Source organism: Borostomias antarcticus (assembly GCF_949987555.1).
Source record: "Borostomias antarcticus genome assembly, chromosome: 3".
Lineage (NCBI taxonomy): Eukaryota > Metazoa > Chordata > Actinopteri > Stomiiformes > Stomiidae > Borostomias > Borostomias antarcticus.
In genome coordinates, this window is record NC_140236.1 from 20,266,051 (window position 1) to 20,842,766 (window position 576,716).

The 576,716-nt window shown below is 44.8% G+C and overlaps 4 protein-coding genes across 4 annotated transcripts; 1 reads left to right on the forward strand and 3 right to left on the reverse strand.

Moving 5' to 3' along the window:
- Positions 1–810: 810 nt before the first annotated feature.
- hm13 (histocompatibility (minor) 13) lies at positions 811–54,087 on the reverse strand. Its single transcript, XM_084462054.1, has 12 exons — positions 53,747–54,087; positions 18,695–18,793; positions 15,505–15,587; positions 13,704–13,792; positions 13,502–13,587; positions 13,190–13,315; positions 9,528–9,585; positions 9,352–9,435; positions 8,859–8,895; positions 8,620–8,722; positions 3,674–3,759; positions 811–2,417 (listed from the first exon to the last, which is right to left on the reverse strand). The coding sequence occupies exons 1-12, from the start codon at positions 53,972–53,974 to the stop codon at positions 2,345–2,347; spliced, it is 1,152 nt and encodes a 383-aa protein (XP_084318180.1). The 5' UTR covers positions 53,975–54,087; the 3' UTR covers positions 811–2,344.
- Positions 54,088–64,189: 10,102 nt separating this feature from the next.
- Positions 64,190–68,470, reverse strand: LOC311307274 (deoxyribonuclease gamma-like; the record flags this gene model as incomplete). The annotated part of the gene is made up of 10 exons (XM_084436071.1): positions 64,190–64,333; positions 64,554–64,650; positions 64,786–64,943; positions 65,070–65,182; positions 65,288–65,376; positions 66,899–66,988; positions 67,151–67,264; positions 67,436–67,524; positions 68,067–68,238; positions 68,466–68,470. The coding sequence occupies 10 exons, from the start codon at positions 68,468–68,470 to the stop codon at positions 64,190–64,192; spliced, it is 1,071 nt and encodes a 356-aa protein (XP_084292197.1).
- A 2,519-nt stretch (positions 68,471–70,989) lies between these two features.
- Positions 70,990–106,500, forward strand: snx21 (sorting nexin family member 21). Its single transcript, XM_084461621.1, has 4 exons — positions 70,990–71,105; positions 72,155–72,428; positions 100,469–100,641; positions 103,891–106,500. The coding sequence occupies exons 2-4, from the start codon at positions 72,167–72,169 to the stop codon at positions 104,605–104,607; spliced, it is 1,152 nt and encodes a 383-aa protein (XP_084317747.1). The 5' UTR covers positions 70,990–71,105; positions 72,155–72,166; the 3' UTR covers positions 104,608–106,500.
- Positions 106,501–118,309: 11,809 nt separating this feature from the next.
- Positions 118,310–333,026, reverse strand: itpr3 (inositol 1,4,5-trisphosphate receptor, type 3; the record flags this gene model as incomplete). Its single annotated transcript, XM_084436422.1, has 58 exons — positions 118,310–118,426; positions 118,753–118,914; positions 121,036–121,196; positions 121,647–121,812; positions 124,120–124,238; positions 124,416–124,514; positions 124,729–124,918; positions 125,083–125,247; positions 125,389–125,558; positions 182,122–182,241; positions 182,543–182,735; positions 190,293–190,403; positions 197,998–198,084; positions 198,182–198,283; positions 198,480–198,575; positions 198,750–198,860; positions 198,967–199,167; positions 199,293–199,489; positions 200,793–200,952; positions 201,051–201,226; positions 201,411–201,504; positions 201,584–201,692; positions 203,865–204,013; positions 204,647–204,825; positions 204,964–205,084; positions 214,025–214,150; positions 222,435–222,560; positions 222,706–222,957; positions 223,413–223,613; positions 224,745–224,867; positions 224,950–225,069; positions 227,125–227,193; positions 233,905–234,066; positions 243,820–243,985; positions 244,089–244,143; positions 244,849–244,969; positions 245,091–245,284; positions 247,008–247,152; positions 247,571–247,715; positions 247,911–248,162; positions 248,324–248,515; positions 248,627–248,746; positions 249,013–249,185; positions 249,322–249,483; positions 250,087–250,228; positions 250,596–250,756; positions 258,828–258,927; positions 259,250–259,386; positions 259,484–259,528; positions 259,811–259,906; positions 260,396–260,542; positions 266,523–266,606; positions 266,851–266,949; positions 267,556–267,714; positions 268,099–268,185; positions 268,422–268,543; positions 287,721–287,791; positions 332,935–333,026. The coding sequence occupies 58 exons, from the start codon at positions 333,024–333,026 to the stop codon at positions 118,310–118,312; spliced, it is 8,001 nt and encodes a 2,666-aa protein (XP_084292548.1).
- Between the last annotated feature and the right edge of the window lie 243,690 nt (positions 333,027–576,716).

Below are 576,716 nucleotides of genomic sequence, written 5' to 3' on the forward strand. Positions count from 1 at the left end.
GTGAGTGGGGGATTGTCGGAAGTGTGGTTCTTAAAACGCAGCGCTGATTTTATCACGACCAGAGGGACCGCCACAGTTTTGAGTTATCTTAGTAAGCTTTAAAGTTCAAGTTCCACCTCTGAGTCTGGCTATCTTATATTGATATGGCTGGCTTATATATTGATAGGGTAGCCTACCTATTTGATGCTGTCACAAGAGTGCAGCACTCTGTCCCATTTTGGACATTTAGCCCTATTTGCAGTATGTCTAACATGAACCTGAAACATAGAGACCATAATTTCTCATGATTAATAATAATCTCTCAAGTATTTAACTAGATCGACATTTTCGTCCAACTCAAATTTCTTTGCAATGGAAGTGGACAGGGCACAGGAAAACATGAAAATGTGTAATCAGAACTGTTTCACCCACCACACTACCACTGTAAACGTCCGCTCTGTTTACGTTTTAGAGATGACACACAGTCCTATACAGGGAGGAAGTTCAGTATATCCTGATCTTATCGGGACTCGGGAAATGAATTAATCTGATTACAACTGTCATAAAATTATTTCATTATCGTACATTATGGGATTTTGGGCATTGTTGATAGTACATCGTACAAAATTATCGTACATATACGATAATTATCATACATCTGGCAACGCTGGCCTAGTGCAACTGTAAGTGGAACGTGGTCAACTCGGGTTTGGTGTAATTCCCTGCTCCAAATTCTGACTTCCGAGCCAACTGAAACATAGCATCAGTCCCGGTTGTTCAAACCCCCCCTTTCCTTCTCAAAAAAAGAGCAAATGAAAACACTTGTTTGTTCTGCTTAACAACATTTATTGAAAATAAAACATCTATGGCCCCAGAAAGGAGACCCAGGTATGTTAAGAGAAAAGATAAAGGTTAATTTCCTTAAAACAGTGAAGGATGACTAAATGTCACCAAGCAGAGGGGAGATGAGCATGATCTTTCACAGATTTACACTTTTATATTTTATTTATACAAAACTAAACCGTTCCTGTTCAGACCGCTCAATCACCAGGAGCTTCTGTCTGCTCTTCTGGCACAGCACTCTTCTACTAGAAAGGCTAGAACTCTAAAACAGACAGACTGGAGCCCAGCTCAAACAGAGGTGTCCTTCCTTCCTCCCTTGCTTGAGGTAATCACTAATCTAACAATGTTTTGATTGTTCAAACCAATGCCACTGCACAGCTTTAACCAATCTCACCATGTATGATCTGTGGTTATATCTCCAGGAAGAGGGTTAAAAAGGTTGCTTGATTTGACTGCATATCCTTCCTCCCTACTCTTCTTGAGGTATCTCTGATCTGACATGCATTGGAAAGGGAAAATCATGCTTTTCCACAGCTATCATCTTCATTTCAGATTAATGATTTCTGGAAGGGTGCATTTTAGAAATCTTGTCCCTTGTTCCAGAAGAGCAAGTCAGGAGGAGGTTCATTGGTCCCTTTGGTCTCCCTCTCTGAGGAGACCGTCTCCCCCCACAGGCGCCGGTCTGTTACTACAGGCCCTCCTTTCAGGAGTCAGGACACAGTTCAGCTCAACAACCACTACCTCCTACGAAACAGACTCCCATACCCCAATGAATCACAAGCACCTTATCTAATATACTCCTTATTAAACACACTATATTGTAACTGGACCTCAAGACAGGTGGTGTCATAGCAGATTAATATAAATTAAGTTCCCTCATATCTGATTGGCTTCCATCTCAGACTCATTGATCAACCCAACATGCTGTGTTTATCGTGTTGTTATAGATACTACAGCATAGACTACTAAACTGGCACATCTGAAACTTAAGCAAGGTGGCCAGGCTCGTTGGGTTTGGTCAGATATTACTCAGCGGAGAACAAAGCCTCTCAGACCACCTCTAGCTTCGCATGGATTCACTCTCTCTCTGGTGTGGGAGGATTGAGATACTGGTGGCAGAGCACTGGCCTCGGAGATCAGACCAAACTGCACAATGGCTTATCTGATCTAAAAACCTCCCTTGGCACCTCAAACTAAGCAACTATGAAGCTAAATTCACCCATTTTAAAATTCTGGCCTTTCAAAATAAACATAAAATAGAAAATGTCATGAGGCACTGAACAAGCTGTCAAACATCTGGAACAAAACACTTTACACACTTGAAAACATACCATAGTCTAAACTGTTATTCAATAGGCTGGCCAAATCCATGGACAACACCTCAGCAACACACGCCCGGCCCCAGAGTGAGGTAAGGAGGCGGAGCAATGGTGAAATGTGGTGGGAGCAAGGGAGGGAATGAAAGAGTGAAGGAGGGAGGGCAGGAAAGAGGATGGGGAGAGGACAGCAGGGATGGTAAAGGTTACTGTTCCTTCTTCTCAGATTCTGACATCTCTTCTTTAGCTGCTTCCTCCTCTGGAGAGGTCTCCTCGTACCTGGAGAGAGAGAAACAGGAAGTTAATGAAAGAGAAATAGATAGTGATTATTATCATCAATTGGATAAAATGGAGCCAAATTAAATGTAAGTACCCTAACATGAACCACTCCACAGACCGCAGAAATAGATAAGGTCTGGACCAAAATAACCATTCAAATGTCCCTAGGTGACCACACATGAGCGTGAAGTTGATTTTTGCCTCCAGTAAGGGCTGGGGCTGTTCTTGTGCAAAGGGGCAGCAGTGAAGGTGGGATTGAATCGATGAAAAGGGAAAACAGAGAAAATGTCCTGCTGGGGAGGGGCAACAGAGAGACCAACCAGGGTGAAAGGATCTTGGGTGGTGGGGGAGGATGAGGAAGGGGCATGGGGGGCGTACCTGCCCAGGAGAGGGGGTGGGTACTCTATGAGGAAGATGAGGAAGGGGCATGGGGGGCGTACCTGCCCAGGAGAGGGGGTGGGTACTCTAGGAGGAAGATGAGGAAGGGGCATGGGGGGCGTACCTGCCCAGGAGAGGGGGTGGGTACTCTAGGAGGTGGGCATGTGGCGGCGGCGGCGGGGGGAGGAGGAGGTGGGGCTCATGGAGCTGGCAAGGCTGGCGGGCGAGCCGGAGACGTTGGGAAAGGAGGTCAGCCGCGGGGTGTGGGGGAGGAGCTCCTCTGATGACTCATAACTGGCCCCACCCCACAAGAAGAGGAGGAGAGAGGGGAAAGAAGAGACGAGAAAGAAGGGAAAAGGAGAGAGAAAAGGAGACGTGAGAGAGAAGAGAGTGGTAGATAGCAGGTCAGTAGACTAGTAGGTAGTGGTCTTAAGGCATTAACAGCACTAGAGGTGAGAAGGATGAGGAAGAATGAAGGTCTGAAGGAAGAATGAAGGTCTGAAGAAGGAAGAGGTGAAGGAGGGAGGAGTGGGGGATGCTCGAGAGAACTTTAGCCAACCAGGGATAAGCTGACTGGGCAAGCTGGCCTAGTGGCCAATCAACAGTGGGGTTGGTATGTCCTGGGGTTACCATGGTGGTTAACATGGCGAGGAGAATGGCTGTAGAGGGATTCCTGGGCAACATAGAGCAGCTCTGCAACCCTTAACAATGCTTTAGGATTGGAGAACAGAAGATGGATGGATAGATGAATGGATGGAAAGGTAGGTGGAGGATGGAGACAAGTGTCAACCCCAGACCGGTGTCATCATGAACTTAGTCCAGGTCAAATCAGACCCGATGGGTTCTGATTGAGTTTGAGGTTCTTTTGGTCGTCTCACCTGAACATCTCTGTGAGTTCTCCCTTTAACAGGGCCACCACCACAGGGAAGCCCACACACGCTGGCACCAGGTAGAGCAAGGCAGGCTGGGAAGCAGGAAAAAACAGTAGTCAATTATTAATAAAATTCTATACTCTACAAGGCTACAGACTCAGGATTCTACAAGGCTATAGTCCCAGGCCTCTATAAAGGCTATAGATTCAGGGCTGGCATTCACGAGACATTCCTAGGCTAAGAGTAATCGGCTAACTCGCCGATTTAGGAGCAACTCCTAAGAATAATGGCTGTGTCACATTTTAGGACTCCTGAATTTGGGGTATGAGAGTATTTCACAAAGGGGTTTAGTGCTAAAACCAGCTCCTAAGTCTGTGAGAAGTTGGCGGCAGTCAAGAGGACTTATAAATCTCTAAGACCTAATCACAAGTGATCCGAACATGCTTGCTCCCGGCAATCCGCTTTGTAATCGCGTTAACATTTTGGAAACATTGTATGATAGAGCTTTTTAAAAAGCATAGCCTTAATCGCGAGGGTATTATGATCATAGTTGAGCTAGTGAGAGACACAGACATTTCACCAACAAACAGAAATAAACAGTGGAGATTCTGACACTGATACTTGGCCTCAACTGCTGCTATGCAGTGCACAGACCACGAGGCACATCTCAGTCATCTGTCAGTAGAGCATCGCAATACAGAGTGGTTCAGACGTTCCTTTGTGCCAGATGCCATCAGACTGTATCACCATCATAACAGTGTCTACGCGTTCCATATGTTGTGGAGTTGTGCATGGGTGTATACGTGTATTACTAGATCTAGACAGCCTGCATGTATGCATGTATGTATCTATGTCTATATATGTACTCCTAGACTTATATACTTATATTTATACAGACTGAATGTATATAGGTACATACATATTTTATCCTATTCTTTATGGATGTCTATAGTCACCAGCCTACCAACCTACCTACCTAGACAGCCTGGATGTATGCATTCTGTTCTCTCTGTACATGCTGCCCCTTGGTTTAATCATTCAGAAGTAAATTTCCTTTCACTGTTTATGCAGACGACACACAACTCTATCTCCCCCTGAAACCCAATGACCAGTCCAAACTTGACAGTCTCATGTCCTGCCTTGAAGAGTGTTGTGTGTTGGATGGCTCAAAACCTCTTCAACTTAATGAAAATAAATGTGAAATTATCCTCTTCGGCCCCCCAAACTCTGTCACTACGATCACCACCAGCCTAGGCAACCTGTCTGCCCTTGTCAAGCCCTCTGTTAAAAACCTAGGTGTAATCTTTCACTCCCAATTTAAGTTTGACAGGCAGGTGAATGCAGTGGTGAAGGCATACTTTTTTCAGCTATGCACCGTTGCTATGCTCAAAGCCCTTCTCTCCTCTCTAGATCTTCAGAGGGTTATCCACACCTTTATTTCCTTCTGATTAGACTGCTGCAACTCTCTCTATATAGGGATCAGTCAGTCATCCCTGTCCCGCCTGCAGCTAGTCCAAAATGATGCTGATAGACTGTGTTAACAGGCACCCGGAAGAGAGACCATATCACCTCTGTCGTTGCCTCGCTTCACTGGCTTCCAGTACGCTACAGAGTAGATTTTAAGGCTCTCTTGTTTGTTTTTAAAGCCCTACATGGAAAGCCCCCCTCCTACATCTCAGACCTGCTATCCCCCTACTCCAGCATCAGGTCCCTCAGATCACGCTGAAGGAGGTCTGTTCAATGGCGATGGTGATGGGTGTAACTTTGTAGTCTGTCCATGGGCGGTGGTATCTGTTACTGTACTGTACTGTCAATATCTATGTAACGTCCACCTACGATGTCTATGTAAAATGTTTGTTGTTAAATGTATTGTGCTGCAGTCCAGTGATAATGAATTTCCCCTTGAGGGACAATAAAGTCTAATCTAAAATCTAAATCAGCCCATCAGGGGGTCCTGGTGGTCCGGGGGTCTAATCTCAAGCCTAGGGGGGCCGCGCCTTTGCTGTCACAGCCCCTAAACTGTGGAACAGCATCCCCACCTCCATCAGATCTGCTCCCTCAATTGACTAAATCTAGGCTCAAAACCCACTTTTATTCCTTAGCGTTTCCCGATTCACCCTGACTTGTGCCTTGTTTGTTGTCCTGTGTCTACTTGTATAACTGTGATGCTGACTGTTGTCCATTATTATTGTGTATTATTATTGTTTATTTTCAAAGGTACAGCACTTTGGTTGACAAAAGTCATGTTTAAATGTGCTATACAAATAAATCTAATTGATTGATTATGACGAGACTTGAATTTGACAAGATTTTTCGAATGGGTTTGTCATCCTGATGCATTTTGTGCAAGTGTGTTTTAACGAATACACTGTCTGTCCATGTCCTGCACATTGTCACTGTAACATCACCATTAAGAGATGAATAGGCCTTCTATTTAAACATCACCGCAGATATGGGCAAACATGATTTAAGATAGCTAATAGGTCAACAAACGGAGATGTCTTTGCAAAAGAACCCCTCAAATATGTTCTAGACTACAGGGATTCAGGAATAATATTCTGAAATCGGATCTTTGAACAAGGAATTGGTTTGTTTGTGTGTGAGTAATTAATCAAAATAGGAATTGGATATGGAGTTTGTGTTTTACTGGGGAAAAAAAAGGGGAACTTGAGGAAGATCCATATGGAACCAAGCAGGCCTTAGGCCAGGGTAGGGCTGGGTATCGGTACTCGATACCTTGTAGTACTGGATCGAAACAAACTGATACCAAGTAGCATCGAAACGTCTTCAGTCAAACCAGGCCTACTACTAACCTAGGCCTACTACCACCACAACTGCTACTGCTGATGTTGCCACCCCCAGCAGCAGCCTTGACACACCGTTCACATTAGCTGCAAGGTCACGGATGACTAAAAAATGTGTAGTCATGATAAATGCAGTTTGATACTCTTTTAAACACTTTCAAAATGTATTCTTGTAAAAATTATTTGAATGTGGGAGGATTGATGTCATTATACACAACTGAATACTTCCATTCACATGCTGGTTATGGAATGGAAAAAATGCAAAAAAGAAATTAAAAGTATCGATTGAAGTATTCAATTGGTATCGGTATCACTTTAAGGGTACTGGTATTGGCACTGGTATCGTAATTTTTTAAATGATACCCAGCCCTAGGCCAGGGGTGCCCAGAGGCAATGCTGGTAAATCTCCAGCCATTCAAAAAAGGGACATTGATGTGCATTGATGTGCGGAGGAAAATGCACAATCATGTTACCCTCATTGTCCAAATGAGCAACTGTCGGTTAATAGGCTATTCGCCTACAAACCCATACTGACAGTGCATTCAATGCAGATCATACCACCACCATCTTTAGGCTACGTAGGTTTACAAAATTAATTTAATTAAGTAGGCTACTGGCAGCCACCTCTACCTCCACAGCAACGTCACATCATTATTTGGCTCTGTAATGTGTGCTGTTGTAGTCGGCTACTACGAGCTCGCCCGGTACAGCCTGTAACCTGGCCTATGAATACGGTTGAATAGGCGCGTGTTCAATCATAACCTTTGATTGACTGGTGATTTTTTTTAATTTAATTGACACAAGGAATTAACAATCACACTGCAGATTACGAGAAAGCTGAATGACAGATATCTGTTCAGAATTATAGGAATCGGGGGATCATAGGCCTACAGAATAGATTGCCTATACTTCATTGCAAATTCGCCATGTAGTGCTGCCGGTAAGGACATTTTATAAGTGTCTGTTCTGATTAAATCTGAACGCCTTTTGAAGAACGTTCCAAATTGTTTGCATTAAACATGATAAACAGACATGGCAATGAGGGTTTCAAACTTACAGCAGCTTCTGTGAAACATTCGCAAACGAAAGCGAAAGTGAGGCCAAAGGCAAAAGCGCCTACTTGGCAATATTTCCTATTTAAACCCAATGCTAGTAGGGAACCTGATAACATTAATGAGGCAATGTGTAAACTCTAGAGTGCCTTCTCTTTTACTCTCCTGATTTCAGAACGTGAAAGTGGGACGCCCTAGTAGGCTATGCGTCAGTGAGTGAGTAGTATTACTACTCCTTCTCGAGGCGGCAAGCGGTTCCCGAAATACCCCCAAATACGGTTGAGATCCTGCGGGTCAGATCACTACACTGAAGGGCCCCGTGGGTCAGATCACTACACTGAAAGGCCCCGCGGGTCAGATCACTACACTGAAGGGCCCCGTGGGTCACATCACTACACTGAAGGGCCCCTTGGGTCAGATCACTACACTGAGGGGCCCCGCGGGTCAGATCACTACACTGAAGGGCCCGCGGGTCAGATCACTACACTGAAGGGCCCTACTGTCTATTACCTGCCTGCCTGCGGTGCCTGTTCTGCATTGTTGCCTAGATTCTTCATCACTTGCATTAGCCTACTTTTTTCAGTTAACGGAATAGTCTACAGTAGGAGAACTCTATATTGAAGCACAAAGAATTCAGAAATGTTTTAATGGAAAAACTGAATTTGGGAAATAATTAAACGGATTTCATAGGACCCCAGTACAGTTTTTTTCTTTGCTTTTTTGGTTGTGCTAATTTATTTCACTGTTCACACAAGCATTAAGACAGTGATTTTGACCAGTTTTTAATAGTAAGTAAGTAAGCTTTATTTCTATAGCACTCTTCACAGCACAGATGCACAGAGTGCTTTACAGTAATCAATTAATTAATGCAAATAGCCATGGTTGTGCACGAGCACTGGGGCTGAGAACAATTCGTTTTTATTAAATCTCCTACCGGTGTGCATATGACGATCGTAGGATCATTTGATAAATCACACTTTCTATGCGTACAAAGATTCTAAATTCCATTTGTACATAGTATTGTACAATAGATTCTATGCCATGATTATAAATGAGGCCCCTGGCCTCTACAAGGGCTGGGCTGTTCAAGTCTCACCTGGGCGTGTTTAAAGGTGTGCATAATGAAGATGGTGAGGCCCAGACCAAAGATGTAAGCCAGGAAGCTGGCGTAGAAATATGTCCTGGAGTTCTTCTTGAGACTGAGGGGGAGAGGAGGAGAGAGACATGATGCTATGAGTCAGAGCCAGAGAGAGAGAGAGGGAGAGGGAGAAAGAGAGTGAGAGTGAAAGAAAAAAAGAGGGATGTGATGTATGATAAGAGAAGACTGGCGCTCACCTGACGTCAAACCTCAGCAGCAGAGCGATGAAAATGCCTGGAGAATGACAGGAGAAAGAGAGTTGAGGAGAGTGGAGCTGGAGGCTTATAGAGGCTCAGAATCACACAGCCCTTCCTGGTGCTACAGGGACACTAGAGGAGGCTCAGAATCACACAGCCCTTCCTGGTGCTACAGGGACACTAGAGGAGGCTCAGAATCACACAGCCCTTCCTGGTGCTACAGGGACACTAGAGGAGGCTCAGAATCACACAGCCCTTCCTGGTACTACAGGGACACTAGAGGAGGCTCAGAATCTCACAGCCCTTCCTGGTGCTACAGGGACACTAGAGGGAACATCATGTAGCTGTCAGCAGTCAGGTCTGAACATACCAACCGTCACAGAGACTAGATTCAATGAGAAACCCTCTCTGTAGTGTGTGGGCAGAAAGATGACAGAAGTGCAGTGCATGGATAATACTGTGTGTGTGTGTGTGGTCATTTGTGTTGTCCTACCAGGGATGACGATGTCTCCCAGCCCCAGCATAGCAAAGTTACTGGCCTGCAGGCCCCTCTCCAGCAGGTCCTGAGGAAACACCACTGAAGGGAGGGAGGAAGGGAGGTGAGAGAGAACCACTGTGAGCCATCCTTGGAAGTAGACAGTCAGGGAGTGAGCAGATTCATCTACTTACACTTGATGGGAGCTTCAAACGACTTGGCGACGGTTACCATAACGTTGGTTCCAAACACCTGGGAAGAGAGAGGGGTAGTGTGAAGGGGTCAGGCTACATGGCCCTCGAAACGGAGATCTTCCAGAGGCACACTCCAAACAGAGTGCTATGACAATTCTCCCATAATGCCTTGCAAATTATCAGTAAGATGATGGCGAACGCTGCACCAGCAACAAAAAAACAAATGTAGTATTTTCTTAATCAATAAATATTTAAAAATTATGATAACATTGTATCTTATCTTAGTTTAATGTTGTTTCATTAAATATTGTTGTTCTGCTGCAGTTATACAGTAGCATAATAGTGTTTTTGCCTGGTGGTTTTAATTGCATTTAGTGCCCCCTAGTGGCTAATATTTTGTGTTTGTTGACATATCTACATATATTTGTGGAAATTAGTAGATTTAAACAAGTGTATTCCATTTGATAGTTAGGTGGGCTAGCTTGTAAAAGCTAGCACAACTTGTGATATTCCCACTATTTCTTTCTTTCTTTCTTTCTTTCTTTCTTTCTTTCTTTATTATTATAATTCTCCCCAGTTTTTTGGCCCTTAACTACTTCATACTTTGTGCTAGAAACTTCATTAAAACTTTAAAATGTTCATCGTCTTTAGCTGTTTCCCGGATGTATTCAGATTTTTGATATTTTTTATAGTTTTTTAGTAATTTAACTTTTAATAGTAATTTTTGTGCCATTGAAACTGCTGGTGGAATGTTCAGTATCATTATGTTTTTAGAGTGGTGGCAGCTGTTGCTTTGAAAATATTCACACAATTTGTAAACTGCTGGCACTCCTACAGTTTTGAAAGCTCACACACATATTATACATCAAAACATTCACACAACTGTGCTGATTCGTACAATATAAGTATCTAAGCTGTGTGATTTATAGTTTTCGCTGTATGACGATTTGTTCGGCAACTGCGCTCTCCATTGAAACGTATGGGCCCACACTCTACCTTTTGAGCTGCTAATTTTGCATTTTTACCCTTTTTCTAACTCGTCGCCATGCCTACAGTTTTTAAGCTACACGGACATATCATATCCTAAAATGTTCAGCATTTTCTCAGGATTCCTACGGTGTCAATATCTAGGCTGTGACATTTATACTTTTTGAGAGAGAGCTGTCTGAATCGGACATGCCTTTACATTGAAGTGAATGAGAGGATGCTCACAGTGTCAGTTGGGATTTGAATTTGGGGACACGTGCAGGCTCTCTGTACAGGCACCCTTTTATGACTATTGTGGTAGCATTCATATTCATTCCTTCCTTCCTTCCTTCCTTTCCTTCCTTCCTTCCTTCCTTCCATCCATCCTTCCTTTCTTCCCTTCCTTCCTTCCATCCATCCTTCCTTCCTTCCTTCCATCCTTCCTTCCTTCCTTCCTTCCTTTCTTCCTTCCATCCATCATTCCATCCTTCCTTCCATCCATCTTTCCTTCCTTTTCTTTCCTTCCTTCTTTCCTTCCTTCCTTCCTTCCTTCCATCCTTCCTTCCATCCATCAATCCATCCTTCCTTCCTTCCTTCCTTCCTTCCTTTCCTTCCATCCATCGTTCCATCCTTCCATCTTTCCTTCCTTCCTTCCTTCCTTCCTTCCTTCCTTCCTTCCATCCATCCATCCATCCATCCATCCATCCTTCCTTCCTTCCTTCCTTCCTTCCTTCTTTCTTTCTTTCTTTCTTTCTTTCATCCATCCCTCCCTCCATCCTTCTTTCTTTCTTTCTCTTTCTTTCTTTCATCCATCCATCCATCCATCCATCCATCCATCCTTCTTTCTTTCTTTCTTTCTTCCATCCATCCTGCTTTCTTTCATCCATCCATCCTTCCTTCCCTCCTTCCTTCCTTGCATCCTTCCTTCCTTCAATCCTTCCTTCCTTCCATCCTTCCTTCCATCCATCCTTCCATCCTTCCATCCTTCCTTCCATCCTTCCTTCCTTCCATCCTTCCTTCCTTCCTTCCTTCCATCCTTCCTTTCATCCATCCATCCTTCCATCCTTCCTTCCTTCTTTCTTTCTTTCTTTCTTTCTTTCTCTTCGTGGTGGTCTCGCCACCATGCCACAGACCCCACAACTCAGCCCCTGATTGAGCTAGAGACACACAGTCTTCACCAGTGGGTGCAAGGTCTTCATGGTGGAGTCAGGTAGGTGGCCCGGAGAGGGGTACACTGTCCCCGACTGGCTCTGACCTGAGGGGGTGGAGTCTCATCACCACGCCACTATCCATGCCTCGGGCCCCACAACTCAACCCCTGAGTGGGCTAGAGACACAGTCTTCATTGGTGGATGCATTGAAATTGCCCGGAGGTCACTGTACTGTCCCCGACTAGCTGTGACCCAAGGGGGCGGGGCCTAACCAGCACGCCACTATCCACGCCACAGGCCCCACAACTCAGCCCCTGAGTGGGCTAGAGACACACGGTCTTCACCGGTTGAGTCAGGTAGGTGGCCCGGAGAGGGCTACACTGTCTCTGACTGGCTCTGACCTGAGGGGGCGGAGTCTCACCCCCACGCCACTATCCACGCCACGGCCCAACAACTCAGCCACTGAGTGGGCTAGAGACACATGGTCTTCACCGGTGCGGGCGGGTAGGTGGCCCGGAGAGGGGTACACTGTCCTCGACCAGCTCTGACCTGAGGGGGCGGAGTCTCACCACCATGCCACTGTCCACACCGAAGACCCCACAACTCAGCCCCTGATTGGGCTAGAGACGCACGGTCTTCGCCGGTGGGTGCATGGAGATTGCCTGGTCCGTAGTAGTTCTAGCAGTAGCTGTTACATACAACTGCAGCAGCTAGCCCACCTCACATTTTCTCCAGGAAATGTACTTTCTAGTTATAAAATGCTGTTCCTAGCACTTTATAATCCATTGGCAAGTAGGGCTGCCCCCCAAGTCAACTAAACATTAGCCGACATTAGCCGACCAAGTTTTCATTAGTCGTTTTAGGCACAGGGAAAAATAATCCATCCATTTGGGAGCTGCACAGTTATTAGACTGTCAGGCAGGAAATCATCCAATCACTGTGATCATCTTGAATGAGTACAGAACGACCCCAAGAAGGTGACATGCAAACTCTGCAAGCAAACATTTGCCTATCATTCACCGACCTCAAGCATGACATGATCTGAAAGTAGGTACTGGAAGTAGCCCAACTTTAGCCTGGCTAAATAGAGCAGCCATGCTAGTGGCTAATGGCTGCAAGCCACCTAGCATGACTGCTCTAGATAGCCTAAAGTTTTATGGGCTATTCCCCTACCATTGCCTTGGAGGGGCCTGCCCCTCCTGAAAGACCCAAAAAGCAAGGTAGTGGTATCATTTATGCCTCTAACCCTTTTCATTTTTTGGGGTGAGAGCCATATTGGATTTTGCCAATATGGCCGCCTTGTGGGGCACCCATCTTGGCGTCCATCAAATATTAATAAATTATTGCGTGGACAGCATCTGGGCCAAATGTTGTCCTTTTGGAAGAATCTGAACCAAAATATCCTGACCGGCCCCCACTACAGCTGACCTTTCAACATTGTTTCAGGCTGATCTGTGCATGACCGTCCTGCAGTTTGACATGTTGTATTTTTCCCCTTTGATGGCAAATTCATATCCCAGAAGTGCTCTTGGCTGTGGTGGCTCACCCAGAAGACGTCGTAGACGAACAGCCCCCCCAGCAGGATGCAGCCAGTACTGACGTTGTTCAGGTGCAGGAGCTCAACGCCGTTCAGGGCAAACGCCAGACCAAACACATTATTGGCTATCCAGTGCTGTGACATCACAAAAAAACAATAGATTGGTTATCAATCAATCACAAGTAAAAACAACAAAAAACACCTGGTGGCTATTTGCTAGGGTTTATGGATTGATCTGTAGTGAGTTACAAGTCCTAACAGGGCTCGCTGTGTAGATTGCAAGCTGTGGCGTGGCTTAAGACTAGTAGTTAGACTAGTTACCTTCTTGAGGATGTACCAGACTCCCACCACACTGCTGATAGCCAAACAGATCAGATCCTTGGTATCAAACTCATAGTTGATGATCTCTGGAGAAGAGAGACAGTCAATATTACTTACATATATACACACGCACACACAGCACACACAAATATCACCCAATACTGCAGACATGTGGTATGGTATGTGTAGCTGCTGGTCTCACCTTCTTTGGTCTCTCCGGAGCCCTGAGTGAAGAGCAGCTGGTATTGCTTGTTGGGCAGAGTGGCCGGGAACACGCGGTTCATAAACGGACTGAGATCAGGAGACGGGGGAAGAAAGACTGAGTCAAAATGTTTTCAAGCCATTTAGAGTTTTTGATGCTCTTAGTAGGTTACTTTCAGCTCTAGTTTATCGTGGTCCGTATCGTGGTCCGAAATAGATTATATAAAACCCAACTGGAAGTAGTTAATTTTCAATAGTTTGTGGAACGCCTATGTGAAAGAAAAAGCAGCTGCATACAAGATGTGTGCTGTTTTGCGTCTTCTCAAATCCAAGAACTAATTTTAGCCAACGTTGCTAGCGGTTCATCTGTAGGCGTAATAAGGCTTCACCCATCAGGTCCAGAAGAATGGCATCCCTGGGACTGACGGTACTGGAGAAAAACCACTACAGTCACATCCCTGGGACCTACGGTACTGTACTGTAGAAAAACCACTACAGGCACATTTTCAGAATTCTGGCATGGACTTGGTGCAGAGGTATTGGTTCTGGACTTGGTCAGAGGTATTGGTTCTGGACTTGGTCAGAGGTATTGGTTCTGGACTTGGTGCAGAGGTATTGGTTCTGGTGATCCCTAGTCAGCAGGGTTTTCACCTTCTACTGTAGCTTGCTTCAGCTCATACAGCTCCTACATCTTTATATATACACCATTATTTCACCAATATTATTTGACTATAATTGTTTAATTTATTAATTTTTACCTCTGCCCAGGACCAAATCCTGGGGAGGAGGTTAATGTTTTCGGTGATGTGTGTTCATTTGTTTGTTAGCAGGATTATGCAAATGCTACCTGACTGATGTTCTTGAGACCCAGTGGAGGGGTGTAGCATGGGCGAGCTTTGAACCCTACAGTAGCTAGCTACAGTAGGTAGCTGAGAGACATCAGAGCCGAAGGGCCCCCCCGTTTGGCTGACTCCAGCTGTGTCATACCCAGCTGATCAAACATTTTGTGACCTTATATAGAATAATAAGGTTCTATCTCTGTTTATTGTAGTTCAGAGATAGTGAACATCAAAGATAATTGTTGGACATATATGAATGTATTTGCAGCGGTTTTTTATTTTTATTTTTTAAGTAGGATGATGGCCTTGTTAAGCTATACAAGTACAATACATAACAGCTGTACATGGTATAAAATGTAAACTAACTATGTTTGCAGTTTATTTTTTGTTAAAAATTAAGATTTGTAAAAGATTTCTAAAAAAAATTATATATTTATAAGTACATACAATAAATGTGATTAACCGTGGTGCCCTTTGTCCCTGGGTGAAATAGGTCTTTCTCTGGCATGGAAGTCCTCCAGACTAGGCTCCTCAATGCTGATTCTAATTATATCCTCCACTGTGTCTGTGTGGAGAGATGATCTGACCTCTGATACTCTTTGGAGATGAAAAAAAACAACTTAAGTCAAGTCGTAGCGTTGCCACCAATAATTGTGTCAGTGGACAGATTTTTGGTGGCAGTCTGGAGCCCTGTTTAGGACTGACTTTAGCCTCTCTAAAATTCCTCTCCACCAATCCTGCATTTTCCTAGGTTTAGCCATTTTCACACAAAAACGCTTTGTGAAGTTTCAAAATAAGAAGTGACTATTATTTGTAATTATGGCCATTAAGGAGCAACTTTTAGCTTTAGGATGTTTTGTGAAGATTTGATTCATTTGAAAGTTAACAAACAAACACGTGTGATTTGGCCCCAGGTGTCTCTTTGCTTTTTTCTTCTCTCCATCTTGCCCTCTCTGCCCTCACCTCATAGTGTGGGACAGGGCCAGGATCCCCAGGACAAAAAAGTACATGGACAGCAGCATGTTGATGTACTCCTGGGAAAAAATCTGGAGAGAGAAACCACACCATCATCATCATCATCATCAGGGCTCCCCTGCAGAAAAGGTCTTTGTCTCAGTGAGACTCCCTGCTTAAATAAAGGTTAAATACATTTTTAAAAGTTAAATACATTTTTAAAAGTCTAGTAGGAAGGTGGATGGATGTATTTTTCTAACTTATTTTTTTGTAATCCTACTAATCCTAGTAAACACATTTTTATCTTCCCACTCGGAATATTGTCCCATGGGTCCATGGCCATCTCTGTGGCCATTTAGTTGGAGCATTGGTGTTCTGAGTTGGTACCAATTTCCTCCTTACTACCGCACTGTTGTAACGAAAAGAGAGCTGAGCCATAAGGCAAAGCTCTCGATCTACTGGTCTATCTTCATCCCCACCCTCACCTATGGTCATGAAGGATGGGTCATGACCAAAAGAACGAGATCACGAATACAAGCGGCCAAAATGAGTTTTCTCCGGAGGGTGGCTGGGGTCTCCCTGAGAGATCAGGTGAGAAGTTCAGTCATCCGGGAGAGACTCGGAGTAGAGCCGCTGCTCCTTTGCGTCGAAAGGAGCCAGTTGAGGTGGTTCGGGCATGTAGTGAGGATGCCTCCTGGGCGCCTCCCTAGGGAGGTGTTCCAGGCGTGTCCGGCTGGGAAGAGGCCGCAGGGTAGACCCAGGACTAGGTGGCGGGATTACATCTCCACACTGGCCTGTGAGCGGCTAAAGATCCTCCAGGCAGAGCTGGTTGATGCTGCCAGGGAAAGGGATGTCTGGGGCCCCCCTGCTGGAACTGCTGCCTCCGCGACCCGACCCCGGATAAGCGGATGACCATGGATGGATGGTTAGTAGTAGTTTCAGTGAGAGTGTTAGGTTGCATTGAGCCTGTGTGTGAACCTGCAATTAATTAGCACTATGACAACGAGGCCATCCTAGACCGTGTTGGGGCTTGCTAGTTCTCGCCGCCTGGCTAAACTTACAAGTGGCTAACCTTGCAAGTGTGTTGTAAGATTATACGGGAGGTAAGAGTCAGCAATCCCTAAAACTGTCAACAACGCCATTGTTGTCTAGGGTTAATTCACCACTAAGACCTCTCTACCATGTAGCTGAGACTAAGCACTTGGTCCCCGGGGCCTCTAATGCCCACTGATGAGGCTGCCCCCTGCTTCTGCCTGCCCCCTGATGAGGCTGCCCACTGATGAGGCTGCCCCCTGCTTCTGTCTGCCCACTGATGAGGCTGCCCCCTGATGAGGCTGCCCCCTGATGAGGCTACCCCCTGATGAGGCTGCCCACTGCTTCTGTCTGCCCCTGGAGGACGACAGTCTGGATGGGAGAAATGCAACCACTGAAGTTGTGTGTGTTGTGTGTTCTGTGTCGCCTCTTACTCACGTGTGTTGTGTGTTCACGTGTGGCTAATAAAGACCCTTGAGGTCCAGAATTATTATTATTCTTCCCTCAGCTAAACCTATACTTAAGCAATTGACCACGAGAGGCAGTGGGTTACAGGGGATTTTACCACAGCTACGGGGCGTTGTTAGGCCTGACGCGATAGCGGAGGTTACTACATATATATAATCACAAAAAACACTCAGTAGTAACATTCAATCATTTATTTACTGATCATTCTTATCATTTTAGTATTTACAAAATCTTCCGCGATAGCCTATAGTTCTGAATTAAATGGTTGCCAGGCAACATAGGCCATCTCGCCTATTTGGGTTGGCCTTGTTCGCATAAACCATAAGGCATAATTCGGGTGGTTCACGTTTATTTGAATATTTCCAGCCATGGTGCAGTTATTAAAACAGCTCTCCAGAGCACTCGTTTTTGCTGGTAGGGGAAGTGTTGGAGTCGGACTGATGAGTGCGTTTTTGTAATAGGATACGAAAAAGGCGAGGTTGCTGCGAGTGGTTGCTACGCAAAGCATAGCCTACCGCTTGATTTTATCAATGGCCTCGTCAATGAGATTGACGGCGCTTTAATACTAATTGTTATGCGGTCGCAGCAGTGGGTTACAGAGTATTTTACCACTGCTTCTAGCCAATCAGAATCAAGTATCCAAACTCTCCGTTGTAGAAATTAAAATAACCGTCTTGCTTTAGGCACAAAATAGATAATGGAAAAACTGGTATATCCGTGTCCTTGGTCTCCCGTTGAGCTCAGGAGACAGCGGTTCTAGTCGTCACTCTTCCAGGCCCACGGACAGACACACAGCCCAGGCACGCCATCCCCAGCTCAGGTTCCTTCAGGTTTTCACTTTCTCTAATAAGAGTCCAGCTCACCAGCAATTGTCAATTCGCTGTGTAACAATGGTGCGTTCTCAGCATGGGACTGTGCTCCCTGTGTGTTCCTGGTTCTCCCATGTTCCTGGTTCTACCTGGTGCCTTGTTCTCCCGTGTTCCTGGTTGTCCCCCAGGCTCCACTCAAGGAGTGATTTCAGGTCTGCTCCACGCGCCAGAGGCAGACCACTCCTCCAACATCATCAGCAATCACAACCATCGTTAAGTTATCATTCTGTACAAACAAGCATCAAGCCAGTGATAGTCCTGACTCCACAGATACAGTATACAATTACTCATACTGTGGGATTTCCATAATAATCCAAAATGGTAAAAGCAACATGGAAAAACGTAAATAATAGGCTTTCTTGCTCTACTTCACTTATGTTACTTTTTATAAAATTCTAGATTTATTTTTGAGTTTTAATATACCTAACTGGGTAAGATCATGAAAATAACCATCTCCATAAATTATTTGTGTCAAAATTACACAGAAAAAACAGGGTAATTTGTCTGTATCATGTCTAGATCAAAAGTTATGTAGATTTTCAATTATCGACAGAAATCCAGGATGGCTACTAAGATGGCCACCAAATGGATCCATGGGACAACATTTTGAGTTGTGAACATCAACATTTGTTTACTAGACACCTTCAGGATTACAAAACACTAAGTTAGCAAAAAATACATCCATGGGATGCATGGGGACCCCACTTTCCCACTAGACTATGAACATATGACTACAACAGCAGTCGTACATGTGGAGTTGTGTAGATGACACACATGCATGGATGTGCACGCACGCACGCGCAAACACAAAGATGGAGGGGTCAGCTCACCTTGAAGAAGAGATAGAGGCCAAAGAGTGTGCAGCTGGCGATGATGGGGAATCTGGCCGCATCTCTGCTGGTGATGGTTTCTGGCATGTCAGATGCATTCTGTAAAGACACACACACACAAAGATAGGAGGTAGGTAGGTGAAAACTACTGCAAATGCAATATGTACAGTATCAGCATCCCTGCCCACTCTATCCGTGGTGCTCCTTAGGGACCACTATGACACTGGGAACACTGGGACAGGCCACGTCATGCCTGGTGGGATCACTGGGACAGGCCACGTCATCAGGGCTGAAAATTAACACCCGCCACCTGCCAATGGCGGGTAAAATTTCCATTTGGTGACTAAATTTCGGAGGCTATCCGCCACGCTGGCGGGTAAATGTTTGCACCAATAAAGTAATATAATAAATTATGCGTGCGTCGCCATATCCATGCCATAGACCGGCGTTCTATTTGTTGTGTGTTGCACTTAAATAGCTCCCCCGCTGCACCAAATAAAGTTAAAGGAGAGATTGGTGACGCGAGGCTACTCGCGCACAGAAAATCGTTCCCATTTACCTCGGAGGAAGTAGTTAAACCTAAACCGACGACAAAACGAGAAAACACAGAGCTGACAGAGGAAAAATATGAAACCGAAGCATAAAAAGCAAAAACAAGAAAGTTCTGTGAGAAGTGGAGGGTTGGAGTAAACGGAGTTGCTAGGGGATAGCTACACTACGACGCTCAGGCTGCTATGATGTCTTGTTCTGTGTGTCAGCTGCATGCCAAAGAAAAAGAGGCAAGAGGAAAAAGAGGCAACTCGTTTGTCGTCGGCAACAAAACTATGAAGCTGGAGAACATCCATGACCATGAATGCAGCGAGTGTCATATCGTCTGTCTGTCTGTGTCCCGCGCCCAGTCCGAGCCTCTCTTCTCGTCACCTGACGTGACGGCGCTGACGGCTATGTCCGAACAGACAAGCTTGAAAATGAAGACCATGTTCCGGACTGTTCATGCCCTTGGCAAGAAGGGGAGAGTGGATGTGCAAGTAAGTGAAAAATGTGCTGCTTATGTTAGTTAACGTTAGTGTCCCCACACGTATAGGACCAAATCTCCGCCTCATAATAACCTAAAGGCTAGCTACTGTATCTTATTTCATGTTTAGTTAACTTAGCTAGCTAGCTAATTCACATGAAAATGCAGTCCCACAATGCTATGACATCATTGTCCACCGTGGCTCATTTAAGATAGCAATAGCAACTAGAAAATGGCATTTCCTGCAGAAAATGCGTGTGAATGCTGAGCAGATGGAAGATGGAATACATGATGGATGTATAGCTTCAAAGCTTGGAAGCCTGTTGGGGACAGTACAGTGATCTCTGGGCAATCTCTATGGACCAGACGGTCAAGACCGTATGTCTCTAGCCCACATGGGCTGAGTTCTGTGGTCCATGGCGTGGATAGTGGCGTGGTGGAAAGACTCCGCCCCCTTGGTCACCGTTGGTCAGGGGCAGTGCATTGACCTCCGGGCAATCTCCCTGGTGAAGACCGTGTGTCTCTAGCTCACTCAGGGGCTGAGTTGTGGGGTCTGTGGTGTAGATAGTGGCGTGGTGGTCAGACTCCGCCTGCTTGGGTCACATCCTGTCGGGGACAGTACAGTGACCTCTTGGCAATCTCCATGCACCCACCCGTGAAGACCATGTGTCTCTAACCTACTCACGGTCTGAGTTGTGTTGTCCGTGGCGTGTTCAGTGGCGTGGTGTCAAGACTCCGCCCCCTTGGGTCAGAGCCGGTCGTGGACAGTGTAGGCCATGCCAGGCTACCCACCTGCCTTCAGCAGTGGAGACCATGTGTCTCTAGCCACCTCAGAGGCTGTGCATTGAGGTCCGTGGCGTTGATAGTGGCATGATTGCGAGACTCCTCCCCCTCCAGTCAGACAGGTCGGGGGCAGTGCACTGACATCCGAGCAATTTCCATGCACCCACCAGTGAAGACCGTGTGTCTGAAGCTCACTCATGGGCTGAGATGTGGCGACAGTGGTGTGGATAGTGGCGTGGTGGTGAGACTCCGCCTCCTTGGGTCACAACCTGTCGGGGACAGTACAGTGACCTCTTGGCAATCTCCATGCACCCACCCATGAAGACCATGTGTCTCTAACCCACTCACGGTCTGTGTTCATAGATAGTGGCGTGGTGTCAAGACTCCGCCCCCTTGGGTCAGAGCCGGTCGTGGACAGTGTAGGCCACACCAGGCTACCCATCTGCCTTCACCAGTGAAGACAGCGGCCTCAGAGGCTGTCTTGCGAGGTATGTGGCGTGGTGGCGAGACTCCGCCCCCTCGGGTCAGAGCAGGTCGTGGGCAGTGCAGTGACGTCCGGGCAATCTCCCTGCACCCACCCGTGAAGACCATGTGTCTGTAGCTCACTGAGGGTCTCAGTTGTGGCGTCTGTGGCGTGGATAGTGGCGTGGTGGTGAAACTCCGCCCCCTCGGGTCAGAGCCGGTACTGGACAGTGTAGGCCGCGCCCGGCTCCCCACCTGCCTTCACCAGTGAAGACTGTGTGTCTCTAGCCGCCTCAGAGGCTGTGTTGTGAGGTCCGTGGTAGTGGCGTGATGGTGAGACTCCGTCCCCTCGGGTCAGAGCCAGTCAGGAGCAGGTCAGGGACCGCAGGCCGTCCCCATGCACCCCTCATTGGAGACCGTATGTCTATAGCCCACTCTGTGGCCGAGCAGTAGCTGTGGAGGTTTTGTATGGAAGTTGAAGTGAGAAGCAGTTGCAGTGAGAAGCAGTGCATTTGTTATAAGTACAGCTAGTACTACACTGAAAATGTATTTAACCACTCATCATAACTCATAGTTTCATTGAGTTCAATAGCTGAAAGAGGAGAAAGGGCATTAATATGAGTTTACAGCCTGAAAAAGAGTGTCATTCTGAATATTTCTTTGAATATAAGGAAGGTAGGAAGGAGACTAGGAAGGAAGGAAGATAGGAAGGAAGGAAGGATGGAATGAAGAAACATGAGATAGGTTTCAAAGCTGACGAGGATTTCAAGGTCAGCCCATAGACTTCCATTGTAAAAAAAAATGTTGAAAAAAGCTGAATATTTAAAAAAGTATGAAAGTTATTAAAAATCGGAAAGATATCCCATAAAGACCTAAACAAGCTGAACATTTTGATAGTTGAATGTTTTCTGTAGCTCAAAGTATGAAGGAGTTGAAGGCTGAAGAAGGTTTCAAAACTCCCCCATTGACTTCCATTCAAAAAAATTGTTGAAAAAGTTGAATTTTAAAAAGTATGAAAGGTATAAAAAATCTGAAAGGATTCCGCGCATGTCCTTAACAAGCTGAACATTTTGATACTTGAATGGTTTAAGTGGCTCAAAGTATGAAGGAGCTACAGAGAGCCAAAAAACGTACGGAAGAAGAAGTAAAAAAAACTAGAAAATTGCATTTCCTGCAGAAAATGCGTGTGAATGCTGAGCAGCTGAACGGAATAGCACAAGCATTGCTGAAAATGCATGAATGTGAAAAATCTGAAATGTCAAATGCATCACACCTGAATGGTTGAAAATCCTGGAAGCTGAAAAGCCTGGAAGCTGAAAAACCTTGAAGCTTAGCTGAACTGTGAAACTGGCAGAATTGGAAGCTGAAGTGCATTACATAAAGAAGCTAAGAACTTAAATACATTGCTACAAAAGCTGGAAGATAAACTGTGACACTGTAATGATGGAATGTACTGTATTGCTAAAAAGATTGGAAGCTGAAAAACCTGGAAGCTGAAATGTGAAACTTGCAGAATTGGAAATTGAATTGCATTGCCTAAAGAAGCTAAAAACTTAAATACATTGCTACAAAAGCTGGAAGATAAACTGTAATACTGTCAAAGCTGGAACATGGAATAAATGATGGAATATATTGCTAAAAAGCTTGTAGGCTGGAAAACCTGGAAGCTTAGCTGAAATGTGAAACTGGCAGAATAGGAACTGCATTACCTAAAGAAGCTAAGAAATTAAATATTTATTTTAAACTTTTCAACCTGAGCCTTGAACTGAGCCTTTAGCTTGAAAGATGAGCAATAGAGTAATACTGTCAAAGCTGAAAGATGGAATAAATGATGGAATGTATAGCTTAAAAGCTTGGAAGACTGTCGGGACAGTACAGTGACCACTGGGCAATCTCTATGCACCAGACGGTGAAGAGCGTGTGTCTCTAAACCACATGGGCTGAGTTCTGTGGTCCATGGCGTGGATAGTGGCGTGGTGGAAAGACTCCGCCCCCTTGGGTCTCAACCCATCTGGGACAGTACAGTGCCCTCTTGGCAATCTCCATGCACCCACCCGTGAAGATCATGTGTCTCTAGCCCACTCAAGGGCTGAGTTGTGGTGTCCGTGGCGTGGTGGCGAGACTCTGCCCCCTCGAGTCAGAGCCAGTCGTGGACACTGTAGGCCGTGCCAGGCTACCCACCTGCCTTCACCAGTGAAGACCGTGTGTCTCTAGCCACCTCAGAGGCTGTGTTGTGAGGTCCGTGGCGTGATGGCGAGACTCCGCCCCCTCGGGTCAGAGCAGGTCGCGGGCAGTGCAGTGACGTCCGGGCAATCTCCCTGCACCCACCAGTGAAGGCCGCGTGTCTGTAGCTCACTCAGGGTCTTAGCTGTGGTGGCTGTGGCGTGGATAGTGGCGTGGTGGCGAGACTCCGCCCCCTCGGGTCAGAGCCGGTTGTGGACAGTGTAGGCTGCACCGGGCTACCCACCTGCCTTCACCAGTGAAGACCATGTGTCTCTAGCCACCTCAGAGGCTGTGTTGTGAGGTCCGAGGCGTGGTAGTGGCGTGGTGGCGAGACTCCGCCCCCTCGGGTCAGAGCCAGTCGGGGGCAGTGCACTGAAATCCGGGCAATCTCCCTGCACCCACCAGTGAAGACTGTGTGTCTGTAGCTCACTCAGGGTCTTAGTTGTGGTGTCTGTGGCGTGGATAGTGGCGTGGTGGCGAGACTCCGCCCCCTCGGGGCAGAGCCGGTCGTGGACAGTGTAGACCGCACCGGGTTACCCACCTGCCTTCACCAGTGAAGATCGTGGGTCTCTAAACACCTCAGAGGCTGTGTTGTGAGGTCCGTGGCGTGGTAGTGGCGTGATGGCGAGACTCCGCCCCCTTGGGTCAGAGCAGGTCGCGGGCAGTGCAGTGACGTCCGGGCAATCTCCCTGCACCCACCAGTGAAGACCGTGTGTCTGTTGCTCACTCAGGGTCTTAGTTTTGGTGTCTGTGGCGTGGATAATGGCGTGGTGGCGAGGCTCCGCCCCCTCGGATCAGAGCCGGTCGTGAACAGTGTAGGCCGCACTGGGTTACCCACCTGCCTTCACCAGTGAAGACCATGTGTCTCTAGCCTCCTGTGTTGTGATGTCCACGGTGTGGTAGTGGCGTGGTGGCGAGACTCCGCCCCCTGGGGTCAGAGCCGGTCGAGGACAGTGTACTGCTCTCCGGGCCACCCACATGGTCCAGGCCACCCACATGCACGCAACTGTGAAAACTGTGTCTTTAGCCAACTCAGGGGCTGAGATGTGGGGACCGTGGCGTGGATAATGGCATGATGGCGAGACCATCCCCTCGGGTCAGAGCCAGTCAGGAGCAGGTCAGTGACCGCCAGGCCATCCCCATGCACCCCTCATTAGAGACCGTGTGTCTATAGCCCACTCCGTGGCTGAGCAGTAGCTGTGGAGGTTTTGTATGGAAGTTGAAGTGAGAAGCAATAGGCTCTGTGCACCAGCTTCACTACTTCCTGAAAGTCACTTGGCTTCTTTATTTCCTGTCCAATATGATTGGATTAAGTGATTAATCAGGTGTGAGCTGGGTCTGCCACACACCTGATTAATCACTTAATCCAATCATATAGGACAGGAAATAAAGATGCCAAGTGACTTTCAGGAAGTATTGGAGCTGGTGCACAGAGCCTATTGCAGTGAGAAGCAGTGTGTTTGTTATAAGTACAGCTACTGTAGTACTACTCTGAAAATTTATTTAACCACTCATCATAACTCATAGTTGTATTGAGTTCAATAGCTGAAAGAGTAGAAAAGGTATGAGTTTACAGCCTGAACAGGATATTAAGAATATAAGGAAGGTAGGAAGGAAGGAAGGAAGGAAGGAATGAAGGAAGGAGGGAAGGAAGGAAAGAAGGAAGGAAGGAAGGATGGAATTAAGGAATATGAATGCTACTACAGTAGTCATAAAAGTGTGCCTGTACAGAGAGCCTGCACGTGTCCCCAAATTCAAATCCCAACTGACACTGTGAGCATCCTCTCTTTCACTTCAATGGAAAGGCATTCCGGCTTCAGACAGCTCTCTCTCAAAAAGTATAAAGGTCACAGCCTAGATATTGACACCGTAGGAATCCTGAGAAAATTTAAAATCCAGCACGAGCCAGTGTATCCATGTAATGGCGGTGGTCGGGGCAACGAGAATGCAGCTTCTAAAAATCTATTTTCTGCCGCGAAACGGTTGTTTTCATCAATCTGTCTTAATGAATCGCTAGTTGTGCTTACATAGAGCATAATTGTTGTGGTTTTCACATGCCATGATCTTTAGAAACGTCTTTCGAAACGAAATAGCTTCCTCACTTGCTCCAGCACTAATGCGCACAGCACGCAATCGTTGCTCCAGCACGCTGTGCGCACGCGTGCTGGAGCAAGTGAGGAAGCTATTTCGTGTCTAAAGACGTTTCTAAAGATCATATTACAGAGGCATGTGAACTACCACAACAGGCCTATGCTCTCTATGTAAGCACAACTACCGATTCAATAAAGACAGATTGATGAAAACAACCGTTTCGCGGCAGAAAATAGATTTTTAGAAACTGCATTCTCGTTGCCCCCACCACCGCCATTACATGGATATACTTGCTCGGGCTGGATTTTAAACTTCTTCTACAGACCTCCGAACTACACCAAAGTGATCTCGGTGAGTCAAACGTCTTATAATATGTCGTAAATAAGGTCCAGGTTGTCAAAAACGAGCATTGTCCTTTAACAAGCTGAACATTTTGATACTTGAATGGTTTAAGTGGCTCAAAGTATGAAGGAGCTACAAAGAGCCAAAAAACGTACGGAAGAAGTAAAAAAAAAAAACGAAAAAAAAAAACTGGATAACAATAGTGTGAATGCTGAATCAGCATTCACACTAAATATACCCAGATGTATTGGATAACATTACTGTATCTGTATTAGTTATTAGTGTGAATGCTACTTCAGCATTCACACTATTGTTATCCAGTTCTTTATTATTTGGGGCCAAGCAGCGAATCTGCACAGGCCACCATTGTTCTTGTACCTTTTTGGGGTTGCTATTGCCATTGCTATTGCCATTGCTCTTGTACCTTTACAGCATTCACACTATTGTTATCCAGTTCTTTATTATTATTCTTCCGTACGTTTTTTGGCTCTCTGTAGCTCCTTCATACTTTGAGCTACAGAAACCATTCAACTATCAAAATGTTCAGATTGTTAAGGACACGATGGGACCTCTTTCAGATTTTTAATACCTTTTATACTTTTTTAAATATTCAGCTTTTTCAACTTATTTTTTGAATGGAAGTCAATGGGGGAGTTTTGAAAACCTCTTCAGCCTTCAACTCCTTCATACTTTGAGCTACAGAAACCATTCAACTATCAAAATGTTCAGCTTGTTAAGGTCTTTATGGGATATCTTTCAGAATTTTAATAACTTTCATACTTATTAAATACATACTTATTTCATACTTACATACATAAAATCTTCAGCTTTTTTCAACATTTTTTTACAATGGAAGTCTATGGGCAGACCTTGAAATCCTCTTCAGCTTTGAAACCTATCTCCTCCTTCATTTTTTGTGCTAGAAACCTCCTTCAAAGTTTAAAATGTTCAAGACATTTAGCTGTCTTCAGGGTGTCAACAGATTTCTAAAATTCCTTATAGTTTTTATGTAATTTAAGTTTGTTTTGGACCCTTTTTAACATTGAAGTGGATGTGTGGAATGTTCAGTTTCTAGAGTGTAGCAGCTCGTATTTTGAAAACATCTACATGTTTTGTAAACTGCTGTCGCTCCTACAGTTTTAACAGCTCATACACATATTCTACATTAAAACGTTCACACAACTATGCTGATTCGTACAATGTAAGTATCTAAGCCGTGTGACTCATAGTTTTCGCTCTATGACAATTCGTTCGGCAACTGCGCTCTTCATTGAAACGTATTGGCCCACACTCTGACTTTTGAGCTGCTCATTTTGCATTTTTACACTTTTTCTAACTCGTTGCCATGCCTACAGTTTTTAAGCTACACGGACAATTATACATACAAATGTTCAGCAAGTTCTCAGGACACCTACGGTGTCAATAGCTAAGCTGTAGCCTTTATACTTTTTGAGAGAGAGCTGTCTGAAGCCGGCATGCCTTTCCATTGAAGTGAATGAGAGGATGCTCACAGTGTCAGTTGAGATTTGAATTTGGGGACACGTGCAGCCTCTCTGTACAGGCACCCTTTTATGACTACTGTGGTAGCATTCATATTCCTTCCTTCCTTCCTTCCTGCCTTCCTTCCTTCCATCTTTCCTTCCTTCCTTCCTTCCATCCATCCTTCCTTCCTTCCATCCATCCATCCTTCCATCCTTCCATCCTTCCTTCCTTCCTTCCATCCATCCATCCTTCCATCCTTCCTTCCTTCCATCCATCCATCCATCCATCCATCCATCCATCCATCCATCCATCCTTCCTTCCCTCCTTCCATCCTTCCATCCTTCCATCCCTCCTTCCTTCCTTCCATCCTTCCTTCCCTCCTTCCTTCCTTCTTTCTTTCATCCATCCATCCATCCATCCATCCTTCCTTCCCTCCTTCCTTCCTTCCTTGCATCCTTCCTTCCATCCATCCTTCCTTCCATCCATCCTTCCATCCTTCCATCCTTCCATCCTTCCTTCCTTCCATCCATCCATCCATCCTTCCTTCCATCCTTCCATCCTTCCTTCCTTCCTTCCCTCCCTCCCTCCCTCCCTCCTTCCTTCCTTCCTTCCTTCCTTCCTTCCTTCTCTTTCATCCATCCATCCATCCATCCATCCATCCATCCATCCATCCATCCTTCCCTCCTTCCTTCCTTCCTTGCATCCTTCCTTCCTTCCATCTTTTCTTTCTTTCTTTCTTTCTTTCTTTCTTTCTTTCTTTCTTTCTTTCTTTCTGGCGGAGTCTCGTCACCATGCCACAGACCCTACAACTCAGCCCCTGATTGAGCTAGAGACACACAGTCTTCACCAGTGGGTGCAAGGAGACTGCCCGGAGGTCTTCATGGTGGAGTCAAGTAGGTGGCCCGGAGAGGGGTACACTGTCCCCAACTGGCTCTGACCTGAGGGGGTGGAGTCTCACCACCACACCACTATCCACGCCACGGAACTCACAACACAGCCTCTGAGGTGGCTAGAGACACACGGTCTTCACTGGTGAAGGCTAGTGGGTAGCCCGGCACGGCCTACACTGTCCAAGACTGGCTATGACCCAAGGGGGCGGAGTCTCGCCACCACACCACTATCCACGCCACGCCCCCCACAACTCAGACCCTGAGTGGGCTAAGGACACAGGGTCATCGCCGGTGGGGGCAGGTGGGAGGCCCTGAGAGGCGTACGCTGTCCAAGACCTGCTCTGACCCAAGGGGGTGGAGTCTCGCCACCACGCCATGCACCCCACAACTCTGACCCTGAGTGGGCTAAGGACACATGGTCATCGCCGGTGGGGGCAGGTGGAAGGCCCAGAGTGGCATACACTATCCAAGACCGGCTCTGACCCAAGGGGGCGGAGTCTCGCCATCACACCTCTAACACACCACGGACCTCACAACTCAGCCTCTGAGGCAGCTAGAGACACACGGTCTTCACTGGTGAAGGCAAGTGGGTAGCCCGGCGCGGCCTACACTGTTTACTACTGGCTCTGACCCAAGGGGGCGGAGTCTCGCCGCCACTACCACGCCACGGACCTCACAACACAGCCTCTGAGGCGGCTAGAGACACATGGTCTTCGCTGGAGGGTGCATGGAATTTGCCAAGAGGTCACTGTACTGTCCCCAACGGGTTGTGACCCAAGGAGGCGGAGTCTCGCCACCACGCCACTATCCACGCCACAGACCCCACAACTCAGCCCCTGAGTGAGCTAGAGACACACGGTCTTCACCAGTGGGTGCACGGGGATTGCCCTGAGGTCAATGCACTGCCCCTGACCAGCAGTGACCCAAGGGGGCGGAGTCTTTCCACCACGCCACTATCCACGCCATGGACCACAGAACTCAGCCCATGTGGGCTAGAGACACAAGGTCTTCACCGTCTGGTGCATAGACATTGCCCAGAGGTCACTGTACTGTCCCTGACAGGCTTAGAAGCTTCTAAGCTATCCGTTCCATCATTTATTCCATCTTTCAGCTTTGACAGTATTACTCTATTGTTCATCTTTCAAGCTAAAGGCTCATTTCAAGGCTTACACTACTCAGGTTGAAAAGTTTAAAAGTATTTAGGTTCTTAGCTTCTTTAGGCAATGCAGTTCAGCTTCCAATTCTGCCAGTTTCATATTTCAGCTAAGCTTCCAGGTTTTTCAGCTTCCAATCTTTTTAGTACAGTAGGACTCCACTTATCCGAACCCAACGGGACCGAAGGTCGTTCGTATCTCTGAAATGTCCGGATGACTGAAACTTATGTTAAAATGCACCAAATTCAATAAGTGGTATACTTGTTCCATATAGACTCATAATAGACCGATAAATAACCTTAATTACTTGTGAAAATGCATCAACATTGCAATCAAATAGCCAACTAAACTCATATAGCCTAGCCTATAATAATATAACCGAATTTCCAATTGAGTGCGTGCTTTGATCAAATACAGTACTTTATTCTCAAATGAGGCATACGCTGCATCGATAGGCTACTGTATTCGTAGAACAAAATGGTATAGCCTAAAAACAACCCAACATTAGAACAATTAGAGCAAATTATAATCAAGAAATAAATAAATGACAGACAAGTTGTCGTGTCTTAGGCTATTGTAGCCTAAAAGAAAGTCTCCAGAACAACCGATGTAGGCTAACGTGGCCTAGCCTGTAGGCTATTATTTAACAAATACAGTAGGTTTAGTAGGCTAATCTACATGCTCACAACACGTCTGTGTTCCTGAAGTCCATTAACTGGGAACGAAAAATGACTCGATGCTGCTTCAGGTTGCTGACGTGCTCTCTGGCTACCAAGGAATGCAGCTCTCACGCAGCAGACTCGTTTGCGTTTTATATGCTCGACATTAGAGTAACAAAGAAATGAAACGTGACAGTAGGCTACACCTACAGGCAACATGTAGGCCTATATATAGTTCTGTTTTTATTCACAGTAGGATACAGTACTGTAATGAAAATCCCACCAGTAACCAGATAGCAGGCTAAAAAAAAAAATGTTAAGCCTGTCCGGTAGACTGGGAGGTTCGGATCTCTGAAGTTCGGATGAGTGGGGTCCTACTGTAATACATTCCATCATTACAGTGTAACAGTTTATCTTCCAGCTCTTGTAGCACTGTATTGAAGTTCTTAGCTTCTTTATGTAATGCACTTCAGCTTCCAATTCTGCCAGTTTCACAGTTCAGCTAAGCTTCAAGGTTTTTCAGCTTCCAGGCTTTTCAGCTTCCAGGATTTTCAGCTGTTCAGGTGTGATGCATTTGACATTTCAGATTTTTAACATTCATGTATTTTCAGCAATGCTTTTGCTATTCCGTTCAGCTGCTCAGCATTCACAGGCATTTTCTGCAGGAAATGCAATTTTCTAGTTATTCTTCATCTTCCTCTGTCATTGGAGTCTATGGCAGCCCATAGAACCATATTGTAAAAAGTTGTTCAATTTGGCACACTCATTCGGGACAGGGTCCGGAGTCTTTTTACCAAGACCCATGTACACAGCTCGAACCCTCTAGCGCCACCAACATGTAAAAGTTGGAGGTGCGTTTGTGCACAACTTTTGACCTGTAAGCCCGATTTTCAAAAACGAGGTACCGTTGGATTCCTTGGCTCAAGCCGAGTTCAACGCAACCCATGACATCATTTTCCGCCATATTGGATTTCCCGCCATTTTGGATTTTGTGAAAAACACTTAAAATGTATCTCCTCCTAGGAATTTCAACAAATCTGCACGAAACTCGGTATACACCTTCTCTAGATCAATGTCCACAAATGTTATCCAGGGATTTTCGATTCTCGAAAGCATTCGCCCGCTACAGCCAATCAAATTTGGCGTCCAAGCCGCCAAACAGGTTATGGGGTCATATCTCAGCAAATTGTTAATGTATCAAAGCCACATTTGGGACACTCATCGGGGACAGTCCCATGAACCTTGTCAGCAAGTGTCATCACGACAGCTCGAACCCTCTAGCGCCACCACCATGTCAAAGTTGGAAGTGCATTTAGGCACACAACTTTTGACCTGTGTGACCGATTTTCAAAAATGAGGTACCCTTGGAATCCCTGGCTCATGCCGAGTTCATCGCATCCTATGATGTCATTTTCCACCAATTGGATTTCCCGCCATTTTGTATTTTGTGTAAAACACTTAAAATGTATCTTCTCCTAAGGATTTTCACTAATCTACATGAAACTGGCTGTACACATTCTTTCGACCAATGTCCACAAAACCCCTAGAGGGATTTTCGATTGTCGAAGGTGTTCGCTCGCTACAGCCAATCGAATTTGGCGTCCAAGCCGCCAAACAGGAAGTGTGGTCAAATCTCAGTAAGGTTTTGATGTATCATAACCACATTAGGCACACTCATCGGGGACGGTCCCGTGACCCGTCACCAAGTCTATGTCGACACCTCAAAGTCTCTAGCGCCACCAACCTGTCAAAGTTGGAAGTGCATATATTCTGAACTGTACGCCCGATTTTCAAAACTGCGGTAGCGATTTGAATGCGGCTATGACGTGTTTCGCTTGTTGTCTGATGCGCTGGTCGCATGTCCTGCTTGGCCCCCACATTGCTGCTTGCAGCTATATTTGGGGGCCAAGCAGCGAAGCTGCGCAGTCCACCATTGATCTTGTACCATTATTGGGGGCCAAGCAGCGCAGCGCTGGCACCCATTGTTCTTGTACCTTTTCTTATTATTATTCCTCTGCCATTGGAGTCTATGGCAGCCCATAGAACTGTATGGTAAAAAGTTGTGAAAATTGGCACACTCATTCATGACAGTCCCCTGAGTCTTCTCACCAAGACCCATGTCCACAGCTTGAACGCTCTAGCGCCACCAACGTGTCAAAGTTGGAGGTGCATTTGTGCATGCAACTTTTGACCTGTAAGCCCGATTTTCAACGGACCCTATGACATCATTTTCCACCATATTGGATTTCCCGCCATTTTGGATTTAGTGTAAAACACTCAAAATGTATCTCCTCCTAGGTTTTTTCACCAATCTGCACCAAACGCAGTATGCACAATCTATAGACCGATGTCCACAAAAGTCTTACAGGGATTTTTGATTGTCCATTGCGTTCCCTCGTGACAGCCAATCAAATTTGGCAGAAAAGCTGCAAAACAGGAACTGGGGTCATATCTCAGTAATGTTTTAATCTATCAAAACCACATTTGGCACACTCATCCGGGACACACCCATGACATCTGTCACCAAGCCTTACGTTGACATCTCGTGCACTCTAGCGCCACCAGCGTGTCAAAGTTGGAGTTGCGTTTATGCCAGTAACTTTTGAACTGTATGTCCAATCTTCAAAATGATGGTAGCAATGGATTCCCTGGCTCATGCCGAGTTCAAAACACCCCATGGTTTCATTATTACTTCATTTGTTTGATTGCAGAATGAAAGGAACACTTTTTGTCTTCTGCACAATTTCACCAGTTTCAGAGCATTTTGTAAAAAGTCACATTTTATAAACTGCCATCCCTCTTCTAATTCTCACAGCTCATACACATTTTATATATCAAAACGTTCACACGACTCTTGGGATTCATAAAATCAAAAAAGCTAAGCTCTTCGATGTATATTTTTCACTCTGTGACAGTTCGAATAATGACTCCCCCCCCTCCATTGAAATCAATGGAGCCACGCTCTAGAAAATCTCTCTTCGCTCTAGAATCTCTAACTGTTTCTAACTCTTCACCTCTCCTACACTTCTGAAGACCGAAGGACATATTATACATGGAAATGTTCGCGTGATTGTCTGGATTCTGAAGTAAATAGTTGAGCTATGCTATGTATACTTTTCGCTGTGTGCCAATTTAAACAACGACACCCCCCCCCTCTCACTCTACCGAGAGGAAGCAACCCTACCAGGTGACATTAATTAAGTGCTCAGGACTCTCTACCAAGAGGAAGCAGAAGCTGACATTATACACTCAAATCTGCGAAGCGCGTTTGGAAGATCCGTCGTGGCATAGCGGGTAGCGCGTCAGTCTCGCAAGCAGCGAGTTCAGGGTTCGATTGCTGTTCATCCAAAGTGCATTCTTATAATTATTGTAAATATGCTGCTGTGGAAGTCAATGGCAGACAACAGAATCATTGTTGGTCGCTCCTGCCAGTTAAAAGTTGTGAAATTTGGCTCACAGACCAGGGAATCGTGTGCCTATTGTTTAGAGTAAGTAATATGTGTGTATTACAAATGTTTGCCATGTGGGGGAGGCATTGCATATTTGAGTATCTTGTAGGCCTACTGGCACGCTTTGAATCACTGCAAGTCTATTTACACAATAGCTCTTATGCTATACAATGGCTCTTGCTGCATCTTACAGTACAGTACATCATATTCATGGGTTTTGTTGTAGAGACGATTACCCAGACAAGCACATACAGTAGAGACAATCACATAGACAAGCTCATACAGTAAAGACAATCACAGACAATTGCATACAGTAGACAAAATCAGACGGAAGCACATACAGTAGACAATCACAGACATACAGTACAGCAGAGAACATAACATACAATAGACACAATTACATAGACACAAGCACATACAGTACAGACAATCACATATAGTACAATAATGCGCTTCCTTGTGTAAAATGCAGCAGACGGAACTTGGTTGCACATTGTTTGCCATGTTCATGGCCGTGTACAAATAGTCAAAGTGGGTAAAGGAAATGCAGTGAGTGGGTGTAGACTTCTGTGGAGTAGGGGAAGGTTTTAAAGATTCAATGGAGTCTACTTTGTCTGAATGGGAAGGTAATGTTGGCATTGTGCAGAGAGAGAGTTGGTGTGTCCAATTACAATTCATGTTCTGTGAATGTTATGCAGAAGGGAGTTTTGTTTTTTACAGAGATGTGCAGATATTTGAACCAGTGTGACCACTGTGACTACTCCAGATTGTTGAAACTGCTTGTACTCTCTATTTGAACCAGTGTGATCACTGTGACTATGCTAGATCGTTGAAACTGCTTGTACTCGCTATTTCAACCAGTGTGATCACTGAGTATGCTAGATTGTTAAAACTGGGGAGGCCATATCTTGCACTGGTAGAGCCAATCCTCGAAGACACACCCTAGCTAGTGGCAAAGGCAATCGTTTCTGCAGAGGGCGGCCAGATTCCAGTTCAAGTGAAGAACACTGGCCAGACTCCTGTTTACCTTCATTGCTATCAGAAGGTAGGCCGTCTTTCGCTGGTGCAGCAAGAAATTCCACTCAAGGCTCCCATTGTGTAGTGTTCACTGACAACAACTTTCTCGCAAACTTACAGGTGGTGAACCTGAGAAGCTTGGAGCAACAGTGGGCAGCCAGACATTACAACTACCACTTCAACATCAAGTTCCAGCCTGACAAAACCAATGCTAATGCTGATGCCCTATCTCGAGTACCTGTGGATGGAGGAGAGGATGGTGAAGAGGAGGAGATCCTGGCCCTGAAGACTTTTCTCACCAGGGTGGAAAACCCATGCCCAGAAATGCTTAACTCTCCTGTCCAAGTTGACCTAGAAGAGGTGCAGCTGGGCCGAACCCCCTGGAGAATGGAAGGACGCCCAGCAAAAAGATGACATGATTCGCCACATGCTGTTATCCTTGCAGACAGGGAAACCGCCCAGTGCAACAGAAAGGATCGGCCTGCAACGTGACACTCGGCAGATCCTCAAGGAGAGGAAGAGGCTGACTCTGAGGGAGGGAGTCTTGCATCAGTGTGTGAGGGACCCCAACACCGCAAACTCCATCTTTCAGCTGGTCCTCCCTACAGCCTTGAAAGAGAAGATGTGGCAGAATTTCCACGAACGGGCTGGCCACACGGGTGTAGGAAAGACTTTAGCTCTCATCCGCTGTCCACGAGTGTTGAGTATTAGACCAGCCTACTTTTCTTGTTTTATTGAGCTGAATGATTTTCATAGTTTGCAGTGGTTGAAGTTTGCAGTGGTTATAACGTTTGCTGTGTTTACCAAGTTTGCAGTGTAGTTGCAGTCCGACAAACATATCTCTAAAGCCTTCAAAACATCAGTCGTATTTGCTTCATCTTTCGCGTGGTCAGCTTGGCCCACACAACGCTGCTTGCAGCTTTAATTCTTCATCTTCCTCTGTCATTGGAGTCTATGGCAGCCCATAGAACCGTATGGTAAAAAGTTGTGAAAATTGGCACACTCATTCGGGACAGTCCCCTGAGTCTTTTCACCAAGACCCATGTACACAGCTCGAACCCTCTAGCGCCAACAACATGTCAAAGTTGGAGGTGCGTTTGTGCACACATTTTTTGACCTGTAAGCCTGATTTTCAAAAACGAGGTACCGTTGGATTCCTTGGCTCAAGCCGAGTTCAACGCACCCCATGACATCATTTTCCGCCATATTGGATTTCCCGCCATTTTGGATTTTGTGAAAAACACTTAAAATGTATCCCCTCCTAGGGATTTCAACCAACCTTCTCTAGATCAATGTCCATAAAATGTATCCAGGGATTTTCGATTCTCGAAAGCGTTCGCCCGCTACAGCCAATCAAATTTGGCATCCATGCCGCCAAACAGGTTATGGGGTCATATCTCAGCAAATTGTTCATGTATCAAGGCCACATTTGGGACACTCATCGGGGACAGTCCCATGAACCTTGTCAGCAAGTGTCATCACAACAGCTCGAACCCTCTAGCGCCACCACCATGTCAAAGTTGGAAGTGCATTTAGGCACACAACTTTTGACCCGTGTGACCGATTTTCAAAAATGAGGTACCGTTGGAATCCCTGGCTCATGCCGAGTTCATCGCATCCTATGATGTCATTTTCCACCAATTGGATTTCCCGCCATTTTGTATTTTGTGTAAAACACTTAAAATGTATCTTCTCCTAGGGATTTTCACCAATCTGCATGAAACTGGCTGTACACATTCTTTAGACCAATGTCCACAAAACTCCTAGAGGGATTTTCGATTGTAGGTGTTTGCTCGCTACAGCCAATCGAATTTGGCGTCCAAGCCGCCAAACAGGAAGTGTGGTCAAATCTCAGTAAGGTTTTGATGTATCATAACCATATTAGGCACACTCATCGGGGACGGTCCCGTGACCCCTGTCACCAAGTCTATGTCGACACCTCAAAGTCTCTAGCGCCACCAACCTGTCAAAGTTGGAAGTGCGTATATTCTGAACCGTACGCCCGATTTTCAAAACTGCGGTAGCGATTTGAATGCGGCTATGACATGTTTCGCTTGTTGTCTTTGATGCGCTGGTCGCATGTCCTGCTTGGCCCCCACATTGCTGCTTGCAGCTATATTCTTATTATTATTCTTCCTCTGTCATTGGAGTCTATGGCAGCCCATAGAACCATATTGTAAAAAGTTGTGCAATTTGGGACACTCATTCGGGACAGGATCCTGACCCTTGTCACCAAGTGTCATGTCATCATCTCGAACACTAGCGCGTCAACGTGTCAAAGTCGGAGTTGCGTTTATGCATGCAACTTTTCACCTGTAAGTCAGATTTTCAAAATTGAGGTACCGTTGGATTCCTTGGCTCAAGCCGAGTTCAACGCACCCTATGCCGTCATTTTCCGCCATATTGGATTTTCCGCCATTTTGGATTTTGTGAAAAACACTTAAAATGTATCTCCTCCTACGAATTTTCACCAATCTGCACGAAACTCGGTAGACAGTCTCTAGACCAATGTCTACAAAAGTCTTACAGGGATTCTTGATTTTTGAAAGAGTTTGTCCGTTACAGCTAATCTAAATCAGTGGCGAAGCCGCCAAACAGGAAATGGGGTCTTATCTCAGCAACGTTTTGAGGTATTAAAACTTAATTTAGCACCCTCATTGGGGACAGTCCCGTGACTCCTGTCACCAAGTCTTATGTCTACACCTCGAACACTCTAGCGCCACCAACGTGTCAAAGTTGGAGGTGCGTTAATGCTGAACCGTATGTCTGATTTTAAAAATGTAGGTGCCGTTGGATTCTGTGGATGAAGCTGAGTTCAATGGAGCCCTATAAGGTCATTTTTACCATATTGGATTGTCTGCCATATTGGATTTTTTGGGGGCCAAGCAGCGAAGCTGCGCAGGCACCCATTGTTCTTGTACCTTTTCTTATTATTATTCATCTTCCTCTGGCATTGGAGTCTATGGCAGCCCATAGAACCGTATGGCAAAAAGTTGTGAAAATTGGCACACTTATTCATGACAGTCCCCTGAGTCTTTTCACCAAGACCCATGTACACAGCTCGAACTCTCTAGCGCCACCAACATGTCAAAGTTGGAGGTGCATTTGTGCACACAACTTTTGACCTGTAAGCCCAATTTTCAAAAACGAGGTACCGTTGGATTCCTTGGCTCAAGCTGAGTTCAACGCACCCTATGACATCATTTTCCGCCATATTGGATTTCCCGCCATTTTGGATTTAGTGAAAAACACTTAAAATGTATCTCCTCCTAGGAATTTCGACCAATCTGCACGAAACTCGGTAAGCACATTCTCTAGACCGATGTCCACAAATGTTATCCAGGGATTTTCGATTCTCGAAAGCGTTCGCCCGCTACAGCCAATCGAATTTGGCGTCCAAGCCGCCAAACAGGAAGTGTGGTCATATCTCAGCAAATTGTTAATGTATTAAAGCCACATTTGGCACACTCATCGGGGACAGTCCCATGACCTCTGGCAGCAAGTGGCATTGCGACAGCTCAAACCCTCTAGCGCCACCACCATGTCAAAGTTGGAAGTGCGTTAATGCACACAACTTTTGACTTGTGTAACCGATTTTGAAAAATAAGGTACCGTTGGAATCCCTCGCTCATGCCGAGTTCATCGCATCCTATGATGTCATTTTCCGCCAATTGGATTTCCCGCCATTTTGTATTTTGTGTAAAACACTTAAAATGTATCTTCTCCTAAGGATTTTCACCAATCTACATGAAACTGGCTGTACACATTCTTTAGACCAATGTCCACAAAACTCCTAGAGGGATTTTCGATTGTCGAAGGTGTTCGCTCGCTACAGCCAATCGTAAATAATTTGTCGTCCAAGCCGCCAAACAGGAAGTGTGGTCAAATCTCAGTAAGGTTTTGATGTATCATAACCACATTAGGCACACTCATCGTGGACGGTCCCGTGACCCCTGTCACCAAGTCTATGTCGACACCTCAAAGTCTCTTGCGCCACCAACCTGTCAAAGTTGGAAGTACGTATATTCTGAACCGTACGCCCGATTTTCAACACTGCGGTAGAGCTTCGAATGCGGCTATGACGTGTTTCGCTTGTTGTCTTTGATGCTCTGGTCGCGTGTCCTGCTTGGCCCCCACATTGCTGCTTGCAGCTATATTTATTATTTATTCTTCTGTCATTGGAGTCTATGGCAGCCCATAGAACCGTATGGTAAAAAGTTGTGAAAATTGGCACACTCATTCATGACAGTCCCCTGAGTCTTTTCACCGAGACCCATGTCCACAGCTCGAACCCTCTAGAGCCACCAACGTGTCAAAGTTGGAGGTGCATTTGTGCACGCAACTTTTGACCTGTAAGTCCGATTTTCAAAAACAAGGTACCGTTGGATTCCTTGGATCAAGCCGAGTTCAACGCACCCTATGCCATACTTTTCCTTCATATTGGATTTCCCGCAATTTTGGATTTTATGAAAAACACTTAAAATGTATCTCCTCCTAGGAATTTCGACCAATCTGCACGAAACTCGGTATGCACATTATCTAGACCTATGTGCACAAAAGTTGTACAGGGATTTTTGGTTCTTGAAAGCGTTTGCCCGCTACAGCCAATCAAATTTGGCGTCCAAGCCACCAAACAGGATATGGGATCATATCTCAGCAAATTGTTAATTTATCAAAGCCACATTTGGCAAACTCATCGGGGACAGTCTCATGACCCCTGTCAGCAAGTGTTATGGCGACAGCTCGAACCCTCTAGCGCCACCACCATGTCAAAGTTGGAAGTGCGTTTAGGCAAACAACTTTTGACCTGTGTGACCGATTTTCAAACATGAGGTACCGTTGGAATCCCTGGATCATGCCGAGTTCATTGCACCCTATGATGTCATTTTCCACCAAATGGATTTCTCGCCATTCTGTATTTTGTGAAAAACACTTAAAATGTATCTCCTCCTGGGGATTTGCACCAATCTACATGAATCTGGCTCTACACATTCTCTATACCAATGTCCACAAAAGTCTTACAGGGATTTTCGATTGTCAAAGGCGTTCGCCCGCTACAGCCAATTGAATTTGGCGTCCAAGCCACCAAATAGGAAGTGTGGTCATATCTCAGTAACGTTTGAATGTATCATAGCCACATTAGGCACACTCATCGGCGACGGTCCCATGACCCCTGTTACCAAGTCTATGTCGACACCTCAAACTCTCTAGCGCCACCAACCTGTCAAAGCTGGAAATGCATTTATTCTGAACCGTACACCCGATTTTAAAAACTGCAGTAGATTCGAACGCGGCTATGACGTATTTCACTTGTCTTTGATGCGCTGGTCGCACGTCCTGCTTGGCCCCCACATTGCTGCTTGCAGCTATATTTATTAGGTGGGCTAGCTTGCAAAAGCTAGCCCAACTTGTGATATTCCCACTATTTCTTTCTTTCTTTCTTTCTTTCTCTTTCTCTTTCTTTCTTTCTTATTATTCTCCCTGTTTTTTGTCTCCTTTATAACTTCTTCATACTTTGTGCTAGAAACTTCATTCAAACTTTAAAATGTTCACGATGTTTAACTCTTTAACAGATGTATTCAGATTTTTTATAGTTTTTTAGTCATTTAACTTTTAATAGTAATTTTTGTGCCATTGAAACTGCTGGTGGAATGTTCTGTATCATTATGTTTTTAGAGTGGTGGCAGCTGTTGCTTTGAAAATATTTACACATTTTGTAAACTGCTGGCACTGCTACAGTTTTGAAAGCTCACACACTTATTATACATCAAAACTTTCACACAACTGTGCTGATTCGTACAATGTAAGTATCTAAGCAGTGTGACTTATAGTCTTCGCTGTATGATGATTTGTTCGGCAACTGCGCTCCCCATTGAAACGTATGGCGTTGCACTCTAGCTTTCGAGCTGCTCATTTTGCATTTTTACTCTTTTTCTAACTTGTCGCTATGCCTACAGTTTTAACAGCTCATACACATATTATATATCTAAATGTTCCCATAACTGTGCTGATTCGTACAATGTAAGTATCTAAGCTGTGTGACTTATAGTTTTCGCTGTATGACGATTTGTTCAGCAACTGCGCTCTCCATTGAAACGTATGGGCCCACACTCTACCTTTTGAGCATTTTTACCCTTTTTCTAACTCGTTGCCATGCCTACAGTTTTTAAGCTACACAGACATATCATAGCCTCAAATGTTCAGCATTTTCTCAGGATTCCTACAGTGTCAATATCTAGGCTGTGACCTTTATACTTTTTGAAAGAGAGCTGTCTGAATCCAACATGCCTTTCCATTGAAGTGAATGAGAGGATGCTCACAGTGTCAGTTGGGATTTGAATTTGGGGACACGTGCAGGCTCTCTGTACAGGCACCCTTTTATGACTACTGTGGTAGCATTCATATTCATTTCTTCCTTCCTTCCTTCCTTCCTTCCTTCCATCCATCCTTCCTTTCCTTCCCTTCATTCCTTCCTTCCTTCCTTCCTTCCCTTCCTTCCTTCCATCCTTCCTTCCATCCTTCCTTCCTTCCATCCTTCCTTCCTTCCTTCCATCCTTCCTTCCATCCTTCCTTCCTTCCTTCCTTCCTTCCATCTATCCTTCCTTCCATCCTTCCTTCCTTCCATCCTTCCTTCCTTCCTTCCTTCCTTCCTTCCATCCATCCATCCTTCCTTCCTTCCATCCTTCCCTCCTTACATTCCTTCCTTCCTTCTTTCTTTCCTTCCTTCCATCCTTCCCTTCCTTCCTTCCTTCCTTCCATCCTTCCTTCCTTTCTTCCATCCTTCCTTCCTTCCTTTCATCCTTCCCTCCTCCCTTCCTTCCTTCCTTCCTTCCCTTCTTTCTTTCTTTCCTTCCTTCCATCCTTCCTCCCATCCTTCCTTCCTTCCTTCCATCCTTCCTTCCATCCTTCCTTCCATCCTTCCTTCCTTCCTTCCATCCTTCCTTCCTTCCCTTCCTTCCATCCTTCCTTCCATCCTTCCTTCCTTCCTTCCTTCCACCCTTCCTTCCTTCCTTTCTTCCTTCCTTCCTTCCTTCCTTCCTTCCTTTCCTTCCATCCTTCCTTATATTCAAAGAAATATTCAGAATGACACTTTTTCAGGCTGCAAACTCATATTAATATATTTTCTACTCTTTCAGCTATTGAACTCAATAAAACTATGAGTTATGATGAGTGGTCTAGTCTATTTTTGAGTGTAGTACTAGCAGATCTTATAACAAACACCTACTGCAACACCTCCACAGCTACTGCTCCGCCCGGGGTGGGCTATAGACACATGGTCTCCAATGAGGGGTGCATGGGGATGGCCTGGCAATCACTGACCTGCCCCCCACAACCTCTGACCTGAGGGGGCGGAGTCTCGCCACCACGCCACTATCCACGCCACCGTCCCCACATCTCAGACCCTGAGTTGGCTAAAGACGCAGTTTTAACGGTTGGGTGCATGTGGGTGGTCCGGGGAACAGTACGCTGTCCTAGACAGGCTCTGACCCGAGGGGGCAGAGTCTCGTCACAACGCCACTATCCACGCCACTGTCCCCACATCTGAGCCCCTGAGTGAGCTACAGACACACGGTCTTCACTGTAAGGTGCATGGAGATTGCCCGGATGTCAGTGCACTGCCCCCCACCTGCTCTGACCGGAGGGGGCGGAGTCTCATCATCACGCCACTATCCATGCCACGGACCTCACAACACAGCCTCTGAGGTGGCTAGAGACACACAGTCTTCACGGGTGAAGGCAGGTGGGTAGCCCGGCATGGCCTACACTGTCCACGACTGGCTCTGACCCAAGGGGGCGGAGTCTCGCCACCACGCCACTGAACATGCTACGGACACCACAACTCAGTCCTTGAGTGGGCTGGAGACACATGGTCTTCCCTGGTGAAGGCAGGTGGATAGCCCGGTGCAGCCCACACTGTTCACGCCTGGCTCTGAACCAAGCGGGCGGAGTCTCGCCACCACGCCACAGACCCCACAACTCAGCCCCTGATTGAGCTAGAGACACACAGTCTTCACCAGTAGGTGCAAGGAGACTGCCCGGAGGTCTTCATGCTGGAGTCAGGTAGGTGGCCCGGAGAGGGGTACACTGTCCCCGACTGGCTCTGACCTGAGGGGGTGGAGTCTCACCACCACGCCACTATCCACGCCACGGGCCCCACAACTAAGCCCCTGAGTGGGCTAGAGACACACGGTCTTCACCGTTTGAGTCAGGTAGGTGGCCCGGAGAGGGGTACACTGTCCCTGACTGGCTCTGACCTGAGGAGGCAGAGTCTCACCCCCACGCCACTATCCACGCCACGGCCCCACAACTCAGCCCCTGAGTGGGCTAGAGACACATGGTCTTCACCGGTGCGGGCGGGTAGGTGGCCCGGAGAGGGGTACACTGTCCTTGACGAGCTCTGACCTGAGGGGGCGGAGTCTCACCACCATGCCACTATCTACGCCACGGGCCCCACAATTCAGCCCCTGATTGGGCTAGAGACACATGGTCTTCGCCAGTGGGTGCATGGAGATTGCCTGGTCCATAGTAGTTCTAGCAGTAGCTGTTACATACAGCTGCAGCAGCTAGCCCACCTCACATTTTCTCCAGGAAATGTACTTTCTAGTGAGGTGGGCTAGCTTGTAAAAGCTAGCCCAACTTGTGATATTCCCACTATTTCTTTCTTTCTTTCTTATTATTATTCTCCCCGTTTTTTGTCTCCTTTATAACTTCTTCATACTTTGTGCTAGAAACTTCATTCAAACTTTAAAATGTTCACGATGTTTAGCTCTTTAACGGATGTATTCAGATTTTTGATATTTTTTATAGTTTTTTAGTAATTTAACTTTTAATAGTAATTTTTGTGCCATTGAAACTGCTGGTGGAATGTTCAGTATCATTATGTTTTTAGAGTGGTGGCAGCTGTTGCTTTGAAAATATTTACACATTTTGTAAACTCCTGGTACTCCTACAGTTTTGAAAGCTCACACACTTATTATACATCAAAACTTTCACACAACTGTGCTGATTCGTACAATGTAAGTATCTAAGCTGTGTGACTTATACTTTTCGCTGTATGATGATTTGTTCGGCAACTGCGCTCCACATTGAAACATATGGCGCTGCACTCTAGCTTTTCAGCTGCTAATTTTGCATTTTTACTCTTTTTCTAACTTGTCGCTATGCCTACAGTTTTAACAGCTCATACACATATTATATATCGAAACGTTCCCATAACTGTGCTGATTCGTACAATGTAAGTATCTAAGCCGTATGATTTATAGTTTTCGCTGTATGATGATTTGTTCGGCTACTGCGCTCTCCATTGAAACGTATGGGCCCACACTACCTTTTGAGCTGCTAATTTTGCATTTTTACCCTTTTTCTAACTCGTCGCCATGCCTACAGTTTTTAAGCTACACGGACATATCATAGCCTAAAATGTTCAGCATTTTCTCAGGATTCCTACGGTGTCAATATCTAGGCTGTGACCTTTATACTTTTTGAGAGAGAGCTGTCTGAAGCCAACATGCCTTTCCATTGAAGTGAATGAGAGGATGCTCACAGTATCAGTTGGGATTTGAATTTGGAGACATGTGCAGGCTCTCTGTACAGGCACCCTTTTATGACTACTGTGGTAGCATTCATATTCCTTCCTTCCTTCCTTCCATCCTCCATCTATCCTTCCCTTCCTTCCTTCTTTCCTTCCTTCCATCCTTCCTTCTTGCTTTCTTTCCTTCCTTCCTTTCCTTCCTACCTTCCATCCTTCCCTTCCCCCCATTCCATCCTTCCTCCTTTCTTCCATCCTTCTTTCTTTCCTTCCTTCCCTCCTTTCTTCCCTCCTTCCTTCCTCCTTTCTTTCTTTCCTTCCTTCCTTCCTTCCATCCTTCCTTCCTTCCTTCCATCCTTCCTTCCTTCCATCCCTTCCTTCCTTCCTTCCTTCCATCTTTCTTTCTTTCCATCCTTCCTTTCCTTCCATCCTTCCTTCCTTCCTTCCATCCTTCCATCCTTCCTTCCATCCTTCCCTCCTTCCTTTCCTTCCTTCCTTCCTTTCATCCTTCCTTCCTTCCTTCCCTTCCTTCCTACCTTCCATCCATCCTTCCCTCCTTCTTTCTCTTTCCTTCCTTCCTTCCATCCTTCCTTCCTTCCTTCCTTCCTTCCTTTCCTTCCTTCCTTTCCTTTCTTTCATCCTTCCTTCCCTTCCTTCCTTTCCTTCCTTCCATCCTTCCATCGTTCCTTCCTTCCTTCCTTACATCCTTCCTTCCTTTCCTTCCTTCCATCTTTCCTTCCTTCCATCCTTCCTTCCTTCCTTCCCTCCTTCCATTCCTTCCTTCTTGCTTTCTTTCCTTCCTTCCTTTCATCCTTCCCTCCTTCCCTCCTTCCATTCCTTCCTTCCTTCCTTCTTGCTTTCTTTCCTTCCTTCCCTTCCTTCCATCCTTCCTTCCTTCCCTTCCTTCCTTCCTTCCATCCTTCCTTCTCTTTCTTTCTTTCCTTCCTTCCTTCCTTCCTTCCTTCATCTTTCTTTCTTTCTTTCCTTCCTTCCTTCCTTCCTTCCTTCCTTCCTTCCTTCCTTCCTTCCATCCTTCCATCCTTCAATCCTTCACTTTCTTCCTTCCTTCCATCCATCCATCCTTCCTTCCTTCCTTTCCCTATTTGGCATAATTTCAAACATGTTTTGCATTCATTGACAAAATTATGAAGCATTTGCACATATATTTCCATCATAATATACAAACGAATGTTGTCCGAATATGTTCACTTTATGAAATATCATCGGGGGCGACCATCAAGAAAACACAATTGTGGGACTTTTATTTTGAAACCATCTCAAGGACAGATGGTGCATCAGCCAGCCACATGTGAGAGACCCAGACAAACAACTTGCAGGTTAGTAAGTCTCTCTCATATTTGCAAATACATCTCTTTTATAACTGCTGTAATGTACTTGCCACTTTTGGATATCATGTGGGACGACCGCCCCAAAACTGTGAATAATAAGTTTTATCTGCAAATCTATATTTTGATGATAAATTTGATAGTGATATGTGGTAAGAAGTAGCTACTTTGGTTTCTGTAGCTAACTTTTAGCCTGTAATATTTGACTGAACTTGAAAATATCATCTGGGGTGATCGAGTATCATGTGGGGCGACCACTGCTGAGTGTTTTACATGATAGATATATGTCCTGTATTTGTAGTTTCTATATATTTATATTGTATTCATGATTTATACATAAGGTTCTTTGTTTTAGCATTACTCTTTGTATACTTTAAGATATATTTTTCTAAATTTCAGTCATTTTCCATTCCTATTTAGGAATAAACGTTTCTTTTTGATTATTGTACAATCTCATGAGATTAATTTAAAAACTGTATAGCATGACATTCCATTTAGGTAATTGTACATGTATTAGTCATGTTTAACTAGTTTAACCTATTTTCTAGATGGCACCACAAACAAGCAAACAGAAGACTGCTCGCTACAGGCAGCGGGCCAACGCAGACCCTGCAGCAAGAGCCGACTATCTTGCCAGGACAAAAGAAAGTTAAAAAACTATAGGTAACATGCAGTACATCTTTCTCAGTTGTATTTCAAACTGTCATGTTAGTAGGACTAGGAATGACCTTTTCTGTAATATCTTGAACTTAAGTTTGTATGTAATTGAGGCCATTATCACATTATACATCAAGAAATTATTTGTTTATCGCCATTGACTACCGTACATATTTTTTCCGAATTAAGGTCCCATCCATGGGATGTCTTTTCCTGCTTCCGCTTAGGCACTCTATTGTAGGCTAGACATGCAACGTACACAAACACCATCCACGTGACACAGGGGTCAGACGTCAGGGGTCAGCTAGCTAGCTAACTACTGTACCAGTTAGCTAACAACTATGTGGACACAGGCTGATCTACTGTACAAATTGGACACAGGAGTGTTCTCATATGGAACGAGGCTAGCACAATTGTTTTAAGTCCAGTAGTAACCTTAGTGGTTTAATTTCTGTCCTGCGCATAGCTATTCTTGTCAGGGTGAACTGACCAGCTTTATTCATTCATTCATTTCAGACACAGAGGCAACACAATGATACAGGCACAATATTTTGAAATAAGATGCCGTTGGTCAATGTTGTGTTTTTGTATTTGCAAAAAAAGGCTCTATACACCCATCAAAATAGATACACAAAACAAAGCCAAACGTGTATCAGTAGTGCACTAGTACTACTACCAAATACAGTAGCCTGCTACTGTCGAGTAGGGGTCCATGTCACATTCCTGAATTTCTGGGCATCTGCCCTTTTCTTTTTTAATAATATTATTAATTCAATAATCTAATTCAGGCCAAATGTTCCAATATATAGTCCTTATAATCAGTTCGTTTTAAGTCCTTCATCCATTCCCTTATGTTAGGCTATAGCTCCCATATTATAACGAGACTTGAATATGACGAGACGTATTGAACAGGTTTCAGTAATGACGCAGAAGTTTGTAGGCCTACTTGTGAATAAATAGGCTGTCCCCGTCCCGTATGTTGTCACTGTCACCTTCAAAAGATAAATAGGCTTACTATTTTAAACCTAACCGCAGATATGGGCAAAAATGATTTAGGCCTATTATCAGATCTGTATGATAATTGAACAACTAATTGATTTGTTAAGTCAATGATCAAAAATAATGATTTTCTAATTTCTAATGAATTTCTGTGAATGATAATTTCCCTGATTCCCAATCAAAAGAATGTAGGGAATTTGTTTAGAAAGGAGGTGCACTCGTGCTATTAGTAGTAGTGAGTAGAGTGGTATTACAGTCGCTTTGGATAAAGCCAGTCCTGCTTGTGAACTTGCTGGCTAGCATAATTTAAGCATAACAAGGGGAATGCGCACCAGCCATGTAATGCAAACTGAGATGGAAATGTACTGTATGGTTAGAGTAGGCTACATGGACCGCTGTGCTTAACCCTCCTTCTCTTTCTCATACATTGACAAAACCAATGATGATATGATAAGGACACGAAAATGGACCTTTGTGACATGTTTGTTCTTGAAGCATGTAATGTGCATTGCACTTTAACTTTTGAAATGTTTAATGTTTTTAAAGGAGTAGTAAAGGGAAAATGCATGTTTACATGTTTACCCCTTCTATGCTAAATATTTTAAAAAGCCTTTCCAGATGAACTAGAATCTTACTTTATGGCGAATAATATGTAATAACGGCAACTAACACCTTGGTGAGTTTCTTGTCTTTGAAATTGAGAGTTTACCATGTTTTTTGGATGATTTTTCACGGTGCCCACCCACATCCATTGTATGACCAAAACGGTGGTAAAGCAATTATCAGACTTTCTCAAAAGTGCTAGTTTTGTCAACGTTTTGATCTGAACCATTGTATATGATCATAAGTAACCTTAAAACAGGGCTAAACATGCATTTTCCCTTTACTACTCCTTTAACATTTGTGAAATTTGAATGTTCCTGACGAAGCTTGTAACCTACCGTGCGTTTCACGTTTTAACATTTTTTTACTTTTGTGATATTTTGAATGAATTGAAGAATATTTTTGACTTGACCACTTGGAAATATTGTAATAAAAGCTTTGTTCAGTTTTCATTTGTCTGAACTGTATTGTGTACATTTTAAATAGCCTTTTAACTACCTGCGGTTTTCTCATCATTTGGGGCGACCATCTGTCATGTGGGGTAACCAGCGTTTGGCAATATCTGTACTAAATTCAAAATAGAATATCCATCAGTTTAAACTCAAATATTAATCAATGGTATACTATGCTTAAGTAGATACTATCTGTACACATTTGAAATCAGTTTTATGGCTTTTAGAGTAAAAATTGGTATTGTAACTGCATTACGAGGGAGACACTTCCACTATAGAATAAACTTATAAAATCATGGTTTACAAAAAATGAAAGGATACACAAGCCTGTCTTTCTTAAACTGTTTATTTAATTACTGATACTTGTTAAAATATTAGTAATGTTAAGGAAATATGTTAATTTTGAGATAAATTACGGTCGATTACATTTGGTCGCCCCAAATGACTTTTTTTTAAGCCGTGTGCTATTAATTCAACTTTAAAAACACTAAAATCTCTTAATTTGGGGTTTTTGCATAAATGCATGTGTACACTACATTCCAAATGTTTGAACAATGGCCAAATATATCCTTATTTTTAGTGTTTTAAAATTCTCCTATTCAAAAGTCTTATCCGTCAATGACCCATATTATAATCTGCAAAATATAAAATAAAGAGCATTTATTGGGACATATAAGCCTAGTCAGGGACTTCTTGAAAGCCCAGGGAAAAAATTATGATGGCTAATGATGATGATAGCTAAAATGAGTGACTGATTTTGTTCACCCGGTGTTCTGAAAAGTTGTCATATAGCCTACCTCCTCAGGATGACCTACCAACCATTATGTTATGTTCAATTCATGGGGAGCGCATCCTGTCAGGGGAAGCTAGTTGTGCGTTTCATGCAATACAGTACAGTACTTGCTTTATACTTTGTTGTGTATTTTCGTAGTTATGTGCATGATACTTATTTTCTATATGCATATGAACAACAATTCTTCACTAACTTATAAGTCACGCCTTGCATGTTTATTGGAGGACTTTTAAAGAGGAGTGGAAATGATATAGGAAGTGAAGGCGACATAACAGATGTTTTATTAGTCATATACATGGTCCAATACTCAAAACTGCCAAATTAGCTATAAATGAGAAAACTGTGATACGAGTTTGTTGTTTTGTTACTAGGGCGCAGCCCTTTTGAACGTGACGTCACTGGTATGGTTATAGCTAGCTCCTGTGCACTAGCCTACTGTAATGCTAGCTACTGTACACACTGACATGGCTTCGACTTCTGCTAAAAGATCTACGGGGGGAGTTTATTGTATTGCTCCAGGCTGTAGTAACGAGTTCTACAGAACTACATCAGCCGGTCTGGAGACACACTACCACCGATTGCCTTTGAAAAGGAAAGCTGTCCTGCAAGGCTGGCTAGCAGCTCTGAAACGAGCTAGCCCGCCAACTGCGCCGGAATTCAGGGTCTGCAGCGATCATTTCTTGCCAACGGACTATGTGGAGAGCTACCAATTCGACAAGACAGGGAAAATTGAGAAAATAAGAACCAGACGACTGAAGCCAGAGGCAACGCCAACTATTTTTGATTTTTCGGGCTACAGCGTAGGGACAACAGACAGACCAACCCAGAGCCAGGGCCAGTCGTGCGTGAGCCGCAGAGAAAGAGCGCTCAAACGCGCAAGTCAGGCAGAGGACAGACTGGTAGGTTTAGCAGTTGCAGCTTGCTGAAATAAACTGAATAGGGCCTACGAGTCACAAGCTAATCAAGCCTCAAACTTTTTTGAACCAAGATCTACTTTTCAAGTAGCCAGGCTGCCGAGATCTAACGTTAGGCTACCAGTCCAGTTTCAACATCGCAAATGCACACACAGCCAGACATGCACACCGTTTCCAGCCTGCATAGCAATTAAACTCGAAATACGTTCTTTCTCTTGGTATTTTGGTCCAGTCTCTAGATAACCCTAATTAACAAGCCAGTCAGTGATTAGGCTATCTAGTGGCCCCCACTTTACAAGTTTCAATAATGGTCTTATATGGCCTACATTTCATGGATGGAAGCCGAATAGATCAACTAGGCTACCCATAACGTTAGGCTATAACTTGGACACCAAGGCTAATCGTTAATAACAACCACAATTAGGCTACTTCACAACAACAACATGCCACACGAGGCACAACAGTTTATCACACATTTTCTGGAACAAGGTAGAGCTCTAGATAGCAAACATATGGTCTTACCTTAATTTCGAATAAATTAATCCAAAGTGTGAGAGTAATATTTTGGGGGATTTGCTTCTATACTTTTATCCGAGATTACCGAGTCCGAGTTATTCCCATAGTAAAAAAAAAAAACAATGGTTAATCCCGCACGGTTTGCAGAAACTACAGACACGTAGACAGGGCGCGTGCGTTTAGGGCTGGCCTGGCTTTTTCCAGCGAAAAAATAAATATGTTGAATCATGAATAGCCTACTTACATAGTAATAACCCCCGCCCCCCCCAAACTATGACCAAATGTACGTTTTTAAAAACTACAACATTGACATTGAAAGGTTTCAGGTGTCAAGTATGAGTCACTCATATTTCCAAGCAACCCCTCTCCCAATACACCACTGGCATCGTTAATTTATCCAGGTGTAATCTCAAACATCAAACCAGTTTACCTAGTCTAATGCATTGGGCTGTTCCAAGATAAAATGTGGGTTACACTTACAATACAGTAATCATAAAACAACATTATGAATAATTCGAAATTTCTTTAAAATATTCTATTTAATTCCATAAATATCAATCCTACCTTTTCTCACCAGGGAGGACCAAATGTAAGTCTGGAGATTTACTGAATTTAATTGCAATGCATTGGCCCTGCACATTATGAACAACACAATCAACAAAGACAGACATCTCACAGTAAAGGCATAATTATACAAACGATATACATTATGAATTTACACATATTTACACAATCAAGGATACTTAGGTACTGTAACTCATACAGGAGGTAGGATTAAGAGTGGGGGGACCACCAGGAGATGAGGATGTAGGCTAGGCTACATAGTACTTGATATAGGCTATGCTGTATCGTGTCGACACCGGACCACGTTGGATGGTATCTCGCCGATCAAGTCGAATGATTTGTTTCATCGGACACAACAGGAAACTTCACTTTCAACTGTCGCTTTCCAACTGTATCACACTCACGCACGCAGATGGGGTGGGTGACTGCGCAGCGCTTATGTGTAGGCTAATTGAGATCATTTTTAGAGGTGGAACACAAACTCAGTTTTCTGAAAACGTTGGGGTAGGCTATTTGAGTATTGGAACATAATTGCATTACTTTAAATTACTTTCATACCGGTTTTCAATTTGCAAGGTATCATAAATAGTGTGATAATATAAGCAGGCTACATGACGACTCTAGTACAAAATTCACTCATACTCATTCATACTTCCATAATCATATGTATGTGTAAGGCGTATTATTATTATTATTATTATTATTATTAGCATATTCTAAACAAAGCATAGCCTAAGCATATACTACAGCAATCGACATGGCAGACGAGAGCCAGGGATACGAGCAGATAAAGACAAAAAATGAATTGAAACAGACAATGACACTGTTGGCAATGGCATATTATATTTCAAATTCATCACAAGCATATTCAAATCCATGGTATTCAGGAGAGGGGAACAAATTCCTGATGAAAGCCACAGCGCAGGATGGGATTGGAATCCGGTATCTTTTCCCCAAATGCCCTCTCGTCCAAAGAGTGAACTGTCTGTAGGCTGTCAACCTGAAGAGTCTGAAAAAAGTATGCAAAATGTTATTTGGGCTACCTTTATTTAAATTCGAATGAACATTGAGAATTGCCTCATGCATTTGCATTGATGTCCAGAATTAAAAATAAAAAAACTAGCCTACAGTAATGATAGGCTACAACAAGGCTTAGTCGCCTAGGTAATAATAGCCTAAATGAATGGCCAAAAACTATGCAAATAACAAAATACAACAGACTACAAACAGATGAAAGACGGTCGGTCTGTTAACTTTCCTTGAGTTATAGCCCATCTTTGACACCGCTAAATTAACTCGTGTAATCTAACGTTACGGCAGCCTACAGTAGAGTTGTGAAAGTCAGAAACATTCAGAAGAATTAGCCTACTTACTGCAAGTTAGCTAACATAACTTCTACAGTCTGAAAGAGCACGAATCATCCACTATATTCGTGATAAAACAGGGGGGCTCCTGCACACCTAGGGTGTCTCGATTATAATGATGATTAGCGTGCGTTTCTGACACAACGTGGCTACCTGGGCTGGATAGCTACCTTCCATAATCCATTAACCTTACCTGCTATTTATGGGACGCTCCAGCGTCTCAGCCCTGATGTCCTTCAGGGACAGCATAGCCACCTCCAGTACATCTCTCTCCCCACATAACATCTGGAAAGTCCTCTTCAAGGTAATGCACTGGCCTTCAACCACAAAATCGTCCAAGTTTGCCTCCTGGCAGCAAATACACTCCACCGCGGTCGGCATTGGGATGCAACACCCACAGCTGCACCAGTCGTTGCGGCCGACCCGCTCCTGACCCCGAACAACCACCACTTGTTCCTCAGCTTCTTCCTCTGCAAACTGCACGATTGGTGTTTCTCGCACAGGCTCATAGGCATACGCTATGGGGTTTAAAGGCACCACGATTTCTCTCTCCTGGTCGTCTGAATCGCTCATTTTTAGGCTACTTTACAACTAGCTAGCTAGTTATATTCTTGTTTGCTTTAAACGCGCCGCCGGTTTCACCATACCAGTGACGTAGTGTGACGTGGAATTTAAAGATGGCGGCACTAGACAGCTAGAAACGTAAATATCAATGTTGGAAATGTGATTTATTTTGGGGTTTTATCTGTTTTTTGGGGAGTAATGAATTTACTAGTTCTCTTTAAATATGAGGAACAACACGTGATCAGTTCTTAGTTGGCTATTTCTGTTCCCCTTTAAAGTTGTCTAGCTTTGCATGAGAGAACACTGCGGGCAGTACACGACACCTGTCCCCCATGTGGGCGTGGTCATTGTACTGCCTTGGGTATCTCTGACTGGCAGTTCTCTGACACACCCACAAAACGAGGTGAACTTGTAGAAGGGGAAATGTGGGTATATAAAAAGGAGTTTTACGGTAGGCTACATGACAAAATGACGAAATAACAACATTGATGGACATTCACTTTGATGTAACCTAAAGATAACTGACATGTTTTACGTTCAATCACTGTTATCCCAGAAAGGAAGAAAGAAAGAAAGAAAGAAAGAAAGAAAGAAAGAAAGAAAGAAAGAAAGAAAGAAAGAAAGAAAGAAAGAAAGAAAGAAAGAAAGAAAACCCACGACGGACAAAAGGGCACTTTGCACTAGTATAGTAGTGTCTGTCATTAGTAATGACAGCGAACCAAAAAAAAAAACGAAAACCACTGCCCACGTCTCCATCATCTAGCTCACAAACCCACTTCGCATGGCCTCCAAGTCACAATGGCATAGCCTACTAACCACTAGTTAATTATTCCCACTAGATAGCTGGCTAAAGTCAACCTTCAAGCACACAGACAAGCGACGTCAACAAATCGGCTGAAGCCATGACTGACTCGCCGGTTGGCCTGTTCTAACGTTTATTAGACCAGTTATCTCGACGGTCTGGCGCCACTAGAATGCTAGCTAGTGCTAGCTAGCCCCTGTCGAATAGATAGCTAGTAGCCCGGTAGCTAAAAGTTTGCATATTTAGCCAGCAGTTAGCTGACTTAATAGTATAATGTGTATTTATGGATAGGTATGGCTAGCTATACAACTTGGACCGTGCATTAGAAATTAGCACTAGGCAAAACAACATGACCCAGCTGCTAACGATCAGTTTCATTTACCTTGCTTTTGGAGCAGCTGACGGAGCGCAGAGCTCCGAAGAAGATGGGTAGCAGGGCCATGACTACGAGGCTACCATATGCCAGCGCGGTGCCCTCCGGTGTTGCGACAAACTTGGTCACGGTGGCGTTCACGGCGTCCGTACCATTGGAGTCGGTTGCATTCAGACCGTCCAGGGCTGCAGAGGATGCTTCGGTGGGCAAGGCAGATGCGTGGTCAACATCAGCCATTGTTGCTCGTTGTTAGCCAACCCTTCAGAAAACGTGCTGTCTATTTGCAGTGTGAGAGGACTGTATCTCATTCATGTAGATTCTACTTTTGCTAAGGCCACGTTTCCTAAATCTCTCCGGGAACTGTATGATCTCTTCGTTGGTTTTGGCAGAGACGGGTTATACTGTGCACATAATGTTCGAAACACTGGTTTACCGCCACCTAGCGTTCTAGGTTGCAACCATCATGATTACCCAATGATAGTGCAGACCAGTTAAAACCAAAGAGTAGCCTCGCGTCACCAGTCTCTCCTCGGGGAGGAGAGCCTGTTATCTATTAGCCTCGCGTCACCAGTCTCTCTTCGGGGAGGAGAGCCTGGTATCTATTTACTTCACTGCCTTAAGCCCGCCCCATCATCCGGCTCGAGCCTGTAGAGCCCGCCTCCAACATCCGCTTGCTTTATTTTTCCTTAACCGGTAGTTCTCCTCGCATCTTCTTTTACAATTGTTGTCGGTGTTATGCCTGGTGATGCCATCGCGAATGTTATCTACTCGAAACTTCACCATGTGCAGCCTACAGTAAAAACATTACAACAACTGTTCGTCTTCCGGTCCAGACTGGATGATTATGCGATGCGTCATCGCGCTTCCGCTCTAGACCGGCGAAACAACACCGAACGAGAAAGGCCCCAGACTAACCAAAGAGTATGGAATGCCAAGAGGGCACATTGATTTAAGCGGAATCAGGAAAAGAAAACTGCCATGGGACCTTAAAGCTCAATGAGATAACTTTTTTATAGTTCAATAATCACCTTTACTTGCTATTAGTTTATGAATTGGCCTTAGCAAGACCCCAAAAATCGTTTTTGTGACATGAGACTTCATGAGACCCTGTGAATTTATTATTTTATAGAATAGAATTTCGGTGTACTAGCTAGTACACTGGTGGGAAATCTTATGGTGGAAGCGGAAGTGACGCGTTTTGCGTGTCATAATATCAGGAAGACAACAAACATTTTGCCCCGCGAATTTATCTACATGCACATAAAACAAAGAAGGCCAGTATTTTCCTACTTTGAAGCCATCCTTCCAGAAAGTTCATTGAAGTAGCTACAATCTCCAATCCAGTCTGCTCCGCACACGTTTGTTATCATATTTTTTCCCCATCATTACAGTGAATGAGTGGAGAATTATGGGAAGTGTGGTTCTTTAAACCCAGTGTCGATTTTATCACGACCAGAAGGGACCGCCAAAGTGCCAAGTTATCTCATGATTCTAACAATTACCTTCTAGAATCTTTGGGGAACCTGTGAATGGCAAGCTTTGAACATGTACTCTGATAGTTCTGACAGTTTATTGCAGAACTCTGTTTTAATTTTTTTCACAGCTGATTTGTAGTCTTCATGTTGACCTGACTGGATAAATTCGGCAACAGACGACAGTCCATAATGGCGGCAACGCTAAGCAAGTGCCCTCTTCAGGCGGGTCCCCTCGCGGCATTCCATACTCTTTGGTAACACTAGAAAGGGTGCTCAGAGAGCACAGGCCTCCGTGCATGAATGCATTTTGTTGGTGTAACTGAGTTGAAATAGCTAAAGTACGCCTCAGTATATATATACACTCACTTGCTCCATTGAAGAGTAACCTTTTTGGTGCTGTAAGTGGTAGTGGGTTTTATTACACGTGGTCAGATAATAAAGACTGTTACTGTTACCTACCTACTGTTACCTACCTCAGTCACCTTTACTCCCTCTCCACACACATCAGCCTGCCCCCAGTGTCTGTTGCAGGTAGGTTCTATATCCCCACTACACAGTGCTCAATTTTAGCTTTCTGTATGAGTCTGATCGTGTCTGTTCAAGGGGAAAATCTCACAACAAAGAAGCCTGTTCTCTTATTTTATTTTGATTAAAAAACAATCCTATGTATTAATGTATTCTCAGAGCCTTTCTCATCTTCTCATGAGCAATAAGCAGTGTCCAGTACACTTCTGCCATCATTTATTGTAAAGACAGACGGCCCAGTACATCATCGGAGGCGAGCTTCTCTCCCTCCAGGACATCAACACCAGGCAGTTTTGAAGGAAAGTGAGGAGAATCCTTAGAAATCACAGTCACCCTAACAACAAACTCTTTACAGTAATGCCATCTGGCAGACCACCATCAGGGCACACATCAACTGGCTGAGGGTCAATTTCTGACACAGGCCATCAGACTGCTGAGGGTTAGTGTTTGACCCAGGCCATCAGACTGCTGAGGGTTAGTGTTTGACCCAGGCCATCAGACTGCTGAGGGTTAAGCTGAATCCCAAATTGCGCACTTAGGCGAAAGTTCAGAGCACTCACGGCCTTACATGCGCATTCCAGCTAAGTCCACAAGGGCTCAGGGTAGTCCCAAAATGGAATTGCTAGGTCCACAAGTGCGCCACTGCTGCCATTTTGCCCACTTTAACCGCACTTACCGAAAGTCCGCAATTTCACGGACTTGGGAGCAGAAAATACCCACAGTCCACCACGTCTCATGTGACACAGTGCTTTAGTGCATCCGAGTCATGATCCGAGTGCATCACACATAAATGATGACATTTGCCGATAACACAACATTTATCTTGAAATCCACATGCGGCAAACATATCCCACCCAACATACATTTTAAATTATTATTAAATTAAAACAGTTGTCAGTCGGTCAATTTGCAGAGCCGAGCAGAGAGCTGAGGAGGAGCGCGTCAGAGCAGCCTCTGCGTTGGAGGGACGCGCAGCCAATGAAAACGAAGTGGGAGGGGCATTGAGCTAAACTGGCTTGGGAATCGTTGGCACGCTGCTGCAAGTGCTGTCCTATTTAATGGTGCATTCGTTTGTGGTCGGAGGTGGCAAGTCGCAAGTGGCAAAATACCTACCTCCGACCTGTGTGCATTCGAGCTATATACCATTATATCACAGTTACCTAGTTATATCTAGTGCATTCGAGCAACTGGGGGGCTGAGAAACATATCCGAATTTGCGACGAGGAAGTGCGAGTTCATGCGGCGTTTTATTTAATCATTCCTAGTAGCAAGTCGCAATTTGCCACCTCCCAGTTATAAACGAACGCACCATAATTCATGGCCCTGCACCCTCTGGCCCTTCCAGCTGACGTCAATTAAGGGGAGACACGGTAGGTGAAAACATCGTTTTTCAACGCCCTGGGGCCTCATATATCACTGAGGTACGCCTTCTTTTACACGGTCTTTTCCGCGATTTCAGGCGTACGCCATTTCCCCCCCCCCCCACAGCGCGACCTATCAAGCCAAAAGGGCGGATATTTTTTCGCCTTTCTACGTGCTTTTGTAGGACACCTCTCAACTTGTCGTACCGATTTACACGGTTTTCTACACCCTTTTTGAACACAGGGGGAACTGGCGACGCAGGTGGTGCGTCGGTGAATTACAATGTTTGATGGAGAGAATAAGAGCGAAAGTTTATGAACGCACAATCATGTAGGCTAATAGCCCAATTCAGCACAAACATATTATAGATTTGTTCCCCAAACTTAACCTATGCGCACACCTAATGCAGGCACTCCATCAAACGGCAATAATTGACCAATTAGATTGTCATTAATATGTGATCATGTGGACCTGTTTGCTGTTTGGTAAGCATATAAATGATAGTCCTCCTGTGCGTAATGCGAGCCTAAATGAATTTGGCGCTACTCGGCCTACTGGCCGAGATAGAACTCCAAAGAGGTGACGGCGATGGCGACTGCACCCACATATTGATAAGGGCACCATCAGTGAATGAATACGTCTATGTGAATTGCAAAAATGTGCACACTATAAATACCCAAATCATATGTGACGCCGACATGCTCATCACAAGTGTAGTGGCACGGTGGCCTGGCTCCACGCATGACTCATTCATCCTGGCGCACAGCAGGGTAGGGGCTAGACTGGAGGCAGGCACTGCGCGTGACGGCTGGCTTGTTGGTGTGTGCATAGCCAAGATACATATTCTTTTTCTTTTTTACTTTAATCTTTATTAGCATTTTCCATCCATACAACGACAATAGAATAAAACATAAAAACTTACTTCCATCCATGCAGCTTTTTTCTCTTACTCAAATATTACAATTTCAATATTAGTGGTATCACACTTCCTTCTATAATCCATCCATTTTTCCCATCTCCCTTCAAACTTTCCTTCCTGCATCCTCAATGCATGCGTGAACTTCTCCCTAACATAAATCTCCTCCACAACACCCAGCCACTGCTCCTTGGTTGGGGGTTCCACCTTTTACCAAGCGCTCATTATTGTCTTTTTATTAGCAACCAATAGTACTTTCACTAGGTATCTGTCCCCTCCTTGTACATCATCCCGTGTTATGTTTGCCAAGATATATATTCAAAGCTGATAAGAATGAGAACCAGTCAAGACCCCACCACAAAATGAGGACCCAAGCCCTCAGCCCCCTCCCCGTCATGAGGGTGACCAGCGGGGCCAAAGGGCCCGCACTGAGGTCATGCGCCAGCTATGAAGACACAAACAAGTAAGGTTCACATTGTTACCATTTTATTGTCTGTTGGTGGGTGACTGTGTGAGGTGTGTGAGTGCGTTTGTGAGTGAATGTGTGAGGTCTGTGAGTGTGGTAGTGAGTGACTGTGTGAGGTCCGTGACAGCATGTGTGAGGGAATGAAGTGCAGTGAGGATGTCCTGTTGGCTCTGGTGGTGTAATGTGGTGACCTCCACCAACTGCTGCACAACTGCCCCAACCCCTTCTGCCATGTCCCTCTGGGCCTATAGGGTCATGAGCCTCCAGCACAGTGTCTGAGAGGAAGGCCAGCCCTCAGGGACCCTTGAGGCAGGGACGCTGGCAGCCGGAGGTGGAGGCGTGGGCGGTGGAGACGGAGGCGCTGGAGATGGCACTGGAGGTGGAGGCCGGCGCACTGGAGGTGGAGGCACTGGAGGTCGTGGCGCTGGAGGTGGAGGCGTGGGCGGTGGAGACGGGGGCGCTGGAGGTGGAGATGGCACTGGAGGTGGAGGCCGGCGCGCTGGAGGTGGAGGCACTGGAGGTCGTGGCGCTGGAGGTGGAGGCTACAACTGGCGGGGGCACGACCGTCAGGTCAAGGACCACTGCAGACTCCCCCTCCTCTGAGTCCCACCCCACGTCAGAGTCTGGAGAAACAATTTCAGTCATTTTCTTTGAGTTTGTCTGTGAACTTGATTATGCTTTAAACATTTCATTGTGCAGCCATATTCATTTGATATGTTTTTCTGTTGGCAGTCAAATAAATGCTGTGATTTACCGGGTGATTTAGATGAGAGTCTTAATTTCCCAGAGGGGAAAATGTTTAATGTGGTCTAACATTATGAAGTGGTCATCTGTGTTATCGTTCCCTGTTTTTGGTCCTAATTTAATCATAGCCTACCACAAAATGTTTGCTTTCCTCACAGCTACATAATACAGAATGTCTGTGTAGCCTACGCCAAATACAGGATGCACGAAACGTACAGTAGGCTACCTAAACTGTAGGAGCAATCAGACAAATGTAGGCTAGTACAAATAGCTTACCTTCCGAAGATGATTTGTTTCCTCGCGTGGACCTCACCAACAAGCACATGCACCTCCGTCTCCGAGAAGTTTCTCTTCTTCCCCCTTCGTTCCATGTTTCATTGTCTCGCCTGGGTGCTCCAAGCTACCTTTTTAAGCCGGTTCCTTCCGGGGAACCACGTTTGACCACTCATGGGCTGTGTTCGGAATCGCTCCCTATTCACTATATAGTGCACTATATAGGGCGTCAGCCATTTTGTTTGTAGTGTCCGAATTCTCCACGGAATTTTCGTTCCCTATATAGTCCACTATTTATTACCCACAAGTCACCTTGATTTCCAGGGTACAGTGCATGTACCCTACATTTTCTCCGGTATACCACAATGCAATGCAGTTGAGTTGTCTCGCGAAGAGGGCTGTGAACGGAGGATGGCGGCGGCAACTTTCGTGTATAAACTGAAGGAACTCTAGCTTGCGGAGCTAAATCGTAAACATGTAATGTTTGTAAACATGTTACTTGATCGTGCGCTTCAGCGTGGCTATAGCGCGGCTATAGCCAACGTTACATCTTGCAATTAACAGACAGGAGCAAAGTAGAAAAACCACACATGCACATGATTAGAATTTAAATTTCAACACTTTATTTGGGATTTAATATTCAAAATTAACACACAAAAGCAAATCCGATACTACCTGAGTGAGTACATCTCAACTTGCAGCGTGAATGCTCCCTGTTAGACTTGTTTGTTTACACGAGGGCGCATCCGCCTGCATCACACGAATGACCGACGCATTTTTGTGACGTTCGGTGTAGTGTCCGAATACTCCTTAAACCATTCCCTAGGTAGTTCACTACATAGTGAACCCTATATAGGGAATAGGGAGTGAGGGAACGAGGGAGCGATTCCGAACACAGCCATGGTTTTGACCATATATGGTTGGATTTGGGCGTGGCGAGGGCAGAACACGGGGCGCGTGCGCGTCCGCTGTCTTCTACGACACCGTCGGATTTTTCTTTGAGGAATCGGCGCAGCAGCGTGTACGCCATGTTTAACAGATCCGAAAAGCGTGTAAATATTCTCGTCGTACGCGACAGTTCGCCTTTTCCTCGTTTTCGTCGTACGCCCTCTTTTACACGTGAATTTACACGCTGTTTGGTATATGAGGCCCCTGGTCAAATTTCAGATTTTGTGCTAGTTTGCTTCCATAACATGTCTTCTTTCATACTAATGGAAATAAAACATCAAAAATACGCATTTAGATGTTTATTTTACTTCATTTAGTCTGTTTGCGTCTGTAGATTCTTCCTAAAATCACCAAAAGTTAGCATCTTTTTCGCAACGTCTCGCAGCGTTTCTTTCGTCTGGACCGGGTCATGTCGGGTATCATTGGATCGGTCTCTCTCTCTAGCACAATGTTATCGCAACCAAACCTGATGGTTTCATTTGTATCAGCAACCAATCGTGGAAATACAAAGGCGGGTTTGATGCTAACCGTGAAATCTCATTGGCTGTTGTTGATTTCTGAGAACGTGATTGGTTCAGCGCGTCATGTGACACGTTTCCACTTCCTTATATCTAATCCAAACAATGCCGTCTGTAAAGCGTTCTAAACGTAATAAGCAACAACAACAACAGTGTTTGCCTGCAAGGTTGAACAGAAAACAAGAGAAACTAAATGGAAATGTTTACATGTATGAGATACAAAGTGCCTATTCGCGCAAGTTGTCATTAGCCGGTGCTAGCATGTCCAGTGAGCAGCAGGGAGATGAGGCTAGCGTTAGCATGTCCAGTGAGCAGCAGAGAGATGCGGCGCGTTTGAATGAGCTGATGACTGGGTTGATTTGTCCTAATTGTGCAGGGACTGGTTTTAAAATTAACATAGATCCTCAGAATAGTGGGTTCTGTAGTACTTTGCTCTTAGAGTGCAGTCTTTGTGAGAAATTGCTATCGCAAAAGTGTCTACACATCGACTCGGCTTCATGATACAACTAGGAATGATGTTGCATTTGATGTCAATGTGAGGATGGTCCTCTTAGCGCACGAGTTAGGGTTGGGGTATGCAGCTCTCCAAAAGATTAGTAAAGTGTTAGGGATCCCAGGGCTTCATCTGAAAACGTATCAGAAACATGACAAGAGGGTGACAGGTAGGCTATTGAAACGTGTTCCCTCTTTCTCTCTCTCTCTCTAGCCAATATCAGAAGCCTATACATATGCACAGTAGTCTCCCTCTCTCTACCTGTGGCATTTCTACATGCATCCATAAACTGACCAAATAAACTGTTTTAATTTCAGTTGCTGAAATAGAGAGAGGTCTGGAGTCCTTGCACAGAAGCAGAGAGCAGATTAGGCAGGCATATGCAGATCTGGACCCAGAGGTAGGTAAGCTGACTGCCAATAAATGCAAAATGTTACAAAATTATTACAGTTATTGAGAATTATTACAATAATTCTCAATAACCAGCGTTCAGTGGACAACATGAAGGCGGCAATATGGGGTAGTCTGCTTCACTGATGACAACCCCATGCGCACCAGGAACATATTGTGGTTTTAGGACAGTTTTGTGGACTGCAGCTGAGTGGGTTCTACAAACCAGCTGCCTAGAACAGTTTTGTGGACTGCAGCTGAGTGGGTTCTACAAACCAGCTGCCTAGAACAGTTTTGTGGATAGCTAGTGTGGTGCCATCTGAGGAGTGACTCTGTAGACCTATGACGGCGTAGCTTGATGTCTCCTATGGTGTTGCTTTTGACGATGGTTATATCACTTGTTTGTTTGGCAATCTATATTTAGCTTCTATTGGTGTTTACCCTGCATTGTTTACCACATCTTGTCCTGTGTATTTATGAATCAGCTTACTCTTCATGTTCATTCATTCATTCATGTTTTCTCCATGTAAAACGCTTAAAAAAACACAAAAAGTTAGATAATCTGTTTTCTCATGCATGTCCTCGTCAAATGTGTCTATCTTTGTCCATGATCTGTTTAACAAAATAATACAAGCTTTCTAAAAGGGAATGTTCTCTTCCCTACTAACATTGTCTCGTCTCTAGTCTCGTCTTACTAACATCCCACTCGTGGGCTGTACCTTGACGTGGTGAGTGGGCTTCCAACTAAACAGGTCTTGCTTCTCTATACAAAATGTCTACTCCTGGACTATTCTGAATCCACAACATGCTGTGTTATTCAGTTTTCAGTTTCTATGTGTTTTCAGATGTTGTGTAATGTTGTTACTAATGATGTGATTGGATACTGTGTTTGTAAATATTGGTTTACAATGCAAATGTATGGTTTTTTACAATACAAATTTTCAAAGCCCGTTTTCTCAAAATGAGTTATTTCTCATCTTAGGAACATCAAAACCACCACTTGAGTAGCATCTACATACACCTTACTTTCCAGTTTTGTTCCAATCCATATTCTTAAGGGTTTGGCCAAGGGGGATTTTTTAAATTTCATTCATAGCCTGATTTATATAACAGTTTATCCCTAAAACATGGCGAAAATTGGTCTTTTTATGACTGTTGACAGTATTTTCTGATTTCTGAAGTGAAGAAAAGAGATATCAAAAATCCCCCTTGGACAAAGTTTAAATAGGGATATGTGAACAAAATGAAACAAGAATTTTGAATCTGGCTTGAACCAGTTAAAAAAATGGATGTCCCGAAATTATGCAAATTAGCGCATATTTAGCGCATATAATGCCTAATTTGCATATTTATCCATAATATTTCAGAAAACTTGTTATACAAAAAAGATGCTCCTTAATGTACCTAACAAACTGGGGGAGTTTGATGGTGATACCTATTAAGGATTTTTTTTTTCCTATTCACCTGGGGTGTCTCCCCTTAAGTGCTCAGGCCTCAGGCCGCAAATGCGAGGGGCCGCAAGGGTGGTTTGCGCACTCAGATTGGGATTCAGCTTTAATGTTTGACCCAGGCCATCAGACTGCTGAGGGTTAGTGTTTGACCCAGGCCATCAGACTGCTGAGGGTTAGTGTTTGACCCAGGCCATCAGACTGCTGAGGGTTAGTGTTTGACCCAGGCCATCAGACTGCTGAGGGTTAGTGTTTGACCCAGGCCATCAGACTGCTGAGGGTAAGTGTTTGACCCAGGCCATCAGACTGCTGAGGGTTAGTGTTTAACCCAGGCCATCAGACTGCTGAGGGTTAGTGTTTGACCCAGGCCATCAGACTGCTGAGGGTCAGTCTCTGACCCAGGCCATCAGACTATTGAACTCCTGAGGTGTGTGAACAGTTATACAGTGTATGCCACCTGTGAATAGTGCATTAATGAACACAGGCTGTTCAAGTAGGCTGGTCATTCAAACAATTCAAATTAAATTCAAACACGTTTATTTAAAACATCTAAAACACAAATAAGCAAATCAAAATGTAAAAATATTTCTAAAATAGTAAAATGTAATATTTACATCAGTTCATAGTTCATATACAAGTCATCATAATCATAATGATTAGAAAAGTGAAACCAGGTTGCAGACAGGACCAGCAGTTCTGGCTTAAACCAGCCTAAACCTAAATCACACCTAAATAAGCCTTAACCTAAAACCAGGCCTAAGGTAGGCCAGAGAGTTCAATCCAGGAGCAGGAATGAAGAGTTGGATGTTGGGGCCGAGGGCCTATTTGGGAAAACTTGTGGGAGACTTAACAGATGAAGAAATCACAGACATGAGGACACTCTAGGCCAGATGATCAGAGACAGGGTGACGAGGCAGTCAGGCCTGAACAGACGCTCACAGAGAGGATGAAGAGGAGAGAAGGAGCCCGAGTCAGCTGCACTGATGATCTGATCCGTAGCTCCACCTCCACAGGGAAGTGGTCACTCACTGTCAGGACCTGCTGATAGAAAGTTACAGCTGTCAGTGCCAAAACCTGTCCTGTATCACAACTTTGACCATTCCTTCCTCACTAGTCCTTTCATAGAGCCTTCTCAAAGGAAGGAGTGAGAAGGGTAGATGTATTCCAGCAGTACTGAAACAAGGTCCAGATGTGTGCATGCATGCGTGTGTGTGCGCGTGTGTGTGTGTGTGTGCGAGAGAGAGAACAACATTGTTACCTTCATTTTAGGGATCTTGAATGCTTTACCAAAGTTGAACACCTTGGCTGAGTAAGGCTTGATATTCTTCAAGAAGGGCTGACCATGGACCACTATCCTGGAACACACACACACACACACAAATAAGTGAGTCATATGACGTTAGGGAATTAGTCTGTCTACAGGCTGTAGCGTCCTATCACATCATGATGTGCTCTCTCACCTATTCTATCCCATCATGCTCTGCTCTCACCTGTCATAGGGACAACTGGTGGTATCTGGGACAGTGGTGTCAACCTTGTCTCCTATCAGCCAAAAGAACCCTGGCTGGGTAAATAGGCGGATCTCCTTCTTCCTTTGCCGGGTCATATGACCACAGCCGGCGTTGAAGTCCCCCAGAAACATGACATTCTAGGAGTGGAAAGAGGAGGAGGAGAAGGCAGAAGGAGGATGGGGGGTGAGAAGTTTGACCTTCTAACATGACCAGAGAGCCCCTCTAACACTGTGACAGGTGAGACCCCCCACCATCCTCATTACCGTGGTTCCCAAACGCCCTTTGACCTCCTGGAACACATCGTAGAGCTTGTCCATCTCCTGGACGGCCTTCTGGGAGGCAGATTGGAGGGGGATCAGTGCAAACTCTCCTATGGCTGCCAGGGAGGGACACACAGGACCATACAGTTCACTACATCACACAGAGCAGCTGTTTCAAAGGGACTCAAACAGAAATTCATTCTACTGACCGGTTCTGTTACTTTGGAAATGCAGCACAAATGGTTCCCTAGAGAAAGCGTTCTTCTTGTCCGGATACTGATACTGACCCGTCACATTCACTGTCCCAGTCCTGCAGGCACAAGAGATTAGAAACACTGCTGATGAAAGGGTTTTAAACACACACTACACACAGCTCAAGTCAAAAAGGGGAGAAGTGAACAGCAGACATGGCTGTAAATGGGGCAGAGTTAGCCAGCAGAGTCCCAGTCCAGAGAGTTAGCCAGTAGAGTCCCAGTCCAGAGAGTTAGCCAGCACAGTCCCAGTCCAGAGAGTTAGCCAGCACAGTCCCAGTCCAGAGAGTTAGCCAGCAGAGTCCCAGTCCAGAGAGTTAGCCAGCAGAGTCCCAGTCCAGAGAGTTAGCCAGCACAGTCCCAGTCCAGAGAGTTAGCCAGCAGAGTCCCAGTCCAGAGAGTTAGCCAGCAGAGTCCCAGTCCAGAGAGTTAGCCCGCACAGTCCCAGTCCAGAGTTAGCCAGCACAGTCCCAGTCCAGAGAGTTAGCCAGCACAGTCCCAGTCCAGAGAGTTAGCCAGCAGAGTCCCAGTCCAGAGAGTTAGCCAGCACAGTCCCAGTCCAGAGAGTTAGCCAGCAGAGTCCCAGTCCAGAGAGTTAGCCAGCACAGTCCCAGTCCAGAAAGCTACAGGAGGATGGCTGAGCCGGAGGCCAGATCTCAGGAGCTCTTCTTCCTGTCATAGAGCTCTTAGTGTGAACTGAAAAGCATTGAAGAATCTAGGGAGAAATGTCTCTAACATCTACAGAGTATTACTGCTATGTATTTGATTTAATGTGTTTGTTTGTTTGTTTTCACGTGGACACTGTGTAGTCAATAGAGTGAGGGAGACAACTGATGCTGCTGCTGCTGTGGCCGTTCGGGGTAGTGGGTGTCAAAAGGTCCCACTTGGGCCACAGGAGGGGGGGGGTCTCTCCTCTGGGGTGTCCATTGCACATCTCTATGGGACACGGTAAACAGACACAACCCGGACTGACAACCAATGGTGATTAAGATATCATGTTAGGGTGACAGGCGACACATCCGTATGGTCACTCCCATACCAATCTAGCTTCACTAGGCCCTAAACGGGCAGGCCTAGGTGTGGGGGGTGGGCTGAGAGAGAGCACTATTTAACATCTCAACCAAACCTTGAGACTTCGATTTGGAAACGGTAGGCAACTCAGCCGGACAGATTCGCTGCTCCCAGAAGGCAGGCACGCTAATAACACCATGCGGGGAGGGAAGTCTAAGGCCTTGACTTCGCGCCACAGCCGCAGACAGCAGAGAAGCAGGGAGAGAGAGAGAGAGAGACTAGAGAAACATCCCAGTGTTCCATGTGATTGTATCTTTGTACAATAAATCTATCATCTGTTGCTGCTTCCAATCCCGTGTTGGGTGATTTCATCAATGACTATCACAACAAGAAGGCTATTAACATCGTGGTTCATAATTAGATGGTGCTGCAACTCTTATCAAGGCTTATAAAAAACACAACGCAGAGCAACAGAAGAACGCCAAAAGCCAACAGCATCACAGTCTAAATGACCTGTCCAGGTATGTGTGTCCAGTATGTGCTCTTACCTGTGTTTCTGTGTGTTCTTACCTGTACAGGTAGACATACTGTTGCTTGTCAGCAGGTGTTTGCCCCAAACCTTCACTGGCCACAGACTGGTAGTGGTGGTCCTCATCATACCTGCGTGATCAGGAGCACAGACGCAAGATTTATTCTCTTCCAACCTGACCTCTCTATACTGCACTCTCACAGGCTTCTACTGTATGCATGTTTATTTCTATACTTACAGTACTTGGGGCAAGTTGTTCATCTCTACTCAACTGATAAAATGACCTCTCTAACACAACTGCATCTCTATAGAGCTCCACTCCTGGGTAGAGTGTGCTGGAGTGGGTAGGAGAAGAGCAGGAAGAAGGTAAGTCGGTAGCTGAGCTTTCTCCTCCGACAGGAGGTGCTCTGTGAGTTCATAGAACACCACACTGGAGCAGCACATTCAGACCTGGTGAGACCCAGGCCACAGCAGCTACTAGTGACCAGCTTCACCTGATACCTGCAGATACAAGACCCTACTGACCCTGACCCCAGGGTAGCGAGTAGTACAGGTCATTAGGATCTACTGTGCTGTACCTGTTGAGGGCTGACACCAGAGCCTGGGTGGCTGTGCCCTTTGGGTCCCAGACCTTCTGAAGGAGACAGATATCACAGCGGGACACAACCTAAGATCACAACAAAAACCTGACATCAGACAGTGTGGGGGTACATTTCTACAACGCTGGACTTGGAGTTACAACTGAGAAAGACATTGGAGGATGATGTCAGATGGTTGAGATATTCTGGTGAATGTATTATAGGACAAAGGAGGAAATCCACACTCTTGAATAAGTTTACCTGCTTTTCATCAGTATTTAAATGTAACAGGATTAATAAAGTCGTCCGTCCGTCCGTCCATCTAAACAGCTTTCAATGAATCTACTCATGTTCAATCAGTGGAGGAAGAAAGTGATCGTTTTTATTGAATCTGAATGATCCCTATCTCTCTCACCCTGGTGAATCTGCATGTAGCCCCCATCTCTCTCACCCTGGTGAATCTGCATGTAGCCCCTATCTCTCTCACCCTGGTGAATCTGCATGTAGCCCCTATCTCTCGCACCCTGGTGAATCTGCATGTAGCCCCTATCTCTCTTACCCTGGTGAATCTGCATGTATCCCCTATCTCTCTCACCCTGGTGAATCTGCATGTAGCCCCTATCTCTCTCACCCTGGTGAGCATATGCATGACCCTGAAGTTGGCCGCCTTGCTGCTGTTGGAGCTCTGGACGCTGAAGGCACAGATCTTAAAGCCGGCGCAGAAGCCACACAGCAGGGGCAGGAGGACAAGGTGAAAGAGGGGTGGAGGAGGAGAAAGGCACCCCATGACTCCAGCTGGCTGCCTGCACAGAACAGAGAAGAGAAACATTCAGGTGGGAGAGGAGGGACTAGGAGAGTCAAGCAGACTGTACACATCTAGGCTGGTGTCCCCCCATGACGCCCCCCTCCGTCCACTGAGTCTGTACCCCTTGCACACAACCTCTGATTGTTCCACGGCACACACTGTATATAACATCTCTCATCTACCCCACTACACTCTGCACACACACTGCATATATACTCACCACACTCCATTCTGTATATACCGTAGTACGTAAATTGCATTTGTGCCTAGCTTTTTAACAGTATATCGTCATTTGTACATTGCACTGTTTTGTTTGCACTGTTTTTTGTATCTTGTATTTGCACTGTTTTTTGTACTGCATTTGCACTGTCATGTCTTTGCACTGTCCTGTCCTGCACCCTGCCCTATGTCATCTGTAACAGTGTATCCCATAAACCTGGTCGAATTCCTAGTATGTGTGAACCAGACACATGGCTAATAAACAGCTCTTGAATCTAAGCAGCAGACTGGACACATCTAAGTAATGTAAGCTGAAGGAAGCGTCAGAGCTCATAAATTCTCGTTCTATCTGGAAATTCCAGCTGTACTGTGATACTAGAGCTAAGTGAAGCTACAATTCCATAAGAGGTCCAATATACTGTTGCAATATCACATGTGACATATCTGACACATACTACTTTCTATGTTCCTTGTACACATCCAAGAAGTTGGACTTGTCAGAATCGTTCAGCTGACAGAGAATACACTTCCTGCTTGTCCTGGCTGTTAGAACAGGTGTGATTAGTTGGGATTCAACAGCTCTTGATTTCAATTTAGGTACAACTGTGTGTGTGTGTGTGTGTGTTTGTTTGTGTGTATGTATGTGTGTGTGTGTGTGTTTGTTTGTGTGCGTGCATGTACGTTTATGAAAATCTAAAGAGTAGAATGAACTAGTGCTTTAGTTTAAGGTCAGGTTCACCTCAGTGGCTGCATTACTGGTGAGGCTGACTGCTCTCTGGACAAGTTGAGTCAGATTGAACAGAGACGAGAGAAGGGGGAGAGAGAGCGAAGAGCTGTCAAACCTGTTGTCCTACTCCTGCTTTGAGAGTGGCCCTGCCCTGCAGCCTTAGGGTTAGAGGGTGGGAGGAGGAGGGGAGAGAGAGCAACTATCTTGTTCCCCCTACTCTGGCTAAAGCAGAGACTAGACTGAGTATACCATAATAATACATAAGATGGCAACCCGTCCCAAACATGCAACATGGGTGTGTGTGACACATTGTGACATCAACTTCACATAAAGTCTGGACCTCTCCTCACTGGACCCACACCACGGAACCACACTAGCATCACAAAACCACAAACAGAAACAGTACGCCACCTCCCCGGTAAAGGGCGTCTGAAGAGATGCTGAGCTGCGCTGATATCAATGTGCAATTTCCCCCCAGAGGATCAATAAAGTAGCACTAATCTGGACCACAGAATAGGTACCTGACAGTTTACCAGGAGTGGTGTATGAATACACCCCTGTTCAGATGGGGCCATATTTCCTACAGGAAGCCTCCCAGACACAAACACAACCTGGCCACATGCTCACTCACCCTTCTGACTTTAGTCCGGTGAGGGACAAACAGAGATAGTATTATTTGATCAGCTTACCTGATCAGATGAGTTTGAATACAAAGTTCAACTGTTGATCTGTTGGTGATCTTTCTTCACTTCTACCACATTCTCACACCTCAGAGTGTAGGCTGGGTGTCATCTTACACCCCTCCCTCTCACGGGCTTTATGTCTGGGGAAGCGGCCACGCCCACTCCTCATTTTTGACTAAACGGGACGCAGTTGTGGTTTCCGCAGGTCTAAGCGGATATAAATTAGCGGTTATAAATTACATCGATTTCTGTTGTTCTAAATCATATGATTTCCCAGTTAAAAGCAGTATGACATTAATCACCCATTTCGGTGCAGTGTTCTTTTAATTGAGATTTCCAACATGAATATGGAAAGAGTTGTGAGGTGCAGGAATGTGTATTATCATTCTTAAGTAGCCTAAATACTTTTGGATTCATCACAAACAAGAATCACAGGCAGTAATGTAGTTCGCATATGACAACAAAATGAAATGATTTCAACAAGTCGAACAGACATGTTTTGAGGGTAACACAGAGTTCGGATAATGTAGGCTAAATCAAAGCTTTATTTGTATAGCGCATTTCATACCCAGAGGCAACACAATGCGCTTTACAGAGAGGTAGGTGGGCATACGACCCACTCTCTATATATTACAGAATGTAAAGGCCTTTATCCCCGGGGATTTGACTCGGCCCAAAATTAATTTACATGAAGGCCTACAAGAAAAACATGTACAATTGAAAATTTGATAAAAAGCCCCACACCCACAATAGTAAGAAATATGTTTTCACGTCAATGTAATGTGATGTCGCAAGTGCTGTCCCTTTCCTTTTTATACCAATTATATCCCTTGCAGCCTCTCGCACTCAACCACTTTACCAGGTGACATCAATAAGTCTGTGAGGGCTCAGGGCTTGAGGGTTTAGGGAGGACATGGGACTGGGCCTCTGATGACCGGATCCCGTAGAGGTTTTTAGCTCCAGTAGATGGCGTTAATGCAACTTTTATGATGCCAACCGCCGGAAAACCCCACAGAAGAAGAAGGAGAGCCTGGTGACGCGAGCTTAGACGGGACGCGATGTTGCTTGCTCCCTCCCCGCCCTTATCTGTACTCGCTGACGCCTAGCTAGCGGTGGCACACTGCTTTGGCCAGCGAGTAAAGAGTAGGAGGTTGGACTGTCTGTCCCATGTCCCACTTCAAGTTTGGGATGACAAGCGAATAATGCTAATTAAGTAACGGTGTTTGTGCTGAACGGGTAAGTTTGTCAATGTCATTCGAATATTATTAGCCCCTGGATTGATAATGACTGGGTACGTTTTTGAATGTTCACCCATGAAAACAACGTGACAAGCATTGTAGCAAGCTAGCTAGCTAGCAAATGTTAGTGAATCTAGCTAGCAATTTAGTTAGAGCTAGCCAGTCAACTTCAGAAAGCTAGCCTAGCAAACATTGGCGTGTAAAAAACAACAACTTGTCAAGCAGGCAAAACTTAATTCTAAATTGCAGGCATATTAACAATATCAAAATATAATTTACCAGTAATGTTGCTAACTGTTTGTCGTAGCAAGTGCCATCGACTAACAAGCTAGCTAGACTAAATTAACTAGATAGCTAGCTAGACTAATTAGACTAGATAACTGGCTATATGTTTAGCTTGCCAACTTGCAGCTAGCTAACGCAAGTTAGCTAACTTGGCTTGCCTAAGTTAAACCGCTAGTTAGCCTTCGTCGGCATCTAAATCAACTTTTTATTTAGCTCGCCACCTAACTTCGATCTAACGATCCCGCCCCAACAGGTGTCTAGTTTCAGCCAGGCACGTCTATCTACATTATTGATGCGCAAGCAATGTTTCCATCGCCACACAGCTCGACATTCTTTCCCTTCCAGCCGCTCTCTCAGTATGTACTTTCTTGTCCACAGCAGCACTCAGCTGCAGCAGATTTAAAAGCCATGATGTGGTCTGAGTCCATGCCGACTGACGCCAATCATATGCTTTTAAATGTATGTTTTTAAATGAATGTAGGCTAACTAGAGGACAAATAGGTACATTTAGAGGATAACTAGACATTTCAGGTGACGGAGAGCATTCTTGAAACCCCTTGGTCAGGTCTCAGAATATAATGACCAACTGTCCTGGAGCATCCTGTGAACCACCTGTAATCTGTGTACAGTGACCTGATGTTGTTGACATTCATTGTTAGGTTTTAATGGGTCAGAAAGTGCTAGTGACATTTCTGTAGGGTTGTTTCTTGCCATACCGATGACATGACAGCCTTGTGTGTTGACCCCCGTGCTGCTGGGCAGTGGTCTGATGGTATGGCCTCCAAGCTCTTGGACCGCCTCCGCCGCTCGCTCTTCAGAGATGGGGACGCGTGTAAGGATGAGGAGGCTGCCGAGGACTTCCCAGAGAGCTCGGAGCTGGAGGACGACTCCGAGTGTGTGTCGGAGCGTCTGGGTGGAACTCTGTGCTTCGACGGCTCGGGCACAGAGGCAGAGGAGGCTGGCGGGGAAGGATCAGGGGCTGACAGTGATTCTGACTTCCTGGGGGAGTCTCTGGACGAGGGCTTCAGCAGCACAGGTGAGAGATCACCCACACCCCCACTACTCACTACCCACTACACACTACCCACACCCCCACTACACACTACCCCCACTACCCACACCCCCACTACCCACACCCCCACTACACACTACCCACACCCCCACTACACACTACCCACACCCCCACTACACACTACCCACACCCCCACTACCCACTACACACTACCCACTACCCACACCCCCACTACACACTACCCACTACCCCCACTACACACTACCTCCACTACCCACACCCCCACTACCCACACCCCCACTACCCACACTACCCACACCCCCACTACACACTACCCACTACACACTACCCACACCCCCACTACACACTACCCACACCCCCACTACACACTACCCACACCCCCACTACCCACACCCCCACTACACACTACCCACACCCCCACTACACATTACACACTACCCACACTACACACTACCCACAACCCCACTACACACTACCCACACCCCCACTATCCACACCCCCACTACACACTACCACACCCCCACTACACACTACCCACTACCCACACCCCCACTACACACTACCCCCACTACCCACACCCACACTACCCACTACCCCCACTACACACTACCCACCCCCCACTACACACTACGACACTACCCACACCCCCACTACACACTACCCACACCTGCACTAAATGGTAAACGGACTGCACTTGTATAGCGCGTTTCCACCTTAGCGGCCCTCAAAGCGCTTTACAATGGCCTCTCATTCACCCATTCACACACACAGTCACACACCAATGGCGGTAGCTGCCATGCAAGGTGCTAACCTGCTCATTGGGAGCAATTTTGGGTTCAGTGACCTCAAGGACACTTCGACATGTGCTGGGATTCGAACCACTGACCCTTCGATCATTGAGCGACCCGCTCTACCAACTGAGCTACAGCCGCCCCGCTATGCTATGCACTACACACTACACACTACCCACACCCCCACTACACACTACCCACACCCCCACTACACACTATCCACACCCCCACTACACACTACACACTACCCACACCCCCACTACACACTACCTACAACCCCACTATACACTACACACTACACACTACTAGGGCTGTAGGATTGTATCGATACAACGATGCATCGCGGTACGTAGTCTCGCGATACTGTATCGATCTTTCAGCCCGGAGTATCGATACAGCCGGGCGCTGTAAAATGTAAAAAAAATAATTTTGATTTAAATTTTTAAATCCAGTTTAAAAAGCATATTCTACAATATTAAGTTAAAAAAGCATACATATAAATAATTTTGAAAACCCATAAATACTACAATGTTGACAGTTTAAAAAGCATGGATATCAAATGTAAAATATTTATTAGCTAGCTCTCTGTCCAGTCATTGAGTTTGAGTTATCTATATAGTGCATTTGAGCCATTCAGTTTTCAGTCTTGAACACTTAAAATATTTCAGTAAATGATGTGTGTATCGCAATACGTATCGTATTGTATCGTGACCTCTGTATCGTGATACGTATCGAATCGTGACCTGTGTATCGTGATGCGTATCGTATCGCGAAATCCAAGATGATATACAGCCCTACACTACCCACACCCCCACTACACACTACCCACACCCCCACTACACACTACCTACAACCCCACTACACACTACCCACACCCCCACTACACACTACACACACCCCCACTACACACTACCCACACCCACACTACACACTACCTACACCCCCACTTCACACTACCTACACCCCCACTACACACTACCCACACCCCCACTACACACTACCTACAACCCCACTACACACTACCCACACCCCCACTACACACTACACACTACCCACACCCCCACTACACACTACCCACACCCACACTACACACTACCTACACCCCCACTTCACACTACCTACACCCCCACTACACACTACCCACACCCCCACTACACACTACCTACACTCAACATGAATAAATTAAATAACTCTTGACAAAATTCAATTGACTTTGAGTTATGCGAGTGTTATGCATGAACTTAATGTATTTGGTTAGGGTTATATAAACCTAATATTTAAGTCACAGTCACAGATGCAAAATTCACATTACTGAAACATTTTTATTTATTAATGACTGAAAAACATATTGCATTTAAAGACATCAGTCTTATAACATTTGCAAAACAATGCATTGGAAACGTCTTGGGTCAAAATATACATACAGTAAATACAAAATACAACACTTTTATGAATTTACTTTAGATTTTATCCATTTTCATCCAATTGGTAGCCAATCGATGTATTGTTTTATTGTTCAATAGTCCCCTCTGCTGTGGAGGGCCTTTCATACAACCCCGCAGTCAAAATCAAGAACAGAGAGCCAGCTACCTGACTCTCAAATCCAGGACCGTGACTCCGAAGCCAGATGGGTCGCTGTGGAGCAGAGGACCCTCACACCAAAACTAACTAACGGGCCAATATGCCCCTCCCCCTGTGGGGACCGTCCATATTCAGATCTGACAAGAGAAAGGGGGCTAACCCTAGTCCCTGGTGGGCAGTTTCACTGGAAGTTGATGCTTAGACCACCGCGAACCCCTGAACTGAAACATTTCTAAAAGCCATTCATAAACCAATCTCATCTCTTAAACATTATTAACATTTCACACGTGGATATTAATTTAAGCAGCATGTTCCTAAATGTGTGTCTTAAAACCTTTTTTAAAATCAAAAGACTCAAACTTTCTGATTGGATTAATTCCACATTCATATAGTAAAAGGAGGTTGAACAATTGTAATCAAACGGATTATGGTTCACTTAAATAAACAAAACAATTATCCAATGTTTTCTGTCCCTTGGCCCATCATTACCAACATGGATGCCATACAAATCCTAAATAAAATGGAAAAACTAAATGGAAAAAAATAAGCATGAGGGCTTCAAGTGCTTTCTATTCCGCCAAGGCACGCCATCCCTCCAACCAGATTCATCAACCAACCGAACAATGTGTGATGGATGTCCCGCTAGGGAGCTTACTGGAGCATCTTAATTTTAAGTGCTTGGACCTTTGGGGAAAGATTCTTGTCATCCATGTTCATCAGTACCTTCTGGAAGAATTCAAATGTGAATTTGAGCCCCTGTGGGTAGCTCAGGTTGAGAGTGTAAATCAGTCCGAAGAGCATGGCACATCCAAAGGAAACGCTTCCCAGGTTGCTCAGCAGCTCCACAGCCTCCATCACCACTCCAACATGCTCAGGCACTTCCCCAGCATCAGCACCCTCTCTCCGGACCACGTGAAGCCCCATGGTGGTCTGCTCCCTCTCTGCTTCTTCCATGTTGTGGTTCTATGGGCAAGAAATAACAAATTGACCCCTCCCCTTAACTAAAGACCACAAAGATTCTAAGAAGTAGATCAGCACTGAAAGCCCAGAGTGAAATTACATCCACTTACCACGGACTCCTTGATGAGTCTCACTATCCTCATTGAGGTAGACACAGACTTCTTAGGACACAGTCTCGCTTTGTGTGTATGTCATCACACTGCAATTTAAGTGGGCATATTCATGATTACTACACCATCAAATACAAGAATATAACAAGTCCACAGTGAAGCTGTCATCCCCCACCTATGATGCATGTTGTCAGCATGTACAGTTGTTGAATGTGCAAGTGGAGTAGACTTTTCTAGTTCAGATGTATCTTTTGAACGGATGGAAGCATGTATTCAAAAGTATTGAATGAATACATCAGTGATTAAAATGGTTAATATGAAAAATGTATTGCGCTCCACGGTGATGGGTTCTGCTACATGTGTAACGTCCAGGCATTTGAACGTCCAGGCCATCTTACACTGCCGGTTGGGGGAAAATCAGGATTTTATAGAATTGTGTATCAACTGGCAACTAAATGGCAAACTAAAGCACATACCTTAGCTGTCAGCTCCATGATGTGTCCAATCTTCTTTCCAGCAGCTCCGCCTCTGTTGCTGAAGACCTTGGTTAGGTCAGCTGTGTATCTGTCAAGTTGTGCCATGAACATGGTTTGTAGAGGCATAGTCATGCTTCGCATAAACTCTGCATTTACCTGCATTTACCTGAGAAAAGTAACAAAGGAAAAGGCAGCATAGGAGAACTGAACAAAGAATGTTAACTTTTAATAATTTAAGAGGAAGTCGAATTAAGATAACTCAAGCGAGTTAATTTGCAAAAACAGTTCTCCATCCATCCATCCATCTTCATCCGCTTATCCGGGGTCGGGTCGTGGAGGCAGCAGTTCCAGCAGGGGGCCCCAGACATCCCTTTCTTTGGCAGCATCAACCAGCTCTGCCTGGCCTTAGCTGCTCCCAGGCCAGTGTGGAGATGTAATCCCGCCACCTAGTCCTGGGTCTAAACAGTTCTCTGTTTTGATAATATTTTTTTAAATCAAACGTCAAAAACGGTTATCTCCATTTTGATGAATATCATTTAAAATCAAACATCATTATCAAATAACCACACAGCAGTGGGGTTGTTTTGATTAAGTAAAGCAGAGTTTTTACTTAATCAAAACAACCCCACTGCAGTGTGATTGATATGATACTGATATTTGATTTTAAAAATTATTCATCAAAACGGAGATAACTGTTTTTGAAAATGAACTCTTCAAGTGTTATATTACCGCTACTTACTTCCCTCACTGTAAACAGGGCAGGCCATCTCTTTTGGAATTCAGCTACGATTGGCATGTCCTGGACCACTTCCTGGCGCCTGTAGGAGCAGGTCTGATGCATTTTTTCCTTGATCATGGCCTCATTCTTCTTCTTTTTCTCCTCAGTCAAGAGGGCAACCCTTTCTTCCTCCAGGCTCGCTGTGGTTGCTCCTTTTGGGAGACTAGGAAGGAAGTTGACCTGCTTTTCTCGGTTTTTTAATGTTCGCATTTGATTTCCCCTGACCTATTCTTGAGGGAGTTAACACCGACTTCAGGGTGTCCAAGCCGGCCGAGTTTTGTGCGAAAATTAGCCATCTTTATCTCTAGATAGTGCTTCCATCCCTCATGGCCAGTGCGCATTCCTCTCTCTCTCAAGCATGGGTGGGCCTTTACCAGGGCATCAGCAGCCTCAAGTTGACGATCACTGGCATATGCCATGTATCTGATGACTTCTTCAGCCATGCCTTCCAGGATATCAGATCTTAGCTTTGGTGGAGGGGTAAGAAGAGAACCACTTGTGCTGAACTCTGTTTGCTCTTTGGAGCTGAATTTCCGCAGAATATGAAAAACTAGGTACAGTAAAGACTTCAGGCCAAGAACAGGTCCTTGACTCCGGAGAGGATATGAGTTCCGCTGGAGAAGAGGGCATGAGGGACTCGAGTTCCCCTGGAGGAGAGACATGCAGGATGATTGTGTCGCTGCTACTAAATGAGTCGTCTTGGGCCCAATCCCAATACCCCCCATTAGCCCTAGCCCCTAGTTTTGGAGTGCCCTCGACTGGGTAGTGGCCCTTCAGAACGGAGCCACAAGGGATAGGGGTTGAAATCTTTACCTAAGAAATGGGACACCACTCGCTACGTCTTCAATCGGAATTTTATTAGTTGCCTTATTTTCTGTGGAGTCCCTGGGATCTTACAGTACAATTACTATTATTATAGTGACTAGGGATGTGCACGGTTAACCGAGTACTCGAGTACCCGAGAAGGCGATCTGCTAGTCGGAAAATAAACACTTCTCGGTTAATCTAAAGGCTATACAATATGGCATGTTTGGCCGTGAAAGCGCGCATTTCTGAGCGCCTGTGCCCTTTTTCAACTGTTATCAAAGCGGATAGAGCGTTGGCGGCTGCCTGGAGAAAAGCGCTGTATACGGAGTCTTTTTTGGAGCGCTCCGGCTTTTTGAAAACATGCCATCTCAACTTTTCCGAAAGGCGCTGCCAACGTCACTGCGGCTCTTTCAGGCAACCAATGATCAGATATTAGATAGGGCATGACTCGTCAGCTGTCTGGGGATCCCGGGGAACCCCTCTGCCTGGCTATTAAACGGAATATCAAAGTGCACCAATCGTAAAAATAATAAATGCAGCCAGCTGTCAGGGGTAGTGATGACTGATTACTAGTTGACTACTGTGTAGCCAGCTAACTGGTTACGTTTTAAAAGCTATATTTATTTATATGGACACAGTTCTTGGGTGCATTTACGTGGTCACGAAAACTAGCAATAATTAGCCCATGGGCTTGCTAATGCTAGCTGTCCATGGTTCGGTTTTCCATACTGTTAAGCATTTTCGGATCAAACTACACCATAGTTTTAGTGTTAAAGCATTTTATGGATCGAGCCTCGGACTTTCAAACCTGTTACAGCGTAGGTAGCCTATGAGAGAACCAGTGAGTATAGCCTATATATGCCACTTCATTAGGGGCCAGGCAGCGTAGCTGCCGGAACCCTATTGTATTTGCCTATATTATTATTATTATTATTATTATTCTCCATCTTCCACTGAAGTCTAACTTCCCGTTGACAAAAAATCACAAATTTGCACAAAGCTCCAGTACTATACCCAAAGTCCTCAACCTGCATTGTAGGTCAATAAACCTGAAGGTGGCGCTACAGCAACAGTCTAAATTTTAAAACTTAAAAACAAATCATAACAAATCAGCCATAGGTGCTATCACTGTAAAACCACGATGTGAATGTAGTCCCAAGTGAGACAAAACATACTCTTTGACCTTGCAGGAATTTTGAAGTCCATCACTCAGGTTTTACAGTTTATGAAGAAATCAATCTCCTCCCACATTTTTTGTTCAATTGACACCAAAATTGATCTACTTTATCTTCAGACTGTCCTTACCAAACGATCCTCACAGTTTTTTGAAATATGAAAAATAGAGCCCACAGCACTTCAAAAAGTTTTACTGTTAACAGTTCTGTATACAGTTCCTATTAATTCTCGCCAAATCAATGTCTGATCATCCTCATAAAAAGTGACAACATTGGCCACATATCCAAGATGTAGTATGATTTTTTTCAGAATTGTATCTCAAAAATTGATTTTTTTTAAAAATATGTTTAATTCTGTCCTCTGAAACCAACACTTCATACAGAGAACTACGTAACCCACAATCCAACGCAAGCTCCACGAATCTGAGACATCGCTGTTGGCAACCCTACCCCACCCCCGCCGAGGATTACAATGACTAAATCGATTGATTGGCAACTGACTGAGTACACAGCTGCTGAAGTTAATGTTCAATTATGAAAAAAAAGCTAACAAAACCTGTAACCCACATTTTTCAATCAATTAACACTAAAGTTGCTACACTGGATCTTCAAACTGTCATTCACAAACTCATTGACCAGATTATTGAATTATCAAAATTGATCTTACAATGCATCAAAATGTTTTACTTATTATTATTATTCTCCATCTTCCACTGAAGTCTAACTTCCCGTGGACAAAAAATCACCAACATTTGCACATAGCTCCAGTACTATACCCAAAGTCCTCAACCTGCATTGTAGGTCAATAAACCTGAAGGTGGCGCTACAGCAACAGTCTAAAGTGTAAAACTTTAAGAAATCATAACAAATCAGCCATAGGTGCTATCACTGTAAAACCACCACGAGAATGTAGGCCCAAGTGAGACACAACTTTCATACGCTTTGACCTTGCAGGAATTTAGAAGTCCATCACTCTGATTTCTTCATAAACTGTTAAACCTATCAAACCTATCTCCTCCCACATTTTTAGTTCAATTGACACCAAAACTGATCTACTGTATCTTCAGACTGTCCTTACCAAACGATCCTCACAGATTTTTTAAATAGGAAAAATTGAGCCCACAGCACATCAAAAAGTTTTACTGTTAACAGTTATGTATATAGTTCCTATTAATTCTCGCCAAATCAATGTCTGATCATCCTCATAAAAAGTGACAACATTAGCCACATATCCAAGATGTAGTATGATTTTTTTCAGAATCTTATCTCAAAAATTGAATTTTTTAAAATATGTTTAATTCTGTCCTCTGAAACCAACACTTCATACAGAGAACTACGTTACCCATAATCCAACGCAAGCTCCACGAATCGGAGACATCGCTGTTGGCAACCCTACCCAACCCCCGCCGAGGATTACAATGACTAAATTGATTGATTGGCAACTGACTTGAGTACACAGCTGCTGAAGTTAATGTTCAATTATGAAGAAAAGCAAACAAAACCTGTAAAAATTAATAAACATCTCATCCAACATTTTTCAATCAATTAACACCAAACTTGCTACACTGGATCTTCAGACTGTAATTCACAAACTCATTGACCAGATTGTTGAATTATCAAAATCGAGCTTACAACGCATCAAAATGTTTTACAAATGTTTTACGATACGAATGTACAAAATGAACATTGGAATGTCAACTTTCTTGTTGTCCTATTCTCTCGCATATTGCTCCTAAACTTGTCGGAAATTGCCTGGCCCCGCCTCATCGCTGCGAAGCAGCTTTAATTTGTTTTGTTTTGTCAATTAAACGCTGGTACCGGGTCTCTGATTTTGCCGGGTTTCTGATGTTGTTTATCTGCATACTGTGCATAGTAGTCAGTGGTGTGAGTGGACTTTGTACGCTGGCTCCACGCAGCACTCCCATCATTTTGCGGTAGGCTAATCATGTTGGTAATGAGCCCTGAGGTGGTGCTGAAAAAGACAGCGAGTACCAGCACAGGTCCATGTGCGTATAGCCTACTCCTATAGTTTTCCAGCCTGCTATAAATAAATATTGAATGAATGGCCTATTGTTAAATAAATCTATTGAGTTTTGCATGGACATTTCTCTAATGAAGGCTTGACGCCGAAACATCCATTATTGTCCAATAAATTGGAAATAGGCAGTGAGTGCCGCGGTTCTTCTGCTTTTTAGATAACGCTAAAAATTCATTCACTTGTTATCCGGCATCGGCAGTAAAGGCTTGGTTTAATACTTAATTTTGATTAGTAAATTAGAGGTCTGGTTGCATATTGTTTTCAGAGTAGCCTAACGATAGGCTTAATAGGCTATAAGCTGGGCAGTGCATCCACATTAAAAGGCTGCGTTTTTCGATTCCAAAAGCTTCATGATAACTTGGTTGTGGGTTATTCAATCTGATGATAACTAATGCATCCAACCACACACAAGCTTTTAAAGATGTTTATTTGCAAGGACATGGAAGAGACATGAAAGCACAGCCACGGTAATGACGGTGGAAAAAAACTTTTTCCCCTCCGAGGGGCCAGGGTGTGTGCTCTGTCTGGACGGTATCTTTTTTTTGAGTAATCGGTTACTCGAGTAGGATCAGGTTAGGTTACTCAGTTTTTAAAATTAGTCGAAATTCCCATCCCTAATAGTGACATCTGACCAAATTCCAGGTTTCCAGATTTCATACACTGGACATGGAATCAACTGTCACTCAAAAATGGTTGTTTACACAGTTATATTGATTAGATTAGATTCAACATTGCACCGTAGCATGCAAGTAACTTACTGGAACATCAAAACTAGGGATGCACCGATTGTAAAATTCTGGGCCGATGCCAATGTTTAAAATAAAAATCCGGCCGATGCTGATGTCTTTTATTTTAATTCCCCCTTTTGTGACAGGGAAACAAAGAAATGAAGTGTTTGGTTTAGGGATGTGTGCAGCGACTATTTTCACTGACGACTAGACGGTGGTTTTGTAACCGATTACACGATTAGTTTAAAAACAGGATTCCCAAGTTTCTACAACAATTGCTCGTTAGAAAAATTGAGGATGTTTCTCAAACTCTGCAAGCTAAGATGCATGACTATTCTTGATGTTTCCCAACCATTCAGCGGCAGCCAATTTGCACGCGTTGCGCAGGGCTGTCACACAGTTTGCCAGTCAAAAACAGTAGTTCAGCCTGTTCTACAACTTATTACTTAGCAAAGATATCAATGTGATTTATTTTGTTTAATTGAAGAATCAATCAATCAAGTTGGATTTATATAGCGCCCTTCATGATACCCAGAGCGCTTTACAGAGTCCAGTATTCATTCAGACAGTCATACCGGTGGTGGTAAGCTACATCTGTAGCCACAGCTGCCCTGGGGCAGTAGGCTAGCCTATAGCCTCTAATGTTTCAGTAGGCTAAAACTAGATTTCACATAAAGACCGCGGATGTCAGAGAGGGCAATAACGTTCGAAGGCAAATTTATTCAAACATTGGTCCACAAAGAATGATGCAAATAATAAAGTGAAAGAAATAATAGCCTACCGTGCAAAAAATAGCCTAAACGAATTGTACATTTATGAAAGTGTTATATATAATGTTTTATATGGACCTGCGTCTCTGCAGTAAAGTTCCTCTATCTTTCTAACCAACATTCAGCGGAAGCCAATTTTCACTCGTTGCGCATCTTGCTCCAAGTCTGGTTTGGCTATTTAAAACACGGGGTACAATCTGACAGTTGATTGGATGCATATGTTTTGCAAATGTAATGGTCTGCCTCCTTCAGAGTTCAACTCGGCAATTAGGCTGTGAAAGCGAGCGCACCTCTTGGGATCTAGTCATAGCCCATGCTTGCAGATTTCCGTCACGTCTTGACTTTCACAAACCAAACGATTAGGCTACATTAATGAGCACACTTTAGTGGCAATGTGCCGTGCACGCCTGATCATTGAATAGCATAAGTTAAATTACTATAATAATAAAGACCGCAGATGTCAGACGATACGCTACGTATAGTCGTATAGGCGCCAAATCCGGAGCTCCCATACAAAAGGAACGCAGCATAAACAATAGGGATTGGGCAGATGAATGAATGAGGTGACTATTTGTCTTTTTATAAATATTTTTTATTTTTATCCAATTCCATTATATTTTGTTATACGACTTATTTCTTAAACGACTAGCCAAAGCTGTGCCGTTATGTCGTTTAAACGACTAGTCGCGCACAATCCCTAGTTTGGTTCCAAAACGCCAATTTTTCATAGTTGCATAATAGGTAGGCTCTTTATCTAGGTGTGAACTATTTCTGGCATCATATTTTAAGATTAGGCTATACATTTTTGTGCAAAGCAAAACAACGTATTCACAGTGTAGCTGGAATGGAAACGGCATGAAAGTATCATTTATCATACCATGAAAGCAAGCTACACGTGCGTTTGCCGCATTACGTCACAGATCTTCTCCGAATCTGCAGCTGGGTAGGCTACGTTTTGCAACAAAAAAAGCCGTAATTGTTGCGACATAACATCGGCCACTGCCATCGGTGAATGTCATTTTATTTGCCGATGGGCCGATGGCAGTCAACAAGGCCAACATCGGCCGATGCCGATGTATGGCCGATGCTTCGGTGCATGGCCGATGCTTCGGTGCATCCCTAATCAAAACGCAATGAAATGCTGTTGACTTCGTACGGCGAATAGCGATTTTTTTCTGAAATGCATGTCATAGCGATCCAATGACATTTACATTTACATTAAATCTACATTAAACTCAGCTTTTCCATGTATTTTACAATTTTTTAATGATTATTTGCGAAGAAATTGGGCTTTTTCACCATGGTTTTTCACGGCACCGGCAGCCATGTTTCATATCACTGCTTCGGTTCACAAAGCATTGTGTGAATTTTCACCTATCCCTCGGTTTCAAGTCAGCATCTGAAAACCCTCGTTTTGGACGGCTGTTTGAACGTCCACTAACCCTCGATATGCCCCCTAGCCCTTGAAGCTAAAAGGAATGGGACACACTACCCTACGCGTGAACGCGCAAAATGTAGGGCCAAGGGCTAGGGCTAAGGTGGGGTATTGGGATTGGGCCTTGGTCTTGGGATGGAGAGTCAAGGTCACTGGGGCTGATAGCACTCCTAACTGGGGTCACAGATCTAGATGTCCCTGGAATGCTAGAGCTAATGTCGTCACATGGTAAGAATATCCGTTTCAGAGTACCTTTGTCTTGAATTTCGCTGGTTGACATCAGATTCATGTACTCATTTCCAAAGTCCACATCTTTATACTGGAGCCTGAACTGCTCTTTCAGTCCAAAAACTGTTTTTATTTCAAGGAGAAGTGCATCCACAGACGCGGAAATTCCTGACCTAAGGGTAAGTTTTCTGGAGGAGTCATCCTCTCAAAAGGATTCTCTGGTTGACTGGACTGGACATCTTTCACTCAACTTATTCTAGACGGCAAAGAGGGAGTTAGTAAAGACAGCACTACACCACCACTGCAGGTTCATCTCAATACTTATCGCAAAACAAAATAAGCAAACCTTATGATGTCTTTTCAGATCTCAATCTGACTTGCTCCCAGGCAGATGGGTCACACAACTTGTTCTAGACGGCAAAGAGGGAGGGAAGACAGTTAGCAAAGACGGCAATAGACCAACACTGCAGGTTCATCTGAATATTACATGTAAAATAACTCGTAAAATAACTCATAAGCCAACCTTATATGAGGATGTGGCTACCATCCGCCTTGCTCCTACTGTGTAGTCAGATAGTGGATAGGCATCAGTCAGCTGTTCAACGCTGACCAGGGCAACCTCTATCAGGAGATAGTCAACTCAAATGCTCCAAAGTGTTCTGTATGCCATGCACACAACACACGCACAACAAAACTAACTGTTCTTCACAATGCACATTTGAATAATTTCTGCAAACTCGGGCAAGCCACCAGCTGACCCATGTGCAATTAGCATGCCAAATCTGTAGTTGATTCCTCGGTTTGTTACACTTTTTGCAAGATGAACCTTGTTGATTCCTGGGTATTTCTGCTTTAGACTTGCCACTACCTCCTTATTTAGGACATCCACAGGAAGTGTGGAGACACTTCTCACTACCAATGTGGATTTCTTAAGACTAGAAGAATGGAGATGAGCAATCATTTGCTGATGTTTGGCTGCTAGTGTAAGTGCTATGTTCTTGAAACAGTTTGTATGACGAACAACTTGTTTGAAGAAGCTATGTTTAGCTTCAAACCTCATGGTCCATTGCCCCACTAAAGGTCAAAAAAACTGAATCATTTGAGGGTAATGTTCAAGGTCAAAAGCACCAGACTGAACAGCTTTAGCCTTAATTTCTAACATCTGACCTGTACAAAACCTACAGTAGTATTCACCTGAGAAGCTTTCGACAAAGCCTGCTATCCTTTGGGCTTCCAAATTATCTGCTATGAGTCTGGACCATTCCTTTCACGAATCCTTCAAGTCCTGAAATGAAAACACCATGGAACTCATTCCTGAACGCAGTAAAGAAGTTAAGAAATTTCTTCTTAACTCCACTTATGAAGTTCCCGGGACAATTCTGGCGTTCCTGAATGGTTTCTTATCTTAGATTTGTTCCTATCTAAGAACAGGATTTAAGAACGCGGAAATGCAGTCGTAGGTAGGCCAGATTGGAGTGCGCCCGTTCGCAGGGGCTGAATTTATGAGAAAGCTGAGGTGATTGGGTTCACATCAATTCTACAGACATCCTAGGCTTGAATCATAATCATAAATACGAGGATATTTGTATAATTTCCAATTACGTTTAACATTCATGATTCTACAAGGCATCGCAGTGTCCTAAAATAAATAAAAGCACTACACAAACACTGCAAATGGCAGTGAATTAATAAAGAAGCACTAAACTCAGTCGCTATACTCAGACTCAGCACAACAGCACCTTGTATTCCATAGTCGTCAGCATGGACACATCTACATTCTGTAAATAAACATGTGAATATCCATAACTACAATATATCATATGGTCTTACATAATATAGATGGGACATATCAAGATCCATAAGTAGCCTACTCATGCATTTAACTAAACTGTACAATTTAATCTGCTCTCAGCACATCCCTTCCCTTTCATGTAGGCTATATATTTTGCATTTTGTATTCAAAAGTCTCATATACCGTCTTGTTTTCTATTGTTATTTTGTATTGGTTTATTTCACCTTCACCTAAGCTTAGTGTGCACGTTATAAGAGCCAGCGTAGAAACATCTCACTGCTCATCTTACTAGTAGGCTATGTTGCATGTGACGAATAAAACGTCAAATTTGCACGTGACCTTGAACATCAATCATGTCAATTGGGAACGTCTCAACTTTTTCCGAGCTATCTGGGTATTCTGTATGCACACGACCCTGTAGTAAGGAGCTGGCGGGGCGTTTATGTATGCAAATTCAGGTGTACGAGAACGCGCATTCAACTTAAGAAGGGGAGCACAGCTGAGAACACCTTGGCGGTTTAAGAACACATTTCCACCCGTTCATGAATCCGGCGGGGATCTTTCTAAGGGTTGGTCTTATGAAGTTCGTAAGAAGACATTTAAGAAGACACTTAAGAAAATGTTAAGGAATGAGGACCCATGTTCCTCTAAAGTAATCAAATCCTGTAAAAGGTGCTCAAGAACTTTGTAGCCATATTTCTTTACATCATCACTTTTGCATAAGACTGCTAAATAGATAGGTTAAAGTGCTGAATGAGACCCAGGTGGCAAGTTGTTCAGAATCCAGTAGACGCCACAAAGTTTGTGTTTCTATGTGCCTATGGGGTTTACCTCAAAATCGTCTATGTATAATGATATAGCTATTTTAAAGTCCTCCCCGGAGAAAAAACTGCTTTCCTGGAAATACAGACCGTCTCTGAATGACCTATACTGCTGTTTATTCCCTACTCCTGAAGTATTTAGAGTCTTGTGGTTATCAGTAGCACTCTCTAAAATATCACTACAATTAAACAGCTGCTGCAGAGAAAGCAAAATAGGAATATACTGATAGGTCCGATTTGTCTTTGGATCAAGAATGAACTCAACGGGTTCTTCTGAAATGTTCTTTGTAGTACTGTTTGCATTACATTACATTATTACATTACAGTCATTTAGCAGGACAGAGAAGAGCCGTGACCGTGTCGATCGACCACAGGGGCCTCGGAGTGACGGGGCAACCAGTCGCCCCGCGGTAGCGCTTAAAAGCTGTAGCAAGGAGACCATGGCCGTGTCCGAAATGCCTGCTACTTGCTATATAGCAGGCGAGAAGTAGCATGCTACTTCAAAAATGTGCCTGCTACCTCTCGCCTGCTAGCTCGCCTGCTATATTGTCGAAAAAAATGGCGAAAAACGTAGCAAAGTCCAGAGCATGCTATTCCGGATGTTACGTCACTGTTCAGCGAAATTTTCAGGACGGCTGTCATGGCCGACGGCAGTAAGCAGTGCATTAGCATTGTTAAGTACCTGCCATCAAATTACGATTCTGTGAAATATATCGTTTCGAAAAATTATTTCTTTATCCAGGCATCTTAGTTTTGTTATGTTATGTTATTTTTATTTATAATGCGCCCCCCAACCAACTGTTACATCAGCCCGGGGCGCAGCCCAGGTACAAAGGGAGACAAACAAAAACAAAGGACTGCAAACCAACAGATTAACAATAAACGCCAGGAATTGGAGAGTGGCTGGCTGCTGTCGGGCGTAGCGCCGCCATCATGCTTCCTAACAAAGCGCTTCACAATACAAATAACAGATAAAAAGGAAGAAAGAGCAACATACAAAATGCAATACGACAATTACGACATACAAGGCAATTACAATGAGAGGGAAAGGGGGGGGGGGGGGGTGTGCGTGTTTGTGTGTGTGTGTGTTTCTGATTCCGTGAGTTCAGTGTGTGTGTGTGTGTGTGTGTGTGTGTGTGTGTGACTGAAGGCCTCTGGCTGAGGAGACTCGGACGGAACGGTTTTAACAGTTTCATTAAAGTGGAGCAGGTTATATCTGCTTGTATGTCGTATTTATTCTGTTCACAACTTTGCGATCGTACAGCCAGGCTACAGAGCTCCAGAAACCGTAGCCATAGCAGAGGAGCGGCCGGAACAGAATGCTCCTGTTGCGGTACTGGAACGCGGCTAATAGCGGAGTTTATCATGGCTGAGTACCTGCCATCAAATCACCATTCTGTCAAATATATCGTTTCGAAAAATTATTTCTTTATCCAGGCATCTTAGTTTTAACAGTTTCATTATAGCGGAGCAGGTTATATTTGCTCGTATGTTGTATTTATTCTGTTCACAACTTCGCGATCAGCCAGGCTACAGAGCTCCAGGAACCCCTATGCCAAGCCGAGCTGCATCACATTGTGGCCGGCCCAGAGTCAACGACTACGGTTTCTGGAGCTCTGTAGCCTGGCTGTACTATCACGAACTTGTGAACAAAATAAATACCACATACGAGCAAATATGACCTGCTCCGCTTTAATGAAACTGTTACAACTAAGATGCCTGGATAAAGAAATAATTTTTCGAAACAATATATTTGACAGAATATAACCAGAATATAAACTAACCACAGGTTCGAGGTCTGGGTAACTGAACGCCTTTTCGCCTCAGCGTAACGACGTAACCCACGCATTCCCGTCACCTGACTCAAGTAGCATGCTACATTTTTCTCAACTGCTATATCGTTTTTGTGGAGTAGTAGGTACTATATATATATATATATAGCATGCTACTTCTCGCCTGCTATATAGCAAGTAGCAGGTAGCAGGCATTTCGGACACAGCCCATCTTTGCTTATGGCTTTGCCCAAGGGATTTGACCTGCACACTACTTCAGCAAGCTCTTTAATAATTGACAAATCAATTTGGAGGCTGTGATTTCTAAGAATGTCGGAAAGACTGTTACAGGTCACCGGGACAGATGCTGAGCTTAAAGGATTAACATGGTGACAGTTAAGACAGCGCTGGCAGACTCTTTCTTCTCCCACCACCAGGTTACTGGGTCCACAGAGGTCAGGGTAGCTGGTAGGGTCCTGTACAGGTCAATCTCCTTCTGAACCCTCGCATGGGAGCTGAAGACGTCCTCCTCTGGTGGTTGTTGAAGTGCATTGTCCTCCTCCTGAAAGAGCTCCTCTAGAGCAGAGAGCCTGGGCTTCTTCTGTGGAATCTGAAAACATCAAGAGTGAAGGACACAAGAAAATCTTTGACATCAACTATTACTGTTCCAGGGTAGAGCAAGGTTGTTATTATTATGTGGATCTTATACATGCTGCTGTTGCACCCTCATCATTATCAGACGATCCATCTTCATCCGCCCTCTTCGCCTGGCAGACCACTACACCTGGATGCAGCTTTAACATGAAAATAACAGTTGCACATAAATATAATTAAAATACAGGACAGAAGTCTACTGTGAGTGTGCATTGTGCAATGATCATTAATTACCTGTTTTGCAGTGCTGTTCATTGCAGCCTCTTGCAATCTGGTCCAAACATTGTTGCCCTTGACCTTTGTCTTGAATCTGGGGTCCATTGCTGTGGCCTCCTCAAAGAAGAGTCTCATGTTCTCATCCTGTAAGGAAGAAATTACATTGTGCATTTGATTAGTCTTATTATCTATAGGGCTTGGTTAAAAAAACAACGATTAATCGATTCTGAATCAAATGACAATCGATTCATGAATCCCAAAATCGATCTTTTATTTAATGAATGAATGAATGAATAGTTCATTAATTCATTCAATGATTCATTCATTCATTCATTTTTGGAAATCAGTATCGATACCCAGCCCTAGTATTGATGTGTTGCATAACTTGACAGTCATGTAATTAAGCTAAAAAATAGGTTTTAGTAACACTAAACGAATCGATATTGAATCAAATCGTATTGAATCGTGATAATCCGTTATGATGAACCTTGTGAATCAGAATCAAATCGATAGGCTTACAAGACACAAAATTATATAACATGTAACAAGCCAAGATGTCCACAAAACAATATATAGATGAAAACAAGTATTACACAGGATACATGAATGATTGTCTTAGATACCAAGCTTTCTCAATAAATCTGGCAAAAACAAAAATCTCTTTTCTGAAAAACCAACTCAACATGCAGCTCTCCGACAGCCAAAACAGATCAGGGTTCCCTCGCTGAACCTTTTAAAAAAGAATGTCCCTCAGTTCACTGTATAAGGGACAGTGGAACACAAAATGATACTCATCTTCGACAACCCCAAGATCGCAGAGAACACACAAACGCTCCTCTTCAGGTATCCCTTTATACCTACCTACCTCAACTGCCAATGGTAGGGTACCAGACCTTAGCTGGGCACACAACCACCTCCGCCCTCTCTTTAGATTAAATAATACATAGGGTTCTGTAAAATACTCTACCTTAATGTCAATATAATTTCTGAGTTTTGGTTTCTTCAATATGTCCACCTTCCACTGTTCCTGATAAATAAATAACTTTGGCTTGATTCTGTTTACATTACACTGCAGGTTATTCATGAAAATCATATTTAAATCAATGTAAGAGAAAATCAAAGACACCTCCTTTGACCAAGGATGACTGTGTGCTCTGTCCCACTTGAATATCTTTTTGGTTAGCCTATTATCTGGCAACTGGACCAGGCAGTTCCAGAGCCTCACCATTTGACACCTCTGCTTGACTAAACCAGGATCACAGCCCACGTCCCCCTCTATTGCCCCTTTAGCTGTATATTTATGGACATTTATTAGTATTAAAGACAGCAGAGACTATAAATAAATAGGGTGCAATACTGTATGTATACACGATCCGTTTATTGCCATGTACAACTTACTAGGAATTTGCTTTTGGGCTTGGTGCAAAGCATGGAGACAACATTGGACAGGGTGCAGAGAAAAGACAGGACAGTGTGACGTACTTGATAATGCTTTGAGAGGTCCCTCCAGATGGTCTCCTTTATGGTACGGATAAACGTGGAGTCCTTGTCGATTACCTCGAAATGATCCTTCAGCTTTCCCAGGATGGTTAGGATCTGGCCCAAGGTTGGGTTCCTTTCAGAGGAAACACAGAGGGTTGAAGTATAGAGGATCTTCATCACTTTGACGAACTCCTCTGCCTTCCTGATGTCCAAACAGCAAAAGTAGCATGAGTTACACCAATCTTCAAATCAGGTGATAAAAATTATTTGAACAACTATCGTCCAATCACCATCCTGGCTTCTCTCTCCAAGGTTCTCGAAAGAGTAGTTTATAATTGACTTATAAGTTATCTGGACAAGCTAAACATCCTAGTCCCATCACAGTATGGCTTCAGGAAAAACAATACTACTGATATGGCAATATTGGATCTAACTGAACAAATTAATGATGCAATAGGAAAAGGTGACTATGGTATTGGTGTTTTTTTGGACTTGTCTAAGGCATTTGACACCATTGAGCTAGACATTCTTGTCAATAACTTGCAACACTATGGCATCAGAGGCCTAGCGTTAGACTGATTCAGAAGCTATCTATCTGGAAGATATCAATATGTCTATGTAAATGACCATAAATCATTCTATAAATTCCCCAGGGTTCCATTTTAGGGCCGCTTCTCTTCATCTTTTATATAAATGATTTTGTTAACTCCACATCTGTTCTACATCAAGTATTATTTGCTGATGACACAAACTTGTTTTTTTCCCATATGGATCCACCAACACTTGAACAATCATAAACAATGAGCTAGTGAAAATAGATATCTGGTTCAGGTGCAACAATCTCTTAACGTCAGTAAAACAAATTACATAGTCTTTCGTTCAAATAAAAAACCTGACATCAAACAAATCTGTCTCACCATAAATGGACAGAGTATCAAAAGAGTCAGCTCTACAAAATTCCTGGGGATCATCATTGATTAATTTCTGAACTTTAAATGTCATATCGATGCTCTAACAAAAAAACTGTCCAAATATACTGCTCTGTTTTTTAAGCTGAGACACTTCCTTCCACTCTCTGCACTTCTCACTCTATATAAAACTTTATTGGAGACTCACTTACATTACTGAAATATCATATGGTGTAACACATTTCCAACCTATTTACAAAAACTAAAGACTCTCCAAAAGAAAGTCATACGTGCCATATCATGGTCTGAATATAACTCTCCAACCAAAACACTCTTCTACCGCTACAATCTGCTGAGGCTTGCTGAGTACAACCATTATCAGAATGCTTGCATAATGTACCAGATTGCTCATAAACTAAACCATAAATTATGTAACCTCATTCCAGTCTTCTCTCCTCACCATACCTATAGCACCAGAAATAAGACCCTAAATTATGTAACCTCATTCCAGTCTTCTCTCCTCACCATACCTATAGCACCAGAAATAAGACCCTAATCACAGGGGAAAAAAGGAAATTAAAATGCACCTGTTTCAGTATTGCATACAGAGGACCACAGATCTTGAAGGGAGTCTAAAAATGTCACATTCTATCTCCATCTTTAAGAAAAAAACTGAAAACACAACTTCTATCAACTTCTATCCACTGATTATATCAAGAATCTTGTTTATATCATCCTGTACTGTTATTCTTATTTATTTTATTCATTTATACTAATGTTGAAACCTAATGTAATAATGAAACTATACTACTGGGATTGTCTATTGTCTGTTATATGTCTGTTATATATGTTGTTGTACACTGCTGTTGACTATTTGCCACTGTGTTTGTGGGAGACTGGGCCCCCTACTAAAAGCTTTGAATAGCTTCCTTGGGGTGACCCTTTCATACATCCATGTACTGTACAAATTCATAAAGTATGCTCCATGATGATGTATGAATAAAACCAAACTTAATTTGGGAGTAATAACAATGTCGGAGAAGACCCTGTGCAAGACCCCACGGTATGCTACTGCATTATAGACAGACAGTCCTCATTACAATAGGAGTAGGACACTTCAAATCCTATAGTAATTAATTTTTGTATAGGATGTGATGCACCAGTCGCTCTACGCCTATGTGGTTTATTTTCAGTGATTAGACTGACTGTTGACTGGCACAGCTTTAGGTGGTGATGGAGAAATTAGCTTAATGTATTGATGCTTTTTTGTGCGTGACTTACAGTGCCAGCGCACCTAGTATAGCGTATGTCTGGTCATCACTCCCTCCCTCCCTCCCCTCCCCGCCGTTACTGCGGACAATGTTGGCCTGCATTTCTCTGTTGGCACCACAAGAGGCAGTAGTCCCAGCACACCAAAATCAACCCGCCGATCTACACTGCACAAGTAGAGTAGTGGTGAGAGCATTGGACTCCCACCCTGGAGACTGGGGTTGAAGACCCGGTGGGGATAACTTTATGGGACTACTCTTTATGGGAAACTTTATGGGAAACCTCCACATGTTCATCCTTTCACTCCAACCTTTACCCCTTGCCTTATAGACCAGATCTTGTCCCAACCCCAACCCATATTCTAACCCCAACCCACACTAGGGACTGGAAGAAGGACACCAAAACCCACCCGCCGATCTCCACTGCACAAGTAGAGTAGTGGTGAGAGCATTGGACTCCCACCCAGGAGACCAGGGTTCCTGGTGGGGATGAGTTTGTTATCATCAGTGTAATGGAAGCTGCTGCTAGTTGTTGTGAGCCTATGAGCTAACTGGCTATCCCGCTCTTATTGTGCTGGATTAGCATTGGAAGCATTGGAACTTATGTGTCCAGGTGGCAAGACCTATCTTTATTTATCAAACATTACCGTCCTACCAGTCCTGCACAGAAACAAGCCAGCCAACACACATAAGCCAGGCTTGACCTGGCCTGGTTTGTTTTTCTGCTTCCGCCAGGCGATAGGTTGTCCGTACGGCCGTCCGTCCGTCCGATGTTTGTTAATGCAATATCTCGGGAACGCATTGACGAAATTTCTTCCCCTTTGGTACAAATGTTCACTGGCACTCAAGGATGAACTGCTTAGATCGTGGGGGTCAAAATTCAAGGTCACTGTGACCTCACAAAATGTGTTTTTGGCCTGATAAACACAATAGCTCAAAGGCTTAATGGAATTTGTTCATATTTGGGTAAAATGTCCAGTAGGACTCAAAGATTAGCTGATTACATTGTGGGGGTCAAAGGTCAAGGGTCACTGACCTCACAAAAGGTGTTTTTGGCCTGCTGAACACGATATCTCGAATGGCTTGACAGAATTTTTACATATTTGGCCAAATGTCCAGTTGGACTTAATTAGATTAATTGGATTCGATTTTGGTATTCAAATGTCAAAGGTTAAGGTCACTGACATCACAAAAGGCACTTTTGAACGCTAATGCTAGCTAGCTAATGCTAATCCTAATGAAAATGATAATGCTAGCTAGCTAACGCTAATTCTAATGCTATTGCTAGCTTTAGCTAGCTAGCGTTAGCATTAGCATTAGTGTTAGCATTAGAGTTAGCTAGCATTAGCGTTAGGGTTAGGTTAGCAGTTAGTCAGGGTTGGGGTTAGTTAGGTTAACTGTAACTGGTATTGTTGAGCGGAGGCATTAAGCCACTCCCCGGTTTTTCTAGTTTGACATTTACAATGTGTTTGATCCTAGGAAAAAAAGATTGCAAACATTCATTTCTTATACTTGACTTTGACACTTACTGAGGAGGCGTTGCTTCTCCTTCAGCACAGGCTTGGCCAAGCTGTCTTTCTTCAACCACACCACCACAGACTGGATTCTGGCTGCCCACTTGGTGATGGAGGGCACTGCATAAAGCTTTTGAGCAGCAATATTTAGTGTGTGCGCCAAACACCTGATTTTCATGATGCTCATTTTCCAAACAGTCACATCCATACTAGCTGCATTGTCAACTGTGATGGCTACCACTTTAACATTAAAATTCTCTAGAATGTCACTTATCTCCTCAGCTACAACTTATCCTGTCTGTGAGGTCTAAACAGGCTTTGTGTTGAGCACCTTCTTTGATTTGACCTTCCTTGATATAATGTACTGACACTGAGGTAGTGGTCCTGCGCCACACATTTTCCCTTTCTACTGCATACCATGCTGGTATAAGGGTATTGGACAGCTTGTCTCTGCTGGGGGGGGTTATATTTGGAGGTTCAGGGTGCCTATCATCTCTACAATATGAGGGAAAAACAAAACGACTATAACATGAATAACTAGTAATGAATTTGATTTGTAAAGTGCATTTCTAAAACCCATTATCAGTATCACATGAAATTGAAATCAATGTTCTATGTTATGTTTAGCTAGCTAATACACCGTTGCAGCAATGTTATGGGGCCCTGCATAAGATGCTAGCTAGCTGTCTAGCCCTTCTCATGGGTCAACTGTCATCAGCGCACTCACAGTTCCTGAGAAGGGCTAGCGTGCCATCGTGCTAGTCGCTAGCACTAGCCTAGCAGTAACGTTCATAAGATGCTAGCCAGCTAGCCATAAGCAAAGTCACGGTAGCAAGCTAGCTAGCTAATATGGGTGGCTAGCTAGTACTTAGCGCTAGCCTAGCGGTAACATTAGCTAGTTAGTTGTACCTGAAGCTGATTTTCCGGCCTCATCTTCAGTTGTCGACGATTCTGTCTGTGGCGGAGAAGTGTGCCCTGGTGGTACCGTGTCCGGCATTGTGGACTGTATCCCAGCAGCACATGTAGCTGTAGCAGTCTTCTTTTTCATGACATTGAAAACAGTTCAGCTCTCTGATCTCATGTTAATGTTGGGGATATGTAAATGCTTAATCAAATTGGAAGTGTTTCAAGTTTTGGTTGCTATTTTCTTATTGCAAACATTGCACTTCACACCATCTGCCGGTTCAGTAAAGTGCAGCCAGACCTTTGAACGCTGCGCCATTTTCTGTGCATAAAACTAGTTTTAGTTAACCTCAGATCTGGATCCCAGAGCCGCTCTGGCGTAGACGAGGTGAAGTGACGCGCATGGACACGTTTGTTTTCCCACCTCAGCCAATCAGTGGCCACATTAGATTTTGGAACGGGTAGAGATTGGATGAGAGACAGATCTTTTAAAATTTAAAGTATCGAAAACGGGGATTGAATGTTTTAAGATCTTTCGATACCTATCAGTGTTTCGGTCGATACCACAAAGGTATCGAATTTTGATACCCAGCCCTAATGACAACCACAAATAGTTATAAAATGATGTACAAATTATATTAAAATTAGAGGTGTGCATCATTGAGACTGCAACTATTCAATTATTCTCAAGATGAGGAGAAAGGTTCATAGCTGCTTTACCGTGTTGGATAGATGGTGAAAAGGCGCAAAGACAGCAGGTGCGCGAGCCAGACATATTTCTGTTGGGGGCGGGTGTAGGGGAGTGGAGGCTGGTTTTTCCAACTTTAGGGTGACATCAACAATTTGAAAAACATCACGAATTTGGAGCATTCTCAACCTGAGTCAAATTGGACTGAAAATGTTAAAGGACAATGCTCGTTTTTGACAACCTGGACCTTATTTACGACATATTATAAGACGTTTGACTCACCGAGATCACTTTGGTGTAGTTCGGAGGCATGTAGAAGAAATTTAAAATCCAGCGCGAGCCAGTATATCCATGTAATGGCGGTGGTCGGGGCACTTAGAATGCAGTTTCTGCCGCGAAACGGTTGTTTTCATCAATCTGTCTTGATGAATAGCTAGTTGTGCTTACATAGAGCATAGGCCTGTTGTGTTGTTTTTCACATGCCTCTGTAATATGATCTTTAGAAACGGCTTTAGACACAAAATAGCTTCCTCACTTGCTCCAGCACGCATGCGCACAGCGTGCTGGAGCAACGATTGCGCGCTGTGCGAATGTGTGCTGGAGCAAGTGAGGAAGCTATTTCGTTTCGAAAGACGTTTCTAAAGATCATGGCATGAGAAAACCACAACAGGCCTATGCTCTGCCTATGCTCTATGTAAGCACAACTAGCGATTCATCAAGACAGATTGATGAAAACAACCGTTTCGCGGCAGAAAATAGATTTTTAGAAACTGCATTCTAAGTGCCCCGACCACCGCCATTACATGGATAATCACGCTGGATTTTCAATTTCTTCTACATGCCTCCGAACAACACCAAAGTGATCTCGGTGAGTCAAACGTCTTATAATATGTCGTAAATAAGGTCCAGGTTGTCAAAAACGAGCATTGTCCTTTAAGCTTAGTTTATCCAAAACGGATATATTTAATGTTTTTATTGTGTTTCTTCAATGTCCTCTTGTGCAAATAGCACTTACAAACTCAAAAAAGTCAAAATGACCATGTTATACCTTTAACAAATAGTGCAGTTCCTGAAGTAGTTCATCAATAGCTGTGGCTGGAATGTGTAAAATATTTTCCAGCTTCAATAAAACGGAGGCAATTTTCTGTTCTATTAACTTGGGGAGATCTTCAACATTATTGCCATCACTACCTCCATCTGAAGCAGTTTCATGTTCTACATATGTGTGTTTCCTATTTTTGTGGGAATGGAATGTACTATAAATATTAGTTCGAAACACATCCTTCAAACATGCAAGTGACGGTTTCGTGGTTTCGTAAATGTTCATTTATATGACTGAAATAATCCCTCTCATTCGAAAGCTTGTGACATGCACACAATTTACAAGAAAATTAGGATTGCCCAACTGACTTTGGAGATGCTTGAGTGCTGTGGGTTCTGTATATGTGGCTCAATAGATTGTTTCATGATTTGAATGTGCAAGGACAATTGGTGTACACACATGGATGCCTATACTTCTGACCATAATGCCCATGTTTAAGCTTAGAATGTTTTAATAATTCATACCTACTTGATACCGATATGCCACAAACTTCACACTCCCACATTCACAAACCTACAGAAAGAAGGGTGCAAGAGGCAGATCAACATATTTTGAAGAGAAATAATAAAAATAAAAAAGACTCCAATGAATGCCATCACTCATACTTACTAGAACTAAGAGGTTGCCCCAGATGCCTCGAATGCCCAGTCCAAAAAGAGAATGTCTGCTGAGAGAAAAACATGGACCAAAATTACAATACAGGCTAATAGTACATAATTACATCATGCCATAGTTACATCAGTCATCTGTAGCTCTACCAGATCAGCTAATCAGCTATGAAATACTGATGAGTTAGTTGACTTAAACTTTCTAACAGCAAGTGTTTAGGCGCACAATGTTCCCATTGACTTAGCTATAGCTAGCTAACTCAGACAGGCTTTGGTAAACCATCATGCATATAAGCATGGCATGAAAGTCATTTAGCTTGCTTAACATGCAAAGTTCCCCTACAAATCATTGCATAACCTAAGGAATGAATTGGTTCACCTTGTCCAGCTTGTTAGCTAGGTCTTAGAGAAATCGAAGTCGAGCTGCGAGCTCGCTGCTGGCTTGCGCGCATTTGAATGAAAATATAAATGGTGAAAGGTTAATATTCAGTCACAGCAAATCTATCATCACTCATTAACCGTGTGGGCATCTGTAATCAGTTTCGGATGCACTATAAAACAACGGTTGGAAACGGATACAAAAGCTAGCTAGCTAAAACACTTCCATACCATTATAAAATGCAGAAGTTCGCCTACATGGCACAACCTAAACCAAGTGACTACTTGGCTGCGTTTTAACGTTACCGTTGAGAAAGCAATACATATTTATGTTTTTATGTTTTAAACGACTATTTCTCAGGTTATTGCAAAACTGCAGACCTGGCTTGCTGGTCTGCTAGAGCTAACGTTAGTAGTAACTATTCGCCTTTGAATAAGAATAGGGACACATTCATACTCACTCAAGGCAAATCTATTACCCATTAGCATGTGGACATCTATAATCAGTTTCTGGTGCACTAAACTATTAGTTTTAAACAACGGATGGAAACGGACAAAGCTTACGAAGTCCTGCGGTCCACCAGCACGAGGTCGGACGTTGCTAGTTCTGGTTGAAGAGGATCATGCGTGGTTGCGGGATCCATTGGAATAATGAAATAGATTGTATATGATTCAATCAGATTAATTCGTGATTAAACAAATTTATGTTGCCTTTAATGTATATGTATGAATAAAATGTATAACATATTTATTTTAAATGTTTATTTTAAATTGTATGCTTAATATTTGAGGGCCAAAAATCATTTGAGTGTACACACTACCCACACCCCCACTACACACTACCTACACCCCACTACACTACCTTCACCCCCAGTACACACTACCCACATCCCCACTACACACTACCTACACCCCCACTACACAATACCAGCAGCAAGTCAATACCTCGTACATACACTGCCTACCAACACTACATACAGCAGGGTTCAAAACTGCCACCTTTTTTGGGGTAGTGCAATATAAAATTTGAATGGAGTTGCATTGGTGCAAGTAAAAAAGTATACAATTCGACTTGAAAAAGATGGCAACAAATGTCATCGTTTCGGTGTTATTTTGTATTTGAAATGGTTGCAATACAATGCTCTTCAGTACTAAACGTTAAGACTGAGTTGTGTAGCGTTTCATAACGGTTGCAGTTCCAGAGTGACTGTTGTGTACGATAGCTTCTACAAGCTAAAGCTAAGTAGTTGACCTAGCAGAACAGTGCGTAGCCAGCTACCTAGCTTCTGTGGCTACAGTATGGGACCTTAGTGCTCTGCTATCTTCATTAATCACTGACTGTCGTAGCAGCTTGCTATGCATTTCCAATTGCTAGTTAAAGTGTATTTATCTGATAAGGCTTTTAGCATATTTTACTTGAATTGCCAGTTTTATCTTACTTTTACCTTAGTTGATGATGGGAGACCGCAGGCACTATTGCACTGGTTTAAACTGTATCGGCAATATCATCTACATCTACCTCCCTCTGTGATAGGCCTAGTCTAGACTCTAGTTCATTCCTCACTGTGCTGAAAAGGCAATGTGATGCCCCTGTGCCATAGAATAGGCCTACGCACACTTCACTGTAAAACATGTATGCAGTAGCTGTAGATTGTTACTTTCCTGTGAGGAGGGAAAGGAAATGTCACAAAGACTTGGGTCAGAGTGTGAGACACTAGGCCGCTGTATACAGAGTGAGCTAGGAGAAATTGCATTGTTAGGAGCATATCTGTTAGGCTATATAGCTGTATACATTTTTAATTTGTTTTTATCCAATTCATCGATTAATCAGGTCTTTTTTTGGGGACGTACAACGTTAAAACAATTGGTGCGACCAAATAATGTCTGGTGCCACCAACTATAAAAGTTGTTAGCACCGGTGCCACCAGTGGGAAATGTTAATTTTGAACTCTGTCCAGCATCCTCCACTAGCCCAAGCACAGTTCTCTGATCACAGTATCAGACCAGCAGCGTTCACTTCCACCTTCTGAGCATGCTCCGTTCCTCTGTCCCGTCTGCAGACGCCAGCCCCATCGGCATGTCCCTAGCTGGACCGGATTTCCTGTCCAGGCAGCTGCAGGAGAGCCGGCGGAGCCTGCAGGGTCTGGGGGGACATGGAGGGCAGCAGGGGGGACAGCTGCTGTTCGAGGTGACTGATGCCTGCGTTGTCCAGGATGGAACCTCCAAATATGTGGTGAGTAAAAGCTGGAAGCTCTCAACTTGTCTCTCTCTTCTTGCTTCTCTCTCTCCTGGCTTCTTCTCTTCCTTCATCCTCTCCTGACCTTTTCTCTCCTGGCACCTGTGCTCTCCTCTTTCTCCTCACCTCTCTCCACATCTGTACTATATACATGATTAATACAATCTGAATCTCTCCTCACCTCCCTCCACATCTGTACTACTGTATATACATGATTAATACAATTTGAATCTCTCCTCATCTCCCTTTCATAGTATGTAACAGGAGGAGGGGGTCGGGCCCTCAGACTAAAGGGTGGAGGAGCAGAGGGGAAGCAAGGAGAGGAGGCGCACAGTTATTGGAGAAAAAATCAAGGGTTTATGAGATTTATTCTGAGTCTCTAGCCTGCGGTCCCATGTCTGTGATCTTCTCTTGAGTCTCTAGCCTGCGGTCCCATGTCTGTCATCTTCTCTTCCCTTTCTGGATTTCCCTGGAAAGCCTGGGGACCCCCTGTAGCCTTGCCCAGTCCCGCTGAGAGCTCACAGATGTTCAGGCAGAAGTGATCGAGTGTGGGGGAAGATGGAGGAAGATCTAGGGCCCGATAACATCTGCGCTGAGAAGAATGCCGATGGAATCGCGGAATTAACACAGTTGAAAAACAGTCTAATTCCATAATATTAAAAACCATCCACATTTTGGTAATTTAATTTGGTAATTAACTTGTCACTCGCTGCTGAAGAAAAAACACTTCTAACAGACAAAAGACCTGTCACTCCCAGAACTGAACACAAAGCGTCTCACCTTCATGGACCATACTAGGGATGTCTAAGGTGCGACCATTTTACTCGCATTTGCGACTAAAAATAGTTTTGTGCGATCAGAAAAAATCATTTAGGAGCACACTGTGCGAGTACTGTTTTCAACTATTTCACTCGCATTTTTTGCCTAAAATAAATCCATGCAAATTGGATCAAACTAGTCAAAGTTTCGCGCACCCGTATACAAAACTACAAGTCCCACAACTTCATTTTATTTTTTATTAAAGTCCCATGACTGCAACCTGCAACGCGCAGAACTCTCGTGATGACGCACGATGACAGCTCAGCTGCCCTCACTCAAAAACGACTGTGCAGACGCCGAACACAAAGTTCTATTGATTCGATTAGATTCAACATTGCACCGTAGCCTAACTTACTGGGTCCACATCAAAACACAATGAAATGCCGTTGACATCGTAAAAAGCGTTTTTTTTTTCCCGGAAATGCGTGTCATAACGATCCAATGACATGTTCCTTTGCATCAACATTAAACTAAGCTTTTCCACAGATCTTAATTTTTTTTTTTATGATTATTTGCGAAGATATTGGGCTTTCTTCCCACGTTTTTTCACGGCACCGGCAGCTATGTTTCATATCCCTGCCTAAGTTTGCAAAGCATTGTGTTTTTTCATCTACCCCTCGGTTTCAAGTCAGCATCTGAAAACCCTTGTTTTGGAGGGCTGTTTGAACGTCCACTAGCCCTCGATATGCTCCCTAGCCCTAGAAGCTAAAAGGAATGGGACACACTACCCTACGCGTGAACACGTAAAATGTAGGGGTAGGGCCAAGGGCTAGGGCTAAGGAGGGTATTGGGATTGGACCATAGTCTTCATTAGGACCAATGCACCTGATGAAGTGTGTGGGGATAGTAGGCTATAGTCTTCATTAGGACCAATGCATATGATGAAGTGTGTGGGGATAGTAGGCTATAGTCTTCATTAGGACCAAGGCACATGATGAAGTGTGTGGGAATAGTGTAGTCTTCATTAGGACCAATGCACCTGATGAAGTGTGTGGGAATAGTAGGCTATAGTCTTCATTAGGACCAATGCACATGATGAAGTGTGTGGGAATAGTATAGTCTTCATTAGGACCAATGCATATGATGAAGTGTGTGGGGATAGTAGGCTATAGTCTTCACATAGGACCAAGGCACATGATGAAGTGTGTGGGAATAGTATAGTCTTCATTAGGACCAATGCACCTGATGAAGTGTGTGGGAATAGTATAGTAGGAGAGGATGAGAGCGCCTATGGTGAGCAGGTTATTGTTTGTTGTTGTTGGCAGTAGGCCTAATGTGTGTGTTGCTAATAAAAATGTGTTATTTCACATTTTTCGTTGCACTCCTAAATTTCTTTCTGTGCTCCTAATTTTTTTCATTTAGTAGCACATGTGCTCCTAGTGAAAAATGTTAGCTTAGAGCCCTGGATGTGTGTGATGGGTGGAGGGAGCAGTGACAGAGCGATGATGAACGGTAGAGGCCTGTCAGTTTAGGGTAGATGTGAGGAAGTGGGAATTCTCTCACCATAGGCTAGTAGCCGTATTAACACAACAAATTCGCGGTTGAAGTTGAGAAGCCACGTAAGACTGCACTACAACAGCTGAAATAAATAAAGCGTATCTTGTAGTCTTTGTAGGCCTACTTCTCTCTGGTGCACTTTCCATATTTGCAGATGTTGCATTGTAAAATATTCAGTGCTTTCATTGTATATGTTTATTCATTGTTTTTAGTGCTTGGTCTAAAATAGGTCTACTCATATGACAGCTATAGAGCTTGAAATCATGTCTTTTGCACAATGGGGTGTGCTTTAGCCTATTGTGAAATGTAATGGAAAATGATAGAATAATAATAATAACTACAATAATATTTGTAAGTATTTTAATCCTGTGATGTCTGTAGAATTGATGTGAATGCAGTCACACATTTTCTCACAAATTCAGCCCTTGCCCGCACTCATTTGGCTTTTTCAGCATTCAGAAATCGTTATTGGCTAAGAACGAGTCCCAGATGAAAAAACATTCAGTAATGCTAGGATTTTCGCGGGAACGTCATAAGATGAGTTAAGAAGAATTTTCTTAACTGCATTCAGGAATGAGGACCATTGTCCTACCATTTAGAAGGAGGAAAATTAATTTGTTTATAGGAAGCTGTGTAGGAAAAAAGTACAGCAATTCAGGCCTGTGTTGAATATTGAAACAAGACAGTTTAGGTTGTAAGTTCTTTTAAATGGTAATGCAGTGCATGAAAACATTATTGAAAGGCAGTTGTATGTGTTATGAAATAGAGGTCTAAAAGTATGCTATGCAAAACATAGGTCTACATTAGGCCCACTAATACCTGTTCTGAAAGCACTTGTCAAATTACTTTCTGAAGTAAATTTATTACTAGTGTTTTAGTGTAAAACTGAATCATGTGCTAATGTGTCATGTGTTAACTCCACTCCCCCAGCTGTACACCATCCACGTCATCCAATCAGGATTGTTCGACAAGACGCCGGCTGTCATCTCGCGCCGGTACTCTGACTTCGAGCGTCTGCATGCCCGGCTGCGCCGTCGCCACGGGGACGAGATGCACCGCGTCTGCTTCCCCCGCAAGAAACTGCGTAAGAACTTCGCTGCAGAAACCATTGCCAAGCGCAGCCAAGCCTTTGAGCAGTACCTGAGTCACCTGCACTCCCTGCCAGGCCTGCAGGGGGTGCCCTGCCTGAGAGAGTTCTTCTACCTGGGGGACCTGCGGGCGGGGCAGGGCCTGGTCAGGGTGGGGCAGCACCAGGAGGCCCTGGGACCACTTCTCAATGCCCGCCGGCTGCAGGAGAAGCTGGGCCGGCCAGGCCATCTGGCCTCCCACTGGCTGTTCACACTGCTGGGGCTGGTGTGCTGTTTCCAGGCCGTGGAGCAACTGGAGGAGGCGGTAGAGCACTGTGACCTGGCCCTCCAGGAGCTGGCCCCTCCCACAGAGGAGGTGCAGCCAGGGAAGCTCCACCCCCTGCTGATGACTCTGCTGCAGACCACCGTGCGTCTGTCCTGGAAGCTATCTCGAGACAAGCGGCGCTGGGAGGCTCTGCTGCAGCAGCTCCAGGAGGCCGGGGTTGACCCCGCCGGACAGCCCAGCCTGCAGGAGTACCTGGTCAAGGAGAGCCTTCTGGAGACGGACCAAGACCCCTAGAATAGCCCCAAATGCCTTGGACCATCTAATCAAGACTTGAGACTGTATATTTAGGTTGTGTGAGTGTGTGTGGACTGTATTGTCCTGTAGACAAGTCACTTTGTCTTGTGGGGTTGCTGCTGTGAAAAGTGTGTGTTCATTCAATGCTAAGTGGTTCAGAAACAAACTACATGTCCATATTTTCCAAATTAGGAAAGGCTGACTGTTAAGAATATAACTAATCAACAAACTAATCAATGACTCAACATTACAATGAGCGGTTTGGATGGCTGGTGAAACAATGGATTTTAAAAAGGGAATAGGCTCTCGAAGAGAAACATTTTTATAGGACAAGTTTGGTTGTTGGAATACTGAAGACAGAGCAATCACCTCGCATGAGTTGTCTGATTGTTTACTAATGACCAGGCAAGGGAAGAGTTGTTTACTAGTGACCAGGCCAGGGAGAGCTGTTTACTAGTGACCAGGCCAGGGAAGAGCTGTTTACTAGTGACCAGGCCAGGGAGAGCTGTTTACTAGTGACCAGGCCAGGGAAGAGCTGTTTACTAGTGACCAGGCCAGGAACAGAGCTGTTTACTAGTGACCAGGCCAGGGCCGTTTACTAGTGACCAGGCCAGGGAAGAGCTGTTTACTAGTGACCAGACCAGGGCCGTTTACTAGTGACCAGGTCAGGGAAGAGCTGTTTACTAGTGACCAGGCCAGGGAGGAGCAAGGCTGTGTTCACTAGAGACCAGGCCAGGGCTGAGCAAGGCTGTGTTCACTAGTGACCAGGCCAGGGAGAGCTGTTTACTAGTGACCAGGCCAGGGAAGAGCTGTTTACTAGTGACCAGGCCAGGAACAGAGCTGTTTACTAGTGACCAGGCCAGGGCCGTTTACTAGTGACCAGGCCAGGGAAGAGCTGTTTACTAGTGACCAGACCAGGGCCATTTACTAGTGACCAGGTCAGGGAAGAGCTGTTTACTAGTGACCAGGCCAGGGCGGAGCAAGGCTGTGTTCACTAGAGACCAGGCCAGGGCTGAGCAAGGCTGTGTTCACTAGTGACCAGGCCAGGGAGGAGCAAGGCTGTGTTTCCTAATGACCAGGCCAGGGGGAGCAGGGCTGTGTTTACTAGTGACCAGGCCAGGATAGAGCAGGGCTGTTTACCAAACAACTCCGGGAAGAGCGGATTTAGTTTACAGCCAGGTGTTCTAAACGGCTGTAGGGAAGATTCTCAATGCCTACCTGGTGTTTTAATTTGACCACTTTTAAACTTTTAAAAGGGAACTGATTTTGTGTGGTCCCTCCCAGGTCTCCTGACCTTTTAGTTGTGTGTAAGTGACAGTATTGCCTTAATGGGGCACAGTCACACTGAAGTTTTTCCGCAGTATTTCCCATGTAAAGGAAATGGCTACACTGACAGTGATTTTACAAAGGCACACAGAATTTAAGCATTTATACCAAATATCAACTGACAGTGTGACTGTGCCCCTTTAAAGACTGAGTTTCAAGACTGACTGGAGTCTTTGTCAACGCTAAGCGTGTGTGTGTGTGTGTGTGTGTGTGTGTGTGCGCGTGTGCGCGTACGTGTGTGTGTGCGTGTGAGAGAGAGACAGAGAGAAAGCATGCAGAGTGGAGCACCCTAAACTGTCAGAGGTGCAGACTAAAGAAACATCAACAGGAACAAAAAGAAAGAAGAAGTTGCACATGAAGGCTCACTGCTGAAACCTTGGTCTCTTAAAAGTGGTTGGTCTCTTAGCAGCTGAGAACATTTGAGTGTGACTCATTTCTGAAAGGGCAAGTGCCCATCTCCTACTTCACCTTCTGTCTCTATAATGAACTCTAGACTGACATCAGTCCCATGTGCTATCCAACAGGTCCTTTCTGAGACAGGTCAGGATTTATAAACCTGCAGTATGTAGAGCTTTCTAAAGTCATAAGGAATGTATTTTGTTGAATAAACCAATTTAAACATGCACTGTCCTGCTGTTTTTATGAGTGGTTTACAATGCAGACTGATTCCCAGTTGACAGGAGTGGTAAACTGGAGCCCACCCACCTGGAAAACAATGGGGTATAAGTTGAGTTTGTTGAGTGTGTGATACTAGCTGATTTTCTCTGCTGCAAACACAGTTCTCCGCTCCCCATTGGTGCCAGGGGTTATTATCACATATCGGCTACCAAACACACATAAACCTTTCATATTACTGAACGAAAAATATACAAAACAACTAGTCAATTTGGCTTTATTTACAGTGTGCATATATAATTTATTCTGACTTATGGACAATATTTTTGGAAACCAATGGTCTTTCTCCAATATGTTGTATCTGTACACAGACATTAGCATAAAGTTACAGTTAACCGTTTCATTCACAAGCTATGCAATCCCACTGCAATGCACATGTAGTCCAGAGGCCAAACCACATTTTGGTAACACCTGCTGTATGGTGGTCAAACATTAGTGGTCCCAGAATGTTAATGGTCAATATGAATACATGATAACCTCTCCAGCCTTGTAGTATAATGACTTTTGTAAAGGAAAATAATAATTGCAGCTTTACTTGGCGTTCACCCAGGAGAAAAGCCATGAGTGTGATGTATCAAAACATTTAGAAATCAAAGTGACTGACAGCGTGAGCCCGTTCATATGCAAACAGTTTGGACATGAACATACTTTATTGGTGAAATTGTAAACTTGGTCAACATTGTGCTCTGGCAACTCAGTGTTTATGTGGCGTATATGTTAAGAGCGATGTGGTGAAATAGTAGAAGAAGGATATCTGCACACTGTTTCTATGCTCCCAAGGTGCTTTAATATACTACGTTTCGACCTACACCGTCTTGGTCAGGTACCTGTCGAATGTACTTTATTAAAGCACCTTGAGGCCATAGAAACTGTGCGGGCATCCTTATTCTACCATTTGACCATTTTTTTTGTGCGTGGCTGTAAGCCAGCGGACCAAAGATAGCAAATGTCTGGTTGTCACTCTCTCCCTCCCTCCTTCCCTTCCTCCCTTCCCCCATCGTGTTGTTGACCTGCAACTCTATGTTGCTACCACAAGAGGCAGTGTTTTTTTGTGCATGGCTGTAAGCCAGCGCACCTAGAATAGCGTTTGTCCGGTTATCACTCCCTCCCTCCCTCCGGTCAATGTTGACCTGCATTTCTCTGTTGGCACCATAAGAGGCAGTAGTCCCAGCACACCAAAATAAAGACGGACACCAAAATCAACCTGCCAATCTCCACTGCACAAGTAGAGTAGTGGTGAGAGCATAGGACTCCCACCCCGGAGATGGGGGTTCAAGGCCCCGGTGGGGATGACTTTATGGGACTATACCTCAAACCTCCACACGTTCATCTTTTCACTCCAATCTTTTTATCTCTTACCTTTGTCCAGAAGCAGAAGTTGAACCAATTGCAGCAAAATAGCTAACGTTACAGGAATCATCAATGTAACTGCTTTAGCCACTGACCGCTACCATTAATGTTATGGAAGCTGCTGCTAGTTGTTGTGAGCTCATGAGCTAACTGGCTATCCTGCTCTTATTGTGCTGGACTAGCATTGGAAGCATGATGTGTCCAGGCGACAAGACCTATCTTAATTTATCAGAGAGACAGGTGGAGGAGAGACATGAGGAGGAAAGGTGGAGGAGAGACAAGGGGAGATGTGACAGGTGGAGGAGATACATGAGGAGGAGAGACGTGGAGGAGAGACAGGTGGAGGAGAGACATGAGGAGGAGAGAAAGGTGGAGGAGAGACTAGGGGAGATGTGACAGGTGAAGGAGAGACATGAGGAGGAGAGACAGGTGGAGGAGAGACATGAGGAGGAGACAGGGGGAGGAGAGACATGTTGGCTTTTGAGGTCTTCCTTGTTGCTCTGCGTTGTATAATTTTTTGTAAGCTTTAAAGGAATAGTAAAGGGAAAATGCATGTTTAGCCCTGTTTTAGGGTTCCTTGTGAACATATACAATGATTCAGATCAAAACGTTGACAAAGCTAGCATTTTCGAGAAAGTTGATAATTGCTCTACCACCGTTTTGTCCATAAAATGGATGATGATGGGCATCTTGAAAAATCATTCAAAAACATGTTAAACCCTCGATTTCAAAGACAAGAAGCTCACCGAGGGTGTAATTGGTGTTCGTTGGTGTTCTGACATCAAATTCGCCGCAAAGTAAGAATCCTGTAGGGTTTTATTGATCATTTTATGAAATCCATTGACTTGTATTGATGCGACCGTTGTACAGTAGATGTGTAGATCAATCCGCAGAGGTGATTCAGGAAGTGGAACTACTTACAGTAGCTATTGTTTATGTTAGCTAGGCTAGCTAGTTTGCTCACTGCTCACGCTACTCTTTAGCTCACAGACAAGGAAGCCCTAGGCTACAGTTCAGAAAACGCTTATCAAAATGGTTGATCTAGAAGAGTATGAATTTGATCGCAAGGAATTAGACTTTGACGGCAGCGCTTATCGTTTGGAGCCTGAATATAGTGAGGAAGAACTAGAGCAGCAAATGGAACAGCAAATGGAAGAGATGGAGGCTCGCCGAACCGCAGAGCCAGAGACGGTCGATGAGGCTGTCGCTATAGTTTGTGCTGTACCGAGTGGGACCTGTTGCTAACAGCTGACATGGCAAACCTTTCGTCCATGAGTCTGACTCCTGTTGAAAGTGAGTCCTGCTTTTACCACTAGTATTTATGTCCGAGCGAATAAATCTAGTTTTGATAATTTCATGATGTAAGACCACTTCTTACAATTCTATTTTTCGAAAGTTAGTCTTAGCAAAGGGATTATTATGCTTCAACACACACACAGCTGGCAATAAGAACTTACCTCAAGTTCTTCCACTCGTTCGTCTTCTGTCGTTCCTCTATGTAAAGTCGGAACAGCATCACGTTTGAGGAAGACCATTTTGGGAGATTTCTTTGAGAATAGCCTAGGCTTATAACATTTGTCCTCAAAATGCAAAGCGCACACACGGTGATCTATGACCCGAAGAATATCCACAGGTGTGTTTACGTCCAAATAAAGAGATTCTAGCCACAACTTCAATCTTGCGGAATCGTTGTATGGAAGTCTATGACAAGTTACAGATGAACGGATTTTGCCACAATTGGAAACGGAACAATAGCTATTGTTGAGATCCCAAACAAATGCTTCGCACGAGCCTGTCTTGTTGTTGCGGCTAGCTTTTCAAATAAGGAAGCTGAGCGGAATCCACGGACGTCGCCTACCGCGAGATCAAGGCATTGCGAATATCGGAATCAGTTAAAGCGGAAGTTTACACACGTAAGTGCTGCGACTAAATAGTTTGATGCTAAATATTTTAAAAAAGCATTTCCAGATGAACTAGAATCTTACTTTATGGCGAATTATATGCCAGAACGCCAATTAACACCTAGGTGAGTTTCTTGTCTTTGAAATCGAGAGTTTAACATGTTTTTGAATGATTTTTCAAGATGCCCATCCACATCCATTGTATGACCAAAACAGTGGTAGAGCAATTATCAACTTTCTCGAAAATGCTAGCTTTGTCAACGTTTTGATCTGAATCATTGTATATGATCACCAGTAACCCTAAAACAGGGCTAGACATGCATTTTCCCTTTACTATTCCTTTAATAAGAGTTGCAGCACGATCTAATTATGAACCACAATGTTAATAGCCTTTCTTGTTGTGATAGTCATTGATGAAATCACCCAACGCAGGATTGGAATTGGCGACAGATGACAGATTTATTGTACAGAGATACGATCACATGGAACACTGGGATGTTTCTCTAGTCTCTCTCTCTCCCTGCTTCTCTGCTGGCTGCGGCGCGAAGTCAAGGCCTTAGACTTCCCTCCCCGCCTGGTGTTATCAGCGTATCTGCCTGCTGGGAGCGGTGAAATCAGTCTGTCTGGCCGAGTTGCTTGCCGTTTCCAAATCGAAGTATCAAGGTTTGGTTGAGACGTTAAATAGTGCTCTCTCGCTCCACCCCCCACGCCTAGGCTTGCCTGATTAGGGCCTAGTGAATCCAGATTGGTCGAGGAGTGACCATACTACCACAGATGTGTTGCCTGTCACTCTAACATGGTCTCAATCACCAATGGTTGTCAGTCTGGGTTGTGTCTGTTTACCGTGTCCCATAGAGATGTGTCATTAATACCCCCGAGGAGAGGCCCCCCCTGTGGCCTAAGTGTGACCTCTTGACACCCACTACCCCGAATGGCCACAGCAGCAGCTGTCTCCCTCACTCTATCGACTACACAGTGTCCACGTGAAAACAAACAAACACATTAAATCAAATACATAGCAGTAAGACTCTGTAGATGTTATACAGACATTTCTCCCTAGATTCATCAGACATGAGGAGGAGAGACATGAGGAGGAGAGACAGGTGGAGGAGAGACATGAGGAGGAGAGACATGAGGAGGAGAGACAGGAGGAGAGACAGGTGGAGGAGAGACATGAGGAGGAAAGACGGGGAGGAGAGACAAGTGGATGAGAGACATGAGGAGGAGAGACAGGGGGAGGAGAGACAGGAGGAGAGACATAAGGAGGAGAGGCAGGGGGAGGAGAGACTGGTAGAGGACAGACATGAGGGGGAGAGACAGGGGAAGGAGAAACATGAGGAGAGACTGGGAGACAGGTGGAGGAGAGACATGGGGAGGAGAGACATGATGAGGAGAGACATGAGGAGGAGAGGCAGGGGGTGGGTGGGTTGACCAAAGCATGGCGCTATTCACCAAGGAGCTGGAGCTGGGCAAATAGCTTTTCATTGTAAATAAACTGATGGTAAATGGACTGCACTTATATAGCTTTACAATGGCCTCTCATTCACCCATTCACACACACGTTCACACACCAATGGCCTCTCATTCACCCATTCACACACTTATGGCGGAGGCTGCAATGCAAGGTGCTAGCCTGCTCACTGGGAGCAATTTGGGGTTCAGTGTCTTTGTCCAAGGACACTTCAACATGTGGTCAGGAGCCGGGATTCGAACCGTCGACGCTAGTCATTAGACCACCTGTTCTACCTCCTGAGCCACAGATGCCGACTTGCCACATATCAAGTCATGCCACATATCAGAGATTGTCATGCCACATATGTACAGTAAACACTGACATGCCAATTTGCGCTGTACCCATGTAATTTTATTTCATCAGTTTTATTTTATTTGGTCACATTCAGCACAGTTCACTGCCATTACAGTAGAGATACACTACAGTTCAATATCAATGTTCTCCTCAGTTTTATCTGTTATCATTGATGTGTTCATTGTTTATTTGGATCCCCATTAGTTGTTACCAAAGCAACAGCTACTCTTCCTGGGGTCCATGTTAAAAATATCCATTTATACAAACGCTTTTACATACAGTACATGCACACATAAATACAATTGCATCACTAATCTTGCCCCCGACCCCAAAATACATATGTGTATGCTATGTGTGATAAAGTGACAAACATTTCAAATATTAAATGTATTGTTGTTTGATCCAAATCACTGCTAAAATTGATTAAAGCCCCCCTATTATGAAAAACTCAGTGTGCTTGTGCACATACAGGTTCTCTGATGGACCTACTAACATACAAACTGTGAAATAAGAAGACCCAGTCGGTTTTGTGATCAGCCAAATGTGATTCAACAAACCATTCACATTTGTGACTCACGTGTCCCGCCCCCCATGAATTCACAATGGCTGCGCCCACGTGCGTACGCGCATGGGCAGTGCACACCTGCAGACAGACTTCATTTTTGTGGTCCAACCAACCAACTGAATGAGCTATAGATTTGTTGTTTTTTTAAAGTTTTTTTTTGTTAACTAATCATTCAGAAATGTCCTGCTGCATTTGCATTGTTTGAACTTCTGGAGGCAACAACGGAGTGGGGGGGGAGTAGGACTGTCACGATATAACAACTTTCAGTCCTATTATCATGGCAAAAAATAACACAATCTCAAAATCGCCCACAGATGGCACAATTCCTTCAATATAGATCAACAATGCTGAGCGCAATCAGGAATTCACCTACTTCCGACTCCTGGCAGAATCCGATTAGCCTGCTGTCGCCAGCCTGATCTTGCGAGCTCACAGTCTATTTCACTCCTCAGATGAGTCTCGATATCCAGCTTTTCTAACTGAATCCGCTCCAACAGAGATTTGTTCGTGCCAATCACAACGACGCAATAGAGGAGCGCCGTAGAGGCATTTTCGCTGATTGGTTGTAGGTCTATCCAATTGCGTCCAGAGGCCTTTTGATCTAAGCCCATTGGTAACGCCCCTTGGGAATCAGAAAGCAACTGTGAGTTTCCAGACCCTTCGCATTTTTGCAAATTGTGATCAGACTGCCCTTTGCGTGAATGCGAGTTCGGTGCAGCTTATTTTCAGTTAGCCTAGTTGGATCCGCGCTCTTGACAAAACCGAGTGTAGGCTATAGGCTTGCGTTTTCTACCACTCAGCAAAGACCAGAATAGCACAAGAGGAGCAGATTATTACAAAAAAGTGACCGTATTTTTTATATTAACAGCAATAGCCTACCTCAGAATGGCATAGTGATAGCGAGTAATGTAGCCTGCCTGCGCTATAACATCCACGACTATGAGAGCACTTAGAATAGGCTATATAATAGTTTACATGTAGCCTGTGTATTACAGGCTATTATCCTCTCACAATTATTGTGGTTAGCCGACATCTTTAGGTCACTGGATGGCGGCCTATACCCTAGAAAGCAGTAGCCTAGTGGAGTAAGGGTAGTGTATAGGGAGTTAGGGGCTCTTTAACTTACTCCACTTTTTTGTGGCATTTTGAGGAGGAAGAGGAAGGAGACAAATGACAAATAGCCTACACGAGGGTCTCTGCCCGGACCCTAATTATTTAAAACTTTGTACATTAAAAAATATCTTTAAAAGCATGTGTCTGAAATCCAAACAGTACAATGCCTATATGTTTATTCTGCATCATCTGGAGCTTGAACTTCTTTTTCTTCGTTTGGGTCAAGTTGTTTCTCCTCTCCCCCCCAGGCTCGGGGCCAAGGGGCTATCCTTTTACCACCCGAGCCTTGGTGAGGGGTTACCCAGGCTATATATCCGGGCACACCTCCAGGAGCCATGACACCATTTCGTCATCCCCAACCATCAGGTCATGCATTCCGTTGGGTGTCCGTTATGTTGGACAGTCCTGGATGACATGGTCTGCGGTTTGTTCCTCAGCGCCACATTCGCACGCTGCACAGGAAACCAAGCCCCATCTGTGCATTGATGAGCGGAAGCGTCCGACGCCGGTCCGGAGGCGATTAAGCCTCACCCACACCGGTCTGGGTAAGTCCATCCCGGTAAGGGAAGGACCGGCGGCCAGGATAAAATCACAGAGTATGGAGGTGTTTCCCTCCCACTCCGCACACCAGGTGTGGTCCACCCATCCTGCCTCACTGATGTTAAGATCTCTGCATTGCTGCAGGAGATCCCGTGCGGCAGGCACAAAAAAGTGTCTCGACTTGAGACGCCGGGGAGGCTCCGCTGTTGCAATGAGCCTGTCGTGGAGCAGGTGGTTGGGCTCCACGGCCCAGCAGGCGAGATGTGCTGTGGTTCCTGTGCGGCAGAGGCCAGCGGGCTGGATGCCTGCAAGGATGGGAAGGTTGTCCACAGGAGTGGGACGCAGGCATCCTGTCACGATGTGCAAGGTTTCGGATCGATGAGGTGAGTGTGAGCGCTGTGACACCACACCGGTGTGCAGTATTCACTGGTCGAGTAGACCAGGGCTAGGGCTGCCGTACGCAGTGTTTTTGCGCTGGCGCCCCAGCTGCCTCATCAACACCACATGAGCTGTTAACTTCTTGTGCAGTGACTCGACATGTCGGCTGACCGTGGGCGACCTGTCCAGAGTCACGCCGAGATAGGTTAGTTCGGCGCAGCATGGCAGGAGTGTTTCATCAATGTGCACTCGGAGTTCACGTTTGGCTTCCTTGTTGTTGAGGTGGAAGGCCGCCGACACCGTCTTTGCCTCACTGAGCTTCCATCTCCATTTCCGGAGGTATACCGCTAGTGTCTGCATGTCCTGGCTCAGTGTCTCCTCCACGGCCTGCCAGTCTCCAGCGAAGTACACCAGCGCAAGGTCGTCTGCGTAGGCATACTTCCTGGAGACTGTTCAGCAGGTCGTTAGTGTAGATGTTATAAAGGACAGGGGCCAGGACAGATCCCTGGGGGACGCCGTTCTTAAGGTGTTGCAACGTGCTTCGCTGTCTGCTACGGGTCGTGAGGGTGAAGCTGCGGTTTCGGATAAGCTCCATGATCATGCTGACCATGTGCCATCAGGTCATTAAAGATAGCTCCGGCCTTCTTTTTAGCTGAAAAGCTGTCCTCGATGTCTTGAGTCATCAGAGTGACTTGATCTATGGTCGATCTCCCACGTGGGAACTCGGCCTGCTCCTGTGGGAGCAGCGGGTTGATGATTGGTTTGACGCGGGCGTAGATGAGACGCTCGAGGATCTTGAAGGGGGTACATAACAGAGAGATGGGGCGATAACTCTTAGGGTCCCCTTCAGGCTTAGGGATTGCGACAACTAGGGCTCTTCTCCAGATTTTGGGGATCTTGAGTTGGCGCAAGCAGGAAGAGAGGAACGCTCTTAACCAGGACTTCAAGGCAGGCGCGGCATGGAGCAGTAAGGTCAAGGCAGATAAAATCAGGCCCTGGCTTAACATGCTGGAGGGCAGCAGTGAACTCCTCCGGTGTGAATTCACCAGAGATGCTACCGCCGCTAGGAGGTGTGGCCTTCCAGAGGTCAGACACTTTTTTTGCCACGAGACGTGACAATTTGTGGTCTTTGCCCTCGTATGTCCCTTGAGCTCACAACCATAGACACTAAGGGAAGATCATGTTCTTGTTGAGCCAAGTGAGAAGCTAGCAGTTTGACCTTCGCTTGATCTTCTAATAAAACTTCTTAAGTTCTACAAAATAACAAACTTAAATCACACGAGGCATGTGGCAGTATGTATATATCTATCATGTATGTATGTATATATCTATCATCTTCATGAGTGACAAACTGGCTGGGGTTTGAAATGTTTTTTGGCTTGTCTTCTGATGCCGCGTTCCAGATAGGATTTTGAGCCCGTAAGTTACGACTTCAAGTCACGACTCACACTTCATAGCGTTCCAGGCAAACTGTCTGAGTGCGTGGAATTCTGGATAAATAAAAACAAGCCAATATGGCAAAAGCTTGAGATTTGGCACACTGTCAGAGCTGGCAAACTAAACATTATATGCCTAATTTCGCTATGCTAAGAAATCGTACGTTACATTTTATTTATTGACATCATCGACTTTTCACCGTTTGCATGGTCAAGTTCAGGTTTACCTTAATGTTAGCTATCTAGTGCTAGCTAGCACTAGCTATCTCTTGTCATCAACATATTTGGGCATCATTAAATACACATACAGTAGCAGATTGTAGTGCATAATCGTTTGTATTTTTTTTATTACAACATACAAATTTACTTTACGTTGCCCTAAAGTTATCTTTGTACCCATGTGGGCTGCCATCTTGTTTAGAGGGCTGTGTGACGTCAGAGAGCGCAACTGGGAGTACATTGATCTGGTACGAGTTCACGGGTGGGAAGTTACGGGTTTCACTGCCATTCCAGTGCATTTTTACGAGTAGAAGGTTGAAAAAACACGGGTTACGGGTTGCCTGGAACGCGCCATGAATAGCAGAGTAACTGTGGCTGTGCTCAATCTGTGGCCAATCAATCACACATAACCCCCCCGTTTTTTTTCTCACATATCGCACCCTGCGTGGTCTCCAGTACAATTTCCATTTTACTTGTTCATTAAGTCTATCATTTAAGTTGATATTTTATGCAACAGTTGTGTTGACTATCAGCATGTTGAACTTGCACAAGAATGAGTAGAAAATGAACTTGAGCACAACGGAGGCAAAACTATTCTGGCAACGAAGCTAACATTGGCAACATGGCCGAGTGGGGTCAGCTCTATGTTCCCACAGCCCAATGGTCCCACAGCCCATTGGTCCCACATCACTATGACTTTTTCTTTCTTCAAAATTAGGCCCAATGGTCCCACAGCCCAATGGTCCCACAGCCCATTGGTCCCACATTACTAAGACTTACTAAGGCTGTGGGACCATTGGGCTGTGGGACCATAGAGCTGTGGGACCATTGGGCTGTGGGAACATAGACACACTCCCGGCCAAGTTTGCTACTCTTACTTTGTAACTCTGGTCACTGAACTTGGAAAATCCAGGAAAAGCACGGAGAAAAGCACATCTCGCTGAACACGGCCCTCGTCCCGATTCACTCATCTCTTGAGGCAGTTACAACCTTTGTAGCAAAACACACTTCCTCAATTTCTGAGATGGAGACAGCCCCCTCGACCTATTCCAACAACATTACAAGCCTGGAGCAAGAAGTAGCAGTGTTGCGGGCCAAAGTGACCTGGATAATGGAGGAGCATTACAGGTAATACCGACTATAATGTTTAAACGGACTAACGTTAAAGATGTTCCTTATTCCTTTATTAAGCCTTTAAATGTGGCCTGTAAGTAGAGCCACTGTTTAACCTAAATCAGATGCAGTGCATGTTGATGGTTCATTGTCCTGCCATTCTCTCATCTCGGGTTATTATTGATATTCCTGGTTGGAAACATTATCTTCTTTTTTCCCCTCTTACGTAGATAGGCCTACCCTACAGTATTATCTGATTTCAATAAGGATCTAGAATACACGAAAGTTTCACTGTTTGAATTAATTACGGAAAATAATGGACTTTTTCACAATATTAAAATTCTATCTCCTCTGACCCCCAAGAGCCCAGTCGCAATGCACTGTTCAGTGGGACTCTTTCTGGATCTACTGTATAGATGACCACTTCTGATGAGGTGACCTGTGGGTGTCTGTTTATATGGGTGTGGCACACACTTGTGAGATGACCTGACGAAGAGCAGAGGCTTGGAAAGATGTGTAGTAAAGGTAAACATTGGAGTAAAAGAGTGTGCAGGACGGTTTCTATTGTTTTCATTATGATCATCAAGTCCTGTGTCTATCTTTACAACTTTTCAAGTTCATAAAGTAAGAAATTAAATGAAAATAATGATTTGTGGTAATCTTTGATTCATTCTGTGCATTAGAGGGGTTTTGCATAACTTGTGCCTGTCCAACCACACAGCATGCTCTTCAGTTTACACACACACACACACACACACACACACACACACACACACACACACACACACAGCTGGTGAGCACACACAGGCCTACAGGAGCAGACGTGGAGATGGTCACTAGGCATAAATACATCACTACTGTACAGTCACACTAGACCAGCGCTCCCTCCTGCTCCACCTGGCAAAACACTGTCTGCCTACTTCCTCTGACAGAGAGGGCTCTGAAAACACACGCACACACAAACACACACACACACACACACACACACACACAGCAATGTTCTTTACTGCACCATACTGAGGAGGGTATAAAGACTACCCAAACAGCAGCTCTCAGTCTCACTATTGTTTAACTACTATGGGTACACAAACTGCTGTTTAGAAGCAACACCCTCCAAATGTTCTGACGTGCTTAACAGGATGCCTGGGTGTTGTCTGATAGTCTGGTGGTCCGACTCTGTTAAGACCCTGGGCACAGCATGGACCATAGGCTGGATGTGCAGTCATGGTTTTGGGCAATGAGGGGACAGGAAGTAAGGTCATGGTTTGCAAATGTGTGGTCATGGTTTGTACATCTGGTGATTGCCCCCGGCAGCACTGGGGGCCATGGCTGGGCCGGCTCCTGATTGGACATCTACAAAACCCATCCTCTGCCTCCTCTTCCTCTGCTCTGTCATCTGTAGGAAACAGGAAGTCACACTCTAACATGACCATATAAAGAAGACTTACGCAGTATAAAAGTATGATCAGATAATGAAGGCAGCAGGCCAGTCCTAATGCCGATGCACATGTTCCTAGAGCTGTCCAGTGAGCTAAGTGACCAACTTCATGCTGGATGTAGGCTTACAGTCTGTCTAGTTAGGGTAGGCAGTAGGAGAGTAAGATAGGCCTACAGAAGTTTATTTTATTTAACCTTTATCTGGGGGAACCCATTGAGACACGGGTCTCATTGAATAGTAATTGTATAGTGTGATGAAGTGTAGGTGATGTGATTCAGTCCTACCTGTTCCTTGAGCTCAGTGAGCTGCCCAGTGAGCTGGGTGACCACGTTCATGGTGGACGTGAGTCTGTCCTGCAGGTTCCTCATCTCGTTCTGCTCCCCGTCCTGGTTGGTCACCACCAGAGACATGGCCTGCATCCGGGGGAACCAGTCCAGATTGTTGTTCTGAGAACCAGAGAGAAGAGAACACTGTCAGAACCTCAAGTCGGACCTTCACGGGTCTCGTCAGAGTAGGGTTCCAACTGTACCAGCTGTGACACCGGGTCAGTCTGGGTCTGATGGGGATTGGGTCAGTCTGGGTCTGGTGGGGACCGGGTCAGTCTGGGTCTGATGGGGACTGGGTCAGTCTGGGTCTGGTGGGGACCGGGTCAGTCTGGGTCTGATGGGGACTGGGTCAGTCTGGGTCTGCTGGGGACCGGGTCAGTCTGGGTCTGATGGGGACTGGGTCATTCTGGGTCTGGTGGGGACCAGGTCTGTCTGGGTCTGATGGCGACTGGGTCAGTCTGGGTCTGATGGGGACCGGGTCTGGTGGGGACCGGGTCAGTCTGGGTCTGGTGGGGACTGTATTCACGAAACATTTTAATGCTAAACGTTGATTCTAAATGGTCGGATTTAGAGAAAATTGTAAGTGTGCATTTCACTCCTTATTTTCAAATTTGGTCCCTAATTTCAAAAGTTCACAAAGTTTTTTAACATTGAAATAGATCCTTAACCTAGGAAAAGTAAAGAGTGGTGTAAAGGACTTTTAGAGAGGCTAAAATAGTTCCTAAGGGGATTGGCTGCTGCAGATAATCCACGTCGCAATCTGCCAAATGTCATGCAAACATTTAATGACAGAGTTGGTAAGAAGGTACCATCTCAATCGGGAGGGTATTTTGTTTTTGTGGAGCTGTTTACGAAAGGACTTAGACATTCAGCGCAGTGGGTAAGAGCTTTGATTCATTCAGCCTAGTTTGCTCACTATTCCAGTTATGTGGTTGTCTCTGTGTATCATGACACTGCCTGTGTCCATTCTGAACCCATGTTCAGTTGTCAATAATATGGGTCTATCCATGGTAGCCCTGCTGTGTTGTATCCTATTAACAAGCTCTCATCAATTGAATTTACCCCATGTGGACTCCAATGAAGTTGTAGAAACATCTGAAGGATGATCAGTGGAAACTGGATACACCTGAGCTAAATTTTAAGTGTCATAGCAAAGGGAGTGAATATTTATGTACATGTGATATTTTATTTTTAATACATTTGCAAAATTTTCTAAAAAGCTTTTTTCACTTTGTTATTATGGGGTATTGTGTGTAGAGCAAGGTTATTATAGTTAATGAAAACTAACTAAAAAAATGAAAACTAGGTGTGAAAAAAGCATTTTAGTAAAAAATAAAAAATAAGGGATATGAATAGTTTCCGGATGCGCTGGACCTATTTGGACAGCACACAGACCGTCTCATGGAATGGCCATGTTATGTTACGGCAGGCTGGAAAAAGCAAATCCACACAGGGGAAATAAATAGGGCTATCTGGGGAAATAACCTCACAGTCTACATTTAGTGGTGGATTAAGCCCCAATGCTCCAATGTTTATGAAAGTGTGGGGCTTCATTAGGGCCGCATGCACTGCATCGTCATCAAAACTACGTCAAAAGTAGCCTACTTGTCCAATGAGAAAAAGCGGAGAATCCACTGACATAAAAGACACATGCCCCTTTTACAAGGAACTGGACAGATTATTCTGTGTCCCCTGATCATGGGACAGAGAGAGAGAGAGAGGGAGGGAGAGAGAGAGAGAGAGGGAGGGAGAGAGAGAGAGACCTGCATTTGTACTATGAAAACAGCATTCGTCATCATAATTGTCACTATTAAATTGGAGATATCATCTCATCATCAATATAATTCATTTCTCATTCTCATTATTCATGAAAACTATTTTGAATTAGGCTGTGATTCTACTAAGCCTTTCTCTCCTGCAATTGAGGCGTAGTCTTGGCTACTCACGTCAAAATACAAAACCAAGTTTTAAAGAGAACTACATGTGAAAAACCCCTAAAACGGCAGTCTCTAAAATCTCTCAAATGTCTCTCTAATATCTCTCTAAGCAGTCGATGCTCTTCATACCATCCATGAAGTTTACAATTACGATTTGCTATACAGTCTGATCATTAGCTGATGGTGGACAGTTAGTTGTGTTATACTTAGTAGGGAATGTTCCTGTCCCAGTACCTGTCCCAGTGCGACCAGAACCAGTATATCTCTAGCCAGCCCAGTAGAGCATCCTATCCTCCCTTCATACCTTGATCATGAGAGCCACGTAGCTCTCAGGCCCGGTGTAGTCTGTCTTGTTTTTCTCCCGGACCAGGACGATGAAGTACAGGTAGTTCCAGATGTTGTGCTCTAGCTTGATGTGCTCCTCAAAAGACACCGTCTTGTTATCAAACTTGTCCCTTTCCAGACCTGGGGCACGGGGCAGAAAGCATCAAAACACTCATGCAACCACGCAATCAACTATACACCCCCCCCCCCCTACACACACACACACACACACACCCACACACACCCAACCACCCACCCCCCCCACACACACCCACACACACATAGAGACAAACCCACACACACCCAACCCCCTCCCCCCCCCCCCCACACACACACACAGAGACACACACACACACACAGAGACAAACCCACACACACCCAACCCCCCCCCACACACCCACACACACACACACACAGAGACACACACACACACACACACACACACACACACACACACACACACACACACACACACAGAGACAGAGAGACACACACACACCCAACCCCCCCCCACACACCCACACAAACACACACACACATACACACACACACCCACACATACACACACACACACGCGGTCCCATGTCTCACCACAGATGAAGCATGTGGTCTTGAGGACCTCCTCCTTCTTCTGCTTCTCGCTCCTCAGGTCGGCGAAGGTGTCGATGATGACCCCGAAGATCAGGTTCAGGACGATGATGATCACAATGAAGTAGAACAGCATGTCGTAGACTACACGGGCAGGAAACAGAGGCTCCTGCACAGGAAGTAGAACAGCAGGTCATGGAAGCGCTTTATACTAACCATCCGTAATAAGCGTTAATTAATAGGTAATAAGGTATAGATATATATAAGTCCTTATAAGATGCGTATAAGACATTATGTGTTAATAAGACTATATTAATGTTTAATAATAGCATAATAAACACGTTTATTGTTAGATTATAAACGTTAGTTAATAGGTAATAAGGACCTTATAAATCATTATAACATGCTTATAAGACATTATTATGCGTAAATAAGACTATACAAGTATTTAATAATAGCATAATAAACACATTTATTGTTAGATTATAAGACATTTATATGCACTTATAAGAAGCTTGTTAACTGTTTATAGACTGCTATTATGCACTTATGTATTTATTAGCAGTTAATTATGTACTTATTATGCAATTTTGCAGTAGTGGATCTAAAGCGAGACAATGCATTATTAAGGTTAATAAATCCTTTATTATGCACTTATTAACAGTATGTTTCACGCAGCTCCCCCATCTGGAATGAGCACTAAATGTGGTCAAGGTTGATACACTGTGAATAAAACATTACATACTAAAGCAATATTTTAGTGGTGAAACACAAAAACACACAAAGACAGCTCTTTTGGGAGAGCTGCGTGAAACATACTGTTAATAAGTGCATAATAAAGGATTTATTAACCTTAATAATGCATTGTCTCACTTTAGATCCACTACTGCAAAATTGCATAGTTAACTGTTAATAAGTGCATAATAAAGGATTTATTAACTTTAATAATGCATTGTCTCACTTTAGATCCAATGCACTTATTATGCAAAATTGCATAATAAGTGCATAATTAACTGCTAATAAATACATAATAAGTGCATAATAGCAGTCTATAAACAGTTAACAAGGCTCTTATAAGTGCTTATAAATGTCTTATAATCTAACAATAAACGTGTTTATTATGCTATTATTAAACACTTGTATAGTGTCATGGAATTGTTAGAGACAACTCGCCTCAACCCTTTCAGATTTCAGCCTTTTGTTCTTAAAACCTATTGATTCAAAGTCCCCTTCCTTTTGCCATTCCAAACACCCCTGTCCTCCACCTTTTGTAATGATAAACACCCCAGCCGTGGTTTTATCATTGCAACAGGAAGGCATCACACCTCAGACTTCCCGTTTGGCCTGGGGTGACTTTTACATTGTTCCATTGTCCCCACCTGAAACCTATTCAAAGTGTACCGGGCTTTCTGATATCACGTGTCTGAACTCTTGACCACTGCTGATGATGTCCACCACTTTATTATGACATGTACAGATGGGTTAGCCAACCAAATCTCTGGAAGCGTCACATTCATGTATTGCTTGAATATAAGGCTGTGCAACACCAGACTTCTTCACTTCTGTTGGATGAACCATTCTGTGATTTATCCTGAGGTCCTTTTGCAATCGTTTTCTTAATAAATCAGACTGAACCTTTTGTGCGAACCTTGGCAAATCCTTTTTACTTTAGATCAGATTAATTTCCACTACAATAGTCTTATTAACACATAATAATGTCTTATAAGCATGTTATAATGATTTATAAGGTCCTTTTTACCTATTAACTAAAGCTTATAATCTATCAATAAGCGTGTTTATTATGCTATTATTAAACATGAATATAGTCTTATTAACACATAATAATGTCTTATAAGCATCTTATCAGGACTTATAAGGTCCTTATTACCTATTAATTAACGCTTATTACGGATGGTTAGTATAAAGCGCTTCCGCAGGTCGTAGACTACACGGGCAGGAAACAGAGGCTCCTGCACAGGAAACGCTCTCACAATCAGCCATCTAAGGAAGTTCTGGCTTTGGGACTATTCAGATGTGAACCCAGTGAGCAGACAGGTCCAGGCTGTCTCTCTCTCTCGGCGAGTGTTTGTGTGTTTGTGTGTGCGTGCATGTGTGCGCGTGTGTGTGTGAGTGTATGTGTGCGTGTGTGTGCATGCATGTGTGTGTGAGTGTGTGTGTGCGCGTGTGTATGTGTGTGTATGTGTGTGTGCATGTGTGTGTGCGTGTGTGTGCGCATGTGTGCGTGAGTGTGTGAGTGCGCATGTGTGCGTGAGTGTGTGTGTGCACGTGTGTGTGAGTGTGCGTGAGTGTGTGTGCGTGAGTGTGTGAGTGTGTGTGCGCACGTGTGTGTGTGAGTGTGTGCGTGTGTGAGTGTGTGTGTGCGCTTGCGGGTGTGTGTGTGTGCGTGTGTGTGTGTGTGTGTGTGCGTGTGTGTGTGCGTGTGTGAGTGTGTGCGCGTGCGGGTGTGTGTACGTACGTTCTTAGAGGGCTTGCGCAGGACGTCTCCCACCCCCCCCCCGTTGCGCAGGCCGTGGTTCAACACCGTGACGATACACATGAGCAGAGTGTCACACGCTCGCTCCGAGTCGGGCTTCTCTGCAGGGACACACAACACAACACTCAGATACTGGTACGGACGGACACACACACACACACACACACTCGCCCACATGTACACACACAGCAAAATTTTTTGGAACTCACACCAAAAAAGTTCAAAAAAAGTTATAGCAAACTGAATATTCAGTGGTCAGCTCAGAGTGATTCTCTCACGGTCACCTTCTTTTCCTGCTCCTTCCTCCACACTGCAGCCAACTCCATCTCCACTGCAGGAGGACATGAAGTCCTTGGAAGCTTCTGATTGGCCAGGATCTGCACACAGGAAGCAGTTACACGTCACAGATAACAGTCGCGCACACACTCTCATTGTTTCATCAACATCCCTCACAACAATATATTAGGGCTGGCTGGCGTTTCCCAGACGCATCGTAGCGCTATGATGAACGCCGTAGCTTACGATGAACGCCGTAGCTTACAATGAACGTAGCGCTACGATGCCTCTGGGAAACGCAGCCCAGGTTGGTACCTGCTGCTATTTGCAGAAGGGGGTCAACTTCCATGATGAAGTCGTTCTTGAGGAAGAGGAAGCCCACGATGGAGAAGAGGTAGACGAGGATGAGCGCCAGCACGGCCGTCAGCAGGATGGAGCGCCCGTTACGCGTCACGCTCTTGATCACGTTGAACAGAGTTTCCTCCCGGTAGATCAAGTCAAACAGCTTCACACACACAAATCAGAGCATAGTAGCATGTTAGAGATGGCGTGTGTGTGTGTGTTTGTGTGTGTGTGTATATGTGTGTGTGTGTGTGTGTGTGTGTGTGTGTATGTGTGTGTGTGTGTGTGTGTGTGTGTGTGTGTGTATGTGTGTGTGTGTGTGTGTACCAGGAAGCTGTAGAAGAGCTCGTGGACACACAGGCCCAGGGTGCTGGTCAGGACGTAGGCCAGGTGGTACAGGAACTCCACGTCCATCACCATGGCGCGGTATCCCATAATAAATGTACCGTTGTTGCCAACAAAGCTCACCACAAACACTATCTTATTGATCAGCTGTGGATACAAACACAGACACACAATACATGATTTCAGTAGGTAATAGGTGATATTAAGGTCTAATTGTACTAGGAACTACTGTAGGAGGTATAAGTGAGTCTGTGATGCTGTGTTGGCAGCCTCCTGAGTGAGCCTCACGTTGAGCGTGCCCAGCAGGATGAGGGTGGGGCCGATGCCCAGGTAGTAGATGGAGCGGAGGATGAGGGCGACAGAGAGGGGCCGCACGCTGCGCTGGGAGAACATCCCCACCACAGCCAGACCCGTGAATCCCCAGAAGAGCATCGACAGCATGGAGTCATCTATGGCACCTGAAGGGGGAGACGGGACACGGACACGGGTTCATCACTCTGACATCACATGCTCAGTATGTTTTCTGAACTCATTTGTCATCCCCCACAATGAACTCAGAGGGGGGGGGGGGCTATTAAAACAGGTTCTGTCTGTTTGTTTGTTTGTTCGTCACACAAGATGACCAGAGCCCACCACTGGGGGTGCTAGCCACAGTAAATGTTTCCCATTGCCAACACATTTAGCTTTGTACATAAAATTGAGTCTCAGTAAAAGTATAGTTTATTCTACTCACAGGTCCTTCTAGTTTTCAAATCCACAGAGTTTAGAGCTTGAGAAGCTGCCTCATTTATCTGCTCCTCGTTTATCTGCTCCTCATTTATCTGCTCCTTCTTTATTTGCTTGTTTATCTGCTCCTCGTTTATCTGCTCCTTGTTTATCTGCCCCTTGTTTATCTGCCCCTTGTTTATCTGCTCCTTGTTTATCTGCTAGTTTATCTGCTCCTTTTTTATCTGCTCCTCGTTTATCTGCTCCTCATTTATCTGCCCCTTGTTTATCTGCTCCTTGTTTATCTGCTCCTCGTTTATCTGCTCCTCGTTTATCTGCCCCTTGTTTATCTGCTCCTTGTTTATCTGCCCCTTGTTTATCTGCTTGTTTATCTGCCCCTTGTTTATCTGCCCCTTGTTTATCTGCCCCTTGTTTATCTGCTCCTCGTTTATCTGCTCCTTGTTTATCTGCTCCTTGTTTATCTGCTCCTCGTTTATCTGCCCCTTGTTTATCTGCCCCTTGTTTATCTACTCCTCGGTTATCTGCTCTTTGTTTATCTGCCCCTTGTTTATCTGCTTGTTTATCTGCCCCTTGTTTATCTGCCCCTTGTTTATCTGCTCCTTGTTTATCTGCTCCTCGTTTATCTGCTCTTTGTTTATCTGCTCCTCGTTTATCTGCTCCTTGTTTATCTGCTTGTTTATCTGCTTGTTTATCTGCCCCTTGTTTATCTGCTCTTCGTTTATCTGCTCCTCGTTTATCTGCACCTCGTTTATCTGCTCCTCGTTTATCTGCTCATCGTTTATCTGCTCCTCGTTTATCTGCTCCTCGTTTATCTGCTCCTTGTTTATCTGCTCCTTGTTTATCTGCTTGTTTATCTGCTCCTTGTTTATCTGCTTGTTTATCTGCTCCTTGTTTATCTGCTTGTTTATCTGCTTGTTTATCTGCTCCTTGTTTATCTGCTCCTTGTTTATCTGCTCCTCGTTTATCTGCCCCTCGTTTATCTGCCCCTCGTTTATCTGCTCCTCGGTTATCTGCTCCTTGTTTATCTGCTCCTTGTTTATCTGCCCCTTGTTTATCTGCCCCTTGTTTATCTGCCCCTTGTTTATCTGCTCCTCGTTTATCTGCTCCTCGTTTATCTGCTCCTTGTTTATCTGCTTGTTTATCTGCTCCTCGTTTATCTGCTCCTTGTTTATCTGCTCCTTGTTTATCTGCTTGTTTATCTGCTCCTCGTTTATCTGCTCCTTGTTTATCTGCTCCTTGTTTATCTGCTTGTTTATCTGCTCCTCCTTTATCTGTTCCTTGTTTATCTGCCCCTTGTTTATCTGCTCCTTGTTTATCTGCTAGTTTATCTGCTCCTTTTTTATCTGCTCCTCGTTTATCTGCTCCTCATTTATCTGCCCCTTGTTTATCTGCTCCTTGTTTATCTGCTCCTCGTTTATCTGCTCCTCGTTTATCTGCTCCTTGTTTATCTGCTCCTTGTTTATCTGCCCCTTGTTTATCTGCCCCTTGTTTATCTGCTTGTTTATCTGCCCCTTGTTTATCTGCTACTCGTTTATCTGCCCCTTGTTTATCTGCCCCTTGTTTATCTGCTCCTCGATTATCTGCTCCTTGTTTATCTGCTCCTTGTTTATTTGCTCCTCGTTTATCTGCCCCTCGTTTGTCTGCCCCTTGTTTATCTAGTCCTCGGTTATCTGATCCTTGTTTATCTGCCCCCTGTTTATCTGCTTGTTTGTCTGCCCCTTGTTTATCTGCTCCTTGTTTATCTACTCCTCTGTTATCTGCTCCTTGTTTATCTGCCCCCTGTTTATCTGCTTGTTTATCTGCTTGTTTATCTGCCCCTTGTTTATCTGCTCCTCGTTTATCTGCTCCTCGTTTATCTGCTCCTCGTTTATCTGCTCCTCGTTTATCTGCTCCTCGTTTATCTGCTCCTTGTTTATCTGCTCCTCGTTTATCTGCTCCTCGTTTATCTACTCCTCGTTTATCTGCTCCTTGTTTATCTGCTCCTCGTTTATCTGCTCCTCGTTTATCTGCTCCTTGTTTATCAGCTCCTCGTTTATCTGCTCCTCGTTTATCTGCTCCTCGTTTATCTGCCCCTTGTTTATCTGCCCCTTGTTTATCTGCTCCTCGGTTATCTGCTCCTTGTTTATCTGCCCCTTGTTTATCTGCTTGTTTATCTGCCCCTCGTTTATCTGCTCCTCGTTTATCTGCTCCTCGTTTATCTGCTCCTCGTTTATCTGCTCCTCGTTTATCTGCTTGTTTATCTGCTTGTTTATCTGCTCCTCGTTTATCTGCTCCTCGTTTATCTGCTCCTTGTTTATCTGCTCCTCGTTTATCTGCTCCTCGTTTATCTGCTCCTTGTTTATCTGCTCCTCGTTTATCTGCTCCTCGTTTATCTGCTCCTTGTTTATCAGCTCCTAGTTTATCTGCTCCTCGTTTATCTGCTCCTCGTTTATCTGCCCCTTGTTTATCTGCCCCTTGTTTATCTGCCCCTTGTTTATCTGCCCCTTGTTTATCTGCTCCTCGTTTATCTGCTCCTCGTTTATCTGCTCCTTGTTTATCTGCTTGTTTATCTGCTCCTCGTTTATCTGCTCCTTGTTTATCTGCTCCTTGTTTATCTGCTTGTTTATCTGCTCCTCGTTTATCTGCTCCTTGTTTATCTGCTCCTTGTTTATCTGCTTGTTTATCTGCTCCTCCTTTATCTGTTCCTTGTTTATCTGCTCCTTGTTTATCTGCTAGTTTATCTGCTCCTTTTTTATCTGCTCCTCGTTTATCTGCTCCTCATTTATCTGCCCCTTGTTTATCTGCTCCTTGTTTATCTGCTCCTCGTTTATCTGCTCCTCGTTTATCTGCTCCTTGTTTATCTGCTCCTTGTTTATCTGCCCCTTGTTTATCTGCCCCTTGTTTATCTGCTTGTTTATCTGCCCCTTCTTTATCTGCTCCTCGTTTATCTGCCCCTTGTTTATCTGCCCCTTGTTTATCTGCTCCTCGATTATCTGCTCCTTGTTTATCTGCTCCTTGTTTATCTGCTCCTCGTTTATCTGCCCCTCGTTTGTCTGCCCCTTGTTTATCTAGTCCTCGGTTATCTGATCCTTGTTTATCTGCCCCCTGTTTATCTGCTTGTTTGTCTGCCCCTTGTTTATCTGCTCCTTGTTTATCTACTCCTCGTTTATCTGCTCCTCGTTTATCTGCTCCTCGTTTATCTGCTCCTCGTTTATCTGCTTGTTTATCTGCCACTTGTTTATCTGCCCCTTGTTTATCTGCTCCTCGTTTATCTGCTCCTTGTTTATCTGCTCCTCGTTTATCTGCTCCTTGTTTATCTGCTTCTCGTTTATCTGCTCCTCGTTTATCTGCTCCTCGTTTATCTGCTCCTCGTTTATCTGCTCCTCGTTTATCTGCCCCTCGTTTATCTGCCCCTTGTTTATCTGCTTGTTTATCTGCTTGTTTATCTGCCCCTTGTTTATCTGCCCCTTGTTTATCTGCTCCTCGTTTATCTGCTCCTCGTTTATCTGCTCCTCGTTTATCTGCTCCTCGTTTATCTGCTCCTCGTTTATCTGCTTCTCGTTTATCTGCTCGTTTATCTGCTCCTCGTTTATCTGCTCCTCGTTTATCTGCTCCTCGTTTATCTGCTCCTCGTTTATCTGCTCCTCGTTTATCTGCCCCTCGTTTATCTGCTCCTTGTTTATCTGCTCCTTGTTTATCTGCTTGTTTATCTGCTTGTTTATCTACCCCTTGTTTATCTGCTCCTCGTTTATCTGCTCCTTGTTTATCTGCTCCTCATTTATCTGCTCCTCGTTTATCTGCTCCTTGTTTATCTGCTCCTCGTTTATCTGCTCCTCGTTTATCTGCTCCTTGTTTATCAGCTCCTCGTTTATCTGCTCCTCGTTTATCTGCTCCTCGTTTATCTGCCCCTTGTTTATCTGCCCCTTGTTTATCTGCTCCTCGGTTATCTGCTCCTTGTTTATCTGCCCCTTGTTTATCTGCTTGTTTATCTGCCCCTTGTTTATCTGCTCCTCGTTTATCTGCTCCTCGTTTATCTGCTCCTTGTTTATCTGCCCCTTGTTTATCTGCCCCTTGTTTATCTGCTCCTCGTTTATCTGCTCCTCGTTTATCTGCTCCTCGTTTATCTGCCCCTCGTTTATCTGCCCCTTGTTTATCTGCTCCTCGGTTATCTGCTTCTTGTTTATCTGCTCCTTGTTTATCTGCTTGTTTATCTGCCCCTTGTTTATCTGCTCCTCGTTTATCTGCTCCTCGTTTATCTGCTCCTCGTTTATCTGCTCCTCGTTTATCTGCCCCTTGTTTATCTGCTCCTCGGTTATCTGCTCCTTGTTTATCTGCCCCTTGTTTATCTGCCCCTTGTTTATCTGCCCCTTGTTTATCTGCTCCTCGTTTATCTGCTCCTCGTTTATCTGCTCCTCGTTTATCTGCTCCTCGTTTATCTGCCCCTTGTTTATCTGCTCCTCGGTTATCTGCTCCTTGTTTATCTGCCCCTTGTTTATCTGCCCCTTGTTTATCTGCCCCTTGTTTATCTGCTCCTAGTTTATCTGCTCCTCGTTTATCTGCTCCTTGTTTATCTGCTTGTTTATCTGCTCCTCGTTTATCTGCTCCTTGTTTATCTGCTCCTTGTTTATCTGCTCCTTGTTTATCTGCTCCTTGTTTATCTGCTTGTTTATCTGCTCCTCCTTTATCTGTTCCTTGTTTATCTGCCCCTTGTTTATCTGCTCCTTGTTTATCTGCTAGTTTATCTGCTCCTTTTTTATCTGCTCCTCGTTTATCTGCTCCTCATTTATCTGCCCCTTGTTTATCTGCTCCTTGTTTATCTGCTCCTCGTTTATCTGCTCCTCGTTTATCTGCTCCTTGTTTATCTGCTCCTTGTTTATCTGCCCCTTGTTTATCTGCCCCTTGTTTATCTGCTTGTTTATCTGCTTGTTTATCTGCCCCTTGTTTATCTGCCCCTTGTTTATCTGCTCCTCGATTATCTGCTCCTTGTTTATCTGCTCCTCGTTTATCTGCCCCTCGTTTGTCTGCCCCTTGTTTATCTACTCCTCTGTTATCTGCTCCTTGTTTATCTGCCCCCTGTTTATCTGCTTGTTTATCTGCTTGTTTATCTGCCCCTTGTTTATCTGCTCCTCGTTTATCTGCTCCTCGTTTATCTGCTCCTCGTTTATCTGCTCCTCGTTTATCTGCTCCTCGTTTATCTGCTCCTTGTTTATCTGCTCCTCGTTTATCTGCTCCTCGTTTATCTACTCCTCGTTTATCTGCTCCTTGTTTATCTGCTCCTCGTTTATCTGCTCCTCGTTTATCTGCTCCTTGTTTATCAGCTCCTCGTTTATCTGCTCCTCGTTTATCTGCTCCTCGTTTATCTGCCCCTTGTTTATCTGCCCCTTGTTTATCTGCTCCTCGGTTATCTGCTCCTTGTTTATCTGCCCCTTGTTTATCTGCTTGTTTATCTGCCCCTCGTTTATCTGCTCCTCGTTTATCTGCTCCTCGTTTATCTGCTCCTCGTTTATCTGCTCCTCGTTTATCTGCTTGTTTATCTGCTTGTTTATCTGCTCCTCGTTTATCTGCTCCTCGTTTATCTGCTCCTTGTTTATCTGCTCCTCGTTTATCTGCTCCTCGTTTATCTGCCCTTTGTTTCTCTGCCCCTTGTTTATCTGCTCCTCGTTTATCTGCTCCTCGTTAATCTGCCCCTCGTTTATCTGCCCCTCGTTTATCTGCTCCTCGGTTATCTGCTCCTTGTTTATCTGCTCCTTGTTTATCTGCTTGTTTATCTGCCCCTTGTTTATCTGCTCCTCGTTTATCTGCTCCTCGTTTATCTGCTCCTCGTTTATCTGCTCCTCGTTTATCTGCTCCTCGTTTATCTGCCCCTTGTTTATCTGCCCCTTGTTTATCTGCTTGTTTATCTGCTTGTTTATCTGCCGCTTGTTTATCTGCTTGTTTATCTGCCCCTTGTTTATCTGGTCCTCGATTATCTGCTCCTCGTTTATCTGCTCCTCGTTTATCTGCTCCTCGTTTATCTGCTCCTTGTTTATCTGCTCCTCATTTATCTGCCCCTCGTTTGTCTGCCCCTTGTTTATCTACTCCTCGGTTATCTGCTCCTTGTTTATCTGCCCCCTGTTTATCTGCTTGTTTATCTGCTTGTTTATCTGCCCCTTGTTTATCTGCTCCTCGTTTATCTGCTCCTCGTTTATCTGCTCCTCGTTTATCTGCTCCTTGTTTATCTGCTCCTCGTTTATCTGCTCCTCGTTTATCTGCTCCTCGTTTATCTGCTCCTCGTTTATCTGCCCCTCGTTTATCTGCCCCTTGTTTATCTGCTCCTCGGTTATCTGCTTCTTGTTTATCTGCTCCTTGTTTATCTGCTTGTTTATCTGCCCCTCGTTTATCTGCTCCTCGTTTATCTGCTCCTCGTTTATCTGCTCCTCGTTTATCTGCTCCTCGTTTATCTGCCCCTTGTTTATCTGCTCCTCGGTTATCTGCTCCTTGTTTATCTGCCCCTTGTTTATCTGCCCCTTGTTTATCTGCCCCTTGTTTATCTGCTCCTCGTTTATCTGCTCCTCGTTTATCTGCTCCTCGTTTATCTGCTCCTCGTTTATCTGCCCCTTGTTTATCTGCTCCTTGGTTATCTGCTCCTTGTTTATCTGCCCCTTGTTTATCTGCCCCTTGTTTATCTGCCCCTTGTTTATCTGCTCCTAGTTTATCTGCTCCTCGTTTATCTGCTCCTTGTTTATCTGCTTGTTTATCTGCTCCTCGTTTATCTGCTCCTTGTTTATCTGCTCCTTGTTTATCTGCTCCTTGTTTATCTGCTCCTTGTTTATCTGCTTGTTTATCTGCTCCTCCTTTATCTGTTCCTTGTTTATCTGCCCCTTGTTTATCTGCTCCTTGTTTATCTGCTAGTTTATCTGCTCCTTTTTTATCTGCTCCTCGTTTATCTGCTCCTCATTTATCTGCCCCTTGTTTATCTGCTCCTTGTTTATCTGCTCCTCGTTTATCTTCTCCTCGTTTATCTGCTCCTTGTTTATCTGCTCCTTGTTTATCTGCCCCTTGTTTATCTGCCCCTTGTTTATCTGCTTGTTTATCTGCTTGTTTATCTGCCCCTTGTTTATCTGCCCCTTGTTTATCTGCTCCTCGATTATCTGCTCCTCGTTTATCTGCTCCTCGTTTATCTGCCCCTCGTTTGTCTGCCCCTTGTTTATCTACTCCTCTGTTATCTGCTCCTTGTTTATCTGCCCCCTGTTTATCTGCTTGTTTATCTGCTTGTTTATCTGCCCCTTGTTTATCTGCTCCTCGTTTATCTGCTCCTCGTTTATCTGCTCCTCGTTTATCTGCTCCTCGTTTATCTGCTCCTCGTTTATCTGCTCCTTGTTTATCTGCTCCTCGTTTATCTGCTCCTCGTTTATCTACTCCTCGTTTATCTGCCCCTTGTTTATCTGCTCCTCGGTTATCTGCTCCTTGTTTATCTGCCCCTTGTTTATCTGCCCCTTGTTTATCTGCTTGTTTATCTGCTCCTCGTTTATCTGCTCCTTGTTTATCTGCTTGTTTATCTGCTCCTCGTTTATCTGCTCCTTGTTTATCTGCTCCTTGTTTATCTGCTTGTTTATCTGCTCCTCGTTTATCTGCTCCTTGTTTATCTGCCCCTTGTTTATCTGCTCCTTGTTTATCTGCTAGTTTATCTGCTCCTTTTTTATCTGCTCCTCGTTTATCTGCTCCTCATTTATCTGCCCCTTGTTTATCTGCTCCTTGTTTATCTGCTCCTCGTTTATCTGCTCCTCGTTTATCTGCTCCTTGTTTATCTGCTCCTTGTTTATCTGCCCCTTGTTTATCTGCTTGTTTATCTGCCCCTTGTTTATCTGGTCCTCGATTATCTGCTCCTTGTTTATCTGCTCCTTGTTTATCTGCTCCTCGTTTATCTGCCCCTCGTTTATCTGCTCCTCGTTTATCTGCCCCTTGTTTATCTGCCCCTTGTTTATCTGCTCCTCGGTTATCTGCTCCTTGTTTATCTGCCCCTTGTTTATCTGCCCCTTGTTTATCTGCTCCTCGTTTATCTGCTCCTCGTTTATCTGCCCCTTGTTTATCTGCCCCTTGTTTATCTGCTCCTCGGTTATCTGCTCCTTGTTTATCTGCCCCTTGTTTATCTGCCCCTTGTTTATCTGCTTGTTTATCTGCTCCTCGTTTATCTGCTCCTTGTTTATCTGCTCCTCGTTTATCTGCTCCTTGTTTATCTGCTCCTTGTTTATCTGCTTGTTTATCTGCTCCTCGTTTATCTGCTCCTTGTTTATCTGCCCCTTGTTTATCTGCTCCTTGTTTATCTGCTAGTTTATCTGCTCCTTTTTTATCTGCTCCTCGTTTATCTGCTCCTCATTTATCTGCCCCTTGTTTATCTGCTCCTTGTTTATCTGCTCCTCGTTTATCTGCTCCTCGTTTATCTGCTCCTTGTTTATCTGCTCCTTGTTTATCTGCCCCTTGTTTATCTGCTTGTTTATCTGCCCCTTGTTTATCTGGTCCTCGATTATCTGCTCCTTGTTTATCTGCTCCTTGTTTATCTGCTCCTCGTTTATCTGCCCCTCGTTTGTCTGCCCCTTGTTTATCTACTCCTCGGTTATCTGCTCCTTGTTTATCTGCCCCCTGTTTATCTGCTTGTTTATCTGCTTGTTTATCTGCCCCTTGTTTATCTGCTTGTTTATCTGTTCCTTGTTTATCTGCCCCTTGTTTATCTGCTCCTTGTTTATCTGCTAGTTTATCTGCTCCTTTTTTATCTGCTCCTCGTTTATCTGCTCCTCATTTATCTGCCCCTTGTTTATCTGCTCCTTGTTTATCTGCTCCTCGTTTATCTGCTCCTTGTTTATCTGCTCCTTGTTTATCTGCTCCTTGTTTATCTGCCCCTTGTTTATCTGCCCCTTGTTTATCTGCTTGTTTATCTGCCGCTTGTTTATCTGCTTGTTTATCTGCCCCTTGTTTATCTGGTCCTCGATTATCTGCTCCTCGTTTATCTGCTCCTCGTTTATCTGCTCCTCGTTTATCTGCTCCTCGTTTATCTGCTCCTTGTTTATCTGCTCCTCATTTATCTGCCCCTCGTTTGTCTGCCCCCTGTTTATCTACTCCTCGGTTATCTGCTCCTTGTTTATCTGCCCCCTGTTTATCTGCTTGTTTATCTGCTTGTTTATCTGCCCCTTGTTTATCTGCTTGTTTATCTGTTCCTTGTTTATCTGCCCCTTGTTTATCTGCTCCTTGTTTATCTGCTAGTTTATCTGCTCCTTTTTTATCTGCTCCTCGTTTATCTGCTCCTCATTTATCTGCCCCTTGTTTATCTGCTCCTTGTTTATCTGCTCCTCGTTTATCTGCTCCTTGTTTATCTGCTCCTTGTTTATCTGCTCCTTGTTTATCTGCCCCTTGTTTATCTGCTTGTTTATCTGCTTGTTTATCTGCCGCTTGTTTATCTGCTTGTTTATCTGCCCCTTGTTTATCTGGTCCTCGATTATCTGCTCCTCGTTTATCTGCTCCTCGTTTATCTGCTCCTCGTTTATCTGCTCCTCGTTTATCTGCTCCTTGTTTATCTGCTCCTCATTTATCTGCCCCTCGTTTGTCTGCCCCTTGTTTATCTACTCCTCGGTTATCTGCTCCTTGTTTATCTGCCCCCTGTTTATCTGCTTGTTTATCTGCTTGTTTATCTGCCCCTTGTTTATCTGCTCCTCGTTTATCTGCTCCTCGTTTATCTGCTCCTCGTTTATCTGCTCCTTGTTTATCTGCTCCTCGTTTATCTGCTCCTCGTTTATCTGCTCCTCGTTTATCTGCTCCTCGTTTATCTGCCCCTCGTTTATCTGCCCCTTGTTTATCTGCTCCTCGGTTATCTGCTTCTTGTTTATCTGCTCCTTGTTTATCTGCTTGTTTATCTGCCCCTTGTTTATCTGCTCCTCGTTTATCTGCTCCTCGTTTATCTGCTCCTCGTTTATCTGCTCCTCGTTTATCTGCCCCTTGTTTATCTGCTCCTCGGTTATCTGCTCCTTGTTTATCTGCCCCTTGTTTATCTGCCCCTTGTTTATCTGCCCCTTGTTTATCTGCTCCTCGTTTATCTGCTCCTCGTTTATCTGCTCCTCGTTTATCTGCTCCTCGTTTATCTGCCCCTTGTTTATCTGCTCCTCGGTTATCTGCTCCTTGTTTATCTGCCCCTTGTTTATCTGCCCCTTGTTTATCTGCCCCTTGTTTATCTGCCCCTTGTTTATCTGCTCCTAGTTTATCTGCTCCTCGTTTATCTGCTCCTTGTTTATCTGCTTGTTTATCTGCTCCTCGTTTATCTGCTCCTTGTTTATCTGCTCCTTGTTTATCTGCTCCTTGTTTATCTGCTCCTTGTTTATCTGCTTGTTTATCTGCTCCTCCTTTATCTGTTCCTTGTTTATCTGCCCCTTGTTTATCTGCTCCTTGTTTATCTGCTAGTTTATCTGCTCCTTTTTTATCTGCTCCTCGTTTATATGCTCCTCATTTATCTGCCCCTTGTTTATCTGCTCCTTGTTTATCTGCTCCTCGTTTATCTGCTCCTCGTTTATCTGCTCCTTGTTTATCTGCTCCTTGTTTATCTGCCCCTTGTTTATCTGCCCCTTGTTTATCTGCTTGTTTATCTGCTTGTTTATCTGCCCCTTGTTTATCTGCCCCTTGTTTATCTGCTCCTCGATTATCTGCTCCTTGTTTATCTGCTCCTCGTTTATCTGCCCCTCGTTTGTCTGCCCCTTGTTTATCTACTCCTCTGTTATCTGCTCCTTGTTTATCTGCCCCCTGTTTATCTGCTTGTTTATCTGCTTGTTTATCTGCCCCTTGTTTATCTGCTCCTCGTTTATCTGCTCCTCGTTTATCTGCTCCTCGTTTATCTGCTCCTCGTTTATCTGCTCCTCGTTTATCTGCTCCTTGTTTATCTGCTCCTCGTTTATCTGCTCCTCGTTTATCTACTCCTCGTTTATCTGCTCCTTGTTTATCTGCTCCTCGTTTATCTGCTCCTCGTTTATCTGCTCCTTGTTTATCAGCTCCTCGTTTATCTGCTCCTCGTTTATCTGCTCCTCGTTTATCTGCCCCTTGTTTATCTGCCCCTTGTTTATCTGCTCCTCGGTTATCTGCTCCTTGTTTATCTGCCCCTTGTTTATCTGCTTGTTTATCTGCCCCTCGTTTATCTGCTCCTCGTTTATCTGCTCCTCGTTTATCTGCTCCTCGTTTATCTGCTCCTCGTTTATCTGCTTGTTTATCTGCTTGTTTATCTGCTCCTCGTTTATCTGCTCCTCGTTTATCTGCTCCTTGTTTATCTGCTCCTCGTTTATCTGCTCCTCGTTTATCTGCCCTTTGTTTATCTGCCCCTTGTTTATCTGCTCCTCGTTTATCTGCTCCTCGTTAATCTGCCCCTCGTTTATCTGCCCCTCGTTTATCTGCTCCTCGGTTATCTGCTCCTTGTTTATCTGCTCCTTGTTTATCTGCTTGTTTATCTGCCCCTTGTTTATCTGCTCCTCGTTTATCTGCTCCTCGTTTATCTGCTCCTCGTTTATCTGCTCCTCGTTTATCTGCCCCTTGTTTATCTGCCCCTTGTTTATCTGCTTGTTTATCTGCTTGTTTATCTGCCGCTTGTTTATCTGCTTGTTTATCTGCCCCTTGTTTATCTGGTCCTCGAATATCTGCTCCTCGTTTATCTGCTCCTCGTTTATCTGCTCCTCGTTTATCTGCTCCTCGTTTATCTGCTCCTTGTTTATCTGCTCCTCATTTATCTGCCCCTCGTTTGTCTGCCCCTTGTTTATCTACTCCTCGGTTATCTGCTCCTTGTTTATCTGCCCCCTGTTTATCTGCTTGTTTATCTGCTTGTTTATCTGCCCCTTGTTTATCTGCTCCTCGTTTATCTGCTCCTCGTTTATCTGCTCCTCGTTTATCTGCTCCTTGTTTATCTGCTCCTCGTTTATCTGCTCCTCGTTTATCTGCTCCTCGTTTATCTGCTCCTCGTTTATCTGCCCCTCGTTTATCTGCCCCTTGTTTATCTGCTCCTCGGTTATCTGCTTCTTGTTTATCTGCTCCTTGTTTATCTGCTTGTTTATCTGCCCCTCGTTTATCTGCTCCTCGTTTATCTGCTCCTCGTTTATCTGCTCCTCGTTTATCTGCTCCTCGTTTATCTGCCCCTTGTTTATCTGCTCCTCGGTTATCTGCTCCTTGTTTATCTGCCCCTTGTTTATCTGCCCCTTGTTTATCTGCCCCTTGTTTATCTGCTCCTCGTTTATCTGCTCCTCGTTTATCTGCTCCTCGTTTATCTGCTCCTCGTTTATCTGCCCCTTGTTTATCTGCTCCTCGGTTATCTGCTCCTTGTTTATCTGCCCCTTGTTTATCTGCCCCTTGTTTATCTGCCCCTTGTTTATCTGCTCCTAGTTTATCTGCTCCTCGTTTATCTGCTCCTTGTTTATCTACTTGTTTATCTGCTCCTCGTTTATCTGCTCCTTGTTTATCTGCTCCTTGTTTATCTGCTCCTTGTTTATCTGCTCCTTGTTTATCTGCTCCTTGTTTATCTGCTTGTTTATCTGCTCCTCCTTTATCTGTTCCTTGTTTATCTGCCCCTTGTTTATCTGCTCCTTGTTTATCTGCTAGTTTATCTGCTCCTTTTTTATCTGCTCCTCGTTTATCTGCTCCTCATTTATCTGCCCCTTGTTTATCTGCTCCTTGTTTATCTGCTCCTCGTTTATCTGCTCCTCGTTTATCTGCTCCTTGTTTATCTGCTCCTTGTTTATCTGCCCCTTGTTTATCTGCCCCTTGTTTATCTGCTTGTTTATCTGCTTGTTTATCTGCCCCTTGTTTATCTGCCCCTTGTTTATCTGCTCCTCGATTATCTGCTCCTTGTTTATCTGCTCCTCGTTTATCTGCCCCTCGTTTGTCTGCCCCTTGTTTATCTACTCCTCTGTTATCTGCTCCTTGTTTATCTGCCCCCTGTTTATCTGCTTGTTTATCTGCTTGTTTATCTGCCCCTTGTTTATCTGCTCCTCGTTTATCTGCTCCTCGTTTATCTGCTCCTCGTTTATCTGCTCCTCGTTTATCTGCTCCTTGTTTATCTGCTCCTCGTTTATCTGCTCCTCGTTTATCTACTCCTCGTTTATCTGCTCCTTGTTTATCTGCTCCTCGTTTATCTGCTCCTCGTTTATCTGCTCCTTGTTTATCAGCTCCTCGTTTATCTGCTCCTCGTTTATCTGCTCCTCGTTTATCTGCCCCTTGTTTATCTGCCCCTTGTTTATCTGCTCCTCGGTTATCTGCTCCTTGTTTATCTGCCCCTTGTTTATCTGCTTGTTTATCTGCCCCTCGTTTATCTGCTCCTCGTTTATCTGCTCCTCGTTTATCTGCTCCTCGTTTATCTGCTCCTCGTTTATCTGCTTGTTTATCTGCTTGTTTATCTGCTCCTCGTTTATCTGCTCCTCGTTTATCTGCTCCTTGTTTATCTGCTCCTCGTTTATCTGCTCCTCGTTTATCTGCCCTTTGTTTATCTGCCCCTTGTTTATCTGCTCCTCGTTTATCTGCTCCTCGTTAATCTGCCCCTCGTTTATCTGCCCCTCGTTTATCTGCTCCTCGGTTATCTGCTCCTTGTTTATCTGCTCCTTGTTTATCTGCTTGTTTATCTGCCCCTTGTTTATCTGCTCCTCGTTTATCTGCTCCTCGTTTATCTGCTCCTCGTTTATCTGCTCCTCGTTTATCTGCCCCTTGTTTATCTGCCCCTTGTTTATCTGCTCCTCGGTTATCTGCTCCTTGTTTATCTGCCCCTTGTTTATCTGCCCCTTGTTTATCTGCTCCTCGTTTATCTGCTCCTTGTTTATCTGCTTGTTTATCTGCTCCTCGTTTATCTGCTCCTTGTTTATCTGCTTCTTTTTTATCTGCTCCTTGTTTATCTGCTTGTTTATCTGCTCCTCCTTTATCTGTTCCTTGTTTATCTGCCCCTTGTTTATCTGCTCCTTGTTTATCTGCTAGTTTATCTGCTCCTTTTTTATCTGCTCCTCGTTTATCTGCTCCTCATTTATCTGCCCCTTGTTTATCTGCTCCTTGTTTATCTGCTCCTCGTTTATCTGCTCCTCGTTTATCTGCTCCTTGTTTATCTGCTCCTTGTTTATCTGCCCCTTGTTTATCTGCTTGTTTATCTGCTTGTTTATCTGCCGCTTGTTTATCTGCTTGTTTATCTGCCCCTTGTTTATCTGGTCCTCGATTATCTGCTCCTTGTTTATCTGCTCCTTGTTTATCTGCCCCTCGTTTATCTGCCCCTCGTTTGTCTGCCCCTTGTTTATCTACTCCTCGGTTATCTGCTCCTTGTTTATCTGCCCCCTGTTTATCTGCTTGTTTATCTGCTTGTTTATCTGCCCCTTGTTTATCTGCTCCTCGTTTATCTGCTCCTCGTTTATCTGCTCCTCGTTTATCTGCTCCTTGTTTATCTGCTCCTCGTTTATCTGCTCCTCGTTTATCTGCTCCTCGTTTATCTGCCCCTCGTTTATCTGCCCCTTGTTTATCTGCTCCTCGGTTATCTGCTTCTTGTTTATCTGCTCCTTGTTTATCTGCTTGTTTATCTGCTTGTTTATCTGCCCCTTGTTTATCTGCTCCGCCCCTCGTTTATCTGCTCCTCGGTTATCTGCTCCTTGTTTATCTGCTCCTTGTTTATCTGCCCCTTGTTTATCTGCCCCTTGTTTATCTGCTCCTCGTTTATCTGCTCCTCGTTTATCTGCTCCTTGTTTATCTGCTTATTTATCTGCTCCTCGTTTATCTGCTCCTTGTTTATCTGCTTGTTTATCTGCTCCTCCTTTATCTGTTCCTTGTTTATCTGCCCCTTGTTTATCTGCTCCTTGTTTATCTGCTAGTTTATCTGCTCCTTTTTTATCTGCTCCTCGTTTATCTGCTCCTCATTTATCTGCCCCTTGTTTATCTGCTCCTTGTTTATCTGCTCCTCGTTTATCTGCTCCTCGTTTATCTGCTCCTCGTTTATCTTCTAGTTTATCTGCTCCTTTTTTATCTGCTCCTCGTTTATCTGCTCCTCGTTTATCTGCTCCTTGTTTATCTGCTCCTTGTTTATCTGCTCCTCGTTTATCTGCTCCTCGTTTATCTGCTCCTCGTTTATCTGCTCCTCGTTAATCTGCCCCTCGTTTATCTGCCCCTTGTTTATCTGCTCCTCGGTTATCTGCTCCTTGTTTATCTGCTCCTTGTTTATCTGCTTGTTTATCTGCCCCTTGTTTATCTGCTCCTCGTTTATCTGCTCCTCGTTTATCTGCCCCTTGTTTATCTGCTCCTCGGTTATCTGCTCCTTGTTTATCTGCCCCTTGTTTATCTGCCCCTTGTTTATCTGCTTGTTTATCTGCTCCTCGTTTATCTGCTCCTTGTTTATCTGCTTGTTTATCTGCTCCTCGTTTATCTGCTCCTTGTTTATCTGCTTGTTTATCTGCTCCTCGTTTATCTGCTCCTTGTTTATCTGCTTCTTTTTTATCTGCTCCTCGTTTATCTGCTCCTTGTTTATCTGCTTCTTTTTTATCTGCTCCTTGTTTATCTGCTTGTTTATCTGCTCCTCCTTTATCTGTTCCTTGTTTATCTGCCCCTTGTTTATCTGCTCCTTGTTTATCTGCTCCTCATTTATCTGCCCCTTGTTTATCTGCTCCTTGTTTATCTGCTCCTCGTTTATCTGCTCCTCGTTTATCTGCTCCTTGTTTATCTGCTCCTTGTTTATCTGCCCCTTGTTTATCTGCTTGTTTATCTGCTTGTTTATCTGCCGCTTGTTTATCTGCTTGTTTATCTGCCCCTTGTTTATCTGGTCCTCGATTATCTGCTCCTTGTTTATCTGCTCCTCGTTTATCTGCTCCTCGTTTATCTGCTCCTCGTTTATCTGCTCCTCGTTTATCTGCTCCTTGTTTATCTGCTCCTCGTTTATCTGCTCCTTGTTTATCTGCTCCTTGTTTATCTGCTTGTTTATCTGCTCCTCGTTTATCTGCTCCTCGTTTATCTGCTCCTCGTTTATCTGCTCCTCGTTTATCTGCTCCTTGTTTATCTGCTTCTTTTTTATCTGCTCCTTGTTTATCTGCTTGTTTATCTGCTCCTCCTTTATCTGTTCCTTGTTTATCTGCCCCTTGTTTATCTGCTCCTTGTTTATCTGCTAGTTTATCTGCTCCTTTTTTATCTGCTCCTCGTTTATCTGCTCCTCATTTATCTGCCCCTTGTTTATCTGCTCCTTGTTTATCTGCTCCTCGTTTATCTGCTCCTCGTTTATCTGCTCCTTGTTTATCTGCTCCTTGTTTATCTGCCCCTTGTTTATCTGCTTGTTTATCTGCTTGTTTATCTGCCGCTTGTTTATCTGCTTGTTTATCTGCCCCTTGTTTATCTGGTCCTCGATTATCTGCTCCTTGTTTATCTGCTCCTTGTTTATCTGCTCCTCATTTATCTGCCCCTCGTTTGTCTGCCCCTTGTTTATCTACTCCTCGGTTATCTGCTCCTTGTTTATCTGCCCCCTGTTTATCTGCTTGTTTATCTGCTTGTTTATCTGCCCCTTGTTTATCTGCTCCTCGTTTATCTGCTCCTCGTTTATCTGCTCCTTGTTTATCTGCTCCTTGTTTATCTGCTCCTCGTTTATCTGCTCCTCGTTTATCTGCTCCTCGTTTATCTGCCCCTCGTTTATCTGCCCCTTGTTTATCTGCTCCTCGGTTATCTGCTTCTTGTTTATCTGCTCCTTGTTTATCTGCTTGTTTATCTGCTTGTTTATCTGCCCCTTGTTTATCTGCTCCTCGTTTATCTGCTCCTCGTTTATCTGCTCCTCATTTATCTGCTCCTCGTTTATCTGCCCCTTGTTTATCTGCTCCTCGGTTATCTGCTCCTTGTTTATCTGCCCCTTGTTTATCTGCCCCTTGTTTATCTGCCCCTTGTTTATCTGCCCCTTGTTTATCTGCTCCTCGTTTATCTGCTCCTCGTTTATCTGCTCCTTGTTTATCTGCTTGTTTATCTGCTCCTCGTTTATCTGCTCCTTGTTTATCTGCTTATTTATCTGCTCCTCGTTTATCTGCTCCTTGTTTATCTGCTCCTTGTTTATCTGCTCCTTGTTTATCTGCTTGTTTATCTGCTCCTCCTTTATCTGTTCCTTGTTTATCTGCCCCTTGTTTATCTGCTCCTTGTTTATCTGCTAGTTTATCTGCTCCTTTTTTATCTGCTCCTCGTTTATCTGCTCCTCATTTATCTGCCCCTTGTTTATCTGCTCCTTGTTTATCTGCTCCTCGTTTATCTGCTCCTCGTTTATCTGTTCCTTGTTTATCTGCTCCTTGTTTATCTGCCCCTTGTTTATCTGCCCCTTGTTTATCTGCTTGTTTATCTGCTTGTTTATCTGCCCCTTGTTTATCTGCCCCTTGTTTATCTGCTCCTCGATTATCTGCTCCTTGTTTATCTGCTCCTCGTTTATCTGCCCCTCGTTTGTCTGCCCCTTGTTTATCTACTCCTCTGTTATCTGCTCCTTGTTTATCTGCCCCCTGTTTATCTGCTTGTTTATCTGCTTGTTTATCTGCCCCTTGTTTATCTGCTCCTCGTTTATCTGCTCCTCGTTTATCTGCTCCTCGTTTATCTGCTCCTCGTTTATCTGCTCCTTGTTTATCTGCTCCTTGTTTATCTGCTCCTCGTTTATCTGCTCCTCGTTTATCTACTCCTCGTTTATCTGCTCCTTGTTTATCTGCTCCTCGTTTATCTGCTCCTCGTTTATCTGCTCCTTGTTTATCAGCTCCTCGTTTATCTGCTCCTCGTTTATCTGCTCCTCGTTTATCTGCCCCTTGTTTATCTGCCCCTTGTTTATCTGCTCCTCGGTTATCTGCTCCTTGTTTATCTGCCCCTTGTTTATCTGCTTGTTTATCTGCCCCTTGTTTATCTGCTCCTCGTTTATCTGCTCCTCGTTTATCTGCTCCTCGTTTATCTGCTCCTCGTTTATCTGCTTGTTTATCTGCTCCTCGTTTATCTGCTCCTCGTTTATCTGCTCCTTGTTTATCTGCTCCTCGTTTATCTGCCCTTTGTTTATCTGCCCCTTGTTTATCTGCTCCTCGGTTATCTGCTCCTTGTTTATCTGCCCCTTGTTTATCTGCCCCTTGTTTATCTGCCCCTTGTTTATCTGCTCCTCGTTTATCTGCTCCTCGTTTATCTGCTCCTCGTTTATCTGCTCCTTGTTTATCTGCTTGTTTATCTGCTCCTCGTTTATCTGCTCCTTGTTTATCTGCTCCTTGTTTATCTGCTTGTTTATCTGCTCCTCGTTTATCTGCTCCTTGTTTATCTGCTCCTTGTTTATCTGCTCCTCCTTTATCTGTTCCTTGTTTATCTGCCCCTTGTTTATCTGCTCCTTGTTTATCTGCTAGTTTATCTGCTCCTTTTTTATCTGCTCCTCGTTTATCTGCTCCTCGTTTATCTGCTCCTCGTTTATCTGCTTGTTTATCTGCTCCTCGTTTATCTGCTCCTCGTTTATCTGCTCCTTGTTTATCTGCTCCTCGTTTATCTGCCCTTTGTTTATCTGCCCCTTGTTTATCTGCTCCTCGGTTATCTGCTCCTTGTTTATCTGCCCCTTGTTTATCTGCCCCTTGTTTATCTGCCCCTTGTTTATCTGCTCCTCGTTTATCTGCTCCTCGTTTATCTGCTCCTCGTTTATCTGCTCCTTGTTTATCTGCTTGTTTATCTGCTCCTCGTTTATCTGCTCCTTGTTTATCTGCTCCTTGTTTATCTGCTTGTTTATCTGCTCCTCGTTTATCTGCTCCTTGTTTATCTGCTCCTTGTTTATCTGCTCCTCCTTTATCTGTTCCTTGTTTATCTGCCCCTTGTTTATCTGCTCCTTGTTTATCTGCTAGTTTATCTGCTCCTTTTTTATCTGCTCCTCGTTTATCTGCTCCTCATTTATCTGCCCCTTGTTTATCTGCTCCTTGTTTATCTGCTCCTCGTTTATCTGCTCCTCGTTTATCTGCTCCTTGTTTATCTGCTCCTTGTTTATCTGCCCCTTGTTTATCTGCTTGTTTATCTGCCCCTTGTTTATCTGCCCCTTGTTTATCTGCCCCTTGTTTATCTGCCCTTTGTTTATCTGCTCCTCGATTATCTGCTCCTTGTTTATCTGCTCCTCGTTTATCTGCTCCTCGTTTATCTGCCCCTCGTTTATCTGCCCCTTGTTTATCTGCTCCTCGGTTATCTGCTTCTTGTTTATCTGCTCCTTGTTTATCTGCTTGTTTATCTGCTTGTTTATCTGCCCCTTGTTTATCTGCTCCTTGTTTATCTGCTCCTCGTTTATCTGCTTCTCGTTTATCTGCTCCTCGTTTATCTGCTTGTTTATCTGCTTGTTTATCTGCCCCTTGTTTATCTGCTCCTTGTTTATCTGCTCCTTGTTTATCTGCTCCTTGTTTATTTGCTCCTCGTTTATCTGCTCCTCGTTTATCTGCTCCTCGTTTATCTGCTCCTCGTTTATCTGCTCCTCGTTTATCTGCTCCTCGTTTATCTGCTCCTCGTTAATCTGCCCCTCGTTTATCTGCCCCTCGTTTATCTGCTCCTCGGTTATCTGCTCCTTGTTTATCTGCTCCTTGTTTATCTGCTTGTTTATCTGCTTGTTTATCTGCTTGTTTATCTGCCCCTTGTTTATCTGCTCCTCGTTTATCTGATCCTCGTTTATCTGCTCCCTGTTTATCTGATCCTCGTTTATCTGCTCCTCGTTTATCTGCCCCTTGTTTATCTGCCCCTTGTTTATCTGATCCTCGGTTATCTGCTCCTTGTTTATCTGCCCCTTGTTTATCTGCCCCTTGTTTATCTGCCCCTTGTTTATCTGCTTGTTTATCTGCTCCTCGTTTATCTGCTCCTCGTTTATCTGCTCCTTGTTTATCTTCTTGTTTATCTGCTCCTCGTTTCTCTGCTCCTTGTTTATCTGCTCCTTGTTTATCTGCTTGTTTATCTGCTCCTCGTTTATCTGCTCCTAGTTTATCTGCTCCTTGTTTATCTGCTCCTTGTTTATCTGCTTGTTTATCTGCTCCTCCTTTATCTGTTCCTTGTTTATCTGCCCCTTGTTTATCTGGTCCTTGTTTATCTGCTCCTTTTTTATCTGCTCCTCGTTTATCTGCTCCTCATTTATCTGCCCCTTGTTTATCTGCTCCTTGTTTATCTGCTCCTCGTTTATCTGCTCCTCGTTTATCTGCTCCTTGTTTATCTGCTCCTTGTTTATCTGCCCCTTGTTTATCTGCTTGTTTATCTGCCGCTTGTTTATCTGCTTGTTTATCTGCCCCTTGTTTATCTGCCCCTTGTTTATCTGCTCCTCGATTATCTGCTCCTTGTTTATCTGCTCCTTGTTTATCTGCTCCTCGTTTATCTGCCCCTCGTTTGTCTGCCCCTTGTTTATCTACTCCTCGGTTATCTGCTCCTTGTTTATCTGCCCCCTGTTTATCTGCTTGTTTATCTGCTTGTTTATCTGCCCCTTGTTTATCTGCTCCTCGTTTATCTGCTCCTTGTTTATCTGCTCCTCGTTTATCTGCTCCTCGTTTATCTGCTCCTCGTTTATCTGCTCCTCGTTTATCTGCTCCTCGTTTATCTGCTCCTCGTTTATCTGCCCCTCGTTTATCTGCCCCTTGTTTATCTGCTCCTCGGTTATCTGCTCCTTGTTTATCTGCTCCTTGTTTATCTTCTTGTTTATCTGCTTGTTTATCTGCCCCTTGTGTATCTGCTCCTCGTTTATCTGCTCCTCGTTTATCTGCTCCTCGTTTATCTGCTCCTCGTTTATCTGCCCCTTGTTTATCTGCCGCTTGTTTATCTGCTCCTCGGTTATCTGCTCCTTGTTTATCTGCCCCTTGTTTATCTGCCCCTTGTTTATCTGCCCCTTGTTTATCTGCCCCTTGTTTATCTGCTCCTCGTTTATCTGCTCCTCGTTTATCTGCTCCTTGTTTATCTGCTTGTTTATCTGCTCCTCGTTTATCTGCTCCTTGTTTATCTGCTCCTTGTTTATCTGCTTGTTTATCTGCTCCTCGTTTATCTGCTCCTTGTTTATCTGCTCCTTGTTTATCTGCTCCTTGTTTATCTGCTTGTTTATCTGCTCCTCCTTTATCTGTTCCTTGTTTATCTGCCCCTTGTTTATCTGCTCCTTGTTTATCTGCTAGTTTATCTGCTCCTTTTTTATCTGCTCCTCGTTTATCTGCTCCTCATTTATCTGCCCCTTGTTTATCTGCTCCTTGTTTATCTGCTCCTCGTTTATCTGCTCCTCGTTTATCTGCTCCTTGTTTATCTGCTCCTTGTTTATCTGCCCCTTGTTTATCTGCTTGTTTATCTGCCGCTTGTTTATCTGCTTGTTTATCTGCCCCTTGTTTATCTGCCCCTTGTTTATCTGCTCCTCGATTATCTGCTCCTTGTTTATCTGCTCCTCGTTTATCTGCCCCTCGTTTATCTGCCCCTTGTTTATCTGCCCCTTGTTTATCTGCTCCTCGATTATCTGCTCCTTGTTTATCTGCTCCTCGTTTATCTGCCCCTCGTTTGTCTGCCCCTTGCTTATCTACTCCTCTGTTATCTGCTCCTTGTTTATCTGCCCCCTGTTTATCTGCTTGTTTATCTGCCCCTTGTTTATCTGCTCCTCGTTTATCTGCTCCTCGTTTATCTGCTCCTCCTTTATCTGCTCCTCCTTTATCTGTTCCTTGTTTATCTGCCCCTTTTTTATCTGCTCCTTGTTTATCTGCTAGTTTATCTGCTCCTTTTTTATCTGCTCCTCGTTTATCTGCTCCTCATTTATCTGCCCCTTGTTTATCTGCTCCTTGTTTATCTGCTCCTCGTTTATCTGCTCCTCGTTTATCTGCTCCTCGTTTATCTGCTCCTCGTTTATCTGCTCCTTGTTTATCTGCTCCTTGTTTATCTGCCCCTTGTTTATCTGCTTGTTTATCTGCCGCTTGTTTATCTGCTTGTTTATCTGCCCCTTGTTTATCTGCCCCTTGTTTATCTGCTCCTCGATTATCTGCTCCTTGTTTATCTGCTCCTCGTTTATCTGCCCCTCGTTTGTCTGCCCCTTGTTTATCTACTCCTCTGTTATCTGCTCCTTGTTTATCTGCCCCCTGTTTATCTGCTTGTTTATCTGCTTGTTTATCTGCCCCTTGTTTATCTGCTCCTCGTTTATCTGCTCCTCGTTTATCTGCTCCTCGTTTATCTGCTCCTCGTTTATCTGCTCCTCGTTTATCTGCTCCTCGTTTATCTGCTCCTCGTTTATCTGCTCCTCGTTTATCTGCTCCTCGTTTATCTGCTCCTCGTTTATCTGCCCCTCGTTTATCTGCCCCTCGTTTATCTGCTCCTCGGTTATCTGCTCCTCGTTTATCTGCTCCTTGTTTATCTGCTTGTTTATCTGCTTGTTTATCTGCCCCTTGTTTATCTGCTCCTCGTTTATCTGCTCCTCGTTTATCTGCTCCTCGTTTATCTGCTCCTCGTTTATCTGCTCCTCGTTTATCTGCCCCTCGTTTATCTGCCGCTTGTTTATCTGCTCCTCGGTTATCTGCTCCTTGTTTATCTGCCCCTTGTTTATCTGCCCCTTGTTTATCTGCCCCTTGTTTATCTGCCCCTTGTTTATCTGCTCCTCGTTTATCTGCTCCTCGTTTATCTGCTCCTTGTTTATCTGCTTGTTTATCTGCTCCTCGTTTATCTGCTCCTTGTTTATCTGCTCCTTGTTTATCTGCTTGTTTATCTGCTCCTCGTTTATCTGCTCGTTTATCTGCTCCTTGTTTATCTGCTTGTTTATCTGCTCCTCCTTTATCTGTTCCTTGTTTATCTGCCCCTTGTTTATCTGCTCCTTGTTTATCTGCTAGTTTATCTGCTCCTTTTTTATCTGCTCCTCGTTTATCTGCTCCTCATTTATCTGCCCCTTGTTTATCTGCTCCTTGTTTATCTGCTCCTCGTTTATCTGCTCCTCGTTTATCTGCTCCTTGTTTATCTGCTCCTTGTTTATCTGCCCCTTGTTTATCTGCTCCTTGTTTATCTGCTAGTTTATTTGCTCCGTTTTTATCTGCTCCTCGTTTATCTGCTCCTCATTTATCTGCCCCTCGTTTATCTGCTCCTCGTTTATCTGCTCCTCGTTTATCTGCTCCTTGTTTATCTGCTCCTTGTTTATCTGCCCCTTGTTTATCTGCTTGTTTATCTGCCGCTTGTTTATCTGCTTGTTTATCTGCCCCTTGTTTATCTGCCCCTTGTTTATCTGCTCCTCGATTATCTGCTCCTTGTTTATCTGCTCCTCGTTTATCTGCCCCTCGTTTGTCTGTCCCTTGTTTATCTACTCCTCTGTTATCTGCTCCTTGTTTATCTGACCCCTGTTTATCTGCTTGTTTATCTGCTTGTTTATCTGCCCCTTGTTTATCTGCTCCTCGTTTATCTGCTCCTCGTTTATCTGCTCCTCGTTTATCTGCTCCTCGTTTATCTGCTCTAGTTTATCTGCTCCTCGTTTATCTGCTCCTCGTTTATCTGCTCCTAGTTTATCTGCTCCTCGTTTATCTGCTCCTCGTTTATCTGCCCCTCGTTTATCTGCTTGTTTATCTGCTTGTTTATCTGCTCGTTTATCTGCTCCTCATTTATCTGCCCCTTGTTTATCTGCTCCTTGTTTATCTGCTCCTCGTTTATCTGCTCCTCGTTTATCTGCTCCTCGTTTATCTGCTCCTTGTTTATCTGCTCCTTGTTTATCTGCCCCTTGTTTATCCGCTTGTTTATCTGCCGCTTGTTTATCTGCTTGTTTATCTGCTCCTCGTTTATCTGCCCCTCGTTTATCTGCTCCTCGATTATCTGCTCCTTGTTTATCTGCTCCTCGTTTATCTGCCCCTCGTTTGTCTGCCCCTTGTTTATCTACTCCTCTGTTATCTGCTCCTTGTTTATCTGCCCCCTGTTTATCTGCTTGTTTATCTGCTTGTTTATCTGCCCCTTGTTTATCTGCTCCTCGTTTATCTGCTCCTTGTTTATCTGCTCCTCGTTTATCTGCTCCTTGTTTATCTGCTCCTCATTTATCTGCTCCTCGTTTATCTGCTCCTCGTTTATCTGCTCCTCGTTTATCTGCTCCTCGTTTATCTGCTCCTCGTTTATCTGCCCCTCGTTTATCTGCCCCTCGTTTATCTGCTCCTCGGTTATCTGCTCCTTGTTTATCTGCTCCTTGTTTATCTGCTTGTTTATCTGCTTGTTTATCTGCCCCTTGTTTATCTGCTCCTCGTTTATCTGCTCCTCGTTTATCTGCTCCTCGTTTATCTGCTCCTCGTTTATCTGCTCCTCGTTTATCTGCCCCTTGTTTATCTGCCGCTTGTTTATCTGCTCCTCGGTTATCTGCTCCTTGTTTATCTGCCCCTTGTTTATCTGCCCCTTGTTTATCTGCCCCTTGTTTATCTGCCCCTTGTTTATCTGCTCCTTGTTTATCTGCCCCTTGTTTATCTGCTTGTTTATCTGCCGCTTGTTTATCTGCTTGTTTATCTGCCCCTTGTTTATCTGCCCCTTGTTTATCTGCTCCTCGATTATCTGCTCCTTGTTTATCTGCTCCTCGTTTATCTGCCCCTCGTTTGTCTGCCCCTTGTTTATCTACTCCTCTGTTATCTGCTCCTTGTTTATCTGCCCCCTGTTTATCTGCTTGTTTATCTGCTTGTTTATCTGCCCCTTGTTTATCTGCTCCTCGTTTATCTGCTCCTTGTTTATCTGCTCCTCGTTTATCTGCTCCTTGTTTATCTGCTCCTTGTTTATCTGCTCCTCGTTTATCTGCTCCTCGTTTATCTGCTCCTCGTTTATCTGCTCCTCGTTTATCTGCTCCTCGTTTATCTGCCCCTCGTTTATCTGCCCCTCGTTTATCTGCTCCTCGGTTATCTGCTCCTCGTTTATCTGCTCCTCGTTTATCTGCTTGTTTATCTGCTTGTTTATCTGCCCCTTGTTTATCTGCTCCTCGTTTATCTGCTCCTCGTTTATCTGCTCCTCGTTTATCTGCTCCTCGTTTATCTGCTCCTCGTTTATCTGCCCCTCGTTTATCTGCCGCTTGTTTATCTGCTCCTCGGTTATCTGCTCCTTGTTTATCTGCCCCTTGTTTATCTGCCCCTTGTTTATCTGCCCCTTGTTTATCTGCCCCTTGTTTATCTGCTCCTCGTTTATCTGCTCCTCGTTTATCTGCTCCTTGTTTATCTGCTTGTTTATCTGCTCCTCGTTTATCTGCTCCTTGTTTATCTGCTCCTTGTTTATCTGCTTGTTTATCTGCTCCTCGTTTATCTGCTCCTTGTTTATCTGCTCCTTGTTTATCTGCTTGTTTATCTGCTCCTCCTTTATCTGTTCCTTGTTTATCTGCCCCTTGTTTATCTGCTCCTTGTTTATCTGCTAGTTTATCTGCTCCTTTTTTATCTGCTCCTCGTTTATCTGCTCCTCATTTATCTGCCCCTTGTTTATCTGCTCCTTGTTTATCTGCTCCTCGTTTATCTGCTCCTCGTTTATCTGCTCCTTGTTTATCTGCTCCTTGTTTATCTGCCCCTTGTTTATCTGCTCCTTGTTTATCTGCTAGTTTATTTGCTCCGTTTTTATCTGCTCCTCGTTTATCTGCTCCTCATTTATCTGCCCCTTGTTTATCTGCTCCTTGTTTATCTGCTCCTCGTTTATCTGCTCCTCGTTTATCTGCTCCTCGTTTATCTGCTCCTTGTTTATCTGCTCCTTGTTTATCTGCCCCTTGTTTATCTGCTTGTTTATCTGCCGCTTGTTTATCTGCTTGTTTATCTGCCCCTTGTTTATCTGCCCCTTGTTTATCTGCTCCTTGTTTATCTGCTCCTCGTTTATCTGCCCCTCGTTTGTCTGTCCCTTGTTTATCTACTCCTCTGTTATCTGCTCCTTGTTTATCTGACCCCTGTTTATCTGCTTGTTTATCTGCTTGTTTATCTGCCCCTTGTTTATCTGCTCCTCGTTTATCTGCTCCTCGTTTATCTGCTCCTCGTTTATCTGCTCCTCGTTTATCTGCTCCTCGTTTATCTGCTCTAGTTTATCTGCTCCTCGTTTATCTGCTCCTCGTTTATCTGCTCCTTGTTTATCTGCTCCTCGTTTATCTGCTCCTCGTTTATCTGCCCCTCGTTTATCTGCTTGTTTATCTGCTTGTTTATCTGCTCGTTTATCTGCTCCTCATTTATCTGCCCCTTGTTTATCTGCTCCTTGTTTATCTGCTCCTCGTTTATCTGCTCCTCGTTTATCTGCTCCTCGTTTATCTGCTCCTTGTTTATCTGCTCCTTGTTTATCTGCCCCTTGTTTATCTGCTTGTTTATCTGCCGCTTGTTTATCTGCTTGTTTATCTGCTCCTCGTTTATCTGCCCCTCGTTTATCTGCTCCTCGATTATCTGCTCCTTGTTTATCTGCTCCTCGTTTATCTGCCCCTCGTTTGTCTGCCCCTTGTTTATCTACTCCTCTGTTATCTGCTCCTTGTTTATCTGCCCCCTGTTTATCTGCTTGTTTATCTGCTTGTTTATCTGCCCCTTGTTTATCTGCTCCTCGTTTATCTGCTCCTTGTTTATCTGCTCCTCGTTTATCTGCTCCTTGTTTATCTGCTCCTCATTTATCTGCTCCTCGTTTATCTGCTCCTCGTTTATCTGCTCCTCGTTTATCTGCTCCTCGTTTATCTGCCCCTCGTTTATCTGCCCCTCGTTTATCTGCTCCTCGGTTATCTGCTCCTTGTTTATCTGCTCCTTGTTTATCTGCTTGTTTATCTGCTTGTTTATCTGCCCCTCGTTTATCTGCTCCTCGTTTATCTGCTCCTCGTTTATCTGCTCCTCGTTTATCTGCTCCTCGTTTATCTGCTCCTCGTTTATCTGCCCCTTGTTTATCTGCCGCTTGTTTATCTGCTCCTCGGTTATCTGCCCCTTGTTTATCTGCCCCTTGTTTATCTGCCCCTTGTTTATCTGCCCCTTGTTTATCTGCTCCTCGTTTATCTGCTCCTCGTTTATCTGCTCCTTGTTTATCTGCTTGTTTATCTGCTCCTCGTTTATCTGCTCCTCGTTTATCTGCTCCTTGTTTATCTGCTCCTTGTTTATCTGCTCCTCGTTTATCTGCTCCTTGTTTATCTGCTCCTTGTTTATCTGCTTGTTTATCTGCTCCTCCTTTATCTGTTCCTTGTTTATCTGCCCCTTGTTTATCTGCTCCTTGTTTATCTGCTAGTTTATCTGCTCCTTTTTTATCTGCTCCTCGTTTATCTGCTCCTCGTTTATCTGCCCCTTGTTTATCTGCTCCTTGTTTATCTGCTCCTCGTTTATCTGCTCCTCGTTAATCTGCCCCTCGTTTATCTGCCCCTCGTTTATCTGCTCCTCGGTTATCTGCTCCTTGTTTATCTGCTCCTTGTTTATCTGCTTGTTTATCTGCTTGTTTATCTGCTTGTTTATCTGCCCCTTGTTTATCTGCTCCTCGTTTATCTGATCCTCGTTTATCTGCTCCCTGTTTATCTGATCCTCGTTTATCTGCTCCTCGTTTATCTGCCCCTTGTTTATCTGCCCCTTGTTTATCTGATCCTCGGTTATCTGCTCCTTGTTTATCTGCCCCTTGTTTATCTGCCCCTTGTTTATCTGCCCCTTGTTTATCTGCTTGTTTATCTGCTCCTCGTTTATCTGCTCCTCGTTTATCTGCTCCTTGTTTATCTTCTTGTTTATCTGCTCCTCGTTTCTCTGCTCCTTGTTTATCTGCTCCTTGTTTATCTGCTTGTTTATCTGCTCCTCGTTTATCTGCTCCTAGTTTATCTGCTCCTTGTTTATCTGCTCCTTGTTTATCTGCTTGTTTATCTGCTCCTCCTTTATCTGTTCCTTGTTTATCTGCCCCTTGTTTATCTGGTCCTTGTTTATCTGCTCCTTTTTTATCTGCTCCTCGTTTATCTGCTCCTCATTTATCTGCCCCTTGTTTATCTGCTCCTTGTTTATCTGCTCCTCGTTTATCTGCTCCTCGTTTATCTGCTCCTTGTTTATCTGCTCCTTGTTTATCTGCCCCTTGTTTATCTGCTTGTTTATCTGCCGCTTGTTTATCTGCTTGTTTATCTGCCCCTTGTTTATCTGCCCCTTGTTTATCTGCTCCTCGATTATCTGCTCCTTGTTTATCTGCTCCTTGTTTATCTGCTCCTCGTTTATCTGCCCCTCGTTTGTCTGCCCCTTGTTTATCTACTCCTCGGTTATCTGCTCCTTGTTTATCTGCCCCCTGTTTATCTGCTTGTTTATCTGCTTGTTTATCTGCCCCTTGTTTATCTGCTCCTCGTTTATCTGCTCCTTGTTTATCTGCTCCTCGTTTATCTGCTCCTCGTTTATCTGCTCCTCGTTTATCTGCTCCTCGTTTATCTGCTCCTCGTTTATCTGCTCCTCGTTTATCTGCCCCTCGTTTATCTGCCCCTTGTTTATCTGCTCCTCGGTTATCTGCTCCTTGTTTATCTGCTCCTTGTTTATCTTCTTGTTTATCTGCTTGTTTATCTGCCCCTTGTGTATCTGCTCCTCGTTTATCTGCTCCTCGTTTATCTGCTCCTCGTTTATCTGCTCCTCGTTTATCTGCCCCTTGTTTATCTGCCGCTTGTTTATCTGCTCCTCGGTTATCTGCTCCTTGTTTATCTGCCCCTTGTTTATCTGCCCCTTGTTTATCTGCCCCTTGTTTATCTGCCCCTTGTTTATCTGCTCCTCGTTTATCTGCTCCTCGTTTATCTGCTCCTTGTTTATCTGCTTGTTTATCTGCTCCTCGTTTATCTGCTCCTTGTTTATCTGCTCCTTGTTTATCTGCTTGTTTATCTGCTCCTCGTTTATCTGCTCCTTGTTTATCTGCTCCTTGTTTATCTGCTCCTTGTTTATCTGCTTGTTTATCTGCTCCTCCTTTATCTGTTCCTTGTTTATCTGCCCCTTGTTTATCTGCTCCTTGTTTATCTGCTAGTTTATCTGCTCCTTTTTTATCTGCTCCTCGTTTATCTGCTCCTCATTTATCTGCCCCTTGTTTATCTGCTCCTTGTTTATCTGCTCCTCGTTTATCTGCTCCTCGTTTATCTGCTCCTTGTTTATCTGCTCCTTGTTTATCTGCCCCTTGTTTATCTGCTTGTTTATCTGCCGCTTGTTTATCTGCTTGTTTATCTGCCCCTTGTTTATCTGCCCCTTGTTTATCTGCTCCTCGATTATCTGCTCCTTGTTTATCTGCTCCTCGTTTATCTGCCCCTCGTTTATCTGCCCCTTGTTTATCTGCCCCTTGTTTATCTGCTCCTCGATTATCTGCTCCTTGTTTATCTGCTCCTCGTTTATCTGCCCCTCGTTTGTCTGCCCCTTGCTTATCTACTCCTCTGTTATCTGCTCCTTGTTTATCTGCCCCCTGTTTATCTGCTTGTTTATCTGCCCCTTGTTTATCTGCTCCTCGTTTATCTGCTCCTCGTTTATCTGCTCCTCCTTTATCTGCTCCTCCTTTATCTGTTCCTTGTTTATCTGCCCCTTTTTTATCTGCTCCTTGTTTATCTGCTAGTTTATCTGCTCCTTTTTTATCTGCTCCTCGTTTATCTGCTCCTCATTTATCTGCCCCTTGTTTATCTGCTCCTTGTTTATCTGCTCCTCGTTTATCTGCTCCTCGTTTATCTGCTCCTCGTTTATCTGCTCCTCGTTTATCTGCTCCTTGTTTATCTGCTCCTTGTTTATCTGCCCCTTGTTTATCTGCTTGTTTATCTGCCGCTTGTTTATCTGCTTGTTTATCTGCCCCTTGTTTATCTGCCCCTTGTTTATCTGCTCCTCGATTATCTGCTCCTTGTTTATCTGCTCCTCGTTTATCTGCCCCTCGTTTGTCTGCCCCTTGTTTATCTACTCCTCTGTTATCTGCTCCTTGTTTATCTGCCCCCTGTTTATCTGCTTGTTTATCTGCTTGTTTATCTGCCCCTTGTTTATCTGCTCCTCGTTTATCTGCTCCTCGTTTATCTGCTCCTCGTTTATCTGCTCCTCGTTTATCTGCTCCTCGTTTATCTGCTCCTCGTTTATCTGCTCCTCGTTTATCTGCTCCTCGTTTATCTGCTCCTCGTTTATCTGCTCCTCGTTTATCTGCCCCTCGTTTATCTGCCCCTCGTTTATCTGCTCCTCGGTTATCTGCTCCTCGTTTATCTGCTCCTTGTTTATCTGCTTGTTTATCTGCTTGTTTATCTGCCCCTTGTTTATCTGCTCCTCGTTTATCTGCTCCTCGTTTATCTGCTCCTCGTTTATCTGCTCCTCGTTTATCTGCTCCTCGTTTATCTGCCCCTCGTTTATCTGCCGCTTGTTTATCTGCTCCTCGGTTATCTGCTCCTTGTTTATCTGCCCCTTGTTTATCTGCCCCTTGTTTATCTGCCCCTTGTTTATCTGCCCCTTGTTTATCTGCTCCTCGTTTATCTGCTCCTCGTTTATCTGCTCCTTGTTTATCTGCTTGTTTATCTGCTCCTCGTTTATCTGCTCCTTGTTTATCTGCTCCTTGTTTATCTGCTTGTTTATCTGCTCCTCGTTTATCTGCTCGTTTATCTGCTCCTTGTTTATCTGCTTGTTTATCTGCTCCTCCTTTATCTGTTCCTTGTTTATCTGCCCCTTGTTTATCTGCTCCTTGTTTATCTGCTAGTTTATCTGCTCCTTTTTTATCTGCTCCTCGTTTATCTGCTCCTCATTTATCTGCCCCTTGTTTATCTGCTCCTTGTTTATCTGCTCCTCGTTTATCTGCTCCTCGTTTATCTGCTCCTTGTTTATCTGCTCCTTGTTTATCTGCCCCTTGTTTATCTGCTCCTTGTTTATCTGCTAGTTTATTTGCTCCGTTTTTATCTGCTCCTCGTTTATCTGCTCCTCATTTATCTGCCCCTCGTTTATCTGCTCCTCGTTTATCTGCTCCTCGTTTATCTGCTCCTTGTTTATCTGCTCCTTGTTTATCTGCCCCTTGTTTATCTGCTTGTTTATCTGCCGCTTGTTTATCTGCTTGTTTATCTGCCCCTTGTTTATCTGCCCCTTGTTTATCTGCTCCTCGATTATCTGCTCCTTGTTTATCTGCTCCTCGTTTATCTGCCCCTCGTTTGTCTGTCCCTTGTTTATCTACTCCTCTGTTATCTGCTCCTTGTTTATCTGACCCCTGTTTATCTGCTTGTTTATCTGCTTGTTTATCTGCCCCTTGTTTATCTGCTCCTCGTTTATCTGCTCCTCGTTTATCTGCTCCTCGTTTATCTGCTCCTCGTTTATCTGCTCTAGTTTATCTGCTCCTCGTTTATCTGCTCCTCGTTTATCTGCTCCTAGTTTATCTGCTCCTCGTTTATCTGCTCCTCGTTTATCTGCCCCTCGTTTATCTGCTTGTTTATCTGCTTGTTTATCTGCTCGTTTATCTGCTCCTCATTTATCTGCCCCTTGTTTATCTGCTCCTTGTTTATCTGCTCCTCGTTTATCTGCTCCTCGTTTATCTGCTCCTCGTTTATCTGCTCCTTGTTTATCTGCTCCTTGTTTATCTGCCCCTTGTTTATCCGCTTGTTTATCTGCCGCTTGTTTATCTGCTTGTTTATCTGCTCCTCGTTTATCTGCCCCTCGTTTATCTGCTCCTCGATTATCTGCTCCTTGTTTATCTGCTCCTCGTTTATCTGCCCCTCGTTTGTCTGCCCCTTGTTTATCTACTCCTCTGTTATCTGCTCCTTGTTTATCTGCCCCCTGTTTATCTGCTTGTTTATCTGCTTGTTTATCTGCCCCTTGTTTATCTGCTCCTCGTTTATCTGCTCCTTGTTTATCTGCTCCTCGTTTATCTGCTCCTTGTTTATCTGCTCCTCATTTATCTGCTCCTCGTTTATCTGCTCCTCGTTTATCTGCTCCTCGTTTATCTGCTCCTCGTTTATCTGCTCCTCGTTTATCTGCCCCTCGTTTATCTGCCCCTCGTTTATCTGCTCCTCGGTTATCTGCTCCTTGTTTATCTGCTCCTTGTTTATCTGCTTGTTTATCTGCTTGTTTATCTGCCCCTTGTTTATCTGCTCCTCGTTTATCTGCTCCTCGTTTATCTGCTCCTCGTTTATCTGCTCCTCGTTTATCTGCTCCTCGTTTATCTGCCCCTTGTTTATCTGCCGCTTGTTTATCTGCTCCTCGGTTATCTGCTCCTTGTTTATCTGCCCCTTGTTTATCTGCCCCTTGTTTATCTGCCCCTTGTTTATCTGCCCCTTGTTTATCTGCTCCTTGTTTATCTGCCCCTTGTTTATCTGCTTGTTTATCTGCCGCTTGTTTATCTGCTTGTTTATCTGCCCCTTGTTTATCTGCCCCTTGTTTATCTGCTCCTCGATTATCTGCTCCTTGTTTATCTGCTCCTCGTTTATCTGCCCCTCGTTTGTCTGCCCCTTGTTTATCTACTCCTCTGTTATCTGCTCCTTGTTTATCTGCCCCCTGTTTATCTGCTTGTTTATCTGCTTGTTTATCTGCCCCTTGTTTATCTGCTCCTCGTTTATCTGCTCCTTGTTTATCTGCTCCTCGTTTATCTGCTCCTTGTTTATCTGCTCCTTGTTTATCTGCTCCTCGTTTATCTGCTCCTCGTTTATCTGCTCCTCGTTTATCTGCTCCTCGTTTATCTGCTCCTCGTTTATCTGCCCCTCGTTTATCTGCCCCTCGTTTATCTGCTCCTCGGTTATCTGCTCCTCGTTTATCTGCTCCTCGTTTATCTGCTTGTTTATCTGCTTGTTTATCTGCCCCTTGTTTATCTGCTCCTCGTTTATCTGCTCCTCGTTTATCTGCTCCTCGTTTATCTGCTCCTCGTTTATCTGCTCCTCGTTTATCTGCCCCTCGTTTATCTGCCGCTTGTTTATCTGCTCCTCGGTTATCTGCTCCTTGTTTATCTGCCCCTTGTTTATCTGCCCCTTGTTTATCTGCCCCTTGTTTATCTGCCCCTTGTTTATCTGCTCCTCGTTTATCTGCTCCTCGTTTATCTGCTCCTTGTTTATCTGCTTGTTTATCTGCTCCTCGTTTATCTGCTCCTTGTTTATCTGCTCCTTGTTTATCTGCTTGTTTATCTGCTCCTCGTTTATCTGCTCCTTGTTTATCTGCTCCTTGTTTATCTGCTTGTTTATCTGCTCCTCCTTTATCTGTTCCTTGTTTATCTGCCCCTTGTTTATCTGCTCCTTGTTTATCTGCTAGTTTATCTGCTCCTTTTTTATCTGCTCCTCGTTTATCTGCTCCTCATTTATCTGCCCCTTGTTTATCTGCTCCTTGTTTATCTGCTCCTCGTTTATCTGCTCCTCGTTTATCTGCTCCTTGTTTATCTGCTCCTTGTTTATCTGCCCCTTGTTTATCTGCTCCTTGTTTATCTGCTAGTTTATTTGCTCCGTTTTTATCTGCTCCTCGTTTATCTGCTCCTCATTTATCTGCCCCTTGTTTATCTGCTCCTTGTTTATCTGCTCCTCGTTTATCTGCTCCTCGTTTATCTGCTCCTCGTTTATCTGCTCCTTGTTTATCTGCTCCTTGTTTATCTGCCCCTTGTTTATCTGCTTGTTTATCTGCCGCTTGTTTATCTGCTTGTTTATCTGCCCCTTGTTTATCTGCCCCTTGTTTATCTGCTCCTTGTTTATCTGCTCCTCGTTTATCTGCCCCTCGTTTGTCTGTCCCTTGTTTATCTACTCCTCTGTTATCTGCTCCTTGTTTATCTGACCCCTGTTTATCTGCTTGTTTATCTGCTTGTTTATCTGCCCCTTGTTTATCTGCTCCTCGTTTATCTGCTCCTCGTTTATCTGCTCCTCGTTTATCTGCTCCTCGTTTATCTGCTCCTCGTTTATCTGCTCTAGTTTATCTGCTCCTCGTTTATCTGCTCCTCGTTTATCTGCTCCTTGTTTATCTGCTCCTCGTTTATCTGCTCCTCGTTTATCTGCCCCTCGTTTATCTGCTTGTTTATCTGCTTGTTTATCTGCTCGTTTATCTGCTCCTCATTTATCTGCCCCTTGTTTATCTGCTCCTTGTTTATCTGCTCCTCGTTTATCTGCTCCTCGTTTATCTGCTCCTCGTTTATCTGCTCCTTGTTTATCTGCTCCTTGTTTATCTGCCCCTTGTTTATCTGCTTGTTTATCTGCCGCTTGTTTATCTGCTTGTTTATCTGCTCCTCGTTTATCTGCCCCTCGTTTATCTGCTCCTCGATTATCTGCTCCTTGTTTATCTGCTCCTCGTTTATCTGCCCCTCGTTTGTCTGCCCCTTGTTTATCTACTCCTCTGTTATCTGCTCCTTGTTTATCTGCCCCCTGTTTATCTGCTTGTTTATCTGCTTGTTTATCTGCCCCTTGTTTATCTGCTCCTCGTTTATCTGCTCCTTGTTTATCTGCTCCTCGTTTATCTGCTCCTTGTTTATCTGCTCCTCATTTATCTGCTCCTCGTTTATCTGCTCCTCGTTTATCTGCTCCTCGTTTATCTGCTCCTCGTTTATCTGCTCCTCGTTTATCTGCCCCTCGTTTATCTGCCCCTCGTTTATCTGCTCCTCGGTTATCTGCTCCTTGTTTATCTGCTCCTTGTTTATCTGCTTGTTTATCTGCTTGTTTATCTGCCCCTCGTTTATCTGCTCCTCGTTTATCTGCTCCTCGTTTATCTGCTCCTCGTTTATCTGCTCCTCGTTTATCTGCTCCTCGTTTATCTGCCCCTTGTTTATCTGCCGCTTGTTTATCTGCTCCTCGGTTATCTGCCCCTTGTTTATCTGCCCCTTGTTTATCTGCCCCTTGTTTATCTGCCCCTTGTTTATCTGCTCCTCGTTTATCTGCTCCTCGTTTATCTGCTCCTTGTTTATCTGCTTGTTTATCTGCTCCTCGTTTATCTGCTCCTCGTTTATCTGCTCCTTGTTTATCTGCTCCTTGTTTATCTGCTCCTCGTTTATCTGCTCCTTGTTTATCTGCTCCTTGTTTATCTGCTTGTTTATCTGCTCCTCCTTTATCTGTTCCTTGTTTATCTGCCCCTTGTTTATCTGCTCCTTGTTTATCTGCTAGTTTATCTGCTCCTTTTTTATCTGCTCCTCGTTTATCTGCTCCTCGTTTATCTGCCCCTTGTTTATCTGCTCCTTGTTTATCTGCTCCTCGTTTATCTGCTCCTCGTTTATCTGCTCCTTGTTTATCTGCTCCTTGTTTATCTGCCCCTTGTTTATCTGCTTGTTTATCTGCCCCTTGTTTATCTGCTTGTTTATCTGCCCCTTGTTTATCTGCCCCTTGTTTATCTGCTCCTCGATTATCTGCTCCTTGTTTATCTGCTCCTTGTTTATCTGCTCCTCGTTTATCTGCCCCTCGTTTGTCTGCCCCTTGTTTATCTACTCCTCGGTTATCTGCTCCTTGTTTATCTGCCCCCTGTTTATCTGCTTGTTTATCTGCCCCTTGTTTATCTGCCCCTTGTTTATCTGCCCCTTGTTTATCTGCTCCTTGTTTATTTGCTCCTCGTTTATCTACTCCTTGTTTATCTGCTCCTCGTTTATCTGCTTCTCGTTTATCTGCTCCTCGTTTATCTGCTTGTTTATCTGCTTGTTTATCTGCCCCTTGTTTATCTGCTCCTTGTTTATCTGCTCCTTGTTTATTTGCTCCTCGTTTATCTGCTCCTCGTTTATCTGCTCCTCGTTTATCTGCTCCTCGTTTATCTGCTCCTCGTTTATCTGCTCCTCGTTAATCTGCCCCTCGTTTATCTGCCCCTCGTTTATCTGCTCCTCGGTTATCTGCTCCTTGTTTATCTGCTTGTTTATCTGCTTGTTTATCTGCCCCTTGTTTATCTGCTCCTCGTTTATCTGATCCTCGTTTATCTGCTCCTCGTTTATCTGCCCCTGGTTTATCTGCTCCTCGATTATCTGCTCCTTGTTTATCTGCTCCTCGTTTATCTGCCCCTCGTTTGTCTGCCCCTTGTTTATCTACTCCTCTGTTATCTGCTCCTTGTTTATCTGCCCCCTGTTTATCTGCTTGTTTATCTGCTTGTTTATCTGCCCCTTGTTTATCTGCTCCTCGTTTATCTGCTCCTTGTTTATCTGCTCCTCGTTTATCTGCTCCTCGTTTATCTGCTCCTCATTTATCTGCTCCTCGTTTATCTGCTCCTCGTTTATCTGCTCCTCGTTTATCTGCTCCTCGTTTATCTGCTCCTCGTTTATCTGCCCCTCGTTTATCTGCCCCTCGTTTATCTGCTCCTCGGTTATCTGCTCCTTGTTTATCTGCTCCTTGTTTATCTGCTCCTTGTTTATCTGCTTGTTTATCTGCCCCTTGTTTATCTGCTCCTCGTTTATCTGCTCCTCGTTTATCTGCTCCTCGTTTATCTGCTCCTCGTTTATCTGCTCCTCGTTTATCTGCCCCTTGTTTATCTGCCGCTTGTTTATCTGCTCCTCGGTTATCTGCTCCTTGTTTATCTGCCCCTTGTTTATCTGCCCCTTGTTTATCTGCCCCTTGTTTATCTGCCCCTTGTTTATCTGCTCCTCGTTTATCTGCTCCTCGTTTATCTGCTCCTTGTTTATCTGCTTGTTTATCTGCTCCTCGTTTATCTGCTCCTCGTTTATCTGCTCCTTGTTTATCTGCTCCTTGTTTATCTGCTCCTCGTTTATCTGCTCCTTGTTTATCTGCTCCTTGTTTATCTGCTTGTTTATCTGCTCCTCCTTTATCTGTTCCTTGTTTATCTGCCCCTTGTTTATCTGCTCCTTGTTTATCTGCTAGTTTATCTGCTCCTTTTTTATCTGCTCCTCGTTTATCTGCTCCTCATTTATCTGCCCCTTGTTTATCTGCTCCTTGTTTATCTGCTCCTCGTTTATCTGCTCCTCGTTTATCTGCTCCTTGTTTATCTGCTCCTTGTTTATCTGCCCCTTGTTTATCTGCTTGTTTATCTGCCCCTTGTTTATCTGCTTGTTTATCTGCCCCTTGTTTATCTGCCCCTTGTTTATCTGCCCCTTGTTTATCTGCTCCTCGATTATCTGCTCCTTGTTTATCTGCTCCTTGTTTATCTGCTCCTCGTTTATCTGCCCCTCGTTTGTCTGCCCCTTGTTTATCTACTCCTCGGTTATCTGCTCCTTGTTTATCTGCCCCCTGTTTATCTGCTTGTTTATCTGCCCCTTGTTTATCTGCCCCTTGTTTATCTGCCCCTTGTTTATCTGCTCCTTGTTTATTTGCTCCTCGTTTATCTACACCTTGTTTATCTGCTCCTCGTTTATCTGCTTCTCGTTTATCTGCTCCTCGTTTATCTGCTTGTTTATCTGCTTGTTTATCTGCCCCTTGTTTATCTGCTCCTTGTTTATCTGCTCCTTGTTTATTTGCTCCTCGTTTATCTGCTCCTCGTTTATCTGCTCCTCGTTTATCTGCTCCTCGTTTATCTGCTCCTCGTTTATCTGCTCCTCGTTTATCTGCTCCTCGTTAATCTGCCCCTCGTTTATCTGCCCCTCGTTTATCTGCCCCTCGGTTATCTGCTCCTTGTTTATCTGCTCCTTGTTTATCTGCTTGTTTATCTGCTTGTTTATCTGCCCCTTGTTTATCTGCTCCTCGTTTATCTGATCCTCGTTTATCTGCTCCTCGTTTATCTGCTCCTCGTTTATCTGCTCCTCGTTTATCTGCCCCTTGTTTATCTGCCCCTTGTTTATCTGATCCTCGGTTATCTGCTCCTTGTTTATCTGCCCCTTGTTTATCTGCCCCTTGTTTATTTGCTTGTTTATCTGCTCCTCGTTTATCTGCTCCTCGTTTATCTGCTCCTTGTTTATCTTCTTGTTTATCTGCTCCTCGTTTCTCTGCTCCTTGTTTATCTGCTCCTTGTTTATCTGCTTGTTTATCTGCTCCTCGTTTATCTGCTCCTAGTTTATCTGCTCCTTGTTTATCTGCTCCTTGTTTATCTGCTTGTTTATCTGCTCCTCCTTTATCTGTTCCTTGTTTATCTGCCCCTTGTTTATCTGGTCCTTGTTTATCTGCTCCTTTTTTATTTGCTCCTCGTTTATCTGCTCCTCATTTATCTGCCCCTTGTTTATCTGCTCCTTGTTTATCTGCTCCTCGTTTATCTGCTCCTCGTTTATCTGCTCCTTGTTTATCTGCTCCTTGTTTATCTGCCCCTTGTTTATCTGCTTGTTTATCTGCCGCTTGTTTATCTGCTTGTTTATCTGCCCCTTGTTTATCTGCCCCTTGTTTATCTGCTCCTCGATTATCTGCTCCTTGTTTATCTGCTCCTTGTTTATCTGCTCCTCGTTTATCTGCCCCTCGTTTGTCTGCCCCTTGTTTATCTACTCCTCGGTTATCTGCTCCTTGTTTATCTGCCCCCTGTTTATCTGCTTGTTTATCTGCTTGTTTATCTGCCCCTTGTTTATCTGCTCCTCGTTTATCTGCTCCTCGTTTATCTGCTCCTCGTTTATCTGCTCCTCGTTTATCTGCTCCTCGTTTATCTGCTCCTCGTTTATCTGCTCCTCGTTTATCTGCCCCTCGTTTATCTGCCCCTTGTTTATCTGCTCCTCGGTTATCTGCTCCTTGTTTATCTGCTCCTTGTTTATCTGCTTGTTTATCTGCTTGTTTATCTGCCCCTTGTTTATCTGCTCCTCGTTTATCTGCTCCTCGTTTATCTGCTCCTCGTTTATCTGCTCCTCGTTTATCTGCCGCTTGTTTATCTGCTCCTCGGTTATCTGCTCCTTGTTTATCTGCCCTTTGTTTATCTGCCCCTTGTTTATCTGCCCCTTGTTTATCTGCCCCTTGTTTATCTGCTCCTCGTTTATCTGCTCCTCGTTTATCTGCTCCTTGTTTATCTGCTTGTTTATCTGCTCCTCGTTTATCTGCTCCTTGTTTATCTGCTCCTTGTTTATCTGCTTGTTTATCTGCTCCTCGTTTATCTGCTCCTTGTTTATCTGCTCCTTGTTTATCTGCTCCTTGTTTATCTGCTTGTTTATCTGCTCCTCCTTTATCTGTTCCTTGTTTATCTGCTCCTCATTTATCTGCCCCTTGTTTATCTGCTCCTCGTTTATCTGCTCCTCGTTTATCTGCTCCTCGTTTATCTGCTCCTTGTTTATCTGCTCCTTGTTTATCTGCCCCTTGTTTATCTGCTTGTTTATCTGCCGCTTGTTTATCTGCTTGTTTATCTGCCCCTTGTTTATCTGCCCCTTGTTTATCTGCTCCTCGATTATCTGCTCCTTGTTTATCTGCTCCTCGTTTATCTGCCCCTCGTTTGTCTGCCCCTTGCTTATCTACTCCTCTGTTATCTGCTCCTTGTTTATCTGCCCCCTGTTTATCTGCTTGTTTATCTGCTTGTTTATCTGCCCCTTGTTTATCTGCTCCTCGTTTATCTGCTCCTCGTTTATCTGCTCCTCGTTTATCTGCTCCTCGTTTATCTGCTCCTCCTTTATCTGTTCCTTGTTTATCTGCCCCTTTTTTATCTGCTCCTTGTTTATCTGCTAGTTTATCTGCTCCTTTTTTATCTGCTCCTCGTTTATCTGCTCCTCATTTATCTGCCCCTTGTTTATCTGCTCCTTGTTTATCTGCTCCTCGTTTATCTGCTCCTCGTTTATCTGCTCCTCGTTTATCTGCTCCTTGTTTATCTGCTCCTTGTTTATCTGCCCCTTGTTTATCTGCTTGTTTATCTGCCCCTTGTTTATCTGCTTGTTTATCTGCCCCTTGTTTATCTGCCCCTTGTTTATCTGCTCCTCGATTATCTGCTCCTTGTTTATCTGCTCCTTGTTTATCTGCTCCTCGTTTATCTGCCCCTCGTTTGTCTGCCCCTTGTTTATCTACTCCTCGGTTATCTGCTCCTTGTTTATCTGCCCCCTGTTTATCTGCTTGTTTATCTGCCCCTTGTTTATCTGCCCCTTGTTTATCTGCCCCTTGTTTATCTGCTCCTTGTTTATTTGCTCCTCGTTTATCTACTCCTTGTTTATCTGCTCCTCGTTTATCTGCTTCTCGTTTATCTGCTCCTCGTTTATCTGCTTGTTTATCTGCTTGTTTATCTGCCCCTTGTTTATCTGCTCCTTGTTTATCTGCTCCTTGTTTATTTGCTCCTCGTTTATCTGCTCCTCGTTTATCTGCTCCTCGTTTATCTGCTCCTCGTTTATCTGCTCCTCGTTTATCTGCTCCTCGTTAATCTGCCCCTCGTTTATCTGCCCCTCGTTTATCTGCTCCTCGGTTATCTGCTCCTTGTTTATCTGCTTGTTTATCTGCTTGTTTATCTGCCCCTTGTTTATCTGCTCCTCGTTTATCTGATCCTCGTTTATCTGCTCCTCGTTTATCTGCCCCTCGTTTATCTGCTCCTCGATTATCTGCTCCTTGTTTATCTGCTCCTCGTTTATCTGCCCCTCGTTTGTCTGCCCCTTGTTTATCTACTCCTCTGTTATCTGCTCCTTGTTTATCTGCCCCCTGTTTATCTGCTTGTTTATCTGCTTGTTTATCTGCCCCTTGTTTATCTGCTCCTCGTTTATCTGCTCCTTGTTTATCTGCTCCTCGTTTATCTGCTCCTCGTTTATCTGCTCCTCATTTATCTGCTCCTCGTTTATCTGCTCCTCGTTTATCTGCTCCTCGTTTATCTGCTCCTCGTTTATCTGCTCCTCGTTTATATGCCCCTCGTTTATCTGCCCCTCGTTTATCTGCTCCTCGGTTATCTGCTCCTTGTTTATCTGCTCCTTGTTTATCTGCTCCTTGTTTATCTGCTTGTTTATCTGCCCCTTGTTTATCTGCTCCTCGTTTATCTGCTCCTCGTTTATCTGCTCCTCGTTTATCTGCTCCTCGTTTATCTGCTCCTCGTTTATCTGCCCCTTGTTTATCTGCCGCTTGTTTATCTGCTCCTCGGTTATCTGCTCCTTGTTTATCTGCCCCTTGTTTATCTGCCCCTTGTTTATCTGCCCCTTGTTTATCTGCCCCTTGTTTATCTGCTCCTCGTTTATCTGCTCCTCGTTTATCTGCTCCTTGTTTATCTGCTTGTTTATCTGCTCCTCGTTTATCTGCTCCTCGTTTATCTGCTCCTTGTTTATCTGCTCCTTGTTTATCTGCTCCTCGTTTATCTGCTCCTTGTTTATCTGCTCCTTGTTTATCTGCTTGTTTATCTGCTCCTCCTTTATCTGTTCCTTGTTTATCTGCCCCTTGTTTATCTGCTCCTTGTTTATCTGCTAGTTTATCTGCTCCTTTTTTATCTGCTCCTCGTTTATCTGCTCCTCATTTATCTGCCCCTTGTTTATCTGCTCCTTGTTTATCTGCTCCTCGTTTATCTGCTCCTCGTTTATCTGCTCCTTGTTTATCTGCTCCTTGTTTATCTGCCCCTTGTTTATCTGCTTGTTTATCTGCCCCTTGTTTATCTGCTTGTTTATCTGCCCCTTGTTTATCTGCCCCTTGTTTATCTGCCCCTTGTTTATCTGCTCCTCGATTATCTGCTCCTTGTTTATCTGCTCCTTGTTTATCTGCTCCTCGTTTATCTGCCCCTCGTTTGTCTGCCCCTTGTTTATCTACTCCTCGGTTATCTGCTCCTTGTTTATCTGCCCCCTGTTTATCTGCTTGTTTATCTGCCCCTTGTTTATCTGCCCCTTGTTTATCTGCCCCTTGTTTATCTGCTCCTTGTTTATTTGCTCCTCGTTTATCTACACCTTGTTTATCTGCTCCTCGTTTATCTGCTTCTCGTTTATCTGCTCCTCGTTTATCTGCTTGTTTATCTGCTTGTTTATCTGCCCCTTGTTTATCTGCTCCTTGTTTATCTGCTCCTTGTTTATTTGCTCCTCGTTTATCTGCTCCTCGTTTATCTGCTCCTCGTTTATCTGCTCCTCGTTTATCTGCTCCTCGTTTATCTGCTCCTCGTTTATCTGCTCCTCGTTAATCTGCCCCTCGTTTATCTGCCCCTCGTTTATCTGCTCCTCGGTTATCTGCTCCTTGTTTATCTGCTCCTTGTTTATCTGCTTGTTTATCTGCTTGTTTATCTGCCCCTTGTTTATCTGCTCCTCGTTTATCTGATCCTCGTTTATCTGCTCCTCGTTTATCTGCTCCTCGTTTATCTGCTCCTCGTTTATCTGCCCCTTGTTTATCTGCCCCTTGTTTATCTGATCCTCGGTTATCTGCTCCTTGTTTATCTGCCCCTTGTTTATCTGCCCCTTGTTTATTTGCTTGTTTATCTGCTCCTCGTTTATCTGCTCCTCGTTTATCTGCTCCTTGTTTATCTTCTTGTTTATCTGCTCCTCGTTTCTCTGCTCCTTGTTTATCTGCTCCTTGTTTATCTGCTTGTTTATCTGCTCCTCGTTTATCTGCTCCTAGTTTATCTGCTCCTTGTTTATCTGCTCCTTGTTTATCTGCTTGTTTATCTGCTCCTCCTTTATCTGTTCCTTGTTTATCTGCCCCTTGTTTATCTGGTCCTTGTTTATCTGCTCCTTTTTTATTTGCTCCTCGTTTATCTGCTCCTCATTTATCTGCCCCTTGTTTATCTGCTCCTTGTTTATCTGCTCCTCGTTTATCTGCTCCTCGTTTATCTGCTCCTTGTTTATCTGCTCCTTGTTTATCTGCCCCTTGTTTATCTGCTTGTTTATCTGCCGCTTGTTTATCTGCTTGTTTATCTGCCCCTTGTTTATCTGCCCCTTGTTTATCTGCTCCTCGATTATCTGCTCCTTGTTTATCTGCTCCTTGTTTATCTGCTCCTCGTTTATCTGCCCCTCGTTTGTCTGCCCCTTGTTTATCTACTCCTCGGTTATCTGCTCCTTGTTTATCTGCCCCCTGTTTATCTGCTTGTTTATCTGCTTGTTTATCTGCCCCTTGTTTATCTGCTCCTCGTTTATCTGCTCCTCGTTTATCTGCTCCTCGTTTATCTGCTCCTCGTTTATCTGCTCCTCGTTTATCTGCTCCTCGTTTATCTGCTCCTCGTTTATCTGCCCCTCGTTTATCTGCCCCTTGTTTATCTGCTCCTCGGTTATCTGCTCCTTGTTTATCTGCTCCTTGTTTATCTGCTTGTTTATCTGCTTGTTTATCTGCCCCTTGTTTATCTGCTCCTCGTTTATCTGCTCCTCGTTTATCTGCTCCTCGTTTATCTGCTCCTCGTTTATCTGCCGCTTGTTTATCTGCTCCTCGGTTATCTGCTCCTTGTTTATCTGCCCTTTGTTTATCTGCCCCTTGTTTATCTGCCCCTTGTTTATCTGCCCCTTGTTTATCTGCTCCTCGTTTATCTGCTCCTCGTTTATCTGCTCCTTGTTTATCTGCTTGTTTATCTGCTCCTCGTTTATCTGCTCCTTGTTTATCTGCTCCTTGTTTATCTGCTTGTTTATCTGCTCCTCGTTTATCTGCTCCTTGTTTATCTGCTCCTTGTTTATCTGCTCCTTGTTTATCTGCTTGTTTATCTGCTCCTCCTTTATCTGTTCCTTGTTTATCTGCTCCTCATTTATCTGCCCCTTGTTTATCTGCTCCTCATTTATCTGCTCCTCGTTTATCTGCTCCTCGTTTATCTGCTCCTTGTTTATCTGCTCCTTGTTTATCTGCCCCTTGTTTATCTGCTTGTTTATCTGCCGCTTGTTTATCTGCTTGTTTATCTGCCCCTTGTTTATCTGCCCCTTGTTTATCTGCTCCTCGATTATCTGCTCCTTGTTTATCTGCTCCTCGTTTATCTGCCCCTCGTTTGTCTGCCCCTTGCTTATCTACTCCTCTGTTATCTGCTCCTTGTTTATCTGCCCCCTGTTTATCTGCTTGTTTATCTGCTTGTTTATCTGCCCCTTGTTTATCTGCTCCTCGTTTATCTGCTCCTCGTTTATCTGCTCCTCGTTTATCTGCTCCTCGTTTATCTGCTCCTCCTTTATCTGTTCCTTGTTTATCTGCCCCTTTTTTATCTGCTCCTTGTTTATCTGCTAGTTTATCTGCTCCTTTTTTATCTGCTCCTCGTTTATCTGCTCCTCATTTATCTGCCCCTTGTTTATCTGCTCCTTGTTTATCTGCTCCTCGTTTATCTGCTCCTCGTTTATCTGCTCCTCGTTTATCTGCTCCTTGTTTATCTGCTCCTTGTTTATCTGCCCCTTGTTTATCTGCTTGTTTATCTGCCCCTTGTTTATCTGCTTGTTTATCTGCCCCTTGTTTATCTGCCCCTTGTTTATCTGCTCCTCGATTATCTGCTCCTTGTTTATCTGCTCCTTGTTTATCTGCTCCTCGTTTATCTGCCCCTCGTTTGTCTGCCCCTTGTTTATCTACTCCTCGGTTATCTGCTCCTTGTTTATCTGCCCCCTGTTTATCTGCTTGTTTATCTGCCCCTTGTTTATCTGCCCCTTGTTTATCTGCCCCTTGTTTATCTGCTCCTTGTTTATTTGCTCCTCGTTTATCTACTCCTTGTTTATCTGCTCCTCGTTTATCTGCTTCTCGTTTATCTGCTCCTCGTTTATCTGCTTGTTTATCTGCTTGTTTATCTGCCCCTTGTTTATCTGCTCCTTGTTTATCTGCTCCTTGTTTATTTGCTCCTCGTTTATCTGCTCCTCGTTTATCTGCTCCTCGTTTATCTGCTCCTCGTTTATCTGCTCCTCGTTTATCTGCTCCTCGTTAATCTGCCCCTCGTTTATCTGCCCCTCGTTTATCTGCTCCTCGGTTATCTGCTCCTTGTTTATCTGCTTGTTTATCTGCTTGTTTATCTGCCCCTTGTTTATCTGCTCCTCGTTTATCTGATCCTCGTTTATCTGCTCCTCGTTTATCTGCCCCTCGTTTATCTGCTCCTCGATTATCTGCTCCTTGTTTATCTGCTCCTCGTTTATCTGCCCCTCGTTTGTCTGCCCCTTGTTTATCTACTCCTCTGTTATCTGCTCCTTGTTTATCTGCCCCCTGTTTATCTGCTTGTTTATCTGCTTGTTTATCTGCCCCTTGTTTATCTGCTCCTCGTTTATCTGCTCCTTGTTTATCTGCTCCTCGTTTATCTGCTCCTCGTTTATCTGCTCCTCATTTATCTGCTCCTCGTTTATCTGCTCCTCGTTTATCTGCTCCTCGTTTATCTGCTCCTCGTTTATCTGCTCCTCGTTTATATGCCCCTCGTTTATCTGCCCCTCGTTTATCTGCTCCTCGGTTATCTGCTCCTTGTTTATCTGCTCCTTGTTTATCTGCTCCTTGTTTATCTGCTTGTTTATCTGCCCCTTGTTTATCTGCTCCTCGTTTATCTGCTCCTCGTTTATCTGCTCCTCGTTTATCTGCTCCTCGTTTATCTGCTCCTCGTTTATCTGCCCCTTGTTTATCTGCCGCTTGTTTATCTGCTCCTCGGTTATCTGCTCCTTGTTTATCTGCCCCTTGTTTATCTGCCCCTTGTTTATCTGCCCCTTGTTTATCTGCCCCTTGTTTATCTGCTCCTCGTTTATCTGCTCCTCGTTTATCTGCTCCTTGTTTATCTGCTTGTTTATCTGCTCCTCGTTTATCTGCTCCTCGTTTATCTGCTCCTTGTTTATCTGCTCCTTGTTTATCTGCTCCTCGTTTATCTGCTCCTTGTTTATCTGCTCCTTGTTTATCTGCTTGTTTATCTGCTCCTCCTTTATCTGTTCCTTGTTTATCTGCCCCTTGTTTATCTGCTCCTTGTTTATCTGCTAGTTTATCTGCTCCTTTTTTATCTGCTCCTCGTTTATCTGCTCCTCATTTATCTGCCCCTTGTTTATCTGCTCCTTGTTTATCTGCTCCTCGTTTATCTGCTCCTCGTTTATCTGCTCCTTGTTTATCTGCTCCTTGTTTATCTGCCCCTTGTTTATCTGCTTGTTTATCTGCCCCTTGTTTATCTGCTTGTTTATCTGCCCCTTGTTTATCTGCCCCTTGTTTATCTGCTCCTCGATTATCTGCTCCTTGTTTATCTGCTCCTTGTTTATCTGCTCCTCGTTTATCTGCCCCTCGTTTGTCTGCCCCTTGTTTATCTACTCCTCGGTTATCTGCTCCTTGTTTATCTGCCCCCTGTTTATCTGCTTGTTTATCTGCCCCTTGTTTATCTGCCCCTTGTTTATCTGCCCCTTGTTTATCTGCTCCTTGTTTATTTGCTCCTCGTTTATCTACACCTTGTTTATCTGCTCCTCGTTTATCTGCTTCTCGTTTATCTGCTCCTCGTTTATCTGCTTGTTTATCTGCTTGTTTATCTGCCCCTTGTTTATCTGCTCCTTGTTTATCTGCTCCTTGTTTATTTGCTCCTCGTTTATCTGCTCCTCGTTTATCTGCTCCTCGTTTATCTGCTCCTCGTTTATCTGCTCCTCGTTTATCTGCTCCTCGTTTATCTGCTCCTCGTTAATCTGCCCCTCGTTTATCTGCCCCTCGTTTATCTGCTCCTCGGTTATCTGCTCCTTGTTTATCTGCTCCTTGTTTATCTGCTTGTTTATCTGCTTGTTTATCTGCCCCTTGTTTATCTGCTCCTCGTTTATCTGATCCTCGTTTATCTGCTCCTCGTTTATCTGCTCCTCGTTTATCTGCTCCTCGTTTATCTGCCCCTTGTTTATCTGCCCCTTGTTTATCTGATCCTCGGTTATCTGCTCCTTGTTTATCTGCCCCTTGTTTATCTGCCCCTTGTTTATTTGCTTGTTTATCTGCTCCTCGTTTATCTGCTCCTCGTTTATCTGCTCCTTGTTTATCTTCTTGTTTATCTGCTCCTCGTTTCTCTGCTCCTTGTTTATCTGCTCCTTGTTTATCTGCTTGTTTATCTGCTCCTCGTTTATCTGCTCCTAGTTTATCTGCTCCTTGTTTATCTGCTCCTTGTTTATCTGCTTGTTTATCTGCTCCTCCTTTATCTGTTCCTTGTTTATCTGCCCCTTGTTTATCTGGTCCTTGTTTATCTGCTCCTTTTTTATTTGCTCCTCGTTTATCTGCTCCTCATTTATCTGCCCCTTGTTTATCTGCTCCTTGTTTATCTGCTCCTCGTTTATCTGCTCCTCGTTTATCTGCTCCTTGTTTATCTGCTCCTTGTTTATCTGCCCCTTGTTTATCTGCTTGTTTATCTGCCGCTTGTTTATCTGCTTGTTTATCTGCCCCTTGTTTATCTGCCCCTTGTTTATCTGCTCCTCGATTATCTGCTCCTTGTTTATCTGCTCCTTGTTTATCTGCTCCTCGTTTATCTGCCCCTCGTTTGTCTGCCCCTTGTTTATCTACTCCTCGGTTATCTGCTCCTTGTTTATCTGCCCCCTGTTTATCTGCTTGTTTATCTGCTTGTTTATCTGCCCCTTGTTTATCTGCTCCTCGTTTATCTGCTCCTCGTTTATCTGCTCCTCGTTTATCTGCTCCTCGTTTATCTGCTCCTCGTTTATCTGCTCCTCGTTTATCTGCTCCTCGTTTATCTGCCCCTCGTTTATCTGCCCCTTGTTTATCTGCTCCTCGGTTATCTGCTCCTTGTTTATCTGCTCCTTGTTTATCTGCTTGTTTATCTGCTTGTTTATCTGCCCCTTGTTTATCTGCTCCTCGTTTATCTGCTCCTCGTTTATCTGCTCCTCGTTTATCTGCTCCTCGTTTATCTGCCGCTTGTTTATCTGCTCCTCGGTTATCTGCTCCTTGTTTATCTGCCCTTTGTTTATCTGCCCCTTGTTTATCTGCCCCTTGTTTATCTGCCCCTTGTTTATCTGCTCCTCGTTTATCTGCTCCTCGTTTATCTGCTCCTTGTTTATCTGCTTGTTTATCTGCTCCTCGTTTATCTGCTCCTTGTTTATCTGCTCCTTGTTTATCTGCTTGTTTATCTGCTCCTCGTTTATCTGCTCCTTGTTTATCTGCTCCTTGTTTATCTGCTCCTTGTTTATCTGCTTGTTTATCTGCTCCTCCTTTATCTGTTCCTTGTTTATCTGCTCCTCATTTATCTGCCCCTTGTTTATCTGCTCCTCGTTTATCTGCTCCTCGTTTATCTGCTCCTCGTTTATCTGCTCCTTGTTTATCTGCTCCTTGTTTATCTGCCCCTTGTTTATCTGCTTGTTTATCTGCCGCTTGTTTATCTGCTTGTTTATCTGCCCCTTGTTTATCTGCCCCTTGTTTATCTGCTCCTCGATTATCTGCTCCTTGTTTATCTGCTCCTCGTTTATCTGCCCCTCGTTTGTCTGCCCCTTGCTTATCTACTCCTCTGTTATCTGCTCCTTGTTTATCTGCCCCCTGTTTATCTGCTTGTTTATCTGCTTGTTTATCTGCCCCTTGTTTATCTGCTCCTCGTTTATCTGCTCCTCGTTTATCTGCTCCTCGTTTATCTGCTCCTCGTTTATCTGCTCCTCCTTTATCTGTTCCTTGTTTATCTGCCCCTTTTTTATCTGCTCCTTGTTTATCTGCTAGTTTATCTGCTCCTTTTTTATCTGCTCCTCGTTTATCTGCTCCTCATTTTTCTGCCCCTTGTTTATCTGCTCCTTGTTTATCTGCTCCTCGTTTATCTGCTCCTCGTTTATCTGCTCCTCGTTTATCTGCTCCTTGTTTATCTGCTCCTTGTTTATCTGCCCCTTGTTTATCTGCTCCTTGTTTATCTGCCCCCTGTTTATCTGCTCGTTTATCTGCTTGTTTATCTGCCCCTTGTTTATCTGCTCCTCGTTTATCTGCTCCTCGTTTATCTGCTCCTCGTTTATCTGCTCCTCGTTTATCTGCTCCTTGTTTATCTGCTCCTCGTTTATCTGCCCCTCGTTTATCTGCCCCTCGTTTATCTGCCCCTCGGTTATCTGCTCCTCGTTTATCTGCTCCTTATTTATCTGCTTGTTTATCTGCTTGTTTATCTGCCCCTTGTTTATCTGCTCCTTGTTTATCTGCTCCTCGTTTATCTGCTCCTTGTTTATCTGCTTGTTTATCTGCCCCTTGTTTATCTGCTCCTTGTTTATCTGCTCCTCGTTTATCTGCCCCTTGTTTATCGGCCCCTTGTTTATCTGCTCCTCGGTTATCTGCTCCTTGTTTATCTGCTCCTTGTTTATCTGCTCCTCGTTTATCTGCTCCTCGTTTATCTGCTCCTCGTTTATCTGCTTGTTTATCTGCTCCTCGTTTATCTGCTCCTTGTTTATCTGCTCCTTGTTTATCTGCTTGTTTATCTGCTCCTCGTTTATCTGCTCCTTGTTTATCTGCTCCTTGTTTATCTGCTTGTTTATCTGCTCCTCGTTTATCTGCTCCTTGTTTATCTGCTCCTTGTTTATCTGCTTGTTTATCTGCTCCTTGTTTATCTGCCCCTTGTTTATCTGCCCTTTGTTTATCTGCTCCTCGGTTATCTGCTCCTTGTTTATCTGCCCCTTGTTTATCTGCTCCTTGTTCATCTGCTCCTCGTTTATCTGCTCCTCGTTTATCTGCTCCTTGTTTATCTGCTTGTTTATCTGCTCCTTGTTTATCTGCTCCTTGTTTATCTGCTCCTCGTTTATCTGCTCCTTGTTTATCTGCTCCTTGTTTATCTGCTTGTTTATCTGCTCCTCGTTTATCTGCTCCTTGTTTATCTGCTCCTTGTTTATCTGCTTGTTTATCTGCTCCTCCTTTATCTGTTCCTTGTTTATCTGCCCCTTGTTTATCTGCTCCTTGTTTATCTGCTAGTTTATCTGCTCCTTTTTTATCTGCTCCTCGTTTATCTGCTCCTCATTTATCTGCCCCTTGTTTATCTGCTCCTTGTTTATCTGCTCCTCGTTTATCTGCTCCTCGTTTATCTGCTCCTCATTTATCTGCCCCTTGTTTATCTGCTCCTTGTTTATCTGCTCCTCGTTTATCTGCTCCTCGTTTATCTGCTCCTTGTTTATCTGCTCCTTGTTTATCTGCCCCTTGTCTATCTGCTTGTTTATCTGCCGCTTGTTTATCTGCTTGTTTATCTGCCCCTTGTTTATCTGCCCCTTGTTTATCTGCTCCTCGATTATCTGCTCCTTGTTTATCTGCTCCTCGTTTATCTGCCCCTCGTTTGTCTGTCCCTTGTTTATCTACTCCTCTGTTATCTGCTCCTTGTTTATCTGCCCCCTGTTTATCTGCTTGTTTATCTGCTTGTTTATCTGCCCCTTGTTTATCTGCTCCTCGTTTATCTGCTCCTCGTTTATCTGCTCCTCGTTTATCTGCTCCTCGTTTATCTGCTCCTTGTTTATCTGCTCCTCGTTTATCTGCCCCTCGTTTATCTGCCCCTCGTTTATCTGCCCCTCGGTTATCTGCTCCTCGTTTATCTGCTCCTTATTTATCTGCTTGTTTATCTGCTTGTTTATCTGCCCCTTGTTTATCTGCTCCTTGTTTATCTGCTCCTCGTTTATCTGCTCCTTGTTTATCTGCTTGTTTATCTGCCCCTTGTTTATCTGCTCCTTGTTTATCTGCTCCTCGTTTATCTGCCCCTTGTTTATCTGCCCCTTGTTTATCTGCTCCTCGGTTATCTGCTCCTTGTTTATCTGCTCCTTGTTTATCTGCTCCTCGTTTATCTGCTCCTCGTTTATCTGCTCCTCGTTTATCTGCTTGTTTATCTGCTCCTCGTTTATCTGCTCCTTGTTTATCTGCTCCTTGTTTATCTGCTTGTTTATCTGCTCCTCGTTTATCTGCTCCTTGTTTATCTGCTCCTTGTTTATCTGCTTGTTTATCTGCTCCTCGTTTATCTGCTCCTTGTTTATCTGCTCCTTGTTTATCTGCTTGTTTATCTGCTCCTTGTTTATCTGCCCCTTGTTTATCTGCCCTTTGTTTATCTGCTCCTCGGTTATCTGCTCCTTGTTTATCTGCCCCTTGTTTATCTGCTCCTTGTTCATCTGCTCCTCGTTTATCTGCTCCTCGTTTATCTGCTCCTTGTTTATCTGCTTGTTTATCTGCTCCTTGTTTATCTGCTCCTTGTTTATCTGCTCCTCGTTTATCTGCTCCTTGTTTATCTGCTCCTTGTTTATCTGCTTGTTTATCTGCTCCTTGTTTATCTGCCCCTTGTTTATCTGCCCCTTGTTTATCTGCTCCTCGGTTATCTGCTCCTTGTTTATCTGCCCCTTGTTTATCTGCCCCTTGTTTATCTGCTCCTTGTTCATCTGCTCCTCGTTTATCTGCTCCTCGTTTATCTGCTCCTTGTTTATCTGCTCCTTGTTTATCTGCTCCTTGTTTATCTTCTCCTAGTTTATCTGCTCCTCGTTTATCTGCTCCTCGTTTATCTGCTCCTCGTTTATCTGCCCCTCGTTTGTCTGTCCCTTGTTTATCTACTCCTCTGTTATCTGCTCCTTGTTTATCTGCCCCCTGTTTATCTGCTTGTTTATCTGCTTGTTTATCTGCCCCTTGTTTATCTGCTCCTCGTTTATCTGCTCCTCGTTTATCTGCTCCTCGTTTATCTGCTCCTCGTTTATCTGCTCCTCGTTTATCTGCTCCTCGTTTATCTGCCCCTCGTTTATCTGCCCCTCGTTTATCTGCCCCTCGGTTATCTGCTCCTCGTTTATCTGCTCCTTATTTATCTGCTTGTTTATCTGCTTGTTTATCTGCCCCTTGTTTATCTGCCCCTTGTTTATCTGCTCCTCGTTTATCTGCTCCTCGTTTATCTGCTCCTTGTTTATCTGCCCCTTGTTTATCTGCTCCTTGTTTATCTGCTCCTCGTTTATCTGCCCCTTGTTTATCTGCCCCTTGTTTATCTGCTCCTCGGTTATCTGCTCCTCGTTTATCTGCTCCTTGTTTATCTGCTCCTCGTTTATCTGCTCCTCGTTTATCTGCTCCTCGTTTATCTGCTCCTCGTTTATCTGCTTGTTTATCTGCTCCTTGTTTATCTGCTCCTTGTTTATCTGCTTGTTTATCTGCTCCTCGTTTATCTGCTCCTTGTTTATCTGCTCCTTGTTTATCTGCTTGTTTATCTGCTCCTCGTTTATCTGCTCCTTGTTTATCTGCTCCTTGTTTATCTGCTTGTTTATCTGCTCCTTGTTTATCTGCCCCTTGTTTATCTGCCCTTTGTTTATCTGCTCCTCGGTTATCTGCTCCTTGTTTATCTGCCCCTTGTTTATCTGCTCCTTGTTCATCTGCTCCTCGTTTATCTGCTCCTCGTTTATCTGCTCCTTGTTTATCTGCTTGTTTATCTGCTCCTTGTTTATCTGCTCCTCGTTTATCTGCTCCTTGTTTATCTGCTCCTTGTTTATCTGCTTGTTTATCTGCTCCTTGTTTATCTGCCCCTTGTTTATCTGCCCCTTGTTTATCTGCTCCTCGGTTATCTGCTCCTTGTTTATCTGCCCCTTGTTTATCTGCCCCTTGTTTATCTGCTCCTTGTTCATCTGCTCCTCGTTTATCTGCTCCTCGTTTATCTGCTCCTTGTTTATCTTCTCCTTGTTTATCTGCTCCTTGTTTATCTTCTCCTTGTTTATCTGCTCCTCGTTTATCTGCTCCTCGTTTATCTGCTCCTCGTTTATCTGCTTCTTGTTTATCTGCTCCTCGTTTATCTGCTCCTCGGTTATCTGCTCCTTGTTTTACATGTGTCAAGTGATATGAAGTTTCCCGTGCCGGAGGAACTGAGAAACAACAATATTATAGCCAGGAGTGCAGTGCACTGCACCCTGCTGGCTAGGACCTGAGGGGGGCGCCACAGAGCTGCCCAAACAGCCGCCCATTCACCTCCAGGCATTTTTTTAGGGGGTTGACTGTGGTTTGTGCTTATGCACCGAACATCAGTTCAGAGTACTCGGCCTTCCTGCAGACCCTAAGTGGAGTCCTATTTGGGGCTCCTGCAGGGGACTCCACTGTCCTACTGGGGGACTTCAATGCACACGTAGGCAATGATGGAGAAACTTGGAGGGGCGTGATTGGGAGGCATGGCCACCACCATCTGAACCCGAGTGGTGTTTTGTTGTTGGACTTCTGTGCTAGTCACGGTTTGTCCATAACAAACACCATGTTCGAACACAAGGATGCCCACAAGTACACCTGGCATCAGAACACCTTAGGCCGAAGGTCGATGATCGATTTCGTTATTGTATCATCTGATCTGAGGCCATGTGTTTTGGACACTCGGGTAAAGAGAGGGGCAGAGCTGTCCACTAATCACCATCTGGTGGTGAGCTGGTTTCGATGGCGGGGGAAGCTTCTGGACAGAACTGGAAAACCCAAGCGTGTAGTGAGGGTGAACTGGGAACGTCTGGAGGAAGAGCCTGTCCGGAGAGATTTCAATTGCCACCTCTGGCGGAGCTTCTCAGGCATCCCTGTGGAGGTTGGGGACATCGAGCATGAGTGGTCGGTGTTCAAAGCCTCCATTGCTGAAGCTGCGGCTGGGAGCTGTGGCCTGAGGGCCATAGGTACCTCAAGGGCGGTAACCCTCTGACACCGTGGTGGACAGCGGTGGTCAGGGAAGCCGTCCGACTGAAGAAGGAGGCCTTCCGGGATATGTTAGCCCGGGAGAGCCCAGAAGCAGTTGCAGTGTATCGACTGGCCCGGAGGGCTGCGGCTTCGGCCGTGACCAAGGCAAAGCAGCGGGTGTGGGAGGAGTTCGGAGAAACCACGGAGAAGGACTTTCGGTCGGGACCAAAGTGTTTCTGGAAGACCATCAGACACCTCAGGAAGGGAAAGCGGGGGACCATCCAAGCTGTATACAGCAGCACACTGCTGACCTCAACTGAGGAAATTGTTGAGCGTTGGAAGGAGAACTTTGAGGAACTCCTGAACCCGACTAATCCACCCTCTACGATCGAGGCAGAGTTGGAAGATGATGGGGGGTCGTCAATTTCCTTGGAGGAGGTCACTGAGGTAGTCAAACAACTCCACAGTGGCAGAGCCCCAGGGACTGATGAGATCCGTACAGAAATGCTGAAGGCGCTGGGTGTTGAGGGGCTGTCTTGGTTGACACGCCTCTTCAACATTGCGTGGAAGTCTGGGTCAGTGCCAAATGAGTGGCAGACTGGGGTGGTGGTCCCAATATTCAAAAAAGGGGACCAGAGGGTGTGTGCCAATTATAGAGGCATCACATTACTCAGCCTCCCAGGGAAAGTTTACTCCAAGGTGCTGGAAAGGAGGGTCCGGCCGATAGTCGAACCTCAGATCGAAGAGGAACAATGCGGTTTTCGTCCTGGTCGTGGAACCACCGACCAGCTCTTCACTCTCGCGAGGATCTTGGAGGGGGCTTGGGAGTTTGCCCAACCTGTCTACATGTGTTTTGTGGACTTGGAGAAGGCTTACGACCGGGTCCCTCGAGAGGTCTTGTGGAGGGTTATGCGGGAGTATGGGGTGAGGGGGTCCCTACTTAGGGCCATCCAATCCCTGTACACCCAGAGCAAGAGCTGTGTCCGGGTCCTTTGCAGTAAGTCGTCTTCCTTTCCGGTGGGGGTTGGCCTCCGCCAGGGCTGTGCTTTGTCACCAATCCTGTTTGTGATTTTCATGTACAGGATATCGAGGCGTAGCCGTGGGGAGGTGGGTTTGCAGTTCGGTGAGCTGGGGATCACGTTGCTGCTATTTGCAGATGATGTGGTCCTGATGGCCTCATCTGCCTGCGACCTCCAGCACTCTCTGGATAGGTTCGCAACTGAGTGTGAAGCGGCCGGGATGAGAATCAGCACTTCTAAATCTGAGGCCATGGTTCTCAGCAGGAAACCGGTGGTCTGTCCAGGAAATGAAATGAGGAAATGAGTCCTTACCCCAAGTGAAGGAGTTCAAGTATCTGGGGGTCTTGTTCACGAGTGAGGGAACCATGGAGAGGGAGTTTGGCCAGAGAATCGGAGCAGCTGGTGCGGTTCTGCAGTCGCTTTACCGCACTGTTGTGACGAAAAGAGAGCTGAGCCAAAAGGCAAAGCTCTCGATCTACCGATCTATCTTCGTACCCACCCTCACCTATGGTCATGAAGGATGGGTCATGACCGAAAGAACGAGATCACGGATACAAGCGGCCGAAATGAGTTTTCTCCGGAGGGTGGCTGGGGTCTCCCTGAGAGATCAGGTGAGAAGTTCAGTCATCCGGGAGAGACTCGGAGTAGAGCCGCTGCTCCTTTGCGTCGAAAGGAGCCAGTTGAGGTGGTTCGGGCATCTAGTGAGGATGCCTCCTGGGCGCCTCCCTAGGGAGGTGTTCCAGGCGTGTCCGGCTGGGAGGAGGCCGCGGGGTAGACCCAGGACTAGGTGGCGGGACTACATCTCCGCACTGGCCTGTGAGCGGCTAAAGATTCCCCAGGCAGAGCTGGTTGATGCTGCTAGGGAAAGGGATGTCTGGGGCCCTCTGCTGGAGCTGCTGCCTCCGCGACCTGACCCCGGATAAGCGGATGAAGAGGGATGGATGGATGGATGAAAAGGCCATATCTTGGCATGGGAAGGTCACAGAGACAAGGGGGTTCTGACTTGCATAAAGCTCTTAACCTAATGATTGCAGCAATACCAAACATGTCCTGCTTGCACGCACGTGCACACACAGCCACGGAACACATTCATGGGTGGAGGTCTGTGCTCTCCGAGCATCATTTATAGCTTTAGAAATGAAAGATAGCCTATTTGTTACTCTATTCAGCCTATTAAGATAGCCTACTCATTACACTATTCAGCCTAAAAAGTAAGATCTCAAAATGAATGTGAAATTACACACCAAAAACCTGTTTACCCATTCATGTTAGGATATGACACATAGTCTAGGCCTTAACAAAATATTTAATCATAGGCTTTATATTTTTAGGTGATGGCTGCATATATGCTCAGATGCCAGTCAGAAGCAGTCTCATGACAGTTCTCAGACTTGCGTACACAAGCTGAGACTCGAGACGTGAGATTTGAGCGGAGCCTCCACTCATGTCCAAACTGATAAATGCCGAACTTGGTGTGGAAATGACCGTACACCCAGTTTTCTGCCATTCGTTCGTTTAGTAAATGAGGGCTAGTTTGTTGTCTGTAACCACAGTCCATGTATTCTGATGTTAGTAACTACAAATGTAGGGCATAATCTTGAATCTGTGTTGTGGACTGTTAGTTCCCATTTTCCCCTATTCCCTATGCATTTTCAGCAATGCTTTTGCAATTTCTTTTCAGCTGTTTAGCTTTCAGCTGTTTAAATGTTATTTTCTCTAGTAATATGTTTTTGTAGTTATGTGCACTGGTTTCATTTCAGCTCAGTGTAGAGAAATGCACTTTAAGATAAACACCTTACATCTATGACGACACTGTTGACACCATGTATCCGTGACATGCTCGCCCAGCAACAGACAACACTAGTAGTTCCGGGGGGCCTACCACCCCTCCTGAAAAAATCCTATTGCGGTTTTTATGAATGGTAGATTTACATTGAACAAACTGCCAGGATGTTGATGGGCCGGTCTGAGCCACATGGCAGGGCCTAATTTTAGTCCCAGTCCAGCCCTGTCTGTGGGTGTACAGTAGGTGCATCGTGCTTCCTCCTTGCCAAATACGTACTTTAGAGCACACATGCGAGTGTGAGACGAGCAGCTGAGAAGCACACAGCAAGCTAACTAGCAGTGCTTGGCTGATGAGGGATGTCGACTACGCTAGAATAGATGAGCCGATCAGCGAGCACCAGCTGTGTCAAACCTAGGTGCTAATAAACAACACTGATTCACCATAAGTAGTTGCTGTGCTTAATTTTACTTTTAATTGTGTGGGTCAGTTAGGGAACCGATACTGATTTTGGTTTGTGTTTCTCTCTTGCTGTAACACACACACATGTATATAACCGCACACACACACACACCCCGTTCTGCTCGCCCTACCTTGTCCCGAGTCATAGGGGTAGAAGAAGGCGATGATCAGGTTGATGAAGACGGCAAGGTTGAAGGAGATGGAGCCCCACAGAGTCATCCTCCTGGAGAACCAGTACAGCACCGGCATACCTGACACACACACACACACGCACACCCACACATGCACACACACACACACACACACACACACACACACACACACGCACGCACATGCACACACACACACACATACAGTACATACACGCACACACACACGCACACACACACACGCACACACACACACACACACACACACACACACACACACACACACACACACACACACACACACACACACACAGATTCTGTGTTCACATCTTGTAACATGTTCGCTCACACACGTAACGTTCCTGTGCATGCAGTACACACACACATGTCCTACTCCACTTACTCCGTAGTTTCTTCTGCCACTCCATCTCGTTGTGCAGGAAGGAGGCCTGCTGGAAGAAGTGAGTGACCTTGCTGCCCTGCTCGTCCTGCTCTGTGGTGTTGAACACACGGAACTTGGACTCCTCCGTCAGGAACTCACAGATGGGGTGGACAGGGAACACAATCTGCTCCATACTGCGGTCGTCACGCACAATCTGAGAAGAAAGAGACGGAAGAGAAGGAAGAGAGACGGAAAGAAGGAAGGAGGGAGAGAGCAGGAGCATGGGGGAAACAGTCAAACAGACAACTACAATACTGACCAACACTATGACAGCACCAGCAACACAACACCTGTACATAACCACACACCTGTGCACAGCATATTACCAGCATGCTCTATATATTAGAAGCTGCAGCATCCTTCCCTACAGACGTCCGCTTACTTTGTTTCAAAGTTTGTTCAGCAATACAGCACTGGTACTGTAGGCACGACTGCACATTTTTCACTCCTCAAGTCCAAAAGATGAATGGAGGTGAATGGTTGGCCCGGCTGTGTTAGGGTGGCTCACGGACCCGCCCGTGATTCCGATCTGCTCCAAAACTGGATGGGTTCTAGGTTGGCCCATGCACCTAGCATGCCCATGCTAGTCGGCTCCGCAGACCAGCGCGTCACCTCCACCCCAGCGACAGCGCAGCGCCAGAGTCATGTTTTCGGTGCCGTGTTTGTGTGTGTGTTCTGTTTGTCTGTTAGCAGGATTACACAAAAACTACTGGACCGATTTTCACCAAACTCGGTGGAAGGGTTTCCGTTAACTGGTAATTACCGATTTTTGTGCAGGAAAATAATTCCGTCTGAGCATAATTTTAATTGTTGTATTAAAAAAAGACAAAAATAAAATGTCTACATATTCTGATTCCTTAAAAAATAAAATACGAATAATCTATTTTTTATTTTTTTATTTTTTTATGTGTAGGCTATTGGCCTATGCGATGAATGAAATGGCCGTAACATAGCCGTAACATAGCCTTCCTAGTGGACCACCATAGCAAGCGAGAGCAAGAGAGAGGGCAGTCTACCATAACATGTATAGCCTAACCATAATGTTATGAATCTACAGTAGACTACATGCATTGTGATATTTTTTAAGGCATTTCTGCTTTAATGGGATATACAGTTGAAGGACAGACAGGAAAGGTGGGAGAGAGAGAGAGGGGAAGACATGCAGCAAAGGGCGTGGGCCGGATTCGAACCCACGCCGCTGCGGTAAGGACTAGCCTTTATATGGTAAGCGCCCCAACCCACTGAGCCACCGGGGTACCCCTGTACAACTCTAAATACCTTACCAAGCAACGAGACATGTTTATAAATGTGATACAATATGACAATATGACATTGTATTGATGAAAAGGATAAAACTGGAAGGAGAAAATAGATACAGTACCTGAAACCATCATAGCTACTGATTTGGTTTCATTGGTCAAATATACAGATATTTCTCCATATTCATTCAGATTGTTCAACGGAGCAATGAGGATGGATCAATCTATAAATCATTCGCAAATAATGATACTTTGTGGTCTAGCCTACTCCCTTCATCCTTAATTCCCTTAATGTCCTTATTTTGTCTTATTTATTCGGCCAACAGTTCAATACTTGCAGTAAATAATAGTTGACTCAGACAGTCTCCCTCTCTGACTCCGCTTTTGAGGGAGAACAAATCTGAGCAGCATCTATTTACTCTGATCTGTGATTTGGGATTTTTATATATAATTTTCACTCAATCTATAAAAGTCGAATGAAACCCAAAGGCCGGCAATGTATGATATACAGTCAGACAAACTTCAATACTTCGCTCAACCACGTAGTCAGAGCAACAATGACAGTGGCAGCGGCGGTGAAATAATATTACCACCCACAAACACGAGGGGCAGTAGAGCACTGCTACAGGGGCAGTCAACTTCTACAGGGTAGTAGGCTACTAGGCTTCTCTGACAAGCTGGTTGCCGTTGAATTTACCACAGGTGGACTCGAAGTTGTAGAAACATCTGAAGGATGATCAGTGGAAACAGGATGCAGCTGAGCTCAATAGCAAAGGGAGTGAATACTTATGTACATGTGATATTGTAGTTTTTTTTTGTTTTTTTTTATACATTTGCAAAAAAATCCAAAAAACCTTCTCATGTTGTCATTAAGGGGTATTGTGCTGAAAATTTTGCGGGGGAAAGGGAATTGGAATAAGGCTGTAACATAACTATTTTACAGTTTGTCTTGTCTTTCTTTGGTAACCATTTTACAAAAGCATTAGCCTATATTTATTTATTTATATTCTTAAAGTTTCTAGCCTGCTTAGAGATTTGTTTAATTCTAAGCTGCAATAATATTGCATCCCATGGTGTAGCACCACCCTTTTGTACCGCTGGGGGAATTTATTCACCATGACAGCCCTACCGTCCAGCGAGTTTCATGAAAATCGGTCTGGTAGTTTTTGTGTAATCATAGTCCAAAAGATGAATGGAGGCGAATGGTCGGCTGGCTATGGCTCATGGACCCGCCCTGTGATTCGGATCCCGATACGTTATTCAGGAAGGCAAAATGTGATGGAAACTGATATTTTTCGTTCGTTACGTTAAACATGACCGCTGTGTCCGTGTCTGATATTTCTACATGGTGTCAGAAGTTGCTAGCCCTGCGCCAGAAATCGGAATTGTTGATTTCTCATTGAAACAAGGAGAGAATTTTTTTTCTGACGGCGAGTGAATAGATAGTTTTTTATTTATTTTTTATGGAGTGCCGTGTTAGTGCTAGCTGGCTGACTAGCATAATGTCCCAGCAAGGATCACCGGCTCGCGCTCATAACGACGGTTTCCATGTTAGTCCGCCAGAGAAATTTGACTGTGCGGATAACAAGAACTGGCCAAGGTGGATCAAGAGATTTGAGAGGTACCGTGTTGCTTCAGGACTGGATCAGAAAGGGGACGCTTTCCAAGTAAATACTCTAATGTACTTTATGGGGGAGGATGCAGAGGACATTTTAAATGCTTCTCAGTTGACAGCGGCAGATAAACTCAAATATGAACCAGTGGTCAGGTGTTTTGATGAACACTTTGTTGGGCGACACAACGTCATATTCGAAAGGGCACAGTTTAATGTACGCAAGCAAGAGCCCGGGGAGTCTGCTGATAGCTTCATAACAGCGGTGCATAAACTGGCAGAACACTGTGACTTTGGGGTGTTGCAGGAGGAGCTAATCCAGGACCGCATAGTTGTAGGGATACAAAACATGACCCTTTCAGAGAAGCTACAGTTAGATGCCAATTTAACCTTAACCAAGGTTGTCAGTCAGGTTAAACAGCAGGAAATGGTGAAGCAGCAACTGTGATGCGTGGTGGGGCTCCGCACGCAGTAGAGAGGAGAGAGGTTGATGCAATCTCACGCCCATTCAAAAGGCAGGAGGCATATGGACACAAACAAATGGGTCACACAAGACCTAGACAGATGGAGACAACAACAGGTACAGACGAATGCCTGAGTTGTGGGAGAGCCTCCCCCCATAACTGGAGAGAATGCCCAGCTAACAATGCAGAACGCAGGAAGTGCCATAAAAGAGGGCATTTTGCAGCAGTGTGTCGTTCTACACAGCCAGTGCATGAGATAGAAGAAGAGGAACTACAACAGGATTCATTCTTTTTGGGGGAGTTGAGAGAGCATAACTCTGTCTGGCACACAGATATAGGACTCAATGGAGAGGTGGTCTCATTCAAAATAGACACAGGAGCAGTAGTCACTGCTATCCCCACCAGCCTGTATAAATACAGCAGAGATGGCCCTTTGATGGAGACAAACAGACGACTGTATGGGCCCAATAACACAGTACTGCAAGTAGCAGGGCAGGTCACATGTCTGCTCAAGGGCAAGAATGGGACTGTCACCCAGCCTGTGTTCGTGGTGGATTCATTAGTCAGACCCTTATTGGGCCTGCCAGCTGTTGAGGCCTTGGGACTGGTAGAGCGAGTTGACGAACTGGAGGGCCCAGGGGAAAGGTTAAAAAAATAATTCCCCACAGTGTTTTCAGGCCTGGGGAGGTTAGAGGGGGACTACAGCATTCGCCTGAAGGAAGATGCAATGCCCTACGCACTCACCACTCCACGCAGGGTGCCTATTCCCCTGACAGAGAAGGTTAAGGAGAAGTTAGATAGGATGGAAAGTATGGGAGTCATTACAAAGGTAACAAAGCCAACAGAGTGGTGTGCGGGCATGGTTCCTGTGGTGAAGCCTAATGGAAAAATCAGGATATGCGTAGATCTGACCAAACTCAATGAGGCATTATGTAGAGAATGACACATATTGCCATCAGTGGAGCAGTCACTGGCGCAGTTGAACGGAGCGAAGATCTTCACCAAGCTAGATGCACGCTCAGGATTCTGGCAGATCCCCTTAGCAGAAGGAAGCAAGGAACTCCCTACATTTGTTACTCCTTGTGGTCGCTTCTGTTTCAATGTTCTACCATTCGGAATCAGCTCCGGTCCAGAGCACTTTCAGAGGCGCATGTCGCAGCTCTTGGATGGACTGACAGGCATAGTATGCCATGCGGATGACATATTGGTGTGAGGAGCAGACAAGACCCAACATGATGAGAGGCTCACAGCAGTCCTCTCCAGACTTCAGGAAGCAGGTCTCACCCTAAATGAAAAGTGTGAATTTGCACAGCCAGAGGTGGTGTTTGTGGGCCACAAAGTCAGTGCAGAGGGCATAGCACCAGACCCTGAAAAGGACAGGGCAATTGTGGACATGCCCACTCCACAAAATAGCGCAGACGTGAGACGTTTCCTGGGCATGGCCACATATGTGGGTAAGTTTCTACCCCTTTTCACTGACACTACCAAACCACTACAGGATTTACTGGCAAAGGACAGTGAGTGGGTGTGGGGAGAAGTACAGCAGGCCGCGTTTAAAAATGTGAAGAGTGAGCTGGCCTCAGATAGGGTGTTGGCACAATACAGGCCGAATGCCAAGACAAGAGTGTCTGCAGACGCATCATCTTTTGGAATTGGAGCGGTTCTCACCCAAATGCAAGAGAACAAAGAGTGGCGCCCAGTAGCCTATATTTCACGTAGTCTCTCTGACACAGAACAGAGATATGCTCAGGTGGAGAAGGAGGCGCTTGCAGTAACATGGGCATGTGAAAGGCTCAGCTCATATATAGTAGGCCTTCAGTTCACCATAGAAACAGACCACAAACCGCTATTAGCTCTGTGAGGCACAAAAGCACTGGATGACCTACCCCCAAGAATCCAGCGCTTTCTGCTCAGATTACTGAGATATACATACCAAATGGTCCATGTCCCGGGAAAAGCGTTGATAACGGCAGATGCGTTGTCAAGGGCCCCCATCATGCGCACAATGACGGAGGAGGAGAGAGAGAGCTGGAGGGAGAAGTACAGGTTTTCGTGGAAGCAGTACAGCAGTGCCTGCCAGCATCTAGGGCAAAGCTGCAGCAGATCGCAGAGGAGCAGCAACAGGACTCTGTCTGCCAACGTCTCATAGAACTCTGTAAAAAAGGGTGGCCAAGAAAAGAGGAGCTGCCACAACAGCTAAAGCCCTACTGGATCTACCAGAGTGAGCTCTACTGCGCAGGAGACCTTTTAATGAAAGGTCAGAGGATTGTGATTCCAGAGACTTTGCAATCAGAAATGCTGGTCCGTGTGCACGAGGGCCACATGGGGATATCAAAGTGCAGAGCAATGGAGAGGCAGAGAGGGCTGTCAAGGCGGACAAAGCATTGTTGCTTAAGAGTGAGGATCCACACAGGGCACTGTTAGCATACAGAGTCACACCATTGCAACATGGACCGTCACCAGCCGAGCTTCTGATCGGGAGAAAGCTTCGCTCCCCACTGCCACTGGCACCGTCCCAGTTAAAACCACAGTGGCCCAAAAGAAAGGCCTTTGAGAAAAAGGACTATCAACTGAAACGCACACAGACTCTGAACTTTAATGGCAGACACCGTGCCACACAGAAGCCAGAGCTGAGGCCTGGGCAACCCGTGTGGATCTCTCCCGCAAAACAGCCAGCTACTGTGCTCAGAAAGGCTGACACTCCACGCTCCTATGTGGTCAGTGCAGGGGCAGAGGAGGTTAGAAGGAATAGGGCTCATCTACAAGCTCTCCCTGAGCCACAGCTGCCTCCACAAGAAGCGTCAACCCCACAGGAGGAGCAAGCACCAAGGGGGGAAACGGGTGCACCCATCGGAGAGGGCCTAGGAGAGACATCCCAAGACGGCAGATAAAGCCACCAGGGTGGCTCAAAGACTATGTGAAGTAAAAAGTCGGGTCTTAGTAAAAAAATAAAAATAAAAATAATAATAATAATAATAAATAAAAAATAAATAAAAGTTGTTTACCAACCTAGTGCACTTACCTGTTGGTAAGGTGAGGGAAAGAGAAAGGTTATGTGATGTTGTTGCTACATCATAGTTTTTGTATTAATATTATTAAGAATGCTTATTGAAAATGTTCTGTTTATTCCTTGGAGAAGGGGAGATGTAGTGGATGTCCCTTATGGGCATCCATAGATGTTGATACAATGTACTGGGCATGCGCTGGGAGAGTCAGTAAAAGAACAGACGTTAAACATGACCGCTGTGTCCGTGTCTGATATTTCTACAGACACCACCTATAGAATATGTGTCAGTTATGAATTCATATCATTGTGGATGCCCATTCTTTTAGCAACATTTCACTATTTATTTAATTTAGGCTACTGCACATTATTGAAAACTGATCTCTAGTGACTATATTCTGTATTTGCCTGCTGCAACATTGAGTTGACTGTTCTATCATCTTCTAGGCCTATACATCAAAATTAAGCTTAAAACCTGTAGCTTTTACCTATTATGTGTTCATTTCACCCATTTAAAAATCCCCGCCAAAATATTGGGGGAAAAAACAGACATTTGATAACATGCTATATATTGTATCGTATTGCATTAGATCAAATGTTTGAGAAGCTTCTCCTCTTGAGGTAGGCAAGTTGGTAGGAATGTTATAAGTCACTGGCCATGAGGTAGCCTAGGAGTTATTAACCCATTGAATGTTGGGTACCCTTTGTTAAGCATAGACATAATAATAATAATAATAATAATAATAAAATACAATAATATACTATAGCATGTGCATGAATAAGATAATTGAAAAGTAACACAAATTTAATTACTTTCCCCAGTAACTAGTTACTTTCTATATGCAGTAATCAGTAAAGTAACTCACTTACTTCTGAAAGAAGTAGGCTAACTACAGTAGTAACTTACTACAGTAGTTACTTTCAGTAGCTTGCCCAACACTGTTTATGCATAACATATAAATGCTGCAGACCTTTCTTATAGATAACATCTGTGGTAGAGCTCAATGTTAGTTTCACATCTATTATCTGTGGTAGAGCTCAATGTTAGTTTCACATCTATTATTGTTCCTAAGTATCTGTAGTTATCTACCACTTCAATTCCCTCCCCGTCGATAGTCATTTGTTCGTGTGTGCCAGTCCTACAATTAAAAATTATTTATTTAGTTTTCTTGGTGTTCAAATAAAGAAACCTGCATCAACTAACACACTGATCTACCCATCCAGGATAAGGGGATACGTTGAGGAGTTGACTATTGATATATTATTACAGAAATAAGTACTGAAAAACTGAAAATGATTACATTATTACTACTGTATATTACGATTGTAGTACTCTTGTTGCTCAACTATAGTATTGCTGTCGTGTTCTAACCTCAATCTGAGATGTGTGCTGGTCATAGTACTCTAGAGGGTCCTGCTCCTCGGTCTCGGCAGGAGCGGTCGACTTCAGCATCTGAGACAGTGGGCGGTTGTTCAGGTTGAGCTGCGGGAGGAACATCGTTCAAACAACACACCATTAGTACAACCTTAAGCAAACACAACGTTAAGACAATAGATTGTTGACTTTATACTCCCAGAAGGGAAACTAAATCGCCATTGCAGCCAAATACATTAAAACCCAAATAACAAGTACAGGAGGCCTACATAAACACAATATTCAACACTATATATAAAATAGCAGTCCAGATGTACTCAACGTTTGTCTGATCTGATGTGCAAAGTGCATGATTCAAAGGGCTGAATGTGCAAAGTGCATGTGCAAAGGGAAGAATGTTAAAAAGCAGATGCTTAGTCCACAAACAGTTCAATGTCAGCAGGCCTGTCAAAGGGAGATGAATTGTACAGTCAAACTACACCCATCAGTAATGACCTCCTGTATTGCTCCTATGCACACCAATGTTCAATCAGTCTGTTGCTAAAAGTGCTCTTTAGCTTGGCTGATATGCTGTGTAGGGGCTGGGAAATTGCCCAAGATTGCCAGCAGTTTTTTCAGCATTCTGACCTCCACCACCACCTGGTGACCAGCTTGGATCCAATGATAGACCCATCCTTCTTTATGAGTTTATACTGGATCCAATGATAGACCCATCCTTCTTTATGAGTTTATACTGGATCCAATGATAGACCCATTCTTCTTAATGAGTTTATACTGGATCCAATGATAGACCCATCCTTCTTTATGAGTTTATACTGGCGTCCTTTTCTTTGATGCCTGCGCCCCAGTATACCACAGCACCTTATTTGTCTTCGCCACGTTCAGCTGCAGGTGGTTTTCTTCACACCACTGCACAAAGCGCTGGACCAGCCCCCTGTCCTCCTCCTCCCGGTCGCCCTCCACACACCCCACTATGGCAGTGTCAGACACACAGCTCTGTAGGCTCCCAGTCTGCGGTCTGCTCATGGTATTCCTTCATCCATGAGGTTATGGGGGCATGCACCTGTGTGTCCTCCAGTTTATCTCTGAAACCATTTAAGATGGATGAACATAATCCGTACTGTACTGTTGGGCCTGTCCAGGGAGGAGCAGGTCATCTGCAGCAGGTATATTATTGTGTCATCCACGCCCCCATGTGGCGGATATGCAAACTGCATGGGGGCTCACTTGTGGTGATAATGAAGATAATGTCACCATAAGATTCAGAGCTGTTCACACTTCTCACAGGACATGGATTTTGACGGAAAAAAATACACATTTAGTGATCCTAAAGCTGTTGTGGTTGTTATATTAAGTTGGTTCTTTGCAACGTCAAATTTCATAATATGAAAAAAAGGAAAACAGGAAAAAAAACAATTTTGAGGATTGCAGACATCAGGACCAAACCTCCAGTGGTGGTCACATAGGTCAAAAGTCAGTGGCACAGGGGAGGGCTGAGGGGGTCTATATGCCCCTATCACTGTGGGGTGGGCTGAGGGGGTCTATATGCCCCTATCACTGTGGGGAGGGCTGAGGGGGTCTATACGCCCCTATCACTGTGGGGAGGGCTGAGGGGGTCTATACGCCCCTATCGCTGTGGGGAAGGCTGAGGGGGTCTATACACCCCTATCACTGTGGGGAGGGCTGAGGGGGTCTATACGCCCCTATCACTGTGGGGAGGGCTGAGGGGGTCTATACGCCCCTATCAGTGGTGCAGGGGAGGGCTGAGGGGGTCTATACGCCCCTATCACTGTGGCTCAGGGGAGGGCTGAGGGGGTCTATACGTCCCTATCACTGTGAGGAGGGCTGATGGGGTCTACATGCCCCTATCACTGGTGCAGGGGACGGCTGAGGGGGTCTATACGCCCCTATCACTGTGGCTCAGGGGAGGGCTGAGAGGGTCTATACGCCCCTATCACTGTGGCGCAGGGGAGGGCTATCAAATATCCCATTTGGTCTCTAACTGGATTTGTGAGTTCTAAAAGGAGAAATTGTTTCCGAAAGACCGTTTATGTGGTTTATGCGGGTTGTCCGATGATCGTAGAGTTGGTGGTTCGAATCCCGCCTCCTCCCGTCCACATGTTGAAGTGTCCTTTAGCAAGACACTGAACCCCAAATGGGGCAGTGACGGGGGGAATGTCTAGACCTACCAGTTGTTAAGGATACTCTATGCTTTGCGGCTGGAGTGTGAGAAGTCGATGGAGTTATTGACCTCTTCCCAGCGCTCTTGTCTCCTTCGGCTGAGTCTAGAAAGCAGGGCTGAGGCAAGTCTGTCTGACTCAGCTCCTGGGGAGGCCTGGAGGAAGGCACCATAGAGACTCTCACACTCCACATCCCAACACGGTTTGTAGCTATTGCAACGTCCGTGTGGGATGGATTTTTTGGCCGCTTTCACCAGTATACCGCAGAGTTCCCGGTACGCCTCGTCCACACTGTTGGTGTTAGGTGGTGGGAGGCACCTCGTGGATCTATGGGTAATGAGGCGGTAGCATTTCCAGTTAGCCTTTTGGAAGTTTCTTCGCTTCAGCGGCTCGCACGGGACGAAGTCAGAGAGTTTAGGCATGGTTATCAGTGATGGTCGATGCTGGGACCACAGGAACTTTCCTAGCAAGCGTCTATCAAGGAGCCGGTTATCAACGCCAATGCTCGCAAATGCCAAGTCAGGATTCTTCCCAGTTTTCCAGCAACCTGAGACAAAGCTGGCTGTGCCCTTGGGATCGTACAACAGTGCCAGGCTGTTGTTAGCTGCCGAAGCACAGATTTTCTCCGTCGGATGTATTAGTGCTGTACCCTCAATCCTTGTGCTGGCAATTGAAGTCGCCAGCATAGAGGCAGAGGTGAGGGAAGACTGGGAGATACACTGGTGTGATTCGCGAGGGCGGGGGCTTGTAGACGTTGACAATTTTAAAGCTGGCAACATCCACGCACAACCACTCAATCTCCGAGCTAGTCGGGGATTGGTTGACGAGAGTCCAGTTCAACCTTTGATGGACGAACGTAGCAAGGCCCTGCTTCCTGCTTAGGATAGACCCAGCTAGAGCGAAAGTTAAGCTCATCTGCTGTTACGCAGTGGGTCTCCTGGAGGAGGATGACGAGGGCCTTGGTGGTGCAGGCCAGGTGCTCGATGACATCGATTTTACTGGGGGTGAGCCCTTCGGTGTTCAGCTGCAGAATTCTGGTGTTCGGCTGCCACAGGCGGGGAGAGCGGCGGGGCCTGAGACACCAGTTTGTCTGTGATCAGTTGCTTAAAACTGCTCCTGAGGTTTTCCGACCACCCTTTTATCATGTCGTTTGATCTGATGTCTACCAAGGTTATAATAGTTAAGCTTTTTTCATTAGTTTTTATTTTTATATTGTTTTAATTTTGTTTTCAATTTCAGTTTAGTTTTAATAACTTTTTGAAGTAGGTTTGCTAGTTAAGCTCTATTTTTTTTTAAATGCTTAGTTTTAGTTCATTAGTTTCAATAAGCTTTCATTTTTTTCTCTTCTGCGCTAGCCTTGTGAGACCATCCTGATCTTTTGAGCTCACGTTGTTTCACTCCGTGTGAAACAAACCATCTGGCACACATCAGGCTACTTCTGTGCAGGGGCACAGCTAAAACGGATGGAGGATGGAGGATAGATATCATATCCACCTAAAATACCGGTATATGTGAGGTATGTATGAAAGGAAGTATGAAATGAAAAGACTAAAACTAAAGACATTGTCTAGTTGTTAGTTTTGTAAACACACAATATAGATTAAGATTTAGATTCGGTTTTTGTAAAACCTAGTTTTTATTTTTATTTCAGTTAACTAAAATGTTTCTTCACACCTAGTTTTCTTTTTTTTTGTTAGTTTTCATTAACTATCATAACATTGATGTGTACCACAACAGGCTTTGCGACTTGGGAAGTGTATTAAAATGTATTTGGCTCCAGGGAAGCATTGGCTCCCAGTGTTAGCAATGTCAACATCCATAACCATGGAGGTCCAAATTACGATGGTGTTAGGTGGGTAGTTTGGGGGCTGTGCCGCTCTCTGCAGGGCAGGTGAGGTGTTTACTCCATTGCCTTGTGCATCATCCCTGGGAAGATCGTTTGGGGAAACCCCCGGTGAATCCAACTCCAACAATGGTTGGGAACCTTTTGGTAAGGGGCGGCATGTAGCTCGGGAGGTAGAGCAATACTCTGACACAATTCCGGGAGCTGGGATCAAACCGGGGACCTTCCATACCCCAGCAGTTTGCTTAAGTGGTCTTGAGCAAGACAATGAACACCCAAATTGCTCAAGTGAAGCACAGTGGTGTAGTAGTTAGCACTGTTCCCTCACAGCAAGAAGGTCTCCCGGTCCATTCTGTGCGGAGTTTGCATGTTCTCCCCATGTTTGCAAGGGTTCCCTCCCAAAGAACCCAATATGAAAAACATGCAGAAGAACAGATGCTCTTCAGTCCTGTCCCTGACCAGGACTTGGACTGAGCACTTGGACTTGGTCCATGGCTACCACTGTCAAGGCTGCCCACTGCTCCTGGCTGCACTTGGAGGAGGATATCCTGGATGGGATAAATGGAGAGGACAAATTCCACCTATGACTGCGATGTGTGTGTTGTGTGTGCTGTATCGCCCACCACTCACATGTGTTGTGTGATCATGTGTGGCCAATAAAGACCCTCGAGGTCCAGAATTATTAGGGGCCAAGCACCGAAGGTGCGGAGCCCCTATTGTAATTGGTAGTATTATTAATCTTCTGCCATTGAAGTCAATGTCAGCCTATAGAACGGAGTGGTAACTTTTTACGAAACTTTGCACGATGGTAGAGGATCATGTGATGAGGCAATGGAGCAAGTCCCAGATCGATTGGCCAATAGGGGGCGCAATAGCAGCCGACTGAAATTACGAACTTTGAACAGGCATAGTATAGCTCATGCCCCGTTTGATGTAGTCATGAACCTTTGCAGACATATGTCTGTCCTCACAATGAACAAATTTGCCTCAAGAACCTATAACTTGCAGTTATGTCAATTATCCGCTATTTTGCATTTTTTGCAAAACGCTTTAAATCTATCTCTTCCTAGAAAGTTTCACCGATTCACATGACACTCGGTAGACAGAATCTAGGGACCAATATCTAAAGTTCCATCTTGGCACATTTTTGAAAAGTTGAATAAAACAGAAACTATGAGCCAATGAAGATTGCAGAGGGCGTGGTTTTTCACATAAAGTGGTATAATTTCTGAAGGGTTGTACGGAACACCACAAATCGTGCATTCATGTCCGCACACATAACCCGAGGCTAGCCCTGCATTATTGGCTCAATCAAACCCAATGGGGGCGCTAGAGAGCTAATTTCCCGTTAAGGCCTAACCACCAGGCCGATTTTTAGGAGCAGAAAATACCCACAATCCACCGTGTTTCATGTGACACAGTGCTTGAGTGCATCCGAGTCATGATCCGAGTGAATCAAACATAAATGATGCCATTTGCCGATAAAACAACATTTATCTTGAAATCCACATGCTGCAAACATATCCCACCCAACATAAATCTTATATTATTATTCATTTAAAACAGACGTCAATTTGCAGAGCCAAGCGGAACTGAGGAGCGTGTCAGAGCAGCCTCTGCGTGGAGGGACGCGGCAGCCAATGAAAAGGAAGTGGGAGGGGCATTGAGCTAAACTGGCTTGGGAATCGTTGCCACGCCGCTGGAAGTGCTGTCCCATTTAATTCACGGCCCTGCACCCTCTGGCCCTTCCAGCTGACGTCAGGCCTCAGGCCGCAAGTGCGAGGGGCCGCAAGGGTGGTTTGCGCACTCAGTTTGGGATTCAGCTATTGAGTCATGAGACTTTGCACACATATGTCTCTCCTCACATTGAACAAATTTGCCTCAAGAACCTATAACTTCTGGTTATGTACATTTTCAGAAATTTTGCATTTTTTGGAAAATGCTTAAAATCTATCTCCTCCTAGAAAGTTCGACCAATTCACTTCATGCTCGGTAGAAAGAATCTAGGGACCAATATCTAAAGTTTCATCCTGGCATATTTTGGAAAAGTTGAATAAAACAGAAACTATGAGCCAATGAACATTGCAGAGGGCGTGGCTTTTCACATAAAGTGGTATAATTTCTGAAGAATTGTACAGAACACCATACAACTTCATAGGCATGTACCTACATACATCCCAAGGCTAGCCCTGCGTTATTGGCCCGATCAAACCAAAGGGGGGCGCTAGAGAGCTCATTTCCGGTTTGGGCCTAACCGCGATGCCGATTTTTCCGAATCTTGGTACAGTGGTACCAGGGCATGCCTAATGGTCACTGGAGAAAGATGAAACGAATTGGCCACAGGGTGGCACTATAACAAGCCAAAATGTTTAAAAGTGGCTAAAATTAAATCGAATACTGTTGCACATGAATTGGCTAGATGGGGATCCTGCTGCTTGTATGCGTAGGTGATGGTCCTTCATGACATCATGAAGGATGCTCCTTCATCAATGAAAACAAAAATTAAAACGTCAAAATAAGGCAGTAAAAGTAAAATACTTTTCGAACTAAAATGAACGAACGCCAAGTTATCACCCAGAAGTAAAACACGAATCAGGAGTCAGATTTAAGGTAGCCACAACTCTGTGAAAAACAGGATACTGCACTCTTTGTATTCCCATCTTATTTGCCAGGGACCTCACATTGCCCATAATGACTGGAGGGATACAGGGTCCTTTTCTTGGCCTTCGGCTTAACACCGTCCCTATATCCTTGTTTTCTCCTCCTTAACACCGGCCCTATATCCTTGTTTTCTCCTCCTTAACACCGTCCCTATATCCCTGTTATCTCCTCCTTAACACCGGCCCTATATCCCTGTTATCTCCTCCTTAACACCGGCCCTATATCCTTGTTTTCTCTTCCTTAACACCGGCCCTATATCCCTGTTATCTCCTCCTTAACACCGGCGCTATATCCTTGTTATCTCCTCCTTAACACCGTCCCTATATCCTTGTTATCTCCTCCTTAACACCGGCCCTATATCCTTGTTTTCTCCTCCTTAACACCGGCCCTATATCCCTGTTATCTCCTCCTTAACACCGGCGCTATATCCTTGTTATCTCCTCCTTAACACCGTCCCTATATCCTTGTCATCTCCTCCTTAACACCGTCCCTATATCCTTGTTTTCTCCTCCTTAACAACGGCCCTATATCCCTGTTATCTCCTCCTTAACACCGGCCCTATATCCCTGTTATCTCCTCCTTAACACCGGCCCTATATCCTTGTTTTCTCCTCCTTAACACCGGCCCTATATCCTTGTTTTCTCCTCCTAAGCTCCTCCGGAACGGAGGGTTTATCTCCAGCCGCTGTAGGGCGATCAGCTGATCGTGTGTGTGTAGACAATGATGGCGGGGTTATAGGCACAACTTCCATTCATTATAAGTGGTCCGAGGGCAAAGAAGAGCAGTAGAAAGTATCCAAACCATTGTAAAAGGTGTTTAAACATGACGAATGCTAAACATGACAATAAAAACACAATAAAAACGATAAAATGTCTAAAACACAGAGCTGCAACAACAAGCTGCCACTAGTACGGCGCCACCATCAACCTTCAGACAACACAATTAGAACATCCAGACAAAAGAGCTGCACACCAGTGGTGTTTTTCACAGAGAGGGACAGATACATAGAGCAGCTGACCATAGAGGATATTCCCTCTTCTCCGCCGTCCTTGGTTCTCTTAGGAGGCTTCAGCAGGTTCAGCAGAATCTTGTTGTGTCTGGTCAGCTGGTACACAAACACACATACACACATACCTGTAAGCATATTCCCAGGAGACCAGGAAAGAGTACATTTTCTAGAATGACCAGGGAGCAGCTGTTACCTGAAGTGCCAGGATGTAGATGTTGTGTCCGACCTCCAGGGGGGAGACCTCACCATCCTCACACTCACGCTCCTGCTCGTATGCCTTCTTAATCACTTCCACCTAGAATTCATTGACACTTAACTCATACACATTAATAATACTATCAACTATACATTTTAATAGAAGAGTAGAGAGAATAATAGCTGTTTATTGGAGATTAAAGCCAAGGGATGGAGGACAGATAGAAAATGGAAAGAAGGTTAAGAGAGAGATATGAAGAGAGAGGGATGAGAAAGTTAGGGTGCGTAGCTCTGACCAGTTCCCGGGGTCGAAGGTTAATCAGGATCCTCTCTGCATTCTCGCTGTCATGGCGACTCTCCATCAGAGCCAATAGCAGTTTGGAGGCATTGTCCTGGAAACCAGGTGAGAGAGGAGTGTAAACACTACCAGTAATCAGCAGTCACATGAGCATAGAGCTGAGCCTGGGGCTACAGGAGGAGTAGTAACCGGTTATGATGGTCAAATCTATAGTACTGTATACGTGTGGGAGTAGAGTTCATAGTGTGTTCTGTTTATAGTAGTGAACCTTGAGCTGTAGCACCATCTCCATGCGGTAGCGACACAGAGGGCTGATGTCATTCAGGATCAGAGCTGTGATGATGTCGATACCGTTGGACTCGTGGGTCACAATGCACGTCTGCAAGGTAGGTAGATGGATAGGCTTCATCACATTATAGAACATCCCTTGGATGAAACTTGGAAGTACAGTGGGTCTGCCAGTACTCTGTGATCGTCTATCTGACCTGGTTCTCATGGCAAGGCCCCTGGCAGTACTCTGTCAGTGTCTCCAGGGTCTGGTTGATGAGGTCGACGTTGCCCTCATTGATGTAGAGTCCCAGCAGGCCCAGCCCACCTGTGGTGCTGCCACACATGATGTCCAGGAACTGCAGCGTCTCACACACCAGGTTGTAGTTGGTCTTGTTGTTCTGGCAGCGCAGGAAGTTCTGAAGCACACAGAGGAAGGAGAGACGGCAGAGCCAGAGGTTTAAAATACAACAGGGGGAGAACACAGACTGACAAACATTGTCCTACCGTGTGTATATGTAAATACCAGTGTATGTGTTTGTACCTGCAGGTCAAGGTTGTGGTTCTCACAGAGCAGCTGTAGGAAGCGTAGGATGGGCTTCATGATGATAATGGCGGGCCCCATCTCCATCTCTACCTCCGTCTGCTCTGGGGCCAGGGCCGGGGCTGTTACCGGGGCGATGGATGGGCCGAGCGCCAGGAGAGGGTGGCTCTCTGTAGGCAGCACCAGGGGGCCATACCACAGGCTTGAGAATCACAGAATCATCATGCTGCTGTCTCATCCCTAACCATGACATCACTATCCATGACCACAGCCTCAGGTCACCTCTCCCTCATGTCTGGTTCAGACCGGATGTGAAATGCAGCCAGGTTCCTTTTGGCGCCCATGTTAACCAATTTGACTGTTCAGAACAGCCGTGTCGTGGAGTTCTGCGGCTGGCTTGCGCACTGCAACGATTTCGCTGTCAGGTCTATTTTTCCCACAAGCTGCTGTTGTGATTTATTTTGATTTAGCTCCCCTGCATTTTAATCATTTCATAATATTGTAATCATAATCATCATATGGTATTAATTGTCTTACATAGCCACAACATTAAATGCTGTAACAGATATCTGCTCAAAGAGTAGTACCAGATGAAACCATTAATAAACTGCTCAACAGCAATATCAGATGCAACCAATAGATGTAGCCATAGGGAACTGATCTGTTGAAAATGGAGTTCTCCTACTTAGGTCAGCAGTTTAAGGTTGCTGAGGCTAGCAGTTTTATGGCAGCTGGAATAGTGTACGCTCTCCCTGACCGCTTAGATATCCCGATTTCTTCCTGTTAAGTTCCCAATGTTCTCCTCTTTTCCTCCCTGATCTGCCAAAAGATTGAATTAATTAATGATTGTCCATGTACCGAGTCGGCATATTAGACACCATTGGATTTGTGCCAAAGTAGGGATGATGTTTGGAAAGTGGGATGTGGTCAAGAAAGAGGGGGATGGTGGCAGACTATTTAAGGGGTAACACAAAGACAAGGGTGTTGTCTCTTCCCCGGGAAGCACCGGCTTTACTGCTATTTTGTTTCTGAAGAAGCAATAAAGTCATCGCATTGGACTCCTGGTGCCTCACCTTTTCTTTTTGGACTTGAAACTTTGAAACTAGTCTGAACTTAGATTTATTTCTTGAAAATTGACTTAAGACATAGTAAATTATTTTACTCAACACTGCGAGCAAATGTGTGTAAATAAAGTGCAGAGGAGCAGAATCTTGGTGACCAGCGCAGAGAAATGCACTTCTGGTGTGAAGCAGAACAGTAGGTCAGCAGAACAGTAGGTCAGCAGAACAGTAGGTCAGCAACTGCTCGCGTGAGAATTGACACTTTGCGGCGTTTCTGCATCCAATCTGAACCCGGTGTTACTCACTAACGTTGCCCACTCCCCATCTCCAGCTCCTTCCCTGCCCCTCTTTGCAACTATCCACCCTCTATCCCTCACCCACCTTCCTCACCGGACTCACCCCCCCAAGCCCCTTCTCTGCCCCCTCCCTCCTTCCTCACCTGTCTCTCCCCCCCCCTCCTTGGCCTGGTTGCTCATCTCTTCCACGTTGACCGACACGGTGGCCTTGATGTCCTGCTGGGCTTCCTGCATGCGACCGTGAAGCACCTTGAAGAACTTCTCACACTTGTTGTCCCCCATCATCAACTTGTAGAAGGAGTTCTGGAAGAGAAAGAGACAGAGAGCAGGTCAGTCTATGCGTGAACAGTATAGATGTGTTCAGGGGTTCAGCGTTTCCCTGTGTGTGTGTTTAGGTATACCTGAATCTCAGTGTTCCCCCCCTCCAGAAGGCAGATGGCCAGCTGGATGCTCTCCTGGAAGATCTTATCATTCTTGGTGTTCATCACCAGGTCAGTGAACAGCCTGCTCCCTCCCTCTCTGTCCAGACGACACTGCACTGCTGCTATTGCCACCCAGTCCCTCTCCTGCTCCACTCCTACACGTGCACACACACACACACACACACACACACACACACACACACACACACACACACACACACACACACACACACACACACACACATACACACACACACACACAAAGACCACCAAACACTTAATAACTGCTGTATAAACCATAATCCCATGTGTATTGTTTGAGGCCTGCAGGAGGTGTACCTCCAGCACCTAGCTCTGCCAGGTCAGTCTTGGAATTATTCTTCTTGGTAGGGAACAGGTAATTTTGCAGCAGCACCTTCCTCAATGCTATACCCTGGGGGAGAGACAGGCACACGCAGGGTTAACACACCAGTCAAGAAGCCAGCCAGCCAGCTGCCATCTCTTGTCCTCACCTTTTCGTCAAAGTCCAGGGTTCTGATGAGCATCTCCTGCAGGGTTCTGAGGACTTTAATACACAGTTTCTCATCTGAATCCATCAGAGTGTTGGTGTGCTGGATCAACCTGAGGGAGCAAACATGGTGCAGGATTGGTCTAGGGGAACAAGGTGTCTGTTCATGAAATGATTATTCGTGAGCTACGTGATTTTCGGCGTAATAGCACAGAACAACTCAAAAATACCAAAAACAGGCTAGTGCAAGCTGAGGGACGAATCGAAAGTGAGTCAAGACTTTACTCTACCGAAGGTTATGATCGAATGCTGAAACTACAAACTCAGTCAGAGGCTAGGATAACGGATCAGGAAGGCCGCTCCAGACGGGAAAACATCAGAATCTACGGGGTTAAGGAGGGAGCTGAGGGGAACCCTGCCGACATGATTCTCTTCATGGAGAGAATTCTGAGGGAAAACCTGGGAGTGGAATGTTCAACCGTCCTCCAGATAGAAAGAGAGGAATGTTCAACCCTCATCCAGATAGAAAGAGAGGAATGTTCAACCCGCATCCAGATAGAAAGAGAGGAATGTTCAACCCTCATCCAGATAGAAAGAGAGGAATGTTCAACCCTCATCCAGATAGAAAGAGAGGAATGTTCAACCCGCATCCAGATAGAAAGAGAGGAATGTTCAACCCTCATCCAGATAGAAAGAGAGGAATGTCCAACCGTCCTCCAGATAGAAAGAGAGGAATGTTCAACCCTCATCCAGATAGAAAGAGAGGAATGTTCAACCCTCATCCAGATAGAAAGAGAGGAATGTTCAACCCTCATCCAGATAGAAAGAGAGGAATGTTCAACCCTCATCCAGATAGAAAGAGAGAAATGTTCAACCGTCCTCCAGATAGAAAGAGAGGAATGTTCAACCCTCATCCAGATAGAAAGAGAGGAATGTTCAACCCTCATCCAGATAGAAAGAGAGGAATGTTCAACCCTCATCCAGATAGAAAGAGAGGAATGTTCAACCCTCATCCAGATAGAAAGAGAGAAATGTTCAACCGTCCTCCAGATAGAAAGAGAGGAATGTTCAACCGTCCTCCAGATAGAAAGAGTCATCTAGATTGAAAGAGCGCATCGAGCGCTCGCCCCACGCGGAGGACGCTCCGCCGAGATCTGGGGAAGTTTCTCAGCTATAGAATGAAGGAGGACATCCTGAGGCTGGCGAAGGGCTTCCTATTGAAAGACACGACAGTCAACACTGACCACGACTACGCCATCAAGTTTCACACCCCGCCATTCCCTGACAAACTTCAAGTATTCTACCCAGATGAGACCAGACTGTATGACATGGCAGAAGAAGCGATGAAGTACATGGTGGAGAGGGGGATTCCAGTAGGAATTATCAAGATGCTGACAGAGCAAATCCGCAAGCTCACCTGGCGAACCATCGACAGGGGAAGAGGAGGAGAATGCATGAAAGCAGAACCCAGCTACAGTAGCATCTACCTCAGCTTTTTTAAATCACACTGCTTTACTTTTGCAGCAAAAAATATCATATCTATTTGGATGTTCTTGTGTGCTGTATTGTAATGTTATGGCATTCTGGCTCGTTCTATCATAATCAGTCCACGGAGTTGTGTATTGTTTGCAAGCTTTAGTAGGTGTAAAATATAATGGAGGAGGACCTCCAGACCCACATATTTACATCACTCCCTCCCACTAAATAGTTCCCACGACCCACAAAGTTTCATGTTGTTCGGTCCGTTAAGAAGTTTTGCACATTTATGTGAAAACCTCAATCTTCATTAGCTCATAGTGGCTCTGTTTTTTAACCTTTCAAACTTTTACAGAGATGGAACTTAATAGTCACTAGATCGTGTTTACCAAGTTCCATGCAGATTGGTAGATTAGCAGATTGAGGAGATAGATTGTAAGCATTTTTTCTTATCAAATCCAATATGGTGGAAAATGACAGAGCTGAACTCTTCTTGATCTAAGAATTCCAACAGCACCTCACTGTTGAAAATCGGACATCATCGTTGGTGATGCTTAAGTGTTCGAGGTGTGTGTTTAAGTGTTCGAGGTGTGGTCATCAAACTGGTTATGGGAATGGCCTAATCAGTGAGCCACATTTCATCCATCCACCCATCCATCCATCCATCCATCCATCCATCCATCCACCCAATCATCCATTCATCCACCCATCCATCCACGTATCCATCCATCCATCCATCCATCCATCCACCCACTCATCCATCCATCCATCCATCCATCCATCCATCCCTTGCTCCTCCCTCCACCTACTTGGAGATGAAGCCTCCTGATTCACAGCGGTGCCTGGTGTCAGTCCCCTCCAGGAAGAGGAGCTCTGGCTGGTGCAGCACGTCCACCAGAACCGACAGTTCTGCATTCACCAGCGGCTTCACACGCTCCTCCAGTGTGTTTATGATGTCCTACACACATTGGAACACCAGGACAATGTTACAACAACCAGGAAACCAGGACAGCGTGGCAGCAACAAAGCAGCATCACAATAGTGTTTTATCACAGAGACAAACAGCACAGAGTTGGGAGTGATAGAAGGGTAGATAGCGGGGTAGATGGCTGGGGTACTGTGATAGAAGGGTAGATAGCGGGGTAGATGGCTGGGGTACTGTGATAGAAGGGTAGATAGCGGGATAGATGGCTGGGGTACTGTGATAGAAGGGTAGATAGCGGGGTAGATGACTGGGGTACTGTGATAGAAAGGTAGATAGCGGGGTAGATGGCTGGGGTACTGTGATAGAAGGGTAGATAGCGGGGTAGATGGCTGGGGTACTGTGATAGAAGGGTAGATAGCGGGGTAGATGGCTGGGGTACTGTGATAGAAGGGTAGATAGCGGGGTAGATGGCTGGGGTACTGTGAGAGAAGGGTAGATAGCGGGGTAGATGGCTGGGGTACTGTGATAGAAGGGTAGATAGCGGGGTAGATGGCTGGGGTACTGTGGATAGTTGGGATTATGGGCTGGGGTAAATGGCTGGGTAGACAGCTGAGGTAGATAGTTTGGGTAAAATGCTGATAGGTAGAAGTGTGTAAAGACGCCCACCTGTAGTTTCTCAATGATGTTCTTATAGTCCCAGGGGCTGTTGGGCGCGGCGGCGCGAGAGCGAGAGGAGCTCTTGTAGTTGGGGTTGGAGCGGGACAGTGAGCTCAGAGCACTGCCGCTCAACAAACTGCTGATCTGGGTCTCCAAGTCCAGGGGCTGTGGAATGGAGCGGCTTTTCGCTACACACACACACACACACACACACACACACACACACACACACACACACACACACACACACACACACACACACACAGTGATTATTGATGCACCTTTGTGTGTAGAACAGCAGGGGGCTGCAGGCAGAGCTCCAGTACCTGTCTTGGCCAGGGTGCGTATGCAGGTCTCCACCAGGGGGCGGTGCTGCTGCTGCAGCCAAGGACAGTCCAGCAGGCGCACACTGGACTGGAGCAGCTGGGTCACAATGGTGTGGTGGGTCTGGAGACAGAGTCAACAGTTACGCTACTTCAAAGTCAGGGTTGACTATTTTGTTCTGTTCTACTACACTGTATTCTAGTGCACACTACATCAGTTTTTGGCAAACTATATAGTAGCCTATGGAAGTACGCGGTTTGGAACACAGCCATAGTCCTACTGGAAACGCGACATCACCATTATAGTTATTGCTGCGCTTGCGGTGTACGTGACTTTCTGGTTACGGAGAGTTGGAGGGATTTGCTGTGAGTTGCTTTGCTAAAAGTTTGTTGTTTTAATTCAGTTTTCACCATATCTTTTGTCATTGCTTTTTAGATATTGGGGGTTTCCATCTATTATTTTAACATGGTAATTATTTTATTATATTTTGACTACATGGACCCAGCCTGTGGTCAGGCAAGAGAAATCTCTGCCTTGAAACTTGACCTCACCAACGCAGTGAGCAGAACCAGCAACAACTGACATGGGGGACACCATGCAGCCAGGAGAAAGCGCGCCAGGGACAGGAGATGACATCATCATGCAGCCAGGAGAAAGCGCGCCAGGGACAGGAGATGACATCACCATGCAGCCAGGAGAAAGCGCGCCAGGGACAGGAGATGACATCGTCACGCAGTCTGCCCAAGCCGCACCCCCAAGCCCCCCCCCCTCTCCCCAGCCTCCTGCCTCTGCCCCTCCATTTGGCCGGCTCCTTCTCGCCCGCTCCTCCCCCCTGACTCCACCACCTTCACCATTATTATTGGCAGCTCTATAGTCAGGGACATTTATATCCCTCCCTCATCTGGAGGCTCCTAACATTAACGGAGCTGACCAGAGATGTGTTTGAAATGGTTCACTCACTCCCTATTCCCTATGTAGTGCTACCATGGATGTATTAAGTGCTACTCATAGGGAACTACATAGGGAATGATTTAACAGTTTTGGGACACTACATGGAATGTCATTGCGTAGGATATTCATGATGCAAACAAGCAGACACGCCGATCACTGATGGCAGCAGGTTGAAATATCAGGTAGTATTCAGGTTCCATGTTTAGTTGAATGATAAATCCCATATAAATGTTTGGAATTCTAAGGATGTGCAAGTGTGATTTTGTCAACTTTAGTGCTGTCTGCTAATAGCAGGCTGTGAAGCTGCACAATAAGACCGTGATAGCAAGTTAGCTCACGACAGCAGCTTCCATAATATTAACGGTTGCTGTCGGTGGCTAAAAAGCAGATAGCTAACTTTACAACGATGATTCCTGTAGCTATTTTGATTTTGATGCTATTAGTTCAACTTCTGTTTCTCGGGCAGGAACGGAGACGAACTCGCATTAGCAGCAAAGCAGCTACAGGAATGATCTTAACATTAGCTAACTGCTTTAGCCACTGATAGCTACCGTCTTCTTCACTTCTCCTTTGGTAAAACATGACACCGTTGTATTGTGGAGGGCTTAGGCAGAAGCAGGAAGAGAAACCCGTCATGGGACCTTAAATCAGAAAAAATATGGAATGGTAGTGAATGGCGTGAGAAGCTATTGTAAGCTAGACTGCAACGTAAACAACCACCATTCACGTGACACAGGGGACAGACGTCAGCTAGCAGACGAGAATATATATATATATATATATATATATATATATATATATATATATATATATATATATATATATTCAAGATCATTCAAATAACAAAATATTGTGTATGTTTTTTTAATTTATAATTTAACAATAGAGGGTGCAACAGAACACAATTTTAGGAAAAGTCATTGACAGGCGGACTTCAATGTTTTATTAAAATATAGTTATGTGCAAATGAAAACCCACAATCGTCCAATGGACGTCTTTGGCGGTTCTAGTGTTAAGACCTTACCCCGATTTTGGAAATCAGATAAAGGCGTTCACAAGACCATGGATCCACAAGTCGATCAAGTTTATTTTTTCTTTGTATCATGCTGAAGCCATAAAGCCTACTGCGCTCAGACTTGGCATTAGCTGGTGCCTCGTCTTCAAATTTACTTCCGGGGTTTACGAGAAGCCTACCAGTTGAATGCATTCCTGAAACAAAACGCAAAACCCCCACGTTTACCACATCTTTACTAACAAATATATTTACAATACTGTTATTTTTCGCATTTGACCTAACAGCCACCACGTCTTGACCCGACGTCAGTTACAGAGATAGATAGGCTACTGTAGGCCTAGATATAGGTGTTCGTAATAATTAAATTACATCCGGATGGAGAAAACATGTGTTTGAGAACAAGGTAATAATAACAATTAAATGTTATTTGTATAGCACCTTTCATACAGATAAATTCAGCTCAAAGTGCTTTACAACAGAGCATTTAAATTAAAGAATGTGAAATTTAATGATGCTTCATTCGTAGACTATAGGAGAAAAACACTGAGCCCAGCCTGCTAAATCTACTCAAAGACGCCACCTGGCGGTGGTGCATCACTAAAACGAATTAACACCCATCTGAAATCCCACGAGATTTCCAACGGGATTTCCCTGCCAAATACCGCGAAGGTGAAATGCTGCAGCATGTGACATTTCTAACTTCCCACATCTGTACCTGTTAATGTCTTAATTTATTTTCCTTCAAATGCCAGAAGCCAAAGCATGCTGCCAACACCATACAGTTTCCTGCTAATCCCTTTCCTTTATCCCTTTTGGTTTTCAGTTAGGTCTGTGATGCCGTCGCCCAAGAAAACGGCTCCAGCACCATTGACTCCATGTACCCCTCTACCGAATCGGTGCTGCTCTGCAGATGCTGGTATGGAACTACTTCATGTTTCATGCAGGGATATATTTTGAGTTTCATTTAGTTTTATGTCAATGTACTTATAGCCACATCTGTGTTTATCTAGATTTCCAGAGGTCTGTACATCAGCAGTTCTCAGACTTGCGGGAGCAACTCCGTGAGCTTGCACAGAGTGTGAGGGAACTGGCCCAGAGCATGCGGCCTGGGGAGTCTGGAGCCCAGGGAGAAGTGCTGGATGTACTGGACCCTGCCCAAACGGAGGAAGACCTGCAGGTCTTTGAGGCCAGGTTGAAGGACCGGGAACATCAGAGGAAGATGGTGAGTGTCTGCAGGGCAGAACTTTGTCTTATTTTTGCAGGGAAGGGTACAGTAAATGACTGTCTTTGTTTTGCAGACACAATACCTAGGTGCCATTGGTGGCAGAGACTTGGCGGACACAGTCCGGCGGGTGCTGTCAGCTGTTGCCACACATGCAGTGTGGAGCGCCTACAGTGTGCACGGGAAGAAGGGGAAGAAGCCACTGAAGAGTGACACTCTTCAATGTTCTAACACGTAAGAAATGGTTCATATTTTTAATATTTTTTTAATACATCGTCTTTGTTCCATGACCGATGTGAATTGAAACCATTACCTTTCTTGATAACTTAAAGGTGCAGTTATGGTCTCCATGCCGAAGGCTACAATGGCGGAGGTGGCCGCCCAGCTGCAGGAGACATTAAAACATGCCCCTGCTAAATGCAGAAGGGTAAGTGATGTCTTTTTTTTTTGGTTTCTCCTACCCAGTGACACTGCATGGTTCCAAAGATTGTGTACCACTTTTTTGTGCATGTATGTGCGTTGTGTATTTACGGCCATTTCATTGTCTTTAGGTATCTGCAGAAGTCCGCCTGAGCACAGCCCATCCAAGAACAGTCCATCTGAGCACTCCCCAGCATTCTGATGAGGAAGACTTCCCTTCCTAGCTGTCCCCCAGCCCATCTGACGCCCACCCGCAGCCCATCTGAGCACAGCCCCCCGCCCCCCCCCCCAGCCTATCTGAGCACAGCCTGTAATTTTTTTTGTAAATAACTTATTTTGTAAATAACTGTTTTTTTTTAATCCTTTTTGTTTTTAAAACTTGTTTATCATGTTGCAGGCCAGACATTGTGTGTACTTTTTTAATAAAATAAATTGTTCTTAACTGTTAATGGTGTTGTGTCATAACTTTTGTACTATAATTTTGCTTGCTGATTGCTGATGATATGATTTCGCCAACTTCTTTGACAAGAAAGTTAACGATATCAGATCCTCTTTCCCCCCTCCCCCGGTCAACGCTCCATGCACGAAACTCACCCCCCCATCCCCACCCTCTCTCCACTCCCTGCTCCCCCCCTCCTCTCCACGCCCCACCTTATCCCACTTTTCTCCCCTCTCCCCCAACGAGGCCCTCAACCTTGTAACATCTAACTGCCCCACCACGTGCTCCCTAGACCCTGTTCCCTCGACTCTCCTTCAGTCTGTTGCACCCGAACTCCTTCCCTTCCTAACCCACCTCATCAATGCATCTCTTGTTTCAGGATGTTTTCCCTCTGCTTTCAAGACTGCCAGAGTCACCCCCCTCCTAAAGAAACCATCTCTCGACCCCTCTGATGTCAAAAACTACAGACCGGTTTCCCTTCTATCCTTTCTATCCAAAACACTTGAACGTGCTATCTTTAACCAACGGTTCAAGGCTGGCCACTCGACAGAGACCGCCCTCCTTGCAGTAACAGAGTCACTCCATGCCGCTAGAGCGAACTCTCTCTCCTCTGTCCTGATACTCCTAGACCTGTCAGCAGCATTTGATACGGTAGACCACCAGATCCTCCTCTCCACCCTCGAGGAGAAAGGCATCGATGGCTCTGCACACTCCCTGTTTGCATCCTACCTGACGGGCCGCTCCTACCAGGTGACATGGAGAGGGTCGACGTCGGAACCGCGTAGTCTGACTACGGGGGTTCCACAAGGGTCTGTCCTGGGTCCTCTCCTGTTTTCCCTCTACACTACATCTCTGGGCTCTGTCATTCGCTCGCATGGCTTCTCCTATCACTGCTATGCCGATGACACCCAACTGGTTCTGTCATTCCCCCCTTCTGATACAGAAGTGGAGACACGCATAGCTGGGTGCTTGGCTGACATTTCGGAGTGGATGACGACACATCACCTCAAGCTCAATCTGGACAAGACTGAGCTGCTGTTCCTCCCGGGGAAGGGCTGTCCGCACCGGGACCTGGCCATCACCATTGAAGACACAGTGGTGACCCCGACTCGGACTGCGAGGAATCTGGGTGTGACCCTGGATGACCAACTGTCATTTTCCTCACATGTCACATCCGTCACACGTTCCTGCAGATTCATGCTCTACAACATCAGGAGGATTCGCCCTTTCCTCACTAATGAAACGGCGCAGGTACTTATCCAGGCCCTGGTCATCTCCCGCCTGGACTACTGCAACTCCCTCCTCGCGGGGGCACCGGCGTCAGCCATTAAACCTCTAGAACTTGTCCAGAAAGCTGCTGCTCGCCTGGTGTTCAACCACCCCAAATTCTCCCACACAACTTCCCTCCTCCGTTCCCTACACTGGCTCCCTGTAGCGGCTCGCATCCAGTTTAAAACTCTGGCGCTAACCTACAGGGCAATGAAAGGAACAGCCCCCTCCTACCTCCAGGCCATGGTCAAACCCTACATCCCCTCCCGACCACTACGCTCTGCTACCTCAGGGCGACTGGTTGCCCCGTCACTCCGAGGCTCCTGCGGTCGATCGACACGGTCACGGCTCTTCTCTGTCCTGGCCCCGCAGTGGTGGAATGAGCTGCCCACTGATGTCAGGACAGCAGAGTCGCTGCCCATCTTTCGTCGCAGGCTCAAAACTCATCTCTTCAAGAAGTACTACAACAATCCTCCCACCTAAGCACTCATTATATTGCACTGTACTTTAGATTGTGATTCTTGCACTTTGCCTTCAGCACTAGATTATGCTCTTAGTCACTTGTTTGTTTTAGAAAGAAGATGCACTTGTGAGTTCTGGCAAGTAGTAGTACATTGGCTCTTCCTACGTTAAATGCAATTATTGTTAGTCGCTTTGGATAAAAGCGTCTGCTAAATGACTGTAATGTAATGTAAATGTAATGCTGCATTGACTATGACAATAATAGGGTCTTTGCACAAGCTCCACTACTTCCTGACACTCTACAGGCATATTTCTTTCCTGTCCTATACTAGTGGATGGAAGTGATTGATCAGGCTGCACACCGGATTCATCGCAATTGCTATCCAATAGTATAGGACGGTAAAGAAATATGCCTGTAGAGTTTCAGGAAGTAGTGGAGCTTGTGCAAAGAGCTGATTTGTTTTGTAATGCAAATTATAAATGTAGCCAACGGAAGTGTAGACCACGTTGCAGCAACGTAACAAAGTAATATATAAAAGTGTATACAACGTTGCAGCCATATACATCGAAATCATCACGGAAATCACAACGTTGTGTGCACATTGCAGGCACGTTGCAGACACGTTGGACCTGCACGTTGCAGCAACTTGTGTGCAGATACCGCGTTTGCGTTGCATGCACGTTAACTTGACGTTGAGTGGACCATACAAAAGTCTAAATTGCACGTTTCTGCAACATTGCTGCAACCTGATTGTGTTAGTAGGGTATCCACGTGTGTGGCTTGCTGTGGATTCTCACTGATTGTGTGTCTAGTGCTCATCACGTGTGCATTTGTGCTGTTCATTCCTCCTTTGTATTATCACTTGATGTGCAGTGTTTGTGTGCTGTGTTAAGATACGATCTGAAGTCTGGTTTTTAGCTGCTCTGTCTAGCCTACTTGCACCATTGTTAACAGGGGCGCATGGCCTCCTTTCTGCCCTTATTTTAAAGACAACTAATAGAGAAAAATAATTTAAATTTGATATTTTTCTAACTTGTGTGGTTTACAGTTGGTTACTGAAGCCCCATTCCAGACTATTGGTGTTTTACCTATTTTGTCATCCATTTCAAGTGCAGGATTTGTCCTGGTTTAAGTGGAGGACGTTCTGTGACATCCACACATTTATGTCAGCAATACATTCTCACAAACGGTCAACTGAGCTGTAATCGAGGAGTGTAGATATATGTATCGAATAAGGGTTGGGGTTGGGACAGGATCTGACCTATAAGGCAAGGGATTAAGGTTGGAGTGAAAGGATGAACATGTGGAGGTTTGGGGTATAGTCCCATAAAGTCATCCCCACCGGGTCTTGAATCCCGATCTCCCGGGTGAGAGTCCAATGCTCTGACCACTACTCTACTTGTGCAGTGGAGATCGGCGGGTTGATTTTGGTGTGCTGGGACTACTGCCTCTTGTGGTGCCAACAGAGAGATGCAGGCCAACATTGTTGGGAGTAAGGGAGGGAGGGAGTGATAACCCGACCAACGCTATACTACTGTAGGTGCGATGGCTTCCAGCTTCCGTGCTGGAATCTGATCTTAGCTTTGAGGCCCATGTAAAGAATGTGACAAGGACCTTATTTTACATTTATACACAAACATTGACAAGGTCAAACCTTTCCTCTCCCAAACTGATACTGAAAGACTTACACACGCTTTTATTACTAGCAGGTTAGATTATGGTAACGCTCTCCTGTCTGGCCTACCAAAAAAAAAGCCATCGATCATGGCGCCCCGGGACAAAGTCCAAGTGCTCAGTCCAGGTCTTGATCAGGGAGGTGGGCGCCATGAACGATGGCTGCCCACTAGTCTGGGGCCTGTCTCGTTCGCAGTTGTTTCGCCGGTCTAGAGCGGAAGCGCGATGACGCATTTCCCGGTTTTTACTGTAGGCTGCACATGGTGAAGTTTCGAGTAGATAACATTCGCGATGGCATTACCAGGCATAACACCGACGAAAATTGTAAAAGAAGATGCGAGGAGAACTACCGGTTAAGGAAAAATAAAGCAAGCAGAAGTAGGAGGTGGGCTATAGCCGGAAGAAGGGGCGGGTTTAAGGCATTAAAGTAAATAGACACCAGGCTCTTCTCCCTGAGGAGAGACTGGTGACGCGAGGCTACTGCCCACTGCTCCTTGCTGCCCTTGGACGAGGACGGCGCGGGATGGGAGGAATGCAGGGAATCATTTCCACCGGTGGCCCGCCGGAGTTGCGCGCGTGTGTGTGTGTGTGTGTGTGTGTGCGTGCCATGTCGCCTCTCACGATATGTAATGTGTGATCACTTTGTGGCAGAATTTAGAGCACCCCTTGTGTCCTGTAATTTTTTTTTCTAGCCTAGATTCTCTATAGAGATGTCTCCAGTTATTACATTTTTTTAATAAATTTAAAAAATAGTTATTATCTGGGGGCGGAATGCTATGTGTAGAGCAAGGTTATTATAGTTAACGAAAACTAACTAAAAAACGAAAACTAGGTGTGAAAAACATTTTAGTTAACTGAAATAAAAATAAAAACTAGGCTTTACAAAAAAACGATAACTAACTAAAACTGTATTGTGTTTTTACAAAACTAACTAAAATAAACTAAAATTGTAGAGAAAATGTCCTTAGTTTTAGTCTTTTTCATTCCATACATAAGCCTAGTATTTTGGGTGGATATGAAATCTATCCTCCATTATTTCTTTAGCTGTGCCCCTGCGCAGAGTTAATCTGACGTTCGCCAGCTGGTTTGTTTTGCACAGTGTGAAACAACATGAGTTTACAAGATCAGGATGGTCTCACGAGGCTAGCGCAGAAAAAAACAAACTAAAACTAATACTGAAACTAATAAATACTAAACTAAAACTAAGCATTATCAAAAAATAAAAACTAAACTAAACTAGCAAATCTGCTTTAAAAACTAATTAAAACTAAACTGAAATTGAACACAAAAAGTTAAAACGATATAAAAATAAAAACTAATGAAAAAAGCAAAACTATTATAACCCTGGTGTAGAGCCTATGTTGGTGTGTGTGTGAGTGTTTGTGCTCTTTTCAGATTGTTGAAAGCTCTTCGGGGAAGGGTGGGGGTTGCGAGTCTCTGCCAGCATTATTTTGGGAGACGTGGGCTGAAAGGTTTGAGAACAACTACTCTAGTGTACCTGTAGTGAGGTGCTGTTCTCAGAGAAGGGCGAGCTGAACAACTGCTCTAGTGTACCTGTAGTGAGGTGCTGTTCTCAGAGAAGGGCGAGCTGAACAACTGCTCTAGTGTACCTGTAGTGAGGTGCTGTTCTCAGAGAAGGGCGAGCTGAAGAAGGCGTGGATGGTGTCAAAGATCACGTTGCAGCAGTACCTCTCGAGGATGGGGTCTGACAGACGTTTCTCTCGCTTATTACACAACTGGAAAGAAGAGGAGGGAGGAAAGAGGGAGGGGACAGAGGACATGAAGTAAATATAACGGTTACTGAAGAGTGGAAGCTGAGACAGTGTTTCACATTAATTACATTCTGCCACTGTTTCATAATGAACTGAGAATATTTGTACACTTCTCAAAATAATATAAAAGATCTCTAGTGTTTCGTGCCGACGCCGTTGCTTCAGCAAATCTCTCTCACACACACACACACACATACAGACACACGCGCACACACACACACACACACAATCTGGAACATTCCTGGCTGCATCAGAGACAACGTTAGCTGTCAGTCTCCTCGCTTATGTAGAGTGGCATCCAGCTGCTTGTTGTGAAAAACAATATATAAAGTAGCCCATGTAACATATCTAGCTAATTGTCTAACATGAATGTTATTACCAGCGGCTCTGACAACGTAACTACTAGCTAGCTAGCTTTTACACCATCTCATTTAACTACTAGCTAGTGAAGTCGTTTTGTGCTGTATAGACAGAATTCACCATTACTAACGTAAACTTCACCGTCTGCTACAGTAGACAGAATTCACCTTAGCTGACCCTTGCTTAGGCGACAGTGTGTATATTTAAATAGCCACACTTAAGTCTGACCTAATTGGGAAGTTTCCTGGCAGCGTTGTCGGTGACCAGTACCCTAGTTGATCTCTTAGAACAGGGGTGTCAAACATATGGCCCGCGGGCCAAAACCAGCCCGCCAGATGGTTCAAACCGGCCCGCGAGACGACGTCCACATTTTTTTTAAAGGAACAGATATTCCTAATTTGTCCAGCAGAGGTCGCACTGACATAACGAGAGATCAGGAAATAAACAGCACGTGACAGCAACGCGCCCAGAATGCGCCATCTGGCAATCTTGCCTTATCGTTATTAAGCTCTTGTTGTCAAAATTACCCACGGTTGCACCCTCATTACCAAAATTTCTTTGTCAAAAAGGAGTTTTCCAAGAAAAATGGACTGATTCTTATTTATTCACAGAAGTGAATGGGAAACCTGTGTGCTTGGTGTGTAATCAGCAAGTTTCAGTGCAATATAATATTCGGCGCCACTATGAGACTCATCATGGTGAAAAATACAACCATTTGCGAGGACAACTGAGAATAGAGAAGATAAATGAATTGTTAGTGAGTCTGAAGAAACAGCAGTCTGTTTTTACCCGTAGCCGAGAGGTCAGTGATGCAGCGGTGAAAGCTAGCTACCTTATTGGTAACGAGATAGCGTTAGGATCCAAGCCATTTTCTGAGGGTGAGTTCGTGAAAACATGCATGCTGAAGGCTGCAGAAATCGTGTGCCCTGAAAAGCGACAGGCCTTTGCCAACATTAGCCTAACGAGGAACACTGTCGCAGATAGAATTTCAGATCTCTCGGCAGACTTGGACAGCCAAATGAATCACGAAGTCAAGTCATTTGTTGCATTTTCGGTTGCAATTGATGAGAGCACTGATATTACAGATGTTGCTCAACTGGCCATATTCATTCGTGGTGTTGATGAGACTTTGACAGTCACCGAGGAGTTCCTTGGGTTGGTACCTATGACGGATACTACAACAGCGGATGACATTATCAGCTCTTTCGTTGGAGCGCTGGACAGGGTCGGAGTGGACTGGTCCAGTGCCGTCAGCCTGGCTACAGATGGTGCGCCATCAATGATCGGGAGAAAAGCAGGCGTTGTGACAAAATTCAGAGAGAAAGTACAGGCCGCAAATGGAGGACAAGATTTCTGGACATTTCACTGTATTTTGCACCAGGAAGCATTGTGTTGCAAATCATTAAAAATGGATCATGTCATGGAGGTGGTTGTCCGCACTGTTAATTTCATCCGAGCAAGAGGTCTGAATCACCGTCAGTTTGACAGTCTTCTCAGTGATAAAGACATTACGAATGGCTTGCCATACCACACTGAAGTACGGTGGTTAAGCCGAGGTGCCGTGCTGAAGTGTTTCTTTGAGCTACGAGAGGAAATTGGACAGTTCATGGAGAAAAAAGGCAAACCAGTGAAGGAACTTAAATGCCCAGAATGGGTGCAGCATCTTGCCTTTATGGTGGGTATTACGGAGCACCTGAATAATCTTAACAAAATGTTGCAGGGCCGCAAAAAAGTTGCCACTCAGTATTAAGACAGCATACGCGCATTCAAGTTGAAACTGTCACTCTGGGAGACACAACTATCTAGCGGTGACAACGCTCATTTCCCTTGTCTAAGAGATGTGCGTGCGACCGGACTTAATGCTGACATGGATCAATACAAAGACAAGATTACAGGATTGCTGTGGGAGTTTGAGCGATTTTTTCAGTTCCAGTTCTGCCTATCTGTGAATAAATGTTTTGTGCCTTTGTAGATCCACTGTGATCTGTGAGTGCACATATGTAGGCTAAATGATAAATTAAGGCATAATATTGAAATATTGAAAAACAAAGGTAAAGATTTTGAGTTGACGTTATTTATAGGTTATTTTGCTATTATTTTACTGGCCCGGCCCACTTGAGATCAGATTGGTCTGTATGTGGCCCCTGAACCAAAATGAGTTTGACACCCCTGTCTTAGAATAATCTTTTGCTGACCACCAGTCAGCAGTAAACAGTTGACATTGCACAACCAGACACAGGATCCTCGGTCGTCCAGGCAACGGTTTAATTCTGACGTGGCGGTGTGACCAGATGACCATATCAAGCACGATTGCAGTCTTCTACATAACTTGATATGTCACCCCTCCCTTTTATGACATTGTAAAAGCATATTTAAGAGGAACCACTGAGTGTTATTGAGCGCTTTGTCCGGACCGTGCTCCGTCCGGACTACTTCTGCCTACTACTCTGCCACGCAACAACAATGTAATGTACTCTTGCCTAGTCTGAAGCTAGGCTATTGTAACTTTAGAATGCTTTGTTTAATAAACACCAGTGTAAATTGGTGTTGTCACGATACCAAAATTATGACTTTGATACGATACCTGCCCAAAATATCAACAACATCAATAACCAATACCGAAACGATACCACGGCGGAAATCTAAAACATAAGGAAAAGTAATGGAATAATAGATGACAGAACATGGAACTTTAAATTGTTGGCTTTTTTTAGTGCTCTGTTCAGTCTTTTTGCATCTTTTGAGTCTTTATCATATTTCCTGTAGCTTTCAAACACAGCTGGAAGGGAAGGCTGCCTCGACTGGGTGGTTTGGGATTGTGCTGGCTTCTGTTTGTTTGTCTGTGTGGGGAGAAATCAATAAATTATGCCTATGTTGTTGCAAACTGTGAGATAATCAGAATAACTTGAAAGGCTTACTATTATTATTAATTAACCCATGCCTATTGAAGCATTTTTGCTATTTCAAATTATCAGAAGAGAGAATTGTCTCACAGTTAACAGTTCTCTCGCTCTAGGAGGTCGGAGCAGGTATTGATTTTTTTGTTACACGTGCGCTAGGCAGAGAGCTAGGCTTGCAGCTAGGCTGCAGCTATGCTAGCTAAAAGTCTCATGCTACGGATGAAAATTAGCTTCTCTAGCTATTATCTGGTGCAAAAAATGTATTGTGCATTCATACATTCAAACATAAGGTAGGCTAAATATCCTTCGGTTGTATTCAGTTACAGTACTGGTGTTGCTGCTGTGTGTGTCTTATCTTCTATCACATTCGCTAACCTGTCGCTCTTTGAATTGTTTGTGTAAGTCGGCATGTCTGTCTGCAAGATGCTTTGCCGGGTTGGTCGTATTGGCTCCCTTGGTTTGTATAGATTTGTAGCATCGTTTACAGATGGGCTTTGTAATGTCCGTGGGCTTGCCTTCACTGTCGGCTCTGTAAGCAAAATAATGGCAGATTTCGCTGCACGCATCAGCTTTATCGACAAGCTGTGGACGGTCGACATTTGTACTTGTAGCCATCTCAGTTTAGCTACCGTCCTCTCGGAGATGCTGCGTGCATATGAGGGGGAAAAAACTGATGCGCTGCTCGCTGCAGAGTGACAGAGCGAGGAGAGAGAGAGAGCGCGCGCGCACACCCACACACACATACTGCCCCACGACTCGGGGATCTTGGGAGAGAGAAGCAGAGCGCTATAGCCTACAAACGAACACGGCTTCACTGTTGCATGAACGCAACTCAATATATACGCCTCTTATTAAAACACTGTCTTTCTTAAAGTATCGATACTTTAAAGTTGGGTATTGTACGGTTTTAAACGACAGAGTATCGCGGTACTTTTCTAGTATCGATACACCGTGCAACACTAGTGTCAATGACGTGTCAGTGGAAGCCGTTATCTCTGTCTGGAATTGAATCAATTTACATCACTAGCTAGCTAAGAGCATTTCATGGCTCTGTGCGTGTGCGAGCCGAGCAGGACATGTTGGTATTGCTTCATTAGTTAGGGGGCAGTGCGGTGCACTCCGGGCTCTCTTCTCACACACCCCAGTCCAAACCCTGTGTCTCTAGTGCCCCCACACAGGGAGCTTTTGTGGACCCGGCCTGTGATTTTGATCTGCTCCAAAATTTTATGGGTTCTAAAGTGGCCTATGCTACACCCCTCCACCAAGTTTCCTGAAAATTGGTAAGGCAGTTTTTTGCGAAATAATAGTCCAAAAATCAATGGCGGTGAATGACTGGTACGGCCGTGTTTGGGCGGCCCATGGACTTGCTCCGTGACTCGTATCCACTCCAAAATGTAATGGGTTCTAAGTTAGGCCATGCTGCATCCGTTCACCGAGTTTCATGAAAATCGGCCTTGTAGTTTTTGCGTAAATCTACTAATGGACAGACAGACAAACAAACAAACTAGAAATAGTGCTTAGACAGCACAGACCTCCGCCCCTGAATGCATGTCTGGCTCTATGCATGACAAACTTGAATGGGTTCTAAATTGGCCCATGCTACACCACTCTACCAAGTTCCCTGAAAAGCGGTCTGGTAGTTTTTGAGAAATCTTAGTCCAAAAAATGAATGGAGGTGAATGGCTGACACGGCTGTGTTTGGGCGGCTTGTGGACCCGCCCCATGATTCGGAGATCTGCTCCAGAATTTAAGGGGTTATTAATTGACCCATGCTGCATACCTTCACCGAGTTTCAGGAAAATCAGTCTTAGCGTGACCCTGCTAGCCAGTGAGACTTCTGCACAATGAACAGGGTAAGGAGGACAGAGGGCATGGCAGTGTGACTGACACACTGAGATGTGTGACAAACATTTAACCCATTGCACTTACATGATGAACTGCATAATTTTCTTAACCAAAAGAAGAGAACAAACAGTGTGCTCCAAAGATTTATTTTAATGCACCTTTTATTTTCCTCACTTGTTTTATTTTAGTTTACTTAATTTCCAGGTCAAATTAGACCTTCATAACAGGCTGCAAGGAGAGCACCTGTCTGCCTGCTTGGGGGTCTCCATCAATGGGCCGAGCCCAGAGGAGTTCAATTACAAAAGGGCATTAGAATTATTTTACTCAAAGCCCAGGAAAAGCAAATGTCCAAAGTCAGGGTGCAAAGTTTGCCAATAGGGATGTAGGGGGAGTTGATCAATACCATGTCCTCAACCTATAATAGAAAAAACAATGATTGGAGGGAGGCAGAGGAAGGGAGACCCGGGCCCAGCTGGAGGCCATTTAAGTGAGGGAGGGGAGATCAGGGAAGAGTTTATGGGTTAGGGTTTAAGCGAGGGAGGGGAGATCAGGGAAGAGTTTATGGGTTAGGGTTTAAGCGAGGGAGGGGAGATCAGGGAAGAGTTAATGGGTTAGGGTTTAAGCGAGGGAGGGGAGATCAGGGAAGAGTTTATGGGTTAGGGTTTAAGTGAGGGAGGGGAGGTTACCATCAGAAATCAAGAGATCAGGGAAGAGTTTATGGGAGAGTATTGGAGCACAGACTCCTGTGGGAGATGCATTTTAAGAGAGGCTATGACTGATTGACTCAGGTGATGGAAGTTTAAGCAGTAACATTAGATTCATGAGCCACAGATAACAATAAAACCTGGTGAGAGAAAGGAGATGGTAATAAAGGTTCAATAAGCCGTGGCAGGGATTTTACATAATAAGCCATCACTTTGAGGTCAAGAGGTCTATAGCGTACTCTTCAACAAGTAATTTTACATTTGACAAACAGGTTAGCTCTGTCATAAGGACCAGCTTTTAGCTCTGTCATAAGGACCAACTAAGGCTTCTTGCCAAGGTAAAGGGCTATCTCTCCCCCAAATACTCGGAGAGAGCAATACATGCTTTCATCAACACTTGCCTTGATTATTGTAATTCTTTGTACAGTGTATGTCAGCATTGACCAGTCACTGATGCGTCGCCTGCAGCTTGTGCAGAATGCAGCAGCTTGTCTCCTTACTGGCAAGCGAAAACACGACCACATCACCCCAATCTTTGCCTCGCTCCACTGGCTCCCAGTGCATTTTAGAATTAATTTCAAGATTCTGATGTTTGTTTTTATGGACTGGCACCTCAGTATCTTGCCGATCTCCTGCACTTTCATGCCCCAGCTAGAGAACTGAGATCCTCTAATCAGCTGCTGCTGGCTGTCCCAAAGACTTGGCTGAAGACTAGAGGTGAGGGGCGGGGGCCCCTAGGCTCTGGAACAGTCTGCTCTGGTAAATTAGGTCTGCCCAGACCATGGAGATTTTTAAGACTTCTTTAAAGACTCACCTGTTGTCCCAGGCCTTGAACTCAGGTTGAGCTGGACACCCGATGGCCCCTATATTGTACTGTATTTTATATTGCTTATTGTGTGTTGTGTATGATGTATTGTAGTGTTCTGTTGCGTGCTGTGTGTTTTGTTGCTCTGGAGATGTAAAGCACTTTAGTCAACCTCGGTTGTTTTAAATGTGCCTTATAAATACTAAAATTTGAGTTGAGTTGAGTCTATTTTTGGCTGAAAGATTACATTTTTCTATTACAAAGTCGAGCAGGGAAATGACAATACCTTCTTGGTATCTAAACATGCGTTGGTCGATATTGTCTTCCATAAACGCTCTAGTTGATTTAGCATTTTGACCATTTGTGAACTGCGTTAAACTCTGTCTTGTTTACCATGCTTTGTGGGTGTGACTTCTTTGCTGTCATCACCATTCATATCTATACAACCAATGTCTTTATGATTAAATTGTTTACTAGAGAACACATTTGTTTATAAGAACACAGACTTGTTTACAAGAGCACACAGTTCTTCATAGACCTAATGTAGGCTCTTAATTTTGCTCTCAAAGTGCACCAGATTGATGCATTTAATTCTATATTGTAATGCGGGAGTATGCCCTAGAGGGTCTGAGGTCCACCCACCACAATCTCACAAAATCCTGTGGGAAAAACAGCAGACACATTACGGTATGCAAACGTAAATGCCAAAGAAGATGAGGATGAGGAGAAATCTCTATTTTTTGCTACTAGTAGCTGGAGTTCATCCATTTTATTGCAGAGTGAGCGCACATTTAATAATAGGATACTTGGTGGAGGGGTGCGTGATCCGTGCTTCTGAAGTTGGACAAGCGCTCCACCTCATTCCCCACGCTTCCTGCGCCTCCCCACGCTTCCTGCGCCTCCTCCTGATAGCCCGGACAAAGGTGAGCCTACCTTAGAACAAATAGTCCAACATTTCCATGGTTGTGATGAGAAAATTGGGAATACAATCTGCATGGGTGGATCCCCTGATATTCACGGGTTCCTCTCTGGAGCGGGAACTCCCGGTCTGTGTTCTCCCCCTCTCTCTCACCTTGGAAACAAAGTGGCTACTCTAATAATTGTTCAGTTGTGATGACATGTTTCTGCCAACATGTCAAACTTGATAACTCATTTGAAATGGCACCAAATGTGAATAGCACTGCTGCAAAATCTGCGCCCTTGTATCTACGAGATTGACAGTGTTGTGTTGTGTTCACATAGCCTACTAGCTTATCAGAGTTTACTAACTGCATCGGAGAGAGGAGGGGCTGTTCATAGACAGGTCCGGTGTGTGTATGAGAATTGCGAGAGTGAGGGAGAGAGGGACAGAGGGGCTGAGCGAATCAACGTGCTGTGCAGCTCTACAAGAAATACGATGTTACTCATTTTAAATACAGAAAAAAAAATAGTGCAAGGTGGATGCTAAACAAATTTGTGGTCCACCGTGTGTGAAACGTGAAACAAGCCTGGCACGTCTGCACCATCGCTACACGTCTGCACCATACCGAAAGTCTTGTACCCAAACGGTTTGGTACGAAAACATGTTTTGTTACACCCCTACTGGCTATGTACAGACATACCTTGCCCATATCTTACAGGTAGAACAGACATACCCTGGCCATGTCTACAGTGAAGTCCTCAAACAGTTTCCAGATGTGGTTGCTCGTGTAGATCTCCTTCATTTCCACTTCAGTGTCCACATAACAGTGGTTGACAAAGTTCACGTAGGCTTCTTTGACCTGGGGGCCAGCAGGGGGAGACTCAACACACATCAGCTCATAGGACATTGTCAAGATCACAAAAAAGGAAGAATCTACTGGGACTGCTGAGATTCTACTAAGACTGTGCTAAGACTACTCCTCCATATCCTGTCTCCATGCGTACCTCTGTGATGCAGTCTTCGTGTGTGACCACTCTGACCACGTCCTCTAGGGGCAGCAGAGAGGTGCACTTGATTTCGGTGTAGACATTCTTGCCCTCAGCACAGGCGGACAGCAGCTCCACCAGGGAGATGTGATACCTCAGAGGACTGTTCTCCCCCACTCCCTCCCTGGACTCCGCCATCAGGTCCAACATGGTCACAAATGACGTCTTGTCATTGTAGAACACCACCACGTCCTCTCCTGCGTTGGTTAGCTAGCATTGGAGACATGTTTAACTAGGTTAGCAAGAGGGTTGTCTCGCATAGCCACACCTATCTCCACACTTTGTTTAGGCTGTGCCAGTGCTGGAGAAAGGTAAGGCTGGACTCATTACCATTCGGGAATAGGGGAGGGGGTGGGATGGTTTATTTCTTTAAACCAATCAAATTGAAATAAGCTTATTGGCATGATAGATGAAAAACCAATGTAGCCAAAGTAGTACAGAAAATGATAAACACGGACAAATAATAAGATCACAATTACACGTGTCTTCGGCTGAGCGGCTGCTAAGTTATTGCGGCGCCGCACTGGGTTGTTGTTTCATGAATCGGGTGCCACTGATTGGGCAGTTATAAATTAATGACGAGGCTTATTCCCCAAACCTCCACCCGTTGAGTCAGACTAGCTATGGGGAAACCGAAAGGTGTGTACGTATGTGTATTCTCTCACCTCGGTCATGATCATGTCCTGGCATTTCTTGACGTACTTGCCCTCAGCCTTAATGATGGTATGCAGGAAGTTGAGGTACTGAACGTGGCGCCCGTGGGTGGCCAGGCAGTGGACGAAGTGCTGCAGCACCGTCTCACTGATCTCTGTACACAACTGGTAGTTATTACTGAAGATGTGCTGCAACGTCTCTGCCTCTAGGAGCTAGGAGAGAGCGAGGGAGGGAGTTAGTGGAGGATGGATTGAGGGATAGAATCCTGGTCACGGCTCTTCTCTGTCCGGGCCCTGCAGTGGTGGAATGAACTGCCGACTGATGTCAGGACAGCAGTCACTGCCCATCTTTCGTCGAGGGTTAAAACTCATCTCTTCAAGAAGTACCACAACGATCCTCCCTCTTAAGCAACTATTATATTATAAATTGCTATTCTTGCACTTTGCCTTCAGCACTAGATTATGCTCTTAGTCACTTGTTTTAGAAAGGAGTTGCACTTGTGAGTTCTGACAAGTATTAGTACATTGGCTTTTCCTACGTTAAATGGAATTATTGTTAGTCGCTTTGTATAAATGCTAAATGACTGTAATGTAATGTAATTCCTCCCTTGAAACACTGGCGCACCTCACACTATGAAAACCAGGATAAGTAGATATACAGTACATACTGTATGTACTTAAGGAATCTAGAAATTATTATTTTAGTTAATTAGCTTTAGGTAATCTGATCATGGCTTAATTTATCATAGGTTGAGTTTGATGAACTTGTCAGAGTTTTTATATATTCTAGGATGGAGTGTCCCAGCCCAGCTAGAGAGTGATGCAGCACAGGGAGGAGCAGCACAGCGCCGGCTTGAACAGCAAAGTGTTAGAATTCTAATCAAGAATCAAAATACTTTAATTTCAAAGACAGGTAATTAAAGGCTTGATATGTGCCATTTATGAAGCCGTATTAAAGCGCCACCATCACTGCTGTCACTGCACGCACCCATGCGCACCCTTGCCAACCCTGCAAACACAGCCCCCCCCACATAACAAATCCCAATTTAACCCCTGAATACAGGTGCATTTTTCCATGGTTACCTCACTTTTACAGGGCTTGCTGAGGTCATCTGTGTTTACATCAGAAGTAATACTGGCTCTAATTCAAGTTATTTTGTACACAGGACAGTGAAGCTGTGCTTCACAGTCTGCTTCCAGCAGATAGGGGGAGGAGGCATCATCAGAGATGGAGTGATGAAGATAATGGAGAGAGGGAGGTAGAGAGATGGAGGGAAGTGGAAAGCTAAAGAAGATGGATGATGGCACAGAGCGAGGTACAGTAGAGGGATAGAGGTCCCTCACCCCGGGGTTAAGGAAGAGGTTGAGGTTCTTGTGGAGTAGTATTTGGTTCTCCTGGTTCCCCATGCAGAACTTCTGCAGGAATAGATGGGTGTACTTGATGATCTCCAGCATCTTGGTGTCATTCTGGATACAGAGAGATGAGGGGTTTGTTTGGTTAGTTGTGTGTGTGTGTGTGTGTGTGTGTGTGTGTGTTTGTCCCTCTCACCTTGTCGTACGAGACCTGCAGCAGGTCCAGCATCACCTTGTGAGCCCCCATGTTCTTCAGGAGTCTCTGCTGCTTCTTCCACACCCCAGAACTACACATCCTATTTAGCCGCTCCAGGATCTGACAGAAACACAACACCAAACAACGCTCAAGAGCTCAGGAGAACATGTACAGCATGGTCCTACCAACACCAGGCAAGCTATAGGTTACTGGGGATAAAAGCATCATGACTGGAGACCAGGCTGAGGGAGATGGAACAGAGAGATGTGTGAGACCGAGAGGGGGAGAGGAGGATAAAGCCCAATTCACACCAACCTGTCAAACAGAACACAAAAAGAGTGGAAATCTAATCTGGAGTGAAGTGCCACAAAACATGGGCAGAGACAGCAAGTTACCTTTCAAATTCAGCTGCATTTGAACAGCCAATCATGAAAAGGGGGGCGGGAGTAATCAGCCTCCCCGCACAGCTTACTATCTGCGTGGGCCAATTATCCTCCTAGCACAAAATCCAACCGTTCCATTTGCTGTCCACAAATATTATAGCTTGTTCCCTTCTGGGAACCCAGATTAATGGGGAACTGATCTAGAGAGCTGAATGGTAGCCCTTTTCCACCAAGAGGGAACCGGTTCGGTGCCGGTTCGCAAACTCCCACACAGCTACAGAGAGGGTTAACGTATCAACAAAGTCTTTCAAGATAAGTATCTGGCAAGACATAGAATAGTATCCTAAAATGTTTGCAAGATAAGTGTCTGGCTAGCCCTTTTAGGTCCTGTTAGGTACGACCAACATAACGTTGTATGATCTAACGCTCTCCGTATCCACAGTCCCTTGTCCCTCATCCTAGTCGGCATAAAAAGCTTGTCTAATAGTAGCCCTTCTCAGTCCTGTTGTCGCATTATGCTCACTCATGCCAGACAACAGTCCTTTCCAGCTCCATTCACTTCGCCGTCAAAATAAATCGGTGTCGGCCTATTTAGGGGCTCATATTTACAAGTGTCAGATAAACATGAAACTTCACTTACCTAAGCAAAGGGGTCTATTTAAACAAATGCTGGGTTTTGAAGCCTCAGCGCTACCATTAAATAACTTATTTAGACGCGTTCTGTCCGAGTGAAATTCTTTTTCCGAGGTAGTCTTCTTCTGTGGTGGTGGCGGTGCTTTGAAGCTTCAAAGAGACCGCGACTGAGAAGGGCTAGTCTAATAGGTGTCGCACAGAAATTTCAAAGGTACTCACAGTTGCACAAGGGTTTTGGGACATGGGCGGTGGGTTTCAGGAACATTGGCATTGCTAATAAACATTTCTTATATTTTTTGGAAAAACTCCTCAACTTTTGCCAAAGTGGTAACCGGAAAAAATATCTGGTCTTCTTCTGCTTTTGTGTGCCACTGTGATTGACCACTCATGTCATGAATGCAGAAGACTGGCAAATTTTTTCGGTTACCAGTTTGGCAAAAGTTTCATTTTTCAGAAGCTTTCCGTTGCCATCTAAGCTGAGAGACTTAATTAAGGGTTTTGTCTTATGCTGGGACAAGGGACTGTAGATACAGAGAGCGATACCTTGTGCAACGATATGTTGGCCGTAACTAAAAGAATGAAAGGGGCTAAAGAAACTGAAAAAAACTTTAACTTTAATAAATGCAAGCACAGGTCCAGGCTAACAGTTGAGATGCACATCTTGAAGAAATAAAATAAAGTACAAATGTATTGAAGATAAAATAAAAGTAAGGAAAAAGCTTGCTGTCACTGTTTCTATGGGCAGAAAGCAGGTCTTTATAGAAGAAGAGTAGGCCATTTCTATAGGCTATTGAATGACTGTGATTTAGTTTTACACTAAATAAAAACATGATTCATGTCATGAAGACTTCCATGTTGAATTGGAATTCTCTTGACTGAGGTGTTGAAAGCCTGTCTACTACCTGCCTGGCTCTACGTACGCCATTCTCGCACAGGCTGCACAGATGAACTGTGAATGTGAATACCCCCTCACTATGAAAATGACTCTATGTTCATTTTTGACCAACACTGACCAATGAGTGGTCAGGAGCAGTCAGAAGTATTCAGCTCGACTGACGTACTGTATTGGTGTGAATTGGGCTTAAGAAAGGGAGTAGTAGACAGAGGGATAGAGAGAAAAAGAGAGATGGGGAGAGATTGTCAGAGAGAGCAGGCTGACCTCTTTGACTTTCTGGTAATTCTCATTATTTTGCTTCTCCTTCTTTGGGCCGGAATCTGCTGATGACATCTGGTTGAGGACAGACATCATGGTTAGTTCTGGGCTGATACACTGTAGAGTAGTCGTCCGTCCATCAGTCTGTCTGTCTGTCTGTCAGTCTGTCAGTCTGACTACTTTCCTGTTTACCCGTCTTGTCCACCTGCCTGTTTCTCTTCTTCTTCGTTTGGGTAGGTTGGTTGATTGGTCCTCTCCCCCCAGGCTCGGCGCCAAGGGGCTATCCTTTTACCAAGCCGAGCATGGGTGAGGGAGTCACCTGGGCTATATATCCGGGCACACCGCCAGGAGCCACGTCACTGTTTCGTTATTCACGACCGTCAGGCCCCGCATTCCGTTGGGTGTCCAATATATCGGATAGTCCTGGATGACGTGGTCTGCGGTTTGTTCCTCGGCGCCACCCTTGCACACCGCACAGGATGCCAGGCCCCATCTGTGCATCGATGAGCGGAAGCGTCCGACTCTGGTCCGGAGACGATTAAGCCGGGTCTGGGTAAGTCCATCCCAGTAGGGGAAGGACCGGTGGAGTCTGGAGGTGCACGCCAGGTGTAGTCCGCCGATCCTGCCTCACCGATGTTAAGATTTCTGCTTTGCTGCAGGAGATCCCGTGCGGCAGGCACAAAAGGGTGTCTTGACTTGAGACGCCGGGGAGGCTCCGCTGTTGCAGCGAGCCTGTCGTGGAGCAGATGGTTAGGCTCCACGGCCCGGCAGGCGAGACGTGCTGTGGTTCCAGTGTGGTGGCCAGCAGGCTGGATGCTTGCAAGGATGGGAAGGTTGTCCACAGGAGTGGGACGCAAGCATCCTGTCACAATGCGCAAGGCTTCGTTGATAGGCGAATCGATGAGGCGGGTATGAGCGCTGCGGCACCACACCGGTGTGCAATATTCACTGATCGAGTAGACCAGGACTAGGACTGCCGTACACAATGTTTTTGTGCCGGCGCCCCAGCCTGATCCGACCAGTCACCTCATCAACGCCACATGAGCTGTTAACTTCTTGCGCAGTGACTCGAGGTGTACTCGAGGCCGGAACATGAGCGACCTGTCCAATGTCACGCCGAGATAGGTTGGTTCGGTGTAGCATGGCAGGAGTGTTCCAGCGATGTGTATTCGGAGCTCACATTTGGCTTCCTTGTTGTTAAGGTGGAAGGCCGCCGACACCGTCTTTGCCTCACTCAGCTACGGCCTGCCAGTCTCCAGCGGAGTACACCAGCGCAGGTCGTCTGCGTAGGCATACTTCCTAGAGACTGTGTTCGGCAGGTCGTAGGTGTAATGTTTTAAACGACGGGGGCCAGGACAGATCCCTGCTTTCCTGTCCACTACTGGTGGTGAGGGTAAAGCTGCTGTTTCTGACAAGCTCCATGATCATGCTGACCATGTGCCTGTCTGGCAGCAGGCGGAGCAGCTTGCAGGTGAGGCCGCGGTGCCATAGGCAGCCATCAGGTCTATAAAGACGGCTCTGGCCTTCTTTTTGGCTGAAAAGTTGTCCTCTATCTCTTGAGTCATCAAAGTGACTTGATCTACGGTTGATGTCCCACGTCGGAACTCGGCCTGCTCCTGTGGGAGCAGCGGGTCGATGATTGGTTCGACGCGAGCGTAGATGAGGCGATCGAGGATCTTGAAGGGGATACATACAGTAACAGAGAGATGGGGCGGTAACTCTTGGGGTCCTCTTCATGCTTGTTCGGTTTATGGATCGTGACAACTAGGGCTCTTCTCCAGATTTTGGGGATCTTGAGTTGGTGCAAGCAGGAAGAGAGGAATGCTCTTAACCAGGACTTCAAGGCAGGCGCGGCATGGAGGTCCGGGCAGATAGAATCAGGCCCCTGAGCTTTCCCTGGCTTTACATGCTGGAGGGCAGCAGCGAAATCCTGTGGTGTGAATTCACCAGAGATGTTTTCGGCTAGGTTTCCGTTAGCCGGTAATTACCGTTTTTTGTCCGGAAAAATCAGTTGAAATCCGATATATTAAAATCTCTCTGGTCATAATGTCCGGACAAAATAATTACCTACAATAGGATAAAATTTAATTTCCATTTATCATGATTCCTTTTGAATATAAAAAAAACGAATAGGCCTATTGATTTTGTTCTGTTAATGTGTTGGCTAGTAGGCCTATGCGATGAAAAAACAGCCGTAAGATAAACCTGCCTATAGGCTTGCAGGCCACCATAGCAAGCGAGAGGGAGCCTGATCGAGGTACGGAGCTTGAGGCGAAAATGCATAGGCCTATTAATATCGAATGAAAATAAGCCTATGCACGTAAGTTCTTACACGTTATTTAAGTAGGCTATATATATTTTCAAAGAGTTTTGTTCTATTTTAGCCTATCTGATAAAAGGCCGAACTTGGGCTATAGGCCTAGCCTATGAATTCCAATCAGCGCAGCCGTAGGCCTTAAATTAAAATGTTACGAGAAGCCTACATGTTGCCTAACCTCTTGCACTTTTAAATAAAAAGTGCAAGACTGTTATATATCTAGACATGCATTGTGGCATTTCTTTATTTAGCACAGCCCGCCTATCAGTTGTTTCTCAACAGTTATGTCCTCCTCATCCTCATAGCCTACTGCGATGTCCGTGGTTATAATGACGCTGTTTTATTGATAAAAAGGGTAGGCTAAAACTGGAAAGAGAAATTAGTAAACGCATATTACTGTCGCGAATCCCAAACCAATTAGCCTACATCCTCAAATCCGATTCATGCAATTGAAATAAACATTCAGGTTCTAGTCTACAGTCGCAATTCAAAGGTGACTATTTTTGTGGCTGTGCAATATAGGCCTAGCGTATGGAATCATGACAGCCTATCATACATTTAATCATACGGATGCAAAATAAGACAATACATGGCATATATAAGCTACACAACGGCCAATCACCGTGACAAACACCTATAATAGGCCTAATATTACATTATAATATAATGACCGGAATTTCTCCAGTTTGTCTGGAAAAGTCTAATCTTCCCGGACACATTGACGGTACCGATTTTCTCTAACGGAAACCCTGGTTACCACTGCTAGGAGTTGTGGCCTTCCAGAGGTCAGACACTTCTTTTGCCACAAGATGTGACAATTTGCAGTCTTTGCCCTCGTATGTTCCACTTTTCACAAACTGTGATGCAATTTTGTTTGCAGAGATGGGGCAGTGACGGGGGGGGGGGGTCTGGACCTACCAGTGAGGTTGTTAAGGATGCTCCATGCTTTCCGGCTGGAGTGTGAGAAGTCGATGGAGTTAATGGCCTCCTCCCAGCGCTCTTGCCTCCTTCGGCTGAGTCTTGACAGCAGGGCTGAAGCAAACCTGTCTGACTCAGCTCCTGGGGGGCCTGGAGGAAGGCCCAGTAGAGACTCTCTCCTGGGGGTGCCTGGAGGAAGGCCCAGTAGAGACTCTCTCCTGGGGGGGCCCGGAGGAAGGCCCAGTAGAGACTCTCTCCTGGGGGGAGGGGGGGCCTGGAGGAAGGCTCAGTAGAGACTCTTGTACAGCTATATTAAAAGATGTTAACCTCTTAGTGCCAAAGTCGCATTTCTGCGACAAGCTGCGTTACTGAGTAAAACAGTGATTTTATGATATTTACACGCTGAAACCTCGATTTTCCCGCCACCACTAGATGGCAGACATGTATAACTTTGCTCTCGATTCAGTATGACACCATCTTCCAATGCAATATATTTGAGAAAATCTCATTACGAGTTCCCTATCTTATACACGGGGCGCGCCAGCGCTCCTAAATACCATATGTTCTTTAGAACGGCATATTTCTGAAATAGTTTGACAAGGCGCTGGTCCAAAATGTATCTGCACAATTTATTAAAGATTTATAATAACTTTAATTTTCAATTGAAACAAGGAAATTGTAAATGTTTTTGCTGATAAGAAGAAGAAGCTGAGTAAATGTGATTGGAATTTGTACCCTAACTCCTACACTATGCTGAGTTCCAGTAACAAAGGAAAAAAATGACTTTTGAACTAAACCATCAAGGAAGGAATCTTCTGAGAATCTCCATGGAACCCAGTCTCCTCCACACTCTACCGGACTGATCGGACAAAGGACATTCCTATGGGTGCCATCAGACGGGTGCCAAAGCATCAGACGGGTACCAAAGGATCAGACGGGTGCCAGAGGATCAGACGGGTGCCAAGGGATCAGACGGGGGAGGAGGAGAACGGAAGGATCTCAACGGACATCGCGAGGAGGCATAAAAAGATGTCCGTGAGAATTACTTGTCTTAATAAATAATCACTAACACATACATATTGTCATTTATCTGTAACAGAACAAACCAGAACAGGTCCTGTCCGTTGTATGTATGTTTGTTTTGTTTAAAAGTCTTATGTGTTTCAAGTTTAAAAAAGGAATGTTTTAAAAACTGTTTGACTAAAATGTTGATTTCCTCTCCACATGTTCTCAAAACTCTCTCTCTCGCGAGATGTCTTGGCTGTGGGCTGGACGAGGAAGTGGAAGACTGGCGGCAACCTGTGAAAATTGTGGGCAAAGACGCAGACTTCGCTCCCTACTCCAACCTACAGACAAGCTAATGTTTTCTGAATGACAAACACAATTCTTTTGAAAACTGACTCTGTGTGTTCTTGAGTTAGCATCTATTGTCTGAAATTATTGTTTAATGTTAATTGTTGTCTTATTGACATTTTTGAGTTAAGCTAGAAGCCAACGGTAAAGTTCACTGGTTGTGACAGTCTTGAGACCGTCAGACGGGGGTTAAGTGGGCAGAACTTTACCTGGTCATTGTCTTCCAGTAAAATGAACAATTGCTAGCAGAAACCCAGGGTTCAGTTAGTGAACTCTGTTAACCTTTTGCCTAGGCCTGCAGTGTATAATTAGATGAGCTTACAGCCTTGACACCAAATAGGCTGCAGTGACTCTGATACCAGTGTATGAATAGCCAGTCTGAGGGCATAGAAGGTCAGAGAAGGTTCTCGGCTGAGTCAGTTCAGCCGTAAGGAGCAACAACAGCTGTTAGAATTGGGTAATCGGACATAGGAGACATCAGGAATGTCCGGTCCCCTAGCAACGGTCTAATCTTGAACTGGTACTGTGCCATCATAGCTTCTCACCATAACTAAGATTGTCATGTGACCAGCCTCCTGGCTAAACAGTATTTAAGAGCACCGGACTGTAGCCCGAGAGCGCTTTACTTCGTGGCTCGCGCTTTAGCTACTCGTAGCTCATGTTGGTTTAAACTACGCTTGCATTAGCCTAGCCTAGCTTAGCTCCTAGCCTAGCATGTTAGCTTGTTAGCATGCTAGCTCACACCTGTTTTCCACGCTACTTCAACTCAGGGCTACTCTGCGGCTGCTACGGTATTGTATCTCAGCTACTGTCTTGTAATTTGTCATAACTCTGTCAGAACTGTATCTGACCAAGCCTGAAGCTTGGTTATTGCCTTGTATTGTTGTGTATTGTATATGCTTATTCTTTGTTAAATAAACTATATGATTTATGGCTGTTACGTAATCCAAACTGTGTCTGAGCATCTGTTTAAGGAATCAACATCAACTCTCTCCTGGGTGGGCCAGAGGAAGGCTCAGTAGAGACTCTCTCCTGGGGGGGCCGGAGGAAGGCCCAGTAGAGACTCTCTCCTGGGGGGGACCGGAGGAAGGCCCAGTAGAGACTCTCTCCTGGGGGGGGTGGCCTGGAGGAAGGCTCAGTAGAGACTCTCTCCTGGGGGGCTTGGAGGAAGGACCAGTAGAGACTCTCTCCTGGGGGGGCCAGAGGAAGGCTCAGTAGAGACTCTCTCCTGGGGGGGGGGCCTGGAGGAAGGCTCAGTAGAGACTCTCTCCTGGGGGGGGGGCCTGGAGGAAGGCTCAGTAGAGACTCTCTCCTGGGGGGGGGCTGGAGGAAGGCCCAGTAGAGACTCTCTCCTGGGGGGGCCTGGAGGAAGGACCAGTAGAGACTCTCTCCTGGGGGGGCCCGGAGGAAGGACCAGTAGAGACTCTCCCCTGGGGGGGGGCCTGGAGGAAGGCCCAGTAGAGACTCTCTCCTGGGGGGGCCTGGAGGAAGGACCAGTAGAGACTCTCTCCTGGGGGGGCCCGGAGGAAGGACCAGTAGAGACTCTCCCCTGGGGGGGGGCCTGGAGGAAGGCCCAGTAGAGACTCTCTCCTGGGGGGGGGGCCTGGAGGAAGGACCAGTAGAGACTCTCTCCTGGGAGGGCCCGGAGGAAGGACCAGTAGAGACTCTCGCACTCCGCATCCCAGTACGGTTTGTAGCTGTTGCAACGTCTGCATGGGATGGATTTTTTTGCCGCTTTCACCAGAATGCCGCAGAGTTCCTGGTACGCTTCATCCACGTTGTTGGTGTTAGGTGGTGGGAGGTACCTTGTGGATCTATGGGTTAAGGAGGCGGTACCGTTTCCAGTTGGCCATTCGGAAGTTCCATCGCTTCACCGGCTTGCTCGGGACAAGGTCCTCAAGTTCAGGCATGGTTATCAGCGATGGTCAATGTTGGGACCGTGGGAACTTTCCTAGCACACGTCTATCAGGGAGCCGGGTTATCTACGCCGACACTCGCAAATGCCAGGTCAGGATTTGTCCCAGTTTTCCAGCAACCAGAGACAAAGCTGGCTGCGCCCTTGGCATCGTACAACAGGGCTAGGCTGTTAGTTAACTGCCCAAGCAGCCAGGTTCTCTCTGTCGGGTGTTTCTCTGTCTACCTGTCTGTCTGCCTGTCTGACTTACATTCTCCTCTCTACCTGTCTGTTTGCATCTCACCTCTCCTTTGTCCTTCTTGTCTTTCTTGCCGTCCCCTCCCCCCGTGCTGCTCTTCTTTTCCACCCAGAGTTCAGACTTCTCCACCATGGTCCTGAGGTGGTCCAGGTTGCTCTTGATCAGCTTGTAATTCTCCACATCCTGGGCCGAGATCAGCAGCTGCACCTGTGTATGTGTGTGACGGGGGAGGAGTTGAGCTGATTGTCTTTTAAAGGCGCACAGTCATGCTTGTTTCAGCTCATATTATTTGGATTAAATGCTTAAATTCTGTGTGCAGACATTTTTTAAATCACCATCAGTATAGCTGTTTCCCTACATGCAGGGTTCAACATAAGCAATGGCCTGAAGGCCTGTGGCCAGTAAAAAAGTATGTTGGGCAGGTTGATTGGTCAGTCGCATGCCTGTTCGGACCAGAGACAGTACTCACGAGTCAGTTCACCTGTGATGCTAACTGGCTGAACCCTCAATTCCCTTACAAGTTTTTCTTTCAGTTAGGGTCACACTTAGCTCGGGAGGTAGAGCAGCCGGCTGGGGATCGCAAGGTCCCGGTTCCTAGGGACCCTAGGGGGGTCTGGGGGCATGCCCCCCTGGGAAGATTTTTTTTTTTTAAAGTGTAATATCAGCTTTAAAGTGTGGATATACAGTGGATTTTAGCATGAGGATAGGCTATAGGGATTTGTCACGGTCAATGTCACTGGCATTTTTATTTTTTCCCTGCATCTTTTCACTTGCTGTTGGTCTCACTTACTAAAACCTGTAGCACACTATAGCTAGACTCATAGTTAGTTTAGTGTAGTGTTTAGTGTTTATACTTAGTTTTAGTGACTAAGTATCATTAAGATGTCTAACAGGTTTAAGTGCAATGCATTATTTAGGCGTTTCTCTAGAATTTCCCAACTAATACACCTGGAAAAGCACACTGCACTTTCCCATCGCACAAGCAGGATTAGACTAGATGCTTTTCCTGGTGTATGTTTTTAGATTCACATGGAGGATAGTAGCACTTAATGCTATGAAACAATACGAATGTGCAGGAGTTAGAGCGAGCAGTTGTGCGCTTGTGAGACATCATTGTGGACTAGGTTTATTGTGGTACAAAATAGATGGATGTAGAGCACCTACAGTTTTTAAAAGTGAGAGTAAGTTTGTGTCATCATCATCATCATCTTCATCCGCTTATCCAGGGTCGGGTCGCGGAGGCAGCAGCTCCAGCAGGGGGCCCCAGACATCCCTTTCCCTAGCAGCATCAACCAGCTCTGCCTGGGGAATCTTTAGCCGCTCACAGGCCAGTGCGGAGATGTAGTCCCGCCACCTAGTCCTGGGTCTACCCCGCGGCCTCCTCCCAGCCGGACACGCCTGGAACACCTCCCTAGGGAGGCGCCCAGGAGGCATCCTCACTAGATGCCCGAACCACCTCAACTGGCTCCTTTCGACGCAAAGGAGCAGCGGCTCTACTCCGAGTCTCTCCCGGATGACTGAACTTCTCACCCGATCTCTCAGGGAGACCCCAGCCACCCTCCGGAGAAAACTCATTTCGGCCGCTTGTATCCGTGATCTCGTTCTTTCGGTCATGACCCATCCTTCATGACCATAGGTGAGGGTGGGGACGAAGATAGACCGGTAGATCGAGAGCTTTGCCTTTTGGCTCAGCTCTCTTTTCGTCACAACAGTGCGGTAAAGCGACTGCAGAACCGCACCAGCTGCTCCGATTCTCCGGCCAAACTCCCTCTCCATGGTTCCCTCACTCGTGAACAAGACCCCCAGATACTTGAACTCCTTCACTTGGGGTAAGGACTCATTTCCTACTCGGAGCGGACAGGCCACCGGTTTCCTGCTGAGAACCATGGCCTCAGATTTAGAAGTGCTTATTCTCATCCCAGCCGCTTCACACTCAGTTGCGAACCTATCCAGAGAGTGCTGGAGGTCGCAGGCAGCTGATGCCATCAGGACCACATCATCTGCAAAAAGCAGTGACGTGATCCCCAGCTCACCGAACTGCAAACCCACCTCCCCCCGGCTACGCCTCGATATCCTGTCCATGAAAATCACAAACAGGATTGGTGACAAAGCGCAGCCCTGGCGGAGGCCAACACCCACCGGAAAGGAAGACGACTTACTGCCGAGGACCCGGACACAGCTCTCGCTCTGGGTGTACAGGGATTCGATGGCCCTAAGTAGGGACCCCCTCACCCCATACTCCCGCATAACCCTCCACAAGACCTCTCGGGGGACCCGGTCGTAAGCCTTCTCCAAGTCCACAAAACACATGTAGACAGGTTGGGCAAACTCCCACGCCCCCTCCAAGATCCTTGCGAGAGTGAAGAGCTGGTCGGTAGTTCCACGACCAGGACGAAATCCGCATTGTTCCTCTTCGATCTGAGGTTCGACTGTCGCGTTGTTATAACCCCATACAAACTGTACTTACTGCAGCTAAACTGCACTAACCTACCTTATAAACCCCTCTCTGCTGTTTTTTTTACGATCTAGTTAACGTTACCCATGCCATGTCTAGCTAAACGGGCCACTAGCTAGCGTCGTTAGGCTAGCTGGCTACAAGTGCAAGCTACTGTAGCAAGACAGCATTAGCTAGCAGAAGACGTCTTCTTATTTCATTCCGTGGGACTCTGTTCTCACAGACACAGACCCCCCCCTGCCTCCATTTCAAAAACTTACCAGATCTACACAAATCAGACAAATTACCTATTTTGGATTCAAAACGTTGAATTTCGCCAAAAAGTGACAGGTTTGCACCCCTGCAAAGTGAACCCCAAAATCGCTCACATGTGGCATGGTGGGGCAGTACCTTTTTTTTCCCCTTTTTTTTTCTCAGGGGCTCCCCCCTGCCAGTCTCCTTTCGGAGTAAACTTATTTTAAATATATTTTCTTAGTAGTAAAGAAAGGGAGGGACAGAGGGGTGGGGTGTGGAGGGGAGGAGGGGGGGATAAACAGAAAACAAAAAGAACAGAAAAGAAAACAGGGATGGACAGTTATCATGCTCTGTGTATCACTTTAAATTGGATTAATTGCAGGTTAGTGTTGTTAGTCATTGTGAATGTGTTTTTGCAGATTTGTTGCCAAAATACGGCGCTGGAAGAGAAAGCCAGGTCCGATTCCCATTTTGTGATTGGGAGGTGTATTGTAGAGTCTGTGCTTCCTAGTATTTTGTATATTTTTGAGAGTATTTTCTTCAGAGATGTTATTTCATACATGGCTGCTATGATGGGGGTTGGTTGCAGTTCATTGTGTATAATATTGATTTTAGATTTAAGAACTGATTTCAACTGGAGAAATTGGTCTCTCCCAACACTGTATTTTTCTACAAGATCTTGGAAGGTGGTGAAGGTGTTGTTAGTAAAGATGTGGTTAAGATTAGTGATGCCTCTTTGTTTCCATACCGGGAAGTGTAAGGGTAATTTATTAAGTTGAAAGTCAGGGTTGGACTGGGGCCAGATTGGGGTGTGTTTGCAGGGTGCAGAAGTGGAGTTAGTTAATTTTTTATGTTATTCGTTTTCCACCAGGCTTTTAGAGTTGTCGAGATCACAGTATTCTTGAAGTAGATGTGATGTTTTATGTTGGTATTGAGGAATGGCAAGTCCTGTGGTGATATTTCCATGCAGATTTCTTTTTCAATATCATCCCATGGGTGTTGTTGTTGGGTGGGGTGAATCCATTTGTGAATGTATATTAATTGATTGGCCAGGTAATAGTTATGAAAATGTGGTGCCTCGAGTCCTCCTTGGTTTTGGCTTTTTTGAAGAGTGGTTAATTTGATTCAAGGTGTTTTGTTTTTCCAGTAGAATTTTGCTATGATTGGATCCAGGGAGTTGAACCAGTTGGTGGTGGGTTGGGTTGGAATCATGGTAAATAAATAATAGACTTTTGGCAGAATTGACATTTTGGCGGTTGCTTTTCTTCCGATTATTGAGATTGGTAGGTTTGACCATCTTTGTAAATCCTCCTCTATTGCTTTTATCAGTGGGGTGTAATTGAGTTGAAATAACTTTGACAGCCTGGGCGAAATGTTAATTCATAAATATCTGATGTTTCCAGAGGGGAAGGGGAAGGGTGGATTCTGGGTTATAGCATTCCTATCACCTCCCTCTAAAGGTAGGATTTGTTGATTTTGACCAGTTCATGGAGTAATCTGATATTTTAGAGAATGAGTCTAAGAGTTTTGTGGTTTCTTGTAATGATGTAGTTGGTTTTTGTAGATAAAATTACACATCATCTGCATAAAGGCTGATCTTATGGTGAGTGTTACCTGTGGTGATTCCTTGAAATCGTTTTGTCTGATTGCTGCTGCGAGGGGCTCAATGAAAAGGGCAAAAAGGGAGGGAGAGAGTGGACATCTTGTCTGGTACCCCTGTGAAGTGTGAAGCTTTGTGATGTTATTCCATTTGTGGTGACAAATGGAATAACATTCCACTCTCTCGTGAAGAGGGAGTTAAAGTCCGGATCTTCCATCAGAGATGTGTTAAAGTGCCATCTCGGGGATGGTGGTTTGGGTTGATTGGTGTTTAATGTGAGGGAGACAGGGGCATGGTCACTGATTGTGATGGGATGGTTTTTGGTCTCAGAAATATCCGGTAGAGTCGAGTTACTGGTGAGAAAGAAATCAATTCAAGAGTATAACTTGTGAACATATGAGAAATGTGTGTATTCTTTTGTGGAGGGATTGCTCGTGCGCCAGCTGTCGCCAACACCAAAATCACTCATATTATTTTAAAGTGTCTGTAGAGTGCCCGTTTCTAGAATTACTTGTTCTGTCAATAGCAGGATTAATAACTGTATTAAAATCGCCTCCGATTAAAATCGTTGAATTGGAGTGGTTATTAAGTGCTGAGAAGAAGGAGTGAAAGAATGGGGGGTCGTCAGTATTTGGACCATAAATACTGGCAATGGTCAAGTTGAGGTTATAAATGGTGCAGCTGAGAATGATGAAACGTCCCTCTGAGTCAGAGGTTGTGGAGGTGTGAGTGAATGGCAGTCGTTTATTAATTAAAATGGAGACTCCTCTTTGTTTGGAGGAGCTGAGAATATTTGGCTAAAGTGTGAGGATTTAAATTTCTTGTGGTCAGGTTCTGTTAGATGGGTTTCTGATATACAGATGTCTGCTTGTAGTTTGATTAGATGATTCATGATTTTAATTAATTTGGCCTGTGAACCAGCCCCTCAAATATTCCATGTTATAAATTTAATAGGAAGCATTGTATGTGTGCTTGCGCATGTGAGTGTGCATATGTGTACGCATATGTGTGAGTATATACTGGGTGGAGGTAGGGGGAGGGAAGGCAGTGACCACCATCATCCCCCTCATCATCATCAGCGTCATCAATCACGTCTGCACCTTCAACATCACCACCATCATCACCACCACTACCGTCATCATCATCACCACATCCATCATCAACCCCATCACAATCCCCGTCTCCGCCATCACCACCACGCCCCATGTCATCACATCAACATCATCTCCTCCAGTGTGATCATCCTCGGCAAAACCACTTCTATTCTACTGATCCCCATCAGTTTTTTTTGTTTTTTTTACTTCACCATCCGTGCCCAAATACCCATCATGATCCACGCCGACACCCAGAGGCCCTTGACCACACAGAGGAAAATAACATTAACAATAATAAAGCAGCCTATAGGAGGTGCCACAGGACAACACAAGCGTCCAGTCATGTGACATCCCAGTCCCAAATTCAGCACGAAGGTGTGGGGGGGTGTGCACCCCCACCACCAAGTCCAGTCTCATGTGCAAATAAGGGCTGAAGAGGAAAGGGAGTCACTGATTCATGTCCATGGGGCCTGTTCTGTCGTGTGGGCGCGCGTTCGTGGATATATGTGCATGTGTGTGTGTTTGTGTGCGTGTGTATGTCTGTGCGTGCGTGCGCGTGTGTGTGCGTCCATGTGTGTGCGTGCATGCGCAGACACGAGTGTGTATGTGCGTGCATGTGTGCGGTGAGGGGAGGATGGAAAAGGGGGCCGCGGGTGTGCATGGGGAAGATAATCATCACCATCGTCACCACAGCCATCATAAACCCCATAACAATCCACATCTGTCATACCATGTTTCACGTTGTCATAACATCATCATCATAGCCAGTACATCCACATTACAATTGTATTTATCTTTCTCATCATCATACTTACCGTCATTGTTTTTCCTTCAGTATCCTCAGTAGCACTGTTTGTTTAGTTATTTAGTTTATTTTTTTATATATATTTTTTTCATTAATTAATTTCTCCATCAATGCCCAAATATATATTAAGATCTACACAGTCACCCTGAGGTCCGAGACCGCACAGAGAGATAATAAAGACAAAAACTATAATAATAGTTGCATTCTGTGTTATTCCAAGTTAGTCTCTTTGGGTCTTTAGTAAAGTACAAAAGTGTGGGGGTGTGCATTTTCATTGTCAAGTTCAATTTCATGCATAAGTAAGGGCTGATGAGGGAGGCAGTCATTCATTCAAGTTCATGAGTTTAGTTCAGTATCGTGTGTGTGTGTGTGTGTGTGTGTGCGTGCGTGCGCGTGTATGAGGGGGTTATGAGTATGTATTGGGGAGGAGGGCGATATGGGGGGGAGGAGAGCGATATGGGGGGGAGGAGAGAGGGTGGGAGAGTGTATGGGGGGGGGTATGGGTAGTATGGGGAGAGACGGGAGGTATGGGGGGTCTTAAGAGAGAGGGGGAGAGGGGACAGAATCAGGAGAGGTTTGAGCAATGTGAGCCAACAGTAGGACCTCAAAGTAGTCCCCCCCAGAGTTAATGCACTTCTGCATTCGCTTTTGCCACCCACCTCCGTGGAAGAGATCAAAGCCACCGTGAGTGGGGAACTAAGGGGGCTCAAAGAGGAGGACTTTGCCAAGTGCCAAAAGAGGAGGACTTTGCCAAAAGCGAATGCAGAGGTGCATTAACTCTGGGGGGGACTACTTTGAGGGGGACAATGTGTAATTTCTCTGCAGATTCTGTAATAAAAATGTTTTGAGAGTGTACTTTCTTTATTGTAATAAAATTGTTGAGTTTTGGGAGTTGGTAGAGAAAAGTGCCACAACTGTTACAAGCAACCCCTGCGACACTCTACAAAACAGCCTGTCACAGAAGCACCGATTGAGTGAGGTGAACAATATTATACCAGAATAGTCGTGAGATATAGGGCAACACAGGGATATCATTGTTTTTTCAATTCAAATAGAGGCATGAGCGTGGCTGAAACAATCCGGGGACTTTTCGGTCGCACCTCGTACATACAGGTAGCAGCAGCGTGTAACGTATAACATGACAATATGTGAGTTTATAAATATCATAAAACAAATTACACAATTCAATTTAATTTTTTTAATTAGAATTAATAGTAGTCCATACAGCAGGCTAACTATTATTAAACTGCCCACAAAAATGTCCAAAAAGGTCTATCGCATTAAAAGATCATCTAGGGATGTATAGAAATTAATTACCGGCTTCATACAATCTGTGGATCAATGTTCTGAAAACATATGCAAATTAATATTATTTTATGTATATGATGCATTATTTGCGTATTTAAACATAACATTTCCGAAAACGTTTTATACAAAACATAATTGTCTCAATGTGAGTAATCAATTGGGGACGTTTTGTGGAGGTATCTATTAGGTAAAATGTTTTAGTCTGTTCAACTTTTCTGGTGGAGCGAAAAAAGGCCCCTGCTATATTTTGCTCCCCTTCGCGTAATTCGTAGTTCGGGCTGAGGTTGTGATAGAGACATGATCTTGGATGGGTTTTATGCGCCGAGTCCCCCGAACACGTAGAGACAAACCCCGAGTCAATTAGAGCTCCCTACGCTGAGCTGTGGTAACTTTTGCGCACCTACCGCACAATACCTCCGGAAAACCGCAAAAATTAGGCATTCACTGGTAGAGAGTAGGTGCGGAAAAGTGACCATAACTCAGCGGAGGAAGATCTGATCGATTCGCGGTTGATCTCGCCCTGTTCAGGAGACCCGGGCGCATGAAAACACCATTGGGATCATGTCTCTAGCATTCCCACAGCCCGATCTACGAGCGAATCTTGCGAAGAGGAGCAAAATATGGATGAGTCTTATTTTGTGAAAACTCCGGTTTTGAACAAAAGCACTCCATACCTTTAGCAGGTGATAACCACTAATAAGCTACTAAACCAAAAGGTCTATCATATCAAAACATAATCTAGGGATGTACAGGTATAAAAAATCACATCTAGAATTTGCCCACCCAGATGGTACCGAAAAAGTGTTTGGCCCAAGGACTAAAGATCTAGAGAAGGGTACAGAAACAATTCTGCAGCTTTACAGGTCCCAAAGAGCACAGTGGCCACCATCATTTCTAAATGGAAGAAGTTTGGAACCACCAGGAATCTTCCTAGACCTGGTCGTCCGGCCGTCTGGATCTCAGACTGGGGCAAAGGTTTACCTTCCAGCATGACAACAACCCAAAGCACACAGCCAAGAGAACAAAGGAGTGTCTTCAGAGAAAGTCTGTCAATGTCCTTGAGTGGCCCAGCCAGAGCCCAGACCTGAATCCAATTGAACATCTGTGGGAAGAGCTGAAAATGGCTGTGTGCCGACGCGCCCCATCCAACCTGACAGAGATTGTGAGGAAATGCTAAGAGGAATGGGCAAAAATCTCCAGAAACTAGTGTGCCAAGCTTGTAGTTTTTTCCCCCCAAGATGCCTTGAAGCTGTAATCGCTGCCAAAGGTGCATCAACCAAATATTAGGCTAAGGGTGTGTGCAGATATGTAACCCCTTAATGAACCAATTTTTGTCAGTAAAATAAAATACACCTTTCCTATTCAGACGGCAACTTCCGCCCCCCTAGTTACTGTTGATATGCCCCACAAGTTTTGGAGCAAGTTAATAAAATGCCCACTGAACAGCACATACAGTACCTGATGATTCTTTCAAGGATTCCTGACAATATTGCTGTATGTTATTTGCCAAATGCCACTACTTTGTCTAAGAGAGTTCTACAGAAATGCCTGAACTATTTTCCACAAGGATATATCTATCGGAGCAGGTGACCACATATGAGTTGATGCTAGGTGTTGGCAATCTATGCGGAAGGCACAAGACGCCTCACAAACTCCAGATTGAAATTCATCAGGACTAAATCGTGGAATCTAGTTGCACATGTAAAGCAGGGTGAGTAAATTAGAGGCATCCATTCTAAGAAAGTAAGCCTAGCTACGGGCTAATAAGCTACTATCAAGCACCTAACGTTACTAGCTTCGTAGCATTTTGTGTTGGCGCTGCTGTAAATTGATGTGTGCAGGGAGGTGTGGAGTATCATACAGCTCGTTTTCTTTTAACATTATGGTACAGCAGCCTGCAGGCCTGTTTTCTGTATATTTTAAGAACCATTTTCTTCAAACTAATGTCTAATCTATGAACACGGGACAATCTTTGTTTGTGGGACATCAGAGGCATGGTCTTAAGAAATCAATCAACCTTATTGGTTATTATTCTCCTCGTGATTGACAGGTTGGAAAGGTCTATTGCATATTTTTTTAAAACCTGTTTACACTTTGTTTTTATTGGCTATTGTTTGTCGATGTTTGAGGCAAAAATAAACTCAATCTATTGTAGAATAAGTCTCGTATAACTTTGACCAGGGATATCTCATGCTCTGTTTGACCTAGAGTTATGAAACTTAGCACACATATTCCTTTCCTCACACGGAACAAATTCACCTCATGCCACATTTGATTGTCATTTTGTCTAAAAGAACCTTTTACTTATAAGTGAGTTTAGCTTGATATCAAAGCGCAGATCAACGGCCTGATGCAAAGCTGTCTCCGGGTCTCTGTGTGCCGCTGCCGAGCTAAAGGTCTTAGCTGGACTCCCTTTCCCCGGGGATGTTACAATGTGTGTGTGTTTGTGTCTGTGTGTGTGTACCTGTTTGAAGGTGTGCAGGACCTCCTGTCTCTGGCTGAAGTGTTTGAACAGCAGCTGCAGGGCCCCAGACACCAGCGGTGGGTAATCATGCATGGTCAGGTGGATTAGCACCCGCAGGAACATCCTGCCCCCCTCATCATCCACTTCTAGGATGCTGTTATCCTTCCTAACACACACACACATACACAGGGTGACACATGTATGATGAAAGATGAGGATCCAGGTAAAGTGATCAGTGTTTAGAACATAGAAGTTGCAGATGAATGTACCCGACTCCAAACATGGCATCGGCTTGCTCCGCGATCTTCTGCAGGTTGATGGTGGCTGAGGAAGAACAAAGTTGTATAACATAACATAACTATATAACATTAATGGTAATGTCTGTGCTCTGAGTTGTGTGTGTGTGTGTGTGTGTGTGTCAAGGTTATAATAGTTTTGCTTTTTTCATTAGTTTTATTTTTATATCGTTTTAACTTTTTGTTTTCAATTTCAGTTTAGTTTTGATTAGTTTCTAAGCAGGTTTGCTAGTTTAGTTTATTTTTTATTTTTTTTAAATGCTTAGTTTTAGTTTAGTTTTTATTAGTTTCAGTATTAGTTTTAGTTTTTTTTTCTTCTCCGCTACCCTCGTGAGACCATCCTGATCTCACAAGCTCATGTTGTTTCACTCCGTGTGAAACAATCCATCTGGCGCACGTCAGGTGACTTCTGTGCAGGGGCACAGCTAAGAAAAAATGGAGGATAGATTTCATATCCACCCAAAATACTAGGCTTATGTATGAAATGAAAAAGACTAAAACTAAGGACATTTTCTCAATAATTTTAGTTTATTTTAGTTAGTTTTGTAAACACACAATACAGTTTTAGTTAGTTATCGTTTTTTTGTAAAGTCTAGTTTTTATTTTTATTCCAGTTAACTAAAATGTTTTTTCACACCTAGTTTTCGTTTTTTAGTTAGTTTTCGTTAACTATAATAACCTTGGTGTGTGTGTGTGAGAGAGAGAGAGAGAGAGAGAGATTGTGTGTGCCTACGTGTTTGCTCCAGGGCAGTATTGGTGCCCGCGTCAGCCATGGGGAAGACTTCCACAAACTCCTTCTTGAAGACGGAGAGTAGGAAGGAGAGACGGTAGTCCAGACGCACATTCAGGATGAACTGGAGAGGGGGGCAGGTACAGTATAAGATTGATGAGTGTGCTGTGGCCTGGTCACTTTGCTGAAGTGCTGTAGCCTGATTGGTCAGTATGCTCTAATGCTGTGATCTGATTGGTTAGTACCTGAAGGATCTCCAGGATCTTCAGCTTGGTGTCCATGACAGTGACATCCATCTTGTCGATACTATCCTTGCTGCGGGGCACTCCCTCCATACCGATACTGGGCCGGCCCTGTCCAAACATGGACTGCTTTCTGCTCAGAACCATGGTGGACATCATCTGACCCATGCCATGGATGGAGCGCTTCATGTTCTTACCTGGCGGGATTGAGAGGAAGGTCATAATCAAGCCCCCAGGAATGGCTCAGCATTGTGAAGCTACATGGGTGTAGTGGCCAAGCTCGGTATTGCAAGCTTTGGGGGGAAAAAGCCTACACACACTCATAGCCCATAGTGAAGAAAGAAACATAATTTTCCTCCGCTATCGTGTCGGGCCTAACATGCCCCGTAGCTGTTGTAAAATCCCCTTTAACCCACTGCCTCAAGTGGTCAATTGCTTAAGTAACACAAACCTGGGACCGCATATCATTAAATTTTCAGTATTAAAGGTACCCTGAGGAGTTTATTTTTGGTTACGAAACAGTGTCATTTTAATGTGGGTGAATCTACATTACCCACACTTGTTTATGTGTCCATTTTCAACAAATGTTGTTTCTTCTATGTAGTTTATTTTTTAGATTATTATTTTGTGGTCGGGTCGTCCAGAATTTCCTTGGAATGACGAAACGATTTACTGCAGTACCCTACGCCGCCGACAAGAGACAGCGCGAGCAGCAGGTAACGGACAGTTTATTGTCAAAAGTAACGTTACTAGTAAGACCTATGTAATTACCTCGTCGGTGGCCATCGTTCCGTCTTCAAAACACCCGGCTCAGGTAGCTAAGTTTTACGAGGAAAGGCTAAGGCTCATGGAAAATGTGGTCTTTTTGGGCGAAAAACACTTCCACTTCCCGAAACTCCTCGTAGGGCCTTTAATGCGCCTCCCATTTGATCCAATGCATTGTAGGCCTATCATTGTGTTTTTTCAAAACTACTGAACATTCCATCCAATGCATCTGTTGCTTGGCAACGCTTTTGTTAGGGGAACTATTTTCCTCGGCGGAATTGAGGGAATTGACTATATTCACACGGCGGCCATTTCGCTCTTACGTCATGCTCAGGGTGGGAGAATGCGGAAGCATCCATAGACCATATAGTACAAGTTCGTTACAAAAATAACACTTCAAGATTCGAAATAGTCAGAAATAACAGTCAGAATACACTACTGGAATTACAAACTCATGATTACTGGACTCTGATTGTTTTTCACCGTGGTAGTTTTCACGTTATGAAATACATAGGAGCGCATTAGACATCAGCTCATTCCCGTCCATGTATTTCATAACGTGAAAACTATCGCAGTGAAAAACAATCAGAGTCCAGTAATCATGAGTTTGTAATTCCAGTAGTGTATTCTGGATGTTATTTTTGACTATTTCCAATCTTGAAGTGTTATCTTTATAACGAACGTGTACTATATGGTCTATGGATACTTCCGCATTCTCCCACCCTGAGTGTGACGTAAGAGCTTTGCGTCGTGCCTAACAACGCCCCCTAGCTGTTATAAAATCCCTATAACACACGACCTCTCGTGGTTTATTGCTTAAGTAAGCCTGTCTGTATGCCTGCCTGCCTGTCCACCTGCCTGCATGTTTCTCTATTTGTCTGGCTTGCTGGTGTGTATATCTTTCTGCCTGCCTGCCTGCCTGCCTGCCTGTCTGTCTGTCTGTCTGTCTGTCTGTCTGTCTGTCTGTCTGTCTGTCTGTCTGTCTGTCTGTCTGCCTGCCTGCCTGCCTATCTGTTGGTCGGTTGGCCAACCGGCCTGCCTGTCTACCTGCTGTCTGTCTGCAGTCTGTCTGTGGGCCGACCTTCCTGCCTGCCTACATCCAGCCTCCTCATGGAGCAGCGAGCCTGGGAGGGGGGGTTGGGGATGCCTGCCTACCTCCAGCCTCCTCATGGAGGAGCGAGCCTTGGAGGGCGGGGTTGGGGACGCAGTCGATGATGCTTAGCAGGGTCCTGGTGAGACGCAGCAGCTCAAAGAAGCTGTAGAAGCCAAAGTAGATGAGGTGTCTGGCCAGATTCACCACCTGCAGGTACAACAACACAAACAACATAAACAACAACACATCACAAACATAGTGCATACTGGACACAGGCGCTGGTATGACTGGGGAGGAATGACATTGCGTGTCTGCTGTAGAGGGAGAGAGAACTGAAAGTAAGGATAGAAGGGGGTGAGGGAGAGTGAAATGAAGAAGGAAAGAGGTGATGAGAGAGGAGGTGGAATGAGGGGGTGTGAGTGAGTGAGTGAGTGAGTGAGTGAGTGAGTGAGTGAGTGAGTGAGTGAGTGAGTGAGTGAGTCAGTGAGTCAGTGAGTCAGTAGTGAGTGTCTGTGTGTGTGTGTGTGTGTGTGTGTGTGAACCTCATAGGTTGAGCTTGTTCTAGTGAGTGAGTGTCTTTGTGTGTGTGTATACTGTAGGTGTGTGTGTGTGTGTGTGTGTGAACCTCATAGGTGAGCTTGTTCTTCTCTTGATTGTGGAAAGGCAGCTCATCGTTGAGTACGTGGTTGAGGTAGTCCTCCATGAACACCATGGTGTTGGCAAACGTGTTCTTCTTGTTGTCCCGCGAGTCATCCATATTGGAGTCATATCTGACAGGAGAGGCAGAACACTCACACTGATCATGGAACTCATGTATTGATCTATCCTAGTCCTCAGCAAGGAACACAATGAAAAGGTGTCAGGTATGTCACACGTGTTTCGCAGCAGTATCTGGGAGAAACGTCTATGGAATGTTAGCTTCACTTAGCCAAGTAGTAGTACTATTACAGGAGGAACTTCAGTACTCTTTGATGGTGATGGAGGTGGGAATCTCAGTCCAGAGGCGGGCAAACTTGACGGGCGTCACCAGCTCCTGGGGGTCGCGGTCGACGTGCGCGTGCAGCATGAGGCGGCAGAAGGAGGCGCGGATGTCGAAGGGCAGCGTCTCGTCCATCATGCACAGGAAGATCAGGTCCACGTCCAGCTGCTTGGAGATCTCCCCTATGGCCAGATACTGGCGATCCAGACACATTCTGGCATACAGCTTCAATTGGTACCTAAACGAACGAACGCACACACACACACAGACGCGCGTAGTGTCACATAGTATCCCACACATGTAATAATATTTGTACTACGGTGATGTGCGTGCGTGCGTGTGTGTGTGGGGGGGTGGGTGTCTGTAGTTACATGTGTTTGTGTGTGTTGTCCAGTGTACCTATAGTAGGTGAGGACATTCTCGTCGTGAGCGTTGCCCTGGCGCGCCTCCTGGGCCAGCTGTCTGATGCTCTTCTCCTGCCGCTGATTGGCCTTGTCTGTCCACACCAGCCACACCTCGTCCTCCTCCACAAAGTCCTCCAGCCCAAGGTACTCCCCTTGGCCATGAGACATCTCCTTAGGCATGCGACGCCTGCGCGCGCGCGCGCACACACACACACACACACACACACACAAACCATGTAAACCTGTGTGGGTATGTGTGTGTGTGTGTGTGTGTGTGTAGACCAGCAGCACAACTTACTCAGTTTTGATGAGGATGTCCTGATTCTGAGGTTCCAACACACACTTGCAGATCAGCTCCTGGGTGACTGGGATGGCCACATTATTGGACACACACAGATCTGAAAGGTAGTCCAGAAATCTGCACATAAAGACACACACGGGCACGCACGCACGCACACACACACACACACACACACACACACACACACACACACACACACACACACACACACACACACACATAAAGGTCAGACAAATCCACAGGAGAATGTTTTAGCAACATTCCTGTGTGTCTGCTATGACCACTAGATGGCTCTGGCGCTCTCTCTCTATGTAACAGACTGTCTTGCTTCTCTCCTTTCCTCCTCTTCCTCTCTCCTTCTCCCCTCCTCCCCTCGTCCTTACCTGGGCTCCCGGTTTCTGCGGACCAGATTGACGAAGGTCTCCACCTCTGTCTTGGTGATGTGTTTCTCTAGTAGTTTGCGGTTGTTGTGTAGAAGAGCAGTGATGGTGTCCTCAGCCAGGATGTCGTAGCCAATCTGACTCTGCATCACCCCAAACTGCTTGGCTATGTGCTCCTGGGGAGAGGGAAGGAGCAGTCAGTCAGTCTACATAGTCTGCAGTTGTGTCTTCCTACTAGTCTAACCAAGTTTGACTAATAATCATGGTGGAGCTCCAGGGGCTCTTTGATGATATAGTGAGTGATGGCTTCACCTGGTTCTTGCGGTAGTCCTCCTGGGAGTGGCGGAGAACCCGGTAGCACAGACGGAACATGTACTGGTACGGTGCGTTCTTCTGGTCGCTCAGCTCCTCCAGCTGCAGCAGAGGACCCTCCCCACCTTTGTCCTTGAATGGAGCCTTGATGATCCCAAAGATCTGCAGACAGACGGACGGTAAGAGAGGAGAGAGACATCCCCCATCATGCATCACTCTGTCTGAGGATCTCATGCAGGTTCTGATGTCTTTGAAAGTGTTATTGTGTACATATGGGTGAGGATCTTCTCTGGTGTGTAGTGTTAGTGTAGTAGTTCCATAGATATAGATCATATATTCTAGCTCTATCCGAACCTGTTTGGGTGTTCATCAGAATGGAGGTGTCTGTGAGGATTGTAGTGGAGGACCTGGGTGGGGATGTTCTGTAGTGTTTGGTGTTGGGGTGGTTCTGGTTTTGACCTGTTAAAGGATGTTCTGTAGTGTTTGGTGTTGGGGAGGTTCTGGTTTTGACCTGTTAAAGGATGTTCTGTAGTGTTTGGTGTTGTTCTGGTTTTGACCTGTTAAAGGATGTTCTGTAGAGTTTGGTGTTGAGGAGGTTCTGGTTTTGACCTGTTAAAGGATGTTCTGTAGTGTTTGGTGTTGGGGTGGTTCTGGTTTTGACCTATTTAAGGATGTTCTGTAGTGTTTGGTGTTGGGGAGGTTCTGGTTTTGACCTGTTTGAGGATGTTCTGTAGTGTTTGGTATTGGGGAGGTTCTGGTTTTGACCTGTTTGAGGATGTTTTGTTCCCTCATGAGCTTCTGCCTCTCTCTGTTGGCCTTGGTCATCTGCACCTCCAGGACCAGCTGCCCGTTGTTGTTCTGGTCCGCCACGAAAAACACAAGGTCCTCCAGCAGCTTGATGGCAAACCTGAAAAACACACACAAACACACACATACACACACACACACATCTAACCAAGCTGAATTAGTTAAACTCACACCTTAGTATAAATACTGGCCACCTGTGGCATGGCATCGCTAGCATTTCAGTGGCATAGGTGGCTGGAGCAGTAGGAGGTGGAGGTGGTCATGTGCGCTGGCAAGTCAGAGACCTGAGGTCAAGCCCAGCGTGGGGCAAGCGAGGGAAGCAATACTGACGAGCAACACAGAGACACCTGTTCTACACGCACACTTGGGTTCTAATGGGGCACACCGAGGACAGACCTCGGTTATTACCTCCACAGACCCCCACTACTGTACTACTGGACCCACACCCTTGACCCCTGACTCCCTACCGGCGGTCATTCTGGCTGATGAAGCCTTCGTTGAAGCGGTCCACCACAGTACTCAGCATGAAGCTGGCGTCGTTGGCAAAGTCCAGGTCTCTGATTTCCATGACGGGTACAGACACAATAGCAAATGCCTCCTTGTCCTCCTTGGTGGGACAGGTGCCAAGCTGAGGAACACACACACACACTTTCGTTTTTTGTTTGTTTGTTTGTTTTTTAGCAGGATTACACAAAAACAACCAATCTCATTAAACTGAGTGGAGGGGTATAGTGTCACACAGTTTTTCTGATTACATGCGCGCATATAAAGACACCAATGTATTAGATCGCCTCCCATGTGAACAGTTGCCCCGAAATCTTCAATCGGATTAAATTAAATCAGATTGAAAAAAGTGTGCATGTAACCGCAGCTAAGGCAATGAGGCAGACAAGTTCTTTCGACTATGCAACTGTGCCATTCTGATTCAACAGATACAAATACCACCACCACCAACAACAACAGCCTATTTCTTCTTTTTTTTTTTGCAACCAAATGTTTATTGAAATGAAAACAAAATTTACAACAAAGTATGGCATGTCTAAATTTTAACACCAAAACATAGGTACAAACTGGGAAAATGTGAAAGAATGTTAAACAATAGATAAAATACATGAATTATACAAGCTGGTATTATCATGTACTACTGTACATACAGAATCCACAAGGAGCCAAATGCAATAAGTAGAAAAATAAAAAGGAAAAGAAAAGAGAGCACCATCCCCCCACCCCAGGTACAATAACACTCACTCACGCTAGGGACATGTGTTGTTGAATACCAGAACTCCATCAAACTAGTTTCACTAGCCCCATTAATTCTGGCAGTTGACAACTCCAGATAAATAAAATAAAAACATCCAAAAATGTAAGGACCCATTGTCTGGTGGTGAGGGAGTGAGTAGGTTTCCATCACAGCGCAATCCTCTTTTTGGCAGCGGTCAGACCATCCAGGACAATGCACCTTTTAAACCTGGTGATATTAAGCACTGCCTAATCATTCAGCAACAGGACGGGCACATTTACTGGGATGGTCACCGATACCAGGTCAGACAGCTGGTCTGCTACTTTAGCCCAGGACTGTGAAACTGGAGGGCAGTCCCACAGCATGTGAAGGAAAAGACCAGGGATCTTTATAGTGCATAAACTACACAAGGGATCATTCATCATTTTCACACAGTGGAGTTCACACAGGGTTAGATATGTTCTGTGGACATAGTTAAAGTGAATCTGTTGGTAGTAGTGAATCTGTTAGTAGTAGTGAATCTGTTGGTAGTAGTGGATCTGTTGGTAGTAGTGGATCTGTTGGTAGTAGTGGATCTGTTGGTAGTAGTGGATCTGTTGGTAGTAGTGAATCTGTTGGTAGTAGTGAATCTGTTGGTAGTAGTGAATCTGTTGGAAGTCAGGGTTGTGGGAGGCCTTCTGAATGCTGGCCCAAACAAGCTTCTAGCTGAAATCAGGGTCCAGTTCTGGGCAGTCATTCCTCCATATCCTATCTGATGGTGGCGACCATAGGAAGCCTGCAGAACAAATAGATCCAGTATGGACACCACACCCTTGGTTTTCCTTTGTGTAGCAAATCATTTGTGAAAAGGGTGGATGGGTAGAGGCTGTTGCCACAGGATACCATATGCCCAGAAAGCTGGTCTAAGCTGCAGATAAAAGAAAAATGTGGAAATCGGCAGATTGAAATCATCCTTGATATCTTGAAAGGAACGCAAACCCATATTGTTATAAATGTCCTCCAAGTAGTGAATGTTGCTGTTTTTCCAATCGTCGGGATTAGCCCACTTTGGAATGTGCCAGGATGGTGCCAGTGTGAAAGCTTTCTTAGCCTGGGGCTAATAAGGTTCTAAGAATGTGTTTAGCCCTGGGCTAGGTGCAGTGTGAAAAGCCCTCATGTCTAGGAGTAGTGGGCCTAGTTTGTACCAAAATGCTACAGTATATAGAATTCAGGAGGTATGCCATCACAACCTGGTGATTTGTTTCTTTGCATGGCAAGTGCTGCCTCCTTCAGTTCATCTAAAGGAATGGGCTCGTCAAGATGCACGGGGTCAGCTGCTGCGAGTTGTGGTAAGTACTTATGTACCAAGTCTAGCTGTCCAAGAAAGTCACCACACCTTGTCTACTGTAGCTGAATCTCTAACTGCTATACATTGGAGTAAACGGTGCAAAATGACTCATTTATTTGTTTGGGTTCAGTTGCGATAGTGCCTGTTTAAGATGGATATCTGCAAAATACTCACTGGTCCTAATTTTCAAAGCCAAATGGTGACTGGGTCTAGACCCCTGAAAGTTATAGTGCTTCCTAGTCCTACGTATGAGAAATTCAGAATGTTGCTTCAAAATATCATTTATATCCTTCTTCCGAGATTCTATTTGTTGGAGTATCTGTTTTGTAGAATGGAGTCGAGGCTGGAGAAGTCTGCTACCAAGGTTTGTAATCTGGCAGACCTAGCCTTAAGCACATATGAAGAAGGTTTGTTATCTGGCAGACCTAGCCTAAAGCACAATTTATGCCCAAGTTATGGTAATGAAACATGTACAGAACATGGTGCATGGCAAACCATGCACTTTACAGCTGCATTTCTTGGAGCTACAAGGAGTTTCACTCTTGCAGCCACACCGGATCATCTTCAGGATGTAGTCTGGAACCAGTTTGACATCTTCTGGTAGGTGGATTGGGATCAGTGCCCTGTTACTAGTGTCCTTTTTCCATCCAAATTCCTCTGGGTTCATTGCAGGTGGCAGATTGTTATTGAGATTTCGCCACAGGTACGCTTGGAAGTGGGCCCTCTACATTTTCAGTGACCTCTTCCTTTGTTGGAGGTATAGCAGCTAGATTTGGTGAAGACATGTCCTTTCCCGTTCTTTTTTCCCCAGACAAGTAGCCTTGTGTGTGTCATGTCCATGCTCTCCGTTATGCCATAACAGGCTGAGATGAAGGCAGGGGCTTGGTCAAGGACTTGCTGGAATGGTGCATCCACATTGCCAATAACTGATAGATCGTAACCAGCTTTTAGGGCTTTGATGACAGAGCCTTTTCCCAAACCATAGTACGACGCTCTAGCTAGCTCATGTCAGCTCTGAGAGAACATGGTTATCCAGTGACCTCAGCTGAGCACCCAGGCTCCGATGGTGGAGCCACACAGCCGGGTGGGAGGTGATGAACGGGGCCTTCTCTGGGCTCTGGTAGGACTCCACTCTGCCAGCTCCCTTGACCTTCAGTGTAGCATGGTAAAGCAGGAAAAACTCCACACCTTGGATCTTCCATCCATCAATGGAGAGAGATCATAGTGCGAGTACCCCCATTCTTCTTCTTGTCATTGTAGATGCGATGGGCATGCATGACCTCACCCTGGAAGTGGGAAGGGAGGGAAACCACTTAGGCAGTGATTGTGTAAGGAACTGGATGGCATTGGATCCTTCGATACCTTCTGCTAGTCCAGTGATTCGGAGGTTGCACCTCCTGCTCCCGTCCGCCATGTCAGCCAGCTTAAGTTGCATTGTCTCCAGCGAGGCCTCGTGGCTGGCCAGCCTTTCAGAGTTGTTCTCGACATCAGAGCGTATCTTCCATGTCCACACTAACGGTGTTAATACTTTCAGTTAATGTCATTGGATCTGTCTGAACAGCCCTTAATTTTTCCTCTGTCACCTCTCCCACAAGCCACCTCTCCCGAGCTTATATCTCACCAACGCCAGATCCATAGTTCACAAAATAGACGATCTGGAACTAGAACTTGCTGGATATAACTATGTGCGCAACTGCTGTGCTCTGATAATAACAGAGACCTGGCTACAGCCGCAAATCCCCGACGCAGCAATGCAGCTACTAGGCCACACACTCCTCCACTGGGACAGAAACAAGGACTCCGGTAAGAGCAGAGGAGGGGGTCTCTGTATCTACGTGCATAATGACTGGTCTAACAACAGCACTATCATAGACAGCCACTGTTCTCCTGAACTGGAGTTCATGTCAGTTAAGTGCCGAGCTTTTTTTCTGCCGAGAGAACGGTAGTGATCACAACGTTACAGTAGCACAGCTCTCTCTCTACTGCTAAATGCCATAAACAAACTGCTGCGGGCCCACCCTGATGGCCTTCACATAATTGCTTTTAATAAGGCAAACCTAAAATCAGTCCTGCCAAAATTCTACCAGCATGTCAAATGTCCGACCAGGGGGAGAAACATGTTTACTCTAACATCAAGCATGCGTTCAGAGCCATAGCTCTCCCTCACCTCAGCCAGTAGACCACCTCTCCCTGCTGCTTACCCCAGCATACACTCCTCTCAGAGGGAGAACGAGACCAGTGACAAAAACAATAACAACATGGCCTGAGGATGCACTATCTCAGCTACAGGACTGTTTTGCACATACTGAGTGGGACATATTTGATCACCGGGATTTGGCAATATTCCTACAGGCTGTACTTTTCTCAAGTGCTGCATTGAGGAGGTCACAGTGGAAAAAACTATCCGGGTCTTCCCCAATCAAAAACCCTGGATGACCAGCCACGTTCGTATGCTTCTCAGGGCCCGGGGCACTGCCTTCAGGTCAGGTGACAGAGCTCTGTACAGTGCTGCTCGAGCCGAACTAAAGGGAGGAATTAAGAGCGCCAAAGTGGACTACAAGAAGAGGATAGAGGACCCCCTCTCCAGTAACAACCCACGACAGATGTGGCAGGGCGTACAGAACATCAACTACAGAGGCTGCGGCGCAACAACTGGGAACCCAGGAGTGTTGCTAGCGGAGGAGCTGAACAGCTTCTTTGCACGCTTCGAGACACAAAACCCAGCCGCACCCTCTCCACCCCCACCAGCCTGCGAAACCCCCGTACTCACTCTAACAGAGCATGAGGTGAGACGGGTGCTCAGGGCAGTGAACCCCAGGAAGGCCGTTGGGCCAGATGGAGTACCCGGGAAGGTGCTCAGAGCATGTGCTGACCAGCTCTCAGGGGTCTTCACCACCATCTTCAACCGCTCCCTGGCGCAAGCTGTCATCCTGTCCTGCCTGAAATCTGCAACAATCATCCCAGTTCCCAAGAAATCAGCTGCAGTCACCCTCAATGACTACTGTCCAGTAGCACTCACACCGGCCATCATGAAGTGGTTCGAGAGGCTGGTCTTACCACACATTAAAGCCTGCCTCCTCCCCACCTTCGACCCTCACCAGTTCGCCTACCGGGCTAACAGATCCACCGAGGATGCCATAGCTCTCCACTCTGCACTGAACCATCTGGAACATCGGGAGAGCTATGTAAGGATGCTCTTCATCGACTACAGCTCAGCCTTCAATACAATTATCCCGGACATTCTGATCACCAAGCTGCTAGTCCTAGGCATCTCCCCACTCACATGCTCCTGGATCAAAGACTTCCTGACTGACTGCCCCCAGTCTGTGAAACTCGGCCCCCACCTCTCCTCCACCCGCACACTCAGCACCGGCTCTCCTCAAGGGTGTGTGCTGAGCCCACTCCTGTACTCTCTCTACACCCATGACTGCAGCCCAGCCCACCCAGACAACATCATTGTCAAATTTGCGGACGACACCACAGTGGTTGGGCTCATCTCAGGGGGGAACGAGTCTGCTTACCGAGATGAGATCCTGAAATTAACAGCATGGTGCTCAGTGAACAACCTCGCACTGAACACCACAAAAACAAAGGAAATCATCTGCGACTTCAGGAAGAACAGAGCAGACACCACCCCCCTTTACATCAACGGTGAGTGTGTAAAGAGGGTTCACACCTTTAGATTCCTGGGCCCTCTCATCTCTGCCAACCTCTCCTGGTCTGACAACACCACAGCGGTCATCAAGAAGGCCCAGCAGCGATAACACTACCTGAGGGTCCTCAGGAAGAATAATCTGGATCCAAAGCTGCTAGTGACCTTCTAGCGCTCCTCCGTTGAGAGCCTGCTGGTGTGCTGCATAACTGTGTGGTACCCCAGCTGCACCCAGGCAGACAGAAGGGGTCTTCAGAGAGTGATCAATGCGACGCAGAAGATCATCGGCCACCCTCTCCCCTCCCTGATGGACCTTTACACCTCCCGCTGCCTCAGCAGAGCAAAGAACATCACGAAGCACAGCTCTCACCCTGGCTTCCACCTGCTTGACCTGCTGCCCTCCGGCAGGCGTTACAGGTGCATCAGGGCCAAAACCAACAGACTGAAAGACAGTTCCTTCCCCAGAGCCATGATCACCCTGAATGCTAACTTGCACAACACACACTGTTCAATATTTCATTCAGCGCAACATTTTATATTTTATATATTTGTATTTATTTTTTATTTATATTCTTTTTGTGTGACATTATATTCTTATTGTGTGATGTTGTGATGTTGTCCGCACACTGTGATGTTGTATGTTGTCCGGCGCACTCAAGTTGAGGCTAATTTAATTTCGTTGTACCTTGGCACAATGACAATAAAGTCATTCATTCATTCATTCATCTGCTGAAGACGGTGGAAACATGAATCGAGGTAGTCATGTTGCTTCTCTAGCACGGCCTCCGCTATGTTATTTATGATAATTAATTTCATAACATGCTATAGCCTACGTACATGTTCTGAAATGTATTCTCATAAATTGTTTAGTGATGACAGATCCTATTGAGTATGATTCTCGATTGGACCGTGCAACATATTTGAGGGGTTGAAATATTGGATAATTTATTGTTCAATTTATTGTGTCAATTTCAAAGCGTTTCTCTGGTTTCACCTTTCTGCCATTAGGATCGCAGTTTCTCATTTCACCAGACGTGCCTACGCATGGGTCAGAGTGTGCTTGGAGGTGAGCACATTCTCCGATATTCTCTTGTCAAGTTTGTTTTCTATAAATCTATAAAAAGTTTTCTCAGGAGTGCTTCATAAATGAGGCCCCTAAGAACAGAAGTGCCTTTGTGCGCGCCACAAATTTTTGGGCTTAATTTGTTTGTTCACAGGAATTTGCCCTTGGGGATCAATACAATCTATCTATGAATACACTGAACTGGTTTGAATCTTGAACAATCTTTATTCTACTCTGTAAAGCAAAGAAAGGGGGAGAACATTATGATTCCAGCATTTGTCTTCATATGTTATGTTATCCTACACTGTCCATGTGAGTTATCCTATGCTGACTGATATTGGATGAGACTCTGTGTGCGACTGTGTGTGCGTTCTGTGCGCCACCTCGCGCATTTATCATTCATGGCACGGCGGATGATTATGACATCAGTGTTCAGCACTTCTGCAATTTCCCTCCATTAATTTAGAGAATTTAGAGACTCTTAAAGACCCACCTGTTCTGACAGGCCTTTGGCGACCCCCCCCCCATGTTGTCCTGATTTTTGCCTATGTGAACTGTTTGTTTATTTTAATTCTCTACTGTAAAGCACTCTGTGCACTCGTGCTGAGAAGAGCACTCTATAAATAAAGTTTTACTTACTTTACTTACTTACTTACTTACTAGAGATACTTTTTCTTGTTGGATGGTGAAGGTGCCAGTATTTTCTCACTTGCTCCGCTAGCATCTATTCAAATTGATCCATGCTTGCTTGTAAGTAACTAGCGATTCATCAAGACAGATTGATGAAAACAACCGTTTCGCGGCAGAAAATAGATTTTTAGAAACTGCATTCTAAGTGCCCCGACCACCGCCATTACATGGATATACTGGCTCGTGCTGGATTTTAAATTTCTTCTACATGCCTCCGAACTACACCAAATTGATCTCGGTGAGTCAAACGTCTTATAATATGTCATAAATAAGGTCCAGGTTGTCAAAAACGAGCATTGTCCTTTAATAGTGGGGGTGTAGCTGCTGCGCTTGCTCCAGTGCTCAGGCGCCTATTGCTCCGGTCATACTGTATCTAGCTGGGTAGCTGAGACACATCAGAGAGCAGAGCTGAAGAGCACCCATTTGGCCAACTCCTGCTGTGTCAAACCCACCTGTTCATATACTGCAATAGTGATGCACCAACTGTATATTTTTCTTACATTTGTTGCATTATCGGTACCCTAATGTTGCTGACGACATGCATTTATGGGCAGAGGTATGCACTCTCTAATTCAAATTTGAGTTTGTCATATGTACATGATACGATTACCTAGTAGTAGCCCTTATAGTAGAATCTAAGTAGTAGTATACTGTAGCACTAGTAGGCATAGTGTAATAGCACTGTAGTATTATATTAGTAGTAGCCTATGTGTGTAGAGGACAGTACCATGAGCCGTATGGGCCTCTCTTCGTCAACGTCAATAGGAGCATTGGTGCTCTGGATCCAGGTGTTAGTGCACAGGTGTCTGAGACGCACATACGAGTTCCTGCAAGACAGACAGCCAAACCAAATAGACAACCAGACAGACAGGCAGACCGATAGCCAGCCAGACCGACAGGCAGAGAGACAGAGAGAACTTACAATACAAAAGATGTCGATCATTTCAGAGCATTGTACACAGGGGAATCACATTTCTTGAGTTATCATTTAATCGGATTATAAGATATGAAACAAAACAGGTGAACCAAGGCAAACAGTAATGTGTAGTAGCATGGTACTAGTAGTGCACTGTAGTATTATGTTAGTAAAGTATTGCAATGAAACATTACAGAAATGTACTATGTTGTGGGAAGAATAGCCTATGTTACCGTGGGACAAAGGAGTCGGTCTTCTGCAGTGTGGTGGGGTCAAGCTCGAACAGAGAGGCAATGTCGTTCCCATGAGCCACAGCAACCAGCTTGTATTTGATCCTTTCCCCCAGACTGCGCTTGCTATTGCTATCAATCTATGACACACACACACACATTAGTTACATTGACTGGCCGGAGTGTTAAAGCAGAGGCTAGCAGCCTGTACTGATTTATGTAGACATCTGTAGTCACTGGTACCTGGATGTCAGGGCTGTCTCCTTTAAAGCCTGGATTTTCCTGGAAACAACATTAGGATCAATTAACAAACACCGCTCGCTCGCTCAAGGATCCATTAACAAACACCGCTCGCTCCCTCCCTCCCTCCCTCCCTCCCTCGCTCCCTCGCTCCCTCGCTCCCTCGCTCCCTCGCTCCCTCGCTCCCTCGCTCCCTCGCTCCCTCCCTCGCTCCCTCGCTCCCTCGCTCCCTCGCTCACTCGCTCACTCGCTCACTCGCTCACTCGCTCACTCGCTCACTCACTCACTCACTCACTCACTCACTCACTCACTCAGTAACAGTACCTCTGCAGCCAGGTAGTGCCCGGTGGCCAGGTGTTTGAAGCGGTACAGACTGTTCCAGTGCCCCGCTCCTCCTCGACACGGGTCATGATGGACAACCTGAGGGACCAATCACAGCATCTGAACATCAGTCATCACAAAATGCCTAGGACTCCACTGCAGGTACACTGAAAAACATATGCGTATTTGAGTCTGAGTAGGGAAGTGAGAGTGTGTGAGTAGGGAAGTGTGAGAGAGTGTGAGTAGGGAAGTGTGAGAGTGTGTGAGTAGGGAAGGGTGAGACAGTGTGAGTAGGGAAGTGTGAGAGTGTGTGAGTAGGGAAGTGTGAGAGAGTGTGAGTAGGGAAGTGTGAGAGTGTGTGAGTAGGGAAGTGTGAGAGTGTGTGAGTAGGGAAGTGTGAGAGAGAGTGAGTAGGGAAGTGTGAGAGAGTGTGAGTAGGGAAGTGTGAGAGAGTGTGAGTAGGGAAGTGTGAGAGAGTGTGAGTAGGGAAGTGTGAGAGTGTGTGAGTAGGGAAGTGTGAGAGTGTATGAGTAGGGAAGTGTGAGAGTGTGTGAGTAGGGAAGTGTGAGAGTGTGTGTGTGTACTGACCTCCACCTCCCAGAGAGCGTTAGAGCTGGTAGCAGAGGTGGCAGACTGGCGTAGAGTGGTTCGCAGGAACACATGTACCTTGGTCTTATACTCATCACATGTCAGGAACTTCTCCTGCTCCGCATGAAACAGCCTCACTACATCACCCTGGGATACACACACACAAACACACACACACACACACACACACACACACACACACACACACACACACACCGCACTTACTTATTTCATCATAAGGCAGTGGCTAGTTTCAGTGTAAACTAGAATGCATAAATAAGATGCCTCCTTCCCTCCACTAGTCTGGGGGTCCACCTTGGGCAAGTATAAGTACCCTCTTAGCCCGCATACCTGGGGTTACAGGTACAACCCCTGATAATGGAAAACATCTATAGAGGAAGAGAGACCCGGCCCGGAGGAAGTCCCGGGCCCCTATCTGGAGCCAGGCCCAGAAGGAGGACCTTACCACGGAGCCCGGCCGGGCCCAGCCTGAAAAAGCAATGTAGAAACATCTTCTCCTACTCCATCCCGTGGACCCACCACCCGCAGGAGGAACTGTCGGGGTCGGGTGCGCTGCCAACTAGGTGGCGGTGAAGGCGAGGGGCACCGAGGGACCGGACCCGGACGGCAGAGGCTGGCTCTGGGGACATGGAACGTGACCTCGCTGGGGGGAAGGAGCCGAAGTTTGGGAGGGAGGTGGAGCGATACCAATTACACCTGGTGGGGCTAACCTCCACACACAGCACCGGCGCCGGAATCAAACTCCTGGATAGGGGCTGGACCCTATTCTTCTCTGGAGTAACTCATGGTATGAGGCATAGGGCAGGTGTGGGCAAACTAGCCAGCCCCCAGCTGAGCACCTCTGTGCTGGAGTTCACCCTAGTGGACGAGAGGGTCGCCTCCCTGCGCCTTAGGGCTGTGGGGGGGGGAAACTCTGACTGGTTTGTGAATATGCACCAAACAGCAGGTCGGAGTATTCCGCCTTCTTGCAGACCCTAAATGTAGTCCTATATGGGGCTCCTGCAGGGGACTCCACTGTCCTATTGGGGGACTTCAACGCGCATGTGGGCAATGATGGAGATACTTGGAGGGGCGTGATTGGGAGGCATGGCCACCACGATCTGAACCTAAGTGGTGTTTTGTTGTTGGACTTCTGTGCTAGTCACGGTTTGTCCATAACAAACACCATGTTCGAGCACAAGGATGCCCACAAGTACACCTCGCATCAGAACACCTTAGGCCGAAGGTCGATGATAGATTTTGTTATTGTATCATCTGATCTGAGGCTGTGTCTTGAACACTCGGGTGAAGAGAGGGGCAGAGCTGTCCACTGATCACCATCTGGTGGTGAGCTGGATTCGATGGCGGGGGAAACCTCTGGACAGACCTGGAAAACCCAAGCGTGTAGTGAGGGGTAACTGGGAACGTCTGGAGGAAGAGCCTGTCCGGAGAGATTTCAATCATAGGTACCTCAAGGGGCGGTGGACACCGGTGGTCAGGGAAGCCGTCCGACTGAAGAAATGTTAGCCCGGGAGACTCCAGAAGCAGTGGCAAGATATTGACGGGCCCGGAGGGCAGCGTGTGTGGGAGGAGTTCAGAAAAACCATGGAGAAGGACTTTTGGTCAGCACCAAGGTGCTTCTGGAAGACCATCCGACACCTCAGGAAGGGAAAGCGGGGGACCATCCAAGCTGTGTACAGCAAGGATGAGACACTACTGACCTCAACTGAGGAGGTCGTTGAGCATTGGAAGGAGACACTTTGAGGCACTCCTGAACCCGACTAACCCACCCTCTACGATCGAGGCAGAGCCAGAAGATGAAATCGTAAATTTCCCTGGAGGAGGTCACTGTGGTAGTCAAACAACTCCACAGTGGCAAAGCCCCAGGGACTGATGAGATCTGTTCTATTGTATCTTGTTCTGTAAAGCACTTTGTAAATGTGTTTTGAAAGGTTCTATACAAATGAATGAATGTATAATAATAATAATAATTATAATAATAATAATTAGGGCCCGAGCACTGGCGGTGCGAGGCCCTATTGAAATTCGAAGGATTATTATTATTATTAGGGCCCGAGCACTGGCGGTGCGAGGCCCTATTGAAATTCAAATGATTATTATTATTAGGGCCCGAGCACTGGCGGTGCGAGGCCCTATTGAAAGTCGAAGGATTATTATTAGGGCCCGAGCACTGGCGGTGCGAGGCCCTATTGAAAGTCAAAGGATTATTATTAGGGCCCGAGCACTGGCGGTGCAAGGCCCTATTGAAATTCTTAGGATTATTATTATTATTAGGGCCCGAGCACTGGCGGTGCAAGGCCCTATTGAAAGTCGAAGGATTATTATTAGGGCCTGAGCACTGGCGGTGTGAGGCCCTATTGAAAGTCGAAGGATTATTATTATTATTAGGGCCTGAGCACTGGCGGTGCAAGGCCCTATTGAAAGTCGAAGGATTATTATTAGGGCCCGAGCACTGGCGGTGCGAGGCCCTATTGAAAGTCAAAGGATTATTATTAGGGCCCGAGCACTGGCGGTGCGAGGCCCTATTGAAATTCTAAGGATTATTATTATTATTAGGGCCCGAGCACTGGCGGTGCAAGGCCCTATTGAAAGTCGAAGGATTATTATTAGGGCCTGAGCACTGGCGGTGTGAGGCCCTATTGAAAGTCGAAGGATTATTATTATTATTAGGGCCTGAGCACTGGCGGTGCAAGGCCCTATTGAAAGTCGAAGGATTATTATTAGGGCCCGAGCACTGGCGGTGCGAGGCCCTATTGAAAGTCAATGGATTATTATTAGGGCCCGAGCACTGGCGGTGCAAGGCCCTATTGAAATTCTAAGGATTATTATTATTATTAGGGCCCGAGCACTGGCGGTGCGAGGCACTATTGAATTTCGAAGGATTATTATTAGGGCCCGAGCACTGGCGGTGCAAGGCCCTATTGAAATTCTAAGGATTATTATTATTATTAGGGCCCGAGCACTGGCGGTGCGAGGACCTATTGAAATTCGAAGGATTATTATTATTATTAGGGCCTGAGCACTGGCGGTGCAAGGCCCTATTGAAAGTCGAAGGATTATTATTAGGGCCCGAGCACTGGCGGTGCGAGGCCCTATTGAAAGTCAAAGGATTATTATTAGGGCCCGAGCACTGGCGGTGCAAGGCCCTATTGAAATTCTAAGGATTATTATTATTATTAGGGCCCGAGGACTGGCGGTGCGAGGCCCTATTGAAAGTCGAAGGATTATTATTAGGGCCCGAGCACTGGCGGTGTGAGGCCCTATTGAAAGTCGAAGGATTATTATTAGGGCCCGAGCACTGGCGGTGCAAGGCCCTATTGAAATTCTAAGGATTATTATTATTATTAGGGCCCGAGCACTGGCGGTGCGAGGCCCTATTGAAATTCGAAGGATTATTATTATTATTAGGGCCCGAGCACTGGCGGTGCGAGGCCCTATTGTATTTCAAAGGATTATTATTATTATTAGGGCCCGAGCACTGGCGGTGCGAGGCCCTATTAAAATTCGAAAGATTATTATTATTAGGGCCCAAGCACTGGCGGTGCAAGGCCCTATTGAAATTCGAAGGATTATTATTATTATTAGGGCCCGAGCACTGGCGGTGCAAGGCCCTATTGAAATTGGAAGGATTATTATTAGGGCCCGAGCACTGGCGGTGCGAGGCCATATTGAAATTCAAAGGATTATTATTATTAGGGCCCCAGCACTGGCGGTGCAAGGCCCTATTGTATTTTGAAGGATTATTATTATTATTAGGGCCGGACCACTGGCGGTGCAAGGCCCTTTTGAAATTCGAAGGATTATTAGGGCCCGAGCACTGGCGGTGTGAGGCCCTATTGAAATTCTACGGATTATCATTAGGGCCCGAGCACTGGCGGTGCGAGGCCCTATTGAAATTCGAATGATTATTATTATTAGGGCCCAAGCACTGGCGGTGCGAGGCCCTATTGAAAGTCGAAGGATTATTATTAGGGCCCGAGCACTGGCGGTGCGAGGCCCTATTGAAAATCGAAAGATTATTATTAGGGCCCGAGCACTGGCGGTGCGAGGCCCTATTGAAATTCGAAGGATTATTAGGGCCCGAGCACTGGCGGTGCGAGGCACTATTGAAATTCGAAGGATTATTATTATTATTAGGGCACGAGCACTGGCGGTGCGAGGCCCTATTGAAATTCGAAGGATTATTATTATTAGGGCCCGAGCACTGGCGGTGCGAGGCCCTATTGAAAGTCGAAGGATTATTATTAGGGCCCGAGCACTGGCGGTGTGAGGCCCTATTGAAAGTCGAAGGATTATTATTAGGGCCCGAGCACTGGCGGTGCAAGGCCCTATTGAAATTCTAAGGATTATTATTATTATTAGGGCCCGAGCACTGGCGGTGCGAGGCCCTATTGAAATTCGAAGGATTATTATTATTATTAGGGCCCGAGCACTGGCGGTGCGAGGCCTTATTGTATTTCGAAGGATTATTATTATTATTAGGGCCCGAGCACTGGCGGTGCGAGGCCCTATTGAAATTCGAAGGATTATTATTATTATAAGGGCCCGAGCACTGGCGGTGCGAGGCCCTATTGTATTTCGAAGGATTATTATTATTATTAGGGCCCGAGCACTGGCGGTGCGAGGCCCTATTGAAATTCGAAGGATTATTATTTTTAGGGCCCGAGCACTGGCGAGCACTGTGATATGCATCAGTATTGAGTCACTCTTAGAGCGCCACTTACTGGTGACAGGAAGTTTCTCTCAGTACTGGACACCGAAATAGCACAGCCTTTAACGGCGCCGCACCCCGACACGCGTGGGGTGCGAGGGCCCGCTCAACTAGGGCTCGCAGCCCTAGTTCTCCTTATTCTCCTTCTTCTCCCCAAACAAATGCCTTTTTGGCGGCCTAAACATCGATGAAAACGGATGAAACTTTGCAGATACGTCAGTCCCGGTGAAAAATTTGATGATTCATGGGTGACGGAAATGGGCGTGGCAAAACGGCTCAAGAGCGCCCCCTGGAAAATGTAAAATGGCGAGCTCCACCTTTCAGTTTGATGTAGGCGAACGAAATTCGGTGGGCATATGTAGTTCATCGAGACACACTAAAATGTGTCTTGAACCTATACCCAACATCCAACAGGAAGTCAGCCATTTTGCTTTTAATGTACCATTTTGTCCTTGTTTTTACCATTTCCATGCCTCGTACTTCAACTCCTCCTCCTACAGATTTCATCCGATCAACTTCATATTCGGTCAGCTTCATCTTAAGACCTTTGTGATCAAAAGTTATTAAAAAAAAAGAGTTTGCCGTGGCGCACCGCCAAAGTTTGACATTTCGCCATAAAACACTTAGTCCTTATATCTCCTCCATACATTATCCAATTTGTCCGATATATCTCACGCTTCATTACGGTTCTGTCCTGAACACATCTATATGTCAGTATTGCGTCATACTTATAGCGCCACCTATTGGTGAAACAGGAAGTCCTTATAACTCCTACATACATTATCCGATCTGCTCTAAATTGCTGACGATTCATGAAGGTCGCATTCTGAACTCATCTATGCGTCGGTATTGAGTCACACTTACAGCGCCACCTACTGGTGAAACAGGAAGTACTCATAACTCCTACATACGTTATCCGATTTACTCCAAATTGCTCATGCTTGATGAAGGTCGCATCCTGAACACATCTGTGCATCAGCATTGAGTCATTATTATAGCGCCACCTACTGCTTACAGGAAGTCCTCATAACTCCTACATACTTTGTCCGATTTACACAACATCTCTCACGCTTCATCAAGGTACCGTCCTGTACACATCTATGCGTCGGTATTGCGTCACGCTTAGAGCGCCACCTACTGGTGACAGGAAGTTTCTCTCAGTACTGGACACCGAAATAGCACACCCTTTAATGGCGCCACACCCCGACCCGCATGGGGTGCGAGGGCCCGCTCACTGCTGCTTGCAGCCCTAGTTATTATTGATATTGATATTATTATTAGTAGTAGTCATAGTATTATTATTATTATTGTTATTATTATTATTACTACATGATCAGAGGAGAGATGATGAAGATCATGATGACGTGAACAGCCATTATGCTATATGAGACTTACTCCTTTCAGAACTTCATCTTTATGGTCGCTGAACATCATGAACAGGTTGATCTTCCAGCTGGTGTTTCCATTCACAGAGTTAATCTGGAGAAGGAGTCAAGGAGAAAGACAGGTCAGATCTGGAGAGAGACAGACAGGCAGGCAGGCAGACAAGACAGACAGACAGGTGCTAGAGGGACTTCAGGGTTTCATAGAGCAGAGTCAGGATCCTCTACTGCAGAGTGAGTGTGTGTGTGTGTGTGTGTGTGTGTGTGTGTGTGTGTGTGTGTGTGCTTGTGTGTGTGTGTGTGTGTGTGTGTGTGTGTGTGTGTGAAGCCCCGTGCCTCACCTCCTTGCAGCCGGGGTGGTCTGACAGCTCGTAGTTGCTGGCGTGGAGCGGCTGGCCTGCGTTCACAGGGTTCAGGACCACCTTGTCTCCCACCACCACCTATAACACAGGACAAGCACGTCTCACAGGGGTCATGGGTTAACCTTGTCTCCCACCACCACCTACAACACAGGACCAGCACATCTCACAGGGGTCATGGGTTAACCTTGTCTCCCACCACCACCTACAACACAGGACCAGCACGTCTCACAGGGGTCATGGGTTAACCTTGTCTCCCACCACCACCTACAACACAGGACCAGCACGTCTCACAGAGGTCATGGGTTAACCTAATCTCCCACCACCACCTACAGCACAGGACCAGCACGTCTCACAGGGGTCATAGGTTAACCTTGTCTCCCACCACCACCTACAACACAGGACCAGCACGTCTCACAGGGGTCATGGGTTAACCTTGTCTCCCACCACCACCTACAACACAGGACCAGCACGTCTCACAGGGGTCATGGGTTAACCTTATATGGGAAATCATATGTGGAACTGTATGTAAGAGTGTATAATAAGTGCATGTGTGGGTATGCAGTGTATGTGTGTGTGTGAGTGTGTGTGTGTGAGTGTGTGCGTGCGGGTGTGTGTGTGTGTGTGTGTGTGCGTGCGTGCGGGTGTGTGCGTGCGTGTGTGTGCATGCATGCGTGTGTGTGTTACATTGTCTCCGTTGGCGCGGAGCTTCCAGAAGGGCTGGATGAAGAGCCAGGAGCCCTCGTTCCCTGTGCCGTCCAGTGTCACCCGCATGGCGTTCTTCTCCAGCAGCGCCGGCAGACGCTTGTTCACCGTCAGGTACTTATTACTCTTCATATGCAGCAGCTAGCGGGACAGAGTATGCTGTAGGTGAGTCAGCCAGCCGCAGCCCCACCCAGAGAGAGAACCTCCCAGGACACACCAGAGTTAACCTCGCAGCCCTGGGTGTGTTTGACTAGATTAAACAGCTACAGCTCTGCTCAATATTGACATCAGGTGTGTGTGTGTGTGTGTGTGTGTGTGAGGAGATGGGGGTGGCCCTGATCATTTCCTCATCACCATACTGAACTGGTTTTAATCACTGACCAGACTAATCTATGATGACTACTACATCTGACCTGCCACTGAACATGATAGCATGGCGTATTAGAGGTGATTGGGTGAGTAGGCTGACCTGCCACTGAACATGATAGTATGGCGTAGCAGAGGTGGTTGGGTGAGCAAGCTGACCTGGATGATCATGCCGTATTTGACAATGTCTCCATGGACCTTCTTATTCTCCGTCTCGTTCTGCTTCTGCTCCAGGTTAGAGGCGTGCTGCAGAGAACAGGGGAGAGGAGCACAGAGCGATCACAGCCTTGCACACACACACACACACACACACACACACACACACACACACACACACACACACTACAGCTGGATAACACAGCAACATGTCACTTGTCACATTCTAAACTGAGTTGCTCTTCCATCATAGTATGATGGTACCTGCAGTTTCTGAAACATGGCATTATGGTACTTGTAGTTTCTATCTCATTGTAAAATGTTACCTGTAGTTTCTGCAGTAAGACCATATCAGCGATCTTGTCCTTCTCATTTTTGGCCTGCTTGGCCTTCCAAAACTGCTTCTGGGCCGAGTAGCGGCTCATAGGACACACCTTGAAAAGACAGTCTGGTGAGAGAGAAGGTAGAGGGTCTGACTGACTGTGTGCAGTGTGTGCCCTGTGTGCAGATGTGCTTCAAGAGAAACAAGTATGTCCGCCTTTTCCATCTTATAAATCCTGACATGAACTATGTAGTCAGGGACTCGGTCAATATAGGGGAGCAATGTATTCCGTAAACGTCTTTAATGCATAATTACAGGTATAGTCTCCTATTAGACCTACGGGACCCATCCACAGCTTCACTCTGGAAAACAGTAGAAAAAATAATTGTTTAATATTATTTAGTAATAAGGAATCATGCGCTGCGCTGGGTAATCAGGGCTCCTCTGCTGTCTGCTTTGATAAAGTCAGAATCACACACCTTTACTCTTGGGTATTCTCTACATCAAGGACAAGTCGTTTCATGAAAAATTGGGTAATTTGTCGCCTGACAAAGTTAGCACTTTATGCTAACTACTGCAGTGCCCATTCTAAAGGTGAACACAGCGCTATCTGGCTGCTAGTGGTATATAACATTATGCCCATGGTAAATGTGTGACACAAAATCTGCTGGGTTAAGAGATGACTGCAACACACTCCATCTGGACCAAACCAATTTTCATGAAACTCGGTGGAGGGGTGTAGCATGTGCCAACATAGAACCCATTACATTTTTGAGCGGATCTAGGGATGTTAACAGTTAAAGCAATACACATCGCGATATTTGGACCTTTACAAACATGTCTGGTGCTAATTCTCCAATTAGATTTACTAAAAGTAAGCTGAATCGTCCAAACAGTCTACTCAGAAAGATAATACATTGACATTTATTACCTTTTAAAACTCGCGCCCCTGGGACGCGGCATTCAGTCGTAGTGCGCATGCGCAACGTTGTGCTTAAACAACACAGTAGTAGCTAACTATTCCGGCGTCTATGGATATCATGCGTTTTTGAGCTCAATGATATCATGGCGGAGGTGAGAAAACTGAAGCGAAACATCAGAGGAAGCCAGAAAAAGAAAAAGTCAATCTGATAACTTTATGACAGTATGACAGTGCACTTACTCGCAGAACCTGTGGGGGGCGCAGTTCCGAGAAAACCGGAGAAAATGCTATGTATTGCTTTAACTGTTTAACCGATAATCGCAAATAAAAATACAGCCCATCAACTGATGAGGGGAAAACAATTCTTAAATCCAACAGAAAAGGGCACTGTGCTACCATTTCAGAACGTTCGCTCTCACAGAGTTTAACCTTGCGTCATCATACTCCCCCAACATGAAGGGAAAAATTAGAGTTTGGTTTGGGATATTTGCATTAAAAACATGAAGCGCACTGTAAAATGTGCAAAGGTGCAGCAGCACTACTACAATGCAGTACCACATACGCAGTAAACATCCACAAGCCACATTTAGTCTCAGACTGAGTGTAGCCTATTTTTTTTATTTAATGTTTAGCCGTCAAAAACATGTTTTTTCCCATATTTACAGTACTTCAATGGATTGTCCGCTGGTGGAACACAGTTTCAAAACCATAGCTACCAAAATGGAATGGCTAGCTGTCATTAGCAGAATTAAGAAACTTTGCTGATTTGCCTTTCAACTTTATTTCACAACAGGTGAGTGAAAATGTGTCCTACTGGCTCGCTGTATTTTTTATTTTTTTAAGATATTTTTTAGGGCTTTTCAGCTTTAATGGGATAGGACAGTTGAGAGAGACAGGAAACGTGGGAGAGAGAGAGGGGAGGACATGCGGCACAGGACCCGAGCCGGGAATCGAACCCGGGTCCGCCGCGCAAAGGACTAGCCTTCATATGGGGCGCGCCTTACCCGGTGAGCTACCGGGGCGCCCCATCCAGTTGTATTTTTAATGATTTGTGAATTTCCGTAGTTTCTAGCCTATTTACGCTTATTGTTAACCGAAAATAACCGATTAATGAGGATTGACTGTTGGTTAGAAAAAATAGCCCAAATTTGCATCCCTAGGTGGATCCGATCCACAAATTGAAACAAAATGCGAAGCCAGCTCCCCGGGTGGAAGCGATAGAGAGACGGGGTTTTGACTGGGGGGTGCGCATAGGTCAAGTCCTATACCAAAAGTCCTCATCTGGAAACTTGACATCAACTGGCAACTGGCAACAAAAAAACTTGAAAATTCATAACAAATCAGCCATATGTGCTATCATTTTGCTAACCACCACCAAAATATATGCCCAAGTCAGTAAAAATTCTCAAATGCTTCGAGCTGGCAGGAATTATTAAGTCCATCACTCTGTATTTCTCAAAAACTCAAAAACTAATTAAAGCTTAGGTCAACGTTTAGGTCAACTGACACCACATTTTCTACACTGCATCTTCAGACTGTCCTCCACAAACTCTCCATTCCAAATTTTTGAAATTAAAAAAGTTTATCAGAATCATTTTATTAAACATTTTTGTTAACAGTACTGTATGCAGCTACTGCAAATTCTCACTCAAAAAATCTCCAATGTTCATGAAAAAAATGACAACATCTTCATGACATGGTAGAGGTAGAGACATTTTTCAGAATTTTTACAGAGTATTCTGAATTCTGTCCTATTGCTGTCGATGGAGAAGAAACACACACACAGTATAGTGCAACAGTGACTTCTCATTCCATGGTAGCAGGGGTTTGGACTGGGGTGTCTGGGGGTATAGCCAAGTGGACCGAACAGCCCCCACTGGCTCCAACCCAAGGGGGCGCCACAGAGCCGCCCATTCACCTCCATTCATTTGGACTTGAGCTCAGAAGCCAAAATGTCAGTTTTAGACAGACATATAGACAGACAGATCAGAAACAGAATTGCGTTTCTTCAGTTTTGGGTGCTCTGCAGCCCCGCAGAGTTTGCTGTATGGGTTGCAGATTTAATCACTGATATTTGATAGATGGATCGATCGATGGGTCAGTACCACACCTTTCCTACAGGCACTGTGCACTAGTATTTTAAATGGGAAAACAAAGGAAAAAAGACTGGATTGGGACGGACTTGGTTTTGGCCGATACTCAAAATTAAATGACTCGGGATCGAACCAGGGCCAAAAAACGTGGAGTGGAACATCCCTACAGTAATAGCAACATACCAACATCAGTTCATAATGTGTTGAAAACAATCCTGACCAGCAACGACACCCTGACAGGTTAAGCTTCACAGTTACTGAGGAATGTGTCTCCACAGATCTCAACATCAATAAAGAACTGTGAACTTCTCTTAGTAGCTACCGTAGATCCCTGAGTTACACCAGTTCAGACAAGATCACTTTTGTCAAATTTGAACATTTATTATACAAGCAGCATAATTATACAAGCGGCATAATACATGCATATGAATTTTTTGGCGGTGTGCTCTGTCCGGGGGGCCCCCTGCCCACCGGCGTGGAAAGCGCTCCACGCGCGTGGAGCGCGTTAGCAGGGGGAGGCAATCTGGTGTTCCCCCCCTCTGGGCCAAGCCCTTGGCCCAGAGAGCCATGAAGGGGGAACGGCATCCTGCCTCAATGACGATCAGAGTGGGCCGCGATCGGGAAGACGCTCGGAGGTAACTCAGCCCACTAAGACCGTCAAAGAGTGCCACAGGAGGACTGCTGTACATTATAGTCCCTGGTCCCCACGGGCCGACGCTTCGTGGGTTCCGCGGGAGATACAGCCTCGTGTCTCTGCGTCCATGGCGCCCGCCATGGAAAGCCACAGAGACCAGCTAGCGGCTACTCTGGCATCCACCGGCCGACGCTGGTGGAATACCTGCAAACTACCCCCCAAGAACACACCAGCAACTCCGCGGCCCGCATGCGCAGAAGGGTTGACGGAGAGCGCTCTGACTGATGAGTCAGACAACATTTAATAGTGCACCAGCCACATGACCGCCTGAATACGCAGTACCCCCCAACCCAATGTCACAGTCCACTCAGCTCTCTGGGCATCCAGAATGTCCTGGACTCCGGGCCGTAGGTAGCGTCCATAAGCAGACGAGGACCATCGGCCCATGACTTCAGGGTAGACACCGGGGCGATGGCGGCGGCGGTGGTTGCCGCTCCTATACGGAGGGAGTGCGCAGTGTACCGGACCGGTGGGAGCCCGCACGCCTGGCAGAGGGCGCGGAGTCTGGCGGCAAACCAGGCTCCGGTCATGGGCTTTGCCTCTCTTATGAAGAGGGGCTCCTCCTCACCGGCCTGGGGTCTGCTCGTCAGTAGAGCTCATGGAGGACAGAGGACAAAACAAGGTGTTATTGCCTGATAAATAAACGGTCACGCCGGCACCAGCTCTGTCCGCCTTGAATGCTTCAGGTGCAGGACGAAATAGAGCGCGTGCAACGTGACATCTGCCCGAGTGAGGTCGTGCGCGGGGTTGAATGACAATGTGCGTGTAGAATATTCACCGACCTTAAGGAACCCATAGAAAGCTGTGAGAATGACTGTTTCTAACATTAAATACGAGTGACCACCAAAACACCCCTGCCTCAACCGTGCGATAACCGTTGAACAAGCGAAGGAGTGAAGGGAAGACGTATATCCATGCCTTGGGGATGCTCTTCGTGATGCCATTAAGGAGGAGCTGGACGGATCGGTTCCCCAGCAGAGAAACGGTGGAGGGGTCCAGGCATCGCATGTGGAATGAACACCTGCAACAATACTCTTAACCGACTGAGGCCGCAGCCGCCTAGACACGACACAATGAACTATGAATGCTGATAGTATTGAATATCCACAGGCATGACGTTTACATTGAATATGGAGCAGAGCGTAGTGGACGCCGGGCCCCAGGTAGCGTTCGCATGCCGATGAAGGGGTCCAGGCAGCGCATGCGAATTTGTACGCCTGCTACGACACGTTCGACCGATCGAGGCCGCAGCCGTCAGGATCCAACACGATGGACAATAAATGCTGAGAAACCGAAACGCTAGCGGGCACGAGGTTCATCAAATGTGGAGCAGAACGCAGCGAAAAGAGACCATGCGGTCGCATTGGTCAATGCGGTCCGGGCCAGACCAGCTCTCATGCATCGGGCAGCGGATACAGTAGGGCACGAGGCATCGCTTGGTCCAGAACCATCCGCTGAAGAGGCAGACCAGGCCGGACAGGGCCGCCCGCAGCCGGGCACAGTCTGCAGAACTCTGTAAATCAAAAAGGGAAGCGAGTCTGCGATTCGATCGTTGAGCCGGGGACGAGGATGCGTGGAAAAGAATTCCCCCTGCCCGGACAGCCATGCGACAGCGCACGAATTATTGACGAACGGAATGTACCAACGAACATAGTTGATAAAACACGGTGCACCGTTATGCAGAAGAGAAGCGTTTCCTAGACCACTGAGGGGCCCCGCAAAATATTAGCGACGATAGAGAAACTGCACGTCGCGCATAACACCCTATCCATCGTCCAGTCGATAAACCGATCATGTCATGCACGCAGCATTATAATCAGGTGTTTAGTCTTTGAAATAACGCAGAGGGCTAAATGCGAAGAGCAATGCAGGATCCCAACGCAGCGTAAAATGACACATCCGACATCGAAGCGTGACCAGCGCAGCATACATCCCTTTTACATTTAGAAATAAAAGCCCGTAAACCCTGCCCCCAAACACCGCGGAGGAGCAGGCGACGAACGTAAATGGTGGAAGAATAAGCACCGCGTTAAACCGAACAGCCAGATAGTCGCGCACACGCAGCAGATTGCAGAGCATAATGGCTTGAAACAATTGATGACAATGCACAGGTTACAGCACGTTGCCCTAAGAACCATGCAGCAGCCCGATGCTACTGACCCGAACTAATTATAAAGCCAATAAACTGCAATATTTGGTAAGGCATCATCGCCGTCGTTGTCCCCGAACGAGGTTTGGACATGCCGAAGCAATCGGCCATACAAGCCAGGCCTACCAGACAGGCGAGACAGCCTTAATAATATTATAATATTTATCGTTCCTTATCTCATCACTCACAGTCATCAATTAATTCCTCATTTACCTTTACATGGTTTGCATCTCCGGAAGCAATACCGATGCGATCATAGAACGTCAAGTCCCTACCAAAATATGTAGGGGTGGGACGTGTACCCACCATGTCCTCAGGAAGCGCACTGAGCCGCCTCAGGGCATGAAATGCGCTATCAAACAAGCTTAGATGGATTGATGGGGACACAGCTAGCATTAGCCACACCGAACGGCTAACGCTAGCTGCGTGGCGGCACCTGCAATCATGGGTGCCAGCGTTAGAATCATGAGCTAGTATCAGAATCATGAGCCAGTAATAGAATCATGAGCTAGTATTAGAATAATGAGCCAGTAATAGAATCATGAGCTAGTATTAGCAATCCAACATAATGATGCCCCGACGTGCAATACGGGAACCTTGACGAACGCCAGCTAGTTAGCAACGAGCAGTATAGCCTGTCATGCGGCCAGCGAATCCACGAACGAGCCGCGAGGGGAGGACTTATGGTGTGTTCGTTTGTGGTCGGAGGTGGCAAGTCGCAAGCGGCAAAATACCTACCTCCGACCGGTGTGCATTCGAGATAAATAACATATATCACAGTCACCTAGTTATATCTACATACCATTATATCACAGTTACCTAGTTATATCTATATACCATTATATAACAGTTATCTAGTTATATCTAGTGCATTCGAGCAACTGGGGGCTGAGAAACATCCGAAATTGCGACGAGGAAGTGCGAGTTCATGCAGTGTTTTATTTTAATAATTCCTAGTAGCAAGTCGCAATTAGCCACCTCCCATTTATAAACGAACGCACCACGAGATGAACCAAATACATAGAGAATCCACATAGCACGTCCACGGCCGAAACCGCAAACATTCAATGGGGAATGCACCCGGCGCACATCGACAGTTGAGTAATGCGGCAGACGAGGCACGGACAACCTCCGACATAGCGGCTCATGAATGAACCCAGTGACCGGCGCGTAGCAATGCTTAAACGGACTTCCAACGCAAGCTATGCGAGCAACGAACCATACGCAAGTATGGCACTACGGTGCTACAGGGAGACGGGCACCTCGGCCTCGGAAGCCGGCGCTCCACGACGCCACTAAACGGACCCCCAAACCACGGACCGGAGAGACGACGCGGGCAGAGAGGAACGCAAGAGCAGAGAACGCGGAAGCAGCGAGGAGACCGCGGCAGCAGGTAGCAAAACGCACCAAATCACAATATGATCACGGAACGCGAGCAAGACGCGGAGCAGCGAGCAATAGCAGGAATGGCAGCGGACGCCAGAGCAGAGAACGCGGAAGCAGCGAGCATGCGATTACGACAGCAGTAAAGCAAGCGCGAACAATGACATGTTTTGACAGCTTAAATACCTGCGCTCTAGTGAGCTGACCAATGCTATGACAGCTACAGTCAGCTGGTGCTGCGTCATGCGTGACAGATTAACCTCTGCTGACCCCCGGCTGTGACGTACGTGCCTTGGCTGAATTTGCGTCGGAGACTTCATATGTCCTACAAGTTTGTGTCACTCCAAAAGGGTGTGTGGGTGCCATCTACCATCTCTAAAGGGGTACCTCAAGGCTCAATAATGGGCCTAATGCTGTTCTCCATTTACATCAACAATGTAGCCACGGCTGCTGGCAATTCCTGGATCCATCTGTACAGATGTGAGAACATAAGAATGTAACTTGACCCGCGGTATTCTAACAGGCGCTTTACGGCATTCCGCACCACCGCTCGCACGGCCATAGGGGCGCAGTAATACTACTCATTGACCCATTGCTGTAGCTCATCTCGCACATTAGATGAGCATACCTTGTTCTCAAACTCCTTGTTCTCTGTCTGGTTGTAATTTAATTATTACGAACAATGCCTATCTATCTATAGTTTCTATCTCTGTAACTGTCGCCGGGTCTATATCTGTTTACTCATGTGTCGGGACAAGTAGAAGTTTAATACGTTAGGCTAACTGAGTGTTCTCATATGGAACATGGAATCAGGACGAGTAAGATGGCTAACGGAGCTGACCAGAGATGTGTTTGAAATTGGTTCACTCACTCCCTATTCCCTATGTAGTGCTACTCATAGTGAACTACATAGGGAATGATTTAACAGTTTTGGGACACTACATGGAATAGCATTGCGTAGCATATTTATGACGCAAACAAGCAAACGCGCCGATCACTGATGGCAGCAGGTTGAAATATCAGGTAGTATTCAGGTTCCATGTTTAGTTGAATGAAAAATCCCATATAAATGGTTGGAATTCTAATGATGTGCAAGTGTGATTTTGTCAACTTTAGTGCTGTCTGCTAATAGCAGGCTGTGAAGCTGCACAATAAGACCGTGATAGCAAGTTAGCTCACGACAGCAGCTTCCATAATATTAACGGTAGCTGTCGGTGGCTAAAAAGCAGATAGCTAACTTTACAACGATGATTCCTGTAGCTATTTTGATTTTGATGCTATTAGTTCAACTTCTGTTTCTCGGGCAGGAACGGAGATGAGCTCGCATTAGCAGCAAAGCAGCTACAGGAATGATCTTAACATTAGCTAACTGCTTTAGCCACTGATAGCTACCGTCTTCTTCACTTCTCCTTCGGTAAAACATGACACCGTTGTATTGCGGTATTGTGGAGTGCTTAGGCAGAAGCAGGAAGAGAAACCCGTCATGGGACCTTAAATCAGAAAAAATATGGAATGGTAGTGAACGACGTGAGAAGCTATTGTAAGCTAGACTGCAATGTAAACCACCATTCACGTGACACAGGGAACAGACGTCAGGGGTCAGCTAGCTAGTTAACTGTACCAGTTAGCTAACAACTATGTGAACTCAAACTCCTTGTTCTCTGTCTGGTTGTAATTTTAATTATTACGAACAAAGCCTATCTATCTATAGTAGGCCTATCTATCTCTGTAACTGTCGTCGGGTCTGTATCTGTTAACTCATATGGAAGGTATCGGGACAAGTAGAGGCTTAATACAGTAGGCTAACTAGCTAGCTAGCAGAGTGTTCTCATATGAAACATGGCATCAGGACGAGTAAGCTAGCTAACGGGGTTGACTAGAGATGTGTTTGAAATGGTTCACTCACTCCCTATTCCCTAAGTAGTGTTACCCATATAGTGAACTACATAGGGAATAATTGCTTCAGATATTCATGGAATGTACACACCAGTTAGCTAGCAACTACGTGGACACAGGCTGATCTACTATACGGAATTGAACCGAGGAGTGTTCTCATATGGAACTAGGCTAACACAGTTGTTTCAAGACCAGCAGTAACGTTTGTGGTTTAATTTTTGTCCTTCGCTTGGCTATTCTTGTTGGGGTGAATTGACCAGCTGTTTCCTATCGCCGGACGAGATGCCCGCTTCTATGACTGGATCTACACAGCAAACAAGCATAACAGTGCGTCATGAAGACCGACGACTTGCTACATTAGGCTACCTCCTGGAATACCCCACTTAAGGTCTTTCATATTGAAATTCTCTTGATGGTCTGGGGAGTTGCGAGACGTGTTAAGGGAGTGCATCAGTCGTGATCCTTGACAGTAGGCTACCAGCCTGCGCTGCGCTCAGCACAAAGTTGGATGAATGGATGGACTTATTGGAATCCTGGAAAATGTTGATTGCGCTCTAAAATCATGAAAGCATAAACATAAAAATGCAGCAACAGAAGTAGTCTACGCCAGTACCGTATGGTACATGTTGTTAGGTTCTCGCGCGGGTTGTCCTGGGTTGACCTCCGTTTGTATCTCTCTGGTCCGTGTTCTATATAAACGCCATTGAACCGTCTCTGTTCGTGTCTCGGCTCAGTTATTATAATACAGCCTCAGCTGGCGCTAGGTGAGATGGTGGTTTAAATGAATGGCAACACGTAGGAAAGCATCAATTGAGACTGGTGATAATGCTGATAATCTACAGTAGGGCCTACCTCTGGCTGAGTTCATGGTTACAACCATTCATCTCTTACACATGGGCCTATACAATACTTGCACAATCTACTTTGGACGTTAAATCCATCCATCTATCAATCAAACTAGCGAATTCAATCACACAGGTGGAATGGCCGGTCATGGCAAAGCACCCGCTAACGTAGGCTACCCCCCTCCCCACGATCCAGGGCTAGGAAACCGGCCCATCCAGTTTATTTGAATATAAAAGAATTTGTAGGGGGGGGGGGTTACAATAGTCTAGTCCAGGTTCGCTGGCGAGTGGCGAGCTAGTCAGATATGGCGCATGCATGTGTGGACATTGTAGGCCGATTCTGTAAAACCTAAAGAATAAAAGTAGGCTACGTTCAACATTCATTGGAGTGGTCCAGTATGATAGGCTAGTCTAATCTAAATAAATTGAGGACCTGTATTTTCAGTGTTTGCTGGTAGCGAATGCCACAGACAGACAGGGAGGAAATCTATTTGTTTCATTGTTTGTGCTCTGTATGCACAAGATAGTTAATGTCCGGATATAATTGGCAGTAGGGCAGGAAAAAACCCTATCAAAGGCCAAGATTAGAAGGGATTTGAAGATGTAATTGGTCATTTTAAATGGGCCTACTTTATCTTTTGATGCCTATTTGAACGGACTGCATCGATCAATGCAATACTCTTTCCATGTTTTTCAGTTTTACCCTTTTCATCAATAAAACATAATATTTACAACCATGTCTCATTGATTGGGAAGGCATTTAGAGCTGCCGGTCTATTAGCCTACTTATTCGGACTCAGAGGATGACATAACTGTTTATTGAGAAACAATTGATAGGCAGGCTGGGCTATATAAAGAAATACCACAATGCATGTAGTCTAGATATATTACATTATGGTTATACACTTCATGGTAGACTGTCCTCTCGCTCGCTATAAGCAGGCTACATTGTGGCTGTTTTGTTCATCGCAGAAGCCTATAGCCTAGGCTACACATTAAAATAAATTAAAAAAAATTATATAGAAGGAATCAGAATATGTGGAAATTTAATTTGAGCCCATTTTAATAGAATTCAAATTGTGCTTAGAGGGACATTATGACCTGAGCATCTATAGATCATGCCAACACTAGCCTAACTGATGTGGCCTTCAACTTTGCATGATTTGCATTTTCATTGTTTTTAATGTTACTAAAAGCAACATTTGATTTGTATGTGTCTGTAGGCCTATGACGCCTTTCTCATATTTTTTTGAATAAAGCCTAGGCCGCACTTTAACAAGAATATAGCCTACACTTCACAAAAGGAGAAGAATCGATGAAACGGCTACAAGAACAGCATTTTGGCCAAGGATCCAAATAAAACAGTAGTCTACTGTACAGATGCAGCATAGAACGTAGATACATAGATAATTATTAATTAGATAAGTACTAAGTTAATAGGCCTATGAGAACGCAACGCTTTTTACGGTAGCCTAGGCCTATGCGTCTTGTGATTGTACTGTAGCCTAGGCTACAACTTAAGGCTAATTAGGCCCTATTGAATTCCTTTTATAGCCTACTAGGCTACTCATTATTATCGAATTATCTAGTTGATATATGAATAAAACAATAAGCCGTTTTAATGGCTATGAGCTACTAGTAGCTATACACGAGTAACTCGTGACGAGTTGATGCGCTCTGCTCTTACGCACAGTTGAGGCGGCAGCTCAAATACACTTCGCGCATATCCTCTGCACCTTGGCAGTGCAACTGCCACAGACAGCTATGGTGCACTTCATGCATTGGTAGACAGTTCTGTTCTTGCTGCAGCTTGTCTTCACCATGCAGGTATTTTTTGGGGGGTATTCTTCTGTGGACACTGCGAGGGGCGCCGCCGGTGGCTGTTTGGACGCCAGAGCGCGCAGCTCTTCAGCCAACTGAAGGATGTCGCGTCTGGGGAAGCTCTGCGTCTCTCCACCAGTCCCCAGCGAGTCCAAGCTCCCCCAATGAATAATACTTATTTATAATAGCCTACATAGCGCGAAACTGTGCATATAATAGGCTGTAGCCAGCGCGAAACTGCGCATTCCCTATAGCCGTTCATTGAACTGCTGGCGGCCGGTATAAATAAATAAAAACATACACAATATTTTTTTATTTGATTGATCTTGAATATATATATATTCAAGATCATTCAAATAACAAAATATTATGTATGTTTTTTTTAAATTTATAATTGAACAATAGGGGGTGCAACAGAACACAATTTTAGGTAAAGTCATTGACAGGCGGACCTCAATGTTTTATTAAAATATAGTTACGTGCAAATGAAAACCCACAATCGTCCAATGGACGTCTTTGGCGGTTCTAAGACCTTACCCTGATTTTGGAAATCAGATAAAGGCGTTCACAAGACCATTTCAATAATCACATTATTACAATTATCGGTTGATCGGCGTATAGTGTGCATGTGAACGCACTCACTGTCAAACCTGCCGCTATGCACAAGATAATTAATGTCCGGATATGATTGGCAATGAGTGATCTTTACTCATGGCAACTATGTCAATTTTGTATGGATCCACACCTCCGATCAAGCTTATTTTTTCTTTGTATCGTGCTGAAGCCATATAGCCTAATTGTCAGACTTGGCTACATTAGCTGGTGCCCCGTCTTCAAATTTACTTGCGGGGTTTACGAGTAGCCTACCAGTTGAATGTGTTCCAGAAACAAAACGCAAAACCCTCACGTTCACCACATCTTTACTAACAAATATATTTACAATACTGTTATTTTGCGCATTTGACTTAACAGCCACCACGTCTTGACCCGACGTCAGTTACCGAGATAGATAGGCTACTGTAGGCCTGGATATAGATGTTCGTAATAATTAAATTACATCCAGATGGAGAAAACATGTGTTTGAGAACAAGGTAATCATAACAATTAAATGTTATTTGTATAGCACCTTTCATACAGATAAATTCAGCTCAAAGTGCTTTACAACAGAGCATTTAAATTAAAGAATGTGAAATTTAATGATGCTTCATTCGTAGACTATAGGAGAAAAACACTGAGCCCAGCCTGCTAAATCTACTCAAAGACGCCACCTGGCGGTGGTGCATCACTAAAACGAAATAACACCCGTCTAAAATCCCACGAGATTTCCAACGAGATTTCCCTGCCAAATAACGTGAAGGTGAAATGCTGCAGCATGTGACATTTCTAACTTCCCACATCTGTATGCTGATGACACCATCTTGTATTCAGCGGGCCCTTCTCTTCAGTCTGCGATATCCACCTTGCAACTTAGTCTCACCTCTATTGAGCAGTCTTTTCACAGCCTCCACCTGCTTCTCAACACTAAGAAGACCAAATGTATGCTCCTTGAACGTAAAAAATGCCAGTCCCCCTAAGATCACCTGTGCCGACGGCTCTGAGTTGGAGTTTGTTACCTCCTACAAATACTTTGGCATCTGGCTGGACTCATCCCTCTCTTTCACTACTCACATTAGTTACCTGCAAGCTAAAGTCAAAGCCTGCCTGGGCTTCTTGTACTGCAATAGAGCTTCCTTCACCCGCTCGGCCAAACACACTCTTGTCAAGATGACCATCCTGCCTATCTTTGATTACGGCGATACCATCTACAGAATGGCATCTCAATGCGCCCTTAAGAAACTGGACACTCCATCATTCTGCCATTCGTTTCGCTACTGGCTCCCCCTTCACCACACACCACTGGGACCTTTATAATCTGGTAGACTGGACATCTCTTCACACCAGATGGCTTCTTCACTGGCTTCAGCTCATCTATAAAGCCATGCTTAGTAAAACACCTCTTTACCTATCCTCTCTTCTGCACCTCTTCAGCTCTGACTACAGCCTAAGGTCCAGTGACTTCATCAGACTCACCATTCCCAAATCCCGCACCGTCTTTGGCCGCAACGCCTTCCGATTTGCTGCAGCATATGATTGGAACACCTTACAAAACACTCTCAAACTCACCGTCCTTACATCACTCACTGCTTTTAAACAAAATCTACAACAGATCGTAGTCGACTGTTGCACCTGTTGATCTTCCATGCCCCCCTCCCTCAGTCCCTTACTCCCCCCTGCTCTCTCTCTGTCTCCCTCTCTCTCGCTCTCTGTCTCTTCCCTTTATCTCTCTCTCTCTCGCTCTCTCTCACCTATTATGATGCTATTTATACTTAACCTCTCGGTTTATTCTATTTCTATCATTATTTTTGTATATCAATGTATTTTATTATTGTTGATGTAAATGATGTGCACATAACAGCCTCCCATTCCCCCCTTCTTCAGGCTGCTTTTGTATATAAGAATTTGTTCTTAATTGCTTGCCTGGGTAAATAAAGGTTAAATAAAAAAATAAAAAAAAGTGTGTGTGTGTGATGCGGGATGTCAGATGTCCAGACCCCCAAGGGCGGGGTAGCGTTTAAAAAACCCATAAAGTGATACCAATACTAAAAGAGTACTTCATTCTATACCTTTTTTTCTTTACATCATTCAATACCCATCATGTGAATGGAAGCATTCAGTTGCGGGAAAAGCCACCACTCCTCATCTAAATGATTTTACATAAGTACATTTTGAAAGTGTTCAAATTATTGAAATATTTATTAACTAACTGTACAATGAAGTATTTGGGCAATGCTATTTTAAACATCACAACCAACATTCTCAATCTAGCCAACATTAACTGATACACACAGGGCAGATACAAGCTAAGCTAGCTAGCTAGTTAGCTAGCAGTAGGCTAGGCTCCAAGGGGCCAGGCTGCGATTTACTTCCTGAAACATTTTGATCAGCACCATCTTGCTAAAATCAACCCCTTTTGACATGCGCAGTTGTGCTTTTCTCAGACCCCGCCGCGTTCACGAACAGTTTGCACCATGCAATTATTATTTGCATCATTTTTTTTATTACTTAACAATGCTAATGCAGGGACATGCAGGGACACAAGCGGGGAGAGCGGTGAACGCGCAATAAAAATCCACACGAACGTGTTAACTTCGTGGACGCAGCCGTGTCAACAAATCATGTGGTTAAAACATGAGAAAAGAACAACTGTGCATGCCAGTGACGCGAGAAAACACAACTAGGCATGTCAAAAGGGGTCGGTGGCCTGTTCAAAAAAGCTTCACTCTCAAGAACGAGGCGTCAATGTAGTCACCGCATCCAGTTCTATTAATACATCCATGCTAGGCTTTCATCACCACGGGTCCTGGCTACAACCAAGGCTACAATACTGAAAACAGCTACCATTTTCCATGGTGGACTTTTTAGTGGACGAGTGCCTTATGCTGCTCCACTAAGAGGGTGATCATCTGTAGACTGCCATCCCTACAGGACCCTAAAACAGGCCAGAAAGATTGTGGCCGACCCCTCCCATCCCGGTCACGGTCTCTTTGACCCACTCTCCTTTGGCAGGAGACTGTGGTCCATCAGGATGGGTCCACGCACCACAAAAACAGCTTCTTTCCCATGGCCATCAGACTCCTTGATCTCCCCTTCCCCCACCGGTACCACCTGCCCCCCCGAAAGACCCAAACATCACTAACATTTTTTGCATAATTCAATGGAATTTAACAAAGCGAAAATTAGCATCGCAGCTGGCGGACATTTTCTGACTGGGAGTGAGAAATGTTGAAATTAAAATATTTTCTGTAGCTGTAGCTAGTTACATAGGTCAGTCCCTCCAGAAAAACGTGCAAAAATCCTTAATTATTCAATGGAATATGCGAGGGTTTTATGTGATTTTATGCGTTGAAAATGCAGGGATTTTCTGAAGTTGCAGGAACTTGCGAATATTGCGAGAATATGCGAAAAAATTCAAGAACCTGTCCTGTATTTTAGTGCACACCCCACTCTAATGCATATAGCCTACACTACTACGTCTTCACATGCTTGGAATGATACGAGAAATAACAAAACCATAGCCTACGCGAGAGCGCCTAGACCAGGTAGGCTACGGTATAGACTGGCGTCATGATTGAAGGCAGCCTTAAAACTTACAGTGATGATGAAACTTATAAACAACCATTATGCCAATGTCTGGTCTCTGTGGCCGTCCAGGTCATTTGCTATTTCCAAGTTTATCAGACCAAACATTTTGCCCATGTCTATGATCTGATGTTTATTGATTTGATCTTAATATAATCGATGCAGCTGTGCTTTAGCCTACTCTTATTGGCTATTTATTTCCTTTATTCATGATGAGAATAGCAGAGGACTTTGAACGTGATGCATTAAACATACATTGGTGCAAGTGACTAGAATGCAGGAAATGAGATGTCTGACACTCATAATCTCATGGGGGAGGACCCCCATACGCCTGCTTGATTTGTGTTCCATGAGCATGGAACACAAATGAGTGTGTGAAATTTGTTCTCGGCATTTGACCCATCCCCTGGGGGAGCGGTGAGCAGCAGCGGTGCCGCTTGGGAATCATTTGGTGTTGTAGCCCCCCAATTCCTTGATGCTGAGTGCCAAGCAGGCACTACTACATAAGTAATGTAACCACAGTTTATTGTGTGTCTTCTGATGTTAGCAGCTACTGTATGTAGATTAACATTAGCTAGGCTGTGTGTTGTGGACTAAATGACATTGCTTTGTTCAGTATTCACACACATTTTCTGCATTTTTCTAGTAATATGTTTTATGTGTTGTAAATACATATTGTTCATATTTATTTAAGCACTCGTTTCATTTCAAGTCAGTGTAGAGAAATGCACCGATACTAACAAACATGGATATCTATGCTATCAAACTTCTTACTGCGCACGTCTATGACGATGCTGGGCACGTTTACCTGCACATTAATAAACCGATCATTATCTGATTTATGGAGTTACCAGATTATTCAAGCGGTCATGTAAACAGCATAATGCGATATGATTTATCGGATAAAAGCCATTATCGGAATATGAAAAATCAGATAAACACACCTAGGTTTTTGCCCAATAGTCTGTTTTATTTGGCGCATGTATACTGTTAATCTGGTTTCTTTTCGTTGTTTGACACATGCACATGTGTGAATGGATGTAGATAGAACATGACAACAGCAAACATGGCGAGCGGCTGCGGTAGAACTCATTTTTGGAGTGAAGACAACTTCATGCTCAATGAAATGAAGGACATGAACATCCTTCATCTCCTAGATGGGAGAAAGTCTACGAATGGCGACATTCTTATAAAGGTCGGCCCAGTCCCAACCCTCAAGCCCTGAGCCCTCACAGACTTATTGACGGCACCTGGTAAAGTGGTTGAGTGCGAGAGGCTGCAAGGGCTTCAAATGGTATAAAAAGGAATGGGACAGCACTTGCGACATCACATTACGTTGACATGAAAACATATTTCTTACTATTGTGGGTGTGGGACTTTTTATTTTACTTTTCAATTTTATGTGATGATTTTTTCTTGTAGGCCTTCATGTAAATTAATTTGGGGGTGAGTCAAATCCCCTTTACATTATCACAACCCTCTGTGTTACCCTCAAAACATTTCTGTTCACCTTGTTGAAATCATTTCATTTTGTGGTCATAAGCGAACTACATTACTGCCTGTGATTCTTGTTTGTGATGAATCCAAAAGTATTTATGACAAGAATGACAACACACATTTCAGCACCTCACAACTCCTTCCATATTCATGTTGGAAATCTCAATTCAAAGAACACTACACCAAGATGGGTGATTAATGTCATGCAGCTTTTAACTGGAGAATCATGTGATTTAGGGCAACAGAAATCGCTATAATTTATAACCATAGCCTACATATTTTCAAACAAATCAAATTATACAAACCATGGGGTTGATATCCTATACGTAAAAATACTGAAATTAAAATAATTATGAGGCTACTTTTGCAGATAAGCAAGTCCAGCTGAAAACATGAAAACATATTTTGTTTTGTAACGTGAACATTAGGGTTGGTTGATCCGTCCGTACTTGTTTCTTGGCTGTTCTTCAGGTAACCCCGTGTTTCACGATATGAACTGTGGGTAATTCCCTCTGGCAAAGTCTGAAGAAGTGCAGACTTACGGTAAGGGGGCATAAAGGGCTCAAAATGTCTGCCAGAGAGCCCTCATGCACTTGACGATTTGACAATGGGATTAGAGCCCTAAACCCTCATGCACTTAGCGTGAACGCGCCTCAAAGTCTGTGAGTCCATCAGGGTGGACATTGGGGCTGGGTCGTCATGTTGAAAACAAGACAGGAAGTTTTGAATATAACAGGAAGTTTGAGTTTAACGTCATGAACTTGGAAAGCACCAACTAATTGACCAAATCATGTAAGGCAGGTTTTTCCGATTATCGCATTACGAGGTGCATGTAAACACGTCATATCAGATTATTACCATTACCTGATTATACCCAGTTATCGGATTATTGTGGTCATGTAAACGTGCTCACTGTTTACACCATGTATCTGTGACATGCTCGCCCCCCGACAACACTAGTAGTTTCAGGGGGCCCAACACCCGCCCTGAAACATATCCTGGACATGAAACATAACTCATCTATCACACTACAATCTGCACACACACTGGAGACACTCACCACACTCCATTCTGGAGGCTATATTACCTAAATTGCATTGGTGCCCCCCCCCCCCCCCCCTTTTAACAGTATATCGTATTTTGTATATTGAACTCTATTTTGTTTGCATTGTTTTTTGTATTTTCACTGTTTTTTGTGTTGCATTGCATGTCTTTACACTGTCCTGTCCTGCACCCTGTACTATGTAATCTGCAACAGCATATGCCATTACCCTAGACAAATTCCTAGTATGTGTGAACCATATACAGGTACATGGCCAATAAAACGGATCTTGAATCGGTTGTTTACGTTGTGCAGCTTGCCATTATTTCTTGCTAATTGTCTTGGAATCGCCGCATGTGAATACTGCACAGTGGGCCACTGCACTACACTGTACAGCTAACGTCAGGTAGGCTAACTGATTTATGTAAAGCTGGGCAGATGCAAGCTAAGCTAGCTAGCAAGCTACAGATAGCCTGTTTGACATCTCTGTTCATGTTAACTGTATTCCCAGTGTTTCCTAGTGGGCCAATCACACGTCGCATGAAATCATAGAATACTTGTGTAGATTGGCTGCGATCAAAACTTTTTTCTAAATCTGTGTACAAAAAGGATCAAATGCAGGTTTGACTTGAGAAGTTTGGATACTACTTGGTACTGGGTTATTTAGGTTGATACCCAACCCTACTATGGACATACACACAAACCCCTCTTAACTCTCCTTGTGACCTGCTACTGAGCACTCACACACCTCTGAACACACACACACACACACACACACACACCTCTGAACTTCTTGGGAGGGTTGTCCAGGTCTCCAGCAGCAGGCTCCACCACACAGCGGTCATCCACCAGCCTGAGGAGAACACGGACAGATGATCACCACTGAGATCTACAGCTCCTGGACACACTGGAACACTCACACACAATGGGTATACAATACAATACAATACATGTCTGTAAGTCACAGTATCTACAAGGCAACATACATTGTTATTTTGCAATCTACACCCAACCCATACATTTCAATTGCAGAGAGGAAGAGAAAGGTAGCTGCGGGTTAAGTATCTCACTCACGAACACAACGTATACAATATAATGCATTGTACTGTGGGGGTGTTGCGCTGTGTGGGGTGTTGTGCTGTGTGGGGTGTTGTACTGTGTGGGGTGTTGTAATGTGTGGGGTGTTGTACTGTGTGGGGTGTTGTACTGTGTGGGGTGTTGTACTGTGTGGGGTGTTGTGCTGTGTGGGGTGTTGTACTGTGTGGGGTGTTGTGCTGTGTGGGAAGTTGTACTGTGTGGGGTGTTGTGCTGTGTGGGGTGTTGTACTGTGTGGGGTGTTGTGCTGTGTGGGGTGTTGTACCGTGTGGGGTGTTGTGCTGTGTGGGGTGTTGTGCTGTTTGGGGTGGTGTACTGTGTGGGGTGTTGTGCTGTGTGGGGTGTTGTACCGTGTGGGGTGTTGTGCTGTGTGGGGTGTTGTGCTGTTTGGGGTGGTGTACTGTGTGGGGTGTTGTGCTGTGTGGGGTGTTGTACTGTGTGGGGTGTTGTACTGTGCAGGTGGAACTCTACCAGTCTACTGCTAAATCTACTCTGTTTCTGTCTATGTAGGTCTGTCACCTATGAGAATGGAGAGTAACTCTCCGTAATGCTTTAGAATAACTTTTGTGTCATGCATAATCTGTTCATCCTTTACAAATCCTTAATACAACATTGATAAACATAAGTAAGCTATTTATAAATGAGTAGTTATGTATTGATAACCATGTTTCAAATGATATTATAATGGTTTATAAGATCATTTATAAGGTACAGTATGTGATAATGGTCTGCTCACATTTAATGAATCATGTTCACTGAAATTAAATAAACATGATAGAAATCTGACAACTTCAAAATGTTCAAAATTAATTTTCTTTTAAACGTTTTTTAAATATGTATATATATATATATATATATATAAATATACATATATACATATATATGATTTTTTTTGTTTTACATCTATTTGAAAATGTTACAATTTTCATCCAAACAGGGGCGTGCAACTGCACCCCCTGCACTCGCTGTGAAATCACCACTGGGTGTGGATGAAATGAGGAGCCTATGTGGAGTTGGGTCTAGCTGAGCTAGTCTTGTCTACTTTTCAGCTCTGCAGTGGAGAAAATGTGTCTAAATGTTCATTTTTGTCCTGTTTATTGTTAGTTCTTGTTCAAAGCCAGGGTAAAAAGGGCCCAATGTCAATGCATTTACGTGTTTCCAAATAAATATTTTGCTTTATGTCCCCAACCCTGTGTCATGTGCATTTATTTTTCAGTGATATGTTTAACATAACATGGGAGGTGATTTTTGGAGAATCTGTGTGGTCACACTTTATATCAGTTGCTGCAGGAGTGTCTACTAATGGTATGTCCTTGAGGAGCAGGTGATTTATACATGTAAATCCTATATGTAGGTTCTTCATAATGACCGATACATGGTGAGCAGACCATTATCACATACCTCATAATGACCCATACATGGTGAGCAGACCATTATCACATACAGTACCTAACCAGTGATCTCACTGATCATTAGTAAGTCATTTAAAACTGCTTGAATAGTAATTTATGATTCATTAGATGTGAGCAGACCATTATCACATACCTTATAAATGATCATATAAACCATTAGAAAATAATTGGAAACATATTGATGAATACATAATTACTCATTTATAAATATCTAATGTTTATGTTGTAATAATAACTTGTAAATGTTGACTATGAACAGATGCTTTATACGTGATTTATTAACAAGGTTATTCTAAAGCTTTACCACTATATCTACATAGCATACAGACATCAACCAGATACACTTCCACAACTTTTAACCAGCCAGCCTAGAGATGTCCAGCCACCAGCCAGACCCAGTGAGACAGGGGCCGTTTCCATGAAAGGGGCCCTGTCTGTCTGGGTGATTGTGTGAAGGACATGCCCTGACAGGTCTACGGGACAGAGCATGGCCAGGTCTTTCACAGGGAGATTCTCCAGTAGTCCTTCTGAAAGGCCTGTCTAATCATGCCTCTTCACTGTCTGTCTCTTAGAGCAGGGTTTCCCAACCTGGGGTCCGGGCCCGCCTTAGGGGGGCACCAACAATCGCAGGGGGGGTGCCAGGCCCCAGACAGTTTGAGGCCTTAATATTAGCTAAACAAAGAATCATGTTATTGACATGTCACACAACAATTTCAACAAAATACATTGATACATAATGAAGGGTCAAAAGGCCTTGTATTTACAGGACTACAATACCATATAAACTCAACAATTAGAGACTAAGAATCATGTTAACATAAATATTCCTGCTACACTGGCGAAGCGCTTCATTGTCCCCTAACTTACACCTGATGGAATTTACATAGAAACACACACAGACAGGACGTTCACAGAGATTGTGTGTGTGTGTGTGGGGGGGGGGGGCAAAATCCAAGTTTAAGTTAGGGGGGCTCCAGGGAAGGAAGGTTGGGAACCCCTGTCTTAGAGTGCCTCTATGACCTGTCCCTTACCGTACCTCCCTGTCTGTCTCTTAGAGTGCCTCTATGGCCTGTCCCTTACCGTACCTCCCTGTCTGTCTCTTAGAGTGCCTCTATGACCTGTCCCTTACCGTACCTCCCTGTCTGTCTCTTAGAGTGCCTCTATGGCCTGTCCCTTACCGTACCTCCCTGTCTGTCTCTTAGAGTGCCTCTATGGCCTGTCCCTTACCGTACCTCCCTGTCTGTCTCTTAGAGTGCCTCTATGGCCTGTCCCTTACCGTACCTCCCTGTCTGTCTCTTACCGTACCTCCCTGTCTGTCTCTTAGAGTGCCTCTATGGCCTGTCCCTTACCGTACCTCCCTGTCTGTCTCTTAGAGTGCCTCTATGGCCTGTCCCTTACCGTACCTCCCTGTCTGTCTCTTAGAGTGCCTCTATGGCCTGTCCCTTACCGTACCTCCCTGTCTGTCTCTTAGAGTGCCTCTATGGCCTGTCCCTTACCGTACCTCCCTGTCTGTCTCTTAGAGTGCCTCTATGGCCTGTCCCTTACCGTACCTCCCTGTCTGTCTCTTAGAGTGCCTCTATGGCCTGTCCCTTACCGTACCTCCCTGTCTGTCTCTTAGAGTGCCTCTATGGCCTGTCCCTTACCGTACCTCCCTGTCTGTCTCTTAGAGTGCCTCTATGGCCTGTCCCTTACCGTACCTCCCTGTCTGTCTCTTAGAGTGCCTCTATGGCCTGTCCCTTACCGTACCTCCCTGTCTGTCTCTTAGAGTGCCTCTATGGCCTGTCCCTTACCGTACCTCCCTGTCTGTCTCTTAGAGTGCCTCTATGACCTGTCCCTTACCGTACCTCCCTGTCTGTCTATTAGAGTGCCTCTATGGCCTGTCCCTTACCGTACCTCCCTGTCTGTCTGTTTCCTACCACTACCCATCTGCTTGTCTGTCTCTGGTGGCGCCGTATAGGGGAGAGAAGCTAGGATGATTCTAAGGGGCATCTTCTCAAATTGGTGCATACAAATTCAACAGAATGCAGGAAATTCAGTGTGACCTCAAAGGACCCCCAGACCCCCCACTTATTGTATCCTCCCAATGTTCAAATCGAACCTCTACCACTAGTGTGGCACAATGTCATATCTTTTCATGGGGCCCAAAATCCCTGGCGGCGCCCCTGTCTGTCTCCTACCGCACCTCCCTGTCTGTCTCCTACTGCACCTGTCTGTCTGTCTCCTACCGCACCTCCCTGTCTGTCTCCTACCGCACCTCCCTGTCTGTCTTCTATCCTGAGGGGGCTGGCGCTTCTGGCAGCTCCTCCGGTTAGTATTTCACCCCCCACACTTACCACCCCAGTCTCTAATACACTCCCTATCGGGCGCACATGTAGGAGCTGGGGAGTGTGTGTGTGTGTGTGTGGGGGGGGGGGGGGGGGGGGGGTGTACTAGTTGGTTGAGTCTGGAGGAGATGACACAGTCATGGAGGATAGACCGGGGAAAAGACATCCCCACCTGCTCCTGGATTTGTTTACCATTTGCATCACCACAACACAACCCCTATTTTATGTTCAACATGCAGGACAAAAAACTCCCCCTAAGTGTCAACGATCCAGAGACTGCCATCATAGTCCTGAGCTCACATGGACCACCAGCTAGCTGGCGGGCCTTAGTTAGCACTACAGCTCTCTGACTGCTCAACTGACACCATCGCCATGCTAACAGCTAGGAAGTATAATGTTAGTACTCCAGTTTTCTGACCATAGGAGAGCTAGTCAGCCATTCATTGTGCTTCTTCCGATAGTAACTCTGGTTACTGGTTTAGTATTCAAAATGGTTAAGTGTTTAGTGTTCAAATGTAGTAGTATGAAACTACTGAATGAATAACTCCTCTTACCTGGGAAAAAAGGGGTGGAGGGGACAGGAGGAAGTGGGAGAGGGAGAGGTGGACCTCCCAGGTAGAATGTGGACAAAAACAACCAATCAGATCTTTTGTCTGAGCTGAGCCAGGTGTATGACCCTGTATAGACCTGGGACAGATCTCTGATTGGCCCATTCACACACACCTACAGTACACACACTCCTTGTGTTTGTCTGTATGTTAATGGCTCGGCCGGGAGCGCCCCGGTGGCTCATCGGTTAAGGCACGTACCACGTTGAGGCTAGTCCTTATCGCAGCAGCGCAGGTTTGAATCCGGCCCGGTCCCTGTGCTGCATGTCCTCCCCTCTCTCTCTCTCTCTCTCTCTCTCTCTCTCTCCCACCTCTCCTGTCACTCTACACTTTCCTATTTAATAAAGCACAAATGCCCCAAAAGAAAGGCCGAGCATTCAACAAAAAGACTTCTAACAACAATCATTATAGTGTTGTTATTCAGCAACTCTGACACAGCAGGCGTGTTGTTGGACAGTCAGATACCTGAGCCGTGTGCTATAGAGCAGGTGGTAGCAGCAGGATTTGCCTGTATGGAAAGCAGTCTGGTGATTCTCCTGAAACCAACATTGATCCATTTCTCATCACCACAACATTTGTTCGTGCTTCTATTTAAACCACAAACATTTGTAAATAAAATTGTAATTCTCCTATGGTGCATCATTAAGAAGAGAAGATCAAGGATGCAGTATCTTTCTCTAAACCCCATGTTCACCATTCTATTGATTCTCATTTCCACAACTGATTATGAAGTGTGCCAAAATAGATTTTTGTTATCCGATATTTCATCAGCATATTTAAGTGACCCACATCGAAATGTAAACATTAAACATAAGCTAACCTCTTTGTTTAGCATTTTCCCACTAGGTCATCTCAATACCGCAACACATTCTCATTACTGCAAGGCTCTGATGCCCATAGTTTGCGGTAATGATAATATGCATATTATTAAGTTAATATTCTTTTAGATATCCTTTAGCTGTTGAATTCAGCATGTATAAATTAAGTATGTCTGGAAACAGAAGGAAATGAGTGTTTAGTAAAGAGTTTCTAACACCAGCCTCCACTACTGTATGCAACACCATGTTTTTCGTATATTGCCATATTGAACATGGAATAAGATTAGGGGTGGGTATTGGCAAGGACCTCACGATACGATACATATCACAATACATGGGTCACGATATGATTGTATCACGTTACATTGTGATACGATACATATTGTGATACACTGCAATACTTTTTAACCGAGTTTAAACCGGCTCAATGTAGTTTTGTTTAAAATAACAGCTTCAAAATCATTTTGGTAGTACACTGCCTTGTAACCGGCAGTGTTGTCTGTTTCGTTCCCACTCCTCCCCCCAAATGCTTCTTCTTGGAATAATTAGTTTGGTGTAGCGGGCCGCTATTTTCGTGGAAAAATCCGTAACGCTTTACGGCATTACGTCACACACCAACTTCCTCTAGCTATTGCTATAATAATAGCGCAAATTCTCAAATCACAGTACTAGGCTATACACATCGTGGTGGAGGGGAAAAGACCAAAGAGGAACATCACAGAAAAAGACAAGACCAGAAAAAGAGAAAGAGACCAAGCCAGAAGCCAAACTAGAGTTAATATTGGACTGGCTTTTACTTGCTGGAGGGATCGTCACAGTGAAAGGCTGCAAGACTGATGCAGAGCTGGCCTCTATGCTGTTGAACTTGTACTGTATGTACTAGGGGTGTGCCGGGAGCCCACTATTTGTATTTGTATCTGTATTTGACAGCTAATTATTTGTATTCGTATTCGAAAGTCGGTTCAAAACGGTTTAAACTGAGGGAAATGTCATTTCTTTAGCCAAATATGAATTGGCATTGCAATTGCTGTGCTTTCAACACATCAGAATTGCTGTTTATATATATATATATATAATTATTATCATTAATTATTAAGTATAATTCCTCCTCATCATCCTGTATGTTTTTATTTTAACAAACTATGAAGTGTCAGAACCCCACCACCACCCTTAACTGGGGGACATTCTACATTTAGTTAGAAACTGAAAAACATTTTTCTAAATCAAATTATAAGTTCTCATAGCAATTTTGCTAGAACAGCTATAGTAGCCCTATTTCTCCCATGTCATAATATCTAATAGCCTATATTATCTGCAACCATGTGACACAGGCAGCGTGGTGTACTAGTAATGGTTTTCACAAACCCAGCAATAGACATGTATTACTTTAAAAATTATTGAAAAGATAAACATTTTACACTCAAACCAATAAACTAAAATCTAAATGAATACATGCCTATGTTGTAGGGTTTGTGTTAGTTTGGACCGGTTACATTTTAGCTGCGGAACGTGAGGACGCGCTCGGTCAAATTGATTAACTTATTGGGTGGGAAAGTGGTTAAAAAGCCTTTAATCCATATGTAGGCTACAATAAAAACTGATACATGTTGGTGTTTTTATTGCAGGCCTATATAGCCCGATGGATTAAAGGCTTTTTAAACACTGTGTGCTTGTTAACCCAGAAATAACTCAGATAGTTGTCACGAGTCCGTAATCCAGTTTATGCTTTCTATTTGCTTTTCCAAACAAATCGGAGGGGTCATATCATGTCACTGCTTCAGCACAACCATTAAACACAAATTATATAGGTCTATTCAAATTAGGATAATGTGTGAGCCACTACAATAAAGCGTAGGCCTAAATGGTTAAAAAAAGCGTGCGCCTCTAGAACGCGCTCGGGCCTATGCGAGAGAACAAATGTTCAATAAACAATATTCCAACAACCCAAATATTCAATTTATAAGCTACATATTCAACCAATCATGCATTTGCACAGCAAATATGACATAAAGCCAAATTAAATGTAGCCTAGGCTAATAAGCCGAGGAAAATGACTAGGCCTAATTGTAGGCCTATAGCCTACTCATGTTTAAACAGTGCTTAAACCATGGGTAAGTAGGGTACTGTAGTGAAATTCTTCTTTTTTTTTTTTTTTTTATATGTTTAAATAGTTTATTATTGTTATAGCCTATCAGAGATAAGGACTTTGATTATAGCCTATCCTAGGCCTACACTAGACGACTCTGTTGTGCTGATCACTGAACGGCATGGATCAAATATTTGATCAGTGTTTCAGTTGTTAAAACATACTTTCATAATTATTTCATATTTCAAAATCGCCGGACATTGTATAGGCTAGTGAGAGGCTGAGCATGCGTAGCTGAAATAGCTAGCGTTAGATAGATATACTACACTGAGCTAACAAGCTAGCTACCGGTCCTCCTCTACAGTTCACATAGGCTATTACAGCAGGTAGGCTACGACAAGAAAACAAAATCCAATAACTGTCTCAATAAATCAGTTAACTAGGGACAAAAGCCCTCGGTGCTGCTTACGTTCGTTGCCTGCATCAGCGCGCTCTCTCCCTCTCCGCGTTGTCCAGATGTCTAGACAGACAGCAGGTGCAAGATGGCAAGCGCGTGCGCCACTGTCTCTCATGTCAAGAGCAGACAGAACGTACGCGTATTGCTCGCTCATACAGTATTTGACTGTTCTCCCCCCTCCCGAATATTTGTTACAATATATAAAAAAAAAAAAAGTTTTCACCCAGGGCTTGAACTTAAAACCGAGGAAAGGTCATGTTCTTGTTGAGTGAAGTGAGAAGCTGCATGCATGTATGTATGTATGTATGTATGTATGTATGTATGTATGTATGTATGTATGTATGTATGTATGTATGTATGTATGTATGTATGTATGCATGTATGCATGTATGCATGTATGTATGTATGTATGTATGTATGTATGTATGTATGTATGTATGTATGTGTAACTGTGCCTGTGCTCAATCAGTGGCCAATCAATCAATTTGGCCGGATGTAATCCTACACTAGGCGGGGCTTGGGTGGGGTTGCCAGCAGCGACGTCTCTGATTGGTGGAGCTTGCACTGTTACCCTGCAGGGTGGGTAGTGTGTTTTTCCCATATGAGAGCAATAGTTTGAGGGGGACGGGACGAGGACAGAATTCAAAATACTGTCAAATCGTATTTCAGATACAGTATAATTCTGAAAAATATCTCACTACATCCACCATATCAGTAAAAAGAGGATAAATGTCACAGCTTATCTCCACCGTAGGAATCCTAGATAAACATTTTAACAGGCCTACAGGACATGATGGAATGAGCTGTCGGACTGAGCATGGATTCACTGTGACTGAAATGAACACAGGTGGGGCTGATTAGCAGACAAGACTAGTCAGATGAACTGAAGATGTCTCTGTGGACAGACTTCAAAATACTTTCAAAATGATTTCCTTTTTTTCATGAACATTGAACGAGTATTTGCAGTAGCTGCATATGGAGCTGGATTTGCAGTAGCTGCAATGTGGGAGGGTAAATGGTAAATGGACTGCATTTATATAGCGCTTTTATCCAAAGCGCTTTACAATGAAGGCCTCTCATTCACCCATTCACACACCAATGGCGGCAGCTGCCATGCAAGGCAATTAGTTTTTTGGAGGACAGATTGGAATCAATGATATCCAGATAAATGTACATCAATTGAGGCACAATACTGATATATTTACCTGAGATAGTAATATTCAACATGATGTTACACTGTCTTTTTTGTGGAAAACATTCCTACAGTTTTATTGCCTGGTGGAGATACTGTATAGATTTTCAGTCGTGTGTGTTCATTATTTTGTTCGTTCATTAGTTCGTTCTTTAGCAGGATGTGTTTTTCAAGTGATTTTCACGAAACTTGGTGGAGGGATGTAGCATGGGCCAAATTAGAACTCATTCAGTTTTGGAGCCGATCCAAATCACTGGGAAGATACATAAATGAAAATTAGAACAGAACTTGGCCATACTTTAACCATTTCCTTCACTTCATATTTCCATCTCCTGCCAAAATTACCTTTCTGCCTGGTGGCCGAGTGGATAAGACACCACTCCTTTAGTCAGGAGTCCTGTGTTCTAATCCTGACAAACATTTTTTTTTTAAAGATTTTTTTTTTTTTTAATTGAAGGTTGGCTCTTCCTTAGAATGAAGTCAATTCAGCTTTAGATAGATAGATATTAACTTGATTTGCTGTTTTCACAAACAATATTATCTTATATTTCTATACATGTAAAACAAAATAATATCTGATTCATGAGAAACAAATCAAATAAACACTGACTGTATTGAGACAATTTTATTAGCCTGGATCCTGTGGCATTACATATGAATCATATGCTATCAGAATCACTGGACGGATACATGAATTAAAACAAAACTTTTTTTTTACATTTCTTGGTGCATTTCTCTTCATATTTATCTTGTCTGCCAGGTTTACCATACACTGTTAGATGTCTCTGTAATTTAGCTGCACAGTACTGTAAAAACTTACAGTACAATACCACATTTCTTTATTACAGTAAAATACTTTAGTTTATATTGCATTATGGGTTATCTTGATTAGGCGGGAATTGTTTACAGTATATTTTAGTCTTGCTGTAACCTTGCTGTAACCTGCCTGTAATAAGCCATGGCAATAATACAGGATTGCTGTAAAATAGCAGATGTCGTCACGTCAGATCACCCGCTCGCACTCACACACAACAGTGGCCACCGTGGAGAGCCAGACTGCGTGGAGGATTTCTAGAGCGGTAAGTTAGATAACGTTATAGGTATATTATTATATGTTTCTCCTGCAAACTTTACGCATAACATTTTAGGATTTATGCTCTAATCTAGCTATTGCAATATCGTTTGTGTGTAGGGGATGAGACTGCAACTTTAGCCAGCTTGCAGTCTTAAACCAAGTTTTAGAATGATTCTAACGTTAGCCAGCTAGCTGACTTAGTACTCGGTGCGTTAGGTGTGTAGTCTTAAATTAGCTAGCTGACGTTAATACAGTATATGTCACGAAATGTGTACCTAGCTTGCTAGCTACGGTAGAGTTGTTGCTTTTGTCAAGTTTCCACCACTGACAATGTTAGTGAGTGATTTGGGGTTAGAGAGATCGACTGTTGGGTTTGATTCTTAGCACGCTAGCGTTGTCATGTAGTTTTTCGACATACTAGAGCATGGTGCATATTCCTTGTAGGCTAAGTTGAAAACTGCATGGCAATAAACACATTTTAATTATAAAGAGGCGCGTAAAATGGCATTATCAATCCGTGTGCTCCAGCGCCTTATTACTTTATATTCCTGAATGCATTACGTCCAGCGTGTCGGGACGCCTGACCAGTTGAAGCGCGACGAGGCTCTCTCTCATCTTACCAAAGTGTTATGTCTTGCCCGAGTAACCTATTATCTCAACTGATACTCTACTAAAGTACTCTTATACGAAGTCAGACGGAGACAGATTCCAATGTGATGGTGGCTGTTCATTTATTTGACTACTGGAAATCATAATACACATCACCCTGAACTTGGTAGTACCAGTATAGGCCCACTAGGTGGCAGTAACAGCTGTAGCGAATACATGACACAAAGGTCTACCGTTTAAGATTAAAGTAAGCAATCTATTATTGTTGGCTAGACGGTATTATCGGTAATACCACCGTGTAAATTATTTTAAACACTTACCAATTATGTATTGGGCAGAAATGCATGGAAACGGCAAAAGTAGGTTTAATATCATATCAGCACGGTCAGCAAGCATAAACTTATTTTAACTCACAGAACCCCTCCCCCACACACACACCCTCTCCCTCCAGTGTTCAATTAACTGTGGTGATGTGTTATGTACTGGATTAGAATAATTGAATCACATTTTATTTCCTTACAGCTCTACAAGTGCACCTGTCCAGTCTTCTGCAAGTATTAGCCATAATAATAGTTTTTATATTTTGTTTTACTACTGAATTATCTCTCACCATTTCTCTCTTGCGCTCTCTGTCCATCTCTCTCAGTACTATGCCTATCAGTCTGTGTCCTACTTGTCTGTGTATTTGTCTTTGTTACAGCGTGTGATGTGAGCACTGCAGCTGTCCTATCAGTGTCGAACGCCGGAATCCAATTCAGCCAGAGTCATCAGTTTTTCAACGTCAGTGTTGCATGTGTTCACCACACATGTAAAAGTGTACATAGGAATGTGGCCAATTATTCCTTTGCGTGTGGTGTACCTGAGTGCCCTTGTACTTTAAAAAAAAAAATCAGTCTTGACTTCCATTGTAGACCAGTGAGAGCCTGCTGAAAAACTGCAGCTAGCTCAATGCTGGAAAGATCAGTGAAACGATGGTCTCTATGTCCAAAATGCAAATCCAGTCTAAGGTCCAAAATGTTTTAAGTGAATCCCATAAAAAATGTTTGTATTGTTTTTTACTGTTCATTTTAAAAGAAAATTTAATCTTAATTATTATATATACACACTAAGAAAACAAATGAAATGTTAATTGTTTCTAAACTATTTTAATAAATATTTTTTATTAAGAATATTGTTTGGATTGCCTTTTGATTAATGTTATCCTGATGTGTAGTAATATTACACTATTAGTAACTGGAGAATATTACAGAATTTAAATAGTATGTCATTAGTAATCATTATTAACTATTAGTAATTGTTTTATTTGTAATATTTTGTAGCAGTACCAGTAGTAATATGACTGGGAATTACAGTACAATACAATATTATAAAATACAGTAGGAATAGAGAAAATACAGTAAAGATAGACAAAATACAGTACTATACTGTTTTGAAGTCATACAGTATTGTTCAATGTACTGTAAATTACATTACAGTAGTATTACAGTAGTGTATTGTAAATTGAAATACAGCAACTTGCTGGCAACCGTGCTGCCAGTAATTTACTGTAAATTAAAGGAAATCATTAACAGTGTACTGCCCGGTGGCTGAGTGGATAAGATGCTAGTCTAAAAATCAGGAGTAGCAGGTTCTTTGCTTTACTTTATTTGGTTTAAAATTACAGGGACAGTGCACATTAATTGACATTTCTGTAAATGTGTTCTAACCCTGATTAACAATTGTTTCTATTATAAGAACATTGTCTCTTTGTTACAATGATAAGTAAAATCAGCTTTAAATAGATATCAACTTTATTTATTTGCAGTTTAAAGGAGTAGTAAAGGGAAAATGCATGTTTAGCCCTGTTTTAAGGTTACTTATGATCATATACAATGGTTCAGATCAAAACGTTGACAAAACTAGCAGAAAGTCTGATAATTGCTCTACCACCGTTTTGGTCATACAATGGATGTGGGTAGGCATCTTGAAAAATCTTTCAAAAACATGTTAAATTCAAAGACAAGAAGCTCACCGAGGGGGTAATTGGTGTCCGTTGGTGTTCTGACATCAAATTCGCCGCAAAGCATGAATCCTGTAGGTTTTTTTTTGATCATTTTATGAAATCCTTTGACTTGTATTGACACGACCGTTGTAGATGTGTAGATCAATCCGCAGAGGGGATTCAGGAAGCGGAACTACTTACGGTAGCTATTGTTATTGTTTATGTTGCTAGGCTACCTAGTTTGCGGAAGTTTACACATGTATGTGCTGCGACTACATAGTTCTATGCTAAATATATAAAAAAGCCTTTCCAGATGAACTAGAATCTTACATTATGGTGAATTATATGTCAGAACGCCAACTAACTCCTCGGTGAGTTTCTTGTCTTTGAAATCAAGAGTTAACATGTTTTTGAAAGATTTTTCAAGGTGCTCACCCACATTCATCCGACCAAAACGGTGGTAGAGCAATTATCAGACTTTCTCAAAAGTGCTAGCTTTGTCAACGTTTTGATCTGAACCATTGTATATGATCATAAATAATCTTAAAACAGGGCTAAATATGCATTTCCCCTTTACTACTCCTTTAAGCAAACAACATTATCTTATCTTTCTATGCATGTAAAATTATGTGATTAATGAGAAACAAATCAGATAAACTGTTGTAGGCTATTACATAGCAGGATCAGTTTTGCCAATTAGTGATCTGATCCATGGTTGGACCCCAGTTCATCAAAAAATCCCTTGCGGTGATTTCGAGTCGAGTGGCAAATACTTTGATGCGCACTGAGTGCAATATGAAACGGCTACAATGAGACAGTGGGCACGTTTATATGGAGCCTAATAATCCGATTATAATAGGTTTAAAAGCCCAAACCGAATAAAAATGCTACCTATAAACACCTCAATCTGAATAAAAAGGCTAAAACCGATTGAAATTTCACAACCTAAACCTTTTCACAAACCAATCAAGTATCATGTAAACGATGAAACGGATGACTCTCTGACAGCGTTCTTTCTGTGCCTGCTCTCTGTCAAAGGGGACGGATGTCTATGGTGAATAAATTGCTTCCAAGCAGAAGTGGACCACAGCGAATATATTCATCTGATCCTGATTCCTGACAAATGTTTATTGTTTTGCAGTGGCATGATTTTTTGGGGGGTGCGCTTTCAAAGCATGCCCTGATGGCCGGTTTCACAGAACCAGAAGGGCGCTGAGCAGTGGCATTTTTATATGTAAAAAACATACAGGAAAACTACAGTAGCCTAGGCTACTGATGTTTTTTAACACGTCAACAAAGGCCAATCATTTGAGAGCGAGCAAATGAGAGGACACGAACAACCAAGCTTTTAGGGACACACTAAATAAACTACAGAGCCATTATATGACAACAATAGCCAAGCACCACGAAGAGGAATGACAGGATGATAAAATACACCCCTTTAGGGCACAGCACTCAATAGCCTACGCCCCTACTTCACTAATCAGTGTTTAGGCTACTACTAGGCTACTAGCCCTATTAGCCCACCGCTCCAGGAAGCTAAGTTCACGCTCTTGTTTAATCCACTTCATTTTGAAATCAACTTTCAACAAATACTCAAGATCTCCGTTTTCCATGTTCATTGATGCTAGCTAGATAGCTAAAGTGGGTAATGTGATTGTAAGGTGACGTGAATGACGGGACAGTCATGACAAGATTTGATTGGATAAACCATCCCAATGTTAAAATGTCAATGGGAATTCCAATATAAGCACTTTGAGAACTGGCCTAGGGAGTTAGTTTGCTAGCTAGGATAACGTAGCAATAGATGAAAAAGTCAATAGCCAAACATATTGCCTATGAAAATATTATTCATACGCTTTTGTCAAAAAAACAAAGTGGATTGACTAACAGTGAAATGTTAATTTACTGGCCTCCTCTCCAGCCAGCAGCCTCAATCAGCAGCCAGCAGAGCCAGTGGCGGGAGAGGGACAGAGAGAGAGAGAGACAGGGACTGACTCTCAGGCAGGAGAGCTTCCTCTCCAGCCATCAGCCTCAACCAGCAGCCAGCAGTCTCTCAGAGAGGGACAGAGAGAGAGAGGGACTGACTCTGACTCAAAGATGGCAGGAGGGCAGGTAGCTCCCTCACTCATCATTCTCTCACACACACTCTCTCTCTCTCTCTCTCACACACACACACACACCCACACACTCACACTGTTAGTGTCAGAGGCTCATTAGATAGTAGAAAGGAGGGAGAGAGGGTGTGACATATATTAGATCAGTGAGATGTCCAGGCCCTCTGCCCTGGTGTGTGGCAGCTGTTAGTGTCAGAGGGGAAGCCTCGTTCAGACTGCACGATTGCCATCTCTGAGGGATCTCTATTAGATGATGGTCAGCTGGCTCTTTTTAGCAACTGCAGTCATTTCAGCTTTCACTGGCACATTTTCTCCCAGATTTTTATTTTTCAGAACTGACGTTTTTAAGGTCTCATGTCCCGCAGTATGTTGCGTTAAATAGCCTTTTGTACAGTAGATGGAAATGTGGTCTTTGGCACATTGAGTTGTTTGTCAGGGTGTTACTTGTATTTTCATTTAAAAAAAGACTGGGCACGACACTGGATGTTATTTAATATTGATTATTATGTATTAAAGTCCTGTCTCGTTTACCATGATTTGTGTATGACTACTTCTTTGTCATCCCCTTTCATAACCAAATGTGGTCCGATTATTAAATTGCTATGGCTTCTTGATTTTGATCTCAAAGTGCGCCAAATTGATGCATTTAAATTAACAATGTTGATGCATTTAAATTAACAATGTTAAAAATTATCCTAGAGGGTCGGAGGTCCACCCCCCATAGCTGCCCAAAATCCTGTGGGAAACACTGAGACTGTGTCTATGTTGGTGGAGTGATATGGAGAATGTCTATGTTGGGGGGAGAGATATGGAGACTGTCTATGTTGTGGGGAGAGATATGGAGAATGTCTATGTTGGGGGGAGAGATATGGAGACTGTATGTTGTGGGGAGAGATATGGAGAATGTCTATGTTGGGGGGAGAGATATGGAGACTGTCTATGTTGATGGAGAGATATGGAGAATGTCTATGTTGGGGGGAGAGATATGGAGACTGTCTATGTTGTGGGGAGAGAAATATGGAGACTGTCCATGTTGGTGGGAGAGATATGGAGACTGTCTATGTTGGGGGAGATATATGGAGACTGTGTCTATGTTGGGGGGAGAGATATGCAGACTGTCTATGTTGGGGGGGAGAGATATGGAGACTGTCTATGTTGGTGGGAGAGATATGGAGACTGTCTATGTTGGGGAGAGAGATATTGAGACTGTCTATGTTGGGGGGAGAGATATGGAGACTGTCTATGTTGGGGAGAGAGATATGGAGACTGTCTATGTTGGGGGGAGAGATATGGAGACTATGTTGGGGAGAGATATGGAGACTGTCTATGTTGGGGAGAGAGATATGGAGACTGTATCTATGTTGGGGAGAGATATGAAGACTGTCTATGTTGGGGAGAGAGAATCCCATGAGTGCTTGGTGCAATTAAAAATAGTAAATGTGTCTGCAAGGTAGGAAAGCCTCATGAAATGCTCCACACTCACACCATGAGGAAAAGATCACTCCTGACTAAAAATCTCCATCATCTCTGTCCAGGATATCCTGCGCACTGAAATGGGAGCAGAGCTGATGCTCTTCACACCGTGTAGGTCCAGATTTGTTGGCCGGTTTTGTAGGAAGACCGGTACATCCTCATGGTAGCCTTTGTGGCTTGTTGTATATCTGTAATTAGGGCCCGAGCACTGGCGGTGCGAGGCCCTATTGAAACTCGAAGGATTATTATTCTCCTTCTCCTTCTCCTTCTCCTTCTTCTCCTTTACTCCAAACAAATGCCTTTTAGGCGGCCTGAACATCGATGAAAACGGATGAAACTTTGCAGATACGTCAGTCCCGGTGAAAAATTTGATAATTCATGGGTGACGGAAATGGGCGTGGCAAAACGGCTCAAGAGCGCCCCCTGGAAAGTTTCAAATGGCGAGCCCCACCTTTCAGTTTGATGTAGGCGAACGAAATTCGGAGGGCATATGTATTTCATCGAGCCACACTTAAATGTCTCTTGGAGCTATACCCAACATGCAACAGGAAGTCCGCCATTTTGCTCTTAATGTGCCATTTTGTCCTTGTTTTGACCATTTCCATGCCTCGTACTTCGACGAACTCCTCCTACAGATTTCATCCGATCAACTTCATATCGGGTCAGCTTCATCTTAAGACCTTTGTGATCAAAAGTTATCAAAAAAATTGAGTTTTCACCAAACACCCTTGCCGTGGCGCCCCGCCAAAGTTTGACATTTCGCCATAAAACACGAAGTCCTCATAACTCCTCCATACATTATTCAATTTGTCCGATATATGTCACGCTTCATGACGGTTCTGTCCTGAACACATCTATGTGTCAGTATTGCGTCATACTTATAGCGCCACCTATTGGTGAAACAGGAAGTCCTCATAACTCCTCCATACATTATCCAATTTGTCCGATATATCTCACGCTTCATGACGGTTCTGTCCTGAACACATCTATGTGTCAGTATTGCGTCATACTTATAGCGCCACCTATTGGTGAAACAGGAAGTCCTCATAACTCCTCCATACATTATCCAATTTGTCCGATATATCTCACGCTTCATGACGGTTCTGTCCTGAACACATCTATGTGTCAGTATTGCGTCATACTTATAGCGCCACCTATTGGTGAAACAGGAAGTCCTCATAACTCCTCCATACATTATCCAATTTGTCCGATATATCTCACGCTTCATGACGGTTCTGTCCTGAACACATCTATGTGTCAGTATTGCGTCATACTTATAGCGCCACCTATTGGTGAAACAGGAAGTCCTCATAACTCCTCCATACATTATCCGATTTGTCCGATATATCTCACGCTTCATGACGGTTCTGTCCTGAACACATCTATGTGTCAGTATTGCGTCATACTTATAGCGCCACCTATTGGTGAAACAGGAAGTCCCCATAACTCCTCCATACATTATCCGATTTGTCCGATATATCTCACGCTTCATGACGGTTCTGTCCTGAACACATCTATGTGTCAGTATTGCGTCATACTTATAGCGCCACCTATTGGTGAAACAGGAAGTCCTCATAACTCCTCCATACATTATCCAATTTGTCCGATATATCTCACGCTTCATGACGGTTCTGTCCTGAACACATCTATGTGTCAGTATTGCGTCATACTTATAGCGCCACCTATTGGTGAAACAGGAAGTCCCCATAACTCCTCCATACATTATCCGATTTGTCCGATATATCTCACGCTTCATGACGGTTCTGTCCTGAACACATCTATGTGTCAGTATTGCGTCATACTTATAGCGCCACCTATTGGTGAAACAGGAAGTCCCCATAACTCCTCCATACATTATCCGATTTGTCCGATATATCTCACGCTTCATGACGGTTCTGTCCTGAACACATCTATGTGTCAGTATTGCGTCATACTTATAGCGCCACCTATTGGTGAAACAGGAAGTCCCCATAACTCCTCCATACATTATCCGATTTGTCCGATATATCTCACGCTTCATGACGGTTCTGTCCTGAACACATCTATGTGTCAGTATTGCGTCATACTTATAGCGCCACCTATTGGTGAAACAGGAAGTCCTCATAACTCCTCCATACATTATCCAATTTGTCCGATATATCTCACGCTTCATGACGGTTCTGTCCTGAACACATCTATGTGTCAGTATTGCGTCATACTTATAGCGCCACCTATTGGTGAAACAGGAAGTCCTCATAACTCCTCCATACATTATCCGATTTGTCCGATATTACTCACGCTTCATGACGGTTCTGTCCTGAACACATCTATGTGTCAGTATTGCGTCATACTTATAGCGCCACCTATTGGTGAAACAGGAAGTCCTCATAACTCCTCCATACATTATCCAATTTGTCCGATATATCTCACGCTTCATGACGGTTCTGTCCTGAACACATCTATGTGTCAGTATTGCATCATACTTATAGCGCCACCTATTGGTGAAACAGGAAGTCCTCATAACTCCTCCATACATTATCCAATTTGTCCGATATATCTCACGCTTCATGACGGTTCTGTCCTGAACACATCTATGTGTCAGTATTGCGTCATACTTATAGCGCCACCTATTGGTGAAACAGTACGTCCTCATAACTCCTCCATACAATATCCCATTTGTCCGATATGTCTCACGCTTCATGACAGTTCTGTCCTGAACACATCTATGTGTCAGTATTGCGTCATACTTATAGCGCCACCTATTGGTGAAACAGGAAGTCCTCATAACTCCTCCATACATTATCCGATTTGTCCGATATTTCTCACGCTTCATGACGGTTCTGTCCTGAACACATCTATGTGTCAGTATTGCGTCATACTTATAGCGCCACCTATTGGTGAAACAGGAAGTCCTCATAACTCCTCCATACATTATCCAATTTGTCCGATATATCTCACGCTTCATGACGGTTCTGTCCTGAACACATCTATGTGTCAGTATTGCGTCATACTTATAGCGCCACCAACTGGTGAAACAGGAAGTCCTCATAACTCCTACATACGTTATCCGATTTACTCAACATTTCTCACGCTTCATCAAGGTACCGTCCTGAACACATCTATGCTTCAGTATTGAGTCACGCCTAGAGCGCCACCTACTGGTGACAGGAAGTTTCTCTCAGTACTGCACACCGAAATAGCACAGCCTTTAACGGCGCAGCACCCCGACACGCGTGGGGTGCGAGGGCCCGCTCACTGCTGCTCGCAGCACTAGTTCAACCTGTTTTTTTTCAGGAATGAACTCTCTAACAATAGTCTCAACTAGAGATGAAACCCAGTCCGTGAGATGTTCAGGTAAAAAGCCTTGAGATTCCTGTTCATGGTATCAACACCATTGAAACATTACATGCCTCAGGAGCGCAAACTCTGCACCATTTCTGAAAAGGAACCAGAAAAAAACATTATAATGTCATTATAATAATCAGATATCCCCAATGCCCCCCTCCCCCTCCCATAAAATATTTACAAACACACACACACCTCACAATTGTTTACACACACACACACACACACACACACACACACACACACACACCACACAAGTCTTTAAAATTAGAAGAATCTGGGAAACATCCTGTGATGTTGTCAGCAGTAGGGTCTAAATGTCAGATTTTGCATTTATTTTTTGTGTGTGTCTGAATAAACATGTAAAATGTAATCTAGTCATTTTTGGGATGTGCTAGCCCAGTTAATGTTACCTCTTTAAATGCAATCTATCTTTGCTCAACATATGTCCTCAGTTTTCCGTTGTCTTTGAACAGACTGCTTTCCCTTAATGTCCCTATTGTTCCCAAACAGCTCCCCCCTGTCCAGGCCCAAGCAATGCTGCCAAGACGGCTTAACTGTTTTTGAATGAACCAATGATGGCAAATGTCCAGTTGTAACTCCCCCCCTCCCTCCTTGGCTTCCTCCGCCGTGTTGTTGACCTGCAGTTCTATGTTCCTACCACAAGAGGCAGTGGTCCCAGAACCTGCAGTTCTATGTTGCTACTACAAGAGGCAGATAGACTGCATTTACCGTTTTCGGCCACGGGAGGGAAGCAACAGGCTTAGATAGACTGTGTTCCTTGTTCAGTTTCAGCAATGCAATGAGTATTTGAGTTAGGCTATTTAGTTTATTATAGTATAGACCCAATATGACGCGAGGGGGCGGAGTCTTGCCACCACGCCACTGTCCACGCCACGGACCCCACAAATCATCCCCTGAGAGGGCTATAGAAACACGGTCTTCACCGGTGGGGGCAGGTGGGTAGCCTGGAGAGGTCTCCACTGCCCCCGACCCAATATGACGTCTCACCACCACATCACAGACCCCACAACTCAGCCCCTGAGTGCGATAGAGACCCATGGTCTTCGCCAGTGGGTGCATGAAGATTGCCCAGAGGTCACTGTACTGCGCACATCAATTTGCCGCTATAGATTATTCCTCACAGCAACAATTAACACAGAATGAACAGGTCCATGACTGTGTGTGTGTGTGTGTTTGTCTGTCTGTGTGGACTTGGTGGCAGAACTCACAGTCTTTAGTCCACCTGAGCCAGGCCTGTTCTCTGTGGAATGCACTCTGTTGTTGGAAACACTTGGGCAAGGGCCTGCATCTCTTGCTCGTTGTAATCTGTCATGAAGTACCTTGGTCTCCACTCAGGGTTCCACGTCTTCAAGAGGTCCAGTGCTTCTGTGATTGACTTGATGCTTTCGTTCTCACATCTAAATACTGCAATGGGTTTGTAGCCAACGTTGGTTCATACAACCCCCCCAAAAAAAGAGGCAAGGAATATTTAGAGGTTTTATAAGTTGCATCCAATATAACCATGTCTGTCTGGTCTTTATGGGGTTTGTGCAGGCCATGCACACACATATCTGTCAACACATAATGCTTAAAGGCTCTTTTCACAAATGTGACAGAGGTTTTTCCCAGTCCTACCATCTCCTAGATTTGGTCTTTCCCTTGAGGGTGGAGACAGTATGTCTTGAATAGCAAAATCCTGAGTCAATGTGTGGTTTTGGTAGGCTTACACTAGCAGAATTTTGACATGGATAAATGTTGATGTTGTTGGGGTTGTTTGGGACAATTCTTGCTGGGGTTGTTTGGAACAATTCTTGCTTTAGCCTTTTCATGATTGGCACAGCTACAAACACTTAGATTTGCAAAATATTTAAAACTTGTAATAATTAGGGCTGTCAATTTAATGCATTAATTAGATTAATTAATTCTGCAACCATAAACATGTTAATAAAAATTAATGCAAATTAATCGCATTATTCGATTTTGTCCAGCTGTAGGTGGCACAGTTGCCGTGTCATTGCCTGATTTAACATTATTGAAGCGACAAACTTAATTTGGACCTGAATGACCCCGTACGCTACGTCGTATGTCACGCAAAAGCATCTTTGCCTTCAAACAAACTTGAGGAAGCAGATAATCACTTTGCTTTGCCCTCTAAACGGAAAGTTTACTTTAAAAAAACTCCCAGATGGGACAGTTAATAAGAGTGTGGTCTATGGCGTCACATTTATGTCAAAAGTCAAGAGCGCGTAAAACACACTCACGGGCAGATTATGTTATTTCACATGTGCAGATATTAACTGCGCACTCACACGATGTAAGTCCTCGTGAACAAATTTAACAACCGAGAGCGATACAGGCTGCCGCGGGCATATGGAGCCACCACGCGCGAGAGAGTATCTGCTAGTCGAGCACTTTCTCCTCGTGCTCAGTTCAGTTCTGCTCGCATGCACTTGATTTCTGCGCGCTTGCAGTGCAGCTCTGCGCGTGGGACTCGGCCTCTCTTGCTCCACGTTAAATTCTGCGAGCTCGATGAAAATCTGATTGACAATTTGGAGCGGATACCAAGGGAGGAACTGCCCTCTTGTGATTGGCCAATTTCAACTTGGTCACACCCACACGATTCTCCTTGTATCTTGCTCCCTCACATAACAAGAACCAAACCCAAGACAGATCTGTGCTGGCAGTGCCAGAAGAACAACTACCATGTGTTCCGCAATGCCAACCTGCCTGATGTGGTGATATCAGCCAAGCTAAAGAAGCAGCTACAGCATCTCAACAGTGTAGGAAAGGAGCATTCACAATACAATGACATGAAGGTTGCCTGTGCCAAGACCTGCGAGGAGGTAGATCTCTCCGTTGGCCCCTTCACACCTGCAAGGGAGATCACAATGCACTACAGCTTTGATTTTGCACAACAGGTTAGAATAAGTTCATCATCTGACATAAGACACCACTTTTGATTTGGTTTACCCCCCCCCCCCACACACACACACACCTCTGTGATGTTGCATTTCAATGCATCTTGTCTTTTTCTTCTCTTCCCCTTTTTTCTAGATCGCCTTTGCTCTTCCCACTTCCCTTCTGACATTAATCAGCCAGGACCCATGTACTTTTTAATTTAATGTTGGCGTCTGCTGTGAAGGGATGCCGAAGCAAGTGATCGACGAAGGGATGGCCTCAAGCAAGGGCAGCAATGCAGTCATTAACTACATGCATCATTTCTTCAATAACTATGGAGTTGGAGAAACACACATGGAACTTGATTGTGACAACTGTAGTGGACAAAAGAAGAACAACTTTGTGCTGTGGTACTGTGCCTGGCGGACTATGCACAAGCTTCACCTGACGCTGGACCTACACTTCCTGATTGCAGGCCACACCAAGTTTGCCCCTGACTGGTGTTTTGGCCTGATCAAGCAGCGCTTCAGGAAGACCAGAGTGGACACTTTGACTGATATCGCTGGGGTTGTGAGAGACAGCGCTCCTGTGAAGCAAGTCAACACCCCACAGCTGGTTGGAATCACAGATGGCACAGTGCTTGTTGAAAGCAACAACTGGCACCAGCATCTGAGTAACTACTTCAAAAAGATCCCAAACATTAAGTTATCAGCACTTCAGGTAATTGTCATTATCATGTATAAGCTATTCTATTTTATGGACATCGTATCGTACGGTATTTTATTTGTGGGCAATATTTTAATGTATAATCTTCCCTCTGTTCTGTTGCAGCTTTGATGCTTGGAAGGCTGGTGTGGTTGAGGCCAGAGAACACTGTGGTGCAACACCAGTCAGGTTTCAGGTGCTGCGCAAAGCTGATGTCCAGTCCCCCAAAGATGGCCTTCAGGATTGGACATGGCTAGTCAGAAGTATCTTTCTGAGAAGATCAGAGAATTCTGTTATGATGAAGCTCAAGACATCATTTGCCCCCTGCCAAACAGCGGCTCAGAAGAAGAAGACTGTCCATGTAAAGCTGTACCCGAACTGTGATTGTACTGTACATAAGCTCTCACTCTCATTCACAATCACAATGGCACACATGTGCCACCCCCTGGACCAACAACTGATCACGTGACATTTTGAGCACCTTGTCTATACCATAGACAACAACTTGCTGTACTACTGTACACTTGCTCACTTGAACCAACACCTGACAACAATTGAACGCCTTGCCTATATACTGTAGACAACTGACTCTGCACAACCGTACTTGAACTTGTATTTAATTGCACATCCTATATCATAGACACAGACCATCCATGATCAGATAGGTATGTGAAGATGATACTGATAGAATGCTAGACTATGGACAATACATTGCCAGTTTGGGAACCTTTAATGTCTATGTACCTAGGACTGGAATGAGGAATTGCACAATTACAGTACTGATAAGACACTGTAATTACAAGCAATGACAAGAATTCCAATGTGCCTGTTCGCTATTCTTATTGTTGCCATTTTTCAGAGCGAATCTCAACACACCCTAATGGTACAGTATACTGTAGCTTTTGGGGCTGGAAAGGCAGTAGTTTGTTTTGAATAACGTTTGTGCAGGTTCCGTTCGACTTATGCCTTCTGCATAGTGTGTCAGTATCCTTTGGGCAATATTTTTGGGCGAGAGGTATGAAGTCATCGTTAAATAACGGTCTACTTAAGCATGTCTCTCACAGGAGACTGATAAGGCTATGTCTACTTTTTTTTTGGGAGAAGGAATGGTTTTGATTAGTTAGATCAATGGCTTTGCCCATGTGTTTTCAGTTCCAAAATAATATTCCTTTATGACAGTCTATGGGGACCGTTCTCTCTTTTTTTTAATTTTATTTGTTCCTCGTTCCTTAAATGTTATATTATTTATCTTTATAATAGTACCCCTCTATTATAAAAATTCAGGGCTCCACCACCAAATCACATCAATGGATCCAGGGGAATACTTGCAACACAGATACATTGGAAAACTTCAATATTCTATCATTTAATATTAGAGGACTAAACTCTCTCTACAACCGTTCAAAGGTTTTAGATTGCTTACACAGTACCATCGAACGCAGCCACAGTGTCTATCACATTGCATTGCTGCAGGAGACGCATCTGAGACCTATTGATGTTTCCAGAGTTCAAAATTGTTTCAATAATAAACCCATTGTGGCTGCATCCGATGGTACTCGTACTAAAGAATTCATGATATTAATGAGATGTAGTATAAATGTATCAATTGTAAAAACTTGCTCCGACAATGAAGGGCGCCTGGCGTTTGTCATAGAAAATTGTAGTTTCACCACCTCCCTCAACCTTTCACATAGCTGTGCTAACCTAATTTATGACAGGATGACCTCTCTTCAGGAGGTCAACACACCTAGACTTTGTCTGGCCTGAATAACCATTCTTTGTTCTATTGTCCCTGCAAGATTTACCGCTCTTTCTCATATCACGTGTCTCAACTCTTGATCACTGTTGATGACGTATACCATTTATTATGACGTGTACAGATAGGTTAGCCAATCACATCCCTGGAAGCGTCATACCTGTGTATTGCTTTGAATATAAGGCCGTGCAAGACAAGACTGCGGCACTTCTGCTGGATACCACTTACGTGCGTCTCCTCTGAAGTCCTTGCGCTCGTATGTTTTCTCAATAAACCAGACTTAACCTCTTTGAGCGAACCTTGGCAAATCCTATTTGACTTTAGATCAAATAATTATTCTACACGTTTTGATCTACACATCTACAACGGTCGCGTCCAATGGATTTCATAAAATAATCAATAAAACCCTACAGGATTCATGCTTTGCGGCACACCAACGGACACCAATTACCCTCTCGGTGAGCTTCTTGTCTTTGAAATTGAGAGTTTAACATGTTTTTGAAAGATTTTTCAAGGTGCCCACCCACATCCATTGTATGACCAAAACGGTGGTAGAGCAATTATCACTTTCTCAAAAGTGTTAGTTTTGTCAACGTTTTGATCTGAACCATTGTATATGATCATAAGTAACCTTAAAACAGGGCTAAACATGCATTTCCCTTTACTACTCCTTTAAGTAACAGTTAACTAATGTCTCTATTAATCATTTACTAATGTTATTTTTGTTAACTAAGGTTAACTCACCTAACCCTAACTAAGGTATTAATTAACATTAGTAACCTAACCTAACCCTAAATAAGCATTAGTTAACAGTTAACTAATGTTTTTTGTGACCCTTATTGTAAAGTGTGACCACTTAATCTTTTTATAAAGGATTTAAATGTAACTGATGTGTGGAGTTCATCCCAACCCATCCACTAAAGACTATACCGTCTTCTCCACGAGACAACAATTTCTCCCAAATAGAATATATTGTTATATCATTCGATTTGCTGTCATCAGTACACCTGCTAGAATTTTTGCCAAGACATATCTGGTCACAACCCAATCATATCTACTTTTAATTATGGGCATATCAAAAAACAAAGCTTCAAGGTGGATAGTCTGGGAGCCATAGCCCAATTTATAGGTGAACCTTGTTTTGTCGGGTGGAATTTTTTTCTTTGCTGTTTTTTGTAGCTTGGGGGTACCTCTTCAAAATACAAGAGGGTGCTCGATGATATCCCTTGAGCATTTTCAGATATTAACCCCTTCATGCCCGAAAATGCCAAAATCACACAAAAATAGAGACTTATGATATTCCATGCTGAAAATATAAATTAAATGCATCCAATTTACATTCTCTAATGTTTTTTCATACAAGGGGTGATGGGAAATGTATTGCATTCCAAATGATTAGTATTAACCATTTCAAGCCAGGCCTGTAAAACAACTTTTGTAGCAGGAGTTATTAGCTGCGACACACAACTCAAGTTTGCATTGTGTTGGTCCATTTATTGATATGGGAAACAAAACATGAGCAACAGGAAAAGGGGTGCAGCTCTTCCCCCCACAAAATGTATCTAACTAAATCAAACAAGTGCATCCCCACCCAGTGAGTATGCACCCACACTTATGCACATGTGCATTACAAAAACAGTATGGAAAAAAAACATAACTAATGTGTGGTGTAATTATAACCGATCATTCTCTACATACTACACATCTTCCGCCAGAATTCACCTCAGCAGAAAGATATTGGGGCTACCTCTTCAAAATACAGGAGGGTGCTCGGTGATATCCCTTGATCATTTTCAGATATTAACCCCTTCGTGTCCGAAAAATGCCAAAATCACACAAAAATAGAGACTTTTGATATTGCATGCATTATAGAATTAAATGCATCAAATGGATCATCTACAATGACTATTAATAAAGCTGGTCATGTATTCTAAATGAATACTGCAGAGGCCTAGCCAGAAATCATCTGGTGGGTGGGCGGTGGCAAAAAATATGGGTGGGCAACGAAGCACAATTTATGCCCAAGTTATGGTAATAATATTACGTATTAGGGTCTTGAGCATCCTACCCTGAAACATTTACAGAACATTGTGCATGGCAAACCATGCACTTTACAGCTGCATTTCTTGGAGCTACAAGGAGTTTCACTCTTGCAGCCACACCGGATCATCTTCAGGATGTAGTCTGGAACAAGTTTGACATCTTTTGGTAGGTGGATTGGGATCAGTGCCCTGTTACTGGTGTCCTTTTTCCATCCAAACTCCTCTGGGTTCATTGCAGGTGGCAGATTGTTATTGAGATTTCACCACAGGTATGTTTGGAAGTGGGCCCTCTTTACATTTTCAGTGAACGCTTCCTTTGTTAGAGGTATAGCAGCTAGATTTGGTGAAGACATATGTCCTTTCCCGTTCTTTTTTCCCCAGACAAGTAGCCTTGTGTTGGTCATGTCCATGCTCTCTGTTATGCCATAACAGGCTGAGATGAAGGCAGTGGCTTGGTCAAGGACTTGCTGGAATCCGCCCACCCACCAGATGATTTCTGGCTACGCCTCTGCAGTATTCATTTAGAATACATGACCTCCATTATTAATAGTCATTGTAGATGATCCATTTGATGCATCATTTGATTATCATTTGCTCTAATTTTTCTAATGTTGGGTTGTTTTTAGGCTATACCATTTTGTTCTGCGAATACAGTAGCCTATCGATGCAGCGTACGCCTCATTTGAGAATAAAGTACTGTATTTGATCAAAGCACGCACTCAAGTGGACATTCGTTTATTTGTATTATAGGCTACTGTAGGTCTATTATAGGCTAGGATATATGAGTTTAGTTGGCTATTTGATTGCAATTTTGATGCATTTTCACAAGTAATTAAGGGTATTTATTGGTCTATTATGAGTCTATATGAAACAAGTATACTACTTATTGAATTTGAAGTTTCAGTCATCCGGACATTTCAGAGATACGAACGACCTTCGGTCCCGTTGGGTTCGGATAAGTGGGGTCCTACTGTATCAACAAAAATAGTGTTGCAGATACAGTATGACGGTGGTTTGGGCTTCCATCAAGGGTTTCATACAGGGTAATGTCATATGGTTCAGTTCTCACATGCATAAAAGCCGGGTAGAAGTAACAAAAATTAATAAATAAATATGTGGTCGATTAAAATGCAATCGAATTAAATGTGTGAATGATTAAAATGCAATCAAATTCAATTATTAATTCAATTAATAATTCAATTATTCATTAAATTAATCGTTAAACTGCACTTTTATCATTAGAGTGCGCTTTTATCATTAAGTGTGTGCTTTTATCATTAGAGTGTGCTTTTATCATTAAACTACACTTTTATCATTAGCGTGTGCTTTTATCATTAGAGTGTGCTTCTATCATTAGTGTGCGCGTTTATCATTACAGCGTGCTTGCACTTTTGTCATTAGACTGTGCTTTTGCCCTTTCCCAACACACACCACTCTAACGATAAAGCCTTTATCATTAGACTGGCGTGTGTTGTATGTGTCAATCAACTGACCACGCCCACAGGTGTACATCCAGGCTTTCCCTGTCGATTGGACATGTCTGGTCTCGCGACCGACCAGACAGGCGATTCTAGGGGGTATTAAAATTTATTGGAAATATAGTCTGAGAGACTGATCTTTAATCCCCTAAATAGTTGAGCCTCCTACACACCCCTTAACAAAATGTACAAAATGGTTTAGTCCACCACAGAAGCTCACGGACACTGCTTTCTGCAGGAGCAAGCAGTTAGCTAACTTTACTAGAAGGTATTTGAAGGCTGTCTCACATATTCTTTTACTCCCCCTCAGAAAGGTAACACGATTTAATGAAAGCTAGCTAGTGTCATCATCGTCTCTCCACTTGCTTGTAAATCTAAAGTCAGCTAGCTAGCGTTATGATAGCTAGCTAGCTGAAATGCACATTAGCCTTCATGAAAAACATGTTCCAAAAAACGAGAACGTTTTTCTGAGTGCTAGGCTAGATTTAAGGTAATCTGCTGTCCTGTCATGGGAGTGGGACTAGAATTGAACTCGGAGTATGACTCCATTTTGTCATCAGATTGATAGTAGTAGGTATACAGCTGCTACTCACACTCAAAGGTGGGTGGAAGGGATGAATTGGCTGTTTTTTAATCCAAAATTGGTCATTTGTTTGATTTGTGTATGGGTTTGCTCTTTGTCACCTTTTTCATCCCAGATGAGTTATCATCCCTGAAATGTGTTATAAAGTGATGTGTGTCATGCAACTATTTACAGTATGAAAATAAATCAGAGCATTCAAATGTAAGACACCAGCCAGAGCAGCCAGCACTGTTTGTAGTGATGATAAGGATGACAGCCAGAGCCAGCTTGGATGTGTAGCTGGAGTCTCCAGCCTTACACATGGGTAGGCAAAATCCTGCTAGTTCCAGACTTCCCATTGGTAAACATATTTAATTACCTTGATCATGTCAATGAGATTGTGGTTAGTTTAATTTCAGAAAAGGAACAGTTTCATTTTAACATTTGCTTTTGGATGGAGATTGGTTTATGGTGTCATTCGGGCTTGTTCTGCAGCAGCGCCAGGTTCTGCAAAATCTGGTTCCCGTGGTCCCGAAGACAAGGGGTGGTTACCGACAACAGTGCTGGCAATGGTGACTCTTTACATGCAGGCTGTGCACATCACTGTATGTAGCCTAGAACCTACAGAAAGTGGCAGGGAGCAATGCAAGTTTTGTAAATAAAACTGCATTTCGGCACTCTTTGACCTTTTTTAATTAACTGCTGTCCAGTGTAAGACGTATTCAGCTGCTGCAGTATTGTTGTTCATAAACTGGCTGAATGACGTTATCGGATGATTTTTTTTCTGAATGTAGCCTAAATATGGAGGTGCCATGTTAAAATAATAAATTATGGACAGTGGACACTTGATTACATTTGTTTGGTGTCATGATTTTGACATTTCAATCACAAAACATGACAAATATGGACCATTCCTGTGATGTGTGTGCTGAGGAGGCTGGGGAACCAGTGTGAGTACAAATTATGGTAGGCGCTTATAGTGAAGTTTATTAAAACCGTTTTAATTATTGTGATTCCTGTAGTGGGTGGAAATATACAGTTTGAAAAAAAAATACAAAATATTTAGGCCACTATAGCTTGTAGGTATGACTTGTGCTTTGGGAATGTGTGTTTTGCTTCTTCACATGCACGCATGCAGAAAAAATCAACTGAATTGCCACTCTGGCATATCTCTGTGCCCCCCCCCCCCCCCCAGTCAAAAAGGTCTAGAATCGCCACTGTCTGATGGTATTGGGGTGTACTCCAAGGCACTCAGCTATTCCAAAGGCGGAATAGCCGCAATTGACAAACCACTCCAACGTTTCCTGAGAAATGTTTAAACGTGATCTCCCTACTAAACCACGTCTGTGCATGTACGTCAATGGGAAAAACTGGCTTCAGTTAGCTGTAACGTTAGAGGTTCGCTTGTAGCATCAGCTACTAGCTCGACCACCCTTGGATTTATTTGAACTCCGCTAGCCTGTGCATTAACAAGAAAACATTTTAGCCATTCCAAGTTGAAAAGGAGGACGTCGTCGCTTAGGCCGCTGATAGCAAGATCTTGACAGACTCAAAGTTTATTTACAATAAAACCCTGCACATCAGAGGCTGCCTGCGCCATTTTTTGAAAACTGCGGTCATGCGCATGACATTTTTCATCAAAAGACATGTCCAATCAACAAGGATAGCCTGGATGTACGCATGTGGGCGTGGTCAGGTGATTGACACATACAACACACACCAGTCTAATGATAAAGGCTTTATCGTTAGAGTGGTGTGTGTTGGGAAAGGGCAAAAGCGCAGTCTAATGATAAAAGTGAAAGCACACTGTTATGATAAACGCACAATCTAATGATAAAAGCACACGCTAATGATAAAAGTGCAGTTTACTGATAAAAGCACACTAAAGATGAACGCACACTTTTAATGATAAAAGCGCACTCAAATGATAAAAGTGCAGTTTAACGATTCATTTAATGAATAATTGAATTTGATTGCATTTTAATCATTCACACATTTAATTTGATTGCATTTTAATCGATCACACATTTAATTCAATTGCATTTTAATCGACAACATATTTATTAATACATTTTTGTTACTTCCACCCCTCATAGTGCTAAACATGGAGTCGTATCATTGACAGAGGAAATAAACGAGACCTTCAAGAATTACTTTGAAGAATTATATACAAATGGCTCAGCTCCCCCTGGTGATGACCTTGCTGAGTTTTTCAGTGGATTGAACCTCCCTACATTGTCACAGGAAGACACCGAAAGGCTAGGTTCTCCTATTACACTGGGTGAGCTGCTTAAAGCAATCAAAGCTACAAACAAGGGCCAGGTATAAATGGTATATCTGTGGAACTCTACCTAGCACTTTGGGATATTCTTGGACCAATATGGTTAGAAACACTAAACTATACTACTGTATAGAGACAGGCAGATTCCATAGGGACCTAAACATAGCCTGTGAATGAATTTCAAGTCTCAACAAAGTGTTCTGTTTTCCCCCTTGACTGTTGTTCTAAACTTTGTAGTTCGTTCTCATAGATCAGTCTGTTAGAACTACAAATTCCTCCCTGTGTGACATCACTTCCCTGTCCTTCATCCTGAAACTATGTCACTTCCTTTTTCACTGTATAAGCTATCGACCTGTCCTCATGTGAACTCACTCTTGCCTGGATATCACTTCCTGTCTAGAGTCCGACTCTGCAGAATCGTATACAGAATAAAACTATTGCCTTTGTTTAAAACCAGCTTGATCGACCACTCAGCGTGTTCTTTGACAATCTAAACTAAACCAAGTAAGATTTTCATTTACAAGCCCTGATTGCCATTATACCTAAGCCTGTTAAGGACCCCTTGGAATGTGCTAACCACCGCCCAATCTCATTGATGAATGCAGACCTCAAGATATTTTCCAAAGTTTTAACCAGTAGACTTGAGACAATCGTTGGAAAAATAATCATTCCAGATCAAATTGGCTTTACGGAGGGACGCCTCGCCTCTGATAATATCCGCCGATTCCTACACATACTGGGTGCAAAACATACAATCCAACCTGCCTGTGGACTACTTTTTTGGGACACTGAAAAGGTGTTTGATCATCTTGAATGGCCTCATCTTTGGAGGGTTCTGAAAGAGTTCAAGTTTGGTGATAACTTCATCAATGTGATTCAAACACTGTATGCTAATCCTACTGCCCGGGTAGGTGTGGGAGGAGGCCTCTCAGAGTTATTTGACATAAAACACGGCAAGGCAACCCTCTGTCTCTCTAATCTTTAATATATCCATTGAGCCACTTGCCCAATTAATTAAAAACTGTCCCCAGATTTCCTCTATTACAACTGGTGCAACATCACACTCAATATCACTCTATGCGGATGACACACTACAGTAGTTTATATGGCAGATGTTCAAAATACTCTCCCAGTTGTTTTTAAGTCTATGGACTACCTAGTATATCTTTCAATACAAGGTCTAAATCAGTACTGATGCTGATTAATACATATTAAAGTAAGGTGTCCCTCCCACCCCAGATTAGATTTACAAAGGAGGTTCTTTATTTGGATATACTTCTGTTTCATCTATAGCTACGACAAATTAAATGTCAGTAATGAAAACATAGAGGGAAATGTTAATAGATGGAGACACCTACCAGCATCAGTCCCAGCCCGTATTTCGGTCATCAAAATTAATATTCTACCCCGCATTAATTTTATTAGTTCTATGATCCATCTTGTACCTCCAACAGGATACTGGCAAAAACTGGACTCCTTATTGCGGTGCTGTGTGTAGAATGGTAAAAGACCCAATATGAAGTGTTCAGCTCTTCAATTCAAAAAGTCAGATGGGGGATGGGCCTGTCCAAATTTTAAACTATATCATTGGGCATTTGAGTTGAGAAGTCTTGTGTTTGGATGGAGGAAGATACAATTTCGGCCTGGACAATTTTGGAACAAGAGTTAATAGCACCAATAAGATTGAAGGACCTTTTTCTTATGGGTATGACTACAAAGAAATGTGGTTTACGGTATGGTCCAATTTTGACTTGTATGCTTCGGGTGATATAGAGAGATACCTGAAGTTTAAAGATATATGGTGCAGCTTGTCATAGAATTTTACAACTAGTCTCAAGACTATTCAGATAGCTTTCTGTTCTTTAAAACCTATTGATCCAGTCCCCTGCCTTTTGCTATTGTAAACACCTTAAACCTTTGTTCCTCTCTCTCTTTTGTAATTCCAAACACCTCCTGAACCTCTGTCTTCCTCACTTCTCTTTTAAGACAGACCCCTGTTGTTGTATCCTCACCAGGACAGGAAGGCCTCACACCTCAACCTTCCCGTCCTGGCTCAGGCCTTTTGTTCCTTTGTCTATATTCAAAGTGTACCGCGCTTTTCTTTGCATCACTCGACCACTGTTTGATATCCGTCACCTTACTATGACGTATATAGATGAGTCAGCCAACCAAATGTCAGCTAGCATCATATCCTTGTTTGAGCACATATAAGGCGGTACTAGACGAGCTTAGACTCACTTCTTTTCTGATGAACCACTCTGTGTTTTATCTTGAGGTCCTTTTGCAATCGTATAGTTTTCTTAATAAATCTGACTGAACCTTTTTGTGCGAACCTGGGCAAATACTTTATTTTTGACTTAAGATCAAAACTTCTACAACAAGCTCATCACCAATATGGAACTATAGTCAACTTTTATGTGGGGGAAATCGTTCACTTAATAGTAGCAAGCTTGGCAGGATTAAGGTATTAGAACTCTTCAAGATATTAAAGGACAATGCTCGTTTTTGACAACCTTTTTTCACATGCCTCTGTAATATGATCTTTCGAAATGTCTTTCAAAACGAAATAGCTTCCCCACTTGCTCCAGCACGCATGCGCACAACGCGCAATCGTTGCTCCAGCACGCTGTGCGCATGCGTGCTGGAACAAGTGAGGAAGTTCTATTTCATACGTTTCTAAAGATCATATTACAGAGGCATGTGAAAAACCACAACAGGCCTACGCTCCATGTAAGCACAACTAGTGATTCATAAAGACAGATTGATGAAAACAACCGTTTCGCGGCAGAAAATAGATTTTTAGAAACTGCATTCTCGGTGCCCCGACCACCGCCATTACATGGATATACTGGCTCGCGCTGGATTTTAAATTTCTTCTACATGCCTCCGAACTACACCAAAGTGATCTCGGTGAGTCAAACGTCTTATAATATGTCGTAAATAAGGTCCAGGTTGTCAAAAAACGAGCATTGTCCTTTAATGGGGAAAATAATATTCACGATTTCCAATAACTTCTCTCTCAATACACTATTGATAAGCACTCTCTATTTTTCTAGGGCCCTACTGGGCGTGGGGGAGGAGTGTGTGGGACCGTGCAGGTGTGGGGGTGTGGGGCCGTGCAGGGCCTTACTGGGCGTGGTGGAGGAGTGTGTGGGGCCATGTAGGGCCCTGCTGGGCGTGGTGGTGGAGGAGTGTGTGGGGCCGTGTAGGGCCCTACTGGGCGTGGGGGAGGAGTGTGTGGGGCCGTGTAGGGCCCTGCTGGGCGTGGTGGTGGAGGAGTGTGTGGGGCCGTGTAGGGCCCTACTGGGCGTGGGGGAGGAGTGTGTGGGGCCGTGTAGGGCCCTGCTGGGCGTGGTGGTGGAGGAGCTTGAACTCTGAATCAACCCTAACTATTTCCATGGGAATTAATGGGAATTAACTAAAGTAAACTGCTCACACATGCATTGTACCCTGCGTTGTACCTCCCCTTTTTCCCTCTTCTTCTGCCAGCACAGGACTGAGTCAGAGGGCCAACATTATCAGCTACGTGCAGGGTTGCACAATTCTAGGAATATTCAAAGCTGGAAACTTTCCATGAGAATTAACGGGAATTAACAGAAATAAACTTGGAATTTTTTACCGCACTGTTGTGACGAATAGAGAGCTGAGCCAAAAGGAAAAGCCCACGATCTACCGGTCTATCTTCGTCCCCACCCTCACCTATGGTCATGAAGGATGGGTCATGACCGAAAGAACGAGATCATGGATACAGGCGGCCGGAATGAGTTTTCTCGGAGGGTGGCTGGGGTCTCTCTGAGAGATCGGGTGAGAAGTTCAGTCATCCGGGAGAGACTCGGAGTAGAGCCGCTGCTCCTTTGCGTCGAAAGGAGCCAGTTGAGGTGGTTCGGGCATCTAGTGAGGATGCCTACTGGGCGCCTGCCTAGGAAGGTGTTCCAGGCGTGTCCGGCACGGTAGACCCAGGACTAGGTGGCGGACTACATCTCCGCACTGGCCTGTGAGCGGCTAAAAGATTCCCCAGGCAGAGCTGGTTGATGCTGCTAGGGAAAGGGATGTATCGGGCCCCCTGCTGGAGCTGCTGCCTCCGCGACCCGACCCCGGATAAGCGGATGAAGATGGATGGATGGATGAACTTGGAATTTCGGGGTTATTTATACCAACTGTATTTACCTTGGCACAATACAGGCATACATATAAAAATTGTAGGTAAACATTTCTAATACAAATTTTAAAAATGAGTTATTTTTTCTTCTTTTTTAAAATCTATTTGTGAGTAGAACTTTAATGGATTCTACAGCCCTCCTAGTGTGCAGGATACTAGGAATTAGCTGTGCATGTGATGGAAGAATGCACTGCACATGGGATAGTGTGATAGATGTGAGAAATGCACAGTGCAGAGTTGAAATTCAACTGAATTTGCATTTAATGAGGTTGTTTTAACCAAGATCATGCTGTAAGATCAAGAATTACATTTTATGTTTTTTTTCCCCCCAACTTGGCTACATTTAAAGCGGACCAACGGATGATGTGGTATTTTTGCGATATGGCGCCCCCTACAGGTTCATTTTTGCACAACTGTCGTAAAACGGTCAATAGGCTACTATGTACGTTCAGTACAGCTGCACACCTGCATTTGTTTACAAGGTAAAGCTGGTCCCCAAACACCCACATGAGACAACAGAGAAGAGTTGAAAGCTGGAATAAAAGGGCCTAGTTAGTATATATACAGCTATTCACAGATATGATGTATGTGATAGGTCTGCTGACAGCCTTGTTGGCCCAACTTGCAACAGTACACACACACGCGCGTGCACCAATCTCCAAATGCGTTAGCTACAAATCATACAATGCTCCACTTTATGGCTTGTGACAATCCTATTGTGTGGCTAGCCAATTAGTCATACAATGCTCCACTTTATGGCTCCTGACAATCCTATTGTGTAGCTAGCCAACTAGTCATACAATGCTGCACTTCATGGCCAGTGTTGCCAACTTGGCGACTCGCTATATCTGGCGACTTTCCAGACCCCCTTGGCAACTTAATTAATCAAAAGAGACTAGCGACAAATCTAGCGAGTTTTTCTGGTAATCTGGGGAATGATTGTGTTAACAAAGCTTTGTAAAAGCATCTAGCCTAACATATCCCGTTCGGTGATTCACGTTATGACCGAGCTCACAAGAGCCAAGTGTGGCCTACCATCTCCTCCTCAACACTCACTAGTCTGACTAGATAGCAGCCCCGCAACAATTATGTATAGTAAATACTTTGTAGGTCTACATTCATTAGGCCACTGCATATCTGTAAAAAAGAAAATAAAAAAAGGTAACAATATTGTTATATGGCAACAAAAAATATATTGGTAATATGTAAATAGTTCGTTTGTAAACGACCTGGCCAGCTTTTTCTATTCATGTTGCCCCTTTCAAAATTGCATATTATGCTTATTAGTTGATTAAGTCATTTAGCTACTTATAGCTACATTTGGGAGAGCCAACAGCTACTTCCCTTACAGAAGAGTTGGCAACACTCTTCATGGCTCCTGACAATCTGTGTGGCTAGCCAATAGTCATACAATGCTGCACTTCATGGCTCCTGACAATCCTATCGTGTGGCCAGCAAACTAGTGCTATAATAAGTTATCTAACAAAACTAACTAATTTCCACAAAATCTCGCAACTGTCAACACTTTGTCAGATCGCTAACTCAACTAAGTTACACTAGCTAGCAAATGTCAGCCTACTGTAACACGTGATGTAGTCACTATAGCATGCATCCTCACCTCACCTCACCTCACCATCACAGCTAACACAGCCAAACATCAAGCAATTCTTACAACATAAGAGATAGCTAGCCAGCTTTGGCTTACCAACGTTATAAAGAGAGCCAGCTAGATAGCATCCTCATACATTCCCAGCTAACATAGCCAAACATCAAACAATTCTATTCTATTCAATAGTTCAACAGCAAAGAGGCCAGATCTGCGTCAGTCTTGCTGCCTGCCTTTCCCTATGCAAAGCTCCCGCCAGTAAGTAAAAGCCAATCCAATATTAACTCTAGTTTGGCTACTGGCTTGGTCTCTTTTTCTTTTTCTTGTCTTTTTCTGTGATGTTCCTCTTTGGTCTTTTTGCCTCCACCATGATGTGTATGGTACTGTGATTTGAGAATTTGCGCTATTATTATTATTATTATTATTATAGCAATAGTCAGCAGAAGTTGGTGGTGACGTAATGCTGTAAAGCATTAACGATTTTGCAGCAAAAATAGTGGCCTGCTACACCAAAATTATTATTTCAAGAAGAAGCATTTGGAGGGAGGGGTGGGAACAAAAGGGGTGAGAACAAAACACCATTCGGCCTATTACAAGGTAGTGTGCCATCAAAATGATTTTGAAGCTGTTATTTTAAAGTTAAAAAAAACTACATTGAGCCGCTTTAAGTTCCCTGTTATAGCCTAGGGGTCCGTGGTGGTGGTGGTGGTATAGCGGCCTAATGCATCGTGTTTTGGTGCAGCTGCCCACTGGGGACCAGCGGTCTTGCCAGATCCGAGTATGGCCGGAGCCAGGAGGGAGTGGTCTATTGGGCCAGATCCGAGTATGGCCGGAGCCAGGAGGGAGTGGTCTATTGGGCCAGATCCGAGTATGGCCGGAGCCAGGAGGGAGTGGTATATTGGCCAGATCCGAGTATGGCCGGAGCCAGGAGGGAGTGGTCTATTGGGCCGCCGCTCCCCGAGGGCCTGAATGTTCGTCGCACCACAGCAGCAGTCTGATGGTCTGATGTTGGAATTACAGTTGCGCACTCCCCTTCGCATTGCTGACCGGACAGGTTGTGTGACCAATCCTCAACAGTTAGTAGGAGGTAACTGGAACACTGAATTCGGTGAAAATGGGATAAAATCCTAAAATAAATAAATAAAATAAACAGTTGTTGGAAAAAAACTGTTACAATTTTTTTTTTATACAATTCCATGATTCCCAGGACCCCTGTCCATCAGCACTCCTCTGACCCCTAAGAAGCTGGCCAACCTGGAGGAGTTGGCCATCATCATGCCCTCCGTCAAGAGCCAGCCAGGGGAGGGCACTCCTCTGCTGCACCAAGTCAGCATGGACAAACTGCCACTCAATCCCCACACTGTACCACTTCTATCCCTTAACCTCAAGAGTCTTCCACCGGAACTAGAATATACGTGTGGATAAATATACAATTCCAGCAAGTCAGGGGCCTCCAGCACTGACTGCCATCAGCGAGCTACATCCACCAGATCCCAGCCTCTCAACCTCAGTCAGATAGTTATTTGCAGTGTACAGTGTTTACCGACCCGACCCCGGATAAGCGGATGAAGATGGATGGATGGACAATGTTTACATTTACTGATTGTGTTTGGTGTCACACTGTAATAAAATGAAGTGATATGTGATATGAATTCTATCAGGTGATCGGTACAACAGTCTATGATGTCATCGTCCCATGACCATTTGGCTGGAAGCAGCGGCTCCACTTACCCTCCCCCCGTCTCCTCCCCTTCCTCCTACTGGCTCCACCAGGCCTCTCTCCAGCTCCTCCCCTTCCTCCTACTGGCTCCACCAGGCCTCTCTCTCCAGCTCCTCCCCTTCCTCCTACTGGCTCCACCAGGCCTCTCTCTCCAGCTCCTCCCCTTCCTCCTACTGGCTCCACCAGGCCTCTCTCCAGCTCCTCCCCTTCCTCCTACTGGCTCCACCAGGCCTCTCTCCAGCTCCTCCCCTTCCTCCTACTGGCTCCACCAGGCCTCTCACTCCAGCTCCTCCCCTTCCTCCTACTGGCTCCACCAGGCCTCTCTCTCCAGCTCCTCCCCTTCCTCCTACTGGCTCCACCAGGCCTCTCTCTCCAGCTCCTCCCCTAGCCTGCACGCTTACCGGCCTTTCCTTTATAAGAATGCCTGTCATTGGTTAAGAGGTAAGAAGAGCCAGATGTTCCACTCATACCTGATAACAAGTCCCAAATTCACAGACCTACTTCTTATAATAAAAAAATGTTACGGATGTATTCATAATAAAATGTAGGCCTAGTGCTTTTCAGTCACAAGCTAGTGGCCATGGTGAATGGATTTTGAACACTATATTGAACCAAACAATTAATATCTCCCATTCCTAGTACAGCCAAAGGCTGGAGACAACAGAGAACACCACTCCAAGTCTACTGAGGGTCAGCTGGGGGTCCTTGGACACATGCTGTCTGGTATGCTTGGCTCTTAGAAAGATTGAAATGGGGCAAACAAAATACTGTGGCCCAAATCCACAAAGAATGGATTGCTCTCGCTAATAGCTCGATATTTTGCACAGAAATTGCGACACAATCTGCTTCAGTTTAGTACGATATCCACAAAAGATTTTGCTCTAATGATAAGTCCAGGCAACTGTGTGCAATTTGCGCCCATGATTGCAATTTGCCATGTACGCGTTCTTGCCCACGCCTGGCATGACGGTACCTTCATCTGGCTACAATAACTGCTGCCATGATCCTTGGAGAGCCCAGGCATGTCAGCCCCTCATGTGTTCGGGCCCGGCCATACGAGGGGGCTTGGTCAGGCTTAGCCCCCTCAGTTTTAATTTCAGCCCCCTCAGTTTACTGTAAGTTTAATGTAACCTAAAACTAACGTTATAGAAAAATAGAAAAAATAAATAAATAATTGGCCGAGAGATAGGTATCATCGAGATGGCAGTAATTAATCACTTTCTTTGAAGTTTTCCCCCATTAAATATTTGAAGCTTGTTATCTGATCTGTCAAGAGATGTATTTATTAGATTTGAATCTCTCAGTAAACTGTAGACGGGATGTGATTAAAACTCGGTTAAAAAAAACATGTTTGAAAGGGATCTTACAAAACGATTTCGGGAAAAAGACTGGAAGGATCGTTTACTCAGGAAGTTCAACAAACAAGCAGCAACTCTACTGAGGAAAGGTAAGACAGAATTTATCTGGTTTATTTTTCTTGTCTTTATATTTAGCTGGTTTGGCATGTTGGAGACAAGTTAGAGGATAGATAAAACACATATCACTTGGTTCAGCCTGGCTTGCTTTTCGTGGCTGTAAATAGAACTTCAGTCAGAGAGAGAGGGAGAGAGCTGCATGGAACGTCATAGCCTACTACGTGAATGCCTACTGCACTTGACCAATAATCAGAAAAGATCATATTGTCATATTGTAGCGACCCGTGTTTATAATGTTGTTGCTGTTTGTGTGTTGGTGTGTGCGGGTTGTGGTTGTAGAGGGAGGGGAGCGGGCGCAGGTGGGCGTTCCTCCTCCCTCTTCCTGAGCTACTGTATGTTTGATTTTGGGAGTCAGTGTTATAGTAACCTACATCCGTGCCGTTTGGCGATTCATTAAACCAGACCCTTCTGAGTTTTAAGATACGCCTCAGTCTGCCTTATTGACATTACAATATTTTTGTAGCCTATATGATGCTTGCTGGGCTGTTGTATTTTGTTGATTTTAGAAGTCATCTCTACAGTGGCCGACACGTGCAAATCACAACCGCAAATACGGAGCACAACGTCAAGTTCAAAAAACACAACCGCAAAGTTCAAACACAACAGCAAAGAAAAAAAACACAACTGCAAGTCTGGAACACAAATGCAAGACAGAATACAGCAAGAGAGAAAACACAATCGCAAATTGGAAACCACGATTGCAACTCCGAAAAACACAACGACAATAACCAGAAATCACATTAGAAATTTGTCAACCAGAAAGGGATTTACTACTTGTTTTCACCAAACACCCTTGCCGCGGCGCCCCGCCAAATTTGGACATTTCGCCATAAAACAGGAAGTCCTCATAACTCCTACATACATTATCTGATTTGTCTGATATTTCTCACGCTTCATGAAGGTTCTGTCCTGAACACATTGGTATTGTCAGTATTGTGTCATACCTACAGCGCCACCTACTGGTGGAACAGGAAGTCCTCATAACTCCTACATACGTTATCCGATTTACTCCCAATTGCTAAACAAAAATGAAAATGAAGCGATATGGCAGAATACAAGACGCATTTAAGTCAAAAACAGTCTGAAAGTCGATTTTCGTTTACTGAAACAAGGCGCAAAAATCTAGTTTTATTTGGATTTGTATGGGTAAGCCAGGCTTGGCTTAGGGCCAATCGCTGCCTGTTGGATGAACAGCTAGAATGAAAACTAAGTCTTCTAATTGGGTGGGCCTGGGTCAAAATGGAATAGTAGCGCAGCGGCTGGTGAGACCCATCTCGTTTCGAGCTGTGCCAGCTGAAGCATAATGAAGGACCCCCGAGGCATTTTGCGAGGCAGATGCCAAAAACTTTATATGTCCTCCCCCCATCTCAATATAAAATACTTTGCCCTCCCCAGCACAAAAAAAAAATCACCATGCCTTCCCCCCTTTTCCAGCTGCACCCCCCCCCCCCCCCCCCCCATCTAAATATCGAACGGTCCCTTATATTGAATGTGTTTGGATGGTCTCAGTGTTTCCCACAGGATTTTGGGCAGCTATGGGGGGTGGACCTCCCACCCTTTAGGGGGGTCCGGGGGTATGCCCCCCCGGGAGAATTTTTAACATTGTTAATTTAAATGCATCAATTTGGCGCACTTTGAGCCATAGCAATTTAATCATCGGACCACATTTGGTTATGAAAGGGGATGACAAAGAAGTAGTCATACACAAATCATGGTAAACGAGACAGGACTTTAATACATAAATCAATATTAAATAACATCCAGTGTCGTGCCCAGTCTTTTTTAATGAAAATACAGGTAACACCTGACAAACAACTCAATGTGCCAAAGACCACATTTCCATCTACTGTACAAAAGGCTATTTAATGCAACATACTGTGGAGATGAGCCCTTAAAAACGTCAGTTCTGAAAAAGAAAAATCTGGGAGAAAATGTGCCAGTGGAAGCTGAAATGACTGCAGTTGCTAAAAAGAGACAGCTGACCACCATCTAATAGAGATCCCTCAGAGATGGTAATCGTGCAGTCTGAACGAGGCTTCCCCTCTGATACTAGCAGCTGCCACACACCAGGGCAGAGGGCCTGGACATCTTACTGGTCTAATATATCTCCCACCCTCTCTCCCTCCTTCCTACCATCTAATGAGCCTCTGACACTAACAGAGTGCGAGTGTGTGTGTGTGAGAGAGAGAGTGCGTGTGTGAGAGAGAGAATGATGGAGCTACCTGCCCTGCTGCCTCTACCTGCCCTCCTGCCATCTCAGTCAGTCAGTCCCTCTCTCTCTCTGTCCCTCTCCCGCCACTGGCTCTGCTGGCTGCTAACATTTCACTGTTAGTTAATCCACTTTATTTGTTGACAAAAGCGTATGTATAATAATTATTAATAGGCAATTCATAGGCAATGTTTGGCTATTGACTTGGCATCTATTGCTACGTTATCCTAGCTATCAAGCCAACGTTACCTCAGGCTCCGCAGCAGTTTCTTCATCTGCTTCTACTCTCACTTTCTTCTTGAAGAATGTATATATTGGTCTGGTACTCATGACCTGAAAGTCAAGAGTACAAACATATTAGCTAAGCTTAAGACAGTCCCGTTTTTCAATGACATTGGCCTGATTAACGTTACATGCAAACCTATATAGCTAACGTTAGCTAGTGCTAGCCTAACTTTAGCTAGGTAACGTTTCTGGTAGCTAATTAACAGTCTAGCTTGCTAGCTGGAAAATTAGCGTTACATAGACTGGAAAATGAACGTTGCAGCATAGCCCAAATTATGTTTGGACAAGTAGACAACTACAGTGGATATTTAATATGGATTGTATTGTATATATTGTAAGTAGCTAACGTTAACTTACCTCACACAACCGTATCTCAACTCCGTGTGGAATTCCAGCGTGAATCAATGCAGCTGTGTGCAATTCACACTTCCAACAAGTGTGATTGGCACGCAACCTATTTCAATCCACGCGATTTGCAGGGGATGGGGAGGGGGTGTAGCCCAGCAGAGTACCATGAGCTTTGTTATTTATTTAGAGAAGTAAAAACTTTTGATAACCTAAATGTTGCAGCTATGGCGGGACAAATTCATCCATGACGGGCCGCCATGGATGAATTAACGTTTGGGAAACACTGGGACTCATTCACATTTGGGGTGGCTGTGCCTCAGTGGTGGAGCGGGTCGTCCAATGATCGTAGGGTCGGCAGTTCGAATCCCGCGTCCTCCTGTCCATTATGTCGAAGTGTCCTTGGGCAAGACACTGAACCTCAAATTGCTTCCAATGAGCAGGATAGCACTTAGGCTAAATTTGGGCTGTTGGTGCAACACCTAGACGTCTAAACTATAGGCTAGCCTAGCCATCAATTAACCGGCTACTGAACGTCTAATTAACGGCTAGGCTAGCCTAATCGGGCTATGGTAGACAGCTACTGAACGTCTTATTCACGACTAGGCTAGCCTACTTGGGCTATGCTAGATGTCTATGAGTGTTGCTCTGACAGCCCAAATATAGCCCAAATATAGCCTAGACGTCAGGGACTGTCTATTAGCCGGAAAATGATCTTGCTGGGAAGGGCTTGCCCAGGTACTGAAACACACACTCTAGCAAGCTCTCCCGCTTCTAAGGCCAACACACTAACAGTTGCGCCAATAGGGACGTCCCTCTTGGAGGGACTGTTAGCGCTTCTTTGAGGAGTGAGTTTAACCAACTACTCACTACCACTAGCTGGGACTCACAAGGACACTTTGTCACTCGGTTATACCCACTTACACATGCACACACACCATCTCTCTCTCTCTCTCTCTCAATAGTAGCCCTACCCATAGTCCCCAAAGCTATTCCTACACTTACTCTAAAGCAGCACACAATAATAATACAATACCTCATCTTGCAACAGAGCTGACCCCCCCCCCCCCCCCCCCCCCCACACACACACACACACACACAATACGCACCCACCAGTCTAGCCTAAAGGACTTTGGACCAGGCACACACACATGCACACGCCCGCGCGTGCACACACACGCACATGCGCGCGTGCACACAGGCACACAGACACACACACACACAGTAGCTCACTGTGAGTCAGCCAAGTGAAGGCTAGACCACAGGAAGCAGTATGAGCAGAATGACAGCATCACTCCTCCACTGGAAATCTACACACACCACCCTGACACCGCTTCCTCCCACACGCACCACCACGCTGGTACAGTATGTATGATTGTGTGTGTGTGTGTGTGTGTGTGTGGCCTATGTGTGTGAGTGAGAGAGAGAAAGACAGAAGAGTGTGTGCTTTAAAGAGAAGTGAAGTGTGTGCGTGTTAAGGGGGTGTGACAGTCAACAACACAACCTGAAAGTGTAGTTTTGATCCCTCCCCTCCCACCCACCTCCAGCGCAATCATGATCCTATCCTTAACCCTATAGCTTCAACGGGGTTGTCCACGTGGCCTATATTGGTGCTAGGGAAAGCAGGAGTTCTAGGTTTGATGAGGTTTTTGCCAAAGTCATGCTGTGTTGGGTCTGTCTGAGACGGCTACTGCTGCTTTATGACCTATAGATCAACTACGTTCACTGGTGATGCAGTGTAGGCTATAGGCAGATAAATAAACAGACAGGCATAGGCACAAAGCATGCATTCTCAGGGGACATAATCCGTCAGACCATCCAGATTTAAAAAAAGAAAAAAAAAGAAAAAAAAAATGTTACCAGTAGACAGGTGGGCTGCAAGCCGGGTTAAACTGACTTACCCCAGTGTACTGATGAACCCATTGACAGTGCCCTCCGCATACAAGGAAACGATGTCCCCGATATGCAAAAAGCTTGACATGGAATCTGACATTTTCGGCGTCCCTAAGAGTACAAAAACAACTGGAAATTTACAGTTTATCCCAAAGCGTCCACTTCACTGCACTGAGCGCTATAGTCCTTGGAGCGCCGTGCGCCGCTCTTCCTGAACGGGAGAAAGTGCACTACGGAGCCAAAAACCTCATTCGGACTGTTCAAGATGCGGTAGCTTGTGGACGAAAAGTATGCCTTACAACAGTGGTTATTTTCTTTAAGTCTACGCTATTAACGTGAAAGCGGAAAAGGAGCCATGACTTGGAAGATACAGAGTAAGTGCGTCTCTGTGCGCGTGTTGACATGAGCTACCTGAAGACAGCAGTGGAACCAGGAAGTATGAACAACTCCTCAGACGGAACGCGACTACAATGCTATGATAGCCTGAGGTCCTTATCGACATGCCCCCTCCCTCACCAGCCCGGAGTCGGTTGCCGTTTATAGAAGCCTACATGCTCACTTTTACACAGTAGAGAGCCTAGGACTACTTGAATGGCATGTCTAGTCTGTTAGAACTTGTAGAGATTCATTATCATTCAATTTACAGTTTAAAGCACTTGCACTACAGTAAAGGGTTGTCCCATTTCATAGGGGAAGATTTCAACCACTAGGGCCTACCCCTAACTCAGTTCCGAGGGGCAAAAGGGAGGGCACAAACGAGTGCTAGAGGTAAAAATAAGAAATGGGCTGCAGACGATAAGAGAAAGTCAGATAGTCAGTGTCAGAGTGAGGATGGTGAGACAGTATGTAGGCTACAGATACTTATCTACAGAAAAATAACTGATAACAGTCAGTTCCACTCTTTTCCCTGCCCTGTGCATGTCTCTAGTGTCTGGGATCCAGACCTGTGCTTCTGCATGTTTAGCCTGCAGCTGCAGGGACATGTCTTCCTCACACGGTCACTGTGACAGCGTTTTAACAGGCTGTGTATCAGCACATGCGTGTGTGTTGTCATGCATGGAGCCTGATGCACAGCTGGACTTCCTGTCTGAGTTTAGGGTTGGCACAGTCAGACTATTTCACACTCCAACTCTGTCTGCCAGCCGGGCCCTCTCTCTTTACAACCACTCAATAATACCTGTATTCAGTCCAGATAGACAGTAGCAGCACTTCCACAGCACTGTGGTGTGTTCGCTCCTGACATTCAGAGCAATAAGGCGGCCTTGTGACCAGCGTAGAAGATGGTCAACTGGACAGAGTCTGAGGTAGAGAACAAAATATGGTGGTATTTTCCAGTATATATCCATATATTCTGTGATTGAAAATGTATTGCAGGGACCCTGCCACCCTGTAGCTAGTGTTAGACCCCCCCGTCCTGTCCTCCCTCAGTATGTGTCTGTCCTTCTCTAGCCAGGACCCCAGGTCAGTACGTCTCTGTCCTTCTCTAGCCAGGACCCCAGGTCAGTACGTCTCTGTCCTTCTCTAGCCAGGACCCCAGGTCAGTACGTCTCTGTCCTTCTCTAGCCAGGACCCCAGGTCAGTACGTCTCTGTCCTTCTCTAGCCAGGACCCCAGGTCAGTACGTCTCTGTCCTTCTCTAGCCAGGACCCCAGATCAGTATGTCTCTGTCCTTCTCTAGCCAGGACCCAAGGTCAGTATGTCTCTGTCCTTCTCTAGCCAGGACCCTAGGTCTGGACATGCTGTCCGTCCCTGTGAGTCCTCTAGTTGGCGCTGTCCCAGTGCAGTGTTGTCATTCCGGTCCCGATCCGCCCGTTCACCGCCAGGCACTTTTGCAGTTGGTTCTGTGTTTTGGTGACCATGACAACCCTACCCAGGCCTTCTCTGTCTCTCTCTCCCTCTCTTTCTCTCTCTCTCTCCCTCGATCTCTCTCTTTCTCTCTCTCTCTCTCTCTGATTAACAGTTTTACCACCAATACTTGTTCCCACTGTGAGACAGAGAGTAGTACTGGACATTCAGCTGGAAACTGCATTCAGCAACACAAACAACCAATTAAAGCTGCTACGCAGCGATGAGGCGCGGCCAGGCAATTTCCGACAAGTTTAGGAGCAATAAGCAAGAGAATAGGAGGACAACAAGAAAGTTGACATTCCAATGTTCATTTTGTACATTCGTATCGTATCGTAAAACATTTGTAAAACATTTTGATGCATTGTAAGCTCGATTTTGATAATTCAACAATCTGGTCAATGAGTTTGTGAATTACAGTCTGAAGATCCAGTGTAGCAAGTTTGGTGTTAATTGATTGAAAAATGTGGGATGAGATAAGTTCATTAATTTTTACAGGTTTTGTTTGCTTTTCTTCATAATTGAACATTAACTTCAGCAGCTGTGTACTCAGTCAGTTGCCAATCAATCGATTTAGTCATTGTAATCCTCAGCGGGGGTTGGGTAGGGTTGCCAACAGCGATGTCTCAGATTCGTGGAGCTTGCGTTGGATTGTGGGTAATGTAGTTTTTTTTGTATGAAGTGTTGGTTTCAGAGGGCAGAATTAAACATATTTTTAAAAATTCAATTTTTGAGATAAAATTCTGAAAGAAATCACACTACATCTTGGATATGTGGCCACTTTTTATGAGGATGATCAGACATTGATTTGGCGAGAATTAGTAGGAACTGTATACAGAACTGTTAACAGTAAAACTTTTTGATGTGCTGTGGGCCCAATTTTTCATATTTCAAAGATCTGTGAAGATTGTTTGGTAAGGACATTCTGAAGATACAGTATATCAATTTTGGTGTCAATTGAACAAAAAATGTGGGAGGCTATAGGTTTGATAGGTTTTACAGTTTATGAAGAAATCAGAGTGATGGACTTCAAAGTTCCTGCAAGGTCAGAGCGTATGAAAGTTTTGTCTCACTTGGGACTACATTCACGTAGTGGTTTTACAGTGATAGCACCTATGGCTGATGTGTTATGATTTTTTAAAGTTTTTAAATTTAGACTGTTGCTGTAGCGCCACCTTCAGGTTTATTGACCTACAATGCAAGTTGAGGACTTTGGCTATAGTACTGGAGCAATGTGCAAATTTTGGTGATTTTTTGTCCACGGGAAGTTAGACTTCAGTGGAAGATAGAGAATAATAATAATAACTAGGGCTGCGAGCAGCATTGAGCGGGCCCTCGCACCCCACACGTGTTGGGGTGTGGCGCCGTTAAAGGCTGTGCTATTTCGGTGTCCAGTACTGAGAGAAACTTCCTGTCACCAGTAGGTGGCGCTCTAAGCGTGACTCAATACCAACACATAGATGTGTTCAGGACAGTACCTTGATGAAGCGTGAGAAATGTTGTGTAAATCAGACAATGTATGTAGGAGTTATGATGACTTCCTGTAAGCCGTAGGTGGCGCTATTAGTATGACCCAATGCTCACGCACAGATGTGTTCAGGATGCGACCTTCAACAACCCTGAGCAATTTGGAGTAAATGGGATAACGTATGTAGAAGTTATGAGGACTTCCTGCTTGACCTCTAGGCGGCGCTATAAGTTTGACTCAATACTGACCTACAGATGTGTTCAGGATGTGACCTTCATCAACCCTGAGCAATTAGGAGTAAATGGGATAACATATGTAGGAGTTATGAGTACTTCCTGTTTCACCAGTAGGTGGCGCTGTAAGTGTGACTCAATACCGACGCTTAGATGTGTTCTATTTCGTGGAGCTCCGCCCCACAGGGCTAGCTCCTATTGGCTAGCGAAACCCAGCTAGCTACATTGACTGAAGAAAAAAACATACACGCACCTGTGTCCAACCAGGTCCGGTGCACCACTGTATAAGCGGGCTACGCCCGCACATCTGCTCCTTCGAAATTTTCAGCTCGCATTGCTACTGGAGAAGATAAGAAGATGTCTACTCAGCGGACCCAAGCGGAGCTGGCGGCGTCCTCAGATGACCCCTTGCCGGCGCCGATTGATCCGCCGGATCGTTTCTGTGTCTGCGGCTCCCGCTACAGCGACGTGGGACACCACCTCTGCTTCCGCTGTCTGGGGCCGCAGCACGCCAGAGCGGGTCTGGCTCCGTCCCCCGCCTGCGAGATCTGCGCCCTCCTGGACCCCATGGAGAGGATGCTCCGGGCGCATTTCTTCGCTCCGCCGCCGCTGGAGACTGAAGGTCTGGTCCAGCTGGTCGGCGAGGACATCGGCGCGCCCCCGCAACAACCGGCGGCCCCGATTACCTCCCTCGCGCCTACGGATGATGAGGAAGAGCTCTCCGAGGCAGACGAGGGTCTCTCTGCGTCGGAAGCCACTACGGCTAGTGGCGCCTCCTTCCCGGGGCGGGGTTCATTCGATCGCGACCTGCCCCGGCTGCTGGAGAGAGCCGCGCATCACCTCGGTATCTCCGTCCCGGAGGTTGCTGCGACTACGGGGCTCCCACTGTGGAGCTCCGTCTGCTACGGGCGTCCCTCTCAGCCTACTCCTCGTCTCCTGCCGGCTATGCCTGACCTGGAGGCGTTCGTCGAGGCTGAATGGGAGCGGCCGTTGGCCATCAGAGGTCCGCTTCGCCAGTTCAGCAGAGCTACGAGGGTAACCGGCTGGACTGACGTAGCAGCTATCGGCTCTCCTCCTCTGGAACCCGACATTGCAGCGGTCCTGGTGCCTGGTTCCTCCGCCTGGGGCTCGGCCAGGAAGCCTCTCATGCCGGACGTCAAGGACAAGACAACCCTGTCCTTGGCCGACAAAGGTTTTTCTCTGGCCGCGCAGGCCGTGGCTGCCTCCTCCTCCATTGCTATGCTGGCCATTTACATCGGCCAGCTAGCTACGGAGCAAACCCCCCCCTCTATGGATGAAGACAGGAGAGCGGAGATGGCCGAAGCCGCCGGAGCCGTTGCTCAGCTTGTGAGAATCTCCGCCTCCTGTCTGGGTGGAGTGATGGCCACGTCGGTGGTGCAGCAGCGCCACCTATGGCTCTCCCTGACTCGTCTGCGCGAGGAGAACAAGGGTGTCCTCCTCAACTCACCGGTCAGTAGGGAGGGGTTGTTTGGGGCGGCTGTGTCTAACATCCTGGAGCAGTGTCGCAGCCAGGAGCAGGACCGGCTCCTCCTCGCTCGCCACCTCGCTGCTCCGGGGGAGCGCAGTGTGCCGGCACGTTCGCGTGCTCCGGCTGATGCTGCCGCGACTGGGAGCAAGCGCCGGCGAACACACAAGGCTAAACAACCTGCCACGGGGTCCCGCCCCGCTACGGCCCATGGACCGGCTCGCCCGGGCTCCTGGACTGCGCACGCGGCTCCTCCCCCGCGACCTCCCCCTGCCAACCCCGCCCAGGGTGCCGGGACCGGTCCGGCGTCTTCAAGCGCGCCCGCCGCTCCGCCTCCGGCTTGGGGTAGGAAGAGGCGCACCTATTGACGGTGCGTGGAGATGCGTGACTGTGTTGTGCCCACACCACGCTCTGTTAAGAGCGGCGGTGAGCAAGTTTCCCTGCTCAATAAAGCAAACACGATGCAACGTTATCAAGCTGGTTGTAATGTGCATTCCGCATCTCCTCCCTTTTCAACTACTGTAATGTTCTCGGCTAGAGCCGCTGGGTCTTCTGTGAAAGAGTCAGAATTGACCACGGCAGGTCTCGCCGCAGCTGGTAGACCGGCTCGAGCCGCGGAGTCTTTTCCTGCTAAAGCAGACGTGACTCACGCGGGGCTCGCCGGCTCAGCTGATGTGATGTATTCGGCTAGAGCCACCGGGTCTTCCGTGAAAAAGTCGGAATTGACCATGGCAGGTCTCGCCGCAGCTGGTAAACCGACTCGAGCCGCGGAGTCTTTTCCTGCAAAGAGAGCAGACGTGACGCGCGCAGCTCTCGCCGGTTCAGCGAATGTAATGTATTCGGCTAGAGCCGCCGGGTCCTCTGTGAGAAAGTCAGATTTGACCACGGCAGGTCTCGCCGCCCCTGTTCTAAACAGACCGTTTGGGTTTTTAACAGAGGGGATGTGTGCGCCCAGGCCAAGTGCTATGGCTGTACTGCCCTGTTCGGAGTTTTCTCGGGACCGACCGCTGGCGGGGTTTAGCGGCGAAAAAGATGCGCTAGACCCCCAGACGGCGTTCGTTCATTCGGGCCGAGCGTTCGAGCCTCTCCCTGTGTGTTCGACAGGTAGAGAGTTTTCACGCTCACCGGTCAGTGAGAATACTTCCGTGTTTACTGCCTCGGCTGGCTATTTAACACTGCCCGCCTCTCATGTCCCGTCTAGTCGGTCTGCGAAAGACGGCACCTTGACAGATCATGCAAATGAGAAGGCGGGGCTTCCCGCATTGCAACACTCCGCCGTTTTCTCTCAATGGGATGAGCAACGGCGGCTTGTTAGCAATGCGGACGGTGTCGGCTCACTTCCTCTTTTTGTGAATGAAGTGCTTCTTGACAGGAATGCCATTCATCCTCGCGCTGTTCAGGGACATGGAACTTCCAATGGGGATTTTTCATCTCCCTTTCGAGGGTGGCCCGCCTTGGGCCAGGACAGCAGAGTTTCTCAGCTGTCCGGTGGCGGTCAGGGCCAAATTGAACTATGGCAGGTTCCTCGATCTGTTCCCGCGATCTCCGGCACAACCTCTTTCCAACCGCTTCACAGTCTGGCAGGAGAGATGTCTCCTGGACAGCTGGTTGCAGCGTGTTCTACGGGAAGGGTATCTCATTCAGTTTTGTTGCCCCCCACCGCCCTTCACGGGCGTAGTGGAGACAGTGATACCGCGTCCCGCTCAGGCTGCCGCTCTGTCAGCAGAGATTGCAGAACTGATGGCGAAGGGAGCGGTAACTGTGGTCCCGTCAGGCCAGAGGGACGAGGGATTTTATTCCCGCTACTTCCTCGTGCCAAAGAAGACGGGGGGCGTGAGGCCAATTTTGGACCTCCGCCTTTTCAACAAAACGGTGGCGAATCTGAAGTTCCATATGCTTACGGTGCGACAAATGCTGGAGGCATTCCTTCCCGGCGATTTTTGCACCAGCATAGACCTCAAGGACGCTTACTTCCACATACCGATAGCTCATCGGCATCGGAAGTTTTTGCGTTTCGCCTACCTGGGTGTGGCGTACGAATATACCAGACTCCCGTTTGGATATGCGCTCGCCCCCAGAACCTTCTCCAATTGTGTGGAGGTGGCGTTGAGGCCACTGCGCCGGCAGGGCATCAGGATCCTGGCGTACCTGGACGACCTGCTGGTACTGGCTCCGTCGCCTTTGTTGGCTCTGATGCATACCGCCACGGTGGTGCGGCATCTCACCGACCTGGGGTTTGCAATCAACTGGGAGAAGAGTGCTCTGTGGCCGGCCCGTCAGATTGTTTACCTAGGTATCAATCTGGACACGAGCGCCATGAGAGCACGGCTATCCGATTCAAGGAGGGAAACACTGGAGAAGAGTCTCAGTGTTTGCCGTCCTTCTCGAAAGATCGCGGTTCTGTCGATCATGCGCCTTCTGGGTCTCATGGCAGCCGCCCATGTGGTAGTGTCACTGGGCCTTCTTCACATGAGGTGCGTGCAGAGATGGTTCGCGCGGCTTCGTCTGGACCCTGTGAGGCACAGACGGCGCCTTGTGCGGATGCCGGGGTCGTTGTCAGCAGACCTCGACTATTGGAGGGACCGGCGCGTAATAGCGCACGGTGTTCCAATAGGCAGGGTGTCGGCTCACGTCGCTGTCTTCACAGACGCGTCTCTAAGCGGCTGGGGTGGTACATGTCTGTCCCAGGCCGTAGGTGGTTTGTGGGCCGTCGGAGAACGGCGCCACATCAACCTCCTGGAGTTGGAGACGGTGCTACTGGCATTGTGCCACTTTGTACACCTGGTACAGGGGCGCGATGTGCTGGTGCGGTCAGACAACCAGACCACAGTAGCTTACATCAACCGACAAGGGGGAGTCCGCTCGCCAGCGCTTCACCGTCTGGCGGTAACGCTGTGGCGATGGGCTCATGTCAATCTCCGGTCACTGACAGCGCGGCACATTGCCGGCCGTCTGAACGTCGGGGCGGACCTGATGTCTCGGGGCGGGCCTCACCCGGACGAGTGGAGCCTACATCCTCAGATAGTGGCTCAGCTCTGGACCCGGTTCGGCAGAGCAGGGGTGGATCTCTTTGCTTCGAGAGAGAACGCGAAGTGTCCCCTCTGGTTCTCTCTGAGACAGCAGGACCAGCCTCCGCTGGGCGTGGATGCGTTCGCGCATGCCCCCTGGCCGGGGGCGCTGCTGTATGCTTTCCCGCCGATGGGGCTGTTTTTACCATTGTTGGCCAGGGTGCGGTCAGAGGGTGCATCAGTGATACTGATAGCGCCGGACCGCCACTGGGCGAGATGGTATGCAGAAGTGATGGCCATGACTACTGTAGAACCGTGGCACATCCCTCATTGGCCGAACGCTCTGTCCCAGGCGGAGGGCTCAATTTGCGCACCTCCAGTCTTGGGACGGCCGCTGGTGGCCTGGCTCTTGAACGGCGGAGATTGTCTGATAGGGGACTCTCTCCGGCCGTGATCTGTACAATTCAGAGCGCGCGCGCGGCTTCCACTGCCTTGGTTTACTCTGGCAAATGGGCTGCTTTTGCGCGTTGGTGTGAGGAAAGGGACTTCGCTCCCGAGTCATGCTCGGTCGAGGCGATTTTGGAATTCCTTCAGCACCTGATGGATCATGGTGGCGGTTTGGCAGCATCCACTATCAAGGTGTATGCGTGTGCTATTTCCGCATGCCATGAGGGGTTCGCCAAAACTACGGTTTTCGGGCATCCCCTGGTTAAACGCTTCCTGGCCGGCACGCGCCGTCTTCGCCCTGTGCGTAAGGCTGCGGCGCCGCCTTGGGATTTGCTCTTGGTTCTGGATGCGCTATGTAAAGCGCCGTTCGAACCAATGGAGCGGATATCTCTCAAGTGGCTATCGATTAAGACCGCGCTGCTCCTTGCTCTGACGTCGGGCAAGCGGGTCAGTGATCTGAGGGCGTTGACAGTTTTTCTCATCACGGGTGATGGGAGCAAAGCTTTGTTGCGCACGGATCCATCTTTCGTTCCGAAGGTGGTCCGGGGCGCCTATAGGGCACGGGATTTGGAGCTGGGAGCCTTCTATCCTCCACCTCATGCGAGCGAGGAAGAGGCCCGCCTGCATTTGTTGTGTCCTGTGCGTGCGTTGACGTGTTACGTCCAGCGCACGGCTGCGGTCCGCACCACCCCCCAGTTGTTGGTTTGCCACGGCCCAGGGAAGGTGGGTTCTCCGTTGTCGAAACAGCGTCTCTCCCATTGGATCTGTGAGGGCATCGCCCAGTCTTACGTGACTGCGGGTCGTCCTCTGCCTGGTGCTGTTCGGGCACACTCCACAAGGGGTGTGGCCACGTCAGTTGCCCTGTTCAATGGTGTGTCAGTGGAGGACATCTGTGCGGCGGCGACTTGGTCGTCCCCGTCTCCTTTTGTCCGTTATTACCTTTTATCCATGTCCTCTGTCTCTGTGGCGTCATCTGTGCTAAACACAGCCGCCGGTGCGAGCCAGCGTTAGACAGGATTTTTTCATGTAGGTGTTCGGCTCGAGTCGCCGGGTCTTCTGTGAAAGAGTCAGAATTGACCACGGCAGGTCTCGCCGCTACTGGAGAACCGGTTTGAGCCGCGGGGTCTTTTCCTGCTTGGAAAGCAGACGTGACTCACTCAGGTCTCACCGGTTCGGCTAAGGTAGGAGCAGGCCCGTCTAGTGACGTTCCGCTCCTGTTAATGTGTGAGGCTGGGACGGGCTTGTTACGGAGTAACCGCTTTGGTCCAGCTCTCGCCCCACGTGCCTCTCCTTGCCCTCGGCTGTGATAGACTGAGTGTGGCGGGGTGGGGCCAGTGCTTGGGTCGGATCAACTGTTAGTATGGTCTCGCCTTGGAGCCCTGGCTTGTGTCCTGACTGGTTTTCCCTTACTGGGGCCAGCAAGAGTGTATGGTGCGGTCGTGTAGCTCCGCTTATGCCAATAGGAGCTAGCCCTGTGGGGCGGAGCTCCACGAAATAGAACGATGGTTACGTATTGTAACCCTAGTTCTATGAGTGGAGCGGAGCCCCACAGGGAACAGACTTGCTGACCCCACAGTCTGCTCGCTGAAAATTTCGGTTAGGAGCAGATGTGCGGGCGTAGCCCGCTTATACAGTGGTGCACCGGACCTGGTTGGACACAGGTGCGTGTATGTTTTTTTCTTCAGTCAATGTAGCTAGCTGGGTTTCGCTAGCCAATAGGAGCTAGCCCTGTGGGGCTCCGCTCCACTCATAGAACTAGGGTTACAATACGTAACCATCGTTCAGAATGTCACCTTCATGAAGCATCAGCAATTTGGTGCAAATCGGATGATGTATTCAGGAGTTATGAGGACTTCCTGTTTCACCAATAGGTGGCGCTATAAGTATGACGCAATACTGACACATAGATGTGTTCACGACAGAACCGTCATGAAGCGTGAGATATATCGGACAAATTGGATAATGTATGTAGGAGTTATGAGGACTTCCTGTTTCACCAATAGGTGGCGCTATAAGTATGACGCAATACTGACACATAGATGTGTTCAGGACAGAACCGTCATGAAGCGTGAGATATATCGGACAAATTGGATAATGTATGCAGGAGTTATGAGGACTTCCTGTTTCACCAATAGGTGGCGCTATAAGTATGACGCAATACTGACACATAGATGTGTTCAGGACAGAACCGTCATGAAGCGTGAGATATATCGGACAAATTGGATAATGTATGCAGGAGTTATGAGGACTTCCTTTTTCACCAATAGGTGGCGCTATAAGTATGACGCAATACTGACACATAGATGTGTTCAGGACAGAACCGTCATGAAGCGTGAGATATATCGGACAAATTGGATAATGTATGCAGGAGTTATGAGGACTTCCTGTTTCACCAATAGGTGGCGCTATAAGTATGACGCAATACTGACACATAGATGTGTTCATGACAGAACCGTCATGAAGCGTGAGATATATCGGACAAATTGGATAATGTATGTAGGAGTTATGAGGACTTCGTGTTTTATGGCGAAATGTCAAACTTTGGCGGGGCGCCACGGCAAGGGTGTTTGGTGAAAACTCAATTTTCTTGATAACTTTTGATCACAAAGGTCTTAAGATGAAGCTGACCCGATATGAAGTTGATCGGATGAAATCTGTAGGAGGAGTTCGTCAAAGTACGAGGCATGGAAATGGTCAAAACAAGGACAAAATGGCACATTAAGAGCAAAATGGCGGACTTCCTGTTGCATGTTGGGTATAGGTCCAAGAGACATTTTAGTGTGTCTCGATGAACTACATATGCCCACCGAATTTCGTTCGCCTACATCAAACTGAAAGGTGGGGCTCGCCATTTTAAATTTTCCAGGGGGCGCTCTTGAGCCGTTTTGCCACACCCATTTCCGTCACCAATGAATTATCAAATTTTTCACCGGGACTGACGTATCTGCAAAGTTTCATCCGTTTTCATCGATGTTTAGGCCGCCAAAAAGGCATTTGTTTGGGGAGAAGAAGAAGAAGAAGGAGAAGGTAGGAGAATAATAATAATAACTAGTGCTGCGAGCAGCAGTGAGCGGGCCCTCGCACCCCACGCGGGTTGGGGTGTGGCGCCGTTAAAGGGTGTGCTATTTCGGTGTCCAGTACTGACAGAAACTTCCTGTCACCAGTAGATGGCGCTCTAAGCGTGACTCAATACCGACGCATAGATGTGTTCAGGACAGTACCTTGATGAAGCGTGAGAAATGTTGTGTAAATCGGACAAAGTATGTAGGAGTTATGAGGACTTCCTGTAAGCAGTAGGTGGCGCTGTAGGTATGACGCAATACTGACCTACAGATGTGTTCAAGATGCGACCTTCATCAAGCATGAGCAATTTGGAGTAAATCGGATAATGTATGTAGGAGTTATGAGTACTTCCTGTTTCACTAGTAGGTGGCGCTGTAAGTGTAACTCAATACCGACGCATAGATGTGTTCAGAAGGTGACCTTCATGAAGCGTCATCAATTTGGTGCAAATCGGATGATGTATGCAGGAGTTATGAGGACTTCCTGTTTCACCAATAGGTGGCGCTATAAGTATGAAGCAATACTGACACATAGATGTGTTCAGGACAGAACCGTCATGAAGCGTGAGATAAATCGGACAAATCGGATAATGTATGGAGGAGTTATGAGGACTTCCTGTTTCACCAATAGGTGGCGCTATAAGTATGACGCAATACTGACACATAGATGTGTTCAGGACAGAACCGTCATGAAGCGTGAGATAAATCGGACAAATCGGATAATGTATGGAGGAGTTATGAGGACTTCCTGTTTCACCAATAGGTGGCGCTATAAGTATGACGCAATACTGACACATAGATGTGTTCAGGACAGAACCGTCAGGAAGCGTGAGATATATCGGACAAATTGGATAATGTATGGAGGAGTTATGAGGACTTCCTGTTTCACCAATAGGTGGCGCTATAAGTATGACGCAATACTGACACATAGATGTGTTCAGGACAGAACCGTCATGAAGCGTGAGATATATCGGACAAATTGGATAATGTATGGAGGAGTTATGAGGACTTCCTGTTTCACCAATAGGTGGCGCTATAAGTATGACGCAATACTGACACATAGATGTGTTCAGGACAGAACCGTCATGAAGCGTGAGATATATCGGACAAATTGGATAATGTATGGAGGAGTTATGAGGACTTCCTGTTTCACCAATAGGTGGCGCTATAAGTATGACGCAATACTGACACATAGATGTGTTCGGGACAGAACCGTCATGAAGCGTGAGAAATATCGGACAAATTGGATAATGTATGGAGGAGTTATGAGGACTTCCTGTTTCACCAATAGGTGGCGCTATAAGTATGACGCAATACTGACACATAGATGTGTTCAGGACAGAACCGTCATGAAGCGTGAGATATATCGGACAAATCGGATAATGTATGGAGAAGTTATGAGGACATCGTGTTTTATGGCGAAATGTCAAACTTTGGCGGGGCGCCACGGCAAGGGTGTTTTGTGAAAACTCAATTTTCTTGATAACTTTTGATCACAAAGGTCTTAAGATGAAGCTGACCCGATATGAAGTTGATCGGATGAAATCTGTAGGAGGAGTTCGTCGAAGTACGAGGCATGGAAATGGTAAAAACAAGGACAAAATGGCACATAAAGAGCAAAATGGCGGACTTCCTGTTGCATGTTGGGTATAGCTCCAAGAGACATTTAAGTGTGGCTCGATGAAATACATATGCCCACCGAATTTCGTTTGCCTACATCAAACTGAAAGGTGGGGCTCGCCATTTTAAACTTTCCAGGGGGCGCTCTTGAGCCGTTTTGCCACGCCCATTTCCGTCACCAATGAAATATCCGATTTTCACCAGGACTGATGTATCTGCAAAGTTTCATCCGTTTTCATCGATGTTTAGCCCGCTAAAAAGGCATTTGTTTGGGGAGAAGAAGAAGGTAGGAGAATAATAATAATAATCCTTCGAGTTTCAATAGGGCCTCGCACCGCCAGTGCTCGGGCCCTAACTAGGGCTGCGAGCAGCAGTGAGCGGGCCCTCGCACCCCACGCGGGTCGGGGTGTGGCGCAGTTAAAGGGTGTGCTATTTCGGTGTCCAGTACTGACAGAAACTTCCTGTCACCAGTAGGTGGCGCTCTAAGCGTGACTCAATACCGACGCATAGATGTGGTCAGGACAGTACCTTGATGAAGCGTGAGAAATGTTGTGTAAATCGGACAAAGTATGTAGGAGTTATGAGGACTTCCTGTTTCACCAGTAGGTGGCGCTGTAAGTGTGACTCAATACCGACACATAGATGGGTTCAGAAGGCCACCTTCATGAAGCATCAGCAATTTGGTGCAAATCGGATGATGTATGCAGGAGTTATGAGGACTTCCTGTTTCACCAATAGGTGGCGCTATACGTATGACGCAATACTGACACATAGATGTGTTCAGGACAGAACCGTCATGAAGCGTGAGATATATCGGACAAATTGGATAATGTATGGAGGAGTTATGAGGACTTCCTGTTTCACCAATAGGTGGCGCTATAAGTATGACGCAATACTGACACATAGATGTGTTCAGGACAGAACCGTCATGAAGCGTGAGATATATCGGACAAATTGGATAATGTATGGAGGAGTTATGGGGACTTACTGTTTCACCAGTATGGGGCGCTGTAAGTGTGACTCAATACCGATGTATAGATGTGTTCAGGATGCGACCTTCATGAAGCGTGAGCAATTTGGTGTAAATCGGATAATGTATGTAGGAGTTATGAGGACTTCCTGTTTCACCAATAGGTGGCGCTATAAGTATGATGCAATACTGACACATAGATGTGTTCAGGACAGAAGCGTCATGAAGTGTGAGATATATGGGACAAATTGGATAATGTATGGAGGAGTTATGGGGACTTCCTGTTTCACCAATAGGTGGCGCTATAAGTATGATGCAATACTGACACATAGATGTGTTCAGGACAGAACCGTCATGAAGTGTGAGATATATCGGACAAATTGGATAATGTATGTAGGAGTTATGAGGACTTCCTGTTTTACCAATAGGTGGCGGTATAAGTATGACGCAATACTGACACATAGATGTGTTCAGGACAGAACCTTCATGAAGCGTGAGATATATCGGACAAATTGGATAATGTATGGAGGAGTTATGAGGACTTCCTGTTTCACCAATAGGTGGTGCTATAAGTATGATGCAATACTGACACATAGATGTGTTCAGGACAGAACCGTCATGAAGCGTGAGATATATCGGACAAATTGGATAATGTATGTAGGAGTTATGAGGACTTCCTGTTTTACAAATAGGTGGCGCTATAAGTATGACGCAATACTGACACATAGATGTGTTCAGGACAGAACCTTCATGAAGCGTGAGATATATCGGACAAATTGGATAATGTATGGAGGAGTTATGAGGACTTCCTGTTTCATCAATAGGTGGCGCTATAAGTATGACGCAATACTGACACATAGATGTGTTCAGGACAGAACCGTCATGAAGCGTGAGATATATCGGACAAATTGGATAATGTATGTAGGAGTTATGAGGACTTCCTGTTTCACCAATAGGTGGCGCAATAAGTATGATGCAATACTGACACAAAGATGTGTTCAGGACAGAACCGTCATGAAGTGTGAGATATATCGGACAAATTGGATAATGTATGGAGGAGTTATGAGGACTTCCTGTTTCACCAATAGGTGGCGCTATAAGTATGACGCAATACTGACACATAGATGTGTTCAGGACAGAACCGTCATGAAGCGTGAGATATATCGGACAAATTGGATAATGTATGGAGGAGTTATGAGGACTTCCTGTTTCACCAATAGGTGGCGCAATAAGTATGACGCAATACTGACACAAAGATGTGTTCAGGACAGAACCGTCATGAAGCGTGAGATATATCGGACAAATTGGATAATGTATGGAGGAGTTATGAGGACTTCCTGTTTCACCAATAGGTGGCGCTATAAGTATGACGCAATACTGACACATAGATGTGTTCAGGACAGAACCGTCATGAAGCGTGAGATATATCGGACAAATTGGATAATGTATGGAGGAGTTATGAGGACTTCCTGTTTCACCAATAGGTGGCGCAATAAGTATGATGCAATATTGACACAAAGATGTGTTCAGGACAGAACCGTCATGAAGCGTGAGATATATCGGACAAATTGGATAATGTATGGAGGAGTTATGAGGACTTCCTGTTTTACAAATAGGTGGCGCTATAACTATGACGCAATACTGACACATAGATGTGTTCAGGACAGAACCTTCATGAAGCGTGAGATATATCGGACGAATTGGATAATGTATGGAGGAGTTATGAGGACTTCCTGTTTCACCAATAGGTGGCGCTATAAGTATGACGCAATACTGACACATAGATGTGTTCAGGACAGAACCGTCATGAAGCGTGAGATATATCGGACAAATTGGATAATGTATGTAGGAGTTATGAGGACTTCCTGTTTCACCAATAGGTGGCGCAATAAGTATGATGCAATACTGACACAAAGATGTGTTCAGGACAGAACCGTCATGAAGCGTGAGATATATCGGACAAATTGGATAATGTATGGAGGAGTTATGAGGACTTCCTGTTTCACCAATAGGTGGCGCTATAAGTATGACGCAATACTGACACATAGATGTGTTCAGGACAGAACCGTCATGAAGCGTGAGATATATCGGACAAATTGGTTAATGTATGGAGGAGTTATGAGGACTTCCTGTTTCACCAATAGGTGGCGCAATAAGTATGACGCAATACTGACACAAAGATGTGTTCAGGACAGAACCGTCATGAAGCGTGAGATATATCGGACAAATTGGATAATGTATGGAGGAGTTATGAGGACTTCCTGTTTCACCAATAGGTGGCGCTATAAGTATGACGCAATACTGACACATAGATGTGTTCAGGACAGAACCGTCATGAAGCGTGAGATATATCGGACAAATTGGATAATGTATGGAGGAGTTATGAGGACTTCCTGTTTCACCAATAGGTGGCGCAATAAGTATGATGCAATACTGACACAAAGATGTGTTCAGGACAGAACCGTCATGAAGCGTGAGATATATCGGACAAATTGGATAATGTATGGAGGAGTTATGAGGACTTCCTGTTTCACCAATAGGTGGCGCTATAAGTATGACGCAATACTGACACATAGATGTGTTCAGGACAGAAGCGTCATGAAGCGTGAGATATATCGGACAAATTGGATAATGTATGGAGGAGTTATGAGGACTTCGTGTTTTATGGCGAAATGTCAAACTTTGGCGGGGCGCCACGGCAAGGGTGTTTGGTGAAAACTAAATTTTTTTGATAACTTTTGATCACAAAGGTCTTAAGATGAAGCTGACCCGATATGAAGTTGATCGGATGAAATCTGTAGGAGGAGTTCGTCGAAGTACGAGGCATGGAAATGGTAAAAACAAGGACAAAATGGCACATAAAGAGCAAAATGGCGGACTTCCTGTTGCATGTTGGGTATAGCTCCAAGAGACATTTAAGTGTGGCTCGATGAAATACATATGCCCACCAAATTTCGTTCGCCTACATCCAACTGAAAGGTGGGGCTCGCCATTTTAAACTTTCCAGGGGGCGCTCTTGAGCCGTTTTGCCACGCCCATTTCCGTCACCAATGAAATATCCGATTTTCACCAGGACTGATGTATCTGCAAAGTTTCATCCGTTTTCATCGATGTTTAGCCCGCCAAAAAGGCATTTGTTTGGGGAGAAGAAGAAGGTAGGAGAATAATAATCCTTCGAAATACAATAGGGCCTCGCACCGCCAGTGCTCGGGCCCTAACTAGGGCTGCGAGCAGCAGTGAGCGTGCCCTCGCACCCCACGCGTGTCGGGGTGTGGCGCCGTTGAAGGGTGTGCTATTTCGGTGTGCAGTACTGAGAGAAACTTCCTGTCACCAGTAGGTGGCGCTCTAGGCTTGACTCAATACCGAAGCATAGATGTGTTCAGGACGGTACCTTGATGAAGCGTGAGACATGTTGAATAAATCGGATAAAGTATGTAGGAGTTATGAGTACTTCCTGTTTCACCAGTAGGTGGCGCTGTAAGTGTGACTCAATACCAAAGCATAGATGTGTTCAGAATGCGACCTTCATGAAGCATCAGCAATTTGGTGCAAATCGGATAATGTATGTAGGAGTTATGGGGACTTCCTGTTTCACCAATAGGTGGCGCTATAAGTATGACGCAATACTGACACATAGATGTGTTCAGGACAGAACCGTCATGAAGCGTGAGATAAATCGGACAAATCGGATAATGTATGGAGGAGTTATGAGGACTTCCTGTTTCACCAATAGGTGGCGCTATAAGTATGACGCAATACTGACACATAGATGTGTTCAGGACAGAACCGTCATGAAGCGTGAGATATATCGGACAAATCCGATAATGTAGGGAGGAGTTATGGGGACTTCCTGTTTCACCAATAGGTGGCGCTATAAGTATGACGCAATACTGACACATAGATGTGTTCAGGACAGAACCGTCATGAAGCGTGAGATATATCGGACGAATTGGATAATGTATGTAGGAGTTATGAGGACTTCCTGTTTCACCAATAGGTGGCGCTATAAGTATGACGCAATACTGACACATAGATGTGTTCAGGACAGAACCGTCATGAAGCGTGAGATATATCGGACAAATCCGATAATGTAGGGAGGAGTTATGGGGACTTCCTGTTTCACCAATAGGTGGCGCTATAAGTATGACGCAATACTGACACATAGATGTGTTCAGGACAGAACCGTCATGAAGCGTGAGATATATCGGACGAATTGGATAATGTATGTAGGAGTTATGAGGACTTCCTGTTTCACCAATAGGTGGCGCTATAAGTATGACGCAATACTGACACATAGATGTGTTCAGGACAGAACCGTCATGAAGCGTGAGATATATCGGACAAATCCGATAATGTATGGAGGAGTTATGAGGACCTCGTGTTTTATTGCGAAATGTCAAACTTTGGCGGGGCGCCACGGGAAGGGTGTTTGGTGAAAACTCAATTTTTTTGATAACTTTTGATCACAAAGGTCTTAAGATGAAGCTGACCGATTATGAAGTTGATCGGATGAAATCTGTAGGAGGAGTTCGTTGAAATACGAGGCATGGAAATGGTCAAAACAAGGACAAAATGGCACATTAAAAGCAAAATGGCGGACTTCCTATTGCATGTTGGGTATAGATCCAAGAGACATTTTAGTGTGTCTCGATGAACTACATATGCCCACCGAATTTCGTTCGCCTACATCAAACTGAAAGGTGGGGCTCGCCATTTGAAATTTCCCAGGGGGCGCTCTTGAGCCGTTTTGCCACGCCCATTTCTGTCACCCATGAATTATAAAATTTTTCACCGGGACTGACATATCTGCAAAGTTTCATCCGTTTTCACCGATGTTTAGGCCGCCAAAAATGCATTTGTTTTGGAAGAAGGAGAAGGTAGGAGAATAATAATCCTTCGAAATACAATAGGGCCTCGCACCGCCAGTGCTCGGGCCCTAACTAGTGCTGCGAGCAGCAGTGAGCGGGCCCTCGCACCCCACGCGGGTCGGGGTGTGGCGCCGTTAAAGGGTGTGCTATTTCGGTGTCCAGTACTGACAGAAACTTCCTGTCACCAGTAGGTGGCGCTCTAAGCGTGACTCAATACCGACGCATAGATGTGTTCAGGACAGTACCTTGATGAAGCGTGAGAAATGTTGTGTAAATCGGACAAAGTATGTAGGAGTTATGAGGACTTCCTGTAAGCAGTAGGTGGCGCTGTAGGTATGACGCAATACTGACCTACAGATGTGTTCAAGATGCGACCTTCATCAAGCATGAGCAATTTGGAGTAAATCGGATAATGTATGTAGGAGTTATGAGTACTTCCTGTTTCACCAGTAGGTGGCGCTGTAAGTGTAACTCAATACCGACGCATAGATGTGTTCAGAAGGGGACCTTCATGAAGGGTCAGCAATTTGGTGCAAATCGGATGATGTATGCAGGAGTTATGAGGACTTCCTGTTTCACCAATAGGTGGCGCTATAAGTATGACGCAATACTGACACATAGATGTGTTCAGGACAGAACCGTCATGAAGCGTGAGATAAATCGGACAAATCGGATAATGTATGGAGGAGTTATGAGGACTTCCTGGTTCACCAATAGGTGGCGCTATAAGTATGACGCAATACTGACACATAGATGGGTTCAGAAGGCCACCTTCATGAAGCGTCAGCAATTTGGTGCAAATCGTATGATGTATGCAGGAGTTATGAGGACTTCTTGTTTCACCAATAGGTGGCGCTATACGTATGACGCAATACTGACACATAGATGTGTTCAGGACAGAACCGTCATGAAGCGTGAGCTATATCGGACAAATTGGATAATGTATGGAGGAGTTATGAGGACTTCCTGTTTCACCAATAGGTGGCGCTGTAAGTATGACGCAATACTGAAACATAGATGTGTTCAGGACAGAACCGTCATGAAGCGTGAGATATATCGGACAAATTGGATAATGTATGGAGGAGTTATGAGGACTTCCTGTTTCACCAATAGGTGGCGCTATAAGTATGACGCAATACTGACACATAGATGTGTTCAGGACAGAACCGTCATGAAGCGTGAGATATATCGGACAAATCCGATAATGTATGGAGGAGTTATGAGGACCTCGTGTTTTATTGCGAAATGTCAAACTTTGGCGGGGCGCCACGGGAAGGGTGTTTGGTGAAAACTCAATTTTTTTGATAACTTTTGATCACAAAGGTCTTAAGATGAAGCTGACCGATTATGAAGTTGATCGGATGAAATCTGTAGGAGGAGTTCGTTGAAATACGAGGCATGGAAATGGTCAAAACAAGGACAAAATGGCACATTAAAAGCAAAATGGCGGACTTCCTATTGCATGTTGGGTATAGATCCAAGAGACATTTTAGTGTGTCTCGATGAACTACATATGCCCACCGAATTTCGTTCGCCTACATCAAACTGAAAGGTGGGGCTCGCCATTTGAAATTTCCCAGGGGGCGCTCTTGAGCCGTTTTGCCACGCCCATTTCTGTCACCCATGAATTATAAAATTTTTCACCGGGACTGACATATCTGCAAAGTTTCATCCGTTTTCACCGATGTTTAGGCCGCCAAAAATGCATTTGTTTTGGAAGAAGGAGAAGGTAGGAGAATAATAATCCTTCGAAATACAATAGGGCCTCGCACCGCCAGTGCTCGGGCCCTAACTAGTGCTGCGAGCAGCAGTGAGCGGGCCCTCGCACCCCACGCGGGTCGGGGTGTGGCGCCGTTAAAGGGTGTGCTATTTCGGTGTCCAGTACTGACAGAAACTTCCTGTCACCAGTAGGTGGCGCTCTAAGCGTGACTCAATACCGACGCATAGATGTGTTCAGGACAGTACCTTGATGAAGCGTGAGAAATGTTGTGTAAATCGGACAAAGTATGTAGGAGTTATGAGGACTTCCTGTAAGCAGTAGGTGGCGCTGTAGGTATGACGCAATACTGACCTACAGATGTGTTCAAGATGCGACCTTCATCAAGCATGAGCAATTTGGAGTAAATCGGATAATGTATGTAGGAGTTATGAGTACTTCCTGTTTCACCAGTAGGTGGCGCTGTAAGTGTAACTCAATACCGACGCATAGATGTGTTCAGAAGGGGACCTTCATGAAGGGTCAGCAATTTGGTGCAAATCGGATGATGTATGCAGGAGTTATGAGGACTTCCTGTTTCACCAATAGGTGGCGCTATAAGTATGACGCAATACTGACACATAGATGTGTTCAGGACAGAACCGTCATGAAGCGTGAGATAAATCGGACAAATCGGATAATGTATGGAGGAGTTATGAGGACTTCCTGGTTCACCAATAGGTGGCGCTATAAGTATGACGCAATACTGACACATAGATGGGTTCAGAAGGCCACCTTCATGAAGCGTCAGCAATTTGGTGCAAATCGTATGATGTATGCAGGAGTTATGAGGACTTCTTGTTTCACCAATAGGTGGCGCTATACGTATGACGCAATACTGACACATAGATGTGTTCAGGACAGAACCGTCATGAAGCGTGAGCTATATCGGACAAATTGGATAATGTATGGAGGAGTTATGAGGACTTCCTGTTTCACCAATAGGTGGCGCTGTAAGTATGACGCAATACTGAAACATAGATGTGTTCAGGACAGAACCGTCATGAAGCGTGAGATATATCGGACAAATTGGATAATGTATGGAGGAGTTATGAGGACTTCCTGTTTCACCAATAGGTGGTGCTATAAGTATGACGCAATACTGACACATAGATGTGTTCAGGACAGAACCGTCATGAAGCGTGAGATATATCGGACAAATTGGATAATGTATGGAGGAGTTATGAGGACTTCCTGTTTCACCAATAGGTGGCGCTATAAGTATGACGCAATACTGACACATAGATGTGTTCAGGACAGAACCGTCATGAAGCGTGAGATATATCGGACAAATTGGATAATGTATGGAGGAGTTATGAGGACTTCCTGTTTCACCAATAGGTGGCGCTATAAGTATGACGCAATACTGACACATAGATGTGTTCAGGACAGAACCGTCATGAAGCGTGAGATATATCGGACAAATTGGATAATGTATGGAGGAGTTATGAGGACTTCCTGTTTCACCAATAGGTGGCGCTATAAGTATGACGCAATACTGACACATAGATGTGTTCAGGACAGAACCGTCATGAAGCGTGATATATATCGGACAAATTGGATAATGTATGGAGGAGTTATGAGGACTTCCTGTTTCACCAATAGGTGGCGCTATAAGTATGACGCAATACTGACACATAGATGTGTTCAGGACAGAACCGTCATGAAGCGTGAGATATATCGGACAAATTGGATAATGTATGGAGGAGTTATGAGGACTTCCTGTTTCACCAATAGGTGGCGCTATAAGTATGACGCAATACTGACACATAGATGTGTTCAGGACAGAACCGTCATGAAGCGTGAGATATATCGGACAAATTGGATAATGTATGGAGGAGTTATGAGGACTTCCTGTTTCACCAATAGGTGGCGCTATAAGTATGACGCAATACTGACACATAGATGTGTTCAGGACAGAACCGTCATGAAGCGTGAGATATATCGGACAAATTGGATAATGTATGGAGGAGTTATGAGGACTTCCTGTTTCACCAATAGGTGGCGCTATAAGTATGACGCAATACTGACACATAGATGTGTTCAGGACAGAACCGTCATGAAGCGTGAGATATATCGGACAAATTGGATAATGTATGGAGGAGTTATGAGGACTTCCTGTTTCACCAATAGGTGGCGCTATAAGTATGACGCAATACTGACACATAGATGTGTTCAGGACAGAACCGTCATGAAGCGTGAGATATATCGGACAAATTGGATAATGTATGGAGGAGTTATGAGGACTTCGTGTTTTATGGCGAAATGTCAAACTTTGGCGGGGCGCCACGGCAAGGGTGTTTGGTGAAAACTCAATTTTTTTGATAACTTTTGATCACAAAGGTCTTAAGATGAAGCTGACCCGATATGAAGTTGATCGGATGAAATCTGTAGGAGGAGTTCGTCGAAGTACGAGGCATGGAAATGGTCAAAACAAGGACAAAATGGCACATTAAGAGCAAAATGGCGGACTTCCTGTTGCATGTTGGGTATAGCTCCAAGAGACATTTAAGTGTGGCTCGATGAAATACATATGCCCTCCGAATTTCGTTCGCCTACATCAAACTGAAAGGTGGGGCTCGCCATTTTAAATTTTCCAGGGGGCGCTCTTGAGCCGTTTTGCCACGCCTATTTCCGGCACCCATGAATTATCAAATTTTTCACCGGGACTGACGTATCTGCAAAGTTTCATCCGTTTTCATCGATGTTTAGGCCGCCAAAAAGGCATTTGTTTGGGGAGAAGAAGAACAAGAATAACTAGTGCTGCGAGCAGCAGTGAGCGGGCCCTCGCACCCCACGTGGGTCGGGGTGTGGCGCCGTTAAAGGGTGTGCTATTTCGGTGTCCAGTACTGACAGAAACTTCCTGTCACCAGTAGGTGGCGCTCTAAGCGTGACTCAATACCGACGCATAGATGTGTTCAGGACAGTACCTTGATGAAGCGTGAGAAATGTTGTGTAAATCGGACAAAGTATGCAGGAGTTATGAGGACTTCCTGTAAGCAGTAGGTGGCGCTGTAGGAATGACGCAATACTGACCTACAGATGTGTTCAAGATGCGACCTTCATCAAGCATGAGCAATTTGGAGTAAATCGGATAATGTATGTAGGAGTTATGAGTACTTCCTGTTTCACCAGTAGGTGGCGCTGTAAGTGTAACTCAATACCGACGCATAGATGTGTTCAGAAGGTGACCTTCATGAAGCGTCAGCAATTTGGTGCAAATCGGATGATGTATGCAGGAGTTGTGAAGACTTCCTGTTTCACCAATAGGTGGCGCTATAAGTATGACGCAATACTGACACATAGATGTGTTCAGGACAGAACTGTCATGAAGCGTGAGATAAATCGGACAAATCGGATAATGTATGGAGGAGTTATGAGGACTTCCTGTTTTACCAATAGGTGGCGCTATAAGTATGACGCAATACTGACACATAGATGTGTTCAGGACAGAACCTTCATGAAGCGTGAGATATATCGGACGAATTGGATAATGTATGGAGGAGTTATGAGGACTTCCTGTTTCACCAATAGGTGGCGCTATTCGTATGACGCAATACTGACACATAGATGTGTTCAGGACAGAACCGTCATGAAGCGTGAGCTATATCGGACAAATTGGATAATGTATGGAGGAGTTATGAGGACTTCCTGTTTCACCAATAGGTGGCGCTATAAGTATGACGCAATACTGAAACATAGATGTGTTCAGGACAGAACCGTCATGAAGCGTGAGATATATCGGACAAATTGGATAATGTATGGAGGAGTTATGAGGACTTCGTGTTTTATGGCGAAATGTCAAACTTTGGCGGGGCGCCACGGCAAGGGTGTTTGGTGAAAACTCAATTTTTTTGATAACTTTTGATCACAAAGGTCTTAAGATGAAGCTGACCCGATATGAAGTTGATCGGATGAAATCTGTAGGAGGAGTTCGTCGAAGTACGAGGCATGGAAATGGTCAAAACAAGGACAAAATGGCACATTAAGAGCAAAATGGCGGACTTCCTGTTGCATGTTGGGTACAGCTCCAAGAGACATTTAAGTGTGGCTCGATGAAATACATATGCCCACCGAATTTCGTTCGCCTACATCAAACTGAAAGGTGGGGCTCGCCATTTTAAACTTTCCAGGGGGCGCTCTTGAGCCGTTTTGCCACGCCCATTTCCGTCACCAATGAAATATCCGATTTTCACCAGGACTGATGTATCTGCAAAGTTTCATCCGTTTTCATTGATGTTTAGGCCGCCAAAAAGGCATTTGTTTGGGGAGAAGAAGAAGGTAGAAGGAGAACTAGTGCTGCGAGCAGCAGTGAGCGGGCCCTCGCACCCCACGCGTGTCGGGGTGCTGCGCCGTTAAAGGCTGTGCTATTTCGGTGTGCAGTACTGAGAGAAACTTCCTGTCACCAGTAGGTGGCGCTCTAGGCGTGAATCAATACCGAAGCATAGATGTGTTCAGGACGGTACCTTGATGAAGCGTGAGAAATGTTGAGTTAATCGGATAACGTATGTAGGAGTTATGAGGACTTCCTGTTTCACCAGTAGGTGGCGCTGTAAGTGTGACTCAATACCGACACATAGATGGGTTCAGAAGACCACCTTCATGAAGCGTCAGCAATTTGTTGCAAGTCGGATGATGTATGCAGGAGTTATGAGGACTTCCTGTTTCACCAATAGGTGGCGCTATACGTATGACGCAATACTGACACATAGATGTGTTCAGGACAGAACCGTCATGAAGCGTGAGCTATATCGGACAAATTGGATAATGTATGGAGGAGTTATGAGGACTTCCTGTTTCACCAATAGGTGGCGCTATAAGTATGACGCAATACTGAAACATAGATGTGTTCAGGACAGAACGGTCATGAAGCGTGAGATATATCGGACAAATTGGATAATGTATGGAGGAGTAATGAGGACTTCCTGTTTCACCAATAGGTGGCGCTATAAGTATGACGCAATACTGACACATAGATGTGTTCAGGACAGAACCGTCATGAAGCGTGAGATATATCGGACAAATTGGATAATGTATGGAGGAGTTATGAGGACTTCCTGTTTCACCAATAGGTGGCGCTATAAGTATGACGCAATACTGACACATAGATGTGTTCAGGACAGAACCGTAATGAAGCGTGAGATATATCGGACAAATTGGATAATGTATGGAGGAGTTATGAGGACTTCCTGTTTCACCAATAGGTGGCGCTATAAGTATGACGCAATACTGACACATAGATGTGTTCAGGACAGAACCGTCATGAAGCGTGAGATATATCGGACGAATTGGATAATGTATGGAGGAGTTATGAGGACTTCCTGTTTCACCAATAGGTGGCGCTATAAGTATGACGCAATACTGACACATAGATGTGTTCAGGACAGAACCGTCATGAAGCGTGAGATATATCGGACAAATTGGATAATGTATGGAGGAGTTATGAGGACTTCCTGTTTCACCAATAGGTGGCGCTATAAGTATGACGCAATACTGACACATAGATGTGTTCAGGACAGAACCGTCATGAAGCGTGAGACATATCGGACAAATCGGATAATGTATGGATGAGTTATGAGGACGTACTGTTTCACCAATAGGTGGCGCTATAAGTATGACGCAATACTGACACATAGATGTGTTCAGGACAGAACCGTCATGAAGCGTGACATATATCGGACAAATTGAATAATGTATGGAGGAGTTATGAGGACTTCGTGTTTTATGGCGAAATGTCAAACTTTGGCGGGGCGCCACGGCAAGGGTGTTTGGTGAAAACTCAATTTTTTTGATAACTTTTGATCACAAAGGCCTTAAGATGAAGCTGACCCGATATGAAGTTGATCGGATGAAATCTGTAGGAGGAGTTCGTTGAAGTACGAGGCATGGAAATGGTAAAAACAAGGGAAAATGGCACATTAAAAGCAAAATGGCGGACTTTCTGTTGCATGTTGGGTATAGCTCCAAGAGACATTTTAGTGTGGCTCGATGAAATACATATGCCCACCGAATTCCGTTCGCCTACATCAAACTGAAAGGTGGGGCTCGCCATTTTAAACTTTCCAGGGGGCGCTCTTGAGCCGTTTTGCCACGCCCATTTCCGTCACCCATGAATTATCAAAATTTTCACCGGGACTGACGTATCTGCAAAGTTTCATCCGTTTTCATCGATGTTCAGGCCGCCTAAAAGGCATTTGTTTGGAGTAAAGAAGAATAATAATAATAACTAGGGCTGCGAGCAGCAGTGAGCGGGCCCTCACACCCCATGCGTGTCGGGGTGCTGCGCCGTTAAAGGCTGTGCTATTTCGGTGTGCAGTACTGAGAGAAACTTCCTGTCACCAGTAGGTGGCGCTCTAGGCGTGACTCAATACCGAAGCATAGATGTATTCAGGACGGTACCTTGATGAAGCGTGAGAAATGTTGAGTAAATCGGATAACGTATGTAGGAGTTATGAGGACTTCCTGTTTCACCAGTAGGTGGCGCTGTAAGTGTGACTCAATACCGACACATAGATGTGTTCAGGACAGAACCGTCATGAAGCGTGAGATATATCGGACAAATTGGATAATGTATGGAGGAGTTATGAGGACTTCCTGTTTCACCAATAGGTGGCGCTATAAGTATGACGCAATACTGACACATAGATGTGTTCAGGACAGAACCGTCATGAAGCGTGAGATATATCGGACAAATTGGATAATGTATGGAGGAGTTATGAGGACTTCCTGTTTCACCAATAGGTGGCGCTTTAAGTATGACGCAATACTGACACATAGATGTGTTCAGGACAGAACCGTCATGAAGCGTGAGATATATCGGACAAATTGGATAATGTATGGAGGAGTTATGAGTACTTCCTGTTTCACCAATAGGTGGCGCTATAAGTATGACGCAATACTGACACATAGATGTGTTCAGGACAGAACCGTCATGAAGCGTGAGATATATCGGACAAATTGGATAATGTATGGAGGAGTTATGAGGACTTCCTGTTTCACCAATAGGTGGCGCTATAAGTATGACGCAATACTGACACATAGATGTGTTCAGGACAGAACCGTCATGAAGCGTGAGATATATCGGACAAATTGGATAATGTATGGAGGAGTTATGAGGACTTCCTGTTTCACCAATAGGTGGCGCTATAAGTATGACGCAATACTGACACATAGATGTGTTCAGGACAGAACCGTCATGAAGCGTGAGATATATCGGACGAATTGGATAATGTATGGAGGAGTTATGAGGACTTCCTGTTTCACCAATAGGTGGCGCTATAAGTATGACGCAATACTGACACATAGATGTGTTCAGGACAAAACCGTCATGAAGCGTGAGATATTTTGGAAAAATTGGATAATGTATGGAGGAGTTATGAGGACTTCGTGTTTTATGGCGAAATGTCAAACTTTGGCGGGGCGCCACGGCAAGGGTGTTTGGTGAAAACTCAATTTTTTTGATAACTTTTGATCAGAAAGGCCTTAAGATGAAGCTGACCCGATATGAAGTTGATCGGATGAAATCTGTAGGAGGAGTTCGTCGAAGTACGAGGCATGGAAATGGTCAAAACAAGGACAAAATGGCACATTAAAAGCAAAATGGCGGCCTTCCTGTTGCATGTTGGGTATAGCTCCAAGAGACATTTTAGTGCGTCTCGATGAACTACATATGCCCTCCGAATTTCGTTCACCTACATCAAACTGAAAGGTGGGGCTCGCCATTTTAGATTTTCCAGGGGGCGCTCTTGAGCCGTTTTGCCACGCCCATTTCCGTCACCCATGAATTATCAAATTTTTCACCGGGACTGACGTATCTGCAAAGTTTCATCCGTTTTCATCGATGTTCAGGCCGCCTAAAAGGCATTTGTTTGGAGTAAAGGAGAAGAAGGAGAAGGAGAAGAAGAATAATAATAATAATCCTTCGAGTTTCAATAGGGCCTCGCACCGCCAGTGCTCGGGCCCTAATAATCCTTCGAGTTTCAATAGGGCCTCGCACCGCCAGTGCTCGGGCCCTAATAACTAGGGCTGCGAGCAGCAGTGAGCGGGCCCTCGCACCCCACGCGTGTCGGGGTGCTGCGCCGTTAAAGGCTGTGCTATTTCGGTGTGCAGTACTGAGAGAAACTTCCTGTCACCAGTAGGTGGCGCTCTAGGCATGACTCAATACCGAAGCATAGATGTGTTCAGGACGGTACCTTGATGAAGCGTGAGAAATGTTGAGTAAATCGGATAACGTATGTAGGAGTTATGAGTACTTCCTGTTTCACCAGTAGGTGGCGCTGTAAGTGTGACTCAATACCGACGCATAGATGTGTTCAGAATGTGACCTTCATGAAGCGTCAGCAATTTGGTGCAAATCGGACACTGTATGCAGGAGTTATGAGGACTTCCTGTTTCACCAATAGGTGGCGCTATAAGTATGACGCAATACTGACACATAGATGTGTTCAGAATGTGACCTTCATGAAGCGTCAGCAATTTGGTGCAAATCGGACACTGTATGCAGGAGTTATGAGGACTTCCTGTTTCACCAATAGGTGGCGCTATAAGTATGACGCAATACTGACACATAGATGTGTTCAGGAGAGAACCGTCATGAAGCGTGAGATATATCAGACAAATTGGATAATGTATGTAGTAGTTATGAGGACTTCCTGTTTCACCAATAGGTGGCGCTATAAGCATGACGCAATACTGACACATAGATGTGTTCAGGACAGAACCCTCATGAAGCGTGAGATATATCGGACAAATCGGATAATGTATGGAGGAGTTATGAGGACTTCCTGTTTTACCAATAGGTGGCGCTATAAGTATGACGCAATACTGACACATAGATGTGTTCAGGACAGAACCTTCATGAAGCGTGAGATATATCGGACGAATTGGATAATGTATGGAGGAGTTATGAGGACTTCCTGTTTCACCAATAGGTGGCGCTATAAGTATGACGCAATACTGACACATAGATGTGTTCAGGACAGAACCGTCATGAAGCGTGAGATATATCGGACAAATTGGATAATGTATGGAGGAGTTATGAGGACTTCCTGTTTCACCAATAGGTGGCGCTATAAGTATGACGCAATACTGACACATAGATGTGTTCAGGACAGAACCGTCATGAAGCGTGAGATATATCGGACAAATTGGATAATGTATGTAGGAGTTATGAGGACTTCCTGTTTCACCAATAGGTGGCGCTATAAGTATGACGCAATACTGACACATAGATGTGTTCAGGAGAGAACCGTCATGAAGCGTGAGATATATCAGACAAATTGGATAATGTATGTAGTAGTTATGAGGACTTCCTGTTTCACCAATAGGTGGCGCTATAAGTATGACGCAATACTGACACATAGATGTGTTCAGGACAGAACCGTCATGAAGCGTGAGATATATCGGACAAATTGGATAATGTATGTGGGAGTTATGAGGACTTCCTATTTCACCAATAGGTGGCGCTATAAGTATGACGCAATACTGACACATAGATGTGTTCAGGACAGAACCGTCATGAAGCGTGAGATATATCGGACAAGTCCGATAATGTATGGAGGAGTTATGGGGACTTCCTGTTTCACCAATAGGTGGCGCTATAAGTATGACGCAATACTGACACATAGATGTGTTCAGGACAGAACCGTCATGAAGCGTGAGATATATCGGACAAATTGGATAATGTATGTAGGAGTTATGAGGACTTCGTGTTTTATGGCGAAATGTCAAACTTTGGCGGGGCGCCACGGCAAGGGTGTATGGTGAAAACTCAATTTTTTTGATAACTTTTGATCACAAAGGTCTTAAGATGAAGCTGACCGGATATGAAGTTGATCGGATAAAATCTGTAGGAGGAGTTCGTTGAAGTACGAGGCATGGAAATGGTCAAAACAAGGACAAAATGGCACATAAAAAGCAAAATGGCGGACTTCCTGTTGCATGTTGGGTATAGCTCCAAGAGACATTTTAGTGTGGCTCAATGAAATACATATGCCCACCGAATTTCGTTCGCCTACATCAAACTGGAAGGTGGGGCTTGCCATTTTAAATTTTCCAGGGGGCGCTCTTGAGCCGTTTTGCCACGCCCATTTCCGTGACCCATGAATTATCAAATTTTTCCCCGGGACTGACGTATCTGCAAAGTTTCATCCGTTTTCATCGATGTTTAGGCCGCCAAAAAGGCATTTGTTTGGGGAGAAGAACAAGAAGAACAAGAAGGTAGAATAATAACTAGGGCTGCGAGCAGCAGTGAGCGGGCCCTCGCACCCCATGCGTGTCGGGGTGTGGCGCCGTTAAAGGGTGTGCTATTTCGGTGTGCAGTACTGAGAGAAACTTTCTGTCACCAGTAGGTGGCGCTCTAAGCGTGACTCAATACCGATGCATAGATGTGTTCAGGGCCGTACCTTGATGAAGCGTGAGAAGTGTTGAGTAAATGGGATAATGTATGTAGGAGTTATGAGGACTTCCTGTTTCACCAGTAGGTGGCGCTGTAAGTGTGACTCAATACCGACACATAGATGGGTTCAGAAGGCCACCTTCATGAAGCGTCAGCAATTTGGTGCAAATCGGATGATGTATGCAGGAGTTATGAGGACTTCCTGTTTCACCAATAGGTGGCGCTATACGTATGACGCAATACTGACACATAGATGTGTTCAGGACAGAACCGTCATGAAGCGTGAGATATATCGGACAAATCCGATAATGTATGGAGGAGTTATGGGGACTTCCTGTTTCACCAATAGGTGGCGCAATAAGTATGATGCAATACTGACACAAAGATGTGTTCAGGAGAGAACCGTCATGAAGCGTGAGATATATCAGACAAATTGGATAATGTATGTAGTAGTTATGAGGACTTCCTGTTTCACCAATAGGTGGCGCTATAAGTATGACGCAATACTGACACATAGATGTGTTCAGGACAGAACCGTCATGAAGCGTGAGATATATCGGACAAATTGGATAATGTCTGGAGGAGTTATGAGGACTTCCTGTTTCACCAATAGGTGGCGCTATAAGTATGACGCAATACTGACACATAGATGTGTTCAGGACAGAACCATCATGAAGCGTGAGATATATCGGACAAATTGGATAATGTATGGAGGAGTTATGAGGACTTCCTGTTTCACCAATAGGTGGCGCTATAAGTATGACGCAATACTGACACATAGATGTGTTCAGGACAGAACCGTCATGAAGCGTGAGATATATCGGACAAATTGGATAATGTATGGAGGAGTTATGAGGACTTCCTGTTTCACCAATAGGTGGCGCTATAAGTATGACGCAATACTGAAACATAGATGTGTTCAGGACAGAACCGTCATGAAGCGTGAGATATATCGGACAAATTGGATAATGTATGGAGGAGTTATGAGGACTTCCTGTTTCACCAATAGGTGGCGCTATAAGTATGACGCAATACTGACACATAGATGTGTTCAGGACAGAACCGTCATGAAGCGTGAGATATATCGGACAAATTGGATAATGTATGGAGGAGTTATGAGGACTTCCTGTTTCACCAATAGGTGGCGCTATAAGTATGACGCAATACTGACACATAGATGTGTTCAGGACAGAACCGTCATGAAGCGTGAGATATATCGGACAAATTGGATAATGTATGTAGGAGTTATGAGGACTTCGTGTTTTATGGCGAAATGTCAAACTTTGGCGGGGCGCCACGGCAAGGGTGTTTGGTGAAAACTCAATTTTTTTGATAACTTTTGATCACAAAGGTCTTAAGATGAAGCTGATCCGATATGAAGTTGATCGGATGAAATCTGTAGGAGGAGTTCGTCGAAGTACGAGGCATGGAAATGGTCAAAACAAGGACAAAATGGCACATTAAGAGCAAAATGGCGGACTTCCTGTTGCATGTTGGGTATAGCTCCAAGAGACATTTAAGTGTGGCTCGATGAAATACATATGCCCACCGAATTTCGTTCGCCTACATCAAACTGAAAGGTGGGGCTCGCCATTTTAAACTTTCCAGGGGGCGCTCTTGAGCCGTTTTGCCACGCCCATTTCCGTCACCAATGATATATCCGATTTTCACCGGGACTGATGTATCTGCAAAGTTTCATCCGTTTTCATTGATGTTTAGGCCGCCAAAAAGGCATTTGTTTCGGAAGAAGAAGGAGAAGAAGGAGAATAAGGAGAATAATAATAATCCTTCGAGTTTCAATAGGGCCTCGCACCGCCAGTGCTCGGGCCCTAATAATCCTTCGAAATTCAATAGGGCCTCGCACCGCCAGTGCTCGGGCCCTAACTAGTGCTGCGAGCAGCAGTGAGCGGGCCCTCGCACCCCACGCGGGTCGGGGTGTGGCGCCGTTAAAGGGTGTGCTATTTCGGTGTCCAGTACTGACAGAAACTTCCTGTCACCAGTAGGTGGCGCTCTAAGCGTGACTCAATACCAAAGCATAGATGTGTTCAGGACAGTACCTTGATGAAGCGTGAGAAATGTTGTGTAAATCGGACAAAGTATGTAGGAGTTATGAGGACTTCCTGTAAGCAGTAGGTGGCGCTGTAGGTATGACGCAATAATGACCTACAGATGTGTTCAAGATGCGACCTTCATCAAGCATGAGCAATTTGGAGTAAATCGGATAATGTATGTAGGAGTTATGAGTACTTCCTGTTTCACCAGTAGGTGGCGCTGTAAGTGTAACTCAATACCGACGCATAGATGTGTTCAGAAGGTGACCTTCATGAAGCGTCAGCAATTTGGTGCAAATCGGATGATGTATGCAGGAGTTATGAGGACTTCCTGTTTCACCAATAGGTGGCGCTATAAGTATGACGCAATACTGACACATAGATGTGTTCAGGACAGAACCGTCATGAAGCGTGAGATAAATCGGACAAATCGGATAATGTATGGAGGAGTTATGAGGACTTCCTGTTTCACCAATAGGTGGCGCTATAAGTATGACGCAATACTGACACATAGATGTGTTCAGGACAGAACCGTCATGAAGCGTGAGATATATCGGACAAATCCGATAATGTATGGAGGAGTTATGAGGACTTCCTGTTTTACCAATAGGTGGCGCTATAAGTATGACGCAATACTGACACATAGATGTGTTCAGGACAGAACCTTCATGAAGCGTGAGATATATCGGACGAATTGGATAATGTATGGAGGAGTTATGAGGACTTCCTGTTTCACCAATAGGTGGCGCTATAAGTATGACGCAATACTGACACATAGATGTGTTCAGGACAGAACCCTCATGAAGCGTGAGATATATCGGACGAATCGGATAATGTATGGAGGAGTTATGAGGACTTCCTGTTTCACCAATAGGTGGCGCTATAAGTATGATGCAATACTGACACATAGATGTGTTCAGGACAGAACCGTCATGAAGCGTGAGATATATCGGACGAATCGGATAATGTATGGAGGAGTTATGAGGACTTCCTGTTTCACCAATAGGTGGCGCTATAAGTATGATGCAATACTGACACATAGATGTGTTCAGGACAGAACCGTCATGAAGCGTGAGATATATCGGACAAATCGGATAATGTATGGAGGAGTTATGAGGACTTCCTGTTTCACCAATAGGTGGCGCTATAAGTATGATGCAATACTGACACATAGATGTGTTCAGGACAGAACCGTCATGAAGCGTGAGATATATCGGACAAATCGGATAATGTATGGAGGAGTTATGAGGACTTCCTGTTTCACCAATAGGTGGCGCTATAAGTATGATGCAATACTGACACATAGATGTGTTCAGGACAGAACCGTCATGAAGCGTGAGATATATCGGACGAATCGGATAATGTATGGAGGAGTTATGAGGACTTCCTGTTTCACCAATAGGTGGCGCTATAAGTATGATGCAATACTGACACATAGATGTGTTCAGGACAGAACCGTCATGAAGTGTGAGATATATCGGACAAATTGGATAATGTATGGAGGAGTTATGAGGACTTCCTGTTTCACCAATAGGTGGCGCTATAAGTATGATGCAATACTGACACATAGATGTGTTCAGGACAGAACCGTCATGAAGCGTGAGATATATCGGACAAATCGGATAATGTATGTAGGAGTTATGAGGACATCGTGTTTTATGGCGAAATGTCAAACTTTGGCGGGGCGCCACGGCAAGGGTGTTTGGTGAAAACTCAATTTTTTGGATAACTTTCGATCACAAAGGTCTTAAGATGAAGCTGACCCGATATGAAGTTGATCGGATGAAATCTGTAGGAGGAGTTCGTCGAAGTACGAGGCATGGAAATGGTCAAAACAAGGACAAAATGGCACATTAAGAGCAAAATGGCGGACTTCCTGTTGCATGTTGGGTATAGCTCCAAGAGACATTTAAGTGTGGCTCGATGAAATACATATGCCCTCCGAATTTCGTTCGCCTACATCAAACTGAAAGGTGGGGCTCGCCATTTTAAATTTTCCAGGGGGCGCTCTTGAGCCGTTTTGCCACGCCTATTTCCGGCACCCATGAATTATCAAATTTTTCACCGGGACTGACGTATCTGCAAAGTTTCATCCGTTTTCATCGATGTTTAGGCCGCCAAAAAGGCATTTGTTTCGGAAGAAGAATAATAATAATAATAATAATAATCCTTCGAGTTTCAATAGGGCCTCGCACCGCCAGTGCTCGGGCCCTAATAATAATAACTAGTGCTGCGAGCAGCAGTGAGCGGGCCCTCGCACCCCACGCGGGTCGGGGTGTGGCGCCGTTAAAGGGTGTGCTATTTCGGTGTCCAGTACTGACAGAAACTTCCTGTCACCAGTAGGTGGCGCTCTAAGCGTGACTCAATACCGACGCATAGATGTGTTCAGGACAGTACCTTGATGAAGCGTGAGAAATGTTGTGTAAATCGGACAAAGTATGTAGGAGTTATGAGGACTTCCTGTAAGCAGTAGGTGGCGCTGTAGGTATGACGCAATACTGACCTACAGATGTGTTCAAGATGCGACCTTCATCAAGCATGAGCAATTTGGAGTAAATCGGATAATGTATGTAGGAGTTATGAGTACTTCCTGTTTCACCAGTAGGTGGCGCTGTAAGTGTAACTCAATACCGACGCATAGATGTGTTCAGAAGGTGACCTTCATGAAGCGTCAGCAATTTGGTGCAAATCGGATGATGTATGCAGGAGTTATGAGGACTTCCTGTTTCACCAATAGGTGGCGCTATAAGTATGACGCAATACTGACACATAGATGTGTTCAGGACAGAACCGTCATGAAGCCTGAGATAAATCGGACAAATCGGATAATGTATGGAGGAGTTATGAGGACTTCCTGTTTCACCAATAGGTGGCGCTATAAGTATGACGCAATACTGACACATAGATGTGTTCAGGACAGAACCGTCATGAAGCGTGAGATATATCGGACAAATCGGATAATGTATGGAGGAGTTATGAGGACTTCCTGTTTTACCAATAGGTGGCGCTATAAGTATGACGCAATACTGACACATAGATGTGTTCAGGACAGAACCTTCATGAAGCGTGAGATATATCGGACGAATTGGATAATGTATGGAGGAGTTATGAGGACTTCCTGTTTCACCAATAGGTGGCGCTATGAGTATGATGCAATACTGACACATAGATGTGTTCAGGACAGAACAGTCATGAAGCGTGAGATATATCGGACGAATTGGATAATGTATGTAGGAGTTATGAGGACTTCCTGTTTCACCAATAGGTGGCGCTATAAGTATGACACAATACTGACACAAAGATGTGTTCAGGACAGAACCCTCATGAAGCGTGAGATATATCGGACGAATCGGATAATGTATGGAGGAGTTATGAGGACTTCCTGTTTCACCAATAGGTGGCGCTATAAGTATGACGCAATACTGACACATAGATGTGTTCAGGACAGAACCTTCATGAAGCGTGAGATATATCGGACGAATTGGATAATGTATGTAGGAGCTATGAGGACTTCCTGTTTCACCAATAGGTGGCGCTATAAGTATGACGCAATACTGACACATAGATGTGTTCAGGACAGAACCTTCATGAAGCGTGAGATATATCGGACGAATTGGATAATGTATGTAGGAGTTATGAGGACTTCCTGTTTCACCAATAGGTGGCGCTATAAGTATGATGCAATACTGAAACATAGATGTGTACAGGACAGAACCGTCATGAAGCGTGAGATATATCGGACAAATTGGATAATGTATGTAGGAGTTATGAGGACTTTGTGTTTTATGGCGAAATGTCAAACTTTGGCGGGGCGCCACGGCAAGGGTGTTTGGTGAAAACTCATTTTTTTTGATAACTTTTGATCACAAAGGTCTTAAGATGAAGCTGACCGAATATGAAGTTGATCGGATGAAATCTGTAGGAGGAGTTCGTAGAAGTACGAGGCATGGAAATGGTCAAAACAAGGACAAAATGGCACATTAAAAGCAAGATGGCGGACTTCCTGTTGCATGTTGGGTATAGCTCCAAGAGACATTTTAGTGTGTCTCGATGAACTACATATGCCCACCGAATTTCGTTCGCCTACATCCAACTGAAAGGTGGGGCTCGCCATTTTAAACTTTCCAGGGGGCGCTCTTGAGCCGTTTTGCCACGCCCATTTCCGTCACCAATGAAATATCCGATTTTCACCAGGACTGATGTATCTGCAAAGTTTAATCCGTTTTCATCGATGTTTAGCCCGCCAAAAAGGCATTTGTTTGGGGAGAAGAAGAAGGTAGGAGAATAATAATAATAACTAGTGCTGCGAGCAGCAGTGAGCGGGCCCTCGCACCCCACGCGTGTCGGGATGCTGCGCCGTTAAAGGCTGTGCTATTTCGGTGTGCAATATTGAGAGAAAATTCCTGTCACCAGTAGGTGGCGCTCTAGGTGTGACTCAATACCGAAGCATAGATGTGTTCAGGACGGTACCTTGATGAAGCGTGGGAAATGTTGAGTAAATCGGATAACGTATGTAGGAGTTATGAGGACTTCCTGTTTCACCAGTAGGTGGCGCTGTAAGTGTGACTCAATACCGACACATAGATGTGTTCAGAAGGTGACCTTCACGAAGCGTCAGCAATTTGGTGCAAATCGGATGATGTATGCAGGAGTTATGAGGACTTCCTGTTTCACCAATAGGTGGCGCTATAAGTATGACGCAATACTGACACATAGATCTGTTCAGGACTGAACCGTCATGAAGCGTGAGATATATCAGACAAATTGGATAATGTATGCAGGAGTTATGAGGACTTCCTGTTTCACCAATAGGTGGCGCTATAAGTATGATGCAATACTGACACATAGATCTGTTCAGGACCGAACCGTCATGAAGCGTGAGATATATCGGACAAATTGGATAATGTATGGAGGAGTTATGAGGACTTCCTGTTACACCAATAGGTGGCGCTATAAGTATGACGCAATACTGACACATAGATGTGTTCAGGACAGAACCCTCATGAAGCGTGAGATATATCGGACGAATTGGATAATGTATGTAGGAGTTATGAGGACTTCCTGTTTCACCAATAGGTGGTGCTATAAGTATGATGCAATACTGACACATAGATGTGTTCAGGACAGAACCGTCATGAAGCGTGAGATATATCGGACGAATCGGATAATGTATGGAGGAGTTATGAGGACTTCCTGTTTCACCAATAGGTGGCGCTATAAGTATGACGCAATACTGACACATAGTTGTGTTCAGGACAGAACCTTCATGAAGCGTGAGATATATCGGACGAATTGGATAATGTATGTAGGAGTTATGAGGACTTCCTGTTTCACCAATAGGTGGCGCTATAAGTATGATGCAATACTGAAACATAGATGTGTTCAGGACAGAACCGTCATGAAGCGTGAGATATATCGGACGAATCGGATAATGTATGGAGGAGTTATGAGGACTTCCTGTTTCACCAATAGGTGGCGCTATAAGTATGACGCAATACTGACACATAGATGTGTTCAGGACAGAACCTTCATGAAGCGTGAGATATATCGGACGAATTGGATAATGTATGTAGGAGTTATGAGGACTTCCTGTTTCACCAATAGGTGGCGCTATAAGTATGATGCAATACTGAAACATAGATGTGTACAGGACAGAACCGTCATGAAGCATGAGATATATCGGACAAATTGGATAATGTATGTAGGAGTTATGAGGACTTCGTGTTTTATGGCGAAATGTCAAACTTTGGCGGGGCGCCACGGCAAGGGTGTTTGGTGAAAACTCAATTTTTTTGATAACTTTTGATCACAAAGGTCTTAAGATGAAGCCGACCCGATATGAAGTTGATCGGATGAAATCTGTAGGAGGAGTTCGTTGAAGTACGAGGCATGGAAATGGTCAAAACAAGGACAAAATGGCACATTAAAAGCAAGATGGCGGACTTCCTGTTGCATGTTGGGTATAGCTCCAAGAGACATTTTAGTGTGTCTCGATGAACTACATATGCCCACCGAATTTCGTTCGACTACATCAAACTGAAAGGTGGGGCTCGCCATTTTAAATTTTCCAGGGGGCGCACTTGAGCCGTTTTGCCACGCCCATTTCCGTCACCCATGAATTATCAAATTTTTTACCGGGACTGACGTATGTGCAAAGTTTCATCCGTTTTCATCGATGTTAAGGCCGCCAAAAAGGCATTTGTTTGGGGAGAAGAAGAAGGAGAAGAAGGAGAAGAATAATAATAATAATCCTTCGAGTTTCAATAGGGCCTCGCACCGCCAGTGCTCGGGCCCTAACTAGGGCTGCGAGCAGCAGTGAGCGGGCCCTCGCACCCCACGCGTGTCGGGATTTGGCGCCGTTAAAGGGTGTGCTATTTCGGTGTGCAGCACTGAGAGAAACTTCCTGTCACCAGTAGTTGGCGCTCTAAGCGTGACTCAATACCGAAGCATACAGTAGATGTGTTCAGGACGGTACCTTGATGAAGCGTGAGAAATGTTGAGTAAATCGGATAACGTATGTAGGAGTTATGAGTACTTCCTGTTTGACCAGTAGGTGGCGCTGTAGGTATGACGCAATACTGACTTACAGAAGTGTTCAAGATGTGACCTTCAATACCGATGCATAGATGTGTTCAGAAGGTGACCTTCATGAAGCGTCAGCAATTTGGTGTAAATCGGATGATGTATGCAGGAGTTATGAGGACTTCCTGTTTCACCAATAGGTGGCGCTATAAGTATGACGCAATACTGACACATAGATGTGTTCAGGACAGAACCGTCATGAAGCGTGAGATATATCGGACAAATTGGATAATGTATGGAGGAGTTATAAGGACTTCCTGTTTCACCAATAGGTGGCGCTATAAGTATGACGCAATACTGACACATAGATGTGTTCAGGACAGAACCTTCATGAAGCGTGAGATATATCAGACGAATTGGATAATGTATGGAGGAGTTATGAGGACTTCCTGTTTCACCAATAGGTGGCGCTATAAGTATGATGCAATACTGACACATAGATGTGTTCAGGACAGAACCGTCATGAAGCGTGAGATATATCGGACAAATTGGATAATGTATGGAGGAGTTATGAGGACCTCGTGTTTTATGGCGAAATGTCAAACTTTGGCGGGGCGCCACGGCAAGGGTGTTTGGTGAAAACTAAATTTTTTTGATAACTTTTGATCACAAAGGTCTTAAGATGAAGCTGACCGAATATGAAGTTGATCGGATTAAATCTGTAGGAGGAGTTCGTTGAAATACGAGGCATGGAAATGGTCAAAACAAGGACAAAATGGCACATTAAAAGCAAAATGGCGGCCTTCCTGTTGCATGTTGGGTACAGCTCCAAGAGACATTTTAGTGTGGCTCGATAAAATACATATGCCCTCCGAATTTCGTTCGCCTACATTAAACTGAAAGGTGGGGCTCGCCATTTTAAACTTTCCAGGGGGCGCTCTTGAGCCGTTTTGCCACTCCCATTCCCGTCACCCATGAATTATCAAATTTTTCACCGGGACTGACGTATCTGTAAAGTTTCATCCGTTTTCATCGATGTTCAGGCCGCCTAAAAGGCATTTGTTTGGAGTAAAGAAGGAGAAGAATAATAATAATAATAATAATAATAATCCTTCGAGTTTCAATAGGGCCTCGCACCGCCAGTGCTCGGGCCCTAATAACTAGGGCTGCGAGCAGCAGTGAGCGGGCCCTCGCACCCCATGCGTGTCGGGGTGCTGCGCCGTTAAAGGCTGTGCTATTTCGGTGTGCAGTACTGAGAGAAACTTCCTGTCACCAGTAGGTGGCGCTCTAGGCGTGACTCAATACCGAAGCATAGATGTGTTCAGGACGGTACCTTGATGAAGCGTGAGAAATGTTGAGTAAATCGGATAACGTATGTAGGAGTTATGAGGACTTCCTGTTTCACCAGTAGGTGGCGCTGTAAGTGTGACTCAATACCGACACATAGATGGGTTCAGAAGGCCACCTTCATGAAGCGTCAGCAATTTGGTGCAAATCGGATGATGTATGCAGGAGTTATTAGGACTTCCTGTTTCACCAATAGGTGGCGCTATTCGTATGACGCAATACTGACACATAGATGTGTTCAGGACAGAACCGTCATGAAGCGTGAGCTATATCGGACAAATTGGATAATGTATGGAGGAGTTATGAGGACTTCCTGTTTCACCAATAGGTGGCGCTATAAGTATGACGCAATACTGAAACATAGATGTGTTCAGGACAGAACCGTCATGAAGCGTGAGATATATCGGACAAATTGGATAATGTATGGAGGAGTTATGAGGACTTCCTGTTTCACCAATAGGTGGCGCTATACGTATGACGCAATACTGACACATAGATGTGTTCAGGACAGAACTGTCATGAAGCGTGAGCTATATCGGACAAATTGGATAATGTATGGAGGAGTTATGAGGACTTCGTGTTTTATGGCGAAATGTCAAACTTTGGCGGGGCGCCACGGCAAGGGTGTTTGGTGAAAACTCAATTTTTTTGATAACGTTTGATCACAAAGGTCTTAAGATGAAGCTGACCCGATATGAAGTTGATCGGATGAAATCTGTAGGAGGAGTTCGTCGAAGTACGAGGCATGGAAATGGTCAAAACAAGGACAAAATGGCACATTAAGAGCAAAATGGCGGACTTCCTGTTGCATGTTGGGTATAGCTCCAAGAGACATTTAAGTGTGGCTCGATGAAATACATATGCCCACCGAATTTCGTTCGCCTACATCAAACTGAAAGGTGGGGCTCGCCATTTTAAACTTTCCAGGGGGCGCTCTTGAGCCGTTTTGCCACACCCATTTCCTTCACCCATGAATTATCGAATTTTTCACCGGGACTGACGTATCTGCAAAGTTTCATCCGTTTTCATCGATGTTCAGGCCGCCTAAAAGGCATTTGTTTGGAGTAAAGAAGGAGAATAATAATAATAATCCTTCGAAATACAATAGGGCCTCGCACCGCCAGTGCTCGGGCCCTAACTAGGGCTGCGAGCAGCAGTGAGCGGGCCCTCGCACCCCACGCGTGTCGGGGTGTGGCGCCGTTAAAGGCTGTGCTATTTCGGTGTGCAGTACTGAGAGAAACTTCCTGTCACCAGTAGGTGGCGCTCTAGGCGTGACTCAATACCGAAGCATAGATGTGTTCAGGACGGTACCTTGATGAAGCGTGAGAAATGTTGAGTAAATCGGATAACGTATGTAGGAGTTATGAGGACTTCCTGTTTCACCAGTAGGTGGCACTGTAAGTGTGACTCAATACCGACACATTGATGGGTTCAGAAGGCGACCTTCGTGAAGCGTCAGCAATTTGGTGCAAATCGGATGATGTATGCAGGAGTTATGAGGACTTCCTGTTTCACCAATAGGTGGCGCTATACGTATGACGCAATACTGACACATTGATGGGTTCAGAAGGCGACCTTCGTGAAGCGTCAGCAATTTGGTGCAAATCGGATGATGTATGTAGGAGTTATGAGGACTTCCTGTTTCACCAATAGGTGGCGCTATAAGTATGACGCAATACTGACACATAGATGTGTTCAGGACAGAACCGTCATGAAGCGTGAGATATATCGGACAAATTGGATAATGTATGTAGGAGTTATGAGGACTTCCTGTTACACCAATAGGTGGCGCTATAAGTATGACGCAATACTGAAACATAGATGTGTTCAGGACAGAACCGTCATGAAGCGTGAGATATATCGGACGAATCGGATAATGTATGGAGGAGTTATGAGGACTTCCTGTTTCACCAATAGGTGGCGCTATAAGTATGACGCAATACTGACACATAGATGTGTTCAGGACAGAACCTTCATGAAGCGTGAGATATATCGGACGAATTGGATAATGTATGTAGGAGTTATGAGGACTTCCTGTTTCACCAATAGGTGGCGCTATAAGTATGATGCAATACTGAAACATAGATGTGTACAGGACAGAACCGTCATGAAGCATGAGATATATCGGACAAATTGGATAATGTATGTAGGAGTTATGAGGACTTCGTGTTTTATGGCGAAATGTCAAACTTTGGCGGGGCGCCACGGCAAGGGTGTGTGGTGAAAACTCAATTTTTTTGATAACTTTTGATCACAAAGGTCTTAAGATGAAGCCGACCCGATATGAAGTTGATCGGATGAAATCTGTAGGAGGAGTTCGTTGAAGTACGAGGCATGGAAATGGTCAAAACAAGGACAAAATGGCACATTAAAAGCAAGATGGCGGACTTCCTGTTGCATGTTGGGTATAGCTCCAAGAGACATTTTAGTGTGTCTCGATGAACTACATATGCCCACCGAATTTCGTTCGACTACATCAAACTGAAAGGTGGGGCTCGCCATTTTAAATTTTCCAGGGGGCGCACTTGAGCCGTTTTGCCACGCCCATTTCCGTCACCCATGAATTATCAAATTTTTTACCGGGACTGACGTATGTGCAAAGTTTCATCCGTTTTCATCGATGTTAAGGCCGCCAAAAAGGCATTTGTTTGGGGAGAAGAAGAAGGAGAAGAAGGAGAAGAATAATAATAACTAGGGCTGCGAGCAGCAGTGAGCGGGCCCTCGCACCCCACGCGAGTCGGGGTGTGGCGCCGTTAAAGGATGTGCTATTTCGGTGTCCAGTACTGACAGAAACGTCCTGTCACCAGTAGGTGGCGCTCTAAGCGTGACTCAATACCGACGCATACAGTAGATGTGTTCAGGACAGTACCTTGATGAAGCGTGAGAAATGTTGTGTAAATCGGACAAAGTATGTAGGAGTTATGAGGACTTCCTGTAAGCAGTAGGTGGCGCTGTAGGTATGACGCAATACTGACCTACAGATGTGTTCAAGATGCGACCTTCATCAAGCATGATTAATTTGGAGTAAATCGGATAATGTATGTAGGAGTTATGAGTACTTCCTGTTTCACCAGTAGGTGGCGCTGTAAGTGTAACTCAATACCGACGCATAGATGTGTTCAGAAGGTGACCTTCATGAAGCGTCAGCAATTTGGTGCAAATCGGATGATGTATGCAGGAGTTATGAGGACTTCCTGTTTCACCAATAGGTGGCGCTATAAGTATGACGCAATACTGACACATAGATGTGTTCAGGACAGAACCGTCATGAAGCTTGAGATATATCGGACAAATCGGATAATGTATGGAGGAGTTATGAGGACTTCCTGTTTCACCAATAGGTGGCGCTATAAGTATGACGCAATACTGACACATAGATGTGTTCAGGACAGAACCCTCATGAAGCGTGAGATATATCGGACAAATCGGATAATGTATGGAGGAGTTATGAGGACTTCCTGTTTTACCAATAGGTGGCGCTATAAGTATGACGCAATACTGACACATAGATGTGTTCAGGACAGAACCTTCATGAAGCGTGAGATATATCGGACGAATTGGATAATGTATGGAGGAGTTATGAGGACTTCCTGTTTCACCAATAGGTGGCGCTATAAGTATGACGCAATACTGACACATAGATGTGTTCAGGACAGAACCGTCATGAAGCGTGAGATATATCGGACAAATTGGATAATGTATGGAGGAGTTATGAGGACTTCCTGTTTCACCAATAGGTGGCGCTATAAGTATGACGCAATACTGACACATAGATGTGTTCAGGACAGAACCGTCATGAAGCCTGAGATATATCGGACAAATTGGATAATGTATGGAGGAGTTATGAGGACTTCGTGTTTTATGGCGAAATGTCAAACTTTGGCGGGACGCCACGGCAAGGGTGTTTGGTGAAAACTCAATTTTTTTGATAACTTTTGATCACAAAGGTCTTAAGATGAAGCTGACCCGATATGAAGTTGATCGGATGAAATCTGTAGGAGGAGTTCGTCGAAGTACGAGGCATGGAAATGGTCAAAACAAGGACAAAATGGCACATTAAGAGCAAAATGGCGGACTTCCTGTTGCATGTTGGGTATAGCTCCAAGAGACATTTTAGTGTGGCTCGATGAAATACATATGCCCACCGAATTTCGTTCGCCTACATCAAACTGAAAGGTGGGGCTCGCCATTTTAAACTTTCCAGGGGGCGCTCTTGAGCCGTTTTGCCACGCCTATTTCCGTCACCCATGAATTATCAAATTTTTCACCGGGACTGACGTATCTGCAAAGTTTCATCCGTTTTCATTGATGTTTAGGCCGCCGAAAAGGCATTTGTTTGGGGAGAAGAAGAAGAAGAAGAATAATAATAATCCTTCGAAATTCAATAGGGCCTCGCACCGCCAGTGCTCGGGCCCTAATAATCCTTCGAGTTTCAATAGGGCCTCGCACCGCCAGTGCTCGGGCCCTAATAATAATAATCCTTCGAGTTTCAATAGGGCCTCGCACCGCCAGTGCTCGGGCCCTAATAACTAGTGCTGCGAGCAGCAGTGAGCGGGCCCTCGCACCCCACGCGTGTCGGGGTGCTGCGCCGTTAAAGGCTGTGCTATTTCGGTGTGCAGTACTGAGAGAAACTTCCTGTCACCAGTAGGTGGCGCTCTAGGCGTGACTCAATATCGAAGCATAGATGTGTTCAGGACGGTACCTTGATGAAGCGTGAGAAATGTTGAGTAAATCGGATAACGTATGTAGGAGTTATGAGGACTTCCTGTTTCACCAGTAGTTGGCGCTGTAAGTGTGACTCAATACCGACACATAAATGGGTTCAGAAGGCCACCTTCATGAAGCGTCAGCAATTTGGTGCAAATCGGATAATGTATGTAGGAGTTATGAGGACTTCCTTTTTCACCAATAGGTGGCGCTATACGTATGATGCAATACTGACACATAGATGTGTTCAGGACAGAACCGTCATGAAGCGTGAGATATATCGGACAAATTGGATAATGTATGGAGGAGTTATGAGGACTTCCTGTTTCACCAATAGGTGGCGCTATAAGTATGACGCAATACTGACACATAGATGTGTTCAGGACAGAACCTTCATGAAGCGTGAGATATATCGGACGAATTGGATAATGTATGTAGGAGTTATGAGGACTTCCTGTTTCACCAATAGGTGGCGCTATAAGTATGACGCAATACTGACACATAGATGTGTTCAGGACAGAACCTTCATGAAGCGTGAGATATATCGGACGAATTGGATAATGTATGGAGGAGTTATGAGGACTTCCTGTTTCACCAATAGGTGGCGCTATAAGTATGACGCAATACTGAAACATAGATGTGTTCAGGACAGAACCGTCATGAAGCGTGAGATATATCGGACAAATTGGATAATGTATGGAGGAGTTATGAGGACTTCCTGTTTCACCAATAGGTGGCGCTATAAGTATGACGCAATACTGACACATAGATGTGTTCAGGACAGAACCGTCATGAAGCGTGAGATATATCGGACAAATTGGATAATGTATGGATGAGTTATGAGGACTTCCTGTTTCACCAATAGGTGGCGCTATAAGTATGACGCAATACTGACACATAGATGTGTTCAGGACAGAACCGTCATGAAGCGTGAGATATATCGGACAAATTGGATAATGTATGGAGGAGTTATGAGGACTTCCTGTTTCACCAATAGGTGGCGCTATAAGTATGACGCAATACTGACACATAGATGTGTTCAGGACAGAACCGTCATGAAGCGTGAGATATATCGGACAAATTGGATAATGTATGGAGGAGTTATGAGGACTTCCTGTTTCACCAATAGGTGGCGCTTTAAGTATGACGCAATACTGACACATAGATGTGTTCAGGACAGAACCGTCATGAAGCGTGAGATATATCGGACAAATTGGATAATGTATGGAGGAGTTATGAGGACTTCCTGTTTCACCAATAGGTGGCGCTATAAGTATGACGCAATACTGACACATAGATGTGTTCAGGACAGAACCGTCATGAAGCGTGAGATATATCGGACAAATTGGATAATGTATGGAGGAGTTATGAGGACTTCGTGTTTTATGGCGAAATGTCAAACTTTGGCGGGGCGTCACGGCAAGGGTGTTTGGTGAAAACTCAATTTTTTTGATAACTTTTGATCACAAAGGCCTTAAGATGAAGCTGACCCGATATGAAGTTGATCGGATGAAATCTGTAGGAGGAGTTCGTCGAAGTACGAGGCATGGAAATGGTCAAAACAAGGACAAAATGGCACATTAAAAGCAAAATGGCGGCCTTCCTGTTGCATGTTGGGTATAGCTCCAAGAGACATTTTAGTGCGTCTCGATGAACTACATATGCCCTCCGAATTTCGTTCGCCTACATCAAACTGAAAGGTGGGGCTCGCCATTTTTGATTTTCCAGGGGGCGCTCTTGAGCCGTTTTGCCACGCCCATTTCCGTCACCCATGAATTATCAAATTTTTCACCGGGACTGACGTATCTTCAAAGTTTCATCCGTTTTCATCGATGTTCAGGCCGCCTAAAAGGCATTTGTTTGGAGTAAAGGAGAAGGAGAAGAATAATAATAATAATCCTTCGAGTTTCAATAGGGCCTCGCACCGCCAGTGCTCGGGCCCTAACTAGTGCGGCGAGCAGCAGTGAGCGGGCCCTCGCACCCCACGCGTGTCGGGGTGCTGCGCCGTTAAAGGCTGTGCTATTCCGGTGTGCAGTACTGAGAGAAACTTCCTGTCACCAGTAGGTGGCGCTCTAGGCGTGACTCAATACCGAAGCATAGATGTGTTCAGGACGGTACCTTGATGAAGCGTGAGAAATGTTGAGTAAATCGGATAACGTATGTAGGAGTTATGAGGACTTCCTGTTTCACCAGTAGGTGGCGCTGTAAGTGTGACTCAATACCGACACATAGATGGGTTCAGAAGGCCACCTTCATGAAGCGTCAGCAATTTGGTGCAAATCGGATGATGTATGCAGGAGTTATGAGGACTTCCTGTTTCACCAATAGGTGGCGCTATACGTATGACGCAATACTGACACATAGATGTGTTCAGGACAGAACCGTCATGAAGCGTGAGCTATATCGGACAAATTGGATAATGTATGGAGGAGTTATGAGGACTTCCTGTTTCACCAATAGGTGGCGCTATAAGTATGACGCAATACTGAAACATAGATGTGTTCAGGACAGAACCGTCATGAAGCGTGAGCTATATCGGACAAATTGGATAATGTATGGAGGAGTTATGAGGACTTCCTGTTTCACCAATAGGTGGCGCTATAAGTATGACGCAATACTCAAACATATATGTGTTCAGGACAGAACCGTCATGAAGCGTGAGATATATCGGACAAATTGGATAATGTATGGAGGAGTTATGAGGACTTCCTGTTTCACCAATAGGTGGCGCTATAAGTATGACGCAATACTGACACATAGATGTGTTCAGGACAGAACCGTCATGAAGCGTGAGATATATCGGACAAATTGGATAATGTATGGAGGAGTTATGAGGACTTCCTGTTTCACCAATAGGTGGCGCTATAAGTATGACGCAATACTGACACATAGATGTGTTCAGGACAGAACCGTCATGAAGCGTGAGATATATCGGACAAATTGGATAATGTATGGAGGAGTTATGAGGACTTCCTGTTTCACCAATAGGTGGCGCTATAAGTATGACGCAATACTGACACATAGATGTGTTCAGGACAGAAGCGTCATGAAGCGTGAGATATATCGGACAAATTGGATAATGTATGGAGGAGTTATGAGGACTTCGTGTTTTATGGCGAAATGTCAAACTTTGGCGGGGCGCCACGGCAAGGGTGTTTGGTGAAAACTAAATTTTTTTGATAACTTTTGATCACAAAGGTCTTAAGATGAAGCTGACCCGATATGAAGTTGATCGGATGAAATCTGTAGGAGGAGTTCGTCGAAGTACGAGGCATGGAAATGGTAAAAACAAGGACAAAATGGCACATAAAGAGCAAAATGGCGGACTTCCTGTTGCATGTTGGGTATAGCTCCAAGAGACATTTAAGTGTGGCTCGATGAAATACATATGCCCACCAAATTTTGTTCGCCTACATCCAACTGAAAGGTGGGGCTCGCCATTTTAAACTTTCCAGGGGGCGCTCTTGAGCCGTTTTGCCACGCCCATTTCCGTCACCAATGAAATATCCGATTTTCACCAGGACTGATGTATCTGCAAAGTTTCATCCGTTTTCATCGATGTTTAGGCCGCCAAAAAGGCATTTGTTTGGGGAGAAGAAGAAGGTAGGAGAATAATAATAATAATCCTTCGAGTTTCAATAGGGCCTCGCACCGCCAGTGCTCGGGCCCTAATTAAAGCTGCAAGCAGCGTTGTGGGGGCCAAGCTGACAACGCAAAAGATGAAGCAAATACGACTGATGTTTTGAAGGCTTTAGAGATATGTTTGTCGGACTGCAACTACACTGCAGACTTGGTAAACACACCAAACGTTATAACCACTGCAAACTTCAACCACTGCAAACTATGAAAATCATTCAGCTCAATAAAACAAGAAAAGTAGGCTGGTCTAATACTCAACACTCGTGGGCAGCGGATGAGAGCTAAAGTCTTTCCCACACCCGTGTGGCCAGCCCGTTCGTGGAAATTCTGCCACACCTTCTCTTTCAAGGCTGTAGGGAGGACCAGCTGAAAGATGGAGTTTGCGGTGTTGGGGTTCCTCACACACTGATGCAAGACTCCCTCCCTCAGAGTCAGCCTCTATCTCTCCTTGAGGATCTGCCGAGTGTCACGTGGCAGGGCGATCCTTTCTGTTGCACTGGGCGGTTTCCCTGTCTGCAAGGATAACAGCATGTGGCGAATCATGTCATCTTTTCGCTGGGCGTCCTTCCATTCTCCAGGGGGTTCGGCCCAGCTGCACTTCTTCTAGGTCAACTTGGACAGGAGAGTTAAGCATTTCTGGGCATGGGTTTTCCACCCCGGTGAGAAAAGTCTTCAGGGCCAGGATCTCCTCCTCTTCACCATCCTCTCCTCCATCCACAGGTACACGAGATAGGGCATCAGCATTAACATTGGTTTTGTCAGGCTGGAACTTGATGTTGAAGTGGTAGTTGTAGAGTCTGGCTGCCCACTGTTGCTCCAAGCTTCTCAGGTTCACCTCCTGTAAGTTTGCGAGAATGTTGTTGTCAGTGAACACTTCAAAATGGGAGCCTAGAGTGGAATTTCTTGCTGCACCAGCGAAAGACGGCCTACCTTCTGATAGCAATGAAGGTAAACAGGAGTCTGGCCAGTGTTCTTCACTTCTTCACTTGTACCTTCCCATTCAGACAAACTAGACTCCATTGAATCTTCAAAACCTTCCCCTACTCCACAGAAGTCTACACCCACTCACTGCATTTCCTTTACCCACTTTGACTATTTGTACACGGCCATGAACATGGCAAACAATACGCAACCAAGTTCCGTCTGCTGCATTTTACACAAGAGGAGCGCATTATTGTACTATATGTGATTGTCTGTACTGTATGTGCTTGTGTCTATGTAATTGTGTCTATTGTATGTTATGTTCTCTGCTGTACTGTATGTCTGTGATTGTCTACTGTATGTGCTTCCGTCTGATTTTCTCTACTGTATGCAATTGTCTATGTGATTATCTTTACTGTATGAGCTTGTCTATGTGATTGTCTCTACTGTATGTGCTTGTCTGGATAATCGTCTCTACAACAAAACCCATGAATATGATGTACCGTACTGTAAGATGCCTCCCCCACATGGCAAACATTTGTAATACACACATATTACTTACTCTAAACAATAGGCACACGAGTCCCTGGTCTGTGAGCCAAATTTCACAACTTTTAACTGGCAGGAGCGACCGACAATGATTCTGTTGTCTGCCATTGACTTCCACAGCAGCATAATTACAATAATTATAAGAATGCACTTTGGATGAACGGGAATCGAACCCTGAACTCGCTGCTTGCGAGACTGACGCACTACCCGCTATGCCACGACGGATCTTACAAAGTGCGTCGCAGATTTGAGTGGATAATGTCAGCTTCTACATGAGTCCTGAGCACTTAATTAATGTCACCTGGTAGGGTTGCTTCCTCTCGGTAGAGTGAGAGGGGGGGGTGTCTTTGTTTAAATTGGCACACAGCGAAAAGTATACATAGCATAGCTCAACTATTTACTTCTTCAGAATCCAGACAATCACGCGAACATTTCCATGTATAAAATGTCCTTCGGTCTTCAGAAGTGTAGGAGAGGTGAAGAGTTAGAAACAGTTAGAGATTCTAGAGCGAAGAGAGATTTTCTAGAGTGTGGCTCCATTGATTTCAATGGAGGGGGGGGGGTCATTATTCGAACTGTCACAGAGTGAAAAATATACATCGAAGAGCTTAGCTTTTTGATTTTATGAATCCCAAGAGTCGTGTGAACGTTTTGATATATAAAATGTGTATGAGCTGTGAGAATTGGAAGAGGGATGGCAGTTTAGAAAATGTGTGACTTTTTCCAAAATGCGCCTTTCACCACTCTGAAACTGGTGAAATTGTGCAGAAGACAAAAAGTGTTCCTTTCATTCTGCAATCAAACAAATGAAGTAATAATGAAACCATGGGGTGTTTTGAACTCGGCATGAGCCAGGGAATCCATTGCTACCATAATTTTGAAGATTGAACATACAGTTCAAAAGTTACTGGCATAAACGCAACTCCAACTTTGACACGCTGGTGGCGCTAGAGTGCACGAGATGTCAACATGAGGCTTGGTGACAGATGTCATGGGTATGTCCCGAATGAGTGTGCCAAATGTGGTTTTGATAGATTAAAAGATTAATGAGATATGACCACAGTTCCTGTTCTGCAGCTTTTCTGCCAATTTTGATTGGCTGTCACGAGCGAACGCAATGGATAATCAAAAATCCCTGTACATCCTATGTAGACATTAATGTATAGATGACATCCATCGATTTTCGTGCAAATTGGTGAAAGTTCCTAGGAGGAGATACATTTTAAGGGTTTTGCACATCATTCAAAATGGCGGAGAAGCCAAGATGGCCACAATGACGTCATAGAGTGCGTTGAATCCGGCTTGAGCCAAGGAATTGAAGGACACCTGAAGTTTGAAAATTGGACTTGCTGAAGAAAAGCTGCATGCATAAATGCACCTCCAACTTTGACACGTTGGTGGCGCTAGAGAGGGTGAGGTGTGGACATGAGACTTGGTGAGGAGGGTCAGGGCACTGTCCCGAATGAGTGTGCCATTTTTCATAACTTTCTACCATAAGCTTCTATGGGCTGCCATAGACTACAATGGCAGAGGAATAATAATAATAATAAATATAGCTGCAAGCAGCAATGTGGGGGCCAAGCAGGACATGCGACCAGCGCATCAAAGACAACAAGCGAAACACGTCATAGCCGCATTCAAAGCTCTACCGCAGTGTTGAAAATCGGGCATACGGTTCAGAATATACGTACTTCCAACTTTGACAGGTTGGTGGTGCTAGAGACTTTGAGGTGTCGACATAGACTTGGTGACAGGGGTCACGGGACCGTCCACGATGAGTGTGCCTAATGTGGTTATGATACATCAAAACCTTACTGAGATTTGACCACACTTCCTGTTTGGCGGCTTGGACGCCAAATTCGATTGGCTGTAGCGAGCGAACACCTTCGACAATCGAAAATCCCTCTAGGAGTTTTGTGGACATTGGTCTAAAGAATGTGTACAGCCAGTTTCATGTAGATTGGTGAAAATCCCTAGGAGAAGATACATTTTAAGTGTTTTACACAAAATACAAAATGGCGGGAAATCCAATTGGTGGAAAATGACATCATAGGATGCGATTAACTCGGCATGAGCGAGGGATTCCAACGGTACCTAATTTTTCAAAATCGGTTACACAGGTCAAAAGTTGTGTGCATTAACGCACTTCCAACTTTGACATGGTGGTGGCGCTAGAGGGTTTGAGCTGTCGCAATGCCACTTGCTGCCAGAGGTCATGGGACTGTCCCCGAAGAGTGTGCCAAATGTGGCTTTAATACATTAACAATTTGCTGAGATATGACCACACTTCCTGTTTGGCGGCTTAGAGGCCAAATTTGATTGGCTGCAGCGAGCGAACGCAATGGACAATCAGAAATCTCTGTAAGACTTTTGTGGACATCGGTCTACAGATTGTGCCTACCGAGTGTCGTGCAGATTGGAGAAAAAACCTAGGAGGAGATACATTTTGAGAGTTTTTCACAAAATCCAAAATGGCGGGAAATCCAATATGGCGGAAAATGATGTCATGGGGTGCGTTGAACTCGGCTTAAGCCAAGGAATCCAACGGTACCTTGTTTTTGAAAATCGGGCTTACAGGTCAAAAGTTGTGTGCACAAACGCACCTCCAACTTTGACATGTTGGTGGCGCTAGAGGGTTCGAGCTGTGTACATGGGTCTTAGTGAAAAGACTCAGGGGACTGTCATGAATGAGTGTGCCAATTTTCACAACTTTTTACCATATGGTTCTATGGGCTGCCATAGACTCCAATGCCAGAGGAAGATGAATAATAATAATAAATATAGCTGCAAGCAGCAATGTGGGGGCCAAGCAGGACATGCGACCAGCGCATCAAAGACAACAAGCGAAACACGTCATAGGAGTCTATTCAAATCGCTACCGCAGTTTTGAAAATCGGGCGTACGGTTCAGAATATACGCACTTCCAACTTTGACAGGTTGGTGGCGCTAGAGACTTTGAGGTGTCGACATAGACTTGGTGACAGGGGTCACGGGACCGTCCACGATGAGTGTGCCTAATGTGGTTATGATACATCAAAACCTTACTGAGATTTGACCACACTTCCTGTTTGGCGGCTTGGACGCCAAATTCGATTGGCTGTAGCGAGCGAACACCTTCGACAATCGAAAATCCCTCTAGGAGTTTTGTGGAGATTGGTCTAAAGAATGTGTACAGCCAGTTTCATGTAGATTGGTGAAAATCCTTAGGAGAAGTTACATTTTAAGTGTTTTACACAAAATACAAAATGGCGGGAAATCCAATTGGTGGAAAATGACATCATAGGATGCGATGAACTCGGCATGAGCGAGGGATTCCAACGGTACCTCATTTTTCAAAATCGGTTACACAGGTCAAAAGTTGTGTGCATTAACGCACTTCCAACTTTGACATGGTGGTGGCGCTAGAGGGTTTGAGCTGTCGCAATGCCACTTGCTGCCAGAGGTCATGGGACTGTCCCCGATGAGTGTGCCAAATGTGGCTTTAATACATTAACAATTTTCTGAGATATGACCACACTTCCTGTTTGGCGGCTTGGACACCAAATTTGATTGGCTGTAGCGGGCGAACCCTTTCGAAAATTGAAAATCCCTGAACATCCTATGTGGACATTGGTCTAGAGAATGTGCCTACCGAGTTTCGTGCAGATTGGTCAAAATTCCTAGGAGGAGATACATTTGAAGTGTTTTTCAAAAAATTCAAGATGGCGGAAAATCTACATAACCGGAAGTAATGCAACCCCGGGGTGTATTTGTTCCTTGTGAGGAGAGGAATGTGTGTGCGAAGTGTCACCACTGTAGGTCAAACGGGGCATGAGATATGCCTGTTCAAAGTTTTCAAATTCAATCGATTGCTATGGCGCCCCCCTTTGGCCGATCCATGTATATTCCGGTCCAGGGCATCTTGGCATGACCCTCTACTACTATGCACATTTTCGTAAAAAGCGACCACTCGGTTTAGGTTTTAAAGTCATTTCAAATGATTAGCTTTTCAATTACAAGCTTTAATATAGCTGCAAGCAGCAATGTGGGGGCCAAGCTGGACATGCGACCAGCGCATAAAAGACAACAAGCGAAACACGTCATAGGAGTCTATTCAAATCGCTACCGCAGTTTTGAAAATCGGGCGTACGGTTCAGAATATACGCACTTCCAACTTTGACAGGTTGGTGGCGCTAGAGACTTTGAGGTGTCGACATAGACTTGGTGACAGGGGTCTCGGGACCGTCCACGATGAGTGTGCCTAATGTGGTTATGATACATCAAAACCTTACTGAGATTTGACCACACTTCCTGTTTGGCGGCTTGGACGCCAAATTTGATTGGCTGTAGCGAGCGAACACCTTCGACAATCGAAAATCCCTCTAGGAGTTTTGTGGACATTAGTCTAAAGAATGTGTACAGCCAGTTTCATGCAGATTGGTGAAAATCCTTAGGAGAAGATACATTTTAAGTGTTTTACACAAAATACAAAATGGCGGGAAATCCAATTGGTGGAAAATGACATCATAGGATGCGATGAACTCGGCATGAGCGAGGGATTCCAACGGTACCTCATTTTTCAAAATCGGTTACACAGGTCAAAAGTTGTGTGCATTAACGCACTTCCAACTTTGACATGGTGGTGGCGCTAGAGGGTTTGAGCTGTCGCAATGCCACTTGCTGCCAGAGGTCATGGGACTGTCCCCGATGAGTGTGCCAAATGTGGCTTTAATACATTAACAATTTTCTGAGATATGACCACACTTCCTGTTTGGCGGCTTGGACACCAAATTTGATTGGCTGTAGCGGGCGAACCCTTTCGAAAATTGAAAATCCCTGAACATCCTATGTGGACATTGGTCTAGAGAATGTGCCTACCGAGTTTCGTGCAGATTGGTCAAAATTCCTAGGAGGAGATACATTTGAAGGGTTTTTCAAAAAATTCAAGATGGCGGAAAATCTATATAACCGGAAGTTATGGGTCCTTGAGGCAAATTTGTTCATCATGAGGAGAGACATATGTGTGCAAAGTGTCATGTCTGTAGGTCAAACGGGGCCTGAGATATGCCTGTTCAAAGTTCGCAACTTCAGTCGGCTGCTATAGCGCCCCCTATTGGCTAATCGATCTGGGTCGTGCTCCATGGACTCAGCACATCATCCTCTACCATCATGCAAATTTTGGTAAAAAGTTACCACTCCGTTCTATAGGCTGCCATTGACTTCAATGGCAGAAGAAGAAGAATAATAATAATAATAAATATAGCTGCAAGCAGCGATGTGGGGGCCAAGCGGGACGCACGACCAGCGCATCAAAGACAACAAGCAAAACATGTCAAAAGCCAGACATGGTTGAACAGGATTCGATCTCTGTACCTGCTGCTTGAAAGGCCGACACGCTAACCACTGTGCTACGCAGGATGTTGCGAAAGTGAGCCACCCTAGTCCACAAGGCATGTGAGCCTTCCCTAACCCCGTGAGTCTGAGTCCTGAGCACTTAATTAATATCACCTGGCAGGGTTGCTTCCTCTCGGTAGAGTGAGAGGGGGGGGTGTCGTTGTTTAAATTGGTACACAGCGAAAAGTATACATAGCATAGCTCAACTATTTACTTCTTCAGAATCCAGACAATCACGCGAACATTTCCATGTATAAAATGTCCTTCGGTCTTCAGAAGTGTAGGAGAGGTGAAGAGTTAGAAACAGTTAGAGATTCTAGAGCGAAGAGAGATTTTCTAGAGCGTGGCTCCATTGATTTCAATGGAGGGGGGGGAGTCATTATTCGAACTGTCCCAGAGTGAAAAATATACATCGAAGAGCTTAGCTTTTTTGATTTTATGAATCCCAAGAGTCGTGTGAACGTTTTGATATATAAAATGTGTATGAGCTGTGAGAATTAGAAGAGGGATGGCAGTTTAGAAAATGTGTGACTTTTTCCAAAAACCTCTGAAACTGGTGAAATTGTGCAGAGGACAAAAAGTGTTCCTTTCATTCTGCAATCAAACAAATGAAGTAATAATGAAACCATGGGGTGTTTTGAACTCGGCATGAGCCAGGGAATCCATTGCTACCATCATTTTGAAGATTGGACATACAGTTCAAAAGTTACTGGCATAAACGCAACTCCAACTTTGACACGCTGGTGGCGCTAGAGTGCACGAGATGTCAACGTAAGGCTTGGTGACAGATGTCATGGGTGTGTCCCGGATGAGTGTGCCAAATGTGGTTTTGATAGATTAAAACATTACAGAGATATGACCCCAGTTCCTGTTTTGCAGCTTTTCGGCCAATTTTGATTGGCTGTCACGAGGGAACGCAATGGACAATCAAAAATCCCTGTAAGACTTTTGTGGACATCGGTCTATAGATTGTGCATACTGCGTGTGGTGCAGATTGGTGAAAAAACCTAGGAGGAGATACATTTTGAGTGTTTTACACTAAATCCAATATGGCGGGAAATCCAATATGGTGGAAAATGATGTCATAGGGTGCGTTGAACTTGGCTTGAGCGAAGGAATCCAACGCTGCCTCGTTTTTGAAAATCAGGCTTACAGGTCAAAAGTTGCATGCACAAATGCACCTCTAACTTTGACAGGTTGGTGGCGCTAGAGCGTTCAAGCTGTGGACATGGGTCTTGGTGAGAAGACTTTGGGGACTGTCATGAATGAGTGTGCCAATTTTCCCAACTTTTTACCATACGGTTCTATGGGCTGCCATAGACTCCAATGGCAGAAGAATAAATAATAAGAAAAGGTACAAGAACAATGGGTGCCAGCGCTTAGCGCTTCGCTGCTTGGCCCCCAATAATACCATCAATTACAATAGGGTCTTCGCCCCTACGGGGCTTGGCCCCTAAATATAGCTGCAAGCAGCAATGTGGGGGCCAAGCTGGACATGCGACCAGCGCATAAAAGACAACAAGCGAAACACGTCATAGGAGTCTATTCAAATCGCTACCGCAGTTTTGAAAATCGGGCGTACGGTTCAGAATATACGCACTTCCAACTTTGACAGGTTGGTGGCGCTAGAGACTTTGAGGTGTCGACATAGACTTGGTGACAGGGGTCTCGGGACCGTCCACGATGAGTGTGCCTAATGTGGTTATGATACATCAAAACCTTACTGAGATTTGACCACACTTCCTGTTTGGCGGCTTGGACGCCAAATTTGATTGGCTGTAGCGAGCGAACACCTTCGACAATCGAAAATCCCTCTAGGAGTTTTGTGGACATTAGTCTAAAGAATGTGTACAGCCAGTTTCATGCAGATTGGTGAAAATCCTTAGGAGAAGATACATTTTAAGTGTTTTACACAAAATACAAAATGGCGGGAAATCCAATTGGTGGAAAATGACATCATAGGATGCGATGAACTCGGCATGAGCGAGGGATTCCAACGGTACCTCATTTTTCAAAATCGGTTACACAGGTCAAAAGTTGTGTGCATTAACGCACTTCCAACTTTGACATGGTGGTGGCGCTAGAGGGTTTGAGCTGTCGCAATGCCACTTGCTGCCAGAGGTCATGGGACTGTCCCCGATGAGTGTGCCAAATGTGGCTTTAATACATTAACAATTTTCTGAGATATGACCACACTTCCTGTTTGGCGGCTTGGACACCAAATTTGATTGGCTGTAGCGGGCGAACCCTTTCGAAAATTGAAAATCCCTGAACATCCTATGTGGACATTGGTCTAGAGAATGTGCCTACCGAGTTTCGTGCAGATTGGTCAAAATTCCTAGGAGGAGATACATTTGAAGGGTTTTTCAAAAAATTCAAGATGGCGGAAAATCTATATAACCGGAAGTTATAAGTCCTTGAGGCAAATTTGTTCATCATGAGGAGAGACATATGTGTGCAAAGTGTCATGTCTGTAGGTCAAACGGGGCCTGAGATATGCCTGTTCAAAGTTCGCAACTTCAGTCGGCTGCTATAGCGCCCCCTATTGGCTAATCGATCTGGGTCGTGCTCCATGGACTCAGCACATCATCCTCTACCATCATGCAAATTTTGGTAAAAAGTTACCACTCCGTTCTATAGGCTGCCATTGACTTCAATGGCAGAAGAAGAATAATAATAATAATAATAATAATACCATCAATTACAATAGGGTCTTCGCCCCTACGGGGCTTGGCCCCTAATAATAATAATAAGAAAAGGTACAAGAACAATGGGTGCCTTCGCAGCTTCGCTGCTTGGCCCCCAATAAGAAAAGGTACAAGAACAATGGGTGCCTTCGCAGCTTCGCTGCTTGGCCCCCAATAAGAAAAGGTACAAGAACAATGGGTGCCTTCGCAGCTTCGCTGCTTGGCCCCCAAATATACCTGCAAGCAGGAATGTGGGGGCCAAGCAGTTTAACTGCAAGCAGACAAGGAATCAGCTAGACTGACGTGGTGACATGTTTGACAAGGGTCAAGGATGGGCCCGAGATTTTCGGAAGTCAGACATATGGTTGAACGGGATTCGATCTCTGTACCTGCTGCTTGCAAGGCCGACATGCTAACCACTGTGCTACGCAGGATGTTGCGAGGGTGAATCACCCTAGTCCACAAGGCATGTGAGCCTTCCCTAACCCCGTGAGTCTGAGTCCTGAGCACTTAATTAATATCACCTGGTAGGGTTGCTTCCTCTCGGTAGAGTGAGAGGGGGGGGGTGTCGTTGTTTAAATTGGCACACAGCGAAAAGTATACATAGCATAGCTCAACTATTTACTTCTTCAGAATCCAGACAATCACGCGAACATTTCCATGTATAAAATGTCCTTCGGTCTTCAGACGTGTAGGAGAGGTGAAGAGTTAGAAACAGTTAGAGATTCTAGAGCGAAGAGAGATTTTCTAGAGCGTGGCTCCATTGATTTCAATGGAGGGGGGGGAGTCATTATTCGAACTGTCACAGAGTGAAAAATATACATCGAAGAGCTTAGCTTTTTTGATTTTATTAATCCCAAGAGTCGTGTGAACGTTTTGATATGTAAAATGTGTATGAGCTGTGAGAATTGGAAGAGGGATGGCAGTTTAGAAAATGTGTGACTTTTTCCAAAATGCGCCTTTCACCACTCTGAAACTGGTGAAATTGTGCAGAAGACAAAAAGTGTTCCTTTCATTCTGCAATCAAACAAATGAAGTAATAATGACACCACGGGGTGTTTTGAACTCAGCATGAGCCAGGGAATCCATTGCTACCATCATTTTGAAGATTGGACATACAGCTCAAAAGTTACTGGCATAAACGCAACTCCAACTTTGACACGCTGGTGGCGCTAGAGTGCACAAGATGTCAACATGAGGCTTGGTGACAGATGTCATGGGTATGTCCCGAATGAGTGTGCCAAATGTGGTTTTGATAGATTAAAACATTACTGAGATATGACCCCAGTTCCTGTTTTGCAGCTTTTCTGCCAATTTTGATTGGCTGTCACGAGCGAACGCAATGGATGATCAAAAATCCCTGTACATTCTTTGTAGACATTGGTGTATAGATGACATCCACCGATTTTTCTGCAAATTGGTGAAAGTTCCTAGGAGGAGATACATTTTAAGGGTTTTGCACATCATTCAAAATGGCGGAGAAGCCAAGATGGCCACAATGACGTCATAGAGTGCGTTGAATCCGGCTTGAGCCAAGGAATTGAAGGACACCTGAAGTTTTAAAATTGGACTTGCTTAAGAAAAGCTGCATGCATAAATGCACCTCCAACTTTGACACGTTGGTGGCGCTAGAGAGGGTGAGGTGTGGACATGAGACTTGGTGAGGAGGGTCAGGGCACTGTCCCAAATGAGTGTGCCAATTTTCATAACTTTCTACCATAAGCTTATATGGGCTGCCATAGACTACAATGGCAGAGGAATAATAATAATAAAGAAAGAAAGAAATAAGAAAAGGTAGAAACTTAGTGGTGGCCTACGCAGCTTCGCTGCTTGGCCCCCAATTAAAGCTGCAAGCAGCGTTGTGGGGGCCAAGCTGACCACGCAAAAGATGAAGCAAATACGACTGATGTTTTGAAGGCTTTAGAGATATGTTTGTCAGACTGCAACTACACTGCAGACTTGGTAAACACAGCAAACGTTATAACCACTGTAAACTTCAACCACTGCAAACTATGAAAATCATTCAGCTCAATAAAACAAGAAAAGTAGGCTGGTCTAATACTCAACACTCGTGGGCAGCGGATGAGAGCTAAAGTCTTTCCCACACCCGTGTGGCCAGCCCGTTCGTGGAAATTCTGCCACACCTTCTCTTTCAAGGCTGTAGGGAGGACCAGCTGAAAGATGGAGTTTGCGGTGTTGGGGTCCCTCACACACTGATGCAAGACTCCCTCCCTCAGAGTCAGCCTCTATCTCTCCTTGAGGATCTGCCGAGTGTCACGTTGCAGGGCGATCCTTTCTGTTGCACTGGGCGGTTTCCCTGTCTGCAAGGATAACAGCATGTGGCGAATCATGTCATCTTTTTTGCTGGGCGTCCTTCCATTCTCCAGGGGGTTCGGCCCAGCTGCACTTCTTCTAGGTCAACTTGGACAGGAGAGTTAAGCATTTCTGGGCATGGGTTTTCCACCCCGGTGAGAAAAGTCTTCAGGGCCAGGATCTCCTCCTCTTCACCATCCTCTCCTCCATCCACAGGTACACGAGATAGGGCATCAGCATTAACATTGGTTTTGTCAGGCTGGAACTTGATGTTGAAGTGGTAGTTGTAGAGTCTGGCTGCCCACTGTTGCTCCAAGCTTCTCAGGTTCACCTCCTGTAAGTTTGCGAGAATGTTGTTGTCAGTGAACACTACAAAATGGGAGCCTAGAGTGGAATTTCTTGCTGCACCAGCGAAAGACGGCCTACCTTCTGATAGCAATGAAGGTAAACAGGAGTCTGGCCAGTGTTCTTCACTTCTTCACTTGCACCTTCCCATTCAGACAAACTAGACTCCATTGAATCTTCAAAACCTTCCCCTACTCCACAGAAGTCTACACCCACTCACTGCATTTCCTTTACCCACTTTGACTATTTGTACACGGCCATGAACATGGCAAACAATACGCAACCAAGTTCCGTCTGCTGCATTTTACACAAGAGGAGCGCATTACTGTACTATATGTGATTGTCTGTACTGTATGTGCTTGTGTCTATGTAATTGTGTCTATTGTATGTTATGTTCTCTGCTGTACTGTATGTCTGTGATTGTCTACTGTATGTGCTTCCGTCTGATTTTCTCTACTGTATGCAATTGTCTATGTGATTATCTTTACTGTATGAGCTTGTCTATGTGATTGTCTCTACTGTATGTGCTTGTCTGGATAATCGTCTCTACAACAAAACCCATGAATATGATGTACCGTACTGTAAGATGCCTCCCCCACATGGCAAACATTTGTAATACACACATATTACTTACTCTAAACAATAGGCACACGAGTCCCTGGTCTGTGAGCCAAATTTCACAACTTTTAACTGGCAGGAGCGACCTACAATGATTCTGTTGTCTGCCATTGACTTCCACAGCAGCATATTACAATAATTATAAGAATGCACTTTGGATGAACGGGAATCGAACCCTGAACTCGCTGCTTGCGAGACTGACCCGCTATGCCACAACGGATCTTACAAAGTGCGTCGCAGATTTGAGTGGATAATGTCAGCTTCTGCTTCCTCTTGGTAGAGTGAGTCCTGAGCCCTTAATTAATGTCACCTGGTAGGGTTGCTTCCTCTCGGTAGAGTGAGAGGGGGGGGTGTCTTTGTTTAAATTGGCACACAGCGAAAAGTATACATAGCATAGCTCAACTATTTACTTCTTCAGAATCCAGACAATCACGCGAACATTTCCATGTATAAAATGTCCTTCGGTCTTCAGAAGTGTAGGAGAGGTGAAGAGTTAGAAACAGTTAGAGATTCTAGAGCGAAGAGAGATTTTCTAGAGTGTGGCTCCATTGATTTCAATGGAGGGGGGGGGGTCATTATTCGAACTGTCACAGAGTGAAAAATATACATCGAAGAGCTTAGCCTTTTTGATTTTATGAATCCCAAGAGTCGTGTGAACGTTTTGATATATAAAATGTGTATGAGCTGTGAGAATTGGAAGAGGGATGGCAGTTTAGAAAATGTGTGACTTTTTCCAAAATGCGCCTTTCAGCACTCTGAAACTGGGGAAATTGTGCAGAAGACAAAAAGTGTTCCTTTCATTCTGCAATCAAACAAATGAAGTAATAATGACACCATGGGGTGTTTTGAACTCAGCATGAGCCAGGGAATCCATTGTTACCATAATTTTGAAGATTGGACATACAGTTCAAAAGTTACTGGCATAAACGCAACTCCAACTTTGACACGCTGGTGGCGCTAGAGTGCACGAGATGTCAACATGAGGCTTGGTGACAGATGTCATGGGTATGTCCCGAATGAGTGTGCCAAATGTGGTTTTGATAGATTAAAACATTACTGAGATATGACCCCAGTTCCTGTTTTGCAGCTTTTCTGCCAATTTTGATTGGCTGTCACATGCGAACACAATGGATAATCAAAAATCCCTGTACATCCTTTGTAGACATTGGTGTATAGATGACATCCACCGATGTTCATGCAAATTGGTGAAAGTTCCTAGGAGGAGATACATTTTAAGGGTTTTGCACATCATTCAAAATGGCGGAGAAGCCAAGATGGCCACAATGACGTCATAGAGTGCGTTGAATCCGGCTTGAGCCAAGGAATTGAAGGACACCTGAAGTTTGAAAATTGGACTTGCTGAAGAAAAGCTGCATGCATAAATGCACCTCCAACTTTGACACGTTGGTGGCGCTAGAGAGGGTGAGGTGTGGACATGAGACTTGGTGAGGAGGGTCAGGGCACTGTCCCGAATGAGTGTGCCATTTTTCATAACTTTCTACCATAAGCTTCTATGGGCTGCCATAGACTACAATGGCAGAGGAATAAAGAAAGAAGAAAGAAGAAAGAGAAAAGGTACAAACTTAATGGGTGCCTGCGCAGCTGCGCTGCTTGGCCTCCAATTAAAGCTGCAAGCAGCGTTGTGGGGGCCAAGCTGACCACGCAAAAGATGAAGCAAATACGACTGATGTTTTGAAGGCTTTAGAGATATGTTTGTCAGACTGCAACTACACTGCAGACTTGGTAAACACAGCAAACGTTATAACCACTGTAAACTTCAACCACTGCAAACTATGAAAATCATTCAGCTCAATAAAACAAGAAAAGTAGGCTGGTCTAATACTCAACACTCGTGGGCAGCGGATGAGAGCTAAAGTCTTTCCCACACCCGTGTGGCCAGCCCGTTCGTGGAAATTCTGCCACACCTTCTCTTTCAAGGCTGTAGGGAGGACCAGCTGAAAGATGGAGTTTGCGGTGTTGGGGTCCCTCACACACTGATGCAAGACTCCCTCCCTCAGAGTCAGCCTCTATCTCTCCTTGAGGATCTGCCGAGTGTCACGTTGCAGGGCGATCCTTTCTGTTGGACTGGGCGGTTTCCCTGTCTGCAAGGATAACAGCATGTGGCGAATCATGTCATCTTTTTTGCTGGGCGTCCTTCCATTCTCCAGGGGGTTCGGCCCAGCTGCACTTCTTCTAGGTCAACTTGGACAGGAGAGTTAAGCATTTCTGGGCATGGGTTTTCCACCCCGGTGAGAAAAGTCTTCAGGGCCAGGATCTCCTCCTCTTCACCATCCTCTCCTCCATCCACAGGTACACGAGATAGGGCATCAGCATTAACATTGGTTTTGTCAGGCTGGAACTTGATGTTGAAGTGGTAGTTGTAGAGTCTGGCTGCCCACTGTTGCTCCAAGCTTCTCAGGTTCACCTCCTGTAAGTTTGCGAGAATGTTGTTGTCAGTGAACACTACAAAATGGGAGCCTAGAGTGGAATTTCTTGCTGCACCAGCGAAAGACGGCCTACCTTCTGATAGCAATGAAGGTAAACAGGAGTCTGGCCAGTGTTCTTCACTTCTTCACTTGCACCTTCCCATTCAGACAAACTAGACTCCATTGAATCTTCAAAACCTTCCCCTACTCCACAGAAGTCTACACCCACTCACTGCATTTCCTTTACCCACTTTGACTATTTGTACACGGCCATGAACATGGCAAACAATACGCAACCAAGTTCCGTCTGCTGCATTTTACACAAGAGGAGCGCATTACTGTACTATATGTGATTGTCTGTACTGTATGTGCTTGTGTCTATGTAATTGTGTCTATTGTATGTTATGTTCTCTGCTGTACTGTATGTCTGTGATTGTCTACTGTATGTGCTTCCGTCTGATTTTCTCTACTGTATGCAATTGTCTATGTGATTATCTTTACTGTATGAGCTTGTCTATGTGATTGTCTCTACTGTATGTGCTTGTCTGGATAATCGTCTCTACAACAAAACCCATGAATATGATGTACCGTACTGTAAGATGCCTCCCCCACATGGCAAACATTTGTAATACACACATATTACTTACTCTAAACAATAGGCACACGAGTCCCTGGTCTGTGAGCCAAATTTCACAACTTTTAACTGGCAGGAGCGACCTACAATGATTCTGTTGTCTGCCATTGACTTCCACAGCAGCATATTACAATAATTATAAGAATGCACTTTGGATGAACGGGAATCGAACCCTGAACTCGCTGCTTGCGAGACTGACGCGCTACCCGCTATGCCACAACGGATCTTACAAAGTGCGTCGCAGATTTGAGTGGATAATGTCAGCTTCTGCTTCCTCTTGGTAGAGTGAGTCCTGAGCCCTTAATTAATGTCACCTGGTAGGGTTGCTTCCTCTCGGTAGAGTGAGAGGGGGGGGTGTCTTTGTTTAAATTGGCACACAGCGAAAAGTATACATAGCATAGCTCAACTATTTACTTCTTCAGAATCCAGACAATCACGCGAACATTTCCATGTATAAAATGTCCTTCGGTCTTCAGAAGTGTAGGAGAGGTGAAGAGTTAGAAACAGTTAGAGATTCTAGAGCGAAGAGAGATTTTCTAGAGTGTGGCTCCATTGATTTCAATGGAGGGGGGGGGTCATTATTCGAACTGTCACAGAGTGAAAAATATACATCGAAGAGCTTAGCCTTTTTGATTTTATGAATCCCAAGAGTCGTGTGAACGTTTTGATATATAAAATGTGTATGAGCTGTGAGAATTGGAAGAGGGATGGCAGTTTAGAAAATGTGTGACTTTTTCCAAAATGCGCCTTTCAGCACTCTGAAACTGGGGAAATTGTGCAGAAGACAAAAAGTGTTCCTTTCATTCTGCAATCAAACAAATGAAGTAATAATGACACCATGGGGTGTTTTGAACTCAGCATGAGCCAGGGAATCCATTGTTACCATAATTTTGAAGATTGGACATACAGTTCAAAAGTTACTGGCATAAACGCAACTCCAACTTTGACACGCTGGTGGCGCTAGAGTGCACGAGATGTCAACATGAGGCTTGGTGACAGATGTCATGGGTATGTCCCGAATGAGTGTGCCAAATGTGGTTTTGATAGATTAAAACATTACTGAGATATGACCCCAGTTCCTGTTTTGCAGCTTTTCTGCCAATTTTGATTGGCTGTCACATGCGAACACAATGGATAATCAAAAATCCCTGTACATCCTTTGTAGACATTGGTGTATAGATGACATCCACCGATGTTCATGCAAATTGGTGAAAGTTCCTAGGAGGAGATACATTTTAAGGGTTTTGCACATCATTCAAAATGGCGGAGAAGCCAAGATGGCCACAATGACGTCATAGAGTGCGTTGAATCCGGCTTGAGCCAAGGAATTGAAGGACACCTGAAGTTTGAAAATTGGACTTGCTGAAGAAAAGCTGCATGCATAAATGCACCTCCAACTTTGACACGTTGGTGGCGCTAGAGAGGGTGAGGTGTGGACATGAGACTTGGTGAGGAGGGTCAGGGCACTGTCCCGAATGAGTGTGCCATTTTTCATAACTTTCTACCATAAGCTTCTATGGGCTGCCATAGACTACAATGGCAGAGGAATAAAGAAAGAAGAAAGAAGAAAGAGAAAAGGTACAAACTTAATGGGTGCCTGCGCAGCTGCGCTGCTTGGCCCCCAATTAAAGCTGCAAGCAGCGTTGTGGGGGCCAAGCTGACCACGCAAAAGATGAAGCAAATACGACTGATGTTTTGAAGGCTTTAGAGATATGTTTGTCAGACTGCAACTACACTGCAGACTTGGTAAACACAGCAAACGTTATAACCACTGTAAACTTCAACCACTGCAAACTATGAAAATCATTCAGCTCAATAAAACAAGAAAAGTAGGCTGGTCTAATACTCAACACTCGTGGGCAGCGGATGAGAGCTAAAGTCTTTCCCACACCCGTGTGGCCAGCCCGTTCGTGGAAATTCTGCCACACCTTCTCTTTCAAGGCTGTAGGGAGGACCAGCTGAAAGATGGAGTTTGCGGTGTTGGGGTCCCTCACACACTGATGCAAGACTCCCTCCCTCAGAGTCAGCCTCTATCTCTCCTTGAGGATCTGCCGAGTGTCACGTTGCAGGGCGATCCTTTCTGTTGGACTGGGCGGTTTCCCTGTCTGCAAGGATAACAGCATGTGGCGAATCATGTCATCTTTTTTGCTGGGCGTCCTTCCATTCTCCAGGGGGTTCGGCCCAGCTGCACTTCTTCTAGGTCAACTTGGACAGGAGAGTTAAGCATTTCTGGGCATGGGTTTTCCACCCCGGTGAGAAAAGTCTTCAGGGCCAGGATCTCCTCCTCTTCACCATCCTCTCCTCCATCCACAGGTACACGAGATAGGGCATCAGCATTAACATTGGTTTTGTCAGGCTGGAACTTGATGTTGAAGTGGTAGTTGTAGAGTCTGGCTGCCCACTGTTGCTCCAAGCTTCTCAGGTTCACCTCCTGTAAGTTTGCGAGAATGTTGTTGTCAGTGAACACTACAAAATGGGAGCCTAGAGTGGAATTTCTTGCTGCACCAGCGAAAGACGGCCTACCTTCTGATAGCAATGAAGGTAAACAGGAGTCTGGCCAGTGTTCTTCACTTCTTCACTTGCACCTTCCCATTCAGACAAACTAGACTCCATTGAATCTTCAAAACCTTCCCCTACTCCACAGAAGTCTACACCCACTCACTGCATTTCCTTTACCCACTTTGACTATTTGTACACGGCCATGAACATGGCAAACAATACGCAACCAAGTTCCGTCTGCTGCATTTTACACAAGAGGAGCGCATTACTGTACTATATGTGATTGTCTGTACTGTATGTGCTTGTGTCTATGTAATTGTGTCTATTGTATGTTATGTTCTCTGCTGTACTGTATGTCTGTGATTGTCTACTGTATGTGCTTCCGTCTGATTTTCTCTACTGTATGCAATTGTCGATGTGATTATCTTTACTGTATGAGCTTGTCTATATGATTGTCTCTACTGTATGTGCTTGTCTGGATAATCGTCTCTACAACAAAACCCATGAATATGATGTACCGTACTGTAAGATGCCTCCCCCACATGGCAAACATTTGTAATACACACATATTACTTACTCTAAACAATAGGCACACGAGTCCCTGGTCTGTGAGCCAAATTTCACAACTTTTAACTGGCAGGAGCGACCTACAATGATTCTGTTGTCTGCCATTGACTTCCACAGCAGCATATTACAATAATTATAAGAATGCACTTTGGATGAACGGGAATCGAACCCTGAACTCGCTGCTTGCGAGACTGACCCGCTATGCCACAACGGATCTTACAAAGTGCGTCGCAGATTTGAGTGGATAATGTCAGCTTCTGCTTCCTCTTGGTAGAGTGAGTCCTGAGCCCTTAATTAATGTCACCTGGTAGGGTTGCTTCCTCTCGGTAGAGTGAGAGGGGGGGGTGTCTTTGTTTAAATTGGCACACAGCGAAAAGTATACATAGCATAGCTCAACTATTTACTTCTTCAGAATCCAGACAATCACGCGAACATTTCCATGTATAAAATGTCCTTCGGTCTTCAGAAGTGTAGGAGAGGTGAAGAGTTAGAAACAGTTAGAGATTCTAGAGCGAAGAGAGATTTTCTAGAGTGTGGCTCCATTGATTTCAATGGAGGGGGGGGGGTCATTATTCGAACTGTCACAGAGTGAAAAATATACATCGAAGAGCTTAGCCTTTTTGATTTTATGAATCCCAAGAGTCGTGTGAACGTTTTGATATATAAAATGTGTATGAGCTGTGAGAATTGGAAGAGGGATGGCAGTTTAGAAAATGTGTGACTTTTTCCAAAATGCGCCTTTCAGCACTCTGAAACTGGGGAAATTGTGCAGAAGACAAAAAGTGTTCCTTTCATTCTGCAATCAAACAAATGAAGTAATAATGACACCATGGGGTGTTTTGAACTCAGCATGAGCCAGGGAATCCATTGTTACCATAATTTTGAAGATTGGACATACAGTTCAAAAGTTACTGGCATAAACGCAACTCCAACTTTGACACGCTGGTGGCGCTAGAGTGCACGAGATGTCAACATGAGGCTTGGTGACAGATGTCATGGGTATGTCCCGAATGAGTGTGCCAAATGTGGTTTTGATAGATTAAAACATTACTGAGATATGACCCCAGTTCCTGTTTTGCAGCTTTTCTGCCAATTTTGATTGGCTGTCACATGCGAACACAATGGATAATCAAAAATCCCTGTACATCCTTTGTAGACATTGGTGTATAGATGACATCCACCGATGTTCATGCAAATTGGTGAAAGTTCCTAGGAGGAGATACATTTTAAGGGTTTTGCACATCATTCAAAATGGCGGAGAAGCCAAGATGGCCACAATGACGTCATAGAGTGCGTTGAATCCGGCTTGAGCCAAGGAATTGAAGGACACCTGAAGTTTGAAAATTGGACTTGCTGAAGAAAAGCTGCATGCATAAATGCACCTCCAACTTTGACACGTTGGTGGCGCTAGAGAGGGTGAGGTGTGGACATGAGACTTGGTGAGGAGGGTCAGGGCACTGTCCCGAATGAGTGTGCCATTTTTCATAACTTTCTACCATAAGCTTCTATGGGCTGCCATAGACTACAATGGCAGAGGAATAAAGAAAGAAGAAAGAAGAAAGAGAAAAGGTACAAACTTAATGGGTGCCTGCGCAGCTGCGCTGCTTGGCCCCCAATTAAAGCTGCAAGCAGCGTTGTGGGGGCCAAGCTGACCACGCAAAAGATGAAGCAAATACGACTGATGTTTTGAAGGCTTTAGAGATATGTTTGTCAGACTGCAACTACACTGCAGACTTGGTAAACACAGCAAACGTTATAACCACTGTAAACTTCAACCACTGCAAACTATGAAAATCATTCAGCTCAATAAAACAAGAAAAGTAGGCTGGTCTAATACTCAACACTCGTGGGCAGCGGATGAGAGCTAAAGTCTTTCCCACACCCGTGTGGCCAGCCCGTTCGTGGAAATTCTGCCACACCTTCTCTTTCAAGGCTGTAGGGAGGACCAGCTGAAAGATGGAGTTTGCGGTGTTGGGGTCCCTCACACACTGATGCAAGACTCCCTCCCTCAGAGTCAGCCTCTATCTCTCCTTGAGGATCTGCCGAGTGTCACGTTGCAGGGCGATCCTTTCTGTTGGACTGGGCGGTTTCCCTGTCTGCAAGGATAACAGCATGTGGCGAATCATGTCATCTTTTTTGCTGGGCGTCCTTCCATTCTCCAGGGGGTTCGGCCCAGCTGCACTTCTTCTAGGTCAACTTGGACAGGAGAGTTAAGCATTTCTGGGCATGGGTTTTCCACCCCGGTGAGAAAAGTCTTCAGGGCCAGGATCTCCTCCTCTTCACCATCCTCTCCTCCATCCACAGGTACACGAGATAGGGCATCAGCATTAACATTGGTTTTGTCAGGCTGGAACTTGATGTTGAAGTGGTAGTTGTAGAGTCTGGCTGCCCACTGTTGCTCCAAGCTTCTCAGGTTCACCTCCTGTAAGTTTGCTTGAATGTTGTTGTCAGTGAACACTACAAAATGGGAGCCTAGAGTGGAATTTCTTGCTGCACCAGCGAAAGACGGCCTACCTTCTGATAGCAATGAAGGTAAACAGGAGTCTGGCCAGTGTTCTTCACTTCTTCACTTGCACCTTCCCATTCAGACAAACTAGACTCCATTGAATCTTCAAAACCTTCCCCTACTCCACAGAAGTCTACACCCACTCACTGCATTTCCTTTACCCACTTTGACTATTTGTACACGGCCATGAACATGGCAAACAATACGCAACCAAGTTCCGTCTGCTGCATTTTACACAAGAGGAGCGCATTACTGTACTATATGTGATTGTCTGTACTGTATGTGCTTGTGTCTATGTAATTGTGTCTATTGTATGTTATGTTCTCTGCTGTACTGTATGTCTGTGATTGTCTACTGTATGTGCTTCCGTCTGATTTTCTCTACTGTATGCAATTGTCTATGTGATTATCTTTACTGTATGAGCTTGTCTATGTGATTGTCTCTACTGTATGTGCTTGTCTGGATAATCGTCTCTACAACAAAACCCATGAATATGATGTACCGTACTGTAAGATGCCTCCCCCACATGGCAAACATTTGTAATACACACATATTACTTACTCTAAACAATAGGCACACGAGTCCCTGGTCTGTGAGCCAAATTTCACAACTTTTAACTGGCAGGAGCGACCTACAATGATTCTGTTGTCTGCCATTGACTTCCACAGCAGCATATTACAATAATTATAAGAATGCACTTTGGATGAACGGGAATCGAACCCTGAACTCGCTGCTTGCGAGACTGACGCGCTACCCGCTATGCCACAACGGATCTTACAAAGTGCGTCGCAGATTTGAGTGGATAATGTCAGCTTCTGCTTCCTCTTGGTAGAGTGAGTCCTGAGCCCTTAATTAATGTCACCTGGTAGGGTTGCTTCCTCTCGGTAGAGTGAGAGGGGGGGGTGTCTTTGTTTAAATTGGCACACAGCGAAAAGTATACATAGCATAGCTCAACTATTTACTTCTTCAGAATCCAGACAATCACGCGAACATTTCCATGTATAAAATGTCCTTCGGTCTTCAGAAGTGTAGGAGAGGTGAAGAGTTAGAAACAGTTAGAGATTCTAGAGCGAAGAGAGATTTTCTAGAGTGTGGCTCCATTGATTTCAATGGAGGGGGGGGGGTCATTATTCGAACTGTCACAGAGTGAAAAATATACATCGAAGAGCTTAGCCTTTTTGATTTTATGAATCCCAAGAGTCGTGTGAACGTTTTGATATATAAAATGTGTATGAGCTGTGAGAATTGGAAGAGGGATGGCAGTTTAGAAAATGTGTGACTTTTTCCAAAATGCGCCTTTCAGCACTCTGAAACTGGGGAAATTGTGCAGAAGACAAAAAGTGTTCCTTTCATTCTGCAATCAAACAAATGAAGTAATAATGACACCATGGGGTGTTTTGAACTCAGCATGAGCCAGGGAATCCATTGTTACCATAATTTTGAAGATTGGACATACAGTTCAAAAGTTACTGGCATAAACGCAACTCCAACTTTGACACGCTGGTGGCGCTAGAGTGCACGAGATGTCAACATGAGGCTTGGTGACAGATGTCATGGGTATGTCCCGAATGAGTGTGCCAAATGTGGTTTTGATAGATTAAAACATTACTGAGATATGACCCCAGTTCCTGTTTTGCAGCTTTTCTGCCAATTTTGATTGGCTGTCACATGCGAACACAATGGATAATCAAAAATCCCTGTACATCCTTTGTAGACATTGGTGTATAGATGACATCCACCGATGTTCATGCAAATTGGTGAAAGTTCCTAGGAGGAGATACATTTTAAGGGTTTTGCACATCATTCAAAATGGCGGAGAAGCCAAGATGGCCACAATGACGTCATAGAGTGCGTTGAATCCGGCTTGAGCCAAGGAATTGAAGGACACCTGAAGTTTGAAAATTGGACTTGCTGAAGAAAAGCTGCATGCATAAATGCACCTCCAACTTTGACACGTTGGTGGCGCTAGAGAGGGTGAGGTGTGGACATGAGACTTGGTGAGGAGGGTCAGGGCACTGTCCCGAATGAGTGTGCCATTTTTCATAACTTTCTACCATAAGCTTCTATGGGCTGCCATAGACTACAATGGCAGAGGAATAAAGAAAGAAGAAAGAAGAAAGAGAAAAGGTACAAACTTAATGGGTGCCTGCGCAGCTGCGCTGCTTGGCCCCCAATTAAAGCTGCAAGCAGCGTTGTGGGGGCCAAGCTGACCACGCAAAAGATGAAGCAAATACGACTGATGTTTTGAAGGCTTTAGAGATATGTTTGTCAGACTGCAACTACACTGCAGACTTGGTAAACACAGCAAACGTTATAACCACTGTAAACTTCAACCACTGCAAACTATGAAAATCATTCAGCTCAATAAAACAAGAAAAGTAGGCTGGTCTAATACTCAACACTCGTGGGCAGCGGATGAGAGCTAAAGTCTTTCCCACACCCGTGTGGCCAGCCCGTTCGTGGAAATTCTGCCACACCTTCTCTTTCAAGGCTGTAGGGAGGACCAGCTGAAAGATGGAGTTTGCGGTGTTGGGGTCCCTCACACACTGATGCAAGACTCCCTCCCTCAGAGTCAGCCTCTATCTCTCCTTGAGGATCTGCCGAGTGTCACGTTGCAGGGCGATCCTTTCTGTTGGACTGGGCGGTTTCCCTGTCTGCAAGGATAACAGCATGTGGCGAATCATGTCATCTTTTTTGCTGGGCGTCCTTCCATTCTCCAGGGGGTTCGGCCCAGCTGCACTTCTTCTAGGTCAACTTGGACAGGAGAGTTAAGCATTTCTGGGCATGGGTTTTCCACCCCGGTGAGAAAAGTCTTCAGGGCCAGGATCTCCTCCTCTTCACCATCCTCTCCTCCATCCACAGGTACACGAGATAGGGCATCAGCATTAACATTGGTTTTGTCAGGCTGGAACTTGATGTTGAAGTGGTAGTTGTAGAGTCTGGCTGCCCACTGTTGCTCCAAGCTTCTCAGGTTCACCTCCTGTAAGTTTGCGAGAATGTTGTTGTCAGTGAACACTACAAAATGGGAGCCTAGAGTGGAATTTCTTGCTGCACCAGCGAAAGACGGCCTACCTTCTGATAGCAATGAAGGTAAACAGGAGTCTGGCCAGTGTTCTTCACTTCTTCACTTGCACCTTCCCATTCAGACAAACTAGACTCCATTGAATCTTCAAAACCTTCCCCTACTCCACAGAAGTCTACACCCACTCACTGCATTTCCTTTACCCACTTTGACTATTTGTACACGGCCATGAACATGGCAAACAATACGCAACCAAGTTCCGTCTGCTGCATTTTACACAAGAGGAGCGCATTACTGTACTATATGTGATTGTCTGTACTGTATGTGCTTGTGTCTATGTAATTGTGTCTATTGTATGTTATGTTCTCTGCTGTACTGTATGTCTGTGATTGTCTACTGTATGTGCTTCCGTCTGATTTTCTCTACTGTATGCAATTGTCGATGTGATTATCTTTACTGTATGAGCTTGTCTATATGATTGTCTCTACTGTATGTGCTTGTCTGGATAATCGTCTCTACAACAAAACCCATGAATATGATGTACCGTACTGTAAGATGCCTCCCCCACATGGCAAACATTTGTAATACACACATATTACTTACTCTAAACAATAGGCACACGAGTCCCTGGTCTGTGAGCCAAATTTCACAACTTTTAACTGGCAGGAGCGACCTACAATGATTCTGTTGTCTGCCATTGACTTCCACAGCAGCATATTACAATAATTATAAGAATGCACTTTGGATGAACGGGAATCGAACCCTGAACTCGCTGCTTGCGAGACTGACCCGCTATGCCACAACGGATCTTACAAAGTGCGTCGCAGAATTGAGTGGATAATGTCAGCTTCTGCTTCCTCTTGGTAGAGTGAGTCCTGAGCCCTTAATTAATGTCACCTGGTAGGGTTGCTTCCTCTCGGTAGAGTGAGAGGGGGGGGTGTCTTTGTTTAAATTGGCACACAGCGAAAAGTATACATAGCATAGCTCAACTATTTACTTCTTCAGAATCCAGACAATCACGCGAACATTTCCATGTATAAAATGTCCTTCGGTCTTCAGAAGTGTAGGAGAGGTGAAGAGTTAGAAACAGTTAGAGATTCTAGAGCGAAGAGAGATTTTCTAGAGTGTGGCTCCATTGATTTCAATGGAGGGGGGGGGGTCATTATTCGAACTGTCACAGAGTGAAAAATATACATCGAAGAGCTTAGCCTTTTTGATTTTATGAATCCCAAGAGTCGTGTGAACGTTTTGATATATAAAATGTGTATGAGCTGTGAGAATTGGAAGAGGGATGGCAGTTTAGAAAATGTGTGACTTTTTCCAAAATGCGCCTTTCAGCACTCTGAAACTGGGGAAATTGTGCAGAAGACAAAAAGTGTTCCTTTCATTCTGCAATCAAACAAATGAAGTAATAATGACACCATGGGGTGTTTTGAACTCAGCATGAGCCAGGGAATCCATTGTTACCATAATTTTGAAGATTGGACATACAGTTCAAAAGTTACTGGCATAAACGCAACTCCAACTTTGACACGCTGGTGGCGCTAGAGTGCACGAGATGTCAACATGAGGCTTGGTGACAGATGTCATGGGTATGTCCCGAATGAGTGTGCCAAATGTGGTTTTGATAGATTAAAACATTACTGAGATATGACCCCAGTTCCTGTTTTGCAGCTTTTCTGCCAATTTTGATTGGCTGTCACATGCGAACACAATGGATAATCAAAAATCCCTGTACATCCTTTGTAGACATTGGTGTATAGATGACATCCACCGATGTTCATGCAAATTGGTGAAAGTTCCTAGGAGGAGATACATTTTAAGGGTTTTGCACATCATTCAAAATGGCGGAGAAGCCAAGATGGCCACAATGACGTCATAGAGTGCGTTGAATCCGGCTTGAGCCAAGGAATTGAAGGACACCTGAAGTTTGAAAATTGGACTTGCTGAAGAAAAGCTGCATGCATAAATGCACCTCCAACTTTGACACGTTGGTGGCGCTAGAGAGGGTGAGGTGTGGACATGAGACTTGGTGAGGAGGGTCAGGGCACTGTCCCGAATGAGTGTGCCATTTTTCATAACTTTCTACCATAAGCTTCTATGGGCTGCCATAGACTACAATGGCAGAGGAATAAAGAAAGAAGAAAGAAGAAAGAGAAAAGGTACAAACTTAATGGGTGCCTGCGCAGCTGCGCTGCTTGGCCCCCAATTAAAGCTGCAAGCAGCGTTGTGGGGGCCAAGCTGACCACGCAAAAGATGAAGCAAATACGACTGATGTTTTGAAGGCTTTAGAGATATGTTTGTCAGACTGCAACTACACTGCAGACTTGGTAAACACAGCAAACGTTATAACCACTGTAAACTTCAACCACTGCAAACTATGAAAATCATTCAGCTCAATAAAACAAGAAAAGTAGGCTGGTCTAATACTCAACACTCGTGGGCAGCGGATGAGAGCTAAAGTCTTTCCCACACCTGTGTGGCCAGCCCGTTCGTGGAAATTCTGCCACACCTTCTCTTTCAAGGCTGTAGGGAGGACCAGCTGAAAGATGGAGTTTGCGGTGTTGGGGTCCCTCACACACTGATGCAAGACTCCCTCCCTCAGAGTCAGCCTCTATCTCTCCTTGAGGATCTGCCGAGTGTCACGTTGCAGGGCGATCCTTTCTGTTGGACTGGGCGGTTTCCCTGTCTGCAAGGATAACAGCATGTGGCGAATCATGTCATCTTTTTTGCTGGGCGTCCTTCCATTCTCCAGGGGGTTCGGCCCAGCTGCACTTCTTCTAGGTCAACTTGGACAGGAGAGTTAAGCATTTCTGGGCATGGGTTTTCCACCCCGGTGAGAAAAGTCTTCAGGGCCAGGATCTCCTCCTCTTCACCATCCTCTCCTCCATCCACAGGTACACGAGATAGGGCATCAGCATTAACATTGGTTTTGTCAGGCTGGAACTTGATGTTGAAGTGGTAGTTGTAGAGTCTGGCTGCCCACTGTTGCTCCAAGCTTCTCAGGTTCACCTCCTGTAAGTTTGCTTGAATGTTGTTGTCAGTGAACACTACAAAATGGGAGCCTAGAGTGGAATTTCTTGCTGCACCAGCGAAAGACGGCCTACCTTCTGATAGCAATGAAGGTAAACAGGAGTCTGGCCAGTGTTCTTCACTTCTTCACTTGCACCTTCCCATTCAGACAAACTAGACTCCATTGAATCTTCAAAACCTTCCCCTACTCCACAGAAGTCTACACCCACTCACTGCATTTCCTTTACCCACTTTGACTATTTGTACACGGCCATGAACATGGCAAACAATACGCAACCAAGTTCCGTCTGCTGCATTTTACACAAGAGGAGCGCATTACTGTACTATATGTGATTGTCTGTACTGTATGTGCTTGTGTCTATGTAATTGTGTCTATTGTATGTTATGTTCTCTGCTGTACTGTATGTCTGTGATTGTCTACTGTATGTGCTTCCGTCTGATTTTCTCTACTGTATGCAATTGTCTATGTGATTATCTTTACTGTATGAGCTTGTCTATGTGATTGTCTCTACTGTATGTGCTTGTCTGGATAATCGTCTCTACAACAAAACCCATGAATATGATGTACCGTACTGTAAGATGCCTCCCCCACATGGCAAACATTTGTAATACACACATATTACTTACTCTAAACAATAGGCACACGAGTCCCTGGTCTGTGAGCCAAATTTCACAACTTTTAACTGGCAGGAGCGACCTACAATGATTCTGTTGTCTGCCATTGACTTCCACAGCAGCATATTACAATAATTATAAGAATGCACTTTGGATGAACGGGAATCGAACCCTGAACTCGCTGCTTGCGTGACTGACGCGCTACCCGCTATGCCACAACGGATCTTACAAAGTGCGTCGCAGATTTGAGTGGATAATGTCAGCTTCTGCTTCCTCTTGGTAGAGTGAGTCCTGAGCCCTTAATTAATGTCACCTGGTAGGGTTGCTTCCTCTCGGTAGAGTGAGAGGGGGGGGTGTCTTTGTTTAAATTGGCACACAGCGAAAAGTATACATAGCATAGCTCAACTATTTACTTCTTCAGAATCCAGACAATCACGCGAACATTTCCATGTATAAAATGTCCTTCGGTCTTCAGAAGTGTAGGAGAGGTGAAGAGTTAGAAACAGTTAGAGATTCTAGAGCGAAGAGAGATTTTCTAGAGTGTGGCTCCATTGATTTCAATGGAGGGGGGGGGGGTCATTATTCGAACTGTCACAGAGTGAAAAATATACATCGAAGAGCTTAGCCTTTTTGATTTTATGAATCCCAAGAGTCGTGTGAACGTTTTGATATATAAAATGTGTATGAGCTGTGAGAATTGGAAGAGGGATGGCAGTTTAGAAAATGTGTGACTTTTTCCAAAATGCGCCTTTCAGCACTCTGAAACTGGGGAAATTGTGCAGAAGACAAAAAGTGTTCCTTTCATTCTGCAATCAAACAAATGAAGTAATAATGACACCATGGGGTGTTTTGAACTCAGCATGAGCCAGGGAATCCATTGTTACCATAATTTTGAAGATTGGACATACAGTTCAAAAGTTACTGGCATAAACGCAACTCCAACTTTGACACGCTGGTGGCGCTAGAGTGCACGAGATGTCAACATGAGGCTTGGTGACAGATGTCATGGGTATGTCCCGAATGAGTGTGCCAAATGTGGTTTTGATAGATTAAAACATTACTGAGATATGACCCCAGTTCCTGTTTTGCAGCTTTTCTGCCAATTTTGATTGGCTGTCACATGCGAACACAATGGATAATCAAAAATCCCTGTACATCCTTTGTAGACATTGGTGTATAGATGACATCCACCGATGTTCATGCAAATTGGTGAAAGTTCCTAGGAGGAGATACATTTTAAGGGTTTTGCACATCATTCAAAATGGCGGAGAAGCCAAGATGGCCACAATGACGTCATAGAGTGCGTTGAATCCGGCTTGAGCCAAGGAATTGAAGGACACCTGAAGTTTGAAAATTGGACTTGCTGAAGAAAAGCTGCATGCATAAATGCACCTCCAACTTTGACACGTTGGTGGCGCTAGAGAGGGTGAGGTGTGGACATGAGACTTGGTGAGGAGGGTCAGGGCACTGTCCCGAATGAGTGTGCCATTTTTCATAACTTTCTACCATAAGCTTCTATGGGCTGCCATAGACTACAATGGCAGAGGAATAATAATAAATATAGCTGCAAGCAGCAATGTGGGGGCCAAGCAGGACATGCGACCAGCGCATCAAAGACAACAAGCGAAACACGTCATAGGAGTCTATTCAAATCGCTACCGCAGTTTTGAAAATCGGGCGTACGGTTCAGAATATACGCACTTCCAACTTTGACAGGTTGGTGGCGCTAGAGACTTTGAGGTGTCGACATAGACTTGGTGACAGGGGTCTCGGGACCGTCCACGATGAGTGTGCCTAATGTGGTTATGATACATCAAAACCTTACTGAGATTTGACCACACTTCCTGTTTGGCGGCTTGGACGCCAAATTCGATTGGCTGTAGCGAGCGAACACCTTCGACAATCGAAAATCCCTCTAGGAGTTTTGTGGACATTAGTCTAAAGAATGTGTACAGCCAGTTTCATGCAGATTGGTGAAAATCCTTAGGAGAAGATACATTTAAAGTGTTTTACACAAAATACAAAATGGCGGGAAATCCAATTGGTGGAAAATGACATCATAGGATGCGATGAACTCGGCATGAGCGAGGGATTCCAACGGTACCTCATTTTTCAAAATCGGTTACACAGGTCAAAAGTTGTGTGCATTAACGCACTTCCAACTTTGACATGGTGGTGGCGCTAGAGGGTTTGAGCTGTCGCAATGCCACTTGCTGCCAGAGGTCATGGGACTGTCCCCGATGAGTGTGCCAAATGTGGCTTTAATACATTAACAATTTTCTGAGATATGACCACACTTCCTGTTTGGCGGCTTGGACACCAAATTTGATTGGCTGTAGCGGGCGAACCCTTTCGAAAATTGAAAATCCCTGAACATCCTATGTGGACATTGGTCTAGAGAATGTGCTTACCGAGTTTCGTGCAGATTGGTCAAAATTCCTAGGAGGAGATACATTTGAAGTGTTTTTCAAAAAATTCAAGATGGCGGAAAATCTATATAACCGGAAGTTATGGGTCCTTGAGGCAAATTTGTTCATCATGAGGAGAGACATATGTGTGCAAAGTGTCATGTCTGTAGGTCAAACGGGGCCTGAGATATGCCTGTTCAAAGTTCGCAACTTCAGTCGGCTGCTATAGCGCCCCCTATTGGCTAATCGATCTGGGTCGTGCTCCATGGACTCAGCACATCATCCTCTACCATCATGCAAATTTTGGTAAAAAGTTACCACTCCGTTCTATAGGCTGCCATTGACTCCCATGGCGGAAAAAAGAATAATAATAATAACTAGAAAATTGCATTTCCTGCAGAAAATGCGTGTGAATGCTGAGCAGCTGAATGGAATAGCACAAGCATTGCTGAAAATGCATGAATGTGAAATATCTGAAATGTCAAATGCATCACACCTGAATGGTTGAAAATCCTGGAAGCTGAAAAGCCTGGAAGCTGAAAAACCTTGAAGCTTAGCTGAACTGTGAAACTGGCAGAATTGGAAGCTGAAGTGCATTACACAAAGAAGCTAAGAACTTATACACATTGCTAGAAAAGCTGGAAGATAAACTGTTACACTGTATTGATGGAATGTATTGCTAAAAAGATTGGAAGCTGAAAAACCTGGAAGCTGAAATGTGAAACTGGCAGAATTGGAAGCTGAATTGCATTGCCTAAAAAAGCTAAAAACTTAAATACATTGCTACAAAAGCTGGAAGATAAACTGTAATACTGTCAAAGCTGGAACATGGAATAAATGATGGAATATATTGCTAAAAAGCTTGTAGGCTGGAAAACCTGGAAGCTTAGCTGAAATGTGAAACTGGCAGAATTGGAACTGCATTACCTGTAGAAGCTAAGAACTTAAATACTTTTCAACTTTTCAACCTGAGTAGTTTAAGCCTTGAACTGAGCCTTTAACTTGAAAGATGAGCTATAGAGTAATACTGTCAAAGCTGAAAGATGGAATAAATTATGGAATGTATAGCTTAAACGATTGGAAGCCTGTCGGGGACAGTACAGTGATCTCTGGTCAATCTCTATGCACCAGATATTGAAGAACGTGTATCTAGCTCACTCAGGGACTGACTTGTGGGGTCTGTGGCGTGGATAGTGGCGAGGTGGCAAGACTCCTTGGGTCACAGCCCGTCGGGGACAGTACAGTGACCTCTTGGCAAATTCCATGCCCCCTCCAGCGAAGACAATGTGTCTCTAGCCGCCTCAGAGGCTGTGTTGTGAGGTCCGTGGCGTGATAGTGGTGTGGTGGCAAACTCCGCCCCCTTGGGTCAGAGCTAATCGTGAACAGTGTAGGACGTGCCGGGCTACCCACCTGCCTTCACCAGTGAAGACCGTGTGTCTCTAGCCACCTCAGAGGCTGTGTTGTGAGGTCCGTGGCGTGGTAGTGGCATGGTGGTGAGACTCCGCCCCCTTGGGTCAGAGCTGGTCATGGACAGTATAGGCCGCACTGGGCTACCCACCTGCCTTCACCAGTGAAGACCGTGTGTCTCTAGCCACCTCAGAGGCTGTGTTGTGAGGTCTGTGGCGTGATTGCGAGACTCCGCCCCCTCGGGTCAGAGCCGGTTGTGGACAGTGTAGGCCGCACCGGACTACCCACCTGCCTTCACCAGTGACGACTGTGTGTCTCTAGCCACCTCAGAGGCTGTGTTGTGAGGTCCGAGGCGTGGTAGTGGCGTGGTGGCGAGACTCCGCCCCCTCGGGTCAGAGCCAGTCGTGGACAGTGTAGACCGCACCGGGTTACCCACCTGCCTTCACCAGTGACGACCGTGTGTCTCTAGTTGCCTCAGAGGCTGTGTTGTGAGGTGCGTGGCGTATTAGTGGCATGATGGCGAGACTCCGCCCCCTTGGGTCCGAGCCGGTCTTGGACAGTGTACGCTGCTCTGGGCCTCCCACCTGCCCCCACCGGCAATGACCCTGTGTCCTTAGCCCACTCAGGGTCTGAGTTGTGGGGTGCGTGGCGTGGATAGTGGCGTGGTGGCGAGACTCCGCCCCCTTGGGTCAGAGCTGGTCGTGGACAGTGTAGGCCGTGCCGGGCTACCCACCTGCCTTCACCAGTGAGGACCTTGTGTCTCTATCCACCTCAGAGGCTGTGTTGTGAGGTCCGTGGCGTGGATAGTGGCGTGATGGCGAGACTCCGCCCCCTCTGGTCAGAGCAGGTCGGTGGCAATGCACTGACATCCGGGGAATTGCCATGCACCCAACAGTGAAGCCGTGTCTGTAGCTCACTCAGGGGCTGAGATGTGGGGACAGTGGCGTGGATAGTGGCGTGGTGACGAGACTCCGCCCCCTCAGGTCAGAGCTGGTCGAGGAGAGTGTACTGCTCCCCGGGCCACCCACATGCACCCAACCGTGAAAACTGCATCTTTAGCCAACTCAGGGTCTGAGATGTCGGGACGGTGGCGTGGATAGTGGCGTGGTGGCAAGACTCCGCCCCCTCAGGTCAGAGGTTGTGGGGGGCAGGTCAGTGATTGCCAGGCCATCCCCATGCACCCCTCATTTGAGACCATGTGTCTATAGCCCACTCCGGAAGCAGTAGTAGTGAAATACAGTAGGTGTTTGTTATAAGTACTGCTAGTACTACACTCAAAATTGGATTAGACCATTCATCATAACTCATAGTTTTATTGAGTTCAATAGCTGAAAGAGGAGAAAATATATTAATATGAGTTTACAGCCTGAAAAAGTGTCATTCTGAATATTTCTTTGAATATAAGTAAGGAAGGAAGGAAGGAAAGAAGGATGGATGAAAGGAAGGATGGAAGGAAGGAAGGATGGAAGGATGGAAGAAAGGAATATGAATGCTGCCACAATAGTCATAAAAGGGTGCCTGTACAGAGAGCCTGCGCGTGTCCCCAAATTCAAATCTCAACTGACACTGTGAGCATCCTCTCATTCACTTCAATGGAAAGGCATGCCGGCTTCAGACAGCTCTCCCTCAAAAAGTATGAAGGTCACAGCCTAGATATTGACACCCTAGGAATCCTGAGAGAACGCTGAACATTTTAGGCTATGATATGTCCGTGTAGCTTAAAAACTGTAGGCATGGCGACGAGTTAGAAAAAGTGTAAAAATGCAAAATTAGCAGCTCAAAAGTTAGAGGGTGGGCCCATACGTTTCAATGGAGAGCGCAGTTGCCGAACAAATCGTCATACAGCCAAAACTATAAGTCACATGGCTTAGAGACTTACATTGTACGAATCAGCACAGTTGTGTGAACATTTTAATGTATAAAATGTGTAAGAGCTGTTAAAACTGTAGGAGCGACAGCAGTTTACAAAACGTGTAGATGTTTTCAAAAAACAGGCTACCACACTCTAGAAACTGAACATTCCACACATCCACTTCAATGTTAAAAAAGGTCCAAAACAAACTTAAATTACATAAAAACTATAAGGAATTTTAAAAATCTGTTGAATGCGTTAAATGTGCTAAAGGTCCTGAACATTTTAAACTTTGAAGGAGGTTTCTAGCACAAAAAATGAAGGAGGAGATAGGTTTCAAAGCTGACAAGGGGTTTCAAGGTCTGCCATAGACTTCCATTGTAATTTTCTTTTGAAAAAAGCTGAATATTTTAAAAAGTATGAAAGTTATTAAAAATCTGAAAGATATCCCATAAAGACATTAACAAGCTGAACATTTTGATAGTTGAATGGTTTCTGTAGCTCAAAGTATGAAGGAGTTGAAGGCTGAAGAAGGTTTCAAAACTTCCCCATAGACTTCCATTCAAAAAAATTGTTGAAAAAGTTGAATATTTTAAAAAGTATAAAAAGTATTAAAAATCTGAAAGAGTTCCCATCGTGTCCTTAACAAGCTGAACATTTTGATAGTTGAATGGTTTCTGTAGCTCAAAGTATGAAGGAGCTACAGAGAGCCAAAAAACGTACGGAAGTGGAATAATAATAATAAAGAACTGGATAACAATAGTGTGAATGCTTGCAGCATTCACACTAATTAAAGCTGCAAGCAGCGTTGTGGGGGCCAAGCGGGACGCACGACCAGCGCATCAAAGACAACAAGCAAAAAATGTCAAAAGTCAGACATGGTTGAACAGGATTCGATCTCTGTACCTGCTGCTTGCAAGGCCGACACGCTAACCACTGTGCCACGCAGGATGTTGCGAAAGTGAACCACCCTAGTCCACAAGGCATGTGAGCCTTCCCTAACCCCGTGAGTCTGAGTCCTGAGCACTTAATTAATATCACCTGGCAGGGTTGCTTCCTCTCGGTAGAGTGAGAGGGGGGGGGGTCGTTGTTTAAATTGGCACACAGCGAAAAGTATACATAGCATAGCTCAACTATTTACTTCTTCAGAATCCAGACAATCACGCGAACATTTCCATGTATAAAATGTCCTTCGGTCTTCAGAAGTGTAGGAGAGGTGAAGAGTTAGAAACAGTTAGAGATTCTAGAGCGAAGAGAGATTTTCTAGAGCGTGGCTCCATTGATTTCAATGGAGGGGGGGGAGTCATTATTCGAGCTGTCCCAGAGTGAAAAATATACATCGAAGAGCTTAGCTTTTTTGATTTTATGAATCCCAAGAGTCGTGTGAACGTTTTGATATATAAAATGTGTATGAGCTGTGAGAATTAGAAGATGGATGGCAGTTTAGAAAATGTGTGACTTTTTCCAAAAACCTCTGAAACTGGTGAAATTGTGCAGAGGACAAAAAGTGTTTCTTTCATTCTGCAATCAAACAAATGAAGTAATAATGAAACCATGGGGTGTTTTGAACTCGGCATGAGCCAGGGAATCCATTGCTACCATCATTTTGAAGATTGGACATACAGTTCAAAAGTTACTGGCATAAACGCAACTCCAACTTTGACACGCTGGTGGCGCTAGAGTGCACGAGATGTCAACATAAGGCTTGGTGACAGATGTCATGGGTGTGTCCCGGATGAGTGTGCCAAATGTGGTTTTGATAGATTAAAACATTACTGAGATATGACCCCAGTTCCTGTTTTGCAGCTTTTCGGCCAATTTTGATTGGCTGTCACGAGGGAACGCAATGGACAATCAAAAATCCCTGTAAGACTTTTGTGGACATCGGTCTATAGATTGTGCATACTGCGTGTGGTGCAGAATGGTGAAAAAACCTAGGAGGAGATACATTTTGAGTGTTTTACACTAAATCCAATATGGCGGGAAATCCAATATGGTGGAAAATGATGTCATAGGGTGCGTTGAACTTGGCTTGAGCGAAGGAATCCAACGCTGCCTCGTTTTTGAAAATCAGGCTTACAGGTCAAAAGTTGCATGCACAAATGCACCTCCAACTTTGACACGTTGGTGGCGCTAGAGCGTTCAAGCTGTGGACATGGGTCTTGGTGAGAAGACTTTGGGGACTGTCATGAATGAGTGTGCCAATTTTCCCAACTTTTTACCATACGGTTCTATGGGCTGCCATAGACTCCAATGGCAGAAGAATAATAATAATAAATAATAATAAGAAAAGGTACAAGAACAATGGGTGCCAGCGCTTAGCGCTTCGCTGCTTGGCCCCCAATAATAAATAAAGAAGAAAGAGAAAAGGTACAAACTTAATGGGTGCCTGCGCAGCTGCGCTGCTTGGCCCACAATAATAAAGAAAGAGAAAAGGTACAAACTTAATGGGTGCCTGCGCAGCTGCGCTGCTTGGCCCCCAACTAGTGCTGCGAGCAGCAGTGAGCGGGCCCTCGCACCCCACGCGGGTCGGGGTGTGGCGCCGTTAAAGGGTGTGCTATTTCGGTGTCCAGTACTGACAGAAACTTCCTGTCACCAGTAGGTGGCGCTCTAAGCGTGACTCAATACCGACGCATAGATGTGTTCAGGACAGTACCTTGATGAAGTGTGAGAAATGTTGTGTAAATCGGACAAAGTATGTAGGAGTTATGAGGACTTCCTGTAAGCAGTAGGTGGCGCTGTAAGTATGACGCAATACTGACCTACAGATGTGTTCAAGATGCGACCTTCATCAAGCATGAGCAATTTGGAGTAAATCGGATAATGTATGTAGGAGTTATGAGTACTTCCTGTTTCACCAGTAGGTGGCGCTGTAAGTGTTACTCAATACCGACGCATAGATGTGTTCAGAAGGTGACCTTCATGAAGCGTCAGCAATTTGGTGCAAATCGGATGATGTATGCAGGAGTTATGAGGACTTCCTGTTTCACCAATAGGTGGCGCTATAAGTATGACGCAATACTGACACATACAGATGTGGGAACATAAGAATGTAACTTGACCCGCGGTATTCTAACAGGCGCTTTACGTCATTCCGCACCACCGCTCGCCTGCCCATAGGGGCGCAGTAATACCACTCATTGACCCATTGCTGGCTCGCACATTAGATTAGCCTACCGTTCTCAAACTCCTTGTTGTCTGTCTGGTTGTAATTTAATTATTACGAACAAAGCCTATCTATTTATAGTTTCTATCTCTGTAACTGTCGCCGGGTCTATATCTGTTAACTGTCGGGACAAGTAGAAGTTTAATACATTAGGCTGAGTGTTCTCATATGGAACATGGCATCAGGACGAGTAAGATGGCTAACGGAGATGACCAGAGATGTGTTTGAAATGGTTCACTCACTCCCTCCCTATTACCATGGATGTATTGAGTGCGACTCATAGTGAACTACATGGGGAATGATTTAACAGTTTTGGGACACATGGAATGTAACTGCGTAAGATATTCATGACTCAAACAAGCAGACGCGCCGATCACTGATGGCAGCAGGTTGAAATATCAGGTAGTAGCCTAGGCTATTCAGGTTCCATGTTTAGTTGAATGATAAATCCCATATAAATGGTTGGAATTCTAATGATGTGCAAGTGTGATTTTGTCAACTTAATGCTGTCTGCTAATAGCAGGCTGTGAAGCTGCACGATGAGACCGTGATAGCACGTTAGCTCACGACAGCAGCTTCCATAATATTAACGGTAGCTGTCGGTGGCTAAAAAGCAGATAGATAACTTTACAACGTTGATTCCTGTAGCTATTTTGATGCTATAAGTTCAACTTCTGTTTCTCGGGCAGGAACGGAGACGAACTCGCATTAGCAGCAAAGCAGCTAGAGGAATGATCGCGCGGTCTCTTTAGCCCTGAGACCATCAGGCAGGCAGCAGGAGGTCGTTGAAGGCTTTATATATTATTATGATATTATGTCTAATAATACATTCGTTGAAAGTAGGCTACACAGGCTGATCTACTATACGGAATTGGACCGAGGAGTGTTCTCATATGGAACTATGCTGCACACGCCCGCCCGCGACAAGAGCTGAATTGTAGTCAGCTTGCCCCGCTGCGCGCAGGACGCGTGCCTCCCCCGCTCCGAGCAGAACGCAGGCGGAATGTCGCTCCCCGTCTGAAACGGCCTTGACTCCTGGAATCCCAAGGTCTTTCATATTGAAATTATCTTGATGGCCTGGGAAGAGACGTGTTAAGGGAGTGCATCAGTCGTGAGCCTTGACAGTAGGCTACCAGCCTGCGCTGCGCTCAGAACAAAGTTGGATGAATGGATGGACTTTTTGGAATCCTGCAAAAATGTTTATTGCGCTCTAAAATCATGAAAGCATAAATGTAAAAATGCAGCAACAGAAGTAGTCTAGATGAGATGGTGGTTTAAATGAATGGCAACACATAAATTCAATGGCCGGTCATGGCAAAGCACCCGCTAACGCAGGCTCACGATCCAGGGCTAGGAAACCGGTTCCTCCAGTTTATTTGAATATAAAAGAATTTGGGGGGGTGGGGGGTTACAATAGTCTAGTCCAGGTTCGCTGGAGGACCTGTATTTTCAGTGTTTGCTGGTAGCGGACTGCATCGATCAATGCAATGACTCTTCAGTTTTACCCTTTTCATCAATAAAACATCATTTTTACAACCATGTCTCATTGATTGGGAAGGCATTTAGAGCTGCCGGTCTATTAGCCTACATTCGGACTCAGAGGATGACATAACTGTTTATTGAGAAACAATTGGCTATATAAAGAAATACCACAATGCATGTAGTCTAGATATATTACATTATGGTTATACACTTTATGGTAGACTGCCCGCTGGCTAAGCAGGCTACTGTGGCTGTTTTGTTCATCGCCTATAGGCTACACATTAGAAAAATGTTTTTTTTTATATAGACCTAGAAGGAATCATTTCCTATTTTAATACAATTCAAATTCTGCTTAGAGGGAATTATTTTCAACGGACATTATGACCTGAGCATAATTAATAATTATCTAAGTTAATATAGGCCTATGAGAGCAACGCTTTTTACGATAGGCTAGGCCTATACGTCTTGTGATTGTACTGTAGCCTAGGCTACAACTTAAGGCTTGCCCTATTGAATTCATTTTATAGGCTACTCATTATTATCGAATTATCTAGTTGATATATGAATAAAACAATAAGCCGTTTTAATGGCTATGGGCTACTAGTTGTAGCTATATGATGCGCTCTGCTCTTACGCACGGTTGAGGCGGCAGCTCAAATACACAGCCAACTGGAGATGTCGCGTCTGGGGAGGCTCTGCGTCTCTCCACCAGTCCCCAGCGAGTCCAAGCTATTCCCAATGAATAATACTTAGGCCTATTTATAATAGCCTACATAGCGCAAAACTGTTCATATAATAGGCTGTAGCCAGCGCGAAACTGCGCATTCCCTATAGCCGTTCATTGAACAGCTGGCGGCCGGTAGGCTATAAATAAATAAAAACATACACGATATTTTGTTATTTGAATGATCTTGAATATATATATTCAAGATCATTCAAATAACAACATATTGTGTATGTTTTTTTCATTTATAATTTAACAATAGGGGGTGCAACAGAACACAATTTTAGGGAAAGTCATTGACAGGCGGACTTCAATGTTTTATTAAAATATAGTTATGTGCAAATGAAAACCCACAATCGTCCTATGGACCTTACCCCGATTTTGGAAATCAGATAAAGGCGTTCACAAGACCATTTCAATAATCGCATTATTACAATTATCGGTTGATGTCTCACTGTCAAACCTGCCGCTATGCACAAGATAGTTAATGTCCGGATATGATTGGCAATGAGTGATCTTTACTCATGGCGACTATTTCAATTTTGTATGGATCCACAAGTCGATCAAGCTTATTTTTTCTTTGTATCGTGCTGAAGCCATATAGCCTACTGCGCTCAGACTTGGCTACATTATGCCCTGTCTTCAAATTTACTTCCGGGGTTTACGAGTAGCCTAACAGTTGAATGCGTTCCAGAAACAAAACGCAAAACCCTCACGTTCACCACATCTTTACTAACAAATATATTTACAATACTGTTATTTTGCGCATTTGACCAAACAGCCACCACGTCTTGACCCGACGTCAGTTGCCGAGATAGATAGGCTACTGTAGGCCTAGATATATTATAGGTGTTCGTAATAATTAAATTACATCGAGGTGGATAAAACATGTGTTTGAGAACAAGGTAATAATAACAATTAAACGTTATTTGTATAGCCCCTTTCATACAGATACCTTCAGCTCAAAGTGCTTTACAACAGAGCATTTAAATTAAAGAATGTGAAATTTAATGATGCTTCATTCGTAGACTATAGGAGAAAAACAGAGCCCAGCCTGCTAAATCTACTCAAAGACGCCACCTGGCGGTAGTGCATCACTAAAACGAAATAACACCCGTCTGAAATCCCACGAGATTTCCAACGGGATTTCCCTGCCAAATACCGCGACGTGAAATGCTGCAGCAAGTTACATTCTTATGTTCCCACATCTGTAGATGTGTTCAGGACAGAACCGTCATGAAGCGTGAGATAAATCGGACAAATCGGATAATGTATGGAGGAGTTATGAGGACTTCCTGTTTCACCAATAGGTGGCGCTATAAGTATGATGCAATACTGACACATAGATGTGTTCAGGACAGAACCGTCATGAAGCGTGAGATATATCGGACAAATCCGATAATGTATGGAGGAGTTATGGGGACTTCCTGTTTCACCAATAGGTGGCGCTATACGTATGACGCAATACTGACACATAGATGTGTTCAGGACAGAACCGTCATGAAGCGTGAGCTATATCGGACAAATTGGATAATGTATGGAGGAGTTATGAGGACTTCCTGTTTCACCAATAGGTGGCGCTATAAGTATGACGCAATACTGACACATAGATGTGTTCAGGACAGAACCGTCATGAAGCGTGAGATATATCGGACAAATCGGATAATGTATGGAGAAGTTATGAGGACATCGTGTTTTATGGCGAAATGTCAAACTTTGGCGGGGCGCCACGGCAAGGGTGTTTGGTGAAAACTCAATTTTCTTGATAACTTTTGATCACAAAGGGCTTAAGATGAAGCTGACCGAGTATGAAGTTGATCGGATGAAATCTGTAGGAGGAGTTCGTTGAAATACGAGGCATGGAAATGGTCAAAACAAGGACAAAATGGCACATTAAAAGCAAAATGGCGGCCTTCCTGTTGCATGTTGGGTACAGCTCTAAGAGACATTTTAGTGTGGCTCGATGAAATACATATGCCCTCCGAATTTCGTTCACCTACATCAAACTGAAAGGTGGGGCTCGCCATTTGAAACTTTCCAGGGGGCGCTCTTGAGCCGTTTTGCCACGCCCATTTCCGTCACCCATGAATTATCAAATTTTTCACCGGGACTGACGTATCTGCAAAGTTTCATCCGTTTTCATCAATGTTTAGGCCTCCAAAAAGGCATTTGTTTGGGGAGGAGAATAATAATAACTAGTGCTGCGAGCAGCAGTGAGCGGGCCCTCGCACCCCACGCGGGTCGGGGTGTGGCGCCGTTAAAGGGTGTGCTATTTCGGTGTCCAGTACTGACAGAAACTTCCTGTCACCAGTAGGTGGCGCTCTAAGCGTGACTCAATACCAAAGCATAGATGTGTTCAGGACAGTACCTTGATGAAGCGTGAGAAATGTTGTGTAAATCGGACAAAGTATGTAGGAGTTATGAGGACTTCCTGTAAGCAGTAGGTGGCGCTGTAGGTATGACGCAATACTGACCTACAGATGTGTTCAAGATGCGACCTTCATCAAGCATGAGCAATTTGGAGTAAATCGGATAATGTATGTAGGAGTTATGAGTACTTCCTGTTTCACCAGTAGGTGGCACTGTAAGTGTAACTCAATACCGACGCATAGATGTGTTCAGAAGGTGACCTTCATGAAGCGTCAGCAATTTGGTGCAAATCGGATGATGTATGCAGGAGTTATGAGGACTTCCTGTTTCACCAATAGGTGGCGCTATAAGTATGAAGCAATACTGACACATAGATGTGTTCAGGACAGAACCGTCATGAAGCGTGAGATAAATCGGACAAATCGGATAATGTATGGAGGAGTTATGAGGACTTCCTGTTTCACCAATAGGTGGCGCTATAAGTATGATGCAATACTGACACATAGATGTGTTCAGGACAGAACAGTCATGAAGCGTGAGATATATCGGACGAATTGGATAATGTATGTAGGAGTTATGAGGACTTCCTGTTTCACCAATAGGTGGCGCTATAAGTATGACGCAATACTGACACATAGATGTGTTCAGGACAGAACCCTCATGAAGCGTGAGATATATCGGACAAATCCGATAATGTATGGAGGAGTTATGGGGACTTCCTGTTTCACCAATAGGTGGCGCTATAAGTATGATGCAATACTGACACATAGATGTGTTCAGGACAGAACCGTCATGAAGCGTGAGATATATCGGACGAATTGGATAATGTATGTAGGAGTTATGAGGACTTCCTGTTTCACCAATAGGTGGCGCAATAAGTATGCCGCAATACTGACACATAGATGTGTTCAGGACAGAACTGTCATGAAGCGTGAGATATATCGGACAAATCCGATAATGTATGGAGGAGTTATGAGGACTTCCTGTTTCACCAATAGGTGGCGCTATAAGTATGACGCAATACTGAAACATAGATGTGTTCAGGACAGAACCGTCATGAAGCGTGAGATATATCGGACAAATTGGATAATGTATGGAGGAGTTATGAGGACTTCCTGTTTCACCAATAGGTGGCGCTATAAGTATGACGCAATACTGACCCATAGATGTGTTCAGGACAGAACCGTCATGAAGCGTGAGATATATCGGACAAATCGGATAATGTATGGAGGAGTTATGAGGACATCGTGTTTTATGGCGAAATGTCAAACTTTGGCGGGGCGCCGCGGCAAGGGTGTTTGGTGAAAACTCAATTTTTTTGATAACTTTTGATCACAAAGGTCTTAAGATGAAGCTGACCCGATATGAAGTTGATCGGATGAAATCTGTAGGAGGAGTTCGTCGAAGTACGAGGCATGGAAATGGTCAAAACAAGGACAAAATGGCACATTAAGAGCAAAATGGCGGACTTCCTGTTGCATGTTGGGTATAGCTCCAAGAGACATTTAAGTGTGGCTCGATGAAATACATATGCCCACCGAATTTCGTTTGCCTACATCAAACTGAAAGGTGGGGCTCGCCATTTTAAACTTTCCAGGGGGCGCTCTTGAGCCGTTTTGCCACACCCATTTCCGTCACCCATGAATTATCAAATTTTTCACCGGGACTGACGTATCTGCAAAGTTTCATCCGTTTTCATCGATGTTCAGGCCGCCTAAAAGGCATTTGTTTGGAGTAAAGAAGGAGAAGGTAGAAGGTAGAAGAATAATAATCCTTCGAAATACAATAGGGCCTCGCCCCGCCAGTGCTCGGGCCCTAATAATAATCCTTCGAAATACAATAGGGCCTCGCACCGCCAGTGCTCGGGCCCTAACTAGTGCTGCGAGCAGCAGTGAGCGGGCCCTCGCACCCCACGCGGGTCGGGGTGTGGCGCCGTAAAAGGGTGTGCTATTTCGGTGTCCAGTACTGACAGAAACTTCCTGTCACCAGTAGGTGGCGCTCTAAGCGTGACTCAATACCAAAGCATAGATGTGTTCAGGACAGTACCTTGATGAAGCGTGAGAAATGTTGTGTAAATCGGACAAAGTATGTAGGAGTTATGAGGACTTCCTGTAAGCAGTAGGTGGCGCTGTAGGTATGACGCAATACTGACCTACAGATGTGTTCAAGATGCGACCTTCATCAAGCATGAGCAATTTGGAGTAAATCGGATAATGTATGTAGGAGTTATGAGTACTTCCTGTTTCACCAGTAGGTGGCGCTGTAAGTGTAACTCAATACCGACGCATAGATGTGTTCAGAAGGTGACCTTCATGAAGCGTCAGCAATTTGGTGCAAATCGGATGATGTATGCAGGAGTTATGAGGACTTTCTGTTTCACCAATAGGTGGCGCTATAAGTATGACGCAATACTGACACATAGATGTGTTCAGGACAGAACCGTCATGAAGCGTGAGATATATCGGACAAATCGGATCATGTATGGAGGAGTTATGAGGACTTCCTGTTTTACCAATAGGTGGCGCAATAAGTATGACGCAATACTGACACATAGATGTGTTCAGGACAGAACCGTCATGAAGCGTGAGATATATCGGACAAATCCGATAATGTATGGAGGAGTTATGAGGACATCGTGTTTTATGGCGAAATGTCAAACTTTGGCGGGGCGCCACGGCAAGGGTGTTTGGTGAAAACTCAATTTTTTTGATAACTTTTGATCACAAAGGTCTTAAGATGAAGCTGACCCGATATGAAGTTGATCGGATGAAATCTGTAGGAGGAGTTCGTCGAAGTACGAGGCATGGAAATGGTCAAAACAAGGACAAAATGGCACATTAAGAGCAAAATGGCGGACTTCCTGTTGCATGTTGGGTATAGCTCCAAGAGACATTTAAGTGTGGCTCGATGAAATACATATGCCCTCCGAATTTCGTTCGCCTACATCAAACTGAAAGGTGGGGCTCGCCATTTTAAATTTTCCAGGGGGCGCTCTTGAGCCGTTTTGCCACGCCTATTTCCGGCACCCATGAATTATCAAATTTTTCACCGGGACTGACGTATCTGCAAAGTTTCATCCGTTTTCATCGATGTTTAGGCCGCCAAAAAGGCATTTGTTTTGGAAGAAGAAGGAGAAGGTAGGAGAATAATAATAATCCTTCGAGTTTCAATAGGGCCTCGCACCGCCAGTGCTCGGGCCCTAATAATCCTTCGAAATACAATAGGGCCTCGCACCGCCAGTGCTCGGGCCCTAATAATCCTTCGAAATACAATAGGGCCTCGCACCGCCAGTGCTCGGGCCCTAATAATCCTTCGAAATACAATAGGGCCTCGCACCGCCAGTGCTCGGGCCCTAATAATAATCCTTCGAGTTTCAATAGGGCCTCGCACCGCCAGTGCTCGGGCCCTAACAAGAAGGTAGAATAATAATCCTTCGAGTTTCAATAGGGCCTCGCACCGCCAGTGCTCGGGCCCTAACTAGTGCTGCGAGCAGCAGTGAGCGGGCCCTCGCACCCCACGCGTGTCGGGGTGCTGCGCCGTTAAAGGCTGTGCTATTTCGGTGTGCAGTACTGAGATAAACTTCCTGTCACCAGTAGGTGGCGCTCTAGGCGTGACTCAATACCGAAGCATAGATGTGTTCAGGACGGTACCTTGATGAAGCGTGAGAAATGTTGAGTAAATCGGATAACGTATGTAGGAGTTATGAGGACTTCCTGTTTCACCAGTAGGTGGCGCTGTAAGTGTGACTCAATACCGACACATAGATGGGTTCAGAAGGCCACCTTCATGAAGCGTCAGCAATTTGGTGCAAATCGGATGATGTATGCAGGAGTTATGAGGACTTCCTGTTTCACCAATAGGTGGCGCTATACGTATGACGCAATACTGACACATAGATGTGTTCAGGACAGAACCGTCATGAAGCGTGAGCTATATCGGACAAATTGGATAATGTATGGAGGAGTTATGAGGACTTCCTGTTTCACCAATAGGTGGCGCTATAAGTATGACGCAATACTGAAACATAGATGTGTTCAGGACAGAACCGTCATGAAGCGTGAGATATATCGGACAAATTGGATAATGTATGGAGGAGTTATGAGGACTTCCTGTTTCACCAATAGGTGGCGCTATAAGTATGATGCAATACTGACACAAAGATGTGTTCAGGACAGAACCGTCATGAAGCGTGAGATATATCGGACAAATTGGATAATGTATGTAGGAGTTATGAGGACTTCCTGTTTCACCAATAGGTGGCGCTATAAGTATGATGCAATACTGAGAAATAGATGTGTTCAGGACAGAACCGTCATGAAGCGTGAGATATATCGGACAAATTGGATAATGTATGGAGGAGTTATGAGGACTTCCTGTTTCACCAATAGGTGGCGCTATAAGTATGATGCAATACTGACACAAAGATGTGTTCAGGACAGAGCCGTCATGAAGCGTGAGATATATCGGACAAATTGGATAATGTATGTAGGAGTTATGAGGACTTCCTTTTTCACCAATAGGTGGCGCTATAAGTATGATGCAATACTGACACAAAGATGTGTTCAGGACAGAACCGTCATGAAGCGTGAGATATATCGGACAAATTGGATAATGTATGTAGGAGTTATGAGGACTTCCTGTTTCACCAATAGGTGGCGCTATAAGTATGACGCAATACTGACACATAGATGTGTTCAGGACAGAACCGTCATGAAGCGTGAGATATATCGGACAAATTGGATAATGTATGTAGGAGTTATGAGGACTTCCTGTTTCACCAACAGGTGGCGCTATAAGTATGATGCAATACTGACACAAAGATGTGTTCAGGACAGAACCGTCATGAAGCGTGAGATATATCGGACAAATTGGATAATGTATGTAGGAGTTATGAGGACTTCCTGTTTCACCAATAGGTGGCGCTATAAGTATGACGCAATACTGACACATAGATGTGTTCAGGACAGAACCTTCATGAAGCGTGAGATATATCGGACGAATTGGATAATGTATGTAGGAGTTATGAGGACTTCCTGTTTCACCAATAGGTGGCGCTATAAGTATGACGCAATACTGACACATAGATGTGTTCAGGACAGAACTGTCATGAAGCGTGAGATATATCGGACAAATCGGATAATGTATGGAGGAGTTATGAGGACTTCGTGTTTTATGGCGAAATGTCAAACTTTAGCGGGGCGCCACGGCAAGGGTGTTTGGTGAAAACTCAATTTTTTTGATAACTTTTGATCACAATGGTCTTAAGATGAAGCTGACCGAATATGAAGTTGATCGGATGAAATCTCTAGGAGGAGTTCGTTGAAGTACGAGGCATGGAAATGGTCAAAACAAGGACAAAATGGCACATTAAAAGCAAAATGGCGGACGTCCTGTTGCATGTTGGGTATAGCTCCAAGAGACATTTTGGTGTGTCTCGATGAACTACATAAGCCCACCGAATTTTGTTCGCCTACATCAAACTGAAAGGTGGGGCTCGCCATTTTAAATTTTCCAGGGGGCGCTCTTGAGCCGTTTTGCCACGCCCATTTCCGTCACCCATGAATTATCAAATTTTTCACCGGGACTGACGTATCTGCAAAGTTTCATCCGTTTTCATGGATGTTTAGGCCGCCAAAAAGGCATTTGTTTTGGAAGAAGAAGGAGAAGGTAGGAGAATAATAATCCTTCGAGTTTCAATAGGGCCTCGCACCGCCAGTGCTCGGGCCCTAACTAGGGCTGCGAGCAGCATTGAGCGGGCCCTCGCACCCCACGCGTGTCGGGGTGTGGCGCCGTTAGAGGCTGTGCTATTTCGGTGTCCAGTACTGAGAGAAACTTCCTGTAACCAGTAGGTGGCGCTCTAAGCGTGACTCAATACCGATGCATAGATGTGTTCAGGACGGTACCTTGATGAAGCGTGAGAAATGTTGAGTAAATTGGACAATGTATGTAGGAGTTATGATGACTTCCTGCTTGACCTGTAGGCGGCGCTATAAGTAGGACTCAATACTAACCACAGATGTGTTCAGGACGCGACCTTCATCAAGCGTGAGCAATGTGGTGTAAATCGGATAACATATGTAGGAGTTATGAGGACTTCCTGTTTCACCAGCAGGCGGCGCTGTAGGAATGACGCAATACTGACTTACAGAAGTGTTGAAGATGAGACCTTCATCAAGCATGAGCAATTTTGAGTAAATCGGATAACATATGTAGGAGTTATGAGTACTTCCTGTTTCACCAGTAGGTGGCGCTGTAAGTGTGACTCAATACCGATGCATAGATGTGTTCAGAAGGTGACCTTCATGAAGCGTCAGTAATTTGGTGCAAATCGGATGATGTATGCAGGAGTTATGAGGAATTCCTGTTTCACCAATAGGTGGCGCTATAAGTATGATGCAATACTGACACATAGATGTGTTCAGGACAGAACCGTCATGAAGCGTGAGATATATCGGACAAATTGGATAATGTATGGAGGAGTTATGAGGACTTCCTGTTTCACCAATAGGTGGCGCTATAAGTATGACGCAATACTGACACATAGATGTGTTCAGGACAGAACCGTCATGAAGCGTGAGATATATCGGACAAATTGGATAATGTATGGAGGAGTTATGAGGACTTCCTGTTTCACCAATAGGTGGCGCTATAAGTATGATGCAATACTGACACATAGATGTGTTCAGGACAGAACCGTCATGAAGCGTGAGATATATCGGACAAATTGGATAATGTATGGAGGAGTTATGAGGACTTCCTGTTTCACCAATAGGTGGCGCTATAAGTATGACGCAATACTGACACATAGATCTGTTCAGGACAGAACCGTCATGAAGTGTGAGATATATCGGACAAATTGGATAATGTATGGAGGAGTTATGAGGACTTCGTGTTTTATGGCGAAATGTCAAACTTTGGCGGGGCGCCACGGCAAGGGTGTTTGGTGAAAACTCAATTTTTTTGATAACTTTTGATCACAAAGGCCTTAAGATGAAGCTGACCCGATATGAAGTTGATCGGATGAAATCTGTAGGAGGAGTTCGTCGAAGTACGAGGCATGGAAATGGTCAAAACAAGGACAAAATGGCACATTAAAAGCAAAATGGCGGCCTCACTGTTGCATGTTGGGTATAGCTCCAAGAGACATTTTAGTGCGTCTCGATGAACTACATATGCCCTCCGAATTTCATTCGCCTACATCAAACTGAAAGGTGGGGCTCGCCATTTTAGATTTTCCAGGGGGCGCTCTTGAGCCGTTTTGCCACGCCCATTTCCGTCACCCATGAATTATCAAATTTTTCACCGGGACTGACGTATCTGCAAAGTTTCATCCGTTTTCATCGATGTTCAGGCCGCCTAAAAGGCATTTGTTTGGAGTAAAGGAGAAGGAGAAGGAGAAGAAGATTAATAATCCTTCGAGTTTCAATAGGGCCTCGCACAGCCAGTGCTCGGGCCCTAACTAGTGCTGCGAGCAGCAGTGAGCGGGCCCTCGCACCCCACGCGCGTCGGGGTGTGGCGCCGTTAAAGGGTGTGCTATTTCGGTGTCCAGTACTGACAGAAACTTCCTGTCACCAGTAGGTGGCGCTCTAAGCGTGACTCAATACCGACGCATAGATGTGTTCAGGACAGTACCTTGATGAAGCGTGAGAAATGTTGTGTAAATCGGACAAAGTATGTAGGAGTTATGAGGACTTCCTGTAAGCAGTAGTTGGCGCTGTAGGTATGACGCAATACTGACCTACAGATGTGTTCAAGATGCGACCTTCATCAAGCATGAGCAATTTGGAGTAAATCGGATAATGTATGTAGGAGTTATGAGTACTTCCTGTTTCACCAGTAGGTGGCGCTGTAAGTGTAACTCAATACCGACGCATAGATGTGTTCAGAAGGTGACCTTCATGAAGCGTCAGCAATTTGGTGCAAATCGTATGATGTATGCAGGAGTTATGAGGACTTCCTGTTTCACCAATAGGTGGCGCTATAAGTATGACGCAATACTGAAACATAGATGTGTTCAGGACAGAACCGTCATGAAGCGTGAGATATATCGGACAAATTGGATAATGTATGGAGGAGTTATGAGGACTTCCTGTTTCACCAATAGGTGGCGCTATAAGTATGACGCAATACTGAAACATAGATGTGTTCAGGACAGAACCGTCATGAAGCGTGAGATATATCGGACAAATTGGATAATGTATGGAGGAGTTATGAGGACTTCCTGTTTCACCAATAGGTGGCGCTATAAGTATGACGCAATACTGAAACATAGATGTGTTCAGGACAGAACCGTCATGAAGCGTGAGATATATCGGACAAATTGGATAATGTATGGAGGAGTTATGAGGACGTACTGTTTCACCAATAGGTGGCGCTATAAGTATGACGCAATACTGACACATAGATGTGTTCAGGACAGAACCGTCATGAAGCGTGAGAAATATCGGACAAATCGGATAATGTATGGAGGAGTTATGAGTACTTCCTGTTTCACCAATAGGTGGCGCTATAAGTATGACGCAATACTGACACATAGATGTGTACAGGACAGAACCTTCATGAAGCGTGAGATATATCGGACAAATTGGATAATGTATGGAGGAGTTATGAGGACTTCGTGTTTTAGGGCGAAATGTCAAACTTTGGCGGGTCGCCACGGCAAGGGTGTATGGTGAAAACTAAATTTTTTATATGAAGTTGATCGGATGAAATCTGTAGGAGGAGTTCGTTGAAGTACGAGACATGGAAATGGTAAAAACAAGGACAAAATGGCACATTAAAAGCAAAATGGCTGACTTCCTGTTGGATGTTGGGTATAGGTCCAAGAGACATTTTAGTGTGTCTCGATGAACTTCATATGCCCACCGAATTTCGTTCGCCTACATCAAACTAAAAGGTGGGGCTCGCCATTTTACATTTTCCAGGGGGCGCTCTTGAGCCGTTTTGCCACGCCCATTTCCGTCACCCATGAATTATCACAATTTTCACCGGGACTGACGTATCTGCAAAGTTTCATCCGTTTTCATCGATGTTTAGGCCGCCAAAAAGGCATTTGTTTGGGGAGAAGAAGAAGGTAGAAGGTAGGAGAATAATAATTATCCTTCGAGTTTCAATAGGGCCTCGCACCGCCAGTGCTCGGGCCCTAATAATCCTTCGAGTTTCAATAGGGCCTCGCACCGCCAGTGCTCGGGCCCTAATTAAAGCTGCAAGCAGAGTTGTGGGGGCCAAGCTGACCACGCGAAAGATGAAGCAAATACGACTGATGTTTTGAAGGCTTTAGAGATATGTTTGTCGGACTGCAACTACACTGCAAACTTGGTAAACACAGCAAACGTTATAACCACTGCAAACTTCAACCACTGCAAACTATGAAAATCATTCAGCTCAATAAAACAAGAAAAGTAGGCTGGTCTAATACTCAACACTCGTGGACAGCGGATGAGAGCTAAAGTCTTTTCTACACCCGTGTGGCCAGCCCGTTCGTGGAAATTCTGCCACATCTTCTCTTTCAAGGCTGTAGGGAGGACCAGCTGAAAGATGGAGTTTGCGGTGTTGGGGTCCCTCACACACTGATGCAAGACTCCCTCCCTCAGAGTCAGCCTCTTCCTCTCCTTGAAGATCTGCCGAGTGTCACGTTGCAGGGCGATCCTTTCTGTTGCACTGGGCGGTTTCCCTGTCTGCAAGGATAACAGCATGTGGCGAATCATGTCATCTTTTTGCTGGGCGTCCTTCCATTCTCCAGGGGGTTCGGCCCAGCTGCACTTCTTCTAGGTCAACTTGGACAGGAGAGTTAAGCATTTCTGGGCATGGGTTTTCCACCCTGGTGAGAAAAGTCTTCAGGGCCAGGATCTCCTCCTCTTAACCATCCTCTCCTCCATCCACAGGTACTCGAGATAGGGCATCAGCATTAGCATTGGTTTTGTCAGGCTGGAACTTGATGTTGAAGTGGTAGTTGTAATGTCTGTGTAATGGCAAAAATCACTCTATATTGTTTTTCCATTTCCATGGAGGCAGGTGTACTTGTCTGACTCGCAGCCATCATCATCCCAAAAAGAAATCCAGGTCCAAGCTGTTTCTTACAGTTAAATTGGGATTTATTTACAAAAATAAATTAAACAAACAAATTAGATTCTCTGAATGGGCTCAGGGCTGTGGCTGAGGTCAATGACGGTATCGCCACACCCGCCTTTTCCCATCATGCGCAGTGCACCCCAATTTATCAGTGGCAGGCATCTTCACCTGTAGGGGGCGACACTGGACAAAACATTAAACACAAACAAACAAATTCAGCTCCTACACACCGGCCCCTAAATTGTTCTTTAAGAACCAATTTCATAATTTAACTACAATAGGAGCCATGAAACATAAATCAATCACTCAATCAATTACTGTCTAGAAATTATAATAAAGTTGATACAGTACTTCCCTTGGGCCTTTGCTTCATTCATCTGCCTCTAGGATGCAGCACAACTTGGTCACTGGCCTTTCAATGACATTTGTTTTCGTCTGGATTTGAACAGATCTGACCACATCTGATCTGTCAGGGAAAGTCTTGATCACTTTTCCGATCAGCCAGGAGTTTCGTGGGGCAGTCGCATCCGCGATTAAAACAATGTCTCCTATTGCAAGATTACGCTTTGTGTCATTCCACTTCTGTCGTTCTTGTAATCCTGCCAGATATTCTTTTGACCATCTGTTCCAGAATAAATCTGCAATATACTGTGCCTGTTTCCATCTTCTTTTTGCATACTGGTCCTTTTGATCAAACAGACCTGGGGGCAAAATCGGCTTCCTTTTCAGTGTGAGAAGATGATTTGGAGTCAAGGGTTCTAGGTCGTTCGGATCCTCTGAGAGCTTTGTGATGGGTCGATCGTTCAATATTGCTTCAGCTTGTGTCCAAGGAGTGAGCCACTTCTAAATGAACTGCTCTACTTGTCATACATGAAAAGATGACTCCGTAACGCTTCACATAGGACCGTCCCTGCTTTATCTCAATAGGCCCAAAGTAATCTACCCCGACATGGGTAAATGGAGGTAAGTGAGGAGTTGTTCTTTCTTTTGGTAGGTCAGCCATCTTTTGATCACACAGCTTTCCTTTGTGACGCCTGCAAAACACGCACTTTGATAGGATCTTTCTTGCAGCTGAATTGGCGTGGGTGATCCAATACTTTTCTCTCAGCTTGGAAAGGATGGAGTTTCTCCCGCCATGCCTCAGCTGTTCATGAATGTGTCTCAGAATTAACATGGAGATGTGTTGATCCTTTGCTAGGATGATTGGGCGTTTGCTCTCTTCTGGCATAGCAGTCCTGGATAGCCTTCCACCCACTCTCAGAAATCCTTCCTCCAGAATAGGGTCCAGCTTGTAGATCGCACTCCTTCTCTTCACAGGTTTTCCAGACAGAAGTGCACACATTTCACTGTTAAATCTTTCCTTTTGGCAGAACTGTATAATAGCACTTTCCGCCCTTGACAGGTCATCACTTGACAGCACTTGTCCCTTTGAGTCTCTGGCTTTCACCATCTCTTGGTTGATCTGATTGAGATCTGCAGGGGCAGCCAACATTAGTTGTTTCCTTTTTTGATTCAATTCCAACAGAGTCTTTCTTAATCTCAACATCCATGCTACTGCAGTTTTCAGTCTTTTCCAATCAGAGTAGTACCTGATGAGCTGACTTGTTACGCTGCTGTTCTGTACACTGATTGCATGCGCAGAGATCTCCTTTTTGACCTGTGGATCTCTTTTGACCTCTGGATCGTCTTCGTCCAGCGTGGATTCAATCTCGCAGTGCATCCATGTCCCCTTTGCTTCCCACAAGAATTCTGGACCTCTTAACCATGTCTTGTTGTTCAGAAGCTTGTGAACGGTCAATCCTCTGGACGCGTCATCTGCAGGATTTTGTGAGGTGTGGATGTACCTCCATTGGGCTGGGTCTGTCATTTTCCTTATTGCAGCTATTCTGTTGGCCACAAATGTTTTGAACCTCTTGTTCTCGTTGTTGATGTACTTCAGGACTGTGCTGCTGTCTGTCCAAAAACAGGACTCTTCAAGCTGAAGCTGTAGCTCCGCCTTTACCATTTTGTCCACCCAAACAGCCAAGACGGCAGCGGTAAGCTCTAAACGAGGAATGGTTACAGGTTTTAGTGGTATGACTCTGGATTTTCCAAGAAGGAAAGAAACGTGCACATCCTCCACTTCATTCTGTATCCTTAGGTATGTCACTGTGCCGTAGCCTACCTCCGAGGCATCGGCAAAGTGGTGCAACTGTGCGTGGACAGGTGGTCCAAAGTCATGCGGCTTCAAGCACCTGCTCACGTAAAATTTTGAAAGCCCTTTCAGGTCAGTCAACCAATTGATCCATTTTTGCTGTAAATTTTGCGGAATTTCTTCATCCCATCTACAATTTTGTCTGCACAGCTCTTGTAAGATGTTCTTGGCTGGAAGCGTTACTGCTGCAATGTATCCCAAGGGATCATACACTGAGCTGACGACTGATAGAATCCCTCGTCTTGTTGGCCTCCTTTCCTTACAGTCCATACGGAAGTTGAAGGTGTCACTTTCCATACACCATTGGAGGCCCAAGGCTCTCTCCATTGGGAGGTGGTCTCTGTCCAGATTGAGTGCACTCACATTTTTTGAGTGTTTTTGCTCAGGAATGGTTTGGAGGACCTCACGACGGTTGCTGACCCACTGGGTGAGATGAAATCCTCCTTTCTGGCAAAGGTCAGTAAGGTCTTTCACAGTCTGTACTGCTTTTTCCACAGAAGGTGAACTTTTCAAGCAGTCATCCACGTAGAAATTCCTGTGCACAGTGTCAACCACTTCCTCCACGAAGATGTCCTGGTGGTCATCCGCAGTCCTCCTTAAAGCATAGGATGCACAGCTGGGAGACGACACTGCTCCAAATAGGTGCACAGTCATCCTGTATTCAACAGCTTCTTTAGTCAAATCTCCATCGGTCCACCATAAGAAACGGAGAAAGTCTCTGTGTTCTTTGGCTACTTGGACTTGATAAAACATGGACTTAATATCAGACATAAATGCAACGGGTTCTTGTCTGAATCTCAGGAGCACTCCTATTAAGGAACTTGTGAGGTTTGGACCCTGAATAAGCTCATCATTCAGGGACGTTCCTTTGAATTTAGCTCCACAGTCAAAAACGACCCTCAACTTGCCTTTGCGTGGGTGGTAAACCCCATGATGTGGAATGTAGAACACATTGTCTTCACCATCACGCCTTTCATCCTCAGGGACAATCTCAGCAAAGCCCCTTTTAATGACATCCTCCAGAAATGCTGTGTACTCTTGATGAAACTTTTAATCTCTTTCCATTTTTTTTCTTATTCCTGTGAGGCGCTGTTGAGCAACACAACGGTTGTTAGGCATTTTTACCTTTTGGTTCCTAAATGGCAGCTTTAGACTGTAATGTCCTTCTTGTAACTTCACAGACTGCTCCATAATGTCAATGAATTTCATCTCTTCTCTTGACATTTCTTCCTTGTCCTCAGCAGCCTTTTCGCTGAAATCATGTTCATACTGCTTCTCCAATAGCAGCTCCAGTGACTCAACAGATATTCTGTTCATATTGGCAACATGATAGCCATCATTATTAACATCAGCTTTTCCATCCTCACTTATGCCACTCACGACCCACCCCAATAGGGTTTTAATGGCAAAGGGTCCCTCACCTTGGCTGTTCACCACTTCCCATGGCTCCAGCAATTTTGAAGCGTTTGTACCTATTAACAACTCTACTTCAGCCTGGATTTCATGGACGTCAACGTGATCAAGGTAGGACCACTTCTTGAGGGTTTCAGACTTGATGATGCTCGCTGTAGTCACTGGTATGTTTTTTTGGGTGTAAACATTGGGAAGTGCATAGTACCTTTCTCCATTAAGGCTAGATATTTCAAGTTCACTCACAATGTGTGTTGACACTGATATCTTTGGGCTCATTGTTAACAAGCAAATCTTTGATCTTTTCCCAGTCAGGTTCAGCCGTCGCATCAGTGCTTCAGAGCAGAAGGTAGAAGTTGACCCACTGTCCAAAAATGCATTGGTCTGAATCACTTTGTTGCCCTTTCTTGCTTTGACCTGAACTGGAAGAATCGGGAGCATTCCGTTGCTACCGGCCCCTGTTTGGCTTCCAAAGGCTTGAGCTGACACGAGCACGCTGTTTACAGTTAATCCAGGTTCACTGGTATTCACTGCCTTGTCCACCTTGGTCTTGAAGTGAATGTGTAAAGCCGTTGGATGATTCATGTTGCATTTGTCACAGATCATGCGCTTATCGCAATTCTTGCTCAAATGCCCAGTGCTGAGACATCCAAAACACACTCCTTTTTCCTTTAAGAAGTTGACCTTTTAACGGTGTTGGGTTTTGGTGAACTGTTCACATTCCTTAAGATGGTGACCTTGTGAACAAAATAAACAATTACTGTTGCTCATTGTCTCACTCTGTTTGGTTTGCTTTGTCTCCTTGTGTTGTGGTTTGTTAACAGCACAGACATTAGTGGCAAGGTTCTCTTTTTTGGCTTTAGGTTTGTTACATGTGCATCCTTTCTGGGCACATCTCTCCTAATGGGCATATCTCTTTTGATAGGTGTTCCTCTTTCAGTGGCAAGGATATCCCCAAAAATTGGATCAGACAAGAGCTTGTATTGACGTTCCACAAATTGAACAACATCACTGAAGTTTGGTTTGCGTTTTTGGTTTTCACGAATGCCACACGCCACTGTTCTGAATCGTTCCCTCAATTTGAAAGGACGTTTTGAAATCACAACTTTAAGATTAGCAGACATATCAAGTTCTTTCATGTCTGGCAAATCAGCCATTGCATTGTTGCATCCACGCAGGAATAAAGCATAATCCTGGAGCAAGGTAACATTCTCCGCCTTAACAGCAGGCCATTGGCTGAACTTTTCCATATATGCTGCAGTGATCTTGGTTTCATTGCCAAAATGCTCTTGTAGGAGGGATTTGGCTGCTTCAAAGCCTCTATCCATATGTAAGCAACTTTGCACCAGGTCTCTTGGACGCCCCCTGGTGTACCTTTCCAGAAAGTACATGCAATCCCCTTTGGTTGTGCATTTCTCTTCAACACAGTGTTTGAAAGCTTGCATGAAAATCTTGAATTTCAAAGGATCGCCTTCAAAGACAGGTATTTCTCTTGGTGGAAGTTGGCTTGCCTTTTGTTGTTCTATTAGCAATCCAGATATTTCATTTTGCTTTTGTAGAATCTGTAGTGGGGAGTTGTCATTTGTGCTTGCAACATTGTTAGTCCTTGCGATTCTTGCAACATTTGTGTCGGGCTTGGCTCTGGTGTCGGGCAAGCATTTGTTATCCACTGGTGGTGTGCATTTTTTGGGCTTTGCACCAGGGCCCACAACCTTTGATGACATTGACTCCTGTGGCTCAGATATTACACTTGTTTCTCTTGATCTGTGCCTTTTCAAATATGAGCTCATTCCATCTCCATCAGAGAATGCTCGTAAAACCTCTAGTTCGGCATCTACAGCTTTAATTTCACCCTCAAGGTTAATTTGCTCCATTTGTCTGCGCAACCTTTCCGCCTGTTCCTCCAATACCTGCTTTCTTTTTAGAGCTTCTGCGTGCGCCAGGAGCGCGGCCCTCTTGGCTTCAGCTTGTACACACGCAGCCTCAATTGAGGCCTTTGATCTTATTGACCTTAATCTGGAGCGACTTTTAATTGTGACATTTGATGCACTGTCAGATGGTTTTATTTCATCGTCATCTTCACCTTTTCCAGTAGTGCCATCCCGTGCACACTTAAATCTTAATATTTCTTTGACGTTGTGGGAAAATTCATTGACACCCAGTAGTTTTGCTTTGAACCAGATCTCATGTTTTTCCCCTTCTTCAGTAGGTAACAACTCAAGCAGAGCATTATGCGCCTTCTTTGCATCGAAAATTAATAATTCATATTTGTTGAAGTAACCCTCTATTTCAGAATCATCACTGGATTCAATCAACCCTTGAATTGTGCTTTTTAAGCTGGCAGCTTTGTTTAGTTTAGATTTTCGTGCTTGCTCCAAATCCCTTATTTTCGAAAGCAATGCCTTTTCTGTCAGTTTCACTTGTCGTTTTTCAACAACTTTTATATAATTTTGAGCGTTAGGCTCTTTGACCTCCTCAGTTTGATCATCAGGTATTTTTTCCTCATGCAAATCAACCTCTTTTGTTTGATTGTCCTTATTTCCTTCCATGTTTTCCACCAAGCAAATGTCGCATAAAAACCCAAGAATGGAATTCGTCTTTGTTCAATCAGTATAGAATCACCAAACACCGTTCCTTTAAGCTGCCTCACTAGGCCGCTCACAGACCACTCTCAATTGTTTGGCAGCGCTTGGTCGCGTCAAAGCGAAATGGAATAATAATGAACGGCAGAGGTGAGCTGAAACTTAACTTGGAATTCGTTCCAGTACTACTCAAAGAACATATCATCATCATTTCAAAAAGGTTTGTCTTTGGAAGAACAACATACCACTTAAGAAGTTTCCTTGTTCTTTGCGTTGCGCGTTTCCTTGTCTCAAGCGCGCTTGTTCATTCCAAGACAATTCTCTACTCCAAAGTTAATCCATTGTAGTTCAAAGCGGCGTCATTGACGTATTGTAATGGCAAAAATCACTCTATATTGTTTTTCCATTTCCATGGAGGCAGGTGTACTTGTCTGACTAGCAGCCATCATCATCCCAAAAAGAAATCCAGGTCCAAGCTGTTTCTTACAGTTAAATTGGGATTTATTTACAAAAATAAATTAAACAAACAAATTAGATTCTCTGAATGGGCTCAGGGCTGTGGCTGAGGTCAATGACGGTATCGCCACACCCGCCTTTTCCCATCATGCGCAGTGCACCCAATTTATCAGTGGCAGGCATCTTCACCTGTAGGGGGCGACACTGGACAAAACATTAAACACAAACAAACAAATTCAGCTCCTACAGTCTGGCTGCCCACTGTTGCTCCAAGCTTCTCAGGTTCACCACCTGTAAGTTTGCGAGAAAGTTGTTGTCAGTGAACACTACAAAATGGGAGCCTTGAGTGGAATTTCTTGCTGCACCAGCGAAAGACGGCCTACCTTCTGATAGCAATGAAGGTAAACAGGAGTCTGGCCAGTGTTCTTCACTTGAACTGGAATCTGGCCGCCCTCTGCAGAAACGATTGCCTTTGCCACTAACTAGGGTGTGTCTTCGAGGATTGGCTCTACCAGTGCAAGGTATGGCCTCCCCAGTTTTAACAATCTAGCATACTCAGTGATCACACTGGTTGAAATAGCGAGTACAAGCAGTTTCAACGATCTAGCATAGTCACAGTGATCACACTGGTTCAAATAGAGAGTACAAGCAGTTTCAACAATCTGGAGTAGTCACAGTGGTCACACTGGTGAAATATCTGCACATCTCTGTAAAAAACAAAACTCCCTTCTGCATAACATTCACAGAACATTAATTGTAATTGGACACACCAACTCTCTCTCTGCACAATGCCAACATTACCTTCCCATTCAGACAAAGTAGACTCCATTGAATCTTTAAAACCTTCCCCTACTCCACAGAAGTCTACACCCACTCACTGCATTTCCTTTACCCACTTTGACTATTTGTACACGGCCATGAACATGGCAAACAATACGCAACCAAGTTCCGTCTGCTGCATTTTACACAAGGAAGCGCATTATTGTACTATATGTGATTGTCTGTACTGTATGTGCTTGTGTCTATGTAATTGTGTCTATTGTATGTTATGTTCTCTGCTGTACTGTATGTCTGTGATTGTCTACTGTATGTGCTTCCGTCTGATTTTCTCTACTGTATGCAATTGTCTATGTGATTGTCTTTACTGTATGAGCTTGTCTTTGTGATTGTCTCTACTGTATGTGCTTGTCTGGGTAATCGTCTCTACAACAAAACCCATGAATATGATGTACTGTACTGTAAGATGCAGCAAGAGCCATTGTATAGCATAAGAGCTATTGTGTAAATAGACTTGCAGTGATTCTAAGCGTGCCAGTAGGCCTACAAGATACTCAAATATGCAATGCCTCCCCCACATGGCAAACATTTGTAATACACACATATTACTTACTCTGAACAATAGGCACAACAGTCCCTGGTCTGTGAGCCAAATTTCACAACTTTTAACTGGCAGCAGCGACCGACAACGATTCTGTTGTCTGCCATTGACTTCCACAGCAGCATAATTACAATAATTATAAGAATGCATTTTGGATGAACGGGAATCAAACCCTGAACTCGCTGCTTGCGAGAGTGACGCGCTACCCGCCGTGCCACGACGGATCTTGCAAACACCATTTGCAGATTTGAGTGGATAATGTCAGCTTTTGCTTCCTCTTGGTGGACTGAGTCCTGAGCACTTAATTAATGTCACCTGGTAGGGTTGCTTCCTCTCGGTAGAGTGAGAGGGGGGGGGGTGTCGTTGTTTAAATTGGCACACAGCGAAAAGTATACATAGCATAGCTCAACTATTTACTTCTTCAGAATCCAGACAATCATGCGAACATTTCCATGTATAATATGTCCTTCGGTCTTCAGAAGTGTAGGAGAGGTGAAGAGTTAGAAACAGTTAGAGATTCTAGAGCGAAGAGAGATTTTCTAGAGCGTGGCTCCATTGATTTCAATGGAGGGGGGTGAGTCATTATTCGAACCGTCACAGAGTGAAAAATATACATCGAAGAGCTTAGCTTTTTTGATTTTATGAATCCCAAGAGTCGTGTGAACGTTTTGATATATAATATATGTATGAGCTGTGAGAATTGGAAGAGGGATGGCAGTTTAGAAAATGTGACTTTTTCCAAAATGCACCTTTCACCACTCTGAAACTGGTGAAATTGTGCAGAAGACAAAAAGTGTTCCTTGCATTCTGCAATCAAAACAATGATGTAATGATGAAACCATGGCGTGTTTTGAACTCAGCATGAGCTAGGGAATCCATTGCTACCATAATTGGACATACAGTTCAAAAGTTACAGGCATAAACACAACTCCAACTTTGACACGCTGGTGGCGCTAGAGTGCACGAGATGTCAACATGAGGCTTGGTGACAGATGTCATGGGTATGTCCCGAATGAGTGTGCCAAATGTGGTTTTGACAGATTAAAAGATTACTGAGATATGACCCCAGTTCCTGTTTTGCAGCTTTTCTGCCAATTTTGATTGGCTGTCACGAGCGAACGCAATGGACAATCAGAAATCCCTGTAAGACTTTTGTGGACATCGGTCTATAGATTGTGCCTACTGCGTTTGGTCCAGATTGGTGAAAAAACCTAGGAGGAGAGACATTTTAAGTGTTTTAAACAAAATCCAAAATGGCGGGAAATCCAATTAGGCGGAAAATGATGTCATGGGGTGCGTTGAAGTCGGCTTGAGCCAAGGAATCCAACAGTACCTTGTTTTTGAAAATCGGGCTTACAGGTCAAAAGTTGTGTGCACAAACGCACCTCCAACTTTGACATGTTATTTGGCGCTAGAGGGTTCGAGCTGTGTACATGGGCCTTGGTGAAAAGACTCAGGGGACTGTCATGAATGATTGTGCCAATTTTCACAACTTTTTACCATACGGTTCTATGGGCTGCCATAGACTCCCATGGCAGAGGAAGATGAAGAATAATAAAGCTGCAAGCAGCGTTGTGGGGGCCAAGCTGACCATGCAAAAGATGAAGCAAATACGACTGATGTTTTGAAGGCTTTAGAGATATGTTTGTCGGACTGCAACTACACTGCAGACTTGGTAAACACAGCAAACGTTATAACCACTGCAAACCTCAACCACTGCAAACTATGAAAATCATTCAGCTCAATAAAACAAGAAAAGTAGGCTGGTCTAATACTCAACACTCGTGGGCAGCGGATGAGAGCTAAAGTCTTTCCCACACCCGTGTGGCCAGCCCGTTCGTGGAAATTCTGCCACACCTTCTCTTTCAAGGCTGTAGGGAGGACCAGCTGAAAGATGGAGTTTGCGGTGTTGGGGTCCCTCACACACTGATGCAAGACTCCCTCCCTCAGAGTCAGCCTCTATCTCTCCTTGAGGATCTGCCGAGTGTCACGTTGCAGGGCGATCCTTTCTGTTGCACTGGGCGGTTTCCCTGTCTGCAAGGATAACAGCATGTGGCGAATCATGTCATCTTTTTGCTGGGCGTCCTTCCATTCTCCAGGGGGTTCGGCCCAGCTGCACTTCTTCTAGGTGAACTTGGACAGGAGAGTTAAGCATTTCTGGGCATGGGTTTTCCACCCCGGTGAGAAAAGTCTTCAGGGCCAGGATCTCCTCCTCTTCACCATCCTCTCCTCCATCCACAGGTACACGAGATAGGGCATCAGCATTAACATTGGTTTTGTCAGGCTGGAACTTGATGTTGAAGTGGTAGTTGTAGAGTCTGGCTGCCCACTGTTGCTCCAAGCTTCTCAGGTTCACCTCCTGTAAGTTTGCGAGAATGTTGTTGTCAGTGAACACTACAAAATGGGAGCCTAGAGTGGAATTTCTTGCTGCACCAGCGAAAGACGGCCTACCTTCTGATAGCAATGAAGGTAAACAGGAGTCTGGCCAGTGTTCTTCACTTCTTCACTTGTACCTTCCCATTCAGACAAACTAGACTCCATTGAATCTTCAAAACCTTCCCCTACTCCACAGAAGTCTACACCCACTCACTGCATTTCCTTTACCCACTTTGACTATTTGTACACGGCCATGAACATGGCAAACAATACGCAACAAAGTACCGTCTGCTGCATTTTACACAAGAGGAGCGCATTATTGTACTATATGTGATTGTCTGTACTGTATGTGCTTGTGTCTATGTAGTTGTGTCTATTGTATGTTATGTTCTCTGCTGTACTGTATGTCTGTGATTGTCTACTGTATGTGCTTCCGTCTGATTTTCTCTACTGTATGCAATTGTCTATGTGATTGTCTTTACTGTATGAGCTTGTCTATGTGATTGTCTTTACTGTATGTGCTTGTCTGGATAATCGTCTCTACAACAAAACCCATGAATATGATGTACTGGACTGTAAGATGCAGCAAGAGCTGAATCGACAGGGCCGTCTGGGAGATATGCGAGGCCTGAGGCGAAGTCGAAAACGCGAGGCCTACTATAATGCACTATACCCGCGACGCAACATGAACTCAGCACGCATGTCTTTTTTAGTCACATATAAAAAAATAAGCACCTGCGCAACACCTGTTGCACTGCTGCACTCACAATAATGAAGATGATGAGTATTTAGATTAGCGTAGCCTACAACCATGTTTATAGTTTGGATTTTTAAAGCAGTCACACCCACATTAAGTTATGCATTAAACACATTATTATGGACGTAAAATGTTACTCACCATATGACGAGAATAATCAGGCCAGCATTTTCCTCCCTGCTTTCCTTGCCGCAAACTCGGCTATGAATCCTATGATGTCCTTATAGTCTTTCTCTATTGACAGGATGGCAAGTCCACATGAACCTATTTTCCATATAAATACCGATCCGTAGGCTACTGTACCCGTACTGGTGCGCTTATGATCGCGTTCAGTTCGGTTTTAATTTTCCATTTGTATTGAATGGAATGTTGGGTCAGTTAGGAGCATCTGTATTCTACGCGCGTTAAGCCTACATTTTTGCCTTGGAAACATTGTGTAAATAGACTGTTGCAGTGATTCTAAGCGTGCCAGTAGGCCTACAAGATGCAATGCCTCCCCCACATGGCAAACATTTGTAATACACACATATTACTTACACTGAACAATAGGCACAAGAGTCCCTGGTCTGTGAGCCAAATTTCACAACTTTTAACTGGCAGCAGCGACCGACAACGATTCTGTTGTCTGCCATTGACTTCCACAGCAGCATAATTACAATTATAAGAATGCATTTTGGATGAACGGGAATCGAACCCTGAACTCGCTGCTTGCGAGACGCGACTGTCATGAATGAGTGTGCCAATTTTCACAACTCTTTACCATATGGTTCTATGGGCTGCCATAGACTCCAATGACAGAGAAAGATGAAGAATAATAAGAAAAGGTACAAGAACAATGGTGGTAAATAAAATATAGCTGCAAGCAGCAATGTGGGGGCCAAGCAGGACATGCGACCAGCGCATCAAAGACAACAAGCGAAACACGTCATAGCCGCATTCAAATCGCTACCGCAGTTTTGAAAATCGGGCGTACGGTTCAGAATATACGCACTTCCAACTTTGACAGGTTGGTGGCGCTAGAGACTTTGAGGTGTCGACATAGACTTGGTGACAGGGGTCACGGGACCGTCCCCGATGAGTGTGCCTAATGTGGTTATGATACATTACTGAGATTTGACCACTCTTCCTGTTTGGCGGCTTGGACGCTAAATTCGATTGGATGTAGCGAGCGAACACCTTCGACAATCGAAAATCCCTCTAGGAGTTTTGTGGACATTGGTCTAAAGAATGTCTACAGCCAGTTTCATGTACATTGGTGAAAATCCCTAGGAGAAGATACATTTGAACTGGGTGGGATGAACTCAACATGAGCCAGCAATTCCAACGGTACCTCATGTTTGAAAATCGGGCTTACAGGTCAAAAGTTGCGTGCACAAACGCACCTCCAACTTTGACACGTTGGTGGCGCTAGAGGGTTCGAACTGTGGATATGGGTCTTGGTCACAAGACTCAGGGCACTGTCATGAATGAATGTGCCAATTTTCACAACTTTTTACCATACGGTTCTATGGGCTGCCATAGACTCCAATCAATCAATCAATCAATCAAAGCTTTATTTGTATAGCGCATTTCATACCCAGAGGCAACACAATGCGCTTTACAGAGAACAAGGGAGGTGGGCATACGACCCACTCTCTACATATTCCAGAGGGAAGCAAAAAAACTGTAATCACCCGGGGGCCAGATAAGTGAGCTGTAAAAATTCTTCCCTGACCCCTCTCAACAAGGCGATCGAGCAAGCTCCAGGAGTATGTTTGTCTACCGGCTAAGAACATTTATAAAGCAATACATTACATTAAATTACATTTCAGAGTGAGAGAGGCTAAAAGCATCATAGGAGAGAGAACATTCTACGGACATGCTACGACATTCACAGCAGACACGGGGGTATCTATCGGACTCCGGGAGGTCTGCTGGTGACAGTGGGGCATCCACTGGACCTGGTTAGAAGATAGGAGGGAGAGAGAGAGGCACTAGGGAGAGGGAAGGCAGAACAGGGTTAGTAGCACATAGAGCCATACAGACCACACAGATATTGAAACAGGCAACCTGGGGCAAGCTCCTGGAATATATTTGTCTAATGGCTAAGAACATTTAAAGAACAATAAATTACATTAAATTAAATTTTCAGAGCAAGAAAGGCTAAGAGCATCAGGTCCAGGCCTAAGCCGGATGTGGACAGATGTGTGTCTGTGTGTACGTGTGTGTGTGTGTGTGTACTAAATACTACGATATCCACAGCTCCACAGCTGACACTGGACCTGGTTAGAGGATAGGAGGGAGAGAGAGAGGCACTAGGGGAGGCAGAAAACGGTAAGTAGCACACATTCATTGAAGCAACACAGCTGTCAGAACAGAACAAGCCTGTTTCAGGATAACCAGCTTCTGTACACTACTTGATATACATACATTGCATAGCAGGATAAATACCAATGTATACAGAGGATTCACAGGTAGGTTTGAGGCTGCCTTTCTGTGTCTCAAGGTCCTAGTTAGTGATTGTAGGCTAGGTCGAAAAGGTACGTCTTGAGGTCTCGCTTGAAGTTGTTTCGGCCCATCTTAGGCACTCCGATAGTGGCGTGGGGGTGAGACTCCGCCCCCTCAGGTCAGAGCCAGTCAGGGACAGTGTATCCCTCTCCGGGCCACCTACCTGACTCAACCGGTGAAGACCGTGTGTCTCTAGCCCACTCAGGGGCTGGTTAGGCTCCGCCCCCTTGGATCACAGCCAGTCGGGGACAGTGTACCCCTCTCCGGTCCACCTACCTGACTCCACCGGTGAAGACCGTGTGTCTCTAACCCACTCAGGGGCTGAGTTGTGGGGCCAGTGGCGTGGTGAGTGGCGTGCTGGTTAGGCTCCACCCCCTTGGGTCACAGCTAGTCGGGGACAGTACAGTGACCTCCGGGCAATTTCCATGCATCCACCATTGAAGACTGTGTGTCTCTAGTCCACTCAGGGGCTGAAAAGTGGGTTCTGTGGCGTGAATAGTGGCGTGGTGGCGAGGCTCCGCCCCTTTTGGTCATAGCCAGTCAGGGACGGTGTACTCCTCGCTGGGCTACCCCCCGGCCCCCACCAGTGAAGATCATGTGTCTCTATTCCACTTTGGCTGAGTTCTGTGCTACCACATTAGTTATAATAGGGTGCCTGTACCTATAAGAGTATGCACATGCACACAAATTCAAAAAAAGCAACAGCTGCCAACACTCTAATCCCACTCTCATCCTAGACATGGTCCGCTTCAGACAGCTCTATCGCGAAAACTATAAATGTTACAGCTTATATATTGATACCATAGTAATCCTGAGAACTTGCAGAACATTTCTATGTATAATATGTCCATATAGCTTAAATGGCGACAAGTTATAAAAAGGGTAAAAATGCAAAATTAGCAGCTCAAAAGTTAGTGCGGCACCATATGTTAAAATGGGGAGCGCAGTTGCCGAACAAATCGTCATACCTCAAAAACGGTAAGTCACACAGCTTAGATACTTACATTGTACGAATCAGCACAGCTGTGTGAACATTTTTATGTATAATATGTGTGTGAGCTTTCAAAACTGTAGGAGTGCCAGCAGTTTACTAAATGTGTGAATATTTTCAAAGCAATATGTGTATGAGCTGTTAAAACTGTAGGCATGACGACAAGTTAGAAAAGGGGTAAAAATGCCAAATTAGCAGCTCAAAAGTTAGAGTCCGATACCATACGTTTCAATGGGGAGCACAGTTGCCGAACAAATCGTCATACCGTGAAAACTATGTCACACAGCTTAGATACTTACATTGTACGAATCAGCACAGTTGTGTGAATGTTTTGATGTATAATATGTGTGTGAGCTTTCAAAACTGTAGGAGTGCCAGCAGTTTACAAAATGTGTGAATATTTTCAAAGCAACAGCTGCCAGCACTCTAAAAACGTAATGATACTGAACATTCCACCAGCAGTTTCAATGGCACAAAAATTACTATTTTACAAGCTAGCCCACCTAATAATATAGGCAAATACAATAGGGTTCCGGCAGCTACGCTGCCTTGCCCCTAATTACACACAAGCACGTTAACAACCTATTACACACAAGCACACAAACAACCTATTATACACAAGCACGTTAATAACCTAGTACACACAACCACACAAACAACCTATTACACACAAGCACACAAACAACCTATTACACACAAGCACGTTAACAACCTATTACACACAAGCACGTTAACAACCTATTACACACAACCACACAAACAACCTATTACACACAAGCATGTTAACCTATTACACACAAGCACGTTAACAAACTATTACACACAACCACGTTAACAACCTATTACACACAAGCACGTTAACAACCTATTACACACAAGCACGTTAACAACATATTACACACAAGCACGTTCACAACCTATTACACACAACCACACAAACAACCTATTACACACAACCACACAAACAACCTACTACACACAACCACACAAACAACCTATTACACACAAGCACGTTAACAACCTATTACACACAAGCACGTTAACAACCTATTACACACAAGCATGTTAACAACCTATTACACACAACCACGTTAACAACCTTTTACACACAACCACGTTAACAACCTATTACCCACAACCATGTTAACAACCTATTACACACAACCACGTTAACAACCTATTACACACAATCGCACAAACAACCTATTCCACACAACCACACAAACAACCTATTACACACAAGCACGTTAACCTATTACACACAAGCATGTTAACAACCTATTACACACAACCACGTTAACAACCTATTACACACAACCACGTCATCAACCTATTACAGACAACCACGTTAACCTATTACACACAAGCACGTTAACCTATTACACACAAGCACGTTAACAACCTATTACACACAAGCACGTTAACAACCTATTACACACAACCACGTTAACAACCTTTTACACACAACCACGTTAACAACCTATTACCCACAACCATGTTAACAACCTATTACACACAACCACGTTAACAACCTATTACACACAATCGCACAAACAACCTATTCCACACAACCACACAAACAACCTATTACACACAAGCACGTTAACCTATTACACACAAGCATGTTAACAACCTATTACACACAACCACGTTAACAACCTATTACACACAACCACGTCATCAACCTATTACAGACAACCACGTTAACCTATTACACACAAGCACGTTAACCTATTACACACAAGCACGTTAACAATATATTACACACAACCAGGTTAACATGTGCTCAACATACAACCTCACAAGACAAAGTTAACATACGCTCAACATACAACCTTGTGCCTGTACACAGGCCACACACAGAACCTTGAGCTTTTACACAGGCCACACGCAGAACCTTGAGCTTTTACACAAGCCACACGCAGAACCTTGAGCTTTTACACAGGCCACACGCAGAACCTTGAGCTTTTACACAAGCCACACGCAGAACCTTGAGCTTTTACACAGGCCACACGCAGAACCTTGAGCCTTTACACAGGCCACACACAGAAACTTGTGCTTTTACACATACCACATGCAGAACCTTGAGCCTTTACACATACCACATGCAGAACCTTGAGCCTTTACACAGGCCACATGCAGAACCTTGAGCCTTTACACATACCACATGCAGAACCTTGAGCCTTTACACAGGCCACATGCAGAACCTTGAGCTTTTACACAGGCTCCACACAGAACCTTGAGCTTTTACACAAGCCACACGCAGAACCTTGAGCTTTTACACAGGCCACACGCAGAACCTTAAGCCTTTACACAGGCCACACACAGAACCTTGTGCTTTTACACAGGCCACACGCAGAACCTTGAGCTTTTACACATACCACATGCAGGACCTTGAGCCTTTACACATACCACATGCAGAACCTTGAGCCTTTACACAGGCCACATGCAGAACCTTGAGCTTTTACACATACCACATGCAGAACCTTGAGCCTTTACACATACCACATGCAGAACCTTGAGCCTTTACACAGGCCACATGCAGAACCTTGAGCCTTTACACAGGCCACATGCAGAACCTTGAGCCTTTACACATACCACATGCAGAACCTTGAGCCTTTACACAGGCCACATGCAGAACCTTGAGCCTTTACACAGGCCACACGCAGAACCTTGGGCCTTTACACAGGCCACACACAACCTTGGGCCTTTACACAGGCCACACGCAGAACCTTGAGCTTTTACACATACCACATGCAGAACCTTGAGCTTTTACACATACCACATGCAGGACCTTGAGCCTTTACACATACCACATGCAGAACCTTGAGCCTTTACACAGGCCACATGCAGAACCTTGAGCTTTTACACATACCACATGCAGAACCTTAAGCCTTTACACATACCACATGCAGAACCTTGAGTCTTTACACAGGCCACGTGCAGAACCTTGAGCCTTTACACATACCACATGCAGAACCTAGAGCCTTTACACAGGCCACATGCAGAACCTTGAGCCTTTACACATACCACATGCAGAACTTTGAGCCTTTACACAGGCCACATGCAGAACCTTGAGCCTTTACACAGGCCACACGCAGAACTTTGGGCCTTTACACAGGCCACACGCAGAACCTAGGGCCTTTACACATACCACATGCAGCTGCAGCCCTACGTTTGACAGGGAACTACCAGTAGCATGAAAGAGGTTGAGAACACATTTCTAGACTCCCGCCCCGAATCACAGTTTGTCACTGGCAGCGTTTCCATGAAGTTGGGTGGTTTTAAAAAGGACTGTTCAGAGACCCTCCAACTCCTGACTGCTCTGTCAGTTAGACGCAGAAGTAGAGCAGAGACAGGGAAGTATAGGGGGGCGTAAAGAGAGCAGGATAGACAGAGAAAATCATGTCAATGAGGGGGTTTCTTGAGGAGAAGAACAGCATGGGGGGCTGGGACAGGTGAAATGTAACAATCCTGTTTTGAATGTGTTGCAGGGAGGGAGATGGTCGGGTGGAACAGTATTCAATAGTGCTGCAGGCAGGGAGGTTCATAGAACAATAAGCTGTGGAGGAAGGCGGGCTGGTGGTTCGGAGGGAGGTGGTTCGCTGGTAGAAGAGAGTTCACTAGTATATTGTACTGCAGGGAGGGTTGTTGGAACAGCTTTCAGGACAAGAAAGTTCAGGAGAAGAAAGGAAGGAAGTGCTGATTGTTTGGTGGGAGTCAGCAGCTCTGGAATGATCCCAGGTCACCTAGAAGTCAGCCATAGACTCACTGTTTAACACCTACAGCTGTTACTGTACCTCCTCCCTCTGGGGCGGCAAACCTGACCTCTGAAACAGTCCCAGCATGCATTTCATGCTGAGGTGAAAGGGTGAAATACACAGTACAGTGTTTAAGGTGTGCACTGTACTACTACTCCAATATACAGTATCATGCATGGTTTTATACGACTTCATCTGTTAGTCAGATGCGACTGGACCTCCAGAACGCTCTGCCTCTGTGCCCCTCCAGCAGTGGCCTCGGGCCCAGGGGATTGTGGGAAGGGCAGAGCAGAGTGAAAAAAAAAAACATGCACACTCTTACAAAATGGTGGTGCTGGGAGTAAATCCCCTTTAAAGTTTCAAATGAGAAATACAAGACTCCCGCACACACTTTTTCTCTGCTTTAATCTTTTTAACAACGTTTCGGTGTTGCCACCTTCATCAGGACATATTTTTTTTTCTCTAGCAGAGGCCTCAGGCCCAGGGGATTATGGGAAGAGCAGAGCAGTGGCCTCAGGCCCAGGGGATTATGGGAAGGGCAGAGCAGAGGAAGGCTGATCCTGGAGAGGGATGATGTCCTTTTATGCAATCTAGACCAGATGAGAAAAAGCATTTAGCTGCTCCAGTATCCGATGTCGCTCCCCTCTACTTCTCTCCTCTCCTCCCTGCCTTACAAGGTGCTGCAGGGCAGCAGGAGCTTGATTGCCTGATAAGGACAGATACACCCTCTCTGTCTGACCCCTGCTCTGCCCAACCATGACCAGGCCTGCACACACACAAGGGCAAGCACTACACTACACACACATACACACGCACACACACACACACACACACATGCACGCATACACACAGACACACACACACACACACAAACATTCCACACACATACAGATACACACACACATACAGACACACAGCCTCGCGGCCACCTCCTTGTATAGGTATACAACAGACCAGGTCAAGACAGTCTGAGGCCAGTCCAGGTGGAGAGGGAGTGTGTGTGTGTGTGTGAGTGTGCGAGTGTATATTTTGTCCTCCATAAATGAGAATGGTTTGGACATCTCTGCTGTGTAACTTGCTCCTGTTTACAGAGTCATCCTCTCACCTCTAACTTAATACACACACATTGTATTTATGTTATTTGTTTGTGTGTGTTGGGGAGGGTGTACTATATGGTGTGCTGTACCGTATTGATCAGTATAAGTGATGATGACACATTCTGATGGATTGTGGGTAAAGTAAATATCTGCATCCCCGATGCAAGGAGGGTCTATCAGAGTTCGTCCATATGGCTGTGGTTAAATAAAGCTCCCATGACAGTATCCTGTTGACACTGCGACCATATCCTGTTAACACTGCAATCATCTTCTGTTGACACTGTGACCAGATCCCTTTGACTTATGCAAGTAGTAGAGCAGGCGTTCTAGTCTGATTAATGTGGACATGTTGCCATGCTGTACCAGTATACATCTGCTAATGAGATGTCATCTAAACAAAAGTGTTTTTTTCATGACACATGCATGTATCCCTCATTTAACCTGGTGCACTTCTCACTTCTCAGTAGTTTTAAGGTTTAGAACAGCGCAGAGGCTCCAGGACCTAAAGGATGTTCTCTATAGGCAGACAGCGCCCTCTGCTGGTTAATACTGAATCTGTTGGAAATTCATAGAACCTCAGGCTGCGTTCAGAATCGCATACTTCTACGTACTACAGCGGCCCATACAAAGTACATACTTTGCATGCAGTATGCATCCAATTGGGACATGCTACCTTGTCATAACATTGCACCTTGAAATTTGACCACATCTGTCTGTCCATGAAGTGACATTCGTCCACAGCTGGGATTCATCAAAAGGCCTCCGGCACGACTCGCATATGTGACGTAATTTCCCCTGAGCACAGGATTGTGGATCAGAATAGCCAGAAACGTGTGCTGGCTTGCATACTGCAAAATACTACCAGATGTAGTAGGACATCCTGGTATTTTTGCCATACTGCATGTGGCATACTATGTATCGGGACATACTACATCCATTTTTGGCATACTATAAAGTACAGGATTCTGAATTTTGGGGAATAAACAGCAAAGGGGCTTGCTATACTGTATCCCTTTTGACTCGAGGTAATATTATGTTCCCACTCTCCCTCTGTCTCACTCTTTCTCGCCCTCTCTCTCACTGACCAGCAGATGGCAGCAGCAGTATTGTTATCCCAGCTCAAGGACCGGTTTAATTGTGACCATCCATTGAAAATCACAGGACCCGAGGGAGGGGGATCTTTATTCAGCCACACAGTGACACACACCATTGAACACAGTGAGCGGCAACATGGCACACAATGCACACACACATATCATTTTCGGGGTCGCCGGTGAAAATTGTTCCCTCAATTTTTCCCATCCAAGCTGTCCTCCTCCAGGGGCAGCCAGGAGCAGTGGGCCGTCGTCCTCCAGGGGAGTCGGGAGCAGTGGGCCGTCTTCCTCCAAGAGCAGTGGGCAGCCATCGTTCATGGCACTGGGGGACCAAGCCCACGTGCTCAGTCCAGATCCTGGTCAGGGACCCACGTGCTCAGTCCAGGTCCTGGTCAGGGACTGGACTGAAGAACATCTTTTTCTACATGTTTTTTGTATTGGGTTCTTTGGGAGGAAACTCTTGAGAACATTGAAACTCCACACAGAAAAGGCAGGAGACCTACTAGGTACTACGTCACCGTGCCGCACGTGAGAGATTCAGGGGTTCAGTGTCTTGCTCAAGGACACTTCAGCACAATTCCGGGAGCTGGGATTGAAGAAGGTGTGTAGTACTTGTTCTACTACATGTAGAAACTGCCCCCTACTGGCTCAGATTGTGCCCCGCCCACCCCCTCTGTGAGAATGGTGTTCACAGAAGTGTGATAATCATACTGCACGCTCTCCGATTCTCAGACAAATTAAATGTCAGGGGAAGCAGGGAGTGGGATGGCTGAGGTGCTTTGAAAAGCTGAGAACATCATCAATCATTAACAGCTTGTCTTGTCTCTGTTCACGGAACACAAGCTTCTGGCCGCCAACACCTTGTTCCGTAAGAGAATGGGCTACAGATGGACATTCCAGGACCGAGTTACCGGTATGCTACATCAGCTGGACTACATACTGGTAAGAAGGAAATGGAGGACGTCTATCCTCAATGCAGTCGTACAGTACGTTCGACTCTGTAGGCTCCGACCACCGTGTGGTCTCTGTGAGGCTGCGTCTGAGCCTAAGGGTCCCCAAGAACATCCCGAGGCCCCGGCCCGACTGGGAGGCCTTCGCAAGAAGCCCCGACCTCCAGGCCAGCTACACGGTGGAGGTGAGAAGCCGCTTACAACTGCTGGCCAAAGAGGAAAAGCCTCGGACAACATATGGGCAGTTTCTCGCTGCTAACGAGGAGGCAACAAGGAGGTGGGTGCCGACAAAGGGGAGACTCAGAGCCTCCCCCAGATCCAAGCACCCGGAGGTCATGATGGCGCGGGCACGGATGGAAGAGGCGCATAGAAGCTTTAAGGAAGAGGGGACCGCAGAGAGTCGGGAGGTGTTGAACGAGGCCAAACAGCAGCTGTTCAAACACCTACGACAGGATCAAAGGGGAGGAGCTGATGCAGAAGGTGAGGAAGGTGGAGGTGGTACATGGCGAACGACAGTACAAGGAGACAATACATAAACGAGATGAGTGGGCACAAGAGGTCGGGGGAGGGGCAACTAGCAGGCTGCAGCCCAGAGGAGAGAGTGGCCTCCTGGTTCACCCACTTCCGGGATCTCCTAGGCACACACCGACAGTGGAAGGAGCTGAGGAAGAAATACCTGCAGTCCTCACAAATCTTGTGATTGACGATGGCCCCTTTACAGCTATGGAGTTTGCCACAGCAAAGTCCACTCTGAAGCAAGGGAAAAGCGCTGGGCCGGATGGCATCCCCCCAGGGGTGCCTAAGAACTGTGATCTCGACAACATCATATTGGAGATCTGCAACCAAACTCTGATAGAAAACATCAAGCCTGATATATGGTCCCTCTCCAACATCATCCCAGTGCCGAAATCTGGAGATCTGTCTAAGCCAGACAACTATTGTGGCATTAGCCTGACATGTGTCATAGCAAAAATGTACAACCGCATGATACTAAACCGGATTCGAGATCCCATTGACCCTCACCTGAGGGAAAACAAAAATGGCTTCAGAAAAGGAAGGACCACCGTAGCCCACATCCTGGCCTTAAGGAGGATTATCGAGGAGGTGAAAAAGAACAGCAGTCCTGTGTTTTATTGATTTCAAAAAAGCATTTGACTCAATACACAGAGGCGTGATGGTGAAAATCCTTAAGGCCTATGGGGTCCCTCCTAACCTACTCTGGGCCATAGAGGCCATGTACAGGGGCACAAGAGCCAGAGTGGTAACACCGGATGGCAACAGTGAGGAGTTCGACATCGAGTGCTACAGGGGGACACTCTTGCCCCCTTCCTCTTCATTGTAGCCCTGGACTACGCGCTTAGGAAAGCCATCAGTGGGCATGAGCAGGAACTTGGCTTCATAATAACACCTAGGAAGTCTAGAAGGAACCCTGCTGTAGTCCTGGCAGACCTGGACTATGCAGATGACATCTGTCTGATGTCCAACCATGTGGAGCAGGCACAGGAGCTCTTGAACAGAGTAGAGGCAGAATGTGCCAGGGTTGGCCTCAGGTTGAATACAAAGAAGACCGAGGAAATCACTTACAACACCCCCCTGGACCACCCACCTCTCAAGACAGTAGGGGGCAATGCTCTAGCAGAAGTTAGCGACTTCAAATACCTGGGTTCCTGGGTCAACTCATCAGAACAGGACCTTAAGGTGAGAAAAGCACTGACATGGAGGGCCCTGAATGGCATGAATAGTGTGTGGAACTCCAATCTCCCTCGACACATCAACCTGAGCTTCTTCCATGCTACCGTGGAGTCTGTCCTCCTATACGGCTGTGAAACTTGGACCCTGAAGCCCTCCCTGCAGAAGTCTCTGGATGGGTGCTACACCAGAATGCTGCGTGTGGTGCTTAATGTCAACCAGAACAAGCATGTTAACAACAAGCATCTGTATGGGGGGGACCAAAACTGAGTGAGAAAGTGGCATCTAGGAGGATGAAACTTTCTGGGCAGCCAGCAAGCTGGTGCTCTGGGAGCCAACACACGGGCACCGATTAAGAGGGTGTCCCACACCAACATACGTGGATGTACTGAGGAGGGACGTAGGAGTGAAGAGTTCTGCGGAACTGGCTGGATGTATGGACAACCGAGAGGATTGGAGACTTTGCTGTCAAGGTCGTCTGAGGACGACCTAATGATGATTGTCTCCCTCCCTCCATTGCTCTCTCCCTTCATTACACACTAACATCCCTCCCTCCATACAGCAAGTTCCTTAGCTTCTGCTTTAAAGAGACATCATACCAGGATGCAAGAGCACATTGAGACCTTCAGGAGAACCAGAAGAGGCTGGTGGGCAGATGGAGTGACCTTCAGGAGAACCAGAAGAGGCTGGTGGGCAGATGGAGTGACCTTCAAGAAAACCGTAAGAGGCTGGTGGGCAGATGGAGAGACCTTCAGGAGAACCAGAAGAGGCTGGTGGTCAGATGGAGTGACCTTCAGGAGAACCAGAAGAGGCTAGTGGGCAGATGGAGTGACCTTCAGGAAAACCAGAAGAGGCTGGTGGGCAGATGGAGTGACCTTCAGGAGAACCAGAAGAGGCTGGTGGGCAGATGGAGTGACCTTCAGGAGAACCAGAAGAGGCTGGTGGGCAGATGGAGTGACCTTCAGGAGAACCAGAAGAGGCTGGTGGGCAGATGGAGTGACGGCCAGTTGGAAGTGAGACCTGCTTTCTGCCAGTCATTCTGTGGTGTGGTTAGATCTGTATGTCAGAGTTACGATAGGCCAATCAGCCAATGGGTAGTTCCGGTCCTTGATTCTGATTGGCTGGAAGCTGTTGTAAAATACTCTACTCTATAACCACACCTTTTACCTTTCACACTTTTAGTATTAATGTGCCGCCAGCATTTGAACATCTGAACATGGATGTTTTGTAAAACGCAAAAGAAAAATTGTGTTAAATTCGTTGTCGTGTAAACAGCCTCAGTTTCCTGTATTCTGGTGACTTTTAAAGACTGAAAATAACAAAATCGTGAAACGTATTGTAGTATATTTTTTATACTGTATCATACTGTATGATATTACATCAATACATTTGTATTACTCTCATGTAGTAATCATTTTAGTAGAATAATGAATTAACTTCACTTTAGTAGGAACTGTGTTATTATAAGTAGTTTAACAGGTCAGTTACAACAGATGTCCTGTCCTGAGTAAGTATTCCTTTGTCTCTGAGTCAGTAAGATAGTGTCTCTGAAGTCAGTTAGCCTACAGTTGTAACTCGAATACCCAAATAGCCCCTGTGTCCGGAGGGGGGGCCAAAGACCAGCTGACACCTTCACCAGTCAGAACTCAGTGACTGTTTGTGACCATGTTTGTATTCCTTGTATGCAAATTTGTTTGTCATGTGAATCCTGGCCTGAAGCCAGTTTAAAAGCTCGGCGCCCTTAATGAGAACGCCAGTAATGCCTAGAGATTTGACCCTGTGTTAGGCATGCTCAATAAAGTGATGATTCGACGTTTTTGGCCTCCTTGAAGTTCTGTTCCACACGAAGATGATGCGTTTGAAATACACTGCAGTATACTGAAAAGCATAGGCTACTGAAACAGCATGTTTACATGAAATAAGCTTTCTTTAATTTTTAGTTATGGGGTGAGAATTATAGATAGAATGTTTTATTTAATAAAAATTAATGTTTGATGCCCACTGATGCTTAACTGCATGCTCATACAGGTACAGTCTAAACCATCAGACTGTCTTTCTAATCTCTCATCTTCACTCTCTCCTGTCCCCTTCCTTCTTCTCTCTTCTCCTGCTCTCCTCTCAACAACCTCTATCCTCTTCTCTCTTATCTGTCCCTCCACTCTGTGCTGTTCCTGTCTTCTTCTACCACAATCACTGCCTTTTTTTACATAGCTTACATAAATAATAGAATAGATTAGGCTACGCTTAACTGATATTTCGTTGCATTTGCTGTTGCTTTGACTGGCACTTTTTAGGTGGCTGGAGGAACATTAACGCAAGCTAGCGTCGTTAAACTTTAGGTTCAGCCAGCCAAAAAGACAGACACCCAGACACGCTCCATAACAACGCCCTCACCTACGGAGAGACTGCAGAGAGATGCCCCCTCAGCCAGCTGATCCTGGGACTCAAACAGATGAAATAGATGAAGAGCCTTTGAGATCTATGAATGATACTGAGGATGATCTTTTAGGTATTGGTGCAAACTCAAAAGTCTGACATGTTTTGAATAGGTGATTGAGTTTAGGTTATGTTCTCACTTTGATTTATGGGTTTATATGTTTCAATAGTCAATAAATGGCCTTAAACTGTTCTTTTATGCATTCTACTTTATGAATTTTATTCTCATAATGATGTTTTTGTTTGTGAGGAGTTGGCTTTTTGCCTTCCCCTCTGCTATTGACTCCAGTCTGTGTTGAGTGTTATTTTTCAGGTGCCATGGACCCTGGGCATCAGGCCTTTGCTGAGTCTGGAATACGCCTTCCTGGGGACTACCTGACACCTATTGTTTACTATCCTGGAGTGCATTGTGTGGGCGACCAAGGTGTGGTTGCCCTCGCCAGCATGAAGCTATGATGCTATTGACTCCAGTCTGTGTTGAGTGTTATTTTTCAGGTGCCATGGACCCTAGGCGCCAGGCCTCATCACTTCAACTTCAGGAATGAACTCAGGCTCAGAGTTGACAACGTAGGTGGAGAGTCCATCATCACTCTTCTCAAAGTGGATTCAGGAAACGTAAGAAATACTTGTGTTGTGGATCGCTGACGCCACTTAATTGATTCATGTTCTCCATGTCTCCATTCCAACATCTTCCGTCAACACTCTTGTACACTGAAAATAAGGGAACTGGCAGTCTGTTCAATCTACAAATAATAATTTAAAGTATACTACATGATTTGTTTAAAGGGCAATGCTCGTTTTTGACAACCTGGACCTTATTTACGACATATTATAAGAAGTTTGACTCACCGAGATCACTTTTGTGTAGTTCAGAGGCCTGTAGAAGAAATTTAAAATCCAGCGCGAGCCAGTATATCCATGTAATGACGGCGATCGGGGCACCGAGAATGCAGTTTCTCAAAATCCATTTTCGGCCGCTAAACGGTTGTTTTCATCAATCAGATTGAATGAATCGACAGTTGAGATTCCTCAACGCGAGCCATTGTTGTGGTTTTCAAATACGGGGTCAAATCAGTCGTCCTGGTCCATTTGCTGAAAAACAGCCCCAAAGCATGATGTTTCCACCCCCATGCTTCACAGTAGGTATGGTGTTCTTTGGATGCAACTCAGCATTCTTTCTCCTCCAAACACGAGAAGTTGAGTTTCTACCAAAAAGTTCTATTTTGGTTTCATCTGACCATATGATATTCTCCCAATCCTCTTCTGGATCATCCAAATGCTCTCTAGCAAACCTCATACGGGCCTGGACATGTACTGGCTTAAGCAGGGGGACATGTCTGGCACTGCAGGATTTGAGTCCCTGGCGGCGTAGTGTGTTACTGATGGTAGCCTTTGTTACTTTGGTCCCAGCTCTCTGCAGGTCATTCACTAGGTCCCCCTGTGTGGTTCTGTGATTTTTGCTCACCGTTCATGTGATCATTTTGACCCCACGGGGTGAGATCTTGCGTGGAGCCCCAGATCGAGGGAGATTACCAGTGGTCTTGTATGTCTTCCATTTTCTAATAATTGCTCCCACAGTTGATTTCTTCACACCAAGCTGCTTACCTATTGCAGATTCAGTCTTCCCAGCCTGGTGCAGGTCTACAATTTTGTTTCTGGTGTCCTTTGACAGCTCTTTGGTCTTGGCCATAGTGGAGTTTGGAGTGTGACTGTTTGAGGTTGTGGACAGGTGTCTTTTATACTGATAACGAGTTCAAACAGGTGCCATTAATACAGGTAACGAGTGGAGGACAGAGGAGCCTCTTAAAGAAGTTACAGGTCTGTGAGAGCCAGAAACCTTGCTTGTTTGTAGGTGACCAAATACTTATTTTCCACCATAATTTGCAAATAAATTCTTTACAAATCAGACAATGTGATTTTCTGGATTTTTTTTTCTCATTTTGTCTCTCATAGTTGAGGTATACCTATGATGGAAATTACAGGCCTCTCTCATCTTTTTAAGGGGAGACACGATAGGTGAAAACATCGTTTTTCAACGCCCTGGTCAAATGTGAGATTTTGTGCTAGTTTGCTTCCATAACATGTCTTCTTTCATACTAGTGGAAATAAAACATCAAAAATACGCATTTAGATGTTTATTTTACTTCATTTAGTCTGTTTGCGTCTGTAGATTCTTCCTAAAATCATCAAAAGTTAGCCTTTTTTCGGAACTTCTCGCAGCGTTTCTTTCGTCTGGATCCCGTCATCCGGGGTATCTTTAGAAAGCTCTAGCTCTCTAGCACACTATTATCGCAACCAAACCTGTTAGTTTCATTTGTATTAGCAACCAATCGTGGAAATACAAAGGCGGGTTTGATGCTAACCGTGAAATCTCATTGGCTGTTGTTGATTTCTGAGAACGTGATTGGTTCAGCGCGTCATGTGACACGTTTCCACTTCCTTATATCTAATCCAAACAATTCCGTCTGTAAAGCGTTCTAAACGTAATAAGCAACAACGACAACAGTGTTTGCCCGCAAGGTTGAACAGAAAACAAGAGAAACTAAATGGAAAGGTTTACATTTATGAGATATAAAGTGCCTATTCGCGCAAGTTGTCATTAGCAGGTGCTAGCATGTCCAGTGAGCAGCAGGGAGATGAGGCTAGCGTTAGCATGTCCAGTGAGCAGCAGAGAGATGAGGCGCGTTTGAATGAGCTGATAACTGGGTTGATTTGTCCTAATTGTGGACTGGTCTTAAAATTAACATAGATCCTCAGAATAGTGGGTTCTGTAGTACTTTGCTCTTAGAGTGCAGTCTTTGTGAGAAATGGCTATCGCAAAAGTGTCTACACATCGACTCGGCTTCATGATACAACTAGGAATGATGTTGCATTTGATGTCAATGTGAGGATGGTCCTCTTAGCGCACGAGTTAGGGTTGGGGTATGCAGCTCTCCAAAAGATAAGTAAAGTGTTAGGGATCCCAGGGCTTCATCTGAAAACGTATCAGAAACATGACAAGAGGGTGACAGGTAGGCTATTGAAACGTGTTCCCTCTCTCTCTCTCTCTCTCTCTCTCTCTCTCTCTCTCTAGCCAATATCAGAAGCCTATACATATGCACAGTAGTCTCCCTCTCTCTACCTGTGGCATTTCTACATGCATCCATAAACTGACCAAATAAACTGTTTTAATTTCAGTTGCTGAAATAGAGAGAGGTCTGGAGTCCTTGCACAGAAGCAGAGAGCAGATTAGGCAGGCATATGCAGATGTGGACCCAGAGGTAGGTAAGCTGACTGCCAATAAATACAAAATGTTACAAAATTATTACAGTTATTGAGAATTATTACAATAATTCTCAACCAGCGTTCAGTGGACAACATGAAGGCGGCAATATGGGGTAGTCTGCTTCACTGATGACAACCCCATGCGCACCAGGAACATATTGTGGTTTTAGGACAGTTTTGTTGACTGCAGCTGAGTGGGTTCTACAGACCAGCTGCTTAGAACAGTTTTGTTAACTCCAGCTGAGTGGGTTCTACAAACTAGCTGCCTAGAACAGTTTTGTGGATAGCTAGTGTGGTGCCATCTGAGGAGTGACTCTGTAGACCTATGACGGCGTAGCTTGATGTCTCCTATGGTGTTGCTTTTGACGATGGTTATATCACTTGTTTGTTTAGAAATCTATATTTAGCTTCTATTGGTGTTTACCCTGCATTGTTTACCACATCTTGTCCTGTGTATTTATGAATCAGCTTACTCTTCATGTTCATTCATTCATGTTTTCTCCATGTAAAACGCTTAAAAAAACACAAAAAGCTAGATAATCTGTTTTCTCATGCATGTCCTCGTCAAATGTGTCTATCTTTGTCCATGATCTGTTTAACAAAATAATACAAGCTTTCTAAAAGGGAATGTTCTCTTCCCTACTTACATTGTCTCGTCTCTAGTCTCGTATTACTAACATCCCACTCGTGGGCTGTGCCTTGACCTGGTGAGTGGGCTTCCAACTAAACAGGTCTTACTTCTCTATACAAAATGTCTACTCCTGGACTATTTTGGATCCACAACATGCTGTGTTATTCAGTTTTCAGTTTCTATGTGTTTTCAGATGTTGTGTAATGTTGTTACTAATGATGTGATTGGATATTGTGTTTGTAAATATTGGTTTACAATGCAAATGTATGGTTTTTTACAATACAAATTTTCAAAGCCCGTTTTCTCAAAATTATTAAGATTATTTCTCATCTTAGGGACATCAAAACCACCACTTGAGTAGCACCTACATACACCTAACTTTCCAGTTTTGTTCCAATCCATATTCTGAGAGTTTGTCCAAGGGGGATTTTTTAAATTTCATTCATAGCCTGATTTATATAACAGTTTATCCCTAAAACATGGCGAAAATTGGTCTTTTTATGACTGTTGACAGTATTTTCTGATTTCTGAAGTGAAGAAAAGAGATATCAAAAATCCCCCTTGGACAAAGTTTGAATAGGAAAATGTGAACAAAATGAAACAAGAATTTTGAATCTGGCTTGAACCAGTTAAAAAAATTGATTTCCCGAAATTATGCAAATTAGCACATATTTAGCGCATATAATGCCTAATTTGCATATTTATCCATAAGATTTCATTAAACTTTTAATACAAAAAAGATGCTCCTTAATGTACCTAACAAACTGGGGGAGTTTGATGGTGATACCTATTAAGGATTTTTTTTTTCCTATTCACCTGGGGTGTCTCCCCTTAAGTGGGAGAACTTGCACAATTGGTGTCTGACAATACTTTTTTGCCCCACTGTACATATTTGGACTGCCCATGCTCCTTTAGAGCATGGAATACTCTGATTGTTCACCAGAGTAGAGTGCATTCCACACAAGTGTCTCAGAGACCTACAGAGCTTGCTATATTCTCTTGTGACATATGTGCATGTAAGAATCTAGCAACAGAAAGAGACTACTTTACTCATATTAACACACATCTTAAGAAAAATGAGCACGGGAGACAGACAAAAATTGCTTTGGGGTTAAAGGAGAGTGTAGTTTAACCAAACATCTCTCTTATTTTCATGTTGTTGGTGGCTATCCCCCTGATATTGCTCATGATCTTCTCGAAGGAATCGTACCAGCTTGCTTCCTGCCTTAGAGTATTTATATCAAAGGGCTTCTTCACATTAGTGAACCTTAACAAAGCCATTTTGTCTTTTCCCTATAAAGGCACAGATCTGACAAACAAGCCGCATGTGGTACCAGCAAGTATTGTGACTCAGACTCGGAAAACCATAGGCGGCAACGCTCACGAAAACTGGGCCTTGTTGAGGTTGCTGCCCTTTGTGGTAGGACATCTTATACCAGAAGGTGAGCCAGCATGACTTGTGCTCATGGATTTTAAAGAAATCGTTGAACTTGTTGTTGCACCCATACATACAGATGAGTCCATCTCCTACCTTGAGAGTAAGATAACAGAACACAGGCAAAGGTATTGTGGCATTCCCCCGCCGGTGGGACGTCGCGGGCCTGCCACGGGAGCCCGCAAGACTCGGGGAGGCAACCGGTTGCCGCCACTTCAGCACCGTGGAGAGCGTCACGCTGGGACAGGCACACCTTGCCCTCCACTTCAGAACCCTGGACTGCGGGGATCTGTGGTGGAGGGAATCTACAGGCCATTCGCCACACCTGACCCTCATCAGCTCATCAAGGACCAATCCAGCTACCAGCCAGCTGGGTCCCATCACCTAATCGCGGCAAGGAGAGGTGAAAAGGCCAGGCTGGACAGAGAGAGGGGGAGAGGAACACAGTGAGTGGTTGTGTTAATGGCATGCAGATGCCATAGTGGTTTGAACGCTTCATTTACCAATCTTCCTAACACCCTGTTTTTGGTCACCGGCAGGACTAACCCGAGGGATCCACGCAGCCTGGCTGACCAGCCCTTGAGGAGCCGCCCCACCACCGGGGAATCTTCTGTTTGGTTTTGACCTTTTCTTCTGTTTGTTGGTGGAATAAATACGCGCCCCGGCGCTAAAGAGTACAGCCCCGACCTACCACAGTATGCAGAGCAGTTTCCTGGTGTAAAACTTTTCCCAAAGCACCACTACATAGAGCACTACCCTCACATGATTCGTGCTTTTGGTCCTCTGGTCGGACAATGGACCATGCGCTTTGAGGCCAAACATAGCTTTTTCAAGAAGATAGTTAAACATACCAGCCGTTTTAAGAACATACCTCTGTCCTTATCAGTTAATGGTTGCTTTCTATCTAAACTCTCCGTCTCATGGTAAATCTGACTTGGAGGTCTCCAGTGTTTCCACAGTCCCAATAGATGTTGTGACAGACGAAATAGCTCAGGTTATTAGGGAGAACTACCCAGACACATCTGAAGTGCATTTCGCCAAGAAGGCATCAAGTCAGGGAATAGGGTACAGTAACGGTATGGTAGTTGCTCACGGGTCAACATCTGGATTACCAGATTTCGCAGAAATCTTTCAGATGTGTATCATAAATAGCAGGTTGTTCCTGATTGTTAAAGTGTTGTGTGGCTGGTACAGTGAACACTACAGAGCCCTTTGCACTAAACCCATCACCCTCAAAAGAAATCAAACTTCTGGCACTTGATGAACTGTTGGATTGTTATCCACTGAGTGAATACAGGGTCGGAACCAGCTGCATTGTAACCTTAAAGAGACACATTATCATAAATGGTTGGCTTATACATTTTGGTTAATAAAGGTTGGATAAATTCTAATTCTATTTTGTGCATGCGTGGGTGTGCCACTGGCTTCACAATTTATTCCCCTCTTTCTTGGGTGTCAGTCATAAAGGTTCCCACAGACAAAACAAGCAAGGTTGGAGTTTGAGATGAGTTCTTCACAGCCTAGAAAACCAGTCCAAATGATGTCATCTGGACTGGTTTTGGCGTGGGAAAATGTAATTTTTATAGGACAGGGTTACACTGACAGCGATTATACAAAGTCTACACACATCATTTAAACATTCAGTCCAAATAACCTTAAGTTTGTCAAGCATGACAGTGCCCCTTTAAATTGAATAGCAATGAGATGATGCGTTGATTAGACCACCGACAGTGCATGCTTTATCTGTTAGAAAATGTGTAGACCCTGTCTATGTAAAGTATCCGTCTGCCTGCCTGTTCTAAATTCTGTGGGTCAGCATCCCTCTGCTGACAAGGTGGTGAAAAAGCAGGTCACGCAATGGGCGTCCATTTGCCTCTTTTAGAGAGGATAAATCCTGTTTGTCTTTAAAGGACCCTCAAAACAGAAGAAATGTGGACGAACTGATGAGAGTATGCACCTACCTGTTGACTGTGGAGATAAAGGCAGTGGACATGCAGTCTTCTGCTCACCCTTGTCATCACTCTGACAGATTGCCAGCCACAGGTACTTTCAGCAAAACAAAACCATATCTCATAAGAACAATCTGATGATTACAGATGTAATCTACATCCAAGACAAAGAATTTGGTATGCCAAACCTAACTTTCTTACCATGTGGATCGATGGTAATTTCATCCAGATTCATGCCTTTAAACTTGGACAGCTGTCCTCCTAACTTGAGAGCCAAAGAGGGCGTTTCATAAAGGTGCATTTCTTCTTGGAAACCAGACACACCTTTCACTGTATCAACCACATGGAGGAAGTTTGAAGGTACTAAAAAGTCCTCCATCCTGTTCAGTTTGCCAGCTTTCCTCGCGTGCAGGACAAGTCTCACAGCTTCAAGCATTTTTTGTCTGATATATTCATGTTTGGTTTTATCACCTCCCAACTTGTTGTATAGCTATTCCCCTAGTTTAATTATGCATGTCTCTTCTCTGATATGAATCAAGACAAAGTGTCGGATACTGTCATTAATCATGTCCCAAAGTTCTTTCTTAACGCCATCTGGGATTGGCTGCGCGTAGGCACACATTGACTGCACTCTATTTTTGCCCGGCTTTAAAACACTGCGTTTCTTTGCCAGATGGTATCTCTGCATGTGCCTCCATAGTGATTTTCTCTTGAGTAAGGCCTGACAGTGGATGCAGTGCATGTTTTCACTTGCCTTCACTGGTTCAGTGTAGGGCTGAACGATTAATCGATTTCAAATCGAAATTGCGATTTGAAACAACGCGATTAGCAAATCGCAAAGGCTGCGATTATTTAGGTTGCGTTATGAAGCGTGTCTGGGTCTGGACCAGCGTTTCCCCTTGGATGACAGTTATGCTCACCAATCATTAATACGGTGCTTGCTCAACAATCAAAAGTAGCCAATGGCAACTGCTGTAGGGTCCGCCCACCAACAACATGAGTGAAACTACGAGTGAACTGAACACATGGCTAGCCTACACCGGTAGCCCAGTAGCCAACGTCTTTGTGACCCGTAAAATGTCATCGGCTGAGCCAGAAGTAATAGAGCATTTAATAGCTAAGAAAAGCAGTACATCCGTAATATGGCAGTATTTCGGGTTTCAGGGGACATATGTACAACAGAGAACAGTGCTTTGTAAGACCTGCCGCGGAACAGTTGCTACATCCCGGGGAAACACCACCAACCTGTATCAACACTTGAGTAAGCACCACAAGGAGATATACGATGCCTGCATGGCCAAAAATGTTACGGCTCGCATGCCCTCGCCTCCACAACCGCCTCCCTTTCTCCCCTCTGGGCCCGCTGCGCACTCGGGGCGTCCTACGCGCTCTTCCGCACGTCGCATCGGCCCAGGCATGCAACGCTCTGACTCTCCGGAGTTTCCCCCCACTACCGGGCGTTCCCCGTCTCCGGCCAGCTCCGCGGACTCGGCAGTCTCCTCCCACTCCGGTGACGAAGAGTCGGATCCCGACATGCCCAGCACATTGGCCCGTGCGCAACGACAAGAACGGCGCGCTCGTCTCCGACGATGACGCGGGCGCGGCTCTACTCACCGGTTTCCAATTCATCATCACCACACCTGTCCCTTGTTCTGCAATCACCTTCAACCCCTACAATAACCTGGTCTACACTCCACTCATCGCCAGATCTTACCATAACATATGTGGTAAAGTATAGCCTAGCCTACGATATTACTTACCTGTATTTTGTAGTGCTTTTTTTCTCGTTTCCTGCTCGTGATTACTATCACTCACCCTGCCTCTCCTCCTCGTCTCTCCAGTATCCCGGACCCCCTCTGCTTAGTGTACCAGCTAGCAGAGCCCTCACCCTGCTCCACCTCCCGATCCCTCCGGCTCCCTTGAGCCAAGGATATTTATTATTATTTAGTGGCAGTTTGGTGGCTCCTATTATTTCCATCCTATTATATTTTTGTGGCATCCTTTTTGTGGCTCCCCCTTTGTGTTATCTTATTAAATCGCCCCTCCGGGCTTTAGCGTCCCTTGCCTCCTCCTTTCCTGTTGCGCCTGGGTCCCTAACCAAACCATCACAGTAAGATCTGGCCAGTTTGGACCCAGCCAACATGGAGGAGAGACCTGCACCTCCCGGACTACTCCAAGCCCTCCAACAGACCCAAGCTGAGCAACTGCAGCAGGTATCCGCCCAACAGCAAGCCCAGGACGAGCGACTGAGGGGCCTCGCTACTCTGGTCTGCACCCTGTCCGACCAGGTCACCGCGCTCAGTGCCCGCCTGGCTCCGTTCCTGAACCCCACCGCTCCACCAAACCGGGAGCCCCATCTCGCCTCCCCGGCACCCTACGACGGGACGTTCACCCTCTGCCGGGAGTTCCTCATGCAGTGTGAGTACGTGTTTGATCTCCAGCCAAGTATGTACTCCACTGCGTCTGCTCGTATAGCCTACATCGCCAACCTCACCACGGGACGGGCTCGCCGTTGGGTCATGGCGGGTCGCGAGGGCGCAGCTGCCTACATGCAGGACTACACTGCCTTTGTGACAGAATTCAGGACCGTGTTTGCCCACGACGTCCACGGACAGGACGCGGACGCTGCTCTCTCCGCCCTCACCCAGGGTTCCAGCTCAGTAGCGGACTACGCCACGGAGTTCCGCATCCTCGCTGCCCGTTGCTCCTGGAACGAGTCTGCACTGTACAGCGCCTTCCGACGGGGCCTGGGGGACGCCATGAAGGACAGCCTGTCTGGAAGAGACAGACCAGCGACCCTGAACCAACTCGTCTTCCTCTCCATAGCCATAGACGAGCGCGACCGGGAACGCAGGCGTGAGCGGGCGCACCAACACCACAGCGCACCCAGACCGTCTCCACCTCCCTCTACCGGTCTGTCTCGGCCTGTCCCGGCCTCCCTCGCCCCCCCAAACACCGCTGGAGAGGAATCCATGCAACTGGGCCGGACCCGACTGACCCCTGCAGAGCGTGAGCACCGGAGTCTGAACGGACTGTGCATATACTGCGCTAGCCCAGCGCACGCCGTCGACTCCTGTCCCTCTGCGCCTCCCAGGGCGGCAAAAAGAGTAGGCTCACTCGCCAGGGGGTACCGAGTAAGCCGGCTCATCCATCCCCAATCCCGGACCCGTGCCGCCAGGTTCACTGTCACCCTCGCCTGGCAGGGGCACACGCTCTCCGTCCCTGCCCTCATCGACTCCGGTGCCGACGAGAACTTCGTGGACGTCCAGTTCGCCCACACAGCGGCGCTCCCTCTCTCCCCTCTGGAGAGGCCCCTCTCGGCTTTCGCCCTGGATGGCCATCCCATGGGCCCCATCACGCACCGGACCCTGCCCCTCACCCTCACAGTCTCGGGTAACCACGTGGAGAACGTCCGCCCCTTCGTCATCCACTCTCCCGACGCTCCGTTCATCTTAGGGAGGCCCTGGCTGGAACTCCATACCCCTCATGTCTGCTGGAGCTCGGGGCGCATCCTCAGCTGGAGCACCACCTGCCACGCCCGCTGCCTCCGAGCTGCTCAGACCTCCACTCGGGTTGACCGGCCCCGTCCCGCTCCTCCTGACCTCTCCACGGTCCCTTTGATGTACCACGACCTCGGGGAGGCCTTCAGTAAGGAGCGCGCCCGCACACTCCCCCCTCATCGACCCTACGACTGCGCCATCGAGCTCCACCCTGGCGCCCCTCTCCCAGCCAGTCGTCTCTATAACCTCTCCCTCCCGGAGAAAGCAGCCATGGACACCTACATCTCCGAGTGCTTGGCCGAGGGTCTCATCCGACCATCTCGATCCCAGGTGGCAGCGGGGTTCTTCTTCGTTAAGAAGAAGGGAGGAGATCTGAGACCGTGCATCGACTACAGGCTGCTCAACAACATCACGGTGAAAAACAAATACCCACTCCCCCTCATGAGTTCCAACTTTGAACCCTTCATCAGTGCCACCATCTTCACCAAGTTGGACCTTAGGAACGCGTATCATCTGGTGCGTATCCGTGAGGGGGACGAATGGAAGACCGCCTTCAAGACCTCCCGTGGCCACTACGAGTACCTCGTCATGCCCTTCGGCCTCACCAACGCCCCCGCCGTCTTCCAGGCGCTTATGAACGACGTGCTCAGGGACATGCTGGACGTTTTTGTGGTCCTCTACCTGGACGACATCCTGGTATTCTCCAGGAGCGCTGAGGAGCACGTCCAACACGTCCGCATGGTCATCCAGCGTCTCCGGGAGAACCGCCTGTACATTAAGGCGGAGAAGTGCACCTTTCACTCCTCATCAGTGGAGTTCCTGGGGCTCATTGTGGAGGGAGGCCTGACGCGACCCGACCCCCGCAAAATCAAGACCGTGGTCGAATGGCCTCAACCCACGACCCGGAGGCAACTTCAGAGCTTCCTTGGCTTCGCTAACTTTTACCGCCGTTTCATACGGGACTACAGCCGGGTAGCAGCTCCCCTCACCCACCTCACCTCATCCCTGCGTCCGTTCGTCTGGACACCGGCTGCCAGCGCTGCCTTCTCCGCGCTCAAGGAGCGCTTCACCACTGCCCCAGTCCTTCTCCATCCTGACCCCTCCAGGCAGTTCGTGGTCGAGGTGGACGCATCGGACACAGGCATCGGTGCTGTTCTGTCCCAGCGGTCAGTGGAGGACCAGAAGTTGCACCCCTGTGCCTTCCTCTCCCGCCGGTTCACCCCAGCTGAGGTGAATTATGACATCGGGAACAGGGAGTTGTTGGCGGTGGTGGGGGCCTTGGAGGAGTGGCGCCACTGGCTTGAGGGTGCGGAACACACCACCCTCGTCTGGTCAGACCACAAGAACCTGACCTTCATCCGGGCGGCCAAGCGCCTCAACTCCCGCCAGGCGCGGTGGTCACAGTTCCTCGGGAGGTTCGATTTTACCCTCACCTTCCGGCCCGGCTCCCGCAACGCCAAGGCCGACGCGCTGTCCCGCCTCCACGCGCCCGAGGCGCCCCCCGCGGAGCCTGAGACCATCCTGCCGGCCTCTCGTGTCATAGGGGTGGTCACCATGAACATCGAGGCAGTGGTGAGGCAGGCCCAACGCGCCCAACCCAGTCCGGCCAACGTCCCTCCTCGCCGGCTCTTCGTGCCTGACTCGGTCCGGTCCCGGGTTCTCCAGTGGGGCCATGCCAGCCGGTTTGCGTGCCATCCCGGGGTTCACCGCACCCTCTCCTTCCTGAGCCGACGGTTCTGGTGGCCCTCCATGAGGTCCGACGTCCGGGAGTTTGTTGTCGCCTGTCCCGTCTGCTCCCGCAGCAAGGCGTCCCACCAGCCCCCGGCTGGCCTCCTGCATCCTCTCCCGGTCCCCAGCCGCCCCTGGTCCCACATCGCCCTGGACTTCATCACCGGTCTTCCCCCCTCCAGGGGCAACACGGTCATCCTCACCGTGGTGGACCGGTTCTCCAAGGCGGTCCATCTGGTGGCGCTCCCCAAGCTCCCGTCCTCTGCGGAGACAGCTGAGCTCCTCGTCCAGCATGTCTACCGGCTCCACGGTCTCCCCGGAGACATTGTCTCAGACCGTGGGCCTCAATTCACCTCCCAGGTCTGGAGGGCCTTCTGCAGGGAGATAGGCGCCACCATCAGCCTCTCCTCTGGCTACCACCCGCAGACCAACGGCCAGGCCGAACGGGCCAACCAGAGCCTGGAGTCCGCTCTCCGCTGTGTGTCGGCTCTCCACCCCACCTCCTGGAGCAAGGACCTGCCCTGGGTCGAATACTCCCTCAATGCCCTGACCAGCGCTGCCACTGGCAGGTCTCCGTTCGAGTCATCCCTCGGGTACCAGCCCCCGCTGTTCTCTCTCCAGGAGTCGGAGGCCTCCGTCCCCTCCGTCCAGGCCCACCTCCGCCGCTGTCGCCGTGTCTTGAGGGAGGTCCGCAGGGCCCTGCTCCGCTCCAACGAGCGCTCCTGCCGCGGGGCCAACCGCCGCCGCACTCCTGCTCCGGCGTACCGGCCCGGTCAACGAGTCTACCTCTCCACCGCTGACCTTCCGCTCCAGGTCCCCTCCAGGAAGCTGGCTCCGCGCTTCGTTGGGCCCTTCGAGATCGACCGTGTCCTGAACCCGGCTGCGGTACGTCTTAAGCTCCCTGCTTCCATGCGGGTACACCCTGTATTCCATGTATCCAAGATCAAACCTGTCTCCTCGAGTCCCTTCATGCCTTCTGCCCCAGCTCCTCCGCCTCCCCAGATGGTCGACGGGCATCCCCAGTGGACGGTTCGGCGGCTGCTGAAGGTGCGCCGCCGGGGTCGGGGGTTCCAATACCTGGTGGATTGGGAGGGGTACGGCCCCGAGGAGTGCAGCTGGATCTCCAGGCAGCTCATTATGGACCCGTCTCTCCTCCGGGACTTCTACAGGGCACATCCTGACGCCCCCGGTCGGTCGCCAGGTGGCTCCCCTCGGGGGGGGGGGTCCTGTTACGGCTCGCATGCCCTCGCCTCCACAACTGCCTCCCTCTCTCCCCTCTGGGCCCGCTGCGCACTCGGGGCGTCCTACGCGCTCTTCCGCACGTCGCATCGGCCCAGGCATGCAACGCTCTGACTCTCCGGAGTTTCCCCCCACTACCGGGCGTTCCCCGTCTCCGGCCAGCTCCGCGGACTCGGCAGTCTCCTCCCACTCCGGTGACGAAGAGTCGGATCCCGACATGCCCAGCACATCGGCCCGTGCGCAACGACAAGAACGGCGCGCTCGTCTCCGACGATGACGCGGGCGCGGCTCTACTCACCGGTTTCCAATTCATCATCACCACACCTGTCCCTCGTTCTGCAATCACCTTCAACCCCTACAAGAACCTGGTCTACACTCCACTCATCGCCAGATCTTACCATAACATATGTGGTAAAGTATAGCCTAGCCTACGATATTACTTACCTGTATTTTATAATGCTTTTTTTCTCGTTTCCTGCTCGTGATTACTATCACTCACCCTGCCTCTCTTCCTCGTCTCTCCAGTATCCCGGACCCCCTCTGCTGAGTGTACCAGCTAGCAGAGCCCTCACCCTGCTCCACCTCCCGATCCCTCCGGCTCCCTTGAGCCAAGGACATTTATTATTATTTAGTGGCAGTTTGGTGGCTCCTATTATTTCCATCCTATTATATTTTTGTGGCATCCTTTTTGTGGCTCCCCCTTTGTGTTATCTTATTAAATCGCCCCTCCGGGCTTTACCGTCCCTTGCCTCCTCCTTTCCTGTTGCGCCTGGGTCCCTAACCAAACCATCACAAAAAAAGCGAGTGAAAGTAACGTTAGCAATGTAGCCCAGTCTAGCAAACAATCCTCCATTTCACACTCATTTGCAAGCGTTACCCCGTATGAAAAAGGATCACGAAGGCACCGTGAGGTAACCAACGCCGTGACAAAGTACCTCGCTAAAGACATGGTGCCCGTTAAAGGAAAATGCTCATTTTTGACAACCTAGACCTTATTTACGACATATTATAAGACGTTTGACTCTTCGAGATCACTTTGGTGTAGTTCGGAGGCATGTAGAAGAAATTAAAAATCCAGCGCGAGCCAGTATATCCATGTAATGGCGGTGGTGGGGGCACTGGGAATGTAGTTTCTAAAAATCTATTTTCTGCCACGAAACGGTTGTTTTCATCAATCTGTCTTTATGAATCGCTAGTTGTGCTTACATAGAGCGTAGGCCTGTTGTGGTTGTTCACATGCCTCTGTAATATGATCTTTAGAAACGTCTTTCGAAACGAAATAGCTTCCCCACTTGCTCCAGCACGCATGCGCACAGCGTGCAATCGTTGCTCCTGCACGCTGTGCGCATGCGTGCTTGAGCAAGTGAGGAAGCTATTTTGTGTCTAAAGATGTTTCTAAAGATCATATTACAGAGGCATGGATTTTAAATTTCTTCTACATGCCTCCGAACTACACCAAAGTGATCTCGGTGAGTCAAACGTCTTATAATATGTCGTAAATAAGGTCCAGGTTGTCAAAAACGAGCATTGTCCTTTAACACCGTGACAAAAGACGGGTTTCGAAACCTTGTCCAAACGCTGGATAAAAGATACGTGCTTCCCTCCCGCACATATTTCAGTCAAGTCGCCCCCCCAGAACTGTATTCGGAAACGAGGAATAAAGTGGAGATGGAGCTTGTACAAGTCGAGTACTAAGCCTGATATGTGGTCAAGCAGAACGTCCGAGCCATATCTAAGCCTTACCATACACTTCATAAATGCTAACTTTGAGTTAAAGAGTCGCGTCCTGGAAACGGCATACGTTCCTGCTGACCACACAGGAGAGAACATTGCTCATGGGCTAAGAGAGTGTTTGGCCAGCTGGGGTCTAAAAGAAGAGGGCCAGATGTGCATCACGACAGATAATGGGTCCAACATGATCAAAGCTGTGGAATTGAATCAATGGACCAGACTCCAGTGCTTTGGGCACAGGTTGCATCTCGCCATTGGTAAGTGTAGGCCTACTGCTCTTATCCTACTCTCTTCTACTCCTCTCATAGGTTTCTCTCCTCCTCTCCTATCATACATTCTCTCTCCCAAATGTCTCTTAACCCATTATCTCCTACCCATCTCCCCCATTGAACTCTCTCCCTGTCATTGTTATTATTTATTTTTATATAATTTAATTTATAATTCATAATTATATCATATAATATAATGTATATATTTCAGTCTAAATGCAATGTCTTACCCAATTAATGTTTTGGTGTTGAATTGATCCATGATTTATTTATTTTTCAGAAAATGCTCTGAAAGCTGATTCTGTGGCTAGAAAAGTAAGTTGGACAACAGGACAGTGTAAACAGTTAGTTGGCCATTTCTCACACAGTTGGAAGAAGACTCTGAGCAGGGCACAGGAAGAACTAAATCTGCCAAAGCACTCATTGATCACAGTGTCCAACAAGATGGGGGTCTAGGCAGAGGATGGTTGAGAGGATCCTGGAGCAGAGCAAAGCTTTGTCTCAGGTTCTGTCTGAAGACAGGAAAACGCGCCACCTGCTCCCGACATGGCACAACATCGAGGTCCTCAAGGCAATCAACAAAGCCCTGCATCCTCTCCAGGAGTTTACCGATGCCCTCTCTGGTGAAACTTATGTTAGCGTGTCATACCTGAAACCAGTCCTGCATCTCCTGAGAACATCAACGCTGAAAATGACGAGGACTCAGACCTGACCAAGGCTATCAAGTCAAGGGCCCTTGGCTACATGGAGGTACAGTGACCCAGCGACACAGGAGCTTCTGGACATCGCTTCGTTTCTTGATCCGAGATTCAAGCTAAACTACACCAGTCCAGAGAATGTTCCACACATCAAAAAAAGAATGAAGATTGAAATGGAACAGGTGGCACACAAGGTAACTTACTTTTTATGTGCAGTTTAGTGAATACAAGATAACATGCAAAGTTGCGAAAGCAAAATAGTTTGATTACACGTTTATATAAAATGCCCAATTGAATAAAATTACACTATTACAAAACATAACAGCTCTCATCTCTATGTTTTACAAGACAAGGGGGATTGTGTCAGCACCACAGACGCCATGCTTTAAAGTGCAGCAGAGGCAGAGCCATCCACTGTGAAGAAGGCAAAGCGGTCATTGGGCAGCTTCCTTAGGAGTGGCACTCTGCCCTCTGCCTCATCTTCTGTGCAGCTGGAGAATGTCATATAAGTTGAGATGAACAGCTACCTGATGCCTCCTACCATTGATGGTGAGGAAGATCCCCTAGCTTGGTGGAAGGTACACAGTGTTAACTTTATGATGTTGAGCAAAGTAGCTCAGAAATTCCTCTGCATACCAGCCATAAGTTCGCCATCGGAGAGTGTGTTCATTGCTGGTGGAAATGTTGTCACTTGTCAGCGTTCATGTCTGAAACCAGCAAAGGTTAACATGCTTGTTTTCTTGTCAAAAAATCTGTGAAGATCACAATTCATGTTGAGAAGAGGGACAGGGAGGGAGGGATGGATGAAGGGAGAGATTGAGGGAGGGATGAAGGGCGAGTGAGGGAGAGAGGGAGGGATGGATGAAGGGAGAGTGAGGGAGGGATGAAGGGAGAGTGAGGGAGAGAGGGAGGGATGGATGAAGGGAGAGATTGAGGGAGGGAGGGAGGGAGGGATGAAGGGGGAGAGAGGGAGGGATGGATGAAGGGAGAGATTGAGGGAGGGAGGGATCAAGGGAGAGTGAGGGAGGGAGGAACAGAGGGAGGGGAGGATGAAGGGAGAGATTGAGGGAGGGATGAATGGAGAGTGAGGGAGAGGGAGGGATGGATGAAGGGAGAGATTGAGGGAGGGATGAAGGGAGAGTGAGGGAGAGGGAGGGATGGATGAAGAGAGAGATTCAGGGAGGGATGAAGGGAGAGTGAGGGAGAGAGGGAGGGATGGATGAAGGGAGAGATTGAGGGAGGGATGAAGGGAGAGTGAGGGAGAGAGGGAGGGATGGATGAAGGGAGATATTGAGGGAGGGAGGGAGGGATGAAGGGAGAGAGAGGGAGGGATGGATGAAGGGAGAGATTGAGGGAGGGAGGGGGGGAGGGAGGGATGAAGGGGGAGAGAGGGAGGGATGGATGAAGGGAGAGTTTGAGGGAGGGAGGGATGAAGGGAGAGTGAGGGAGGGAGGAACAGAGGGAGGGGTGGATGAAGGGAGAGGGAGGGATGAAGGAAGAGATTTGAGGGAGGGATGGATGAAGGGAGAGTGGGGGAGGAAGGGATGAAGGGAGAGATTGAGGGAGGGATGGATGAAGGGAGATTGAGGGAGGGATGGATGAAGGGAGAGATTGAGGGAGGGATGGAGGAAGGGAGAGAGATGGGGGGGCAGAGGGAGGGAGGGACAAAGGAATGGAGAGAGATGGATGGATGGAGGGAGGGAGGGGGGATTGGTCCGGGGCTACTATGCTTCTGTTTTGAATAATTGTTATGCACTTAATCCTATAGAGGCCGCACATTTGGCATTCTGTTTAACATTGTCGTTGCTGTTCCTGTAAACGACCTACCTCTTTTGCAATGCCAGAGATTATTTACTGAAAGATCCGGTTATTTTCTTATTGTAATGTTTTATTTATTAGGGCCCGAGCACTGGCGGTGCGAGGCCCTATTGAAACTCGAAGGATTATTAGGGCCCGAGCACTGGCGGTGCGAGGCCCTATTGAAATTCGAAGGATTATTAGGTATTATATTCCCACTATTTCTTTCTTTATTATTATTAGGTGGGCTAGCTTGCAGAAGCTAGCCCAACTTGTGATATTCCCACTATTTCTTTCTTTCTTTCTTTCTTTCTTTCTTTCTTTCTTTCTTTCTTTCTTTCTTTCTTTCTTTCTTTCTTTCTTTCTTTCTTTATTGGGGGCCAAGAAGCGAAGCTGCGTAGGCCTCCATTAAGTTTCTACCTTTTCTTATTTATTTATTTATTTATTATTCCTCTGCCATTGTAGTCTATGGCAGCCCATAGAAGCTTATGGTAGAAAGTTATGAAAATTGACACACTCATTCGGGACAGTGCCCTGACCCTCCTCACCAAGTCTCATGTCCACACCTCACCCTCTCTAGCGCCACCAACGTGTCAAAGTTGGAGGTGCATTTATGCATGCAGCTTTTCTTCAGCAAGTCCAATTTTCAAACTTCAGGTGTCCTTCAATACCTTGGCTTAAGCCGGATTCAACTCACTCTATGACGTCATTGTGGCCATCTTGGCTTCTCTGCCATTTTGAATGATGTACAAAACCCTTAAAATGTATCTCCTCCTAGGAACTTTCACCAATTTGCATGAAAATCGGTGGATGTCATCTATACACCAATGTTTACAAAGGATGTACAGGGATTTTTGATTATCCATTGCGTTCGCTCGTGACAGTCAATCAAAATTGGCAGAAAAGCTGCAAAACAGGAACTGGGGTCATATCTCAGTAATGTTTTAATCTATCAAAACCACATTTGGCACACTCATTCGGGACATACCCATGACATCTGTCACCAAGCCTCATGTTGACATCTCGTGCACTCTAGCGCCACCAGCGTGTCAAAGTTGGAGTTGCGTTTATGCCAGTAACTTTTGAACTGTATGTCCAATCTTCAAAATTATGGTAGCAATGGATTCCCTGGCTCATGCTGAGTTCAAAAAACTTTCTCAAAACACTGGTTTCATTATTACTTCATTTGTTTGATTGCAGAATGAAAGGAACACTTTTTGTCTTCTGCACAATTTCACCAGTTTCAGAGTGGTGAAAGGCGCATTTTGGAAAAAGTCACACATTTTCTAAACTGCCATCCCTCTTCCAATTCTCACAGCTCATACACATTTTACATATCAAAACGTTCACACGACTCTTGGGATTCATAAAATCAAAAAAGCTAAGCTCTTCGATGTATATTTTTCACTCTGTGACAGTTCGAATAATGACTCCCCCCCCTCCATTGAAATCAATGGAGCCACGCTCTAGAAAATCTCTCTTCGCTCTAGAATCTCTAACTGTTTCTAACTCTTCACCTCTCCTACACTTCTGAAGACCGAAGGACATTTTATACATGGAAATGTTCACGTGATTGTCTGGATTATGAATAAGTAAGTAGTTGAGCTATGCTATGTATACTTTTCGCTGTGTGCCAATTTAAACAACGACACCCCCCCCTCTCACTCTACCGAGAGGAAGCAACCCTACCAGGTGACATTAATTAAGTGCTCAGGACTCACTCTACCAAGAGGAAGCAGAAGCTGACATTATCCACTCAAATCTGCGAAGTGCGTTTGTAAGATCCGTCGTGGCATAGCGTGGCGCGTCAGTCTCGCAAGCAGCGAGTTCAGGGTTCGATTCCCGTTCATCCAAAGTGCATTCTTATAATTATTGTAATTATGCTGCTGTGGAAGTCAATGGCAGACAACAGAATCATTGTCGGTCACTCCTGCCAGTTAAAAGTTGTGAAATTTGGCTCACAGACCAGGGACTCGTGTGCCTATTGTTTAGAGTAAGTAATATGTGTGTATTACAAATGTTTGCCATGTGGGGGAGGCCTCTTACAGTACGGTACATCATATTCATGGTTTTTTTTGTAGAGACGATTATCCAGACAAGCACATACAGTAGAGACAATCACATAGACAAGCTCATACAGTAAAGACAATCACATAGATAATTGCATACAGTAGAGAAAATCAGACGGAAGCACATACAGTAGACAATCACAGACATACAGTACAGCAGAGAACATAACATACAATAGACACAATTACATAGACACAAGCACATACAGTACAGACAATCACATATATTACAATAATGCGCTCCTCTTGTGTAAAATGCAGAAGACGGAACTTGGTTGCGTATTGTTTGCCATGTTCAGGGCCGTGTACAAATAGTCAAAGTGGGTAAAGGAAATGCAGTGAGTGGGTGTAGACTTCTGTGGAGTAGGGGAAGGTTTTGAAGATTCAATGGAGTCTAGTTTGTCTGAATGGGAAGGTACAAGTGAAGAAGTGAAGAACACTGGCCAGACTGCTGTTTACCTTCATTGCTATCAGAAGGTAGGCCGTCTTTCGCTGGTGCAGCAAGAAATTCCTCTCAAGGCTCCCATTTTGTAGTATTTACTGACAACAACATTCTCGCAAACTTACAGGAGGTGAACCTGAGAAGCTTGGAGCAACAGTGGGCAGCCAGACTCTACAACTACCACTTCAACATCAAGTTCCAGCCTGACAAAACCAATGTTAATGCTGATGCCCTATCTCGTGTACCTGTGGATGGAAGAGAGGATGGTGAAGAGGAGGAGATCCTGGCCCTGAAGACTTTTCTCACCGGGGTGGAAAAATCATGCCCAGAAATGCTTAACTCTCCTGTCCAAGTTCACCTAGAAGAAGTGCAGCTGGGCCGAACCCCCTGGAGAATGGAAGGACGCCCAGCAAAAAGATGACATGATTCGCCACATGCTGTTATCCTTGCAGACAGGGAAACCGCCCAGTGCAACAGAAAGGATCGCCCTGCAACGTGACACTCGGCAGATCCTCAAGGAGAGATAGAGGCTGACTCTGAGGGAGGGAGTCTTGCATCAGTGTGTGAGGGACCCCAACACCGCAAATTCCATCTTTCAGCTGGTCCTCCCTACAGCCTTGAAAGAGAAGGTGTGGCAGAATTTCCACGAACGGGCTGGCCACACGGGTGTGGGAAAGACTTTAGCTCTCATCCGCTGCCCACGAGTGTTGAGTATTAGACCAGCCTACTTTTCTTGTTTTATTGAGCTGAATGATTTTCATAGTTTGCAGTGGTTGAAGTTTGCAGTGGTTATAACGTTTGCTGTGTTTACCAAGTCTGCAGTGTAGTTGCAGTCCGACAAACATATCTCTAAAGCCTTCAAAACATCAGTCGTATTTGCTTCATCTTTCGCGTGGTCAGCTTGGCCCCCACAACGCTGCTTGCAGCTTTAATTAGGTGGGCTAGCTTGCAGAAGCTAGCCCAACTTGTGATATTCCCACTATTTCTTTCTTTCTTTCTTTCTTTCTTTCTTTCTTTCTTTCTTTCTTTCTTTCTTTCTTTCTTTCTTATTATTCTCCCCACTTTTTTGAACCTTAACTAGTTCTTCATACTTTGTCCTAGAAACTTCATTCAAACTTCAAAATGTTCATAATGTTTAGCTCTTGAACGGATCCATTCAGATTTTTGATATTTGTTACAGTTTTTAAGAAATTTAACTTAAAAAAATTTTTTTTGTCCCATTGAAATTGCTTGAAACTGCTTTTGGAATGTTCAGAAACTTTGTTTTTAGAGTGGTGGCAGCAGTTGCTTTGAAAATATTCACACATTTTGTAAACTGCTGGCACTCCTACAGTTTTGAAAGCTCACACACATATCATACATCAACATGTTCACACAACTGTGCTGATTCGTACGATGTAAATATCTAAGCAGTGTGACTTATAGTTTTCGCTGTATGACGATTTGTTCGGCAACTGCGCTCCTCATTGAAACGTATGGAAACGCACTCTAGCTTTTGAGCTGCTAATTTTGCATTTTTACTCTTTTTCTAACTTGTCGCTATACCTACAGTTTTAACATCTCATACACATATTATATATCGAAACATTCCCATAACTGTGCTGATTCGTACAATGTAAGTATCTAAGCCGTGTGACTTATAGTTTTCGCTGTATGATGATTTGTTCGGCAACTGCGCTCTCCATTGAAACGTATGGTCCCACGCTATACCTTTTGAGCTGCTAATTTTGCATTTTTACCCTTTTTCTAACTCGTCGCCATGCCTACAGTTTTTAAGCTACACGGACATATCATAGCCTAAAATGTTCAGCATTTTCTCAGGATTCCTACAGTGTCAATATCTAGGCTGTGACCTTTATACTTTTTGAGAGAGAGCTGTCTGAAACCAACATGCCTTTCCATTGAAGTGAATGAGAGGATGCTCACAGTGTCAGTTGGGATTTGAATTTGGGGACACGTGCAGGCTCTCTGTACAGGCACCCTTTTATGACTACTGTGGTAGCATTCATATTCATTCATTCATTCCTTCTATCTTTCCTTCATTCCATCCATCTTTCCTTCCTTCCTTCTTTCCTTCCATCCTTCCTTCCTTTCTTTCCTTCCTTCTTTCCATCCTTCCTTTCTTTCATTCCTTCCATCCTTCTTTCCTTCCTTCCTTCCTTCCATCCATCCATCCATCCATCCATCCATCCATCCATCCATCCTTCCTTCCTTCCTTCCATCCTTCCTTCCTTTCTTTCTTTCTTTCTTTCTTTCTTTCTTTCTTTCTTTCTTTCTTTCTTTCTTTCTTTCTTTCTTTCTTTCATCCATCCATCCATCCATCTTGGTCTCCAATGAGGGGTGCATGAGGATGGCCTGGCAATCACTGACCTGCCCCCCACAACCTCTGACCTGCCCCCCACAACCTCTGACCTGAGGGGGGCGGAGTCTCGCCACCACGCCACTATCCACGCCACCGTCCCCACATCTCAGACCCTGAGTTGGCTAAAGACGCAGTTTTCACGGTTGGGTGCATGTGGGTGGTCCGGGGAGCAGTACACTGTCCTAGACCGGCTCTGACCCGAGGGGGCGTAGTCTCGTCATCACGCCACTATCCACGCCACGGACCTCACAACACAGCCTCTGAGGTGGCTAGAGACACACATTCTTCACTGGTGAAGGCAGGTGGGTAGCCCGGCATGGCCTACACTGTCCACTACCGGCTCTGACCCAAGGGGGCGGAGTCTCGCCACCACGCCACTGAACATGCTACGGACATAAGCCGTAAGACTTATAGTTTTCGCTGTATGACGATTTGTTCGGCAACTGCGCTCCTCATTGAAACGTATGGCAACACACTCTAGCTTTTGAGCTGCTAATTTTGCATTTTTACTCTTTTTCTAACTTGTCGCCATGCCTACAGTTTTTAAGCTACACGGACATATAATAGCCTAAAATGTTCAGCATTTTCTCAGGATTCATACGGTGTCAAAATCTAGGCTGGCACCTTTATACTTTTTGAGAGAGAGCTGTCTGAAGCCAACATGCCTTTCCATTGAAGTGAATGAGAGGATGCTCAGTGTCAGTTGGGATTTGAATTTGGGGACACGTGCATGCTCTCTGTACAGGCACCCTTTATTGACTACTGTGGTAGCATTCATATTCATTCATTCCTTCCTTCCTTCCTTCTTTCCTTCCTTCCATCCATCCATCCTTCCTTTCCTTCCTTCCTTCCTTCCTTCCTTCCATCCTTCCTTTCCTTCCTGCTTTCTTTCCTTCCTTCCATCCTTCCTTCCTTCCCTTCCTTCTTTCTTTCCTTCCTTCCATCCTTCCTTCCTTCCTTCCATCCTTCCCTTCCTTCCATCCTTCCTTCTTTCCTTCCATCCTTCCTTCCATCCTTCCCTTCCTTCCATCCGTCCTTCCTTCCTTCTTTCTTTCCTTCCTTCCTTCCATCCTTCCATCCATCCTTCCTTCCCTTCCTACCATCCTTCTTTCTTTCCTTCTTTCTTTCCTTCCTTCCTTCCATCCTTCCTTCCTCCTTTCTTTCCATCCTTCCATCCATCCTTCCTTCCCTTCCTTCTTTCTTCCTTTCCTTCGATCCTTCATTCCTTTCCTTCCTTCCTTTCCTTCCTTCCTTCCATCCTTCCTTCCCTTACTTCCATCCTTCCTTCCCTTACTTCCATCCTTCCTTCCTTCTTTCTTTCTTTCCTTCCTTCCTTCCTTCCTTTTTTTCCTTCCATCCTTCCTTCCCTTCCTTTCTTTCCTTCCTTCCATCCTTCCTTCCTTTCCTTCCATCTTTCCTTCCTTTCCTTCTTTCCTTCCTTCCTTCCATCCTTCCTTCCATTCCTTCCTTCCTTCTTGCTTTCTTTCTTTCTTTCCTTGCTTTCCTTCCTTCCATCCTTCCCTTCCTTCTTTCTTTATTTCCTTCCTTCCTTCCCTTCCTTCCTTCCTTCCTTCCTTCCATTGTTCCTTCCTTCCATCCCTTCCTTCCATCCTTCTTTCCTTCCATCCTTCCTTCCTTCCATCCTTCCATCCTTCCTTCCTTCTTTCCTTCCTTCCTTCCTTCCATCCTTCCTTCCATCCATCCATCCATCCTTCCTTCCTTCCTTCCTTCCTTCCATCCTTGCTTCCTTCCTTCCTTCCTTCCATCCTTCCTTCCTTCCTTCCTTCCTTCCATCCTTCCTTCCATCCTTCCTTCCATCCATCCTTTCTTTCTTTCTTTCTTTCTTTCTTTCTTTCTTTCTTTCTTTCTTTCTTTCTTTCTTTCTTTCTCTTCGTGGTGGCGTGGTGGTCTCGCCACCACGCCACAGACCCAACAACTCAGCCCCTGAGTGGGCTAGAGACACATGGTCTTCACCGGTGCGGGCGGGTAGGTGGCCCGGAGAGGGGTACACTGTCCTCGACCAGCTCTGACCTGAGGGGGCGGAGTCTCACCACCATGCCACTGTCCACACCACATACCCCACAACTCAGCCCCTGATTGGGCTAGAGACGCACGGTCTTCGCCGGTGGGTGCATGGAGATTGCCTGGTCCGTAGTAGTTCTAGCAGTAGCTGTTACATACAACTGCAGCAGCTAGCCCACCTCACATTTTCTCCAGGAAATGTACTTTCTAGTTATTATTATTCTCCCCGCTTTTTTGAACCTTAACTAGTTCTTCATACTTTGTCCTAGAAACTTCATTCAAACTTTAAAATGTTCATGACGTTCAGCTCTTGAACGGATCCATTCAGATTTTTGATATTTTTTATAGTTTTTAAGAAATGTAACTTTAAAAAATTTTTTTTGTCCTATTGAAACTGCTTGAAACTGCTTTTGGAATGTTCAGAAATGTTATGTTTTTAGAGTGGTGGCAGCAGTTGCTTTGAAAATATTCACACATTTTGTAAACTGCTGGCACTCCTACAGTTTTGAAAGCTCACACACATATTATACATCAAAACATTCACACAACTGTGCTGATTCGTACAATGTAAGTATCTAAGCAGTGTGACTTATAGTTTTCGCTGTATGACGATTTGTTCGGCAACTGCGCTCCTCATTGAAACGTATGGCAACGCGCTCTAGCTTTTGAGCTGCTAATTTTGCATTTTTACTCTTTTTCTAACTTGTCGCAATGCCTACAGTTTTAACAGCTCATACACATATTATATATCAAAACGTTCCCATAACTGTGCTGATTCGTACAATATAAGTATCTAAGCCGTGTGACTTGTAGTTTTCGCTGTATGACGATTTGTTCGGCAACTGCGCTCCCCATTGAAACGTATGGCAACGCTAATTTTGCATTTTTACCATTTTCTAACTTGTCGCCATGCCTACAGCGTTTAAGCTATACGAACATATTATCCATAGAAATGTTCTGCAAGTTCTCAGTATTCCTATGGTGTCAATATATAAGCTGTAACATTTATAGTTTTCTCTAGCCCTTCTCAGTCCCGTTGTCGCATTCCGCTCGCTCATGCCAGACAACAGTCCTTTGCCGGTCCATTCACTTTGCCGTCAAAATAAATCGGTGTCGGCCTAGTTCGCTCATATTTACAAGTGTCAGATAAACATGAAACTTCACTTACCTAAGCATAAGGGTCTATTTTAACAAATGCTGGGTTTTGAAGCCTCGGCGCTACCATTAAATAACTTATTTAGACGCGTTCTGTCCGAGTGAAATTATTTTTCCCGAGGTAGTCTTCTTCTGTGGTGGTGGTGCTTTGAAGATTGACAACCAGGAAGTAAACAACGCTACGAGGACCCGGCTAAAGCATATTTTACCAGACAAACTTGCAACATACACAAAGTGCTACAGCCATTTTACAAATGCAACAAATATTGCATATTTACCTCTCTTACCTCATTTGCTTAGGTTAGCCTTCAATTTCGTAATTGCGTTGCTTTCAGCCCTCCGTAATCAGTGCACGTCATCTCTTCCACATCAAAGGTGTAATCTCATACTCCACTTCTAAGGTACAGATGTGGGAACATAAGAATGTAACTTGCTGCAGCATTTCACGTCGCGGTATTTGGCAGGGAAATCCCGTTGGAAATCTCGTGGGATTTCAGACGGGTGTTATTTCGTTTTAGTGATGCACCACCGCCAGGTGGCGTCTTTGAGTAGATTTAGCAGGCTGGGCTCAGTGTTTTTCTCCTATAGTCTACGAATGAAGCATCATTAAATTTCACATTCTTTAATTTAAATGCTCTGTTGTAAAGCACTTTGAGCTGAAGGTATCTGTATGAAAGGGGCTATACAAATAACGTTTAATTGTTATTATTACCTTGTTCTCAAACACATGTTTTATCCACCTCGATGTAATTTAATTATTACTAACACCTATAATATATCTAGGCCTACAGTAGCCTATCTATCTCGGTAACTGACGTCGGGTCAAGACGTGGTGGCTGTTAGGTCAAATGCGCAAAATAACAGTATTGTAAATATATTTGTTAGTAAAGATATGGTGAACGTGGGGGTTTTGCGTTTTGTTTCTGGAACGCATTCAACTGGTAGGCTACTCGTAAACCCCGGAAGTAAATTTGAAGACGGGGCATTATGTAGCCAAGTCTGAGCGCAGTAGGCTATATGGCTTCAGCACGATACAAAGAAAAAATAAGCTTGATCGGAGGTGTGGATCCATACAAAATTGAAATAGTCGCCATGAGTAAAGATCACTCATTGCCAATCATATCCGGACATTAACTATCTTGTGCATAGCGGCAGGTTTGACAGTGAGACATCAACCGATAATTGTAATAATGCGATTATTGAAATGGTCTTGTGAACGAATATTATATGAACAATTTCGCGCTATGTAGGCTATTATAAATAGGCCTAAGTATTATTCATTGAGGGAACTTGGACTCGCTGGGGACTGGTGGAGAGACACAGAGCCTCCCCAGACGCGACATCTCCAGTTGGCTGTGTATTTGAGCTGCCGCCTCAACCGTGCGTAAGAGCAGAGCGCATCATATAGCTACAACTAGTAGCCCATAGCCATTAAAACGGCTTATTGTTTTATTCATATATCAACTAGATAATTCGATAATAATGAGTAGCCTAGTAGGCTATAAAATGAATTCAATAGGGCAAGCCTTAAGTTGTAGCCTAGGCTACAGTACAATCACAAGACGCATAGGCCTAGCCTACCGTAAAAAGCGTTGCGTTCTCATAGGCCTATATTAACTTAGATAATTATTAATTATGCTCAGGTCATAATGTCCGTTGAAAATAATTCCCTCTAAGCAGAATTTGAATTGTATTAAAATAGGCTAAAGTTAAATTTCCACATATTCTGATTCCTTCTAGGTCTATATAAAAAAAAACATTTTTCTAATGTGTAGCCTATAGGCGATGAACAAAACAGCCACAATGTAGCCTGCTTAGCGAGCGAGAGGGCAGTCTACCATAAAGTGTATAACCATAATGTAATATATCTAGACTACATGCATTGTGGTATTTCTTTATATAGCCAATTGTTTCTCAATAAACAGTTATGTCATCCTCTGAGTCCGAATGTAGGCTAATAGACCGGCAGCTCTAAATGCCTTCACAATCAATGAGACATGGTTGTAAAAATGATGTTTTATTGATGAAAAGGGTAAAACTGGAAAACATGGAGAGTCATTGCATTGATCGATGCAGTCCGCTACCAGCAAACACTGAAAATACAGGTCCTCCAGCGAACCTGGACTAGACTATTGTAACCCCCCCCCCCCCCCCAAATTCTTTTATATTCAAATAAACTGGATGAACCGGTTTCCTGGATCGTGGGAGGGGGGTAGCCTGCGTTAGCGGGTGCTTTGCCATGACCGGCCATTGAATTTATGTGTTGCCATTCATTTAAACCACCATCTCATCTAGACTACTTCTGTTGCTGCATTTTTACATTTATGCTTTCATGATTTTAGAGCGCAATAAACATTTTCCAGGATTCCAAAAAGTCCATCCATTCATCCAACTTTGTTCTGAGCGCAGCGCAGGCTGGTAGCCTACTGTCAAGGCTCACGACTGATGCACTCCCTTAACACGTCTCAACTCCCGAGACCATCAAGATAATTTCAATATGAAAGACCTTGGGATTCCAGGAGTCGAGGCCGTTTCAGACGGGGAGCGACATTCCGCCTGCGTTCTGCTCGGATCAGCGGGGGACGCACGCGTCCTGCGCGCAGCGGGGCAAGCTGACTACAATTCAGCTCTTGTCGCGGGCGGGCGCGCAGCCTAGTTCCATATGAGAACACTCCTCGGTCCAATTCCGTATAGTAGATCAGCCTGTGTACTTTCAACGAATGTATTATTAGACATACTATCATAATAATATATAAAGCCTTCAACGACCTCCTGCTGCCTGCCTGATGGTCTCAGGGCTAAAGAGACCGCGCGATCATTCCTCTAGCTGCTTTGCTGCTAATGCGAGTTCGTCTCCGTTCCTGCCCGAGAAACAGAAGTTGAACTTATAGCATCAAAATAGCTACAGGAATCATCGTTGTAAAGTTAGATATCTGCTTTTTAGCCACCGACAGCTACCGTTAATATTATGGAAGATGCTGTCGTGAGCTAACTTGCTATCACGGTCTCATCGTGCAGCTTCACAGCCTGCTATTAGCAGACAGCACTAAAGTTGACAAAATCACACTTGCACATCATTAGAATTCCAACCATTTATATGGGATTTATCATTCAACTAAACATGGAACCTGAATACTACCTGATATTTCAACCTGCTGCCATCAGTGATCGGCGCGTCTTGCTTGTTTGAGTCATGAATATCTTACGCAGTTATATTCCATGTAGTGTCCCAAAACTGTTAAATCATTCCCCATGTAGTTCACTATGAGTCGCACTCAATACATCCATGGTAATAGGGAGGGAGTGAGTGAACCATTTCAAACACATCTCTGGTCATCTCCGTTAGCCATCTTACTCGTCCTGATGCCATGTTCCATATGAGAACACTCAGCCTAATGTATTAAACTTCTACTTGTCCCGACAGTTAACAGATATAGACCCGGCGACATTTAGGCTACAGAGATAGAAACTATAAATAGATAGGCTTTGTTCGTAATAATTAAATTACAACCAGACAGACAACAAGGAGTTTGAGAACGGTAGGCTAATCTAATGTGCGAGCCAGCAATGGGTCAATGCGTGGTATTACTGCGCCCCTATGGGCAGGCGAGCGGTGGTGCGGAATGACGTAAAGCGCCTGTTAGAATACCGCGGGTCAAGTTACATTCTTATGTTCCCACATCTGTAAGTGCCCATGTAAATTTTTGGTTGTGTATTATATTATTAATGTTGATGAGACATGTACTGTAGGCCTGTCTGTTGCTTAATATAGGCCTATTATTCATACCATATTTGTTTCAGAAAAAAACAGCCCATCTGAACTGTTAACAATGAGAAGTCCTTTTGAATGACGTCAGTGCAGCCCTTCGGAAGCACCTGTTTGTGTCAAATAAAACAGGATCTCTACAAGTGAGTAATTTCTATTTCATATAATAAATAAGGGATAACTATGGGTCATTATAATAAAATAAGTGCCCGACATTTATGAAAAAGTAATTTTTTTTGTTCAGGTTACATGTGTAAATAATTTAATCTGTTCTGTTCGCCTGATTAACTGAAGCTTAAATAAAAAATAAATAAAAAAAACTACAAAACTTAGTCTTGCTGGCCTGAAACAAACTTCTAGTGTTTATAACGTTTGTCGGTATAGCTTGCGACTGACCAATCAGAATCAAGCATTTCAAAGTAATACCAATATATAAGTAATAATAATGAATTAAATGTTTATTAGCATGTGGATATAATGAAGAGACACGATTTAAATAAGAACAGTTTTAATATAAAGATTATGCTGACACCATCAAGTTCTTAAAAGAACTCCAGCACAGAAGAGAGGAACAGAAAATCCGTGGGGCATAGGCAGCACACTGGATTCTGCTGGAAGACGTTTTGGACAGCCTGCAGGAAAAAGAAACATAAATGGTGAAAAAGACAAACATGTCTATGGCGCAATTAATGAATTGGTGGCAGGGCAACGTCGTAGGGCATCATACCAGGGTATGCACCAAATAGTGTAGTGTTGAGGAATTTACATCCAAACACCTTAAACCTTTGTCCTCTCACTTCTCTTGTAATTCATCACCTCCCCCAAATATTCACATAGCTGTGCTAACATACAAAATGGCTTCCAGAGAGGCCATCTGTCTACAACAGAATAACCATCCTTTGTCCCCAATTGCCGCCCTTTTTTCTCATGTCACATGTCTGTACTCTTGGCCACGCCTGCCATTTCATATGATGTACAATGCAGTAGCCAATCACATCCTGGAAGGACCTTACCTGTGGTTTGACTGCATATAAGGCACAGCAGAAGACCAAACGGGCACTTCGCTGAATAAACCACCCTTGTTGCGTTTTCAGGAAGTCCTTGCGCTCGTATGCTTTTCACAATAAACCAGACTTAACCTTTTGAACGAATCTTGGTAAATCCTTTTGACTAGATCAGTTATTTTACGATCACAGTTGGCGACGCGGATGACAAGGGAGGACTGCCTGCGTGTTGCTTCGGGATTCCAGTGGATGAACTGGTATAGACAGACGTGTCGGTCCATTATAGTGGGCGTTGGAAAGTCAATCTTCTCTCTTGCGCCAGAGCGCACGCCGAGATTATTTCCTCAGTTCTGCCACTGGATTCTTGAAGCTCACAGGTACGTTTAAACGAACCCTCTTATGGTTCTGAGTTGTATTTGCCTTGTTTTAGTTTCGGATTGTGTTGGTCTGGCGTGTTCTGAAAACAAAAGCCCCGCGGGGGGGGGGGGGGGAGTTGGGTGTTTCCTACCGAGGGTAGGGCGCTCGTTGTTGTTGATGTTCGTTTCAGAACGATTACCAACTAGCTTAAGCCTCATTGTTGATGTTTCGTTTCAGAACGATTACCAACTAGCTTAAGCCCCGTTGTTGATGTTCGTGTTAGCACGATTGCCAACTAGCTTCGAAGTGATTGTTGATGTTTCGTTTTAGAACGATTACCAACAGATGTAGCTACGGGAGTGATTGGTGTTTCCAATCCGCGTTTCTTGGAGAAACGTTTTCCCCTTTGATCCCGGGTGGTTTGGTAAACCTAAACGAGTTTTAGCTTTGACCAAGTGGCTGGTGCAGCCGAGCAAGCATATGTTTTTTTGCTTGTCGTGTGTTCGTCGTCTGTTCGTCATCTTTGGTCTTTCTTTGTGTTCTGTGTCCCTGCACGGGGTTGTTCGTTTTGTTAGTCTGCTGTTTACTGTTTGAGCCTCGGCTCTTGCCTTGTATTGTTTGTTAAGCGCGCCATTGATCCAGGTAAAGTATTGTAAGTATTTTGTACACTCTTTAGACTGTTAAATTCGTAACTGCTAGATTTCCAGTAGGCTAGCTGGTTGTCTGGGAGACAAAAGGAAACAACAACTACTACTCCGCTCTCCCGGTGAACCGCCATCGAGCCAGAGGGAGAACAAAGCATGAGTGCTGGGTGAGTTACTTAGCGGTTTAATGTGTCTCTGTTTCTTTCGAAATTGTATTCTTTCCCGCCGTGAGTTAACTATGAGGTTTCCTTTCATTGCTGTTTTGGGGTTTTAGGCTGCGTCGTGTTTATTAGGGATTTGTTTCAGTATAGCTTTTATTAAACTGAATTTCCCAGCGCACGCTCACATACAACATCCGGGTCTTACATGCAACATTTTGGGAGCACCACTAGGTGTCCCTGTAACACCGGCTACTAACATATGCCTATATGTAACAGGATTCTACTGCTAGCTTGCAATTTGTCTTGGCCTGAGATTTCGTTATGCGCTAAAGCATTTTTGATTTCTTACATCCCCATCTGAGACTTAGTGTTAAATTTTTTGCTAAGATTCGGGCTCAGCTAGAGGTGTTTGAGATGTCTAGGTTAAGGGAAAAGCCTGTTAATTCTATAGACTGGTCTGCTTTTAAGATTTGGGAGAGAGTAGCACGAGAGGGTTTCTTTAGGTCAGGAAGGAAAGATAAGGAGGTTCAGCAGACGGTCTCTCCGCCATTTCCCCAGCAGAATAACTCTGATTTAAAATTAGATTTTTCCCCCTCGACTCGTTGCCCCGTGCTCACACCGCCCAACCAGGCTGTTGTTGTTCCCCCTTTTCATGCTCCCGCCATTAGCCACGTCCCTTCTCTCTCCCCTCTACAATACGAGTTAAGCGCGCCCCTTTCTACGAGGTATTACACCGAACAAGAACAGATCAGGAAGGAAGAATTGGCTAGAGCTATATCTGAGGCTAAGTTTAATTTGGAACAACTGCAAATGGCTAGAGATAGTCTGGAGGGACCGCAAATACAAGCGCCACTGATACGCTGCCCAAACCCTGTTCCTCGCCCTTCACAAATAAATGATGCAGCTGGTTATGCGGCCTGGACTCCAGAGATTACGGTTTATAGACCGTGGCGCTCTGATGAACTGCGTAATGTAGCTAAAACCTTGCCCGATCCAACCAAAGACATGAACGAGTTCGAGAATCTTTTTAACAGGTTAGTTCGAATGTATGAGCCTCACGCCGAGGAAATCGCCATGATCATGCGACAAGTACTTGGGTTAAAATGGATCGAAGTAAAAGACCCGTTTGATATTACGTTGCCTTTTTCTCATGTCGATTTTACTGGCCAAAACGCTGCGCTGTTGAACAGAATCAAAACTCGATTCCCTAAAAAGATGGATTGGGACCGTATCACATATTGTAAACAAAATTCCGATGAACAGTTCGAAAAATTTTGGGAACGACTAGAATCAGTTTTCGCCGCACACAGTGGCATGGACAAAGCGAACGCCGATTATAAAAAGATTTTGAAACAACAGTTAATGAATAACTCTCTCTCCTCTTTGTCTGACCGAGTGAGGATGATATGCCACACCTGGGAATCAACTTCTCTCGGGGAAGTTGTTGATCATTTCCGGTATTCCGAACGCCTCCGACATTACATTGAACAATGGAATTTGAAAAAAGTCAAGGATGGTGCCGCTAGACTTCAGGCTGCTCATTTGAGACAATTAGACATTCAAAATAAAGGTGCAGGTCTGAAACAAAAACGGGGACGACGACAAAGGGAGAATAGGCAACGTAGCAGTAGGTCTAAGCATGTTCACAGGTACAGACAGAGTGGGAAAGATGAGGCATGTTTTCATTGTGGTCAATATGGTCACTGGATTGAACAGTGTCACAGTTACCGCAAGCTGAATGAAAGGGAAGAGCCTCAGATTTGGGGTCGAGCGCCACATGCTGGAGTTCCCTTGAACAACCCATAAGGGAGATTTTAACTAGCCAAGATAGAGCCATTTTTTTTTAAGGTAAATAAACAGGAGAAGACAGATGTAGCTGGGGACATAAGGTTTGTGCATGATGGTGGGAGGCGAAGTAATGTTTGTCAGTGTCTTAATCTGCATGCAGCATCTCCTAACCCAATTATATATTTTTTAAATGGTTATGTTAAATATCTCATGTTTATAGTTTGAGGCACATTCATCGGGCCTGAGTGTTTTTTCTGAGTGTTTTTACAGACAACTGTCGTTCCGGGAGTGATGGGTGAATGCCGAACCAGGAGGCGGGCACAGGACCGGAGGTGGAGATGGAGGTTACCGGCCTGTTTCCCTACAGATGGGCGATCTGTGGTTCGTGGGATGCAGGGCCAACGCCATGTCACCGACTCACTGTGAGCGACAGATAAGTATGACATAGGGAAGAGACCATTTTTGTCCGAAGCGGGCCCAATACTCTGTCCTCAAATGCAGAAGAGGGAAGTTTTAGATATACAATATTAAATAATTAGCTATACAAATGAAGCTTTGATAGATTTTTTGATTAATTGATAATTGATGTTTTGTTAATTGTAAATGAAGCCAGTTCATTTTAGTGTCATTTTATTTGAGTGATGCATTTTTTTCCCCCATCTCTGTTTTTATCCTGACTTCAGGGAATTTGTTTCTACCCTTAGAGGACGTTATTTTGTTGAGACGAGAATGTGTTTATTTTATTTTATTTCATAAAATCGCGAGAGAAATTCTAGAGCCAAATCCAATTGCCTTGATCATGACTGGGGACTGGGCGTGTTAAAGTCATTCTAACACTGCCCCTGATGTCACTGTAGGCTACTGCAGACTGGCTCTAATGACACTTGAACAGACACCCTGTTTAAGTTTTCCTGACTGAATAACAACATTTTTCCCCAAAGCAGGAGCTTGCACTTAACCATGTTTCTGAGTATCTCCAACAGACTGCTGATAACCGTTCCTGACCAAAGAGGGGAACAGGGAGACCAGACCAGAGGACTCAAAGAGGGGAACAGGGAGACCAGACCACAGGACTCAAAGAGGGGAACAGGGAAACCAGACCAGAGGACTCTCCTTTTGCTCTTCTGTTTTGTCTCTGTTGTCTCTCTCATCTGTGGATCCACAGATGGAGCACTTCATCAGCCTGTACTGGGGGAGCGGGAGCGCCGAGGTGGCCCTCCAGCAGCACGACCCGGGCCGGCCCTACGTGGAGCAGTACCGTGTGGACCGGGCTCAGTTCAAGAGCCTGTACGTGCTGCTGGCGCCCTGGCTGTGTGGAATCCACACGGACACCGTGTCCCACCGCACCTTCACCCTGCTGAACCAGGACAGGGACTCCCTCCTCACCTTCCGAGAGCTCGCTGGCTGACCGCTCTATGTAGACCTGCCCAATGGGGAGACAAGAGACTACCAGGAGCAGATGAGCAGCCTGAGAACAGGCCAGAAAACATGGAAGAGAAGTAGATGTTGCGGGGTGAACCTACCCGTCAAAGATGGAACAATCAGCACCAGGACATTCTGGCCTGTGTGGAATAGCTGTCAAAAGTAGCTGAGAGGACGGTCCATGCAGCCGAACCAGAGATCTGATGAGCAATCGGAGAGTGACCTTGACGGTCACCGCCACACTCTCCTCTCCTCTGATGAACAATCGGAGACTGACCTTGCCGGTCACCTCCTTCTCGTGGTTGTGGTATGACAACGTGGACAATCTCAACAGCAATGACTGCACCTCTAACCGCACACTGGAACCTACATTAAACATTCAGAGACGCAAACATGGAAGCTATGATCCAGAGGAAATTACATGCGATTATTCACAACAAGAGTGAATGAACTTTGAAATTATCTTGAAAAAATATCATATTTGTTTACAAGAGTTACAATGGTTGAAACATGAGTTGATAAATAAGTTTGGGTTTTTCCTCTAAATTGACCAAGAGGTTTTTTGCCCTTCTTACACTGGTAACCATTTCATCTTTTTGCCTTGTTCAAACTTTAAAATCAAGGTTTTTTGGTGAATGGTTGTCCACTTTTAGACTATAAATAGTATATAATCATGTCATCTTTTTTACCTTGTTTCCTGTCATATTTCTGAAACAAGGGGTTTTGGTGCGTGACTTTGCACGTGGAAAGAAAATAATCTATTTTTTTTGTTAAATATTTCACAATAAAATTAAAAAAAATATATATTTTTTTTTTTTTTGCTCCACCTAGTGGAGAGATTATTTCCTTTCCACATGTATAGCATAGCTGAATGTTTACACTTTGTGTTTGGATTTTATATTTTATTTTTGTGTACCTGTTCAGGCACAAATGGGGGATTGTTGAGGAATTTACATCCAAACACCTTAAACCTTTGTCCTGTCACTTCTCTTGTAATTCATCACCTCCCCCAAATATTCACATAGCTGTGCTAACATACAAAATGGCTTCCAGAGAGGCCATCTGTCTACAACAGAATAACCATCCTTTGTCCCCAATTGCCGCCCTTTTTTCTCATGTCACATGTCTGTACTCTTGGCCACGCCTGCCATTTCATATGATGTACAATGCAGTAGCCAATCACATCCCATAAGGCACAGCAGAAGACCAAACGGGCACTTCGCTGAATAAACCACCCTTGTTGCGTTTTCAGGAAGTCCTTGCGCTCGTATGCTTTTCACAATAAACCAGACTTAACCTTTTGAACGAATCTTGGTAAATCCTTTTGACTAGATCAGTTATTTTACGATCACAGTAGCACCCTGGACCTGGGATATGTTTACGCCCCAGTGAGTTGAAGTATTGTAAACCAATAGTAAATGATTAGAACACTTTCTGTAGAAGTTGGCCCTTGATCCCAGTTTGTCGCTAGACTGGGCTGCAATTCATACCTCCATCTTGTGCCTTAAAATTGATTAAAATTGATTGATGACTACTTGGGATAAATCACCAAGATGTAATTATAAATGCTTGTCAGTGCATTTTTCATATCTTCAAAATATCTCTTACCTTCACCATGACGTATCTCTGATGTCCATGTAGCCAGGCCAGAGCTGAACTGTGGCAGCTCTTGGAAGTAGCTGTAAGGGGCTGGGTTGGTGAGGAAGCAGGCGCACAGGTCTGGGGGGAAAGGTTAATGCCTTGCCAGGTGTTACATACTCAGGCAGGTATAAACAAGGCTAGTGAGGACACCTAGAAGAGGAAGCAGGCAGGCGGCACAGCTACCAGTTCTGGAAGGACAGAGGAAAGAGTGTTACAGTACGACCATAGCAAGCAAGGTAAGGCTAGCACTATAAACGCGAACTGTGATGAGTAGGCTAAATTGGCTAAGGACTTGCCACAATCATGTAGAGTATGGGAAGATCTGGTGACGAATGAAGGGAAGACCAGGATTCTTGCAGCAGTGGAGATTGGATAGAAGTCAGTTGCGCCGCTACGTCACTGATGAATGGGTATTGGGGTGATGTGCTGCACCTGCTCTGAGGTGCTGGACGCTTTGGGCTGTTATCCGTTGAGGTAGGCAGGGAGTAGGCTAATTTGAAATGTCTTACTGGACCTTGAAATGTCCTGTCCATCTTGTCCTCCAAGAGCCCTGTTCACAACCCCACCTTGCTATGACACTGTTACCATGGTGCTAGAACTGAGCAGTTTAAAACACTGTAAAGGTAGAACTTAAGAAGACTGATGGTATAACTAAGTACAATTGAGTGGATTACTATGTATTAACACAGGTACTATGGTAAAGGTAGAACTGATCAGTTTAAATCACTGTAGTGGTTGAACTTATTTGTGTAAAAACACTGAAGGTAGAACTATACTGTATAACAACAGGTACTATGGTAAAGGTAGAACTGATCAGTTTAAATCACTGTAGTGGTTGAACTTATTTGTGTAAAAACACTGAAGGTAGAACTATACTGTATAACAACAGGTACTATGGTAAAGGTAGAACTGATCAGTTTAAATCACTGTAAAGGTAAACGAACTATGTACAGCTGAATGAGGTAAAAGAACTATATACAACTGAATGAGGTAAAATAACTATGTACAACTGAAGTAATTGGTGGGGCAGGAGAGCGTCCGTGCCGCCGTCCGGGCAAAGGGTAGGGTGGGGGTGGGGCAGGAGGGCGAGGCGCTGTGACCCCAGCGTCCGTGCCGCCGTCCGGGCAAAGGGTAGCGTGGGGGTGGGGCAGGAGGGCGAGGCGCTGTGACCCCAGCGTCCGTGCCGCCGTCCGGGAGAAGGGTAGGGTGGGGGTGGGGCAGGAGGGCGAGGCGCTGTGACCCCAGCGTCCGTGCCGCCGTCCGGGAGAAGGGTAGGGTGGGGGTGGGGCAGGAGGGCGAGGCGCTGTGACCCCAGCGTCCGTGCCGCCGTCCGGGCAGAGGGTAGGGTGGGGGTGGGGCAGGAGGGCGAGGCGCTGTGACCCCAGCGTCCGTGCCGCCGTCCGGGCAGAGGGTAGGGTGGGGGTGGGGCAGGAGGGCGAGGCGCTGTGACCCCAGCGTCCGTGCCGCCGTCCGGGCAGAGGGTAGGGTGGGGGTGGGGCAGGAGGGCGAGGCGCTGTGACCCCAGCGTCCGTGCCGCCGTCCGGGCAGAGGGTAGGGTGGGGGTGGGGCAGGAGGGCGAGGCGCTGTGACCCCAGCGTCCGTGCCGCCGTCCGGGCAAAGGGTAGGGTGGGGGTGGGGCAGGAGGGCGAGGCGCTGTGACCCCAGCGTCCGTGCCGCCGTCCGGGCGAAGGGTAGGGTGGGGGTGGGGCAGGAGGGCGAGGCGCTGTGACCCCAGCGTCCGTGCCGCCGTCCGGGTGAAGGGTAGGGTGGGGGTGGGGCAGGAGGGCGAGGCGCTGTGACCCCAGCGTCCTTACTCCTCCTGGTCCCTAACCAGGGCAACCACTTCTGTACCCTCCACCTCTGCACAGATGCGGAAGGGGAAAGCTGGCATTTCTTTCCCAGCTCCGCCCTCCCACACCTGGCGCCGGACACTCAATATGTCCTCTGCAAAGTCCTCTACAAGGAGGCGCAGGGTGTCCCCCTCCTCCAGAAGCCCCACGACCTTCAGTGAGGTCTTCACTGGCTCCTCCGGGGTTGAAATCTCCTATAGGAGGGCAATCAAACATAACTTTCAGCATACACATTCTTATAAATAAACTGTTTAATCACCCCCCCCCCCCCTCCATATTTATTTTTATGCGGCATTTTTAAGATCAAAATTATCATTACCATTGAGTAATATATGCAAATATATTGAGTGCAAATACAGTTTGTCTTATATTCAGTTACATAAATTTAACAAAAATAAGCAGAGAAAAATTGTCACACTCTGCAAAAAGACCATAGGTACTGACTTAAATTATCTTAACCATGTTTATCAAATCAGAGCAAATCGGAGAGCACAAGCTTTTCTAGCGGACCCTCAACACCCTCTAAATACAGAGTTCTAACTTCAGAGGTCTTGAAAAGCACTATTTAAATGCAAGTAATTATTATTTTGTAACAAATTTACCTCAATTGATGTGTCCCTGGTGGACTGAAGCCCATAGCCGTAGGGCCCATCAGTCCCTTGGACATGTGTGATCCGGACCATTCTTTGAAAGGGCACAAGGAGGAGTGTGGCCTCCCGCCACAACGAGAGGACCACCCTCTGGTCTCCCTGAAAATGGTATAATAAAATAATTCAGCGCACCACAGTAAGCTCAAGATTTTAGACCCCTAATCCAATTTACCAATGATGTTGTTGACTCACTACACTACATTACAATCACAACAGAATCAATATGGTTATTCACACTGCACTGGACCTGAATATATATTTACATTTTCAATGGTGATCCGTTGGAGAGGGTAGTCTCCTCTAGGGCTGTTCACCCTTTTGACTTGTGCCACCTGTAACAGATAAACAGTGTAGTACAGCATTGAGACTATTGTATACGAAAATATTTTGTGTTTGCATGTACCTCCCCCCTTACCCCTACAGGCCTGTTCCATTACATATTTCACAATATTTGTAATGGAAAATTCATATCACATCTCATAAAGAACATCACTTTGGAGAGAGAGAATTAGCCTCCAGTGATTTTTTTGCAGCCAAAATGTTGATGATGAGGTTGCAGTGTTCATTATTAATTTTGTTGTCCCAATGTGAAGGCTAAACACACGGAATGTGAACCACGGAATGTGAACTTACCGAGACCACCTTGCCCTCCACCGTCATCAGACCAGCTGTGGTCCTCTGGCTTAGGTCCACCAGAGGAGAGGAGGGGCTCAGCATCTTTTTAGCGTCCTCCTCTACCTCTGGTGGGACCACAAGGTCCGCTGTAACAAAGCACAGGGTCTCCCTTCTTATGGAAAGGGAGACCCTGATGTTTCCCTCCTGGACTCCATAGTTCCTGAGGAGGTATGTGCGTCCCACCTAACGAGAGAGTAAAACATAGTTACAGAGTGTACATACTGTAATCCTGCATGTGATTGGCCAAATACAAAAAAGGCAGGAAAATTTCAGAGCATGCGAGGACAGCGAGTATATTTGTCTAAATATTTGTACCTCCTGCCTTTTTGAATTGAGCAAGGTAAGATGATTTTGTCTTTCTACAGGGCTCCAGACAGGTAAGTAGGCTACTAGGATTTGCTTTGGATTCCTCTCCACATGCAAGTATGACAAGTATCACCTCTCCTAACATTTGAATCGAGCAAGGTAAGATGATGTAATAAATCAACCTTTTCTTTCTACAGGGCTTCAGACAGATAGTTCAGGCAGGCAGATAAGTAGGCTACTAGGATTTGATTGGATTCTTTTCTACAGGCAAGTATGACAAGTAGGTATGAAGGGAGTTGAGGACTTATGCCTTTTACGTGAATATAAGGTCAGAAAAGCAGGAAATTCTGTTAAAACGGGAAACATCACATCCCTGATATGTAGCACTATATGTTCAACATTTTTTATAGAATAATAGTTCTTAGAATGATTATAAGTCAAATAAATATAACGAAACCTGAAGTTTGGCCGCCATCTCCTCAAACAGTGTCACGACTGTGGCACTGTCTTTGTCGGCCAGGGCAATAATTTTATTAATTTTCTGCACCGCAGGGGTGCACTTCTCTCCACTGAAGTTCCATCTTATGACCTTAATTTGCGGTTTTTCCGCCACCACTTTCACAAGGAGTGATTATGGGCGGCTGTAGGGGGCAGGGAGGCTCTTCTTTATCAGATTTGACAAAGACATTCTGAAAAATAAAAGTGATTTTTCATTGGACGAGTTGTTGGCCGTAGCAGTGGCCTAGTTATAAGTGGGCCAGGCCGGTCCTACTGTATGTCCGCCCACTTCTTGTCTAGGCCCTGTCTCTGTCTACAATATGATATTTCAGGTTCCTGGTTTCAGGTAAGTATCGCCATGTTCAATTTTAATACATCCAAAAATCAGATTCCAGATCAATGACCACAGGTAAGTATCATTGTCCACATGGCATCTAACTCTGATCTCGGTTTTCATGTACTGTAGGTATCCTCAGGTAAGTATATCCATCAACCAACTAATCTATCTGGTATAAGTTTCCAGGTACACCTCAGCAGGTAAGTCAATGTCAATGTCCTTTTATTTATATAGTGTAGTGACCACTCACTAGCAGGCTATAGTTTCAGATGGTTAGAATTCACAGTGATCTAGCTCTGGTTGATATTACAGTTACTCCTAGGTTTATTTGACTACGTTACCCATGTCCCTTAGTGTGTGATGACGTTAAGGAAGTGGGATGTGAGAGAGCGTGAAAGTTGTGTTGTCAGCATGGATGTATTAATAGGTTGTCAGAGGAATGCCGTTTATTTTGTCCGTCCACAAAATGCCTATAGCAGTCCTTTTGTTTCCCACACTCCTACAATAGCACTATTCATACAAATAACGATAACAATAACTATATATGAAGATTAAGTATATAATAATATAATATTACAAACCAACAGCTAATTACGTTCTTGGCTTGGATTATTAAATATGTAATTCTATCCACAGGAAAGGGAGGTGCCCTGGACTGTCACTTCCTCTGTAGGACCCACGCACGGTACAGTAGTAAGGTAGCAGCTTTGGGTTTTTAACCGTTTTTGTCTCGTGGTGAAAAAGGTTTAAGGGAATATAACCAAACACCCGTTAATTTTTGAAACATTCTAATGTATTTAGCAGTCGTTCATTTGGTTATATGTTAGTCTGTTCAAAGATTAGCTAGCTATCCTCCTAACTTTCTTTTCAACACGTGTTCAACGGTGACTGGGCTGCTAGCTAGCAAGCTGTTGCAGCATGCCAGCGAGTGGTCAGTAACATTGGCCAACAAATTCTACGCCACGCATGGATGCAGTTACTGTAAGTAACGTTTATGTGAATACTGTATATCGGTGTCCTTGTTTCTATGTTGCTTGCTTAGCTAATACAACACACACAATTTCACTAGCCAACGGTAGCTTATAACGCAGTGGTTCTTAACCTTGTTGGAGGTACTGAACCCCACCAGTTCCATATGCGCATTCACCGAACCCTTCTTAATTGGAAAAATAAAATTCAAAACATAGGTATATATTTTACTGGTGCACAAAATGAACCGTGCATCAACATCAGTGTTCAAAGAACAAAACCATTAAAACATGATTTTCACACAAAAACAAAAACATAATAATGAATATTTACTGCAAATCAGTGTGACTTCTGCTGTTGCCTTTCAGAGACCAGTTCAGAAATGCGCGGCTTCACCTTGGCAAGTGCCACTCTCATGTCATTTTCGCAACAAAGTCTGTTCCTTTTCTTCGTTTTTATGTCCAGCATCCTCGAAAAGGATTGCTCGCAAAGATATGTTGTAACAAACGGTATGAAAATCTCCAGAGCTTTCTTAGCAATAACAGGGTACGTTACCATTTGTTGACACCAAAACGTTGAGAGCGTTGTTGTTCTGAAGAGTTGCTGTTGAACCTGGCTCTGCTGAATTTCAATGATTTCATCGAGGTATTCATCATTGACATCTGTTGTCTCAACACTAAACGTGAACGGCTGTCTCACCCATGCTGGATATGACTCTCTTGTAGGGAAGTATCCGTCGAGAGACTTTGCAAGCTCATCTAAGTGCGTGGCAATTGCTTGCTTCAGTTCCGCGGGTACAGAAATGTCTCCGATTCCAGATACATCTTCGATCTTACTTACACAGTCGTCCAGCAGGGGAAAGTTTGCGAAGTTATCGTTCTCTGTTCGTCGTTTCCATAACGGTAGCTTTTTTTGAAAAGCCTTCAGTTTTTCTTCCGCTTCGATGATGTTGACTCCACCGCCCTGCATCTGTTGATTGAGATGATTGAGAGCTGCGAAGATATCAGCCATGTACGCTAAAATGAGAATGAACTCAGAATTTTTTAAGCAATCTGCATGAGGATGTTGGTGCTCTTGCAAAAACAGGGCTAATTCCACACGCACGGCAAAAACACGATTCAGCACCTGTCCCCGGGATAACCACCGAACGTTAGAATGGTACAGAAGTACCTCGAATTCAGAGCCCATTTCTTTACACAGCTCACTGAAGATGCGGTGCCTCAGAGCACTATTTCGCACATAGTTCACGCATTCCACTACAATTTTTAATACTTCTGCCAGTTTCGGAGGCAAGGTTTTTGTTGCCAACGCATGCCTGTGCAGAATACAATGCGTAACAATGATGTGTGGTGCATCGGCTTTCACTAGCGCACCAAAACCAGACTTTCTTCCCAGCATGACTGGAGCTCCGTCCGAACAAACTGCAGAAACCATATCCCACGAAAGATTGTTGTCTTTGAAGAAGTCATCCACAAGTTTCTTCACATCGGCTGCCTTAGTTGTTGTCGTAAGAGGCTTACAAAATAAAAAATCTTCCTTTATCACGTCGTCTTTCACATAGCGCACAAATACAGCAAGCTGGCTTAGATTGGAAACGTCTGTGGTCTCGTCGAGTTGAAGGCTGAATTTTGCCGGGCTTGAAATCAGATCTGCAACTACTTGAGCCAAGATGTCTTTGCTCATGTCCTCTATTCTGTCGCTAATGGTGTCATTTGAAAGAGGAATTTGGGATAACTTAACTTCAGCCGCTTTTCCCAGCATGATATTCGCCATCTTCAACACAGCTGGTTTTATGAGTGTTTCACCAATGGTGTGTGGTTTGCCCTGCTTTGCGATCAGGTAAGCAACTTCGTACGATGCTGTGAGGATCGGTTTGTTGATGGGTACAAAGCCGAGAACAGGCAGAGTAGCCTTTTCATCGAATCTGGCTCTCTTCACCTTGAATTCAGCGAGCGTTGTGTTCTTGTATTGTCCATCTCCATGCAGCTTAAGGAAGTGTTCTCTTAGTTTTGCCGGTGCTAGACTAGAACTGCTCAACTTGGCATTGCAAATCATGCAGTTAGGACGCTGACTCCCATCACGTTCCGTTATACATGTGAATCCATATTGTACATATTCGTCCGACCACTTTCTTTTTTTGCTCGACATAGTTAGTATGAAGGGATTAAAATATTAAGAAAGAAATCACACGACAGTCACAATTCGACTACTGAGCGCGCCAAATTCCCTGCAGCACAGATAGGCCAAGCGATGTTGTGTGATCACCTGCAGCCAATGATGGCCAAGCGGGGCGTGTCATCACGAATCATATGAGTCGGGTGTGTGTCTTGACCTCCGCCGAACCCCTGAGACTGACTCACCGAACCCCTGGGGTTCGATCGAACCCAGGTTAAGAACCACTGTTATAACGTTTATATGCTATTTTAAATTAGGAATGTCATCCTAACGGTAGCTAATTTAGTAGGTCGCTAATGTTACATGGATGGGCTAACGTTAGCTAACTAACGTTATGCAAGTCATTACGACTGGTGGCTTTGTGCTTTATGTACATAGAACCATGTTAAAGATTGAACAGGCTTTTAAGACTAGGCCATACGCTACCGCGGACGCGGGCTCAACGCAAGTTATAGCTAATATGTCAATGGCGACTCGCGCCAGCCTTTACTCCGTCTGCGTAGCTCGAGCTAGTGCAGCTTGCGTAAACCCGCGAAAGTCTGCGTAGCTCGAGCTAATGCAGCTTGCGTAAGCCCGCGAAAGTTTAAATGGATTTGACGTCTCGCGCTGTTTAGATTAGCTTCAGGTTGGCTAACTTGAACCTTGTTAGCTAACTACGCAGTTTGCGTAGCTCGAGCTAGCGCAGTTTGCGTAAGACCGCTAAAGTTTAAATGGATTTGACAGGCTCGCGCTGTGTAGCTAGCTTCACTTCAGGTTAGCTAACGTATATTAATATAAAATAAGTTCGATTCCGTAATTAAGTAATACTAATCTCTTTTACATTAATGCTGGGATATATAGTTGCTGTAATTGTACTTGATGTTAAATAACGTCAACTTTCAATGTTAAGAATGGCCCTTCACTATAAAGTCAGCTTAGTTGGCTAGCGCTAGCTAGATAGCTAACGGTAGCTACACAGTCGGAACATATATCTAGCTAGCTAATTAAGGCCAATAAAACATTAAGTTTTTGCTCAAAAGACCCGTTTTGGTAATATTTCAAATAGCTAATTTGGTCAGTCAGTGAGTCAGTCAAGTCTTATTCCAAATAGCTAACGTTAACGTCAGTCAGTCAGTCAGTCAGTCCAGCTAATTATTAACTAGTTAGCTACTGTAGCCCTAAATGTTTACTGATGTTGGATAAAATTAATAATATATGGTAACAAGCTATATATTCTAAATAATTATGGCTAGCTAGCTACTTGACAGAAGAATGTTACCTAGCTAGTTATGCCATACTTACTTCTCTCCAAGGGAAATTATGACAGTTCACCTTGTCAGTGGCTTATATAACTTTTCATCGAGCAGTCTTGGCTTTCATTGGACGCTTCACTCTGGATCCAACATATTTACAATATAAAAATCGTAATATTTTTTTATTATTGTTACAACTTTTACTATACTATATATATACGTAATATATAAAACATTTGTGTAATTATTATTTATTTGTTTCACCTTTGGCAATCCTGTGGCCATCAGAGGTTGCCTCACTATTAGCATAATGTAAATGTGTGTTGCCTGCTCACCCTGATCCAACATCAGTTTGTTGGCTGAGTTGACTGCCTGGAATAATAAGCAACAATCTGATTTGTTCAATAAAGGTCAAAATAGTTGCTTACTGAAGCATCATCACCATGGCTGATGATAGTTAGAAGGATGCTTACCATGTGTGTGTTTGTGTGTGTCAATCCAACAGAATGACCAGGTCGGCCACAGAAGCCGCAGGAGGTGGGCCAACCATCTGGTGCAACTGCTGTGTTTTACAGACAGAAATGGACAGTGCATGCCCCTTCAGCTACAGGGCAGGAATGTCAAAGCCATGGAGGAAGAGGGCGATGAAGAGTATGACGACGACGACAAACGGTGAATTGTTCCGAAAGTATTTAATAAGAAATGTATACCTGCACATTTTATGTCCCACTTTTCAGCTTGCCAGATGAGGGGGAGGACCCTCATGCACACAAACACACTGGAGTCTAGACAGTTAGCAATCATACACTTTGCACGGTGAGGGTTAGTACACACTCAGTAACAGACTGTATTTACCACACCGCAATATGCATTCTTTGATCAAACATCATTCTTCAATCAAACATTCATTCTTGCACCACTCCTCTACTGGACCATCAGACCACTGTCAGAATGCAGGTCAGTACTTTCTGTCTCATGCGCTTCACTCTCCTTCATTGAGGGTTCCTCGCTCAACACAGCTATTCCTCGCTCAACACAGCTAGCACAACAAAACTGGAGACCTACCTCTCACACACACTTTAACATCTTCTCTACAACCTTTCAACCTCAAAAGAGATGCTGATTTCTGATCACTGTATTACAGAGTGAGTCATGCTCATACACACACACACACACACACACACACACACACACACTGGGTGAACCAAGGTGGGTTAGGGTTGATATATGAGATACGTGTACACGCTTGGGGGTCTTTATTGTTGATCTTCTCTCCCCTCTCCCCCTCTCTATCAAGAGACCTCAGCGGTGGAACTCTCCCAGGACTGAATGGTGAGGATGGAGTCAGTAGCTGTCAGCTCTGACCTGAGGGGGCGGAGTCTCACCACTATGCCACTGTCCACGCCACAGACCCCACAACTCAGCCCCTGAGTGGGCTAGAGACGCACGGTCTTCACCGGTTGAGTCAGGTAGGTGGCCCGGAGAGGGCTACACTGTCCCTGACTGGCTCTGACCTGAGAGGGCGGAGTCTCAACCCCGCGCCACTATCCACGCCACGGCCCCACAACTCAGCCCCTGAGTGGGCTAGAGACGCACGGTCTTCGCCGGTGGGTGCATGGAGATTGCCTGGTCCATAGTAGTATTAGCAGTAGCTGTTACATACAGCTGCAGCAGCTAGCCCACCTCACATTTTCTCCAGGAAATGTACTTTCTAGTTAGGTGGGCTAGCTTGCAGAAGCTAGCCCAACTTGTGATATTCCCACTATTTCTTTCTTTCTTTATTAGTGCTTCAAGCATTCACACTATTGTTATCCAGTTCTTTATTTTTTATTTTTTTTACTTCTTCTTCCGTACGTTTTTTGGCTCTCTGTAGCTCCTTCATACTTTGAGCCACTTAAACCATTCAAGTATCAAAATGGTCAGCTTGTTAAGGACATGCGCGGAATCCTTTCATATTCATATATTTATACCTTTTATACTTTTTAAAATATTCAACTTATTCAACAATTTTTTTGAATGGAAGTCTATGGGGGAGTTTTGAAACCTTCTTCAGCCTTCAACTCCTTCATACTTTGAGCTACAGAAACCATTCAACTATCAAAATGTTCAGCTTGTTAAGGTCTTTATGGGATATCTTTCAGATTTTTAATATCTTTTATACTTTTCAAAATATTCAGCTTTTCTAAAAAAAAAATTACAATGGAAGTCTATGGCAGACCTTGAAACCCCTTGTCAGCTTTGTCAGCTTTGAAACCTATCTCCTCCTTCATTTTTTGTGCTAGAAACCTCCTTCAAAGTTTAAAATGTTCAGGACCTTTAGCTGAGTAAACGATCTATTCAGATTTTTGAAATTCCTTATAGTTTTTATGTAATTTAAGTTTGTTTTGGACCCTTTTTAACATTGAAGTGGATGTGTGGAATGTTCAGTTTCTAGAGTGTAGCAGCTCGTATTTTGAAAACATCTACACGTTTTGTAAACTGCTGTCGCTCCTACAGTTTTAACAGCTCATACACATATTCTACATCAAAACGTTCACACAACTGTGCTGATTCGTAGAATGTAAGTATCTAAGCCGTGTGACTTATAGTTTTAGCTGTATGACGATTTGTTCGGCAACTGCGCTCTCCATTGAAACGTATGGGCCCACACTCTGACTTTTGAGCTGCTCATTTTGCAATTTTACCCTTTTTCCAACTCGTCGCCATGCCTACAGTTTTTAAGATACACGGACAATTATACATAGAAATGTTCAGCAAGTTCTCAGGATTCCCACGGTGTCAATAGCTAAGCTTTAGCCTTTATACTTTTTGAGAGAGAGCTGTCTGAAGCCGGCATACCTTTCCATTGAAGTGAATGAGAGGATGCTCAGTGTCAGTTGAGATTTGAATTTGGGGACACGCGCAGGCTCTCTGTACAGGCACCCTTTTATGACTACTGTGGTAGCATTCATATTCCTTCCTTCCATCCTTCCTTCCTTCCATCCTTCCTTTCTTCCATCCATCCTTCCTTCCTTCCTTCCTTCCTTCCTTCCTTCCTTCCTTCCTTCCTTCCTTCCTTATATTCAAAGACATATTTAGAATCACACTCTTTGTCAGGCTGCAAACTCATATTAATATCTTTTCTCCTCATTCAGCTATTGAACTCAATAAAACTATGAGTTATGATGAGTGGTCTAATCTATTTTTGAGTGAAGTACAAGCAGTACTTATAACAAACACGTACTGCTTTTCACTGCTACTGCTTCTAACCTCAACTTAAATACAACACCTCCACAGCTACTCTCTAGCTCTACCCTCTAGCCCCGGAGTGGGCTATATACACATGGTCTCCAATGAGGGGTGCATGGGGATGGCCTGGCAATCACTGACCTGCCCCCCACAACCTCTGACCTGAGGGGGCGGAGTCTTGCCACCAGGCCACTATCCACACCACCGTCCCCACATCTCAGACCCTGAGTGGGCTAAAGATGCAGTTTTTACGGTTGGGTGCATGTGGGTGGCCCGGGGAGCTGTACACTGTCCTCGACCGGCTCTGACCCGAGGGGGAGGAGTCTCGGCACCACACCACTGTCCCCACATCTCAGCCCCTGAGTGACCTACAGACACACGGTCTTCACTGTTGGGTGCATGGAGATTGCCCGGATGTCACTGCACTGCTGCCGACCTGCTCTGACCGGAGGGGGCGGAGTCTCGCCACCACGCCACTATCCACGCCTCTGACCCCACAACTAAGACCCTGAGTGAGCTACAGACACACGGTCTTCACTGTTGGGTGCATGAAGATTGACCGGATGTCAATGCACTGCCCTCGACCTGCTCTGACCGGAGGGGGCGGAGTCTCTCCATCACGCCACTATCCACGCCACTGACCTCACAACACAGCCTCTGAGGTGGCTAGAGACACACGGTCTTCACTGGTGAAGGCAGGTGGGTAGCCTGGCATGGCCTACACTGTCCAAGACCGGCTATGACCCAAGGGGGTGGAGTCTCGCCACTATCCACGCCACAGACACCACAACTAAGACCCTGAGTGAGCTACAAACACACAGTCTTCACAGGTGGGTGCAGGGAGATTGCCCGGACATCACTGCACTGCCCGCGACCTGCTCTGACCGGAGGGGGCGGAGTCTCGCCACCACCCCACTATCCACGCCATGGACCACAGAACTCAGGCCATGTGGGCTAGAGACACAAGGTCTTCAACATCTGGTGCATAGAGATTGCCCAGAGATCACTGTACTGTCCCCGACATGCTTCCAAGCTTTTAAGCTATACATTCCATCATTTATTCCATCTTTCAGCTTTGACAGTATTACTCTATTGCTCATCTTTCAAGCTAAAGGCTCAGTTCAAGGCTTAAACTACTCAGGTTGAAAAGTTTAAAAGTATTTAAGTTCTTAGCTTCTTTAGGTAATGCAGTTCCAATTCTGCCAGTTTCACATTTCAGCTAAGTTTCCAGGTTTTCCAGCCTACAAGCTTTTTAGCAATATATTCCATCATTTATTCCATGTTCCAGCTTTGACAGTATTACAGTTTATCTTCCAGCTTTTGTAGCAATGTTTAAGTTATTAGCTTCTCTATGTAATGCACTTCAGCTTCCAATTCTGCCAGTTTCACAGTTCAGATAAGCTTCAAGGTTTTTCAGCTTCCAGGCTTTTCAGCTTTCAGGATTTTCAGCTTCCAGGATTTTCAGGTGTGATGCATTTGACATTTCAGATTTTTTCACATTCATGCATTTTCAGCAATGCTTTTGCTATTCCATTCAGCTGCTCAGCATTCACACGCATTTTCTGCAGGAAATGCAATTTTATAGTATTAGAATTGACACCTCTCTTTTTTCCTTTCGTACATACTTTGGCTCTCCTTAACTCCCTCATACTTTGAGCTACAGAAACAATTCAAATATCAAAATGTTTGTCTTTTTATGAACACGATGGGACTTCTTTCAGATTTTTTATATCTTTCATACTTTTTAAAATATTCAGCTTTTTCAATATTTTTTTTACAATGGAAGTCTATGGGCGGACCTTGAAATCCTCTTCAGCTTTGAAACCTATCTCGTCCTTCATTTTTTGTGCTAGAAACCTCCTTCGAAATTTAAAATGTTCAGGACCTTTAGCTGAGTAAACGATCTATTCAGATATTTTAAATTCCTTATAGTTTTTATGTAATTTAAGTTTGTTTTGGACCCTTTTTAACATTGAAGTGGATGTGTGGAATGTTCAGTTTCTAGAGTGTAGCAGCTTGTATTTTGAAAACATCTACACGTTTTGTAAACTGCTGTCGCTCCTACAGTTTTAACAGCTCATACACATATTCTACATTAAAACGTTCACACAACTGTGCTGATTCGTACAATGTAAGTATCTAAGCCGTGTGATTTATAGTTTTTGCTGTATGACAATTTGTTCGGCAACTGCGCTCTCCATTGAAACGTATGGGCCCACACTGTAACTTTTGAGCTGCTAATTTTGCATGTTTACCCTTTTTCTAACTTGTCGCCATGCCTACAGTTTTTAAGCTACACGGACATATCATAGCCTAAAATATTCAACATTTTCTCAGGATTCCTACGGTGTCAATATCTAGGCTGTGACCTTTATACTTTTTATGAGAGAGCTGTCTGAAGCCGGCATGCCTTTCCATTGAAGTGAATGAGAGGATGCTCAGTGTCAGTTGGGATTTGAATTTGGGGACATGCACGCTCTCTGTACAGGCACCCTTTTATGACTACTGTAGTAGCATTCATATTCCTTCATTCCATCCTCCCTTCCTTCCTTCCCTCCCTCCTTCCTTCCTTCCTTCCTTCCTTCCCTCCTTCCTTCCTTCATTCCTTCCGTCCTTCCTACCTTCCTTATATTCAAATAAATATTCAGAATGACACTCTTTTTCAGGCTGTAAACTCATATTAATACCTTTTCTACTCTTTCAGCTATTGCACTCAATAAAACTATGAGTTATGATGCGTGGTTAAATAATTTTTCAGTGTAGTACTATAGTAGCTGCACTTATAACAAACACACTGCTTCTCACTGCAACTGCTTCTCACTTCAACTTCCATACAAAACCTCCACAGCTACTGCTCAGCCACGGAGCGGGCTATAGACACACGGTCTCCAATGAGGGGTGCATGGGGATGGCCTGGCGGTCACTGACCTGCTCCTGACTGGCTCTGACCCAAGGGGATGGAGTCTCACCATCACGCCATTATCCACGCCACGGTCCCCACATCTCAGCCCCTGAGTTGGCTAAAGACACAGTTTTCACAGTTGCATGTATGTGGGTGGCCTGGAGAATGTGGGTGGCCCAGAGAGCAGTACACTGTCCCCGACCGGCTCTGACCCCAGGGGGCGGAGTCTCACCATCACGCCACTATCCACGCCACGGACCTCACAACACTGCCTCTGAGGTGGCTAGAGACACACGGTCTTCACTGGTGAATACAGGTGTGTAGACCGGTGCGGCCTACACTGTCCACAACCGGCTCTGACCCGAGGGGGCGGAGTCTCGCCACCATGCCACTATCCACGCCACAGACACCACAACTAAGACCCTGAGTGAGCTACAGACACACGGTCTTCACTGGTGGGTGCAGGGAGATTGCCCGGACGTCACTGCACTGCCCGCGACCTGCTCTGACCCGAGGGGGCGGAGTCTCATCATCACGCCACTACTACGCCACGGACCTCACAACACAGCCTCTGAGGCAGCTAGACACACACGGTTTTCACTGGTGAAGACAGGTGGGTAGCTGGGCACGGCTTACACTGTCCAGGACTAGCTCTGACCCGAGGGGGCGGAGTCTCGCCCCCACGCCACTATCCACGCCACAGACACCACAACTAAGACCCTGAGTGAGCTACAGACACACAGTCTTCACTGGTGGGAGCAGGGAGATGTGGTCTAGAGACACACGCTCTTCACCGTCTGGTGCATAGAGATTGCCCAGTGGTCACTGTAATGTCCCGACAGGCTTCCAAGCTCTTAAGCTATACATTCCATCATTTATTCCATCTTTCAGCTTTGACAGTATTACTCTATTGCTCATATTTCAAGCTTAAGGCTCAGTTCAAGGTTCAGTACAGTTCAGTTTAAACTACTCAGGTTGAAAAGTATTTAAGTTCTTAGCTTCTTTAGGTAATACAGTTACAATTCTGCCAGTTTCACATTTCAGCTAAGCTTCCAAGTTTTCCAGCCTACAAGGTTTTGAGCAATACATTCCATAATGTATTTCATGTTTCAGCTTTGACAGTTATTACAGTTTATCTTCCAGCTTTTGTAGCTATACATTCCATCATTACAGTGTAACAGTTTATCTTCCAGCTTTTGTAGCAATGTATTTAAGTTCTTAGCTTCTTTATGTAATGCACATCAGCTTTCAATTCTGCCAGTTTCACAGTTCAGCTAAGCTTCAAGGTTTTTCGGCTTCCAGGCTTTTCAGCTTCCAGGATTTTAAGCCGTTCAGGTGTGATGCATTTGACATTTCAGATTTTTCACATTCATGCATTTTCAGCAATGCTTTTGCTATTCCATTCAGCTGCTCAGCATTCACACGCACTTTCTGCAGGAAATGCAATTTTCTAGTTAGTGTGAATGCTTTAGAGCATTCACACTATTGTTATCCAGTTCTTTATTATTGGGGGCCAAGCAGCGCAGCTGCGTAGGCCACCATTAAGTTTCTACCTTTTCATATTATTCTTCTGCCATTGGAGTCTATGGCAGCCCATAGAAGCATATGGTAGAAAGTTATGAAAATTGGCACACTCATTCAGGACAGTCCCCTGAGTCTCCTCACCAAGACTCATGTCCACAGCTCGAACCCTCTAGCGCCACCAACGTGTCAAAGTTGGCAATGCTTTTATGCATGCAACTTTTGACCTGTAAGTCTGATTTTGAAAAACGAGGTACCTTTGGAATCCTTGGTTCAAGCCGAGTTCAACGCACCTCATGACGTCATTGTCTGCCATATTGGATTTCCCGCCATTTTGTACTTTGTGTAAAACACTTAAAATGTATCTCCTCCTAGGTTTTTTCACCAATCTGCACAAAACGCAGTATGCACAATCTATAGACCGATGTCCACAAAAAACTTACAGGGATTTCTGATTGCTCATTGCGTTCGCTCGTGACAGCCAATCAAAATTGGCAGAAAAGCTGCAAAACAGGAACTGGGGTCATATCTCAGTAATGTTTTAATCTATCAAAACCACATTTGGCACACTCCTCCGGGACACACCCATGACATCTGTCACCAAGCCTTACGTTGACATCTCGTGCACTCTAGCGCCACCAGCGTGTCAAAGTTGGAGTTGCGTTTATGCCAGTAACTTTTGAACTGTATGTCCAATCTTCAAAATGATGGTAGCAATGGATTCCCTGGCTCATGCCGAGTTCAAAACACCCCATGGTTTCATTATTACTTAATTTGTTTGATTGCAGAATGAAAGGAACACTTTTTGTCCTCTGCACAATTTCACCAGTTTCAGAGGTTTTTGGAAAAAGTCACACATTTTCTAAACTGCCATCCCTCTTCTAATTCTCACAGCTCATACACATTTTATATATCAAAACGTTCACACGACTCTTGGGATTCATAAAATCAAAAAAGCTAAGCTCTTCGATGTATATTTTTCACTCTGTGACAGTTCGAATAATGACTCCCCCCCCTGAAATCAATGGAGCCACGCTCTAGAAAATAGTTGAGCTATGCTATGTATACTTTTCGCTGTGTGCCAATTTAAACAACGACACCCCCCCCTCTCACTCTACCGAGAGGAAGCAACCCTACCAGGTGACATTAATTAAGTGCTCAGGACTCAGACTCACGGGGTTAGGGAAGGCTCACAAGCCTTGTGGACTAGGGTGATTCACCCTGGCAACATCCTGCGTAGCACAGTGGTTAGCATGTCGGCCTTGCAAGCAGCAGGTACAGCGATCGAATCTTGTTCAACCATGTCTGACTTTTGACATGTTTTGCTTGTTGTCTTTGATGCGCTGGTCGTGCGTCCCGCTTGGCCCCCACATCGCTGCTTGCAGCTATTTATCCTTTTTTTTTCTTTCTTTATTATACTCTTCTGCCATTGGAGTCTATGGCAGCCCATAGAACTGTATGGTAGAAAGTTATGAAATTTGGCACACTGATTCGGGACAGTCCAATGACCCCTCTCACCAAGACCCATGTCCTCAGCTCCTACACTCTAGCGCCACCAACATGTCAAAGTTGGCAATGCATTTATGCACACCACTTTTGACCCGTAAGTCTAATTTTCAAAATCAAGGTGCCATATGATTCCTTGGTTCAAGCCGAGTTAAACGAACCCTATTACGTCATGCATACTATATTGGATTGTCTGCCATTTTGGATTTAGTGAAAAACACTTAAAATGCTACTCCTCCTATAGATTTTCACCAATCTGCAAAAAAATGTATACACATAATCTGGAGACCAATATCTACAAAGGATTGATTTGAATTGTTGATATTCCAATGCATTTGCTTGTGACAGCCAATTGAATTTGGCGACAAAGCCTCCAAACAGGAAGTTAGGACATATCGCATAAATGCTTTAATGTATCAAAAGCACATTTAGCAGACTGGTTAGGGACCCTCCCGTGACCTCTGTAACCAAGTCACATGTTGACAAGTTGAGCACTCTAGCGCCACCAACGTGTCAAAGTTGGAGTCACGTTTATGCTTGTATGCTTGAACCGTTTGTTCGATTTTAATGATTCAGGGATCATTGGATTCCTTGCGTCAAGCCGAGTTCAAAACATACCATGGTTTCATTATTTTTCATTCTCTTGATTGCAGAATGCAAGTTACACTTTTGGTGTTCTGCAAAATTTCAGATTTCAGAGTGGGGAGAGACGCACTTAGGAAAAATGTCACACATTTTCTAAACTGCCATCCCTCTTCCAATTTGCACAGCTTATACACATATTATATATAAAAATGTTCACATGACTCTTGGGATTTGTAAAATCCAAAAAGCTAAGCTCTCCGATGTATAATTTTTTGCCGTGTGACAGTTTGAATGATGACTCCCCCCCTCGATTGAAACCAATGGAGCCACTCTCTAACTTGAAGCAGAAAATGACTGAATCAATGTTGTGTTTGTAACTCGTCACCTCTCCTACACTTTTGAAGACAGAAGGACATATTATACCTCGAAATGTTTGTGTGATTGTCTGGATTCTATAGAAGTAAATAGTTACGCTCTGCTATGTATACTTTTCGCCATGTGCCAATTTAAATGACGACACCCCCCCTCTCACTCAATCGAGAGGAAGCAACGGCTGACATGCCTTGTGGACTAGGGCGATTCTCCTTTGCAAGATCAGGCGTAGCACAGTGGATAGCAAGTCGGCCTTGCAAGCAGCAGGTACTGAGTTTAAATCTTGTTCAACCCCATGTCAGATTTTCCTCCTATCTGCATGAAACGTGGTAGGCCTACACATAATCTGTAGACCAATCCTAATCTACAAAGGTTCAATATGAGATTTGGATGCGTTCGCTTGTGACAGCCAATTGCATTTGGCGACAATGCCGCTAAACAGGAAGTTGGGTTGTATCATAAATGCTTTAATAGCATTTAATTTAGGGCCCTTCCACCCTCTGGCCCTTCCATCTGACATTAATTAAGTGCTCAGGACTCTGGGATTGGGATTCAGCTAATAGGTTAGCGAAGGCTAACATGCCTTGTGGACTAGGGTGATTCACCTTCGTAACATCCGGCGTAGCACAGTGGTTAGCATGTTGGCCTTGCAAGCAGCAGGTACAGAGATCGAATCCCGTTCAACCATATGTCTGACTTCCGAAAATCTTGCAGGTATATCTGCTTGCAGGTATATTTAGGGCCCGAGCACTGGCGGTGCGAGGCCCTATTGAAACTCGAAGGATTATTATTAGGGCCCGAGCACTGGCGGTGCGAGGCCCTATTGAAACTCGAAGGATTATTATTAGGGCCCGAGCACTGGCGGTGCGAGGCCCTATTGAAACTCGAAGGATTATTATTAGGGCCCGAGCACTGGCGGTGCGAGGCCCTATTGAAACTCGAAGGATTATTATTAGGGCCCGAGCACTGGCGGTGCGAGGCCCTATTGTATTTCGAAGGATTATTATTCTTCTACCTTCTCCTTCTTTACTCCAAACAAATGCCTTTTAGGCGGCCTGAACATCGATGAAAACGGATGAAACTTTGCAGATACGTCAGTCCCGGTGAAAAATTTGATAATTCATGGGTGACGGAAATGGGTGTGGCAAAACGGCTCAAGAGCGCCCCCTGGAAAGTTTAAAATGGCGAGCCCCACCTTTCAGTTTGATGTAGGCGAACGAAATTCGGTGGGCATATGTATTTCATCGAGCCACACTTAAATGTCTCTTGGAGCTATACCCAACATGCAACAGGAAGTCCGCCATTTTGATCTTAATGTGCCATTTTGTCCTTGTTTTGACCATTTCCATGCCTCGTACTTCGACGAACTCCTCCTACAGATTTCATCCGATCAAATTCATATCGGGTCAGCTTCATCTTAAGACCTTTGTGATCAAAAGTTATCAAAAAAATTTAGTTTTCACCAAACACCCTTGCCGTGGCGCCCCGCCAAAGTTTGACATTTCGCCATAAAACACGAAGTCCTCATAACTCCTACATACATTATCCAATTTGTCCGATATATCTCACGCTTCATGACGGTTCTGTCCTGAACACATCTATGTGTCAGTATTGCGTCATACTTATAGCGCCACCTATTGGTGAAACAGGAAGTCCTCATAACTCCTCCATACATTATCCAATTTGTCCGATATAGCTCACGCTTCATGACGGTTCTGTCCTGAACACATCTATGTGTCAGTATTGCGTCATACGTATAGCGCCACCTATTGGTGAAACAGGAAGTCCTCATAACTCCTGCATACATCATCCGATTTGCACCAAATTGCTGATGCTTCATGAAGGTGGCCTTCTGAACCCATCTATGTGTCAGTATTGAGTCACACTTACAGCGCCACCTACTGGTGAAACAGGAAGTCCTCATAACTCCTACATACTTTGTCCGATTTACACAACATTTCTCACGCTTCATCAAGGTACTGTCCTGAACACATCTATGCGTCGGTATTGAGTCACGCTTAGAGCGCCACCTACTGGTGACAGGAAGTTTCTGTCAGTACCGGACACCGAAATAGCACACCCTTTAACGGCGCCACACCCCGACCCGCGTGGGGTGCGAGGGCCCGCTCACTGCTGCTCGCAGCACTAGTTAGGGCCCGAGCACACTGGCGGTGCGAGGCCCTATTGTATTTCGAAGGATTATTCTCCTTCTCCTTCTCCTTCTCCTTCTCCTTCTTCTTCCAAAACAAATGCCTTTTTGGCGGCCTAAACATCGATGAAAACGGATGAAACTTTGCAGATACGTCAGTCCCGGTGAAAAATTTGATAATTCATGGGTGACGGAAATGGGCGTGGCAAAACGGCTCAAGAGCGCCCCCTGGAAAGTTTCAAATGGCGAGCCCCACCTTTCAGTTTGATGTAGGCGAACGAAATTCGGAGGGCATATGTATTTCATCGAGCCACACTAAAATGTCTCTTAGAGCTGTACCCAACATGCAACAGGAAGGCCGCCATTTTGCTTTTAATGTGCCATTTTGTCCTTGTTTTGACCATTTCCATGCCTCGTATTTCAACGAACTCCTCCTACAGATTTCATCCGATCAACTTCATACTCGGTCAGCTTCATCTTAAGCCCTTTGTGATCAAAAGTTATCAAGAAAATTGAGTTTTCACCAAACACCCTTGCCGTGGCGCCCCGCCAAAGTTTGACATTTCGCCATAAAACACGATGTCCTCATAACTTCTCCATACATTATCCGATTTGTCCGATATATCTCACGCTTCATGAGGGTTCTGTCCTGAACACATCTATGTGTCAGTATTGCGTCATACTTATAGCGCCACCTATTGGTGAAACAGGAAGTCCTCATAACTCCTCCATACATTATCCAATTTGTCCGATATAGCTCACGCTTCATGACGGTTCTGTCCTGAACACATCTATGTGTCAGTATTGCGTCATACGTATAGCGCCACCTATTGGTGAAACAGGAAGTCCCCATAACTCCTCCATACATTATCGGATTTGTCCGATATATCTCACGCTTCATGACGGTTCTGTCCTGAACACATCTATGTGTCAGTATTGCATCATACTTATAGCGCCACCTATTGGTGAAACAGGAAGTCCTCATAACTCCTCCATACATTATCCGATTTGTCCGATTTATCTCACGCTTCATGACGGTTCTGTCCTGAACACATCTATGTGTCAGTATTGCGTCATACTTATAGCGCCACCTATTGGTGAAACAGGAAGTCCTCATAACTCCTGCATACATCATCCGATTTGCACCAAATTGCTGACGCTTCATGAAGGTCACCTTCTGAACACATCTATGCGTCGGTATTGAGTAACACTTACAGCGCCACCTACTGGTGAAACAGGAAGTACTCATAACTCCTACATACATTATCCGATTTACTCCAAATTGCTCATGCTTGATGAAGGTCGCATCTTGAACACATCTGTAGGTCAGTATTGCGTCATACTTACAGCGCCACCTACTGCTTACAGGAAGTCCTCATAACTCCTACATACTTTGTCCGATTTACACAACATTTCTCACACTTCATCAAGGTACTGTCCTGAACACATCTATGCGTCGGTATTGAGTCACGCTTAGAGCGCCACCTACTGGTGACAGGAAGTTTCTGTCAGTACTGGACACCGAAATAGCACACCCTTTAACGGCGCCACACCCCGACCCGCGTGGGGTGCGAGGGCCCGCTCACTGCTGCTCGCAGCACTACAGATGTGGGAACATAAGAATGTAACTTGCTGCAGCATTTCACGTCGCGGTATTTGGCAGGGAAATCCCGTTGGAAATCTCGTGGGATTTCAGACGGGTGTTATTTCGTTTTAGTGATGCACCACCGCCAGGTGGCGTCTTTGAGTAGATTTAGCAGGCTGGGCTCAGTGTTTTTCTCCTATAGTCTACGAATGAAGCATCATTAAATTTCACATTCTTTAATTTAAATGCTCTGTTGTAAAGCACTTTGAGCTGAAGGTATCTGTATGAAAGGGGCTATACAAATAACGTTTAATTGTTATTATTACCTTGTTCTCAAACACATGTTTTATCCATCTCGATGTAATTTAATTATTACGAACACCTATAATATATCTAGGCCTACAGTAGCCTATCTATCTCGGCAACTGACGTCGGGTCAAGACGTGGTGTCTGTTAAGTCAAATGCGCAAAATAACAGTATTGTAAATATATTTGTTAGTAAAGATGTGGTGAACGTGAGGGTTTTGCGTTTTGTTTCTGGAACGCATTCAACTGGTAGGCTACTCGTAAACCCCGGAAGTAAATTTGAAGACGGGGCACCAGCTAATGTAGCCAAGTCTGAGCGCAGTAGGCTATATGGCTTCAGCACGATACAAAGAAAAAATAAGCTTGATCGACTTGTGGATCCATACAAAATTGAAGTAGTCGCCATGAGTAAAGATCACTCATTGCCAATCATATCCGGACATTAACTATCTTGTGCATAGCGGAAGGTTTGACAGTGAGACATCAACCGATAATTGTAATAATGCGATTATTGAAATGGTCTTGTGAACGCCTTTATCTGATTTCCAAAATCGGGGTAAGGTCCATAGGACGATTGTGGGTTTTCATTTGCACATAACTATATTTTAATAAAACATTGAAGTCCGCCTGTCAATGACTTTCCCTAAAATTGTGTTCTGTTGCACCCCCTATTGTTAAATTATAAATGAAAAAAACGTACACAATATTTTGTTATTTGAATGATCTTGAATATATATATTCAAGATCATTCAAATAACAAAATATCGTGTATGTTTTTATTTATTTATACCGGCCGCCAGCTGTTCAATGAACGGCTATAGGGAATGCGCAGTTTCGCGCTGGCTACAGCCTATTATATGCACAGTTTCGCGCTACGTAGGCTATTATAAATAAGTAGGCTATTATTCATTGGGAATAGCTTGGACTCGCTGGGGACTGGTGGAGAGACGCAGAGCCTCCCCAGACGCGACATCCTCCAGTTGGCTGAAGAGCTGCGCGCTCTGGCCTCCAAACAGCCACCGGCTGCGCCCCTCGCAGTGTCCAAGCTGCAGAACTGTCTACCAATGCATGAAGTGCACCTAGCTGTCTGTGAGAGGCTATAGCAGAAGATATTGTGCGAAGTGTATTTGAGCTGCCGCCTCAACCGTGCGTAAGAGCAGAGCGCATCATATAGCTACAACTAGTAGCCCATAGCCATTAAAACGGCTTATTGTTTTATTCATATATCAACTAGATAATTCGATAATAATGAGTAGCCTAGTAGGCTATAAAATGAATTCAATAGGGCAAGCCTTAAGTTGTAGCCTAGGCTACAGTACAATCACAAGACGCATAGGCCTAGCCTATCGTAAAAAGCGTTGCGTTCTCATAGGCCTATATTAACTTAGATAATTATTAATTATGCTCAGGTCATAATGTCCGTTGAAAATAATTCCCTCTAAGCAGAATTTGAATTGTATTAAAATAGGAAATGATTCCTTCTAGGTCTATATAAAAAAAAACATTTTTCTAATGTGTAGCCTATAGGCGATGAACAAAACAGCCACAATGTAGCCTGCTTAGCGAGCGAGGGCAGTCTACCATAAAGTGTATAACCATAATGTAATATATCTAGACTACATGCATTGTGGTATTTCTTTATATAGCCAATTGTTTCTCAATAAACAGTTAAGTCATCCTCTGAGTCCGAATGTAGGCTAATAGACCGGCAGCTCTAAATGCCTTCACAATCAATGAGACATGGTTGTAAAAATGATGTTTTATTGATGAAAAGGGTAAAACTGGAAAACATGGAGAGTCATTGCATTGATCGATGCAGTCCGCTACCAGCAAACACTGAAAATACAGGTCCTCCAGCGAACCTGGACTAGACTATTGTAACCCCCCCCCCCCCAAATTCTTTTATATTCAAATAAACTCGATGAACCGGTTTCCTAGCCCTGGATCGTGGGAGGGGGGTAGCCTGCGTTAGCGGGTGCTTTGCCATGACCGGCCATTGAATTTATGTGTTGCCATTCATTTAAACCACCATCTCATCTAGACTACTTCTGTTGCTGCATTTTTACATTTATGCTTTCATGATTTTAGAGCGCAATAAACATTTTCCAGGATTCCAAAAAGTCCATCCATTCATCCAACTTTGTTCTGAGCGCAGCGCAGGCTGGTAGCCTACTGTCAAGGATCACGACTGATGCACTCCCTTAACACGTCTCTTATCAGACCATCAAGAGAATTTGAATATGAAAGACCTTGGGATTCCAGGAGTCAAGGCCGTTTCAGACGGGGAGCGACATTCCGCCTGCGTTCTCGCTGGGATCAGCGGGGGACGCACGCGTCCTGCGTGCAGCGGGGATAGCTGACTACGATTCAGCTCTTGTCGCGGGCGGGCGCGCAGCCTAGTTCCATATGAGAACACTCCTCGGTCCAATTCCGTATAGTAGATCAGCCTGTGTACTTTCAACGAATGTATTATTAGACATAATATCATAATAATATATAAAGCCTTCAACGACCTCCTGCTGCCTGCCTGATGGTCTCAGGGCTAAAGAGACCGCGCGATCATTCCTCTAGCTGCTTTGCTGCTAATGCGAGTTCGTCTCCGTTCCTGCCCGAGAAACAGAAGTTGAACTTATAGCATCAAAATAGCTACAGGAATCAACGTTGTAAAGTTAGCTATCTGCTTTTTAGCCACCGACAGCTACCGTTAATATTATGGAAGCTGCTGTCGTGAGCTAACGTGCTATCACGGTCTCATCGTGCAGCTTCACAGGCTGCTATTAGCAGACAGCACTAAGTTGACAAAATCACACTTGCACATCATTAGAATTCCTACCATTTATATGGGATTTATCATTCAACTAAACATGGAACCTGAATACTACCTGATATTTCAACCTGCTGCCATCAGTGATCGGCGCGTCTGCTTGTTTGAGTCATGAATATCTTACGCAGTTATATTCCATGTAGTGTCCCAAAACTGTTAAATCATTCCCCATGTAGTTCACTATGAGTCGCACTCAATACATCCATGGTAATAGGGAGTAGGGAGTGAGTGAACCATTTCAAACACATCTCTGGTCATCTCCGTTAGCCATGTTACTCGTCCTGATGCCATGTTCCATATGAGAACACTCAGCCTAATGTATTAAACTTCTACTTGTCCCGACAGTTAACAGATATAGACCCGGCGACAGTTACAGAGATAGAAACTATAAATAGATAGGCTTTGTTCGTAATAATTAAATTACAACCAGACAGACAACAAGGAGTTTGAGAACGGTAGGCTCATCTAATGTGCGAGCCAGCAATGGGTCAATGAGTGGTATTACTGCGCCCCTATGGGCAGGCGAGCGGTGGTGCGGAATGACGTAAAGCGCCTGTTAGAATACCGCGGGTCAAGTTACATTCTTATGTTCCCACATCTGTAGTTCTTCTTCTTCTTCTTCTCCCCAAACAAATGCCTTTTTGGCGGCCTAAACATAGATGAAAACGGATGAAACTTTGCACATATGTCAGTCCCGGCGAAAAATTTGATAATTCATGGGTGACGGAAATGGGTGTGGCAAAACGGCTCAAGAGCGCCCCCTGGAAAGTTTAAAATGGCGAGCCCCACCTTTCAGTTTGATGTAGGCGAACGAAATTCGGTGGGCATATGTATTTCATCGAGCCACACTTAAATGTCTCTTGGAGCTATACCCAACATGCAACAGGAAGTCCGCCATTTTGCTCTTAATGTGCCATTTTGTCCTTGTTTTGACCATTTCCATGCCTCGTACTTCGACGAACTCCTCCTACAGATTTCATCCGATCAACTTCATATCGGGTCAGCTTCATCTTAAGACCTTTGTGATCAAAAGTTATCAAAAAAATTGAGTTTTCACCAAACACCCTTGCCGTGGCGCCCCGCCAAAGTTTGACATTTCGCCATAAAACACGAAGTCCTCATAACTCCTCCATACATTATCCAATTTGTCCGATATATCTCACGCTTCATGACGGTTCTGTCCTGAACACATCTATGTGTCAGTATTGCATCATACTTATAGCGCCACCTATTGGTGAAACAGGAAGTCCTCATAACTCCTCCATACATTATCCAATTTGTCCGATATAGCTCACGCTTCATGACGGTTCTGTCCTGAACACATCTATGTGTCAGTATTGCGTCATACGTATAGCGCCACCTATTGGTGAAACAGGAAGTCCCCATAACTCCTCCATACATTATCGGATTTGTCCGATATATCTCACGCTTCATGACGGTTCTGTCCTGAACACATCTATGTGTCAGTATTGCATCATACTTATAGCGCCACCTATTGGTGAAACAGGAAGTCCTCATAACTCCTCCATACATTATCCGATTTGTCCGATTTATCTCACGCTTCATGACGGTTCTGTCCTGAACACATCTATGTGTCAGTATTGCGTCATACTTATAGCGCCACCTATTGGTGAAACAGGAAGTCCTCATAACTCCTGCATACATCATCCGATTTGCACCAAATTGCTGACGCTTCATGAAGGTCACCTTCTGAACACATCTATGCGTCGGTATTGAGTAACACTTACAGCGCCACCTACTGGTGAAACAGGAAGTACTCATAACTCCTACATACATTATCCGATTTACTCCAAATTGCTCATGCTTGATGAAGGTCGCATCTTGAACACATCTGTAGGTCAGTATTGCGTCATACTTACAGCGCCACCTACTGCTTACAGGAAGTCCTCATAACTCCTACATACTTTGTCCGATTTACACAACATTTCTCACACTTCATCAAGGTACTGTCCTGAACACATCTATGCGTCGGTATTGAGTCACGCTTAGAGCGCCACCTACTGGTGACAGGAAGTTTCTGTCAGTACTGGACACCGAAATAGCACACCCTTTAACGGCGCCACACCCCGACCCGCGTGGGGTGCGAGGGCCCGCTCACTGCTGCTCGCAGCACTAGTTCTTCTTCTTCTTCTTCTCCCCAAACAAATGCCTTTTTGGCGGCCTAAACATAGATGAAAACGGATGAAACTTTGCACATATGTCAGTCCCGGCGAAAAATTTGATAATTCATGGGTGACGGAAATGGGTGTGGCAAAACGGCTCAAGAGCGCCCCCTGGAAAGTTTAAAATGGCGAGCCCCACCTTTCAGTTTGATGTAGGCGAACGAAATTCGGTGGGCATATGTATTTCATCGAGCCACACTTAAATGTCTCTTGGAGCTATACCCAACATGCAACAGGAAGTCCGCCATTTTGCTCTTAATGTGCCATTTTGTCCTTGTTTTGACCATTTCCATGCCTCGTACTTCGACGAACTCCTCCTACAGATTTCATCCGATCAACTTCATATCGGGTCAGCTTCATCTTAAGACCTTTGTGATCAAAAGTTATCAAAAAAATTGAGTTTTCACCAAACACCCTTGCCGTGGCGCCCCGCCAAAGTTTGACATTTCGCCATAAAACACGAAGTCCTCATAACTCCTCCATACATTATCCAATTTGTCCGATATATCTCACGCTTCATGACGGTTCTGTCCTGAACACATCTATGTGTCAGTATTGCGTCATACTTATAGCGCCACCTATTGGTGAAACAGGAAGTCCTCATAACTCCTCCATACATTATCCAATTTGTCCGATATAGCTCACGCTTCATGACGGTTCTGTCCTGAACACATCTATGTGTCAGTATTGCGTCATACGTATAGCGCCACCTATTGGTGAAACAGGAAGTCCCCATAACTCCTCCATACATTATCGGATTTGTCCGATATATCTCACGCTTCATGACGGTTCTGTCCTGAACACATCTATGTGTCAGTATTGCATCATACTTATAGCGCCACCTATTGGTGAAACAGGAAGTCCTCATAACTCCTCCATACATTATCCGATTTGTCCGATTTATCTCACGCTTCATGACGGTTCTGTCCTGAACACATCTATGTGTCAGTATTGCGTCATACTTATAGCGCCACCTATTGGTGAAACAGGAAGTCCTCATAACTCCTGCATACATCATCCGATTTGCACCAAATTGCTGACGCTTCATGAAGGTCACCTTCTGAACACATCTATGCGTCGGTATTGAGTAACACTTACAGCGCCACCTACTGGTGAAACAGGAAGTACTCATAACTCCTACATACATTATCCGATTTACTCCAAATTGCTCATGCTTGATGAAGGTCGCATCTTGAACACATCTGTAGGTCAGTATTGCGTCATACTTACAGCGCCACCTACTGCTTACAGGAAGTCCTCATAACTCCTACATACTTTGTCCGATTTACACAACATTTCTCACACTTCATCAAGGTACTGTCCTGAACACATCTATGCGTCGGTATTGAGTCACGCTTAGAGCGCCACCTACTGGTGACAGGAAGTTTCTGTCAGTACTGGACACCGAAATAGCACACCCTTTAACGGCGCCACACCCCGACCCGCGTGGGGTGCGAGGGCCCGCTCACTGCTGCTCGCAGCACTAGTTCTTCTTCTTCTTCTTCTCCCCAAACAAATGCCTTTTTGGCGGCCTAAACATAGATGAAAACGGATGAAACTTTGCACATATGTCAGTCCCGGCGAAAAATTTGATAATTCATGGGTGACGGAAATGGGTGTGGCAAAACGGCTCAAGAGCGCCCCCTGGAAAGTTTAAAATGGCGAGCCCCACCTTTCAGTTTGATGTAGGCGAACGAAATTCGGTGGGCATATGTATTTCATCGAGCCACACTTAAATGTCTCTTGGAGGTATACCCAACATGCAACAGGAAGTCCGCCATTTTGCTCTTAATGTGCCATTTTGTCCTTGTTTTGACCATTTCCATGCCTCGTACTTCGACGAACTCCTCCTACAGATTTCATCCGATCAACTTAATATCGGGTCAGCTTCATCTTAAGACCTTTGTGATCAAAAGTTATCAAAAAAATTGAGTTTTCACCAAACACCCTTGCCGTGGCGCCCCGCCAAAGTTTGACATTTCGCCATAAAACACGAAGTCCTCATAACTCCTCCATACATTATCCAATTTGTCCGATATATCTCACGCTTCATGACGGTTCTGTCCTGAACACATCTATGTGTCAGTATTGCGTCATACTTATAGCGCCACCTATTGGTGAAACAGGAAGTCCTCATAACTCCTCCATACATTATCCGATTTGTCCGATCTATCTCACGCTTCATGACGGTTCTGTCCTGAACACATCTATGTGTCAGTATTGCGTCATACTTATAGCGCCACCTATTGGTGAAACAGGAAGTCCTCATAACTCCTCCATACATTATCCGATTTGTCCGATATATCTCACGCTTCATGACGGTTCTGTCCTGAACACATCTATGTGTCAGTATTGCGTCATACTTATAGCGCCACCTATTGGTGAAACAGGAAGTCCTCATAACTCCTGCATACATCATCCGATTTGCACCAAATTGCTGACGCTTCATGAAGGTCACCTTCTGAACACATCTATGCGTCGGTATTGAGTTACACTTACAGCGCCACCTACTGGTGAAACAGGAAGTACTCATAACTCCTACATACATTATCCGATTTACTCCAAATTGCTCATGCTTGATGAAGGTCACATCTTGAACACATCTGTAGGTCAGTATTGCGTCATACCTACAGCGCCACCTACTGCTTACAGGAAGTCCTCATAACTCCTACATACTTTGTCCGATTTACACAACATTTCTCACGCTTCATCAAGGTACTGTCCTGAACACATCTATGCGTCGGTATTGAGTCACGCTTAGAGCGCCACCTACTGGTGACAGGAAGTTTCTGTCAGTACTGGACACCGAAATAGCACACCCTTTAACGGCGCCACACCCCGAACCGCGTGGGGTGCGAGGGCCCGCTCACTGCTGCTCGCAGCACTAGTTCTACCTTCTTGTTCTTCTTCTCCCCAAACAAATGCCTTTTTGGCGGCCTAAACATCGATGAAAACGGATGAAACTTTGCAGATACGTCAGTCCCGGTGAAAAATTTGATAATTCATGGGTGACGGAAATGGGCGTGGCAAAACGGCTCAAGAGCGCCCCCTGGAAAGTTTAAAATGGCGAGCCCCACCTTTCAGTTTGATGTAGGCAAACGAAATTCGGTGGGCATATGTATTTCATCGAGCCACACTAAAATGTCTCTTGGAGCTATACCCAACATGCAACAGGAAGTCCGCCATTTTGCTTTTAATGTGCCATTTTGTCCTTGTTTTGACCATTTCCATGCCTCATACTTCGACGAACTCCTCCTACAGATTTCATCCGATCAATTTCATATCGGGTCAGCTTCATCTTAAGACCTTTGTGATCAAAAGTTATCAAAAAAATTGAGTTTTCACCAAACACCCTTGCCGTGGCGCCCCGCCAAAGTTTGACATTTCGCCATAAAACACGATGTCCTCATAACTCCTCCATACATTATCCGATTTGTCCGATATATCTCACGCTTCATGAGGGTTCTGTCCTGAACACATCTATGTGTCAGTATTGCGTCATACTTATAGCGCCACCTATTGGTGAAACAGGAAGTCCTCATAGCTCCAGCATACATCATCCGATTTGCACCAAATTGCTGACGCTTCATGAAGGTCACCTTCTGAACACATCTATGCGTCGGTATTGAGTCACACTAACAGCGCCACCTACTGGTGAAACAGGAAGTACTCATAACTCCTACATACATCATCCGATTTACTCCAAATTGCTCATGCTTGATGAAGGTCGCATCTTGAACACATCTGTAAGTCAGTATTGCGTCATACCTACAGCGCCACCTACTGGTGAAACAGGAAGTCCTCATAACTCCTACAAACCTTATCCGATTTACACCACATTGCTCACGCTTGATGAAGGTCGCGTCCTGAACTCATCTGTAGGTCAGTATTGAGTCATGCTTATAGCGCCGCCTACAGGTCAAGCAGGAAGTCATCATAACTCCTACATACTTTGTCCGATTTACACAACATTTCTCACGCTTCATCAAGGTACCGTCCTAAACACATCTATGTGTCGGTATTGAGTCACGCTTAGAGCGCCACCTACTGGTGACAGGAAGTTTATCTCAGTACTGGACACCGAAATAGCACACCCTTTAACGGCCCGCACCCCGACACGCGTGGGGTGCGAGGGCCCGCTCACTGCTGCTCGCAGCCCTAGTTAGGGCCCGAGCACTGGCGGTGCGAGGCCCTATTGAAACTCGAAGGATTATTATTAGGGCCCGAGCACTGGCGGTGCGAGGCCCTATTGAAACTCAAAGGATTATTATTAGGGCCCGAGCACTGGCGGTGCGAGGCCCTATTGTATTTCGAAGGATTATTATTCTCCTTTTTCTTCTTGTTCTTCTCCCCAAACAAATGCCTTTTTGGCGGCCTAAACATCGATGAAAACGGATGAAACTTTGCAGATACGTCAGTCCCGGTGAAAAATTTGATAATTCATGGGTGACGGAAAAGGGTGTGGCAAAACGGCTCAAGAGCGCCCCCTGGAAAGTTTAAAATGGCGAGCCCCACCTTTCAGTTTGATGTAGGCGAACGAAATTCGGAGGGCATATGTATTTCATCGAGACGCACTAAAATGTCTCTTGGAGCTATACCCAACATGCAACAGGAAGGCCGCCATTTTGCTTTTAATGGGCCATTTTGTCCTTGTTTTGACCATTTCCATGCCTCGTACTTCGACGAACTCCTCCTACAGATTTTATCCGATCAACTTCATATCGGGTCAGCTTCATCTTAAGACCTTTGTGATCAAAAGTTATCAAAAAAATTGAGTTTTCACCAAACACCCTTGCCGTGGCGGCCCGCCAAAGTTTGACATTTCGCCATAAAACACAAAGTCCTCATAACTCCTCCATACATTATCCAATTTGTCCGATATATCTCACGCTACATGACGGTTCTGTCCTGAACACATCTATGTGTCAGTATTGCGTCATACTTATAGCGCCACCTATTGGTAAAACAGGAAGTCCTCATAACTCCTCCATACATTATCCGATTTGTCCGATATTTCTCACGCTTCATGACGGTTCTGTCCTGAACACATCTATGTGTCAGTATTGCGTCATACTTATAGCGCCACCTATTGGTGAAACAGGAAGTCCTCATAACTCCTCCATACATTATCCAATTCGTCCGATATATCTCACGCTTCATGAAGGTTCTGTCCTGAACACATCTATGTGTCAGTATTGCGTCATAATTATAGCGCCACCTATTGGTAAAACAGGAAGTCCTCATAACTCCTCCATACATTATCCGATTTGTCCGATATATCTCACGCTTCATGACGGTTCTGTCCTGAACACATCTATGTGTCAGTATTGCGTCATACTTATAGCGCCACCTTTTGGTGAAACAGGAAGTCCTCATAACTCCTCCTTACATTATCCGATTTGTCTGATTTATCTCACGCTTCATGATGGTTCTGTCCTGAACACATCTATGTGTCAGTATTGCGTCATACTTATAGCGCCACCTATTGGTGAAACAGGAAGTCCTCATAACTCCTGCATACATCATCCGATTTGCACCAAATTGCTGACACTTCATGAAGGTCACCTTCTGAACACATCTATGCGTCGGTATTGAGTTACACTTACAGCGCCACCTACTGGTGAAACAGGAAGTACTCATAACTCCTACATACATTATCCGATTTACTCCAAATTGCTAATGCTTGATGAAGGTCGCATCTTGAACACATCTGTAGGTCAGTATTGCGTCATACCTACAGCGCCACCTACTGGTGAAACAGGAAGTCCTCATAACTCCTACATACTTTGTCCGATTTACACAACATTTCTCACGCTTCATCAAGGTACTGTCCTGAACACATCTATGCGTCGGTATTGAGTCACGCTTAGAGCGCCACCTACTGGTGACAGGAAGATTCTGTCAGTACTGGACACCGAAATAGCACACCCTTAAACGGCGCCACACCCCGACCCGCGTGGGGTGCGAGGGCCCGCTCACTGCTGCTCGCAGCACTAGTTAGGGCCCGAGCACTGGCGGTGCGAGGCCCTATTGAATTTCGAAGGATTATTATTATTCTTCTTCTTCTTCTTCTCCCCAAACAAATGCCTTTTCGGCGGCCTAAACATCGATGAAAACGGATGAAACTTTGCAGATACGTCAGTCCCGGTGAAAAATTTGATAATTCATGGGTGACGGAAATGGGCGTGGCAAAACGGCTCAAGAGCGCCCCCTGGAAAATTTAAAATGGCGAGCCCCACCTTTCAGTTTAATGTAGGCGAACGAAATTCGGTGGGCATATGTATTTCATCGAGCCACACTAAAATGTCTCTTGGAGCTATACCCAACATGCAACAGGAAGTCCGCCATTTTGCTCTTAATGTGCCATTTTGTCCTTGTTTTGACCATTTCCATGCCTCGTACTTTGACGAACTCCTCCTACAGATTTCATCCGATCAACTTCATATCGGGTCAGCTTCATCTTAAGACCTTTGTGATCAAAAGTTATCAAAAAAATTGAGTTTTCACCAAACACCCTTGCCGTGGCGCCCCGCCAAAGTTTGACATTTCGCCATAAAACACGAAGTCCTCATAACTCCTCCATACATTATCCAATTTGTCCGATATATCTCACGCTTCATGAGGGTTCTGTCCTGAACACATCTATGTGTCAGTATTGCATCATACTTATAGCGCCACCTATTGGTGAAACAGGAAGTCCTCATAACTCCTCCATACATTATCCAATTCGTCCGATATATCTCACGCTTCATGAAGGTTCTGTCCTGAACACATCTATGTGTCAGTATTGCGTCATACTTATAGCGCCACCTATTGGTAAAACAGGAAGTCCTCATAACTCCTCCATACATTATCCGATTTGTCCGATATATCTCACGCTTCATGACGGTTCTGTCCTGAACACATCTATGTGTCAGTATTGCGTCATACTTATAGCGCCACCTATTGGTGAAACAGGAAGTCCTCATAACTCCTCCATACATTATCCAATTTGTCCGATATATCTCACGCTTCATGACGGTTCTGTCCTGAACACATCTATGTGTCAGTATTGCGTTATACTTATAGCGCCACCTATTGGTGAAACAGGAAGTCCTCATAACTCCTGCATACATCATCCGATTTGCACCAAATTGCTGACGCTTCATGAAGGTGGCCTTCTGAACCCATCTATGTGTCGGTATTGAGTCACACTTACAGCGCCACCTACTGGTGAAACAGGAAGTCCTCATAACTCCTACATACGTTATCCGATTTACTCAACATTTCTCACGCTTCATCAAGGTACCGTCCTGAACACATCTATGCTTCGGTATTGAGTCACGCCTAGAGCGCCACCTACTGGTGACAGGAAGTTTCTCTCAGTACTGCACACCGATATAGCACAGCCTTTAACGGCGCAGCACCCCGACACGCATGGGGTGCGAGGGCCCGCTCACTGCTGCTCGCAGCCCTAGTTCTCCTTATTCTTCTTCTTGTTCTTCTCCCCAAACAAATGCCTTTTTGGCGGCCTAAACATCGATGAAAACGGATGAAACTTTGCAGATATGTCAGGCCCGGTGAAAAATTTGATAATTCATGGGTGACGGAAATGGGCGTGGCAAAACGGCTCAAGAGCGCCCCCTGGAAAATTTAAAATGGCGAGCCCCACCTTTCAGTTTGATGTAGGCGAACGAAATTCGGTGGGCATATGTATTTCATCGAGACACACTAAAATGTCTCTTGGAGCTATACCCAACATGCAACAGGAAGGCCGCCATTTTGCTTTTAATGTGCCATTTTGTCCTTGTTTTGACCATTTCCATGCCTCGTACTTTGACGAACTCCTCCTACAGATTTCATCCGATCAACTTCATATCGGGTCAGCTTCATCTTAAGACCTTTGTGATCAAAAGTTATCAAAAAAATTGAGTTTTCACCAAACACCCTTGCCGTGGCGCCCCGCCAAAGTTTGACATTTCGCCATAAAACACGAAGTCCTCATAACTCCTCCATACATTATCCAATTTGTCCGATAAATCTCACGCTTCATGACGGTTCTGTCCTGAACACATCTATGTGTCAGTATTGCGTCATACTTATAGCGCCACCTATTGGTGAAACAGGAAGTCCTCATAACTCCTCCATACATTATCCGATTCGTCCGATATATCTCACGCTTCATGAAGGTTCTGTCCTGAACACATCTATGTGTCAGTATTGCGTCATACTTATAGCGCCACCTATTGGTGAAACAGTACGTCCTCATAACTCCTCCATACATTATCCAATTTGTCCGATTTATCTCACGCTTCATGACGGTTCTGTCCTGAACACATCTATGTGTCAGTATTGCGTCATACTTATAGCGCCACCTATTGGTGAAACAGTACGTCCTCATAACTCCTCCATACATTATCCAATTTGTCCGATTTATCTCACGCTTCATGACGGTTCTGTCCTGAACACATCTATGTGTCAGTATTGCGTCATACTTATAGCGCCACCTATTGGTGAAACAGGAAGTCCTCATAACTCCTCCATACATTATCCGATTTGTCCGATATATCTCACGCTTCATGACGGTTCTGTCCTGAACACATCTATGTGTCAGTATTGCGTCATACTTATAGCGCCACCTATTGGTGAAACAGGAAGTCCTCATAACTCCTCCATACATTATCCGATTTCTCCGATTTATCTCACGATTCATGACGGTTCTGTCCTGAACACATCTATGTGTCAGTATTGCTTCATACTTATAGCGCCACCTATTGGTGAAACAGGAAGTCCTCATAACTCCTGCATACATCATCCGATTTGCACCAAATTGCTGACGCCACACCCCGACCCGCGTGGGGTGCGAGGGCCCGCTCACTGCTGCTCGCAGCACTAGTTATTATTAGGGCCCGAGCACTGGCTGTGCGAGGCCCTATTGAAACTCGAAGGATTATTATTATTCTCCTACCTTCTCCTTCTTCTTCCAAAACAAATGCCTTTTTGGCGGCCTAAACATCGATAAAAACGGATGAAACTTTGCAGATACGTCAGTCCCGCTGAAAAATTTGATAATTCATGGGTGACCGAAATGGGCGTGGCAAAACGGCTCAAGAGCGCCCCCTGGAAAAATTAAAATGGCGAGCCCCACCTTTCAGTTTGATGTAGGCGAACGAAAATCGGTGGGCATAAGTAGTTCATCGAGACACACTAAAATGTCTCTTGGACCTATACCCAACATCGGACAGGAAGTCAGCCATTTTGCTTTTAATGTGCCATTTTGTCCTTGTTTTTACCATTCCCATGCCTCGTACTTCAACGAACTCCTCCTACAGATTTCATCCGATCAACTCCATATTCGGTCAGCTTCATCTTAAGACCTTTGTGATCAAAAGTTATCAAAAAAATTGAGTTTTCACCAAACACCCTTGCCGTGGCGCCCCGCCAAAGTTTGACATTTCGCCATAAAACACGAAGTCCTCATAACTCCTCCATACATTATCCAATTTGTCCGATATATCTCACGCTTCATGACGGTTCAGTCCTGAACACATGTATGATTCAGTATTGCGTCATACTTATAGCGCCACCTATTGGTGAAACAGGAAGTCCTCATAACTCCTGCATACATCATCCGATTTGCACCAAATTGATGACGCTTCATGAAGGTCACCTTCTGAACACATCTATGCGTCGGTATTGAGTCACACTTACAGCGCCACCTACTGGTGAAACAGGAAGTACTCATAACTCCTACATACATTATCCGATTTGTCCGATATTTCTCACGCTTCATGACGGTTCAGTCCTGAACACATGTATGATTCAGTATTGCGTCATACTTATAGCGCCACCTATTGGTGAAACAGGAAGTCCTCATAACTCCTGCATACATCATCCGATTTGCACCAAATTGATGACGCTTCATGAAGGTCACCTTCTGAACACATCCATGCGTCGGTATTGAGTCACACTTACAGCGCCACCTACTGGTGAAACAGGAAGTACTCATAACTCCTACATACATTATCCGATTTGTCCGATATTTCTCACGCTTCATGACGGTTCTGTCCTGTACACATCTATGTTTCAGTATTGCGTCATACTTATAGCGCCACCTATTGGTGAAACAGGAAGTCCTCAAAACTCCTGCATACATCATCCGATTTGCACCAAATTGATGACGCTTCATGAAGGTCACCTTCTGAACACATCTATGCGTCGGTATTGAGTCACACTTACAGCGCCACCTACTGGTGAAACAGGAAGTACTCATAACTCCTACATACATTATCCGATTTGTCCGATATTTCTCACGCTTCATGACGGTTCTGTCCTGTACACATCTATGTTTCAGTATTGCGTCATACCTATAGCGCCACCTATTGGTGAAACAGGAAGTCCTCAAAACTCCTACATACAGTATCCGATTTGCACCAAATTGCTGATGCTTCATGAAGGTCGCATTCTGACCACATCTATGCGTCAGTATTGAGTCACACTTAGAGTGCCACCTACTGGTGAAACAGGAAGTACTCATAACTTCTACATATGTTATCCGATTTACTCCAAATTCCTCATGCTTGATGAAGGTCGCATCTTGAACACTTCTGTAAGTCAGTATTGCGTCATACCTACAGTGCCACCTACTGGTGAAACAGTACGTTCTCATAACTCCTACATATGTTATCCCATTTATTCCAAATTGCTCAGGGTTGATGAAGGTCGCATCCTGAACACATCTGTGCGTCAGCATTGAGTCATACGTATAGCACCATCTACTGCTTACAGGAAGTATATACATAACTCCTAAATACATTATCCAATTTACATCAAATTGATCATGCTTCATGAAGGTCGCATCCTAAACACATCTATGCATGGGTATTGAGTCACACTTACAGCGCCACCTACTGGTGAAACAACAAATCCTCATAACTCCTCAATACATTATCCAATCTGCCTCAGATTTCTCATGCTTCATCAAGGTTCCGTCCTGCACACATCTGTGTATCACAATTGAGTCATACTTGGCACCACCTACTGGCTGAACAGGAAGTCCTCATAACTCCTACATACATTATCCAATTGTTGCCAAATTTATCACGCTTCACGAAGGTTGCACCCTGAACACATCTGTTCTTGACCTTTACCAGGCAAGAGAGAAGGAAAGTGAGAGAATCCTGGATGAGAGAGAGACGGAGAGGCCAATGCAGATTCCACATAGTTCACCAATTGTTGCACTGAGTGTTGAGCCCATATTGAGCAGGTACATGGTGGTAGTATGTGGTTTGCCATTATGGATCCACACTCTACAGCTCAGGAGGAAGAAACACCTGCAGAAAGTGACAGGAGAACAGAGGAGACAGAAGGTAAAACATCTAGGGGAGACAGAAGATGATTAATTAGTAATATGCATTATTGGGATGAGAATGTCTACACATATTCTATGTATTGAGTTGCTACAAGTTGTTTTATAGTTTTATTGAAATTTAGACCATTGTTAGAGACAATTAGATGAGAGAAAATTATCTGAGCTTTCATGTAAAAATCCCAAACCATCAGGCACTCCAGGGAATTGAACCCCATTCCTACTTGAAGTCCAACACCAGTGCCTTTTGCTTTTTGGCAGTTCATGAAAGGGAAAGCCAAACCTGCATTAGCAACAGCATATATTGCACTATTTCATTTTGTGAAATATGCCAGTTATTGTCTTTTTAACCCTTTGATGCACAACATGGGTCTAAAATGACCCATGTCAATTTTCTGTTGTCATGTATAGCTGTGTTTCTATGATATATAATTAAAAATATATATCTACTACTTCTACTACTGCTACCACTACTACTACCGCTACCACTACTATTGCTACTACTACCATTACTACTAATAACAATAATATTATTAAATAATAATATTACTACTATTTACTACTACTACTGCAACTATACTACTACTACTAATAACAATAACTAATACTACTATTACTACTACTACTATTACTACTACTAATAACAATAATATTATGAATAATAATTATACTATTACTACCACTACTACCTCTACTACTAATACTACTACAACAAATGAGGGTTGCTTTAGACCCATGTTGTGCAATAGAAGGGATGTGCATATGTTGTGCATCAATGGGTTAATTTGTTCACCTAATGTAGAATATAAGTAATTACTGTAGTTTTGAATGTGCTTCAATGAACCTAATGTTTCACAATATATATTTCACTTTTAAATGCTGTTGTAATGCAGGAAACGAAACCTCAAGATGACACATGTACAACTTTTACAAATCAGATTACTCAATAAATATAAACTCATTTACTCAATAAATAAATAGCATTCAATAAATATTCAATAAATATAATTCAATAAATATAACTCAATTACCCAATAAATATTCAATACATATTCAATAAATATCACTCAATAAATATAAACTCAATTACTCAATAAATAGATATCATTCAATAAATATAAACTCAATGACTAAATAAATATCATTCAATAAATATCAAAACCTCTATATTTAAAAGAACAAACAACTGCCTCGTGATCACTGAAATACATTGGCAACACTATTGATTCTATTTCATAATGTGTTGTTTTTACATAAACGTGATCAATTAACGTCCCTTTTTCTGTTGTTGGTTCTGTCACATGTTGAACATATCCTTTGTCGGTTAGAAATTTGCAGATAGTTGATGATTTCAAAATGTCGTCATTGAAATCGCCCATGACTGTAATTGTGTTGCTTTTTGGCTCTAGCCAATCAAGTAATTTGGCTAGATTTTCTTTAAACAAAGACACGGGATACGATGGTGGACGATAAATGACTGCTATCAATATGTTATACTTAGCACAGTTGTAAATCAAACATTCCAAATTGACATGTAATCCTTTGATAATGTCATATGCCAAATTGTCTGCACTGTACAATCCAACTCCACCATGTTGTTGTCCTTGTAATGACATTAGTGCTGGGTTGTTGCTACTGTAACATAAACTTCGTGGACAACTATGAAAAGTAAAACCATCAATGTTTACCGTTTCAAATGAGGATGAAGCAGGTAACCATGTTTCTGTAATAGCAATACAGTTAAGCTGCAAATGCTGTGTACACAATGCCAAATCTGATACATGTCGAGTCAAACTTTGAATATTCATCAAAAAGACATTAAAAGTATTTGTACTAAAATTGGGCCGGTTACTTCCAATCAAAAATGGGGGCATACTCTGTATTGCATCCTTAATGTTGTCCCTACAATATAAGACTTTATCTTCAAAATTTTGAATCACCAAACCTGACAAATTTCTAACACGACTTAATGCCACATATGCCTGTCCTGCAGTAAATATTCTTTTAAGACACACTACAGCATTATCCACCGTAACACCTTGTACTTTATGTACCGTGCAAGCCCAAGCAAGTTTAAGCGGAAACTGTCGTCGCAAACCACCTTTCTTAGTTACCTTCTCTTCCTCGGGCTCAATACCCGTAGAACCCATAAAAACCTCTGAACTACCTGCAGATTTCCTCCTCTCCGCACCAACATGGTCATCGTCAAACTTAATATAAACCTTTTGAGGAAATTTCTTATTTTCAGAAGAAACTATATGTGTCACAGTAACGCATACCCCATTAACAAGACCGTCCATAACATCCACGTTTTTGCACAACATTACACGCGCATCCTTACCTAACAAAAGTTGTTCAGCCAAACATGTGTCATATGTTTTGCTATGATGTCCAGTTTTCAATTCTAGTTTCCCTGTTTTTGTATTATTTACATAATCCTGAGCATCTATCTGGACATATTCAGGACATGTCTTAAACAGTTGTTCTACATTATGCTCATTTACCTGTTTATTTGTCGGAAATATGTGCAAAGCTGAACTCTCTTCACCAGTCTCGCAACTTTTTAATATTTCTATGTCGCTTTTTAACATCGGGGTCTTCTTTACACGGGTTCTTACTCTGTTTAACAAGTCTGCAAACACATTATCTTTTTGTCTAACTATTTCTTTTAATTCCACAACCTTAAATAGAGTAGACCACAAGTTTATACCTAGATTGTCTTCATACAGCGGTTTCCCTTTTACTGGAGGTAACTGGTAAAAATCTCCAACAGCAACTACACTAATGTTTCCAAATGGGGAGAGACTTTGTTTACTCTGTCTTAATCTTCCATTAATATAAGACAACAGCCTGTGATCAACCATTGATATTTCATCTATTATCAAAATTTGAAGATCACTAAATTTAACACGCAAAGAATTCACCTTTTCTTCACCCAAAGGTGTGTACGGTAAACGAACATCTTTTCCGATGCTAAATGTGTGGTGAATGGTTGCGGCACGCAAATTGTAAGCAGCTATCCCCGTAGGAGCCGTTAACAAAACACAAATATTGTCAGGATGACGACAGACTGTTGACAATAATCTCATGGCTTCATACTGAATGGCTTTTATTAAATGGCTTTTTCCCGTTCCTGCACCCCCTGTAATAAATAAATGGAATGGATCTGGGTTTTTCCCTATTACCTTTGCTAGGCACCATTGTCGAATCTGATAAAAAATAGACAGCTGAGTCTCATTTAAAGATCTAATTAAAGCCAAACCATCATTTCTACACATTATATTATTTTGCTTTTCCAAATGTGCTACTTTTAGTCTATTTAATGCTAAATCTGGAATATTTTCCTCGTGTTCTTCAACTATCCGTTCTTTGTCTTTCTGTTCCTGCTCACACTGTAAACGCTCCAACTCTTGCTCTGGGCACAGTTCACACCAGGCATCTTCTAAAACACCATCTGTATTAATACTACTCTCGATATTATCCAATTCATCTGCTTCAATTTCAAACTTACTTCTGTTTAAATCAACAACTGACTTTACTGAATGTCTTGATCCATCACTAAACCTAACATGCCCATTCTTGTAAAACTGTTGAAATGTTTCACAGCTTGGAGGTTTTAGCTGCTTATCTAAACGATATGGCAAGAACAACTGCATAATACTCTGATGAAATAATTCTGGACTTTTGGTTTCAGAAAAGCGCGCATAACGAATAACTGCAGGTTTTGTCCGTGTTCTTTTAGCAACAGTTCCAAAACCTTTGTTTAATTTAATCTGCGTCTTACATTTTTCATTTTTACTCAAAACACGATATTCGGATGCAAATGTTGCCATGCACATGTCATTAAAAACACTGTCGTTTGGCCTATTCTTGTAACGATCAACAAAACTAGTCATCCAAATATCATCTGTGTTTATGTCTTCTGATGCTGCCTTTTGCTTCAACACACTTAATGGCAAACTCATTCTTACTATATTCTCGCCTGTGGGTACAAAAAATACTTTCCTTGAACATTCCTTTAGATGCATATTTGTTAACCTATACACAGCTTCTTGAGCACACACATCTCTGTTATGGAGATAGACACTACCTAGATTTCTCAGTGCATCTCTTGCCTCAACATTTTTCTCCTTTGATGCTTCTCTTTGGGCGTTAGCTAACAAAAGTCCCATCTCCCTTTCTGCCTTTGAAATGTACGAAATTATGTAAACAACACATGCATATGCATCGACTACATACTGAATGTCTAGATTGGCCGACCAACATTTTAATAGAGGCTTACTATACTGATTTACCCAAACTTCATTAACCTGCCTCTTTAACACAATATGTGTATTTCTTGCTAAACTTTTATATGCAGCCTCAAAAGTTGCTTGATTAATCCCTACACTTTGAAACAAATCTTCAACACTATCATGGGTATTATTCTCATCAGACAAAGCCTCCTTGATTTTTGACATGATGTTTAATGCGTGATCTCTTTTCATTTTACTTGACTCTTTCTGACGCGGTTTTCCACATGCTGCACACAATGCAGAACTCCCTGTCTCCTCCCCCTGACAAATACATACCTTTTCTTCATCTTCTGTTTTCCGACATATAAATGTACTACTAGATGCAGGCCGTGGAAAATTGAAACGACAAACGGTCTTTTTCTTTTTACATGTTTTTGAATGTCGCTTTGAATGTTGCTGCACAGATGTGACAATTTCGTGTAATGTGTTATCTTCATCTTCTGCTGGTAACTCACATGTTACATGTTTATCAATAAATTCAACTACCTCTTCATCTGTGTTTTTATCAATCAATGGTGCATTCTCAATCCAAAACAGGCAATGGACATGAGGTGATCCGCGCTGCTGAAATTCTACTCGATAAAAGTAATCAACAATTTTACCAATTGGATGCAATGGCGACATAAGTACCTCCCTCAAGAAACAATGCCAGCGAAAATCAAACATCCTAGCTGCAGTCACAGAATTCCGACGCAATAGGTCACACCTCTCTGCCCACTCTAAATCTTCTACTGTCTGTGTTCTACCTTCCTGTTTCAAAATACTATTAAGAAGATTTTTCCAACGTACATCAGCTGAAGAAAATGAACAAAACCAAGTTGGCACACCGAGCTGACGGACACAAGCAAGAAGGTCTTTCTGTGCTCCTTGCCAAAAAGCTGGTGTACCTCGAATTGGTTTAAGAAAACGATACCCATCATCAAACTCCAACAACTTTTTCAAAGATTCTTCATGGTTTAACATAACTTTTTCCTGAGCATGTACTCCTCGAGAACTATGGCATTTTCCTTTCCGTAATGCTACAGACACACTTGACATAACCTGTTCTATCTCTGACATATACTGAGCAAAAAAGATATATTCCACATTTTGTGCAAACCTACCATCAGCATGTTGAATTCTGTTATTAAAATATCGCGATAATGTCAAACGATTTGCTCTGTCTTGATGATATGTATTACATCCCTGTGGAAACAACACTGGAAAACATTTGGCTTCGTTTGTATGATCAGAAAGCAATTTAACAGGATTATTCCCTTCTGCTGGTGCCAGATTCAATACACCATCAAAATATTGATCGAGCACTTCCTGACCAATGTCAACAGGCATAAGACACGTGTCTTGAAACATACAATGTTGTTGTCTATCATGCAAAAGCTCATCTTCACCAACATTTGAAGATGCTTCATCTATAGTACTATCAGGCTCCTTCCCTGAAACCTCATCTTGCTCCCTACAAAACTCATTCAGCCACTCTTCATTAAACTCTACATCTCTATAATGCACATTTGTTTGTTTTAAATATTGCAATGCTCGCCTCACACGCATAGTGTCAACAAACTTATATTCATAATGCCCTTTATAAGTTAGCTTACGTTTCAATTTTATACGACACAAAGATCCTTCCATATTAGAACGAGGCAGCAAATTGCTAGTCTGCACAATATTTGCTGGAACACATGTCACTGGTCCATGTACTCCATTTTGTCCTCCTTTAGGTAAGGCTAACATTTTCAAAAATGGTATATGTAAAGCTATCAAATGCTGTTCTAAGCTATTCAAACATGCCAACTCTGGTGGAATGGGATCAGGTCTCAAACTGTTCATTGCACATTCAGGTGGCAGTACACCTCTTTTAATCTTACTATGACACGAGTGGCAAATCCACAGCTGACCTCTAGCTATATCCAACTGACACAGCGTTGCGCAGTCCTCATTACATTTGTGTAAATAGTCTTCAGTTAAACATTTATCTGCAAATTAAGCCATTGCTTTATTCTTACTGTAATCAGCTCGTTGACACCTTGTAACCTGATTTTTAAACAACAGTCTATGACAAACACAACACACAAAATCAGGCCCATCTTTCACCTTATCTAAAAACCTTTCCTTAACAAAATTAAACTCCTTCTGCTTATATTTAAATTCTTTCCTCTTCAATTTGTTAAAAGCTGCAACATGAATCTTATGCTGAATATTGTCCTGATACTTCTTAATACTCATGGATTTCACACTCTCTTTAAGGGGAGACACGGTAGGTGAAAACATCGTTTTTCAACGCCCTGGTCAAATGTGAGATTTTGTGCTAGTTTGCTTCCATAACATGTCTTCTTTCATACTAGTGGAAATAAAACATCAAAAATACGCATTTAGATGTTTATTTTACTTCTTTTAGTCTGTTTGCGTCTGTAGATTCTTCCTAAAATCACCAAAAGTTAGTATTTTTTCGGAACTTCTCGCAGCGTTTCTTTCGTCTGGATCCCGTCATCCGGGGTATCTTTAGAAAGCTCTGGCTCTCTAGCACACTATTATCGCAACCAAACCTGATAGTTTTATTTGTATCAGCAACCAATCGTGGAAATACAAAGGCGGGTTTGATGCTAAACGTGAAATCTCATTGGCTGTTGTTGATTTCTGAGAACGTGATTGGTTCAGCGCGTCATGTGACACGTTTCCACTTCCTTATATCTAATCCAAACAATTCCGTCTGTAAAGCGTTCTAAACTTAATAAGCAACAACGACAACAGTGTTTGCCCGCAAGGTTGAACAGAAAACAAGAGAAACTAAATGGAAAGGTTTACATTTATGAGATATAAAGTGCCTATTCACGCAAGTTGTCATTAGCAGGTGCTAGCATGTCCAGTGAGCAGCAGGGAGATGAGGCTAGCGTTAGCATGTCCAGTGAGCAGCAGAGAGATGCGGCGCGTTTGAATGAGCTGATAACTGGGTTGATTTGTCCTAATTGTGCAGGGACTGGTCTTAAAATTAACATAGATCCTCAGAATAGTGGGTTCTGTAGTACTTTGCTCTTAGAGTGCAGTCTTTGTGAGAAATGGCTATCGCAAAAGTGTCTACACATCGACTCGGCTTCATGATACAACTAGGAATGATGTTGCATTTGATGTCAATGTGAGGATGGTCCTCTTAGCGCACGAGTTAGGGTTGGGGTATGCAGCTCTCCAAAAGATTAGTAAAGTGTTGGATCCCAGGGCTTCATCTGAAAACGTATCAGAAACATGACCAGAGGGTGACAGGTAGGCTATTGAAACGTGTTCCCTCTCTCTCTCTCACTCTCTCTCTCTCTCTCTAGCCAATATCAGAAGCCTATACATATGCACAGTAGTCTCCCTCTCTCTACCTGTGGCATTTCTACATGCATCCATAAACTGACCAAATAAACTGTTTTAATTTCAGTTGCTGAAATAGAGAGAGGTCTGGAGTCCTTGCACAGAAGCAGAGAGCAGATTAGGCAGGCATATGCAGATGTGGACCCAGAGGTAGGTAAGCTGACTGCCAATAAATACAAAATGTGACAAAATTATTACAGTTATTGAGAATTATTACAATAATTCTCAACCAGCGTTCAGTGGACAACATGAAGGCGGCAATATGGGGTAGTCTGCTTCACTGATGACAACCCCATGCGCACCAGGAACATATTGTGGTTTTAGGACAGTTTTGTTGACTGCAGCGGAGTGGGTTCTACAGACCAGCTGCTTAGAACAGTTTTGTGAACTCCAGCTGAGTGGGTTATACAAACTAGCTGCCTAGAACAGTTTTGTGGATAGCTAGTGTGGTGCCATCTGAGGAGTGACTCTGTAGACCTATGACGGCGTAGCTTGATGTCTCCTATGGTGTTGCTTTTGACGATGGTTATATCACTAGTTTGTTAGGCAATCTATATTTAGCTTCTATTGGTGTTTACCCTGCATTGTTTACCACATCTTGTCCTGTGTATTTATGAATCAGCTTACTCTTCATGTTCATTCATGTTTTCTCCATGTAACACGCTTAAAAAAACACAAAAAGCTAGATAATCTGTTTTCTCATGCATGTCCTCGTCAAATGTGTCTATCTTTGTCCATGACCTGTTTAACAAAATAATACAAGCTTTCTAAAAATGAATTTTCTCTTCCCTACTAACATTGTCTCGTCTCTAGTCTCGTCTTACTAACATCCCACTCGTGGGCTGTACCTTGACGTGGTGAGTGGGCTTCCAACTAAACAGGTCTTACTTCTCTATACAAAATGTCTACTCCTGGACTATTTTGAATCCACAACATGCTGTGTTATTCAGTTTTCAGTTTCTATGTGTTTTCAGATGTTGTGTAATGTTGTTACTAATGATGTGATTGGATATTGTGTTTGTAAATATTGGTTTACAATGCAAATGTATGGTTTTGTACAATACAAATTTTCAAAGCCCGTTTTCTCAAAATGAGTTATTTCTCATCTTAGGGACATCAAAACCACCACTTGAGTAGCACCTACATACACCTAACTTTCCAGTTTTGTTCCAATCCATATTCTGAGAGTTTGTCCAAGGGGGATTTTTTAAATTTCATTCATAGCCTGATTTATATAACAGTTTATCCCTAAAACATGGCAAAAATTGGTCTTTTTATGACTGTTGACAGTATTTTCTGATTTCTGAAGTGAAGAAAAGAGATATCAAAAATCCCCCTTGGACAAAGTTTGAATAGGGATATTTGAACAAAATGAAACAAGAATTTTGAATCTGGCTTGAACCAGTTAAAAAAAAAGATTTCCCGAAATTATGCAAATTAGCGCATATTTAGCGCATATAATGCCTGATTTGCATATTTATCCATACGATTTCAGAAAACTTGTAATACAAAAAAGATGCTCCTTAATGTACCTAACAAACTGGGGGAGTTTGATGGTGATACCTATTAAGGATTTTTTTTTTTCTATTCACCTGGGGTGTCTCCCCTTAAAGAACACATCGTCCTGATACTTCTTAATACTCATGGATTTCACACTTTCTTTAAAGAACACATCTTCCTGATACTTCTTTATACTCTTTTGTTTAACTTTGTCCCTTTGTAACTCATCTCCCTGATATTTGACTCTCTTCCTACCTCTAATTTTGTCCCTATGCAACTCATCTCCCTGATATTTGACTCTCTTCCTACCTCTAATTTTGTCCCTATGCAACTCATCTTCCTGATATTTGACTCTTCTCCTAACTCTAATTTTGTCCCTATGCAACTCATCTCCCTGATATTTGACTCTCTTCCTACCTCTAATTTTGTCCCTATGCAACTCATCTTCCTGATATTTGACTCTTCTCCTAACTCTAATTTTGTCCCTATGCAACTCATCTCCCTGATATTTATTTCTAAACATTTCCTTTACCATTTCCCTGTACAGAACACTATTCTGATATTTCATTTTCATTTGGAATTTCTTCTTCTTTTCCAAATACTTGGAAAAAATAACATTAATATGTGCAGTGCTCTGAGTCTGGACTTTTGGATTCCTTGTACCTGTGTATGGTGTCTCTAATGAATTACCTGCCTCACACAAATTTATACAAATATGCTTATCACCATAAACACACAATACTGGTTCAAAATGATTATTCTCATAATGTTTTAAGTAAATTCCTTCATTTGTAACCATTGAGCAAAAGCTACTGTATTTCAACCATGTTTCACCACAATATATAAATATGTCTACTCCAAAAGCATTTGCTGTTGCTTGAATTTCTATATTGGTTGCACTACTACCAACATACCTCATTTGCGACTTGTTAATATACTCTGCCACTGAATCATATTCCTTATCTAAATACTCCATGTGTTCTGCACTATGAATTTCCATGTACTTAACAACAGCATGTCTAATTTTCAGATGACCTTTTTGAGAGCCACAAATAACTTGAGATACTGATCTAAAAAAACTATTTCCATCCTCTAGAATTCCCTTTGTTTTACACACAACACCTAAAGACCCATATTCTGTATGCACTTGTAAATCCTGTCTTTCAAACTCCACATTCAATTTGCTACATAATGTTTTTGCAAATTCAGTGCAAATAGGACTAAATTTGAATGCAAGCTTACTTGACTCATCCACAACACCACAATCTGTTTGCTGATTTACATCATCCTCAATATACACTATTTCTTCACTCCCAGAACTTGAAATTCCAACTGGACTCAAACCACCTGTACACACAACTGTTTTCATGTTCTCATGCTCTGTGACTTTACATAAACTGCTCTCTGCACTTTGTCTGGTATTGTACACTTTGGAGAAGGATGTATTCACTTTACAATAACCATAACAGCTTTGCAACTGAGGCTGATGAACACACACAACAGTTTCATAATGGTTGTCATTGCAATTTTGCAAGTAGATGCCCTGTTTTGACAAACACCTATATTTGCAGCTATATTCTAGCCACCGGTTATCATAATAAGTAAAAATATTAACTCCTAGACAATCTGTTGCTGCTTGAATTTCCACTTCGGTTGCCCAACTGCCAACATATCGCATCTTAGAAATCTGAATGTACTCTGCCACTGATGAAAATTCACGTCTCAAAATATGTTTATAATCCACTGCCTTATTTTTCAGTTGTTTAACAACAGCCAGTCGGATTTTCCTGTGGTTCTTCTGTGTGCCGCTCACAGCTAGGGAGATTGCTCGAAAGAAACAATTGCCATCAGCCACTATTTTCTCATTCTTACACGGAGATCCCAACAAACCAACTGCTCTTAACACTTGTGCATCAGATTTTTCATACTCTATATTCAACTGTGTACATAAAGACTGTGCAACTTCATTACAAAGAGGATCAAACTGTAGCTTTTTAGAAGCCACATCACTAATAAACATGATATCTGCACTAACATCTGCACTAATATCTATTTTCCTTTTCTTAGATCCACAAGTTTGCCCTGTAATCTTACACTTAGTACCGATCCTGCCTGCTGATGCAATACCATGTTCCAATGATGATGAACCTAAACCCAATTCTACCATTTCAAAAGTCTCAGCAGATTCTATAGACTTCACTCCTGCAAACTGTGATTTCAAACTGCTTGTATTTGGGTCTGCGTAAATGACTCGAACACCAGAAATCTCAAAAGGCCTATCTCCACTACTGAGTGACAAAGACAATTTGTGTATGTAACTAAAAACATCTTTAAGACAACTAAAATACACAATAAGGCTTTTACCAGGGGGATCTACCATTCCAGCAGCACAACGCGCATGAGAATCAACAATTGCATAGCGTCTACTTTCACAAATTATTGCACACGTGTTACTACACAATGTTAGAAGACATGTGTCATATTTTGCAAACATGTCATCCAAACCATTTAGCAGAGACTTAAATACACCAGCCTGGATAAATTCTCCATCAACAATATTTACATCACCAGATACAACATCACCATACTCAAACTTGAAATTATGTCCACCAATAACTGACTGCTTGGGCAAATCAGGAACACTCAATAGTCTTGATACTCCATAAACATCACCATATTCATCAATAACTGACTGCTTGGGCACATCTGAAACACTAAATGGTCCCGATTTTCCACAAATCATATTGCCTCTCACAGACTTGTACAACTCATCACCTAAAACTAAAACTGTGTCAAGATCTTCTGTCTGCCATGAAAAAACACTTTCAACTGCATGTTTTGCTAAAGCTGTCAAACCTATTGCCATACACTGAACTCCTGCATTTTCAAAGCGAGAATCCCCCTGATGAAATGAACCTATAACACTATTTGGAAGGACATTTTTCGCAACACTCTTACCTCTGGCAGAAACATCCACAACCTTACCTGCATCGACCTCCTCCATTCCCACCACTTCCACAGGCCTGGTACGTGCTGCCTGGATAGGCACGTCCACAGCAAACGGGGTTGCCTCCAACTACAAAAAAGTAAAATGTTACCCGCCAATCTGCCAGAAACCACATCTACAAGTTTACCTACACCAACCTCCTGGTAGGTGCTGCATATGAAGATACCTCAAGAAGACACACATGTTGCCTCGACCTAAAATAATTTATTGTACTATAATATTTTGACAGAACTCTTTTAGTATACATTTGGCTGTTGGTAATTTAAAGGATATGTCAATTAAATGGTTAAAGCAATTGAATGGTTACATCTTTCAAATTAAAATGTGTGTTATATCCCTTTTTTCTGTGTTAACGGCAACTATGTTTGGCAAAATAATTCTGCTCACAAGTCAAATTGTACTATGAAAGCTTGTGATAGCTTTACATTTGAAAGCAACATTGGAAATCACTCATTTTGCCGACTGGTTAAACATCCCAGGTCCTAGTTATATGAACTACACCAGACATTCACAAAATCTAGGCGTAAGATAAAAGGGGTAGGGCTGAGTGGAACATTGGGACTGGAGCAAAGACCCAACCTCCTCCCTTGCAACCGCTTCAAGTACACTGGTAGGTGAATCCTGGGAAGACACCCCCACAACCCTTGGTGTTGCCTCAACCTAGGAATAACACAGCAGACAAAAAAACTGAATGAACTGCATTAACAAAGTACTGCGTTACAAGTCTCTTGTGGCAGCAACTACATTATTAGTTCAATCTGTGCATATAACAAAGGTCTTGAAGCTACCAATTAATAGTCTGTTAATTATATAACATAATAATGATGTTTAGCTTTTTACTGCAAGAACCATGAAAAAACTTTGCATTGCCAAGTAAAAAACCCAATAGGTGCACCAACCTTTTACACAACAGACATGCACAAAATCTAGGAGTAAGATAAAAAGAATAGGACTAAGTGGGATATTGGCACTGGACCTAAGTACTAACCTCCTCCATGGCAACCACATGCACGACACTGGTAGGTGAGTCCTGGGAAGACACCTCCACAATCATTGGTGTTGCCTCAACCTAGGAATAAAACAGCAGACAAAAACAATTGATTGAACTGCCTTAACAAAATACTGTGTTACAAGTCTCTTGTGACAGGAACTACATTATCATTTACATCTGTGCATATAATGAAGGCCTTGAAGCTACCAATTAATACTGTCTCTTAATGATCTAACATAATAATGAGGTAGCTTTATACTGCAGGAACAATGAAAACACTTTGCACGCTCAAGTAAAAAACTCAATAGGTCCTCCAACCTCTGTCGGCAGAACGTCTGTCAGAGGACAGCCAGGTGAGGCCTCACAAGACACTGGTACAACACTTGATTCAGCCTCAACCTAGTGGGAAGAAAAATACATTAAAAAAAACTGTACACTTATCATTGTTTCACAATTAATGAATATTTCAAACATTTTAACCAACTACCTATTTACTCAGACTGTAAAAACAATTAGAATACTAAAATATTACATTGAAATAAATTACAAACCTGCCGCTGTGGACGTTTCCTTTTCGAGGCAACTGCTTTCTGTCGACAGTCCACTTTAGGCTTGATCTAATGGGAAACAAAGAACACTTTTTCAAGAAGTATTTGGAACAAAATATATAGTGTTCTATATTATATAACAGTCTTAAATGGTGTTAACTTGTTCTGTGTCAGGACAAATAACAAACATTGAAATGCCTCAAACATACAATTTGCATATTACAAATTACCCGTTTGCCTTGTGGAACAGGTGGGCCCACAGGGCTAGACAGATGAGATGGAGAAGCCCTCTCCATTGCATCGAGCGTGGCACTGCTGAACCAAACGGGGTTCACAGGGATGATCTCCTCCAACACCACAGATGTTGCATCCACCTGTGAAAAAAAATAAAGGCTATAGTTTTTAACAACCTGTAATTGATTTGTCTTGTTCAAAAGTCAATTATACTCAGCATGTATTGGAACAAATAGGTATCACTTAATCATTACAATCTTAAACTGCTCAGAAAAAATCATCTACTTGAAAAAGTTTCAAAGAGAAAGAGACTCACCTTCTTGCGCTTGCCAACGAGTTTCCACTCAAAAGGGTTTGACGGACGTGGCACACTGACCTCTCCCGTGACGACCACCTTTGGCACAAAACCTCTCACAGGGGGCGATGTCCTGGGAGGAACCTGTGGAGCTGGCGATGGTGGGTTCAGCTGCAGGTAGGCAGACTGCCACAGCAACTGAACCAGAATCTCCATGCCGCCATCGTCACTGAGATGGACCTGTGAATTAAGTAATGAATATACTTTAACAGAACTTTTCAAGTCTATATGAATCTGCAATGAACTAAACTACTAAGAGCAATACAAAGTGTAAGTATACATCAAACTTTTCAACTGGCAATATTAAAATAACATGTTGTACTTACACCATCCCTGCTCCACAGCTCAAGGTGGTTAAACGGGAAGTGCTGAGCAGTGGAGAAGTACTTGATGTCTTTGAAAAATGAACACATGAAGAATTTAAATATCTACATATTAATTCCGAATTAGAAATCATAGCAATGACATGAATTTACATATTTATTCAATCAGTTTGGCTAAAAAGACATAAACTTATATACATAACTGAACTAACACTGAAAACCTTTTTTTTTGCTACTTACTCATGCTGGCTGCCACACGATGAAACTCTTGACGCGTAAGTTGCTGCAAACCCGCGTCAACGTTCAATCGGGGTATGAAGTCCTGGACAAAGACCTTATAAACAATACCTGTTGTTAGCATTTTATTCCCTCATAATTTCAAAATCATTAAAACAATGTTATTATTTTAAACTACTTCAAAGCATACCTGAGTCGAGAGACTAAGGGCACTGCGCAGGAGCTTCCGGAAGTCAGCTCCTGCCTCCTCAACAGTACGGCTGGCGGTGAGATTGTTGCTCGGGGCCATGACGCAAACTGCATCGGGTCTCGGAGTTATTGCGGCATGCAACAACTCGGTCCTCAACTCCGACGCACAGGCCCCCGGCGTTGACATGAAGCCAAAGGAGATGCGTCCCTCTGGCATCTTCACAAAACCATCTACAATGGCACGTAGATGGGAGGCTCCCACAACAAGAACAAACTGTAACAGAAAGGTTATTTATTTGAAAATAAATAAAAATCATATATAATTCCTCAAATCAAGTATTTGTGAATGAATTATGAAAACAGTATTTACCTTGTTGTCTGGATCCTCAGGTGGAATGACCAATTTGTGACTGCGCCCAGTCAAGCTAGAAATTGGCCATTGTCTCACTCGGTGACGGTAACCTGCACCATGACCTATTTATAAACATACACAGAAGAGTTAAAAACACACACAGAAAAACATGTCAACAAACAACATTAAAATAATGGAAAAACAATATTATGCAGTTAAAGGTGGGATATGTAGTTTGCTTTTGGCTTTATTTGGTAAAACTGGCATAATATCCTTTCAGTAACAGAAGTGCTTGGAGAATAAACTTGGATCTCCGTGTTTACCGCTGCCTCTGTATTTTCAATTTAAAAAATGCATCGCGCCCGAATGTATTGACCAATCAGGCTCTCTATCTCGCCACACCTACCAGTCATGTTTGGAGGGAGGGACTACATCATGATTGACAGGAAGGAGGGGCAGGTTCTTTTGAAAAAGATGACCAATGGGAGGCCTTGTTGACATCAAACTACCTACCCCACCTTTAATCAATATGTAATGCATAAACAATTGGGTACATACGTTCAACAGGGCCAGGAAGATTCTGAGGTCCAACCATGACGATGCGTTGGGCCGCCATTCTCTGCCTGGCTGCATCCGAAAGGCGGGAGGACTTGGTACGAGGCATCTAAAAGAATGCAAAACAAATGTTTAGAAAGAAATCACCAGACAGCTTTCAACACACAACTAGCGCTGCGAGCTGCATTGAGCGGGCCCTTGCACCCCACGCATGTCTTGGTGTGGCGCTGTTAAAGGGTGTGCTATTTCGGAGAAACTATTTCTGCTATTTCTGAGAGAAACTTCCTGTCACCAGTAGGTGGCACTCTAAGTGTGACTCAATACCGACGCATAGATGTGTTGAGGACACAACCTTCATCCAGCGTGAGCAATTTGGGGTAAATCGAATAACGTATGTAAGAGTTATGAGGACTTCCTGTTTTATGGTGAAACATTGGCGGCAACATTGTTTGGTGAAAGTTAAATTCTTTTGATAGCTTTTGATCAGAAAGATCTTCAGATGACACAATGTGTTCAGACCGGGCGCAAATTTTTTCGGCCGCACGGCAAGTTTACATAGAAAGTCAATACAATTCACGCAAACTGGGCGGCGCGAATTAGGCGAACCCGGCGGCGTCAATCATGCGAACTGCCGCATGGTGGCCAGGATTGGCCGCGCGGCGAATTCGCAAAAAGTAAAAAAAAAAAAGACATTTTGGCAAATTCGCTGCGCGGCGACCCCTTCGGTCGGGCGAACTGGGCGGCCCACCACGCCCAGTCGGAACACAGCATAAGTGTGCTTACATTTATAGATACATGGATGCAGTGATGGTGGTGAAAGAAATAGTCTACATTCTTCACTTGCTGTTGACTGACTGTTACATTAGTCGACTTTAGCCTACTTCATCAAAAGCCACATTAGCCTACTTTATTTACATCTACAGTAACAGTGACTATTAGTGGGGTTGTGAATATTAATGCGCAATTGGGCCATTGAAGTTAAGATATTGAATTGAGCAGCATGGCTTCCTATTGTCTGAGCCCTGCTTCAACTATCTTAATTTATCAGACAGAAAAAAAAACAGCCAAGCACATAAACCAGGCTGGACCTGGCTTAGTCGCCCGCCCATAACCCAGGCTTGACCTGGCCTGGTCGTAGTAGCCAAGAGACACTTGGCGAAGCGCGGTCTAAACCGTCTCTTGGCGTGCGCTCCGCTCACCCAGTAGTTTAACTACCGATTACAGTAAAATTATACTTTTAAAAAGGACAGTTGCAACATTGCGCACATCTATCTACCGTACATGCGCGAATTATATCACGAGTGCACAATAAAGTTGATGAAAATGAATGTTATTTGAAGCCTATATAACGCATCATGGGAATGTTGTGTTTTACAATTTTATTGAGCCAAATAAAATATAGGGACTATCCTTAGCCTAATATAATCCAATCTATGAACAACAACAATACCTTTTGCAAAGGGGAAATTTGATGGCTCCAACCGAGATTCCTCAGCTACATTTTAGATGCAAGTAACAACATTCCAAAAAGCATATCTTCATCTAGTCCGAATTCTAAGTAGGCTATTAGCCTACACATGATTACAAGAAAGGAAAACTGAGAATAGTCACTTTTGTCCAAAAATGTGTTATAGTTGTTAGCTTATATATATAGCCTATGCAGAATTAGAACTGACAGCATATATAAAATACAAACTTAAAGCCCTATTCGCACGGGACAAGTATTATCTGGGGACCTCGGTGATTTAGAAATTATCCCCTGTCGTCTGCATTTCGTTATGGCACATTCGCACTGGTTAAGCAAAGTCTGCGTTTTACTTGAATTTGCAGACATTATCTCCCGGTTATGATGCCACTGCACACTCTTTTTATGAAGTAAAAATCTACACATCATTAAGCCTATGGCTTCCGTATACAAAAAAGATGAGATTGTGAGCCTCAAGTTAGGCCTATTGCCGCAGCAGCGCAGGCATTTGGAAATGTACAGAGGCGCACCAAATGTTTCACAGACTCAACCAAATGATATCTGTAGTTGGCTGATAACAGCTGAAGTAAACATTTGGCAGATGGTGCGTGGAAATGTAGTCTACAGACATTACAGTATGTCAGGGAGCGTTCCGCTATTCGTTCATAGAGGGCCATGCAAACGTGCCTCCGGGCATGCCAATTCTCTCACCGTCACAATGTATATATGGCCACCTTCATACAAAGCTGAACATAATGAACGTAGACTTTATATGATATCCAATTGTAGGACAGTCGGTTACTTTTCCGTTGCAGTTTAAAATGCGGCTAGTACAATGCAGAAATTAATAATTGTCGCCGTTTTTGGCAGTTAATAGGGTACTCGAGGGTCGGCGTTAATAGGGCCCTACTATTGTTGCTTTTATAGCCGATACCAAACCATAATGAGGACGAATATACTCGCAATTGGTAATGTCTCCGAATATGTATTTAAACCGGCCCTCTTTTTGTCATGTAATTCCTACATAGTAGACAAGGCTAAAAGCCGTTGGCAGGCGATTTCAAATGATGCTAGCAAGATCTCAAAGCTAACTATATGAAGCCCAATAGCCCGAAAGCTAATAGCAAAAATTATAATAAATGAGCTACACAACACACTTTTAACACAAAGTAACCCTCACTCAAGTTTACAAATATAAAGACAAAATGTCGGAAAATGCCTAGCTAAGTTACACATTAGCTATCCAAGAATAGCTAGGCTAGGCTAACAAGCTACCTTAGCTACACACTACGACACTGATTATTACTTACTGCGTTCTATCAAGTCCACGTAGTCCACAAAAATCGATGTAAAGAAAGAAAAGCAGAAAGAAAGAAAGAAAGAAAGAGAGCTGCTGGAGATCGGTGGTTTGTGCTTGAAAGCTGTGTAAAGCAAATGCAGATACAGTCGCTATCTCGCTCAGTTATCACAGAAGTTCGAAAACTCAGTGACGCCCGTTGGGAGAAAGTCGAAGGTATTTATAGGCTACGCTCAGAGGCGCTATTTTCAAAATTCAAATGAACCAATCAGGAGTGTCGTAGCCGAACAATCATTTTATTCACACCACTACAATAATAATAATGATAATAATATTAATAATACACATATACTTAATAATTATACTACTACTAGGCTAATACTACTATGTATATCCCTTGATGCCTGAATTTATTAATAATTATGTTAAATTATTTTGTGTGTTTTTGCCTTCAAGCTGATGCTAAATTAAGTGGAGATTATTAATTTCACAATAGCACATAGAATAGATATACATTTGGCTATGATGCAAATTAGCGACAACAGGCATAAAATAAGCATTTGGGTCTGATGCAAATTAGCAACAACAGGCATAATTTATAAAGATTAAAAATATTATTTTATTATTTACTCATACTCATACACTTGACATGTTACATGTTTACTCATACTGTTTCACTGTCCTTATTACTGTAGGCCTACATGTTTACTAATACTCTGTTCTTGTTACATGTTTACTCATACTGTTTGACTGTCCTTGATACATCTTTACTCATTCTCTGTCTGCTTCACTGTCCTTGTTGTGATGTAGAGAGTGAGCATGCAGTAACTGCTGAGTCTTACACGTGGAATTCACGAAAGCAGTTGTTGTTTTTGTTGAGGCACAGATGAACATTGCACTTTGCACATTTGAATATGGTCTGGCCCTTACATTTTGGGAGTTTGCAGCGTTGCCTCCCACCTTCAACCACAATGAGCACAATGTTTCCACTTGCCCCAATATCTGGTTCTCCTAGTGCAGGAACAATTTTCCCTGCAAAAATGTCAAATGCATGCACCATTCCTTTTGTGTCGCAATGCACAAAGATTCTGTATCCCCATTTGTATGACTTCTTGGGGAGATATTGCTTCAGACTTGATCTGCCTTTGAATGGCACCATTTGCTCATCAAGAGACAACATTTGATCTTGAGGGAGAGCCTGAAATTTGGGGAGAAGTGAATCAACAAGTGTCCTGATTTTGAAAAGTCTATCACCGTTGACGGGTGCAATGTTGTCATTATAATGAATGAAATGTTTTATTTCTTCCCATCTGTCTCGGGACATCACATCAGCCACTTGAGCTATTCGACATGCACTGGACCAGTACATTCTTGACCTAAGTAAACGGATGACACTCATGTACACTACAGTGCCAATAAACTGCTCAAATTCCTTCTGATCCAATTTGAGGGCAGGATTTGGATTTTGCTGTGTGCAATACAGATTGCTTTGTTCCACAATCCTACCCAAAAGATCAACATCAAAAAAGTCCCGGAAGTATTGAATGGGCAGTCTGATCTCATCAGCATCCGAAAGAGCAGATTCCCATATTGGAATTTCTTTTGTAGAGTTCTGTTGCTTCAGTTTCCATGCTACCTTTTGTGTTTTTCTTATTGTACTAGCAGCTGATCTCCCTCTTGCAGCAGTAGCACTGGTGCTAGGAAGTGCATCCTGATGATTTCCATCGGAGTCTTCATCACTGCTGCTGCTGTTGTCTGTACTCTCACTACTGTTGCTTTGATCACCAGAAAGAAATCACTATTTACATTATATACATACTTGTACTTGTTTTTTGCTTCCCTCAGGAAAATATATATAGTGGTAGGAGCTATGTCCCTCCAAGCTTGATTTGATTTGTACACATGGTTACATTTACAAATATATGGCCATAGGTAAACAACAAAAAGTTTAAACTACACAACATTATAGCATTATTACTGCTGTTTTCATCACCTGGTATATTAGGAGTGTAGTCTTCATCGCTCCCCCCATTGTCACTGAGACAGCTGTCATCACTTTCAACGGGTGGAACCCTGGTTTGAAGTCCACCTGTTCGCTTCCCATAGAACGTGGATATGTTCATTTTGTTCTGTGTAAAAATAAAGGTAATGTAATCAAATTATATTATGGATATTTAGGGGTATATAACACTAGAATCGCAGGGGGGCGCTCTATACCTATAACTGCCAGAGAGTCAAATTGACTCATGCGCCAGGCTATGGCATTTCTACAGTAGTAGCCAGGCTAATAGAAAATGTGTTACGTTGTTATATCATGGCATTGTCTTCACAGATAAAGGTTTCAAGTCATACAATTGTGTTGGTTCTCTTGTTTTAGTGTTTAAAGGCTGTAGGCTATAATCTCTAATATTTATTATTAGGCCTATTATGGAGCTGGCGTTCAAATGCACTTCACACATATATTCATGACAGTGGTGCCGCAGAGAATTTCAATGTATCACCATAAAACAGGAAGTCCTCATAACTCCTACATATGTTATCCGATTTACTCCAAATTGCTCATGGTTCATAAAGGTCCAGTCCTGAACACATCTGTAGGTCAGTATTGAGCGCCGCCTACAGGTCAAGCAAGAAGTCATCATAACTCCTACATACATTGTCCGATTTACACAACATTCATCACGCTTCATCAAGGTACCGTCCTGAACACATCTATGCGTCGGTATTGAGTCACGCTTAGAGCGCCACCTACTGGTGACAGGAAGTTTCTGTCAGTACTGGACAACGAAATAGCACACCCTTTAACGGCGCCGCACCCCGACACGCGTGGGGTGCGAGGGCCCGCTCACTGCTGCTCGCAGCCCTAGTTAGGGCCCGAGCACACTGGCGGTGCGAGGCCCTATTGTATTTCGAAGGATTATTCTCCTCCTTCTCCTTCTTCTTCCAAAACAAATGCCTTTTTGGCGGCCTAAACATCGATGAAAACGGATGAAACTTTGCAGATACGTCAGTCCCGGTGAAAAATTTGATAATTCATGGGTGACGGAAATGGGCGTGGCAAAACGGCTCAAGAGCGCCCCCTGGAAAGTTTCAAATGGCGAGCCCCACCTTTCAGTTTGATGTATGCGAACGAAATTCGGAGGGCATATGTATTTCATCGAGCCACACTAAAATGTCTCTTAGAGCTGTACCCAACATGCAACAGGAAGGCCGCCATTTTGCTTTTAATGTGCCATTTTGTCCTTGTTTTGACCATTTCCATGCCTCGTATTTCAACGAACTCCTCCTACAGATTTCATCCGATCAACTTCATACTCGGTCAGCTTCATCTTAAGCCCTTTGTGATCAAAAGTTATCAAGAAAATTGAGTTTTCACCAAACACCCTTGCCGTGGCGCCCCGCCAAAGTTTGACATTTCGCCATAAAACACGATGTCCTCATAACTTCTCCATACATTATCCGATTTGTCCGATATATCTCACGCTTCATGACGGTTCTGTCCTGAACACATCTATGTGTCAGTATTGCGTCATACTTATAGCGCCACCTATTGGTGAAACAGGAAGTCCTCATAACTCCTCCATACATTATCCAATTTGTCCGATATAGCTCACGCTTCATGACGGTTCTGTCCTGAACACATCTATGTGTCAGTATTGCGTCATACGTATAGCGCCACCTATTGGTGAAACAGGAAGTCCCCATAACTCCTCCATACATTATCGGATTTGTCCGATATATCTCACGCTTCATGACGGTTCTGTCCTGAACACATCTATGTGTCAGTATTGCATCATACTTATAGCGCCACCTATTGGTGAAACAGGAAGTCCTCATAACTCCTCCATACATTATCCGATTTGTCCGATTTATCTCACGCTTCATGACGGTTCTGTCCTGAACACATCTATGTGTCAGTATTGCGTCATACTTATAGCGCCACCTATTGGTGAAACAGGAAGTCCTCATAACTCCTGCATACATCATCCGATTTGCACCAAATTGCTGACGCTTCATGAATGTCACCTTCTGAACACATCTATGCGTCGGTATTGAGTAACACTTACAGTGCCACCTACTGGTGAAACAGGAAGTACTCATTACTCCTACATACATTATCCGATTTACTCCAAATTGCTCATGCTTGATGAAGGTCGCATCTTGAACACATCTGTAGGTCAGTATTGCGTCATACTTACAGCGCCACCTACTGCTTACAGGAAGTCCTCATAACTCCTACATACTTTGTCCGATTTACACAACATTTCTCACACTTCATCAAGGTACTGTCCTGAACACATCTATGCGTCGGTATTGAGTCACGCTTAGAGCGCCACCTACTGGTGACAGGAAGTTTCTGTCAGTACTGGACACCGAAATAGCACACCCTTTAACGGCGCCACACCCCGACCCGCGTGGGGTGCGAGGGCCCGCTCACTGCTGCTCGCAGCACTAGTTAGGGCCCGAGCACTGGCGGTGCGAGGCCCTATTGAAACTCGAAGGATTATTATTCTCCTTCTTCTCCTTCTTCTCCTTTACTCCAAACAAATGCCTTTTAGGCGGCCTGAACATCGATGAAAACGGATGAAACTTTGCAGATACGTCAGTCCCGGTGAAAAATTTGATAATTCATGGGTGACGGAAATGGGCGTGGCAAAACGGCTCAAGAGCGCCCCCTGGAAAGTTTAAAATGGCGAGCCCCACCTTTCAGTTTGATGTAGGCTAACGAAATTCGGTGGGCATATGTATTTTATCGAGCCACACTTAAATGTCTCTTGGAGCTATACCCAACATGCAACAGGAAGTCCGCCATTTTGCTCTTAATGTGCCATTTTGTCCTTGTTTTGACCATTTCCATGCCTCGTACTTCGACGAACTCCTCCTACAGATTTCATCCGATCAACTTCATATCGGGTCAGCTTCATCTTAAGACCTTTGTGATCAAAAGTTATCAAAAAAATTGAGTTTTCACCAAACACCCTTGCCGTGGCGCCCTGCCAAAGTTTGACATTTCGCCATAAAACACGAAGTCCTCATAACTCCTCCATACATTATCCAATTTGTCCGATATATCTCACGCTTCATGACGGTTCTGTCCTGAACACATCTATGTGTCAGTATTGCGTCATACTTATAGCGCCACCTATTGGTGAAACAGGAAGTCCTCATAACTCCTCCATACATTATCCAATTTGTCCGATATATCTCACGCTTCATGATGGTTCTGTCCTGAACACATCTATGTGTCAGTATTGCGTCATACTTATAGCGCCACCTATTGGTGAAACAGGAAGTCCTCATAACTCCTCCATACATTATCCAATTTGTCCGATATATCTCACGCTTCATGACGGTTCTGTCCTGAACACATCTATGTGTCAGTATTGCGTCATACTTATAGCGCCACCTATTGGTGAAACAGGAAGTCCTCATAACTCCTCCATACATTATCCAATTTGTCCGATATATCTCACGCTTCATGACGGTTCTGTCCTGAACACATCTATGTGTCAGTATTGCGTCATACTTATAGCGCCACCTATTGGTGAAACAGGAAGTCCCCATAACTCCTCCATACATTATCCGATTTGTCCGATATATCTCACGCTTCATGACGGTTCTGTCCTGAACACATCTATGTGTCAGTATTGCGTCATACTTATAGCGCCACCTATTGGTGAAACAGGAAGTCCTCATAACTCCTCCATACATTATCCGATTTGTCCGATATATCTCACGCTTCATGACGGTTCTGTCCTGAACACATCTATGTGTCAGTATTGCGTCATACTTATAGCGCCACCTATTGGTGAAACAGGAAGTCCCCATAACTCCTCCATACATTATCCGATTTGTCCGATATATCTCACGCTTCATGACGGTTCTGTCCTGAACACATCTATGTGTCAGTATTGCGTCATACTTATAGCGCCACCTATTGGTGAAACAGGAAGTCCCCATAACTCCTCCATACATTATCCGATTTGTCCGATATATCTCACGCTTCATGACGGTTCTGTCCTGAACACATCTATGTGTCAGTATTGCGTCATACTTATAGCGCCACCTATTGGTGAAACAGGAAGTCCTCATAACTCCTCCATACATTATACAATTTGTCCGATATATCTCACGCTTCATGACGGTTCTGTCCTGAACACATCTATGTGTCAGTATTGCGTCATACTTATAGCGCCACCTATTGGTGAAACAGGAAGTCCCCATAACTCCTCCATACATTATCCGATTTGTCCGATATATCTCACGCTTCATGACGGTTCTGTCCTGAACACATCTATGTGTCAGTATTGCGTCATACTTATAGCGCCACCTATTGGTGAAACAGGAAGTCCTCATAACTCCTCCATACATTATCCAATTTGTCCGATATATCTCACGCTTCATGACGGTTCTGTCCTGAACACATCTATGTGTCAGTATTGCGTCATACTTATAGCGCCACCTATTGGTGAAACAGGAAGTCCCCATAACTCCTCCATACATTATCCGATTTGTCCGATATATCTCACGCTTCATGACGGTTCTGTCCTGAACACATCTATGTGTCAGTATTGCGTCATACTTATAGCGCCACCTATTGGTGAAACAGGAAGTCCTCATAACTCCTCCATACATTATCCGATTCGTCCGATATATCTCACGCTTCATGACGGTTCTGTCCTGAACACATCTATGTGTCAGTATTGCATCATACTTATAGCGCCACCTATTGGTGAAACAGGAAGTCCTCATAACTCCTCCATACATTATCCGATTCGTCCGATATATCTCACGCTTCATGACGGTTCTGTCCTGAACACATCTATGTGTCAGTATTGCGTCATACTTATAGCGCCACCTATTGGTGAAACAGGAAGTCCTCCTAACTCCTGCATACATCATCCGATTTGCACCAAATTGCTGACGCTTCGTGAAGGTCACCTTCTGAACACATCTATGCGTCGGTATTGAGTCACACTTACAGCGCCACCTACTGGTGAAACAGGAAGTACTCATAACTCCTACATATGTTATCCGATTTACTCCAAATTGCACATGCTTGATGAAGGTCGCATCTTGAACACTTCTGTAAGTCAGTATTGCGTCATACCTACAGCGCCACCTGCTGGTGAAACAGGAAGTCCTCATAACTCCTACATACGTTATCCGATTTACTCAACATGTCTCACGCTTTTTCAAGGTACCGTCCTGAACACATCTATGCTTCGGTATTGAATCACGCCTAGAGCGCCACCTACTGGTGACAGGAAGTTTGTCTCAGTACTGCACACCGAAATAGCACACCCTTCAACGGCGCCACACCCCGACACGCGTGGGGTGCGAGGGCCCGCTCACTGCTGCTCGCAGCACTAGTTAGGGCCCGAGCACTGGCGGTGCGAGGCCCTATTGAAATTGTAAGGATTATTAGGGCCCGAGCACTGGCGGTGCGAGGCCCTATTGAAACTCGAAGGATTATTAGGGCCCGAGCACTGGCTGTGCGAGGCCCTATTGAAACTCGAAGGATTATTATTATTATTCTCCTTCTTCTTTACTCCAAACAAATGCCTTTTAGGCGGCCTGAACATCGATGAAAACGGATGAAACTTTGCAGATACGTCAGTCCCGGTGAAAAATTTGATAATTCATGGGTGACGGAAATGGGCGTGGCAAAACAGCTCAAGAGCGCCCCCTGGAAAGTTTCAAATGGCGAGCCCCACCTTTCAGTTTGATGTAGGCGAACGAAATTCGGAGGGCATATGTATTTCATCGAGCCACACTTAAATGTCTCTTGGAGCTATACCCAACATGCAACAGGAAGTCCGCCATTTTGCTCTTAATGTGCCATTTTGTCCTTGTTTTGACCATTTCCATGCCTCGTACTTCGACGAACTCCTCCTACAGATTTCATCCGATCAACTTCATATCGGGTCAGCTTCATCTTAAGACCTTTGTGATCAAAAGTTATCAAAAAAATTGAGTTTTCACCAAACACCCTTGCCGTGGCGCCCCGCCAAAGTTTGACATTTCGCCATAAAACACGAAGTCCTCATAACTCCTCCATACATTATCCAATTTGTCCGATATATCTCACGCTTCATGACGGTTCTGTCCTGAACACATCTATGTGTCAGTATTGCGTCATACTTATAGCGCCACCTATTGGTGAAACAGGAAGTCCTCATAACTCCTCCATACATTATCCAATTTGTCCGATATATCTCACGCTTCATGACGGTTCTGTCCTGAACACATCTATGTGTCAGTATTGCGTCATACTTATAGCGCCACCTATTGGTGAAACAGGAAGTCCTCATAACTCCTCCATACATTATCCAATTTGTCCGATATATCTCACGCTTCATGACGGTTCTGTCCTGAACACATCTATGTGTCAGTATTGCGTCATACTTATAGCGCCACCTATTGGTGAAACAGGAAGTCCTCATAACTCCTCCATACATTATCCAATTCGTCCGATATATCTCACGCTTCATGAAGGTTCTGTCCTGAACACATCTATGTGTCAGTATTGCGTCATACTTATAGCGCCACCTATTGGTGAAACAGGAAGTCCTCATAACTCCTACATACATTATCCAATTCGTCCGATATATCTCACGCTTCATGACGGTTCTGTCCTGAACACATCTGTGTCAGTATTGCATCATACTTATAGCGCCACCTATTGGTGAAACAGGAAGTCCTCATAACTCCTACATACATTATCCAATTCGTCCGATATATCTCACGCTTCATGACGGTTCTGTCCTGAACACATCTATGTGTCAGTATTGCGTCATACTTATAGCGCCACCTATTGGTGAAACAGGAAGTCCTCATAACTCCTGCATACATCATCCGATTTGCACCAAATTGCTGACGCTTCATGAAGGTCACCTTCTGAACACATCTATGCGTCGGTATTGAGTCACACTTACAGCGCCGCCTACAGGTCAAGCAGGAAGTCCTCATAACTCCTACATACGTTATTCCATTTACTCAACATGTCTCACGCTTCATCAAGGTACCGTCCTGAACACATCTATGCTTCGGTATTGAGTCACGCTTAGAGCGCCACCTACTAGTGACAGGAAGTTTCTCTCAGTACTGCACACCGAAATAGCACACCCTTTAACGGCGCCACACCCCGACACGCGTGGGGTGCGAGGGCCCGCTCACTGCTGCTCGCAGCACTAGTTAGGGCCCGAGCACTGGCGGTGCGAGGCCCTATTGAATTTCGAAGGATTATTATTATTATTATTCTCCTTCTCCTTCTTTACTCCAAACAAATGCCTTTTAGGCGGCCTGAACATCGATGAAAACGGATGAAACTTTGCAGATACGTCAGTCCCGGTGAAAAATTTGATAATTCATGGGTGACGGAGACGGGCGTGGCAAAACGGCTCAAGAGCGCCCCCTGGAAAATCTAAAATGGCGAGCCCCACCTTTCAGTTTGATGTAGGCGAACGAAATTCGGTGGGCATATGTATTTCATCGAGCCACACTTAAATGTCTCTTGGAGCTATACCCAACATGCAACAGGAAGTCCGCCATTTTGCTTTTAATGTGCCATTTTGTCCTTGTTTTGACCATTTCCATGCCTCGTACTTCGACGAACTCCTCCTACAGATTTCATCCGATCAACTTCATATCGGGTCAGCTTCATCTTAAGACCTTTGTGATCAAAAGTTATCAAAAAAATTGAGTTTTCACCAAACACCCTTGCCGTGGCGCCCCGCCAAAGTTTGACATTTCGCCATAAAACACGAAGTCCTCATAACTCCTCCATACATTATCCAATTTGTCCGATATATCTCACGCTTCATGACGGTTCTGTCCTGAACACATCTATGTGTCAGTATTGCGTCATACTTATAGCGCCACCTATTGGTGAAACAGGAAGTCCTCATAACTCCTCCATACATTATCCAATTTGTCCGATATATCTCACGCTTCATCACGGTTCTGTCCTGAACACATCTATGTGTCAGTATTGCGTCATACTTATAGCGCCACCTATTGGTGAAACAGGAAGTCCTCATAACTCCTCCATACATTATCCAATTTGTCCGATATATCTCACGCTTCATGACGGTTCTGTCCTGAACACATCTATGTTTCAGTATTGCGTCATACTTATAGCGCCACCTATTGGTGAAACAGGAAGTCCTCATAACTCCTCCATACATTATCCGATTTGTCCGATATATCTCACGCTTCATGACGGTTCTGTCCTGAACACATCTATGTTTCAGTATTGCGTCATACTTATAGCGCCACCTATTGGTGAAACAGGAAGTCCTCATAACTCCTCCATACATTATCCAATTTGTCCGATATAGCTCACGCTTCATGACGGTTCTGTCCTGAACACATCTATGTGTCAGTATTGCGTCATACGAATAGCGCCACCTATTGGTGAAACAGGAAGTCCTCATAACTCCTGCATACATCATCCGATTTGCACCAAATTGCTGACGCTTCATGAAGGTGGCCTTCTGAACCCATCTATGTGTCGGTATTGAGTCACACTTACAGCGCCACCTACTGGTGAAACAGGAAGTCCTCATAACTCCTACATACGTTATCCGATTTACTCAACATTTCTCACGCTTCATCAAGGTACCGTCCTGAACACATCTATGCTTCGGTATTGAGTCACGCCTAGAGCGCCACCTACTGGTGACAGGAAGTTTCTCTCAGTACTGCACACCGAAATAGCACATCCTTTAACGGCGCAGCACCCCGACACGTGTGGGGTGCGAGGGCCCGCTCACTGCTGCTCGCAGCACTAGTTATTATTATTCTTCTCCTTCTCCTTCTCCTTCTCCTTCTTCTTCTCCCCAAACAAATGCCTTTTTGGCGGCCTTAACATCGATGAAAACGGATGAAACTTTGCACATACGTCAGTCCCGGTAAAAAAATTGATAATTCATGGGTGACGGAAATGGGCGTGGCAAAACGGCTCAAGTGCGCCCCCTGGAAAATTTAAAATGGCGAGCCCCACCTTTCAGTTTGATGTAGTCGAACGAAATTCGGTGGGCATATGTAGTTCATCGAGACACACTAAAATGTCTCTTGGAGCTATACCCAACATGCAACAGGAAGTCCGCCATCTTGCTTTTAATGTGCCATTTTGTCCTTGTTTTGACCATTTCCATGCCTCGTACTTCAACGAACTCCTCCTACAGATTTCATCCGATCAACTTCATATCGGGTCGGCTTCATCTTAAGACCTTTGTGATCAAAAGTTATCAAAAAAATTGAGTTTTCACCACACACCCTTGCCGTGGCGCCCCGCCAAAGTTTGACATTTCGCCATAAAACACGAAGTCCTCATAACTCCTACATACATTATCCAATTTGTCCGATATATCTCATGCTTCATGACGGTTCTGTCCTGTACACATCTATGTTTCAGTATTGCATCATACTTATAGCGCCACCTATTGGTGAAACAGGAAGTCCTCATAACTCCTACATACATTATCCAATTCGTCCGATATATCTCACGCTTCATGAAGGTTCTGTCCTGAACACATCTATGTGTCAGTATTGCGTCATACTTATAGCGCCACCTATTGGTGAAACAGGAAGTCCTCATAACTCCTACATACATTATCCAATTCGTCCGATATATCTCACGCTTCATGAAGGTTCTGTCCTGAACACATCTATGTTTCAGTATTGCATCATACTTATAGCGCCACCTATTGGTGAAACAGGAAGTCCTCATAACTCCTACATACATAATCCAATTCGTCCGATATATCTCACGCTTCATGAAGGTTCTGTCCTGAACACAACTATGTGTCAGTATTGCGTCATACTTATAGCGCCACCTATTGGTGAAACAGGAAGTCCTCATAACTCCTCCATACATTATCCGATTCGTCCGATATATCTCACGCTTCATGACGGTTCTGTCCTGAACACATCTATGTGTCAGTATTGCATCATACTTATAGCGCCACCTATTGGTGAAACAGGAAGTCCTCATAACTCCTACATACATTATCCAATTCGTCCGATATATCTCACGCTTCATGAGGGTTCTGTCCTGTACACATCTATGTTTCAGTATTGCATCATACTTATAGCGCCACCTATTGGTGAAACAGGAAGTCCTCATAACTCCTACATACATTATCCAATTCGTCCGATATATCTCACGCTTCATGAAGGTTCTGTCCTGAACACATCTATGTGTCAGTATTGCGTCATACTTATAGCGCCACCTATTGGTGAAACAGGAAGTCCTCATAACTCCTCCATACATTATCCAATTCGTCCGATATATCTCACGCTTCATGAAGGTTCTGTCCTGAACACATCTATGTGTCAGTATTGCGTCATACTTATAGCGCCACCTATTGGTGAAACAGGAAGTCCTCATAACTCCTACATACATTATCCAATTCGTCCGATATATCTCACGCTTCATGACGGTTCTGTCCTGAACACATCTATGTGTCAGTATTGCGTCATACGTATAGCGCCACCTATTGGTGAAACAGGAAGTCCCCATAACTCCTCCATACATTATCGGATTTGTCCGATATATCTCACGCTTCATGACGGTTCTGTCCTGAACACATCTATGTGTCAGTATTGCATCATACTTATAGCGCCACCTATTGGTGAAACAGGAAGTCCTCATAACTCCTCCATACATTATCCGATTTGTCCGATTTATCTCACGCTTCATGACGGTTCTGTCCTGAACACATCTATGTGTCAGTATTGCGTCATACTTATAGCGCCACCTATTGGTGAAACAGGAAGTCCTCATAACTCCTGCATACATCATCCGATTTGCACCAAATTGCTGACGCTTCATGAAGGTCACCTTCTGAACACATCTATGCGTCGGTATTGAGTAACACTTACAGCGCCACCTACTGGTGAAACAGGAAGTACTCATAACTCCTACATACATTATCCGATTTACTCCAAATTGCTCATGCTTGATGAAGGTCGCATCTTGAACACATCTGTAGGTCAGTATTGCGTCATACTCATAGCGCCGCCTACAGGTCAACAAGGAAGTCATCATAACTCCTACATACATTGTCCGATTAACTCAACATTTCTCACGCTTCATCAAGGTACCGTCCTGAACACATCTATGCATCGGTATTGAGTCACGCTTAGAGCGCCACCTACTGGTGACAGGAAGTTTCTCTCAGTACTGGACACCGAAATAGCACAGCCTTTAACGGCGCCACACCCCGACACGCGTGGGGTGCGAGGGCCCGCTCAATGCTGCTCGCAGCCCTAGTTAGGGCCCGAGCACTGGCGGTGCGAGGCCCTATTGTATTTCGAAGGATTATTCTCCTTCTCCTTCTCCTTCTCCTTCTTCCAAAACAAATGCCTTTTTGGCGGCCTAAACATCGATGAAAACGGATGAAACTTTGCAGATACGTCAGTCCCGGTGAAAAATTTGATAATTCATGGGTGACGGAAATGGGCGTGGCAAAACGGCTCAAGAGCGCCCCCTGGAAAGTTTAAAATGGCGAGCCCCACCTTTCAGTTTGATGTAGGCGAACGAAATTCGGAGGGCATATGTATTTCATCGAGACACACTAAAATGTCTCTTGGAGCTATACCCAACATGCAACAGGAAGTCCGCCATTTTGCTCTTAATGTGCCATTTTGTCCTTGTTTTGACCATTTCCATGCCTCGTACTTCGACGAACTCCTCCTACAGATTTCATCCGATCAACTTCATATCGGGTCAGCTTCATCTTAAGACCTTTGTGATCAAAAGTTATCAAAAAAATTGAGTTTTCACCAAACACCCTTGCCGTGGCGCCCCGCCAAAGTTTGACATTTCGCCATAAAACACGAAGTCCTCATAACTCCTCAATACATTATCCAATTTGTCCGATATATCTCACGCTTCATGACGGTTCTGTCCTGAACACATCTATGTGTCAGTATTGCGTCATACTTATAGCGCCACCTATTGGTGAAACAGGAAGTCCTCATAACTCCTCCATACATTATCCAATTTGTCCGATATATCTCACGCTTCATGACGGTTCTGTCCTGAACACATCTATGTTTCAGTATTTCGTCATACTTATAGCGCCACCTATTGGTGAAACAGGAAGTCCTCATAACTCCTCCATACATTATCCAATTTGTCCGATATAGCTCACGCTTCATAACGGTTCTGTCCTGAACACATCTATGTGTCAGTATTGCGTCATACGAATAGCGCCACCTATTGGTGAAACAGGAAGTCCTCATAACTCCTGCATACATCATCCGATTTGCACCAAATTGCTGACGCTTCACGAAGGTGGCCTTCTGAACCCATCTATGTGTCGGTATTGAGTCACACTTACAGCGCCACCTACTGGTGAAACAGGAAGTCCTCATAACTCCTACATACGTTATCCGATTTACTCAACATTTCTCACGCTTCATCAAGGTACCGTCCTGAACACATCTATGCTTCGGTATTGAGTCACGCCTAGAGCGCCACCTACTGGTGACAGGAAGTTTCTCTCAGTACTGCACACCGAAATAGCACAGCCTTTAACGGCGCAGCACCCCGACACGCATTAAGGTGCGAGGGCCCGCTCACTGCTGCTCGCAGCCCTAGTTATTATTATTATTATTCTCCTCCCCAAACAAATGCCTTTTTGGCGGCCTAAACATCGATGAAAACGGATGAAACTTTGCAGATACGTCAGTCCCGGTGAAAAATTTGATAATTCATGGGTGACGGAAATGGGCGTGGCAAAACGGCTCAAGAGCGCCCCCTGGAAAGTTTCAAATGGCGAGCCCCACCTTTCAGTTTGATGTAGGCGAACGAAATTCGGAGGGCATATGTATTTCATCGAGCCACACTAAAATGTCTCTTAGAGCTGTACCCAACATGCAACAGGAAGGCCGCCATTTTGCTTTTAATGTGCCATTTTGTCCTTGTTTTGACCATTTCCATGCCTCGTATTTCAACGAACTCCTCCTACAGATTTCATCCGATCAACTTCATACTCGGTCAGCTTCATCTTAAGCCCTTTGTGATCAAAAGTTATCAAGAAAATTGAGTTTTCACCAAACACCCTTGCCGTGGCGCCCCGCCAAAGTTTGACATTTCGCCATAAAACACGATGTCCTCATAACTTCTCCATACATTATCCGATTTGTCCGATATATCTCACGCTTCATGACGGTTCTGTCCTGAACACATCTATGTGTCAGTATTGCGTCATACTTATAGCGCCACCTATTGGTGAAACAGGAAGTCCTCATAACTCCTCCATACATTATCCAATTTGTCCGATATAGCTCACGCTTCATGACGGTTCTGTCCTGAACACATCTATGTGTCAGTATTGCGTCATACGTATAGCGCCACCTATTGGTGAAACAGGAAGTCCCCATAACTCCTCCATACATTATCGGATTTGTCCGATATATCTCACGCTTCATGACGGTTCTGTCCTGAACACATCTATGTGTCAGTATTGCATCATACTTATAGCGCCACCTATTGGTGAAACAGGAAGTCCTCATAACTCCTCCATACATTATCCGATTTGTCCGATTTATCTCACGCTTCATGACGGTTCTGTCCTGAACACATCTATGTGTCAGTATTGCGTCATACTTATAGCGCCACCTATTGGTGAAACAGGAAGTCCTCATAACTCCTCCATACATTATCCGATTTGTCCGATTTATCTCACGCTTCATGACGGTTCTGTCCTGAACACATCTATGTGTCAGTATTGCGTCATACTTATAGCGCCACCTATTGGTGAAACAGGAAGTCCTCATAACTCCTGCATACATCATCCGATTTGCACCAAATTGCTGACGCTTCATGAAGGTCACCTTCTGAACACATCTATGCGTCGGTATTGAGTTACACTTACAGCGCCACCTACTGGTGAAACAGGAAGTACTCATAACTCCTACATACATTATCCGATTTACTCCAAATTGCTCATGCTTGATGAAGGTCGCATCTTGAACACATCTGTAGGTCAGTATTGCGTCATACCTACAGCGCCACCTACTGCTTACAGGAAGTCCTCATAACTCCTACATACTTTGTCCGATTTACACAACATTTCTCACGCTTCATGAAGGTACTGTCCTGAACACATCTATGCGTCGGTATTGAGTCACGCTTAGAGCGCCACCTACTGGTGACAGGAAGTTTCTGTCAGTACTGGACACCGAAATAGCACACCCTTTAACGGCGCCACACCCCGACCCGCGTGGGGTGCGAGGGCCCGCTCACTGCTGCTCGCAGCACTAGTTAGGGCCCGAGCACTGGCGGTGCGAGGCCCTATTGAAACTCGAAGGATTATTAGGGCCCGAGCACTGGCGGTGCGAGGCCCTATTGTATTTCGAAGGATTATTATTATTCTTGTTCTTCTCCCCAAACAAATGCCTTTTAGGCGGCCTGAACATCGATGAAAACGGATGAAACTTTGCAGATACGTCAGTCCCGGTGAAAAATTTGATAATTCATGGGTGACGGAAATGGGTGTGGCAAAACGGCTCAAGAGCGCCCCCTGGAAAATCTAAAATGGCGAGCCCCACCTTTCAGTTTGATGTAGGCGAACGAAATTCGGTGGGCATATGTATTTCATCGAGCCACACTTAAATGTCTCTTGGAGCTATACCCAACATGCAACAGGAAGTCCGCCATTTTGCTTTTAATGTGCCATTTTGTCCTTGTTTTGACCATTTCCATGCCTCGTACTTCGACGAACTCCTCCTAGAGATTTCATCCGATCAACTTCATATCGGGTCGGCTTCATCTTAAGACCTTTGTGATCAAAAGTTATCAAAAAAATTGAGTTTTCACCACACACCCTTGCCGTGGCGCCCCGCTAAAGTTTGACATTTCGCCATAAAACACGAAGTCCTCATAACTCATCCATACATTATCCAATTTGTCCGATATATCTCACGCTTCATGACGGTCCTGTCCTGAACACATCTATGTGTCAGTATTGCGTCATACTTATAGCGCCACCTATTGGTGAAACAGGAAGTCCTCATAAATCCTCCATACATTATCCAATTTGTCCGATATATCTCAGGCTTCATGACGGTTCTGTCCTGAACACATCTATGTGTCAGTATTGCGTCATACTTATAGCGCCACCTATTGGTGAAACAGGAAGTCCTCATAACTCCTCCATACATTATCCAATTTGTCCGATATATCTCACGCTTCATGAGGGTTCTGTCCTGAACACATCTATGTGTCAGTATTGCGTCATACTTATAGCGCCACCTATTGGTGAAACAGGAAGTCCCCATAACTCCTCCATACATTATCGGATTTGTCCGATATATCTCACGCTTCATGACGGTTCTGTCCTGAACACATCTATGTGTCAGTATTGCGTCATACTTATAGCGCCACCTATTGGTGAAACAGGAAGTCCTCATAACTCCTGCATACATCATCCGATTTGCACCAAATTGCTGACGCTTCATGAAGGTGGCCTTCTGAACCCATCTATGTGTCGGTATTGAGTCACACTTACAGCGCCACCTTCTGGTGAAACAGGAAGTCCTCATAACTCCTACATACGTTATCCGATTTACTCAACATTTCTCACGCTTCATCAAGGTACCGTCCTGAACACATCTATGCTTCGGTATTGAGTCACGCCTAGAGCGCCACCTACTGGTGACAGGAAGTTTCTCTCAGTACTGCACACCGAAATAGCACACCCTTTAACGGCACCACACCCCGACACGCGTGGGGTGCGAGGGCCCGCTCACTGCTGCTCGCAGCCCTAGTTATTATTATTATTCTCCTTCTTCCAAAACAAATGCCTTTTTGGCGGCCTAAACATCGATGAAAACGGATAAAACTTTGCAGATACGTCAGTCCCGGTGAAAAATTTGATAATTCACGGGTGACAGAAATGGGCGTGGCAAAACGGCTCAAGAGCGCCCCCTGGAAAGTTTAAAACGGCGAGCCCCACCATTCAGTTTGATGTAGACGAACGAAATTCGGTGGGCATATGTATTTCATCGAGCCACACTAAAATGTCTCTTGGAGCTATACCCAACATGCAACAGGAAGTCCGCCATTTTGCTCTTAATGTGCCATTTTGTCCTTGTTTTGACCATTTCCATGCCTCGTACTTCGACGAACTCCTCCTACAGATTTCATCTGATCAACTTCATATCGGGTCAGCTTCATCTTAAGACCTTTGTGATCAAAAGTTATCAAATAAATTGAGTTTTCACCAAACACCCTTGCCGTGGCGCCCCGCCAAAGTTTGACATTTCGCCATAAAACACGAAGTCCTCATAACTCCTACATACATTATCCAATTTGTCCGATATATCTCACGCTTCATGACGGTTCTGTCCTGAACACATCTATGTGTCAGTATTGCGTCATACTTATAGCGCCACCTATTGGTGAAACAGTACGTCCTCATAACTCCTCCATACATTATCCGATTTGTCCGATATGTCTCACGCTTCATGACAGTTCTGTCCTGAACACATCTATGTGTCAGTATTGCGTCATACTTATAGCGCCACCTATTGGTGAAACAGTACGTCCTCATAACTCCTCCATACATTATCCGATTTGTCCGATATATCTCACGCTTCATGACGGTTCTGTCCTGAACACATCTATGTGTCAGTATTGCGTCATACTTATAGCGCCACCTATTGGTGAAACAGGAAGTCCTCATAACTCCTCCATACATTATCCAATTTGTCCGATATATCTCACGCTTCATGACGGTTCTGTCCTGAATACAGCTATGTGTCAGTATTGCGTCATACTTATAGCGCCACCTATTGGTGAAACAGGAAGTACTCATAACTCCTGCATACATCATCCGATTTGCACCAAATTGCTGACGCTTCGTGAAGGTAACCTTCTGAACACATCTATGCGTCGGTATTGAGTCACACTTACAGCGCCACCTACTGGTGAAACAGGAAGTACTCATAACTCCTACATATGTTATCCGATTTACTCCAAATTGCTCATGCTTGATGAAGGTCGCATCTTGAACACTTCTGTAAGTCAGTATTGCGTCATACCTACAGCGCCACCTGCTGGTGAAACAGGAAGTCCTCATAACTCCTACATACGTTATCCGATTTACTCAACATGTCTCACGCTTTATCAAGGTACCGTCCTGAACACATCTATGCTTCGGTATTGAATCACGCCTAGAGCGCCACCTACTGGTGACAGGAAGTTTGTCTCAGTACTGCACACCGAAATAGCACACCCTTCAACGGCGCCACACCCCGACACGCGTGGGGTGCGAGGGCCCGCTCACTGCTGCTCGCAGCACTAGTTAGGGCCCGAGCACTGGCGGTGCGAGGCCCTATTGTATTTCGAAGGATTATTATTAGGGCCCGAGCACTGGCGGTGCGAGGCCCTATTGTATTTCGAAGGATTATTAGGGCCCGAGCACTGGCGGTGCGAGGCCCTATTGAAACTCGAAGGATTATTATTATAAGGGCCCGAGCACTGGCGGTGCGAGGCCCTATTGAAACTCGAAGGATTATTAGGGCCCGAGCACTGGCGGTGCGAGGCCCTATTGAAATTCGAAGGATTATTATTCTCCTACCTTCTCCTTCTTCTTCTTCTTCTCCCCAAACAAATGCCTTTTTGGCGGCCTAAACATCGATGAAAACGGATGAAACTTTGCATATACGTCAGTCCCGGTGAAAAATGTGATAATTCATGGGTGACGGAAATGGGCGTGGCAAAACGGCTCAAGAGCGCCCCCTGGAAAATTTAAAATGGCGAGCCCCACCTTTCAGTTTGATGTAGGCGAACGAAATTCGGTGGGCATATGTAGGTTATCGAGACACACTAAAATGTCTCTTGGAGCTATACCCAACATGCAACAGGAAGTCCGCCATTTTGCTTTTAATGTGCCATTTTGTCCTTGTTTTGACCATTTCCATGCCTCGTACTTCGACGAACTCCTCCTACAGATTTCATCCGATCAACTTCATATCGGGTCAGCTTCATCTTAAGACCTTTGTGATCAAAAGTTATCAAAAAAATTTAGTTTTCACCAAACACCCTTGCCGTGGTGCCCCGCCAAAGTTTGACATTTCGCCATAAAACACGATGTCCTCATAACTCCTCCATACATTATCCGATTTGTCCGATATATCTCACGCTTCATGACGGTTCTGTCCTGAACACATCTATGTGTCAGTATTACATCATACTTATAGCGCCACCTATTGGTGAAACAGGAAGTCCCCATAACTCCTCCATTCATTATCGGATTTGTCCGATATATCTCACGATTCATGACGGTTCTGTCCTGAACACATGTATGTGTCAGTATTGCGTCATACTTATAGCGCCACCTATTGGTGAAACAGGAAGTCCTCATAACTCCTCCATACATTATCCAATCCGTCCGATATACCTCACGCTTCATGAAGGTTCTGTCCTGAACACATCTATGTGTCAGTATTGCGTCATACTTATAGCGCCACCTATTGGTAAAACAGGAAGTCCTCATAACTCCTCCATACATTATCCGATTTGTCCGATATATCTCACGCTTCATGACGGTTATGTCCTGAACACATCTATGTGTCAGTATTGCGTCATACTTATAGCGCCACCTATTGGTGAAACAGGAAGTCCTCATAACTCCTCCATACATTATCCGATTTGTCCGATTTATCTCACGCTTCATGACGGTTCTGTCCTGAACACATCTATGTGTCAGTATTGCTTCATACTTATAGCGCCACCTATTGGTGAAACAGGAAGTCCTCATAACTCCTCCATACATTATCCAATTTGTCCGATATATCTCACGCTTCATGACGGTTCTGTCCTGAACACATCTATGTGTCAGTATTGCATCATACTTATAGCACCACCTATTGGTGAAACAGGAAGTCCTCATAACTCCTCCATACATTATCCAATTCGTCCGATATATCTCACGCTTCATGAAGGTTCTGTCCTGAACACATCTATGTGTCAGTATTGCGTCATACTTATAGCGCCACCTATTGGTAAAACAGGAAGTCCTCATAACTCCTACATACATTATCCAATTTGTCCGATATATCTCACACTTCATGACGGTTCTGTCCTGAACACATCTATGTGTCAGTATTGCATCATACTTATAGCGCCACCTATTGGTGAAACAGGAAGTCCTCATAACTCCTCCATACATTATCGGATTTGTCCGATATATCTCACGCTTCATGACGGTTCTGTCCTGAACACATCTATGTGTCAGTATTGCGTCATACTTATAGCGCCACCTATTGGTGAAACAGGAAGTCCTCATAACTCCTACATACATTATCCAATTCGTCCGATATATCTCACGCTTCATGACGGTTCTGTCCTGAACACATCTATGTGTCAGTATTGCATCATACTTATAGCGCCACCTATTGGTGAAACAGGAAGTCCTCATAACTCCTACATACGTTATCCGATTTACTCAACATTTCTCACGCTTCATCAAGGTACCGTCCTGAACACATCTATGCATCGGTATTGAGTCAGGCGTATAGCGCCACCTACTGGTGACAGGAAGTTTCTCTCAGTACTGGACACCGAAATAGCACAGCCTTTTACAGCGCCACACCCCGACATGCGTGGGGTGCGAGGGCCCGCTCAATGCTGCTCGCAGCCCTAGTTATTATTCTACCTTCTTCTTCTCCCCAAACAAATGCCTTTTTGGCGGCCTAAACATCGATGAAAACGGATGAAACTTTGCAGATACATCAGTCCTGGTGAAAATCGGATATTTCATTGGTGACGGAAATGGGCGTGGCAAAACGGCTCAAGAGCGCCCCCTGGAAAGTTTAAAATGGCGAGCCCCACCTTTCAGTTGGATGTAGGCGAACGAAATTTGGTGGGCATATGTATTTCATCGAGCCACACTTAAATGTCTCTTGGAGCTATACCCAACATGCAACAGGAAGTCCGCCATTTTGCTCTTTATGTGCCATTTTGTCCTTGTTTTTACCATTTCCATGCCTCGTACTTCGACGAACTCCTCCTACAGATTTCATCCGATCAACTTCATATCGGGTTAGCTTCATCTTAAGACCTTTGTGATCAAAAGTTATCAAAAAAATTGAGTTTTCACCAAACACCCTTGCCGTGGCGCCCCGC

Coding starts and splice junctions, on each gene's coding strand:
- snx21 (XM_084461621.1), top strand. CDS start 72,167: ATGGCCTCCAAGCTCTTGGACCGCCTCCGCCGCTCGCTCTTCAGAGAT. Junction 72,429..100,468: donor CGAGGGCTTCAGCAGCACAG/GTGAGAGATCAC, acceptor TCCCGTCTGCAG/ACGCCAGCCCCATCGGCATG. Junction 100,642..103,890: donor ATGGAACCTCCAAATATGTG/GTGAGTAAAAGC, acceptor CCACTCCCCCAG/CTGTACACCATCCACGTCAT.
- hm13 (XM_084462054.1), bottom strand. CDS start 53,974: ATGGCTGATGTTGACCACGCATCTGCCTTGCCCACCGAAGCATCCTCT. Junction 18,794..53,746: donor TCAGCTGCTCCAAAAGCAAG/GTAAATGAAACT, acceptor GTGTCTTTACAG/AATGCATCTGACATGCCAGA. Junction 13,316..13,501: donor TCTGGTACATCCTCAAGAAG/GTAACTAGTCTA, acceptor GTGATGTCACAG/CACTGGATAGCCAATAATGT.